Source organism: Schistocerca cancellata, chromosome 1 (assembly GCF_023864275.1).
Source record: "Schistocerca cancellata isolate TAMUIC-IGC-003103 chromosome 1, iqSchCanc2.1, whole genome shotgun sequence".
Classification (NCBI taxonomy): domain Eukaryota; kingdom Metazoa; phylum Arthropoda; class Insecta; order Orthoptera; family Acrididae; genus Schistocerca; species Schistocerca cancellata.
Window position 1 is genome coordinate 10,020,417 of NC_064626.1, and position 576,716 is coordinate 10,597,132.

The window sequence follows — 576,716 nt, forward strand, 5'->3', positions numbered from 1 at the left end:
TTGCGTTTGCGACTGCTGCAGATCCACCAACAAGTGAGCCAATTGTTGCAAGATATGGTAATGCTGCCAAAAAGTAGTGGAAGAAAGCTGCCCTCATGCTTCTGTTTTGTTAGGTACTCGATAATTTTTTTCACCACGGGGATGGACAGAGTAACAAGCAAACTTCCACCTGTTTTTGGACGCTGTCCTAAGATAGCTTTAGCTGTCGCTTTCTCATTCATCCTCTTTGGAGCATCAGTGAAGAATGGGTCATTTTTCAACCTCAATTTAATTGACTTTGGTCTGATCTTACCACTTGGAAGCAAAGTATAATCAATTGAAAAGTTACCCTTTTAAGAAGGTAAAAAAGCGATGAAAAAATCGTTTATAGGCCCCAGGCATTTTTATCAAGCTGTAGGCATCAGCCTGGAGCAGCGACTAAGCCCATGCCTACTTTTCGTTTGCCATACATTATTCCTCGAACTGCAGTTGCTGCAACGTTTTCTCCTAATGAAGCATCACTTGCATGCACTCTTCCTTTTGAAGCTAATTAAAGTTCTTTATCAGCTTGATGTCTACATTATAAATCTTTATGGTCACGATTAGCAATATCATGTTTTTTTTACAAGCCTTGTCTGGTGGATTAATTCCCGGATCACAACGCGCTAGTCGCTCATCCAATTTACTTCCCAGGCCACAGTACGAGTAGCCTGGAAGATGCATTTCGAAGGGTACTTTATTGATCAGAGTGTTTACTAGACCCCATGTTTTCCGCTTGTTCAGAACGTGTATGGAAGATTGTTCAAAAATCTTATCAAGTATAGAATCTCCTTAGGATTGTTGACGATGAAGTCGCTAAATTTGTTCGTCAGCATCTGCATTATGCCAGCTTTTTCGTTGTGAAAATTTTTGTTCTCTGCTAGTTCTTCACCATGAATAATCGATTCAATCTCTAACATTCATCCAAACACACTCGACAGGTCTCGCTGTACATTTTTTTAAACTAAACCTTCACCTCTCTTATCAAGTGAGCTAAAATCTGAAGAATCTATTGATGGTCTTCTTAAGTTTGGAAAATAGTCATCAACAATATGTTTTATCAAATATTTACATTTATATTTGTTACCCCTACTCAATTTTACTTTATTTGGATTATTATCAGAAAACAATGCCCCTGAATTTTTTGACGTCTTTCCTCTTCATTTTGCTTCGTTCAACATCGTATTTCTCTAGCAAATTCGCCATTTCTGGCCCGCTTAGTGTGTAATCTCTCTCTTCGCCCTCAGAATGCTTGATTGTTGGAATATCGTTCAATTCACCAAAATAGTGTTGTTTCGAGGGAACCATCTGTTTATCAACTTCCCTATTCTCTTCGACGGCCTTCAATACTTTATTACCCAAGCCTTCGATTCCCTCTTTAACTTTTTCAATCTTGTCAATGACTGGCTGGTCCTCTTTTTTAAATTTTTCGTACTCTGTCCTTGGCTGCTTCTTCCACTTTTTAAAGTCTTCCTTTAGTTGTACCTTCAATCTCCTAGTCTGCCTGGCTTTTTTGACGATTTCGGGATCGTACAAGGAAAGTGTTCTTAGTCCTTTAGGACGATAGTACGCTTTCGACATGCTCGTCCCTTTAGAGCTATCGTATTTTGCGAACATTTATTAAGATAAAAATTCAACGTTTGCGTTCATCGTTCATCATCAGTTCAACGTTCGTCGTTCAACACTTGGTCAACGTTCAAAAAATTCTTAATTTTTTCTCTATAGTTGCCTTTACATGTCAATTGTGACGAAGCCGAATTTGTCTCTATTCCGACATCTACTCCACAGCTCGTTAAAGTCGTCGAACTTCAAATCACCACCAACAAATGCATGATAAATATGACTCAAATTCGTGTCGTCCTGCATGAAAATGTTCAAAAAATTTAGGTTGTCCCGCACTAGCTGTTTAAGCATTTTTGAGTATGTTTGACTCAAATAAAAACAATCTATCCCTTTATGCCTTCCCCTCGTAAAATATTCTCTGACTATGTCTTGATTTTCGAGAACGAACTACAACTGAATCATCTTGGCATGCATGCAGTGGAATAACTTCATCACTATTTTCGATAAATGTGGCAATCTTCTCATTGTGCTTTCCTTCCACTTTCCAGTGCCTTTTTATAAATTCGCGGTACTTTGGCTGGTCGAAACTTTTGGAGTGTACATACAAGTGGTTGATTTTCTTCCAATTCAACCAACCAGGGGCCAAAGTATAGTTGTCAATCATTAATGTTCTTTTTCCACACCCGCTCGGCCCAATTATCGCACATCGGATTGAACTTGGCAAAAGTTTACTACGTTTATTCTTTGACTTCTTTCCTGGAATCCTCACTTTTGGCTCACAATCTGTGCGACTGTCAACGTCATCTTGTCTACGACTTATTTAATTAGAATTTTTATCGACTTAAATGAGTATCTTGTCACAGTCTAAAGAAAGTGTTGGCAGTCGTCTTTCTCTACCGAGTTGTACCTCGTCTGTTCTGAAGAAGCGATTCACTGTTCCAATATGAAATTTAAAAACTGTCTCGTTCGTCGGATTCTATTCAACTTTTTTTACACCAAACATCATGTCGAAAAACAATAAACTTTACTGCGATGGAGAGACAATAGAAATTCCTCTAGGTCAATACAGTCTGAAAAATTCAGATAGATTCATTCGCTCAAAGAAGCCTAACATCCACATCAAAGCAGATGAAATTTTAAAGACAGTAACTACTGAGAGTGATGTAAAATTATACATGGATATAGCAGATAGTATTGAAAGTGTGCTAGGATTTAGTGAACAAACTGTTGAAGCCAATAAAAAGATTGTTGGTAATGACGTTCCCAAAATTATTCCATTTGAACTGATCAATATAAATTTCGATCTTGCTGATGGGATGTTTGCCATGCATACAGATCACTTTCATAGAGAAACCAACATCATTTTTTCTTTTAAGCCAAATGCAGAATTTGCAGGGTCAGTTATTCATGAGCCACCTTATCCCATAAATGTTCCAATTTTTACGTCGTTCAAGACTTAGAAGTCACTGAAACTGATTGTTTGATCGACTTCAGTGGTGACCAGTGTCTCCATAATTTTAAAAATGGATCAGTGAATTTTTTTCGTAAATAAATCATCGTCAGTTAACGTGGTTGTAGACTACATCATGAATCACATCGAGAGCTGCCAATTCTACTCATTCCCCTTGAATGAGAAGATAAAAATAACTTTAATCTCCCCAACAAGGAGACTGAGATTAACATCAATATTGGTGATGGTTGGGTCCATCCAAATCATGCACAATTATACATGAACTCTGAGGTTGTTTAAGTTGATGGGTCAGACAATCCAACATACGATGGGAAATCCAATAAAAAAGTGATCGACAATTATGTGGCAAAATTGTTCGATGTCATTACCACAAAGAAGGGAAATAATACTTTGTCTAGAATCGAACATCCTTTTATTTCCTCATCAGTTCTGTTAAATTTGACTTCATCTCTTGCTGATGAAAGATGTATGGAAGGACACATACTACATACTAAAAAAATATGGAGAAAGGAACAAGAAGTACTGCATCCACTATCGATGAAGTGCTGGAGAGGTGCATCTTAGATGGTCTGATTACAATGACGCTGGAGTTGAAATAAAAGATACACTTCCTCTGGAAGTAAAAACTGTAGTTCAAAAATGGAAATTCGTGTTCCTGTTGTTAGATATGAGCCAGAAAATTTGCTTGAACTAGAACAAGAAATTCCAATCTCCTTCTTCGCGCCCCAAAACAATTGAATTTGCTGGACTACAGGGAAAACGAAATTTTGAGCTGGACATCACAAATTACTACAATTCTGCTGAATTTGACATGTCCTATACCATCTTCGTTGTTTTCCAAACCAACCGAAAGAATAATCAGCTGCTTGATTCTCTGTTGTTCGATCATGTCACGTTGCAGGATATTTATGTCAAAAATGGAAGAAACGAAGTTTTTCCTCAAGAATTGTGGAATCTTGGCCACCAAATAGGTTCTTGAAGGCTTACGTTGCGTTCAGAGATTTTAAGAGAATAACACACTTAAACAACTATGTGAACGTGAATCCCTTAAACTTCGTTCAAAATTACCCCATCTATATGATCAATATGTGCAAGAGAATGAATGTTCTAACCACTCAAAAAACAGCGATGAAATTATGCGCATTCTTCAACGAAAATGTTCCAAACGATACAGTCGCATACGTGATTATGTATGGTAAGAAGAATCTGACATATGATTCGCAACACAGAATGCTTGCTGAGAATTTTTGAAAAAATCGATCTATTTAATAGTGTCAGTTGCATAACAGTTCCTTCTCCCTGGAGCGGCCTCAAGTTATCTGGTCAGTGTTGGCACGCTTCCTTCTTGACCTCCAGTCGCTCATAAAGATAACTGACCATCTCAACACAAGCGCTCTGCCGAGCGGCACGAGGAAGTATTTGCGTAACTTGTTTTGCTGTCTCACTCCTATATCTACACTGCTCGCGCACCGTCAGAAGTTTACCTCCTCGCGTATTCTGCAGTCCTGTTACAGCAACTGAATTTAGCGTCTTTTAGAGTCAAATTTTAACCTAACGCAAATTATATTTATCAAACAGTACACGCTGGATGCATTTTACATGTATCGAACTGTACGAAGCGTAGCGAAGAGCTTTAGTATGAACTAATTAAATTTCAACTTCAGTCGCTAGATGTCTCATTTTCGCTCTCGAAGGAATTTCATCATCACTCAATCAATACCAACTATATATAATATACTATCTTTGAGACTGTTTACTGTCAAACCTCGTAACTGAGTACATAGACAGAAGGATTTTGGCCATTATCATGAATTCATCAAGCGTCAGTGGTTTGAGGAAAGCTAGCCATTTGACAAAACATTTTCTCTCCTCGCTTCTGTACGACTTATCGCCGTCCATGGGCGTGTTTCAACCCGAATAATGGAGCAGCTCTGTTAATTCAGAGATGAGACTCCGTGCTGAGTAGACATACAGAAGGCAGAGGCCTGAAGCTCAGTGATCACTGAGTGGAAGGTGTTCCATAGGGAATGTTTTGCACTTTTTGACAACGAGTTCATCTTCGCTTACTTTTTTCCCTGTGTAAATGGAGACTCTACTCAAGAAGCTCAACGACGTAAGTTGCTCGAAAGAGATTTAAAAAAATAAGTGAGCTGGAGGTCAATGTTTTATACACCGTTACTCGGTGTGAATATCTGAACACCATGCATGGAGCTCAATAATGATTTTAAAGTCATTTTACCAGACTGTTGTTCGAAGTTGATTACTGAATGGGATTTTCAATTTTTTGGAGACGGACAGTTGAAACTGAAGGGGCTGAAGATAATTGAGAAATAATACGAATGAATTTCATGATCTAGAGTTCACTCTGTGAACATTTTTTTCCCGTATTGAATTTTGTCTTCTACTTCCAAACAGCTAAAGCAGTGTGGTGACTGTCCTGTCTTGGTCGCTGGTGAAGAGACTAGCATTCGTTTCCCTCTATTTATTTGGTAAACGTAAGAAAATAAAGATGTGAATGCTTGCGTTAACCTGAGAATTTTTCTGAGAGAAATTTGAGCTGAAGATATTGGGTTAAAGTAGAATACTTTTACAGGTTCCGGATTATTAGCCCTGGATCACTAGCTCAGTTTCGTCTAAACATTGGTTTAGCCTAAGTGGGCTAAATGGTATAGGGCCAACGCTCGGGAACCTACAAAAGTACTCTACTGGTTCAAGAAGCTGTCAGCGCAGGTACTGTCCATCTCATGGTGCGGTAAGTTAGGTATAAATCTCGATATCCCAATCTCATGGTCGCCCTGTACCGTTATCTGTCAGCCCTGAGATCTTGTCAGAATGCTCTGTTTAACAAATTTTGAACCTTCACATATTATTGTTACTGAAATAAGCCATTACGCTCTTGATATAAACTAGATCTGAATGGCGTCAAAAGTGACTTTATAAATACTATGGGTGCCAAAAAAATCACATCCACCCTATCCTTGGCTCTGGAGGGTATCAACATCGTGCCGGCCGCGGTGGTCTAGCGGTTCTAGGCGCTCAGTCCGGACCCGCGCGACTGCTACGGTCGCAGGTTCGAATCCTGCCTCGGGCATGGATGTGTGTGATGTCCTTAGGTTAGTTAGGTTTAATTAGTTCTAAGTTCTAGGCGACTGATGACCTCAGAAGTTAAGTCGCATAGTGCTCAGAGGCATTTGAACCATTTTTTATCAACATCGTAGCAGACATGCAAAATAGTGTAATTGGAATGCAAGGCCAATGTCGTTAGAAAATATGATCAGAAGATCATGTGACTGATGGTGTTGTCATAATGACCTTTACCTAAAGTTTCTTTGCTACTAGAGTGAATTATCACAATAGGCACAAAGCATTTGCGGTTGGTGCCCATTCTGATCATATCACCAATCTGGGACGCATCCCAGTGCTTGCCGTACACTTTGACGAATGCTAAGGCAGGCAGATGTGGGGTCCAAACCATCATTTTACCGAGAACTACAGTAAATACTTTTGCACTGTGTGGCTGTACATGTATTCCAGATAATCGGGACTGATAATTGGATACAAAACTATGTTCTGTATGTCTACAAACAGTTACACCCACCACTTCTTTCTAGACCTAGCAAGCACCTCACTGGCCGCAACAGGCAGGGAACTCCAGTGCTTGGACAGCGTAGTTTGGCTGCAGCTCACAAGCCTCACACTAGGACGGTGTCTTTTACTGTGTTGAAATCAACAGACAGTGAGAACATTTTCGGTTCAGATGGCTTTGATTCGTTTGGCCTTAGCTTTCACGACAATGTACTGTCGGTCTCCAAATTTGTACCACGAGACAGTGTAGATAGCTTGCTTAAAGAATTTCCTGAACTATTTCGAGAAGGAATGGGGAAAGCTAATAACTTCGTAGCGCATGTTACACTGAAAGACAATGCACAGCCTAAGTTTTTCTGACCCGCCGCATTTCAATTGCTTTAAGAGACAAAGTAGCCAGTGAATTGCAAGAATTGTATGATAATGGTGTAATTGCTCCCATTCGAGTTAGTCAATGGGCAAGTCCGCCTAAGCCTTCTGGTCGCATTCGCATTTCTGTTGACTTGAAGTCTACATGTCTATTAAAAGCTTTACTTCAGAATGTATGTGGGGTGCAATGTAAGCCGGTAGAGTATTATACGGTCAGTAACGGACGAGTTGTGTCCTGCAGACTGACGTCACGACCATCTGTTGCAGCTGCGCGTGTGAAAGCAGTGGAGTAGCGCTGGAAGGCCACTTACATTATAGGAAACTGAAAATAGCTAATAAAGGAATTTTGGAAGTTAGTAAAATTAAAAAAAAAATACGTAGTTTTCCGACAGTCAAGAATTTAAATAAATACAGTGATGTAATAGTTCACATTCAGTGACTATGTACGATGATCTGATAACACTTTCAGTGTTCATATATAAATTTGGAAAGTTTTTAGTTTCAGAAAACTTCTGTGACTTTGCTATAATAATAATTTCAAGGATTCTAAGTAAATATGTGTATTGTGTGTTAAGGTGCGTGTGAATGAGAATGCGTGCGTGAGAGTATGTGGGACGTTCGGCATTATTAAAAATCATTCATGTAATTCTCAACAGGAACTGGCAAGTGTTCTAAATCTGTAACGTGGGAACGAATCCACTAGTGGTTCCCCTACTAGTGAATGTCGGATGTCCAAGTATGTATGCTTATGTGTAAGACAGCCAGAACATTCGCGACTACATAATAAATTTCCAGATGTAGAGTAAAGCTTATAGTTCATTTTGTTTCGTTTATTTAATTAGAGAGTTTTGTGTTACTTAATTTGATGACGTCAGTGAGCCTAGAGAAGTGGTTGGTGCTTGCTAGATTTTGGCGCGAGCCGCGCCCTAGAAGTGAGTTCTCATTGGTCGTAAGTGCTGACAGCCAATGAGAAGCGAGACGGTTGGCCGCCTAGCGAGGAGGTATAGTTTTGAGTGTGGGAGAGTGAGGGGGGAGTCGCGAGCTAGCTTTGATTGGAGGCGGTTACGCTGGATGTGACTTTTCGCATTATGTGTAAGATGAAAAATGGTTCAAATGGCTCTGAGCACTATGGGGCTTAACATCTGAGGTCATCAGTCCCCTAGAACTTAGAACTACTTAAACCTAACTAACCTAAGAACATGACACAACACCCAGTCATCACGAGGCAGATGTAAGATTAAGTCTTGGGATGACTTCCGCGTTATGGTCCAGTGTTAATGGTATCTGGTAGTGACCAGAAACTGTTTATGAAAACTTTAGTGTGTTGTGATAATTCGTTCCGACGAAAATCGCGAGTGAACTTTGAATTATATAGCGTGGCGGTACTGAGTATATTCTTACTGAGTATTTTATAGCGAGCATAAACTTTAACTAAAGACAACCACTTAATATCGTGTGCAGAAGTAATTGGCCTATCATTGACTGTGTTACAAGTAATTGGTTTCGGAATTTGGGAAGGTAAAAGTTCTGGCTGTTTTAGGTATGGTGATAACTGTGAGCAGAAACTTTAGTAATTTTCGTAAATGTGGGCTGATGTTCTTGCTTAACGGCAATAAAGATCTATTGAAGGTTTAAATTTGAACTTCATGTTTAAAGTACGAGTGACATCCCCCCTCCGAATCATTTCTTTAAAGTACACAGACAATTTGCAGCAAATATTACTTATAGCGGCCTCCGGCGTGTAGCTGTGAGGTTACAGTTTCCTCAACACTGCTTTTCTGTGATCTCGTAAGTAGCTGCAGTCAGGAGTTTACGTGCGAAGATCTACGCTGTAAAGAGGTAGGTGAACAAAAATTATAAAAGAAATTGCATTGCAGAAGCAACATGTAATCCATCGCAATTGGTGCATCGCACGCACGCAAAAAAAAAAAATTATCCCACGCATACAAACTACAGACATAGAGTTGACACTGTTGACTGTTACCTCGCCTGAAGAACTCATGGACAGGGTTGGTACAGGACGTTACTTTTCTAAGATAGATTTGCCTGATACCTTCTTGCAAATTCCATTGGATGAAGAATCACAGAAAGCGTTTGTTGTAAATACACATTTCGGACTCTTCAAGTAGTTGCGTTTGCCCTTCAGCAGTGCTTCTGCGTCCGCCATTTTTCAACACTACTTGGAACAGCTGACTGGAAGAGTGCCAAATGCCCAGCAGACGATATTGTCGTCTGAGGTCGTACTCCAGAGGAATGCATTGCCAGTTTTAGTGCTCTTCTTCGATTGTTGTAAGAATCAGGACTCAAGTGTCGTCTCGAAAAGCGTGACTTTTTTCACACTGAACTACACTACACAGGGCGTGCACCCGCCCCAATCTGATTTGCTTGCAATCCGTGACCCGGCTGGACTGCAGTCGGCACCGGGCAAGTGAGGCGCTGCATTCGGTTGACACCGAGTGCCGCACAGACCGCGAATCCACTGCGTCGGCTGCGTCGCAAGAGAGTAGCCTTTGTGGGGACTCGGCGGTGCCGAGGCGCACTTCAGAAACTCAAAAACGCTTTGCTTAGTGAGCGATGTTTAGTGCGTTTTGACCCTGCAAAGCCAGCAGTTATGCACGTTGACGCTTCTTCCTACGGAATCGGCGCCGTGCTTTCGCACAGAATTGGTGCGCGAGACAGACCTATTGCTTTCGCGTCCAAGTTGTTAACTCAAACTCAGTGCAATTGCTCTGAAATAGAAAAGGAGGCTCTCGCTAATTGTGTATGGTGTGACTAAATTCCATCACTATTTGTAGGTTCGCCGGTTCTATTTACTGACAGATCACAAGCCTTTGCAGTCCTCGTTTCTTCCGTCAAAGCCGGTTCCCACGCGAACTGCTCAAAAAATTGCAACGCTGGGAATTGTTGCTTTCGCAGTATGAGTATGAAATTGTGTACAGACTTACGGCAAAGCATGGGCAATGCAGACGCCCCATCTCGCCTTCCGATTGACCCGGACTGTGATCTCGATGCACGTGCCGCATCGTGTTGCCAAATCGATGCGCAGAACTACAGGAAAATAGCACAGGCTCCGGAAGCAGTCGCAGACCTCAAGATTTTGTTGGAACACATCCGTACGTCTTGGCCTCGTTCATTGAACAGTAGCGAGACCACAGTCGTGCGCCGATATTTTACACGTCGGCTTAGTCTTTCAGTACAAAAAGGTGTGACTCAAGTTCAAAATGAGAATGGACTATCCCGTGTGCTTATTCCCAAAGTGTTGCAAAAGGATGTGTTGCCGTTGCTGCACCGACGACATTGGGGAATTGTTCGCACTAAACAGCGCGCCGGCACTGTACTTGGCAGGGCATAGACGTCCACACTGAACAGATGACGTGACAGTGTAGAGAACCAATCCGCTCCGTCACAGACATTTTCAGCTCGGCCTAAGACGCAACCGCCACGGCAAGGAGCACACGTAGACCTTGCGGGTACACTTTGGAACACTCGCCGGGTCACAGTGGTAGACTCATTTAGCAAGTTTCCATTTGCGGTGCCAATGAACTCCACCACATCGTGTAGCACCATTCGAGCAATGTCCTCAATATTTTGCATCGAAGATTTGCCAGAAGTGTCGGACAACGGACCGGAGTTCCTTTCGCGTGGTTTTGAAAATTTTTGTGAACGCAATGGTATTAGTCATATCACAAGTGCTCCGTTTCACCCGCAGTCCAACGGAGAAGCAGAACGCTTCGTACGCAATAGATGGCCGAGCTGTACAACAGCCACACAAGGGAACAGGCGCTGCCAACTCTTCCCCGCCTCCTACCGCTGCCAGCCACGAGACGGACCGCCACTGTTGGAACTCGTGCACGGGCGCCGCCACCGGACGCTCCGCTACACTCGCTACATCCGCCGCAGCGTGCGGCGCCGCCAGTGGGCCGCAAGTGTCGCTTTTCAGGGATTATGACAACCGTGGCGCTGGGAAAGAGCCGTAATCCAGGAACGCAGTGGCTCTTATATGTGCTGACTTGCAGGTCCCGGCGGTTTGCAGCGCCGCCACCAGAACCAGATTCACGTATGTCATTGGCTCCGTGATTGTGCCGCTTTTCACGCCTTCACGGGCCCGCGCGGCCTTCGTAGTCGCTCGCCGGTCCCACGGACGCGGACCCGCCGCCGCCGCCGCCGCCGCCGCCGCCGCCATCTCGTCGCCGCCATCGCCCCAGCACACGCCCTCAGACTCGGACACACTGCCTCGGCACCAGTTTTCCAGAGGACATTCCTGTCGCCTCACAAGGCAGATGGCGGGGTACGCCGTCCAGCACAGCCGCGGCTGCCTCCCTCCCTTCCCTCCCTCCTGTCGTTCGCAGCCTCACTACACGACAACGGTCTGCCATTGCGGGGGGGAGGAGGGGGGGGGGGCAGGAGTGTGCTGGCGTAATCTGGCGCCAGCACACCGTGCGGCGAAGAGGTTGCGAGACGAACGACAGACTCGCAGGACACGTGCGGCCAACGTCCTCTCGGCCGCCAGCACGCAGCTTCGCCGCCGCAGACTCGAGGGACAGTAAGTTCGAGTCTGTCACACCGAGTGATTTCCAGTCATCGAGCAAGTCACTGAGTCGCAGCCGCAGTCACAGCGTCTAGCTCAGAGAGAGAGGCAGCACGTAGCAACCGATATAACGTACTTCAGCGGCAGTGAGGCTAACGTGGACTGCACAGGAGAGCTTGTACTGCAGCACGTAGAAGCTTAAGTAGCTCTCTGTTTATGAATGAAGAACCCTGTTAGTTTATGCGTGCATTTTGTGTCATAGAAAGAGGATACCGGCCACCAAACACCATCCTCTCCTCTCTCCTATGGTACAGTTCTACAGACATAACGAGACGACATAAAACCAGTAATACAATTCAATAATGAAACAACGAGTGTGTCAACAAGGGCAAGATAAATTCTCCCCCGTCCCCTTTCATACAATGGAATAACCACACTCTGCCGGCGGTAGGAATTCGTGAAAAGGCCATGCCCCGAGTTCAACATTACTTGTGGTTCACAACATCTAGATTTATTTCGTGAAAGTATTTAAAATTTTTCTTTACAATTAAATGAAGCGAAAAGTAAAAAAGTGTCAGAAGACTTAAAAATTTAATTTGAAATTTACCCTTTTAAAAAAAAAATATCAATAAGATCAACACCAATAATCGCAAAGCGCCAGAAGGCTTGGAAATTTTTAAGTATTACATTAAGGTCAAGATCAATACAGATCTCCAGAGGCTTAGAAATATTTCGTTTCAAAAAATTAAAAAAACACAGCTTAACAGAAACAGATCACTCGACATAAAAGTTTTCCGCTTACGGTACCGCGTCATAATGCATAAAACTACTGCTGCTGGAGAAATAGATCAATATATTTTACAATTTGTCCATCAATTTAAAAGAATATATATATATATATATATATATATATATATATATATATATATATATATATATATATATATATATATATATATAGCGACATGTTTCGAGGGACTACCTCATCTTTAGGCTAAATGCCAGAGACTCCCACGCTAGAACAACAAAGTGAGTAGCCCTTACAAAACATCAGTCCAGCTTCCAAAGTGACATCGCCTCTTATTAAGTTTTCTCTTCTTTCACAGGATAACCACAGCATTTACGAAAAGACTATGCAACGTCAGTATGACCTTATTGTAAAGTTGTTTTTGTAATGCCATTTAGCCTGAAGATGAGGTATCCTTCGAAAAATGTTGATAAGTAATACAATCGTTAACAAAGTTTGTGACTGATAATGGTAATTAAAAAAAATACTTTACATTTTTCTTCACACGGTCACGGTCGAAAAATAGTCAAAATGGCTTCAAATTCTTATATAAATCAGTAGTTGGAGACTGTCCAGCACATGAAAGAACCACCAGAAATGGGGAAAGACTCATAGATTTTGGTAAACAATTTAACCTAAAATTAATGTCGACATTTTTCAAGAAAGTTGCAGGGAAGGCAAAACATGGCTATCACCTAATCCAAATCGAGGTGAATATCAATTGCACCATATGGCAATAACAAATCACAATTGCAAGGAAATCTTCGATGTCAGAGAGAGGAAGGGGCTAAACATATACGCAGACCATTATCTGACAAATAAAGACCATGTTCCAACCGAAGAAACCAAAACCAACAAGATTTCCAAGAGTGAACACTAAATTTCACACGCAAAATCAGGACAAATTCTGTGATATACTAAACACAAGAAAAATGGATGATTGTGAAGAAATTAAAGAAATACTGCTGCAGTCAGTTAAAGGAATGGGACAGCCACGAAGAATACCAAGATACACATGGTGGAGCGAGCTGTGTGATGAAGCGACAGACATTCGACTGAAGGCATGGAAAAAATGGAACAGTAATAAGAAACAAGAAGAAAGGAAAAAAGACAGCAAAAATCATCAGATCAGTGAGAAGAAGACATAACAAAGACAGATTAGAAGAAATAGATTCAGACTTTACAAGGAACAACTCTAGAGACTTCTATAAGACTTTCAAAGAAGTTTTAACAGGATTCATTTCAAAGATAAAAATGGAAAAATGGTTTTAAGCAGTAAAGAGACCTGCCAAATTTTAGCCGAATAGTTTGAAAATCTATTAAATTGTGAAGATACTAATGATACTAATATTAGCAGTCCGACAGTGGTGAGATGGACTACTCATTCAAAAATCTGACTACACATAATTACTGCACCTGCGTTCATCAACAGTGCACAGTGTGCACTACACGACAGCCATCTCCCTGTGCAACTAGGGCTAACGAGCACCCCACTGGATGACAAATATAATTCTAAAACACAATACAACAAGAAGCTTTAACAACTCGGCGCAGTGAATGTCCTGTCCATCCCAGTAGGACTCCGACTAGTACGACCCCTTCACATATCCGCCAAAAAAACAATACCACAAGCAAGTCAAGAATACTAAAACCAGTCACTGGGGAGCAACAGGGACGAATCGCGAGTAATCAGGGGCACACACAGAACCCAGATGCGGCCAAAAGATCCAGTTCAGGTCGTCTGCTGAGACTACTGACCGATCAATGAATGAAATGACAAACAAGTAAAAAGGTTGGAATCGCCAACTGACAGCTTGTAACTGACAGGTCACTTCGACGGACGGCAACACAACGGGCGGCAGCGGCGACACACTTTCGATGGAAAACCAGCAGCCGTCAGCCTCTCGTGGGACGGAGCCTTTGGTCACTTTCCGCACGACCGGCCAACCGTACCCCCTGCTGCTCGAGCTCAGAGCCCCAACTTGCTCACAGCGCTGTCAAACGAGACACGAACGCCACGGAAATTCGTGCCACCGGCCGCGGCGCGGAGGCAGCGCCACCGCCACCGAGCAGGGCAAGTCACCCGGGAGAGAAGTTGGACTGGAGCCGCCGCGGCTCGGCGGGGACCCTCTGGGCTGGTGGCCACGTGTACAGGGGTGTCTGCAGGCTGGCTGTCACGGCCACTGCGGCAATTACAGCGATGGCATCGCATCCAGAGTTGCGCAGCACCTCATCGTAAATTTCGGAGGGTTACCGACAGATGGCGCAGCTGTACCTCTCTGTGCCTGCATACATCTTGTTGCAGCAGATGTGTCGTGACCTCCGTGAATTGACGACTAGGTAACTAGGAACAGATTTTTTTTTCCTGCAGTGTTACCACTGCTCAATCTCATTTCAGTGACGGGGATGTGTATACATACCCCGTATCTACGTACTCTTATAGTGACCTAATACTGCGAGATTCACGTCGTTTCATTCTGCCTGGGAGCCCTGGCGGACCTCATCCACAATCAGTGTTCTCGCAGGACTGTATTTTGTCGATAAATTTTTCCCGATACGCCCAGTAATTTTCAAGTCTGTGGATGATGAATACAGGAGTTGCACTAGTGCTTCCCATATTTCAATCAAATTCCAAACTAATGTAAACAATGGGATGGTCACATGAGCATTGGCAGCTACTTGCAGTAGTTCTAACCAGATGAAACTACGATCGTCCAGCCATACTTGTGGGTTCCTCGACTGCTCTGGGAGATGGCTCATTCGAAGTACAACACACGAAATATTGGTTCAGTTTATTAAAGGATTGAACAAAAGGATTTACTTATCTCGATACGATACTCTGCCACTGGAGTGCTTGACAATTTATAACTGCCGTTGACCATTAAAGCTTCACTTGGTGCACTAATTAACAAACTCGTTTACAACAGAGCACGTCCGTGTGAGACTTGAATATTACTCGATGACGTTCAGTGGCTGAGCCGACGCCCTGGACTGCACAGAGTGCTTCCGTGCTCAGCTCCGTTTCCGCCTCGCTGCTTCTGTCCTACGTTGCGGACCGCAGCGAGAGCTCTCTGACGCCCCTGAGTTGTGGGAGATAAACAACAACACATTCCCCCACCCAGATCCTCTATGACCGCAGTGGCCGTGCTACTTATTGCTCTGCCCATGGCGTAACCAACGAATTTTTCTCAGTTCACGGCCGAATTTACCAACGTCAATGAAAACTAACTACATGCTTCAAGCCGGCCGCAGTGGTCGAGCGTTTCTACGCGCTGCAGTCTGGAACCGCGCGCCCGCTACAGCCGCAGGTTCGAATCCTGCCTCGGGCATGGTTGTATGTGATGTTCTTAGGTTAGTTAGGTTTAAGTAGTTCTAAGTTCTAGGGGACTGATGACCTCAGCCGATAACTCCCTAAGTGCTCAGAGCCAATTGAACATCCTTAAATAATGTTCTCTCTGTAAGTATTTTTGTTTATTACTGGGCAGCAAAACTACAGTCTTAAGAAGCTCTTAACGACAGTTGATGTTTTTGGATTCGGCTGTTCCTAGATGCATACTATCATAAAATACGGCTGAGAACTGTGGACTGCACGAGTACTTCATTCGGGCCGCGGTTTGACGCTCACTGGTGTAAATAATGCAAATGTTTCCACCATTTCAGGGGAGACGGTCTGCCCTAGTGTGGAGCCCTCTGGTTGGCAGCCAGCGACTCGGAGGGGACCGCTGTCGTTCGGGAGTTCCACAGCCCACTTCCACTTTACTTGGCTTGTTAGACTTCCTTTGTCCAGTAAATCCAAGGTGGAAGGGGCAGCTTCTCGTTAGCTAGGTGTAGCGTTCTTTCGGATTTCCACCGACGTGTTGAGATCTGTCTGTAATGACTATTATTCTTGCAACCAGGTCTGAGAAGATTAGACATATTACGATGCTCCATTCTCGGTCCTTACTGAGTTGAGGGGTGCAGTGTCCACGGCTGTACACCACACGTTTGTAGTCGAGGATTGGGCTGTCCTGTAGCCGACGTCCCTGTCGTTCGGGTGGTTGCAGATACTGCTCAGCTGCCTCTCTCTGGGTGTGCTATTTCCTTTACACACACAGTATCTTTGGTTGGAAGCATCACAATTTTGCTATGAAGTCATTATTTCCATCAATATGATAACGAGCTACTTTCAGCAGGCCCTAGTACTGCAGGGTGCAGGGATAGGTTTGCACGTGTTTGTGTGTCGAGCTGCGGTACTTCTGTTGTGTGTTCCCATCAGGCTAACCTGAGTGAGGTCATGGGTACAGTCAATTCAGCGAGATGTGTGAACAGACTAACATTTTTCAAAGTACCTAATAACTCACAAGAATAAAATTTAGATATACTGATCGACAGTCTCTGTAGTTGCGTATTTTTTGTAGTAATGTGCTATACTCACAGTATCTTTCGTAAGACGCGTCAGAATTTTCCTATGGTGTTACACCATATAGTAATGTGGTGGTGGCTTAGCAGGGGAATTTTGTATTGAGGTATGGAATTTCTCATACATACATTGATCAACCAAAACGTTATAACCAGCTGCTTAATGGCTTGTACGTCCGTCTTCGGAACGTATCTGTGTATCAAGCATCCAACAATTTGTTGGTAGATTTTATTGAGGTATGTGGCATTACATGTGTACGCACAGGTCATGTAATTCGCGTAAATAACGAGCCGCCGACTTGCGTATGTGGTGATGGCGCCAATAGCGACGCAGATGGTCGCCGAGAAATCAACGTTAGTTCATTACAAGCCTCCTCAAACCACTGTAGCACGGTTCTGACGCCTAGACGTGGACAATTAGACTCCTGAAAGATGACATCGCTGTCGGGGAAGACAGCAAGCACGAAGGGATGCAGGTACTACGCACCAGTCAGCGTGCCATCGGTCCCACGTGAAAGCAGGAGAATGCCTACCGTAGCACAATCCTGTTCGCACCACCCCGCGCCCGTTGGCGCCTGCACGTTCGAGCCGCCGCTCACCTCGATGACGCTGTTTGTGGAGACGACCAGACACGAAATATAGCAACAGTGTGACTCGCCGAAGAGCCACCACGTTTCCATTAATCGACGGTCGAATCCAGATGGTCCCCTGCCCATTGGAATCTTAAGTGATAACGTCCTTGGGTGAACATACAGCGGTGGTCTGCTGCGGAGGACCATGTTCCACAATGTACGGTGGACAGTGTGATCCAAAACACATGTGCGTGCGTCAGCGTTGTGCTGTTTCGGCAGAGATGGCACAGATCACATACAACCTACTTTACAGAGCAGACATGCCTCTGAACCGCACATTCTCTGAAGAATAACGGATGTCCAACCGACCATTCAGCGCCTATTGGTAGTTACACTGACCCTCTACATCTTTCCGTAGAAGCTCACGACAGCAGCACGTGAACATTCCACCAACTTCGCCGTTTTCGAGATACTCGTTCACAGGCTGTGTATAATAATAATTTGCCGTTTGTCAAAGTCACTTATGGCAATATGATCCCCCATCCGTGTCTGCTCTGCTGACGTATTTTCGTCACCGCCTCTTGTACCCACAACGCCACCCGGCGGCATCCAACGTGCCAGTGGGCTGTGTGGTCATAACGTTTTGGCTCATCGGTGCCCAGCAACTTTGCTTGGAGGTTGGTAGTCGTTACAGAATTAACATGGCCCAATGTCATTGTTTCTGCCAACGTGTTCATTTCTAAGACACACACACACACATTAGTAATAAACTGGTGACTTAGCAGTGATACAGTTCAGACACAACACGATGCAACATGACGCGATGTGGCGTGATGCAAAGCTGATGTGATGTCGGGAGCAGTGGAATGGATCTCACGTCAGTGGATAAAATTTCGGAAAAATACGAAAAATTGGAAAAGAATACGTAAAGTTTCAAAAATATTGAAAATGTGAAAATGGGTGAAAAATATGTAAAATTGGTGAAAAACCGAGAAAATATGGACAAATACATTAAGTTGTGGAAGAATGATAGTACTTAAATATCTGATGGTGTGTGGGCTCCGCTGGTGCCTAGAATGACATCGTATTAAATTTTTACTAACGAATACAACTCAGGCGACGTTACATAACACAGTAACTTGTTACTAACAAATAGATACAGCTCCATCGTCTCCTTAACTACCCAGTTCCAGAAGGAATGCCTCCCATTCAAATGTCCCAGTTATAAAAGATGAAGATGGGGTGCTTGATCGTCATTGATTGAGGAGAAGGAGAGATGTGAGGGTTCCCCTGGGTGATGTTGATGCGTTCCTTGGGGGAAGAGGTGAGTCTGGTATGCATAATGGGAGGCGGTTCACAGCATGTTTAAGAACCTGGAAACCTCGGATGAAGAGAAGGAGGTATATCGGCTGGCCAATCGCGGAAGCAAGTCAGTTATCGAAGGAACCCACTTGCTGCGGAAGCACTGATGGCAAAGAACAGATTCCTCGGTCGAATCGGCACAGGCTTCCGGCTTTACGTCCGCCGTTGACGCCTACCGTATCATTTGAAGAGAATGCTTGGATGTTCCCTTCCATCACCGTGCCGTTGGCTGTAACGTCCTCTTAGATGTAAACTCGTTAACCGCGGTCGGTATACGGGACCCCAGTGTGGCCGCGGGCACAGACAAAGATGTTACTCTGTGCCGCGGGCGACACGGTACTGAAAGAGGCATCTCTGAGCCGTGGGAACAAGCGAGAGCTGCGCGCTGCAGCTGTTCTGCACGGCTGTGGCTCCGCGTAAATAAATGATGGCTTCAGCAACGTGGTTTCCCTTGCTTGTTAATAATAGTTACAGAAAAAAAAACATTTACAACCATACTCACTAGAGTTGAATGATTAACATTGCTATTTTGGCCAAATGATAAACTTACATGTCATAAAACTTCCTGGCAGATTAAAACTGTGTGCCCGACCGAGACTCGAACTCGGGACCTTTGCCTTTCGCGGGCAAGTGCTCTACCATCTTGCCCGCGAAAGGCAAAGGTCCCGAGTTCGACTCTCGGTCGGGCACACAGTTTTAATCTGCCAGGAAGTTTCATATCAGCGCACACTCCGCTGCAGAGTGAAAATCTCATTCTTATACGTCATAGTTCTAATATTATTTAACGTAAGCAAATTCACATAAAAATGTGACGTTCCTGATTTAGGGAAACTTGTTCATGAATTATTATAGGAATTAGGTTTCACTTACAAACAGGAGTGAGACTACTGAAGGCTAACAAGTTACAAGAACGTGGCGGAAATCGAGATTTTGCACTGAACGCCCTTTTCCTGGATCGTATTTACCGAGGATACCTTTCGCTGTTTGCAGACCAAGTAAAACAGCAAACGCAAAGAATCACTAACGTTTGCTATAGCGGCCGTCTGTGGTGGGAACCTGAGGGGGGGGGGGGGGGGTTGACATCAAACACTGTGGCTTCCTTCAGAAAGTCCGTCTGGACTATGGAGGAACCACCGTCCCGGCCGCGCATAGACCGCTTTATTCTCGCGCGGCATTTTGTGGGCGGTGCATGCGGGCCAGCGCGTCTATTCTTTCCTCCTTCACAGCTTTTTCGAGATCAGTTCGACACTGCATCACATCGCCGAGTGACACCCGAGAAAGAAATGTTCGGCAGAAACGAAAGCAGCATCGGGACGGCTCGAAGCTAACGCAACAAGACTCCACTATCTCAGAATACATAAAATATTTCTTATGAGACAGGCACTATCAGACCTTTCTGTCCGCCCCCGGTAGCTGAGTGGTCGGCACGACAGAATGTCAATCCTAAGGACCCGGGTTCGATTCCCGGCTGGGTCGGAGATTTTCTTCGCTCAGGGACTGGGTGTTGTGTTGTCCTAATCATCATCATTTCATCCCCATCGACACGCAAGTCGCCGAAGTGGCGTCAAATTGAAAGACTTGCACCAGGCGAACGCTCTACCCGACGGGAGGCCCCAGTCACACGACAATTACATTTACATCAGACCTTTCTCCCACGATTGTCTCGTCTGCCTGAAAGTATCACCGTTGAATGGTGGTAAGGAAATGAAGGTCAATATACGCACGGTGTAATGAAAAGCAGCTCTCTTCGAATGTGCATAATTGCAAGATATTCCTGACGACAAAGAGAAGCAGTTGGGTAGCATGCGATTATGTGATTAGTAGCGAGCATCTGCAGCGCGTCACTCTGTCCACGTGTCTAGGGTGACTAGAAAGCGATATCAAACGGTGCGTACAAAAAAATTAGCAGCAGAGAGGGGAACAGAAGGTCTAGATTTGTTGAAAGGATTCTGGCAAAGTGCCTTGCACGTGTAATACAAACCGCACACGAGATCCTAGTGTGACTGCTTCTTCAATACTAATGCGGACTTTGAAGCCTAAGTTAGGCAGGCACGATAACAGAAGCAGAACGAATTCAGAGACGCGCTGTCAGGATCGTAACAGACTGCTGTAGCCCATACGAAAGTGCAACAGAAATGCTCGCAAATTAAATGGGCGTATTTCTGAGAAAGGAGGCTAAATTTAGAGAATTCGAGGAAAACGGTGCAACCAATTCTGCTAACACACTGTGGCATATCGCGTATGGGTAAAGCGAGAACGTCTAGGGCGCGCACAACAGGCGTATGGTTTTCCCTCGCTCAGTGCGAGAATGGGACAGCAAACCGATAACGTCGGTAGGAAGTACTCTTGTCGGGGAATGAAGACTCCGACGCCATCTGTTGAGAACTCCTAACATCACTCCAGGACAGCGCCATCCCTTAGCGACAGTCGCGACAGAAGGCAAAACCACGAACTGACCATGACAGAAGCAGTAGCTACGAACTTGGGGAGGCTGCGCCGGAAGCAGACGACTTTACGATCGAACGCGACACGTTTAGTCAGCCAAATAAACGTCTTCGATGGTTCTAAGCTGCAGAAGTCGAACACTTTCAGGAACGCCTACAGGAAACATTGGAAGAGTTGGCCCGACTCAACGATACAATACAGGACTCGCTGGGTGACTAAATACGAAGCCGGCACAGAAGCTTGTGGGGAATATACTGGTAAATGCAAACGCGCCCTCAGACACAAAATTGCCCACTACCAAACTGCACCCATTCTCAGGGGACACAGAAGCCTGACCTCGATTTTGAGGGCAGCTCACAGCTTCAATAGACGACAATCCGATGGTGTCAACTATGAACAAGTTACCTGACTAAGCAAATTTTGAAATCCAAATATGGGGATCAGAATTATCCAAAGTCACCTGGATTTCTTGGAGAATCTTAACACTTCGCCTTCCAGAGGCTCTCAATTCCACTTACATTGAGTGCCGTAAGCGCATCCAAGCACCACGAGCACTAGGAGAAAATGTGGACTCTTATGGGAGAGTGCTTGCACCCAAACTTCTTCGAGCCTTTCCTGAAGAAATCTGCAAAAATTGGCTTTCGCATGCGTGAAGGCAAAAGATTGAAGAAGGGAACCTTACCTGCCTTATGGAGTTCATAAATGAAGAGGTGGAAGGAGCTATCAACACACGCAAAATTCGTGGAGATACTGTTCCACACGAAAATTATGTACCAACAGTATCTACCTCCCATGTAAACGTTAAAACGAAGAGGGACAAGAAAAAACAACAGAATCCAAAGTCCTGTGTGTATTGCGGCGAAAGAGGGCACTGGGGCCAAGACTGCCAAATGATTGCAAGCTTGCAGGCAAGAATAGACGCCCTCAAGACAATGAACCGTTGGTTCTTATGCCTGAGACGTGGCCACAACAGAAATCAGTGTTTCACACGGGGAAAGGCGTCCTGTGCGAAATGTAAGGGGGAGCATCACATTTGCATCTGTAGCAGCCGTACCACAACAGTAAATAAAACTGAAACTGACTTCTAACTTCACATACCTGCAGACTGCTCGTGTATCACAGGACCAACTGGTAAGAGCAAACAGACACGTTCCATCCTGGACACAGGGAGCCAATCGAGTTTCATTCACCATTCATTGATTGAATATCTCCAAATAAGTGTCATTGGGAGCACTACTCTGAAGATAACTACTTTCGAATCCACTTACAGTTCATCGCTCTCAAGGAAGAAGGTGAAGTTTAACATATCAGTGACAGCCTTTGAAAGAACAAATAATTTTTCACAGCAACCAACAGTGCCACAAGATGTAGGAGATATGGCCTTAAGGGGTGGTACACAGTTTGCAGATCCTAAAGGAGACACTGAAGATCTACCTACTGAGATCCTGCTTGGAGCTGATTATTACTAGAGAATCGTGACTTTGGAACAACCAATCAAGGTATCACCATCATTGGTTCTTCTACCAACAATCTTCGGATATGTTCTCAGTGGAAACAGATCTAGCACCACCGTCAGCAGAGCAACCGTCAACTTTATTCAGGGCAGCTGCAGTGATACGTCTGATGAGTCAGTGCTCCGATTTTGGGACCTGGAGACAGTCGGGATAACAGAACATCAAGAGCCAGCATTAACACCCATGGACCACCCCATTTATCAGGAATTCCGTGAGTCATACTGTGTGGAATAATGGGCCCAGAGTTGTATGCCTGCCTCGAAAGAAGGATATGCTTCTCCCCTGCAACCGCACAACTGCTGAAGCGCGCCTTCGCTCCTCATAAAACAAGCTGCGAGGGAATGAAGAGCTGAAGGTCATTTACCATGGGACCATGTCGAAATATATTGAGAAGAACCAGGTAGACGTAGCACCTGAGGACTGTACTGCTGGAGACACATTCTACCTGCCACACCACATCGTGAAGAAACGCAGCAGTGGAAGTGTGAAGTACAGAATAGTCTTCGATGCATCCTCACATGAGACCTTGAAACAAAGTCCACAACCCAAGTTTTAGGAATTAATTGGAACACGGAAAATGACTATCTGCAGTGACTACAAGAAGATAGCTGAAGATCTGATGGACAAACCAGTTACCAAGAGAAATGTTCTTCGAGCAGCTGCTTAGTTTTATGACCCCTTTGGTATGTTCACTCCTGTTGGGATAGTTTCAAAGCTAATTTTCCAAGACACATGGCTGGGGGGTCTTACATGGGAGGAAGTTTTGCCCACAGATCTTGCATGTCGTTAGCACTCGTGGGTCTCAAAGCTTCATCACTTGTCATCACTGCATATTCCTAGATGGATAGGGATGCCGGGCACAGGTGGGTCTGCAGAGGTGCACGTATTCTGTGATGCATCTGAAAGAGCCTACGGCGCTGTTTTGTATATAAGGACAGCTACTGAAACTGGATACACTGTGCACATTGTCTGTAGCAAGAACAGACAGGCCCCCATTAAGGAGGTAATTCTACCCAGGTTGGAGTTACTTGCTGCATTGGTTGGATCACGAGTCCTTCATTACTTTTGCCAGGAAACAGGGTTTGATGCCAACAGAGCTACCATGTGGAGCGACCCGACAGTCACTTTGGAATGGGTACGGAGTGATCCAAACAAACGGAAACCTTTATTTGTAATCGAGTAACAGAGATATTGACATACACCACACCCAGCCAATGGAGCTGGGGAAGCCTAAATCCTGCCGATTAGAAGGAAATCTGCTAGCTACTCTTGATATCTGGTGGGGTGGTCCACTGTGGGTTTCAGAAGACAAGCTGTTCTGGCCACTGGACATCTCAGCCGCAACTCCATCAATGCCAGAAGCCAAAATGAGAGCAAATGTCACTCTTATCACCATCACTGAACCACTACTGGACATAGCAAGGTTCAGTTCATATTGGCGAGTACTGCCTTCGTATTTCGATTTATCAGCACAACAAGAAACAAAAATAGAATCTCTGGCAGTTTGAGTGCCTTAGAATTACAAAATGCCTGCACCTACTGGATCAGAGGAGCTCAAGAGGATCTATTCACTGGTGAACTGTCTGCACTGCGTAAGGGAGAACAATTGCCCAAGGAATCAAAGATCGCTCGATACAATCCCTTTATATCGGATGGCATCCTTCATCTTGGTGGTAGGCTGCGATGTGCTGCACTGTCACACTCAGAGAAGCATCCAATTATATTGGATGGACGTCACCATTTCACTGAACTTCTCATCAGACACACACATGTATGACTGCATCATCTCGGTGTGCAGGTTGTGTTAGGGGAACTGCGAGCAGAATTTTGGATTCTGCGAGGACGACGAGCTGTTCGGAGAGCTCTTCACTCTTGCCTACCGTGCAAGATAATACACAGTCGCCGGTATGAAGAGATGGAGGACCCACAACCACAGGGCAGAGTTCAGCCTTCAAGACCATTTGCAGTAACGGGCATCGATTTTGCTGGACCATTATATGTAAAATCTGGACATCAAACAAAAAGGTCCTACACTGTCCTATTCACATGTGCAACAACACGGGCCATTCATATTGAACTTGCAACTGATATGTCCACTGACAGATTTTTGATGGCCGTGCAGCGCTTTGCAGGACGTAGGAGCCTACCAGTCACTCTCTACTCAGACAATGCTACAACATTCCATGCAGCCGACTCAGAACTGTCAGAGCTCTACTGTGCCCACCGTGGAATCACTTGGAAATTCATACCACCACGGGCGGTAACTCATATTCTGTTTATCCTTAGTTTCATTGCACAAAGAGTAGTAACTCGTAATATGTGTACCCTCAGTTCCGTAATAGCAGCTGAAGAAATTTGTATCTTACTTCGGGGCACATTCGGTTCTCTTGTGAGCGCCTTCAAATTTGGAGTACTGAAACGGTCACCTGTAAGACTTCCTCCAGCGCTCGACACAATGTGCTGGAATGGCTTCACTGCAAAAGTGTCGGTCTCCAGTCGACTCTTGTAGTGTTCTGGTATTGTCTGAAGGCCATCCACATCAAAAGTACATCGTTCTTAAGTTCTACTGACACGGTCTGATTCAACTTGACCACTTCCTGGACTAAAGTAATATATTACAATAACATTTGAATGAAGAAATGTATTCAGTCATACTCAGATCATTAGCAATAATTACAAATAAAGGTTTGTTTATAAAGAAGTAATCTAGTATTCTTGCACAAACGTGCTCACATTAAATGAGAACGAATTGTCACTAAATTTTGTTTCAAGCATTATTTATTCCTTCTTGACAGAAGCGTTTTTTGCTTCTCTTTCGAATTGTGATGTCCACCATCACATGCTTTTGATCAGTTTTAGATTAGCACAGTTTTAAAATGGCACTTATAGTCAACATGTCAGATCCCTTAATCGGGCAGGTAGGTTAGAAAATTTAAGAAGGCAAATCGATAGGTTAAAGTTTGATATAGTGGGAATTAGCGAAGTTCCGTGGCAGGAGGAGCAAGACTTTTGGTCAGGTGAATACAGGGTTATAAATAGAAAATCAAATAGGGGTAATGCAGGAGTAGGTTTAATAATGAATAAAAAAAATAGGAGTTCGGCTGGCTCTGAGCACTATGGGACTTAACTGCTGTGGTCATCAGTCCCCTAGAACTCAGAACTACTTAAACCTAACTAACCTAAGGACAGCACACACATCCATGCCCGAGGCAGGGTTCGAACCTGCGACCGTAGCGGTCGCGCGGTTCCAGACTGTAGCGCCTAGAACCGCTCGGCCACTCTAGCCGGCTGAGGAGTTCGGGTAGCTACTACAAACAGCATAGTGAACGCATTATTATGACCAAGACAGACACGAAGCCCACGCCTGCTACAGTAGTACAAGTTTATATGCCAACTAGCTTTGCAGATGACGAAGAAATTGAGATAAAAGAAATTATTCAGATAGTGAAGGGAGACGAAAATTTAATAGTCATGAGTGACTGGAATTCGATAGTAGGAAAAGGAAGAGAAGGAAACGTAGTAGGTGAATATGGATTGGGAGTAAGAAATGAAAGAGGAAACCGCGTAGTAGAATTTTGCACAGAGCATAACTTCATCATAGCTAACACTTGGTTCAAGAATCATAAAAGAAGGATGTACACATGGAAGAATCCTGGAGATTCTAGAAGGTATCAGATAGATTATATAATGGTAAGACAGAGACCTAGGAACCAGGTTTTAAACTGTAAGACATTTCCAGGACACTGACCACAATCTATTGGTTATGAACAGTAGATTAAAACTGTTGAAACTGCAAAAAGGTGGGAATTTAAGGAGATGGGACCTGGAAAAACTGACTAAACCAGAGGCTGTACAGAGTTTCAGGGAGAGCATAAGGGAACAATTGACAGAAATGGGGGAAATACATACAGTAGAAGAAGAATGGGTAGCTCTAAAGGATGAAGTAGTGAAGGCAGCAGAGGATCAAGTAGGTAAAAAGACGAGGGCTAGTACAAGTCCTTGGGTGACAGAAGAAATATTGAATTTAACAGATGAAAGGAGAAAATATAAAAATGTAGTAAATGAAGCAGGCAAAAAGGAATACAAACGTCTCAAAAAGGAAACCAACAGGAAGTGCAAAATGATTAAGCAGGCATGGCTAGAGGACAAATGTAAGGATGTAGAGGCTTATTTCACTAGTGGTAAGATAGATAGTGCGTACAGGAAAATTAAAGAGATCTTTGGAGAAAAGAGAACCACTTGTATGAGCTCAAATGGAAAGCAAAGAAGGGAAAGCAGACAGATGGAAGGAGTATATAGAGGGTCTATACAAGGGCGATGTAATTGAGGACAATGTTATGGAAATGCAAAAGGATGTAGATGATGATGAAATGGGAGATACGATACTGTGTGAAGAGTTTGACAGAGCACTGAAAGACTTAAGTCGAAACAAGGGCCCGGGAGTAGACAACATTCCATTAGAACTACTGACAGCCTTGGGCGAGCCAGTACTGACAAAAAAACTCTACCATCTGGTGAGTAAGATGTATGAGACAGGTGAAATACCCTCAGACTTCAAGAAGAATATAACAACTCCAATGCCAAAGAAAGCAGGTATTGATAGATGTGAAAATTACCGAACTATCAGTTTAATAAGTCACGGCTGCAAAATACTAACGCGAATTCTTTACAGACGAATGGAAAAGCTAATAGAAGCCGACCTCGGGGAAGATCAGTTTGGATTCCGTAGAAATGTTGGAATACTGACCCTAGAAGCCAGATTAAGAAAAGACAAACCTACGTTTCTGGCATTTGTAGACTTAGAGAAAGCTTTTGACAATACTGACTGGAATACTCTCTTCCAAATTCTGAAGGTGGCAGGGGTAAAATGCAGGGAGCGAAAGGCTATTTACAATTTGTACAGAAACCAGATGGCACTTATAAGAGTCGAGGGATATGAAAGGGAAGCAGTGGTTGGGAAGGGAGTAAGACAGGGTTGTAGCCTCTCCCCGATGTTATTCGATCTGTATATTGAGCAAGCAGTAAAGGAAACAAGAGAAAAATTTGGAGTAGGTATTAAAATCCATGGAGAAGAAATGAAAACTTTGAGGTTCGCCGATGACATTGTAATTATGTCAGAGACAGCAAAGGACTTGGAAGAGCAGTTGAACGGAATGGACAGTGTCTTGAAAGGAGGATGTAAGATGAACATTAACAAAAGCAAAACGAGGATAATGGAATGTAGTCGAATTAAGTCGGGTGATGCTGAGGGAATTAGATTAGGAAATGAGACACTTAAAGTAGTAAAGAAGTTTTGCGATTTAGGGAGCAAAGTAAGTGATGATGGTCGAAGTAGAGAGGATATAAAATGTAGACTGGCTATGGCAAGGATAGCGTTTCTGAAGAAGAGAAATTTGTTAACACCGAGTATAGAGTTAAGTGTCAGGAAGTCATTTCTGAAAGTATTTGTATGGAGTGTAGCCATGTATGGAAGTGAAACATGGACGATAAATAGTTTGGACAAGAAGAGAATAGAAGGTTTCGAAATGTGGTGCTACAGAAGAATGCTGAAGATTAGATGGGTAGATCACATAACTAATGAGGAGGTATTGAATAGGACTGGGGACAAGGGAAATTTGTGGCACAACTTGACTACAAGAAGGGATCGGTTGGTTAGGACATGTTCTGAGGCATCAAGGGATCACCAATTTAGTATTGGAGGGCAGCGTGGAGGGTAAAAATCGTAGAGGGTGACCAAGAGATGAATACACTAAGCAGATTCAGAAGGATGTAGGTTGCAGTAAGTACTGGGAGATGAAGAAGCTTGCACAGGATAGACTAGCATGGAGAGCTGCATCAAAAGAGTCTCTGAACTGAAGACCGCAACAACAACAAGATAGTCAACATTTGAATAAAGTTACTGGGAAAATAGTACACTCGTCATTAAATTAATAGACAAATAGGATGAAGTATGAGATGTTGGTGCTGTACTCATTTGCTGTGTAATTGTGGGGTACGCGATGTTGTGACAAACATTTCTGTAATAAAAAAATGTAAAAGACGTAATAGACCGAGAAATAAAATAGAAACAGATACTTAGCTTTCGGAGGTGATGGATATAGTGCATTGCTATGTAGTCTCAGATACCGTATGTTGAAATTCCGCGATTAAAGGTTGTTAATTCAGAGGTTGACGGTGAAAATATTTAGTCTCTGTAAATTGTTAAATTTTTTTGTTTTAAAGATATTGAAATTATTGTTGTGTCACTGGATATGGCCCACTTTTAGTGGGACCGCCGAAGTATTCCGGTTTAGATTAATATACGGTTGTAAAGTACCGTATTGTGAAAATGGCCGTGAGAAGGGAGCCAGGTGCGCTGCGGCTCGCCTACCGCACAGAGGCCCCGCGCCGCGGGTAGAAGCCCGCACGTGTGACGTCAGCAGCTGCCTACCCTACATTCCCAGCGACGAGAGGAGCACTATCAGCGGTGTCACGGCGACTTTCGGCTCGGACGTTTCCCGACCCGTGCCCTTACCTCAAACTGACGTATTTACTCCTACGAGTCATCCCCCGGAAGTTTTCAACATCATCGCGGACTGCTAAGGTGCGAAATGGTTCCCCACACAATCGGCGACTGAGGGAACGTGTGAAAAAGCCTGAGAAGAAGAAGGAATAGCACGAAAGGACGCGTGTCCGGGCATGAGAGAGATCCCGTCCAGAAAGACGAAGTCAGAGAGCGGAAAGAGTAGGGGCAAAATGGAGATTGGGAGGCGTGCCACAAATATTTAAGGGCGTTGTAGTAAGTTAGATGACGAAGGTGGCTCGAGGAGGAAAGTCGTGGTGTGCCGCATCGAACCAGTCAGAATAGCGATTATCTGAAAAGGAATCAGAAAAGCTCCTTTGACGTGGCGTGAGCACAAGATGAAGGTACAAGTTTTATTGCGTAGAGAGTCTGTTTCGACCTCGAACAAGAAAAGTCAGGAAGATTGCGCTGCAGCAGGTGGCGAGACGCCGTAAGCTCAGCGGCACGGCCGAGGACAGGGTGGAGGAGAGCAAGAGTGTTGCCGCCTCCGTCGCCGCCGCCGCCGCCGCCGCCGCCCACGGCCGGCCAGCCGGCAGGCAGGCAGGCAGGCTGCCGGGGCGCCGCGTGGGAGCGCCGGGGCGGCCGTGGGCGGCGGCGGCCGGGGCCGGGGCCGGGGCCGGGGCCGGGGGCCGGGGCCGCGCCCGTTACGGCGCTGCCGGGGCTGCGGCTCTCATTTCTTGCGTTTGCGTTTACATGTATGCCTTCTCAGTGTGACAGTACGTCACACAAATATTGACATTTTTATCGGTTGTAAATCGCAGTTACAGCATTTCATTAATATAATTAGTGTCAAAGATATAGTTAATGCTCTTGTAACAACTTATATGCAGCGACAATTTGAGAGCATCATCTTTATTTAATGTCTATGAAAATAAGAAATCATCGAAAGAGACGCGATTGTACGGCCGAGGAGGAAGGACGTACTTCATGGTACACACACTGTTTTGTTTCGGTGGACAGAAGGCAGCAATTGAGCGGCTACACATATTTCATGTAAGTTATTCGTATTTCTGATACAATAAACTTGTTATTGTTATCACAAATTGAATTTTTTTGTAATAGTTGTCACCTCAAATGCTCGCAGTGGCTAATTATTTTTAATAAGCATTTTTCCATTAATTTGCGCTGCGAGAATGGGACTTAACATCTGTGGTCATCAGTCCCCCACAACTTAGAACTACTTAAACCTAACTAACCCAAGGACACCACACACATCCATGCCCGAGGCAGGATTCGAACCTGCGACCGTGGCAGTCGCGTGGTTCCGGACTGAGCGCCTGAACCGCTAGACCACCGCGGCCGGCTTTTCAAAGTGTTAACAGTACCTGTAAATGCGAGAGATTTCGTTATAAGAACCTTCTTAAATTGCAACAGATAATTAATTTACGTTAAATTTCATGTTTTTAAATTATACAGTTTTATCTTGGCCGCTCCACGGCAACAATCGAAATTCTCTCAAGCCTTGCTTTGCAATCAATAAATAGAAATTAACAAAATTACATTCAATTCTGTTAACGGCAACTTTATTTTAGTCACCACGTTCAAAATCTAAAGTTGGTTCATAACAGCGGCCCTTCGAGAACCCGTTTCATATTTACTTATGCACGGAACTAAAAGTGATAAGAAAAAATATCCCTGAGAGAAAGAGTCATGCTCAAACCGAAAAAAAATTCGTGCTCATAAATTAAAAATAAAAATATGTAAAATATGTATGTAATTTCTTTTGTATGTGAGGTAACAAATGTCACCGTCGTCACCTCAGACGACTCGACTAAGATACACTGCAGCCTCGTACTGGCCAGCTACGGCCGCAAATGTCCGCAGTACCGGATCGAAAAGTCTGAAAGTGACGAAAAGGTCCGAAAAACGGGCAGGTCACACAGCGAGCCGTCGACGAGGCGACCCTTTCCGCGGCTGTCTCTCGCAGCTCGCTCGCCAGAACTTGGCCGCCTCTTTTGGACTAGACGGAGAGCTCTTCTTCGCGAGGGAACGTGACTGCGGACTGCACAGCCTCCGACAACGGAGCGACCGAACGCACCTAGCCGCGTCAGTTCCACAGACAGAGACGGCGTTGCTGCATCTTGCCATCACGAAATATAAAATACTAAACATATCTTAACAAAACGAAATTTTCTGTCTCTCACGTGCATCGTAACACAACCGTTTGCAGAATCTAGTCTCTGACAAGTTTTCCGCCGTTCCCAAAGTAAACGCCTAAATCGCCAGAGCCAAATTATTGCAGATACATCGAACTCGTTCCTGGAGAAATGAAATCTTCTCTACAGGATTCGGCATGTACTCCGCAAACAGAAATGCTGTCAGCTCACCTCGTCCGTGACGTCCAGACTCCCCAGGACAGTAGATATCAGTGGTCAGTTCGTTCATTTACGGAAAAAATTCGGTACAGTCTGTCCCGTCGTTTAGTGCGCATAAAACAAACTTACTGAGGATGAGACGGAACTAGCGGGCTGCGGTCACTGTGCAGTGCACGACGCCGAGGGCTGCGGCAGGCGCAGGCGCAGGCGCAGGCACACACACAGTCACGTTGCTCGCTGGCTTCCTGGACCACGGCGCCACAGTCACCGCACGACGGTAGGTCGACACTTTGAGAAACTACAGCGCGCCATCGAGTGCCAAACTGTTGACGGGCGGCACCACCCTGTTGCAGGGTAACGCCCGACGTCGACATCGTCGTTTCGAGTACACTACGCAATTCGGAAATGCTCCGTACAGTTGCGATTTCCTTATTTTTGCAGCCCTGGAGAAAGAGACACGCAGCCGTCGATCTGCATCGGATGGAGAGGTGCGAACGCCTGGCTACAATCACGATTCCTCAGGCAACAGCAGACATTTCTCAATGAAGACACAATAAACACTTTAGTTAACTTTTCCACCTGTTTCGTTTTCATTTAATTGGCTTACACCATTGGTGAAAAATCGCTCGATACAGCGCCTACTGTAAAAGAAGCAAGAGTGACCGCCCGAAGCGCATTGAAATGGAAAGCTCGTATAAAAAAAACTGCACAAAAACCAGAAAATACGCTCAGGTTCGTTGGGAAAACTGTACGGAAATGCAATCCGTCCGGGAAAGAAGGCTATTAAAACGCTCCGTCTTCGATTATGTAGTACTGCTCGTGAGTCTGTGCTCTCCACGGGGGAAAGGTGCTACAAGAAAGGTGCTGAGCATTACGGACAAGTTTACCGTAAAAATTCCAAAAGCGTGCACTCCGATAGGGGCCAGGTGCCTCGACACAGGGGCCGATGATCGCGTCACACTGACAGCCCCGCGCCCCAGCGCTCACGTCGCCAACGGACAACACGTCGAGTGGAGCGTATCGCCCGTGTACCTACCTAAGGACGTCGACGAGCAAGCGGTTTGCTCGCACACCTCGTTCACTGATATTCGGTCACGAGAATTGAGACTGAACTGTTACCGTGCCGTCCTAGTGGATATGTGGCGTCACTGTCGGTAGCACTACAAGGTGAGCACCAAGTGCAACTTGAGACGAAGATGGGCACGCCGAACAGCTCGCCAGTGGCGTATATACCACGCAGTCGGTGGGCGCGTCTTCACAAGAAAAAAAAATGGCTCCGAGCACTGTGGTCATCAGTTCCCTAGAACTTAGAACTACTTAAACCAAACTAACCTTAGGGCATCACACACATCCGTGCCCGAGGCAGGATTCGAACCTGCGACCGTAGCAGCCGCGCGGCTCCGGACTGAGCGCCTAGAACCGCTAGACCACCGCGGCCGGCTCTTCACAAGAGGCTCCGGAATAGGAGGAGGACGCAGCGGCGGTGCGACGCAAACGAGAAAGTGGGACGCCGCGTGGCTGGCGGGCCGGCTCGGTGGGCGGGCGGCGCGCCCTGCCCTGCCCGCAGCAGCCAGCCAGGGAAACCAGCCGGCCGGCCGGCCCACTCGCACCGCGGAAAACACGCTCTGCAACACCCGCGCGACGCCCCGGTTTGCGGACGGCATTCGGTCTGAGATACCTTCTCACGATGTTTCGCAGAAGACTTGACACACGTGAATTCCTCTCAAACGATTTGTCTACGAGTTGATCTTCAGAAATCGTACCCTCTGTGTGAAGATGAACAACAAGACACGAATAAACTGCATCACTGTCACTCGTATAGCCATGGCCGGTAAGGACTGAAAGGTGCAGCGGATACGCAAAATATTGCGAACACTGGTAGTAATGGGTGACGCCCAACGACACAGGCAAGACATGCGTCGCGCTGTACTGTGCGCGTTTAGTACGGACCAGGCATCAGTGCAGGTTGTTTACGAGTAGCGCACACTTCGTATTTGCATTCAGAGGCCGAGGTCGACGTCCAGTGAAAGACCTAACAGAGCTCCAAGGAGAGGCCCGATTACCTGGAGCAGCAGTAGCCGATCAGCTAGCTTGTTCAATGTTTCAATAGCAGCTGTTTCAACAGTCATGGCAGCCTACACAAATTACGGAAAGACACCATCGTGTAAACGTAATAGTGGTGACGAAGCGAAACTAAATGCAGAGATCGTCGTACGATAACACCAATTGTCAAAACAACACAAAACTACGGCGGTTAAAGTGACTGCAGGACTCAATAGCAGTCTTCGAGACCCCGTATCTATCGACGCCATCCGCCGACAACTCCATAAATCTGCTATATCGAAACCGTTAGTGACGACAATCAACGTGGAGAAGCGTAAAACACTGTGTCAGGAGGACACATCCGGGACGACTCAACACGTCATATGGTCCGACGAGTCACCGTTTCCGTTATTTCGAACATCGGACCGGCTTTACGTCTGGAGAACGCGAAAAGAAGCCTACAACGGTTAAGCATGGAGATGGAAGTGTAATGGTGTGGGCAGCCATATGATGGTATTCCGCTGGTGCCATCATTACTCTCAAAGGTCGTGTTACAGTCAACGGTTATGTGAATATTTTAGGTGGTCAAGTGCGCCCCACGACTCAAATGTTGTTCCCCAACAATGAAGCCAAGTTTCAGGGCGATAACGCACCCATTCAGACAGACAGGACAGTGCAATCGTGGTACGTAATAGGGAATGCAGTGTCTTCCCTGGCCTCCCCGGACTCGAATGTTATCGAACCCTTTTCGGCGGTATTGGAGCGCAGACTGCGGAGCAGATTTCCGCCTCCTTCGTCGCTACAGGAGTAAGAAGCAGTTCTCATCGAAGAGTGGCACAACAATCTACTGGAGACTACACAATCATTATATGCCAATATTCCGAGAAGAATCGCAGCTGTATTACGGGCAAATGGGGGTCCAACCCTCTGTTAACAAACCTTTGCCAAGTAAGTGCTGGTGTTGACATTACTCTGGCTGCCCGCTGTGTTTGCCAGCGCCGCTGCCTCCGCCCCCCCCCCCCCCCCCCCCCCACTGACGCGGACGCCTGCGGACTGCTGCCGAGCGCCAGCAGACCGCCGCTGCGAAGCGCTGCACGCCTGCTGGGCGTTTCACACTGCCTGTTACAACACAATTACAGCGCAGAAACGTATCTTACGAGTAATTTGCCAAACACTTCTTTTCCTTCCCTCGTTCTTTGGAAAAGACTATATGAACTAAGAAAGTGACCCGAAAGGAAATCATGGAACATTCTCAAAGTTTACAGACACGTATCTTGTCTCGAAAACCGAAAGGTGCTTCGAGATCAAAAAATCAAATACTGCGTGTGAAATGATTTTGACCCAATAATAAAAACAGTGGTCGCTGTTTAACTGCTGTTCTGCTGGATCTCGAAGAAACTTCCAGCTGGAAATTTGTCAACAAAATGATAAAATTAATTTGCTTTTCGTGACGAAAGGAAAACAGCACGCACTAAGACACACTCACACACACACACACACACACACACACACACACACACGCACGCACGCAAACACACACATACTAAACAACTTACGATGGCGCAAACACTCTTCTTTCTGAGATTCCAAATGCTTCTGATATCATTTTTTTTTTGCTCGGACGAAACTATCGTTCCGGATTGCTTCTTTAGGATGAGAAAGTTTACGTAAAAACTTTAAGATATCGCAATTACGTTTTTACTTTGTCCTTAACGTCTGGTAGGTGTTGCCCTACACGACGATGACTCGGAGTGCCTGACCACTGCCCTTCAGTGGCACTCGCACCGAGCAGTCAAGTGGAGAGGTTTCACGGAACAAAGCGAAAATCGGTCATATGCAAGCAGCAGATTGTGTGGGCTGACCAGTCGGTGCGGTTTGCTAAAATACAGGGCTATTCAAAAAGAAAGAACAGATTACAAACATTTATTGCTTCCAAACTACGAAAGATAGAAACGTAATTCCAACGTTCCTGGAAAGTGATTAGTTCAGATTTTTATGCATTCAATGTGTGCACGACAAATATCAAAACGGTGGCTCATTTCCTGCCACACACACGGAGCAAATAGTCTCTCATTATTCACTTCACAGCTTCAATAACAATGCGATGTGGCAGACTTTGGAGAATGTGGGGCATACGGGGGGGATAAAAACGCGGTCTTTTGCGTAACAGCCGCAGGCACGTCCGACGCTACCTGAGTGACGCCGTGCCGGGACGTCGGACTGGAGCAGAAGAAGAAGATGAGTGGGCTCCCACGTCTCCAGACCTCACTCACACCCTGAGGCTTTTGTCTGTGGGGGTACGTAAAACACCGTGTTTTCATCCCGTCTGTGCCTGACATTCTTGAAAGTCTGCGAAATCGCACTGCCGAAGCTGCGAATTCCAAAACGAAAGACCACCTGCTTCGTGTGTGGCAGGAAATGAAGCGCCATTTTGACATTCGTCGTGTAAAACATGATGCTCATATTGAATACGTAAAAAATCTGAACTTTTCTCTTTCCAGGAACATCGGAATTGTGTTTCTATATTTTGTAGTTTAGAAACAGTAAATGTTTGAAATCTGTTCCTTATTTTTGAACAGCCCTGTACATTTCTCGATGATGGTAGCGAATTTTCGACGCGGGAGAAACTCTTTCGGTATTGCGAAGAGCAGCTTAAGCGCACATCATATTTCCGTGTCCCCCAGTGCAGAAGTCAAGGGGGGGGGGGGGGGGGGGGGGGCGGGGCGGTGCCGCGGGACTTTGGAGTGGAGCGCCGTTCGCCTCTCGACGGCTTTCAGCAGTCCCTCGCTTTGTTCCTTTACGAGAAATTAATATATTGTAGAGTCAGCAAATATCATAGGTATTAAGGTTACACGGCAACACACAAGTCGAAACGGAGGACAGTTAAGGCAGATACCGTGTGATCATTGTACCCACTTCAAGGGACACGCTGAACAACTGCATCCAATAACATCTACATCTACATCTACATCTATACTCCGCGAGCCACCTTACGGTGTGTGGCGGAGGGTACTTATTGTACCACTATCTGATCCCCCCTTCCCTGTTCCATTCACGAATTGTGCGTGGGAAGAACGACTGCTTGTAAGTCTCCGTATTTGCTCTAATTTCTCGGATCTTTTTCGTTGTGATCATTACGCGAGATATATGTGGGCGGTAGTAATATGTTGCCCATCTCTTCCCGGAATGTGCTCTCTCGTAATTTCGATAATAAACCTCTCCGTATTGCGTAACGCCTTTCTTGAAGTGTCCGCCACTGGAGCTTGTTCAGCATCTCCGTAACGCTCTCGCGCTGACTAAATGTCCCCATGACGAATCGCGCTGCTTTTCGCTGGATCATGTCTATCTCTTCTATTAATCCAACCTGGTAAGGGTCCCATACTGATGAGCAATACTCAAGAATCGGACGAACAAGCGTTTTGTAAGCTACTTCTTTCGTCGATCAGTCACATTTTCTTAGAATTCTTCCTATGAATCTCAACCTGGCGCCTGCTTTTCCCACTATTTGTTTTATGTGATCATTCCACTTCAGATCGCTCCGGATAGTAACTCCTAAGTATTTTACGGTCGTTACCGCTTCCAATGATTTACCACCTATGGCATAATCATACTGGAATGGATTTCTGCCCCTATGTATGCGCATTATATTACATTTATCTACGTTTAGGGAAAGCTGCCAGCTGTCGCACCATGCATTAATCCTCTGCAGGTCTTCCTGGAGTACGTACGAGTCTTCTGATGTTGCTACTTTCTTGTAGACAACCGTGTCATCTGCAAATAGCCTCACGGAGCTACCGATGTTGTCAACTAAGTCATTTATGTATATTGTAAACAATAAAGGTCCTATCACGCTTCCTTGCGGTACTCCCGAAATTACCTCTACATCTGCAGATTTTGAACCGTTGTGTTCTTTCTTCTAGGAAATCCTGAATCCAATCACAAACCTGGTCCGATATTCCGTAAGCTCGTATTTTTTTCACTAAACGTAAGTGCGGAACCGTATCAAATGCCTTCCTGAAGTCCAGGAATACGGCATCAATCTGCTCGCCAGTGTCTACGGCACTGTGAATTTCTTGGGCAAATAGGGCGAGCTGAGTTTCACATGATCTCTGTTTGCGGAATCCATGTTGGTTATGATGAAGGAGATTTGTATTATCTAAGAACGTCATAATACGAGAACACAAAACATGTTCCATTATTCTACAACAGATTGACGTAACCGAAATAGGCCTATAATTATTCGCATCTGATTTATGACCCTTCTTGAAAATGGGAACGACCTGCGCTTTCTTCCAGTCGCTAGGTACTTTACGTTCTTCCAGCGATCTACGATAAATTGCTGATAGAAAGGGGGCAAGTTCTTTAGCATAATCACTGTAGAATCTTAAGGGTATCTCGTCTGGTCCGGATGCTTTTCCGCTACTAAGTGATAGCAGTTGTTTTTCAATTCCGATATCGTTTATTTCAATATTTTCCATTTTGGCGTCCGTGCCAAGATGGAGAGGACCATAAAGGATAGCTTAACAGTATCAATTCGTGAAGAATCGGAAAAGGTTTATGGCCAACAACAAAAAAATGGTTCAAATGGCTCTGAGCACTATGGGACTTAACATCTATGGTCATGAGTCCCCTAGAACTTGGAAGTACTTAAACCTAACTAACCTAAGGACATCACACAACACCCAGTCATCACGAGGCAGAGAAAATTATGGCCAACAAATCACTCAAAAAGTTGCTCATCTGTATTTAAACATATGTGTAAAAAGTAAGATTTAAAATAGCGCACTCAATAAACATATAAGAATATTCTAAATAATAAACACTTTACGCTTTTAAACGACATTAACACCGAAAGACATTCGTGTAATCAAAATCTCAAATGGCACGTACTGGCCTGCACGCTGTCTAAAAGACAAGTTAATCAATATTTGCTTCGTCTTTTAGACGATGTGAGTGGCCAATATCTTTAATTTAAGATTTTGATTACAGAAATGTACTGGCTTTTGGTGTTAATGTCGTTTAACAGACTAAGGTGTGCATTTTTTTTACAATTTATTTGTCGATGGGAACACATAATTTTAAATATTATCTTTCTTCTTTCTGTAAACATATGTTTAAGCAGATAAGAGTAAACTTAAAGAAGCCACTGTTCTCATTCGTACTCCCTCTATTATTCACTGTTTTTATTTTGTTGTGGAGTAGCTTCACTCAGACGTACACTTGTGAGCAGAGCGAACGACGGCCTGCAAGATGCCTCGCTAAGGAGGCGCAGGACATCGGGGATCGTCACGCTTTGCAGAAACCGAACACGGAACGATTTCAGCGTCGCTTCACAATTCAGTTTCGAGTGAGATCTGCTCGTGCCGAGGAAGGGCTTTAGCGAGGGGGCAGCGCTACTTCGTATCCTCATCTTCACGTGCTTCATTTTACCACCGACACATGTCCGTAGTAAACTCGTCAGTTCGTGCTCCGCCACATTTCTGTTGGCCTTCTTTATCTGCAGTACTTTCTCCGTCGTCCACTCCACCTCCCTCTACCGAATCCTTAGCCGGATCTCCTACGGTAGTATTGTTTAAGGATAGTTACACTGTCCACTACGGTTCGCTGTGTCGTGAGGTTCCTTGTAGCCGTCACCTCTCCAGGTAACCAGATTTGCAAAGTCTTCCTTTTCGTTTTTAGATCTGCACCTACAGAAAGTTACACAGTTTCTAACGTCACGTTACCGATATTTTACCATCTGTGAATTGTCTGGAGCATACCTGAAGAAACTCGTGGACCTGGCTGCCAGTGGGAGTGAGCTGGCGCCTGTACTGTGTGTGGCCGGTGCCTCCCTGTCGGCATCCACTCGGTCGCTGACAAGTGGCGGACAGTGCGTGGCTGAGCTGCTGCGCAGTCGGGGCGGCGGCAAGCAGAGGCGAGAACTCGCCCCCCGAGTCCGAGCCCTGCCCCGCCCCGCCCCACCGACAGCAGAGCAGCAGAGCAGCAGAGCAGCTCCCACAGCTCCGGCGGCACTTCCTCTCAGGCGCTCTCCCTCCCCTCCACTTATTTTGCTATAAAGCGTCCCTTACCTTACGTCACACTAATATGTACAGTCCACGATTAACGACACTGTTACATGTGTAACAAATATTTTTACATTATCTTTGTCCACTGGATATACTTTCAAATTTTAAGGTTTTAAGCAGGTCTTCTAACACATTTACACTCAAGCTATCTTCTTACGTTTTTCATAGGAGCTGTATCAAATGAAAGATAATCGATGTCTTACGTTAGCTTAATATTACTAGTTAGAAATGTAAAAACATTTATACTGTAGGGTGAACTTTGAAACAGCTGTTTTACGTTTCAAGAGTCTTCTATAATTTTCTGATAGTGGTTAGAAGAATTTTGTTGTACTGACTCAACATGCACTATTTCCATTAATATACCTATGAGTTACCGAAAATGAATAGTCTGCAGCGCTTACAGGCAATGTATACGTTACCTGGAATGTGACTTGCTGAGATTCAGTGTCAACAAAAGTTCTCTCTAGCCGCGCGTAGCTTCCCGTCCCTATACGGTGCCGCCCACGGCCGCGGCAAGCGCCGCCCCCCCCCCCCCCACTCCCACCTTCCAGCCCCACTACTAAAAGGTCTGTGCGAGTCCAGTATCACTTTGCGAGCCTCCTTTCCGACAATCTTGAAATATTTCAGTACTTGTTGCCCTTAGATTTAAAGTTCCCACCAGGGCAAACCGTCTTCTACGCGAGCGACTCCTCCCCGCCCGTATACGTACACTTCTCGGATGAGTGGAGCAACGGTTAGGCTGCCGACTGCCTAGGGTTGGCGCGACTACTTTACTCTCAATTAAAAAATTTCTTCTACTTCAAGTTTTCAGTTCTGGAACACCTGTGGCCCACGTGCCGGGCATACCCATAACCTCAGCACGGTCGGTTCCCTATGGCGACACTTCTCAGCCACCAATGCTGGATCCGAGCCTTACAAAACTAAAATGGGACCTGCACGCCTACTCAGCCCACCGACGGCTCCCCACTCTCCCACGAGCCGCTACACGCTTCCCCCAGCCCTCTCCCTGCTTCCCGCCTTCCTCCATCCCTCACCCCTGTACACTGACCGTGGCCCAGGAAACATCTGCCAGTCAACTGGGCACAAAATAGGAAGACAGCAGTGTGTGTGTGTGTGTGTCTGCAGAAATTCATTTCGAAACCTAGCAGAGCTTTTGCTTGTGTACCTGTAGACTGTAGACGCCGCACCGCTTCTGCCTTTCGGGGACTCGTCTCCTTTATACCTAAATAATTTGTAAAACTAAAACACCGTATTTGGCAGTTATCGTATCACAGTTTCGTACTAAGAAATCTTGTACACCATGTCTCCAACATTTGCATTTATATAGTAGTCGCAACATACCGCCAGAAAGAACTTACAACAACAACACTGTCCTAGCAGAGTGAGCAGGTGTTGGCTGTATTTTACTTGTGTTGGCAAGGTTTATGTTTGTATTCCTTGAGTAACGAGCCACTCAGTCGCCGCGCCGCGCCGCCTCGCGTTCACTCGAGGCCTACGAGGAAGACAGGCCGAAGGTAGGCGTGCGCGCGCCCAGCAGACAAACTGCGCTCCTACACCTGTCACCTCGTAACAAACGGGAACTGCATCTTCTATTGGAAATCGTTATTATGGAGTCCTACAGGATCGGAAGTCTGTAGGCCTTCTAATAATTGGTTATTTATTTTGAGGGTACAATAAAATTAAAATCGTGTCAAAATGATTATCGATGGTGTGGGGTACCACTTCATGTACGAAATGAAGACTCTTACACAGAACAGACTAAATGCTGTTATACCATATATGTGGAGCATATATCTTAACTTACACCATACTGCAAGAGATACTGGAAAGTTGTGTATTTTGCTATAGTACTAGTAATCAGTAACACTCCATAACAGCAGATTCCAGTACAAATGGTTCAAATGGCTCTGAGCACTATGGGACTCAACTGCTGTGGTCATAAGTCCCCTAGAACTTAGAACTACTTAAACCTAACTAACCTAAGGACAGCACACAACACCCAGCCATCACGAGGCAGAGAAAATCCCTGACCCCGCCGGGAATCGAACCCGGGAACCCGGGCGTGGGAAGCGAGAACGCTACCGCACGACCACTAGATGTGGGCTAATTCCAGTACAAGATGCAATTCTCGTTAGTACGTCCACACCCAATCACGAGTTAACAACTTTGGAATCACATTTTGTCTGTACAAGCATTGATTTTCACAATAAAACAGTTTACGTTATTGCTATGTCACATGCAGTAGTGCAGATAACCTAATTTCTCCGAAATTCCTGATATTAATGCGAGTGATTATCGGTTTACATGTGCCCTGATGAAACGCACGATACCGACAGTTCTGTTTACATGCAACAGAATCACAGTTTCTTCATGAATACCTGTTTATGTTGCACTACGAGTCTTGTAGTCCACTGCTTTCACAAGAGTAGAAAATAAAATATCAGTTTGGAAGGCAGCATTACTTTTGTGACGATTACTCAACAAAACGTGTGAAATGTTATGTTATGCTTTTATAAAAAAATGAAATTCATTTATAGCCATAATGTCTGGTTTTTATGCAAAATAAGCGTTTATATTTTACGCCTTTTATCACTTATAATGATGTGGGTATGTAAAACAAGCAAAAATTGACAGTTCGTGTTAAAATGATCTCCTGAGGGAACTTTATTGGTTCACTCAACAAGAACCGGTTTTACAGGTCTAATTAACAGTCTACATTCATCTTTAGTTGTGTATCACGCTGTCAGAAGCAGATACGCACCACGAAGGACTCTGGTACTTGCATATAAACTCAATAAAGACCCGCTGGGAGTGTTTTTCAGTGGAGGAGCATAACACCAATCCAGCAGTCTGAAGACGCTTCCAAGAGATTTTTAATACACACTGAAACTGGTACATCTGCTAGTGCTAATTGTTCTGCTACTATAATAGATAACGACTGTGAATACATACCTTATCCAGTTTTTTCCACTTTGTATTTGGCTAGCAAACTGAAAAAATAACTGGAGTACAACTTGCAAATTTCACCATGTTCTAAAGTTTCTAGTACCGGTACCTTGAACGGAAAAAACGGAAGAAATTAGTTATCTCAGTTTTGCAGGAAATACGGAATCACGTTTTCCTTCAGCTGAACAAACATGTTTCAAATATTCCTCCCCTTCATAATCACATTCATCAACTGAATAAAGTTGTACTCATTGAGTATTGTGAAATAAACCTACATTATGATGTGAGAATAGGCAGCGAGAAGCTACATCATGAGCCGGCCGAAGTGGCCGTGCGGTTAAAGGCGCTGCAGTCTGGAACCGCAAGACCGCTACGGTCGCAGGTTCGAATCCTGCCTCGGGCATGGATGTTTGTGATGTCCTTAGGTTAGTTAGGTTTAACTAGTTCTAAGTTCTAGGGGACTAATGACCTCAGCAGTTGAGTCCCATAGTGCTCAGAGCCATTTGAACCATTTGAAGCTAGATCATGTTCAAAGCAACGAGGAAAGGTCATGATTTAATATAGGGGACGTCTTTTTTTTTTTTGTTCCGATAAAGAATGTTCCAGAGAAATGTTTATACATCGAAACTTTACGCTCTGAAAAGAAAGTTGAAGACACTCGCCGTAATTTGTTTTGGACTATATAAAAGCAGGAACTGCAAGCTGTGTGTGTCTGTCTCTTGTTTTCTATGGCTGTTTCATAACATGTAAGTGTCACTAACGTATCTGTAACGTTTGGTTAAATCATTACGTTAATTTTATTATAAAACCCGCGTTTCAATTAAGAACCTACTTTCCTCTTCTATTAATGTCACTTCTCAAATTATTAGTTGCATTTTAGAAATTTTTCATGCTGCAGCTAAGGACAGTTGCCGGCGAATTGTTTGGTGGCCACAGCCGAACGCTACTCTTGTTCAGTCGCCATTTACTTTATCTATCTTTTATTTCAGAGTCCCTAAGATATATTTCGCCAATCTTTTCTATCAGTATCCGGGCAAGGTAATTACTCAAACTGCGTAATTTTGAGACCGGCCACTGGCCTCTAAACAATGCCGTCGGTCAACGTTCTCGGCGGTCTGACGGGAATCCGATGTTTGATGGCGGAATGAAAATTCATTACTAAGCAAATAAAAATTTTCTATGCACAATTTTTCCATTTCAGAGGCTTTGCCACCAGCAGAAATGATAAATATAATACTATTTTATTATTCTTAAATATCTATAATATTATATAGACCTAACCAATGTTTTGCTCGAACAAAAAAAAAAAAAAAGTCGTGTGGCGTTAATTGATGCTTGTTTGTTCTATTTTTCATGAGTCGGCTGTGCTGTTAATGACAAGAAAAAACTGATGACGGCTACACGAAACACAAATGAAATTAACTGATGTAACGGAATTAAAGGACGCTCCAAGCAACACAAGAAAAGAAGGTACGGTTATCAACATGTTACCAGCTGTCTCCACTTTTGTGGTCTGCAACGCGTAGCTCGTTTAACACATGGTCAATTTTGCATTTTTTCATTTTGCGTAGTTTGCAACCTATTAAATACTGTAGGCATTGTTGCTAAGCTAAGATGGCTACTTTTGCGCTCCGTGCAAGCAAGATGAAAACGAGTGACAATGGATTGTTTTAGTTTGAAGTACCCATCTTGTTATTTTAGTAATACAACAATTAGTTTCTGATGAATTTACGGTAATTATTCAGTGTGTTGTCAAGAAACTTTATTTCGAAGTATATTTTCAATTTGTGTTATGACAAAGATAGGTAAATTTTTAGACAACATAGTTGTATGGAGATAAACAGCGACTAATTTACTTATAATCAATTATTCAAAATGACAGTCACAATCGCATTATTTAATTTGCCGCCAACCGGTTTCAACCAGCGATGGGGTCATCTTCAAGGCAATTTACACTGTAAAGTTATAATATTAGTAAGTAATCATGTACGTAATCTACAAGCAATTAGTCAAAGTAACATAAACAAACAGATTTTTATACCCATTTGGTCGCTAGCTGGAGTCGTCACCCTGCCTGTGCACGGTTAGTAACTATGCATGGTTGGCTCTGCATGAGCTTAAATAACGGCCAACAACACGTGGGCAGACGGTGACCAACGCGGGTTGAAACCGGTTGGCGCTAAAATAAATAACGCGATTGTGACTGTAATTTTGAATAATTGATTAAAGATAGGTAAATTTGAACATGGATTCTGCAAATGATAATGTTACTGAAAATAACGTCGATGGCGGTAACAATAGCACAGACGGTGGCAGAATCAGATGCTCAGAATGTGGAGCCAGAAGCTAATACGCAGGCACAAGCAATTGAAAGTACCGAGCAAATACCTCCTCCCGTCGTAGATCCATTTTCTGTATTATTTAATAAAACTCTGAGACGATTAATGCTCGCGATAAAGAACTGGTAAAGCCAATTACCGCACGCGATGAAGCGCTTGCTTCACACGTAAATACTACTCTTGCTGAGAGAGATGCGGCTTAATCTCAAATAAATAATACCTTGACTGAACTGACAAACAGTTGGTCACGCAAATTTCCACTCAGGTAAATCAGGAATTAGTAAAAAAATTATACACTGTTTTTGGAACAATAGCATTCGAAATTACCAGCCAAAATGAGACATATAAGAATTTACCAGAAACCAAATTATCAAAAGATGTGGAAATTATGCAGTGAACATAGAAGACGATGGAAGTACAATGCGCGAATTAACACAACGTGTCGACAGCCTGTCCGTAGAAACAGAAGAAGAAGTGCTAAAAACCGAGCTATATAAGAAAAGTGAAAAATTAAATATCGAATTCGCCAAGTGGCTTGAGCAGAAAGACAAAATGCTCACCGATAAAATAAATTCAAAGTGGAAAGGCGCAATACAACGCGCTGTGAACGAAGCGATGGCCGAACTCCGCACGGCAAAACAAACGCTCGTCACGTAAATAGACCACATAAAGCACATGTAATTGAAGAAGTGTCATGATGATCTCTCCATAGGTAAAAGATTTCGGAATAGTCCCCCATTCGGATCTCCGGGAGGAAACTGCCAAGAGGGAGGTTAGCATGAGAAAAAAATTATTCAATCAACGGCAGGATAACTTTCTACGAGTCGGGGCATGGAATGTTAGAAGCTTGAACGTGGTTCGGAAATTAGAAAATCTGAAAAGGGAAATGCAAAGGCTCAGTCTAGAGATAGTAGGGTTTAGTGAAGTGAATTGGAAAGAAGACAAGGATTTCTGGTCAGATGAGTATAGGGTAATATCAACAGCAGCAGAAAATGGTACAACTGGAATAGGATTCATTATGAACAGGAAGGTAGGGGGAAGTGTGTGCTATTATGAACAGTTCAGTGATAGGGGTGTTCTTATCAGAATCGTCAGCAAACCAACACCGACAACGATAGTCCAAGTATACATGCCAAGGTCGCAAGCAGAAGATGAAGAGATAGAGAAAGTATATGAGGATATTGAAAGGGTAATACGGTATGTAAGGTAATACGGTATGTAAGGTAATACGGTATGTAAGGTAATACGGTATGTAAAGAGATATGAAAATCTAATAGTCATGGGAGACTGGAATGCAGTTCTAGGGGAAGGAGTAGAAGAAAAGGTTACAGGAGAATATGGGCTCGGGACAAGGAATGGGAGAGGAGAAATACTGAGTTCTGTAACAAGTTTCAGCTAGTAATAGTGAATACCCTGTTCAAGAACCACAAGAGGAGGAGGTATATCTGGTAAAGGCCGTGTGATACGGGAAGATTTCAATTAGATTACATCATGGTCAGACAGAGATTCCGAAATCAGATACTGGATTGTATGGCTTACCCAGGAGCAGTTCTAGACTCAGATCACAACATAGTAGGGAAGAAGAGTAGGCTGAAGTTTATGACATTAGTCAGGATGAATCAATACGCAAAGAAGTGGAATACGGAAGTACTAAGGAATGACGCGATACGCTTGAAGTTCTCGAAGGCTATAAATACAGCAATAAGGAATAGCTCAGAAGGCAGTACAGCTGTAGAGGAATGGACATCTCTAAAAAGCCCATCACAGAAGTTGGGAAGGAAAACATAGGTACAAAGAAGGTAACTGCGAGGAAACCATGGGTAACAGAAGAAATACTTCAACTGGTCGATGAAAGGAGGAAGTACAAACATGTTCCGGGAAACTCAGGAATAGAGAAATACAAGTCGCTGAGGAATGAAATAAGTAGGAAGTGTAGGGAAGTTAAGACGAAATGGCTGCAGGAAAAATGTAAAGACATCGAAAAAAGAAATGATTGTCGGGTGGACAGACTCAGCATACAGGAAAGTCAAAACAACCTTCGGTGACATTGAAAGCAAGGGTGGTAACATTAAGAGTGCAACGGGAATTCCACTGTTAAATGCAGAGGAGAGAGCGGATAGGTGGAAAGATACACTGAAAGCCCCTATGAGTGGGAAGATTTGTTTGAGGTAATAGAAGAAGAAACAGGAGTCGATTTGGAAGAGATAGGGGATCCAGTATCAGAATTTAAGAGAGCTTTGGAAGACTTTAAGATCAAATAAGGCAGTAGGGATAGATAACATTCCATCAGAATTTCTTAAATCATTGGAGGAAGTGGCAACGAAACGACTATTCACTTTGGTGTGTAGAATGTACCGCACAAGCAGCTTAACAGCTCATGCATCACAATTGCTTACAAGAATAATATACAGAAGAATGGAAACGAAAATGAGGATGCGCTAGATGACGATCAGTTTGGCTTTAGGAAAGGTGAAGGCACGAAAGAGGCAATTCTGATGTTGCGGTTAATAATGGAAACAAGACTAAAGAAAAATCAAGACACGTTCATAGCATTTGTCGACCTGGAAAAAGCGTTCGACAATTTAAAATGGTGCAAGATGTTCGAAATTCCGAGAAAAGTAGGGGTAAGCTATAGGGAGAGACGAGTTGTATATAATATGTACACAACCAAGAGAAAATAATAAGAGTGGACGACCAAGAACGAAATGCTCGTTTGAAAAGTATGTAGCCTTTCGCCTCTACTGTTCAATCTGTACATCGAGGAAGCAATGATGGAAATAAAAGAAAGGTTCAGGAATGGAATTAAAATTCAAAGTAAAAGGATATCAGTGATAAGATTCGCTGATGAGGTTGCTATCCTGAGTGAATGTGAGGAAGAATTACATGATCTGCTGAACGGAATGAACAGTCTAATGTGTACAGAGTATGGATTGAGAGTATATGGAAGAAAGACGAAGGGAATGATGAGTAGTAGAAATGAGAACAGCGAGAAACTTAACGTCAGGATTGATGGTCACGAAGTAGATGAAGTTAACGAATTTTGCTACCTAGGTAGTAAAATAACCAATGACGGACGGGGCAAGGAGACCATGAAAAACAGACTAGCAATGGCAAGAAGGGCATTCCTGGCCAAGAGAAGTCTACTAATATCAAATATCGGCCTTAATTTGAGGAAGCAATTTCTGAGAATGTGCGTCTGGAGTACAGCATTGTATGGTAGTGAAACATGGACTGTAGGAAAACCGGAACAGAAGAGAATCAGAGCATTCGAGATGTGGTGTTACAGACGAATGTTGAAAATTAGGTGGACAGATAAGGAATGAGGAGGTTCTACGCAGAATCGGAGAGGAAAGGAATATGTGGAAAACACTGATAAGGAGAAGGGACAGGAGGATAGGACATTTGTTAAGACATGAGGGAACGAAGTCCATGGTACTAGAGGGAGCTGTAGAGGACAAAAACTGTAAAGGAAGACAGAGATTGGAATACATCCACAAATAATTGAGGACGAAGGTTGCAAGTGCTACTCTGAGATGAAGAGGTTAGCACAGGAGAGGAATTCGTCGTGGGCAGCATCAAACCAGTCAGAAGGCTGATGACCAAAAAAAAAAAAAAAAAAAAAAGCCCGTGCTACATCACGACCTTCCACAGTGGCGAGACGTAGTTTCGTCACAGGTGAAAGAAGTTGACCGTACGGTGGAAATAACACTACAGAGGTCACGCGAAGCACCGGCTATCGATACGAATGCAGGTCCACACAGCTCAGGGACAACAGCCTGTAAACACCGCTGTACAACAATTGCGAGATGAGATGGAGGGAGGTGTAACCTTAACAGAGATCTTTCAGGAAGAAATCCTGTTAAAACACGGACAATTTCAGGTCTTTATCCCAGACACAGGACAAGTCCATCACGTAGTTTTTATACGTTCATTCCACATCGTATTGCCCAGGTCACGGAATAAGAGGCAGAGAATACAATTCGTTGTCTCACATATACAAGCGGACGGTGCCTTATGGGCTGCCGAAGCCGCAGAAAACTGTATACATTATGAACAATGTGGAAAGGCTTTTCTTGCGGAGTCCTGGTCAGTGGGCATACAAGAACGCCTTAGAAAACAGGTCTTCAGTCCAGAAATTTACAACCCAAAGCAGGATGGACTTAGAAAGTATTTCGAAAAATACATTAATTTAACGAGATACTGGGACGAGCCGGTTGCGCACGAAGATACTGTATATTTGAAGGCAAAGTTGCCTGTTGCACATATGGGAAAAGTTAATTACGGTCTCTGATATCGTCCTTGAATACTTTCTGTCAGTGCTCAATACCATGGAACTAATACAAGAAGATGCGAAAAGCAGCACTGGCAACAATGTGTCGCAGTCCGCGAATAACAACGGCCACAATAACAGCCGCTACGGCGGGTCACGGAGTAATGGCGGCACGTAGCAAACCCGAAACGCAAATCAAAAAATAATCGGTGGCATCAAATGGCTCTGAGCACTATGGGACTTAACATCGGAGGTCATCAGTCCCCTAGAACCTAGAAATTCTTAAACCTAACTAACCTAAGGACAACACAAACATCCATGCCCGAGGCAGGATTCGAACCTGCGACCGTAGCGGTCGCGCAGTTCCAGACTGTAGCGTCTAGAACCGCTCGGCCACTACGGCCGGTTCGGTAGCATCGCTGTTATCAAAATAATCGAAAAGGAAACCGACAAAATAACAACAACAACAATCAAGACCACAATAATCAGTGGTCGCAAAATAATCAAGGGCAATGTACGCCTGTAAACCAAAATAGGAATAACTATAACGAGGACGTCCGGATAGTCGAGGTGGTCGAAACGCCATCGACGACAACGTCCGGCGCGTCAGACTAACCGCGACTGTATCGAGCTGCCTGATGCCACAATCGCGGTACGGAATGGGGGCAACAGTTTGAATGAACAGACAGACATACTACGATATAACTATGAGACTGACATCCGTCACGAGTTGTTTAATGAGGTATTCAATAATACCGTAGGTCCCTCGGAGTACGCACAAGCCGCTGTTCAAGCAGTTGTGGGAGGTATTCCCACGACGTTGATTTCAGATACCGGTGCACGATAATTTCTTTAAGAAAATAGGGCAGTCTTTGAAGATTGCAACTTTGCCAGTTCAAATCTGCGTGGTATCTGGTGCTATTGGTGCCAAAGGCACGGATAAGTTAGAATTCTAGTACGGAACGGATCAATGCACGTTTCTCATCTCATCGTGAAAAGTTTAACCGTGTCTTGTCTCGTAGCATGGAATTCATGCGGGAAGGGACGTAAAGATCGACATCCCGCATGGGAAATGCCATCCATATGAAGTTAGGTGAGGAGTTTGTTTTGAATCTGATAAAGACAGAAGCGAAACACAGCAGAATGTGGAATACAAGTTAAAATTATTAAGAATAAAGTGTTGTGCAAGACCATTCATGTCCAAGTATTTTCATGAAAGCCTGTCGTGACTAAGGATTACGTTTACCGGATGGAAGTCATACCGCATAGAACTTAGAGCCAAGTAAGTTATTCCGTCTCGTGGTTCAAACAGGATCTCCGGCTAATACAGTGGCGTATTACGGAGCCCTTCACTTCCGTCACGCAGCCGCCCATTACTAGCTGTGGGCAAGGCAGGCGGAGGGGTGCGCCTTGTTCTTGATGACCGATCGACCAACTAAATAATTATTCCGGCAAGAAGCAGGCCAAAGAAGTTTCATGATCAACGAAAGGAACTGAAAAAATATGTTCGGTAAGGATGTTTGCTCAGATGTCAAAGTATTTTGCCTTTTATATTTTATCCACCACTCTGTATTGTGAATGTATACACTTAGTGAAGTTTTATGCTGAACCTGTCATACTGCGAATGTCTATTGCACAATGAAGAATGTGTACTAGTGTACCAAAACTAACAGACATAAATATAACCAATGAAGTTGCAAAAAACTACTGACATATGTTTGACATAGAAGCAGTAATGACCTTTTAGTTTTAAGTATTTGCTGAATATAAGCAGTACTTAGGAAGCTATTCTATGTGTTTTCATTAAAGTATGTTTGTGTTGTCAAAAGTGATTATGTAATGAGGAATTATACCACTGCACCATTGGAACAGTGAAGTACGAAAATGAGGACTGAGTATTTTGTCAGTGAAAAGATTATTTTCAGCATCAGTTATATGAAGTCTAGAAGTTTGGCAAGTTCATTATGGAAGATATTTCAGTATAGATCATTTAAAGTATAGGATAAAGGAAAGTGATGAACAAAACCAAATGAGAACTGAAGGGGAATACGGAAGTGTCCGATTCCACCCGTCTGCTTTGACCCATGACGTCATCAATATGGTGGAAATGACTATTCTAAGCGTTTTCAATATGGCGCCTATGATATCACTACATACACACGGCAACAAACACGAAAAAACGTATAAATAAGACAATGACCTCCAAAAATACAATCAAACTAACGAGACAACCGCGGGAAATTGTGGGTTTTAGGGAGAGGACAAGTTAATTATAACAGTAAAAACACACACCACGATCCCAAAACACACAAGATGATGAACAGAAAAATAATTACAAAATCTACAGGAATCGGACACTTCCCTTGACCTGTATCTCATATTTATTCCATAGAAATTAAAATTGAAAAAAAATACTTACTCCATGATAACTAGTTACACTGACTATTACTGCCTCTTGCTCTGTATACACTTAGTTACAAGTAACAGTCCATCTGTCTGTACTAGGCTACAAATTATAAAAACGGAAGCGTTCGATTCCACCCGTCTGCTTTGACCCATGACGCAAGGGTGTTGTGGTGTGTGACGTCATTAAGGCGCAGAGAATGAGTTGGTTGTGTTTGTAGATGTCGTCTTGTTGTGTTTGATGGCGTCGTGTGTGTGTGTGTGTGTGTGTGTGTGTGTGTGTGTGTGTGTGTGTGTTTTAATTTTTAAGGTGTTGTGGTTTTGGTTTTGGTTTTCGTAGTTGTAGGTGTTGGTTTTTTCGTATCAGTAGGTATAGTTAACCTATATGGGTCAAGGGAAATGACCGATTCCAATTTTTGTGTTTTTATGTGTAGGTATATGTGTTTTGGTACTGTCAGCTGTGGTCAAGGGAAATGTCTGATTCCAATGTCCATAGTTTTTGCTGTAGGCGTTGTATTTTGGTATCGTCAGCTGCTGTTGACCTTGAAATACATTTATAGATTGAATACTACCAAGTAAAGAACAATTAGTTAACCCTGGTAGTGAACTGTATGTAAACAGCGTGCATTCTCTGGTCATACTTGTGCTGTAGAGAGTGACACTAAATTAGGACTGATCATTTGTTGACGGGAAGACGTACAATCCATGCAATAGCTATACTTAAACTGTAAGCATTAGTATGTGAGCAGCATGAAACATAGCATTTCTAGTTGATATGTCAAGCAGAAGCTACTACAAGGCGCTACTGGACTGATATTTTATTTTGTGTGTGAATATTTACGTGTATGCTAGTCTCTTATTTATTTCATGTGAGTTGATATGAATTCTGTTTTGAATTAGATAATTGCTATGCAAAAGTATACCGGCACTATTCCATCAGCATGATCCATTATATGTTAAATGTGAGTTTGGGAGTTTCTGCGGAGCAGGAGTTAAGATTTTTGCCACATGCGATTTCGGAGGCATGGGTTAATTTTGTTATCGCGGGCTGCGTTGTTAGGATTTTGGTAGTGCTTTGCTACTTGCCGATCCGTACCTAGAATAGGATTATTTCATGGCTACACGGTAGCATGACGATAATCTATGTAATTATACTCAATTTCTGAAATATAAATTGAGGGAAGTGAAGAACATCATACGACGAGCAATGAATTGTAAAATACATACCAAAAACACATGAGCGACACATTATTAATGTAAAGTACGCCACTTGCAAGAAAAACAAATGTAAAAACTATGCTAGTTAATTTGCACAAGAAGTAAAAGCGATCCAGGAAACAGACTTGTGTTGCGTGAAGTGAACAGTTTATATGTCAAACTCACCGTTGTGAACTGCACGGCAGCCAACGCAGTGAAAAGTCCTGTGCACACGACTTGTCTTCGATGTGTACACGCACTTTGACACATGCATCCGCACACAAAAGCTTATAAAGGATATTACTGCACTGTCGAGGTAATGGACAAGTAAAACACGGCCTCGTCAATGAACAAACACCGTAGTAAAGCGTGACTAATCGTCGCCACACGCAAACTTTGCAATTATACACTGAGTGAATTTTTTTTATGTAACAATTCTAAGTAGTGACGTTCTTGAAATACCTGTGGTGAACACTAAAAAGCGTAAACGAGTACTTTTCGTTGATGAACTCAACGTACAAGAACCCTATACCCGACTCACTTTGTTTGTCTGTAGACAGTGGTGCCAACTACAATGTAGTGGGAAGTAAAGGTCCCTAGAGATAGAACTTGATCCAAGGACAATACATACGAAAGACAATTATGAAAGTGAAATCTATTGTACTAATCAAATTTTTCCCTAGGGCAGCTGTGCGATGTTGAACTAATTGTTGTGGAGCTGATACTGCTTTGCTTTGATTTTCATGTATCAACGGCCGCAGCCGGTCGTCACGTGCATGGAGCAAGCAGAACGCGGGGGAGCCGTGGCCAGCCAGCCACCAGGGCAGTTCGCACGCGTTCAAGCTATGATGTGTGTTCAGTTGGGCAGCATGTTTCCTGGAATCGCCGCCAGAGTCGACTGTCATGCCTCCACAACAGAGCGCGCCAAATGCAGAAGGTGTGATGGGTCAATAGGACGCGCCCCGCGTGTTTCGTAGTTACGCACAAGTGCGTCAAGATTATTGAAAAAAAAATCAGTAAAAAAGGAAAAGAGTTAAAAAACTCGGACAGAACTTACGTCTCTAATATTGTATTTCTGTATATTTACTAAAAGTTAATGAGCATTTTCTAAAAGACAAATGTATTTCAACGAACTGTAGGAAAAGGCAAACGGAGACAGCAGAGTGCATGTACCGAACAGTTTCTCTAAAAGAACTGTCAAGTGGACAGTGTATTTTGTTAATGATTCTATTGAAATATGATGTTTATTTATTCCTCTATAACACAACGTATACTACTTTTACCACAGTTGAACCCTTGTTCTGTATTTGTAGAGACAAAATAAGAAACAAGTGTTCAAGGTTGCAATGAAACATTACTTTTGAGTAATAAATAGAATGTGCCCCAAACTTGTAATTAAGGCTAAAATACATTAAGAATAAATTTTCACTCTGTAATTAAATCAGTAAAGTAAGGAGGAAAGGCCATGATTTAATGTAGGGGATGTCTTTTTTTTTTTTTTTTTTTGGGTGTTCCGAAAAACAATGTTCCAGAGAAATGTTTATACATCGAAACTTAACGCTCTGTAAAGGAAGTTGAAGGCACTCTCCGTAATTTGTTTTGGACTATATAAAAGCAGCAGCTGTGAGCTCACTCACTCACTCACTCTCTCTCTCTCTCTCTCTCTCTCTCTCTCTCTCTCTCTCTTGTTTTCGATGGCTGTTTCATAAGATGTAAGTGTCGCTATCGTATCTGTAACTTTTGGTTACATAATTACGTTAATTTTATTATAAAACCCGCGTTTCAATTAAGAACCTACTTTCCTCTTCCATTAGTGTCACCTCTCAATTTATTACGTTGCATTTTAGAAATTTTTCAGGCTTCAGCCGAACGCTGCTAGTGTTCAATCGGAATTTACATTATCAAACATTTATTTCAGCGTCCCTGAGATCTATTTTACAGATCTTTTCTATCAGCGTCTGGTCTAGATAAATACTCAAACTACGTTATTTTGAGATCGGTCACTGACCTCTAAACAATGCCGTCGGTCAACGTTCTCGTCGATCTGATGGGATTTTGATGCTGGATGGCGGAATGAAAATTCATTCCTAAGCAAGTAAAAAGAAGCTTTGCCACCAACATAAGTGATGTATATAACACTATTTTGTTCTTTTAAATATCAGTAATTTTCTAAGACAAACAGCAACTGTTTAGTATCACTGTGAGGGCAGCACCAATTTGCAAAGGAACAACTTACTTTCTAATTTTCTTAGTTAAATTTAACTTGTGTTGTCATGAATAACACTAAACAATACAATGGTAGGCAGATTAATGTTAATACCTCTACAGATTAAGGCCTATAATTTGCTCATCTTTTGTTAATGTAAATCTTGACTCATTCTACACGCCTGAAAGTACTCCTCTTTCATGGGATTTTGTCGCAGATTACATTATGTGCTTTGTACTGGAAACAGAAGTAATGATCTCCATGTATACAGAGAGAAGCATTATTGTGCAGGCTACAGATTAGGAAAACCGACGAAAATCTCTGTTGTAAAAGTGTACTATTTCACAATCCTTGCAGAGATATTTCCATGAGTTGAAAGTTGGGATGAACTTTGTTCTTAGAAGTAAAACTTGATGAAAGATTAAATATTTATGTACAGGGTGTCCCTTTTATCTTGATCACCCTAAATAATGTTTTGTCCAGATGCAAATCACAAAAGTTTTCAAGCAAATGTTCTTTAGCCGTCAGGGGGACATCAATCAGCATGATTGCCTTCATTGTAGCTATGTTTTTTTACAAAGATATGAACAGCGGTATGACTTTTTTAAATGGCACCCTGTATTTTTCATTTGGTAATTCATTTCCTCTCCTACAGGCCTATTCAAAAATGTATCACATTGTGCCATTCACTGAAATACAACGTTATTAATTACGTAACACGATATTGACTTTGAGCCCGGGATCACAAACTCGTCCACTTGCTGGAGTTGTCAGAAAACATATGAAAACCAAGTAAAAACATAACACAAAATTGAGTTTGACTCTCCTGTACCATTGTCCAAGAGTAGGGCATCCAAAGGTGCTCATTGTGGTGACCCTGGACACCGATACACTGATGCACTCGTTGATTGAAAGAATTATTTACTGCTTCCAGTGTTGCCTGGTGAAGAGAATTACAAGCAAGCACGATGCGTTCCTGCATGTCCTCTGGAGTTATGGAATATCGCGGTAGACAACGTCTTTAATGCATCAACAAAGAAAAAAGTCCAGAGGATTTAAATCAGGAGATCTAAGTAAATTTTCCTCCTCACCCAATCCATCTGGCAGGATACCTTCCATTCAGAACACGACATGCGCTCAAGGCATTATGTGATGGACATTCATCGTGTTGATACCACATAAGCATTCTGGTTCTTAACGGCACTTCATCCAGAATAGGGGGGAGAATTCGTCTGAGGAAGTTGGCGTACGCTGTGCCGTTTAGACTACGATTGATGAAATAAGGGCCAATAATTATAGTAACAAGCATCTCAGACCAGATGTTAACTCTCCATTAACGCTGATGGTCCAGCTGTGGGTTGTCGCTGGACCAATAATGCATTTTCCTTGTATTTACCTGTCCTTTATGTGAGAAAGAACATTCATCGGTAAACATAACATTGGAGAAAAAGTTCGGGTTGGAGAGGATTTGCTGCTGTGCCCACTGACAGGACTGTACACGATTCTGGCAGTCATTCCCGTGCAATTCTTGATGTAGGTGTACATGGTAAGGATGGAACCGGTGACGTGTAGGAATGTGATATGCACTGGTTTTAGGACTGCCAATCTCGTGTTCAAGCAGTCATGTGCTCACATGTGGATTCATAGCAACGGAAGCGAGAACAGTAACTTTGGCAGCTTCGTCTGTGCGATGCTACGACGATTGAGTTGTTGTGCGTTGAAAGTTCCCGTTTCCTGAAGCGTCGCAACAAGACGAGAAAACATCCGTCGGGAAGGTGAGTTCTTGTCAGGTTGTCGCCCTCTGTACAGTTCCGCTGCCTGCGTAGCATTTCTCCTACCTTCAACAACAACAATAGAAGAAACGTTATGTCGAGGCCGTTTGTGGGAAGGACAGCCTTTACTGCCCTACTCTACACAACAGTACAAAAGTACTGTACTAAATGTACCCGTACATAAGAAAACAGTATTGCAATTACTGTTCTGCTAACTTGCATTGCCCATAGATGAGTAGCATTTCTACCTTGTCTTCGTTGATGTACATTCTAGACACACTAAGCACTGGGAGCGTCAACGTCAATGTTATGTAATGTAATTAATAACGTTGTGTTTCAGTGAATGGTACACTGTGACACATTTTTAAATAGGTCTTTAGGAGAGGAAATGAACCGCCGAATAAAAAATAAAGGGTGCCATTTAGAAAAGTCATACCGCTGTTCATATCTTTGTGAAAAACAAATCTACAACGAAGGCAATCATGCTGATTGATGTCCGCTGACGGCTAATGAACATTTGCTTGAAACATTTTGTAATTTGCATCTGGACAAACTGTTATTTGGGGTGGTCAAGATAAATGGGACACCCTATATATGTATATAGTCGGTACATGACTGGATTACGCAAAAGTTATAAAATATAGATGCTTACTTTACGTAAAAACAGGCATTGCGGATGTAAGGGATTTAATTTCTTATAAAAGCATAACAAAACGTTTCACAGGTATTGTTCAGGAATCGTCTTTAAATCCGGTGGAAGCGATGAACTAACAACCTCAGGATTCAACAAAAACAGATATTCACTGCAAAACTCTAATTCTGTTAACTTGTAAACAGAATTGTCAGCACGTTTCACCTGGCCACATGTAAAACCCATAACCATTGCATTAGTATTAGAAATTTCAGAGAAATTCGGTTAACTGCACTGCTACGTATGCAATACGATAAGACATGTTGTTTTATTGTGGAAATCAATGTTTGATTTCAGTTATAAATGAGAAAAACTGTAAGTGTTAATTCCACATAGTTCGTAATGATGGAAACTCGGTTTCTTGCCCCGTATCACTTGTCTTAGATCTTGGTTTCAAACCTCAACACGGCAGAGATACGGGTGTGCGCAGTCCATGTTATTTATGCTCTATGGCTAGAGACATTCTGCTGTTGGCTGCTGGGAGATCGGTTTAGGCGCTGCTGGTGGCTGTTAGTGAGTTCGATTTGAAATGGTTAAGTGCGGTCTTACTGCTTTAAAGTCGTCATCAATGTGTAAGCTCTTCAGCCTGACTGAAGAGTTTTGTCTCCTTTTCCAGCATGTGTTCTCTAATTTCAGGGGTTCCGATTAATTCTGTTATCTGGGTTTTCTCTGTTCCTTTGGAGCATTGTTGCGTGGAATGTTCGCCACAACGCGATGATTAGTTCAAGTTAGGGCAATCTTTACCATGGGTAAATATGAGGATAATTGTGTCTTCATGTGCATCTTTTTCTTTCTATTCTTTAGAGCCTCAGCTTTACGTGAGATCGGAAATACCGATTTCTGCGTGTGTTCTGTTCCTCCGTGTGTTTTTCGTTCAGTGAACCGTGAGCTCTGACTTCCATATTTCAGTGCGTGACCCTAATTAGATTAAATGATGAACATATAGCGTGCTAATGGAGCACCTTTATGTCTATAATTTTGTGGACTTTGAATAACCTCTTTTGTTTGAGAGGACGACGTGTTGCTTGAGCAGCCGGGCGGAGTGGCCGTGCGGTTGTAGGCGCTCACGTTCGAATCCTGCCTCGGGCATGGATGTGTGTGATGTCCTTAGGTTAGTTAGGTTTAATTAGTTCTAATTTCTAGGCGACTGATGACCTCAGAAGTTATGTCGCATAGTGCTCAGAGCCATTTGAACCATTTTTTGTTGCTTGAGCAAGTGGGGCCTTTGGCCTTCCTGGTTTCGTTGTTCTATTCGCAGTTTCCTATGTCTTTCGCAACCGTGTATTAGTTCTTCCGTAACTGAGTGATTTTTATTTGTTTCAACAAGTTGTGGGTCAATAAGTAATTTAGTCACTCATGTGTTCTTTCACTTGGATCATCTGTATTGTGAACGCGAGTTCCCTTATCTTGTTTCAGTTATTCATTCGATATAAATCTCTTTGCCACAATTACTTCCTTATGGGGATGGTTAATTTCTCTCTTTTTATTTGTGCGTCCAGTTCGAGTGTATGAGTGTGTACGTTCTTTTACGTTTCCTTTACATGTAACTGATCACGACAAACGAAATTTTATTAGTTTAAAAAGTTGTAGTGGGTTGTTTAACGCTCAGGCACCAGCCACATTTTGGATTACAATGTTTCCCTTTTTGTTTACACTACGTAAATTAAAAATAGATGTTCTCGGTGAACAGTTCGTTGGTGCACGCCCTCCTATCGACCGCACAGGACTGCATCACTACGTTAAGAACTTAAAGCAGGCGCATTTCACCTGTCCTGCGCAACTATTCGACAATACGGTTCGAGCGGACGACTTTTGTACGTCCCATAAGGACCAGCGGAGCTGATAAAGCATTTCCATTACGAAATTACCCGCCCACTTGCGAGACATCATCCTCGCCGGATTATGCAGACATGCGGAAAGGAGTTGCTCCGAGAGGTGGATGATGAGCCGGCGGTGTACGTGCCGAATTACGCGACAGACCTTTACGGGGCACGAACGCGCGACTACAGTCCTCGGTGGCGGATGTGACCGCCGTAGCAATGAGCGTAATATTACTCGTGCCGACACCGACCACGGGGTCGTTATCAACGGAATAGTAACAGTAGTAGGTGGCGGTAACAACAATAATTGTCGGAGAAATGATGACAGTCGTGACAGAGCGTATGAGCGCAATCGCCGGGACACTGGGAACGGGAGAAGAAATATTCACGAACTCCTCGCGTTGGGAACCCCACGAAAACAGGAACGAGGTAGCGGGGTCCCTTCCAGGAGTTCAAATTAAGCCCGCTAGTCCCCGGCATAAAGCATCAAACACGAACGAGGCGTAGGAAGAAGTCACGAACAGGTCATGTGGGAGAGTCTTGTTCGTAGGGAAGTACGGCGCCAGGGAAGGTCTGTTGCAGGAGGCTCCGAGCAATATAATTCCGGTTGTTACTCTGGATGTGACAGTCTCAATTATGGAGGTACATCCGAAGCGCTTTCTCGATACCAGCAGTCTTTTTCCAATTGTCGGCGAGGTAGTGTTCAGGGCACGTGAGCAGGCTGCGGCGTGGGCGTGGCCCGTTTTCCAGGTGCGACGGGCGCGATTTGTGGGAAAAGCGTGGAGATGAAACGGCGATCTCGAATCAATTTTACGTGCCAGTGGAATGAATTACAAGTTAATTTTTTTGTAGTAGCTCTGACGAATGTTGTGGTCATCTTGGGGACCGATTTTGTGAGCATCCACAACGCTGTGACGGACGTTTGTGGTGGAATCATGACGATGAAGGTCGAGTGTGAGCCCGTCAGTCCAATTTTTGGTGAGTGCGTGCTACGCAGGGAATCCGAAGTGTGCTGTCTGAGAGTTCCCACTCGAACTGAGTCACAACCCGAACTTCAGGTCACCGGTAGTCTGGTAGATGGGACGGATTCCCTGTATAATGAACACGGACGGAGCACTGTTTTTGCTAGTATTGCGGAGGGGAGTACGGCTCGTGTCAGAACCACGGACACGGACAGGAAGGTTTTGCGTCGTGTCTTAGAGGAACGCGCGGGCGCGTTTTCGGACACGCCACGGGCGGAAGAGAGGTTTCGTTACGAGTTTAGGGTGCGCCAACACGAACCTTTCTTTCTAACACCGTACCCCATTCCACTTGCACACAAAGCAAGTATAGAGAAAGAATTAAATAAGATGACAGAGCAGGGAATAACCGAGCGAGCGTCAAGTTCCCGTAACTCACCTTCGCTGGCTGTCCCAAAACGTGACAACTCTGTTCTCTCGGTTCTGCACTGCAGGCAGATTAACACGGTGATACTGTCGGAGACAAACAGGGGAGAAGGTTTTCAAAAACCCCTGCAACGCTTACACGTGGTAAAAATACTATCGCCGATCGATCTGCTATCGAGTTATTGGCAGTTCGCCTCGGATCAGCCCTGCCGGCAGTACACTGCCTTCGTGTGCTACGGAAACGGCTTCGAGTTCCACCGCTTCCCGTTTGGGCTGAATGTTTCTGTAGCCGCCCTTATCAAAGGCCTAAATAGCATCTTACCAGATGGCTCGTAAGGGCGAGTCACAGTTTATATCGACAACATACTTATTGTGGAGAAGTCGTGGGCGACTGCTAAGCGACAGCTAAGGAGGTTCGTAGGTCTCTGTAGTTTCTACAAGCATTTCATAAACCTGAGCCTACTATCCACTCCACGTCTGTGTTTCCTGGCACCAAAAAACACCGACCGAATATGGGATCAGCAGGTGCGAGGCCTCGTGGCTGATAGTTTGTTGAATGGGCTAGAAAACCATTTTCTTCGCGAGCCGGGTGCTCTCTGACAGCAAATGTAATTATTCTGCAACCCAGCTCGAGGCAGAAGTGGTCGTGTGGGCATTTGAGAACTTTCGGTTTTCCCTACTCAGCAGGACGAGGAGAGTGCTCACAGAGTCACAGTTCCTAATAAATGCGAGAACTGCACTCTGTAGATCAGGTAGGTATCTCCAGGAACTTAATTTCAGTGTCAAACACATTCCTGCCGAGAAGAACTCATAGCGGGCGATCGTTTGTTTCGGTAGGACTTACTGATACGGAGGAAGGAGACCTAGGCGAGAGTAATTTCAGTATTGTGTACATAAAGGACGTGACATTTCAGAACACAACTGCCTGCCTGGATAACGAGGAGGCGCCGCAAGACGCTGAGAGGTGGCACGGTGCCCTGTGTAATGCGCGCCGGTATCTTATTTGAGAGGCGAGGTGCTGACGACACCAGGTGACGGGGCTCGTGAACAGACTGGTGCGGTACGTGCACTTGAGCGACGGCCGCTTAGGCGGGCACAAACGCTTAGGAAAGCTACGGGAGTGCTGCGGCTTACGCACTGTGCCTAGGCGTATTCGCCGGGTGACCACAGTCTGGAAGCCCTGCCGGCCACTGTGTCGCGTGCCGCACGAACCAGTCCGACAGGCTTAGCGACCCACAGCTGTCGACCACCCTCTTCGACGCCAATACATCCAATTATTCCTACGAACCTTGGGGACCTGGCGGCTGTCCAAAGAAACGTCAAGGTAAACGCCTATTTCACGTGCTGTTTTTTTTGGGGGGGTGGGGTAGGAGGGTGGAAAGGTTTGAGCTTTGCGTGCTTTACTTATGTTTTGCAGCGTAAGTAGGGCAATTAAGAATACTGTGAATTGTTTCCAGATAGGAATTTGTATATGTTTTTCTGTGACTCTGAATAAACCTCGTTCGAATGTGTATGTTTAAGGAAAATACCTGCTAATTGTCTCTTGTATACCTATAGACGGTAAAGAAGTACCAGGAAGAGGAGGTGACTGACTGGTCATATAACGTTTCGCACTTAATGTAATTCTACGCTCCTGATGAAGCTTGTGCTCCACCAAGCAGTGAGTAATTTAATCTCGATGTACTTAATGCCTTGATGATATATAATATCATGTTTCGTGAGGTACATGTTGCATGTAAGTGTAATTATGATTCTATTTCAGGAGTGCTGTGTTATCTACATTTTCTTATACCATAAAGTAATCCCAGTCTTAACACGCACGTTCGAGGAACGCTAGTGAATCTTTTCCATTGTGACGAGAAATAGCTGCTGCGAGCAGCAGACAGAGCAGGCGTACCGGTGGTATAACGCATCGTGTGAACGACAGCAGGTCTGCGTAACGGGACCTGTGTTCTAACCACTGCAAGTCGTATTGGACTGTGTGAGGATGAATCTAGAAGTAGTTTAGTACGTGTGTGTGTGTAAATAACTTATTAACCCTGTGTTGTACTAATTCCTACGCCAAAGGATTAATCATTTCTCTTTTCGGGCCCTATGAGATGCTCATCGTTAATACAATGTTGGAAAACGAAACACTGTCTAATTCCGCAAAGACACTCTGCTCGCAGCCAGCGAGCGGCGCCATCACAGCTGACACACCAAGTCTCTGCAACCGTTTACGCAGAGAATCAACTTTGCAGCGATAAAAAGCACAATTAGAATTCACTTCGAAGGGTGAAACATGATTTGTTTTATTCAGAAAACTCTAAATAATTTTATAGTGAAAAAAAAAACAAAGAACGTTAATTTTGTCACTTTCATCGTTCCAGCTCCCCTTAAGAAAGAATTACAAGCTATGCTAGACCAAGTGATTATTGAACCGGTAGTTAGTCCGTATATAACACCGCTCCATATTGTTGCGAAAAAGAATGGCTCACTTCGCCTCGTACTTGATTCCCGTCATCTCTACGGCATTATTATTAATGAAACTGATCGCCCACACATACCAGAGGAACTTCTATAGAAATTTCATGGTACTGCTGTTTATTCCACCTTGGATTTAAAATCGGGAATTTGGCAGATCCAGCTCCATCTGAACTGCAGAAAGTACACGCTTTTGTCTGTTTTGCTCATTGTTATCAATTTTGCAAATTACCGTTTGGTCTAACAATTTCTTCAGCAGCATTTATTCGTGGTCTGAATTCAATACTTCCGACAGAACTTAAAGATAAAATCAGAACAGCTGACTGCTCTCAACATAATTTGATTCCTGAACAGCTGTTACAAGCTTTTCGTGCACAAGGACTGACAGTTAACCTTAGCAAGTCGCAGTTTGGCAGAACCTCCATAAAATTTCTTGGACATGTAATATCAGCAGAAGGCATTGCACCGACCCGGAAAAACTTCAAGCGTTACGTGACATTACTCTTCCAACGACCAAGAAACAACTACACAGCTTTCTAGGATTGATTAACTTTTTTCGTAAATTTATTCATTGCTCTGCTTTAGACAGTCCTAGACTATGCCAGTTGACTGCAAAAACACTATTTGGTCCCACGATAGCCAAGCACAATCTGAATTTCTTAATCTGAAACATGCCTTTTTGCATGCATCGCTTTTATCGCACCCAGATCCCACCAAAAAATTTTCCGCTGCCACTAACAGTTCCAACACCGCTCTAGGCGTACATATTTTTCAGGAAATTGAAGAAGACGGTACTACAGTAATTAAAAACATTGCCTTTGCAAGTCGCCTTCTCTCACCCGCTGAATGTTACAGAGCTTGAAACATTATGTGTTGTATGGGCATTTACCAATTCACGCATTTTCTTTATGGGAGACATACTACCGTTCACACAGATCATAGAGCTACACAGTTTTTACTTTCCGCTAAATTTACACATGCCAGGTTAGTTACAGTTGTTCACATTCCCGGTACAAGAAATATTGTAGCAGACGCACTATCCCGTTCTCTCAGCAACAATCAGCAAGACGTCACAACCAACTTCTGCCAAACAAATTTCAGCTTCATATACACTCCTGGAAATGGAAAAAAGAACACATTGACACCGGTGTGTCAGACCCACCATACTTGCTCCGGACACTGCGAGAGGGCTGTACAAGCAATGATCACACGCACGGCACAGCGGACACACCAGGAACCGCGGTGTTGGCCGTCGAATGGCGCTAGCTGCGCAGCATTTGTGCACCGCCGCCGTCAGTGTCAGCCAGTTTGCCGTGGCATACGGAGCTCCATCGCAGTCTTTAACACTGGTAGCATGCCGCGACAGCGTGGACGTGAACCGTATGTGCAGTTGACGGACTTTGAGCGAGGGCGTATAGTGGGCATGCCGGAGGCCGGGTGGACGTACCGCCGAATTGCTCAACACGTGGGGCGTGAGGTCTCCACAGTACATCGATGTTGTCGCCAGTGGTCGGCGGAAGGTGCACGTGCCCGTCGACCTGGGACCGGACCGCAGCGACGCACGGATGCACGCCAAGACCGTAGGATCCTACGCAGTGCCGTAGGGGACCGCACCGCCACTTCCCAGCAAATTAGGGACACTGTTGCTCCTGGGGTATCGGCGACGACCATTCGCAACCGTCTCCATGAAGCTGGGCTACGGTCCCGCACACCGTTAGGCCGTCTTCCGCTCACGCCCCAACATCGTGCAGCCCGCCTCCAGTGGTGTCGCGACAGGCGTGAATGGAGGGACGAAAGGAGACGTGTCGTCTTCAGCGATGAGAGTCGCTTCTGCCTTGGTGCCAATGATGGTCGTATGCGTGTTTGGCGCCGTGCAGGTGAGCGCCACAATCAGGACTGCATACGACCGAGGCACACAGGGCCAACACCCGGCATCATGGTGTGGGGAGCGATCTCCTACACTGGCCGTACACCACTGGTGATCGTCGAGGGGACACTGAATAGTGCACGGTACATCCAAACCGTCATCGAACCCATCGTTCTACCATTCCTAGACCGGCAAGGGAACTTGCTGTTCCAACAGGACAATGCACGTCCGCATGTATCCCGTGCCACCCAACGTGCTCTAGAAGGTGTAAGTCAACTACTCTGGCCAGCAAGATCTCCGGATCTGTCCCCCATTGAGCATGTTCGGGACTGGATGAAGCGTCGTCTCACGCGGTCTGCACGTCCAGCACGAACGCTGGTCCAACTGGGGCGCCAGGTGGAAATGGCATGGCAAGCCGTTCCACAGGACTACATCCAGCATCTCTACGATCGTCTCCATGGGAGAATAGCAGCCTGCATTGCTGCGAAAGGTGGATATACACTGTACTAGTGCCGACATTGTGCATGCTCTGTTGCCTGTGTCTATGTGCCTGTGGTTCTGTCAGTGTGATCATGTGATGTATATGACCCCAGGAATGTGTCAATAAAGTTTCCCCTTCCTGGGACAATGAATTCACGGTGTTCTTATTTCAATTTCCAGGAGTGTATATTCAACAATTTGCATTTGAAAATTTTAATTAAGGCATATGGCCGCTGTAGACATTTTTCAGACCGATTCCCAGTTCTCGCCCTGACAGCAACAACTGGTTGCTCTGTATTTCTGACGAACTGGTTAACAAATTAATTTGGTATACTCATTTAAGCTACGCACATTATGGAGCCAGAAAATGTTTTCTTATCCTACGACAGAATTGTTACAAATGTATTCGACGGGCTTTAGTGTCATGTAAAATCTGCCAGAAAGTAAAATCGGACACGACTTCACATATTCCACCGTTATATCATATTGTACCCTTTAAATTAAGGCATATGGCCACTGTAGACATTTTCGGACCGATTCCCAGATCTAATAGAGGTTTTTGCTACATCTTTGTCGCTGTTGAACTCACTTCGAAATTTGTTACCTTCACTCCGCTACGCATTTGTAAAACATTTTCTACCTCATGTAGGTTATGTATTGAAAGTAATTTCCAATAATGGAATTTCGATCTGCGACATGGACATTTATGTTACAAGCTAGAAACATTTCTCCGATCTATATATCCAAGTACCACGCTTCTTCGAATCCTTCTGAACGACTGATGAAAAAAATTGGTAAACTATGTAGAATATACTGCCATAAAAGAAATCTTGATTGGGACACAAACATATTTTCATTCCAGGATGTAATTAACTCTATACCAAATGAATCTACTATGTTATCTCCTACTGTTGTCTTGAAAAACGTTGAACCACCCAACAAAATTAAAGAATTGGTATCTTTTCCTACATCTCGTCGACTACGCCACATCAAGCATGCTGTACAGTGCCGCAGAGGACAGCAAAAACAGGTTCGTAAATGCCGTGAATTTCACATAGGACAGAAGATATTAGAGTGTACACACTATTTATCCACCAGAGGAAAGAATAGACTCAGCAAATTTAAGCTTCTATACGCTGGTCCATATAGAAATCGCAGCATTCCTCATCCCAATGTAGTACATATTGAAACTTTAGGAACCAGTAAATCCAAGGGCAACCACCACATTTCAAATATTAAACCTTTTATAGAATGAACATACTTTATGATTTATCACACTTTACTGCCATTTTAACCAGATACAAATACATTTATATAACCATTTACTGAATATGATCGTATTTTTCTTGGCAAGTGGCCAGAAAGGTACGGTTAGCAGGTCGCTTTTCTTATCGTTATATATCAGACTGTGCACATTTTCTAAATGACATAATTTTCTTGGGAAAGTCCCAATAAGTTGAACTTAGCAAGTCAATCCATGTACTATAATCACAGACCTGAGACATTTTCCACTTTGTAATGTATATATGATAGTTTTCCTATAGAAAGTAGAATATCCTCTGTATGCACTATGTAGTCTTTAAGATATAACAAACACCAGTTGAACTTCACATTTTGCCTTATGATATCACAGTATCTTGACTGTTCTACATTTTTATGTTACTACATTATGATATTGTGTATACACTTCAGCAGTTGAAAATATTCTTGTCTATGGTTCTGACATAATATATTTTCTGTCATGCTACACTGTATGCTCAAGTATATCATTAGAAACATGAGTTCCTTCAATGAGTATATGATATAAATGCAAGACAATAATCCATATTCATCATTTTCAGAAAGAGATGTCATTATGGACCTACTGTTGGGTGTACCTAATGTACTACCAAAATGATAACGTACAATATTAATGCAACATTTCAGTTTCTTGGCTACACTGATAAATACTTCAGGGAAGAGAATTTCAGATTGCCTCACTTGGTGTTGTGCTTCTGTAAAAAGATATGGACTTTTAGTGCAGCTATGTGCAACCCACAGTGCTACGACCATGATGCTATCCTTCCCATTCCTTTCCCAGTTCTTGTAAAAACGCTAAAGACTTTTACACTGTGTATGCACTTTATTTCATCTCTTAATGTGATCAGTTCATGTAAAACTGCTTAAGACTTCTACAGTGCGTGTGCACTTCATTTCACTTCTTAATATGTTCAGTACTTGTAAAAATGCTAAAGAGTTTCACATTGTGTGTGCACTTTATGACATTTTTTAACATCTTCTGTGCTTATATTATTTATCAATAATGTCATATACACTCTGTAATTGTAGACTTAGTAAACTAAATATGTTATATCTATTTGAAACAGAAAAATTTGTTGCTCATGGCAAGTACAATTGACTCACCATAGCTGCCAAATTTTTACCCCCAGTGGAGGGTTATGTAAGGGGTTCATTAAGGGTTCATTACTATTCGCTAGCGCACTTGAGTAGATGTAATTTCGATGGATTGCTCACACACTGCCTGCGATATGGAATATCTATGCTACAATAGCATCGCAGGTCAGAGCAGTGTTGGCAGGAAGTCGAGTTTAGTAGCTTGCAGAGAGCAGTCGTGTTTTGCAGCTCACACAGAGCACTTGAGTTATGGAGTTTGGACAGGGCAGCACAGCAGTTGACTTGCATTGAGCTGGTTCTGCAGAATGATGGCGGTGCCTGAGCGATGTGGAAGAAGGTAAAAGAAAAAAATATATTATTGTTGGCGAAGAGTTCTCGAGCTTCCAGCCGGGTGGCGGTGTCTTCAAACTGCGACGTTCCGACGAGTGACATACTCACCATCTTCGCCAGAAGATGATGAGCCAGCCGGGTGGCGGTGTCTTCAAACTGCGACGTTTCGACGAGTGACATATTCATCATCTTCGCCAGAAGATGATGAGTATGTCACTCGTCGAAACGTCGCAGTTTGAAGACACCGCCACCCGGCTGGAAGCCCGAGAACTCTTCGCCAGCTGTATACGCCGGGAAAGCATACATTCACATATATTATTGTTCTTTGTTGCCGCATGCATATGTTGATTGACACAGCTGATTTAACCACAGTTGTAATGTTAAAGTCCAATGTAATTCCTTGCAGAAATGTTTCAATAATAACTTTTGTTCGGAAGAACACTTTTGCCAGTCATTTGTCTGAGTTTAAAGACTTTACAATTTTTTCCTGTGCATGCTCATGTCGATTAAGCAAAAGTAAATCAGTTGTTTTCCTATAAATGAAAATCTAGTGGCCAGCATTGCACTGGGCTGTGCCAAAAGTTTCCTATAGGAGCAGATATATAGATAGCGTTATCCAGCGACGTAATTGAGAGGTAAGAATTTTTCAATTTAATCAGGATGATTTCACAGGGCCATGACGCAGCACTGCTGACGTGAAAACTTATTAATCTCGATATGCAGTCAGTCTTTAATGGAAAGTCACATTAAAACTTGAAATTTTACTATCGGAAAGAAATTTTTTATTGGGAACTTAAATAAGAGTTTTTCTGATGGGAGGTTACACTAAATGTGGATAATATAATTATATATTATTTTTCTGTTAGGAGGTTACAGAATGTTATTATTTCTATAAAGCTGCTGGAACAACAATCAAGTTAATCAAATCAAAGTATCTACATAAAATGCTGGTGAACATCCAGATAATAAATTCGGATACTACTACATCAGAGAGTGTGTTAAATAGTCATTTAATTTATCTTTTAATACACATGGAAAAGAAAAAGGTGAAGAATTGTACAACAAGAACTTGAGTCATACAAAATATTACTTAGACATTTTTATTGACATACAAAGTGATTAATTGTTGAATAAACTAAAATTATATGATTATGAAGTAAGAGAGAAAAAATTTAACAACATATTACTACCTCCTCAACAAATACAGCCATTAAAAATCTCTCAAGAACTCATAGGTATAGTGAACAATAAGATAATTGTTAGCATTGTATTAGATTATCTGATTAGGCAGGAGCTATCTTCAATTATTTCTGAAATCTATGAAGAATATCCTGATAAAATAATATGGTTAGACAAACACTAGAAAATCTTCATGAATCAAAAGGATGCAAAATTAATGCAAAAAGAAATGTATGGAAAGAGTTAAAGGACTCTAATACAAATTCAGAAATAAATTTCGAGTACCATGGTAAGTAACTTACAATTGTCTTCATCACCACCACCAGGATAACACAGTGTAAGATGGGGAAAATCCGAGCAGGTGAGTGAACCCGACTGCCCTCTGTTTGTGAGAAACGGCAAAACGAAGCGACTTCGGATTGGTGTTACCACACAGAGCATTCGAAATAACGAAAATGTCACCTTGACAGCTTTGCCGCATTTTACCTTTAGATACTCAAAAGACAACAAGTGCGTTTTCGATTGTTTAAATTTAACTTTTGTGCAAATTGCATCACTAGACTTATCTTATTTAATAAAACGATCGCAAAACAAACAGCAAATGATTTTGTAGTACATTTAGTGACCTAGTCAGTGAATGCATCGTTTTTGTTGGAAATTTCATGTAAATTGTTTCTATGTGTGATAAATGAAAAATGGCATGGTGGGATAAATCCGACTGCTAAATGGTGGGGTAAATCTGAACGTATTTTTTTTATCGTTTATGTGTATGGAATTATTTATTTATGGAAACGAAGTGAATTTTTGTTTATTTTTTAGAAAAATGGTACGAAATTACAAACGAAAAACGACAAAACGCAATCAAAACGATGTTCACCTAGCAGTTGCTGCAATGAAAATGGGAATGTCTTCATGACCTATCGCTCTTGATTTAACACTCCAAGATCGACATTGCTGTTGCACCCCCATGCAATGAAATCATCTTTTTCCAATTAAAATTAACATTCACTTAACTTTTAGTACACTTAGTACTCTAAACATTGTTTTTTAAATACATTTTGTTCATTTATGTAAAGAACATAATAGCTTATAATTATTTCCCGAAAAACCGTTCATTGAGAACTATTTCTGTGTAAAATCAGCCAGGCAAATAGGGAGTCGAATCTACCCCACCATTTTTGCAAATCGCAAAAAATGGCCGTTTCTTAAAATAAGGATATCTCAGAAACTATTGATGGTATAACAAAAATATTTTGCAAATATTTGCACCTTTATATTACCTATAATTAACGTTGATAACGTTTAGATCCGACCTTGGATAAGCGTTTTATAGCCACAAGAAGTTGGATTTAACCCACCATACCCTATAGACAGAAAAAAAGACAGTGCTAATTTTCTCATTTGTAATGTTTGGTACATATAATACCAATTTTTTATAAGGTAATATTATTTTTATTTGCCCCACTATTATGTGAATAATCAAATCCTAACCATTTAACACTTTATCTGCTTTCTTATTCAAAACCTTTTTCAACAAGTTATACATTGGGAGATTTTATTTTGTGAAATACATATTCATAAAAACTTCCTTATATTTCTTCACCATTTAAATCTCTTAATTTATATGTTACTGAATTAGAATGAATAACAGATATTCTAACTTTATCACCATTTATAAATTTCTCTATTTCATTAGATACAGCAGTATTTGGTTTATATTTCCATTCATTAACTTCTATCGGTTTCATTTTTATAGTTCATGTTTTATGTTCTCATATTCATCAAGTACTTTCAAGACTAGATCAGTCCATTTATAATTTCATTATAAGTCAAAATTTTTCCACACCTTATCTTTAAGTGTTCTATTAAATCTTTTAACAGCAGATGCTTTTAATTCTGTAAAATTTGAATAATGATTAATGTTATATATTTTCATCAATTTGTTAAGACCTTTATTATAATATTCTTTACCTTTGTCTGCTTGTAAATGTTTACCTGTTTTTATCTTTAGCTGGAATAGCCCAAGAAAATTTTGAAAAAATTCTATAACAGTTAATAAATATTTATATCCATTATTATTTTTCCTTTCAAATTGCCTGAATCAGCACCAGCTGAAGCAGGCCTGCCACCCGTTCCCACTAGATTTGCTTGACATAAGTCATCTATACCGAGACAAATTACACTTTTTCTTTTAAAATTTTTCCTCATTGGTTTATGTAATTCATTAATAATTTCTTCATGAATAGGGCGGCTTCTGGAGACTGCTTTAACTGTCACTTATCCTGAAGAACTAGGCACATCTTCAATTTATGTATTTAGATCTACACCCACAAAATTGTTAAATGAATTTACTCTTTTTAGTTGACATTCTGTATAAAGACCTTCAATTCTTTGTCTTTCGTTTTGAGTTGTTACTCTGTGAGGGTTATGTGTTTCAGTAAATTTTTTACATATCAAACAGTACATATTGTTTTCGATTTTTATAAAATAAAAATATAATAAGATTTAATTTATTTCACGAAATATAATTTACTTTACATCAACTGAACAGTTTTTACTTTGTCCATTAATCTTACAGATAACAATTTTATCTGTGTAAGTTATTGATTGACTATTTTTATTTATTTCGTGTAAACTTACTGCAATATCAAAATCCTCCAATTCCAAATCTCTGATTATATTCTTACCAACAACAACAATTTTTTAAGCCTGAAATAAAGTTCAAAATTGTGTATTTTTTGTTCATCTCCAGTCATAAAAGAAAATTCAGTTATTTCTCTGTCATATACTATACTATCTACTCTGTTACACTTATCTAATTCAAATGTAAGATCTTTATGCATGCTTTTCGTTTTTCATCAAGACTTGTTGTAGTGTTAAAATTATCTTGATGAAATTATCTTGTTTTAGTGAAAAATTTTGCTAAGTATTGCTTAGTATCAGCACCTTAACATTTATTGGATCTTTTATATCTACTATTCTTCTCTTTTTAAAATCAATATTTCATTCACTTGCTTTAAAAATGGCATATAATTCTTTATGAAATTGTTTAATTAATCTTTCTATTTTTGGATCAGTTTTTGCTTCTAATTCATTTTGTATGTTTTCCAAATTTATCCGACCATTTTACATGTGACCTTTAAGCTTATTGCCGCAAATGTTAAAGTTATATACCATTAAATTTATAGTTATCTGATAGCAGTTATAAAACAAACAGACACAAATGACCACAAATTACTTCATTGATGTTTTATTTTCTCTCAGTATTGTAGCGCAGATTATTTTTTCCAAATAGTTAACTAGTTGTATAGGTTTATTTCCTCCAAATGAATCAATAAAAAATCAATGATCATATTCTTATAACAACATATCCAGAGAGTACCAGGCTGATCAGAAGGGTCTAAACTAAATATTCCACACTCATTATTGTTGGGTTGTTTAAGTAATTCATCAGTCATAAAAACACCTCTAAAATATTTAATTTTTAATGCCTTAGCAAGTTTTTCTATAATGGTCAATCAAATGAAACCCGGTCACTAGTGTAAAATAACAGTAATGATTTTATTAACACCAAAATGTAATTATACATGGTACACATAATCAAAAAATAGTCATCAAAACTGTTGGCACATTTATCCCTTTGCGACACTCGCTGGTCGACTCCATTCTTAAAGAAGCTACTAGGCTGCTGTCAAATCCAGGCCAAGACCGAGTCACACACTTCATTATTCATTGCGAATCGATGTCCTCGAATAGCTTGTTTTAGAAGTCCAAACACATGAAAGTCACATGGTGAATTCACTTCCGCTGCACATTGAATCGTTTGTGCCACTCCATAACATTTGAACGACTCAGTCTTATTTCTGAATAATCTGAACACTTTCTAGTTGATCTTAAGTTTGGAAAGTAATCATCAACAATTTTTATCAAATACTTATATTTATTACCTCTACTAGATTTTATTTTATTTGGGTCGCTCTCAGAATATAATGCTCCTGACTGTTGTAATATATCTGCATACTTAGATAAATCGAAACTGTCAAATTTGTCACCCATATCATCCATAGCAATCTGTTTTTCAGTTGTTGTTGTTGTTGTGGTCTTCAGTCCTGAGACTGGTTTGATGCAGTTCTCCATGCTACTCTATCCTGTGCAAGCTTCTTCATTTCCCAGTACCTACTGCAACCTACATCCTTCTGAATCTGCATAGTGTACTCATCTCTTGGTCTCCCTCTACGATTTTTACCCTCCACGTTGCCCTCCAATACTAAATTTGTGATCCCTTGATGCCTCAGAACATCTCCTACCATCCGATCCCTTCTTCTGGTCAAGTTGTGCCACAAACTTCTCTTCTCCCCAATCCTATTCAATACTTCCTCATTAGTTATGTGATCTACCCATCTAATCTTCAGCATTCTTCTGTAGCACCACATTTCGAAAGCTTCTATTCTCTTCCTGTCCAAACTATTTATCGTAGATGTTTCACTTCCATACATGGCTACACTCCATACAAATTCTTTCAGACATGAATTCCTGACACTTAAACCTATACTCGATGTTAAAAAATTTCTCTTCTTCAGAAACGCATTCCTTGCTATTGCCAGTCTACATTTTATATTCTCTCTACTTCGACCACCATCAGTTATTTTGCTCCCCAAATAGCAAAACTCCTTTACTACTTTAAGTGTCTCATTTCCTAATATAATTCCCTCAGCATCACCCGACTTAATTCGACTACATTCCATTATCCTCGTTTTGCTTTTGTTGATGTTCATTTTATATCCTCCTTTCAAGACACTGTCCATTCCGTTCAACTGCTCTTCCAAGTCCTTTTGCTGTCTCTGACAGAATTACGATGTCATCGGCGCACCTCAAAGTTTTTATTTCTTCTCCATGGATTTTAATACCTACTACGAATTTTTCTTTTGTTTCCCTTACTGCTTGCTCAATATACAGATTGAATAACATCGGGGAGAGACTAAAACCCTGTCTCACTCCCTTCCCAACCGCTGCTTCCCTTTCATGTCCCTCGACTCTTATAACTGCCATCTGGTTTCTGTACAAATTGTAAATAGCCTTTCGCTCCCTGTATTTTACCCCTGCCACCTTCAGAATTTGAAAGAGAGTATTCCAATCAAAATTGTCAAAAGCTTTCTCTAAGTCTACAAATGCTAGAAACGTAGGTTTGCCCTTCCTTAATCTAGCTTCTAAGATAAGTCGTAGGGTCAGTATAGCCTCACGTGTTCCAACATTTCTACGGAATCCAAACTGATCTTCCCCAAGGTCAGCTTCTACCAGTTTTTCCATTCGTCTGTAAAGAATACGCGTTTGTATTTTGCAGCTGTGGCTTATTAAACTGATTGTTCGGTAATTTTCACATCTGTCAACCCCGGCTTTCTTTGGGATTGGAATTATTATATAGTTCTTGAAGTCTGAGGGTATTTCGCCTGTTTCATGCTCACCAGATGGTAGAGTTTTGTCAGAACTGGCTCTCCTAAGGCCGTCAGTAATTCCAATGGAATGTTTTCTACTCTGGGGGCCTTGTTTCGATTCAGGTGTTTCAGTGCTCTGTCAAACTCTTCACGCAGTATCATATCTCCCATTTCATCTTCATCTAAATCCTCTTCCATTTCTATAATATTGTCCTAAAGTACATCGCCCTTTTTTAGACCCTCTATATACTCCTTCCACCTTTCTGCTTTCCCTTCTTTGCTTAGAACTGGGTTTCCATCTGAGCTCTTGATGTTCATACAAGTGGTTCTCTTATATCCGAAGGTCTCTTTAATTTTCCTGTAGGCTGTATCTATCTTACCCCTAGTGAGATAAGCCTCTACATCCTTACATTTGTTCTCTAATCATCGCTGCTTAGCTATTTTGCACTTCCTGTCTATCTCATTTTTGAGACGTTTGTACTTTTTGCTTGCTTCATTTACTGCATATTTATATTTTCTCCTTTCCTCCTTCAATATTTCTTCTGTTACCCATGGATTTCTACCAGCCCTCGTCTTTTTACCTACTTGATTCTCTGCTGCCTTCACTACTTCATCCCTCAAAGCTACCCATTCTTCTTTTACTGTATTTATTTCCCCCATTCATGTCAATTGCTCCCTAATGCTCTCCCTGAAACTCTGTACAACCTCTGGTTCTTTTAGTTTATCCAGGTCCCATCTCCTTAAATTCCCACCATAACCAATAGATTGTGATCAGAGTCCACATGTGCCCCTGGAAATGTCTTACAATTTAAAACCTGGTTCCTAAATCTCTGTCTTACCATTATATAATCTATCTGAAACCTGTCAGTATCTCCAGGTTTCTTCCATGTATACAACCTTCTTTTATGACTCTTGAACCAAGTGTTAGCTATGATTAAGTTGTGCTCTGTGCAAAATTCTACCAGGCGGCTTCCTCTTTCATTTCTTAGCCCCAATCCATACTCACCTACTACGTTTCCTTCTCTCCCTTTTCCTACACTCGAATTCCAGTCACCCATGACTATTTAATTTTCGTCTCCCTTCACTATCTGAATAATTTCTTTTATTTCATCATACATTTCTTCAATTTCTTCATCATCTGCAGAGCTAGTTGCCATATGAACTTGTACTACTTTAGTAGGTGTGGGCTTCTTATCTATCTTGGCCACAATAATGCGTTCACTATTCTGTTTGTAGTAGCTTACCCGCATTCCTATTTTCTTATTCATTATTAAACCTACTCCTGCATTACCTCTATTTGACTTTGTGTTTATAACCCTGTATTCACCTGACCAGAAGTATTGTTCCTCCTGCCACCGAACTTCACTAATTCCCACTATATCTAACTTTAACCTATCCATTTCCCTTTTTAAATTTTCTAACCTACCTGCCTGATAAAGGGATCTGACATTCCACGCTCCGATCCGTAGAACGCCAGTTTTCTTTCTCCTTATAACGACATCCTCTTGAGTAGTCCCCACCCGGAGATCTGAATGGGGACTATTTTACCTCCGGAATATTTTACCCAAGAGGACGCCATCGTCATTTAATCATACAGTAAAGCTGGATGCCCTTGGGAAAAATTACGGCCGTAGTTTCCCCTTGCTTACAGCTGTTCGCAGTACCAGCACAGCATGGCCGTTTTGGTTATTGTTACAAGGCCAGATCAGTCAATCATCCAGACTGTTTCCCCTGCAAGTACTGGAAAGGCTGCTGCCCCTCTTCAGGAACCACACGTTTGTCTGGCCCCTCAACAAACACCCCTCCATTGTGGTTGCACCTACGGTACGTCTATCTGCATGCAAGCCTCCCCACCAATGGCAAGGTCCATGGTTCATGGGGGGAGGGTTTTTCAGTTAACAGATTCATTAATACATCTGTTGCTTCAAATGTCTATTCACCAATAACTAATTTATCTCCTTTGGATTCAGTTCATAACTGACCAGCATATTTAAATATACCATCAGGTATCAATCCAAAAACTTCATCTTTACTATGATAAATATACTTTAACATTCTTTCACCAACATTTATTCTTTTATCATCACAATCTATAATTTTTTGAGAGTACCTGTCTTGTTTTTACTTTTAGTCTCTTCTTCACACTTCTGCAATACATTCTGTATGTCTGATTCACTCAATAAATACATTATTGACCTTCATAAATTTAATTTCTGGTATTTCTCCAAAATCCTCTATATGTCAATGATGCAGAATCATTTGTTTTTCAACTTCTCTGTTTTCTTCAATGGTTTTTAACACATTAAGACCTGACCCTTCGATTGGTTGTTGAACTTGTTCAATAGCATCGACAAGTGATTGGTCATCTTTTTTATATTTTTCAAAATCTGTTCTTGGTTGTTTTTCCCAATGCTTGAATTTTCTTTCAATTCTTCATCTTTCTTTCTATTTCATTTAGCTTTTTTAACAACTTCTGGGTCATATTTTGCAAGCATTCATTAGAACTGAAAAACATTGACTAAATATTTTTAACATCTAATGCTTATGTTTAATGTTGTTTTTTAACATTTATATTATTGTGAAATTCTGTACTTTATTTCTTCATTTGGTTTTTGTGTCACGTCTACCGTAAAAAATCCAAACTGATCATTCCAACATTTACTACACATTTCCTTAAGATCATCAAATTGTAAATCACTACCAACAAACTCATGATAAATATGATTTAAGTTTGTGTCATTATCTCTGAAAATAATTAAAAAAGTAAGATTATCTCTAAGTAATGGTTTTGGTATTTTTGAATAAGTTTAAACTAAATAAAAACAATTCACTTATTTATATCTACTTCTAGTAAAATAATCTTTAATTATATTCAGATTTTCAAGAATGCAGTTATCAAATGCTACTACTGAATTATCTAGACATTGATCAAATCGAATAATTTAATAATTATTTTCAACAAGTAGTAGTAATTTTTTATGATTGACTTCAATTGTTTTACATCTTTTTTATAAATTTTTTATATTTTTGTTGACCTAAACTTTTTGAATAAACCTACAAATAATCAATTTTATCTCAGGTCAATCATCCTGGAGATAGAATATAACTGTCAATCATTAATGTAGTTTTTCCATGACCACTTGGCCCTATGATTGTGCATCAAATAGAATTTGTTAAAAGTTTACCATGTTTACTTGTTTATTTCTTTTATGGGATTCTTATTTTTATGATATATTTTCATTAGTATAAATGTGTAAATTATTTCAATTAAGTGGTATGTTATCTATTCTTAAAGAAATATTAACTGTTTCAATAAGAGAAGATAACAAAAAAGTTACATTAGTTGGTTTTTATACAACTATCTCATCTCCAAATATTGCATTGAAAAATAATAAACTATATTGCCATGGAGAAAAGACAGAAATTCCTTTAGGTCAGTATAGTTTATTCATTCGAAAAATCCAGATATTCACATTAATGCTGATTAAATTTTAAATAGAGTTACTATTGAGAGTGATGTTAAGTTGGATGTGGATATAAAAGATAGTATTGGAAGTGTGCTAGGAGTTAGTAGTGCTGAAGCCAATGAAATGAGCCTTGGTAACAATGTTCCTAAAAATCATTCCATTCGAATTAATAAATATAAATTTTAATTTAATGGATGGAATGGTTGTTAAACATACTGATCATTCTCATAGAGAATCTAATATTATTGCTTCATTTACACCAAATGCTAAATTTGGAAGCCCAAAAATTTATGAACAACATTATGTTATATATTGTGTTGTGTGTTGTGGTCTTCAGTTCTTAGACTGGTTTGATGTAGCTCTCCATGCTACTCTATCCTGTGCAAGCTTCTTCATCTCCCAGTTCCTACTGCAGCCTACATCCTTCTGAATCTGTTTAGTGTATTCATCTCTTAGTCTCCCTCTACGATTTTTACCCTCCACACTGCCCTCCAATACTAAATTGGTGATCCGTTGATGCCTCAGAACATGTCCTACCAACCGATCCCTTCTTCTAGTCAACTTGTGCCACAAGCTCCTCTTCTCCCCAATTCTATTCAATACCTACTCATTAGTTACGTTATCTACCCATCTAATCTTCAGCATTCTTCTGTAGCACCACATTTCGAAAACTTCTATTCACTTCTTGTCTAAACTATTTATCTTCCAGGTTTCATTTCCATACATGGCTACACTCCATACAAATACTTTCAGAAATGGCTTCCTGACATTTAAATCTATACTTGATGTTAACAAATTTCTCTTCTTCAGAAACGCTTTCCTTGCCATTGCCAGTCTACATGTTATATCCTCTCTACTTCGACCATCATCAGTTATTTTGCTCCCCAAATAGCAAAACTCCTTTACTACTTTAAGTGTCTCATTTCCTAATCTAATTCCCTCTGCATCACGTGACTTAATTAGACTATATTATATATATTCCTAATTTTGATACTATTCAAGATTTAGAAATTGCTATAACAGATGAAACTGACAATTTGATTGACTTTAATGGTGCTTGTGTAACAGTTGTTTTAAAAATGTCCTAATAAATTTTATCCTTGATAAGTCATGAACAAAATCGAGAGTTATCAGTTTTACTCATTTCCTGTGGATGAGAAAACAAAAAAGAATTTAAATGCACTCAACAAGGATACAGAAACTGAAAGAAATATTGGTGATGGGTGGCTTCATCCAAATCATGCACAATTATACACGAACTTTACAACTGTTATAGCTAATCATGATGGGTCAGAATCAGATTATCCAACATATGATGGAAAATCCAATAAAAAAATTAATCAGTAAGTACGTGGCAAAACTGTTTGATTTTGTGGCCATAAAGAAGGGAATTAATATTTTATCTAGAATCGAGCATCCTTCTATTTCATCAACATCTGTGTTATATTTGACTTCATCTCTTGCTGATAAAATAAGCTTAGAAGGACATGTTCTTAATAATGGAAAAATAAGAAGTTAGAAAAACGAAATACTTTATCCACTTGGACTACTTGGTGTATTTTTAAAGAATATAAAGAAATTATGTGTTAAGGATATTTAGCAGTCATTTTTACTAGGGCTTCTAGTTCTGGGGAAGTAACTCTTAGATGGCCTGATTATAATGTGCTGGAGTTGAAATTAATCTACAGAATATATACTTTAAAAATAGAAGAAACGAAATTTTCCCATGGGAGATGTGGAATATTAATTCGCCACATAATTTTCGCAAAGCACACAATGCATTTTTCCATTTTAAACGAGTTACACTACTGAAATCAGACACTGATATAACTCCATATAATTTCATTTCAAATATCTGATCTATGTGATTAACATGACTCATAGAAAGAATGTGGTAACTTCACATAAAGCACGTATGAAACTTTCTGTAACTTTCAGTGACAAATTTCTGAATGACACTTTTGGTTATATAGGTATGTATGGTAAGAAAAATTTAACTTACAATGCACAACACAGAATACTTACTGACATTTTTAATTATATAAATTTTTTGATTATATAAATGAAAAAAAATTTAAAACTTATACAAATCTTAACTTCATATTTGCAGTTCATTTTGAAGTATTTTCAGAAAGGTGGAGGAAACAAGAACTGTATAATTCATTATGTCAATTAGAATATGATATGAAATTTTTGTCATTTTTTTCTGAATAGTTCCTTTTCTGTAGATTGTGATAGCATTTTTAATTTTTGAAATCGCTTAATATTTGCCTGAGAAACTCACAAGTCCAAAAGTGCTGAGTCATGAAAATCGACTTCTTGGTTTATTAACTTATTTCAATGACATTCGGTATATAGCCTACTACAGTGATGATTTGGATATATTTGATGAAAAATTTGTGTTATCAGTGACTGTACACTAGATACGATTTAGATGTATCATCAAATTGTACATTACATGCATTTTACATGTATCAAACTGTACAGTAGATTCATTTTACATGTATCGAACTGTACCTGCATCTGTAAGGATTAGTATGAACTAACTAGAGTCTAACTTCTGTCAACAGATGACACTGATGTTTCATCCATTTAAATTAACAGGGGAGCATTCTTGATTTTAAATTTAATTTATTTTTCCTAATGTTAATTTGACTATTGTAATTATCATTACATATTATTTGCATACCATCTCTTCAAATAAAATATAAAATTGTAAAAAATAATTTATTTACAGCCAAAAGAAGCATACGAAAATGACAATATTTGAACATTCTTTGTCTGTCGAATACCGAGTATATATACAAACTGCAAACAACTGCCTGTGCTCCCAGTTGACCCAGACCGGAAGTGGGCCGGCCACCCAAGCAGTGGGGATCATCAAATGCTGAGATGTTGCTGCAGAAGCTCTGCCACCTCAATTAAAGGCAACGGGTAACAGATGCAGAAGAAGAGCAGCTATTAGAAAGTTAATGAAAAGGACTTGAGGAAAAAAAGCCTGGAAGATGAGAAGATGAGGAAAAAAGAGAAGCTGACAAATTCCCTGTGTGGGGTTTGTTCATATGACGCTGAACGTTTTTGGACTCTTTGATAATGAATTTATTTAATATATAACATGTAAATGAAGAAGATAAATTACAATATAAAAAGTTTTCAGTAGTAACAAAAAGTGACTGCCTAAACATTAACCAAAAAGCAATATGTTCACTGTAATTCATTTGATTTATTTTCTTATGTTCACCATTTATGCGAAAATATAATTAATTTATAATTAGTGACTTTGACAATAAAAAATATTAATTTTTATTAATTTTTTAAGTAATTAAATAGGAAATAGGAGTTTTTTAAATGAAAATACATGATTTTGCCTCAAAAATTGGACTATAGTAGGATAATTCAGTAGGTCGTAGGGAAGTTTTTGTGAGGTAGTGAACGAGAGAGTGAAACAAACGAGTGAGCTAACGTACGAAAACTGAGCTACAACCTACTGGATTATGCTACTCGGATAGTTGGACTAGGCGACGCAGACCAATTTTGTGGCCAACAAGATCCTCGGATTTAAATACACTAGTCCCCAATTGGACTCACCGGCGGCAAAGCCGTTGCCACTGCGAAGATCCAAAATAAGGAAGGTATTGAATATCTGTGCGTCAAGGGATGAGTGCGTGATGCGATATTTGCATTGGGCCAGAAAACGCAAATTTCGAACAGGTTTTGTAAATTTGATCTTTTGTAAATGCAGAAGCTACAAAATTATTGTCCTCCCTGCAACCAATTAAGTGCTGTTCTTAGTTTATGTGTCTTTCTTTTTGTCCCTTACACCCATACACTGAAGTGTATGCGGATGCGACTGCTTAACGTAGGTTGGGACGAGCCAGTGGGACAGCCCGATAGGCTCAACCGCAACACGTGCGCCATCTTCTGACGTCACTTGGTCAAGATCTGTCATTCGCTTTTGCGATACTTCATGTCGTTTGTGCCCATGTGTCTTATATAACATTGTTTCAGCGTCAGCTACGATACTTCTAGGGTTTTTAAACGTTATTAAGAATGACTCTGTATATTGTAAATGTTCGCTGCCATTTCTCCTCAGTTGTTATTTTTAAACGAAAATACGTGGTTTTGACCTGAAAATTGGACTACAGTAAGATAATTCAGTAGGTTCTAGGTAAGTTTTTGTGAGCTAGTGAACGAGCGAGGGAAATAAATGCGTAATCTAGCTTATGATAACTGAGCTAGAACCTATTGAAATATCCTACTCAAATAAACGGACTGGGCGACGCAGACCAATTTGTCGGCCAGCAAGATTCCAGGACTTAAATCCACTAGATATTTTTTTTTCTTTTGGGATTGTACGAAGGAGCTCGTGTACAGAATTCCAGTAGAGTCCCAAATGGACCTCAAAGCCGCAAACCCGTTGCTACTGCGAAGATCCAAAATACGGAGGGTATTTTCGGGCGCGTGCGTGAAGGGATGCTTCATCACATAAATACGAAAAACAAAAGATCTTTTGCAACTTTTCTACCAAACATGTTCCGCCTTTGTCATGCGAAAAGAAGTATCAAGATGAACGGAATAGAATCATCAACAGAAGATTGCAAAATTAAAAACAATCCAGATCTAACGTCACGTAATAGTAACACACAATGCACGCTCACCAGAAAACTCATCCCTCCCCACAGGCACAAATGCCACGCCGTAATATACAGCAATCGACTCACACACAGGATTATTAACGTCTTCAAAAAAATACAAAATTAATGAACTCTTTAATACAGATAGTATAATAAAATGTAATTAAAAATTGTGACAGAAGTGAAAGGTAAATAGAACAGTCGGGAATATACGAGTTAACGGGTAATAGTTGCAACTGTAAGCACAAATTGTTAAAAAAAAGTATTCCATATTATCGGACATGGTAATATAAATCAAAACAAGGAAAAAAGTCCAGTTAGCACTGGTTCTAAAATGTATACCTTTAAGAACTATGAGCATTTGTTTATCTTTCCTACTGTGAAGCACATCAGTTGTATTGAAAGCCCTTTGCCCTTAGGAAGGGCCTATAGATTGCAGTAAAAGAATGAGGACACATTCCTCTGTTATCCTCCACGGTCACAACTCGCAGAAAACATCTGTTTGTGTTCACAATTCTGCACAAGTGAACTGCATACATTACTTCCAATAAAGCCAGTTTGTGTTTTGTTAAGTCTGGTAGGGTAAAGATGAAAGAATAATTGTGCAGATGATATCCTGCGTTCGGGACATTTTTCAGCATACAGGACATCGGTTCGACGGTTGCCTCCATTTGCCAGACCGTAACAGAAGATCGTGTCTGTCATTCCCCGTGTCGACTAATAGGGTTTATTATGCTGCCAACTGCAAGCATAAATCTGCGACGTAAAAGAATTTCAGAAACTTGTCACATCATAAATTGGTTCCATAAGGCTTAACGAATGCGCTGCACTTACGGAGAATAGTCGGTACGGTTGACAGTAACAACACTAACAGATGTTTTATGCATGCTGTATCGATGGAATGTGTCCTCATTTGTTTACTGCACTTTCTAGGTAGTATGTAATAGCAAACAGCTATGTGTTTCACAGTAGCGAAGATGTACAAGTGCTCACACCTTTTAAGGTGCGTGTCTCAATGCTCCTGTTAACTGGACACAGATTATCCAACATATGATGGAAAATCCAATAAAAAATTAATCGGTAAGTACGTGGCAAAACTGTTTGATTTTGTGGCCATAAAGAAGGGTAATAATATTTTATCTAGAATCGAGCATCCTTCTATTTCATCAACATCTATGTTATATTTGACTTCATCTCTTGCTGATAAAATAAGCTTAGAAGGACATGTTCTTAATAATGGAAAAATAAGAAGTAAGAAAAACGAAATACTTTATCCACTTGGACTACTTGGTGTATTTTTAAAGAATATAAAGAAATTATGTGTTAAGGACATTTAGCAGTCATTTTTACTAGGGCTTCTAGTTCTGGGGAAGTAACTCTTAGATGGCCTGATTATAATGTGCTGGAGTTGACATTAATCTACAGAATATATACTTTAAAAATAGAAGAAACGAAATTTTCCCACGGGAGATGTGGAATATTAATTCGCCACATAATTTTCGCAAAGCACACAATGCATTTTTCCATTTTAAACGAGTTACACTACTGAAATATGGGATATTTGTTTTTTGACACCCTGTATATTGAAATGACTGCAAGAAATCGTAATAACAGATTAAAAAAATATATGAGGCCACTGTATAGTGAGTGCATCCATTCCACTTATGAAAGATAGTCACCACCGCACTGGGATAAAGAACAGATACGGTTGGCCGGCCGAAGTGGCCGTGCGGTTAAAGGCGCTGCAGTCTGGAACCGCAAGACCGCTACGGTCGCAGGTTCGAATCCTGCCTCGGGCATGGATGTTTGTGATGTCCTTAGGTTAGTTAGGTTTACCTAGTTCTAAGTTCTAGGGGACTACTGACCTCAGCAGTTGAGTCCCATAGTGCTCAGAGCCATTTGAACAGATACGGTTGTCTTATGCCGTAACGACAAAACGAAGGGAACAGACCCTCTAAAGGAAGAGTATTTCATACAGAAGGCCATACATGAGAATTAAAACACGTTCGATGACCAAAAGAGTAATAACAGTTTTCAAGCTCAGTCGCAGTTTATCGCAACAAAATTTTAAAAAATCGCGCGCAGACACACACACACACACACACACACACACCATCCAACTCAATGTGTTCTCACCACGTACAGATCCCACGATCCGCCAGTCAGCCCTATAGCACGTGAGCGAGACAGTGTGCAGCGTGCTGCAGAACAGGCAATGTACAGAAAAATGATTACATGTGACCAATGAGTTGGTGAAAATGTGTACTATGTGCCCTTAGTACATAGAGAAGAACACATGGATACATACAAAGGACAGAAAATGAATGTAAGGGTAAAAAGGTGTGTAAGAAAGTCATATGTATTTGGGGATAGTTCAATAATTGAAATTTTTATTTTCTTTTGTACACTGAAGTGGAAAACTTAAGGACAAAAGTAAGTTTCACACCATGTGTCACTGCCAAGTTACATATGTCAATGAAATGTGGACCGTACATAGAAAGAAGTGCTACAGTATAGCACGGAAAGTAACAAAAAGACGATTAGAAACGACACCCGCTCCATGGGACCACTTCATCCTTCGAATATCCTTTCGTTTCGAGAGGTCCCTCTAGCTGTGCTATTCGATGCGGTCGCGTCGTCATCCATAAAAAAGAAGTCAGAGCCGAATGCGCCTCTGAAGAAACGCACATGGGGAAAGAGTGCAGTGGTACTCCAGCGTTGGCCATCGCGAGCACCGTGCTCAAAGACTTGGAGGTCGGTACGCCAGTGCAACATTATTCGCTCCCGTACCGTAACAGCTGGACCACCAAAACAATCACGTCCGACATGATTCTGGACGTACCCTCAAATGGTTAGAGGTAGAAACTAATAATGTTTCCAGGAACGTTGTCGAACGTGACAGTTTTGGTGGTATAGGAGTTACGGTGTGTGGAGTGATAATGTTTCACGGTCATACTGATATAGCGGGACTTTGAATTTCGCCGCGCTACACACGTTCCCTCAGATAAAAATTATACTGTCGCAGCGGTATGAGCGCTCGACGGCAGAGAAAATACTAAAATTGTAACTCTTTTTTTGTTTTTCTATCCGTTTCTTGATTGTCTCTTGAAAGCAGACGTGATCTGATGAAGACGTTAAAAAAAACCTTATTAGCTAGTCTTGATCTGATTTTAATGTGTAGACATATTGTGGAAGTTGTTAAGAAATTCGGAGGATGGAAGTAGCAAAGTAAATTAAATTGCATACAGTATCAAGATGATTTTAATTGGTATGAATTAGTGATTCCGGGACGATTGCAAGATTTCGGAGCAGACTTTTCACGCCGAAATGAAGGAGATTTTTGAAGACCTGGACGCCGCACGAAAGAAGACAAGTTAACCTGGTAAAGGATGAACTCTTATCTACGCCACTTCCCCCTGTCAGTTACATTTTGTTATTCTCTGTTTCTTTTCAATAATTTTTGTAGTGGAAATTGGTTTAACTTTTGCTCAAAAGCGCCACAAGGACCACCTCAACTATAGCTTTTCTGTAATACGAAGTCCGATCTGCATTTCTTTCTTTCTTTCCCTTTTTTCACGGTCATTAACGATTAAAAAAAACATTTTCACTTACGATTTCTTCCCACATTTTCAACCTTTTTTCTTTTTCTTTTCTTCTCGCTTTTATTTTTTTTTTTTTTTTATTAACCACTACAACTGGCTCCCACGACAGGACGCAATTTTCGGATGTGTCGTTTTTGAGCAAATTTGAAACTTTAATATGTATTTTTTCCCAACAGAGAATAACCAAAAATCGTGAAGTTTAAAGGGTAACGAAAACACCAACTTTATTGTACCTAAGCAAATGATTATACAACAATATTGTAAAGAATTTTTGTAACTAATTCAATCTGTTTTCTTTTCATGGCATATATTGATACAAAACTGTTATTTTGAGACCTTTTGGTGATTATCCGATGGAGATGTACTAAGAAAATCCATATTTTGACGAATACGATTTACGCAGAAGTGTTTGACCAGCCGCTGCAGGACAGAAAATTTAATGGTGAGTCACACAATTATGTTTCATTCAAACATTCAATAGCCAACTGCAGAATCCATTTTTCCCTTTCCACGCATCCTGTAGTTTTCTTCTAGATTTTTCAAAAATTATCTATCTCTATTGTAGTTTGTGGTTTATTATAGTACTGTTGTAGCATATGAAGATCGTGAATTTGACCGCCAAACAGTCATTTGTTACGAAAAATTTTCTCCGCCCTGCTGCATCTTTCTCAACCATTGTTTGCAATAGAGCAATCATTTACATTGACGAGAAAATATTTCATCCTAAATTTGAGTCAAGTCTTTATTAATCAGACTTATATTATTCCCTTTTTGACTTACGATTATACATCCCATTAGAATGGAACGCGGTAAGGTAGAGATAGTTTCGGCAGATGAGTTAAGTGAAGTAGATTCATCTTTCAACCAACAAGAGAGTCCGCGTTTCCCCCTGTGGACGAGGTCACAGATCAATGCAATGATTTTGCCTGAAACTCGCAACATTTGTGATAATACAGATGGCGACTTTAAATGACGAAATGTGGAATGGACGCGAGACTAGACCGTCAGCGCCATTGTTAACATCAATGTCAGAACCGAATATGAGACAAATTCAGCAATGTGACACAAATCGGACACAGGAAACTGACAAACTGGACCGACTATTAGAGTTATTTGCAAATATGAAACGACACGTTAGTCAGAAAATTGACATATTGAACCGTACTATGACCGAAAATTTTGAACGAACGACAAAACAGATGACAGAATTAAATGACACCACTCAACAGCTCAGCCAGCGGTTTGAGACATTGTCCGACCGAGTCACTAAACAGGAAGAAACTTTGGTTACATTCACACATGAAACAAAAAACAATATCACCCGATGTGAGAATCAGTTAACTCAAATAGTTAATGTGCAGCAGGAAGTGAACACCCGTGTGGAAGAGTTAGCTCAGGCCCACACTTCAGCTACCTCCACCCAAGAAAAGCTGACTGAAGAAGTGGGAAATATTACCCAACAACTCACAATGGTAGTTCTTGAACAAACCCACCTCAAAGAAAAGATAGAAAAACTAGAAGACCGAGCGGACCTCGCGTCACTAAACAACTACACCAACATGACCGAGAGAATTCTACACGAATGTAAATTGTGTGGCGACTATCTGGACAAAACACTTGAAACAATTACACAGGACATACTTTCAAAAACAAAGACACATGCAAAGACATTGGTGCAAATGCATCGTCAGAGAACGACGAAACAGCTAAAACCATGGCTAATGACACAGACAGAACACCTATTGTGGAATCACCTATTTCAAGTCAAAATAACAATGTGCCGCTTTCTTTTCCACCAAACGAGCAATATTACGGTACACCTAGAGTGGCAAGTGACACAAACCACGTCAATAGTGCTATACCAACCGGCATGGCCGATGACACGTTTGTAAGGCATGGGTATTTCCAGACATTTTCCAGTGAGGACAAGCACAAAGTTCACCCTATTGTGTTTATTAGATCATTTGACGGTGTTTTTCCACGTAGTTGGTCAGAAGTCGATAAAATCAGATACGTCACCAATCTCATGAGAGGAAGAGCAGCTAAGTGGGGTGCCGCTATGAAACGGCGGTGCCTTACGTTTGAACAGTTCGAACAAGCCTTCTTGGACGAATTCTGGTCCGAGAATGAGCAACAGAGTCTAAAGAGAGAAGTGTGGAACCCCGAGGCCTATGAACCTATAAAAGAGACGTTAAGACAATACTTTGAGAGGTACCTAGACAAGACACTGTACTGGACCAAACCAGCCTACTTGCCAGCGATAATTGACACTTTAAAGAGCCACTTACCCTTTCCACACCGAGACAGATTAATAGGAGTACCGGAGAATGACGTTAAGACTTTCTTAAACTTCTTAGATCAAATGGACGTAGTTTACAGAGGCTATTCACGCCATTCAAATTTTACTCATATTAGTAACCAAAATCAGCACCCACCCCAAAGGAACCGTAGTGACGGTGGTTGGTGGAACCATCCCTCCGCGCCGCGACACAGTACGATGACTGCGCGCGAAACATAATCAAATGGAAACCTGTGTGACGGTAGGAACAACCGCAGAAATTCGTGGAATAATAATAACAACAATAATTATCACCCATATCAAAATGGTAACTACATGCAAAATGAAAATCACAGACAGTACAACAACAACCGCAATGGGAGACGTGAGAATAACCGGTACAACCCGGGCTACTTTGACAAGAACATGCCATATAACAGACATAATTATCATCAAAACAATAACAATCCCAACAATCACCGTTCGAATATGTGGAACACACAACATTCACGCATGACAAATCATAACCCTCCACGGAATCCGCCGCCGTTCTCCAGTACAGTCATGCACTCCCCGCCACGAAGTAGCAATAACAATTGCGGCGCGCCATCAGCTGACGCGTGGGCGCCAACCGGCCGGAATGTAAACATAGTGGAGCTGGTCAATGAACCCGGCCAAACACAGCAGACGACGGAAAACAATCGACGACCGAGCTAAGCGCTCGTGCTTCGGTCGTGAGGTGTTGTAAGAGCGGAACGGCTGACACGGTTTGTTTCTTCAGGTACGATGACAAAATGACAGCAGAACAGGAATTAACCGACGAGATAAACATTAAATCAGACAGTTGTGTTAAAGAATTCATACAAGCTGCGGCATGGGTTAAGTTTAACGATTATGATGTACAAATTTTATTCGATAGTGGTGCTGCTGCAAGTGTGATGTCAACCGCATTCTATAAGGAATTGAAACAAATTATAAACATACCTACATTAGCTGTACAGAATTGCCACGTGGTTAGTGCCACAGGTACTAAATCTAAGAACATACGCCTGCAAGCCCTTGTTAACTTCACATTTTCCAATACACAGTTCAAGTGTAATTTTCTGATTGTAGACAAGCTTATCGTACACTGCATCCTAGGGAAGGACTTCTTGAATGAACACAAAGCAATCATAGATTTAAGTAATGGCATATGTCAATTATCTGTAGGAGAACGACTAATTAATGTTGAACTTAACAAGATGATTGAACCACGACAAAAACATTACGAAGTAAGTCAATTTCAATTGGTATATCCTACCATAGTTAATGAATGTAATTTAACACCTGAAGATTCAGACTATCAGGAGACTGAGCAGGATTTATTGTATCAGAAATGTGTCGAATCTGACTATTTAACGAAACAACAGCAAGAAGAATTGTACAAATTATTATTTTCAGTGAGAGGCCTGGTGTAATCAGAGGGTACAGCTACAAAATGGATGTTAAGCCACATAAGGCTTATTGTAGGACACATTATAATATTCCATGGGCGAAGAAACCTGCAGTTTTATGTGAAATCGAGCGTATGTTGACCTGGGGTGTCATAGAAAAATCACATTCCCCTTATTGCAGTCCTATCCTGGCGGTAGGCAAGCAAGATGGCAATGTCAGATTGGTGCTAGACACACGTGAAATCAAGTTTTTAGGCCATATTGTCTCGCTGGAAGGCATTCGTCCCGATTCTAAGAAGACTGATGCTATTCGTAATTTCCCTCCTCCACAAAACCGGAAACAGTTGAAAGCATTCTTAGGATTATCTTCTTTCTTTCGGAAGTTTGTTTCAAAACAGCTTCTGAACAGCTCTCACCTGCTAACTCTACTGAAAAAGAACGCAATTTGGAGATGGACAGAGTTTTGCCAAGCTGATTTTCAGGCTATTAAAGATGCATTGGCGAACGCACCCCTCCTCTGCCACCCTGACATGACGTCAGATTTTTGCCTAGCCACGGATTCGTCATCATACGGCCTTGGAGCTTTTCTATTTCAAATTCAATCCGAATCAAGACGATCTGTCATCAAACCGATAAGTTTTGCGAGCCGTACGCTCACTGAGTGCGAGAGGTCGTACTCGGTGACGGAGCGGGAGGCTCTTGCCATTATTTGGGCATTTCGTAAGTTTCGCTACTTTCTTTGGGGTAAACATACTCGCATATACACAGACCACCAAGCCCTTTCTTTCTTGCTATCATGCAAATTGCTTCATTCACGGCTCACCCGGTGGTGCCTTTCACTCCAAGAATACAGCTTCGAAATTATTTACATTAAAGGTAAATCAAACGTAGTAGCCGATGCCCTGTCCCGTTTGCCCTAAAGCATACAGGATTTTTCGGAACATTCCGAGCAAACATCAGACTTTAACATCTTACTTATGTATGATGGTACATACCCCCCATACTACTGCAATATGTGCAAGAACTTTGCTTCACTTCAGGACAGCGACCCCAGGTGGTCAAATATCAAAAAGAAATTACGTACAGATCCTTCTTCACATTTACAAAAATATTACACAATACACAAAAATGTACTTTTTCATAGGCGTACCCCAGACTCGCACCATTGGTGTGTTTGTCTACCCGACGCGCATGTTGACGATTTTATTCTGTTCACACACAAAACTTGGGGACACTACAGAGTCACCAAATTCACTGATAAAATAGTACAGTACTGTTATTTTCCCAATCTGCGTCGGTGAGTGTTGCAAATTGATCATAAATGTATCATCTGCCAAAAAGCAAAATTTTCCAACCGATCATCTTTGAATGAATTACATCCTATTGTACCAACACGACCTTTGGAGTTAGTATCGTTGGATATCGCCGGACCTTATTCCAGAGCTCGTGGAGGTGTGAAATACATCGTTGCTGTATTTGATGTCTTCTCAAAATACTTAAAATTGTATGCTATCCGCACTGTCAACGCATCTGCTATTGCTAGACGTTTGACTAACAGTTACTTTACAAGGTTCGACAAACCCCACAGCATTATCACGGATAACGCACCCTATTTTACGGGAAGAAAATGGAAATCTTTTGTTACCACACATAACATCAAACATATTCTTACATCAGCATTTCACCCGGAAGGGAACCCCGTAGAAAGGATTTTTAGAGAGTTTGGTCAATTCATGAGAATACATTCACCTCGCAAACACACAAAGTGGATCGAATTTTTAGCACCCTTTGAGCAGATAGTAAACAATTTGCCTCATGCCTCAACAGGATACCCACCACAGGAATTATTATTAAACAAACCTGAACAGAACAAGTGGGCTATGCCCATTCCAAAGCTAATCGCATCCACAACACATACACCTTTGGAAGAGAAAGTAAGATAGGCATACACTATGTTGTGCAACAAAGCCAAGATCAGGAAAGAGAAGTATGATAAACATGTTACTAATACACAAACCTATCAGGTTGATGACCTTGTTCTTTTGCGTTCACATCCCAAGTCCACAAAATTAAAACAACTGAACAGAAAATGGCAGCTATTATATTCAGGTCCTTTCAGAATAGCAAGCATACCTCACCCAGGTTGTTACTCCCTAGTATATCCGTTATCTCACAAGCCAAGGGGGCTGCATCCCCACAGACATTTAAAACCCTTTGTGCACTAAAACAACATAATATAATGATAACTAAGTTGAACATGAGCAAGTTGGTGTGAAACGAGATCATAAATATTTGTATTGAATACACAAACATTAAGTTACACAGCCTAAGAACACAAACATTCATTTATGGAAATTATATACTGCAGTTACATTTGTACACATAATTATGAAGAGAATGTAAACCCAGGTGAGTACACTTACTGAATGAGAAAAGATATTCATATAGAAATGAGATCTACACAGGTTACATTTGTTGTTAATTGTAAATTATAAGGTGAATCAACAATTAGTTATTTCAAGGCACTCTAATGACAGGAGATAATAGCTGTTGAAATCAGTAATGACATAGGTATGTAGCAGAATGAATGAGGATGTAAGAATGAATGATCAGTATGAATGAGTTAATATTTAAGTTAATATAAGAAGGTAAGTTACTGTGAAGTAGTTGATGGAGACAAGAGATTATTTGGGGAAAATATTATTGGAGTTTTATGAGAATGGAAGTGCCAAATGGCCCCACATATGTGATATATTAATGTTTGATGAGGAATATGTTTAATGTATAAGAATATATATATATTATGATGAATATGTGAGTAAGGAATGAGTGAGAATGTTTTGGTAATATTGTGCTACATAGAGAAGTGAGTAAACAGTCTACATCTTTAAGATTACGTAAGAATTTCAGTTTGAAAGAAAACATTTGTGATGAGTTAGAACACGTGACTACAAGATGTTAAATGTGAATCTATTTTCAGTGCTCTTGAAAATGAACGAATGCAAGAAAATCAGAGTGAACATAATGATGATTACAGCTGTTGAAAGAAATGTAATAAGAATGTAACTTGGAAACACATTAGCTTTAATTTATTTCAGAAGTGTAACTTGGTAACCTTTTCTTAAGTTTTGTTTAGCCACTGTGTGGAAGAAGACATTTATAGTTCGTGTTCAGACAGGAGAATGATATTTTAAGGAACTTAAGTTGAAATATAGTTTTCACACAGCCCTCATGTGAATACATTTGTGTATATGAAAGTGAAATTTAGTGCCATGTTAGCCTTTATTATACTTACACATGACAGAAAACCCTGAGGAAACGAAAGATAGGAGAGTTATTAAGGCCGTTTTGCGATTCGTACAACACTTCCACTTAAGCGAACAGATGACAAAATTACATCTACATTGAAGACAACATTTGACTTTTCAGGTAATGCAAGGTAAGTGCAAAGGAGCAGTGACCACCAGTGCAACCAACGTCGAGCAACAGACACTGCGGAAGAGATATTATACTGTCAATTATAATACTATGTTCTTTATTTATGTTTTATAGAAAGAAATGATATATATACGTCACATACATGATGTTTAACCTTCACTAAAGTAGAAGAAAGTTCATGGTTGAACTCTTGAGAGGAAATTTGGTATGTTATTATATAATACACATTATGAAAGAGACAATCTCTGTGAGATATATTTTCCATTTGTATAGAGGTATCCACAAGAAGTGGAGATATCGAGGAAGTACTGAGCAGCTATGTGATTTATTCATGCAAGGATTTGTTAATGTATAATACACTTAGTCATACGGACAGTCAGAACACAAACAGAGAATCTGTCATGATGTTACACTACACAGACTTGACGTAAGGACACTTACATTTACCCATGATTTGGTAAATTGTAAGCACCTCCATTCACACACCCCTTGAAGGTGATGCAAACGTTATACTGTATTGTGTTCTCTTTTTATGTAGTAGCTGTAGGATTTGGTAGTTTATAGGTAGTGAATAGTTTCTTCCAGTCTATCTTTCTTTCTTTCTCCATTATCCTACCACCTCCTGCAGCCGGGTATTGCTTGTTTATGGAATGTAAGAACATATTGTGTGACAGTAAACTTTCAGGTATGAATAAAAAGACATGAATATTGATGGCATTACAAGCCTGGTCAACCACTAGCCAGCCAAGATATGGAATCAAAAGAAAGAAATAAATAATAAACGAAGGAAAGCCCGAGCTTTAAATATTAAGTCTTATATCCCTTGGCACGCCAAAACCTTAATAAAGAAAATGAAAATGACCATAAACCTCAATAAAAGAATGTAGCCAATGGGACTTAGTATAATTTTTAGTGTAAATATTTCGCATGCATATTCTTCTAAATTTATATATATTTGTGTATGTGTTAAAACTTTGCATATTGTCAACATATTTTGAAATATGACCACGAAATGTAAGCTTTCATAATTAACGATGTAAACATGCTGAGACACAGTGAACTTTGTTAAAATGTAAATATTGCAAAAAAGTGTTGCAAACTGAGAACGTTATAAACGACGAATTTTGTGTTGTTTGTGAAACTTATGGTGCATAAACCAAATAACTGTTTGTAAATAGATATAAACTGCAATTTACTTCGACGATAATGAGGATTTTCACACTACAAATGAACGTTTGTTGGCAAATGTAAACAACGTGGTGAAACACCCACCTTTGCGAACATCGACGCCGTTGTTCCTGGCCGGCCTTCAGATACTTTGGAGCTGTCGTAGGCGATGTGGAGGCTAAACACTACATCGACCATATATGCCCCGGGAACAATTGTCATTAAAACGCACAAGGACCTGGAGTGTTGTGTCGTAACGGAAGACATGGACGTTGCTTCAGATCACGCACACGCTCAATCTTATGGAGTCACCGGACTTAATACGCCATTTATGCTGGAATAACAACTTGTAATGAACACTATGTGAAAGTGGATACTGTGCAAGATTGTCATAACACAGCGGTTTTGAAACTACCGCACGCGAAATTCAGTGATGCTATTGCACATGCGCAAAGACTACGTGCTGCCAGAGATGCATTGGGAAACCAACGCTAGAAGCGCACAACATGAACTGCACTGGCGAGCAGCTTGCTCAAACACACACTATGTAAATATATGTATATTAATTTTGTAAAAGGGATCCAAACTGTAGTAATTGTATTTAGTATATAGGTTTAGAAAGTAAGTGTTGACAATGATTATCCCCTATGGATGCACGTGGCCTTTCCTATGAAAATATGTATATATTGACATTTAGGAATATCTATTATATTGTTTACTAGCCTGCCACGCTAAATGTTTTAGCGTGACAGTCGAGGGGGCGATTTAGCGGGACTTTGAATTTCGCCGCGCTACACACGTTCCCTCAGATAAAAATTATACTGTCGCAGCGGTATGAGCACTCGACGGCAGAGAAAATACTAAAATTGTAACTCTTTTTTTGTTTTTCTATCCGTTTCTTGATTGTCTCTTGAAAGCAGACGTGATCTGATGAAGACGTTAAAAAAAACCTTATTAGCTAGTCTTGATCTGATTTTAATGTGTAAACATATTGTGGAAGTTGTTAAGAAATTCGGAGGATGGAAGTAGCAAAGTAAATTAAATTGCATACAGTATCAAGATGATTTTAATTGGTATGAATTAGTGATTCCGGGACGATTGCAAGATTTCGGAGCAGAGTTTTCACGCCGAAATGAAGGAGATTTTTGAAGACCTCTACGCCGCACAAAAGAAGACAAGTTAACCTGGTAAAGGATGAACTCTTATCTACGCCACTTCCCCCTGTCAGTTACATTTTGTTATTCTCTGTTTCTTTTCAATAATTTTTGTAGTGGAAATTGGTTTAACTTTTGTTCAAAAGCGCCACAAGGACCACCCCAACTATAGCTTTTCTGTAATACGAAGTCCGATCTGCATTTCTTTCTTTCTTTCCCTTTTTTCACGGTCATTAACGATTTAAAAAAAAAAAACATTTTCACTTACGATTTCTTCCCACATTTTCAACCTAAACATTTTCACTTACGATTTCTTCCCACATTTTCAACCTTTTTTTTTTCTTTTTCTTTTCTTCTCGCTTTTCTTTTCTTGTTAACCACTACACTGAGCTCCAAATGCCACGATAGAAACGAACGGCCTTGTCATTCTTTAGTGATCAGTTTGAAATCACCTCCATGTCCTTTGAGGAACATTTTGGAAAGCGCCTTGTTATGCGAACAATAGCGTCGTCTACTCACGCCGAACACAAATGGGGTATTCGGCACTGTATAAAGACAATAACCACTGCTGGCATCGCAGAAGACGAACTGAAAATGTCTGAAAACACGTATCACTTTGGTACACTATTTGTCCTCTTGCGTCAATCAGCACACGGATACCGAGACGGCAGATATCGAGTAGAATATGACGAAAATCAGGAAAGTCATCTGGATCTGATGTGATACCAGGACGGTTCTATACAGATATGAGAAAGCACTGTGTAGCCGCCTAGGTTACAGGAACAATGAAGGGGAAGGAGCGAGTGGGAAGTGCAGTGACGGCGTGCCAGGCCGCACTGCTCCGCGCCCCCCCCCCCCTCCCCCCGCGCGCTGCGGTTGCGTGTACGCACGTCGAGGACTTTTGTTCTCGTCCTCCCGTCACAACCGAAACAAACATTCCACACAACGTCACACTACTGTCAATTCTTAGTCGGTTCCTTTCCCCAAATAGTCCGCAATCGCAGAACGGTCCACTGTTTCTGAGTACTTTACAAGTTCATTTTTTTTCGTCGAATTAAACTGAGATCCACGATTTTTTAAAGAAAATCTGAATTGTTGTATCGCAGTAGAGTACATTAGTGGAGTTCAGCAGACTAAGTGTGTGGACTAGAAAAGAGTCGAATGTGAATTCTGCCCGAGGAAGGATCTCACACGTGTTACAAGATTTCGTGATGGGCGACGTGTCGATTGCTGTAGAGAAATATGTACCGAGAAAACAGAAATAGATTTGCAGACCTGAGGTAGTTGCGGACTGTTTGTCTCAGGAAGTGGAGGATACTCACCAAATTTTTCTCACGAATGTCTTTGTCGATCATATTTGCGCTGCATTTACGACATCGTGGTCAATAGCTCGTTGCCGTACTGACGATTTTCGAGTTATATAACTGCGAAACGAATAAACGCAATTTGTGTTTTGTCGCACGGGTTTAACGTCGATTTACTGAAGTGCAGTCGATGCTCCAAAAAACAAAGGCAGTTTCAGTCATTTGAGACTCGGATATCTGGTCACTCGCCTGGAATGAGACAGGCTCGGAGTGACGTCGGGAGCCGCCAGCAGCCAGTAGCCGGGGCGGACACGGCGCGCCCACGCGCCCGCCAATTGGAAGCGGGGCAGGCAGGCAGGCGGGCAGGCGGGCGGCGCGCGCCGAGCGCGGGCGTGTCCGCCTCTCTGGCGGCGTACACAGTACACTAGCCTGGAAACAGCCTGAAATGGCGCGCAATTCTAGAAAGCTACGAGCTACGCACGGCGGCGGGCCGCTCCACGTGGACGTCGGCGACTAATCGGGAGCCGTCCCAGAACTCGCGAGGGGCTGCCGGAGGCGAGACACAAAGCAGGAGAAATCACAGAGTAACTAAATATACTCTCTTTCAAATTCTAAAGGTGGCAGGGGTAAAATACAGGGAGCGAAAGGCTATTTACAATTTGTACAGAAACCAGATGGCAGTTATAAGAGTCGAGGGACATGAAAGGGAAGCAGTGGTTAAGAAGGGAGTAAGACAGGGTTGTAGCCTCTCCCCGATGTTATTCAATCTGTATATTGAGCAAGCAGTAAAGGAAACAAAAGAAAAATTCGGAGTAGGTATTAAAATCCATGGAGAAGAAATAAAAACGTTGAGGTTCGCCGATGACATTGTAATTCTGTCAGAGACAGCAAAGGACTTGGAAGAGCAGTTGAATGGAATGGATGGTGTCTTGAAGGGAGGATATAAGATGAACATCAACAAAAGCAAAACGAGGATAATTGAATGTAGTCGAATGAAGTCGGGTGATGTTGAGGGTATTAGATTAGGAAATGAGACACTTAAAGTAGTAAAGGAGTTTTGCTATTTGGGGAGCAAAATAACTGATGATGGTCGAAGTAGAGAGGATATAAAATGTAGACTGGCAATGGCAAGGAAAGCGTTTCTGAAGAAGAGAAATTTGTTAACATCGAGTATAGATTTAAGTGTCAGGAAGTCATTTCTGAAAGTATTTGTATGGAGTGTAGCCATGTATGGAAGTGAAACATGGACGGTAAGTAGTTTGGATAAGAAGAGAATAGAAGCTTTCGAAATGTGGTGCTACAGAAGAATGCTGAAGATTAGATGGGTAGATCACATATCTAATGAGGAAGTATTGAATAGGATTGGGGAGAAGAGAAGTTTGTGGCACAACTTGACCAGAAGAAGAGATCGGTTGGTAGGACATGTTCTGAGGCATCAAGGGATCACCAATTTAGTATTGGAGGGCAGTGTGGAGGGTAAAAATCGTAGGGGGAGACCAAGAGATGAATACACTAAGCAGATTCAGAAGGATGTAGGTTGCAGTAGGTACTGGGAGATGAAGAAGCTTGCACAGGATAGAGTAGCATGGAGAGCTGCATCAAACCAGTCTCAGGACTGAAGACCATAACAACATAACAACAACAACAACTAGATATCCCGAACGCGGTCGCCAACTACTCTCACCTAGACTCTCGCAGAGCCCTCGTTTGCAGATCTGTGTCCGCGGTCGTCGTGCTAAGTGAAATTCTCAAAATGGTGATCGCGCACTGGACTCTATATCGTGTAAATTATTGTTCTTTTTTTCTTAGCAAAGCAATCGTTACCGTCAAAAGTAATTATCTTTTACGATGAACATATTCGATAATTGCTATTACTCTGAAATGGTGGGAAAGTGGGGTTTGTTGAAGTGGGAGTGACAGCAGACTGTACAGGGCCGGCCTCTGGCTGTGCTCGGCTCACCTACCTGGGGGCGGGCACGTGCGGCTGCTGTCGGCTGCGGCTGCGGCTGCGGCTGCGCGGTGCCCGGCCGTTCGCTGGCTGGCCGCGCGCGGACTGCCGCAGCCGCCGCACCGCCGCAGCCGCCGCCGGCTCCTCCCACGCGGCGACCGCCAGCCACTCGCTGCCAGCACTGCGCCTCAGCCTCCGGAGGCTCAGCTGCGGAACCTGCATTCCGGAGTGCCGGGGATGGCTCGCCGTTTCTTACTGTAGCTCCCCCCCCCCCCCCCCCCTCCCAGCACTTCCAATGGTCCACAGATCGCCGCGATTTTAATAAACGCTCGACACAACACATCCTCTGACCCAAATACTCGTCAACGACAATAAAATATTTGCACCCTTATTAGCAAATAAGGATGAATTTTTAACTACAGAAAATATTTCAAATACCTTAATATAATAATAATTTGTTTACATTATTGTTTAATGCCTCCCTTAACCGTAATGTCCGACAAATTCCAGTTCGGACAAGTGTAGCAGACGTCCAAAAACTCGACAAGTACACGTGTAATGCAGTCACTTTAAGAACTGTAATGTCGACAGACTCGCAAAACTTCGGTAGCGTCAGACAGTATAAAATCCAATTGCGTATTCGCCATCGCCAACGTTTGAATCGGCACTGCGGGATTCGACATAGGTGTGACGGTTGTGGCTCTGAGGCCGTACAAATGCTTTCACTCGTTTTCATCTGCATTCAGGAAGCCGGCCTCTGGAATGCTCTTCTCCCCTTAGTGGGGTTCCATCTCCACTTCGTCAGCTTCCTGTCGTTTGTCACTTCTGCCTGTGGACCCACAACGGTGTCGGCTGTCGACAATGTTTTCTATGGAGAAAATGTACGCCTAGGGTGACCAGACGTCCGTACATGTCCTCCTTCTTAGCACTTTGTTCGGGGTCCCGGCTGATTTTTACAGTGTCCGGATTTTTCGCGAAGGTCAACGTAATACAGTTAACTTTACAATTCGTCCCGTTCTATTGCTCATTTCTTAAATACTTTAACTATTGGCACAGCCTTCGTGATAAACACGCACGGAGGCTGTGTTAAGTAGGTGGCACCAGGATTGTCGATGTTATTGTTGATCTACTTATAAGCGAATGCAAATATCGATTATTTAAAATTTTCGTTTCAATTTTTATTGGCTTGGCCGGCCGGTGTGGCGAGCGGTCCTATGCGCTACAGTCTGGAAGCGCGCGCCGCTCCGGTCGCAGGTTCGAATCCTGCCTCGGGTATGGATGTGTGTGATGTCCTTAGGTTAGTAAGGTTTAAGTAGTTCTAAGTTCTAGGGGACTGATGACCACAGATGTTAAGTCCAATAGTGCTCAGAGCCATTTGAACCATTTTCTTTCTTTTTTTTTTGTATTGGCTTGGCTTCCTGTAGTGCACGTGTGATTTGTGAGTGTAATTTTTAACCGAGTGAGTTACGTAAAATATTTGGCTATGCCTAAACGAAAGTGTGCATTTTCTGATGTCCTTTCCTGCAAATATCCGGCTTTAAGAAAGGGAGAAATGAATTTGAAGCTGAATGTGAGATATGTGGAGCTGGAACGTACGTCTCAGTAGCCAATAAAGGTAAGAAATAACTCGACAGATTAACTGTCATGGTTTTATTTCATTGTTCCATAGTCATTCAATTTATTTGTATTCGGAAAGTTAAAGTGCACTTTACATGTCGTCAGCTGCTGCTTGAATTGTAGATGTTGGTAACGGTGCGTCGAATGAAGGGAGGTGAATGGTCTCACGTTTTTCGCTTTGTAAACAATTTCGTGTTGTTAACATAACAAAACTATCGACTCCACACTGTCACCACAATCAATGTCTTTAATTTTTTTTTTATATTGCTCACTTAACCACCACCTGACCAACAGTAACAATTAACTACTAGTTTTACCGCTAATTCCCGGCAGTCACGTGACTTGTCCGAAACTGACGGGTGGTATCCACATCTGCAGTTCACCTGTTCGACGTGTCCTCTTTTTTCTTATTTTGTCATCCTTCTTGAAGCTGTTTGTCCTCCTTTCTAAACAATTGCATCTGGTCACCCTATGTACGCTGTACTCTTGAGACTCATCAAGTGTTACCACAGCGAATGACAATGAATCGTATCAAGAAACGTAAAGTGATAATCGAATATTGCAGATAACTCGAGGTCGTTTTTCTAACTGTGGAAGTGTAAATTTGTGCGAAAGAATTGCTCGTAAAATAATGCTCGCATTCAGTCTGCTGCTGAAATCGCACCGAAATTCGGATGTATCTTGGAAGAAGCAAATTAAAAACATTTGTGTTGGGGAGCGTCGCACCAGAATATAATTTTAAACATTGTTTGTAATAAACTAAAAACTTCAATCCAGTTACACTGTAGACTTTCATCACTAACTCTAGCAAATCAACTAACATGACTTGCTACAGCTGATAATATGAACAGCAATGAACGGAAATACAAAGGTGCAGCGGTTAGCACAGATTGCATTATTCAAATAGATAGATCATTAAAACAAATTTATTCCGACAAAATTATTTATAACTTAAATAGCAAACAACGTGGAACGCCACTGTATTACCTGTATTTACTTCATGTACCGAATTCAGTGACTAGTATCCCCTTAGCTCTGAATTTTCTGTCTGATAACTTATTAAGTGGATTAACTTACGCAGAAATGATGACGAAAAATAATGAACAAGGAGATGGATAGAATAACCAAAAACGTCGATTAACTACCAAACTACGAAGCTTCGTTTTATCCAAAGTTGCTCCTACGACTATTTTCAGTTACTTAACACTTCTTTCATCCCTCACAATGAGAAAAAATGCCAAATTACGTAGCACCGTATTTCAGAGTGAATATTGAACTGTAGGCCCCCATCCAACTCGCTGTCTAAGTCGACTCAAAAATGGAGGAAATTCAAGGACACGATAATGCATCACACCACGGTTATCTCTACTAACCTAAGAAAATCGCGGGAAAATAGGTCACTTGTGCTACCTCCGCCAACCTAAGTCGTCCGCCCGCGACCTCTTCCTAGGAACTGGCGCCAAGTTTGAATTTTGGTGGTTAAGCAAGGTCAATTGCACTATCTTTACTAAACTAAGAGGATAGTGAGAAAGCAAGGGTATTTGGACTAACCTAAGTCAGCCTTCCTAGGGATTGGTATGAAAAGGACTCAGCCTTCACTGGGCTGCTGGAGAGAGGAAGGAGTGTACTTCATTTATTTTCGAACAATTTATTTAGGGATGGAGTGTATTTATCACAGTGATACAGAACATACGCTCTGACATGCCACACAGCATACAGACATGCAAACTACTCCTACTTATGTACAACGCTCTGCACACACGCATGCTAATTGTAAACTGTCAAAATAATTCATTGCACAGCATACAGACCTGCAAACCACTCGTAAATAATGCAATACATTTATGTTCAGAGAGCCAAACAACTCGTAAACTGTCAAAATAATAATTCATCTAAAAGACTCTACAAGCATGCTTGCTAATCATCAACTCTTGAAATGATACACCACTCTTTATTTAAACAATTAGAGGCAGCACCACCATCCACTGTGTTTGCCACCAGGTCTGGACTCCAGCTGACCTAGTACACAGTACCACACTGGAGGGTACTGTCGTCCATTCCGTGATGTAATCCGAGATAGCAGCCTTGACGTCAGCTGATGACGCAAGTACTGTTATCCAAGATGGCGGCAAACAGTATGTTCACCACGAGGTCTAGACCTAGTACACAGTACCACCACCAGAGAGCACTGTCATCAGGTCAGTGACATAATCCAAGATGATGTGTGTGTGTGTGTGGGGGGGGGGGGGGGGATGGCGGGAAAACGACTCTGTCTGTGCTAGACATAAGTCTTTATTTTGCAGGCAGTGTCTCCACCATAAGATCTAGACTCCAACTGACCTAGTACACAATACTGCCAGCAGAGGGTGCTGTCATCCCTCTTGTGATGTAACCCCAGATGGTGGTCTGGAGGGGGAAAATGGGCGAAAATGATTCAGCCTGCGCTGGGCTGCTGGAGGGACTAAGGAAGGAGTGGGCTTTATTTATTTTCGAACAATTTATTTAGGGATGGATTATATTCATCACACTGATACAAAACACATGCTTGGGGTCATGCTGCACAGCCCACAGACCTGTAAAACTGTTAAATAACGCTCTGCAGAAAGCAAACAACTCCTAATTTACCAAAATAAATTCAGTACAGACATGCAGACTGTTCCTAAATAGTGCAGTACACTGATGTGTAGATATGCACAGTACTTATAAAATGTCCAAATAATGCATAGTGCAGCCTACAGGCCTGCTTGCAAAATATGCAATAGACACACAAACAATGTACACAGAAACTTCCTGGCAGATTAAAACTGTGTGCCCGACCGAGACTCGAACTCGGGACCTTTGCCTTTCGCAGGCAAGTGCCCGCGAAAGGCAAAGGTCCCGAGTTCGAGTCTCGATCAGGCACACAGTTTTAATCTGCCAGGAAATTTCATATCAGCGCACACTCCGCCGCAGAGTGAAAATCTCATTCTGGAATGTACACAGACACCGTCCACCACCCCCTGCCTAGTGGACCGCACAGGAGGCTACCTGCAGCCCCACAAAGTGACGTGGTTGTCAGCTGTCAAACCACACACAGATACCCTCAAGCATGAGGCGGCAACACCTATTTCATACTTGGTACCTGAGAAATTCCTCTCGAAATACGTGTTCACCTAGGCACTGTTGCCGACGTGACCGGGCAGGAGTGCAGACGGTCCATGAACACGCACGCTGTCACAGCTGTGAGCTGCAGTTGGACGCAGGTAAAAGTTGCCTCTGTTTTTGGGTATACAGTCAGTGTTATACCGATGCCACAGAACACCAAGGCGTGCTCACGCATCTCCCATATGCTAGACGCCTCTGGGCAGCACGTGTCTTTACTGTTGATGACAGAGTAGCACAGGGCGCATTGTTCCTAGTGTGACATGAGAGACACGTCTAACAGTGCTTAACTGCCAAGCGCATCTAGCAAGATTCTCAATCTTATACTGATGTCACATGACTATGTAAAAAATAAGAACTGAGTTGACCTCATGGAAATTGCATAGTGCCCCAGAAATAGTTCACGCTCGCTTTCTTGATGTCTCAGCTTGTATGTACGGAAATTCTTGCCCTAACAGAACCTTTTTACGAAAATAGCGCAGAATAGCGTCGAATGAAGTCTTCCTCGTGGACCTAATGTGGTACCCCGTCTTTCACTGTTACTCTTCCTGACAGAAGCTTGAATATTAGACGTGAAACCAACCTGCAACCCACCAATATATCACCACATACCCTACATAACATCAAATACGGAAAGACTCCTACTCAACTACACTGCTGTTCCACCGAGGATGAGAGCTTGAATATTAGTGCGCGAAACCGATCTCCAACCCAGCAATATATCACCGCCTACTGTATCAATGTAGTAAACATACAATTTGTATCCCGCGCCAAATAAAATCATCCCTTTTACATCATTTGTACATATGCCGTCAAAACAGACAGTACCATATATATTGCTGACACCACTAGATATTTTCCCGCAACCGACGATCACAAGTCATCCACCCCCAGCGGGCTGAAGTTGCTCTCAGAGCTGTTCTACAAATTCGGGCTCGTTTCCCCTCGGCATAAACACGTTACTGTTTCTGCTCCAAACATGCTTCCTTGCTTGCTCGCTTTTGTACACACATCTCCAGACTCGGCGATTACAAGAACACATGTATTTTCACATGGTACGCCATAATATTATACCATTTTCGCGGTACTTCTCGACATCATGCACTAGGTAGCATCCTACCGATGGCTAGTGCAGACTGGAAAATATTTTTCTAGAAACCTGAAACTTTAGATAGGTGGGGCGTGCCATAAACCACTGACTACCTAAAATTTTGTCATGTTTGCGAAAACATTTACTTGGAAAATCGAAACAAGTAGAGGAAACTGATATTTCCACTCTCGAATACCAATGTCGGTGATGTAGTAGATTCCAAATCATCCCTATAATTTACAAGGTCAACTAAAGTGTTTCTCATGTCTAGAGCCGGCAAACGTGTCTTCCACAAGCTAGATGCACACACCACAATCGACCTTCTCTCAACTAAATAAAGGTGCGAAATGTGCAGAAGCAGTCAACCAAACTAATTACACAGGAGGGAATAATGATCCAGCACAAATGCACCTCCATATTCAATCTTCTCAAATTTCCACATAATCACGAAAGCTATCCAACACATAATAAGTATTCGCTATTTGGTGGTCTAGAGGACAACACTGTTAATTCATCTACATTCCTACAGTCCAACAGGCATCTCCAGTCTGAAAGCTCCTACCATTAATGGGGAACGTGAATCACCCCCACACAGGTCACAGGCGCTGCAGGCCAAGCACGTACAGGTAGAATGTTTATCCTAAGAAATCTGTCATACATATATTTTACCCTTGTTATGTTATGTTATGTTAACCGGGGACCTAGAAACGATGGAGCGGCTCTGTCCCCAGTGCAGCCACAGTAGTCCACAACCCCACAACGACTACCACAGTCCACTTCACCCCTCCGCCACCACACACCGAACCCAGGGTTATTGTGCGGTTTGGCTCCAATGCCCCCCCCCCCCCCAGCCAACATATCACACCAGACGAGTGTAACCCCTATGTTTGCGTGGTATGGTAATGGTGGTGTATGTGTACGTGAAGAACTTGTTTGCGTAGCCATCACCAAAATAGTGTAGCTGAGGCAGGATAAGGGGAACCAGCCTCCATTCGGAGAGGCAGATGGAAAACAGCCTAAAAACCATCCACAGAGTGGCCTGCAGACCAGACCTCGACAAAAGTCCACCGGGCGGATTCGTGCTGGGGAGCAGGCGCTCCTTCCCACTCCAGAAAACCATGTGTTAATCTGCTCGGCTGATCGGGCAGGCTTTTACCCCTGTACTTACAACTAAATATTACAATCACAGCCTCAGTTGAGCGACATTCGACAATGAGCGATGTATCGGAAATACACTCTGTTGATGGCTGTGGCTCTGGAAATAGAAATATCAGGACCACTCTTATGACTTGACATACTCTTCCCTTGCTATCACAGTACTCAACATCAAATCCATACCTTCCTTACAACTGGAGATGGTCATTTCTGTTGCACATGTCGGAACACAAACACATACTTTATAAGCCTGATGCTAAAATGCGAACATATCACACAGCCCCTACTAAGGCTTCGTCAATAACTTATCGCTGGCAATACGAAATAATACTGAGAGAAAAATTAACCATGGGTGGACATGTCTCATAAGTTTTTCTTGCAAGTGCCACCACCGTGTCCTAGAAAGAGAGGCGTAATCAGCCAGATGTTAAAAAAACTCGATCCCAACAACTACTGTATGTTACTGTCGCAAGCAGTCATGGTTCTACACGTATACACAAGTTTCCGCGTTAAAAGCTATACTGGCTTTATAAATCGAGGAACAACATTCTCTCTGAATGAGGTGGTTTTTCTATCTGGACAAATACCGAGACAGTGATCGCCGGAGTGTATATTATCAGACAAGGACTCCAGTTACACATAGCCGACAATGCAACCTCATTATAAAATCGCTGAATTTTGAAAGTGATATGGCTAAGGGACATGGTATGTAAGTGGTATTTGCGACTCCTTCACACTGCCCACAGCTAGATATTTCTATGGTACTTGAAACGTATTCTGACTCGATACCATATCAGAAGTTCTGCTGTATATCCACTGATTGAGATGGAACACAAACAGTAGTAGTAGATGATGTGCTGATTGAGGTCATAAGAAAATCTACACCAGCTTACCAGATATCTAGTGTTACACTACCTGCTAGAAATGATGTCCATTTCTTGGAATCAAGTCTCTCCATTCAACCTCATACCTGCGTCGGATCACACCCATAAGTGAATCATATTTCTGGCGCTCTCATATCTCGAAATAAGTCACCTTTCTCGAACCTGTCTACCACAGTAAAATTCCAGCCTGGTTTTAGTCAGCCCTCTACGCATCTTGCAACTGCTCCCACTTCTACAGCTTTGCGCATGTAATCGTTCCAATTTTAGGTCGGAACTGAGGAGAAGACGGAGAAAGACATATCCACCCCCTTCTGCAACCTGTGTAGAAACAGAACGACCTGAGTCAGTGCAACAGGAGCGCGTTTTGACCATTTGGTGGAAATGTGGGAATTGTGGTGTGCCTCCAAATTAGATACAGAAACTACAATCCGATGCAGATCCGTGTCCGTCCTCATCTATACCCCCAACATGCTATCATCGTTATTCTGTACCATCCAATGGAGAAAAATTACGAACTATAAAAGCTCCACTAACTTCATCTGATATAGAACTCACCTAGGCGTTGTTGCTAGTACAATGACACATAGCTGCGATATGGGTTCGGCACACAGAGAGAGTTGTTGTGATGCTTCCCAGAATAGCATTCCTAACGGGACACCCTGTCCGTCATCGAATTTACCTATCAAACTGCTGATGTTGCCGATAGAGGACGATCCTATTACATATACAGTTTTTGATCCATTGCAGAGGATGGCCGTATTCCACAGAGTATACTGTAAGTCGCAAGAGACGCTGCCTGTAACCCTGTGTCGTGGTTTGAAACATTGTTTTCTAACATGCTTTGTACACTGTCATACATTTTGTTTTCCTGCTACGACTTTGATGCCTATGTCAGGTCCTAAACTGACATTAAGGTGCTTTGATCCACGACTTCTCGCAGCAAACTAGTCATCACACAATGTAAATCATATTGTTACTGTGGCTACCATAACACGCCACAAACACTGGATGATTTTAAATAAAAGAGAGTTACAACATAAGCAAACTGGAAGAGTTGTACGGCATTCGTGTAGGTTTCAAAACTACATTTAAACTCATCTGACATAGTCACGGAATAGCTGATGACTCTGCGTTCCATTTAGACTGATTCATCATATTGCAGTCATGTAAGCGATCAGTGTGTCGATGGTATCTACTCCAGAAGCTGCTGCCCATCCGCCAAAACTCTTTCCCCAACTCAAACAAGCGACATCAGTCAATCATCATGTGGTACCCAACACGGTGCCAGTGCACAGATGAGATGGAAAACACACCATTGATATACTCTGATAATAAGCATCACAGTTGATAGTGTGAACAATTTTACAGTAATTTCACCAATGACCAATGATGTGACAGCATGATGTAACTCTTCAGGCTTTCCCGGCGATCTAATCACATCTTGGGTTGTCGGGTGTTCTGCGGGATATCAGCGTCGTACTTGCACGATATTTCGGTCACGTAGCTCGTGACCTTTATCAGGTGCGACCTGAGACTGCTCCTCGAGTGGACCTGGTCCAGTATTTATGCCTATGGCCTTCCCCCTCCACCAACGGCTGCAGGCGCTTCCTCTGTGGTCCGCGTCCATTCCCCGCAACTGATGAAGGTCACGAGCTACGTGACTGAAATATCGTGCAAGTACGACGCTGATATCCGGCAGAACACCCGACAACCCAAGATGTCATTAGATCGCCGGGAAAGCCTGAAGAGTAACATCAAAAGTCTCTACGGGGAAGAGATGTATCAGAATATCGAGAAGCTGGACAAGCTACGGCAGAAGAAAGGGAAGATGCTGAGTTCTCTCAGTTTTTTGCTGAGGTGTCGAGATGGAGAAGTGGTACCAGTATTTGCCAGAATTAAACATCACATCAACTCCAGAGCGGCGACCAAGATAAAACGCAGAGCCAGCATGGCACTGGTGAGAACGAGGATTCGAGATATGCGCCACAGGTTAGATGTTGTGGCCAGGGAGCTGTTACACATTCATCTGTATATGGCAGCCTCCTTAACAAGAGAAGATTGGGATTTGGTAGACCGTGCCTCCTGGTCTTTAGCTGAGTGTGCTAGAAGGAATGCCTCATCTTGCCAATCTGCAAAGTTTGACCGCATGAGTAAGAAAGCACAGCAGATGGAAGAGACACGCACTATGACGAATCTGAGTGGCATACAGTTTGATGATACAACCTTAAAGGTACTCAGCAAGGGTCTCAACTTTGCTACGACCCCTAGAAACGTACCAATTTCAGGTTTCGTCAGTGCAGTAGAGCAAGTTGCAGCCACACTTCCACCTAATGTGGCAGAGGAAGTCCACCAAGAGACCTGCAGGGCCCTCACCAAGGCCAGGCCGCCAAAATCGAACATCACAACCGAGGAGAGGCTTGCACTCAGGAAACTACGGGAAGACAACAGCATTGTGGTACTGCCAGCAGACAAAGGGAACTCCACTGTCATCTTGCAGCGGGTGGATTATGCTGAGAAAGTACGCCACCTTCTGGAGGACCCTGCGTACAGAATTCTGGAGTGTGTCCCCACGGACAAGATGGCCAAGAAGACTAGTGCTCTCTTGAAGGAAACAGGGATGCCGAATAAGATCATCAGACAACTACGGGAAAAAGCGCCAGTGCCACCTAGACTGTATGGTCTGCCTAAAATACACAAGGAGGGCGTGCCCCTACGTCCTATTGTCAGTAATATTGGGGCACCTACGTACACAACAGCCAAGTACTTGAAAGGTCTCCTGTCTCCATATGTGGGGAAATGTATGCACCACATCCGCAACTCAGAAGATTTCCTGCAATGCCTCAAGCAACTGCACATCACAGATTCGGACATCATGGTTAGTTTTGATGTGGTATCGCTGTTCACCAGGGTCCCACTGAAGGACTCACTAGAACTGATTGCAGAGAAATTTGACGGTGCTCTGTTGGACCTGTTCAGTATACACTGACATCCACATATTTCCTGTACAGAAACCAATATTACGAGCAAACTGAAGGTGTAGCTATGGGCAGCCCACTGTCCCCTGTGGTTGCCAACATGTTTATGGAGAGTTTTGAGGAGAGGGCATTGGAGACAGCCACATTTAAACCCACGTGCTTCTTTAGGTATGTGGATGACACCTTCGTGATCTGGCCACATGGGATGGACAGGCTCAATGAGTTTCTTGAGCATCTTAACTGATGCCACCCTAATATCAAGTTCACCATGGAACTGGAGAAGAATGGCCAGCTGCCATTTCTGGATGTACTAGTCCAGAGGAAAGCAGATGGATCAATTGGCCACAGTGTGTACAGAAAACCAACACACACTGATTTATATCTGCAGGCCAGCAGCTGTCACCACCCTGCACAGAAGAATGAGGGTCTGAAGACTTTGGTCCACAGAGCACGTGCCCTGTCAGACCAAGAGAATCTACCTATAGAGATAGAACGTCTCGAAACAGTTTTCTCCAAGAATGGATACACGGACAGACAAATTGAGAGGGCACTCCAACCAGCCACTATACCACAGTTTCCTGAAGAAGACCAAGATGAAGCAAAGAAGGTGGCATATCTGCCCTATGCTGGCTCTATTTCTGCCAGAATCAGTAGGATCCTCCGTAAACACAATATCAAGTGTGTTTTCTGTCCATCCAACAAGATCGGGGGACTGCTGGGGAGTGTCAAAGACGACCTGGGCTTACGAAAACCAGGGATTTACAATATACCTTGTCAATGTGGCAGAGAGCAGAGCCTGGGATCCGGCTCTGGAATTGTTAAAGGAGCAATGGGGCCAGCTGCAACACTACACAAACAGAAGAACCAGAGACATGGAGATGGAAAACGAGCCCCTGACGGACTGCCAGGCGCACCAGACCGAAGATGGAACACCCAGAAGTAGGACTGGTGGGCGCGGACCGCATAGGGAACATCCAGAGCCACAGCGGACGAAAAACGGAGCGGCAACGCTCCCACAGGTCGTGGTGAGCGGGCGCGGACCGCAGGGGGAACGCTTGGTACCCCAGACCGTAGATGAAACCCCCAGGAGCGGGTTTGGTGAGCGCGGACCGCAGAGGGGACACCTAGAACTGCAGCGGACGGAAAACGGAGCAGCAACGCTCCAGCAGGTCGCAGGGAATGGGCGCGGACCACAGAGGAAGCGCCTGCAGCCGTTGGTGGAGGGGGAAGGCCATAGGCATAAATACTGGACCAGGTCCACTCGAGGAGCAGTCTCAGGTCGCACCTGATGAAGGTCACGAGCAACGTCACCGAAATATCGTGCAAGTACGACGCTGATATCCGGCAGAACATCCGACAACCCAAGATGTCATGTGACAGCATGTTTGTCAATTTTAGAATCATAACTAAACCGCCTCTTCTCCACTTTGCGAGTGTCATTGCAAACGTGGATTGATGACTGTGCAGTATGTCCATTCACTATTAATTCTCTAACACATAAATCATCAAAGTATACCAGACAGCACTCCACATATCTCTAAACCTCGAGCATAATGCATAATTTACGATCTATCTCTACGCGTATGGGAATCACAGAGTATTCTCACTGTGTTAGGGTAAAATTAGAGAGTGAAAGACCCTCCTCACACTGTCATTGACCAACCCGCCCTGGAGCACCTTTACCGAATTAATCTGCAACCGACCAGAAGGATACCGATACACTCCACGTCTCGTGAATGAATGGAACTTTCCGAGTCCTCACCCATTCAAATGCATGAGATTTCTCGAGATGCGCCCATGTCGAGGAGCTTAGCACTCCTTATCGATGTATAGTAACAGATTTCAAAGTGTTGTGATGTAATAGCAGACGGTTAAGAAGAACTAGAAACGAATGATTTTTATGCGCGATGGAGCTCGAAACAGATGGAGTTCGACGCATTTTTACGTAAATCAACAAAGCTGTCAAGTATTGTTCTAGAGTCTAGGATCGTTACCTGGAAGGTATTGGTAAGAGAGAACATAAACACACGTAATCCTAAGACTACAAAGTTCTGCACTTATGCTACTCTAACCTATGCAAGCTTCTTCATCTCCCAGTACCTACTGCAACCTACATCCTTCCGAATCTGTTTAGTGTATTCATCTCTTGGTATCCCTCACGATTTTTACCCTCCACGCTGCCCTCCAATACTAAATTGGTGATCCCTTGTTGCCTCAGAATATGCCCTACCAACCGATCCCTTATTCTAGTCAAGTTGTGCCACAAATTTCTCTTCTCTCCAATTCTATTCAATACCTTCTTATTAGTTATGTGATCTACCCATCTAATCTTCAGCATTCTTCTGTAGCGCCACGTTTCGAAAGCTTCTATTCTCTTCTTGTCTAAACTATTTATCGTCCACGTTTCACATCCATACATGGCTACACTCCATACAAATACTTTCAGAAACGAGTTCCTGACGTTTAAATCTAAACTCGATGTTAACAAATTTCTCTTCTTCAGAAACGCATTCCTTGCTATTGCCAGTCTACATTTTATATTCTCTCTACTTCGACCACCATCAGTTATTTTGCTCCCCAAATAGCAAAACTCCTTTACTACTTTAAGTGTCTCATTTCCTAATCTAATTCCGGCAGCATCACCCGATTTAATTCGACTACATTCCGTTATCCTTGTTTTGCTTTTGTTGATGTTCATCTTATAACCTCCTTTCAAGACACCATCCATTCCGTTCAACTGCTCTTCCAGGTCCTTTGCTGTCTCTGACAGAATTACAACGTCATCGGCGAACCTCAAAGTTTTTATTTCTTCTCCATGGATTTTTATACCTGCTCCGTATTTCTCTTTTGTTTACTTTACTGCTTGCTCAATATAGAGATTGAATAACATCGGGGATAGGCTACAAACCTGTCCCACTCCTTTCCCAACCATTGCTTCCCTTTCATGCACCCTCGACTCTTATAACTGCCATCTGGTTTCTGTACAAATTGTAAATAGCCTTTCGCTCCCTGCATTTTACCCCTGCCACCTTCAGAATTTGAAAGAGAGTATTCCAGTCAACATTGTCAAAAGCTTTCTCTAAGTCTTCAAAATGCTAGAAACGTAGGTTTCCTTTCCTTAATCTATTTCCTAAGATAAGTAGTAGGGTCAGTATTGCCTCACGTGTTCCAACATTTCTGCGGAATCCAAACTGATTTTCCACGAGGTCGGCTTCTACCAGTTTTTCCATTCGTCTGTAAAGAATTCGTGTTAGTATTTTGCAGCCGTGGCGTATTAAACTGATAGTTCGGTAATTTTCACATCTGTCAACACCTGCTTTCTTTGGATTGAAATTATTATATTCTTCTTGAAGTCTGAGGGTATTTCACCTATCTCATACATGTTGCTCACTAAATGGCAGAGTTTTGTTAGGCCTGGCTCTCCCAAGGCTGTCATTAGTTCTAATGGGATGTTGTCTACTCCTGGGGCCTTGTTTCGACTCAGGTCTTTCAGTGCTCTGTCAAACTCTTCACGCAGTATCATATCTCCCATTTCATCTTCATCTACATCCTCTTCCATTTCGCGTTCTCGCTCCCCACGCCCGGGTTCCCGGGTTCGATTCCTGGTGGAGTCAGGGATTTTCTCTGCCTCGTGATGGCTGGGTGTTGTGTGCTGTCCTTAGGTTAGTTAGGTTTAAGTAGTTCTAAGTTCTAGGGGACTGATGACCATAGATGTTAAGTCCCATAGTGCTCAGAGCCATTTGAACCTCTTCCATTTCCATAATATTGTCCTCAAGTACATCGCCCTTGTATAGACCCTCTATATACTCCTTCCACCTTTCTGCTTTCCCTTCTTTACTTAGTACTGGGTTTCCATCTGTGCTCTTGATATTCATGCAAGTCATCCTCTTTTCTCCAAAGGTTTCTTTAATTTTCCTTCTATTTATCTTGTCCTTAGTGATATCTGCCTCTACATCCTTACATTTGTCCTCTTGCCATCCCTCTTTACCATTTTGCACTTCCTGTCGATCCCATTTTTGAGACGTTTGTATTACTTTTTGCATGCTTCATTTACTGCATTTTTATATTTTCTCCTTTCATCAATTACATTCAATATCTCTTCTGTTACCCAAGGAATTCCATTAGCCCTCGTCTTTTTACCTACTTCATCCTCTTCTACCTTCACTATATCATCTCTCAAAGCTACCCATTCTTCTTCTACTGTATTTCTTTCCCCCATTCTTCTCAATCGTTCCCTAATTCTCTCCCTGAAGCTCTCTACAATCTCTGGTTCTTTCAGTATATCCACGTCCCATCTCCTCAATTGGCCACCTTTTTGCAATTTCTTCAGTTTTAATCTACAGTTCATAACCAATAGAAGTGGTCAGAGTCCACATCTGCCCCTGGAAATGTCTTACAATTTAAAACCTGGTTCGTGAATCTCTGTCTTACCATTATATAATCTATCTGATACCTTCCAGTATCTCCAGGCTTCTTCCATGTATACAACCTTCTGTCATGATTCTTGAACCAAGTGTTAGCTATGATGAATTTATGCTCTGTGTAAAATTCTACCAGGCGGCTTCCTCTCATTCCTTACTCCCATTCGATATTCACCTACTACGTTTTCTTCCTTTTCCTACTGTCGAGTTCCAGTCACCCATGACTATTAAATTTTCGTCTCCCTTTACTATCTGAATAATTTCTTTTATCTCATCATATATTTTATCAATCTTTTCGTCATCTGCGGAGCTAGTTGTCATATAAACTTGTACTATTGTGGTAGGTGTGGGCTTCGTATCTATCTTGGCCAGAATAATGGGTTCACTGTGGCGTATGTAGTAGCTTACCCGCATTCCCATTTTCCTATTCATTATTAAACCTACTCCTGCATTACCCTATTTGATTTTGCATTTATAACCCTGTATTCACCTGACCAGAAGTCTTGTTCCTCCTGCCACCGAACTTCACTAATTCCCACTGTATCTAACTTTAACCTATCCATTTCCCTTTTTAAATTTTCTAACCTACCTGCCCAATTAAGGGATCTGACATTCCACGCACCGATCCATAGAACGCCAGTTTTCTTTCTCCTCATAACAACGTTCTCCTGAGTAGTCCCCGCCCGGAGATCCGAATGGGGGACTATTTTACCTCTGCACTTAAAAAGGGCTATAATGTTAGATCGCCTGCGTTTCCGACCCATCAGTCGTATGGAATGTAGCGGTGTTAATATTCCAGTGTAAGAAATATATTTCAAGCGCATGACATACATCCTTCTTCTCGGTTTCTCTACGATAAACTATGTTATCGAACCGTAAAACGAAAAAACTACTTCCGTAAAGCATTTGCTGTGCGTGATAGGAACACAATACAGCTTTCCGGAGATGTGTGGCGCCCACTGTTCACATCCGATCACGGTTCAAAAATTAAAAAATTATACGATGGCCTATATACAATGATGGTTAGTAGTGGGGGATACCTCTGACCAGAAACAGATAAACGCACAGCAGGAGCATTCGCCATGTGAAAATTACAAAGCATTCCGTCACTAACTCTGTAAACAGCACATCTCTCAGGCAAATGTGTACACAGGGATTGCAGCGCCTCACAAGCACCTATCGCTAACTTAGTTATGACGCTGAAGTCTCGATTTTACACCCAAGATGCGACGGGGGGGATCGCACAAATCAAAGTTCGTTTAGAGGAATGTGTCACGTTTCATCACACAAGAGATGGAAGTCCTCTCACGACCGACAGGTTTACCGTTAACGATCGCAAGTAGACAGTGCTTTAAACCACATACAGAACACGTGGCTGTATACGAATAGAACGCCGGCTATGTCACGCGACTGATGCAGCCGGACAGAACAGTGGAAAAATTGACCTGCAGCAACTTCTCCTTCTGTAGAATGCATCAGTCAACCATTAAATCGTACCTCCTTACAGCTCCATCATAATCGACCACCCCGTCCACTCTATGTTATCCATTAACGCACATGCACGTAAGTTTAGAGGTTAATGGTTGTCTGTCTTCCTGAAAAGCATCAAATACAGTAGTCAACTCGCGTGTATCACTGGTACCTCAATAGACATACTGTATAATGCTGCCTCGACGGAAAAAAATTGGCTACCTCCCTGATTCCCTTCGTTTCGATGACGACATTTTCCCGGATTCCCCCTCTTGCTGCATACTTGTTCCCATGTACAAATTCTTCTACGCGAACCAGAAGATACGCAAGTACTTCCTCAATTTCACAACATTTCGGTGTATATTCGGTCAATTTATACCTATTCCCTCGTCATTTTAAGCAATTCCATCGATTTTATGTCAGATCTATCCATGCGATCATGAAATAACCTATCCTTCTGTGTTTGCTTGTAAATGCAGCACAGCTGCCAACACCTAGCCCAAATGCACTGATCGGGAGGTAAAATATAGCACTGTACTCGACTGTATCCAGTCACCTCCACATCTGGAGAGCGTTTGCTCTGTTTTCTGTATGTCTGTGTGTATGCTTGCCTCACGGAAGGCTCCCAGGATCCGCTGGAGACCCGAGTTAACGTTCGAATGTAGATCCGGTGCACGTTCTATCCGGAGCGATGTTGAGATGTGGATCCACAGCTGTCAGACTGGAGATGCCTGTTGGAGAGTAAGAATGTAGATAATTTGATTTGATTTTTTATTGGTCCAGTTTTATCATACAGCACAAATTGTACAATTGATATTGGTCAGGTCAAAGATAAGTTACAATAATACACAGTATTTGCAAAATAGTAGGCAAATAAAAAATAGGTACATATTACAATTAATTTTTTACGTATTGAGAAGTTCTCTGACAGAATAGAAACTGTGGTTTATTAGAAATGCCTTTAGTTTAGCTTTAAATATTGGATGAGTAGCATCTTTTATTTCCTCTGGTATCTTATTGTGTAGTATTACACCAATGTTAATAATTCTCCTCTGATAGGTGGTTGTTCTGTGATATTTTAAATGTATAATTGATTCACCTCTGGTTTATAGTTGTGTACAGTTTTGTTCTGTAGCAGTTTGCCTGTTTTCAGGAGGTAGACGCTGGTGAAGATAGTTTCATTAACGAATAAACTTGGTACATTTAGAACACCGAGTCAGTAAAATTGGATTTACAGGACTCCATCTTTTTAAGGCCATAAATTATTCTTAGAGCTCTTTTTTGCATTCTAAAAACCTTCACACTGTGAGTTGAGTATCCCCAGAAAACGATCCCATATCGGACTAGTGAGTGGAACTGTGCGTAGTATGCCTGCAGTCCTGTTGTTTTGCTTGTTGTAGCCTTTAAAATTCTTAGGCCATAGCACACAGAAGATAGTTTTCTAGACATGTTATTTATATGTGTGTCCCACTTTAAGTCTTGCTGAACCCATAGAACCAAACATTTTGTGACACATTTTCTAGGGGATAATTTTGTAATTGTGTTTGAATAGACATTTTATTAGTTGAAGGAATTAAACGAAAATCGACACACACACTTTCTTTAGTATTTATAATGAGTTTGTTTTTTGCGAACCACTCAGAAAGTCCTTTCATAGAACTTTCTGCTGTGGACTGCAAAGTTTCTGGACTGGATCCAGTGAGCAATATGCTGGTGTAATTGGCAAACAGGATAGTTTTTGTGGGACTCATATATTCAACTAAGTCGTCCACATAAATCAAGAAGAGTAGTGTACCTAAGATTGAGCCCTGTGGTACACCATATTTTATTGGTAATTCGCTAGAAAGAAAGGAATTGTTTCTTGTTCTATTCATTTTGTTGAATTATTCATACTGAAGTGCGATTTTTTAGGTATGAACACAACCTGCTATGTGCTACACTTCTTACTCCTCATCTTTCTAATTTTTCGAGCACAATGTTATGGTCCAGGACGTTAAAGGATTCTGATAGATCTAGAAAAATACCTGCAGCTAATTTATGTTGATCAAGGGATTTTAAAATGCAATGTAAGAATTCGAAAATTGCTGTCTGTGTAGATTTAGACTTTCTAAAACCATGTTGTAGTACTGTAAGAGGTGCATATTTATTTATGAAACTTAAAAACCTGCCATAGAAGAGTTTTTCTAGAATTTTTGAGAAGGAAATTAACTGTGACATGGGTTGGTAGTTTGATATGTTTTCAGAAGAACTCTTTTTTTTTTAGCAATGGTGGAACTTTTGCTATTTTAAAAATATTTGGAAAGACCAGTTTTTAAAGAGAGGTTGAAACTTTTTGCCAAGGGGTTTGCTATGTGATGAGAACATGCTTTTAATACGAAATCCGGTACTTCATCAAGACCACTTGACATTTTATTGCTCAATGATTTAATTTTACTTATGATTTCATCGAGGTTTGTTTCATAAACATAGAAGCAGTTGAGATCACTGACTTGCTGCAGAAACTTGGGGCTGGTCCTTGACAGTGTACTTGAATAAGGTCTTCAGCTAGTGAAGTGAAGTATTACTGAATTTTTCCACAACTGAATTTGGGTCTGTGACTTTTGAGCCTTCTAGTGTTAATCTTACATTCTTTTTCTTTGGCGCTGAACTACACGTTCTCCATGTGGATCTCATTTTGTTAGATGAGTTTCTTATCAAATTCTCATTCCACTCAATTTTTGCCTCTTTGACTACTCTGCCATAGATTCTTTTGTAGGCTTTTGAATAATCTGTGAATTCTTGGGTCACTCTATATTTCTTACAACAGTACTGCAGAAAAATGTTTCTCTCACTGGAAATTTTTATGCCTTTAGTTACCCATTGCTTATTATTGTTAGGTTTTGCAGTTTTTACTACTATTGGAAATGCTGCATTAAAATAGTGAAGAAAGATGCTCTGAAAACTCATGTACATGCTATCAACATTGTTCTGAGTGGCGATGCTTCCCCAGTATTCCTTCGCCAGTAAGAGATTAAAAATTCTAATGTTATCTTCAGAAAACTACTTTTTTGGAACTATTACTACTTGTTGGTATTTCTATAAACAGTAGCTGTGCCTCATGATCACTATAACCCATGGTCAGTACTCTGCTTGTGAATCTGTAATTTGTTTCTGAGATGAATATTTGATCAATAATGGAATTTGTGCATTCTGTTAATCTTGTTGGGCAGTGTATTGTGGGGATCATATTGAATGTGTTGCTCATATTTATCAAAGCATCTCTGCTGTCTTTTGGAAAATCAATACTGAAATCCCCACAAAGCACTATCTTCATATTTAGTGCACTGATCCTGTTCACCAGAACCTCTAGTTTATTCATGAAGACTGGTAGGTTTCCACTTGGTGCACTATATATGTTAATAACTATTAAATTAAGCTTTGGCAGTTTCGTAATGGAAAGTTCAAAGTCTTTTTCAATCGAGTCAATGTAACTTTCACTGACATCACAGAACTTAATTTGTTCTTTCACAAAGGTAGCAGAGCTACCATGTTTGGAAAACTCTCGGCTAAAATGACTTGCTAATCTATATCCTGAGATTGAGGTTAATTTTACTTCGTCATTTCGTAGCCAATGTTCAGTAATGCAAATTTTGTCTACATTTAGTGCATACCGGAGTAATGCTTCCAACATGGAAATTTTATTTGAGAGTGACTGAACATTATGGTGTATAGCAAAATCTGGTTATTTAGTAACTTTAGTTGAAATGGTTTCTGATTCTTTATCTAATGGCATTTTTAATTCAGCACTTACCCTAAAAAATTTTCGGTATCATTCTTGTGTGTGGCTTCTGTTTGCTGGTGGCAGTCATGAACATGAGTTAACTTCTGGAGCTTGTATAAGTTTTGCTGTTTTGCTTCATCCACATCTGTCCTCTTCAGTTTAAACTATTTCGTAATTTTCGTTTGGCTGACGACTTGATTGTTTGTTCCTCGCTTAATCGGTTTAAACCGCTTCGTAATTTGCGTTGGGCCGATGGCACAGCTTGTAGCTCGTCTAAAGCATTTCTTAATCTCCGTTTGTTTCTCACTTATGCTTTTTTTCTTCACTCTTCTTCAAAATGCGAGTACGTATTTTTTCGGCTAGTAATTTCTTTCCTAGCGTATTTAAATGAAGTCCATGGACTGTATGGAACCTTCGCTCCGATCTGTTAATATCTACAATATCGACATTCTTAAAGTTAGTATATATTTCAGTGAGACACTCGTTTGCAACATTAATTTCGCGGTTCACACACGACCAGGGTGGTAAATCATGACGATGTGGGATGCTCACAACGATTACATTTGTGTGGGTTAAATTATTTAATCATTTCCTCATTTCTGTAATAACCTTTTATGTCTTGTTTCTATAGACGTCGTTTGATCCTCCTATTAACACGGCGAAATAGTCTTTATTCAAACTAGCTACGTCAGTAGATGTTGTCAGGTCCATTATGTCACTCAATACAGCCCCTGGCTTTATGAAACCAGATGCCTTGAAACTACATGTTCTCATCAACAGTTTAGAAATTTCACGGCCGTGAATATCACCTAACACATAGATTGTTTTGTGTTTCACACTATTTGTGACCGGAGGATTTAAGGTTCTTCTTCTCATCTGACTAATGTTGTTTTTTTGCAGCACGTATTCTAAATGTTCTTCAGTTTGCAGTTTCGTTGGAAATACGTTTCTAATGTAGTTTCCTTTGTTGCATTGGAAGTCAAATGTACTATTTCTACTATAAAAACAATTATCTACCTCATGAATAAATGAAATATGTAAGAAAGTCTGTGGTAGTGTAGCTGTGCGCACTTATTTTTGGAGGTTTTAGAATATCTCCTGACGCAGTATTTTCACTGTTTGACCTACTTACAACGAGCAACGGTTTGCCTACTTTGTTTTCCAACTTTCCAACCCTTTCCGACCTGTTCACTGAATCCACGGCAGAAAGCATTTTATGAGTTTTTTTGCACTAAACTTTCACTGTCTTTCAGATCTTTTACCTTCTGAGTACACCTTCCTTCAGTCATGATCTTCCATTTTCCCGAGACCGAGTCTTCTTTCTTCATTAGCGTCTCACGTTTTTCAGATTGTAGTTTACTTATTTCCACCTTTTGAGCGTGTATTGTAAACTGTAGACTGGATATCCATTCGTTCAGATTCACTATTTCATTCTTACAACTTGCACACGTTTTCCTTCTACTACCGAAACTTATGTTTTTTGTTGGAGACACATGATACAATTTCAACTTGGCCGCCATCTTGCTGCAATGATGAATTAAGCGTGTTGTCCTCTAGACGACCAAATAGCGAACTAACACTTAGTATGTGTAGCTTTCGTGATTGCATGGAAATTTGAGAAGATTGAATATGGAGGTGCGTTAGCGCTGGATCGTTATTCCCTCCCGTGTAATTAGTTTGGTTGACTGCTTCTGCACATTTCGCGCTTTTATTTAGTTGAGAGAAGATTGATTGTGGTGTGTGCATCTAGCGTGTGGAAGACACGTTTGCCGTTTCTCTAGACATGAGAAACACTTTAGTTGGCTTTATAAATTATAGGGATGATTTGGAATCTACTACATCGCCGAGGTCAGTATTCGAGAGTGGAAATATCAGTTTCCTCTACTTGTTTCGTGCTGCCAAGTAAATGTCTTCGCAGACGTGACAACTTTCTAGTTAGTCAGAGGTTTACAGCACGCCCCATTTAGCTAAAGCTTCGGGTTTGTAGATAAATAATTTCCAGTCTATATCTTCGGAATTATTTTGCGCTATCAATTGGTAAGATGCTACCTAGTGCTTGATGTCGCGAAGTACCGCGAAAAATGATATAATATCGTAGCGAAACATGTGAAAATACATGTGTTCTTGTAATCCCAGAGTCTGGAGATGTGTGTAGAAAAGCGAGCAAGCAAGGAAGCAGGTTCGGAGCAGAAACAGTGACGTGTTTGTGACGAGGGGAAACTAGCCCAAATTTTAGAACAGCTCTGAGAGCGACTTTGGTCCATTGAGGGTGCTCTGGTTGCATGTTGGGGGTGGATGACTTGTGATCGTCAGTTGCGGGAAAATATCTAGTGGTGTGGGGAGTATATACGGTACTGTCCATTTTTGTGGTATATGAATGAATGATGTAAAAGGGATGATTTTTTTTGGTGCAGGATATGAATTGTAATATGTTTACTACAGTGACACGGTAAACAGTGATATATTGCTGCGTTTGATATCGGTTTGGCACACTAATATTCAAGCTCCTGTCCTTAGTGGGAGAGCAGTGTAACTGAGTGGGAGTCTTCCCGTATTTTACGTTATGTAGGGTACTCGGTGATATATTGATTGGTCGGAGGTTGGTTTCACGTTCTAATGCTCAAGCTCCTGTCCTCAGTGGGGGAGCAGTGTAAATTAGTAAGAGTCTTTCTGTATTTAACGATATGTATGGTAGCTTGTAAGATTTAATTGCCAATGCAATATGGCGATCTGTGAAAATAACCACTGAAAGTCTCATCTGCAGAAGGAAAAAAAGTGGACAGTGCTTCGATACTGGCGGCATCATAAATTCGGCGGGTAAATTCGATAAGAGCCAATCATAATGCTTGATTCATTCACATTCTTTGTGCTGGGATATAGAAGCCTCAACATAGCGCAAGGGACGTTTGTGTGTGTTGAATGCAGGAAGGGTAACATGTGATAGAAGGGCCATCATGTCAGGTCCACGAGGAAGTCTGCATTCGACGTTATTCTGCGCTATTTTCGTAAACAGGTTCTGTTGGGCAACAATTTCCGTACATACAAGCTGCGACATCAAAAAAGCCAGCGTTAACTATTTCTGGGGCACTATACAATTTCCATGAGGTCAACTCAGTTCTTATTTTTTACATAGTCATGTGACATCAGTATAAGATTGAGAATCTTGTTAGATGTGCTTGCGATGATTTGTAGCTAGGCACACGCACTTCACAGTTGTGTCAGTCATATCTGGGCACTTAAGCATGGTTAGACATTTCTCTCATGTCACACTAGGAACAATGTGCCCTGTGCTACTCTGACATCAATGGTAAAGACACGTGCTGCCCAGAGGTGTCTAGCATATGGGAGTTGCATGAGCGTGCCTTGGCCTTCTGTGGCATCGGTATAACACTGACTGTATACCCGAAAACAGAGGCAACTTTTACCTGCGTCCAGCGGCAGCTCGTGGCTGTGATGGATTGCGTGCCCCTGGAGTGACTGTGCTCCCAACTGGTCGTGTTGTCAACGGTGCCTAGTTAAACACGTATTTTGAGAGGAATTTCTCAAGTACCAAGTATGAAAGGGATGTCGCCTCCTCATGTTTGAGGGTATATGTGCGTGGTTTGACAGCTGACGGCCACGTCATTTTGCAGGGCTGCAGGTAGCCTCCTGTGCGGTCTACTAGGCAGTGGATGGCGGATGGTGTCTGTGTACATTGTTTGTGTGTCTGTTGCATTATTTTGTGAGCACGCCTGTAGGCTGTGCTACGCATTATTTGGACATTTTATCAGTACTGACCGTGTCTACACATTAGTGTACTATATTAATTAGGAGAAGTCTGCATGCTGGTACTGAAATTATTTTGGTAAATTAGGGGTTGTTTGCATGTCTGCTGAGCGTTATTTAGGAGTAGTGACCTCAAACATGTGTTTTGTATCAGCGTGATAAATATACTCCATCCCTAAATAAATTGTTCCAAAATAAATAAAGGTCATTCCTTCCTTACTCTGTCCAGCAGACCAGCACAGGTTGAGTCATTTTCGCCCATTTTCCCCCTCCAGACAACCATCTGTGATTATGTTACAGGAGTGATGACAGCACCCTCTGGTGGCAGTATCGTGTACTAGGTCAGTTGGAGTATAGATGTTGTGGTGGAGACACTGCCTGCAGAATAAAAACTTATGTCTAGCACAGGCAGAGTCGTTTTCCCGCCATTCCCCCCCCCCCCCTACCGTCTTGGATTATGTCACTGAATGGACGACAGTGAGCTCTGGCAGTGGTACTGTGAGTTAGGTCTAGACCTCGTGGTGAACACACTGTTTGCCGCCATCTTGGGTAACGGTACTTGTGTCATCAAGGCTGCAATCTTGGATTATGTCATGGAATGGACGACAGCACTCTCTGATGGTAGTACTGTGTACTAGGTCACTTGGAGGCTGGACCTGGTGGTAAACACAGTGGATGGTGGTGCTGTCTTTAATTGTCTAAATAAAGACTGGTGCATGATATAAAGAGTTGATGATTAGCAAGCATGTTTGCAGAGTCTTTTAGATGGATTATTATTTTGACAATTTACGAGTTGTTTGGCTCTCTGGTCATAAATGTATTGCATTATTTCGAGTGCTTTGCAGGTCTGTACACTGTGCAATGTGTTATTTTGACAGTTTACAATTAATAGGTACGTGTGCAGAGCATTATACATTAGTTATTTAGGAGTAGTTTGCATGTCTGTATGCTGTGTGGCATGTCAGAGCATGTGTTCTGTATCAGTGTGATAAACATACTCCATCCCTAAATATATTGTTCGAAAATAAATAAAGTACACTCCTTCCTTTCTCTAGCAGCCCAGTGCAGGCTGAGTCCATTTCCCACCAATTGTAGGAAGAGGTGGCGGTCGGCTGACTTAGTAAAAAATGCCCTTTCTTTCCTGCCATTTTCTTAGGTTCGTAGAGATAGTCCAATTGACCTTTCTTTACCACCAAAATTCAGACTTGGCGCCAGTTCATAGGAAGAGGTCGTGGTCAAATGACTTAGGTTAGTGGAGGTAGCCCATGTGACGTGTCTTTCCAGCCTTTTCTTAGGTTACTAGAGGTTGCATTGTCCTGATGGAATCTGAACTTCCCGCCAAGGGGGCGTGGCAGGAGGGCGTGGCACTTTCCCGATATATTGGATAACGGTACTTGCGTCATCAGCTGATGTGATGGGTGCCATATTGAATGACGTCACAGCCGCCATATGCAGTTGCCAAGTCTACACGCCACCGTTTTGGATGACGCCATTGCAACCATCTTGGATACATCTGGCAACAATGCAGAGTGCACCAGAAACCCCCTTGGCCCAATACTGACAAATTCGTCAGAATTAAAGAGGTACAAACTCTTCTCCACCCTGGCACCTCACAAGATGACCAGTAAGTGATTGACTGATGTGGTCCAATGTTGCTGTAAAAGCAGCAGCAGCAGCAGAAGAAGAAGAACAAGCAGAAGAAGAAGCAGAAGTAACATTAGATGAGCTAAAGCCCTGTCTAACTGAACAATAATAAAATAAATATTCATTATATCTTTCTCTTGCAACCGCTGACTTTTCTTAACCACGCCAATGCACAACAATGCTCTTTCACTGGAACACAAAATGACACAGACTTCCTGCATTGAGGCAGTATCAGTTATTACGAATTTCTTTGGATCTGCACAGTTAATTGTCTTGCGCATTTGTGAGAACTACTTTATACTTCCCACATATAAGCATTGTTTTTACATGTCCTTTGCAAACAAAGTTGTGATAGTAGAGCCATTTTTTTCTCATCCACATGTCCCACACCACCCTCTTTTCTTGTTGGCAGGCACCTCAGTTATTTCAGCCTGTGGTTCTTTGCATTTCTTGAGGGAAGTTGTCATGTTAGCAAGAAAGTGAAGCAATAATAGCTCTTTGCACTAGCTAAGGGTTCATAAAGGAAAAGGCTAAGCCTTTCGAGAAAATCCTTCTCTTCTTTTTTGGATTTACCTCACTTGCATGAAAAATGATCTGGGCACTGATTCCTGCTATATTCATTAGACCATAGAATACGAGCAATGGCCGTCTTCTTGTCACCTGTGCAGCGGAATACACACCTCCCAGTTGGTCAAATGTGTGAACCACTCCCTTTGTTATATTGTAATCCAAAACTGTCTATGGTTTGAAACTTCCTGGCAGATCAAAACTGTGCGCCAGACCGAGACTCGAACTCGGGATCTTTGCCTTTCGCGATAGAGCACTTGCCTGTGAAAGGCAAAGGTCCCGAGTTCGAGTCTCAGTCCGTCACACAGTTTCGATCGACGAGGAAGTTTTATACCAGCACACTCTTCGTTGCGGAGTGAAAGTTTCGTTCTGTATCTATGGTTTACCTGTAGCTTCATCAACGGTTACAAAATCGTGTATTACTGAAAACAGTAAAACTGTCTTTTTTGTCAGTGTATACGAAACTAACGTCATATCTTTCTGGAAACCAAATGACAGGATTGAACAGACCTACCTTTCTCAGTCGAAAATTCTTGTGCAATCCGGAATCCGTTTTTTGTCAATGTACCGACGCATCTTAAGCCGCTTTTTCAGCAAGGAGGTGGGTAACGAATAGCTAATGTACTAGTTATCCATTGTCACGATTCTTCCAGAGCCTTCCTACATCATCACAGGGAGAATTGGAGGCATAATAGGGGCCAGTAGGTTGTTTCCCACAATATACTTCAATATTACGTCTGAAGAATATTTTAGCATTGCTAAAACAAAAATCTTTATCCCGTACCCTTTGTTTGGCGCGTACTGAACAAAACAACGGCGACCCCAGAAAGCTTGCAATTTGTTGTCTACGGTCACAAATTTGCCTACACTGTAAACGTTCTTGCAGTTCACCACAAAGTCATCTAATGTTTGTCTTATTGTAGCAGGTTTATGAGTTACTTTTATTTTTAATCCTGTACTCTGATCATCAAAACGGATACACCGTAAAAAGAATAGAAATCTTGTGTAGCTCTTCACAGCTCTCGTAATCTCCACACCTCTGCCATCTGCTGCCCATAGTTTTGACATTAGTGTGCTTTGTTTTCTTGATCTCAGAGGGTTACAGCAACACCAACAATGGTAACAATAATTTTATTTCACACCCTGTAGTCTCCTTAGCATCTCTTTCTCTCGAATATTGTACATTTTCTTTCTTAGACTGAATATACTGGACGGTTATAATTAAAGTGCAGATTCTCACGCAGGCCCAGTGCGCGCTGTGGTTATTGTTTGGCAGTGAAACTTGTTAGAGATGCTAATGTGGAACCGATATACACTGGAAAAAAATTACTTCCAATTCTGGGCATTAGCTGCAAATGTGGCACTGTTAATGCAAGAAAGTTGTACGGAAATGTTTCCACGTGTAATGGATTAGTAATGGGACTTGGCCAGAAGAGGTTATACAAATGAGAAAGGCATAATGTTGATTTCATTATTAACTGCCGCTTACACGATAAGCTCAGTATGAGCACAGGAGGCATCCATAATGTGACGTGATCGGTAGTTGCTCGCAGCATTTCCGGTGTTCCCCAGAACAGGTAGAGACTAATGTGTGCCTGGTAAATGTTTAATTTTAGACATCCCCAGCAGAGCCAAAAGTCACGTGGATGAAAATCAGGTCAACTTGGAGGCCACAGATTTGGAAAACCTCTCGTGATAACACAGCAGATCTTGCACTGGGTGAGAGATGTGACGTGTTGCCCCCACACTGCGCGAAAACATGTGGTTTCTCCACAGATGCACTCTTCCAAATCAGAAATCATGTCTCTTACAAGCAGGTCACGGTAACGTGCAGACGTCACCCTACACCAGACAGGTTCTCTCAGTGTGTTCTCTTCAACGTAGAACAGACCGAGAATAAAGGTGCTTGTGAATCCACAGAACACAGTCGCATACGGCGAGTGCAGTGGCTCTTTGTGCACAGCACGCAATTTAACAGTACCTCAGATTCTGCAGTACTGTGCGTTTGCTGCACCCTGAAGTGTAAAATTTGCTTTGTCACTCCACACTATATTGCCGAGCTACATGTCATCAACTTCAATCCGTGCCAGGACCGAAGAGCAAATTAAGAATGCTGCTATGCATGATGAGGTTTCCGTACTCTTTGACCACGGCACCGGTAATTCCCGTGACACTGCACGGACCCCGGCACTGTGCAGAGCACGTCAGCGACAGCAACGGGATAGGTTGCCTTCCTCTTCCGGATGCCACACCAAGCTCACTCGTGTTTTTTAATTATATCATCATTTCCTTCAAACCATTCAATGACATTGGGCCTTTCCTCATAACTTTCAGTCGGCGATAACTATTTCAGCACAACACTGTAACTGTTGCCATTCACAGAAAAAAAAAGTTTCACTAAGAGTGCACGGTCTCTCTTTTCGCCACTGTGTTCAGTTAGGCTACTCATTGCCAGATTACAGCGTGGCTGTTATGCCATCATACAAACACACATCATATCTACCAAGCTTCGCTGCCATATGATAATTAGAGACCACACTGGACCTCTTGTTAATAGCTGCACGTTTATTATAACCACCCGGCATAAGTTCATGTACCTTACTACTTCACCAGCCATTTCCAAACTGAATATTGCCCATAAAGCCTCTATTTCGCTTGTAACCCATCTGGCTTTTTGTAATTATACACTGAAGCGCCTAAGAAACTGGTAGAGATGACTCAAATACAGACGTATGTAAACAGGCAGAATACGGCGCTGCGGTAGGCAACGCATATATAAGACAACAAATGCCTGGCGTAATTGTTAGATCGGTTGCTGCTGCTACATTGGCAGGTTATCAAGATTTAAGTGAGTATGAACGTGGTGTTACAGTCGGCGCACGAGCGACGGGACACAGCATCTCTGAGCTAGCGACGAAGTGCGGATTTTCCCTTATGACCATTTCACGAATGTGCCACGAATATCAGGAATCTGGTAACAGATCAAATCTCCGACATCGCTGTGGCCGTAAAAAGATCCTGCAAGATCGGGACCGACGACGACTGAAGAGAATCGCTCAACGTGACAGAAGTGCAACCCTTCCACAAATTTCTGCAGATTTCAATGCTGGGCCATCAAGTGTGCGAACCATTCAATGAAACATCATCGATAAGGGCTTTTGGAGTCGAAGGCCCACTCGTGTACCCTCACAAAGCTTTACACCCAGCCCGGGTCCGTCAACACTGACACTGAACTGTTGATGACTGGAAACGTGTTGCCTGGTCAGACGAGTCGTCGTCCGTCACCGTAGCTGAGTGAACAGTGCGCCAGCTTGTGCTGGGGGTCTTCGATTCGATTCCCAGCCGGGTCGGAGATTTTCTCCGGTCAGGGAGTGGGTGTTTGTGTCGTCTTCATCATCATCATTTCATCCTCATCGACACGCAAGTCGCTGAAGTGGCGTCACCTCAGAAGACTTGCACCAGGCGATCAGGTCTACCCACCGGGAGGTCCTCACCGAACGACATTCCATTTCAGGCGAGTTGTTTCAAATTGTATCGAGTGGATAGATGTGTTCAAGTACGGAGACAAACTGCTTGTCAGCAGGGGACTGTCAAACTGGTTGAGGTTCTGTAATGGTGCGGGGTGTGTGCAGTTTGAGTAATGTAGGATCCCTGCCTGATACATCTAGAGATGACTCTGGCAGGTGACAAGAATGTATGCATCCTGTCTGATCACCTGTATCCATTCGTATCCATTGAGTATTCCGACAGACTTGGACAATTCCAGCAGGACAAAGCGACACCCCATACATACACAATTGCTACAAAGTGGCTCCAGGATTACTCTTCTGCGTTTAAATACTTCCGCTGGCTTCCAAACTCCCCAGACATTAACATTATTGGACATATCTGGGATGCCTTGCAATGTGCTGTTCAGAAGAGATCTCCACCCCCTCGTACTCTCACGGATTTATGGACAGCGCTGCAGGATTCATGGTGTCGATGCCCGCCAGCACTACTTCAGACATTAGTCGAGTCCACGCCACGATGTGTTGCGGCACTTCTTCATGCTCACGGGGAACCTACACGACATGAAGCAGGTGTAGCAGTTTCTTTGGCTCTTCAGTGTATTACCACATATTTTATTCCATTTGTTTGTTTTATCCCTCCCAATAAAAATATCGTCAGTGGGGAGTGACTGTTCATGGTCATCATCTGAATTGCGTCCTTGCTCAGAATTTGAATCGTTCTCACTTTGTGTCAGAAGTTCCTCTTTCTCCTCACAGTCTTCATCATTTCCGTTTTCTTGTATGGTGTCGAACCCTGGATCCTCGCTGAATAACCACTCACGTTCATTGTTAGTCAGCTTTGGTTTCACCCTGCACAGAGCGACAAGAACCCACTTGTTACAGGTTGTATTTTGCTACACTTGAAAGTTAAGGGAATATCACTTACATGATATACTACATACACTAGGACGATACATCTGTTGTTTATTTTACAGTATTTGCAGCTCGCTTGGATGTATGACACAACCTGTCACTGTGTTAGCTGAAGCAATACTCTGGCTGGGCTTCAGTATAGGATCGCAATTGTAAAACAACAACGGAACAATGCAAGACAATGCTATTTGCAGCTGGCAAACTTTACTCTTAGGCATGGCCATTTGAGGGTTAAACTACTGTTAGCTTTTAAAGTAAGTATGTAATCTCAGAACATGAATATGTCATTTAACATTTCTCGATTGTCTGTGGTGCATTATGTTTGATACAGAAACATGAACATGGAATCCATTAATTAATGTACCTTTGGAAAATGTTTTGGTTCAGCAGAAGGGTTTGATGGCATAGCATTTTCCCTAAGATGAACTGTTGAAAGTGACATTCAGTCTATCGTGTCTTCTTGAAAATGCAGAGAATATATAGTACCGCATTTAGATACTCATCAGTTCTTTCTACTCATGGCATTCATCCACAGGACTTTCCACCCTGCGTCTTTTGGAGAGCTGATATTGTACGAGAGAAAAATATGCAACTGTAAAAGTTAAGAAGTAGCAAAAATTTGTTCGCAATAAAAGTGGCAAAATATCTCATTAGCAAAACAACTCATACAAAAAATGTTATTCCTTTAGATTTTGGTTCATAGTCAGAATAATCTATGCCCCCAAACACTAACACATCACCATTATAGCTCAAAATGCTTCCAAAAACTAGAGACAACTCTATGCACTCTAGTTTAGAACAACACTATTTTGGTCACATCAAGATGGCTACCCACACAATTTTTCGGATTCACAGTTGTAGCATCAGGGCCTCTACCTTAATTCTATACCTCCATGCTCTACACTACCTGCATGTAGATCTCTGGTCGGAGCATAGATTCCATGTGCAACCTGATTACTATCATCTGCTTTGTCTGTTTGGCAAAAAAGTTTCTATTGGTCTATTAAGTCATTATTTTCCAAATGATGATTTCATGTTCTGCTTCCAACTGTACAAATGGGTGGAATAAGGAAAGTGATTTAAATTTTCACAGGTAATAAGACTATATACAACTAGAATCTTAGGCAAGCACTACATAAGTGACTTCATGTATTTGCTAATTCACTGCTGGGTTCAAAGAGGTTCCCTTTCAAGAAATATGAGCTTCAAAAGAAGTGCATTATTGCTATGAAACACAGAGGCTTTAAGCTTACATCATGAAGGTCTCTTGACTGAAACCATTTCAGACAAGAAGATTACTTAATATGGGGCTCTCCCTGTGTGTGTGTGTGTGTGTGTGTGTGTGTGTGTGTGTGTGTGTGTGTGTGTACTCTGTTGTTGTGAATTTGTTTGAAAATATTTCTGAAGAAAGCATGACATTTGGCAACAAATTATCTGAACAGCATAACAGTTATGTAAGCAGGAAAATAAATGTGGCGTTAACAGCACAAACTCTGAGCTGTGGCAGACAGTTTTTTTTTAAAAAGAAGAGTAGGTGACATACACTTGAAAAGAAGTGAAGAAGCTGTAGAATTCTTGTATTATATCAACAGGATCTTTGATATATTTATCTCAAGAAACCCATTTGCTAAAGAGAGAACTTACCACTGAAGCTTACTGGCTTTGTACTTTCAGAGATACTGAAAAAATATTTTAAAAAAAAGAAAAGAAGTGTTCCTTTGCAGCTACATGCAAGGAATACTTTTGCCTTTGGTATAATTTTCAATGTGCAGTCAGTTAGTTAGTTTGGAATATAGCAATGGTAATTATGCTTCATGTTCAGTTTTCTCTGAAATATTTATTAACTTTCACAAGACCACTTAGAGCTCTTTTTCTCCTGTATCCAGTCCAGATGCAGTTGGAACAAGAACCCCAATGCATATCACTTCAGATGTGTCATGCAGAAATTGATTTTGGCTAACAGTGTCAGTCCAGTGAATCAAAATTGCTTGAATTTTAATGTGTGTTATCTGTCACCAATTTACGATCTTCACTCTAGAAAACATGTAGGCCTAATGGAAAATGATCTAGCAACTAGAGAAAATATAAATGGACCAACACTATGTACAAAAATAGTACACATAGTACTGCAAGAAGTGTCAAAAATGAATTTCTAATAATAGGAAATTCTATGCTTAAAACATGTAGTAACTTCAAGCTGCACAACAGTGGTTCACCCAATGATAAGAAGTCATCAGTTCAATTAGCACTTGAAGAATGTCCTTGAATAAAACACAGCCTAACACAAAGTGTAAATTGTACTGTAATGTATATTAGAAATCACTTGTGGGGACGAATTCCCTTTGAAACTACAGTGAAGAAGATGTCATCAATGAAACAAGAAATGTGCCCATGACAGTGAAAAATTTATTTCCAGCATCAAGACTGGGAGTAAGTGGCAATACCCATAGAAAATCAGTGAGCGACAAATACACAGACAAAATAGACACAAGGGTTAGAGAATAGTGTAACGGTCGAGGAATCCAAATAAGTTTATAACCGCAGATTGCTTAGCACAGGATGGCCTACATTTGAACAGCTTAGGGTTGGTAAAATTCAGCAAGAAGTTTACTCACATGTATAGTGTTGTAAACAATAAGGGAAACTAAAAGTGAGTGATGACAGTGACAAGCTGCCTAAAGGACTAAAAGGTAAAAATTCGTTAAGAAAATCGTTTCCTGAAACAGTAAAAAAATGTTTTTGCTGCATTTAAACATAGATGGTTTGCAAATGAAAAACAAAAATTGCAGGAGAAGGAAATCAGCCCTTTGCTCAAAAAAAAACATTGGCTAACAAAAGACTGCAACAAAAACCCTTAATAAATTTGAGAGTTACGTTGCAGCCAATTGCTTTTGTAAAAGAAACAAAATTCATGTGAGTTCCTGCATATCAATTAAAAATTATTTAACATACAAAGTAAGAGATGATTTTTAATTTTCTAAACAATGAACACATATTTGAAAATTTCTGTATAGAATTAGAGAGAGATTATTTCAGTACACAGAATCCCAGGTAAAGAAGTAACAAAAGTGTTTATCTTATATTGAGGAGTGTCTTACAGAAACTAACAAAACAGCAAAAGACAAGGGTTATCATAGCTACTGATTTTAACATAAACATAATAAATGAAACCAGTGAATCAACATAATTTATTGATCTGGTTCAATCATTTCATTTCAAGCTAAACTTCACAGAATTCACAAGAGGGAGTAAACAATCTGCAACCTGTATAGGTAACATTCTGACAAATTATTCATTTGATAATAGAAAAAAATCTGCATTGATTTAGGTATTTCTGGTCATTTCACACTATTATTGGAGTTTTTCTATGTGGTGAGCAAAATAACTGATGATCGTCGAAGTAGAGAGGATATAAAATGTACACTGGGAATGGCAAGGAAAGCGTTCCTGAAGAAGAGAAATTTGTTAACATCGAGTATAGATTTAAGTGTCAGGAAGTCGTTTCTGAAAGTATTTGTATGGAGTGTAGCCATGTATGGAAGTGAAACATGGACAATAAATAGTTTGGACAAGAAGAGAATAGAAGCTTTCTAAATGTGGTGCAGAAGAATGCTGAAGATTAGATGGGTAGATCACATAACTAATGAGAAGGTATTGAAAAGAATTGGGAGAAGAGCAGTTTGTGGCACAACTTGACAAGAAGAAGGGACCAGTTGGTAGGACATGTTCTGAGGCATCAAGGGATCACAAATTTAGCATTGGAGGGCAGCGTGGAGGGTAAAAATCTTAGAGGGAATCCGAGAGATGAATACACTAAGCAGGTTCAGAAGGATGTAGGTTGCAGTAGGTACTGGGAGATGAAGAAGCTTGTACAGTATAGAGTAGCATGGAGAGCTGCATCAAACCAGTCTCAGGACTACAGACCACAACAACAACATTGGAGGTATTAAAACTAACTGAAACAGCCATTAGAAAAAAATGTGCATCAAAAAATGCTTCAGTAAGGAAAACATAAACTTGTTTTATTGTAGGCTTATAGAGGTTAACTGGTTGATGGATCATTGTACTACAAATTCTACAAATTATGACAGATCTCTTGAGAGATTTTTCATGTTTTGATGAAATATCTGCCCCCCTCCTCCCCCCAATGGTTTGCCACAAAGAAATGGCAAGCAAACTGAAATGGATGACAGCTGGTATAAAAATGTCAAGTGCCACAAAAAGTGAGTTACATAATGACCTGAAAATATCAATTTCGATTTTATGATGTAAAAAGTTAATAAACTGTATTTATAAGAGTGGTAAAAGCAGAAAAACACATGACATACAAAAATTTCATTTTGAACCATACAAATGAATCAAAGGAAGTACAGCCAGTTGTAAAATCTGAACTTTGTGTAATAGCTGGGAGTCTACAAATGTCCAAAGTTAAGATAGGTGACAAGTCCATACACTACTTATGTACTATGTTTATATAATTTGTTTTGCTGTTTGTATATGTTTGTCCATTTATTATGTGTATGTATTGTTATATGTTACATGTAATCAAATGACAAATCCTATATCACATGTGTGATCTATTGGATGGTAAATAAATAAATAAAATTGGACACAGAATTGAGCCTTGTGGAATGTCTTGTGAAATACTCATCTGTTCAGAGAAGAAATTTCCCTTGCTTGATGATATAACTACTGTTTGTTTTCTCTTTCTGAGGTAAGACCTGAATCACTCTAAAACACGACATACAATTCCGTATTTCTCCATTTTATACAGGAGCAATTGATGGTTTACACAATCAAATGCTTTTGTGAAGTCACAGAACAATCCTGCAACTTTGCTAGACTTGTCTAAGGCAGAATAAATGTTTTTCATAAACTCATTTATGGCATATATTGTGTTTTTGCCGTTCTGAAAGCCATATTGATTATCTGACAGTATGTTTAATTTTTCTATAGATTTTTTGATTTGCATTACTACCACTTTTTCAAATGTTTTTGAGAAAATTGGGAGAATAGAGATTGGGTGGTACTTCCCCATATCTTTTCCTGAGCCTTTTTTAAACAAAGGTTTTACCTCTGCATGCTTCAGGGCCTCTGGAAAGTGGCCTTCTTTGAGAGATTTATTGATTATTGAGCACAGTGGGTGAGCTATTATCCTGGCAGCTGATTTAACTACTTTAGTGGCTATGCCATCCCACCCAGGAGAATTTTTATTTTTTAGCTATGATATAGTGTTCTCTACATCTTTGGCTGAAATTTTGTTAAATTTGTTAAAGGATTCTTCTGCCTTCTGACCTAATTGTACTTTTTTGCTATAACCATCTAATCTGCAACTGATTTTGATATATTTATAAAAAAATTTGTTAAAATATTCTGAAATCAGAGCAGGATTTGTTATAGTTCTGTTTCCCACCTTAATTTTTGAAATAACCTTGCTGTTACTTCTCATCCCCAGTTCTTATTTCACGACAGACCAGACTGCCTTTGATTTGTTTTCATGAGCCAAGATGTATTTATTATTTACCATTTCTCTTGCAGCTTTCACTACCCTTTCTACCCTTTCTTTGAACTGGATATTTTTATTCCAGCGGTGATCCAATTTAGCTTATTTGACACCTTTATGTGGAATATTCTAAGTGAAAATATTTCATTAAACATATGTAAGAAACTTTCTAGAAACCTGTTAAATTGGACAGAGATTGGAGTATCATCTTCAACTTGCCACTCAACCTCTTCTAACTTCCTGCAGTGCACGGACTAGACTGCTAACAGGCACAGCGTCAGGAGGTTGTGGGGCAGGGACATGGAGAAAAAGGGAACCAGTAAAATGTCTTTTGCTACAAGTATTTTTAGTGCTTGGTTCATTTGCATTTGCTATTTCAATGAACAGAGCAGAGTGGTCCGAGAGTCCTAATTCCACATATAACTTCTTTGCATCATCAAATTTATAATTTCTCTTGTTATTTCCATGAAGTTTACCATCAATCCAAATTTTTGGATTAAGTCCATAAATTTTATTGTGTCATTTGTTTGATTTAATAAATTTATTTTGAAAATCAGCTGCTATTAATACTTTTTTCTTTTTTTCATTGATGACCTTCTGTAAAAGATTTTTTAATATCAGCAATATAGGAAAAAGACAGATTGCTACTTACGGTAAGGAAGAAATGTCAAGTTGCAAACAGGCATGATCAAAAGACACTCACATATAGCTTTCAGCCACAGCCTTCATCAGTAAAGAAAGAGAGAGAGACGCGCGCGCACACGCACACGCTCACACACCCACGCACACACACACACACACACACGCACACGCACGACTGCCAACTCTAGCATCTCGGGCCAGAATTCAATGTCACATGGGGTGCAAGCAGCAATCTGGGGAGCATGGGGAAGGTGACAGAATAGTAGAGTACAGGTGGGCAGAGAGATGAATGCTGCCTGGTGGAGTGTGCAGGGACCAGACTTCCAACAGGCACAGCATCAGGAGGTTGTGTGACAGGGAGGTGGAGAATAAAGGAGCAAAAAAGGGGAGGAGCATGGAAAGACAGGTGGATGTGTTGGCAGAGGGCTGCAAATAAACAGTGCAGGAGACAAGAATGGGGAGGAGGTGATAGGGTAGAGGGAGTGGAAACTGTTGTGTGGAGGGTGTGGGGCAGTATGTTAGCACTCCCTCTACGCTATCACCTCCTCCCCATTCTCGTCTCCTACACTGTTTATTTGCAGCCCTCTGCCTGTCTTTCCCCACTCCTCTCATTTTTTGGTTCCGTTTTTCTCCATGTCCCTGCTCCACAACCTCCTGACACTGTGCCTGCTGGCAGTCTAGCCCCTACACATTCCACCAAACGGTGTTCAACTTTCTCCCCACCTGTACAATACTATCCCTTCCCCTTCCCCACGCTCCCCAGGTTGCTGCTTGCATACCATGTGACATGTGACGTTGCATTCTTGCCCACAATGCTGGATTTGGCAGTCTCTCTGTGTGTGTGTGTGTGTATGTGTGTGTGTGTGTGTGTGTGTGTGTGTGTGTGTGTGTGTGTGTGTGTGTCTTTACTGATGAAGCCTGTGGCTGAAAGCTATATGTGGATGTCTTTTACGCGTGCCTGTCTGCAGCTTGACATGTCTTCTTTATGGTAAGTAGCAATCAGAATTTTTAATGATTTTTTCATAAATGTATCAAAATCAGATGCTGATGTAAGTAGTTACCTAGATAATGTCCAATACTTTGGTTTCAGTCAGGATAACAAGCAAGTTCTAAGTCAATTTGAAGAAGTGATAGCTAAAGATGTAGAAGAAGCAGTATTCAACTGGATGAGTCGGATTTCCCACAAGATAACTTAACAATTTCTAGAGTAATATCAGCATCCTATCTAAAATAATAAACCAGTCATTTGAAAAAGGATGCTTTTCAGATGCTCTAAAGTGTGTAGTAGTAAAGTCATTATTCATTAAAGGCTAAAAGAAAGATTACTGCTCAGTAAGGCTTCTGCCAATATTTTGGAAATATTTGGAAACTTTGTTGCAACCCAGATCCAAAATTTCATGGCACAATCTAATATCATCACATTAAATCAGTTTGTCTTCCAGAAAGGGAAGAATACAAAATGTGTCATCAACAAATTTGTTGAGAAAAGTTTCTTATTTCTTGAAACATTTTCTATGACCTTACGAAGACTTTTGATTGTGTCAAACACACTCTGCTATTACATAAATTAGAAAGATACAGAATAAATGGTAGTGCCTTGAAAATATTCAAGTCATAGTCGACAGATAGAAATCAAGGGGTAGTTGTAACATCAAGTACAGGAAACTGATTTTCAGAATGGAAAATTATTTCACAGGGCATCCTGCATTGTTGCATCTTAGGTCCAATTGTGTTTTTAGACAATACATCTCGACTCTTTGAAAGTGGGGGTACAAAACAAATTCCCCAAAGAACCATTATCACCCTAAATAGCTTAGAACATTGGTTTGCTTTAAATGGATTTAAACTAAACATAAAAACTCACTTCACAGAGCTTAAAACCGAACAGTCAAAATCAAGTGACTTCAAAATTAACCATAAAAATCAGGAGGTCAGGGAAGCAGAATCTGGCAAATTCCAGGAGCTATTTTCAGGAATAAAGTTACCCTAGTCTTCACATATAAGATACTTGGCAAACAAGCTAAACAATCTAGTACTTGCAATGACAATATTGTCCTATGTGAGTTACATTGACACTAGCAAAGTTGTTTACCACAGCTATTTTGAACCATTGTATGGTATGAAATAGTCTTTTGGGGAAATGCAAGTACTGTAAATAAACTATTAGTACTTCAAAAAACTGCTATGTATAATATTAGGCCTAGAGAGTCATGTCAACCTTCATTCAGGCATCTAAAAAGTTTAACTATTCCATGTATTTACAGTTATGAACTGTTTATCTTTATTTGTGCCAATACAGAATTATTTATAGAAGACCATTTTCAACATACGTATGACACAAGGAATGAAGATAATTTCATGTTGCCAACTCATACACTAAAAGCTTACTCCCAGATTCCTCATTATATGGCTATGAAAATTTACAATAAATTAAAAAATGAAAAAGTTTCACACTATGATACTAGGTTTACATGCCATACTAGTGCAAAAATGTTACTATTCACTCATGGAATATTTAAATGGTGATGAAGATTTCTGTGTAGAGTAATGAAACAAATTTGTATTGGTTTTTGTAAATTGTTTTTGTCCTTTGTTTCACACACTGTGTGTATTTCTGGAAAGTTATTTATATTGATCAGTCTCCTGTACTTCAAATCAATGATTTATGTATGTACTACGTGAAACAATAAAATGCTGATTCTGAAGTAGAGATGTGGTGCTTAATTCTTGATGATAAAATTATGTTTTGTTTCCACAAGTTGCACGTACTGCATATATTGAAGTGTTTAAAATTAAGTTTTGTTTCTACAAGTTGAATATACTGGTCAATATTGAAATGTATGTGTCCTTTTGCTTTCCAAATAAATCACTTGCAATGACTGACTCTACATACTCAAGCCAATAGTAGTTAAATCTATACCAGAACATGATGCTCCCTATGCATTTCTTAATGCAGCTAAGAAAATGGATTTGTAAAACTAGTTAGTTGGGGAAAACCTGTAGAAACAAATGACGCTGTGTAGTCTGTTGTAGAGTAAGCAGAGGAGTTCTCCTAAATAAACGTAATTGATGGGAATATATGACAGAAATGACAGAAAAACTTTCTCACAGAAATTTTGTATTGTGTAAAAAAGAAATTTGTAGACTGCCCATTTCCCATCCTATCTCATGATTATTACAATTTAATTGTAATTACTTTACTTTACTTTACTTTTCCACATCCAGATCAAATTTTATTTTTCCAATAGTTAGCCACTGCTACGGCTTTGTCGTTGGCTTGTAGCAGGTCACTAAACTGCAGGGCTCCGGCAGTAGTTGGCACATGAGCAGATGTGCCTCGTCTTATACCTCTCCGCATCCACAAAGAACGTCGTCATCGTTAGTCAGCAGTCCCCACTTGCTCAGATTAGTTTTGCATCTGGGTACACCAGCCCTCAGCCTATTTAGTGTTCTCCACACTGTATAAGGAAGTTTGTTTCCATGTGCCATTTGCTCTTTTGGTATTATCTGCACTGTGGTTTGTTCAATCTCCCATTTACGGACCGTGAAGGATCTTGGTTCTTGCAATAAAGCTATTTCTAGACTTAAGCCTCCGAGCCTGAGTGATGTGCCCATTCAGTGGGTGTCGAGAATCTGTTTCTTTCTTTGTTCTCTCAGCGTCTGCTGCCACCTGCCTTCTGATCTTGGATGGGGCAATTCCAGCAAGTAGGTACAAATTACCCGTTGGTGTGGGTCTGAGACAGCCTGTAACAATTCGCATTGTCTCATTTACACTTACATCAACCTGTTTAGCATGTGCAGATGCTTCCCATACTGGCGCTGCATAATCTGCTGCAGAAACACACAGAGCAAGTGCTGATGTTCTCAGTACTGATGGTTGAGCTCCACATTCATAGTTTGTCAGCCTGCAGATGATGTTATTCCTGGAGCAGACTTTAGCCTTGGTGTTTTGGCAATGATGCTTGAAGGAAAGCGTTCTGTCAAGTACAACCCCAAGGTATGTAGGCGTTGGGCAGTGCTTTAGCTTCTTACCTTGCCATGAAACGTCGAGCTCAACTCCAGCATCTCTATTGCGCAGATGGAAACCATATACTTGGGTTTTGTCAGGGTTTGGCTTGAGGTGATTGGCGTCATAGTATTGAGCCATTTCTTCAAGCGCTCCAGAGCGATTTCCAGATGTTGCATCAAAATTGGACCCCTGGACCACCACAGCTGTGTCATCAGCATATACGAACAGTCTTGCATTTTGAGGTATAGACTGGTCATTAGTGTACACATTATAAAGGATGGGAGAAAGTACATTTCCTTGTGGTAAGCCATTCTTCTGCAGTCGCCATCTACTGTTCTTACCATTTAGGGAGACATAAAATCTTCGATTCTGCAGAAGACTACCAATAACCATCGTCAACCTACAGTCCCCTGTGAGGTGATATAATTTGTGCAATAGCTTTCTGTGGTTTACTGTGTCATATGCAGCAGTAAGATCTATGAAAGCTTCTCCAGTTATTAATTTTTTTTTCAAACCCATCTTCTATATGTTGCGTCAGATTATTTAATTGTAATAAAAGATTTGCACTAAACTCAGCTTGTTTGCAAGATTGCATCCACGTACAATCACATATGCCTAAAAACATCTGGCAGAAAAATTTTAGCAGAGAAAATAGAAAAGAATGAATCAAGTATAATGCACAAGTTATACAAACTTATATTATTTAATCACATCTACTGAAAAACTGTAAATCATTGTGTAATGATGAAATTTAACTGGATTTATACCAAAATGGTGTTAACTGCTGGTGAATATCGTTTGAAATTTCACAGTACAAGGGCAATGAAGTCTATTTACATTAACTGCTATTTTAGTATTTCTTAGAATGAACCAAATATTTCACTTTCTTCTTATGTATTCATGAATAGCAGTATGAAAAAGAAAGCACGTTTCTGTCAAATGTACAAATAAATTATTCAGCCAGTACCACTCAGATTTACTACACGGTACCATGTATTACTTTTCCACTGAATTAGCACATTATGTTAAAAGTATTAAGCCCTATTTTATTATGTTCAGTACAAGCAATAATCTCTAACACTAACATCCATATAAACAGGTAATTTGCAGGAGTTAGAAATAGACAGGTATTACTCGTTCAGGTAACATTCCTCCTTTACTGTGAAACCTAAAGGTTGCTGTTTGTGTGGAAATCTTTTTCATCTCCTGTTGTATCCACCATTACTTTTTTAAATATTAGATATTACTATCATTTAAGATTAACAGTGTGGGAAAATAGTCAAAGACCATGAAGGAATGTATTCATTCAAAGTTACCAATGGCACTATTCTCTTGCAATAGAAATTCTTCCTAGTGGATTTGGATCACACCAGAAGACTTTTGTAATGTGATATAGATGCCCAACTACTGACATTTTGTCTTCAGATTAAAAGAACGAGTGCTGGTCATAAGCCTACCATTGACTAATAAAAGATGTGAAACAGGGAGCTATCAAACCAACACAAATAGCAGTACTTATTTGAATGACCACAAATACAGAATAATTCCTTCCTTCCATACATTAAAAATTTTACGGTCTGTTTTTGTTTGTACAAATGGTAATAGAAAATCGACTCACTTAGTAATTATGAATGTACATTTACTGTGTATATATTACAGAAAACTGACAATGAGTTGCAACAGCACATATTCGTTCACTACAGTACTGCTCATTAGGTGTAAACTCACGGATATTTTGGTGGATCCTAGGGTGACCATTTCAGAATTGAGTCAATTTGGTACATGGACTGTGGAGATCAGGTGCAGTGAACATCAGAGGCACACTAGATTAAGACAGGTGACTGTCAGCCATTGCTGAACACTGCCTAGAACTAGATCATGCCATGAAGTATGAGGATACCAAGATTCTAGCACAAACACCCAGATTCTGGGACAGTGTCATAAGAGAATCGATAGAGATTAAAATGGCTGACGATCTTATGAATCGTGACACAGGGTACCAGCTAAGCAGAGCCTGGGATCCGGCTCTGGAATTGTTAAGGGAGCAACGGGGCCAGCTGCAACACTACACAAACAGAAGAACCAGAGAGATGGAGATGGTAAACAAGCCCCTGGCGGACTGCCAGGCGCACCAGACCGAAGATGGAACACCCAGAAGTGGGACGTGGGCGCGGACCGCAGAGGGAACACCTAGAACCGCAGCGGACGGAAAACGGAGCAGCAACGCTCCAACAGGTCGCAGGGAATGGGCGCGGACCACAGAGGAAGCGCCTGCAGCCGTTGGTGGAGGGGGAAGGCCATAGGCATAAATACTGGACCAGGTCCACTCGAGGAGCAGTCTCAGGTCGCACCTCATGAAGGTCTCGAGCTACGTGACCGAAATATCGTGCAAGTACGACGCTGATATCCGGCAGAACACCCGACAACCCAAGATGTCATTAGATCGCCGGGAAAGCCTGAAGAGTTACAACTTAAATGAATATCAAGAGCTCAGATGGAAACCCAATTCTAAGCAAAGAAGGGAACGCAGAAAGGTGGAAGGAGTATATAGAGGGTCTATACAGGGGCGATGTTCTTGAGGACAATATTATGGAAATGGAAGAGGATGTAGATGAAGATGAAATGGGAGATATGATACTGCATGAAGAGTTTGACAGAGCACTGAAAGACCTGAGTCGAAACAAGGCCCCCGGAGTAGACAACATTCCATTAGAGCTACTGACAGCCTTGGGAGAGGCAGTCCTGACAAAACTCTACCATCTGGTGAGCAAGATGTATGAGACAGGCGAAATACCCTCAGACTTCAAGAAGAATATAATCATTCCAATCCTAAAGAAAGCAGGTGTTGACAGATGTGAAAATTACCAAACTATCAGTTTAATAAGACACAGCTGCAAAATAGTAATGCGAGTTCTTTACAGACGAATGGAAAAACTGGTAGAAACCGACCTCGGAGAAGATCGGTTTGGATTCCACAGAAATGTTGGAAAACGTGAGGCAATACTGACCCTACAACTTATCTTAGAAGAAAGATTAAGGAAAGGCAAAACCATGTTTCTCGCATTTGTAGACTTAGAGAAATCTTTTGACAATGTTGACTGGACCACTCTCTTTCAAATTCTGAAGATGGCAGGGGTAAAATACAGGGAGCGAAAGGCTATTTACAGTTTGTACAGAAACCAGGTGGCACTTATAAGAGTCGAGGGGCATGAGTGAAAAGCAGTGGTTGGGAAGGGAGTGAGACAGGGTTGTAGCCTCTCCCCGATGCTATTCAATCTGTATATTGAGCAAGCAATAAAGGAAATAAAAGAAAAAATCCATGGAGAAGAAATAAAAGCTTTGAGGTTCGCCGATGAGATTGTAATTCTGTCAGAGACAGCAAAGGACTTGGAAGAGCAGTTGAACGGAATGGATAGTGTCTTGAAAGGAAGGTATAAGATGAACATCAACAAAAGCAAAACGAGGATAATGGAATGTAGTCGAATTAAGTCGGGTGATGCTGAAAGAATTACATTAGGAAATGAGACATTTAAAGTAGTAAAGGAATTTTGCTATTTGGGGAGCAAAATAACTGATGATGGTCAAAGTAGAGAGGATATAAAATGTAGACTGGCAATGGCAAGGAAAGCGTTTCTGAAGAAGAGAAATTTGTTAACATCGAGTGTAGATTTAAGTGTCAGGAAGTCGTTTCTGAAAGTATTTGTATGGAGTGTAGCTATGTATGGAAGTTAAACATGGACGATAAATAGTTTTGACAAGATTCAGGATTTCCTAGAAGAAAGAACACAACATGTCATTCTTAACGGTTCAAAATCTGCAGATGTAGAGGTAATTTCGGGAGTACCGCAAGGAAGCGTGATAGGACCTTTATTGTTTACAATATACATAAATGACTTAGTTGACAACATCGGTAGCTCCGTGAGGCTATTTGCAGATGACACGGTTGTCTACAAGAAAGTAGCAACATCAGAAGACTCGTACGTACTCCAGGAAGACCTGCAGAGGATTAATGCATGGTGCGACAGCTGGCAGCTTTCCCTAAACGTAGATAAATGTAATATAATGCGCATACATAGGGGCAGAAATCCATTCCAGTATGATTATGCCATAGGTGGTAAATCATTGGAAGCGGTAACGACCGTAAAATACTTAGGAGTTACTATCCAGAGCGATCTGAAGTGGAATGATCACATAAAACAAATAGTGGGAAAAGCAGGCGCCAGGTTGAGATTCATAGGAAGAATTCTAAGAAAATGTGACTGATCGACGAAAGAAGTAGCTTACAAAACGCTTGTTCGTCCGATTCTTGAGTATTGCTCATCAGTATGGGACCCTTACCAGGTTGGATTAATAGAAGAGATAGACATGATCCAGCGAAAAGCAGCGCGATTCGTCATGGGGACATTTAGTCAGCGCGAGAGCATTACGGAGATGCTGAACAAGCTCCAGTGGCGGACACTTCAAGAAAGGCGTTACGCAATACGGAGAGGTTTATTATCGAAATTACGAGAGAGCACATTCCGGGAAGAGATGGGCAACATATTACTACCGCCCACATATATCTCGCGTAATGATCACAACGAAAAGATCCGAGAAATTAGAGCAAATACGGAGACTTACAAGCTGTCGTTCTTCCCACGCACAATTCGTTAATGGAACAGGGAAGGGGGGATCAGATAGTGGTACAATAAGTACCCTCCGCCACACACCGTAAGGTGGCTCGCGGAGTATAGATGTAGATGTAGATGAAGAGAGTAGAAGCTTTCGAAATGTGGTGCTACAGAAGAATGCTGAAGATTAGATGGGTAAATCACATAACTAAAAAGGAGGTATTGAATAGAAATGGGGAGAAGAGGAGTTTGTGGCACAACTTGACTAGAAGAAGGGATCGGTGGGTAGGACATGTTCTGAGGCATCAAGGGATCACCAATTTAGTACTGGAGGGCAGCATGGAGGGTAAAAATCGTAGAGGGAGACCAAGAGATGAATACACTAAGCAGATTCAGAAGGATGTACGTTGCAGCAGGTACTGGGAGATGATGAAGCTTGCACAGGATAGAGTAGCATGGAGAGCTGCATCAAACTAGTCTCAAAACTGAAGACCACAACAACAACAACATGTGTATTCCTTCAAAAATTGTTCCTGAAATGTTTGTGGTTGACCAGTAGCCAGAACTGTAAACACGTATGAGCTGGAAACAGTTATTAATCATTTTTAGTAATGCATATTGTGTGTTTTACTGGTAAATGTCTTTTCAGTGTAAAGAATTGCAAGAGATAGACTGGGTGCCCAAAAGTAGTGATATACACATATTATATTAGTTTAAATTAAAAAGACAACTTCAGTGAACAAAAGATAAGCTGCAAACAGTAATGAGAGAAATTACTAATATTTTACATATATGCTGGTAGACATACATATAAAAATTCTGCAAAGAACAGATCCATAAAAATGTTCAATTATAAAGAAGGAAATTATATTTTTAAAACTCTTCCACCTTGCATACAACTTCGTTATCCTTGACTTCTTGATCTGAAAATGAAATTAGTTCACTTAGAGGTGGAAAATATGATTTTTTTCATAGCACTTTGTGTCAAGTTTATATAGCCATGCACTAAGACTTGGTAATGACAGGACACCCTCTTTACATATAAAATGTGAGAAGGTGGGCACAAACAACATCTTTCCTACTGGGCCACAAAAGGAATTCTGATTCAGTAGGAGATATGAAGTTAATCTCAACATCTTTAAATTTATGTGATACCTAGGAAATGTGTCTTATGTACCAGTTTTCATTGTATTTGCAAGCCACGTATTGCCCGATTTGCAGCTGTTCCAACAAAGCATTGAAAGTGCTTCCATAACAGCAGTGCTCCCATTTGCATTTGTTTAAAATCTCTTCATTTGAAATGTATTACTAGCAGTGACTAGAAATTCATGGTGTGGAACTGGAACAGTCCTTATTGTATTGCACTGATCTTCCAAGAAGCCTTCACATGATTTGATCTCCTGTGAAAAAAAACAAAAAATATATTTCATTTTTTGTGGAGGATTTCATGTACAACTGTTTCAGATTAACAAAAAGAAGTCTTTTCTGCAAGTGACTCTTCTTGTTATTTATCACAACAGTAACATAATCTTTCCATCCTTGCAGAACGTCTTGAACAATTGTCATTTTCATATAATATCACTAGCTCTCATTTCACTTGTCAAAGTCACAAGGCTTCTGCCTTTCGGTGAGTTGTCTCCTTTATTCCTACATAATTCACAATTATATATAGAACAGATTTTAACCGATTCTGCTTTCTGGAAAAATAATTACACCACTTCTGTGTTTAACTTTTCTTGCTGCATATACCATGTGCTCTGCGACACCAGCAGTAAATGCTACTCTGACAGTGCTCCGTGAAGGCAGAGCAAGCGATAAAACTACAATCTGTTCACAGCGGGTCGAATTCTACGTTTCTTAATGAGGAGCTGTTTACAAGGGCATTCCACAAAATACATGGCATTACTATGATCTTTGTTTCTTTGCAAGAGATCAGATCGCATGGAAGTTTCTTGGAAAATAGGTACAGAACAATGAGGACAGTTCCAGAAACTAACACAGTTCTAATGAAGAGTCTCTATAAACAGATGAAAACAGGAGCACTGTTGCTATGGGAGCACCTTAAAATGCTTTGTTAGAACAGCTGCAAGTTGGGTAATTTATAGCTTGCAAATAATATGAAAACTGGTACATAAGACACATTTTTCCAGGTTGTTGTTGTTGTTGTTGTGGTCTTCAGTCCTGAGACTGATTGATGCAGCTCTCCATGCTAATCTATCCTGTGCATGCTTCTTCATCTCCCAGTACCTACTGCAACCTACATTCTTCTGAGTCTGCTTAGTGTATTCATCTCTTGGCCTCCCTCTACGATTTTTACCCTCCACGCTGCCCTCCAATGCTAAATTTGTGATCCCTTGATGCCTCAGGACATGTCCTACCAACCGATCCCTTCTTCTAGTCAAGTTGTGCCACAAACTCCTATTCTCCCCAATCCTATTCAATACCTCCTCATTAGTTATGTGATCTACCCACTTAATCTTCAACATTCTTCTGTAGCACCACATTTCGAAAGCTTCTATTCTCTTCTTGTCCAAAGTATTTATCGTCCATGTTTCACTTCCATACATGGCTACACTCCATACAAATACTTTCAGAAACGACTTCCTGACACTTAAATCTATACTCGATGTTAACAAATTTCTCTTCTTCAGAAACGCTTTCCTTGCCATTGCCAGTCTACATTTTATATCCTCTCTACTTCGACCATCATCAGTTCTTTCGCTCCCCAAATAGCAAAACTCCTTTACTACTTTAAGTGTCTCATTTCCTGATCTAATTCCCTCAGCATCACCCGACTTAATTCGACTACATTCCATTATCCTCGTTTTGCTTTTGTTGATGTTCATCTTATATCCTCCTTTCAAGACACTGTCCATTCCGTTCAACTGCTCTTCCAAGTCCTTTGCTGTCTCTGACAGAATTACAATGTCATTCGCAAACCTCAAAGTTTTTATTTCTTCTCCATGGATTTTAATACATACTCCAAATTTTTCTTTTGTTTCCTTTACTGATTGCTCAATATACAGATTGAATATCATCGGGGAGAGGCTACAACCCTGTCTCACACCCTTCCCAACCACTGCTTTTCACTCATGCCCATCGACTCTTATAACTGCCACCTGGTTTCTCTACAAACTGTAAATAGCCTTTCGCTTCCTGTATTTTACCCCTGCTACCTTCAGAATTTGAAAGAGAGTATTCCAGTCAATATTGTCAAAAGCTTTCTCTAAGTCTACAAATGCTAGAAATGTAGGTTTTCCTTTCTGTTATCTAGCTTCCAAGATAAGTCGTAAGGTCAGTATTGTTTATTTTATCTATTTTATTTATTTTATTTTGTCCTTCAAATCCTATATACATAGAATATATACAAGGATATTGGACATGGTTAGGTATTTACAAGATAAAATACAGTTTGTATTGCAAATCCTAAGGACTAGGTATTGAAGTAATTTAGCACAGATTCATAAATACAACAAACATTACAGGCAACATACAAATTAGAATATTAATAATGCATCTTTATTTTTGTTGTTTGGCTTTTATATATTCTGTCAGACTGTAAAAGCAATGATCAATTAAATATGCCTTTACTTCAGCCTTAAAACGACAGAGTTTACCTATTGATTTAATATGTTTAGGTAGATTATGAAAATCTTTATTCCAGTATGTAGTGTGCCTTTTTGGCATAATGATGTTCTCACCCGTTTCACATGAAGGTCAGATTTTTGCCTTGTATTGTGTGCATGTATATCTTCATTTTTTAATAAGATATCTGGGTGTCGATTGAATATCATCGGGGAGAGGCTACAACCCTGTCTCACACCCTTCCCAACCACTGCTTTTCACTCATGCCCATCGACTCTTATAACTGCCACCTGGTTTCTCTACAAACTGTAAATAGCCTTTCGCTTCCTGTATTTTACCCCTGCTACCTTCAGAATTTGAAAGAGAGTATTCCAGTCAATATTGTCAAAAGCTTTCTCTAAGTCTACAAATGCTAGAAATGTAGGTTTTCCTTTCTGTTATCTAGCTTCCAAGATAAGTCGTAAGGTCAGTATTGTTTATTTTATCTATTTTATTTATTTTATTTTGTCCTTCAAATCCTATATACATAGAATATATACAAGGATATTGGACATGGTTAGGTATTTACAAGATAAAATACAGTTTGTATTGCAAATCCTAAGGACTAGGTATTGAAGTAATTTAGCACAGATTCATAAATACAACAAACATTACAGGCAACATACAAATTAGAATATTAATAATGCATCTTTATTTTTGTTGTTTGGCTTTTATATATTCTGTCAGACTGTAAAAGCAATGATCAATTAAATATGCCTTTACTTCAGCCTTAAAACGACAGAGTTTACCTATTGATTTAATATGTTTAGGTAGATTATGAAAATCTTTATTCCAGTATGTAGTGTGCCTTTTTGGCATAATGATGTTCTCACCCGTTTCACATGAAGGTCAGATTTTTGCCTTGTATTGTGTGCATGTATATCTTCATTTTTTAATAAGATATCTGGGTGTCTATCGATATATTGTTTGATGAAAACTGATGTTTCATAGATAAAAATGCAAGGAAGAGGAAGAACTGACAGTTTTTTGAATATGGGTCTGCACGATTTCATATTGTTTACCCCTTCAATAATTCTTAGTATTCTCTTTTGCATCCTAAAAAGTTTAATATTTGTTGTTGTATTGCCCCAGAAGATTATGCCATATTTAATTACAGAATGCACATAGGAGTAGTATACATTTAACAGGCTGGCTTTGCTGCAACAAGTTTTTAAGATCCGTATCATGTAACAGGTTTTGCTTAGTTTTCTTTGCAAATATTCAATATGTACCGCCCATTTTGTGTTCTTCTGGAGCCAGAGTTCCAGAAATTTAGTGCTGTCAACACTTTCAAGAACTCTGTCCCTAAGTTCTATTTCTATGTTTGGGTGGTGTCTTCCTTTTACATTATAGAAATTCAGTGCTACTGTCTTTTCTTTGTTTATAATTAGCTTGTTGTAGCTGAACCACTGTTCTACACTGTTCATTGTTTGGATAGCGGAGTCTTTTAGTTGTTCTTCTGTTTTACCACTAATAAGGAAAATTGCAAATTGAGGGTAGTTTGGCAATACTTGTTGTACATAAGATCATTGACATAGAGGAGAAACAGAATGGGTCCTAATACTGATCCTTGAGGGACACCATATTTCACATTTTCATATCCTGAATAGTAGTAGCTGATTTTGTTATGGTCAGTATATTGCACTTCAACCACCTGTTTGCGACCACATAGGTATGTCTTGAGCCACTGTTTGGATATACCTCTAATTCCTAACTGGTCAAGCTTCTGCAGTAGGGCACTATGGTCAATGACGTCAAAAGCTTTAGATAAATCAAGACATATGCCTGTCACAAACTCACCTGCATCCAGTTTAGTATAGATTTCATTAAGAAATTCAAATATTGCACTTTCAGTTGAATAGCCTTTCCTGAAGCCATGCTGTGAAGGAGAGAGAATCTTATTTTTATTTAGGAAATCAGACAATCTCTTATAAAAAACTTTTTCTAAAATTTTAGAAAATACAGGCAGTAGGGCTATTGGTCTATAATTTGAAACACATTCTGGATTTCCTTTTTTGAACAGTGGTTTCAGCTTTGCTGTTTTTAAGCATGAAGGGAAGGTTCCTGATGCCAGTGAGCTGTTGCACAAATGTGTCAGTGGTTCAGCTAAGGCAAGACAGCATTTTTTAATAATTGCATCTGGTATTCCATCAATTCCACATGAGTAGCCTGTTTTCAAGGTTTTTATAACTGATAAAGTTTCTTCAGAATTTGTGGGTGAAAGGAACAAAGATGTAGACACATTTCTCACACTATTGCATGTTGGAGGTGATATTTTGTTGTGTTCTTCCAGTCCACTCACCAACTGTTCACTTACGTTTGCAAAATATTTGTTGAAGGTCCCTGCAATTTCTGTTGGGCAAGAAATCATTTGTCCTTCATAACATAAGTTCACATTTTTATATTGTTTAGTTTCACTTGTTTTTGATTTTTTATAACTTCCCATATAGCTTTAGATTTGTTTTTTGAGTTTTCAATGTATTTGTCATTTGCCATTGTTTTAGCTATCCTTACAACATTTTTGAGGATCCTCTTGTAATTCTTCAGGTTCAAATGAAATTCATGAGGCATGTTCTGTGTCTTTGCTATATCGTGTAATCTTCTTTTCTCTGCACAAGATATTCTAATATATCCATTTGTTCTTTTTGAAGTTAGGTTGACATTTTTGCTTTTTTAATGGAAATCCAGCTTCAAAGTATGACATGAAGATTTCCATGAATTTTTCAAACTTTTTGTTAGTATTTTCACAGGTATACACTTCATACCAAGTTTCCTCACTTAGTCTCTGTACAAAAAGGTTTATTTGTTTGTTAGTGAATTTCCTTGCTTCTTTTACAAGTTCCTCTTTCTCAGTTGTTTCACTTGGGGTGTGCAAAGCAATAAACTGTGCATAGTGATCACTGAAGCCAGTATTAAGATTTCTGGCACAGAAACTGTGATTTACATTTGTGTTTATTAATATCTGATCAATTGTTGAGCTAGTTGTTGGTGTAACTCTTGTAGGAGAGTCTATGGTGGCTTTTATGTTATATGTTTCCAGTAGGGTCATCAAGCTTTGCTGGTCTTTTGAGATTTTTTGAAAATCAATATTAAAATCTCCACATATGATCACTGTTTTTTATAGTATTTAAAGCTGCTTCTAGTTGGTGACAGAAATCATTTAAGTTCCCATCAGGGCTCCTATATACACAGATGATTATTAATTTTAATGCAGAGAGTTCAACTGCGGATACTTCAAAAATTTTCTCTTCAGCTAACAGTTCAATGCATTTTATGTTACAATAATCAATGCCACTTTTAACAAATATACATGACCCTCCATGACTGGATGTAATTCTAGAAAATGATGAAGAAAGATTGAAGTCTGCAAGTTTTGAGACTGACATTGCATCTTTAGGCAACCAGTGTTCAGTTATACACACTACAGAAACGTTTTTTAGCTCATCAGTACATAAAATTTCAACTTCACTTAATTTGTTTAGCAATGATTGGACATTTTGATGAATCAGCATGAAATTAAAGGGTTTGTTAGGCTTTGGCATATTGTTAGACTTTGGCATATTTAATTGATCGCTTACCTTTACCTTGTCAATAAAAAATCATTCAGGTGTGCTGGAAGTACTGCTTTTCTTTTCCCGACTGCACCTATTCTTCTATTATCATCTGCAGCAGCATTTTCTTCTGTGTCTGGCTCCCCTGGTAGTTGTTCAGCTGCTGCACCTGCTGTTGATAATATTGCTGCTGGTGTTAGAGCTGGGTCTGCAATTGGTAGAGCTGTTACTGCATTCATTGTGCCTGAATATTGGAGGCACCTAGTTCCTTCTTTTGTTGTTGATGTTGGTGAGTGAGGTCTTGCTGGCGTTGTTTCCTTCGAATATTTGGGGGGCCAATCCAAGATGATTTTACTTTTGAGTGTTTGATGCCTCTTGGTGATAATTTCTTCAATTTTTCCGACGAGCAGTTTTTTCCCCATGTTGTTAACGTGCAATCCATGTAATGTGTGGAATCTGCGCCCAATATTATTAACATTTACGAGTTCTACATTTCTGAAATGTTTGCAAAGTAATGAAATTTGTTGGTTGGCATTGATTATTTCTTTATTTACGCATGACCAAGACGGTAAGTCATGCCGATGTGGAATGTTCAGCACTAAAACATTTGTGTGTGTCAACTGTCCTAAGCACCTTTTTAGTTCTTGTTTTGCTTTGTGAGTTTCGTTTTTATATACGTCATTTGACCCACCAATTAGCACAACAAAGTCTTCAGAGGATAAGTCAGCAACGTCTGTGGATCGTACATGATTGCAAACTTCCAACACAGAAGCACCAGGCTTTATGTAAGCGATTGTTTGTAAACTGGACTGACCGTTCAGAAGGCGAGCAAATCCACGACCGTGGCTGCCTGCCATCAAAACTACTTTTCTTCGTTTAGGTTTCTCTGCCTGTTTAGAAGGTCCACCGTCGTTATGGCCAAACAATTTAGTATCAGCGCTGGACATATACTTCATATTTGGGCCACGCAAGTGTTCAGGTGTTTCAGTTTCATTTCCTTTCATAACAGTAGTTGAGTTGTTAGGCATTCTTTTGGATGTATCACTCCGCGTATTTGTAGTATCATATTCAGCTCGGAAGTTAGTTTTATCACATGCACAATGTTTCTTACCTTGCACGGTTGATTGCACACTGAACCTGCTAGTAAACGCGGTATTAGGGTCATACAATAACCTTTGTTGAGAATGAGGCACTTTGTTTTTCACTTTGCCTGGAATTTCGTGGTTACTGTGAGGCAAGTTTGATGTAGGTTCACAATTTCTGGTCGTAAGTTTTTTTTAGTTCGCTCATCAGAGTATTAATGGTTAATTGCAGACTACTTAAACGATCATTTAACTTTCTGATTTCATCACTACAATTCGTGCACACGCTGTTTTTATCGGTGTATTTTTCACTTTTTTCCGCATGATCACTATGCATATCAACACTAGCCGCCATCTTGCCCTGTTCAGTCTCACGTGTTCCAAAATTTCTACGGCATCCAAACTGATCTTCCCCAAGGTCGGCTTCTACCAGTTTTTCCATTCGTCTGTAAATAATTCGCATTACTATTTTGCAGCTGTGACTTATCAAACTGATAGTTCGGTAATTTTCACATCTGTCAACACCTGCTTTCTTTGGGATTGGAATTATTATATTCTTCTTGAAGTCTGAGGGTATTTCGCCTGTCTCATACATCTTGCTCACCAGATGGTAGAGTTTTTTCAGGACTGGCTCTCCCAAGGCTGTCATAAGTTCTAATGGAATGTTGTCTACTCCTGGGGCCTTGTTTCGACTTAGGTCTTTCAGTGCTCTGTCAAACTCTTCCGCAGTATCGTATCTCCCATTTTATCTTCATCTACATCCTCTTCCATTTCCATAATATTATCTTAAAGTACATCGCCCTTGCATAGACCCTCTATACACTCCTTTCACTTTTCTGCATTCCCTTCTTTGCTTAGAACTGGGTTTCCATCTGAGCTCTTGATATTCATTTAAGTTATTCTCTTTTCTCCAAAGGTCTCTTTGATTTTCTGTAGGCAGTATCTATCTTACCCCTAGTGAGATAAGCCTCTACATCCTTACATTTGTCCTCTAGCCAATCCTGCTTAGCCATTTTGCACTTCCTGTCGATCTCTTTTTTGAGACGTTTGTATTCCTTTTTGCCTGCTTCATTTACTGCATTTTTATATTTTCTCCTTTCATAAATTAAATTCAATATTTCTCATGTTACCCAAGGATTTCTACTAGCCCTCGTCTTTTTACCTACTTGATCCTCTGCTGCCTTCACTACTTCATCCCTCAGAGCTACCCATTCGTCTTCTACTGTATTTCTTTCCCCCATTCCTGTCAATTGTTCCCTTATGCCTTCCCTGAAACTCTGTACAACCTCTGGTTTAGTCAGTTTATCCAGGTCCCATCTCCTTAAATTCCCATCTTTTTGCAATTTCTTCAGTTTTAATCTGCAGTTCATAACTAATAGATTGTGGTCAGAGTCCACATCTGCCCCTGGAAATGTCCTACAATTTAAAACCTGGTTGCTAAATCCCTGTCTTACCATTATATAATCTATCTGATACCTTTTAGCATCTCCAGGATTCTTCCACGTATATAACCTTCTTTTATGACTCTTGAACCAAGTGTTAGCTGTGATTAAGTTATGCTCTGTGCAAAATTCTACCAGACGGCTTCCTCTTTCATTTCTTAGCCCCAATCCATATTCACCTACTATGTTTCCTTCTCTCCCTTTTCCTACTGTCGAATTCCAGTCACCCATCACTATTAAATTTTCGTCTCCCTTCACTACCTGAATAATTTCTTTTATCTCATCATACATTTCTTCAATTTCTTCATCATCTGCAGAGCTTGTTGGCATATAAACTTGTACTACTGTAGTAGGTGTGGGCTTCATGTCTATCTTGGCCACAATAATGCGTTCACTATGCTGTTTGTAGTAGTTTACCTGTATTCCTATTTTCCTATTCATTATTAAACCTACTCCTGCATTACCCCTATTTGATTTTGTGTTTATAACCCTGTAGTCACCTGACCAGAAGTCTTGTTCCTCCCGCCACCGAACTTCAGTAATTCCCACTATATCTAAGGTCCGTAGAATGCCAGTTTTCTTTCTCTTGATAATGACATTCTCTTGAGTAGTCCCCACCCGGAGATCCGAATGGGGGACTATTTTACCTCCAGAATATTTTACCCAAGACGACGCCATCATCATTTAACCATACAGTAAAGCTGCATGCCCTCGGGAAAAATTACGGTTGTAGTTTCCCTTTGCTTTCAGCTGTTCGCAGTACCAGCACAGCAAGGCCGTTTTGGTTAATGTTACAAGGCCAGATCAGTCAATCATCCAGACTGTTGCCCCTGCAACTACTGAAAAGCCTGCTGCTCCTCTTCAGGAATCACACGTTTGCCTGGCCTCTCAACAGATGCCCCTCCGTTTTCCAGGTATCATAAATTTAAAGTTGTTGAGATTAACTGCATGTCTCCTGCTGCATCACAATTCCTTTCATGGTCTAATAGGAAAGATGCTGTTTTAGTCCCCTTCTCCAGTGTTATATGTAAGGTGTATGTCTCATTGTCATGAAGTTACTGTGGATGGTTGTATAAACTTGACAGTAAGTGCTATGAAAAAATTCTCTCTCTCACCTTTAAGTGAACTCATTTCATTTTTGGATATAGATGTCAAAGAAAACAAAGTTACATGCAAAGTGGAAGAGTTTTATAGTTTCATTTTTGTGCAATAGTAAACAGCCATAGTCCCCCCAGACAGGTGTTTTAGTTTCTTACAATAGTGAATGGCCGTAGTCCCACAGACCTCCAGTCAAAAGGATGGACATACAATAACAGAATAAGGGTATATTTTCACATTTGTGCACCCACTCTGTCTCTTGTATTACTTTACACTGCAAAGACATTCAGCAGTGATATACAACAATACGTTAAGAAGAATGGTTATAACTATTTTCAGATCATACCTGTATACAGTTCTGACCTACGGGTCAACCACAGCTATTTTAGTAACAATTTTTCAATGAATACGCATGGCTTTTATATACAAATTCCCTGTAGTGACGAATTCGAATGGTATGTGTAAGTAGCTTTATGATTTTATTCTTTACAAATAAATAGAGTGAGTTCGGATGTTATTCTTTGCACCTAAGATTGGTACCAGATATGTAAACACTTAAGCAAAAAATCAAGCTTTGCTTGTAGGATGTGAGGTCCACCAGTATGCAAATCTGCAACCGGTGAACCTCACATCCTACAATTTTAACTGCAAACACAGTAAACAAGTGGAGCTGCAAATCCAAATGAAGAAAATCAAGCTGAGATTCAACTGTCTATGCAACTCACCCCTCCCCCTCCCTGGACTTTGAAATTCATCCCATTGACATTTGTTTGTTACTGAGTCACCTTTAAGGGCAGGTAAGAGATACTGATGCCAAATGCTTTTCATTATTATCTATATTTAATACTACGAATAAAGAGTCACAGTACACAAACTGCGGCCTGTACCGGTTCCCTGGGCAAAGTTTTTTTTTTTTTTTTTACATCACAAATTTAAAGCACAGCATGCAAAAAATGTTTTCCGACATTTTTCATGAAAAATCTGAATGACGTATCGTAATTTTTATACATTATATCACCTTAGTAGTGCTGACATACTAGATGCATACAACTGTAGGTCAACTCATTACTGAGTAACAGTTTTCTGAAAATCCTGTAATTGGTGTCCGACTAACGACTGAGTACACACATATTTCAAACCTAAATTTGTCAAAAATGATTGGTTAGGATAATGCTATTTGACAGTTGAGACATGTAGGTATCCATACACCAAATTGACGCAAATCTGAGATGGTCGCCTTTATCACCCGCTGTAAGATTACACAGAATGACATACGTATATCGTCAAAACATAACTCACCTGTAGTATGCAGACGTGCAGCTTTTCGTAATAAAATCGTGACATTAAATGACCTGTTCTGAGAGATGCGCAGTCAAATTTGCAGTGTATGTCAAATCATATTGCGAGCGTACGTAAATGCATCACTACATGCAATGCACCACAATAAATCGGAAGTAACTGTATAAAATTGTAGTTCACATTGGATTGAGAAGCAGGAACTCATTTCCATTTCTATTTCTACGTAAAGGCCCGTCCACACGCGACGATCTGTCTGCGCAAATGTCTGCGCACATCACATCTGCGCAGACAGATCGTTGCGTGTGGACAGAAGATTTGCACCGACCTGAGGTGTGTGCAAACCTGGAAGTTGGAGTTGGAGGTTTGAGCGAAACCTCTCAAATCTGTGGGTTCAAACCACATCTGCGCAGACAAGTTGGAGCGTGTGGACAGGAGATCGCCGCAAATCTGGCACGAAACAGCTGTTTGCTCAGTCTAGTGTTTGTATTTGTGCTCATAGGGCATTAAAATGGCTGATACTCGTCAGTGTTCTCGAGAGTTTGTAAGTGAATTCATTGAAATATATAGAAACCACCCATGTTTGTGGAAGATTAAAAGTAAAGAATATAGTGACCGAGACAAAAAGACAGCAGCATACAATGCTCTAATTGAAAAATTGCGGGCAGTTGACGCCTCGGCAAACAGAGAAACGGTAATAAAAAAAATAAATAAAAATTCGTTGCGAACTGGCGAAATTATTTGCGGATGGATGTCTAAACTTATAATTATCTCTTAAAGCTTGTACCCCTCATATTATGAGAAAAAATACTAGTATGAGAAGGGCAATGTCTCCTCATGAACGGCTGGCGGTAACATTAAGATTCCTAGCAACAGGAAGGAGCTACAAGGATTTAGAATTTTCAACTGCAATATCGAAACAAGCGTTGAGTAAAATAATACCCAACACATGTGAAGCTATTTACGCTGTCCTGAAGGATGAGTTCATGAAAACAAGCTAAGTAAATTAAGTCTGTCAGCGAACTGTTTACCGAAAGGAGTTATCCAAAGTTCAGAAATCTACAAGATCTGGTGCAAGAGCAGATCAAGTATACCATCCAACGTTATGGTATTTTGATCTGCTTGGCTTTCTTAGTGATCAAGAAACGCCAAGACCAAGCAGGATTACAATTGAAGATGAAATTGGAGTGTCATTGTGCCAGGAAATGGAACACGAGGTAATGTAAAACAAAACAGGTTCGCCCTGCAACTCTCGCAGTAAATGTACGTGAGAAAACTCCTTTCGCTTTAGCAACCACTATCTACACCATTTTGACCGCCTTCTCTGTTTCCTGCGGTTGGTCTGAATGTTTTTTGCAACACAAGTTGCGAACACAGATCACAACAGAACTTCCTCCATTTCTGTATTTCAAAATAACTGAATTAAATTTTTGACGTTTACGGGGAGCGTAGTCGCTTGCCACGGGTTTTTCTTTTCTACACCGACAGATGGCGGGCGAGTAGTAGATTGGGGTTTGTGTCGTGTGAACACACCACATTTGCAGCGATCTTTTGCATGTACAGACATCTGCGCCAATGTCTGCGCAGACAGATCGTTGCGTGTGGACCGGGCTTAATGTGTACTGAAATAATTTATTTTATTATTTTTTTTCGTTGATGGTATGTCTTAGCAAACGACAACTAACTTTATATAGTTCAGATGGTAGAGAAATCTGACACTTTCTACTGCTCCTTATAGCGTTGTTTTGAACGGCAATTGCTGAATAAACAAAATAATGAGAAGATAAATCGGAAACAATTTTTTGAACAGCTTGCCAAACGCCCCAAAAACACTCGAGCTTAGAGATTATGACGCCGAATCACATCGTTTTCACTCTAGATTTGAAATAGTTCATTATGTTATTCGGCAGGAATTACATACATTCAGTCATAAACTCATGTGAGCTAAAACAATTGCAGTTCGAAATTCAGTTTTGACAGGGATTACTGGAAATAATTTAAAATCTTTGACCATGCACTTTCTTTGTGACCGAACAGTTTTGGATTATTTGTATTCGAGAGTGAATTGTTTTGATATGACAATTAAGGTACTCGGTGCTGGTGGATTGTGTAGATGTTGTTTGTTTCTGGTGACAGTGAAAAAAAATTGATTTTTTTTATGATGAATTCCTGAATTAAGGTGGCTCTGAGTGTTGTTCAGTTTTTTCTTTTACTGCGCGTAAGTGGACAGCTATGGATGAGTTTGTGAAACAAGAATCCACAAACATATCGCTCTCGGAGCATGGAAATTATGATGTTTGCCAAGAAATCAGGGCTGGAAGAAAAGAAGGAGAAGACGGGAAAGAAGATGAAAGCAATATAAGTCTAGCAAAGGACTGTACATCATTAGGAAATAAGAAAGACATAAATGGAACTGAAGAGAATAGGTCAGTATTAAGGGTAAACTCTGCTTCTGAAGCAAATCCAACTGATATGGAAGGGTATAATGGGATGAAATTCGTCGGGCGAGAAAACAAATCTGACTGCTTTAAAAAACCAGTTCTGGTAGTAGGTCCACGAAGGGGTAGAACGGTGGGGAAAGTGAAGAACTTTCATCCAAATGAATCTACAAAAGGTGCAAGTGGTTCTCCTGATGAAAATGAAGAACAGCTCGATTGTGCACCAGACTTGAATGTTTCAGTCAAAGGGACGGCAGATTCCGAGAGCACGAAACTTCTCTCAATAGCACCAGCCCAGAAGTTGAAAGAGAAGTCTGTACCACTCCCCTATAAAGAACCAACCTGGAGTGGTATACCGGAAGCAGATTATGGCTTTGAAGTTCTAAAAGATGGAAGGATTATAGAAAGAATTGAACTATCTTGCAAGCCATTCTATGTTATTGGCCGCTTGTCTACATGTGACATACAAATGGCTCACCCAACAATATCGCGATATCATGCGATTGTACAGTATCGTAAGGATGGAGACGATCAGAACTCTGCCGGATTTTACGTGTATGATTTGGGTAGCACACACGGCACTTTTCTAAACAAGTACAAAATTAAACCAAATATTCATGTGAGGATTCAGGTAAGCCGAATGAAAACTGATTTTGTCTTATTTCACTATCAAAAGTTCTCCTACCTGTTATTGTGCTAAATTGTGTATATGGGTCTAACAAGTAGGCCATTAACAGCAATTTCTTATATGTAAAAATGTAGTGCTGAAAGTATGATTTCGCAACAGACTCAGGATTTCAGAGTGATTCAGTGTTTTCCCCTCCTCTGTCACTTGTTGTTTCATGGATATTTTTTTTTTCAATTTTTTAAAAAATCGTTTCTTCACTGTAGTTTAAATTATTTCAAACAAAATATCTGGAGCTGTTTTCAGTGATTGAAAATTCATAAAGCATTTAATTAAAGTATGCTCCAATCAAAGTTTATTTTTTCTTGCAGCTATTCAACTGCTTTGAGAACAAATATTTCAGTCTAGTAATACGAACTCAATGCATGATATTGTCAGACTGATAAGTTTATTGCTTAATGCATTAGTTCAATAGCAAGTGTGTGAAATATAGAACAATGACTTACATCTTCATCTATATTCTGCAAATCACTATGAGCTGCATGGCAGAGGGTATGTCCCATTGTACCAGTTATTAGGATTTCTTCCTTTCCGTTCACGTATGTAGCATGGGAATAATGTTTGTTAGAATGCCCCTGAGAGTACACAAATTATTATAATCTTATCCTCATGGTCCCTGTGTGAGCAATACATAGGGGGTTGTATATCCCTAGAGCAATCATTTAAAGCCAGTTCTTGAAAATTTGGTAATAGACTTTCTCGGGATAGTTTACATCTGTCTTCAAGAGTCTGCTATTTCAGTTCTTTCATTATCTGTGTGACACTCTTCCATGGGTTAAACAAACTGTGAACATTTGAGCTGCCCTTCTCTCTGTATACGTTCAATATCCCGTTACTCCTATCTGGGGGTCGACAGAAGCGTCCGATCCCACGCGTCGGCTTTGACCCTTGACGTAAGGATGTTGTGTGTGACGTCATGACGGCGCGGAGTTTGGTTTGAGTGTGGCTGTCTCCAGTTCTGTTTTATCTTATTTTATTTACTTTTCTGATCTGTTCGTTCTATCTCATGAGATTTTTTTTAAATTTAAAAACACTTATTACTTATTTTAATTGTCTGTTTCCTCCAATTTCTGTTTTAGTTTATTATATTTATCTTTCTGATCTGTTCGTTCTATCCCGTGAGATTTTTTTTTTAAAAAGACAAAAAACACTAATCTGCTACTGAAGCATCTTTATCTTCTATGGGTTGCAGGGGTTACGACCCCTGGGGAGGTGGGTGGGTATTCATGCATGGCTGTCTTCACTTACACGTTGTAGCTACGCAAGGCGTCTAAATTTATTTATATTTAGTTTTCTCCCCACCCAAAACACCCCATTTCCCGCGCTTGTCCCGTTAGTGTCATTAGGCTTCTTGTGGAAAGTGTGTTTTTTTGTTTTGGTTTCCGCCATATTTGTGACGTCATGGGTCAAAGCAGACGGGCGGGATCGGACGCTTCCGTATTTCCCTATCTGGTACAGGTCCCATACACATGAGCAGTATCCTAGGAAGGGTCGCACGAGAGATTTGTAAGCAATGTCTTTTGTAGACTGATTGTGCTTCCTCAGTATTCTACCAATAACCCAAATCTACCACATGCTATACCAATGACTGAACCTATATAATCATTTCATTTCATATACCTGCATTTCATTTTCCTATGTATGAGTTGGCCGATTCCAGCAGTACCTCATTGACATTGTAGTCATAGGGTACTACGTATTTTCGTTTTGTGAAATGCAAAATCTTAAATTTCTGAACATTTAGAGTAAGTTGCCAATCTCTGCACCTTGTTGAAATCTTATCTGACTGAATATTTATACAGCTTCTCTCAGATAGCACTTCATTACTAATAACTGCATCATCTGCAAAAATCCTGATTTTATTATTAATATTGTCTGCAAGGTCATTAATATACAATATGAACAACAAGAGTCCCAACACACTTCCCTGGGGCACACCCCAACCTACTTCTACATCTGACGATGACTCTCCATCCAAGATAACATGCTACATCATCTTTACCAAAAAGTCCTCAGTCCAGTCACAAATTTCACTTGATACCCCATATGTTCGTACTTTGAGAATAAGTGTAATTGTGGTAGTGAGCCAAATCCTTTTCTGAAATCAAGAACCACTGCATTTAGGTCATTCCATGTCTATTCAACCAATTTGAGAAAATGTTCTTAAGTTCCCCTGCCAATTAGTTCCAGAATTATGGCTTGTGAAAGAAGGTGGTGTGACCCGGAAATTGTAACCCGAATCTGGCAATCTTATCTTCAGACCCAACTTCAGGTATTAATAATTTTGGAACTATTCTGCACAGTCCAGTGGAATTTTTACAACCCAAACATACACTAAGAGAACACACTCTATGAATTAAAACACCAACAACATATTTCTGAGGGAAAAATAAAAAATTCCGAAATGTGATTAAAAAACTGTAATACGTTAAAAGGTACATATTGTAGGTGCCCTCTATGCCAAATATAATTCACTCAAAAATGATACAAAATTTTTTTTATTTTATTTATTTATTTATTTATTTATTTTTTTGTGGTAAGCTTAATGTGGCCTAAACACACACAGAACTCATCTTGCCCATATCAGTCACACAAACAGAGTTACATGCACATGGAAATACAAAAATTTGAAAAATTACCTGAAAAACATGGATTTTCGAAGTGTGGTAGCACAAAAGGGACAAGTGGTATCCAAGCCAAATTTCAAACACTGCTGCATAAGTAGACCATAATATAATATGTGGCAAAATTTCAACTTGTTATTGCAAGGCATTTGTGTACAATAAAAGTTAACAGAGATGTATTTGGTTACGTTTCTTCTAACACGATTTAGCAAGTAATAGTGATGATGCAGACAGCTTGTTTCTGATAAAGCTGCAGCAATTGTTGGAAACCATTAGGCAACAGAAAGTTAAACAATGGTAGTTTTCAGGGACAGAATGAGTCATTGTTAGGCAGGAACAACAAAGGAAACAAGCAACAATTACAGGTTACTCATGTTTTTAAGGTTCTAGTTCAGACTGGTCAGTACTGTTGTGAAAAGTCACTATGGAGGCAGAAGAGTGTACTAGTGGTGCTTTTGTTCAAACAAGTTGCAGTATTGGTAGAGCACAAGCATCTGAATGCCATAAAACAACATATGGAACAGAATGTGGCATTCACTTTGTACTGTATGGTCTGGATGAATCGGACCAAGATTTGTTGCTATGGAGATCCGGGATACACCCTGTGGGCACAAGAAGTACAGTTCCAGGAAACTTAAGTGTTTGTTATCATAATAGGAAAGCGTTTCTGGATAAGTATTCTTTCCTACAAAGAAGTTGTTTTGATCCATTTCAGATTCATAAGAAGACAGAGAAATTGATATAAAATCAGTATTGAAAGTGAATCAGTGCATGGGACTTAACATGAAACCAGGACAAAAGTTATGTTCCAGGTGTGTTAAACTGCTAAAAAATGAAGAATATTCTGATAATTTACATGACAGGGACGAAGAGTATCAGCCACCTACAACCACAGCGGATGAGCAATTAAATAATTCAGTGACTGCTCTTGGTTTGTCTCCCATGAAGACACCCAAAGTTGGGAAAAGAGACAGGCCCAGCTATGGTAGAAGAAAACTACAAGAAGCTCAAATGGAATTAAAACACAAAATAGCTGACACACTAATGGTGGAAGAGGAAGAACTATCTGCTCCAAAGGGACAGAAATCATGCCAAAAATGCTCTGATTTGGACAAAATTGTGCACGATTTGGAAGAAAAATGTGCCATATCCACACGCCAGAAAAAAGTAGCTATTCTTACCCTTTCACCTTCCAGCTGGTCTATTGACTACACTGCAAAGGAATTCAATGTTTCTACATATATGGTACAGCAAGCTAGGAAAATAAAAGTAACCCAAGGGGTGCTTCCCCAACTTCAGCAGGCTCAGGGTAAGCAATTGAGTTCAGAAATAAAGGTGCTAGTGTTGGAGTTTTATGAAAATAATGACTATAGCCGAATAATGCCTGGAAAAAAGGCTATGTAACAGTGAAAATGCGAAATGTACATGTACAGATGCAAAAAAGAATGTTGCTATGCAACATATCAGAACAATATGTAGAATTCAAGGAAAAGTATCCCAAGGCCAAAGTAGGTTTATCATCTTTTTTCAATCTTTGGCCAAAATGGGTTGTGCCTGTAAGTGCTAGGGGCACACACAATGTTTGTGTATGTGAGACACATCAAAATTCGTGCGGTAGCGTTCTCGCTTCCCACGCCCGGGTTCCCGGGTTCGATTCCCGGCGGGGTCAGGGATTTTCTCTGCCTCGTGATGGCTGGGTGTTGTGTGTTGTCCTTGGGTTAGTTAGGTTTAAGTAGTTCTAAGTTCTAGGGGACTGATGACCATAGCTGTTAAGCCCCATAGTGCTCAGAGCCATTTGAACCCATCAAAATGCTAAGCTGATGTTTGCTGCTACAAAGGATTCTGGTCTGGATTACAAAGGTGCAATGAAGCTGCTAGCATGTGACATCAGTTCGTACCAGTGCATGATACGCAGGTGTGAAAAGTGTCCTGGTAAGGCAAATCTTGCAGAATACATGAACATCTACATCCACACTCCGCAAGCCACCTGACGGTGTGTAGCGGAGGGTACCTTGAGTACCTCTATCGGTTCTCCCTTCTATTCCAGTCTCGTATTGTTCGCGGAAAGAAGGATTGTCGGTATGCCTCTGTGTGTGCTCTAATCTCTCTGATTTTATCCTCATGGTCTCTTCGTGAGATATACATAGGAGGGAGCAATATACTGCTTGACTCCTCAGTGGAGGTATGTTCTCGAAACTTATGTTCTCGAAACTTAAACAAAATCCCACACCGAGCTACTGAGCGTCTCTCCTGCAGAGTCTTCCACTGGAGTTTATCTATCATCTCCGTAACGCTTTCACGATTACTAAATGATCCTGTAATGAAGCGCACTGCTCTCTGTTGGATCTTCTCTCTCTCTCTTCCATCAACCCCATCTAGCACGGATCCCACACTGCTGAGCAGCATTCAAGCAGTGGGCGAATAAGCGTACTGTAACCAACTTCCTTTGTTTTCAGATTGCATTTCCTTAGGATTCTTCCAATGAATCTCAGTCTGGCATCTGCTTTACCGACGATCAACTTTATTTAAATCACTCCTAATGCGTACTCCCAGATAATTTATGGAATTAACTGCTTCCAATTGCCGACCTGCTATATTGTAGCTAAATGATATGGGGTCTTTCTTTACACATTCGCAGCACATTACACTTGTCTACATTGAGATTCAATTGCCATTCCCTGCACCATGCGTCAATTCGCTGCAGATCCTCCTGCATTTCAGTACAATTTTCCATTGTTACAACCTCTCGATATACCACAGCATCATCCGCTAAAAGCCTCAGTGAACTTCCGATGTCATTTAGAATGACATGCCGTGTTCTGTTATCTACGAACTCTTCAATCCAATCGCACAATTGGTCTGATAGTCCATATGCTCTTACTTTGTTCATTAAACGACTGTGGGGAACTGTATCGAACGCCTTGCGGAAGTCAAGAAACACGGCATCTACCTGTGAACCCGTGTCTATGGCCCTCTGAGTCTCGTGGACGAATAGCGCGAGCTGGGTTTCACACGATCGTCTTTTTCGAAACCCATGCTGATTCCTACAGAATAGATTTCTAGTTTCCGGAAAAGTCATTATACTCGAACATAATACGTGTTCCAAAATTCTACAACTGATCAACGTCAGAGGTATAGGTCTATAGTTCTGCACATCTGTTCGACATCCCTTCTTGAAAACGGGGATGACCTGTACCCTTTTCCAGTCCTTTGGAACGCTACGCTCTTCTAGAGACCTACGGTACACCGCTGCAAGAAGGGGGGCAAGTTCCCTCGCATACTCTGCGTAAAATGGAACTGGTATCCCATCAAGTCCAGCGGCCTTTCCTCTTTTGAGCAATTTTAATTGTTTCTCTATCCCTCTGCCGTCTATTTCGATATCTACCATTTCGTCATCTGTGCGACAATCTAGAGAAGGAACTACAGTGCAGTCTTCCTCTGTGAAACAGCTTTGGAAAAAGACATTTAGTATTTCGGCCTTCGTCTGTCATCCTTTGTTTCAGTACCATTTTGGTCACAGAGTGTCTGGACATTTTGTTTTGATCCACCTACCGCTTTGACATAAGACCAAAATTTCTTAGGATTTTCTGCCAAGTCAGTACATAGAACTTTACTTTCAAATTCATTGAACGCTTCTCGCATGGCCCTCCTCACATTACATTTCGCTTTGCGTAATTTTTGTTTGTCTGCAAGGTTTTAGCTATGTTTATGTTTGCTGTGAAGTTCCCTTTGCTTCAGTTTTCTAACTCGTTGTTGTACCATGGTGGCTCTTTTCCATCTCTTACGGTCTTGCGTGACACATACTCATCTAACGCATATTGTACGATGGTTTGTCCACTGATCCTCAACACTATCTGTACTTAAAACAAAACTTTTGTGTTAAGCCGTATGGTGAACTCCTTATGGATGACGATGAACTTGTTTCTTATAAACAATGGACACACATGGATTGCACGAGTCTTGAAACAAAGCAGAGTACAGTGGAAGATTTTGTTGAAGTGTGTTGTCAAAAAATGGACAAGCGGACTGTACACAGCTTCACAGCAACAGCACAATCGGCTTATCTCCAGTTTTGTAAGGATAATTTGAAACGAAATGAAATTATAATAATACTAGACTTTTCTGAAAATTAAGTATTTATAGTTCAAGATGCCATCCAAGGATATCATTGGGACAACAGTCAAGCAACTCCCCAGCCATTTGCGATTTACTATAGAGGTGAATCAGGTGATGTGTCTGTCATGAACCTGTGCGGTTTTAGTGATTGTTTAATTCGTGATGCCATTGCAGTTCATGCCCACATTCGCACTGTCATGGCATATGTGAAAAACAAGCTGCCTCACGTACATTTTGCGAAATACTTCAGTGATGGAGCAGCTAGTCAGTACAAAAACTGTAAAAATCTCAAAAATTTATGCATGCATTACCACAATTTTCAGATTCATGCAGAATGGAATTTTTTCACAATCAGTCGTGGTAAAAATGTATGTGATGGTATCGGTGCTACCATTAAGCGCACGGCATCATGAGCTAATTTGCAGCACCCTACAGAAGGTCACATTCTAACACCTCTTCAATTATTTACCTGGGTACAGAAAAATGTCTCTGGCATACAATCATTCTACGTTTCGAAAGAGGAGGTGAAATCAGTCGAAGAGTTGCTAAAAAGCAGACTAGAACACGTTAAAACTGTTGCAGGCGCGAGGAGCTATCATCACTTCTCTCCAGCAGACTCTGACAATGTGCAGATGAGCAGACTGTCCGGTTATAACTAAAGGTTCATGCACAACATGTGTGTTCACAGTGTGTCTGACTCAGGATTCAGAAGCAAAAGCAGCAACATACAACCAGGTTGCTACGTTATTGCTGTTTATGATGACAAATGGTACTTAGGATGTGTTGCAGAGTGCTGTGAAGCAGAAGGTGATGTATTTGTGAACTTCATGGCACCAGCAGGACCAGCAAGATCATTTCATTGGCCACATTTGGCAGACAGGTGTTGGATTTTCAGAATGAGATTTTCACTCTGCAGCGGAGTGTGCGCTGATACGAAACTTCCTGGCAGATTAAAACTGTGTGCCCGACCGAGACTCGAACTCGGGACCTTTGCCTTTCGCGGGCAAGTGCTCTACCAACTGAGCTACCGAAGCACGACTCACGCCCGGTCTCACAGCTTTACTTCTGCCAGTATCTCGTCTCCTACCTTCCAAACTTTACAGAAGCTCTCCTGCGAACCTTGCAGAACTAGCACTCCCGAAAGAAAGGATATTGCGGAGACATGGCTTAGTCACAGCCTGGGGGCAAAAGGTCCCGAGTTTGAGTCTCGGTCGGGCACACAGTTTTAATCTGCCAGGAAGTTTCATATCAGCGCACACTCCGCTGCAGAGTGAAAATCTCATTCTGGAAACATCCCCCAGGCTGTGGCTAAGCCATGTCTCCGCAATATCCTTTCTTTCGGGAGTGCTAGTGCTGCAAGGTTCGCAGGAGAGCTTCTCTAAAGTTTGGAAGGTAGGAGACGAGATACTGGCAGAAGTAAAGCTGTGAGACCGGGTGTGAGTCGTGCTTCGGTAGCTCAGTTGGTAGAGCACTTGCCCGCGAAAGGCAAAAGGTCCCGAGTTCGAGTCTCGGTCGGGCACACAGTTTTAATCTGCCAGGAAGTTTCAGGTGTTGGATTCCTTTTGAACATATTCTTATGACAGTTGCAGTTCCTACCACAGTGTCGGGAAGACAGTACAATTTGCCACTCAATGTACAGAGTACAGTAGCTAAAGTGTGGGAGAACTTCTGTTCGAAGCACGATCGACTGTTTTTTAATAGTTAAGGTGCAGTAAACATTAATGATAGGTTGTGTTAATTTGTCTATATGTTGTTGCTTAGTGGTTAAACAATTGTGGGAGAGGAGAAGAAGGAGCAGAACAGTTTACGATATATTTTTACAAAATTATGTTGTAGAACAATGGCCACATCACCAAATACATCTGTCAACTTGCATTGTACACAAATGTCTTGCAATAACATTCTGAAATTTTGAGATAGGCCTATGTAGCATTATGGTCTACTTGTTGTTGTTGTTGTTGTTGTTGTTGTGGTCTTCAGTCCTGAGACTGGTTTGATGCAGCTCTCCATGCTACTCTATCCTGTGCAAGCTTCTTCATCTCCCAGTAACTACTGCAACCTACATCCTTCTGAATCTGTTTAGTGTATTCATCGTTTGGTCTCCCTCTACGATTTTTACCCTCCACGCTGCCCTCCAATACTAAATTGGTGATCCCTTGATGCCTCAGAACATGTCCTACCAACCGATCCCTTCTTCTACTCAAGTTGTGCCACAAATTTCTCTTGTCCCCAATCCTATTCAATACCTCCTCATTAGTTATGTGATCTACCCATCTAATCTTCAGCATTCTTCTGTAGCACCACATTTCAAAAACTTCTATTCTCTTCTTGTCCAAACTATTTATCGTCCATGTTTCACTTCCATACATGGCTACACTCCATACAAATACTTTCAGAAACTACTTGCTGACACTTAAATCTATACTCGATTTTAACAAATTCCTCTTCTTCAGAAACGCTTTCCTTGCCATTGCCAGTCTACATTTTATATCCTCTCTACTTCGACCATCATCAGTTCTTTCGCTCCCCAAATAGCGAAACTCCTTTACTACTTTAAGTGTCTCATTTCCTAATCTAATTCCCTCAGCATCACCTGACTTAATTCGACTACATTCCATTATCCTCGTTTTGCTTTTGTTGATGTTCATCTTATATCCTCCTTTCAAGACACTATCCATTCCATTCAACTGCTCTTCCAAGCCCTTTGCTGTCTCTGACAGAATTACAATGTCATCAGCAAACCTCAAAATTTTTATTTCTTCTCCATGGATTTTAATACCTACTCCAAATCTTATTTTGTTTCCTTTGCTGCTTGCTCAATATACAGATTGAATAACATCGGGGAGAGGCTACAACCCTGTCTTACTCCCTTCCCAACCACTGATTCCCTTTCATGTCCCTCGACTCTTATAACTGCCATCTGGTTTCTGTACAAATTGTAAATAGCCTTTCGCTCCCTGTATTTTACCCCTGCCACCTATAGAATTTGAAAGAGAGTATTCCAGTCAACATTGTCAAATGCTTTCTCTAAGTCTACAAATGCTAGAAACGTAGGTTTGCCTTTCCTTAATCTTTCTTCTAAGATAAGTCGTAGGGTCAGTATTGCCTCACGTGTTCCAACATTTCTGCGGAATCCAAACTGATCTTCGCCGAGGTCGGCTTCTATTAGCTTTTCCATTCGTCTGTAAAGAATACGCGTTAGTATTTTGCAGCTGTGACTTATTAAACTGATAGATCGGTAATTTTCACATCTGTCGATACCTGCTTTCTTTAGGATTGGAATGATTATATTCTTCTTGAAGTCTGAGGGTATTTTGCCTGTCTCATACATCTTGCTCACCAGATGGTAGAGTTTTGTGAGGACTGGCTCTCCCAAGGCTGTCAGTAGTTCCAATGGAATGTTGTCTACTCCTGGGGCCTTGTTTCAACTCAGGTCTTTCAGTGCTCTGTCAAACTCTTCACACAGTATCATATCTCCCATTTCATCTTCATCTACATCCTCTTCCATTTCCATAATATTGTCCTCAAGTACATCGCCCTTGTATATAGACCCTCTATATACTCCTTCCACCTTTCTGCATTCCCTTCTTTGCTTAGAACTGGGTTTCCATCCGAGCTCTTGATATTCTTACAAGTTGTTCTCTTGTCTCCAAAGGTCTCTTTAATTTTCCTGTAGGCATTATCTATCTTACCCCTGGTGAGACAAGCCTCTACATCCTTACATTTGTCCTCTAGCCATCCCTGCTTAGCCATTTTGCACTTCTTGTCGATCTCATTTTTGAGACGTTTGTATTCCTGCTTCATTTACTGAATTTTTATATTTTCTTCTTTCGTCAATTAAGTTCAATATTTCTTCTGTTACCCAAGGATTTCTACTAGCCCTCGACTTTTTACCTACTTGATCCTCTGCTGGCTTCACTACTTCATCCCTCAAAGCTACCCATTCTTCTTCCACTGTATTTCTTTCCCCCATTCCTGTCAATTGTTCCCTTATGCTGTTCCTGAAACTCTGTACAACCTCTGGTTTAGTCAGTTTATCCAGGTCCCATCTGCTTAAATTCCCACATTTTTGCAGTTTCTTCAGTCTTTCAAGGTGTTTCAAACCGTTACTATAAACTCACCATGCTTCCCAGCCCTTCCCGTTCACCATTACACTGTCAGTGATATGTCTACTTATGCAGTGTGTGAAATTTGGCTTGGATACCACTTGTCCCTTTTGTGCTACCACACTTCGAAAATCCATGTTTTTCAGGTAATTTTTCAAATTTTTGTATTTTTGTGTGCATGTAACTCAGTTTTTGTGAATGATGTGGGCATGATGAGTTCTGTGTGTGTTTAGGCCACATTAAGCTTACCACAAAAAAATTTATACCCTTTTTGAGTGAATTATATTTGGCATATGTACCTTTTAGCCTTCACATTTTGGAATTTTTTATTTTCCCTCAGAAATATTTTGTTGGTGTTTTGATTCATGGAGTGTGTTCCCTAAATGGATGTTACTGGGTTGTAAAAATGTCACTGTACTGTGCGGAATAGTTCCAAAGTTATTAAGACCTGAAGTTGGGTCTGAAGATAGATTGCCAGATGTGGGTTGAAATTTCCGGATCATGCCACGTTCTGTCACAAGTCATGATTCTGGAAGTAATTGGCAGGGGAAACTAATACTTTGTACATAATTTTCCAGCATGGTAGAATTAGTGTACTGAATTTCAGTCAAATCTGATACTATGAGCTGGAGCTCGTGGTTGAACTGACATGGAATGACCCATTTATGTAGTTGCCTTGATCCAAAGCTTTCAGTATGTCGTGTGAGAAAAGTGTGAGTTGGGTAGCACTTGATTGATGTTCTTGAAAGTGATGCTTGTTGGCATTGAGGAGGTCACTCTGCTCAAGATGCCTCATTATGTTTGAGGTTAGAATATGTTCTAAGATTGTACAACAAATCAATGGGAAGGATATTAAATAATAGTTTTGTGGATCACTTATACTACCCTTTTTGCAGATGGGTGTGACCTTTGCTTTTTTCCAAGAACAGGGCACAATTTTTTGTTTGAGGGACCTGTGATAATTATAGTTAGAAGAGGGGCTAACTCAGCCACAAATTCATTCCGTCAGGCCCTGGAGCTTTGTTCAGTATTAACAATTTCAGATGTTTCTCAACACCACTGACACTAATACTTATATTATATTCGTGTTTTCAGTGGCACGAGTATTAAATTGGAGCAATTCTCGTAGATTTTCCTTTGTAAAGGAACATTTGAAAACGGAATTAAGCATTTCAGCTTTTGCTTTCCTATCCTCAGTTTCAGTTCCTCTCTTATTCGCTAGGGACTGGTCACTAGCTTTGGTTTCATTAACAGCCTTTACATACAACCAGAATTTCTTTGTATTTTGTGAAATGTCATTTCATAATATTCTCTTACGCTAGTAATTGAAAGTGTCGTACGTTGCTCTCTTGACAGCCAAATGTGTTCCATTCAGTATCTCTGTATCTATACCTCTGTGCTTCGTTTTACACCTGTTACGTAGTAGACTGTTTCCTTGGAAGTTTCTTTATAATGACTGTATACCATGGAAGTTCCCTCCCATTATGAACTGTTCTACTGGGTACATATCTATCCAGTGCATGGTCAACTATTTTAAACTTGAGCTAGAGTTCTTCTACATGCTTCTAACCTGTGCTGAAAGCTTCAAGTTCCTCATTGAGATATGACATTACTGATTTTTTATCTAGTTTACTGAATGTATATATCTTTCTGCTTGTCTTAGTTGTCCTTTGTACCATGGTAATCATTGTTGTCACAACCGCATCGTGGTCAGTGATACCAGTTTCAATGTGGACATCCTCAAGATGTCAGGCCTATTTGTTGCCATTAGATCAAATATATCTCCATCATGAGTAGGGTTCCTGGTAATTTTCAGAGAAGATGTTTAGTAAAGTTTCTCAGGATGTCTTATCATGTCCGCCACTGACAAAAATGTAATTTTCCCAGTTAATTGTTGGATGGTTAAAGTTTCCACTGATGCTTACAATATGATTGGGGAACTTAGATACAAGTGAACTGAGGTTTTCTCTGAAGTTTTCAGTTACATCAGGAGATGAGTCTAGTGGGCGATAGAAGGATTCAGTTATCATTTTATATCCACCCCCCCCCAATACTGAGTCTTGCCCAAGCAATCTCGCATGCAGCTTCAATTTCTGTCTCAATGAGTCCGAAGTTTTTGTTTACTGTGAAAATACAACACTCCTATTTTTCATTTACCTCTCCTTGCGATATACACGTAAATTTTCCCCAAAAATCCCACCGATATGGATTTCACATTTCAATCACCTTTTCTGTACCGAGTATTATTTGAGCTTCACTGGTTTCCATGAGCACTACAAACTCTGGCACTTTGTTGCGAATGCTTCAGTAGTTTACCATTAGGATTTTAATACCTTTGCCTGTGGGAGGCATTTCTTTCGATCTCACACTAATACTTGGGGGTTTCCTGCAGCTATAATTACCTGGATCGGATAGAGTGTCACCTAACATAAAAGACCCTTGTGTGTGCCCCACACACAGTCAGCTACCTGAGTAGCAGCCTATGATGTTTAGTGCACACTTGACCTATTTAGGGGGCCCTACAGTTCTCAGTCCTGTGGCACAAGTGCAGGAAGTCACAGCCTAGCTCGTCAAATTTTTGAAGTCTCTGGTTCAGTCCTTCCACTCGACTCAGAACTGAAGGGTCATGATCAGTTTGGGGGACAATGCTGCAGATTATGAACTTCATTGAAACTCCATGTACAAGGCTAGTCTTTTCAACCTTCTCTGCCAGTCACTGGAATGGCCCAAGAATCCAGGCATCATTTTTTTCTAACATGTGCCACAATCTGCAGTTGGTTGCACCCTGCTCCCTCAATGGCTGCTGGAACACCCTCTTCAACATGTTGAATTAGACCTCCAGGCATATACACTAAGTACACCTTGTGTCCTTTCCTGTCCCTTGTTGCCATTTACCTAAGGGGTACCATCATTCACCGTACATAAGGACTGCCGACCAGTACTAGACTCGTACTCTTTTGTGTTTGCCACCTCCTGACACTGGACAAAACAGGTTTCCCCACAACATGTGAAGCGAGTCCCAGTGAGTCCCACCAGGTCACTTTCAGTTTTAGTTCCACTCAAAAACAGTACTTCAGACTCGGTTACAGGGATCAGTACAACACCCTGAGTCCTCCCCAGTCCCCATCCATCCTGTACAGAACACCGAGATCTACCATTGACATGCCACTCGCAGTCAAGTGGACGGGTAATGTCAGATCCTGTATTTTCTGCAGAGGAGACAGGATCCAAAGGAGAGGACAGTACTTGAGGTGTCTCTCGTACAGGTATCACAAATACATGACCCCCCAGAGGGCTCGCCCCTCTTTGGTGGGTTCGTGCTTGGCTACCACAGGGCCCCAGCCTTCGCAGCAGTTTTTTCGTTCCGTGCTGCATGTCTATCCTCTTGCTATTCTTTCTCCCCTCCCTCGGGGAACATGTCTGCGGTATGCTTGGGAATCTTCTGCCTTCTGTCGCTGATGTGCGAACAGTCTCACCTTTGTTTTTCGCTTCCTCTTCCTTTCTTTGTTTCCATTCTCCTCTTGTTCCTCTGCTTCAGCCTTTCAGGATCGTCTTTTTTCTTCCTACTCCCTGTGCGCTCCTGAGGGCCGGACCACCCGTCTGACGCATTACAGGTGACTGAGTAACACGTAATTCCCAGCCCTGGGTCGACAGGTAAGGTTCGCACGTACCCCCTGTTACAGGCCAGGCCGAGAGATGGGTGATTGCCTGAGCTGTAACCTTCCCAAATTGCCAATTGGTCCCCCAGTCAGGTGTTTGGAAAGTGTGAACAGTCACCTAAGGCGGGGTGCGCCCCCATGTGAAGGTGGCCCCCAGTTGGAAGGGGCGCACCATCAGAGATGCTAGCAATCGTGGGGGATTTCCTCGCGATGCGTCATTCATCTTTTCATTCAACTTCTACCAAATGTAAACACAACGAGGCTAATGATTCAAAGACCCTTCCCACTGCACACAGTTCCTTGTGGTCTCACGTACTGAAGACGGTGAGTCCTTCGCTACGGTAAATCCGTTTACTATCCAGAAAGGCTAGATGTAATTGCTGGTTCTGTGAAATCCTGCTCTCATTTACGGAATGGCACTTTGCTTTTGGAGACCACTTCTGATTCTCAAGTGCATCAACTGCTCACTTCCTCGCTTCTCACAGTTAACCTGATCGTATCGAGGCCCACAGAACTTTGAATTCTTCCTGCGGTGTCATTTACACCAGGCTGCTCGACAGTCTAACCGAGGCCAAAATACAATCTTACCTCTCTGATCAGGGTGTCATTGCCATTCATAGTATAATGAAAAAGGTAGATTCCTCCTTAGTGACCACCCGCACTCTCTTTCTCACCTTTGTTAGGGTGGTACTTCCGTCCGAGCTCGAAGCAGGCTATGAAATTATCACTGTCTGGCCATACATTCTAAACCCGATGCACTGCTACCAGTGTCATCATTTCAACCACACGAGCATGCTTTGTCGACACCCAGCCAAATGTGTCGCCTGTAGTAGGGATATGTATGAGGGCGATTGTCCACCTCCTTCTCCCCACTGTATCAACTGCAATGGTGGCCATGCTACCTCCTCTCGGGAGTGTCTTGTGTATCCTGATGAGCGGGCTGTTCAAGAGATCTGTATAAAGGATCCAGTTACTCACAAGTTACTGGCTAGTCGCAAACCCTGTGTTCTCCCGTATGGTATCTATAGTTCTGTTCTTTATACCCCTCGCTCCATGAAGGACACGGCTTCGTAGACATGTGCCCTCCAATTCAGCTCTGAGGTCGTGAAATCGTCCATTGTCAAAGTCGCATCAACATCCCCCTGTCCGACAGTGCAAAAAGCCTCGAGGGGTGAAACCACGAGCTACACAACTGGTAGGCCAGAAAGGACAGAAGGAATACTCCTGTGAAGACCACCTCCATCCCTCCAGCCAAACAACACCCGAGTCTTCATCTACCTGGAAAGACTCAAAGAAGTCCTCCAAAGGCAAACGTTCTTTTCCTTTGTCATGTTGAATATCCTCTTCTATGGTGTCGACCTGTGATACCTTAGTCTGGCCTGCCTCCGTGTCGCCAGTGCACACCAGCAACCATTTTTTGTCACTGGACTCCACAGACCGACCGTACGAGCAAGCTGATGATTCTGTGGACTCCGTGGAGCAGGATCCTCCTGCTTCTGTGCCCTGAAGTAGCGCCTCTTCCCCAGCAGTCACTCGGCAGCTGCCGAAGTGACACCCCCACGTCTCTTCGTCATGACTCCTCCGATGGAACATTCGCGGCCTTCGGTCCCACAGAGAGGATTTATGGCTGCTTTTAGCATCACAGCGTCCCCTAGTACTCTGCCTTCAGCAGACGAAATTGCGCCGTCACAACCGGTGTGAGCTTTCACATTTCTTACTGATTCGTTTTGACCCTCCCCCAGAGGTTGGCACTCCCACTCATGGGGACGTCATGCTGCTCATACGGGATGACATTCGTAGTCAACCCATCTCGCTGACTACCAATCTTCAAGCTGTGGCAGTTCGCCTTTTCCTTCCCCACCTGACTTTTTCTCTCTGTGCTGTCACCAAGGCAGACTTACTTCATCTTATTGGGCTGCTACCTTCCCCATTTTTGCTACTCGCTGACTTTAATGCACATCATGCACTTTGGGGTTCTCCCAGGATCTATCAGAAAGGTGCCCTCTTGGCTGACCTTATTAACCAATTTAACCTCTTCTGGCTTAACACTGGAGCACCTTCTTTCCTACCCGACTCCTCACACACCTATTCCCATTTGGACCTATCCTTCTGCACTGCCCAGCTTGCCCATCGTCTTGCGTAGTGCATTTTTTCTGACACTTACTCGAGCGACCATTTCCCATGTGCTCTCCATTTTCTGACCCCTACTCCATCCGCGTACACGCCTAAATGGCAGCTTCCTAGGGCTGACTGGCAGCTTTGCTCCTCCCTGGTGTCCTTCGAAGAACGAGATTTCCCCAGTTGTGATGACCAGGCTGAATATCTCACAAACATTATCCTTACTGGTGCAGAACGTTCCATCCCCCGCACTTCCTCTTTACCACATTGTATCCCAGTCCCTTGGTGGACTGAGGCATGCCACGATGCAATTCGCACACGTAGACGTGCTCTCCACATTTTTAACCGCCACCCTACATTGGCAAACTGCATTCATTATAAACAGATGCATGCAAAGTGTCATCGCGTTCTTCGAGATAGCAAAAGAGCTAGCTGGATTTCATTCACTGTTTCTTTTAACAGTTCCACACCTACCTCTGTCATGTGGGCCAACCTCCGACAGCTCTCTGGAACCGAGATCCATTCCCCTAATTTCTTGCCTGACAGTCGCTGATGATGTCATCATGGACACTATTGCTGTCTCCAACATCTTGGGCTGCCATTTTGCTGACATTTTGAGCTCTTCCCACTATCACCCTGCGTTCCTCCATCAGAAACGAGTGGAGGAGGCTTGGGCGATACCCTTCTCTTCTCCGAATCGTGAGTGCTACAATGCCGCCTTTAGTATTAGGGAGCTAGATCGTGCCCTCAGTTCATCCCGATCCTCCACCCCAGGGCCAGACGCCATCCACATTCAGATGTTACAGTACCTTTCTCTTGCGAGCGAGCACTTTCCTGGACGCTGGTGTGAAGCCACCGTCGTACCCATACCTAAGCCCGGTAAGGACAAAAACCTTCCTTCTAGCTACCGCCCGAGCTCTCTTACCAGCTGCGTTTGCAAGGCGATGGAATGTATGATTCTTGCCCAGCTGGTACGGTGGCTTGAGTCTCGACATTTACTAATGGATGCACTGTGTGGATTTCGAGCACGACGTTCTGCAGGTGACCATCTTGTTACATTGTCCACCCCTGTCATGAATTGTTTCTGTGGAAATCCCAGACTGTGGCCATGTTTTTCGTTTTGGAGAAGGCCTACGACCATAAACATCGTGCTCTTTGCTTTTGCCATTAATCCTCTAATGGCCTGTCTCCCGCCGGGAATCTCCGGCTCTCTTTTTGTAGACAATTTTGCCATCTATTGCAGTTCACCACGCACCTGTCTCACTGAGTGGTGTCTTCAGTGCTGTCTCAATCGTCTTTACTCGTGGAGCATTGACGATGGCTTTCACTTTTCCCCTGACAAAACCGTCTGTACGAATTTCTGCCAGCGCAAATGGTTTCTCCCACCATCTCTGCGTCTAGGACCTGTTGCCCTTCTGTCCATTGAAACTACAAAATTTCTGGGGCTTATGCTCGATAGGAAACTCTCTTTGTCCTCCTGTGCGCCTTACCTGGCAGCCCACTGTACATGGTGCCTCAATCTCCTACGTGTCCTCAATGGTACTTTCTGGGGTGCCGATCACACTAATCTCCTCCATCTGTACCGGTCCCTTGTCCGTTCAAAACTCGACTATGGGTGCTTTGCTTATGTGTCTGCACACCCATTCCTCTTATGCCATCTCAGTACTGTCCGCCATCACGGCATCCGTTTGGCGACGGGTGCCTTTTACCCCAGTCCGATTGAGAGTCTTTATGCTGAAGTTGCTGAACTACCACTGTCCTACCACCATGATTTTCTCCTCAGAAGACACGTCTGTCTGCCACGTGTGGCCACCCGTCCTTTGGCTCCATCTTTAATGATTCCTTTGATCGTCAGTATGGGGCTCGTCCTCTTTTCTGTTACCTGGAGTCCGCTTTCACCACTTGCTACGACGGCTTAACTTCACACTACCCGCAACTTTCCCAGTGTGTGTGAACCCTTCACCACCTCGGCTTCGTGAAATGACCCGTGTTAACCTTGGCCTTCATTCACTTCCTAAGGACACAACTCCAGCCTCGGTCTATCTCCTACACTTTCACGACCTTCGCACGGAACTACACGATAGTACCTTTGTATACACTGGTGGCTCTCGGACTGACTGTGGGGTCGGGTGTGCCTTCACTGTTGGCACCCGTGCCTTTCAATATCGGCTTCCGGCCCACTCCTCAGTATTTACAGGTGAGCTCTCACCTTGTATCGGGCCCCAGAATACATTCGGTGACACGGCCTTTCCAATTGTTTCCTCTGCGCAGACTCCCTCGGTGCCTTCCGAAGTCTATGTGCGCTATACACTTCTCGTCCCTTAGTGCTGCACATCCAGAAAAACTGTCACTCGATCACTCTTCGTGAAGCCAGTGTCGTGTTTCTGGGGGTCCTTGGTCAAGTCGGTCTGCCAGGAAACGAGACTGCTGCCAAGGCTGCAGTACTCGTACCTGCCACCGGGATGAGATTATTTTAACTCGGCTGCGTATTGGGCTTTACCTTTTTTAGCCATTGTCATTTGCTAAGTGGCACTACCTCACCACTTTGTACACATTACGCCCAAATTTTAACGGTTCGCCACTTCCTGCTGGAATGCCCTTTTTTTTAACAATTTATGTCCCAGCTCGGGTTTGCCGTCTGATTTATCAGCCGTTTTAGCAAATGATGTGCATGCTGTCGACTGCATTTTACTTTTTATCCACCTAAGCAATATGATGAAGGCCATTTAAGTTTTAGTTTTGGACCTCCATTTCTGTATGGTGTTTTTTTAGCCCTTTTTCCACACGCCTGTTTTTAGCTGTCTCCTATTCTGTCCGTTGGGACTGACGTATAGTTGTTTAAGCCCTCTCTGTGTTTGTGTTCTTTAGTTTTGACTCAGGTGCTTATGATCCCAGTTGTTTTTTGTGCCCTAAAGCCAAACAAAACAAAACAAAAACACGTACGTGACTCTCAGGAGCTCTTCCAAACACCAATTCGCAGCAGCTGTCGATTGTTTGACAGCAGTCAGGGCGATTACCAGCTGCTTACGGACATCGACCAACTTGTCCCCTGTTTGAAAAGAGCATTCACAGCGGGGCTGCGTGTTGGCTGATGCAAGATATTACAAGGCAGTGAATAAATTAAACATTAAATTAAACTTAAATAATAAACTTTGTGATTTGTGTTGTAAATTAAATATATACATTGCTGTTATAAATTTTTTCATTTCCTCTGAGTTATATGATCATGATTTTCTACAGTTGATAGTCTTTTAAGACTTATTTCCCTTCCTTCCTGTGATTGCTGTAATTTTAAAATATGCAATTTACTGTAACCTGCATTTTTGTAATATATCTATATTTACGTGATTACTCTGCTATCCACAATTAAGTGCCTGTCAGAGGGTTCAATGAACCTCCTTCAAGCTCTCTACCGTTCCACTCTCGAATGGCACGCGGGAAAAATGAGCACTTAAATTTTTCTGTGCGAGCTCTGATTTCTCTTATTTTATTGTGATGATCATTTCTCCCTATGTAGGCGGGTTCCAACAGAATGTTTTCACAATCGGAGGAGAAAACTGGTGAACGCAAATTTCATCCGCAGCGAAAAATGCCTTTGTTTTAATGATTGTCACTCCAATTCACGTATCGTGTCTGTGGCACTATTTCCCCTATTTCGCAATAATACAAAACGAGCTGCCCTGTGTACCGGTGCCCTGTTTACCATCTTCCAATTGCTCACACTGTTATCGATAATTTGCTGTCATTTCCTTTTGTGGTGGTGTTATAGCATTCTGCTGGCAACATTCTAAGAGGAAATGCTTTTTTTACCTCTTATGTATTGGTAAAACGTGACTCTAGTTGAGCTTGGGTGTTACATCCTGGACCAGTACTTCCCTCTATGTTGTCACTTTCACTAATTAAATGAATGTTGTAAGACTTAATTTTACACGGGCTGAGGTAAACAGTCTTCTTTTTCCGTGCTTTCAAGCTGATAGTTATACTGTCAAGCACAGTTCCATGAATTTTACTATGTACACGAAGATTTCATGTTCTGTCCCTGGTTATCCCCAAGTTGATTAAACAATTAGCTGCCAAACTTGAATTTCTATGACTGTCAAAATTATTAAAAAAACATTTTATGATATATGTGCAACATCAAATCATCGAACAACTTTAAAACGTTTTCAAAAATGTTAGACCCGACAGCTACAGACGGTAGAAATAGTTTATTCAAAGTTGACATGTGTGCATACAACCTCAGAACACATACTGATGAAAGCAATATAGCTGAAATAAGCTTGTATAAAACAATAAGCAGCATGTTGCATAAAATTGTTAGGAATTCTTTCTTAAAATAGTTGTGGTGCCACATAAAAATGCTGAAAATTATGTGTCTAGAAGAGAGAATGAATCATGGATAGAAGAGAGAATGAATCAAATTAAGGAGAAAAGAAATTTGTGACTCAAAGTGAGTAAAAGAAGGAACTGGTCAATTAAACACATTTTGAAGCATTAAAAAATCATGTGTATGGTTAGAGGGGATAAAAATGTTACAGGGAGACCAGGGTTTGTCTGTAGGTAGCACATTAATATGGATATAGACTACAGTAACTTTTCATATGGATACAGGCTACAGTAACTTTTCAGAGATGAAGCTTGCCAAAATAGACTAGATGGATAGTTTTTGTACTGGTGTCGACAACAGCAGTCAAGGCTTTGACAATTTGGCCATAAAGTACTACTGAACGAATTTGAACCTTTATCTGTCAGGGGAAGAATTACTGAGATGAGCCAGGTGCACTTGGAAAGTAAGGTATTAAAGATAGAAATAGCACACACTCCAGATGACATTTTTTGTGGAACAATTATTAGACATAAAACGTATTAACACAGGAATTCCTCTTACTTAGGGTCAGTTATATTCATATTACACATAAATAAGTTTTCAGATGTGGAGGAGGAATCTCTTTTTTTGATGTTACTAACATTACTAACTAATGAAAAGCCAGGACTAGTTCAGCTGGCAAATGAAACTCTCACAGTTGTATTCAACTGGCCCATACACAATAAATGAACAGTGAACATTAAGAAAACAAATAGCATAAACTTCAGCTTAAAGAGGGGAACATATCTGTCATAGTAAACATAAATGATGATTCTGTAGACTGTGTAGCAAACACACAGTTTTCAGGAATAAGTATTGTTTATCAATTGACACAGAAAATACTGCCAAAAGAAATGTCATCAGTAGTGCTCGGATTTATATGCACTGAAAAGTATGAATATATGCGTGCATCTATGCATTAGAAATCTGATAAATAAGCTCTAAAAACTTTCATTATTTCAACTTTCTCACATCTTTTAAGCCTCCTAAAGTAATCTGATTATACAATTATTCTTAAAACATTAATTAACAAAGTTAATATTTATTACTGTCTGTCTCTTTCTCTTAGTCTATTTTAGCATCAGTTGCTTTTATTGCAATAAACAATTAAATATTTTCCACAGTTTTCTGGAAGAAATGATTTCCTTCTGTCACTTAAAATGTTTTTATACGAAGAGTAAGATCTCTCTACATCACACGAAGTCACAGGACAGTACCGAAAAGAGGCTATGTTACTTACAGAATAACCATTAAGCTGTTTTTCAGATTCTCCTTGTAACACCTTATTCACGTCCTGAAGAAATATTAAACCTGGATTCCTTGCTTCAGTTTTCTCAGTTCTGTTGCGAAGACACTTTCCTATTTCTCCTGGTATGTCTCCGACGACAGCTGTTTCGTAGACCTCAAGGGCAGAAAATTGAGGCCTTGCTTTTTCTTCCAAACGTGTGATTATGGCTGGGCGTTTACTGAAATAGGTCCTAATAAACATTAATTTACTCTGGAGACTCTCCTCATTGGAAGCACTAATTGCAGCTGGGATACTTGCTGCTTCGTTTCTGTCCATCACGTCCAGCACCCTTTTCATGTCTTCTAAATGCTCACTGTAATACAGAGCTGCTTCTATCCATATTCCCCACCTCGTGATGATCGGCTGTGGGGGTAAACAAATACGTGGCATCATTTCAGTAAATAATTTTACTCTTGATGGCGCCTTCACAAACACCTTTTTCATGGAGTAAATTAAGGTATTTACGTCTGGAAAATATGCTCAAATTTCTTCAGCCAGTCGGTGAAGAGCACGTGCTAAACAAGTTATGTGAACTGCCATGGGATAAAATGCCTGCAAAGCTTTAGCAGCCTTAATCATACATGCTGCTGCATCTGTAACTATCACCAGGAATTTTTCCTCGTTTTCTTTAGCAGGCCACAAAACGCGTAATGCATCACGAACACCGAGCGAGGTGGCGCAGTGGTTAGACACTGGACTCGCATTCGGGAGGACGACGGTTCAATCCCGCGTCCGGCCATCCTGATTTAGGTTTTCCGTGATTTCCCTAAATCACTCCAGGCAAATGCCGGGATGGTTCCTCTGAAAGGGCACGGCCGACTTCCTTCCCCATCCTTCCCTAATCTGATGAGACCGATGACCACGCTGTCTGGTCGCCTTCCCCAAACAACCAACCAACCAACCATCACGAACAACCCTAGCAATAGTAGAATGGTTTGTTTTTTCCATTACTCTGGAGACAATGAGATGAGGTGTTCCTGGCTCAGATTCCGCCATTTTTCCGATGACAACGTTGCCAATATATCTTCCACATGAGTCAGTCGTTTCTTCTACAGATAACAACACATTTGAATCCCCAATATCATCTCTGATCTCCTGTATTACCTGAAAAGAATTATTTTATTGAAGATTTGTAAAGAACAGCCATGGTAATATGGATCTCACTTTTTTTGTGGGGGGGGAGCACAAGTGTAAAATGAGGGGAGGGGGAGGATAAGTATAACAAAAAATATTAAAAATGTTTCTTGTTCGTAAACTCGTTGACACTACAGGCCATACTAAATTTTATGTTTCAATTTTAAAATATTTTTGTGTAATAGATTTAAAATTCTTAAAAAAATTGAAAAGTTTTAATGAAACTTAAATGGAGGGTGGGGGATATGGGGGTAGCTGACATGCAAACTAATTTCATTAAATAAATGTTTAAACTTACCGCTTCGTAAACTTTGCCAACATAGTTTTTCCTTATTGTTGATTCATCAGGAACTTATTGTTTGGTATATTTTTCGAGGAACCTTCGAAATTCTACATTATTTAATTTGTTGAAAGGGATGTTGGCTGAAACTAAAGCTTTGCAGAGATCTTTCAAAAAATTATCATTGCCATCATTTCCACTTCTGCTTGCAGAAAATGCTGCTGATAAGGTTGTCGGGATGTTGGAGATATTTTTATTAGCAGCATTTCTATGAGCAGCTGTTTGTAAATGTTGTGTAATCTGGAATTTTTTATCACAGGGCACCTATAACAATGGTATAAAAATAAAGTGAGTTTATTTTCACTAAGTAAAAAACTAACTCGAAAATCACATTGATTTTTAACTTTGAGAAAGCAAAAATAGAACTTACGTGCTTCTGACACACTTGGCGCAATACTACATTTCCATCTGTTGTTAGAGTAGAATATCCATAAATCCACTGTTGAATTAAATAAGCTTTACTGTTCTTCTCCTTTGGCATTGTGGTAATATGATCTCCTCCTGCGCACACTTCAGAAATCACGAAGAACAATACACTAGTTACTGATTTATAGGTAGCTGACAATGGAACTTTTTCATTCTTGGAAATGTCATTGTTGTCACCGGCGGCTTTGTTTGTTACACAATACAAACCGTACTGACTTTTATGACGCGAAGGCCGACCGAACTTTTTTAGTTTTTGTTAAGCTGTCAAGAGAGATATTTTTATAGTACAGGAACTGCTCATTGCTGAGTGCTATGTTCGCCTCATGTTTAGGCACCCTTTTATGTATTTGTAAATTTGACAGAGAAGTAATTCTACACAAACAAAGCAATAAAAGAGAAATTTGCTCAGGTCTTACTCTTCTTCTTAAACCATTGTGGGGTCATTCCATGTCAATTCAACCAATGTGAGAAAATGTTCCAGCTGATAGTCTCAGATTTGACTGAAATTTAGCACACCAATGCTACCAAGTGTGGAAAACTCATGTACAAAATTTTAAGTTCCCCTGCCAATTAGATTCACAATTATGGTTTGTGAAAGAAGGTGGCGTGACCCGGAAATTGCAACCCGCATCTGGCAATCTATCTTCAGACCCAACTTCAGGTCTTAATAACTTTGGAACTATTCCGCACAGTCCAGTGAAATTTTTACAACCCAGTAACATCCACTTAGAGAACACACTCTATGAATCAAAACACCAACAACATATTTTTGAGGGAAAATAAAATATTTCAAAATGAGATTTAAAAAATGTAATACGTTAAAATGTATGCCAAATATAATTCACTCAAAAAGCGTATAATTTTTTTTTTTGTGGTAAGCTTAATGTGGCCTAAACACACACACAACTCATCTTGCCCATATCAGTCACACAAACAGAGTTACATGCACACGGAAATACAAAAATTTGAAAAATTACCTGAAAAACATGGATTTTCTAAGTGTGGTAGCACAAAAGGGACAAGTGGTATCCAAGTCAAATTTCAAACACTGCTGCATAAGTAGCGCATAATATAATATGTGGCAAAATTTCAACTTGTTATTGCAAGGCATTTGTGTACAATAAAAGTTAACAGAGATGTATTTGGTTGTTGTTGTTGTTGTTGTCTTCAGTCCTGAGACTGGTTTGATGCAGCTCTCCATGCTACTCTATCCTGTGCAAGCTTCTTCATCTCCCAGTACCTACTGCAACCTACATCCTTCTGAATCTGCTTAGTGTATTCATCCCTTGGTCTCCCCCTACGATTTTTACCCTCCACGCTGCCGTACAGTACTAAATTGGTGATCCCTTGATGCCTCAGAACATGTCCTACCAACCGATCCCTTCTTCTGGTCAAGTTGTGCCACAAACTTCTCTTCTCCCCAATCCTATTCAATACTTCCTCATTAGTTATGTGATCTACCCATCTAATCTTCAGCATTCTTCTGTAGCACCACATTTCAAAAGCTTCTGTTCTCTTCTTGTCCAAACTATTTACCGTCCATGTTTCACTTCCATACATGGCTACACTCCATACAAATACTTTCAGAAATGACTTCCTGACACTTAAATCTATACTCGATGTTAACAAATTTCTCTTCTTCAGAAACGCTTTCCTTGCTATTGCCAGTCTACATTTTATATCCTCTCTACTTCGACCATCATCAGTTATTTTGCTCCCCAAATAGCAAAACTCCTTTACTACTTTAAGTGTCTCATTTCCTAATCTAATACCCTCAGCATCACCCAACTTAATTCGACTACATTCCATTATCCTCGTTTTGCTTTTGTTGATGTTCATCTTATATCCTCCCTTCAAGACACCATCCATTCCGTTCAACTGCTCTTCCAAGTCCTTTGCTGTCTCTGACAGAATTACAATGTCATCGGCGAACCTCAAAGTTTTTATTTCTTCTCCATGGATTTTAATACCTACTCCAAATTTTTCTTTTTTTTCCTTTACTGCTTGCTCAATATACAGATTGAATAACATTGGGGAGAGGCTGCAACCCTGTCTCACTCCCTTCCCAACCGCTGCTTCCCTCTCATGCCCCTCGACTCTTATAACTGCCATCTGGTTTCTGTACAAATTGTAAATAGCCTTTCGCTCCCTGTATTTTACCCCTGCCACCTATAGAATTTGAAAGAGAGTATTCCAGTCAACATTGTCAAAAGCTTTCTCTAAGTCTACAAATGCTAGAAACGTAGGTTTGCCTTTCCTTAATCTTTCTTCTAAGATAAGTCGTAATGTCAGTATTGCCTCACGTGTTCCAGTATTTCTACGGAATCCAAACTGATCTTCCCCGAGGTCGGCTTCTACTAGTTTTTCCATTCGTCTGTAAAGAATTCGTGTTAGTATTTTGCAGCTGTGGCTTAATAAACTGATTGTTCAGTAATTTTCTCATCTGTCAACACCTGCTTTCTTTGGGATTGGAATGATTATATTCTTCTTGAAGTCTGAGGGTATTTCGCCTATTTCATACATCTTGCTCACCAGATGGTAGAGCTTTGTCAGGACTGGCTCTCCCAAGGCCGTCAGTAGTTCTACTGGAATGTTGTCTACTCCGGGGGCCTTATTTCGACTCAGGTCTTTCAGTGCTCTGTCAAACTCTTCACGCAGTATCGTATTTCCCATTTCATCTTCATCTACATCCTCTTCCATTTCCATAATATTGTCCTCAAGTACATCGCCCTTGTATAGACCCTCTATATACTCCTTCCACCTTTCTGCTTTCCCTTCTTTGCTTAGAACTGGGTTTCCATCTGAGCTCTTGATGTTCATATAAGTGGTTCTCTTATCTCCAAAGGTCTCTTTAATTTTCCTGTAGGCAGTATCTATCTTACCCCTAGTGAGATAAGCCTCTACATCCTTACATTTGTCCTCTAGCCATCCCTGCTTAGCCATTCTGCACTTCCTGTCGATCTCATTTTTGAGACGTTTGTATTCCTTTTTGCCTGCTTCATTTACTGCATTTTTATATTTTCTCCTTTCATCAATTAAATTCAATATTTCTTCTGTTACCCAAGGATTTCTACTAGCCCTCGTCTTTTTACCTACTTGATCCTCTGCTGCCTTTACTATTTCATCCCTCAAAGCTACCCATTCTTCTTCTACTGTATTTCTTTCCTCCATTCCTGTCAACTGTTCCCTTATGCTGTCCCTGAAACTCTGTACAACCTCTGGTTCAGTCAGTTTATCCAGGTCCCATCTCCTTAAATTCCCACCTTTTTGCAGTTTCTTCAGTTTTAATCTACAGTTCATAACCAATAGTTATGTCCACATCTGCCCCTGGAAATGTCTTACAATTTAAAACCTGGTTCCTAAATCTCTGTCTTATCATTATATAATCTATCTGATACCTTTTAGCATCTCCAGGGTTCTTCCCTGTGTACAACCTTCTATCATGATTCTTAAACCAAGTGTTAGCTATGATTAAGTTGTGCTCTGTGCAAAATTCAACCAGGCGGCTTCCTCTTTCATTTCTTAGCCCCAATCCATATTCACCTACTACGTTTCCTTCTCTCCCTTTTCCTACACTCGATGACTACACCCATGACTATTAAATTTTCGTCTCCCTTCACTATCTGAATAATTTCTTTTATTTCATCATACATTTCTTCAATTTCTTCGTCATCTGCAGAGCTAGTTGGCATATAAACTTGTACTACTGTAGTAGGTGTGGGCTTTGTATCTATCTTGGCCACAATAATGCGTTCACTATGCTGTTTGTAGTAGCTTACCCGCATTCCTATTTTCTTATTCATTATTAAACCTACTCCTGCATTACCCCTATTTGACTTTGTGTTTATAACCCTGTAGTCACCTGACCAGAAGTCTAGTTCCTCCTGCCACCAAACTTCACTAATTCCCACTATATCTAACTTTAACCTATCCATTTCCCTTTTTAAATTTTCTAACCTACCTGCCCGATTAAGGGATCTGACATTCCACGCTCCGATCCGTAGAACGCCAGTTTTCTTTCTCCTGATAACGACATCCTCTTGAGTAGTCCCCGCCCGGAGATCCGAATGGGGGACTATTTTACCTCCGGAATATTTTACCCAAGAAGACGCCATTATCATTTAATCATACAGTAAAGCTGCATGCCCTCGGGAAAAATTACGGCTGTAGTTTCCCCTTGCTTTCAGCCGTTCGCAGTACCAGCACAGCAAGGCCGTTTTGGTTATTGTTACAAGGCCAGATCAGTCAATCATCCAGACTGTTGCCCCTGCAACTACTGAAAAGGCTGCTGCCCCTCTTCAGGAACCACACGTTTGTCTGGCCTCTCAACAGATACCCCTCTGTTGTGGTTGTACCTACGGTACGGCTATCTGTATCGCTGAGGCACGCAAGCCTCCCCACCAACGGCAAGATCCATGGTTCATGGGGGGGGTTGTATTTGGTTACGTTTCTTTTAACACGATTTAGCAAGTAATAGTGATGATGCAGACAGCTTGTTTCCGATAAAGCTGCAGCAATTGTTGGAAACCATTAGGCAATAGAAAGTTAAACAATGGTAGTTTTCAGGGACTGAATGAGTCATTGTTAGGCAGGAACAACAAAGGAAACAAGCAACAATTACAGGTTACTCATGTTTTTAAGATTCTAGTTCGACTGATCAGTACTGTTGTGGAAAGTCACTATGGAGGCAGAAGAGTGTACTAGTGGTGCTTTTGTTCAAACAAGTTGCAGTATTGGTAGAGCACAAGCATCTGAATGCCATAAAACAACATATGGAACAAAATGTGGCATTCACTTTGTACTGTATGGTCTGGATGAATCGGACCAAGATTTGTTGCTATGGAGATCCGGGATACACCCTGTGGGCACAAGAAGTACAGTTCCAGGAAACTTAAGTGTTTGTTATCATAATAGGAAAGCGTTTCTGGATAAGTATTCTTTCCTACAAAGAAGTTGTTTTGATCCATTTCAGATTCATAAGAAGACAGAGAAATTGATATAAAATCAGTATTGAAAGTGAATCAGTGCATGGGACTTAACATGAAACCAGGACAAAAGTTATGTTCCAGGTGTGTTACACTGCTAAAAAATGAAGAATATTCTGATAATTTACGTGACAGGGACGAAGAGTATCAGCCACCTACAACCACAGTGGATGAGCAATTAAATAATTCAGTGACTGCTCTTGGTTTGTCTCCCATGAAGACACCCAAAGTTGGGAAAAGAGACAGGCCCAGCTATGGTAGAAGAAAACTACAAGAAGCTCAAATGGAATTAAAACACAAAATAGCTGACACACTAATGGTGGAAGAGGAAGAACTATCTGCTCCAAAGGAACAGAAATCATGCCAAAAATGCTCTGATGTGGACAAAATTGTGCATGATTTGAAAGAAAAATGTGCCATATCCACACGCCAGAAAAAAGTAGCTATTCTTACCCTTGCACCTTCCAGCTGGTCTGTTGACTACACTGCAAAGGAATTCAGTGTTTCTACATATATGGTGAAGCAAGCTAGGAAAATAAAAGCAACCCAAGGAGTGCTTCCACAACTTCAGCAGGCTCAGGGTAAGCAATTGAGTTCAGAAATAAAGGTGCTAGTGTTGGGAGTTTTATGAAAGTAATGACTATAGCCGAATAATACCTGGAAATGGGAAATGTACATGTACAGATGCAAAAAAGTCTGTTGCTATGCAACATGTCAGAACTATATGTCGAATTCAAGGAAAAGTATCCCAATACCAAAGTAGGTTTATCACCTTTTTTCAACCTTCGGCCAAAACGGGTTGTGCCTGTACGTGCAAGGGGCACACACAATGTTTGTGTATGTGAGACCCATCAAAATGCTAAGCTGATGTTTGCTGCTATAAAGGATTCTGGTCTGGATTACAAAGGTGCAATGAAGCTGCTAGTGTGTGACATCAGTTCCTACCAGTGCTTGGTACACAAGTGTGAAAAGTGTCCTGGTAAGGCAAATCTTGCAGAACACATGAATAGCAAACTGTATGGTGAACTCCTTATGGATGACGATGAACTTGTTTCTTATAAACAATGGACACACATGGATCGCACAAGTCTTGAAAGAAAGCAAAGTACAGTGGAAGATTTTGTTGAAGTGTGTTGTCAAAAAAATGGACAAACAGCTTCACAGCAACTGCACAATCAGCTTATCTCCAGTTTTGTAAGGATAATTTGAAACAAGATGAAATTATAGTAATACTAGACTTTTCTGAAAATTATGCATTTATAGTTCAAGATGCCATCCAAAGATATCATTGGGACAACAGTCAAGCAGCTCCCCAGCCATTTGCGATTTACTGTAGAGGTGAATCAGGTGATGTGTCTGTCATGAACCTGTGCGTTTTTAGTGATTGTTTAATTCATGATGCCATTGCAGTTCATGCCCACATTCGCATTGTCATGGCATATGTGAAAAACAATTTGCCTCACGTACATTTTGCGAAATACTTCAGTGATGGGGCAGCTAGTCAGTACAAAAACTGTAAATCTCAAAAGATTATGCATGCATTACCATGATTTTCAGATTCATGCAAAATGGAATTTTTTTGCAATAAGCCGTGGTAAAAATGTATGTCATGGTACTGGTGCTACCATTAAGCGCATTGCATCACAAGCTAGTCTGCTCCAGTGGAATTGCAGCGGATTTTTCCACCATTTGCCAACAACTTATCAGCCTGCACCCTTTCTTCGGCATTGCTCTGTAGGAAACTTGGTTTCCGGCGTTGCGAACCCCCACCCTCTGTGGCTATCGGCGTTATCATCAGAATCGGGCAGCATATGAGAGGGTATCTGGTGGAGTCTGCGTCTATGTCCTTAACACTCATTACAGCAAGTGTGTGCCTCTTCAAGCGCCTTTAGAGGCTGTCGCTGTTACGGTGTGAATGTCACAGGCTGTTACTGTCTGCAGTATCTATCTTCCACCGGATGGTGATGTCCCACAGCATGTATTGGCTATGCTGATAGCCCAACTGCCACCATCTTTTCTGTTACTGGGCGACTTTAACGCCTATAACCCTTTGTGGGGTGGATAGGTGGCAACACGCCAAGACACTGTCGTTGAGCAAGTGTTAGCACAGCTAGACCTTTCTCTTTTAAGTAATGGTGCCTCCACACATTTCAGTATGGCGCATGGCATGTATTCAGCTGTCATCCTCTTGGTCTGCACCTCTGGCCTTCTACTGTTTGTCCAGTGGAGTGTGTATGACGACTTGTGCGGTAGTGACCACTTTCTGATCTTTCTGTCACTGCCACAGCATCACTGTCCTGGGCTCCTCCCCAGATTAGCTTTGAATAAGGCTGACAGCGACTCTTTCGCCTCCATTGCCACTATTGAACCTCTTTTTCATGACACTATTGATTTGGTGATTCACATGTTCACCACCGCCATTGTTTCTGCATCAGAATCTGTAATTCCCTGTTCTTCTGGGTCCCCTTGGCAGAGGACTGTGCCTTGGTGGTCACAAGAGATTGCTGAGGTGATACGCGATCGCAGGCAGGCCCTCTAACATCATAAGCGGCACCCGTCACTGGACCACCTCATTGCCTTCAAGTGGTTCCATGCCCGAGCCCGCCGCCATATTCGCCAATGGAAGCAGGAGTGCTGGGAAAGGTATGTCTCCACCATTGGCATCCATACCTCTCCATTGCAGGTTTGGGCCAAGATTAGGCGACTCTATGGATATTGGACCCCCATTAGCGTACCTGGGCTTTCCCTGAATGGAGCAGTCGGTACTGACACGATTGCAGACTTCTTAGCGGAGCATTATGCTCAGTGTTCTGCTTCTGTGAACTACCCGCTGGCCTTCCGCTCCCTAAAAGAGCAGTTGGAACATCGGAGCCTTTCATTCCATATGTGCCACCCCGAATCATACAATGCTCCATTCAGTGAGTAGGAATTCCAAAGTGCCCTAGCCGCTTGCCCTGATATGGCTCCCGGGCCAGATCATATCCACTATCAGATTCTCAAACACCTCTCAGTGAACTGCCAGCAACGCCTCGTCGACCTTTTGAACCATATCTGGGTTGAGGTTGAGTTCCCATTCCAATGGCAGGAAAGCATTATCACCCCCTTGTTGAAACCTGGCAAGAACCCACTGGAGGTGGACAGCTGCTGCCCCATTAGCCTCACCAACGATCCGTGCAAGTTGCTCGAACTCGTGGTGAGCCGGAGGCTGAGCTGGCTACTCGAGTCTCGGGGACTTCTGGCTGCATCTCAGGGTGGGTTCCATAAGGTCCGCTCTGCCTCTGATAATCTGGTGTGCCTGGAGTCTACCACCTATATGGCATTTGCCTGCTGTCAGCACCCTGTTGCCGTCTTTTTTGACACGCTGAAGGCATACGATACGACATGGCGACATCACATTCTCGCCATGTTTCATGGATGGGGTCTCAGGGGCCCGCTCCCAATTTTTATTAATTATTTTTTGTCACTTCATTCCTTCCGCGTGCAAGTTGGTTCCTCCCATAGTTCCTCCAGAGTGCAGGAGAATGGGGTCCTGCAAGGCTCTGTCTTGAATGTCTGCATCTTTTTAGTTGCTATCAAAGGGCTAGCTGCAGCTGTGGGAACATCCATATCAGCTTCTTTGTATGCTGATGACTTTTGCCTGTACTGCAGCTCCACTGGCATTGCAGGTGCTGAACGACAGCTGCAGGGCACTATCCACAGGGCGCAGTCTTGGCCCATGACACACAGTTTCCAGTTTTCAGCCGCCAAGACTTGCGTCATTTGCATTTCTGCTGGCGTCGCACTGTTCACCCTGAGACCCGGCTTTATCTTGATGCCGAACCTCTTGCTGTGTTGGAGACGCATAGGTTTTTGGGTTTGCTTTTTGATATCTGGTTGACTTGGCTCCCTCATGTTTGGCAGCTTAAACAAACATACTGGCGGCATCTTAATGCTCTTCGTTGCTTGAGTCACACCAGCCTGGGTGCCGGTCAGTCTACCCTTCTCCACCTGTATCAGGCGTTGATTCGGTCCCGTCTCGGTTATGGGAGCCTGGCTTACGGTTCGGCCTCACCTTCCGCGTTGCGGTTGCTTGGCCCCGTACTTCATTGCAGGATCCGACTTGCAACCGGAGCTTTCCGCACGAGCCCTGTAAACATCCTACTTGTGGAGGCTGGTGTCCCTCCATTGCAGATCCGGTGTCAACGACTGCTTGCCGCGTATGCTGCACATGTTTGTAGCTTGCTCGGGCATCCAAATTACCGTGCCCTGTTCCCCAACTCGGTTGCCCATCTTCCAGAACGGCAGCTCCGGTCCATCTATGTCTACCCCCGTGGTGTGTGCCCCGCCCATGCCTTCAGCTCGATTTGGCACGAGGCCTGAAAGACTCAGTCCCTCCCGCGGCCCTCCGCCGATGCTTTCTTTCTTTCCACCCTTGCCACGTTTCCCGGCTCTGCCGTAGTCTATACCGATGCTTCGACAGTTGCTGTTCGAGTTGGGTATGCTTTCACTCTTGGGGGACAATCAGAACAATGCTCATTGCTGGAAGGCTGCAGTGTTTTCACTGCAGAGCTCGTCACCATCTCTCGTGCCCTAGAGTATATCCGCTCCTGATCAGGTGAGTCCTTCGTTATCTGTAGTGAGTCCCTGAGCAGTTTATGAGCTATCGACCAGTGTTTTCCTCGCTCTCGTTTGGTGATGGGTATTCAGGAGTCCGTCCATACTCTTACCCGTTGCAGCTGCTCCGTGGTCTTTGTGTGGACCCCGGGTCATGTCGGCATCCCAGGTAATGAACGGGTTGACACGCTGGCCAAACAGGCTGTCGATGCACGAGCCCTGGAGATTGGTCTTTCGGAGTGTGATCTCCAGTCAGTTTTGCGGCAGAAGGGCCTCGGTACCTGGAGTGACGAATGGCGCACCCGCCTTCCCCCAACAAACTTCGGGTCGTCAATCAGACTACTGGTGTGTGGCACTCCTCCTTGCGAGCCTCTCACGGGGACTCTGTTGTTCTCTGCCAGCTGCGCATTGGCCACACCTGGCTGACACACAGTCACTTATTGTGCCACGATGACCCACCTCTATGTCACTGTGGGTCAGCATTGACCGTGGTCCACATCTTGTTGGCCTGTCCGCTTTTAACTGTGCTCAGGCAGACGTTTGCACTTCCTGATACACTCCCTACACTTTTAACAGATGGCACTGCAATGGCAATCTGGTTTTGAGTTTTATTCCTGCAGGAGGCTTTTACCGCTCGATCTGAGGGTTTGTCACTTTTTTTGTGTTGAGTCTGGCCTTTGGCCTATGGTTTCAGATTGGTGTTTTTTAGTGTGTCTCTCGGTAGTTGGCTTTTCCTTTTTTGTTTCCATGGTCAGCCAACCACTGTAGAACTATGTCTGCTTTTAATTCCTTGTTTTCTGTTCTTTGTCTGGGTCTTTCTTGTTCTGTGTTGTCCCTTGTCATCTGCATTACTTGTTCTTTTTCCTCTTCGTGGGTGTTTTTGGTCATGGAAAAAGGAACCGATGGCCTTTGTAGTCTGGTCCATTCAACCCCCCAAACCAACCTATCAGCAAGATGTAGCACAACTGCACTGGCAAAACAACGTGTGCAGTTTCCTCTATGCCAACATACCTCAACGTTGGACGGGGCGTACGGAACCGCGAGACCAGGCTTTGCACTCTTGGCCTCCTAAGGTCCCCTGACTTAACACCGTGTGATTTCTTCCTGTGGGGGTATGTTAAACAATGTGTTTGCATTCCTCCCTTACCTCGAGACGTTGATGAACTAAAAACCAGAATATCAGTTACAGTAGCTTCAGTGACAGAAGACACCTTACACTCAGTTTGGGATGAATTCGGCTATCGGCTAGATGTCATTCGTGCAGCCAGTGGAGGACATATTGAACATTTATGATAGATTTTTATAAACTTATGTCTTCTAAGAGTAATTTAGTATGCAATTTGTTGGTGTTAAGCCCTCCTTCCTAATAAATAATTCCATTTAAAATCGGGTCATTCTTTTTGGGACACCCTGTATTTTCTTTAAGGGATTAAAATTTTATAATAACTTCCCCAAGAAGAAGAAAGAGATAACTAAAATACATTTATTTAACACAGTCAGAGGAGTGGACCTCTTAAATAAGTGAGATGGCCAGTGGTCTCTTCAATGCAGATGCGTGCCAGGCTCGAACTCTTATGGGAATCAGTGAAATGCCATGAATAATGAGGATAATGGGCAAGGACCTTACAGTAGTTGTGTGTGGATAAGTTGAAAATTTGTGTCTGATGGGAGGTGTGCTAGGGTAGTTCATGCAGATGCAATGACCACGGTGTCCGGGTGGCTCGTTGGTCAGAGCACCTGCCTCGTAAGCAGGAGATCCGGGCTCGAATCCCGGTCTGGCGCACTGATTTCAATCAATGCCTGCTCTCAGCCAGTGTCTGTAGTTCCTTTGTGTTTTAATTCCTGCTCCAAAGTTTTCTTTGGTTTGGTAAAATTGGGGATAGGCTGCAGCCCTGTCTCACTCCCTTCTCAACTGCTGCTTCCCTTTCATGCCCCTCACATCTATAACTGCCACCTGATTTCTGCACAAGTTAGTTCTAAATAGCCTTTCACTACCTGTATTTTACCCCTGCTACCTTCAGAATTTCAGGGAGAGTATTGCAATTAACATTGTCAAATGCTTTTCTTAACGTATCCTCTAAAGTTGAAGCGTCCATATCGCTTCACATGTTCCTACATTTCAGCTTCTACCAGTTTTTCCTTTCTCCTTTAAAGAATTCATGTTACTATTTTGCAACCGTGACTTATTAAACAGATAATTTGCTAATCTTCACACCTGTCAACACCTGATCTCTTTGGAATTCTTCATGAAGTCTGAGGATAGTTTGCCTGTTCGCACGCCTTACACACCAGATGGAATAATTTTGTCATGACTGGCTCTCCCAAAGTCACCAGTAGTTCTGACAGAATGTGTCTACTTCTGGGACGTTGTTTCGACTTAGGTCTTTCAGTGCAGGTCTTTGTTGCAGTCTTGTATCTCAAATTTCATCTTCATCTACGTCCTCTTCCTGTCCCTTTCTATGTATTGCTTTCAAGTTTGTTTCCCTTGTGTAGACTCTCTATATACTCCTTTCACATTTCAGTTTTTCTTTGTTTGGTTAGGATTTGTTTTTTCCATATGAGGTGTTGATACTCGTACAGCAGCTTCTCTTTTCTCCAAAGGCCTCTTTAGTTTTCCGGTAGACAGTATCTTTCCCATAGTGAAATATGCTCCTAAATATACTACTGGCCATTAAAATTGCTACACCAAGAAGAAATGCAGATGATAAACGGGTATTCATTGGACAAATATATTATACTATAACTGACTTGTGATTACATTTTCACACAATTTGGGTGCATAGATCCTGAGAAATCAGTACCCTTAACAACCACATCTGGCTGTGATAACAACCTTTATACGCCTGTGCATTGAGTCAAACAGAGCTTGGATGGTGTGTACAGGTACAGTTGCCCATGCAGCTTCAACACGATACCACAGTTCATCAAGAGTAGTGACTGGCGTATTGTGACAAGCCAGTTGCTCGGCCACCATCGACCAGACGTTTTCAATTGGTGAGAGATCTGGAGAATGTGCTGGCCAGGGCAGCAGTCGAACATTTTCTGTATCCAGAAAGCCCATCCAGGACATGCAACATGAGGTCGTGCATTATCCTGCTGAAATGTAGGGATTCGCAGGGATCGAGTGAAGGGTAGAGCCACGGGTCGTAACACATCTGAAATGTAATGTCCACTGTTCAAAGTGCCGTCAATGCGAACAAGAGGTGACCGAGACTTGTAACCAATGGCACCCCATACCATCACACCTGGTGATACGCCAGTATGGTGATGACGAATACACACTTCCAATATGCGTTCACCGCGATGTCGCCAAACATGGATGCAACCGTCATGATGCTGTAAACAGAACCTGGATTCATCCAAAAAAATGACGTTTTGCCATTCATGCACCCAGGTTCGTCGTTGAGTATACCATCGTAGGCGCTCCTGTCTGTGATACAGCATCAAGGGTAATCACAGCCTTGGTCTCCGAGCTGATAGTCCATGCTGCTGCAAACGTTGTCGAACTGTTCGTGTAGATGGTTGTTGTCTTGCAAATGTCCCCATCTGTTGACTCAGGGATCAAGACGTGGCTGCACGATCCGTTACAGCCATGCGTATAAGATGCCTCTCGACTGCTAGTCATATGAGGCCGTTGGGATCCAGCACGGCATCCCGTATTACCCTCCTGAACTGACCTATTCCATATTCTGCTAACAGTCATTGAATCTCAGCCAACGCGAGCAGCAATGTCGCAATACGATAAACCGCAATCGCGATAGGCTACAATCCGACCTTTATCAAAGTCGGAAACGTGATGGTACGCATTTCTCCTCCTTACACGAGGCATCACAGCAACGTTTCAGCAGGCAATGCCGGTCAACAGCTGTTTGTGTATGAGAAATCGGTTGGAAAGTTTCCTCATGTCAGCACATTGTAGGTGTCGCCACTGGTGCCAACCTTGTGGAATGCTCTGAAAAGCTAATCATTTGCATATCACAGCATCTTCTTCCTGTCGGTTAAATTTCACGTCTGTAGCACGTCATCTTCGTGGTGTAGCAATTTTAATGGCCAGTAGTGTATTTATATTTGCCCTCTAGCCAATTTTCACTTAGCCATTTGGCACACTTTCTGTCATTCTCATTTTTAATACACTTGTGTTTCCTTTCACCTGGTTGTGTATTATCCAAGGATTTTTACTAGGCTTGGTCTTTTTAACCCATTTGATCCTTTGCTGCTATCACTATTTTATCTCTTAAAGCTACCCATTCGTCTTCTTTTATTTGCCTATCCTCAGTTCTCGTCATCTGTTGCCTAGTGCTCCTTCCGAAACTTTCAACATCCTCTGGTTCTTGCAGCATATCCAGGTCCCATGTTCTTAATTTCTTCATTTTTTGCAATTTCTTCTGCTTTAATTTACAGTTCATAGCCAATACATTGTGGTCGGAGTCCACATCTGTCCCTGGAAATGTCTTACAATTTAAAATCTGGTTTTGAAATCTGTGCTTACCATTATACAATCAATCTGGAACCTTCGTGTTACTCCAGATCTCTTCCATGTGTACAATCTTCTTTCATGTTTCTTAAATCAAGTGTTAGTGAGATTAGATTGTACTCTGTACAAAATTCTACTAGTCAGCTTTCTCTTTCATTTCTTTCCCTCAGTCCATGTTCACCTATTGTTTTTCCTTCTCTTCCTTTTCCTATTATCAAATTCTAGTTCCCCTCTGCAATTAAATTTTCGTCTCCCTTCACCATCTGAATAACTTCTTTTCTCTCATTATCCATTTCTTCGATTCTTCATTTCTTCAACCTCCCCATCATCTGCAGAGCTAGTTGGCATACACACTACTGTGGTGGGTGTGAGTTAAGTGTCTATTTTTACTACAAGATTGCATTCACTATGCTGTCTGTAGTAGCTTACTCCAATTCCTATTTTCCTATTCATTATTAAACCTACTCCTGCATTATCCCTATTTGATCTCGTATTTACAACCCCGTATTCACCTGACCAGAAACCCCGTTACTCCTGCCACCGAATTTCTCTAATTCCCATTATATCTAACTTCAACCTATCCACTTCCCTTTTCAAATTTTCTAACTTGCCCGATTAAGGGATCTAACATTCCACGATCTAATTCGTAGATCACCATTTTTGTTTCTCCTGGTGACAATCTCCTCTCGAGTTGTCCCTGCCGGAGATCCGAATGGGGAACTGTTTTACCTCAGGAATATTTTACGCAAGACAATGCAATCGTCATTTAACCGTACAGTAGAACAGCATGCCCTCGTGAAAAATTATGACTGTAGGTTTCCCCTCGCTTTCATCCGTTCGCAGTATCACCACGGCGAGGACATTATGATTTGATGTTACAAGTGCAGAGCAGTCAATGATCCAGACTGTTGCCCCTTCAGCTGCTGGCCTGCGTGGCCTCTCGACAGATACCCCTCTGTTGTGGATGTACCTATGGTACTTCTGCCTGTATCACTGAGGCACGTAAGCCACCCCACCGATGGCAAGGTCCGTGGTATTCTGTGTTGGAGTTCAGTATAGATCAAGTATCCAAATGGTAATTAAAAATTTAACACCAGAATATTTATTTGAAGCTAATACCACTTAAAATGCAATAATCGGTGGCTGAAACATTCTGTATTGAACTCTGATACTGAAATGTGTAAAGACAATTCTAACTGTAATCACATGCAGATGGGCATAAGTCCAAAACAAGTCACATTTTAAATAAACAACCTCCAGTTGTGGATGGTAGCAGATTTCCTTCATTGTTGTCCTATAAGACATCTCTTCCACATTACAATATACATTCACAATATGACAAAGATTGGTAGTGCATAATGTGAATGTCTCACAATTTTCTGAGCTAAACATCTCATTCATTATGAGAGCATGTTGACAGACACAAGGAAAAGACTTTGAGATGTAATAGAGGTGTGGTAGCATGGCCATGAGCCTAAGTCATTTGCAAGTGTGCATGATAGCTATTGAAAGACTAAATAAGTACTGTACAATTATTTAATTGTCAAGCTGTCTTGTTCTCAGTGTGTACAATCATAACAGCATTGTACACCAAATATAACTGAAGGAGATGGTGCATTTATTAAGACACTGGTCTTAGATTTGGAAGGCTGGAACTTAATGCACTGTGGTTTTTCCATGATATTCCTGACTCTCTTAGGGAAAATGCCAAAATCATTCCTTTGTCAAGGCCATAGCCAACCCACCTGTCTTCCGCTTATTTCTCGGACGGATAAATTACGAACACTAATACTTATGCAAGTGGCGATGCAGTGTACAAAATAAAACTTTAGGAATTAAAGGATACTGTGATACTGTGTCAACAGTCTGTGTGTACCTTCATCTTCCTTCTTCTCACAGTCATTGTCAGCTATTATTTTTGTGCTGCTTGGTGCACAAGAAATAGCTGGACATTCAAGTCGTATCACAAATGAAACACATTTATAATGACACAGTATTTTGATAGAATATATGCTTGTGCTCTAAATGTGGTGGTCTCGTCTTTAGTGAAACACCCCAGCAGTACGTTCATAGTCACGGTGAGCATAAATCTCCGTAATGTATGCATAAAACATTTGAACAGTGTGCAGGTGTGATTTCTTCCTGCAGGTCACTGCAATAACTTCTTTTGAGGATATTGACCCTATCAGCCCACAGGGTGTCCTAGTGAAGTGCCATTGTGACAGTTCACGTGGTGTTGGGGACATTTAAATCCTGTAACAGCTGCTTCAGATTACTCTCATGATATCTTGCCCCCCACTCGGACAGCACTTACTTGCGGAATACAGCATAATGACCCTTACGTATGATTACTATAGTGTGGGTTTCCAAGTTGTACCTAAGGAAAAATCTTTATGCTGGTAATAACATTTGAAAATCTCTTTGATTCTGGTTGGTGAGTGTGGAACTTCCATGCTCTTGTTTTAATATTAGAATCACTGTCTGTAGCATGCTCCTTGTAAATACTCACAGAAAAGTTGCTTTGCTGCTCAGCAGTTATTCAGTTGTACATGTTAAGGAGCTGTGTGACAAAAATGTCTAGGTGTGTGTGACCAAGAAATGTGTGTCATAAGAGTTTTGTTTTTGCATAACGTGTGTCATAATCTTCTTGATATTTTTGTAGTAGGTTTCCCTTTTCACTTATGTGTAAGGGATACTGCATATGAGGCATAGTTTTTATTTTTTTGAAGTAAATACCGTGTTGAATTAAAAGTAAAACAAGTAGACTTTTTTTAGCAATTTCATTTTTGCATGAAAGCCCATAACTTTAATATACTTTTCTACATAATACCCACTAGGCACAAACTTCAAGCACCATCTTTATAGAAATATGCTACCTGAGCATAACTTTCAGTAATTTGCATGTTCTGCAACAGTTACATAACACACACTTTATGCCATTTAGGAAACTCATCACATGATGTCAAAATTATAAAGCATCTGTTCTGTCTCCTTTCTTCATCAGATTTCTGCACCAAGTGGTCAGTAATGATTGTCACCTACTTTATTCCTCATCATGCACATTCATACGACCATCTTTGAAAGCTCTCACTCATTGCCATACCACCTCATCACTCATAAGTGTCAAGAATTGTGGTTTATGCAATTGTTACAAAATGTTTAAACTATTGTATTCAAAGTTGGTTGTATAATACGAAAATGCCTTAATATTGGTGGGAATTATGTGGAAAAGTAGATTAAAATACAGGTTTTCATGTAAAAAAAGTTGCTAGGAAAAGTCTGCTTGCTTTATTTTTATTTTAAACTTGTACTTACCTTAAAAAAAAAAAATACTAGATCAGCCTTTAGTTTGGCTATAAGTTATGAGGTCAATGTGATGTGTACAAGTTGACCATTCTGAATTTCTTCACATCTGTGTATTGTGATCACATGTACTGGAGAACTGAAATTACTGCCAAGCTCATTTTGTGTTATGGCTCTTGTTTGTAATACACAAGAGTAGAAGGAAAAATTATTATTTTTCGCAGGTTGGTCATCTGCTGAAATTTGGCAACAGTACTAGGATGTTTATTCTTCAGGGACCAGATACAGACCAAGAGCAAGAATCAGAGTTAACTGTGACGGAACTGCGAGAAAAGCGGAGAATGGAACAGGAGGAACGAGACAAAGAGGAATATATGCGTGAAATGGAGGAGAAAAAACGCAAGGAACATGAGGAAGAAGAAGGCATTGACTGGGGCATGGGTGAGTTTGGATTATTCTTCTCTGAAGGATGTTATAACTTTTTCATGTCATATTTTCAGCTTCCAATTATGAAACCTGTATCATCACTTATCAGTTCATATTTCTCTTCTGTCATGTCAGCAGTAGGTAACACTCCCTGCATTCGTAATGTCCTTTAAGCTGACAGACTCTCTGACTGGTGGTGGTAATGTTAGGAATAGAGAAGTAGAACCATCAGTGGTTGCTGGAGTCAGGTGTACAGATCGGGGACTCTCAAACTCAATGCCAGTCTGTGCTGCCGTGCGCCGGACTGTCAGATGTGGGCATGTTCCGGCAACCACTGCGAGGCACATTCATCGTGGCGTTTGAGGGTGATGGTACACCGGTATGATTGAAAACCATATGTCCTTTCCCCCTGTGTGGTGCTTTAAGTTGTGTAAATTCAGGCACATATTCTCCTGGTGCAATTCCAACACTACATGTTGAGATTGAAGTTGTCTACTGCATCCGAATGCTCCATGTGCCCCTCCTCACATCTGTGTCAACCGTAGACAGCGCCACTTCTGCTGCTTGGCAGGCTGCGTGACACACCAAAAGGAGAGGAAAATTATGGATTACAAGGCTAAGTCAATTATTATCTGCAATTTAGTTATATTTTTGTTTATTTTGTTACTACTGTCGGTTTACATTGATGATGCATGCTTATATCTTTGCAATTTTCAAAATGCTAGGTTAGTTTCATAATCACTGCTGTGCTGTTAATCATGGCTGCTCTGCTGTCTATTTGCACCAAAGAAGAGCAACGTCAGAAGGCATATCGTTGAAGACTTCCGGTGCAGTACAAGAACAGTGTTTTGCCACAACGGAGTGTCTATGAACGGATTGAAAAATTCCGAAATGGTCGCACAAGTACTGCGCACGATGAAGGAGCCAGATGACTGTTTAGCACCACAAATGAAGAAACCATTGAGCGTTCACGTGAAATGAATCTCTTAGACAGGCGATTAACTATTGACGAAGTGGCATATCGTCTCCAAATTAGTCATTGTTCTGCCTACAAAGTCATCCGCAACAGACTTGGATTTCATAAAGTTTGTGCAAGATGGGTCCCAAAACAACTCACACAGTTGCATAAACAAACACGCTTGGACACCTGCAAACAACATTTGGATCACTATGGTACCAAAGGGAACAACTTCTTAGACAAGGTCATTACTGGTGACAAACATGGATCCATCATTACGAGCCAGAGAGTAAACGGCAGAGTATGGAATGGAAACGTCCAAATTCGCCATGCAAGAAAATGTTCAAGACCCAGCCGTCCACACGAAAGCTGATGCCTACTGTTTTTTGGGACACACAAGGTCCAGTACTGCAACATTATGGGGAAAGGGACACCACAATAAACAGTGTACATTACAGTTGCTTAATACCAGGCTAGAGCCTGCAATTCGAAACAAATGCCGAGAATTGCTGTCAGAAGGTGTGTTGTTGCAGGACAATGCCCGTCCGCATACTGCTGCCCACACTGGTGAAACGCTCCAGAAACTCAAATTTGAAGCATTGGATCATCCTCCATATAGTCCCGATCTTGCCCCTTCTTACCATCACTTGTTTGGTCCACTCAGACAGACATTAAGGGGCTGTCGATTTGCCTCGGATGAAGCACTGAAAGACGCGGTGCATTCCTGGCTCACACCTCAACCGAGAACCTTCTTTTAGGAGGGCATGAGGAAGCTCATACAACGATGGACCAAGTGTGTTGAAACGCAAGGAGACTATGTTGAAAAATGATGTTCTTGTAAGTTTCGTGTGATTACAATAAAATTTTGTAACTACTTTTCAGATAATAATCGACTTACTCTCTTACAAGACCCCGGACAGCTGACCTACCGAGAGGTTAAATTGAAATACGAAAGGTTGAACCACGTTCGACTGCTATCATTTTACGCTGCCACTATAATGACATCACCTCCATTGGCGACGGTATGCTCCTCATCCGAGCCTGCCCCAGTGGGGATGTCAATCCGCCCCCCTGCCCTCCCCCCTCCCCTCCCCCCTCTCCCAGCCAGAGAAGCAACAGCCTCCTCCGGTTCCTCTCAAAAGGAAGGTGGTCCCTCGGGACTCTACCTTCCACGGTCTCTCCCTGCGGTCAAGTAGACACCGGCCATCGGTCGCAGGAGCCGCTAGCTGCTGGTCGAAGGGCTTCACGGTCCTCCTCTCTCCCTGAAGCTATTTCAGAGAAGCCCTCCCAGCAAGTCCTTAAAGAGCGACGAGAGTGCAAACAGACGAAGAAGTCTGTTAAGGAATGGTAAGGAATGGGAGACTCTGCTGGCCCCCACACCACCACTCCATAACAGTTCCACATCTGAGGACAAGGTGTAGATTCTAGCATCTCCCAAGGACCTAGATCTTGCTGACACATCACATTCAATGGTACTGGACACCAGCACTCAAGCGATGGCAGCAGGTGACTCCCTTCCTTGGTCTCTTCGTGCCTTCCCAGATGGTGTAGAGTGTCCACCTGGCTAAGTTACGGCAACTGTTAAGCATTATACCTGCTTTTTGTGTTGCCCTTCAGGAAACCTGGAACAGAATATCAGGTGGAGTCTGTTTTTATGTCCTTACCTGTGTATGTAGCCAACCTGTGCCCTTTCAAACATCTTTAAAAGTTGTGGCTGTCAGGGTGAGGACAACACAAGACATTACCACCTGCAACATCTACCTTCCTCCAGATGGTGGAAGTGCCACACCATGTATTGGCTGCACTTTTTTCCCAATTCTCCCCACCTTTTCTACTTCTGTGTGATTTTAGCGCTCATAACCCTTTTTGGGGTGGAACCGAGATCACTGGCCATGGTAAAGGCGCCAAAAATGTACTGACTCAGCTCGACCTCTGCCTCCTAAATAAAGGTGCTGCACTCATTTCAGTGTGGCACATACTTGGCCATTGATCTCTCGGTTTGCAGTCCTGTCCTTATACCATCTATCCCTGAAGAGCTCACAACAATTTGAGTGGTAGTGACCACTTTCTGCTCTTCCTGTCCCTCCCCCAGCATAACTCATCTGGACGCTTGCCCAGATGGGCTCTTACCAAAGCTGACTGAGACTCTTTGACCTCCACTATAACTGTCGAATCTCCGTTGCACGGCAACATCGACGAGGTGATTCAGACCATTACTGCCGCAGCTGAATAGGCAGTATCCTGTTCCTCAGGTTCTCTGTGGCGGAAGATATTGCCTTGTTGGTCACTGGAAGTCACTGTGGCTATTAGAGACCGCAGGTGGGCCCCTCCCGTGTCATTGTGTCACTCGTCTCATTGCCTTCAAATGGCTCCTTGGCCAGGTCTGTCAGCTTATGAAACGACAGAAGTAGGAGTGTTGGGAACGATATGTCTGCATCGTTGGAACACGAACCCCTCCTTCCCAGGTACGGACCGAGCTCAGACACCTTCACGGATATCAGACCCCCACACATATACCTCTAATTTCCACAAATGGAGCTGTATATACTGATTCAGACATAATCACAGAGCATTGTGCTGAGCATTATGCTTGCACCTCTGCATCTGAGAATTACTGCCCCATCTTTCGTCTCTTACAACAGCTAGTGGAATAACAACACTTATCTTTTGCTTCACGCCACCCTGAGCCGTTTAATGCTCCATTCAGTGAGTGGGGATTTCTCTGCACCCTTGCTGATTGTCCTGACCACTGCATCCAGACTCCTTCCATCACCAAATGAGTAAACATCTGTCAATGGATTACTAGTGCCACCTCCTTGCCATTTTCAACCGCTTCTGGAGTGACAGAATTCTTATCACATTGGCAAGAAAGTATCATTTCAAAACAAAAGTATATCATAACTGTATCACTGTCGATTCCACTGATGATGCCTTAAAGTTAATAATGGCAAAACATGTCTGGCAAAATAAAGTACAGTGCAGGACAGAAGACGTTTCTATTTTCTAAACAAATATTTATGTGCTTGCTGCGGAGGATAGCTACGTAAAGAAATTCACTGTCTGAGTAAACTTCTGTTTTCCTAGCCTCTCATGGGACTTCAGTGGAACCTACAAAATTCACCTATAAGTGCTACTGGTGGCTTTTCTAGCCTTTGAGTAGAACTAATACTGAACCCAATAATGAGACATGAATTTTGTCATAAACAAACATTAACGAATATGCTAACAGAACATACATTAGTATCCAAAATGTGCTTATAATTGAAGGAAGAGTCACAAGAAGTTATGATGGCAGAATAGCTGACTTGTATAACCAAAGAGGTATCAACGTGGTAAAAATATTAAGTATTTAACGTCAAGACAACCTTAAAGCGTGATCAGTCTGAATTTCTGGAGAAAAATATTCATTTGCATGAGCAAATATAAATACTGCAGGTTTGGACACAAGTAAACTGAAAGTAATTCGAAAAGGTACTATCAGCTTCCAAGCTAACATAGATCTCTAACTAGGCTACCAATCAGCCTGTCATCACAACCAAGATTTCACGTTCACATTCGTTGACTTCGCCGTCTCACAATCAAATGTCTCCTTCCAATCTAACATAGACTTGAGGACATATTATAGATCAGTCTCGCAGAACAACCTTGATTTATTGTCCACATTCTTTGGCTTTGTCACCTCACACCCAACATGATCTACAGTACCCAGCTTAGAAGAATGTCTGTGAGGGGGAGTCTGGCAGTGGGGACGCAGTCCTTCCCCTCGCTCCCTTCTGCCCCGCAGCTGCCTACTATCAGTGGTATTGGCCATCTGAAAAAATTGCTCTACCGGTAGAATTCATTCTTAACAGTATTTTTTGAACTAACCTGCTCTAGATTAGATCACAACCTACACCCACATTCCTGCTGAATAGATTCTGCTCAGCTGTGGACAGTAGAGCTCAGGTGCTTGCTATGGATCAGTCTGTCACCATAACTTAGCTTCTGCCTTTGAGATGAAATTGTCAGTTGCAAAACAGATAGCGCAGAACAGCTGTTTATACTAATAAAAGAAATGGCTGAATGTGGCAGAAATATATTTGTATTTCAGCTGAATCGTTAGTAATATTTTAGCATACTGGGCGCAGGTGTGTCACTACCATTGGCTGCTTTCCACTCGACATGGAGACACGTTGCCGGCATCTTCTCTATACCGAAAACCAAGCACATTCCGTGGACAGTCCTTTGTCAAGATTAATCACCAAACCGTTAACGTGTTTCAGTTGCCCTGGATTTGGACAAACCACACTGACTTGTAAGAGCCAAGAAGACTGTCAGATTTGTGGCCAAACAGTTCATTAACAAAAAGAGAAAAAAATAAAAATGAAGTCTTTGTTACACAGGAAATATGAGTACCTCCACGCAACATTCTGACGAAGAATATAGTTGACAGTTGAGATACGGCTGCGGATAGCTTCTGGCTGTAGAAGCAAGTAGTGCTACTAAGTTGTTATTTTATACGGTAAATGATTGTGTTTCATGTACAATTGTGCATAATCGCTAAAGTTGGAATTGTGGGTGGAAAATAGTGCTTTGAAGATCCATGGTTAACTTGTGGAAGTAGTGGAATATTACCCCAGTATGAAGACTTGAGTTCCACTTGAGAATTTATTTTTGTGGCAGAATGATGATAAGGGAATTCATTTTCAGTGATTAGTTGGTCAAAAAATGTTTTGTGTTGAAATCGAAGAGACTAACAATATATTAGTTGTAGCTGACGAACCCGGAATTGCCTCACTATTGCTAAATGTCCATCTCCTCCTCCCCTCCCTCCCTCCCTCCCTCCCTCCCTCCCTCCCTCCCTCCCTTACTTATTGTATTCATCTCTTGGTCTCCCTCCACAGTTTGGTGATCCCTTGACGTCCCAGCATGTGTACTTTCAACTGATTGCTTCTTTTAGTCAAGTTATGCCACACATTTCTTTACTCTCCAATTTTGTTCAGCATGTCCTCATTAGTTATGTGATCCACCCAACAAACCTTCAGCATTCTTCTATAGCATGACATTTCAAAAGCCTCTATTCTCTTCTTGTCTAAACTGTTTATTGCCCATGTTACCCATCCATACTCAGCTACAGTACAGATTAATATGTTCAGATGAGACTTCCTCTTTAGAAACACTTTTCTTGCCATTGCTAGTCTACATTTTACATTGTCTCTACTTACCCATATAGTAAAACTCATCTACTACTTTAAATGTCTCATTTTATAATCTAATTCCCTCAGCATCACCTGATTTAATTCGACTACATTCCATTACTAATGTCTTGCTTCTGTTGATATTCATCTTACACCCTTCTTGCAAGACACTGTCCATTCTGTTCAACTGCTCTTTCAAGTCCTTTGCTGTCTCCGACAGAATTACAGTGTCATCGGCAACCTCATAGTTTTTATTTTTTCTCTCTGAACATGAATTTGTACTCCAAATTTTTCTTTGGTTTCCTTTACTGCATGCTCAGTGTGTAGATTGAATAACGTCAGGGATAGGCTACAACCTTGCCTCACCCCTTTATCAACCCTGGTTTCCCTTTCGTGCCCCTCTACTCTTATGACTGTCATATCTGAGTTTTGTACAAGTCGTAGGTAACCTGTTGCTCCCTGCATTTTACTCCTGCTACCTTCAAAATGTCAAAAAGAGTATTCCAGTCAACACTGTCAAAATATTTCACTAAGTACACAGATGCTAAAATATATGTTTGCCTCTTCTGAACCTATCTTCTTAGATAAGTCTTAGGGTCAGTATTGCTTTGTGTGTTTCTACATTTCTCCAAAATTGAAACTAATCTTCCCTTCTTCTACCAGTCCTTTCATTCTTCTGTAAAGAATTTGTGTTGTTGTTTTGCAACCATGACTTTTGAAAGTGATAGTTTGGTGTTGTCATGGGTGGCCTCCAAAGGCTATCAGTAGTTCTGATGGAATGTCATCTACTTCTGGGGCCTTGATTCGACTTAGGTCTTTCAGTGCTCTGTCAAATTCTTCTAGCAGTACCATACCTCTCATCTCATCTTCATCTACGTCCTTTTCCATTCCCCTAATGTTGCCTTCAACCTCATCTCCTTTGTATAGAATCTCTATATTCTCCTTCTGCCTTTCGGCTTCCTCTTGTTGGTTAGGACTGGTTTCGCATGTAACATCTTGATATTCATACACCCGCTTGTCTTTTATTCAAAGGCCTCTTTAACTTTCCTGTAGGCAGTATCAGTCTTTCTCCTGGTGAAATATGCTTCTAAATGCTTATATTTGTTCTCTAGCCATTTCTGCTTATCCTTTTGTACTTCCCGTCAGTCTCATTTTTTAGATGTTTGTATTCACTTTTGTCTATGTCATTTGCTGAATTTTTACATTTTATCCTTTCATAAATGATATTCCGTATCTCCTTTGTCATCCAAGTATTTCTACTATTTCTTGTCTTTTTACCTATTTGACCCTCTGCTGCCTTCACCATTTCAACTGTTAAAGTAACTAATTGGTTTTCTATGGTATACCTTTCCTCTGTACAAGTCAGTTGTTGCCTAATGCTCCCTCTGAAACTCTCAACAACCTCTGGTTCTTTCAACATATCCGGATTCCATGTCCTTAATTTCCTACGTCTTTCCAATTTCATCATTTGTAATCTACAGTTCGTAGCCAATAAATTGTGATCAGAATCCACATCTGACCCTTGAAATGTCTTGCAATTTAAACTCTGGTTCCGAAATCTCTGTCTAACTATTGTATAATTAATCTGAAAACTTCCAATCTCTCCAGGTCTCTTCCATGCCTTCTTTCTTCTTAAACCAAATTATGCTCTATGCAAAATTTTACCAGGCGACTTCCTTTTTCATTCCTTTCCTCCAGTCCATATTCACCTACTATTTTTCCTTCTCTTTCTTTTTCCTACTGCCAAATTCTAGTCCCCTTTCCCCCTTCACAATTAAATTTCCAAATCCCTTAACCATCTGAATAATTTCTTTTATCTTATCATACATTTCTTCAATCTCTTCCTCATCTGCATATCTGGTTGGCATATACACATATTCTACTGTGATGGGCATGAGATTAGTGACAGTCTTTGCTAGAATAATGTGTTGACTATGCTGTTCATAGTACCTTACCCCCATTCCTATTTTCTTATTCATTATTAAACCTACTCATACTTACCCCTATTTGATTTTGTATTGATAACCCAATATTTTCTGGACCAGAAGTCCTGTTTCTCCTGCCATCGAATTTCTCTAATTCCCACTATATCTAACTTCAGGCTATCCATTTGTCTTTTTAAATTTTCTAACTGACTTGCATGGTTAAGTGATCTAATACTCTATGCTGCATACCACAGAACATCAGTTTTGTTTCTCCTGATGATGACATCCTCCTGGGTAGCCGCCACCCAGAGATCCAAATGGGAGGGGTATATTACCTGCAGAAAATTTTACCCAAGAGGACACCATCATCAGCTGTAGTTTCCTCTAGCTTTGAGCCCTTGGCAGTTCCAGCACAGGAAGGCCATTTTGGTTGATGTTCCAAGGACAGATCAGACAATCATCCAGCCCCTACAACTACTGAAAAGGCTACTGCTCCTCTTCAGGAACTGATACCTTCTTTAAGGATACAAAAGAGGAGGTAACCTTTGGAGCTGGTAAAGGGAGAACACAAAGTTTCTGGTGTGGTAAGTGGCTGAGCACAGTAACTCAACACTTATTGGTTTACTTAGTTTACACAGGCATACACAGGTGTAGAGAAACTTCATACTTTTTCCCTTAAAACATTAAAGCAATAATTCTTAAAAACATTAATGTCATGCAAATTTATTAGAATGTAAAATCCTCCAAAAGATTTAAAGAAAGTTACTGAAATTCTACATTACCCAAAATTTCATTTCCATTCAACATCGGAACCAATAACCTATAAAATAATCACAATAATCAAAGGTTTTTAGAATAATCACTGACATTCGAAGTTACCCAAGTATCCTTTTTCTTTAAACATTAAAACCATTAACCTTAAAAATCTGAAATAATCTAAGGTATTGTTTCTAAACGAAATAAGCTTAGGTTCAGAAACGTTAGTGCATTGTAACTGGCTGTAGGGATACTGACTTGTTAGTGATTTGATGTCAGTTCAACCAATCCAGTTGTGAGGAAACCAATGTTACAGTAGTTGTAGAAGAATCAATAACAAAACTTAATTACAATTCACTGAAGGATGACATCTGCTGATGAGGCTGCACACAAATTAACCTTTCCTCCGTACCAGATACATCAATACGTGGCTCACTGTACTACAGTCCCAGGCTGAGGGCAAACTGTGTAAACGACAAATTATCACTACCAGTCTTAACCAGTTTTATGTTCTCCCTGCCTCTTGAACATGAGGCAATTTGAAACAATACAGTTATACCTTGATGGGATTGACTGACAGCTTTGTAATCATAGAAATTAATTAACTCCCTTACATGGAGCTTTTGGCCGGTGGAACTGGAGAACATGTATCCACAATCACGAAGTTTCTGTGCATCTGACATCGCTTGTATAGGACGTCATGCACAAAGTTCAACACGATTTACACACCCTGGAAACCCAATTAGCCACACATACGTGGAAATTTGCAGAAGACTGCCAGGGCACAATTTCGTGACACTACAGTCAGTGATAATCACAACTTGCTCTTTGGCGCAACATCCAATGTGATTTGTCCCAGATGAAATAGGGAAAAATGCTCCCAAGGCTTGCTAACGAAAAACAGTTCAGTTTTCAGAATGAACCTGCACAGACAGACGAATTGCTGTTCCAGTCGAGGTGAACAACCCAGTTCAAATTCCAAACCGATGCCGACGGTAGGAGTGCGAGGCTCTAATTCTGAAGTAATACACTCCCTGCCATCTGCCGATCAAACGGCCACCTCAGGACCGGTGACCCATCACTCAGACACGTCCTGCACTGCGGTCCGCAACTGGCAACCGCCTGGCTCTCACTACGCGACTTACTCTGCCCTCTGTTGTCCAGTCCACCAGTCACTGTAGGCTCGCCCGAAATGCGCGTAAGACTGCTATCCCTGCCTGGCATCTCTGACCACAAAACAATTTTTCTTTGTGTAAAGGCGTGCTGCTGCCAGAAATCGATACGGTCACATGTATTCGTCACAGAAGTATGAACCAAAAATCGTACGACTGTATCAGAAACTACATTTTTATCTGGCCTCCATTGTGGTTGCACCTATGTATGACTATTTGTATCATTTGGGCATCCAAGACATTGCACCTATGGTAAGGTCCTCGGTTCACGAGGACCGCGGCTTTGGTGACAGTATTTTGCATAGTTTTAATGTGCAAATGGGTAGCCTTACTGTTGTGACCCGCCGATCTTTCAAACCGAATCAATCCTATCGCGCTTGGGCTGCTGAACTTCACGACCTCAGTAGAAAGTGTCAATTTGTTACTGAAGTTCACATAGAATCCTACGCCGATTCGATGGTACGGGATGCTATTATCCGATCGGCGCCCGACAAAGAAGTTAGGCAACGTGCCCTTCAGTTGGCAAATCCATCTCTAGATCAAGTCCTATCCATCGCTCAGTCTTTTGAGATTTCTCACGCCACTGGAATGCAAATAGAGGCATGGGGCAACGTCGGGGAAATACGACCTCTGTGCGATGTTGACAAAGCGTGTGGCATGTCCCCGCCGGCCGCCGTGGCCGCCATACGCTCCCAAGCACAGCCTTAGACTAACCGTAAACAAACCTCTAAGAAACTGCAGCAAAACCCACAATAACTTCCTTCATGTCCGTGGTGTTTTACGAAACATTCACGAGAAGATTGTCCTCAACGTTGGGCCGTGTGTCACAAATTCAAAAAACAGGGTCATGTGTCATCCCTTTTGCAAATCCGACCGCATACATGATGTTCATGAACATGACGCTGATTCTGATTCTGTGTTGTCTGTCAGTTGTACTTCTTCCCTTTCAGGGAAGTTATTCCTCACAGTCCAAATACTTGGTTGAGATGTTCGCATGCAGGTGGATACTGGTTCTGCTGCCACTATCATCAATTCTCAGACGTATCTTCAGTTGGGTTCTCCAGTCCTGTTACCTGTCACTAGGCAATTACAGACTTACAATAAACAGAAGATTTCTCTCTTGGGACAATTTGATGCTGAGGTATCTTACAAATCTGTCATTTGCACTGTTCCCATATTTGTGGTCGACCATAGTAACACAGACAATCTTTTTGGTTTCGATGCCTTTCGCATTTTTGGGTTCTCCATAGATGACTCCGATGCTATTCTCTGATGCTATTCCTTATGCTCAATTGGATTCCTTGTTGATGAAATTTTTGTCCCTTTTTTTTCTCCTGCGTTAGGCCGTGCAAACGACTTTGAAGCTCATATCACACTCAAACCCACTGCTCGGCCTTAGTTTTTTCGGGCTCAGCCCATTCCTGTGGCCCTTCATGATCAGGTCAAACGGGAGCTGGATCGTCTCACTGCTTCCGGAGTCTTGCTTCCTGTCACTTCCAGTGAGTGGTCCTCTCCTGTCGTTGTTGTTGTTAAACCAAATGGTGATATTCGTCTCTGTGGCGATTTTAAAGCCACTGTAATTGCTCAATGCCTTATCAACACTTACCCTATACCTTGACCTGAAGAATTGTTCACTAAACTTGCTGGAGGCCATTATTTTTCTAAACTTGACCTGCCAGAAGCTTATCATCAACTTCCTCTCGACGCTGCTTCCCAGCAGTTTCTGGTACTTAACACGCCTTTTGGCCTCTATCATTACCAACAATTGCCATTCAGGGTTGCCAGCGCCCCTGCTCTCTTTCAGCGATTCTTGGAACAATTATTGCTCACTGTCCCTGGGTGTATAAATTACCAGGACGACATTGTTGTCACTGGCTCCACCACTGACGAACATCTTCAAAATCTTTTTCATGTCTTACAGACTGCCGGTCTTAAGTGTAATCTTCAGAAATCAAAATTTTTTCAGGCGTCTATCACGTACTTGGGGTTTCAACTCTCTCGGGAAGGTTTTCGTCTGCTTCAGCAAACTGTTGCTGCGATTGATGCCCTTCCTTGCCCTACATCTGTTAAGGAACTGCAGGCCTTCTTGGGGAAAATAGCATACTATCACAAGTTTTTACCGTCTGCTGCTTCGGTGTTGCTTCGCCTGTTGCATAAAAATGTGCCTTTTCTCTGGTCCGCGTCATGCGATGCGGCGTCCAGAAATTGAAGACTATGCTGAAACAGGCCCCATGCCTGGCTGCTTATCAACCTGGCCAACATCTTGTTCTTGCCATGGACGCCTCTCAATAAGGGGTTGGTGCAGTCCTTGCGCACCGTGTTTCTGACGGTTCTGAACATATACTTCCAAAATGCTCACGGATGCCCAACAAAAGTATTCTCAAATTGAAAAAGAAGCTTTGGCTATAATTTACGCACGTCATAAGTTTGGTGTTTTTCTCTATGGATCCAAATTTCATTTTGTTACGGATCACAAACCACTTGTTTCCTTGTTTCATCCATCAACGTCACTTCCCGATAAGGCCAAACACTGCCTCCAGTGTTGGGCTCTTTACTTGTCTCGTTTCAACTATGAGATTCATTTCCGGCCGACGGCTCAACATGCGAATGCTGATGCACTGTCTCGCCTTCCCACGGGTCCTGATCTGGCATTCGATAGGGATGACCTTTTGTGTTTCCACCTGGATGTTGCCGAGCAGCGGGTTGTGGACGGGTTCCCCATCACCGGGGACCGGCTGGCGGCTGCTAGGGGTTCTGACCCTACCCTCTCCCGGGTTTTACACTGTATTCAGAAGGGTCGGCCAGATCGTCCGTCCGCTAAGGCTTCTGATCTGTTGCGGAACTACTACGCTTTGCGTTACCGCCTCACGGCTAGGGACGGTGTTATCCACCTTCCTACCTACAGTGCATCGCCGCGTGTTGTGGTACCTGTGTCTTTGCGTGCTTCAGTCTTGCGCCTCCTTCACCAGGGGCACTGGGGTGTCTGTCGCACAAAATCTCTGGCGCGCCGTCATGTGTACTGGGCCGGCATCGACTCTGAAATCGCACTCACGGTCGCTGCCTGCGCCCCTCGTGTGTCACAGGCCGCCGCCCCGAAGTCATCTTTGTCACCGTGGCCTTCCCCTGAGAAGCCCTGGTCGCGTATTCGTGCTGACTTCTTGGGACCTTTTTTAGGTACTTATTGGCTTCTCGTTACTGACGCCTACTCTAACTTTCCTTTCATTGTCCGTTGCACGTCGCTTACCACCGCGGCAACCACCAATGCTGTAGCTCGCATTTTTCTTTGGAAGGCCTTCCCTCTACTCTTGTTACTGATAATGGTTCGCAATTTGCCTCTTCTGATTTTGCGGATTTTTGTGCCTGTCACAGTGTCATGCATGTCAAGGCCCCTCCGTTCCATCCACAGTCAAAGGGTGACGCTGAACGACTGGTCCGCACATTTAAGGCTCAGATGAGGAAACTCCTGACTTCTTCTGCTGCTGATGATGCACTTCTCCAATTTCTGGCTTCCTACCGTTTCACCCCCACGGGCGACCACAGCCCGGCTGAGCTCTTACACGGCCAACAGCCCCGCACGCTACTTCATCTTCTGCGGCCTCCCACCTTACGGCCGCGGGTGCCTTCGCTCGGCCGGTTCACCGCCGACGACATCGTATGGGTACGGGGATATGGCAGGCGGCCAAAATGGAGTCCTGGCCGCATCTTACGACACCGTGGCCAATGCCTGTACGAAGTCCAGACGGACACGGGTGTTGCAGTGCATCATTCGGATCAGCTTCGGCCTCGTGTGCCGGCAACGCCTGTTCCAGATGCCGCTACACCACCTTCAGCTCTACCTGATGCTCGGGATACTGTTATCTCTCACTACTCGTAATGCAATCCTCTCACCATCATATCGGTGGCAGCTCAAGAACTGACGCTACCAGGAGACGTGCCCGTGCAGGAACCAGATGACCATCATCTGTCGGAGCAACTCTACTCGCCTCCTTCTCCTACGGACGCGGACACGTCGCCCGTGTCTCCTGTTATAACAACCGGACTTTCTGCAGCAGGCAGATTGGTGCACGGGGCCCTAGCAGATTCGACCGCCACGTCTCCTGTCATCTCGACCCGTTATCATCGTCGACACTTCCGTCCGTACGGGAAGCCGCCTCGTCGAGACTTTACGGCCAGTCAAACAACACCTGTGGACATTAGCAATCTACAGGCCACTTCCATCAAGACCTGTGCAAAAAATTAAAAGGGGGGAAAAGTGTTGTGACTCGCCAATCTTTCAAAGTGCCGCCGCACAGTTACACGCGTCCTCTACATGCAGCGCTGTCTGCCAGCCGTGCAGCAGCAGCGCCACCTAAGCAGCCAGCCAGCCAGTGGCCTCCGGACTTGGACTCAGTTGTGATGTGACTGTTAAAGTGTACACACGTCTTACTCTGTTCACTTGATCTGTGACTTTCATGTATTGCGTCTTCCTTGAAATATATTTGTACAACTTGAAGTTATTACACTTACAACATTTCAAATGACCAAATTCTGTGGTAGCATTTTAGTCATAAGCCAGTAAGTTGTAGAAACTACTTTCCTGTCTTCTGTTTAAACCAAAGCGCAAGGAAGTAAACAAAACTACACATTATTTTGGATACAATTTTTATTTAACATTAAATTTAAGGGAAATCTTATGTCTAATGGTTTAATTGCCTTACTATCATAGTTAAAACTGACAGTGAAAATGTTAATAAAACAGGAAATTTTCACAGCACAGCATTCTCTTTCTTTCAGTTCGCTTTAGCAGAAAACCTGCAAATTGTTGTTTATACAAATATATGGCCTTATCAGAATGAATATTTGTTAGAGCGTCGTGTAAAAATTCGAAGTAAATTCGTCAAGCACTTTTCAGATTTTGTGCTAATATCGTTTCCACTTAGCCGAGCTAGTGTCTATCCAGATGGCTATTACAGTTCCATGGAAAAATTTGAAATAAGTCAGTCAAGAACTTTTTTGATATTTTTGCTAATGGCATTTTTCATTTATATGTTATATATGTAAAAATTTGAAATCGATTGGTCAAGAACTTTTTGAGATATTTGCTAACAGTGCTTCCCCTTTTTATTACATATATATTAAGAAACATGTAGCCTAAATTGGTCCAAACATTTTTAAGAGTGCTCATGAAAAATTTGAATTAATCTATCAAGAACTTTTATAGATCTTTACTAACAAGTTTTATAGGAATATTTATGTATTACATATATTAAAAATTATTAAAAATATGTAGCCTATGTTCATCCAAATTTTTATTAAAGTAATGTGTAAAAATTTCAAGTAAATTGGTCAGTAATGTTTCGAGATTTTTGCTAACATTTCCTCTTTTTACACACACACACACACCCCCATGAACCATGGACCTTGCCGTTGGTGGGGAGGCTTGCGTGCCTCAGCGATACAGATAGCCATACCGTAGGTACAACCACAACGGAGGGGTATCTGTTGAGAGGCCAGACAAACGTGTGGTTCCTGAAGAGGGGCAGCAGCCTTTTCAGTAGTTGCAAGGGCAACAGTCTGGATGATTGACTGATCTGGCCTTGTAACAATAACCAAAACGGCCTTGCTGTGCTGGTACTGCGAACGGCTGAAAGCAAGGGGAAACTACAACAGTAATTTTTCCCGAGGGCATGCAGCTTTACTGTATGATTAAATGATGATGGCATCCTCTTGGGTAAAATATTCCGGAGGTAAAATAGTCCCCTATTCGGATCTCCGGGCGGGGACTACTCAAGAGGATGTCGTTATCAGGAGAAAGAAAACTGGCGTTCTACGGATCGGAGCGTGGAATGTCAGATCCCTTAATCGGGCAGGTAGGTTAGAAAATTTAAAAAGGGAAATGGATAGGTCAAAGTTAGATATAGTGGGAATTAGTGAAGTTCGGTGGCAGGAGGAACAAGACTTCTGGTCAGGTGACTACAGGGTTATAAACACAAAGTCAAATAGGGGTAATGCAGGAGTAGGTTTAATAATGAATAAGAAAATAGGAATGCGGGTAAGCTACTACAAACAGCATAGTGAACGCATTATTGTGACCAAGATAGATACGAAGCCCACACATACTACAGTAGTACAAGTTTATATGCCAACTAGCTCTGCAAATGACGAAGAAATTGAAGAAATGTATGATGAAATAAAAGAAATTATTCAGATAGTGAAGGGAGATGAAAATTTAATAGTCATGGGTGACTGGAATTCGAGTGTAGGAAAAGGGAGAGAAGGAAACGTAGTAGGTGAATATGGATTGGGGCTAAGAAATGAAAGAGGAAGCCGCCTGGTAGAATTTTGCGCAGAGCACAACTTAATCATAGCTAACACTTGGTTTAAGAATCATGAAAGAAGGTTGTATACATGGAAGAACCCTGGAGATACTAAAAGGTATCAGATAGATTATTTAATCGTAAGACAGAGATTTAGGAACCAGATTTAAATTGTAAGACATTTCCAGGGGCAGATGTGGACTTTGACCACAATCTATTGGTTATGAACTGCCAATTAAAATTGAACAATCTGCAAAAAGGTGGGAATTTAAGGAGATGGGACCTGGATAAACTGACTAAACCAGAGGTTGTACAGAGTTTCAGGGAGAGCATAAGGGAACAATTGACAGCAGTGGGGGAAAAAAGTACAATAGAAGAAGAATGGGTAGCTTTGAGGGATGAAGTAGTGAAGGCAGCAGAGGATCAAGTAGGTAAAAAGACGAGGGCTAGTAGAAATACTTGGTTAACAGAAGAAATATTGAATTTAATTGAGGAAAGGAGAAAATATAAAAATGCAGTAAATGAAGCAGACAAAAAGGAATACAAACGTCTCAAAAATGAGATCGACAGGAAGTGCAAAATGGCTAAGCAGGGATGGCTAGAGGACAAATGTAAGGATGTAGAGGCTTATCTCACTAGGGGTAAGATAGATACTGCCTACAGGAAAATTAAAGAGACCTTTGGAGATAAGAGAACCACTTGTATGAACATCAAGAGCTCAGATGGAAACCCAGTTCTAAGCAAAGAAGGGAAAGCAGAAAGGTGGAAGGAGTATATAGAGGGTCTATACAAGGGCAATGTACCTGAGGACAATATTATGGAAATGGAAGAGGATGTAGATGAAGATGAAATGGGAGATACGATACTGCATGAAGAGTTTGACAGAGCACTGAAAGACCTGAGCCGAAACAAGGCCCCCGGAGTAGACAACATTCCATTGGAACTACTGACGGCCTTGGGAGAGCCAGTCCTGACAAAGCTCTACCATCTGGTGAGCAAGATGTATGAAACAGGCGAAATACCCTCAGACTTCAAGAAGAATATAATATTTCCAATCCCAAAGAAAGCAGGTGTTGACAGATGTGAAAATTACCGAACTATCAGTTTAATAAGCCACAGCTGCAAAATACTGACACGAATTCTTTACAGACGAATGGAAAAACTAGTAGAAGCCGACCTCGGGGAAGATCAGTTTGGATTCCGTAGAAATACTGGAACACGTGAGGCAATACTGACCTTACGACTTATCTTAGAAGAAAGATTAAGGAAAGGCAAACCTACATTTCTAGCATTTGTAGACTTAGAGAAAGCTTTTGACAATGTTGACTGGAATACTCTCTTTCAAATTCTAAAGGTGGCAGGGGTAAAATACAGGGAGCGAAAGGCTATTTACAATTTGTACAGAAACCAGATGGCAGTTATAAGAGTCGAGGGACATGAAAGGGAAGCAGTGGTTGGGAAGGGAGTAAGACAGGGTTGTAGCCTCTCCCCGATGTTATTCAATCTGTATATTGAGCAAGCAGTAAAGGAAACAAAAGAAAAATTCGGTGTAGGTAATAAAATCCATGGAGAAGAAATAAAAACTTTGAGGTTCGCCGATGACATTGTAATTCTATCAGAGACAGCAAAGGACTTGGAAGAGCAGTTGAATGGAATGGACAGTGTCTTGAAAGGAGGATATAAGATGAACATCAACAAAAGCAAAACGAGGGTAATGGAATGTAGTTGAATTAAGACGGGTGATGCTGAGGGAATTAGATTAGGAAATGAGATACTTAAAGTAGTAAAGGAGTTTTGCTATTTGGGGAGCGAAAGAACTGATGATGGTCGAAGTAGAGAGGATATAAAATGTAGACTGGCAATGGCAAGGAAAGCGTTTCTGAAGAAGAGAAATTTGTTAACATCGAGTATAGATTTAAGTGTCAGGAAGTCATTTCTGAAAGTATTTGTATGGAGTGTAGCCATGTATGGAAGTGAAACATGGACGGTAAATAGTTTGGACAAGAAGAGAATAGAAGCTTTCGAAATGTGGTGCTACAGAAGAATGCTGAAGATTAGATGGGTAGATCACATAACTAATGAGGAAGTATTGAATAGGATTGGGGAAAAGAGAAGTTTGTGGCACAACTTGACCAGAAGAAGGGATCGGTTGGTAGGACATGTTCTGAGGCATCAAGGGATCACCAATTTAGTATTGGAGGGCAGCGTGGAGGGTAAAAATCGTAGGGGGAGACCAAGAGATGAATATAGTAAGCAGATTCAGAAGGATGTAGGTTGCAGTAGGTACTGGGAGATGAAGAAGCTTGCACAGGATAGAGTAGCATGGAGAGCTACATCATACCAGTCTCGGGACTGAAGACCACAACAACAACACACACACACACACACACACACACACACACACGCACATACACACACACACACACACACACACACACACACACAGTCCGCCGCTCGTGGTCTCGCGGTAGCGTTCTCGCTTCCCGAGCACGGGGTCCCGGGTTCGATTCCCGGCGGGGTCAGGGATTTTCACCTGCCTCGAGATGACTGGGTGTTTGTGTTGTCCTCATCATTTCATCATCATCCAGGAAAGTGGCGAAATTGGACTGAGCAAAGGTTGGGAAATTGTACGGGCGCTGATAACCACGCAGTTGAGCGCCCCACAAACCAAACATCATCATCATCATCACACACACACACACACTCACACACACACACACACATTTGTTATGTTACTTTGTAAAAATTTGAAGTGAATCTGTCAAGAATTTTTCGAGATTTTTGGTAACAATGCTTTCCTTTTGTATATTACTAATGAACCCAGCAGTGTTTCACAATTGCTAAATATGTATGGGAATTATCTGTTACCTCCTCCCCATATCTCTCTCTGTGTCCTTCTCCACCCCCTCTCTGTCTACATCCTCCTTCCCCCTATGTCCATGTCCTCTCCATACGCTGTCCATCTCCTCTTCCCCTGTTTCATTGGTCTTGAGCCTACTGTTGTTGATAGCAAAACCTTCACCTGAAGTCACTTAAAATGATTTGCTGGGATCATTGGTATATGTGGTATGAGAGAGACAGCTCCCCAGCGGCTGGATCTGTGGTGACAGTAGCTCCAGTGACAATATTTCACATAGTTTTAATCTGCAAACGGGTAGGATCACAGAGTTTCGGGTGATTCATATTCCGTAGTCTTAGTATTCTATACATACAGCTTTTCCGTTTTCTGTTAAAAGTGACTCTGAGAAAGGAAGTGAAACTACACATTTTCACAGCACAGCATTTTCTTCCTCATAAGCAGGTTTAAGTTTAACTGTAAACCTGTACATTATTGTTTGAAAAAATATTCCATGTCCAACCGAACATTTATTAGAATAAGAATTTGAAGTAAATCATTTAAGAAGTTTTTGAGATTCTTGTTATCAATTTTTCCCCTTTATTTAGTATATACTGGGCCCCTTCCTGTTTCTGATAATGATCAATGACCCCCCCCTCGTTTATTGGATCCACCACTGTATTGTATGCAGATGATACGAGTTTTCTTCATAGCAGTAACAATCATAATGATCTTAAAACCTGTGCTGAAAATACACTCACTCACACAGCATATTGGTTCAGAGCAAATGGTTTCCTGCTAAATAAAAATAAAAATCAGCAGATAATCTTCACTCTAAGAGACAAGCCACTATCTGATGACCATAGTTCTGGTAAATTCCTGGGAGTTTATTTAGACAAAAAGTTATCCTGGGGCCAACATGTAAACTATATTAGTAGTAAGCTATCTAGAGTAATTTATTTATTAAGACTACTCAGAAATTGTGTACCTGAAACATACATCAGATCATTTTATTTTGCATTTTTCCAAAGTATAATATTCTATGGCATTATCTTGTGGGGTAACTGTAGTCATATACATGACATCCTATTATTGCAGAAGAAAGCCATTAGGACAATTACAAATTCTTCACATAAGGCTCACTGCAAACCCTTATTTACTAAACAAAAAAAATATGACAGTAATAAAGCTCTATATGTACAATGTCTTAATCTTTACGAAGAAGAACCTAAAAGATGTGGAACGTAGAGAAAATGTACATTGTTACAGCACAAGAAGCATCAAACACATATACACGCCTTACCACAGATTATCAAAATCAATAAATAGCTATGAAGTCACAGGGCACAAACTATTCAGTAAGCTGCCACATGCTATACTGGATCTTCCTGAACATACATTCAAAGAAAGACTGCATGAGTGGTTTATTGCCAACTCATTCTATGATATCAATGAATTCTTCAACTCTAAAATGTAGTAATCCAACAGATGATCCACTGTACATTTATTGTAATATAAGCTAAAATATTTCAGTAGGTCAATACCTTATCACACTGTATTATAAATTGTATCTTCATTCGACATTGTCAATTGTTGTAATGGCCTGAAGAAAATAAAATCTTTATTATTATTATTATTATTATTATTATTATTATTATAGATAGTTATATACCATACACTAAAAATTGCAACCTAAGTCTGTTGAAACATTTATTCGAGATATTATTATTATTATTATTATTATTATTATTACATGTAACTAAAATAAATGATGGTACTGTACTAGAATGCTGCTATAATTATTAATTGCAACTACATTAGCAATAGGCCTGTTTCAGCATTATTGCTGTTATCAGTCTATCAGCAACCAAATATCCTTTGTTAAATGTTGTAACATTAAAACTATTAACAAATTTGTTTTACTGTGTGCTAGTACTTACTTTCATATTGCATTGTCGCGATGTTGCTGTCTTATTATCTTACTATTGCATAGGTTGTTTTGAACTACAGCCAAATATTTAAATGTTTATCTTAATCTCTATTAACTGCTGTTTTTTTCAAACGTAAACTAGGATGTTATCACTTGTATATACTGTTGTGGGTTTGACACCTACGATTGAGATCTAATCCAGTGATGCTGTATGGTTACAGTTTGTTTATTCATGTGTAATTATCTATGGCATGGGATTATGATCTTGTTTTTGTAGTGTGTATATATCTGTGTTTTTATTTAATACGACCAACTTGAATTGAGCTGTAAGATTTCACTAAAGTTATGTAGAGAATTTTTATGTTTTAGGTCTGTTTGTTCGTTTAATATTTCATCAGGGTCTGTCCGTGAGTGTATATAGATTCTGATTTCTTCCAAAATATTTTAAATCCCTTTTGGTGTTATATGCAACAATTTTCCCCTTTATATATGTATATATGGTTATATACCATATATTTTTAAAAAATGCGACCTAAGTGTATCTGAAAGTTTATTACAGTATTGTGTGAAAATTTTTTGGAAATATTGGATAAAAAAGTTCAGCAACAAGTGGCAGAGGCAATAGTATACTATTTCCGGTGCATTGATGATATTCCATGCTGGTAGATGGGTCTAACACTGACACAACAGTTACATAAAATGCTGACGGTACTACACTCAAAAATAAGATTCGCAGTGGCACCTAAATACCATTAAAACTATAAATGTTTTGGATCTGACAATCAAATATATTAACATTGAGCACAGATTTGAAGTATACCAAAAGCACATAATGTCAGACAAAATTATTAATTCTAACATTTGCCACCCGAAAACAATCAAATATGCATACTTTAGCATAGAGATTTGTTGTTGTTGTGGTCTTCAGTCATGAGACTGGTTTGATGCAGCTCTCCATGCTACCCTATCCTGTGCAAGCTTCTTCATCTCCCAGTACCTACAGCAACCTACATCCTTCTGAATCTGCTTAGTGTATTCATCTCTTGGTCTCCCTCTACGATTTTTACTCTCCACACTGCCTTCCAATGCTAAATTTGTGATCCCTTGATGCCTCAGAACATGTCCTACCAACCGATCCCTTCTTCTAGTCAAGTTGTGCCACAAAGTTCTCTTCTCCCCAATCCTATTCAATACCTCCTCGCTAGTTATGTGATCTACCCATCTAATCTTCAGCATTCTTCTGTAGCACCACATTTCAAAAGCTTCTATTCTCTTCCTGTCCAGACTATTTACCGTCCACGTTTCACTTCCATACATGGCTACACTCCATACAAATACTTTCAGAAACCACTTCCTGACACTTAAATATATACTCGATGTTAACAAATTTCTCTTCTTCAGAAACGCTTTCCTTGCCATTGCCAGTCTACATTTTATATCCTCTCTACTTCGACCATCATCAGTTATTTTGCTCCCCAAATAGCAAAACTCCTTTACTACTTTAAGTGTCTCATTTCGTAATCTAATTCCCTCAGCATCACCTGACTTAATTCCACTACATTCCATTATCCTTGTTTTACTTTTGTTGATGTTCATCTTATATCCTCCTCTCAAGAGACTATCCATGCCGTTCAACTGCTCTTCCAAGTCCTTTGCTGTCTCTGACAGAATTACAACGTCATCGGCGAACCTCAAAGTTTTTATTTCTTCTCCATGGATTTTAATACCTACTCCGAACTTTTCTTTTATTTCCTTTATTGCTTACTCAATATACAGATTGAATAACATCGGGGAGAGGCTACAACCCTGTCTTACTCCCTTCCCAACCACTGCTTCCCTTTCATGTCCCTCGACTCTTATAACTGCCATCTGGTTTCTGTACAAATTGTAAATAGCCTTTCGCTCCCTGTATTTTACCCCTGCCACCTTTAGAATTTGAAAGAGAGTATTCCAGTCAACATTGTCAAAAGCTTTCTCTAAGTCTACAAATGCTAGAAATGTAGGTTTGCCTTTCCTTAATCTTCCTTCTAAGATAAGTCGTAAGGTCAGTATTGTTTCACGTGTTCCAATATTTCTACGGAATCCAAACTGATCTTCCCCGAGGTCAGCTTCTACCAGTTTTTCTATTCGTCTGTAAAGAATTCGTGTTAGTATTTTGCAGCTGTGACTTATTAAACTGATAGTTCGGTAATTTTCGCATCTGTCAACACCTGCTTTCTTTGGGATTGGAATTATTATATTCTTCTTGAAGTCTGAGGGTACTTCGCCTATCTCATACATCTTACTCACCAGGTGGTAGAGTTTTGTCAGGACTGGCTCTCCCAAGGCCATCAGTAGTTCTAATGGAATGTTGTCTACTCCGGGGGCCTTGTTTCGACTCAGGTCTTTCAGTGCTCTGTCAAACTCTTCATGCAGTATCGTATCTCCCATTTCTTCTTCATCTACATTCTCTTCCATTTCCATAATATTGTCCTCAAGTGCGTCGCCCTTGTATGGACCCTCTATATACTCCTTCCACCTTTCTGCTTTTCCTTCTTTGGTTAGAATTGGGTTTCCATCTGAGCTCTTGATATTCATACAAGTGGTTTTCTTTTCTCCAAAGGTCTCTCTAATTTTCCTGTAGGCAGTATCTGTCTTACTCCTAGTGAGATAAGCCTCTACATCCTTACATTTGTCCTCTAGCCATCCCTGCTTAGCCATTTTGCACTTCCTGTCGATCTCATTTTTGAGACTTTAGTATTCCTTTTTGCCTGCTTCATTTACTGCATTTTTATATTTTCTCCTTTCATCAATTAAATTCAATATTTTTTCTGTTACCCAAGGATTTCTACTAGCCCTCGTCTTTTTACCTACTTGATCCTCTGCTGCCTTCACTACTTCATCCCTCAAAGCTACCCATTCTTCTTCTATTGTACTTTTTTCCCCCACTGCTGTCAATTGTTCCCTTATGCTCTCCCTGAAACTCTGTACAACCTCTGGTTTAGTCAGTTTATCCAGGTCCCATCTCCTTAAATTCCCACCTTTTTGCAGATTGTTCAATTTTAATTGGCAGTTCATAACCAATAGATTGTGGTCAAAGTCCACATCTGCCCCTGGAAATGTCTTACAATTTAAATCTGGTTCCTGAATCTCTGTCTTACCATTAAATAATCTATCTGATACCTTTTAGTATCTCTGGGATTCTTCCATGTATACATACAGATTAACAGACTAATAAATCTACCTTTAGAACATAAAGACATACAGAAAGAATTGGCAGTCCTTTCTCACGAAGATCAACAAAATAACTTCGATCCAAATGTCTTAAGCTTAAATCCACTTAAATCTATAGCGACATAAAATCAACGAAAGAAATATCCGCAAAACAAAAGTTGAAATACATACCACAAACTTACATAGGACAAATATCCAATGAACTAAGCACATTACTAAAGAAGATGCCAGTTATATTTGCATACAGAATCAGACACAACATCAAAACACTAATCTAGTCTATAAAACAAAACTACCACTACACACACAACCAGGCATATATAAAATAAATTGTAAAAACTGTGATAAATTCCATATAGAACAGGCAAGCAGAAACTTCGAAATTAGGTAGAGAAGACACACAAGAATTAGCGACACAAACCAGTCCACATTTTTCAACCATTTAAAAACGGAAAACCATGAAGCTGATCACATAAGAAACACAATGAAAATCCTACATATGACACCAAAGGGATTTAAAATGAAAGTTTTGGACCTTGATGAAATATTAGACAAACAAATAGACCTAAAACATAAAAATTTTCTAGATAACTTTGTTGAAATCAAGTAGCTTTACTCAGGTTAGTCATAATAAATAAAAACACATATCTAAAAACAAAGATGATGTGACTTACCAAACAAAAGCACTGGCAGGTCGATAGACACACAAACAAACACAAACATACACACAAAATTCAAGCTTTCGCAACCAACGGTTGCTTCATCAGGAAAGAGGGAAGGAGAGAGAAAGATGAAAGGATGTGGGTTTTAAGGGAGAGGGTAAGGAGTCATTCCAATCCCGGGAGCGGAAAGACTTACCTTAGGGGGAAAAAAAGGACAGGTATACACTCGCACACACACCCATATCCAACTGCACATACACAGACACAGACACAAGCAGACATTTGCAAAAACACAGATTTATACACACTACAAAAACATAACAAAGATTATAATACCACACCATAGATTATTACAAAGGAATAAACAGATTGTAACCGTACAGCATTACTGGATTCTCTCTTCATCAAATCTGTCAAAACCACAACAGTATATACAAGTGATAAAAGACCTAGCTTACATTTGTGAACAACAGCAGTTAATAGAGATTAAGATAAATATTTTAAAACTTGGTTGCAGTTGAAAATAACCTATGCAACAGTAAGATTATAAGAAATCGACAGCTCCACAATGCAATATGAAAGTAAGTATTAACATACAGTAAAGGAAAATTGTTATTAGTTATAATGTTACAACTTTTAACAAAGTGTATTTGGTTGCAGGTAGCCTGATGATGGTGATAATGCTGAAATAGGCCTTTTGCTAATCTCACTGCAATTAACATTTAAAACATCATTCTGGTACATTACCATCTTTTATTTTATTATATTATTACAAGACATCTAACATGTAGCAGGCCCAAGAGAAAATAAATTATTATATGTGTGTTTATATTTATACATGATATAACAATGAAAACAATCAAGTTTTGACAAAATAAATTTAATTTGATAGATCAAAAATATACTCACCAAGTGGCGGGAAACACCACACACATAAAAGAAAGTTCAATTAGACAAGCTTTCAGAGCCAGTAGCTCCTTCTTCAGGCAGAAGAGTTGAAAGGGAAGGAAGATGAGTAAAGGAAATGTACTGGAGAGACCTAGGGAAAAGGGTAGATTTTGGGAAAGACACCCAGAACTGTGGGTCAGGGGATGAGATGGAATGACTTTCCTTCTCATCCTGTGCAATAAGTATCCCCTGACCCACAGTCCAGCAATATACCCCCTTTCCCTAGATCTCTCCAGTCCTTTTCCTTCACCCTTCTTCCTTCCCCTTCAACCCTTCTGCCTGAAGAAGGAGCCACTGGCTCCAGAAGCTTGCCAATCACAATGGTCTTTTATGTATGTGTTTTGTCACTGCTGGGTTAGTAGATTTTTTATCTATACATCATCATTTGAGACTGATTATGCCTTTCAGCGTTCAGTCTGGAGCATAGCCCCCTTATAAAATTCCTCCACGATCCCCTATTCAGTGCTAACATTGGTGCCTCTTCTAATGTTAAACCTATTACTTCAAAATCATTCTTAACCGAATCCAGGTACCTTCTCCTTGGTCTGCCCCGACTCCTCCTACCCTCTACTGCTGAACCCATGAGTCTCGTGGGTAACCTTGCTTCTCCCATGCGTGTAACATGACCCCACCATCTAAGCCTGTTCGTCCTGACTGCTACATCTATAGAGTTCATTCCCAGTTTTTGATTTCCTCATTGTGGACACCCTCCTGCCATTGTTCCCATCTACTAGTACCTGCAATCATCCTAGCTACTTTCATATCCGTAACCTCAACCTTGTTGATAAGGTAACCTGAATCCACCCAGCTTTCGCTCCCATACAACAAAGTTGGTCGAAAGATTGAACGGTGCACAGATAACTTAGTCTTGGTACTGACTTCCTTCTTGCAGAAGAGAGTAGATCGTAACTGAGCGCTCACTGGATTAGCTTTGCTACACCTCGCTTCCAGTTCTTTCACTATGTTGCCATCCTGTGAGAATATGCATCCTAAGTACTTGAAACCGTCCACCTGTTCTAACTTTGTTCCTCCTATTTGGCACTCAATCCGTTTATATTTCTTTCCCACTGACATTACTTTCGTTTTGGAGATGCTAAACTTCATCCCATAGTCCTTACATTTCTGATCTGGCTCTGAAATATTACTTTGCAAACTTTCAATCGAATCTGCCATCACAACTAAGTCATCCGCATATGCAAGACTGCTTATTTTGTGTTCACATATCTTAATTTCACCCAGCCAGTCAATTGTTTTCAACATATGATCCATAAATAATATGAACAACAGTGGCGACAGGTTGCAGCCTTGTCTTACCCCTGAAACTACTCTGAACCATGAACTCAATTTACCGTCAACTCTAACTGCTGCCTGAGTATCCATGTAAAGACATTTAATTGCTTGCAAAAGTTTGCCTCCTATTCCATAATCTCGTAGAACATACAATAACTTCCTCCTAGGAACCCGGTCATATGCCTTTTCTAGATCTATAAAGCATAGATACAATTCCCTGTTCCACTCATAACACTTCTCCATTATTTGCCGTAAGCTAAAGATCCAGGTTCGATTCCCTGCAGGGTCAGGGATTTTCTCTGCCTCGTGATGACTGGGTGTTGTGTGATGTCCTTAGGTTAGTTAGGTTTAAGTAGTTCTAAGTTCTAGGGGACTGATGACCATGGATGTTAAGTCCCATAGTGCTCAGAGCCATTTGAACCAGCTAAAGATCTGGTCCTGACAACCTCTAAGAGGCCTAAACCCACACTGATTTTCATCCAATTGGTCCTCAACTAATACTCGCACTTTCCTTTCAACAATACCTGAGAAGATTTTACCCACAACGCTGATTAAAGAGATACCTCTGTAGTTGTTACAATCTTTTCTGTTTCCATGTTTAAAGATTGGTGTAATTACTGCTTTTGTCCAGTCTGATGGAACCTGTCCCGAGTCCCAGGCCATTTCAATTATCCTGTGTAGCCATTTAAGACCTGAAATTCCACTGTATTTGATGAGTTCCGACTTAATTTCATCCATCCCAGCTGCTTTATTGCACTGCAATCTATTGACCATTTTCTCCACTTCCTCAAGTGTGATCCTATTTCCATCATCATTCCTATCCCATTGTACCTCGAAATCTGAAACATTACTGATCGTATTTTCACCTACATTGAGCAACTCTTCAAAATATTCCCTCCATCTGCCCAAGGCATCCACAGGATTCACCAGCAGTTTTACTGACCTGTCCAAAATACTTGTCATTTCCTTCTTACCTCCCTTTCGAAGACTGCTAATTACACTCCAGAATGGTTTTCCAGCAGCTTGACCCATAGTCTCCAACCTGTTTCCAAAGTCTTCCCAAGATTTCTTCTTGGATGCTGCAATTATCTGTTTGGCTTTGTTTCTTTCTTCAACATAACTCTCTCTGTCTACCTGAGTTCTAGTATGTAGCCATTTTTGATATGCCTTCTTTTTCCTTTTACTGGCTGCCTTGACTGTGTCATTGCACCAAGCTCTTTGCTTCATCCTACTTTTACACACTACTGTTCCAAGACATTCTTTAGCCACTTCTAGTACTATGTCCCTGTACCTTGTCCATTCCTTTTCCAATGACTGTAATTGACTACATTCAACCAACTGGTACCTTTCTGAGATCGCTGTTATGTACTTGTGCCTGATTTCCTTATCCTGAAGTTTCTCCACTCTTATCCTCCTACATATGGAGCTGACCACCTGCACTTTCTGCCTCACAATCCCAATTTCACTGCAGATTAAATGATGATCAGTGTCACCAAAGAATCCCCTTAATACACGTGTGTCCCTCACAGCCTTCCTGAATTCCTGATCTGTTGTTATATAGTCAATGACAAATCTGGTTCCCCTGCCTTCCCAAGTATACCGGTGAATGTTCTTATGTTTAAAAAAGGAGTTTGTGATTACTAAGCCCATACTGGCACAGAAATCCAAGAGTTGTTTCCCATTCCTGTTGGCCTCCATATCCTCTCCAAATTTACCCATAACCTTTTCATACCCTTCTGTTCGATTTCCAATTCTGGCGTTAAAATCATCCATGAGCAGAACACTGTCCTTGTCCTTTACTCTAACAACTACATCACTGAGTGCCTCATAAAAACTATCCATCTTATCTTGATCTGTCCCTTCACAATGCGAATATACTGACACAATCCTAATTTTCTTGCTAGACACTATCAAATCTATCCACATCAGTGGTTCGTTTACATACCTTATTGCAACTACGCTGGGTTCCATTTCTTTCCTTGATGTAAAGCCCTACACCCCATTGTGCTATTCCTGCTTTGACTCCTGACAGGTAGACCTTGTATTCTCCCACTTCCTCTTCTTCCTCACCCCTTACCCGAATGTCACTAACAGCTAAAACGTCTAGCCCCATCTTACTTGCAGCCTCTGCCAGCTCTACCTTCCCAGAGTAGCCCCCATTGATATTAATAGCTCCCCATCTCATTACCATTTGTTTGCCAAGTCGTATCTTAGGAGTCCCTGGTTTGTCAGGTAGAGGTGGGACTCTGTCACCTCCAAAGGTCTGAGGCATTTTGCTCTGATTGTTGCCAGCATCATATTTAAAGTACCATGGAAGCAGGTTGCTAGCTTTACTTGCCCCGGGTCCCATTGGGTATTACCCCTAACGGTTGAGGGACTAACCGGTGGATTTGGTAGTTTTTGCCGTATGAGCACAAGGGTGACCACGACTCAGAATATGTCCGAGATGCCCTGCCTTATTCCAAAGGAACTGGTATCCCGACTGTCGGGACCACTTACTTGGCCACTCATATGTTACCCTTGGTTCATGAACTAGGACATGACTACAGGAACCCACACCATAAACCATACATTTAAATAAAATTAAATTATGTCTATGATATGTATTAAAAAGATATATAGCCCTTGTGTATCTTAACATTTATGAGACTATCGTGTAAAAATTTAAAGTAATCTGGTAAAGAACTTTTTGAGATATTGGGTAACAAAGTTAAATGACTTTTCTGTATGTGGTAGTATAGATGTGATCTTTACGGCATATGCCACGTAGTATATGTCTGTCCAACATTAAAAAAAAAAAAAAAAAAAAAAAAAAAAAAATTGTGTAAAAATTTGAGGAAAATTGGTCAAGAACTTATTGAGATTTTTGCCAAAAACCTGTCTCCTTTGTAGTGATGGGATGGTTGACTGTTTTTAACAATCGATTGGTCAGTCAATAGTTTTCTCTTTCACTCAGTTTTTTCAGTCAAATGAAACAACCGAATGAAACTACTCTGCGGTCCCATCAGCTATGTGAATATTTTCACTCACTCAGCATGTTTGAGTGGTTTCACTCAATGCGAGACAACCAGCGGATGTAAGTCTCCATCGGTTTCAGCCATTATATGAATGTTTTCACTCACTTATCAGGTTTGAGTGATTTTATTTGCGTACTCTGTCAGCCTTTTCGATTATATATGAAACGTGACAAGGGTTGACAACTTTTTTAGAGTCAAATAAAAGTATGTATGGAGATGTAAATAAAAAGTATATATGTGAAGTAAAGTACATTCAAAATTAATGTAATGATTTACCTACTGAAATATTAATTTTTGTATGTGTGGCATTAAATATTAATTTTTGGTTGGTTTTAAATCTTCAATATCTGGTGCTGCAGTAAAAATTTGTGTGTATGTAAATGAACAATCACTTTTTAACAAGTTTTTATTAGATTGGTTTCATGTCTGTTTTGTGGTACAAATTTTGCAATTGATTTAAAACTAGCTTCCCAATAAGCTAGAGACTTGAAACTTTCAACTTAGCTCAGCTCAGAATTGGATGATACTTCAATATTAACTCACTCGCTTTCTAGTGTTGCAGAGAGTAGGTACATGGTGTACCACTGCTATTTCTCTGTTTTCTTTTTCCAGGCATGAATCTACATCTACATCTACATGATTACTGTGCTATTCACAAGGTTCAATTAGACAAGGCTGGCAGAGGGTTCAGTGAACCACCTTCAAGCTCTCTCTCTACTTTTCCACTCTCGAACGGTGCATGGGAGAAACAAGCACTTAAATTTTTCTGTGCAACCCCTAATTTCTGTTATTTTATCGTGATGATCATTTCTCCCTATGCAGGTGGGTGCCAACAGAATGTTTTTGCAATCAGAGGAGGAAACTGGTGATTGAAATTTCATGAGAAGGTCCCATCGCAACGAAAAATGCCTTTGTTTTAATGATTGCCACTCCCATTCACATATCATGTCGGTGGTACCATCTCCCCTATTTCTCTACAGTACCAAATGAGCTGCTTTTCTTTGAACTTTTTCGATGTCATCATTCAGTCCCACCTGATGTGGATCCCACACCGCACAGCAATATCTCCGAACAGGGTGGACAAGCGTGGTGCAAGCAGTCTCTTTAGTAGACCTGTTGCAACTTGTAAGTGTTCTGCCAATGAATTACAGTCTTTGGTTTGCCCTACCCACAACATTATTTATGTGATTGTTCCAATTTAGGTTATTTGTAATTGTAATCCCTGAGTATTTAGTTGAATTTACAGCCTTCAGATTTGTGTGACTTATCACGTAACTGAAATTTTAGCGGATTTCTTTTAGTACTCATGTGAATAACTTCACACTTTTCATTATTGAAGGTCAATTGCCACCTTTCATGCCATACAAATATCTTATCTAAATCATTTTGCAGTTTGTTTTGGTCACCTGATGACTTTATAAGTCAGTAAATGACAGCATCATCTGCAAACAATCTAAGACGGCTACTCAGATTGTCGCCTAAATCGTTAATATATATCAGGAACAATAGAGGGCCTATAACACTTCCTTGGGGAATGCCGGATATTACTTCTGTTTTACTCGAACTGTGACCTTTCTGACAGGAAATCACGAATCCAGTCACACAACTGCAGTTTGATTAGAAGACGCTTGTGAGGAACGGTGTCGAAAGCCTTCTAGAAATCTAAAAGTATGGAATCAATTTGACATCCCTAGTTGATAGCACTCATTACTTCATGAGTATAAAGAGTAAAGAGTTAGTTGTGTTTCACAAGAACAATATTTTCTGAATCCGTACTATGTGTCAATAAATCGTTTTCTTCGAGGTACTTCATAATGTTCGAACACAGTGTACGTTCCACAATGCTACTGCAAATTGACGTTAGTGATATGAGCCTGTAATTCAGCGGATTACTCCTACTTCTTTTTGAATATTGGTGTGAGTTGAGCATTTTTCCAGTCTTTAGGTACGGATCTTTCTGTGAGCGAGTGGTTGTAAATAATTGCTAAATATGGAGCTATTGTATCAGCATACTCTGATAGAAACCTGACAGGTATACAATCTGGACCAGAGGCCTTGGCTTTATTAACTGATTTAAACTGCTTTGTTACACCGAGGATATCTACTTCTATGTTTCTCATCTTGGCAGTTGTTCATGATTGGAATTCAGGAATATTTACTTCGTCTTGTTTGGTGAAGGAGTTTCGGAAAACCGTGTGCAATAATGCTGCTTTAGTGGCACGGCCATCAGTATCTTCACCACTGTTATCGTGCAGTGGAGGTATTGATTGTGTCTTGCCACTGGTGTGCTTTGTGTATGACCGGAATCTCTTTGGGTTTTCTGCCAGATTTCGAGACAGAATTTCATTGTGGAACTTATTGAAAGGATCTCGCATTGAAGTACGTGCTATATTTCGAACTTCTGCAAAACTTTGCCAGTCTCAGGGATTTTGCATTCTTTTAAATTTGGCATGCTTTTTTCACTGTTTCTGCAACAGCGATCTGACCTGTTTTGTGTACCAATATCATCATTTATTAATTTATGTGGCATATATATCTCAATTATGATCATATCGGAAGGAGTGAAGACTGGCTCTTAAAATGGCGTTAAGAGCATTTTTATCAGCTTTTTTAAATAGATATACTTTGTGTTTTTTGTGTTTCTTTTTGATGGTCATAGGCATTACGGTATTCAGCCTAGCAGCAACTGCTGCAATCCCTGTATTCGTCACGATAGTCACTATTTGTCCAGGATTATTTGTTGCTAAGAGGTCAAGTATGCTTTCTCAACCATTCACGCTTCAAGTGGGCTGATGAACTGATTGTTCAAAATAATTTTTTGAGAAAGCATTCAGTACAATTTCGGATGACATTTTATGCCTGCCGCTGGCTTTAAACGTATAATTTTTCCAGCATATCGAGAGTAGATTGAAGTCACCTCTGAGTGGGGTACCTATTTGAAATGAGACTCAATTTTTCTTTGAAGTTTTCCGCAACTATGTTTTCTGAGTCGGGGGGGGGGGGGGGGGGGGTCAGTAAAATGATCCAGTTAATAGTTTAGTCCGACTGTTCGGTATATTCACGAGATATGCATTGGAGGAAGCAGTATATCGATTGACTCAGAAACCGAAATAAATAAACCTCAAGTAATCTCATCAGAATGTTTTAAATCAATTGAAAGATTTCACACACACACACACACACACACACACACACACACACACAAGACTAAAAAGCAGAAAATAACCATTTAAACAGAAAACTCTTTAATATAAGAGGTTTCCTAATGCCGTACAGATAGCCCAGAAAATATGTGCTTGTGATTTTTTTAGCTATAACACTACCTGTAAAACAGAAAATGTGGGATGTGCATATGTAGCTGGTGATTTAATTTTCTGTACAAGATATTTACCTTGTACACAAGTAAATGGCTGAATATTCAAATGATTCTACATTTGTGGACATCATCAGACATTGCCTATAAAATGGAATGCAAACTGTCACTAAAATCAGCCGAGGTTCCTTTCTTCTTCATATACCCTAAATGGAACCATAAACTCACCTTTGCATCTCCAACTAGGACTGTAGTGTTTCCAGATTTCCTCTAGCATTGAGGGTGCCCAGAATCATACTGGAGGGATTTTTATACAACTTTTTTCATACCTGTGAAAATTCAGTTAATTGGAAGTAAAGAGATTGTAATAAACTTTAGTTAAAATTCATTAAATGCAGACCAAGCCGTAGATAGTTCCTTTGTTTTGGTCTGTTTAAATGCTGCAGCAAGCACACTTAGACACCTTCCTGTGTACATGTGTGTCAATGACCCAGAAGAAGGCCGCTGCAATCGTGGCCGAATCGTTGGCTTTTCTATAGTAGCAGTAGTTTTTTACATTATGACGTGGTACCAAACCCAGAAAACTTTTATGTCGACTGACTCTGGCCGCGGAAGCCTACGCAATTATACATACAGTATGTTCCAAAATGATCTTTATGATGCTGATCACATGTGTTTTAGAAATAGGAATTGGTAGAAAGGTACGATTTGCAGCAAAATGTTCACATATACATTAAGTTTTTACTTTTTTCCTAATATTTACATGTTAGTTATTGACTGGCCACCTCCCCCGACGGTTAACACAGTGTGTAGAATGGTTGGTACAGACCAGATCTGACACCCAGGTCCTGTGGAGCCTCATTATGTTGTTTTTCTTTGGTGGAACTTGTACAAACTGTGAGCTCACATCAGAGCAGTAATAGTACACTTTAATGAGGACATTATAGGCCGAAAGTGAAACTGGAATATCACTTAGATATTCTGTGTGCTGTAGATGGCGCACTCCTTTAAGGTGACCTTGTGTCCTCCCTGTTTCCCCTTCTTTCATGACAGTCATGATTTTTGTAGCTGTGTCTCGAATTTTTTCAAAAGTAATTTAGGACACTTATTTGTCCTGAATTTAACAATTATGAATCACTTTATCCTGAGTTAAATGTTTGTTTCACCTGTATTGGTATGCTGTTACTGAAAGGGTATTTTCCCAGATCAGTAATATATGGAGCAGTGACAAACAAAAGCAATGTTAGTGACTCGAGTGCATTATGATGAAACTTGAGTTGAATGTTTTAATACGCTGTTGAAAAATAGAGACAGATTTATAAATCTGTACACATACCCTGGGTGAATTTTAACTGGTACTAATATCAAAAGACCTTCAGTCTCAATACATTTAAGATCAATATTTAGATTTTAAGTTGTGTACTGCCTTACATTAGTTCCATTTGCTGCAAAGAGCTGATTATGTCAGTGCTGATACAGGATCGCTCCTCCACTGCTCCCCCCCTGTGGGTTTGGGGGTAAGAATAGGCCCACGGTATTCCTGCCTGTCATAGTAGGTGACTAAAAGGAGTCTCTCACATTTTAACCTTTATGTGATGGTCTCCTGTAGCGTTTGACCTCCATATTTCAAAATGTTTCTGAAGAGCGAGCCAATTGGGGAAGGGCGCCTTACGTGGTGCATCGTGTCCACAGTGCATTGAGATCTTCAGCCCGCTTTCTCGTCGCATTGCAGTCCTGCTCACTCTCCATCTGTCGGGTGAGGATACATTCCTAGGTGCAGTATCCGCCTCCACTATGCTTTGTCACTTTCTGCGCTGACGACGACCGTGGACTATTTGTCACCTGATATCCAGCACGGTAGCCAGTCTGTTGTGGTTGGGCCGCCAGGTATCCTATTGGTTGAGGCCCCCTGACACCACAGGGATCACTCTGCTGATGCCTGCACCGTTAACTCCCCACGTATGCCGAGGAGCGGATGCCAGTCTCCGTGGGGCATCAGGGCTCCTGGCAATGGCCATCCTGCCAGGTGGCCCTCGCCGAGGCTGGGTGGCGCCCGTGGGGAGGGCCCTGGGTCGGAGTGGGTGGCATCAGGGCGGATGTCCCACAGTGAAGTGTGGTACATCATCTCTTGCTGGTGGCCAACCGCCAGCAGTCTCTAAATGTTCGAGGGCTCAATTTAATGCAAACACGTATGACCCCAAATGGTTCTCCTCCCTGGCCCAACCATTGGAGGAACGAAAGTGTAAGGATGGCAGTGTAGCTTATTCACCCCGCTACCTAGTATGTACGAGAGCTGATGCGGAATCCTTTGTGTCCACGAAGCCTCAGTTCTTTGTAGAGCATTTAGAGGACAAGTTTGGGGTGGTGGAGGGCTTGTCCAAAATACGCTCTGGGTCAGTTTTGATAAAAACAGCATCCTCTGCCCAGTCATGAAGGTTACTAGCTTGTGACAAGTTGGGGGATGTTTCAGTTACCATCACGCCCCACAACAGTTAAAATATGGTCCAGGGTATTATATTCCACAGGGACCTTCTTTTGCGGTCTGATGACGAGCTGCGCGCCAATTTAGAGTGGCGAGGCACACATTTCGTCAGGCGCGTTCATCGGGGTCCGAGGGATAATCGGGTTGCCATCGGTGCCTTCATCTTGGCGTTTGAGGGTGGTACATTACCTGAGAAGGTCAAAGTGATAGTCTACCACTGTGATGTCAAGCCCTGTGTCCCTCCCCTGATGCGGTCCTTTAAGTGCTGGAAGTTCGGCCATATGTCTTCCCGCTGTACTTCCAGCCACAGCCGCTGTACTTCATGTGCCCTGCCTCCCATCTGTGTCAACTGCGAAACAGCGGAAAATCATGGAATATAAGACCTGGACTGACTAACCTACACTGAGGCTAAGCGGAAGTTTGAAGGCCTCCATCCTGTTCGCATGACTACCTCTTACACCGCCACTACCACTGTTCTATCCCCATCAGCTCCACCTCCAACAGTCACCTCTCAGAGCCGGAAGACTACACATGCCCCCTTGATCGTGATGGGGGGGGGGGGTCAGTACCCTCCCTGTTGCTCTTGCACCACCTACTTCGGGGCAACACGCCCCCCCCCCCCCCCCCCTCCCACTCACCCACCCATCGGGAACATCCGTCCCTACTTAGCAATCATATACAACTGCTCACTCACCGATAGATCTGTACCTACAGATTGGAAAATTGCGCAGGTCGCACCAGTGTTTAAGAAGGGTAGTAGGAGTAATCCATGAACTACAGACCTATATCATTGACGTCGGTTTGCAGTAGGGTTTTGGAGCATATACTGTATTCAAACATTATGAATCACCTCGAAGGGAACGGTCTATTGATACGTAATCAGCATGGTTTCAGAAAACATCGTTCTTGTGCAACACAACTAGCTCTTTATTTGCACGAAGCAATGGCCGCTATCGACAGGGGATCTCAAGTTGATTCCGTATTTCTAGATTTCCAGAAAGCATTTGACACCGTTCCTCAAAAGCGACTTCTAATCAAGCTGCGGGCCTATGGGGTATTGTTTCAGTTGTGCGACTAGATTCGTGATTTCCTGTCAGGAAGGTCGCAGTTTGTAGTAATAGACGGCAAACCGTCAAGTAAATCTGAAGCAATATCAGGTGTTCCTCAGGGAAGCGTCCTGGGACCTCTGCTGTTCCTGATCTATATAAATGACCTGGGTGAGAATCTGAGCAGTTCTTGTAGGTTGTTCTCAGATGATGCTGTAATTTACTGTCTAGTAAGGTCATTCAAAGACCAGTATCAGTTGCAAAGCGATTTAGAAAAGATTGCTGTATGGTGTGGCAGGTGGCAGTTGATGCTAAATAACGGAAAGTGTGAGGTGATCCACACGAGTTCCAACAGAAATCCGTTGGGATTCGATTACTCGATAAATAGTACAATTCTCGAGGCTGTCAATTCAACTAAGTAACTGGGTGTTAAAATTATGAACAACTTCAGTTGGAAAGACCACATAGATAATATTGTGGGGAATGCGAGCCAAAGGTTGCGTTTCATTGGCAGGACACTTAGAAGATGCAACAAGTCCACTAAAGAGACAGCTTACACTAAACTCGTTCGTCCTCTGTTCGAATATTGCTGCGTGGTGTGGGATCCTTACCAGGTGGGATTGACGGAGGACATCGAAAGGGTGCAAGAAAGGGCAGCTCGATTTGTATTATCACATAATAGGGGAGAGAGTGTGGCAGATATGATACGCGAGTTGGGATGGAAGTCATTAAAGCAAAGACGTTTTTCGTCGCGGTGAGATCTATTTACGAAATTTCAGTCACCAACTTTCTCTTCCAAATGTGGAAAACTTTTGTTGAGCCCAACCTACATAGGTAGGAATGATCATCAAAATAAAATAAGAGAAATCAGAGCTCGAACAGAAAGGTTTAGGTGTTCTTTTTTTCCCGCGTGCTGTTCGGGAGTGGAATGGTAGAGAGATAGTATGATTGTGGTTCGATGAACCTTCTGCCAAGCACTTAAATGTGAATTCCAGAGTAATCATGTAGATATAGATGTAAGCTGGGGAAGCGACCAACTTCTTCGGCTCTCTCGCTCAGAAGGGGTCCCTTGGGTCCCTCCCTTCCCAGGTTTCCACCAGTGGGAAAAATGATGCCTGCCAGTGGTGTAAGTGCCCACAAGCACCTGGACATAGGGCTTCACGATCCTCCTCAGTCCCGGAGACTGAATCAGTGAAGCCCTCCCAGCCAGTGAAACTCGAGGAGCAATGAGAAAAGTCAAAGAAGAAGACCCCCAAAGACCAAAGGACTTGCGGTGGCACCCACCCCACCAAAACCTACAAGCTCTGCGTCTACATCTACACGGTTACTCTGCTATTCACACTTAAGTGCCTGGCAGAGGGTTGATCGAACCATTTTCATACTACCTCTCTACCATTCCACTCTCGAATCGCGCATGGGAAAAAGGACCACCTAAATCTTTCTGTTCGAGCTCTGATTTCTCTTATTTTATTATGATGATCATATCTCTCTACGTAGGTGGGTGTCAACAATATTTACGCATTCGGAAGAGAAAGTTGGTGATTGAAATTTCGTAAATATATCTCGCCGCAAAGAAAACCGCCTTTGTTTCAGTGACCCCAACTCACGTATCATATCAGTGATACTCTCACCCATATTGCGTGATAACACAAAACGAGCTGCCCTTCTTTGCACTTTTCAATGTCCTCTGTCAATCCTACCTGGTCTTACCAGGTCTCCCATACTGCGCAGCAATATTCCAGCAGAGGATAGACAAGTGTGATTTAGGCTGTCTCTTTAGTGGGTTTGTCGCATCTTCTAACAAGGGAACATCCCCATCGCACCCCCCTCAGATTTAGTTATAAGTTGGCACAATGGATAGGCCTTGAAAAACTGAACACAGATCAATCGAGAAAACAGGAAGAAGTTGCGTGGAACTATGAAAAAATAAGCAAAATATACAAACTGGGTCGTCCATGCGTAAGATAGGCAATATTAAGGGCAATGTGAGACGAGGAGCTCCGTGGTCCCGTGGTTAGCGTGAACAGCTGCAGAACGAGAGGTCCTTGGTTCAAATCTGCCCTCCACTGAAAATTTTGCTTTCTTTATTTTCGCAAAGTTATGATCTGTCCGTTCGTTCATTGACGTCTCTGTTCACTGTAATAAGTTTAGTATCTGTGTTTTGCGACCGCACCGCAAAACCGTGTGATTAGTTGACGAAAGGACGTGCCTCTCCAATGGGAACCGAAAACATTTGATCGCAAGGTCATAGGTCAACCGATTCCTCCACAGGAAAACACGTCTGATATTTTGTATACGACACTGGTGTCAGCATGTGCGTCACATGACAGGAATATGTTGTCGACCCACCTAACTAGTACACTTGGCGAATGGGTGAAAAGTTTCTTCTACCTTGCCCGATTTAGGTTTTCTTGTGGATGTAATAATCACTCCAAAAAAAGTGATGAAAACATAAGAGTTTTTCACATAAACTGAAAATAAAAAGTTAAAATTTTCGGTCGAGGGATGATTTGAACGAAGGACCTCTCGTTCCGCAGCTGTTCACGCTAACCACGGGACCACGGAGCTCCTCGCCTCACATTGCCCTTAATATTGCCTTCCCCACAATATTATCTATGTGGTCTTTCCAGTTTAAGTTGCTCATAATTGTAATTAGTCAAATTGACAGCCTTAAATCTGTGCGATTTATCGTATACCCAAAATTTATCGGATTTCTTTTAGTACTCATGTGGATGACCCTGCACTTTTCTTTGTTTAGTGCTAATTGCTACTTTTTGCACCATACAGAAATTCTCTCTAGATCGTTTTGTAATTGGAATTGATCTTCTGATGATTTCACTAGACAGTAAATTACAGCATAATCGGCAAACAATCTAAGGGGGCTGCTCAAATTATCAGCTAGATCATTTATATAAATCAGGAACAGCAGAGGGCCTATGACACTACCTTGCAGAATGCCAGATATCACTTCTGTTCTACTTGATGATTTACCATCTACCTCTACAAACTGTGACCTCTCTGAGAGGAAATTACAAATCCAGTCACACAACTGAGACGATACTCCGTATGCACGCAATTTGATTAATAGTCGCTTGTGAGGAACGGTATCAAAAGCCTTCTGGAAATCTAGGAATATGGAATCGATCTGAGATCCCTTGTCGACAGCGCTCATTACTTCATGGGAATAAAGAGCTAGCTGTGTTGCACAAGAACGATATTTTCTGAATCAGTGGTGGTTATTTATCAATAAGTTATTTTCTTCAAGGTGATTCATAATGTTCGAGTACAGTGTATGCTCCAAATTCCTACTGCAAATTGATATATGTCAGTGATATATTTCAGTGATACATAAAAAAGGATCGAAAGATGAGTGTAAAAATTATAGGGGAATAACAGTGACCAATACCTTCAGTAGATTATATGGAAGAATTATTAAATATTTGTTAGAACAAGAATACAAAGAAAAGGAGGCTGAAGAACAAGCAGGTTTTAGAGCTGGAAGATCAACAATTGATCATATCTTTTGTCTACAACAAATTATTGAAAAAAAAATGGTTCGGGCACAATCTATACATTTAGTATTCATAGATATAGAAAAAGCCTATGATAGTGTGCCTTTATCCAGTTTATGGAAAGCTTTAATATCAATAGGAATAAATCCAAGAATAATTAAAGCAATTCAAAATTTATATAAAAATTCTATTTCAAAAATAAAAATTGGTAAATATCTATCACATGGATTCCAAGTCACAAAAGGATTACGTCAAGGATGTAGCATCTCACCTACATTGTATAAAATATATACAGAAGTAACTTTACAGAATTGGAAGGAAAAAAGTCACGCTATGGGAATACCAATAAATGATAGAACAATATACTCGTTACAATTTGCAGGTGACCAACTGATTATAGCCCAAGACTATGAGGACATAGAGTATTTGACCAGAAAATTGATTCAAGAATATAAAAAATCAGGTCTAAATGTAAACATGAATAAAACAAAGTACATGGTAATTGGTGGAGTGAATGGAGACTTAATATTAGAAGAAGGGATGGGAACAATAACAGCTACTGAGGAATATAAATATTTAGGTGTGAAAATTACAAATGATGGGAAACAGGACAAAGAAATTAGATCAAGAATAAATACTGGAAAGACGACAATCTCTTTATTGAATGGAAGTCTCTGGGACAAACACATAACAACTGATAACAAAATAAGGATTTTTAAAACAATAGTTAGGAGCATTATTACATATGGTTCAGAAGTGTGGACAACAAAATGGCAACTGAAATCAAAATTATTAGCCACAGAAATGGATTTCTGGAGACGTTCAGCAAGAATATCAAGACGAGAAAGAATAAGAAATGAAGTAATCAGAGACAAGATGAAATGTAAAAATTCAATTATTGATTTCATCGAGCACAAGCAACTTAAATGGTGTGGACACATCAGACGAATGGAACAGGAAAGGCTACCAAAATGCATAACCGACTGGAAGAAGAAAAAGGGGACGACCACCTGATACATGGATACAGGGAGTTCAGTCAGCAATGAGGAAGAACAACATTCCTGAAGATTTATGGACAAATAGAGAAGAGTGGAGAACAATAATTAGTGACTTACTGTAATCTAGAATAGGTGCTGGAAAAATGTACTCACATTGTAAATCCAGAATAATAATAAATAAAATTGATATGGGTCTGTAATTCAATAGGTTACTCCTATTCCCTTTCTTGAATATTGGTGTGACCTGTGCTACTTTCCAGTCTTTAGGAACAGACCTTTCATCAAGTGAGCAGTTGTATATGATTGCTAAGAAAGCCACTATAGTGTCTGCATACTCTGAGAGGAATCTTGTTGGTATACCACCTGGACCGGAAGACTTGCCTTTCTTAAGTTGAGTTGTTTCGCAACACTTAAGATATCTACTTTTATGTCACTCGTGTCTGTTCTGGTTTCGAATTCTGGAATATTTACTTTGTTTTCTTTCATAAAGGAATTATGGAAAACTGTATTTAGTAACTGCGCTTTAGTGGCACCATCATCGGTAACATTTCCATCGCTATCGCACAGTGACGGTATTGACTGTTTTTTGCCACTGGTGTACTTTACATACGACCAGAATCTCTTTTTGTTTTCTACCATATTTTGAGACAATATTTCATCGTGGAAAGTATTAAAAGCATCTCGCAGTGATGTCCGCTCTAAATTTCAAGTTTCCACGAAACTAAGCCAGTCTTGGGGATTTTGCGTTCTTCTTAATTTGGCCTGCTTTTTTCGTTCCTTCTGCAACAGTGTTCTGGCGTGTTTTGCCTACCGTGGTGGATCAGTCCCATCTCTTATTAACTTATGTGGTACGAATCTGTCTATTGCTGTCGATACTGTATCTTTGAATTTTAGCAGTATCTGGTCTACACTTACATAATTAGCTCGGAAGGAATGGAGACTCTCGCTTAGGAAGGCATCGAGCGAATTTTTATCTGCCGAGGATGAGGTTGAGATTCTGGCGTCCACTGAGGACCTAGATCTCGCCGGACCCTCAGACACCGTGGAAGTCACTCTCACACATACTCAGTTGGTGGCAGCAGGTGACCCTGAGGCGTAACCTGCCTCCTTGAGTGCTTCATGCCTTTCCAGCCTAATAATGACATCAGCCTCCAGTGGAATTGCGGTGGTTTTTTCCACCACTTGGCTGAACTAGAGACAGATTCTAAGCTCAACACCTGCACTCTGTACTGCCCTCCGAGAAACCTGGTTCCCAGCAGTGCGGACCCCTGCCCTTCCTGGCTATCGGGGTTTTTATAAAAACCGGTCTGACTGTAACAGGGCGTCAGGCGGCGTATGTGTGTATGTCCTTAAGTCTGTATATTCTGAATCGGTGTCTCTTCATACAGCTATAGAGGCTGTTGCTGTGAGGATAAGGACGACTTTGGATATTACCATCTGCAGTGTCTACCTTCCTCCGGATGGTGACCTACCTCTTAACGAATTGGTTGCTCTGATCTCCCAACTCCCCCCATCATTCCCTACTTTTGGGGTACTTCGACGCCCATAACACCGTGTGAGGCGGCACCACGCCAGGGTAGAGGCGTCGAGAATCTTCTCTCTCAGCTCGACCTCTGCCTCTTAAATGCAGGAGACCCAACACACTTCAGTGTGATTGATGGCTCTTATTCGGCCATTGACCTATCACTTTGCAACCCAGGACTTTAACCGTCTGTCCACTGGAGGGTTCGTGACTACTTGTGTGGTAGTGACCACTTTCCGATCTTCCTGTCACTACCCTAATGTCACACTTCTGGATGTCCGCTGCAGTGGGCCCTTAATAGGGCCGATTGGCTGGCTTTCACATTTGCTGTTGACACTTCCACACGTGGGTTAATTAATATGGTGGTCGAGTGGGTCACTGCGTCGATCGTATCAGTTGCAGAACGCTCGGTTCCTGTTTCTTCCGGGTGCCCTTGGCGTAAAACTGTGCTCTGGTGGTCGCCGGACGTCACTGAGGCCATCAAAGAGCATAAGCGGCATCCATTGTTGGAGACTCTCTTTCTTTTTAAGTGGCTCCGTGCCCCTGCCTGCCACCTGATACAAAGACGGAAGCGAGAGTGCTGGGAAAGATACGTTTCCTCCATTGGTTCTTGTACCCCTGCCTCCCAGGTGTGGACACAGATTCGCCGCCTTTATGGTTACCCGACCCTGCTGGGGTTGCCTGGGATTTCAGTAAATGGGGCAGTGTGCACCGACTCAGGTGAAATCGTCGAGCATTTTGCTCAGAGTTCTGCATCTGCAAACTATCAACCTTGAAAGAGTGAGCAGAACAACAGCATTTGTCTTTTACACCGTGCTGCCTTGAGCCGTGTAGTTCTCCTTTTACTAAGTGGAAATTCCTCAGTGCCCTTGCCCATTGCCCTGGCACAGCTCCAGTCCCTGACCGAATTCACTCCCAATTTCTCAAACATCTGTCTGTGGCCTCACTGCGTCAGATTCTGTCTATCTTGAATCCCATCTGGGGCGAGGGAGTGTTCCCGTCCCAGTGCCAAGACAGCATCATCGTCCCAGTGTTGAAACCTCACCAAAGTTCTCGGAAAATTACTCAAACGAATGGTGAGCTGGAGGTTGTGTTGACTCCTGGAGTCTCAGGGCCTTCTGGCTCCATCCCAGGGTGGTTTCCTCTGAGGCCACTCAATGACAGATAATTTGGTGTGTCTCGAGTCTGCTGTCCAAACAGCTTTTTCCAGGCACCAACATCTGGTAGCTGTCTTTTTTGATTCACGGAGGGCCTACGACACGACCTGGTGCCACCACATCCTTGCCACACTTTATGAGTGGGCCCTCTGTGGCTCGCTCCCGATTTTTATACGGAACTTTCTCTCCCTCCATACCTTCCATGTTCAAGTCAGAGGCTCCTTTAGCTCCTGCTATATCCAAGAGGGCTCTGTATTGAGCGTTCCACTGTTTTTAGTCACTATTAATGGCCTCGCAGCAGCTGTAGGGCCATTAGTGTTGCCCTCCTTATATGCTGATGATTTCTGCCTTTGCTTCAGTTCCTCAACCATTGATGTTGCTGAACACCGCCTACAGGGAGCCATTCGGACTGCGCAGTCGTGGGCTCTCGCCCATGGGTTTCACTTCTCTGCCAACAAGACCTGCGTTTTGCACTTCTGTCAGTGACGGACAGTCCATCCTGATCCTGCAGTTTTTCTTGACGGCCATCCACTACAGGTAGTCGAAATGTATTGCTTTTCGGGACTGGTTTTTGACTTCCAGCTGACATGGCTCCCCCACATTCATCAGGTTAAGAGAAAGTGCTGGTGGCATCTTAATGCCCTCTGCTGCCTGAGAAACACCACTTGGGGGCAGATTGCTCCATGTTGCTGCGGCTCTACAAAGCCCTAGTTCAGCCATGACTTGACTATTTGAGTGTAGCGTATGGTTCATCAGCACCCTCGGCATTGAACTTGTTTGATCCTTTGCACCACTGCCGGGTTCATGTAGTGACGGGCACTTTTCGAACGAATCCAGTGGCCAGTCTACTAGTGGAGGCTGGAGTCCCTGCATTGCACGTCAGTGGCCGCCAACTGCTCGACAACTGTGCAGCGCACGTCCATAGTTCGCCTCAGCAACCGAATTACCATCTTTTATTCCCGAACACGGTGGTTCCTCTCCCGGAATGGCGACCTCAGTCTGGGATAATGACCGCTGTACGTGTCTGCTCCCTATAGTCTGAACTCTAGTCCTTTCCTTTACAGTGTCTCGTGCGGGCCCGTAAACATTCGCCTTGGCTGAAACTACGGCTGGACCTATCGCGTTTCCATAAGGACTCCGTCCCTCCTGACGGCTCGCTGGTTGATGGTCACGCAGGCGTTGCCTGTGCTCACTCGGCACATATCGAACAGCGCTCCTTGCCGGATGGCTGCAGTATTTTCACTGCTGAGCTGGTGGCCATCTCTCATGCCCTTGAGCATATTCGTTCCTGCCCCGGTGTGTCCTATCTGGTCTGCAGTGATTTGTTGAGTGGTTTACAGGTCATTGATCAGTACTACCCACGCCATCCTCTGGTAGCAACTATCCAGGAGTCAGTTTATGCCCTCAAATGGTCTGGTCGTTCAGTGGTCTTTGTATGGACCCCGGGGCACGTTGACATTCCGGGAAATGAGCTTGTTGACAGGCTGGCCAAACAGGCCACTCGTAAGCCACTTCTGGAGATTGGTATACCCAAACCTGACCTCCAGTCGATGTTACGCCGTAAAGTTTTTGGGATTTGGGATGCAGAATGGCGCAACTTAGTTACGCCCAAAAAACTCTGCCCCATCGAGGAGAGCACACATGAGTGGAAGTCTTCTCTGCGGGCTTATCGCAGGGACTCTGTGGTCCTCTGCCTCCTTCACATCGGCCACACTTGGCTGATGTGTGGCTATCTTTTCTGGCGTGAGGCCCCACCATGTTGTCGCTGTGGTTCCCATCTGACAGTGGTACACATTTTGTTGGACTGTCCACATACAGCCATTCTGTGGCGGAATTTTAATCTTCCTGTCGCACTTCCTTCAATTTTAGGAGTCGATGCTGCCATGGCTAACTTGGTTTTATGTTTTCTGCATAGATGCTGGTTTTTGTTCTTCGGTTTAAGTTTTAGTTCCTGTCCCTTGTCTCCCTGTGTTCTCTACCCTAGTACTTTTAGGTTAGAGATTTTAATGTTTGGAGAGTGGCTGGCTCATCCTTTTTTGTCCTCATGATTGGCCAGTCCCGGACATCTGCTCTCCTGTTTTAAGCTCTTCTGCCTGTTTCTTGTGTGTCTGTGCTTTTCTTGTCTTCTGTTGACTCCAGTGTGTTCAGCTTCGTGTTTGGTTTTTTTATTCATCCATCTAGAATTCCTGTGGTATGTACTGTTTGTTTTCTGTTTTATCCCATGGACTTGATTCAGTGGAACAAGGAACCGATGACCACGCAGTTTGGTCCCTTTAAAAATCAAACCGACCTACCTCCACTTCTCGTCCAAATTCTTCTTGTCTGCTTCGAACATCCTGAGGCAGGAATCTCGGTGCAGGCAAAATGATGAACAGACGGGTGTGAGTGATGTAAATACATAAATAAACTTAGCCTTCCTGATAACTTTTACAACAGTTTTTAATATAAGGTTGGAATACACATTTTTAAACGATGGTCGTATGTCATACATCCACCCACTACCACTTATGGAAACAAACACTTGAAGATATTGGAATTAATCAATAGAATAGCACATTTCTTCTCTTTTTGTGTCAAAACATTTTCTTTGCCACAAATAACTTGTTACTTTACCATTGGCTTTATGTATATATACCTTACATGTATAAAAAGAAACAAACGAAGAAAGAAAAAAAATAATAATATGATTATTATATAGCCAAGAAAATATGGTCACTTTAACATGCAGAACTCCATTAAGCGGCTACTAGAACCTTTGATGTGAACAAACATTATGCTACAAACTGCGCTTTTGTGCCTATCCCCATTTCTGAAATATACGTGATCAAAGTTGGAACGCAAGTTTGGAAAACCCTGTACTTTCCATACTTCTTAATTGAGACAATGAGATGCTGCCGACAATGGTTGATCGCGTGCAGCATGATGCTGCCCTGTCCACTAGATAACCAAATATCTTAAATTTCGTTTTCATTCTACTCTCTGAAATATATAAAATTGACTTGATTCATGTTCATATTCACTTCTGAAAATTAGTACTACGTCTGAATGTGAAATTCTGTATAATGCACTTACATAAGCCATTGTTACACTCTTGTGTAATTTATATCTGATGTTCGGATTGAGGCGTCCACTCACTGGTGTTATCAGCACTGAAACGCAAGTGAGGAAACATTCCCCCTCTCGTGTCCTCACTCCCCACAGAACATCATGGCTGTCGACCAATTTATTGCCTATGCACTGTGTCCACCAGAATAATCTGATTTGACCCAAATGTATGAGGCTTTTGAAGATTTTTCTGGGGTCGACAATTTAAGTGATGGCAGGCCTTCCCCAGCGATATGTCAATTAGTTATCCAAGAATGGCAAGTGGGTAAGTTTAATTCACAACAATATATGAATCAGTTTTAAATGATGAAAAGAAAAATTACTCCAATCGGTTCATTAATAAATGAACATGTATACTGCTTAGGTACCCCTGAGGTACGTCTTCACTTAGAACCACCCTCTGTCAGTATAATGGAGCACTGTGTCACTTCAGATAGTTAAAGTAATAGCAGGCTGGTTTCACTCAGAAGAATAAATGGACATCTCAGTCAGCGAAAACTCTAAAGAGTGGTTTTAATTATAGGAAAGAATATATGGTTCAACCGACAGAAAAATTACCGATTGTCTTCACTTGAAAAGAAAGATTGAATAATTCAATCAATATGTAAAGCCACAACAGTGTCAAATCTTTTCATTTGATTGCTCCCACAGACAGCTTTCATTTGAGAGGTGGGGGAGGGGGGCGGGGCGGAAGAATAATAATTCAACTGACAGGTAAAACTATAACCAACTGTCACAATTGTTATCATTTCATACTGGTTTCATTGAAAAGAATGAATAAGTAGTCTGATCAACTGAATGATTGTTTTCATTCAATTATTTTCATTCAATTACTCCCACAGACTGGTTTCACTCCAAACAGTGGATGAGTAGTCCAGCCAACTGGATCGATTGTTTTCATTCAGTTGCTCTCACAGACTAGTTTCACTCAAAAGAATGAGTGAATAGTTCAACTGATACATATAACTACAACCGAATGAGTCAATTGTTCTCCAACAACCGAATGAATTGATTGTTTTCATTTAGTTGTTTCCATCACTGCACCTTAATATAGTACATTCATATTTATATACCATATAGATTTTTTTTAAATGTGTAGCCCCTGTCTGCCCGAACTTTTATTAGAGTAGTGTGTTCATTAGAGTAAAATGTAGAAATCTGAAGCAAATTGGTCAAAAACTTTTCGAGGTTTTTGTTAACTTTAAACTAAGACTTGTATGTATGTATGTAGCAGTATAGATGAGCAAGCACAGCTTACTGCCTAAAGCTTGTTTATTAGAAGTGATGTCTTGACACCATCTTTGGTTTCAACACAGCACATAAAAGTATAGCTTGGCCCATTCCGTGTCCCTGAAAGCTCTCCTTCATGATGGAATATACAATAAAAATGTGTGACTGAGTGAAGTAGATATACTGGCAAATTCATGATCTATATGACACAAATGTTATCATTATGAAGTAGGATTTCACCTGCCCAGCAACTTAATATAAATACTGGAGCTATGCAGCATTTACATCCCTAAATTCAAATATTCTCATAAATTGTAGGAGAGGCTTTTACTTTATTTGTGAATATCTGGGGATTTTCAGTTTCTTGCGTCATGTCCACTGGCAACCTTTGCGTTAAGAGTATAAAATTCCATTATAAATCCTAGATAGGTATGCATAGTCTGTGTCAAAATTATACACTCCTGGAAATTGAAATAAGAACACCGTGAATTCATTGTCCCAGGAAGGGGAAACTTTATTGGCACATTCCTGGGGTCAGATACATCACATGATCACACTGACAGAACCACAGGCACATAGACACAGGCAACAGAGCATGCACAATGTCGGCACTAGTACAGTGTATATCCACCTTTCGCAGCAATGCAGGCTGCTATTCGTCCATGGAGACGATCGTAGAGATGCTGGATGTAGTCCTGTGGAACGGCTTGCCATGCCATTTCCACCTGGCGCCTCAGTTGGACCAGCGTTCGTGCTGGACGTGCAGACCGCGTGAGACGACGCTTCATCCAGTCCCAAACATGCTCAATGGGGGACAGATCCGGGGATCTTACTGTCCAGGGTAGTTGACTTACACCTTCTAGAGCACGTTGGGTGGCACGGGATACATGCGGACATGCATTGTCCTGTTGGAACAGCAAGTTCCCTTGCCGGTCTAGGAATGGTAGAACGATGGGTTCGATGACGGTTTGGATGTACCGTGCACTATTCAGTGTCCCCTCGACGATCACCAGTGGTGTACGGCCAGTGTAGGAGATCGCTCCCCACACCATGATGCCGGGTGTTGGCCCTGTGTGCCTCGGTCATATGCAGTCCTGATTGTGGCGCTCACCTGCACGGCGCCAAACACGCATACGACCATCATTGGCACCAAGGCAGAAGCGACTCTCATCGCTGAAGACGACACGTCTCCATTCGTCCCTCCATTCATGCCTGTCGCGACACCACTGGAGGCGGGCTGCACGATGTTGGGGCGTGAGCGGAAGACGGCCTAACGGTGTGCGGGACCGTAGCCCAGCTTCATGGAGACGGTTGCGAATGGTCCTCGCCGATACCCCACGAGCAACAGTGTCCCTAATTTGCTGGGAAGTGGCGGTGCGGTCCCCTACGACACTGCGTAGGATCCTACGGTCTTGGCGTGCATCCGTGCGTCGCTGCGGTCCGGTCCCAGGTCGACGGGCACATGCACCTTCCGCCGACCACTGGCGACAACATCGATGTACTGTGGAGACCTCACGCCCCACGTGTTGAGCAATTCGGCGGTACGTCCACCCGGCCTCCCGCATGCCCACTATACGCCCTCGCTCAAAGTCCGTCAACTGCACATACGGTTCACGTCCACGCTGTCGCGGCATGCTACCAGTGTTAAAGACTGCGATGGAGCTCCGTATGCCATGGCAAACTGGCTGACACTGACGGCGGCGGTGCACAAATGGTGCGCAGCTAGCGCCATTCGTCGGCCAACACCGCGGTTCCTGGTGTGTCCGCTGTGCCGTGCGTGTGATCATTGCTTGTACAGCCCTCTCGCAGTGTCCGGAGCAAGTATGGTGGGTCTGACACACCGGTGTCAATGTGTTCTTTTTTCCATTTCCAGGAGTGTATTTACACCTAGTGTTGTTGTTGTGAATTGCATAGTTCATCCTCAGTTCAGTTTTGTCATTAATCACAAATTTCAATATGGTGTTAAGGTATTGGCACGTATTTGTAAGTATTCCTAGGTCCCGAAAGAGGCTTCTGCAAGATGTTCTGTTATCAACTTTACACAATATTCTTACGGCATTCTCTATGGAATTACCATTTTTTTTTTTTTTTTTTTTTACCCCAGCTGTAACGCCTCAAAAGATTATGCCACAGTGGAGAACTGAGTAAAAGTGTGCAAAATATGCCAGTAGTCCTGTCTGCAGGACACGGAGAGAAACCTCTGAGTGCAAAGCTGACAGAAATGAGCCTGTTTGTTAATTTATTTGTGTGCTGGATCGTTCATTACATTACTGCTGCTGTATGATTTCTGGTTAGAGTTTTCATATTATTTGTCATATGACAGCTGATTTGCAGGCAACACTGTTCCACAAAATTAGTAGAATAACTCTACTCTGGTGTATTGTATATCTTCAGGGCATTATTTTTCTTTCATAATTAGACACTGCCCAAGTTTCTACATCCATATGAGTAGTCCGAGTCTCTCAAACAAGCTGAAATGACATTTTGACTCTTTTTCTTGTCTAATATGCAGCTCACTTAACATGTGCTAAATTAATGACTGTTGTTTTTCCGTATTCAGTACATTACCATTCTAAATGTTGTGTACTACTTCGTACACAACTGTAAGGAAAGGAAAGCTTGACAGAACCAGAAATGATTAGGCAACAACTTGACACTTTAAACGTAAGATTTACGTAACTTACATTTTCCGAATGTTTGAAGGCCCATTACAAATTGTGGTGTCACCGCCAGACACCACACTTGCTAGGTGGTAGCTTAAATCGGCCGCGGTCCATTAGTACATGTCGGACCCGCGTGTCGCCACTGTCAGTACTTGCAGACCTAGCGCCACCACATGGCAGGTCTAGAAAGACGGACTAGCACTCGCCCCAGTTGTACGGACGACATTGCTAGCGACTAGACGTACGAAGCCTTCCTCTCATTTGCCGAGAGACAGTTAGAATAGCCTTCAGCTAAGTCCATAGCTACGACCTAGCAAGGCGCAGTTAACCATATCTGGAGAGAGTCTTACTTGTATTCACCATGGAGATGTACCACACAGGAGAATAAAGTTGAGTATACGAGAAGCTCCGTTCTTTTCTTTATAGCATTTATGAAGTATCCTGTTTCAGACTTAACGCAGGACGGCGTGAGTTGACGCGTGCCCTATTCGGCCCCTTCATAATAACACTGTGTCGGCACTTCTGTCGACACACATAACACAAATAATGCAGCAAGAAATAGAGTTCAGCCCTCATTGTCAACAAGAATGAGACCCTTTAGTAAAGCACGAATGGTGTTAAGCCACGGCTAAGTCGTGTTAGCGCAACTTCACATAGCGAAGCGGCTCGGAGTGCAAGTGGGCTGTACGGCGGCTGCCGGCCATCCTATATTGTGGTGGCAGAGGCCGCTCGTAACCTGAGCCAGTGGAGATGTGTCCAGTGGGTGTGCACCATTGGGTCCACTGGATCCTCCGTGACCAGTTTCAGCATCTATCGGAAACTTGCAATTCCGTTGCCAATTTAAGATGCGGGTAGATTGGTGTCAAAGCATGGCACCACATTCCTCCTCTCCACATCCCCCCTGCACATATTCCCCCGCCCCCTCACACACACACATCTCTCCCCTCCCCACATCCCTCCCCCCCACATCCCTCTCCCCCCCACATCCCTCCCCCCCCACACACATCCCTCTCCCCCCTGCATCCCTCCTTCCCACATCCCTCCCCGCACAAACCTCCTCACAGTGGTCGTGCGATGTAGATGAATGAACAGTGATGGAGATGGGAGGGTTGGATGCAGGTGGCAATGAGGAGACAGGAACTGAAACTGAGGTGATACCGAGCCTGTGCCTGCACCTTGTCATATGCCCTGAGCCTGCCTAGGAACACCAGCCGATGAATTGGGCAGAGGCACGCACCCGACATCCAGAGGTGGAGCAGCAAAGAAAGACGGAGGCACCTCGATGACTGCAGAGGGTCTTCAGGCTCCACTGGCTCCGGCACTGGCACCACTGGCACGGAGCCCTCTGGAGAAACAGGCAGTGAGGGCTGCCGTGTCCAGCTAGGCACGGAATCTGAAGGCACAGACAGCATCTGCAGCAGCGTCACATAATTCACACGGGCAAATTCGATTTTGACGGTGTCTCGGCAGTCCTCAGTCCCTGCCGTAGAAACGTAGAATGTCGTAAGAAAATGTGGAATGCTGCCGTGCTCTCGGTGCCTCTCGATCAGTAAAAGACCAATTGTTAGTGTGATTCTTTCCCCTCTGGGTGGAGCGAGTGCTGTCTGGTGGGGCAGGTGCGACAACTGAAGCGAGATACGGTGGTACCGTCTGTGTAACACCTCCGTTGCCACTGGTCCGTTACGTGGCTGGGAGTCATCGGAAGACGAGAAGAGCGACAGAGCTCGATCTCGAGTGTGGGAGGCATCGAGTTTGTCCGTCTGTTGCTTAAAGTTCGTACAAAATGTTCAGCTTCGCTGTTAGATTGTGGGTGGAACGGTGCACTCGAGATGTGGACGGTGCCAGAGTTGGCGCAAAACTGATAATTAATTTAAACCCTCAGCTGCTGACAGGTGTCGATATACCTCGTGGGGACAGCTGAAAATGTGTTTCCCGACCGAGACTCGAACCCGGTATCTCCTGCTTACAGGGCAGACACACTATCCATCTGAGCCACCGAGGACACAGTTGAATAGTGCGACTGCAGGGACCTATCTATTGCACGCTCCTTGTGAGGCCCACACTCCAAACTGTCCACAATCTACATACGTAATGTACGTAATAGATATTTGCCCATCCACTCATTACGAACTCTTACAGGAATTGTCACCTTAGTGTGCGCAAGTAATGACTGGATGGGCAAATATCTATTAGGTACATCACGTATGTAGATTGTGGTCAGTTGGGAGTGTGGGCCTCACGAGAAGCCTGCAATGGATAAGTCTCTGCAGTTGTGCTATTCACCTGTATTCTCGGTGGCTAAGATGGATACAGTGTCTGCCCTGTAAGCAGGAGATCCCGGGTTCGAGTCCCGGTCGGGGCACACATTTTCAGCTGTCCCCATCAAGGTATATCAACAAGACCTGTCGGCAGCTGAGGGTTTCGATTACTTATCATTTATTCTAAAGAAGCTGCACAGTCATCAATGGTATCTGTTCTTTTGAGAATAGTTATTATCTTCATATATAATGCAAAACTGTTTAGGCTCAGCAGTGACAAATTGAGGTCCATTGTCAGTCATAACCACTTCAGGCAAACCCTCGAGGCAAAAGATCGATGACAATGCCTGGATTGTGGAATGAGCCATAATACAGTGCATAGGAACCACAAAGGGAAATTTGCTGAAAGCGTCAATGAGGGTGAGCCGACATGTATTCCAGTAAGTACCTGTGAAATGCAAGTGCATACATTGTCAAGATGGTTGAGGTTTGGGCCATGCAAAGAACTGCTGAGACGGGGCTCACTGATGTTCACCACAGGCTTGTCACTGAGAAATCACCTGTTCAGTTTTTGCATCCAGACAGTGCCAAGTGCAGTTCTATCATGCCAATTGCTTGGTGTGAACGACACCCCACCGACATTGCAGTAGCAAATGAAGCACATCAGGCTGGAGAACCTGGGGTATCAAAGATGCGGCTGCTCATTATTGGTTCAAAGAAAATGACACCCTGGAGAACTGAAAGGGCATGCCAGCAAGTAAAATATTGGCAAACCACAGAGCTACGAGTCTGTCTCGCTGAACACAGCCCACCAGTGTTGGTGAAGTGCAACAGAATCTGCAAATCGGGATCTGCTGCTGTGGCCTGGGCAATTTCACAATGATTAAGAAGAAAGCTATGCAGAACACCTTTGTCTTGTGCGTCGGTGTAGCAGCAAGAAGCAGAGGCCTCGAACGTGGTTCTTGGACGACAGGGAAGTAAGAAAGAGCAATGGCATTCTTAGAAGTGGGCCAACACACAATCTCGTATTTTTAACTGAATAAAAGAGGGGCGCACCATTGCAGTTTCTTTGTTGTGTGAGTTGGGACTAACTGAGAAGCGCTAAACAAAGATTGTAGGGGTTTATGGTAAATCACCAAGTAAACTTTTCTTTTTCTGCCAAAAAGATACTGGTGAAACTTTGTGACACCATAGACAATTGTGAGAGCCTCTTTTTCAGTTTGCGAATAATTACATTGAGCTTTCTTCGACAAGTTAGAAGGAGAGGAAGTCGGCCTGTCAACAGCAGCAAATTTAAGTGACAAAACAGCACCGATGTTATAAGAGATAAGAGGAAGCATCTGCAGCAAAGACCAGAAGTTCAGCTGGATCACAATGAACAAAGCATCGATCACTAAGCAAACCATCCTTCGACTTCTGAAAAGCAGACTGACAGTCTTGTGTCCAAACAAAAGGAATGTTTTTCCTGTTCATGTGGTGCAAGGGAACTGTGACTTGAGCGGCATTAGGAATAAATCGAATGTAATATGTAAGCTTCCCTGTCACAGACAGCAATTCCCACATATTGCATGGTGATGGTCGCTATGGGTAGTGAGCAAATGTGGTTGCAGTGGGTGAGCACTCTGGCTGTTAATTACATGTCCTAATTACTCAAGTTCAGGCTAAAAAAACGCACACGTCTCTGTTACATTTGGGACCAGCTGCAGACAACACTTGAAGCAGAGTGCAAAGATTGCTAACGTGTTCTTCAGGAGTGTGACATGAGGCAATAATGTCATCTAAATAATTTTAACAAAAAGAAACTTTTGTCATCAGTTGCTCCAAAAAGTGCTGAAAAATGATGGGTGCAGAAGCAGTGCCAAACGGCAGTTTCAAAAATTTCAAGAGACCCAGATGTGTGTTAATGACAAAGACGTGGTGCGACTGCTGATCCAAGTAAGCATCACACAAATCAGTTTTGGAAAAGTGACGTCCATTACATAATTTATCCGTCAGTCGTTCTGGGTGCGGCAAGGGATAACTTCAATCACCGTTTGAGAATTCAAAATTTTCTTAAAATCAGCACACAACTCGAGTCTGCCAGACAGCTTATTTAAAATAACAAGAGGGGCTGCCCACTGACTTACTGTAATGGGTGCTGTGACCCTTCTGTCTTGCAAAAGCAGTTAAGTCTCTGAGCCACCTGTTCTCAAAGAGCCTAAGGGGCAAGACGAGCTCTAACAAAATGAGGCTGTGCATTGCCCTTCATTGTGACAGGGGCAATAAAATTGTGTTTTGCTTAAACCCTCAGAAAGAAATCCTGAAATTGTACACATATCTGAGCAACACCTTCGCTAGGATCAAAGGAAGAAATGGAAAGTACATTGTCTGAATGCTTAACCCAAACAAATCAAAAGAGTCCAGGCCATAAATATTAGCTCTGTCTCTGGAGGAAAGCACTTTAAATGTCCCCGTCTTCGTCAAATTTCAGAAAGTCGCACGAAGGCTACGAGTGCCTAAGACGGGAATGTCTCGGCCATTACGTGGCGTCAGCATGTGGCACGGTGTGCACATCTTAAGTTTGCCAACCAATTCAGAAGCGCTGCAGTCGAGCTACGTCACTGAAGTTTCAGTGTCAAGTTGCAAATGACTCGATCGTCCGGCAATAGTAAGAGACACAAAAAGTTTGTTGCCCTCAGGTAGCACTGCAGGTGAGTTGGAAGCTTTTCCCGAATGGCTATTACACTGTCGTTTTGCACTAACGACACTACGGGGCTTCAGAAACACACTACACACTGTAACTTAGGTTTATGTGAAGGAGTAGCAGAAGAGTGTGCCTTATACAACTGTAAGCACACTGCCTATACATGTCAAAAATGGTTCAAATGGCTCTGAGCACTATGGGACTTAACATCTATGGTCATCAGTCCCCTATAACTTAGAACTACTTAAACCTAACTAACCTAAGGACATCACACACATTCATGCCCGAGGCAGGATTCGAACCTGCGACCGGTAGCAGTCGCGCGGCTCCGGACTGAGCGCCTACAACCGCTAGACCACTGCGGCCGGCGACTATACATATCCCAGTTTGCCATAAAGAAAAGCAAGTCACTTCACACGAGGGCGAGATTGGTGAACACGCACCACATTACAGTGAGGACACTTCACACCTCGTGTCAGATGCGGCGTGTGTTTTCACGAGTGCCGTGGCTGTGGCCAGCCAGGCCGGCACGTGTCAGCTGCCAGCGAGGTCCGTCTGTTGCGACTGTCTACAGAACAGACAGGTACTACTTCAAAGCTGTCTGTCGCACGTTCATAGGTACGTGGATAGTCTAGAATATGCGGGACCAGTTGCAAGGAAAGGTACAGGTATTTCAGAATCTGTTTCTGAATTTGAGAGTCAGCTACTTGTCCGTTATGGTATCACAACTCATTGTATCACTGTAGTACTTGGCACAGATACACTCGAAATTACACTCTCTAGTAAGGCCATCCACTGATGGTATGTTTATCCTCGTTGCTTATGCAACCTAGACAATTTGTAATGGGCAGCTGCCACACGTAACCTGTTCTCATAATACTTTGTAAGCCCACGCAATAGGTCCTCAGTTCTACCAACTCAGGGCAAGACGTGGGAAACAGCGTCGCACACAGCCGACAAATAGTCACTCGTGTGTGGCCGAGGTATGAGAAAGTGTATCAGTATCTGGTATGTGTTGTGCTGCGATGTGTGCATCGGACAGTGCAAAGTGCTCTATCCGGTCTTCCTTCACCTCGTCAAACTCGTGAAACGGTGGCACATAAGCAGGCGGTGGCCCTGTCATCGGGTCCTGCGTGATAGTGCTTTCGTCGGGTCCGGCGTGTTGTTTCGAGTCGTCTGCACTGTGACGAAGTGATTCGTCAGTGCGAGCAGTTGTGCCGTTTGTTCACTCTGTAGCTGAATAAACTGACTTAGGTCAACTACTGCAGCACACGATTGCAGTTTAGTATCCATATCAGATTAAACAGTGCACAAACACGAGACACCGAAAAGCAAAAATAGCCCAAAGAGAACAGAAAGGGCTGCAAAAGCGGCAGCTGCAGAACCTAGAACGTAAAGAGCAAAAGTAAGCCAGAGGCTGGGGACACGAAAGACGAGCAACTGAAAAACAGCTACCGAAAGGGTGATAGAACAGGATGAAGTAAACTGGAAGAAGCCACACACAGGTATGTCTACTCGTCATCAGGTATGTTGTGTACAATTTTGTACCCAGTCATAAGGAGAGGTGGGCTGCAGACTGGTGTGGCAGCTGTCATCGTAGGAAAGCTGGACGGGAGCAGAAATTATTAGTAAACAAGTTAACAAAGTAAACAGGAGATTTACATAACTTGTATTTCTCCGAGCATATGAAGACTCGTTACAAATAATGCAGCAAGAAATAGTGTGGCTCTCAATGTCGACAAGGAAGGGGCGCTCTGTACAAAATCACGAGCGATGGTGTCACAACTGCAACTAGGTGGTACCTGCGTAACTTCGCACAGCTGAGTGGCTACGAGGGCGAGTGGGCCGAGTGGCTCCCGCCAGCCCTCCTGTATTGCGGTGGCAGAGGACGCTCGAATGCCAGAGCTACTGCAGGCGTGGCTCATTACGCGTGCACTATTGGGTCTGTTGCATTCTGCGCGACCACTATCGGCGTATGATGGAAACATTCAGTTGCATTGCGAACCTAAAGATGCTGGAAGGGTGGTATCGATTTGTGATACCACATTAAATGGGAGTATTCTGTCGTTACATTTGACAGTTATACAGTTTTCAACATTGTTGTTGTTGTTGTTGTTGTTGTTGTTGTGGTCTTCAGTCCTGAGACTGGTTTGATGCAGCTCTCCATACTACTATATCCTGTGCAAGCTTCTTCATCTCCCAGTACTTACTGCAACCTACATCCTTCTGAATCTGCTCAGTGTATTCATCTCTTGGTCTCCCTCGCGATTTTTACCCTCCACGCTGCCCTCCAATACTAAATTGGTGATCCCTTGTTGCCTCAGAATATGCCCTACCAGCCAATCCCTTATTCTAGTCAAGTTGTGCCACAAACTCCTCTTCTCCCCAATTCTATGCAGTACCTCCTCATTAGTTATGTGATCTACTCATCTACTCTTTAGCATTCTTCTGTAGTACCACATTTCAAAAGCTTCTATTCTCTTCTTGTCCAAACTATTTACCGTCCATGTTTCACTTCCATACATGGCTACACTCCATACAAATACTTTCAGAAACGACTTGCTGACACTTAAATCTATACTCGATGTTAACAAATTTCTCTTCTTCAGAAACGCTTTCCTTGCCATTTCCAGTCATTTTATATCCTCTCTACTTCGACCATCATCAGTTATTTTGCTCCCCAAATAGCAAAACTCCTTTACTACTTTAAGTGTCTCATTTCCTAATCTAATTCCCTCAGCATCACCGAACTTAATTCGACTACACTCCATTATCATCATTTTGCTTTTGTTGATGTTCATCTTATATCCTCCTTTCAAGACAGTGTCCATTCCATTCAAACTGCTCTTCCAAGTCCTTTGCTGTCTTTGATAGAATTACAATGTCATCGGCGAACCTCAAAGTTTTTATTTCTTCTTCATGCATTTTAATACCTACTACGAAGGTTTCTTTTGTTTCCTTTACTGCTTGCTCAATATACAGACTGAATAACATCGGGGATAGGCTACAACCCTGTCTCACTCCCTTCCCAACCGCTGCTTCCCTTTCGTGCCCCTCGTCTCTTATAACTGCTACCTGGTTTTTGTACAAATTGTAAATAGCCTTTCGCTCCCTGTATTTTACCCCTGCCACCTTTAGAATTCGAAAGAGAGTATTCCAGTCAACATTGTCAAAAGCTTCCTCTAAGTCTACAAATGCTAGAAACGTAGTTTTGCCTTTCCATAATCTTTCTTCTATGATAAGTCGTAAGGTCAGTATTGCCTCACGTGTTCCAATATTTCTACAGAATCCAAACTGATCTTCCCCGAGGTCGGCTTCTACCATTTTTCCCATTCGTCTGTAAAGAATTCGTGTTAGTATTTTGCAGCTGTGAATTATTAAACTGATAGTTTGGTAATTTTCACATCTGTCAACACCTGCGTTGTTTGGGATTGGAAATTATTATATTCTTCTTGAAGTCTGAGGGTATTTCGCCTGTCTCGTACATCTTGCTCACCAGATGCTAGAGTTTTGTCAGGGCTCTCCCAAGACCGTCAGTAGTTCTAATGGAATGTTGTCTACTCCCGGGGCCTTGTGCTCTGTCAAACTCTTTACGCACAATCGTATCTCCTATTTCATCTTCATCTACATCCTCTTCCATTTCCATAATTTTGTCCTCAAGTACATCGTCCTTGTCAACTGGGTTTCCATCTGAGTTCTTGATATTCATACAAATGGTTCTCTTCTCTTCAAAGGTCTCTTTAATTTTCATGTAGGCAGTATCTATCTTACCCCTAGTGAGATAAGCCTCTACATCCTTACATTTGTCCTCTAGCCATCCCTGCTTAGCCATTTTGCACTTCCTGTCGATCTCACTTTTGAGATATTTGTATTTCTTTTTGCCTGCTTCATTTACTGCATTTTTATATTTTCTCCTTTCATCAATTAAATTCAATATTTCTTCTGTTCCCCAAGGATTTCTACTAGCCCTCGTCTTTTTACCTACTTGATCCTCTGCTGCCTTCACTACTTCATCCCTGAGAGCTACCCATTCTTCTTCTACTGTATTTCTTTCCCCCCATTCCTGTCAATTGTTTCCTTATGATCTCCCTGAAACCCTGTACAACCTCAGTTTATCCAGGTCTCATCTCCTTAAATTCCCGCCTTTTTGCAGTTTCTTCGGTTTTAATCTACAGTTCATAACCAATAGATTGTGGTCAGAGTCCACATCTGCCCCCAGAAATGTCTGACAGATTAAATCTGGTTCCTAAATCTCTGTCTTACCATTATATAATCTATCTGATACCTTCTAGTATCTCCAGGATTCTTCCATGTATACAACCTTCTTTCATGATTCTTAAACCAAGTGTTAGCTATGATTAAGTTATGCTCTGTGCAAAATTCTACCAGCCGGCTTCCTCTTTCATTTCTTACCCCCAGTCCATATTCACCTACTATGTTTCCTTCTCTCCCTTTTCTACTCTCAAATTCCAGTCATCCATGACTATTAAATTTTCATCTCCCTTCACTACCTGAATAATTTCTTTTATCTCATCATACATTTCATCAATTTCTTCATCATCTGCAGAGCTTGTACTACTGTAGTAGGCGTGGGCTTCATGTCTATCTTGGCCACAATAATGCGTTCATTATGCTGTTTGTAGTAGTTTACCTGCGCTCCTATTTTCGTATTCATTATTAAACCTACACCTGCTTTTCAATATTAGTCTTTTGTTATACTTGCTTCTGTTGTGTTTCGTCTGTCCATGTCCCACCCCCCCTCGTTTTACTTGTGTGCATTTTTCAGACATATCATGTTCAACATTGTTTTAGCTGTGTTGTCTTTCTGTAGGTGTGTTACCACATCAATAGCAACACATTCCAAAATATGTTTACACCCTTCAAACAGTGCGTTCAACAGTCTCTTCTTTACATGCAGTATAAGCAAAACCATTAACATTGTTCTGGTTCCTTGAATTCATTTGAAAAGTGTTAATGTTGAAAACATACTCAGTGAGGCATTATACACCGAAGCACCAAAGAAACTGGTATAGGTATGCTATTCAAATACAGAGATATGTAAACAGGCAGAAGATTGCACTGTGGTCGGCAGTGCTTATATAAGACAAGTGTCTGGCGCAGTTGTTAGATCGTTTGCTGCTGCTACAATGACAGGTATGGGACACAGCATCTCCGAGGTAGCAGTGAAGTGAGGATTTTTCCCGTACGATCATTTCATGAGTGTACTGTGAATATGTGGAATCCAGTGAAACATCAAATCTCTGACATTGCTGTGGCCGGAAAAAGATCCTGCAAGAATGGGACCATTGACGACTGAAGAGAATCGTTCAATGTGACAGAAGTGCAACCCTTCCACAAATTTTTGCAGTATCAGTGCTGGGCCATCAGGCTGTAGAACAGCTGTGTGGGAACCATTCAATGAAACATCATCAGTATGGGCTTTCGGAGCCGAAGGCCCACTCATTTATCCTTGATGACTGTACGACACGAAGCTTTATGGCTCACCTGGGCCCGTCAACACTGACTTTGGACAGTTGATGACTGGAAGCATGTTGCCTGGTTGGACGAGTCTTGTTTCAAATGTATTGAGGGGATGGACATTTACGGGTATGGATACAACCTCATGAATCAATGAACTGTGCAAGTCAGCAGGAGACGGTTGAAGCTGGTGGAAGCTTTGTAATGGTGTGGGGATGTGCAGTTGGAGTGACATGGGACCTCTGATACATCTAGATATGACTCGGTGGTATGTACGTAAGCATCCACTCTGATCACCTACATCCATTCATATCCATTGTGCATTCTGACAGACTTGGGTAATTCCAGCAGGACAATGTGACACCCTCCATGTCCAGAATTGCTACAGAGTGGCTCCAGGAACACTTTTCTGAGTTTTAATACTTCTGCTGGCCACCAAACTCCCCAGACATGAACCTTATTGAGTATATCTGGAATGCCTTGTAATGTGCTGTTCAGAAGAGATCTTCCCCCCCCCCCCCTCCCCCCTTGTACTCTTACAGATTTATGGACAGCCCTGCAGGATTCATGGTGTCAGTTCCCTCCTGCACTACTTCAGACATTAGGCGAGTCCATGCCACGTCATGTTGTGATAATTCTGCTTGCTCGCAGACACCCTACACAATATTAGGCAGGTGTACCAATTTCTTTGGCACTTCATTGTATGATGATGATACATTACTGCCGAAAGTGGTAGAAAAGGAATTCATCAAATGCTTCATGAGTGAGTTTTTTCGCTCCCTGCTAATTATTGTTGGAGTGCCTGCAACATTAAGGCCATGGCTAATAGTTATTCCAGTTTTGGAAACACAAGAAACACCTTACCCAGTTAAGTGGCTTTCTTACCAATGGATGCAATATTGTTTCAGAATTGAGGTAAAATTTCGCATTTCACCTAACTTCTTTTGAAGAAATAAAGATAAACTTACTTACCATATAGGTGAGATCTAGAGTGGATAAAAGCAAAGAAGACTGGAAAGCTTGCTAAGCTTTTGGATAAATGTATTTTGTCAGAGCTAATGAAACACACGTGTGTGACTACATTGTCTTTACCAGAAAGTTTTAAAATTAAGTCTTCAAGTGTTCTCTTCTTGCCACTCAGAGAGACTGCTGCCACCTTCTAAATATGTATATATTTTCTGTCTTTGTGGGTTGAACAGTGCATTGTGGATGAAATTTTTTTTTTTATTTTTGTAGGTGAGGATGCAGATGAAGAAACAGATCTTTCTGAAAACCCTTATGCTGCTGCACCAAATGAAGATCTGTATATTGATGATCCTAAGAAGACCTTACGTGGATGGTTTGAAAGAGAAGGATATAACTTGGAGTACAATGTGGAAGAGAAAGGATTTGGGCAGTTCCTGTGCACAGTGGAGTAAGTAACAATGAAGTTCTTATGTTCTGTTTATATTTACATAATTAATAAACATGTGACATAAAGTAACATAGCAGGTTAGTGACCACTCTTGTAAATATGCATAGATCTGTAATTAAGCTGGCTGGCTGGGTCGCATCAGTGTCATGCAGCAGGTGAAGAATGACTTTATTGATCTCAGAGTTCGCACGACATGTTTTGGAATTGTTTCTATCTTCAGAAATCTAAAATAGAAGTGTACCAGATGAATTGGTATACAAAACTACGTAACTTTTTTATAACAACAGAAATAATCAATTGTTTTGACTATAAAAGTAAACAGATAGATAAAAAACCTCCTTATCAAGCAGCGGCAGGAGAACAGACACAGAAAGGTTTAACTTTTACTTGCAAATAGCAAACTACACTATTAATTTTGCCGTCATGTGTAATTTCTTATCGTAGTATATATAACACAGTACCACCATGTTTATCTTGCTGCCACCAAGTCGCAATTTTGTCTTCCTATATCAGTTTTATGGGAACTCGCTTAGTAGCTTGTCATCTCATGTTACACACACAACAGGTAACACTCAGTTGTCCTTGTGCCATGTCATATCAAATGTCATTTCCTCTCATAGTATATGACAAAATTAATAGTGGTACAGATATGTTGTATTCATCAGAACATATAAGTACATATGCTTATCATACAACGGAAGCACCTGAAGAATAATACTACGTAGGATCATGTTCATAACTTTGGTCTGTCACAAGCTGGTAAAATTCAGTTCATGAACGATTTTCAAAGGTGATTTTTACCATTTATGATGCAAACTAATTCTTATCGCCATTAACAAAAGGGAATGTAAGTGAATTTTTACCACTTTATGTTGGATCAAACCTGAAATAATGTACTGTAGTCACGAAGAATATTTTATCATAGATTTTATTCTTGCACTGTGAATGTACCATATTGACAAAATCGCTTCAAATTCTACCATATTGCTGATGCCTCCTGCAGTAATATGTGTGGAAAGGTAGTACAGTAATTCATCACCACCCACCTGAAATGGGAACAGGGAAGGGACTCGACGGGTAAGGACGAAGGTTGAGGCCGGGAGGGTTAAGGGAACGTAGGATATATTGCGGGAAGAGTTCCCCATTTGTGGGAAGGATCCAGATGGCACGGGCTGTGAAGCGGTCATTGAAATGAAGAATGTCATGTAGGGTAGTGTACCCAGCAACAGGGTGGTCCTGTTGTTTCTCGATCACAGTTTATTGCTGGCCATTTATGTGGACAGAGAGCGTGTCGGTTGCCGTGCCCACTTAGAATGCGGCACAGTGGTTTTAGCTTAACCTCTAGATAACATAACTGATTTCATAAGTAGCCCTGCCTGTGATGGGATAGATGATGCAAGTGACTGGACTGGAGTAGGTGGTGGCGGGAGAATGTATGGGACAGATGTTGCATCTTGGTCTATTACAGGGTACCAGTATTCAGATATTAACGTGTGGACTTTTGAAAGTGTCGTGTGCCGTTAGTTGCGAATCTGGGCGTAGAGCGCTTGCATATCGGCATTTGTGGTCTATTTAGATTCCTCCAGGCTAGGAACCTTTTAAGTAGACCATCATCCATCTCTATCCTAATCCTTGAACATAGGGCGAAAGTGAAATACGAGAGTGTTGTACTTATTTCATTTACCTAGTACTAATCAGTGAAGGTTTTACGGAACCAAAGCTATTCAGCAGTAAGTCAGCACCATCTAGCGGAAAGCGTAGGCATTAACTAACTTGCTAACTGAAATGAACGTTTACGTATTTTACGGACTGCTTAATATGAACTTATGTGACTCTTTGACGTCCCCACTCCCTCCGAAAGATGGCGCAGGCAGTCTTAATCATAAAAGGGGAGAGTTTTAGCCGGGCAAATTACTAAATAAAAGCGATATTTACAAGACACACAGTAATAGCAAAACACAAGGCCCGCACCTCATTGGAGAGTCGTTGCTGTCACGTCGGGAAGTAAAGCCAGAAAACCTACTGACGATATGTATCTACGAGCATATGTCGATGTGGAGTACCTAGAAAGGGAACCACAAGAGAGTTGGGGATGCTGCAGAGTGTCTAGACGCGAACCACTGCCCCAACAAACATCTCAATATAGGACAGTGACGCTACTCGTTATGCTAAGCCAACAACAGATTGCATGTATCTAATCATATTATGTTACCCCTTGCTGAAAACCTTAATCGTAGATATGTTACTAATTGAAATTTAATCATAACAAATTGTACCAAGAACAGTGCATTTTGGGTGGATCTTCAGTGTGCCGCTGCCTACTATCATAATACGCAAGTTAAAATAATTATTTTGCCACAAATATGATGTTTCTCACTATTTTATCGGAACAAATCACACAGTTAACAACGGGTTTTCCAGTGATTCTCAATTTACTGGTGCTCAGAAATGGCATATATACATGTAGGGTTAAAATGAATGCCAATATGGCGCCTCACAACTCTGTACTGAAGGGAGACGGCGTGTGTGTGACGTAGGTGGCGTTGTGCCATCTCATTGGTCAATGCTCAGATGCACGCTCAGAATATCTGACATGCCAGATACTGCTCTGCAATTTCGGAAAGACTCCCGAACGTGCTATTCCACGCTATGAAGTCAGAAACTCGGCACGCTCGACGCTCAATGTTCAGATGCACGGTCCGTGTGCCGACAGCTTAAGGATGGTAGAAATGATTGAAGCTATTTTACAGATTTGCTGCAGCTTTATTATTTGACATCTCATCACACTGCTTTGCACACATAGAAAAACCCATTTTTTTCTTTTGGCATAAACACTTAATCTTTCATGTAATAACAGAAAAAATACCACACGGAGTTAGATTGGGAGAGTGTGGAGGCCACGACGTGAATTGTTGATCGTCACCCTGACCACAACCAGTCGATCAGTTTCTCAGTTTCCTAATTGAAAATATAATGATGCAAGTGGGGTGGAACACCATCCTGTTACTAGATGAAGTCCAGACTGTCAGTCTGCCGTTGTGACATGAGCCAATTTTCAGGCATGTCCAGTTACATATGACCTGTAATGGTCTCTTCAGAAGAGAGAAAGGGTCTGTAAACTTTAAACTGTGAGAATGCAAAGGACTCGTTAACTTTGATGAATCTCAAATGTATTGCACAATGGCATGCGGATTATCTCTTCCCCAGATTCGTATGTTGTACATATTTGCTGTGCCATTCACAAAAAAATGTTGTTTCATCACTGAAGATGAGTTTCTAACAAAATTCATCCTCTTCCATAAGCATCTGTGCCAAAAATTCAAACCATCTGACTCTATTATTGAGAATCAGGGTTAGTAGCAGTTGTGAGTGGTGAGGCTTCAGCTTTGGTCATTTCCATAAGGTGTTCCAAACAGTCGGTTGTGGTATGTTTAGCAATCTGCTTGCTCTGTTTGACTTCTGTGGGCTATATGTGAAACTCAACTGAACACAGTCGTCTGTTTCTTCACTCTCTGCAGGCCAATCTCACGATTTCCTTTGCATTCTGAACTGCACATACCATTGTCAAATGGAGTTGGCAACTGTTGGATCTCTGTGTCATTGCGCTGTTACACAGACTGATACTGATACTGAAATGAACACGATTTTTCAAGTGCAAGAAATGCTTTCCTGGTGCCTGGTGCCTGTTGCCATCTTGCTCACTGCTGCACTTTCTTGGCAGATATCTGAAGTGAAACTTGTTGTGTTTTCGTATGGAATGTTGAGTTTTATGACATTATGTCAATTTATGTGAATTTATGAAATTATGTCAATCATTTATAATACTCTTGTAGTTCTGTGTGCATCTGTTGATTTCCGTGACAGTGCTGATTTGGAGATTCTTCCATCTTGTGTAAAATATATCCCACAAGGTTTATTCTTTTTTCAGCAGCAACTTTGTGCAGGCTGTGTAGACCTTGTCTTCTCAACACACCATCATTTGAAATTTGATTGCAATAACTGATCTCCAGAATACTCCTTAAGTATCACTGGTGAAAAACATTGAGCTCATTTGCAGGTTTTACTGACATTTTAACCTCTTAATATCAAATATAAATATATTAAATGTAGGTAGTCTTTTCAGATGGTGTTTGTATGAGGCATAGCCTTTTACAGAAGTGGAATGAGGACGATAAGTATTTCAACAAGGAGAGAATAGGTGCTTTCAAAATGTGGTGCTACAGAAGAGAGTTGAACATTAAATGGATAAATCGAGTAACTGACAAAGAGGTACAAAATCAAATTGGGGAAAAAAGAAATTTATGGGGCGGCTGGACTAAAAGAAGGCATCAGTTGATAGGGCACATTCTGAGGCAACAATAATTTGGGAACAAAGGAAGTGTGGAGGGATGGGGTTGTAGAGGGAGACCAGGGCTTGAATACAGTAAGAGGGTTCAGATGGATGTAGGTAGCTGTAGCTATGCACTGGATAGACTAGCATGTTTTGTGTATCAAACCAGTCTTCTGAAGAAGACCTCAACAAAGACAACAACAACAACAACAACAACAACAGTATATTAGAAATGTGGAGAAGCAATGACATTAATACATTTATGCACTGCCAAGGAATACTACAATCCCTTACGCATCACACACATAGGTATTGTGAGGATAGGATTAGAATAATTACTGCACATACAGAGGCATTCAAACAATCATTCTTTCTGCTCTCCGTATGTGAATGAAACGGGAAGAAGACCTAATAACTGGTACAGTGGAACGTAACCTCTGCTGTGCACCTTACCGTGGTTTTCAGAGTATGGATGTAGGTGTAGATGGAGAAGAATGAAACCGTATTTATTTTCATAATTGCCACCTTTTGATGTCAGGAGCCTTGCCATCTGTTCCCTCTCCATCCCCTTTTCTTTTTCTCCCATTTCAATCTTGTTTGCAGTTCATGAACCATGATGCAGAGTCTGTTACTGAGTGTGCCAGAGTGCCATTAATGGTTTCACCTCTGAAAAAACCCATACAAACTTATGAAAAAGTGCTCAGGTTGCATGATAGTTACTGTGTCTGCTCATTATAAGCAGGAAGTCTGGGTTCGAGTACTGGCCTGTCACCACAGTTTTAGTGACAGATGGTTTTCTCAGATGGGCTCAGTTTAGGTTCACCCAGTATTGGTGATTAACATGCCAAAGCATGAGACTGAAATTTCTATGGAACTCATTACTAACATAAATTGAAATCAGCAGGCTTCTACACTAGAGCTACAAGATGTTTGACTCATACTCTGAAATCTTTCAGTTTGCACTGAAAGTATAAAAGTAGCCATCTGTCATTGTGTAAACATATGTTGAGTAACGTTTTAGGGCTTGTTTATGTTACTAAGTGGCTAAAATGGTCACCAGGTCCCAGTTGCAGGTTGTCTGACTGATGGTTTGGAGGAGCAACAGAGATGTTGTTTTCAGTATTTCATACACTTATTGACAGAATTTTTAAAAAAATTCAAATGCTGTCATAAGCTTGGCATTAAGAGGTATAATCTTATATTAAAGGTTTAAGACAATAATACAAGTATCAAATTTAAAAACTGAACAGTGGAAAGTCCAGGATCAAATAATGACCATACTATATTGAGGATAGTTTGCTACTTGCCATATAGAGGAGACATTGAGTTGCAGACAGGTACAACAAAAAGACTGCCATGCATTTGAGCTTTTGGCCAAAACTGACATAAAAACACAAGATCAAAGAGAAGATGTGAGGTGTGTGTTTGGAGAGTTGTGCTTTTGTGAAAGTATGTGTGTTTTCTAATTTAGGAGAAGGCCTTTTGGCCAAAACATCAAATGTATAGCAGTCATTTTGTTGTGCCTTTCTACGACTCAGTACGTGTATGCCTCGAAGCACGTAATGGTGCACAAACTACTCGTGTTATATTTGTTCAGTATTTGAGAATGAGAGCACTTAGCAACTTCCAAAAACTTAAAACATAAATTCCAAACCCTCTCCAACCAAGAGCCTCACAGACTAATGAAAGGAAAACAGTTTATTGCTTACTAACTTCTTCTCCATTTTCAAGAAGGGACGTCAAACCGATTTGCAGAACTATAGATCTATATACCTAACGTCGATCAGTGGTAGAATTTTGGAACACGTATTATGTTCGAGTATAATGACTTTTCTGGAAACTAGAAATCTACTCTGTAGGAATCAGCATGAGTTTCGAAAAAGACGGTCGTGTGAAACCCAGCTCGCGCTATTCGTCCACGAGACTCAGAGGGCCATAGACACGGGTTCACAGGTAGATGCCGTGTTTCTTGACTTCCGCAAGGTGTTCGATACAGTTCCCCACAGTCGTTTAATGAACAAAGTAAGAGCATATGGACTATCAGACCAATTGTGTGATTGGATTTAAGAGTTCCTAGATAACAGAACGCAGCATGTCATTCTCAATGGAGAGAAGTCTTCCAAAGTAAGAGTGATTTCAGGTGTGCCACAGGGGAGTGTCGTAGGACCATTGCTATTCACAATATACATAAATGACCTTGTCAGGGTGTATACGGCCCGGGACATCCGGGAATTCCGGGAAAAACCCGGGAATTTTTTCATCCGGGACAAATCCGGGAAAAACCCGGGAATTTTTTAGAATTCCGGGATTTTTCGTTGTTTTAGATTGCAGTTAAAGTTTTGTAGGTGTGACGTGTAAGATCTGATACGCTGACAAAGAACTTTAGTCCACTACTGCTAAATAATATTGCAGCAATGAAACACAAATCAGAGAATAACACCAAAATAAACGTTTATTTGATGTGTGTGACGTCACAATTGTTTACATTTCTAACAGATCACCAGAAAATATTACGAATAGTGGCTTGAGATGCGTTACTTTCGAAGTAAATTTCCACGCAAGATGATTTATGTTACGTGTGAGAATGTGCAGTGCATTTCTTAAATCACAGGGCGTTATAACTCTCATTGAAAACGTAACACTTTGAGGATCAGCCATATGAAAAATGTCGGGCCCAGAAGGTAAGTCATTTATGCCACTATTTAAAATTTTACCGGCACATTTGTATTTGATATAACTTAACGTGTAACACACGCTAAAAAAAGACCGAGCTTCAAGTTAGTTTTCATATTTAATGTTGTACTTTCATAGATAAAAAATTATGCAATCGATGCAAAAAGTTCCATTGACCTTCAAAAAAATGTGCATAATGTGTTACTGAGCAATGTCACAAGTCCCTTCATGCCAGAACACTTCGACTTTTCTAAGCAACTGATAATCATTTTGGCACGATTTTAATTGCCAAATTAGAGCCTGTTAGTAGGCCTACGGACTTCCTATCATTGTAGGACTAATAACAGTGGATGCCAATAGAGGATGCAATTCTCGTTCGTACATACACATCTGCTTATGAGTTAACCGGTGTAGAAACGCACTTTGCTGAATTGAGCGAGCTCGGCCCACCTTCGTAACGTACGCGCCGCGGCCTGTCTTTCTCGTAGGCCTCGTGCTCTGAATAACTGCCGTCATTCGCTAGCGAGGTCACGTGACATGAGCTATGACTGGCTGACAAAAGTGCATCGCTCAACGCAATCTCTATTTTAGAGTTTCGGAAGCTACCGTGCTGTAATTTGTGGAATTTGTGTATATACTTTAGCAATACGAAAATAAACTCTGTGCATATTGTCTCGCATCAAACAACTTTCCAAACGCATTGTTTTTCCTGGATTTCGTTTCCTAAAGTGCTGGGACGTCCTCCGCCGGTATAAGACCTTTAGGATTCAAAGGACTGATAGGTTTTACAGCTCCGAGGGAAAGTATACTGTTACTTAACACGGATGTATTTTCACCCGCTTTATACGTAATTTCATCCGGGAGAAATGGTCTTTATAACCGGGAAATCCGGGAAAAATCCGGGAATTTTTTTTTCCTTGTCCACGTAGACACCCTGCCTTGTGGATGACATCGAAAGTTCACTGAGGCTTTTTGCGGATGATGCTGTGGTATATCGAGAGGTTGTAACTATGGAAAATTGTAATGAAATGCAGGAGGATCTGCAACGAATTGATGCATGGTGCAGGGAATGGCAATTAAATCTCAATGTAGACAAGTGTAATGTGCTGTGAATACATAGAAAGATAGATCCCTTATCATTTAGCTATAAAATAGCAGGTCAGCAACTGGAAGCAGTAATTCCATAAATTATCTGGGAGTACGTATTAGGAGTGATTTAAAATGGAATGATCATATAAAGTTGATCGTCGGTAAAGCAGATGGCAGACTGAGATTCATTGGAAGAATCCTAAGGAAATGCAATCTGAAAACAAAGGAAGTAGGTTACAGTACGCTTGTTCGCCCACTGCTTGAATGCTGCTCAGCAGTGTGGCATCCATGCTAGATGGGGTTGATGGAAGTGAGAGAGAAGATCCAACAGAGAGCAGTGCGCTTCATTACAGGATCATTTAGTAATCGTGAAAGCGTTACGGAGATGATAGATAAACTCCAGAGGAAGACTCTGCAGGAGAGACGCTCAGCTCGGTACGGGCTTTTGTTGACGTTTTGAGAACATACCTTCACCGAAGAGTCAAGCAGTATATTGCTCCCTCCTACGTACAGGGTGGTCCCGAATTCATGGTACAAACTTTAATGGTAGGTACAGGACATTGTAACAAGGATTTATTGTATAGGAATGTATAGTCGCAGGTGACGCGGTGAGGCGTAAACAGGGGAAAGAGAAATGGAGTGATCGGTTGGTGTCACTGCCGGTAGAGGACAGTAGATGAACATGATGTATCGCAGTAGGGACAAGCGCCATTCACAATTGTGCTGCCGTAGACGATGGGTGACTTTACGTATGCAGAAAAAGCAGACATGCATTACATGTACGGCCGTGCAAATGGTAACGCCAGAGCTGCGTTACGAATGTATCGCGCGGAGTATCCTAATCGACGAATGCCGGATCATAGAATTTTTCAACGGTTACATCGTCAACTTTGTGAAACAGGTACGTTCGACGTCAACAGACATGACGCTGGTCGATTAAGAGCTGTACGCACTCCAAGACTGGAAGAACGCATCTTGAACATAGTGGCTGATAGACCCGAGTCAAGCACAAGAACTGTTGCGCGTGACGTACATGTGAGTCATCAGACTGTATGCAGAGTGTTAAATGAAAATCGCTTACACCCCTTCCATTTTCAAAAAGTACAAGCATTGAATCCGGCAGATTATCCTCTTCGCGTGAACTTCTGCCAGTGGTTGTTGCAGCAATGTGCGTTGCAGCCGGATTTCGTAGGTCATGTGCTATTTACAGATGAAGCGACATTTTCACGCGAGGGTGTCTTTAATGCGCACAATTCCCATGTGTGGGCAACAGATAATCCACATGCAACGCGTCCACATGCGTATCAACAACGTTTCGGTATTAATGTGTGGGCTGGTATTGTGAACGACTTTTTGATTGGGCCATACTTACTACCCACGCGACTCTGTGGCGAAAGCTATCGTATTTTTCTGCAAGAAGTGTTACCAGAACTGCTGCAAGATGTTCCGCTCTCCATTCGTAACCGCATGTGGTTTCAGCACGATGGAGCGCCAGCACACTTCAGCACTGCTGTACGGAATTACCTGAATGCCACGTTTGGTGCTAGATGGATTGGGCGTGGTGGACCAGTCCCTTGGCCACCCCGATCTCCTGATTTCTCTTGCCTCGATTACTTTTTATGGGGACATCTTAAGAGTCTTGTTTATGAGACTCCAGTTGACTCAGATGAGGATCTCGTTGCTCGCATATCTGTAGCTGCTGCAGGTGTGCGTGAAATACCAGGCATCTTTGAACGTGTACGCCAATCGCTGCACCGACGCTGTCAAGCATGTATCGCTCATGGTGGACGCAATTTTGAACACTTACTGTAAACATGACACTTGTCAACAACGATTTCAATAAAATCTTTCGTTTTCCTTTCGGCCGTTATTTCCCCTGTTTACGCCTCACCGCGTCACCTGGGACTATACATTCCTATACAATATATCCTTGTTACAATGTCCTGCACCTACCATTAAAGTTTGTACCATGAATTCGGGACCACCCTGTATATCTCGCGAAGAGACCATGAGGATAAAATCAGAGAGATTAGAGCCACTACAGAAACATACCGACAATCCTTCTTTCCGTGAACAATACAAGACTGGAATAGAAGGGAGAACCGATAGAGTTACTCAAGGTACCCTCCGCCACACACCGTCTGGTGGCTTGCAGAGTATGGACGTAGATGTAGATGTAGATTGTTCATGTGGCAGTACTTTAGCAGCGAGCATGACATTTTAATTTATTGTAGTTTTGGTTTTATCTTTTTTCATTACTCCATGGATGAATAATTCAAAACTAATACGAGGGTAATTACAAAAGTAAGGTCTCCTATTTTTTTATAAGTACATACACCTGTTTATTTCTACAATGGTTTGCATCAGTTTACAGCTTGAACATGTAGCTATTTTTCGACATAATCACCATTTCTGTTGATGCATTTTTGTAGACACTGTGGCAGTTTTTGTCTGCTCATGTCATACCAGCTCGCCACCATGCTGTTCAGAAAGTTTTGAACCTCTTCTTTCACCTTGTCGTCGGAGCTGAATCACTGGGACCACAATTAACGCTGACAGGTATTGTGAGACTCTGAAAAAACTCAAATGGACAATTCAGAACCAGAGAAGAGGAATGTTGGGCAAGGGCGTACACATTCTCCATGACAACGCTCGCCCACACATCACTCAGCAAACTATTGCTCTCTGCAACAGTTTCAGTGGAACATAATCAGCCACCCATCCTATAGTCCTGACTTGGCACCCTGTTCCGTAGGTTAAAAGAACATTTGGCCGGAAAGCGATTCAGCTCCGATGACCAGGTGAAAGAAGAGGTTCATAACTTTCTGAACAGCATGGCGGCGAGCTGGTATGACATGGGCATACAAAAACTGCCACAGCGTGTACAAAAATGCATCGACAGAAATGGTGATTATGTCGAAAAATAGCTAAATGTTCAAGCTGCAAACTGATGTAAACCATTGTAGAAATAAACAGGTCTATGTACTTATAAAAAAATAGGAGACCTTACATCTGGGATTACCCTTGTAAAAGCAAAATCCCAAGAGGAATAAGAATAATGCAAACTTATGCCCCAGAAGAAGGAAAAATGACAAATCCAAGGCCTTTTACAAACACTTACAAGTGGTCTTAAACAGATACATTAAAAATCAGATTTTACTTATGGGAGATTTCACTGGTAGAACTTCAAATATGCCAATTCCAAAAATAGTAGGCACATTAGCAGAAAATGTGTGTAATGAAAACAGAAAAATACTCAGGACATTTTGCTACCTTCAATCATTTTAAAAATTACAAATAGTTTCTTTGGGAAGAAAGACATACACAAATTTACCAGGTCAGCAAGAGGATATAGATCTATTGTAGATCATATAATAACTAGCTGGGGTACACGGCTTTTCTCAGGGAGTTGATATGAAATTGTGTGCTAGTTGGAATAAAAGGATAAACTTCAAAGTATGCGAGGTAAAAAATATTTTTATTGAAAACATATTCTAAGCATTTACAATACTTGTTTATAAACAACATTTTTCATTTTGTTATCTGGGATATATATGTACAAATTTTTCAAATTTCCTACTCAAGATCAAGCTATGTATAGTTGACTGTGAGAGGAGCAGGAGTCTTTGACGTTGATGCCGCAAATTTGAATGCTTGTCCTTGCACTTTGTTCATTGTGAAACTGTAGGCTAATTTGATTGGAAATTTCAGTCCTTTAAATTGGAATGGCAGTTCATTAGAGATCAGTGGTATTCCGGTGATAAATAGTTGCAAAGTACAAAGGACTTTGTACTTTCCAATCATAAGCTCAGCTTTGATGAGGTTATTTGATAGCTGTTTGACATTCATTTTTGTTCCATTACATACTTTTGGTGTGCTGAGATTTCCGAGTAGTATGATCGGAGATCCAGTTTTAAGTCAAAGGAAGTGAAATAGCATTCCTGGTACTTGAATAGGGGTGGAAGGGGTTGGAAAACTGAAAAAAATGCTGCTTAAATCATTGAAAGGGAAATTTTGAAAGAAATTGGAAGGTACACACATCCTGAGTGAAATTTAACTGGCACTAATATAAACAGACCTTCAATATTCAATACATGTATTCAGCATTTAACATTCGTAAATTTACGTACATCCTTTTCTTGTTACTGCTATTGTGCATGGAGATTGGTGTGACAATACTGGTTCCAGATTGCCCCTCCCCTGCTCATGCAAATTCTTCTGGTCTGCTTCGATCCTCATGATTTCAGGATTCACGATGCGACATAGAATAACGAACAGAATATGATTGTGTGAATAAACTTCGCCATCTTGATAACACCTTTTAATGTACAATTGGAATACACTTTTTTTTTTTTTTTTTTTTTTTTTTTTTTTTTTTTTTTTTTTTTTTACTTGGTGGAACTCGCAGCATATCCACATACTATCACTTATATATGAAAAGAATGAGGGAGAAAAGAAAAGAAAGAAAATAATAATAATAATAATAATAATAATAATAATAATAAATGATAATATCGCCCCATAACATGCCTACTAACAATATACAAAATATTAACTTCAGTCATTACACAGAAATTAGTGACACATACAACACAGAACAAAATTATAAATGAAGAACAAAAAGGCTGTTGCAAAGAAGCACGAGGATGTAAAGAGCAACTGATAATAGATGCAGAGGTGATATATCAAGCTAAAACTAAACAAAGGTCGCTACGCTACGCATACATTGATTACCAAAAAGCTTTTGATAGTGTACCCCACTCATGCTTACTACAAATATTGGAAATATACAAAGTAGATCCTAAATTGATACAGTTCCTAAACATAGTAATGAAAATTTGGAAAACCACACTTAATATCCAAACCAATTCAAATAATATCACATCGCAGCCAATACAGATTAAGCGTGGAATATATCAAGGAGACTCATTAAGTCCTTTCTGGTTCTGCCTTGCTCTGGACCCACTATCCAACATGCTAAATAATACAAATTATGGATACAATATTACTGGAACATACCCACACAAAATCTATACATGGATGATCTAAAACTACTGGCAGCAACAAATCAACAACTCAACCAATTACTAAAGATAACAGAAGTATTCAGCAATGATATAAATATGGCTTTTGGAACAGACAAATGTAAGAAAAATAGCATAGTCAAGGGAAAACACACTAAACAGGAAGATTACATATTGGATAACCACACCGGCTCCATAGAAGCGATGCAAAAAACAGATGCCTATAAATATCTAAGATACAGACAAAAAATAGGAATAGATAATACAAATATTAAAGAAGAACTAAAAGAAAAATATAGACAAAGACTAACAAAAATACTGAAAACAGAATTGACAGCAAGAAACAAGACAAAAGCTGTAAATACTTATGCTATACCAATATTGACCTACTCATTTGGAGTAGTGAAATGGAGTAACACAGACCTAGAAGCACTCAATACACTTACACGATCACAATGCCACAAATATAGAATACATCACATACATTCAGCAACTGAAAGATTCACATTAAGCAGAAAGGAAGGAGGAAGGGGATTTATCAACATAAAAAACCTACATTAAGGACAGGTAGACAATTTAAGAAAATTCGTTCTAGAACGAGCAGAAACTAGCAAAATACACAAAGCAGTCACTCATATAAATACATCGGCTACACCACTGCAATTTCATAACCACTTCTACAACCCTTTAAATCACGTAACATCAACAGATATGAAGAAAGTAAATTGGAAAAAGAAAACACTACGTGGCAAGCACCCGTATCATCTAACACAGCCACACATCGATCAAGACACATCCAACACATGGCTAAGAAAAGGCAATATATACAGTGAGACGGAAGGATTCATGGTTGCAGTACAGGATCAAACAATAAACACCAGATATTACAGCAATCATATTATTAAAGATCCCAATACTACAACAGATAAATGCAGACTTTGCAAACAACAGATAGGAACAGTAGATCACATCACAAGCGGGTGTACAATACTAGCAAATACAGAATACCACAGAAGACATGACAATGTAGCAAAAATAATACATCAACAGCTTGCCTTACAACATAAACTTATAAAACAACACGTTCCCACATACAAGTATGCACCACAAAATGTACTGGAGAATGATGAATGCAAATTATACTGGAACAGAACCATTATAACAGATAAAACAACACCACATAACAAACCTGACATCATACTCACCAATAAAAAGAAGAAATTAACACAACTAATAGAAATATCCATACCCAATACAACAAATATACAAAAGAAAACAGGAGAAAAAATTGAAAAATACATCCAACTGGCTGAGGAAGTCAAGGACATGTGGCATCAGCATAAAGTTGACATTATACCAATTATACTATCAACTACAGGAGTCATACCACACAATATCCACCAGTACATCAATGCAATACAGCTACATCCAAACTTATATATACAACTACGGAAATCTGTAATTATTGATACATGTTCAATTACCCGAAAGTTCCTAAATACAATATAACATATACCGTACAGTTAAAAGGAAGTCATGGTTGATCAAGGTCCGTGTCACTTTCCATTTTTGACCAGACATAACGTCTGAGAAAAGAAAGAAATAAGAACAACAATAATAATATGTTACATTATATACTTACAAAGAGTTTAGCAGTTCTGTTGAGAAGTTCACACTTTCTTCAATGTTTGCCATTGTGCTGATCGATTTGTATATTCTCTCTTTGACAGAAATTTTCTTTTGAATATTAAAGTTGAAAAGATCAACAATATTATTTTTAGTTGCCAAAATTGCCCATTCAAATAGCCAATCCAGATCAGTCTAGATTGATATAGTTGTGAACAATGTTTGGCTCAGTTTGGTTGATGTGTTCATTTTAAGCAGTGGTTATATTGCAAAAATCATTGTTGAATGCATTGAGACCAGTCGTCTGGTCAGTAGGATTTGTGCCTTTGTCTGTTTGTAAAAGATGTTGAACAAAATGCGTTGCTGTTCTGTATTTCAATAGTTCAGCTCTCATATTTTTTGTTAGTTGCAGTACTTGTACGTGTGGCCAGAGATGTGATTTTTTAAAGCATGCATTGATCTCATATGTTGGATGTTGGCGTCGATTTGGGAATAACTGGAAGTGTTTGTCAAAAATCTCGTGAGAGTATGTGTAGAGCTCCTCCCATCATTTCAGAGTTTCCTCGCAAGTCTTGTAATGTTCTGTCCATGACATTGAATGATTTTTTATATGCCATTCTGCATACGTCCCAGAAGATACTTTTATTGCAGCTTGCTTTAGGAGCTCATCCTGTCCAAATGCTGTTGAGATTTTACAGTCCGGGAATTGTTCTTCTGCTATATTCAACAGTGGTGGACAGTTCATCCTCCTTGGCTGCAATGCAGGATGATGCCAAGGCGAGTGCGATGTGTTGTTTAGCATGTATTTCTGCCAGATATATATTTATTAGAAATGTTTTCCTGGTGCCAAGTAAACAATTCCACCAGTGTTGTTTTCAATTTGATCCATGATAACATTGTAAATTTCCCTTTGATTGTTATTGAGGAGTGGATAGTTGTGAGCAATGTATTTAAGTAAATAATTGACATTGTAGCCTTTTTCTTTTCTAATTTCAAAGTTTGGTACACCGATAGAATCTCTTCATGATGCATGCATCCCAAGTTTTACTAAGATCTGGTTGTTTATTGCTAAACATTTATCTTCTAGGCAAATGAGTGTTTGATTGAAAATGTCATTGTTAAATTCGGTGGTTGGTTCAGGATGAGCTTTTCAGATTTGGTAATCGAGGTACACACAGTCACTTGTGAGTGAGCAGTCTAACGTAATGGTGTCACTATGTTTTCAAAACAGGAACAAGAGTTGGATCAAGAGTAAATGTGCCAGAGTTCGTACAGCACGAAAGTGTCATCAAGGTCCTCAAGAGGCGTACGAGGAATCAGCATTGCCGTACAGAACAGTGGCTGGCATGTTGGGTAAAGCCTTCCACGAAGGTCTGCAAACTGTGGCAGACGTGCATCGGGCAGGTCGTCCTAACGTCTCTGAAGAAGACGTGCATGCTGTTGCCACGTTAGTGGACAGTGATCGACGCCATACGATTCGTGAGCTCGCCCACGAAACTAAATTAGTGCATATGACTGTGCTTCACATCCTGAAGGAATGCCTGGGCATGTGAAAAATCGCATCACAATGGGTTCCACATGACTTGACGGAAATGCAGAAGTGGAGTGTTACATCGCTGCTCAGATGCATTTGGAGTGCTATGAGCATTAAGGGGAGAGGCTTTCTACGCCGTATCTAACACTGGCTGAGACACGGGCCACATCGTACGAGCCAAAACTGAAACACCAATCCAATGAATGGCGTCATTATGGGTCGCCGCGTATGATGAAAGTGCGTCAGAGCCCCAGTGTGGTGAAAGTTATGGTGATTCTCGTGTACGACTGTGATGGTGTTATCCTAACGCATTATGTTCCTCCACGGCAGACCGTCAATGCTCAGTTTTACTGTTCATTTTGGAGCATCACCTGCAACCAGCTTTGCGAAAGAAGCAGTGACACTTTCTGTGCAACCCACCCATCATTTTGTACGACAATGCACGGGCACATACAGCGCAAGCTGTGGCTGCTCTGTTCGGTCGATGGGACTGGGAAGTACTGTACCATTCACCATACTCCCCAGACTTCAGTCCTTGTGGCTTTGATTTGATTCCGAAGTTGAAAGAACCACTTCGTGGCATTCGCTTCAGAACTGTTCCAGAGATTCGACAGGCAGTAGACCAGTCCATTCGCACCGTCAAAAGAACAGGCTCTGCTAACGGTATACTTCACCTTCCACATTGCTGGTAATGGGTTCTACACAATGCTGGTGACTACTTTGAAGGGCAGTAACAGGTGCAAACATGTAACTCTTTTCTATCAGTTGTGAATAAATAGTTGCCACTATTTAAGTTCCAACCCTCGTAGTAATGTTTCCGCAAATGGATCCTTTTGGCACAGTTGGTAAAAAGCTGTTAATGTTGTGTTCCGAGGTGGTTCACTAGCAATTTTTCTGGTGGTGTCTTTTGTGAAGTAAACTCTCTGTCTATTCTTCAAATATACTTTTAGATGTTGTACAGTTGGTTCACATTTGTGTATGGGAAAACTGAAGAGCTGCCATTCTCCTTCATTACTGTTGATGTATCTTTCCATTTGCTACTGGAAGATCTTGTTGTTTCTGTTTTGTTGTTCACTGTCTTTGGCTGTTTGAATTACTGCCATGTCACTGTCTTTGTTCACCTCTTTACAGACATATTTGATGGATTTCACTGAATTGCAGTATCCTGTGTTCACATGTGCTTGGAACATTTTGGGAAGTAATGTGTTATATGGTGCTACCAATTGACTATCTATTTTCAGTTCGTCACTGCCTTGTATCAATATTTTTGTTGTGAAGGCACCATTTTTGGATGATCATCTTCTGTATTTGGGATAGCCATCATCTCCGGTTTTTGTGTTCTTCAAGTATGGTTTTGGGTATTTTTTTGTACATTTTCCATCACTCATAGATGGCAAATTGGGGTTTAGTGGCTCGCTCAGTCCGTGAATCATGTTTTTCACTATGTTGTACAGTTTTGGATCTTCTTGTGAATTGGGAAACTCAGCTTGGATGATTTTCTCGAAATCCCTGGGATGGATTCCATTGTGTAGCCATATGAGATCGTGTGAGTGAGGCAGTCCTTGTTTTCACCATTCAATTGTGTACATCCGGCATCTAATGGTTCCAAAGATTTTGTATTTTATGATGACTTCAATGAATGTTATTTGTTTTTGTCAGAAAACTCTGAGTATTATACTACGAGGGCGGTTCAGAAAGTAACCTCCGATCGGTCACAGTGCGGCTTGTGGGGGGAGTAGCGACGCCATCTGTGCGTTCACGCACTCAACAGGTCAGTCGGCATCAAGCCGTGGTCGAGTGAACGTCGTACCTGCGCTAGTTTAGTTTTTGTGGCAGTTTGAAATGTGTGCTGCAATAGAAAACCCCGCCAAATGTGAAGTGCGTGCTGTCATAAGGTTTTTTACAGCCAAAGGATATTCTGCAGCAGCTATTCATCATGAGCTTTGTGCCGTGTACGGACCAAGAGTTATGAGTGAAGGAGTTGTCCGTGAATGGGTACGTTTATTTAAAAGTGGACGAGAAAACGTTCATGATGAAGAGAGGAGTGGTAGACCATCATTGGTGACTGACGAACTCGTTCAGACAGTTGATGTAAAAGTTTGTGAAAATCGACGTTTCTCAATGTCGGAGTTGTCTACTGGTTTTCCACAGATTTCTAAGACTCTCTTGTACGAGATAGTGACAGCAAGATTGGGTTACCGTAAGTTCTGTGCACGATGGGTGCCCAAAATTCTTACCGACCACCACAAAACTCAAAGAATGGCCTCTGCATTAGACTTTCTGTCACGTTATGAGGACGAAGGAGAACCATTGTTAAACAGAATCGTGACCGGTGACGAAACCTGGATTAAGTACGTGAACCCTGAGACAAAAGAACAATCAAAGATGTGGGCACATTCAAATTCGCCTACCAAACCAAGAAAAGCCTCGCAAGATTTTTCTGCCAGAAAACTGATGGCAACGGTGTTTTGGGATGCCAAAGGGGTGTTGTTGGTTGAATTCATGGAACATGGTACGACCATTAATCAAGACGTGTACTGTGAAACAATAAAAAAGTTACGACGGGCTATACAGAACAAACGCCGTGGTATGCTGACTTCCGGTATCGTTTTTTTGCACGATAACGCCTGTCCTCACTCTGCTCGCAGAACAACGGCCCTTCTTGAGTCCTTCAAGTGGGACGTTATCAACCATCCACCTTACAGCCCACACCTGGCGCCAAGTGATTATCACCTCTTCATGCATTTGAAGAAATGGCTCGGGTCACAGCGGTTTGATGACGACGAAGAGCTCAAAGATGCGGTCACAGGCTGGCTCCAGGCACAAGCGGGTGATTTTTATGCAGAAGGAATTTCAAAGCTTGTGAAGAGATACGATAAGTGCCTCAATCGCTATGGAGACTATGTAGAAAAATAGTGCAAAGATGTAGTTGTAAGATGTATATATTAAAATATTTTTATTTAACTTGGTGTATTTTTTTAAATCAACTGGAGGTTACTTTCTGAACGGCCCTCGTATGTCACTGCATGGGGGCTTGTCTGTTTCGTAGTTGTTCTTTGATTTCTGGCCATGATGGGTTGCCTATACATGTTATGTAGAAGTCACACTGTCCATATTTTCTTATTTAGGTCATGGCATCTTGAGTGTATTAGAGCACATGTGTCGGACTTCCTATGTATGATGAGGGTAAGATAACCATTGTTCCAATGTTGTCAATGATTACACGCAATATAATTTTGTGAGCATCGCTACGTAATACTGGTTTCCTTCTAACCGTAGGCCTACTGATAGGGGTTGTTGGCGACTCCCGAGATGGGCCAGCAACTGCCTCTTCACTAATTTTGATAATGTTTAGCACAACTGCACAATAAAAACACGCAGAACAGTACAGCGCAAAACAGTAATGAAGCAGACGACAATGGCTACCTTGTACAACACAGTCAGCTACGTAATGTTGGCAGCAGTCGAAACTGCATGCCTGCCGAAGCCTCCCGACGTTTACCGACTTCTACCGATTCAGGACTAGGGAGGGGTCTGTCATCTAAAAGTTTGCACACTGTATGCTTTTATATTTTGAAGAAAGTGTTGTGATTCTGGAATTTCCCCGGTCATGTAATATAAAATTTCCTACGGAGATGCTTCATGCGGTGGTAATCAAATTTTTTCCGTTCGCGTGGTCTCGCGGTAGCGTTCTCGCTTCCCGAGCACGGGGTCCCGGGTTCGATTCCCGGCGGGGTCAGGGATTTTCACCTGCCTCGAGATGACTGGGTGTTTGTGTTGTCCTCATCATTTCATCATCATCCAGGAAAGTGGCGAAATTGGACTGAGCAAAGATTGGATAATTGTACGGGCGCTGATAACCACGCAGTTGAGCGCCCCACAAACCAAACATCATCATCATCATCATTTTCCGTTCGTGCCACGGAATCCTGGTGTTTCTCAATTGAATTTTTTTGCAAAACAGAATTGGCAGATTTTATCCATTTTTCTGATTATGATGTATTTGTGTTTGTTACATTCTTTTGTCAGGTTGTAGTGGAATGCTTCATTTGTTAGGTTGTACTGTTTACTTGTCCTCATTCACGTTTCTCGTAGCGTGATATTTTCATGGCTGGCTTGAGTTTGCAGTCTTTTCTTATAAGATTGTGTCACAATTCTTGATTCTTCAATCCGTTCATTTTGTTGTTCATCGTTTTCTCTGCTTGTCATGGTGCCTGTTGTTCATTAGAAACTTAAACATGTATTGTGCTCTTTGTCTGTTTAGATTTTTTGCCGTTCTTTTTGTTTTTTGCTGTTTTGCTTCAGAACTGGCACGATCTCCTCCTCTTGTCAAAAATATAAATCAAAACAACTTTTTACTAACAAATACACGAGGTGCACTTCACAAACTTTATGTTCAATTTTATTCAGTCGCTGTATCACTTTGACTACTCACACTTCACTGTGTGTTTTTATTCACCCACTGCACTACTTTTTCAGTTTATTTATTATTTCGTTTGGCATCAAGGATACATTACTTGAATTGAACAGCAATGATGTTACTGGTAACACAATATGCATATACTACAAATAAAATAGATTACATTCATTTACGGTGATAAAAGTCTTAGATTAGATCGATAAATCAATAATATACATATGGATAAAAACACTAGGATGAGTTATATGTAAAAGAGAAAATGTGGTTTTTATAAACAGTAATATTGACAAACAGAGCTTCAAGTTGTAATAAAAACTATAGGTTAATATCTAAAGTATCCAGCCAGGAGATTGCTTCCTCAGAGACCTCATGTATGCTGGTCAGAGTTCCAGCATATTTCCGCAGGGGACACTATGTGACTATGTGGTGTATTGTTTGTCTTTGGTGTCCGCAGTCACACTTGGCACTTTCAGCGATTCCCCACTTAATCTGCCAGGAAGTTCCTTGAAGTTGGCTTGTAGCAGTTTTTCCATTCATCTGTAAAGAATTCATGTGAGTATTTTGCAGCTGTGACTTATTGAACTGATAGTTTGGTAATTTTCACACCTGTCAACGTCTGCTTTTTTGGGATTGGAATTATTATATTATTCTTGAAATCTGAGGGTAATTAGACTAATAAAGAACATATGGGTAAATGAAAGCATGCCGGAGGAGTGGAATACTAGAATAATATGCCCAATGTATAAGAAAGGAGAAAAGCTCAATTGTGAAAACTGTAGAGGCATTACCCTACTGAACGCAGTATATAAGATGTTCTCTGGAGAGCTGAACAAAAGAATAAAGAAGTGTGCCGAAAAGATACTTGGAGAATACCTGTGTGGATTCCAACTAAACAGAGGTACATCTGACCAGTTGTTTGTTGTTAGACAAATAATGGAAAAATTTTATGAATATGAGATAGATCTCCACTTCCTGTTTGTTGACTTTAAACAAGCTTTTGATAGTATTAATAGACCAGCATTTTAAAAAGGGCTGAAAGAATTGGGCATCTGTGATAAACTGAGAAGGTTAATCGAGCTAACAAAGAAGGATACAAAAGAAAAAGTGAATAACAGAATTACCAGGCAGTTTGACTTTGAGGATGGAGTGAAACAGGGCGACAGCCTCTCTGAAATCCTGTGTAACTTAGCACTGCATAGTATCATACAAAAAGCAGATAAAAGAGATTTACTTTTATTTATGTATTTATCATCATTTTTTTGCATATAGTCACCAGCTGGTGACTTTTCCAAACATGATAGCATTATTATACAATTTTTGTACAAACAGTAGAAATTTGCAGTTTACATGTAAAAGAAGCCACTTGCGGGTGATGCACTTGGCAATATATCTTACAGTACTTCATAATGCAACATACAGTTGTTACATAGTATAGATATTTGAATTTACAGCATGTTGTTACAAAAATAATATATATTACAATCACCTCAGAATAGTACATCATATAGATAGAAGAGTTAGGCCTACATTTAAGAATAGCTACATTTTAATATCAGTATTCATTCAGCGAGTACAAACATTTGAGAGTTAAGAATGATTTTAATTCCCTTTTGAATACTTTACCTCTGTGGCATCTTATAGCACTTGGCAGTTTGTTTAACCATATCTGGCCATTAATCCAAGGCCTATGATCTGTTGTCTTTAGTTTAGTTCTGTTTCTGAAGAAGCAATCTTTTTGTCTTGTGTTATGGGTATGCACATCAGAGCACTTAGTTTCATTATTTTTATGGTCCACAAAGAATGTTATTAATTTGTACAGATACAAGGAATATACTTTTAGATATTTATGTTATACAAAGGTTTCCCTACATGAATATCTATATCCTATTTGATGCATGGTCCTGATTGCTCTTTTCTGCAGTGTTAGGATTCTGTTCATGTGTCTCTCAGCTGCACATCCCCATATCTCTATCCCATAATTAATATGTGCAAATATTGTAAGCAGTTTTTAATGTTTGTTCAGAGACTAATTTTGATAGTTTGCTAATTAAGTGGAGTAAACTGCTGATTTTATTACATACAGAATTGATATGGTCTACCCATCTAAGATTTTCGTCTAGGTATATCCCCAAAAATTTGCATTTGTCAGTGTCGACTTTTTTGATGCCACTTATATTATCAATACAGGTTTGGTATGAATTACCAAGTTTAAATGGTAATAGCTGGGATTTGCTAATATTGACTGCCCGCATCTCGTGGTCATGCGGTAGCGTTCTCGCTTCCCACGCCCGGGTTCCCGGGTTCGATTCCCGGCGGGGTCAGGATTTTCTCTGCCTCGTGATGGCTGGGTGTTGTGTGCTGTCCTTAGGTTAGTTAGGTTTAAGTAGTTCTAAGTTCTAGGGGACTGATGACCATAGATGTTAAGTCCCATAGTGCTCAGAGCCATTAATATTGACTTTTAGACCTTGATCATGGAAGTAAGTAGTTATTTGACTTAAGCCATCAGTTGCAGCCAATGTCAAGTCATTAGTTTGTTTGCAAAAGAACAAAAGTGAGGTATCACCTGCATAACTTACTAATGGGGAGTACAGAGGTGCCTCTAAATCATTAATGTAGACCAGGAAAAGGAAAGGGCCCAATACAGAGCCCTGAGGTACACCTTGTTTTATTGTTTCATAGCTGGATTGGAAATGTTTGATCTAACCATTAATTTCATAACTCAGCTTTGTACACTGCTGACGATTGGTTAGATAAGTGATCATTAGTTTTATGGATGCAGCATTTATATTGTAAGTTTCCAGTTTGCTTAGTAGTAGCTCATGGTTCACTGAGGTCTAGAAATATCACTGCTGTCTGCATTGCCTCATCCAGGGCATCATACACCTTGTGGAGAAATTCGGTAATTGCCTTAATGGTGCTGTGATGCTTCCTGAAGCCATGCTGTGTTTCTGCTGGTAAATTATTCTTTGTGAAATAATCATTAAGTTGTATCAACAAAACAATTTCAAATATTTCACTTAAAATTGGTATTAGTGATATGGGCCTGAAGTTTGATAGGTCTTCTTTCGATCCTTTTTTTTTTATGCACAAGTTTAACTGTACCTTTCTTCAGTATATTTGGAAATGTGTGCTCCTTGATACTACTGTTGATCGTATGTGTAATTATTCCAACTAATTCCTTATTGCATTTTTAATTATAATACTACTCAGTCCATCCCAGCCAGATGAGGTCTTATTCTTTAAGTTATCACTTCTGTAAATTCAAAAGCAATTTCCAGCCTAGGGTAAGGCTTTACCATCCGAGTCAGACCTATGTTATTAACTGGATTCACAGCTGAAGATATAAAATATTCATTAAATGTATTACAGATTTTATCTGGATCATTAATATGGTTTCCTTCATGTTGGATTCTGTCAATTTGAGCATCTAACTTAGGGGTTGCTTTGCGATATCTATTTATAATATTCTATGAAGTCTTCCCTATATTTGTTGACTGAGCTATTTCCTTATCTAGAATCTGTTTTGTTAAATTTGAGAGCTGTTCCTGGAATTGTGATTTAGCTTGATTGTGCTTATCCTTAAATATTTGTAATTTAGTTGCCTTATATAGCACACTTAGATCCTCAATATTTTGCCTGACTTTAATCATGTAAGCTGGAAGGGTCAGTCTGGTGTTTTTTACATATTGGTTGTGAGTTACTATTTTCTTAATTTCTTTCACTGGGCAGCAAAAATTAAGATATTGTAAAATAATATCATAAAATTTGGCCCATTTGTATTCGGACCCTTTTTGCTGAAGAACTAGTTGCCATTCCTCAGATGCTAGTTTACTTTTAAAAGCATTAATGTTTTTCTCTTTAAGCATTCTTTTACGTTCTTCGACCTGAGTCCTTTTTTGAATGCTTGTGTGTTCATAGTCTACAAATTGTGGTCTGAGTAGTGGAAGTCCACATTCCAGCATCTAATACTATCTTTTACCTCTTTACTTAGTATTATGTAGTCTATTCTACTAGAAGTAGACCGAGTTACTCTTGTATCTGACTTTACTGCATTCATAAGATTATAGGAGTTAAGGGTATCTATTAGCCTGCTGTTATGGTTATTGCAAGATGTTGCCTCTATATTCAAGTCACCAAGTCACTCGTTTGGGTCAGAGTGTCTCACTATTCTACTAAAAATATCTATGAAACGCTGTACCTCTGATTTTGGTTGACGATAATCCCAATAATTTTCTGTTTCACCGTGCCCTTTCTGTAACCTTTGATATGGAGGTCAGTGCCTGTCACTTAAGTCAAGCCTTCATTATTATACAGATCTAGATGGCTTAATTTATTTACTTTGAGCTGCTCTCTCACAAATCCTGCTACACCTCCACCTTTAAGATGCTGTCTATAGTAGCTGTTCCCTAGGAAATAGCCATCTAGTTTAAAGTAAATAATGTCCTCAAATTTCAGTCCATGCTCGGTTAACTCAACTACATTTACAAAAGTCTGCAAAACATGGAGCTTATTTCTAAAATATTGTGTATTTAAGTGCATGAACCTTAATGGTACTTTTAGTTTGTTGCTTTGAATTTCCTCCTGTTCTGGATTGTTTATATTGGGCCAAATCCAGTTGGAGTTGGCCCTTTCCACTAGTTTCCCTGCGTGTTGGGATTTAGGGCGATAGCCCATCTATTTTCAGAAATTATTATGTCAGCAGCTTTGTTTATGTCTGATACAAGTCTCTTTTTACCAGATAGATTTAAATGTTGACCATGCGTTGTGAAACTAGTGTTTTCGTAGCTGTTGACGTCAAGAAGTCTTAAGTTTTCAACTTAGAGCAGAAATGTTGTAATTTTTTATTTGTTCATCGAATTTCACTATTTACACAAGACCAGTCTGCCACATCAAATCTCAGAGGTAAATTCGCTAATATCACATTTGTAGTCGATAGCAACTGCAAGATATCGATCAGATTTCTTATAAATCCACTGGCCTCGCAGTAAACATCGTTTGATCCCGCTATGAGAACAACACAGTCACTTTTAGTGGAACTGGCACATTCTTTTTGTATATTGCTGGTTACATTTCCAAATTTCGCTCCAAGCGTAACAACAGCTGACACACGTTCTCCTCAGAGTTTGATACAAAGTTTGAAACATAGCGTGCATGGCTGTCACCGAATATTTTTAATTTGAATCCATGATGTATTTGTTTTTGTTTGGGTGAAGAATTGTTCGTTGGAGATTTTGTGTTTGTTTTTGCGGTTTTTAACACCGCAGAGCTGTCTTCAACATTGTCAGACACAAGCGCTTTTTTTTTTTTTTTTTTTTTTTATGGAACGTTGGTACTCATCTGCTATAGTTACACTATTTTTACCTGAATTGTCGTGTTCTATTTTTTCAGCTGCAGCACATTTCTTGGGTTCATGTGATGTAACAGTTACAGTACATTTGTTTTCATTCACCTTTAAATTATTGCTGCTCCCCAGGATTTTGCATTTGTGATGTAAAGCAGCACACTTTATTTGTAGCGCTTCAGTATCACTTTGCAACATTTCAATTATTGAATCCTTGTCTCTGATAATGTTTATATTCTTCTTATCACACGCTTCTGTTACACACACGAGCACGAGTAGTCCACAGTTATTAATTTTATGTTTATTTTGCAACAGTTTTTGTGAAACGACCATTTACAATATTTGCACTGGATACCTTTCCTGACTTTTACATAACTTGCAATTATCACCACTTTTCACTCCACTTTTATCCCTTTTATCGGAACTATTTACGCCCGCTAGTCCGATTGGTGCCATCTTTCACAATATAGATCAGGAACAATAATGATCAAGAAACTTCCTGGCAGATTAAAACTGTGTGCCCGACCGAGACTCGAACTCGGGACCTTTGCCTTTCGCGGGCAAGTGCTCTACCATCTGAGCTACCGAAGCACGACTCACGCCCAGTCCTCACAGGCTGTGGCTAAGACATGTCTCCGCAATATCCTTTCTTTCAGGAGTGCTAGTTCTGCAAGGTTCGCAGGAGAGCTTCTGTAAAGTTTGGAAGGTAGGAGACGAGATACTGGCAGAAGTAATGCTGTGAGGACCGGACGTGAGTCGTGCTTCGGTAGCTCAGATGGTAGAGCACTTGCCCGCGAAAGGCAAAGGTCCCGAGTTCGAGTCTCGGTCGGGCACACAGTTTTAATCTGCCAGGAAGTTTCATTTCAGCGCACACTCTACTGCAGAGTGAAAATCTCATTCTGGAAACATCCCTCAGGCTGTGGCTAAGCCATGTAGCCGCAGTATCCTTTCTTTCAGGAGTGCTGGTTCTGCAAGGTTCGCAGGAGAGCTTCTGTAAAGTTTGGAAGGTAGGAGACGAGATATTGGCAGAAGTAAAGCTGTGAGGAACGGGCGTGAGTCGCGCTTCGGTAGCTCTTTTCATCCTACATAGTTGTGGTTATCTTTATACTATATACCTCTTTACTTCTGTATGCATCCTCTTTGGTTTGAAGCTGGGACAATACTTACCGTAGAATATCTTTGGCTTCCCTCTGACGACCATGCCTCCATCCTTACTACCCTCCCTGTTTACCTTTCCCTGTTGCTTCATAACCTGGGTTGTGAGTAACTGAATCCACTTTCCCTTCATCCCTTTATTCCCCTCTCTCCTCCCTGATGAAGGAACAAAGTTCCGAAAGCTAGGAATGTAAATTTTCTGTTCTGTTTTGTGAATCTATTGGCTGTACTGATCTGAGGTAAGTACTGGCCAGCCCCTTTATCTCTTTGTTAGTATTTGTTTCACATCTTTATATGAGATTTTCCATTAATCATTTAGATACTCAAGAACTCTCTAATTACAAGAAGAACTAAATTGAGAGTATACTATTCCCTTGTGTGACCTGTTGCCAAATATGGATGTGGACAATGACAGAAGCAGACAGTAACAGCTTAAGGACATTTGAAAGGGATTTGATATCCCCCCTAGCAGACATCGTATTGAGGGCACGAGCCGGCACAGCTAGAGTAGCACAGTTGTTCAGAAACCTGTTGTGACATTGGCAGACCCACTGACAGAAGGGACTTACTTGTGAGTGGCAGTAAGCAGAGCAGAGCAGACCAGGAATTAAACTGCCATGCACCGTGCTGTGCATTTCGTTCCAAGTGTTGTCATGAGCTTAGTCATTAGCCAACCATATGTTAAGTATATTGCCGTGCGTGCATTCTAGGGGTGTCGGACACTGCTTCATGGGGATCTGTTCACACGGTGAGTTTGTTCCGCTCACAGGGTTTTGTTCTCCAGTTGTTACCGAGCCACCTTTGGCCCACAAAGTACCCGTGCTGACAGTGTCGAGTAACAGCGTTGTCACTAAAGTTTTCCATTTCACTAAATTGCATAAAATCAGTGACTGTGAATTGTGTTTTTTTTGACAAGAAATCACAAATTCTCTCTCACAACTGAGAGATAGACCTCAGTTTGATAGAAGCGGCTTTGAAGAACAGTGTCAGAAGGCTTATAGAAATCCAGTAAAATTGATACAATTTGAAATACCTGTTGGTATCACTCATTACTTTGTGTGAACAAAGAGCCAGTTGTAAATATATTATGGAAAGTTCTGACAGAATGTAAATAATTAGGAATAAAAGTAACAACTTACTGAATAGTAGAGGTGTTGAGTTTTGACAGGTACTTAAATAAGACTGAAACTTCACTAGCTTTCAGACGAAGCCTTTTCTGAGCTTCAGTGAGCTAACCCTCTCCCCCACATGCACACACACACTGGACCAGACAAAGTAAGGATGGTGTGAGCAGTGGGAGGGAGGTTTGGAGAAGGGCAGCTGATGACTCGGGGGGAGGCAGCAGGTGCACAGGACATATGGGCACCAGCACCGACAGGTTTGTGCAGTACAGAAGACAGAGAGACTGCTGAGAAGAGAATGTGAAGCTATGGGCCTGGAGTAGGGTGTAGGTGGGTGTGGGGCAAGTGGTTAGCAGAGATGGAACCTGGGAGGATTAAGGAATGAAGGAAAACGTATCTTCTAAATCATTAAAGCAAGGGAGGATAAAAGAGGCAGTGTGTTTGTTCTGTAGAGATAGTGAGTAACAGAACAGAGGCAAGCAGGGATTTTGTGAGGGAAAACAGTAGCGTGTGGCGAGTTTCGAGAGGTGAACTTGAGGAAGAAAGGGTGGAATCACAGAAGAGAGAAGAAAAATGTAGCAAGAGACTGATGGTGGGAGAGGGGCAGATTGAAGAAGTGGGTCATGTGATCTGAGCAAGAGGAAATGGAAAACAGGACCTAAGGACAGACACCCAGAGTTGGAGAGGGGGATATATGTCCTGAATTTTACCTTGAACACAGTGTAGTTTTTTCCCCATTTGTAACTAATATTGACAGTCACTCGTGTAGTGAATAGTCCTGTGTGACTAGTCCTGTTCCCCACAGTTGAACTGGTCGTGTTCTGTCATGCCATGTGCACCTGCGATCACTTGTTGCCGGATCACCAGTGTCAAATGTCTCCTCTGCCACTGTATCATGCACTGAGGAATTATTTTTAGCAGTGCAGACACTGTTTGCTGCATACAGAAGCTCCTTCAGTGATTTGAGCGTGCAGTCCCGTGCCTTGGCAGGGGGGGGGGGGGGGGGGGAGCCGCAACAGTGGCCTTCACTTTGTCAGTTAGGAGTACTACAATGCTGTTCTCTTCCTGTGAGTTCCAGATGGCTCTCCTTTCCTACTGGGCTCAAATGGTCTCACCATCATTATTGCACAACACATCTCCTGACTGACTTTTTCAATTTCACCAGGTGTCAGTGCTGCTGCAGCTTGTTCAGTTGCCCTGATGAAACTCAATAAAGGCAGAACCTTGGCTGTAAACACAGATATGAGACAGTTTCATTATTGCATCATTTAGTTTTCCTTTCTTGTGGTAATGACATCTTTCAGCTTGATTAGCATACAAATAAAAGAATTATGCAAAGGGTGCAGTAGTGTTCAATGTAGGAAATTAAAAACACACCTTCAGGTAGTAACTGTAATTTATTTATTACCCCTTATGTCAATTAATAGTTAAAGGTATGCCATTTACAAATGTTTAAGTCGTCGTTCATTGTGTCAGTTACTTTTTGAATATGACTCCTGTGAAATGATGCCCCCACCCCCTCCCCCCCTGCACAACACATTCATCTAGGTGGAGTTGGAAGCTTTCTGTAACTTGGTGTAACATATTCCCTGGGACATTGCCGACGGCAGTTCTGATGCAATCTTTCAACTCGGGGATGGTGGTACAACATGCTCGGAACACTTCTTGCTTCAGGTAGCCCCAAAGGAAAACGTCTGCCCATGAAAGGTCAGATGAGAGAAACGGCCAGGAAATTTCACCAAAACAGGAAATTAATCTACTGGGAAATGTCTGCGCAAGAAATCCGTGCAAATTCTGGCCACCATTTCTGAGTTGAAGGCTACCGTTTGCAGTGTCCCAGGAAATATGTTACACCAAGTTATGGAAAGCTTCCAATGCCGCGTAGATGAATGTGTTGTGCAGAGGGGGCATCATTTGACAGGAGTCATATTCAAAAAGTAATCCATGCAATGGACAATGACTTACACATTAGTAAATGGCATACCTTTAACTATTAACTGGCATAAGAAGTAATAAATAAATTACAGTTACTGCCTGATGGTGTGTTTTTAATATCCTACTATGAACGCTGCCACACCCTGTACCTTTTCCACTTAGCACATTGGTGACAAAGGATCAATTTATATACAGTAAATTATTTTGCTTGCCAAAGCCACACACAAAAGTGTATAGAAATAGAGTTCTTTTTCTCCGCTCGACTGTGACTTATAGTGCATTCTTGCCTGGAGCTGAGCCACAAATATGAAATTGCAGAATATGGTCTCACAATATTATACAGTGTTTATAGTAACATAGATCACGTTACATTGGTGAATGAAATGTGAGTCCAGCTAATTAATGATGTATTCATCCAGTGAAAGACAGCAGGTATATTTTGTTAGTGCTAGTTTTCTTTTTTTCTATTGAAGCTGCCACTTTGCATGATGTATGCCTGCCATCTTTTGGGTTTCAGCTTGTGTAATATTCTGACATTTTTGGTCAGGGTGGCAAGTTTTGGAGTATCAAAATTGTATTGCAGTTTGTGAGTACTATAACTAGAACTGGCAGTGTCACCAGTTTCTTTGTCAGTTTGATTGATAGTAATGGAACACTGGCAACACTCTAGGCTGGAGCAACCCAGTAAATCTCTTGTAACTGAACACTGTTTGGAATGCGAGCACTCCGTGAAGTATGATGAGACCAAAACTCTGATTCAGTCTTCTAATTTCTGGAACTTTATCAGTAAGGGAGTAATTGAAATCAAGCTGGGGAAAACTGAGGAAAAAAAAGTCAAATGATTAATAGGAATGCTGGTTACCATCTTTACCAGGCATAGGATGCCATGCTCAATTCACTGAAGGAGCTATGTGGCATTTGCTGCTGTGAACAGATTTTGTGACCGTGAAAATGAAGATAGTACTCCCTCACTGCATGCACAAGTGGCAGAGGAGATGTAACACCAATAATTCGTCCACGAATGACTGCAGGTGTGGGTTCAGGCCTCCTGGTATACGGCACGACAGTGCACCGCAAACTGGATGACAGGGGTCGAAAGGTGGGGATAGGTGCAGATATAGAGGGAGGGGCATCTCAATACGTCAGTACCTTTGGTGTCAGCAAAATATTTGTGCCAGCCTCAATCCAGGAAGACTCAAATCATTGATATCGATAATGAATACTGCAGTATGTATTGTTGTTACCCAAAGAATGATTTGATGCAGATCTCCAGCAAGTCTCTCCTTTACAAGCCTCTTCATTTCTTTGTAAGTACTGCACCCTGCATCCATTTGAACATGTCTGCTGTAGCTGAGCCTTTGTCCCCCACTCAATTCTTGTCCCCACACTTCCTTCCAATAGAAAATTGGCAATTCATTCGTGACTCAGTGTGTGTCACGTCAAGTTATCCCTTTTCTTAATGTGTGTGTCCCCAGTCATAGGGTCCCCAATTTGATTCAGTATCTCCTCATTAGTTATTCAGTCCACTCTAATTTTCCACATTTTCTTATAGTGGGACATTTCAAAAGCATCTTTTTTGCTCTCTGCAGAGTTGTTTATTGTTCACATTTGGTTTTGAGGCTACGCTCCGTACAGATACCTGCAGAAAGTACTACTAGCCCTTAAATTTATATTCGATGTTAACACATTTCTCTTTCTTAGAAATGCTTCCCTTGCTATTGCTAGTCTTCATTTTATATCCTGTGGACTTCGGCAATTGTCAGTTATTTTGCTGCTCAAATAGCAAAACCACTTTTCGTGACTCATTTCCTAATCAAATTCCCTCAGCATAACCTGATTTAATTAGACTATAAACATCATTTTATTTTTGTCGGTGTTTATTTTGTAACCTCTTTTAAAAAAAATATCCATTCCATTCAGTTTGGATACCAACTTACCAACCTTTGTTGTGTATGACAGAACTAGAATGTTGTCAGCAAACCTGAAAGTTTGTATTTTGTCTCCTGAAAATTTACTTTTCAAATTTCCCCTTTATTTCCTTTACAGCTTGCTCCGTGTATAGATGAAATAACTCTGGGTATTGGCTACAACCTTACCTCACTCATTCACAGAACCTTAAGAATTTTAGAGTTTGTGTTCCAGTCACCATTGTCATTCTTAAATCTGCAAATGGTATAACATAGATTTGCCTTTCTTTAATCTATCTTAGATACTTCGTAGGGCCAGTGTTGCTTCAAGTGTTACCACAGATCTCTTGAACCCAAACTGACCTCCCAGGACGGCTCCTACCAGTTTCCCCATTCTTCTGCAAATAATTTGTGCCTGTATTTTGCAATCATGACTTATTAAACTGATGGTTGAGTAATATTCACACCTGTTCTTTGGAAAAGTAATTATTATATTTATTGTTCTTGATGTCTGGGAGTGTCTTGCCTCTCTCGTATATCTTGGCATCATGTGCATGGCTGTCCATAGGATCTCAGTAATTCTGAGCGAATTTCTTCTATTCCAGGTGCTTCGCTTCCACTTTGGTCTTTCAGTGCTCTGTTAAATTTTCTCGCAGTATCTTATGTCCTATTTCATTCTCATCTGTATCCTTTGTTGTTTCTATAATACTGTCTTCCCTTACATAGATGACCTCTATATTCTGTCCACCATTTAGCCATCCTTTGTTTGCTCGGTACGGGTTTGGCATCTGAATTCTTGATATTCGTGCAGGTAGTTCTTTTTTTCTCATAAGGTCTCTTTAATTTGTCTACAGTTGGCATATCTCTTTCCTGTAGTAATGTGTGCTTCTACAGCTTTGCATTTCTTATATTTTGCACTGACTGTCAGTATCGTTTTCGGGCATCAGTATTCCAGTTACCCACTTCATTTGACCCATTTTCATACTTTCTCATTTTGTCTCAGTTAAATATGTCCTTTTTAACCCTGTTCCTACTATCGAGTTCTTTCCCCAATTACAGTTACAATTGCAGCTATCTCCTCAGATGTTTTCTCAAGTAGGGAAATCGGAATGGGGCCCCCTCATCCTTGTGAGGCCACATGAAGAACTGCTCGAATAAAGAAGCTTCAGCACAATTGGGATTCCTCTGTTGGTGTTCATGACTGGAGGGATTGGTGGCATGCCAGCCACACATTGCGTGGTCACAGATCGCGCCTCATAATGCCTTATAGGCAGCATTTGGGACTGGCCTGATGCCAAACCCCTTAGGAGTGTTTGTGTTTTCAGTCTGCGAAGCTAGACAGCATATAAATTTTTACTAGTGGGAGGGTGTCGGCTTTGTATCTGTCGTGGCCATCTGCGATGCCCCTGTGTCTCAGGGTGTCTCTGTGAATGTGTGTGTCTCTGTGAGCCGTAACTGGTGCCAGAGTTAAAGATGTGCTGTTTAAGTAATGCAACTGCTTAAAGAAGCGAGGCAGGGTGTGTCGTGGGCCCTCGTTTACTAGGCCCATGATAGAGAAAAATTTATTTCCGGTTGTGCAGGTACTATTTTTAATGACTTTGAATGATGAGTGTGATAGCAGAAGTACCTTTAAGAATGCCGTTTATTACTGCAAAACACTAATTGGTGTTGATTGTCCAGCAATTAAATAAGATATAAGGTGAATAACAGGGAAACAATAGATTCCTATTTCACGTAATTAGCTGTGAACAGCAACATATCTTGAGAGATATTCACTTTGAATTGAATTGAACTGAATTTTATTTTATCCTGTAAGATTACATTGTGTACAGTAAATGTATGTGTAATATAGGACATGTCAAAGTATTAACATTCTTTATCACTTATTTTTCTACACCTTTAGCTTACTTTTTTATGTCACTGATAATGAGTAACAATATATACAAATTTAATTCTAAATGCATACTATGTCTTCACTGCAGAAGCCGTGGAAATCTCGTAACTGTACAAGTCGGCACTACAAAATATATCTATCTCTTGTGACCACACGCAAACTGCTTCCCAGTATTTCCCGTGACCGTCTGTCATGCATTCCCGTCCACCCTTCTCCCGTGTCCTCCGCGACTCGATGCTCCTCCCCCACTTCCATACAGTCTCTCCATCCTTCGGTAGTTTCTCACCAGAGTAACGAGCGCTGTGATTGGCTAGAGCACTCTCGCCATGTCTCCAAGCCAATGCACACTGGCAAACATATTGAAACACATATGAAATACTGGATTTACATTTAAACAACTTGAAATTAAATAAATATACCTATGGCTGGACCATAAACAGGCTCTAACACACATTGTTGTTGTTATGGTCTTCAGTCCTGAGACTGGTTTGATGCAGCTCTCCATTCTACTCTATACTGTGCAAGCTGCTACATCTCCCAGTACCTACTGCAACCTACATCCTTCTGAATCTGCTTAGTGTATTCATCTCTTGGTCTCTCTCTACGAATTTTACCCTCCACACTGCCCTCCAATACTAAATTGGTGATCCCTTGATGCCTCAGAACATGTCCTACCAACCGATCTCTTCTTCTGGTCAAGTTGTGCCACAAACTTCTCTTCTCCCCAATCCTATTCAATACTTCCTCATTAGTTATGTGATCTACCCATCTAATCTTCAGCATTCTTCTGTAGCACCGCATTTCGAAAGCTTCTATTCTCTTCTTGTCCAAACTATTTACCGTCCATGTTTCACTTCCATACATGGCTACACTCCATACAAATACTTTCAGAAACGACTTGCTGACACTTAAATCTATACTCGATGTTAACAAATTTCTCTTCTTCAGAAACGCTTTCCTTGCCATTGCCAGTCTACATTTTATATCCTCTCTCCTTCGACCATCATCAGTTATTTTGCTCCCCAAATAGCAAAACTCCTTTACTACTTTAAGTGTCTCATTTCGTAATCTAATTCCCTCAGCATCACCTGACTTAATTCGACTACACTCCATTATCCTCGTTTTGCTTTTGGTGATGTTCATCTTATATCCTCCTTTCAAGACACTGTCCATTCCATTCAACTGCTCTTCCAAGTCCTTTGCTGTCTCTGACAGAATTACAATGTCATCGACGAACCTCAATGTTTTTATTTCTTCTCCATGGATTTTAATACCTACTCCGAATTTTTCTTTTGTTTCCTTTACTGCTTGCTCAATATACAGATTGAATAACATCGGGGAGAGGCTACAACCCTGTCTTACTCCCTTCCCAACCACTGCTTCCCTTTCATGTCCCTCGACTCTAATAACTGCCAAATAGCCTTTCGCTCCCTGTGTTTTACCCCTGCCACCTTAAGAATTTGAAAGAGAGTATTCCAGTCAACATTGTCAAAAGCTTTCTCTAAGTCTACAAATGCTATAAACGTAGATTTGCCTCTCCTTAATCTTTCTTCTAAGATAAGTCGTAAGGTCAGTATTGCCTCACGTGTTTCAGTGTTTCTACGGAATCCAAACTGATCTTCCCCGAGGTCAGGTTCTACTAGTTTTTCCATTCGTCTGTAAAGAATTCGTGTTAGTATTTTGCAGCTGTGGCTTATTAAACTGATTGTTTGGTAATTTTCACATCTGTCAACACCTGCCTTCTTTGGGATTGGAATTATTATATTCTTCTTGAAGTCTGAGGGTATTTCGCCTGTCTCATACATCTGGCTCACCAGATGGTAGATTTTTGTCAGGACTGGCTCTCCCAAGGCCGTCAGTAGTTCCAATGGAATGTTGTCTACTCCAGGGGCCTTGTTTCGACTCAGGTCTTTCAGTGCTCTGTCAAACTCTTCACGCAGTATTGTATCTCCCATTTCATCTTCATCTACATCCTCTTCCATTTCCATAATATTGTCCTCAAGTACATCGCCCTTGTATAGACCCTCTATATACTCCTTCCACCTTTCTGCTTTCCCTTCTTTGCTTAGGACTGGTGTTCCATCTGAGCTCTTGATGTTCATACAAGTGGTTCTCTTATCTCCAAAGATCTCTTTAATTTTCGTGTAGGCAGTATCTATCTTACCCCTAGTGAGATAAGCCTCTACATCCTTACATTTGTCCTCTAGCCATCCCTGCTTAGACATTTTGCACTTCCTGTCGATCTCATTTTTGAGACGTTTGTATTCCTTTTCGCCTGCTGCATTTACTGCATTTTTATATTTTCTCCTTTCATCAATTAAATTCAATATTTCTTCTGTTACCCAAGGATTTCTACTAGCCCTCATCTTTTTGCCTACTTGATCCTCTGCTGCCTTCACTACTTCATCCCTCGAAGCTACCCATTCTTCTTCTACTGTATTTATTTCCCCCATTTCTGTCAATTGTTCCCTTATGCTCTCCCTGAAACTCTGTACAACCTCTGGTTCTTTCAGTTTATCCAGGTCCCATCTCCTTAAATTCCCACCCTAAACACTCATATTAAATACATAAACAAATCAAATAAACGTATATCAAAGGAATAGAAGCAAAGCAGGCCAGTAGCCTAATGTCTCTGTGCTTTCTAAAACACAGTAAATATTTGACCAATTTCTTCATGAATAGTATATATCAGATGTAAACAAAGATATATTTATAAGCATGCTGCTAATGTTTTTTCGTGTAACTGTGGAGTACTTATGGCCTGACGCAATCAATAGTAATAGTAGTACTTTGACCTCCAATGTACTATTCAAGTTACGTGCCTGTAATTCATACCAATTTAGGTTTACACTAATAGCTTTCTAAAGAGACATCGATCAACAAAATCAGATGAACCGTTTAGATTTTGAAAATTTGTTGCTGGGTGTTACTTGTATAATTTACAGTCAGATACTAAACTTTAAACTAATAAAGATATTGAAAATCTGGTTACACCGTCAGAATTGTCATGCAAATAATGGTAATGTACATGAACTGTGAAATGTCTGCCATTATGGTTTCACAAAGTCCGCCATCTCTGGCACTCCCGCCATACAAATCTCCTTCGTCGATACGAAGCACAGTCCTCTTGATAGCGTCAACATGGAATTCCTAGACACGTGGTCGGCCTGGATCACGTGCTGGGGCTACCCCTCTTGCTCCGGCTAACGTCCGGCACCACGCGGTTGCTGACGAGCCCGGGCTTGCCGAGCGGCTTGTGTGAGCGTGCCAACTCTGAACGTAGAATATTTTCAGGGCACCACAACTCACCCGTTACCTCACACCCTGTTTTCAGCCATTCAAAGTGCCACCACAGCAAGGCCACGGTGGCTGACGTTATCAGGCCAGATCAGGCAGTCATCCACACTTATTTATTTATTTAGCGTATGGCTCATAACATCACAGTAAAAATAGTCATCCACACTGTTTCCCTGCAACAACTGAAGAGACTGCTGTCCCTTCTTCAGAACACATGTTTGTCTGGCTTCTCCACAGATATCTCTCCATTGTGGTGACATCGAGGTATAGCTGTCTATATCGTAAAAGCACGCAAGCCGTCCTACTTCAACAAGGTCTGTTTTTGTTGCAGAATTGTAAAGCTTATTCTAAACTTGTTCATTATGACAATGCTATAGAAAAAAAAAACATCTCTGAAAGAATCATCAGAGGTTTAGGGAGTACTGCACTCACAAATTTTTCTCCACACAGTATTTCTTGTATACGGTAGATGCAGGTACGCATGTAAAGTTTGAAATTTTTTTTGCAGCTGCACTACTTTATCGGCAGAACTCAAATTGTATGACAAAAATATCTTCCCAAATACGTGATTTGCTCAGAGAATTCGTGGCTGGTGGAACACAATATTTTATACTGGATGACTGATTTTAAACACAACAAAAATAATGCTTCCAGAATGAGATTTTCACTCTGCAGCGGAGTGTGCGCTGATATGAAACTTCCTGGCAGATTAAAACTGTGTGCCCGACCGAGACTCGAACTCGGGACCTTTGCCTTTCGCGGGCAAGTGCTCTACGATCTGACCTACCGAAGCACGACTCACGCCCGGTACTCACAGCTTTACTTCTGCCAGTACCTTGTCTCCTACCTTCCAAACTTTACAGAAACTCTCCTGCGAACCTTGCAGAACTAGCACTCCTGAAAGAAAGGATATTGCGGAGACATGGCTTAGCCACAGCCTGGGTGATGTTTCCAGAATGAGATTTTCACTCTGCAGCGGAGTGTGCACTGATATGAAACTTCCTGGCAGATTAAAACTGTGTGCCCGACCGAGACTCGAACTCGGGACCTTTGCCTTTCGCGGGCAAGTGCTCTACGAACTGAGCTACCGAAGCACGACTCACGCCCGGTACTCACAGCTTTACTTCTGCCAGTACCTCGTCTCCTACCTTCCAAACTTTACAGAAGCTCTCCTGCGAACCTTGCAGAACTAGCACTCCTGAAAGAAAGGATATTGCAGAGACATGGCTTAGCCACAGCCTGGGTGATGTTTCCAGAATGAGATTTTCACTCTGCAGCGGAGTGTGCACTGATATGAAACTTCCTGGCAGATTAAAACTGTGTGCCTGACCGAGACTCGAACTCGGGACCTTTGCCTTTCGCGGGCAAGTGCTCTACCAACTGAGCTACCGAAGCACGACTCACGCCCGGCACTTGCCCGCGAAAGGCAAAGGTCCCGAGTTCGAGTCTCGGTCGGGCACACAGTTTTAATCTGCCAGGAAGTTTCAAAAATAATGCTGTCTGTGTGTCAGGGAAGTTTTGTAGAAAAGCTAATTTTCACAACTTTAACAGTTTGTCAGACTGTATGAGCTGAACTCCTCTGTAGGAAAGTATCATCGTCATCAGCAGATCATTGTGAGGAAAAGCATGATGACTTGGATAATATTTCCACTTGTCGTACTAAATGTTGGTAAATTGAATGTCAGTATCCAAACTGAGAGAAATAACTCTATAATACCTGATCATAAAATTAAAATTTAGACTCTTGTCACATATTTTAACTGTCAAGGAATAGTCTGTCTCATAATTTAGTATCGAGGAGTAATATGCAAAAGATACAGAGGAATAGACATATAGAATCAGTAGTTGTGAAGGCAGATTGAATACTTAGAATTTTTGGGTGGACTCTGAAATAACAGTATTTTTGTAGAGTACTGCCTATTCAGGAGTACTGCTTCAGTGTTTGGAGTCCTTATCAAGTGGGAATGACAAGAGATATTGAAGTAATTCTGAGTTTCCTGCTAAAGTAGTAAGAGGTAAGTGCAGTCCATACAAGAATGTGATTGAGATGCTCAGGGAATCCACATGGGGTTTCTGAAGGAAAGGTACTGTTTGTCGTGTGAAATTGTGTCTGACACCTTTAGGTAATAGATAATCAAGAAAGACTATGCAACAAATCTGCTGCTTTCCTTGTGTATATCATGTTAAGGCCGAGACTTTGCACACAAATGGCACTGGATAGTGATTAGCTGTTGTTCGTACGAAGTACCCACTACTGTTCATTATATACTGAGGTGTAAATAATTTACATTTGCCATCTGTTCAGCTCCTGGGTATGTTTATGATATGGATCCAAGACCAATACACACTTTCCTCATTTGTTCAGAACCTTCACTTCAAACCATTTAACTGTGTTCTCTTCTGCTCAATGAGAAACCTTACTGCACTTTAAAATCCCTATATCTATTGGCCTTTTGAAAACCCCTCTGTTTTCACCCAACCACCAGTACCTCCATTTTGGAAATTATTGCCTTCTTTGCACTAAAAGATTTCTTCCCTTCCATTTCGGCACCCACGGATGCCATGTCTATAGTGATATACGTCTGGCTGAGGCCTTTACATGCAGGCACTATCCTCTACACTGAAGAGTACAAACACACCTCCTGTGCACGTATGGTGGTACTGTATTCCAAAAACTGCACTCACATCTCTTTACTAGCTGCAAATAAGCAGTCTGTTTCTTACACAATACAATCGCTGCTCATTTAACAAGTAAACCTCATTCTCTGCCAAAGTTTCACAATGCTCTAAGCTGAAGAATATCTTAAAGAGAATCCTTTTTACATCTCTCAAACTTGTATTCCTCTAGCCGTACAACCTAGGCAGTATGCTCTTTATACCATACCTGCTCCTAGCCTCTTGTTTTACGGATCATATCTGTGCAGAAGAGGCAATTGTAAAACCTGAACCGGGTACCTTTTCATTAATACATACATAACCAGCAGTCCAGGCACCGTAGACCGTGCGCTGCTTCCACAAACTGCCTCCGTTCCTTTCTGTTTTTTGCCCGGTTCCTCCTGTCCCCAGAGCTGCCAGGTCCTTCACCAGGGTGTTCATCCATTGCTACCTCGCCCATCATACAGAGCGTCTGGTGTTCGGTTTCTCCTGAAGCACTTTTTTCACCTGTCTTTCTTTTGGCACATGGGCTGCATGGCCTGTCCACTGAATTCTTTTGCTCTTCAGCTTCTGTCAGGTTGTCGGTTATTGCATCGAGAGGTAGAATCCCTCATTCTTCCCCCTTATCTATTCTTCTTTATCTAAGATCAGTCCCCATAGCGTCTCATTACTTCTCTTTCAAATATTAATAGTTTTTACTTTTCTCATTTTGCTTGCTCCAGATTTCTGAACTATATGTGACTGCTGAGCATATCTCTGTGTTATGTATTCTCATTTCAGTATTCGCTGATACTGATTTTGAGCTGAGTGTCTCCCTGAGGGAATACGCATATCGCAGACACACTGCTATTCTTTCTGTGATATGCATTTCTTTAATGGTGTTGCTGGTAGACTGAGATCCTGAGTATTTGAAGCAGTGAACTCTCTTCAACCTCGTGCCATTTATCTCAAGAAAGCCATAGTTTTGTGATGCGGATCGGCTTTGTGCATTATTTGATTACTACACAGTTGGTGAAGAGTTTGGAATGGTTTTCGTTTGTGCAGTCCTTAAGTGCAGTTTCATCAGGTTTATTCGCTATGGATGCCATGTGTCTGGCACTGATTGAACAGCTTACTTTGGCAGTGACCACTTTGTCGACTTCCGTTAACAGGCAGTGTAATGTTCGACTGGTCAGTCCATCCATTTTTGCTCCGTATAATGATTCAGCCGAGAACAGGGAAGCCTGTGAAAAAAGACTCGAGCGTTTTTTGGCTTTTGGTGTGACAGACTCGTTTTTGTGCAAAACCTTCCTCTTGTGCATTTCAAGTAAGGTGGATCAGTAACTGTGTCAGCTTGCTCCTTTGCAAGAACTGGCAGCTCTCACTTTTAATCACATGTGCAGTTTATTGCGCATATACCATTGCAAATAAATGCATGTCATATAGGCGTGAGTTGAATTCTACCAGTGCTATCGGAAACCAAACCAGTCGTACAGGGCCTGGGTAGCTGGACTTCACAGCCGTAGCCGTAAGTGTCACTTTATTACTGATGCCCGCAATGACTCTTACGCAGACTCTACTGTGTGCGACACATTATCTGTTTAGCTTAAAAGAAGGAAATATGCCAGAAGGTGTTACTCTGTGAAAACCCCGTGTTCACAGAAGTTTTGCAAAGAGCACAATCTTTTGAAGTTTCTCGGGCAGCAGGTGACCAAACTGAAAAGTCAGGCAATGTGGCAGCAGTGTTACAAGATGTGTACACTAGGACGACAGATAGCCTGCACAAGTTAAGTATATTTCACAAAGTTCTCCGACTACAGGACAACACGGGTATTGCAGTGACATTATTGATTTCTCAAATCTATGTGAGTTTAGACTCACTACCATTGACTCCAGTCACCAGGAAGTGGTCTGTTATAACAAACTGAACATTGTGCTTTTGGGATCATTTTTGGCGTCTTCTCTTACGAGCCAGTTGTTTGTTCCATTACATTTTTAGTGGCTGCTGATGCCGGTGTTGAGAACTGGCATTTGAATTTTCTATCACTGACATAGTTCACCTTGTGTCTGATCAGATATTGTACTCTCAATTGGAAACACTGTGTAAGGGGTTTTCAGACTTGTTTGCTGAAGGTATAGGGTATTCTATGAATTTTTCTGCTCATATTTCTTTTAAATCCTCATTTTTGTTGTGCACATCCTGTTTCTGTTGCCCTGAAAAATCGAGTGAAAGCACAATGGGACAGACTTCAATCTCTAGGAGTGGTGCAACGTGTTATGGCAACTGAATGGTTGTCTGTGCTGGTTGTTGTTCGGAAGCCATCAGGAAAACTTCGCCCCTGTGGTGACTTCAGTACTACTATCAATACGCAGTCGATCACGGATATGTATCCTCTCCCGTGCCAAGAGGAACTGTTGGGAAAAATATTGAGTGGCCAGTACTTTTCTAAAATTGATTTGTCTGAAGCATAAGTGCAGGTTCCTGTGCGTGAAAAGTCTCGGCAAGTTCCGATTTTGAATACTCCTTATAGTCTCTATCAATATAGCCACCTTCCTCTTGGTGTGGCTAGGGCCTCTGCTATTTATCAGCGATTTTCAGAGCAATTGAATATGCTTGTCCCAGGTTGCATTAATTGTCCAGATGATATTGGTGTCACAGGCACATTACTTGATAAATTTGTGCACTTTGTTTTCTGTCTTACAGTCTGCATGCTTGTGGTGTAACTTTCCAAAATCTCAGTTTTTTCAATCTTTTATTCTGTATTTGGGTTTGATGTCCCGTAGGTTGCCTCAGCCCCCCATCCATGAAGGAGCTTCAGGCCTTTCTAGGGAAGATACCCTACTACCATAAGTTTCTGCCTGGGGCGGCCACATTGGCACACCCATTGCACGCATTGTTACACAAGATTGTATGTTTTTGCTGGAGCCAGGATTGTGAACATGCTTTTCTGGACCAGCATATCGGCACGGTCCTAGCCCACTGATATGCCGGCGGCTCTGAACGACCTGTTGCTTTCACCTCCAAATCTCACTGGCTCAGCAGTGTTACTCTCAAGCGGAAAAACAGGCCCTTGCCATATTGTCTGTGCTGTCCAGAAATTTCATGTTTCTTGTATGGCTCCAAGTTCCACCTTATTACTGGCCATAAATTCTTGCTTTCCTTGTTTAACCATCACATTTCCTTGCCTGACAATGCAGCACATCACTTACAGTGCCAGGTGCTGTTCTTGTCTTGCTACAGTTATAAAATCTAGTTTTGACCTGTGTCTAAACATGCCAATGCGGATGCCTTGTCCTGCCTTCCTGAGGCTCCTGATGCCATCTTTGATCATGAAGAATTGCTTTGCTTCCATCTCGATACTGAAACACAGGCTGCAGCAGTCGAGGGTCTTCCACGTACGAGCTGGCCCATAGCAACTGCAGTTGCTGTCGACCCAGGTCTCCACTGGGTGATTGAGTTTGTTCAACAGGGCTGTCCAGATAAACTTCCGGGTTGGGCTTTGGACACCCTGCACAACTAATTTTCTGTACAGTATCACCTCTCTGTTTTTGACAGTGTTTTGCTATTGCCCATGGAAGATTTCTCCCCTAGAGTAGTCATTCCCACAACACTGTGGCACGAGGTACTACACATTCTCTACTGGGGTCACTGGGAATTTCACACACTTAACTGTGTGATTTCTGGTCTAGGGGAATACAGAGTCATTCACACCAGAACTGACCAAGATAGACCAGGAATGGGAGGAGTTGGAATAATTTTGAGGAAAAACTATGGCTCACGTGTCAAGGGATATGTGCACTATAGCCCTCGACTAATACTAGTCAAACTTGAAACTGAACCAAAGGACACTGTGATAATACAAATATACATGCCAACATCCAATGAAGAAGATGCAGTCATTGACAAAACATACGAAGAAATAAGTAATGCGATGATAAATGTTAAGGGAGATGAAAACCTGATTGATATGGGGGACTGGAATGCCATTATGGGTGAAGAACTGAAGGAAGGAATTGTTGGCAAATATGGACTTGGAAGAACAAATGAAAGAGCATATCGGCTTATCGAGTTCTGCTTGGGGAACCAATTAGTTGTTGCAAACACACTTTTCCAACACCACGAACGAAGAAAATGCTCATGGAAGGCCCCTGGAGACCTGAGGAGACAACAGATTGACTACAGTCTAGTGAAAGCATGTTTTAGGAACCAGATAAAAGATTGCAGGAGCTATCCATCTGCAGACATAGGCAGTGATCATAACCTGGTTCTGATGAAAAGTTCACTGAGATTCAAACGTTTGAAGAAGAAGCCAGTAAAACTTAAATGGGAACTAGAAAAACTGAAAACCGAGGGACTGGCAAAGTGCTATCCTCATGAAATAGATAACCTAGCTAAGAATTTTCAACATGGTGGAGTAAATAAAGACTGGGATCAAATTAAATCTGGTATATACAAAGCAGCAGAAAAGATAGTTGGGAGAACTGAACCCAAAAACAAGAGGAAATGGATTGCAGCAGGTATTATTGAGCTTATAGAAAACAGGAGATTATACAAAAATGCAACTGATGTACAAGAAAAAGCTGAATACAGAAGTCTAAGGAATTTAGTTAATAGAAAAGCTAGGAAAGCAAACGAAAATTTTCTTGAAGAAATGTACAGAGAAGTGGAAGAAAATATGCAAAGCGGAAGAACTGATTTAGCCTACAGAACAGAAAATCAATTTTTTAACAAACGTAAAACAACACTCTCAGGCACAATAGAAAATAAAGAGGGGAAAATGCTGTTTGGTGAAGACATGGTGAAGAGATGGAAAGAATACATAGAGGAGTTGTATGCTGGAACACCTCTTTCGGAGGAAGTAATAGGAAGAGAAGAGCAAGTAGACGAAGATGACATTCTGCAAGAAGAATTTGACAAAGCTCTAAAAGAACTACGGGACAACAAAGCAACGGGCATTGATGACATCCCTGCAGAACTAATAAAGAATGCTGGTGACAGCATGAAAATAATGCTGCTTAAACTTGTTAGGTCCATCTATAAAGCAGGAGAGGTACCGACAGACTTCCAGAAATGTATCGTTGTTCCTATACCAAAGAAGGCAGCAGCTACAAAATGCGAACAGTACCGAACTCTAAGCCCAATATCACATGCATCAAAAATTCTCATAAAAATAGTTCTGAAGAGAATTGAAGAGAAGGTGGAGGATATGCTGAGTGAAGATCATTTGGCTTCAGAAGGGGATTGGGAACAAGAGAGGCGATTCTGACTCTGAGACTTGTTATCGAAAAGCAATTACAGAAAAACAATCCAACTTATATCGCCTTTGTAGACATGGAAAAGGCATTTGATAGCGTTATCTGGCAAGAGACATTCAGAGTGCTGAGGAAAAGTGGAATTAAGTACAAAGACATCTGTGTGATACTCAGCTTCTCTAAGAATGAGGTGGCAGTGATTAGGAAGTGTCACCACGAACAACAAGCAAATATTAGAAAAGGGGTAAGGCAAGGATGTGCTCTCTTTCCTCTTATATTCAATGCTTATATCCAGGAAGCTATAGACCAAATTCGAGAAACTACTGAGGTGGGGATAAAAATTAATAGACAGAAGATATACATGCTGTGTTATGCAGATGATATTGCTATATAGTCACAGAGACAAAAGAAGATCTAGAGGGAGTCCTCAGAACAATAGGAAAAAATTCTATGCTATCAGTATGGAATGAGAATAAACAAGAAAAAAACTGAAGTGATGGTATGCAGTACAGGAGCAGAATATGAACCTTTGAGAATGAGAATTGGAAGAGAGGAGCTGGAAGTGATAGAGGAATTTACTTACCTGGGAAGCAAAATCACAAGAGGTGGTAGAAGCCGGAAAGAAATTGCGACCAGAATACAAAAGGCCAAAATTGCATTTAATCGGAAAAGGAACTTACTCACCAGCAACACCATCAGTCTGAAAATAAGGAAACGTATCATGAAAGGTTTCATTTGGAGTGTGGCCCTATACGGATGTGAAACTTGGATGATTGGAAGAGAAGAGAGAAGATGGCTAGAGGCCCTGGAGATGTGGTGCTATAGAAGGATGACGAAGATCAGCTGGAGAGACAAAGTAACAAATGAAGAGATGCTTAGAAGAGCACAGGAAACCAGATCTCTGTGTAGGCACATCCAAACAAGAAGAGACAAACTTGTAGGGCACATCCTGAACAATAGCAGAAGGAGCTATCGAGGGAAGGAATCGGCGGGGGCGACTGAGGATATCATACGTGCAACAGATCACGAATGACGTTGGATGTAAGACATACGTGGAAATGAAGAGGAAGGCAGACAGAAGAGCGGAATGGCGCTCTGCTGCAAACCGACCTCAGGTTGAACCTAAAAGAAGAACTGTTAGCTAGGAGACATGTTTTTTGGCCAGGGATTGAGGGCAGGATTGTCCATTTTATCGTGCTCGTGAACAGTTCGACTGCCAAAAGGTAGCTTTTGGGTCATCTCCGTGCCCTAGGCCTGCTCCACACTAGCTATGTGAATGCGTTCGTGTAGACTTTGCGTGTCCCATCTCGAATTCCTATCGGCTCTCGGTTGTGGATGCATTTTCCCGGTTTTCTTACATTCTCCGGTGTGCATCGACATCAGTCGAGGACAGTTCGTACACCTTTCAGGGATTTTGTGTCGGAGGTTTGCCTTATACCTTAGTTTCCAAAATGGTACCCATTTCATTTCTCACACCTTTCAATTGTTTTGTTCCCAACGTGTCATTCGTCACAATACGGCTCCGCAATTCCACCCTCAGTCAAATAGTTAGGTACAATGACTAGTGCAGACGGTGGAGTCTCGAATGAAAAATTTTGTGCCGGACGACACCCTTCTCTGTTTGCTGAGCACCTGTCACTTCACGTCTGTGAGGGAGCAGAGCCCGGCCGACAGCCACTTACGTTCCTCCACCTCCTACGGACCACACCGCACCTGTCGCGCTCGGGTCCGTCCGGCCACTCCGTGCCGGATTGCCGGTGTGGGCACGAGGGTCCGGTTGCCGGCCCGAGTGGATACCGGCCACCACCGTCCACCACCGCCTTCGCGATATCCGTACGTCCGACAGGCCGGTAGCGCACCACTTCGGTGTGTCGTGCCTCCGCTCTCTGCCGGAAGCTACCCGTTTGCGAGTGCGGCCCCTGTCGCCGCAGTTCGCCCCACCGTCCCGTGCCACGAGCCGGCTGTCGCCGACTGTGGAGGACACCCGTTCCGTCGGCCGCCTCCTTCACGGGGAGCACCACGGGGTTCCGGCTCCATCTCCTCCGCACCGGTACCCGCCTGCCGACGACAACGGTGCAGAGACGGTGCCGGCACCCTCCTCTCCGGCGCCGTCACCGCGTGTCACGCGGGCCCACCGGCACCGTGCGTGACCGCGTCTCCGTACTTTCCGGCCCTCCGCTCCGGTGCCCGCCTAGCACACCGTCCGGCTCTCTCCCCCGTCGACGGCTGCCACGGCCGTGGATCCGACGGACGCGCGTCTCACCGGGCCACCGGCACCTCGTCCGTCGACCGGGCACCCGCTTCTCGTGAGGGAGAGGTGTGCCGTATCCTGCTGCTGGTGCCCGTGAGTGCGAGTGCACCGAGTGTGGGCTGGCCACCAGCAGAAGGTGTGCACACGGGTCGGTCTCCACCACTCCGTCTACCGACAGCCCGTGCCTCCGTACGTGCGGAGCATTGCCGATTGGATCTCTTGTCGTATTTCTAGTCTGTATCGCACACACCGGCGTTTTGCATCTCGTGGAGTCCCGATGTTCAGTTGTCGTGAATAAAGTTGTAGTTATGTGACGTGGATCGGTTTTGTGTATTATTTGGTTACTGCGAGTCCTATAACGTATTGTCGACCTCGTCATTATTAGTTATTGAACAATATGTCAATGGGGAAAGGGTGACTGATGGAAGAAACCGTGATAGCATTTGCCTAAATTCATGTAGGAAACCACCAAAATCTACACCAAATCCGGCTCCCGAATATGAGTTAATTGCAATAACCGCTACGTCACCTCACTCGTTGGTCCTATTTAGGTTTTTAACGGTAACACCACTTCGTCGTATTGTAATCTCTGCTTATTAGGGGCAAACATTTTGGGATTTTTCACTGTATGTTCATTCTGTGCAAGGAGAGACTGTATATTTCTCCTTAAGTGCAACTAAAGTACGTGGCATTTAAAAATGGATCACGTATTCCTACAGGAGGTAGTATTAGTTAAAACTAGAAGGAAAGTTCCTATAATTAGATGTTAGGTTTTACTAGTGACGAGTGACGTGTAGTAATCGATGGTGTAGGTCATCACAAGAGATGGGACGATAAATTACCACAATACGCACATACGGCAGTCGTGAATGTGAGTTATCGGGATTGCTTCAGTATCGGTATATGGGCCGGAATTGTTGTTGATATATTCGAAGGACCGTATATATTACCAAACAGATTAACAGGTATCACCAGTTTCTGAGTGACGTATTATCGGCAGTGTCGGAGAATGTTACTGTTGTATGTTACAATTATGAATACAATTTACTGTATACATCACACGTACAAAGTATGTACGTGCAGGGTTGACTCGATGCTGCGAAAATACAGTTGGCCGAAACAAAGTTCGTGAAAGTCCAGGAAACGTAGCCAATTGTCACATTAGTATACAAATTTTTACACAGGCCTGATCCCAGTGGAAGGGACCACGTCAGGCAGGGGAGCTTCGTTAAAGACGGGCCGCAGTCACGGGGTCCGGCTACGTGACGATGGTCCAGGGGCAAGGTGTATGCCGGTAGTGTCCCTCGGGGTGAACTCGAATTGATTACGGTGTCGTCTGGGATCGGGACCTCGAGTGATGGTCGATCTTCAGTAGCTACAGTAATTCTGTATTGCTGCTGAAGTCGGCTACAGCATCTCCACCCCCCACCCCTTCCTGTCCAACCAGGATGACATGTGGAATTGCCCAGATTTGTTCCACGTCGATCTCAGATGTGGGGAGAGAACTGATGGATCTGAGAGGTTCTGCGCATCTACGACATCACACTGATCGACCAGATCGTGTCAGATATGATGGGGTCTTTGTCATTTGTGGAATGCCGGTCAGCTTCTGCTGGTTCTGAAACAGATAGAGTTGTGAATGATAGAGCCCAGTTCGTATTTACTAGTTGTGGGGGTCCACTGCCGCTGAGAGATGACAGAGCATCGGATCGCAGCTGCTGCATAGCCAGCTAGAGCCACAGGTTATACGGTATGTCTGGAATTTCCAGAGGTGACCCCTGATGTGACCAGGATGTTGTTCTTAGCAGTGATCTTATACACCAGGTTGCCTCGTGATTTCCAGATCGAGGCCAGAACAATGGTCAGACAGTGCCCGAACAATGGAGCCGGTGCCACAGTGCCTGCCCGGCACTGGTTGCAGACGGTAGCCTAGGCTCGATGGCGGTCCGGCAGTGACAGCAGAGTGAGGAGAGTCAGAGGTTGCCTGCTGGAAGCATCTCGGATGATCTCTTCCCTGCCATCAATGTGGTTTTGTACGTAGCTAAAAACGATGTGAGGGCGTCTTCTGATGGTGTGGATTTTGTTGTTGTTGTTGTTGTTGTTGTTGTTGTCTTCAGTCCAGAGGCTGGTTTGATGCAGCTCTCCATCCTACTCTATCCTGTCCAAGCTTCTTCATCTCCCAGTACCTACTGCAACCTACGTTCTTCTGAATCTGTTTAGTGAATTCATCTCTTGGTCTCCCTCTACAATTTTTACCCTCCACGCTGTCCTCCAATACTAAATTGGTGATCCCTTGATGCCTCAGAATATGCCCTACCAACTGATCCCTTCTTCTAGTCAAGTTGTGCCACAAATTTGTCTTCTCTCCATCGAATTCTATTCAATACCTCCTCATTAGTTATGTCATCTACCCATCTAATCTTCAGCGTTCTTCTATAGCTCCACATTTCGAAGGCTTCTATTCTCTTCTTGTCTAAACTATTTATCGTCCACGACATGGCTACACTCCATGCAAATACTTTCAGAAACGACTTCCTGACACTTAAATCTACACTCGATGTCAACAAATTTCTCTTCTTCAGAAACGCTTTTCTTGCCATTTCCAGTCTACATTTTATATCCTCTCTACTTCGACCATCATCAGTTATTTTGCTCCCCAAATAACAAAACTCATTTACTACTATAAGCATCTCATTTCCCATTCTAATTCCCGCCGCATCACCTGATTTAATTTGACTACATTCCATTATCCTCATTTTGCTTTTGTTAATGTTCATCTTATATCCTCCTTTCAAGACACTGTCCAATCCGTTCAGCTGCTCTTCCAGATCCTTTGCTGTCTCTGACAGAATTACAGTGTCATCGGCGAACCTCAAAGTTTTTATTTCTTCTCCATGGATTTTAATTCCTATTCCAAATTTTTCTTCTGTTTCCTTTACTACTTGCTCAATATACAGATTGAATAACATCAGGGAGAGATTACTACCCTGTCTCACTCCCTTCCCAACCACTGCTCCCTTTTCATGCCCCTCGACTCTTATAACTGCCATCTGGTTTCTGTACAAATTGTAAATAGCCTTTCACTCCCTGTATTTTACCCCTGCCACCTTCAGAATTTGAGAGAGATTACTCCAGTCAATGTTGTCAAAAGCTTTCTCTAGGTCTACAAATGCCTTTCCTTAATTTATTTTCTAAGATAAGTTGTAGGGTCAGTATTGCCTCACGTGTTCCAACATTTCTACGGAATCCAAATTGATCTTCCACGAAGTCAGCTTCTACCAGTTTTTCCATTCGTCTGTAAAGAATTCGCGTTAATATTTTGCAGCCGTGCTTTTAAACTGACAGTTCGGTAATTTTCACATCTGTCAACACCTGCTTTCTTTGGGATTGGAATTATTACATTCTTCTTGAAGTCTGAGGGTATTTCGCCTGTCTCGTACATCTTGCTCACTAAAGTTTTGTTAGACCTGGCTCTCCCAAGGCTGCCAGTAGTTCTACTGGAATGTTGTCTATTCCCGGGGCCTTGTTTCGACTTAGGTCTTATTGTGCTCTGTCAAACTCTTCACGCAGTATGATATCTCCTATTTCATCTTCATCTGCATTCGCTTCCATTTCTATAATATTATCCTCAAGAACATCACCCTTGTATAGACCCTCTATATACTCCTTCCACCTTTCTGCTTTCCCTTCTTTGCTTAGAACTGGGTTTCCATCTGAGCTCTTGATATTCATGCAAGTGGTTCTCTTTTCTCCAAAGGTCTCTTTAATTTTCCTGTAGGCAGTATCTATCTTACCCCTAGTGAGATACGCCTCCACATCCTTATATTTGTTCTCAAGCCAATCCTGCTTAGCCATTTTGCACTTCCTGTCGATCTCATTTTTGAGATGTTTGTATTCCTTTTTGCCTGCTTCATTTACCACATTTTTATATTTTCTCCTTTCATCAATTAAATTCAGTATCTCTTCTGTTACCCAAGGATTTCTATTAGCTTTGTCTTTTTACCAACTTGATCTTCTGCTACCTTCACTATTTCATCTCTCGAATCTGCCCATTCTTCTTCTACTGTATTTCTTTCCCCCATTCTTGTCAGTTGTTCTATGCTCTCCCTGAAACTCTGTACAACCTCTGGTTTAGTCAGTTTATCCAGGTCCCATCTCGTCAAATTCCCACCTTTTTGCAGTTTCTTCAGTTTTAATCTACAGTTCATAACCAATAGATTGTGGTCAGAGTCGACATCTGCCCCTGCAAATGTCTTACAATTTAAAACCTGGTTTATGATTCTTGAAGCAAGTGTTAGCTATAATTAAGTAATGCTCTGTGCAAAATTCTACCAGGCGGCTTCCTCTTTCATTCTGTTCTCCCATTCCATATTCACCTACTATGTTTCCTTCTCTTCCTTTTCCTACTATCGAGTTCCATTCACCCATGATTATTAAATTTTCATCTCCCTTCACTATATGAATATTTTCTTTTATCTCATCATACATTTCATCAATCTCTTCGTCATCTGCGGAGCTAGTTGGCATATAAACTTGTACTACTGTGGTAGGCATGGGCTTCGTATCTATCTTGGCCACAATAATGTGTTCACTAAGCTGTTTGTAGTAGCTTACCCACATTCCTATTTTCCTATTCATTATTAAACCTACTCCATATTTGATTTTGTATTTATAACCATGTATTCACCTGACCAGAAGTCTTGTTCCTCCTGCCACTGAACTTCACTAATTCCCATTATATCTAACTTTAACCTGTCACCTTCCCTTTTTAAATTTTCTAACCTACCTGCCCGATTGAGGGGTCTGACATTCCACGTTCCGATCCGTAGAATGCAAGTTTTCTTTCTCCTGATAACAACGCCCACCTGAGTAGTCCCCACCCGGAGATCCGAATGGGGGACTAGTTTACCTCCGGGATATGTTACCCAAGAGGACGTCATCATCATTTAACCATACAGTAAAGCTGCATGCCCTCGGGAAAAATTACGGCTGTAGTTTCCCCTTGCTTTCAGCCGTTCACAGTACAAGCACAGCGAGGCTGTTTTGGTTAGTGTTACAAGGCCAAGTCAGTCAATCATCCAGACTGTTGCCCCTGTAATTACTGAAAAGGCTGCTGCCCCTCCTGAGGAACCATACATTTGTGTGGCCTCTCAACAGATATCCCTCCGTTGTGGTTGCACCTATGGTACGGCTATCTGTATCACTGATGCACGCAAGCCTCCCCACCAACGGCAAGGTCCACAGTTCATGGGGGAGGGGATTTCGTTATTTTCCCCATTTTCTCCTTGAAAGTGCACACTGACCTTTCCACCTCTCCATTACGTTAGAAGTGGACTGGTGCCACTAGAAGGTGTTGTACCCCTTGCTGCTTACACAATTTTAAAAACTGAGTTGTCTCTTATCTCAGGCAGTGGTCTTTGGAGTGCCCTCATTGCCAAAAATTTGCAAAAAGTTATTTGAATACATGATGTCTGTTCTTTTAGACATGTCTGAAATAGCAGACACCACACGGAATCCTGACTTGTGATAAATTATATGTAAATTGAAGTTGGAGGGGGGAGAAAGAGAAGGAAAGGGAATGGAATGGATTGGATTATTGATGTCAGCTGTATCGGGACATTACGTGGAATCAGCATTGATGAGTGAAAATGTGTGCCAGACTGGTAATTGAACCCAGGATATTCTTCTTACTAAGCAGTTGCATTAACCACTGTCCCCCTGGAACACGATGATTGGCGCAACTGTGTGGACCATCTTAGCACGCCTCTTGGCCAACCCTCACCCTCACCTACCACCACATATCTGTAGTACCTCGCCACGTCCTACGTGCTTGCTGCGCAGAGATTCTCGCAGGAGGTCGAGCATATTTTTTCAAACGCAATGAAGAAGGTGGATTCATTGCCCATCAGTTATATTTTCACTTGTCACCACTGATTCCACATAATGTCTTGATGCAGCTTACGTCAACAGATCCTTTCCTTTCCTCCCCCCCCCCCCCCCCTCCCCCACCACCTTCAGTTCACTTATGTAACAAAAGACCTGGATCACGTTTGCTGTTGTCATTGAACCCATGGTTCTGATACATGGCAGCGCTTGTAAAGTTAACAATAATTTTATAGGTTAATCTGTTTTCAGATTTATTAAAGGTTTTATGCTGTGCATGCTGTGAAGTAACTTAGGTACGTTTCCCAGTCGTCATCGCCATCTGTAAATAATGGAAATGATGCAATTGCCAAACGTTTCTCATTGCTGATAGAAAACACTGCTATTTCCTGCTGTAGTAAGGCCAATTGCTGTTCACGTTTTTCCAGTTGTCGGTTTTGTTGTTGCTGTGCCCTCATTTAATGTTTTGTGGTTCCTGGCCAGACGAGGAGAGGGTGGTACGATAGGTGGGTGGCTGGTTTCCTCTCACCACAACACAAAAAGCACATATGGTTAAAATACACTTTATTCAGGAACCAATGGAGTACTTAACTTCAGTGATGTCCAGTCTGAGGTTCTGTGGTTAACAACAATCAAATAGTATGTACTAATTCTCGAATCTTGTCCGTGTCCATATCACAGCTATATACAATGACTAATGCTCCCTCACAGCTAGCTAAGGTCCGAGGCAATGACTGTCACTGTGGAAGACTAGAGCACTGTGTGACATATTGAGGTGCAATGCGAGCTGAGTCCCAATGGGATGTACTGAGATTGAGACAGCTCAGTTGGCATCAATGGCACGCTGCCCTGGGGGCGTTATCGGTGCGTAGCCTGAGGGCGTGCTTAGTTCTGCGCCTGCTATAGAATGTTTCCCAGTGCTAACCAGTATGCTGGCAAAGGTTTACACCATCACAGGTTTTGTTCCCGTTCAGTAGTTATTAGTCGAGCTGCTGCTGTTCCTGCTGTTGTAGAAGCCACTGTCTCATAAATTCCAAATACGCTTCACTCGATTTTCAGTGTACTACGAGTCGGGTAATACTCATTGCCACTGGCATAAATTGGAGACTTCTGGACCTGTCTGAAGAAATTGTGTTCATTTCATTACGTGAATGTGTTTGTTGTTGTTGTGGTCTTCAGTCCAAAGATTGGTTTGATGCAGCTCTCCTTGCTACTCTACCCTGTGTAAGCCCCTTCCTCTCTGAGTAACTACTACAACCTACTACCTTCTGAATCCGAGTACTGTATTCGTGTCTCGGTCTCCCTCTACGATGTTTACCCCACCCCACTTCCCTCTAGTGCTAAATTGGTGAATCCTTAATGTCTCAGAATATGTCATAGCAACTGATCCCTTCATCTAGTCAGGTTGTGCAACAGATTTCGTTGCTCCCCAGTTCTATTCAGTACTTCCTGATTAGTTATGTGATCGACCCATCTAATCTTTGGCATTCTTTTGTAGCACCACATTTCGAAAGCTCCTATTCTCTTCTTGTCTAAAATGTTTGCTGTCCATGTTTCACTTCCAAACATGGCTATACTCCATACAAATACTATGAGAAAAAATTTCCTGACACTTAATATATACTCGATGTTAACAAATTTCTTGTCTTCAGAAATGCTTTTCTTGCCATTGCCGCTCTACATTTTATACCCTCTCTGCTTCGCGCAAATATCAGTCTGCTTGAGTCTACAACCCTAAAAATAATAAGATGACAGAGAAGAAAGAGACAAGCTACTTTATCACCATCACCATCTCCCCCATCTCCATCCCCCTCCTGTAATCTTCTTGCCATTGTTGTTTTCGGTTCCATTTGCCCACACATTACTGCTGCATTTTTCTGGTATTGCCTAGCTCCCCTGCCCCCAAATAACAGGGTGTTTTCTTTTATTTAGGAATAAGGGAGACAACTAACCGAAAAGCAGAAGCGCTATGTCATTGATAGATACACAAATGAAAGGTGCAGGGCTTGGATAGCTTTCGGTCGATTGAGCACAATGTAGGAAGACAGACGTTAGGAAGACAGACGTTTGCTGTGTGTGTGTGTGTGTGTGTGTGTGTGTGTGTGTGTGTGTGTGTGCGTGTGCGTGTGCGTGTGCATGTTTCTTCTACAGATTTGAAAAAGGGAGTCCATTCCAAAAGCTAGTGAAGCTCTCTACCTTTAGTTTGTGTCAGTATCAATGACGCAGTTCTTCTGTTTCATTTCTAGATAATTCATAATTCTGAACCAGGTTGTTTCCTTTTTATCATATCTCCCTCTCCTCTACCAGTAACTACCGGCATTTCCCTGTCATTTATTTTTCGAACAGTTTTATTATTGTCTTAAGTTAAAACTGGTAATATATTCATAGACTGTAAACTTTCCTTTACAGACAATTTGGAACATCTGTTTTGAAAATCTTGTATAGCTATTTGTAACTTTTTCTTTACTGTGACTGTTGTAAGACCTGATTGTGTTTATGCCTGTATTTAGTATTTGTGCTTTATCTAATAGTTTTCACTGTTCTTCAGGCTTCCAATTGGGAACGGAATGATTGCTGAGGCTCTTGTGAAGGGTAAAAAGAAAGAGTCTGTGGTGCAGTGTGCTCTTGAAGCTTGTCGTGTTTTGGATCGCTTCGGAATGTTACGCCAAGCTACTCATGGTAAAAAAACAAAAATTAATTTTTCTGGCTTTTGCTTTTTCCCCCACACAAACATGATAATATCCTTACAATAGAAATACTGTATTGCATAACACGTATCATGTGCAAAATCAACATTTAGGTAATATGTTCATCTTCATCATCATATTGAATAACTTACAGTGTCTAGTAAAAATCAAGCAATGGAAAATCTAGGATGGAATGTAACAATATTATGAAAAGGAAAGTTGCTACTCACCATATAGCAGAGACATGAATTGCAGATAGGCCCAAGAAAAAGACTATCACAAATAAAGCTTTCAGCCAGTTAGGCCATTGTCAAATTGTCAAAAATAGATGACATACACACGTACACACACTCATGCAAATGTAACTCAGCACCACCTTTCTACATTTTCCGCTACACCCCCCCCCCCCCCCCCCCACCTCTTTCCAGCCGTCCGTCTAACCTGCAACACTTCACCACCCCTGCCCTACTAATTCTCCCCCTCCCCACCACAGCCTCACCCAGGCACCACTCCCATCATGCACTGCTCGCAGTGTGGTTTCAATTGCCTGAGACTGCAGTCGTGTGTGAGTTCAGCATGTCCACTATATTGTGAGTAGCCACTTTCCTTTTCATAATTTTGTTACAGTGTCTAGTGAAACGTAGAGACTTTTTTTCAGTTCCTGTAGTTTAGTTTTTTTCCACAGACTTTATTCACTTATTTGTTCCTTCCATCTTTTACCTAATGTATTCACTGTTTCTGTTGCGCTTTCATTTCTTTGTAGTGTCTTCTAAAACCACTTTCACTTTTTTTCTCGTAATAATTTGTCCTCTGTTGAATGAAATGGAATTGCCATGTGAAGTATACATTTCACTTTCTGAAGATGTTTCCCAGCTATATATATTTCCTATTGCCTTGATAAAAATATTGAAATGTGGTGATAATGTCCATTTCGATTTGTTCCTGCCTTCTGTTTATACACTTATAATTTTTGGCACTATGGAGCAAACATGCCTTTGAGTAGTTGTTGTTGTTGTTGTTGTTGAGTGTATATATATGTGTGTGTGTGTGTGTGTGTGTGTGTGTGAGAGAGAGAGAGAGAGAGAGAGAGAGAGAGAGAGAGAGAGAGAGAGCAATAACAAGGTTAGGCAGTTTTGAGATGTAGTAAAGCAGGTTTATAGCAATGAATTTACTGGAATATGAAATGTTCTGATGTTGCTGATGCTCCAATATGCTGTTTCCACAAGGAGAAATTAGAGTGTGTGACCCATCAGTTTCTGCAAACTGTGGAGTACAGATTTCCCGTGCCATTTCTCCTCACACCCCCAATCTTCCAACCTTCCTCAAGAAGCAACCTTGTCGTCGCTAGGGCTTCGATTACTTATTGTCAGGCCCTGAAATGAGGGACATCCTAACCAAGATGCTCCCCACTCCTCCTAAAGTGGTGTTCTGTTGCCCAACCTCCACAACGTTGTCGTCCATCCCTGTGCCACTCCCAATCCCGATCCCAACACCGACCCCTTCCCACGTAGATCATCTCCCTGTGGAAGACCCAGGTGCAAAACCTGTCCAGTCTACCTGCACAGCATATCTTATTCATATCCTGTGACAGGCTTATGAAAACCAATAGGCTGGACCACATGTGGAAGCAGCCATTTCCAGCTCTGCTACAATCATTGCACAGCTTTTTATATTGGTATCACTATCCTAGTTCTCCACCTAGTGGCATGCCCTGCATGCTTAACCAGACAGTGCTCTTCTACCATGCTGTCCCTTCCCCTTCCCAACTCTCTCCAGACTGCTGCTTCTGTTCTATTGGACAGTTGTGTTCCAGTCCAAGCTGCTGCAGATGGCAGTCATGAGGTGTGCTTGCTTGTGTAAATGAATGTGTGTGTGTGTGTGTGTGTGTGTGTGTGTGTGTGTGTGTGTGTGTGTGTACGTGTGTACGTGTTTCCTTTTCTGAAGATGGCTATAGCCGAAAGCTAAATGTTTAACAGTTTTTGTGTTGTACCTGCCTGCAACTCAGTGTGTCGTCTATCTTTTTCTTATATTGTTAAGTCAACAGACTTTATTGTTCATAGAAACATTTACCAAGGACAGTGCATTTAGAATAATTTGACAGGCTGGAACATTGCTCTCCAATGAATAATCATATACTTCTTCATATGCTCATGTATGATACTGCCAATATCTTATTAAATCATTCTGTGAGGCCATTCATCTGTGGGTCATAGGCAATTGTCATCCTGTGGTTGACATCACAACATAAAATTCTCTCTGATACTAGTCTTGACTAGCAAACTTTTCAATGATTCTTCGCATGTGGTACTCTGTTCATCCAGGTGTTGTTTTCTAGAAGGAACATTGCAATTTCTGGAGCTTCAACAGTTGGCACAGCTTTGCTGGCAGCATAGCAGGTGTCGTAGTCAGTAAAGGCTGTTACCCGTTGATTTCCCATTTGTCAAGTAAGAGAACATCCCCAAGAGGTCGAATCCATTTCAGTGGAATGGGGCTGCTGCAGGTGGAATTGGCAGCACTTTTCCCAGATGTAAATAGTGGGAAGTGCTTCTGTCACTGGCATGCCTTTCATTGGCTCACATAGAGTCTAACAGATCAGTAGAGGTACGTGTGTCAGATCCTGTCTGGAGTCTTCACAAATGCCAGGTGACCAGGTGTTGGAACATCATTGAAATACTTCATGTTAGCTGGCTGTAGATGGGCTGGGATGACAAGCAATGATTTCCTCTTGTACAATGTTATGTTTATTAACTGCAGTTCTCTTTCGGTCAGTTCCTACTTCCGCAAGGCTTCTGTAGTTTACAACATTGCCGAATCTCCCCCCTGTTCAGTAGCAATGTTGTTTAATTACTGAGATTGCATCCGTACTGCTGTGTTCCACCAAAGGATTCCTTGTAAGACAGTTGGCATTTGTGTGTTTGTGTCCACTTCAATATACCACTGTGATAATAGTCCTCTGAAGCCTCAGGCCCTTGTTGCCAGTTGGTGTGAAAAATCTTTCAGGTCAGTCAACCGGCGTAGAGAATTGTGGCCCACAACGGCAGTGAATGATTTGCTAAATAAATAAGTCTGGAACTTATTACGATGCAAATGACTGCGAGACATTCTTTTCCGATTGCAGAGTACTCTGGAAGCTTAAGCCGTCACATTTTCAGCACCATTCTGAATTTGCTCTAGAACCACATTTTCACTCCAACCACTAGCATCAGTGCGAAATTCTGTCTCAGCATTCTTGTCATACAATGTTAGGACTGCAGAAGATGTTGGCACCTCTACATCTACATCTACATCCATACTCCGCAAGCCACCTGACGGTGTGTGGCGGAGGGTACCTTCAGTACCTCTATCGGTTCTCCCTTCTATTCCAGTCTCGTATTGTTCGTGGAAAGAAGGATTGTCGGTATGCCTCTGTGTGGGCTCTAATCTCTCTGATTTTATCCTCATGGTCTCTTCGCGAGATATACGTAGGAGGGAGCAATATATTGCTTGACTCTTCGGTGAAGGTATGTTCTCGAAACTTCAATAAAAGCCCGTACCGAGCTACTGAGCGTCTCTCCTGCAGAGTCTTCCACTGCAGTTTATCTATCATCTCCATAACGCTTTCGCGATTACTAAATGATCCTGTAACGAAGCGCGCTGCTCTCCGTTGGATCTTCTCTATCTCTTCTATCAACCCTATCTGGTACGGATCCCACACTGCTGAGCAGTATTCAAGCAGTGGGCGAACAAGCGTACTGTAACCTACTTCCTTTGTTTTCGGATTGCATTTCCTTAGGATTCTTCCAATGAATCTCAGTCTGGCATCTGCTTTACCGACGATCAACATTATATGATCATTCCATTTTAAATCACTCCTAATGCGTACTCCCAGATAATTTATGGTATTAACTGCTTCCAGTTGCTGACCTGCTATTTTGTAGCTAAATGATAAAGGATCTATCTTTCTGTATATTCGCAGCACATTACACTTGTCTACATTGAGATTCAATTGCCATTCCCTGCACCATGCGTCAATTCGCTGCAGATCCTCCTGCATTTCAGTACAATTTTCCATTGTTACAACCTCTCGATACACCACAGCATCATCTGCAAAAAGCCTCAGTGAACTTCCGATGTCATCCACCAGTTCATTTATGTATATTGTGAATAGCAACGGTCCTATGACACTCCCCTGCGGCACACCTGAAATCACTCTTACTTCGGAAGACTTCTCTCCATTGAGAATAACATGCTGCATCCTGTTATCTAGGAACTCCTCAATCCAATCACACAATTGGTCTGATAGTCCATATGCTCTTACTTTGTTCATTAAACGACTGTGGGGAACTGTATCGAACGCCTTGCGGAAGTCAAGAAACACGGCATCTACCTGTGAACCCGTGTCTATGGCCCGCTGAGTCTCGTGGACGAATAGCGCGAGCTGGGTTTCACATGACCGTCTTTTTCGAAACCCATGCTGATTCCTACAGAGTAAATTTCTAGTTTCCAGAAAAGTCATTATACTCGAACACAAAACGTGTTCCAAAATTCTACAACTGATCGACGTTAGAGATATAGGTCTATAGTTCTGCACATCTGTTCGACATCCCTTCTTGAAAACGGGGATGACCTGTGCCCTTTTCCAATCCATTGGAACGCTACACTCTTCTAGAGACCTACGGTACACCGCTGCAAGAAGGGGGGCAAGTTCCTTCGCGTACTCTGTGTAAAATTGAACTGGTATCCCATCAGGTCCAGAGGCCTTTCCTCTTTTGAGCGATTTTAATTGTTTCTCTATCCCTCTGTCGTCTATTTCGATATCTACCATTTTGTCATCTGTGCGACAATCTAGAGAAGGAACTACAGTGCAATCTTCCTCTGTGAAACAACTTTGGAATAAGACATTTAGTATTTCGGCCTTTAGTCTGTCATCCTCTGTTTCAGTACCATTTTGGTCACAGAGTGTCTGGACATTTTGTTTTGATCCACCTACCGCTTTGACATAAGACCAAAATTTCTTAGAATTTTCTGCCAAGTCAGTACATAGAACTTTACTTTCGAATTCATTGAACGCCTCTCGCATAGCCCTCCTCACACTACATTTCGCTTCGTGTAATTTTTGTTTGTCTGCAAGGCTTTGGCTATGTTTATGTTTGCTGTGAAGTTCCCTTTGCTTCCGTAGCAGTTTTCTAACTCGGTTGTTGTACCACGATGGCTCTTTTCCATCTCTTACGATCTTGCTTGGCACATACTCATCTAACGCATAATGTATGACGGTTTTGAACTTTGTCCACTGATCCTCAACACTATCTGTACTTGAGACAAAACTTTTGTGTTGAGCCAACAGGTACTCTGAAATCTGCTTTTTGTCACTTTTTCTAAACAGAAAAATCTTCCTACCCTTTTTAATATTCCTATTTACGGCTGAAATCATCGATGCCGTAACCGCTTTATGATTGCTGATTCCCTGTTCTGCGTTAACTTTTTCAAATAGTTCGGGTCTGTTTGTCACCAGAAGGTCTAATATGTTATCCCCACGAGTCAGTTCTCTGTTTAACTGCTCAAAGTAGTTTTCAGATAAAGCACTTAAAAAAATTTCGCAGGATTCTTTGTCCCTGCCACCCGTTATGAACGTTTGAGTCTCCCAGTCTATATCTGGCAAATTAAAATCTCCACCCAGAACTATAACATGGTGGGGAAATCTACTCGAAATATTTTCCAAATTATCCTTCAGGTGCTCAGCCACAACAGCTGTTGAGCCAGGGGGCCTATAGAGACATCTAATTACCATGTCTGAGCCTGCTTTAACCGTGACCTTCACCCAAATCATTTCACATTTCGGATCTCCGTCAATTTCCTTCGATACTATTGCACTTCTTACCGCTGTAAACACGCCTCCCCCTTCACTGTTCAGCCTGTCTCTGCGGTATACATTCTAATCTGAGTTTAGGATTTCATTACTGTTTACGTCTGGTTTCAGCCAACTTTCTGTCCCTAGTACTATATGGGCGTTGTGACCGTTTATTAATGAGAGCAGTTCTGGGACCTTTCTACAGACGCTCCTGCAGTTTACTATTAGCACATTAATATTGTTATTCCCTGTTGCATTTTGCCTACTCCTACCTTGCCGCGTCTCAGGAGGCGTCTTGTCGGGCCTAGGGAGGGGATTCTCTAACCTAAAAAACCCCCATGTGCACTCCACATGTACTCCGCTACCCTTGTAGCCGCTTCCGGCGTGTAGTGCACGCCTGACCTATTCAGGGGGACCCTACATTTCTCCACCCGATAGCGGAGGTCGAGAAATTTGCACCCCAGATCTCCGCAGAATCGTCTGAGCCTCTGGTTTAAGCCTTCCACTCGGCTCCAAACCAGAGGACCGCGATCGGTTCTGGGAACGATACTACAAATTGTTAGCTCTGATTCCACCCCGCGAGCGAGGCTTTCCACCTTCACCAATTCCGCCAGCCGCCTGTACGAACTGAGGATGACCTCTGAACCCAGACGGCAGGAGTCATTGGTGCCGACATGAGCAACAATTTGCAGTCGGGTGCACCCAGTGCTCTCTATCGCCGCCGGTAGGGACTCCTCCACATCTCGGATGAGGCCCCCCGGCAAGCAGACAGAGTGAACACTGGCCTTCTTCCCTGACCTTCACGCTATTTCCCTAAGGGGCTCCATCACCCGCCTAACGTTGGAGCTCCCAATAACTAATAAACCCCTCCTCCCGTGTGCCTGCTCGGACCTTGCTGAAGGAGCAGCCACATGTCCACTCACAGGCAGAGCGGGCGATGCCACATGGCCAGCCTCCACATTGACCCTCCGCCTTGTGCGCCGCGAACACCGCTGAACCCGCCACTCCCCTTGGGGAGAGGGTGGCCCAACCGCGCCCGGTACCGGCGAAGATGTCTCGACAGCAGGGACAGTTGGTGAAGCATGTAACACCTGGGGTGTACCCTGTGACGCACCAGACTCCCCACTGCCGCTACACTCCGAGGCAGCAGCCTGAAGACGGCTGACCGTGGTCATCAACACGTTCAGCTGTTCGCGAACAGTGGCCAGCTCCTCCTGCGTCCGTACACAGCAGTCACACATCCTATCCATCCTAAGAAATCAATTTACTGAAGAGAGTTGATCAACCTTTAACTAGACTGCTAATTCACTAAAGGCGGCTGTTTATTCACTAAACTGTGGTTGCTAGCCACTTCTTGTAGAAAACAATGAAAATAGCACTACCTGTCTCTGGACTGTATTGAAAACAAACACTAGCACTACCTGCACTATGGTTGACTAAAGGGACTCTCTCTGACTATATTCAAAACAAACACGAAATCTATGGAACACTATTAATAGCAGCCGACAATTAAAGCTTCTTAAAAGCAAATACACACGGAAGAAGAAGTGACAAGTAAGAAAAATACAGTTAATACTTAAATTAAGGTAGCTCGCTGCACAGCAGACGTGAAGCAGGCGGCAGTTACGACGACACTGACACTGACTATGGCTGACTAAAGGGACTCTCTCTGACTGTATTCAAAACAAACACGAAATCTATGGAACACTATTAATAGCACCAGACAATTAAAGCTTCCTAAAAGCAAATACACACGGAAGAAGACGTGACAAGTAAGAAAAATACAGTTAATACTTAAATTAAGGTAGCTCGCTGCACAGCAGACGTGAAGCAGACGGCAGTTACGACGACACCTCTTTAAGGACAAAGAAAGATCTTTCTTGCACCTCGTTCCAGGACAATTCGGTGTCACCCTAAGTAGTTTTTGCAAGAGACATACCTTAGTGCAGAAGCCAGTAGTATGAGTACATTTCGAGAAAACATCTAATATCACGAGTATGCCGAGGAGTCAGAAAATCTGTGAGTGCTCTCATTTTCTCTATCTCTGGATGGACTCCATCGCACTCACTCGGTGCCCGAGATTTTTATTTCTTGTCTGGCCGAGAGACACTTTCCCCGATTCGTGTGGAGGCCGGCAGTCTGAACACACTTCTGACTAGGTTGTCGGTCAGCTTATATGTTCTTTAAATATCTCCAGAAAATGACAGTGTCATCCAGATAGCAAATTCGTGTCATCATTTAAGGTGACAAGCCAGGTTGTGTCCAATGTACATGTGAAGGTTGCTGGAGAATTACACAGTCCAAATGACATTACTCGAAAACATAGGGGCTGTCAACAGTTATGAAGGCAATCTTTTCTGGTCAGCTCCATCAACCTGGATTTGCCAGGAGCCTTTCTACGTGTCTGTAGTTGAGAAATACCTTACCCCTTTCAATAAGTTTAGAGGGTCACCATTGAATGGCAGTGGGGGTGGAGGGTGAACATATTTTTCCATGATTTTGCTCAGTCATTGGTAGTCAGTGCAGATATGAAATGTGCCATCCTCCTCCTTCACAAGGACCGCAGGAGAGGACTAAGATTCATCCGGAGGTTCAGAGATGTCATCTTCTCAACTTCATTCCGACTTATTCATCGTTCCACTGGTGACATGCTGTGTGGGCACTGCCTAACTGGTGGATGATCCCCATTGATGGTACAGATATTTACCATTTGTTGCTTGGTCTGTCTTTTTTTCCACTCCAGATTTGCAATCGTCTGGAAACTGGCTCATAACAGCTAACACTCATAAACGTTGTTCCTCAGTCAGGAAAGACGCTATTGACAGTTCAGTAGTAGTTTTCTCATCTCATTATTTGTAGTAGTAACAGAGCATGGGTTTTCATCTGTGGACTAAGCTGTCATTACTGGACTGCTTTGGCTGTCTCTACACACCTACCTTTAGGAATGAATTCTGGCTGCTTGTGACAGTTGGGGATACAAAGTTCTCTCTGACTACCTACAGTGCTTATGGTAATTGCTAGCATGTAGATTTCTTTTGTGAGTATGAGTAGCTTTTTGCATTTGCCAAAAAGATTCACAGTTTAACTGGGCATCTCAATTGTTGACTGGAACTCATGTCATCGATGCCAATGAGCAATGTCTTTAATGGTAGACAACGCTGAGAAAAATCATCATTATGTGTGCTTGCTGGAATAGCTTCTTCAGTTTTGTGCAGTGATCATCCACAGTCTGTAATTGCTTGTGATGCCTGCAAGAGGCCCCATCCAAGAGCAACATTATGACTACAGTCTGTTAAAACGACAGATTCTAAGGGCTGTGTTCCTCGATTGACATTTAAGCTGCCGGCCGGTGTGGCCGAGCGGTTTGAGGCGCTCAAGTCTGGAACCGCGCGACAGCTACGATTGCAGGTTCGAATCCTGGCTAGGTTTAAGTAGTTGTAAGTTCTAGGGGCTGATGACCTCAGATGTTAAGTCCCATAGTGCTCAGAGCCATTTGACATTTAAGCTCCTAATATGTGATCCTGTAGGTTGGCCACATTTCTCATTTGCGACTTTCAGCACAATCATTTTTGTCTTGCGGAACATAATCTTCTTTACCTGATGGCAATAAACCAGTCGACATTACAGAAAAGGAAGCCGCTGATCAACTAGTGCCCAGACAGAGAGATTCTGGTCATATCTACAGCAAGACACAACAGATACCTTCACTGTGTGATACAAGTAGAAATGTTTCCAGTAATTGTGCCACCAAAGCAGACTTACATCATGTTTTTCTGAAATCACTTCAGCAAATACGACAAAGTAAATATCCCAGAATTTGAATAAGAACAGCTGTCAACATGAGTAGATATCCTCAGTGTAGTGAAGCAACTGAAATCATTTAATAAAAGCAATTCTTCTGGTCAAGATTATTAACCAGTTAGATTGTTAGATTATGTTGCTGCAGACACCCTATCTGAAGTTGCAAATCTAGTTGTGGAAGCTGTCAATCAAGTTACAAGTGAGGCCTGGATGAAAATAGTGATCAGCACTGCAAGTGTCAGTGGAAAATCATCCAAAAGTGAAATCATTGTGGAATATGCATCAAAAATTTAACTACATACTTGGGAGGGAACAATTCAAGCAGCGCTGAAGGACAACTATTCTAAATCAGATTCTGAAAGAGATGTCAGAGGTGTACGTAAGTACAATACACTCGAGTATTTAACAGGGGAGCATGCCACCAATTCGTCAGTAGGAAAAGGGAGAGAAGGAAACATAGTAGGTGAATATGGATTGGGGGGAAGGAATGAAAGAGGAAGCCGCCTTGTAGAATTTTGCACAGAGCATAACTTAACCATAGCTAACACTTGGTTCAAGAATCATGAAAGGAGGCTGTATACATGGAAGAAGCCTGGAGATACTGACAGGTTTCAGATAGATTATATAATGGTAAGACAGAGATTTAGGAACCAGGTTTTAAATTGTAAGACATTTCCTGGGGCAGATGTAGATTCTGACCACAATCTATTGGTTATGAACTGCAGATTGAAACTGAAGAAACTGCAAAAAGGTGGGAATTTAAGGAGATGGGACCTGGATAAACTGAAAGAACCAGAGGTTGTAGAGAGTTTCAGGGAGAGCATTAGGGAACAATTGACAGGAATGGGGGAAAGAAATACAGTAGAAGAAGAATGGGTAGCTCTGAGGGATGAAGTGGTGAAGGCAGCAGACGATCAAGTAGGTAAAAAGACGCGGGCTAATAGAAATCCTTGGGTAACAGAAGAAATATTGAATTTAATTGATGAAAGGAGAAAATATAAAAATGCAGTAAATGAAGCAGGCAAAAAGGAATATAAACGTCTCAAAAATGAAATCGACAGGAAGTGCAAAATGGCTAAGCAGGGATGGCTAGAGGACAAATGTAAGGATGTAGAGGCTTGTCTCACTAGGGGTAAGATAGATACTGCCTACAGGAAAATTAAAGAGACCTTTGGAGAGAAGAGAACCACTTGTATGAACATCAAGAGCTCAGATGGCAACCCAGTTCTAAGCAAAGAAGGGAAAGCAGAAAGGTGGAAGGAGTATATAGAGGGTTTATACAAGGGCGATGTACTTGAGGACAATATTATGGAAATGGAAGAGGATGTAGATGAAGATGAAATGGGAGATACGATACTGCGTGAAGAGTTTGACAGAGCACTGAAAGACCTGAGTCAAAACAAGGCCCCGGGAGTAGACAACATTCCATTAGAACTACTGATGGCCTCAGGAGAGCCAGTCATGACAAAACTCTACCATCTGGTGAGCAAGATGTATGAGACAGGCGAAATACCCTCAGACTTTAAGAAGAATATAATAATTCCAGTCCCAAAGAAAGCAGGTGTTGACAGATGTGAAAATTACCGAACTATCAGTTTAATAAGTCACAGCTGCAAAATACTAACGCGAATTCTTTACAGACGAATGGAAAAACTGGTAGAAGCCGACCTCGGGGAAGATCAGTTTGGATTCCGTAGAAATGTTGGAACACGTGAGGCAATACTGACCTTACGACTTATCTTGGAAGAAAGATTAAGAAAAGGCAAACCTACGTTTCTAGCATTTGTAGACTTAGAGAAAGCTTTTGACAATGTTGACTGGAATACTCTCTTTCAAATTCTGAAGGTGGCAGGGGTAAAATACAGGGAGCGAAAGGCTATTTACAATTTGTACAGAAACCAGATGGCAGTTATAAGAGTCGAGGGGCATGAAAGGGAAGCAGTGGTTGGGAAAGGAGTGAGACAGGGTTGTAGCCTCTCCCCGATGTTATTCAATCTGTATATTGAGCAAGCAGTAAAGGAAACAAAAGAAAAATTCGGAGTAGGTATTAAAATTCATGGAGAAGAAGTAAAAACTTTGAGGTTCGCCGATGACATTGTAATTCTGTCAGAGACAGCAAAGGACTTGGAAGAGCAGTTGAACGGAATGGACAGTGTCTTGAAAGGAGGATATAAGATGAACATCAACAAAAGCAAAACGAGGATAATGGAATATAGTCAAATTAAGTCGGGTGATGCTGAGGGAATTAGGTTAGGAAATGAGACACTTAAAGTAGTAAAGGAGTTTTGCTATTTAGGGAGTAAAATAACCGATGATGGTCGAAGTAGAGAGGATATAAAATGTAGACTGGCAATGGCAAGGAAAGCGTTTCTCAAGAAGAGAAATTTGTTAACATCGAATATAGATTTAGGTGTCAGGAAGTCGTTTCTGCAAGTATTTGTATGGAGTGTAGCCATGTATGGAAGTGAGACATGGACGATAACTAGTTTGGACAAGAAGAGAATAGAAGCTTTCGAAATGTCGTGCTACAGAAGAATGCTGAAGATAAGGTGGGTAGATCACGTAACTAATGAGGAGGTATTGAATAGGATTGGGGAGAAGAGAAGTTTGTGGCACAACTTGACTAGAAGAAGGGATCGGTTGGTAGGACATGTTCTGAGGCATCGAGGGATCACAAATTTAGCATTGGAGGGCAGTGTGGAGGGTAAAAATCATAGAGGGAGACCAAGAGATCAATACACTAAGCAGATTCAGAAGGATGTAGGTTGCAGTAGGTACTGGGAGATGAAGAAGCTTGCACAGGATAGAGTAGCATGGAGAGCTGCATCAAACCAGTCTCAGGACTGAAGACCACAACAACAACAACATGCCACCAACCTATCATCACATTGTGAGTACTTTATTTAGATTATAAATATCTTAACATACTGGAATTATTGTCACTAATTATAGAAGTAATTAATAATGCAAATACACTGATAAAAAAAATTGCACCACCAAAATTAATTAATGAAGACTAATGAAATTTTGAGAGTACATTTATGTAGGTAACATATTTAAGTGATTACCATTGCAAGATCACAGGCTAATGTACGGACGAGATAAGCCACTGCTAATGTGAAATGCTGGTACGTTAACAACTGGTGCAACCACCACAATGTCGAATGCAAGCACACGAACATAGGTGCATTGCATTGTACAGATGCTGGACGTCAGTTTGTGGGATGGGGTTCCACGCCTGTTGTTGCACTCGTTCGGTCAATATGGGAATGGTTAGTGCCGCTCAGCAGTGACACTGGAGTTGTACAATGGTGTCCCTTATATGCTTCATCAGAGACCGATCTGGTCATCGAGTAGGCCGAGGTGACGTGTCAGTATTCTGTAAAACGTGTCAGGTTACGACAGCAGTATGCGGGTGTGCGTCATCCTGTCGGAAAACACCCCTCGGAATGGTGCTCACGAACGGTAGCACATCGGGTCGAATCACCAGATTAACACACAGACTTGCAGTCAGGGTGTGTGGGATAACCACGACAGTGCTCCTGCCGTAATTCGAAATCGCATCCTAGATCGGTGTGTCTAGCAAGCAGATAGATCGGTTGCGGGCCCTCGGCTGGCACCCTTCCGACCGACACACGGCCATTTTGATCTGAAAGCGTGACAGAATTTGACCCCACCCTCCCTCGAGTCCTCACCTGACACCACTAAAGTCGCAAATAGCAGTGGTTTGGGGTCAGTGTAATTTAAGTTACAAGGTATCTGGCTCAGAGCTGTTCTCAGAGTAACTGTGTCAGTGTGGTGCAACTGCTGCTAAGATTGCTGCTGCAGATGCAATACACCGCACCAGAGCTATACGCCAAACGTGACAATCTTTCCTCTCGGTAGTGCCACGTGGCCATCCGGAACCCAGTCATCTGGTGACCGTACATTTTCTCGACCACCTCTGCCGGCAATCGCTTACGGTGGCTACATTCCTGTCAAGTCTTTCTGCAATATCGCAGAAGGGATGTCTAGCTTCTTGTAGCCCTATTACACAACATTGTTCAGACTCAGTGAAGTGTTAATAATTGCACCTCTGTTGCATTAAAGGCGTTCTTAACTAAAATCAACTCACGACGTTCAGTCTCAAAGGTAAATAATGTTACATCTCTCATTCTTATAGATTTATAATTGATTTCTTGTTTAGAAAATCTGCCTGCCTCCATTCCGTAAATCTGTTGTTTCCATTCTAATGTATCACTGCTCTACTTTTCAATTATGCAGCATATATTCAGTTCTTCTCTTACAATATTATTGCGATCTGTGATGCGTACCATGTGAAGAAGACGTTTGTGTTGTCGGCTGGCATGCTGTGGGTCGCCAGTTCAAGCCTGACCACCAGCAGTTAATTTTTTATTTAGTAGTAGTCGTTTCTGGACGGTTCTTGAAGTTTCTTGTGTTTGTACATCCTAGGATATTCGGCATTCGTTATAGCAGCAGGTCCAGGAGATCAGTTTTGTTGTATTCTGGCTATACGGTGGTGTTGGTAATAAACACACTCAAGTGCTAAGCGTTGTACTTTATTGATGACCCTGCTTTTACACTTGGACTTTATTCTGGTCACTACATGACATCGTTTTGTGGAGACACTTGGTACTTCAAAACATCTACATCAATGTGGCCCCAATTAGGCAGTTGTCTACATAGAAGTGAACCTACATAGACAAGTACCAGAATACAAGAAGTACCTCAGTCGAATTATCCACATATTCAGGTGACCAATGGATTCCAAACTAGTAGTAAGTCAGATGCACTTCTGGCATCCATCAGTGTTCTTTGGAGATGCAGATCAGGACTCGATTACACGGGTGAAAGGATTCGACCGAGTCACTAAGCACAGCATATGGGAAACAGATTGAAAACAACAAAGAGAAGAGTAATAGCTAAGACAAGTGCCAGGATGAAATGTAGAAAACATTCAGTGATTATCAGCAGCAAGTCCACTTAGTAGAGAAACAACTGAAGGGCGGAACCGAACATCATGGGGAAACAACGTAGTTGTGCATACAGAATGTCTTAGCCTTAAGCTACACTGTGAATGCCAATATGACCAATATGACGGAAGCTCACAAAATCTCACGCTTCAGGAAAGGAGTGGGGAAAGACATCTACCGAACTCTTCTGTTAAAGAACATCACAACACCACAGGAATTCAGCAAGAGGTTCCAGTACATCAAGGAAATGCAACACAAAAATAGGGCAAAAGATGTATGATGGCCTCCCCAATGTGATTCCAGTGACAGTTATGTTATGGAAGACGACTGTAGCCTCACCTCTCTCATTTATTAGGTCATAAGTGAAGAGAGATAGCATTTTATGGCAACCAGAACTGTTAGACCAAGTAAGCAAGAGATAGCAGTCATGAATATTGATTACATATGTCAGCATGTGATAGAGAATGTTGAAGAAAATGTGTGTTGATCTTTAGCACCAATCTCCACCACCAGTTAATTGCAGCAGGAAGAATGGACTTGACCAACACGGACTTAAGCCACAGTCTTCAAATGAGAACCCAGAATCTGACTGCTGCATGTACAACCAATTCCTCTGCCAAGTATAATGGTGCACAGAAAGACAGGCATTTGGAGGACAGAAGACAATACGCCAGGATATTTCCACTGTGGATGCCCAGGACACGTTGTACACTACCACAGAGAGAGGAGGCAAGATTTGACGACAACCTTCTGTGGATGTCAGGATGTCTCATTGACATCTTTATTGTGGCCAACACAGTCTACAACTGCATCTACATCTATGTGGCTACTTTGCAATTCACATGTAGTGCTTGGTGGAGAGTTCACTGAACTGGCTTCAGACCACCTCTCTTTTGTGCCATTTTTGAACAGTGTGAAAAATCAAACACACAATACTCCCGATGTGAGATCTTGTTTCTCTAATTTTATTATGATGATCGTTTTTACCTGTGTGGGTGAGTGCCAACAAAATATTTTTGCATTTGGAAGAGAAAGCTACTGATTGGAATTTTGTCAAAAAATCTCGCCGCAGCAAAAAACACCTTTGTTTTTATGACTGCCACACGAATTCACAAACTATATCTGTGACACTCTCCCTTCTGTTTCACGATAGTACACAGCAAACGTCCTTTCTTTGTACTTTTTGATATTCTCCATTTATTCTATTTGGTAAGGATACCATTATGTGCAGAGGATGGACAAGAATAGTGTAGGCAATCTCTTTAGTAGAACTGTTGCATCCTCTAAGCGTTCTGCCAATAAAATGCAGTCTTTAGTTCAACTTGACCACAAAATTATGTAGGCGATGGTTCCAGCGTAAGTTGCAATTATAATCCTGTGGCCTTTAGATTTGTGTAAGAGAAATTTAATGGATTCCTTTTAGTGCTCACGTGGATGAGGTCACATCTTGAATTTTTTAAAGTCAATTGCCACTTTTGACACCACACAGATGTCTTGTCTAAATCATTTTCACTTCATCTGATATTCTGCTGCCTTTACTAGTGACAGTATCATCTGAAAACAGTGTAACAGAGCTGCTGAGATTGTCTCCCAAACCACCTATAGAAATTAGGAACAGCATAGGGCCTATAACACTACATTTTGGAAGGCCATAATTTATATAACTTCTGTTTTACTGTATTATGACTTTCCATCAGTTACTACAAACTGTGACCTCTTTGATAGAAGAACACAAATCCAGCTGCACAATTCAGACAATACTCCATAGGCATGCAGTGTGATTAAATGCCACTTGTGAGGAATGATGTCAAAAGCCTTCTGGAATTCCAGAAACATGGATCTGTTTGAGATACACTGTCGATAGCCCTCTTTGCTTTATGTGAATAAAGAGCTAGTTGTGTTCCAAAAGAAAGATATTTCGTGAATCTGTGCTAACTATACAGGGTGAGTCAAAAATGACTATACAACTTTGGAAAGATATAGAAATTTATTGAGTTAACTTACAGAACTGGTAGGTGTACAATTTTGTAGCAAGCAACCTCAAGTGTGATTTACATACTGCGTCAGTACCCCGTTGCACCACCAGGGCTGCCATAGTAGTGCACAGTTAAAATGGCTACTTTCACTGGTGTGGAATTTCATGAAACGAACTCCGTAACAACAGTTTGGCATAAATTTCACACAGAATAAGCTAAAGAATCGCCAAGCAGGCTACAATTTATTCTTGGCACAAGAACTGTGATGAAACAAGTTGTTCACAGCAATATGATAAATCGGCAGGTCGCCCGCATGTTGATGATACGTTGAATAGTCCATAAAAAATGACACTGGCATTCCACAATAGATTGTTTAGGGAGTATTGTGTGGACGTTTGTACTTGAAACCGTATAGATTCAACATGGCACAGCACATTAGTGATACAGATAAAGTTGCTCGTGGGGAATTCTGTCCAGAAATTTTCCATTGGATAAAGGACGACAGGACATTCCTGAATACAATAATCTTCAATGATGATTCAACATTTTCTATCAGTGGCATGGTGAAACCACAACTGCAGAATATGGAGCAGTGAAAATCCATATGCAACTCTAGAACATGTTTGTGACGGTCCCAGAGTTCATGTGTTTTGTGCCTGTAGCAAATTGAAAATGCACAGGCTCTTCTTCTTCATGGAGAATACTGTCACACATCTGCATGACTGTAGTCATTGATATAGTAATTGATATTGTCAGTTCAGACAGCATTGTTGCTTGACATGACTTACATCACCCTGTGCTCGTTTGCTACCATTCATTTTCTTTAGCAGAAAAAATGAAATCCTCAACAATGTGCAGATTGTATTTGTAAGCCTGAATTTGTTTACAGTTAATACTTGTAATACTGTCGCAGAAGGTGCTGAGTAGCGCAGCCACCGTTGTGTAGTGGTTATGGTACTAGACTGTTGCATGGAGGGTCCTGAGTTCAAAACTCGCCTGAAGTGTAAAATTTTGATTTCTGTATTCAGTTCGAGTACATTCTAAAGTATCCACAAATGTCAAGAATCATTGTACTGGAATGTTCTGTAACGGTATTGATATTGTATGTGTTCTGGCCGGAGGCAGTTCATTCCGCACTCTTGTATGTGCAAGTGCTGAATAAACCTTTGTTAAGTTAGTGTTCGTCATTCATCTAATTGCACCTTCTTCTGCGTGACATTATTCTGGTGGAGACGCTGGGTATTGGAACTTGTGATGGCGCACATTATTGACAACACAGTGGCTCCCATCAGGCCACGACAGAGCCGCCGTTTACATGGGGAGAAACCTGACTTCTAGCATATTCAACAGGTCGCAGTCTATCGAAGACAGAAGAAGAAGACGTTACGATGACAGCAACTGTGTGCCACCACATGAGACATCCTTCCGGGTTCTCTGGTGACAATGGCCAAGCGCCAACCAAGTGGCTGAAGGTATATGAGTATACAGCCAAATTTAACAAATGGGATGGCACCGTGTGTTTGGCTAACGTATTTTTCTACTTGGAGGGCACTGCCATGCATTGGTAAGAGAACAACAAGCAAAAGTTCACAAGCTGGGAGTATTCCAGGCAGAACTGCACAAGTATTTTGGCAACACACAACGACAGAAGTGCAAGGCTGAAGATAAATTGAAGTGCAGGGCACAGCATCCAGGAGAAACTACAGCATCCTACCTTCAAGACGTCTCGGAGCTGCGTAAAATAGTGGATCCTAGAATGAAGGAGGAAGATAAAGTTGCACATCTCATGAAGGGTGTTGCTGAGGACATGTATCAAGCCCTATTCCTGAAGGAGGTTTCGACAGCAGACGACTCGTTAAAATGGTGCCAGTATATCGAGACAATGCATCAAAAAATAATTACACGCAAGTTGTTTGAATGGCTTCCAAACGTCGTATCGATGTCTGTGATGGAGAAAGGAACTGATTTCACAAGTGTTCTTCATCAGATAGTGAGAGAGGAAGTTCAGAAGGCACTTGGATTGCACGGTGAGCAAAACTCCGAGACGCTTCAAGAGGTCATAATGGAGGAAGTGGAACATACATTGAACCAAATCTCTCGTCCTTCATTTCCCTTTAAAATGGTGAAAAAGTCGAGACCCAAGCGAAGTTACGTTCCTACAATGCCACATGAAGAAACTGTTTGGGCACCAAGGAAGACTCACGTCTGGAGGACCCAGGATAACCAACCAGGATGTTTCCACTACAGACAACCGGGACACGTGGTGCGCTATTGTCGAGAAAGGCAGCAGATATTTGATGATGCCCGCGCCAGAAGACAGCAGATCGATCTTAGCCGACACCAACTCCGGGACAACGAAGATGACAAGAAGATGTGGGTGCAGAACGGTGTAGGTCACCATCGCCACAAGCTAGCTGCTGGAGAGGACGCTCCCCAACGTGCAGATCGAGGTCTCCTTTGCTGTTTAGAAGCTCCAGCCTATCACCTAGCTGCCACAACCTGGAAAACTAAAGGGTGCGACCTTCCTCGGAGGTGAGGCTGCTGAAGAGAAAACACCTCTGCCGTCAATCACTACAAAAATGATAGGAAACTACGTTGATATCCTCATGGATGGCCGGCCAGCCCAAGCTCTTGTGGACTCTGGAGAAGTACCATCGCCAGTTGCAGAAAACTGTATTTGTCAACAACAAAACATCTATGCTGATGGTGGCTAACGGGAAATATGTAAAACCTACAGGAAGATGTGTCATTCGTGTGGGTATAAGTGGCCATACATAGCCCTTAGAATTCATCATCTTACGAGAGTGTAGTCATGACGTCATTCTCGGATGGTACTTTTCGAAAGCTTCTCAATTATAGAGTGTGGTCACTCGAATATTATGCTAGATGAGATGAGATACTGTGGACAGGAAGATGCACATCTGAGTGTGTGGAGACTATGTGTGCTGGATGACATGATCATTCCTGCAGTCAGCGCTAGAAAGGTAATTGTCATGTGTCATACCATGCATCAACCCATGGATCTTGTAGTGGAACCTAAGAGAAGAATACCACTGAAGAATAACTTGGTCATCCCAGCATATGTCATCTCATTTAAGAACGGATTCGGTGAATTGTGGATAGTTAACTGTTACAGAGAGCCGCAGATCCTTCCAATACACTTGTGTGTTGCAAACACTGAGCTGTTAATTGCCGAACAGCTGAGTGTCGTAGAAACCACCCGTGCCGAGTCTGTGTGCGAAATTGGCACAACCACTACAGGGCAAGTCTTCTAGCTCGACTATCACCATATCTCACTAAGGAACAACGGAAGAAGCTACTTGCCATTCTTCAAGAGTTCTCTGAATGCTTCAGTGCTTCAATACACAGGTGAAGAGCAAATTAGACAAATCAATGGCGAAGCACCGGATTAGCACTGGAGACCATCAATAAGCCAGAGAGCATACCGTGTGTCAGCAATGGAATGTCGAATAATTCGTGATGAGGTAGAGAAAATGATGAAGAATGACATCATTCAGTCTTCGCAGAGCCCATGGTCGTCACCAGTTGTCCCTGTCAGGAAGAAGGATGGCAGTTGGCCCTTTTGTGTTGATTACAGGAAGCTTAATAAGATAACTAAAAGGGACATTTACCCTCTTCCATGAATTGATGATACACAAGATTGTCTGAAGGGGGCTAAGTTTTTCTCAACATGGACATGTATTCGGGATACTGACAGATCGAGGTAGATGACGCTGATCGTGAGAAAACTGCATTCATTACCCCTGAGGGCCTGTATGAGTTTGAGGTAATGCCATTTGGTTTGTTTAATGCACCAGCAACTTTTGAACATATGATGAATAATCTTCTACGTCACCTGAAGTGGACGATGTGTCTTTGTTGGTTAGATGACATTATAGTGTTCTCAGAGACATTTCATGAACATATAAAAAGACTGAGGGCCGTTCTTAAGTGTCTACAGCAAGGCAGACTAAAACTTAATCCAAGAAAGTGTCTCTTTGGAGTAAAAGAAATCAAAATACTTGGACACTTTGTGTCAAATGAAAGTGTGCGGCCAGAGATCTATAATGGAATTTCCTAATTTTAAAAGTATTAGAGATTGTGTTCTTATTACCGTCATTTTATCAAACATTTTTGCATCAAAGCCCAGCCACTCCAAGAGTTGTTAAAGGCTGATGCTAAATTTTTATGGGGTGGTGTTCAACAAAATTCTTTTGATGTGCTGTGTGCTGTTGTGCGCCCTAAAACACTAATAATCATCATCATAATAATAATCTTGATGTGCTGTGAAAAGCACTGGGTATACTAACTACTGCCTCTCAGTATATTTACTCCTTAATGAAATTTGTCCTAAATAATATATCTCTTTTTCCAACAAACAGCTCAGTTCATACGTACAATACCAGGAATAAAAATGATCAGCACAAGGACTTAAAAGCACTTACTTTAGTTCAAAAAGGGATCCACTGCTCAGGAACACTCATCTTCAAAAATTTGCCAGCAAACATAAAAAATTTAGTTACAAATAAAGATCAGTTTAAAAGGAGCCTGAAAGACTTAGTGGCCAACTCCTTCTACTCCATTGACGAATTTTTTAATAGAAACAAATGATGAATTGTATATATATTCATACTATTCTACTCCATTGGCAAATTTTTTAATAGAAACAAATGGTGTATTGTGTATATATTCATACTATTAGTATTGTTATTTCAGCTTTTTATTAAAAAAAATGACATGTTCCACATCCACGAGGATCTCCTCAGCACGGATCTATGGAACGAAAAATTAATCTAATCTAATCTAAAAAGCTCTGACAACTGACCCTGTACTTGGTCTGTACGATGAGAGAGCACCTACAGAACTACACACAGATGCCAGTGGGTATGGGATCGGTGCAGATCTGGTCTAAATTTTGGATGGAAAAGAGAATGTTATAGCCTATGTTTCTAGGAGACTGACGAAAGTTGAGAGAAGCTACTCAACTACAGAGAGAGAATGTCTTGCTGTGATCTGGGCCATGTTCAGATTTCAACAGTATCTCCATAGAAGGCCATTCATAGTTGTTACAGACGATCATTCACTTTGTTGGTTGAAAGGTCTTAAGGTGGGCACTACGTCTTCAAGAGTATGACATCACCAAGATGCCTACTGTCTTTCAAGAAAACCTGTGCAAGACCATCAAGACTTTCATGAAGATAGTGACTGTCTCGCTGCACTCCAGGATCTCTCTGCTGAGCAGAAGAATGACACCAAGATATCTCACATTATGCTTGCCTTAAATCGGTCAGAGGATGTGAAAGGGTAGTCAATGGATTACTTTGCAAGAAAAACTTTGATCTGTTTTGAAAGAAGTGGCTACCAGTGATTCCTAAAAACATGCACGTAGATGTTCTACTGAAATTCCATGACACACCTGAGGCAGGACATCTAGGATTTATTAAGACATATGATAGGATCCGCAAGAGATTTTTCTGGCAGGTTTATTTAGGAGTGTCGGTCACTACGTGTCGCACTGTCGAGAGTACTACAGGAGAAAGGCAACTCCTCAGAAACCACCTGGCCGACTCACACCAATTCCACCAGTCGAAACGCCTTTCCAGCGTGTCGGGATTGACCTCCTCGGACAATTTCCAACGTCTGCCAGTGGCAATAGATGGATTACTGTTTGCACCGATTGTCTGACATGTATGCCATTACAAAAGCCGTGAAAACAGCCGAAGCATTCGAGGTAGCCAAATTCATCGTGGAAGACACTGTATTAAAACACGGTGCCCCAAGGTCGTTAATTACAGATTGAGGGAATGTTTTTCAATCGAATCTTGTGACAGAGATGAACCATCGGTGCAACATTACTCCTCACGTGATGACTGCCTACCACGGACTTACTGAACGCCTTAATAAGACCTTGGCTGACATGCTATCAATGTTCGTCAATATTGAGCAGAGCAACTGGGATGAGGTGCTACCTTTCATGACATTTGCCTATAACACCGTCAAACAAGAGACCACAGGATTTATGCCATTTGTCCCGATGCACGGGTGTGAGGCGAGTACGACAATGGACACTGTGTTTTCATTGCATCCTGAAGACGTGGACGACAACTACATCGGCCAGGTGTTAACCAGAGCTGAGGAAGCTCGGCAGTAAGCACGACTCGGCACACTGCAGGATCGAGAAAACGATTGCCGAAGGTATGACGCTGTTCAGAAGGTCGGTCTCTCTGAGAAGCTCCTCAGACACCACTTTGGACCTTATAAGGTTGTAAAACAGTTGTCCGATATTACTTACAAAGTTGAAGATTTCATACCCGACACAAGACGACAAAAGATCTGAAATACAGTCCACGTCCTTCGAATGAAGCCCTATAAGGATCCTGGTACCCAGAGTAAATTCAAAGCTCCAGCGACAGGCAACAAGCGGAAGGGTGACAAAGAGCATAGCGGCAAAGGAAGTTCTAAGAAGATCATAGCCAGGGCGAACATCAGTCATCAGGAGTCGGAGTATGCAGGACCGATGACTCGTTCGCGGACTAGGAGGACGTAACACCGAGACGCTGTTCTCTTAAGGAGGGAGCAATGTCGCAGAGGAAGCTGAGTAGCACAGTCACCGTGGTGTAGTGGTTACAGTACAGTACTACGCTGTTGCATGGAGGGTCCTGAATTGAAAACTCACCTGAACTGTAAAATTTTAATTTCTATATTCGGTTCCAGTACATTCTATAAGTATCCACAAATGTCAAGAATCATTGTACTGGAATGTTTTGTAACTGTATATATATACCGTATGTGTTCTGGCTGGAGGCAGTTCGCTTGGTACTTTTGTATATGCAAGAGCTGAATAAACCTTTGTTAAGTGAAGTTAGTGTTCATCATTCATCTAATTACACCTTCTTCTATGTGATAATATATAAAATCAAAAACTGAAAAGAGCTATTTAGTGTCTAATATGTTGAAATATCATACCTTACAATAGATGTGAAAACTATTTTTACAAGCCGTCAAACACTCACAGTTTTTGTTTTCATTGTTAAATACACTGACAGAAGGAAGGAGTTGTGTGACATACACAAAAGTTAATATGTGTGCTTCTACATCTGAAAGATGACGTCTATTCAAATTTCACACCAGTCACTTAAGTGTGGTGCTGGTAGTGCCACTATGAGAATGTATCTCAAGTCTGCCTTATGTACACACTGTAATGGTCACGAACATTATTTACCTTCGAGACTGAACGTCGTGAGTTGATTTTAGTTACGAACGCCTTTAATGCGACAGAGGTGCAATTATCAACACTTCTCTGAGTCTGAACAATGTTGTGTAATAGGGCTACAAGAAGCTAGACATCCGTTCTGCGATATTGCAGAAAGACTTGACAGGAATGTAGCCACCGTAAGCGATTGCCGGCGGAGGTGGTCGAGAAAATGTACGGTCACCAGATGACTGGGATCTGGACGGCCACGTGGCACTACCGAGAGGAAAGATCGTGCTCTCCTGCAAATACTGTGCTCCACAATTGATACACTGCTCTCCGAATGCCATTTCCATGTCTGGAAACAGTCTTTTACGCCTTTTGCTGGATCACCCAAAGCACCGTCTTTGAATTTTCTTGTATCTCATCTATTGTTGCGTAATGTTTGTCCATTCAATAGGTTTTCAACTGTGGAAAAAAAAGTCCACAGCGGCCAGGTCTGTAGAATACGGAGGATGAGGCAGCACAGTGGTTTTGTTTTTTGTGAGATAATCACGCACCGACAGGGATGACTGTGTGGGTGCACTATTGTGATGCAAGAGCCACAAATTGTCTCGCCACTTTTCAGGCCATTTCCTTCTCACATTTTCTCGCAGGCATCGCAACACGTCCCGATGGTACCATCGGTTAACAGTTTGTCCTTGCAGCATGAACTCGTGATGAACTGAGCCTTCGAAGTCAAAGAAAACTATCGGCACGGCTTTGACATTTGAATTGACCTGACGAGCTTTTTTTCGTCTTGGAGGACATTTTCTGACCCATTGTGAAGGTTGAACTGAGGTCTCAACAGCCGTAACCATAGACCCACATCTCATCACCGGTTATGGTTCTCTTAATGAACATCTCATTCTCATTTGTGTGATCCAAAAGCTCTTCACAGCTTGTGAGATGAAGGTCTCTCTGAACTCGATTCATGAGCCGTGGGATGGACTTGGCGGAAACATAACGCATTCCAAGATGCTGTGTCAGGATTTCTTGACTGCTGTGTCAGGATTTCTTGACATGATCCAACTGAAATGTTACATTTTTCTGCAATCACATGGGCTGCCAGTCTTCTGCTGGCACACACAATTACATTGACGTCCCTGACACAAGTGTCATCAGTAGACGTCAAAGAGTGTCATTAATGAGGGTCATCTTTAACTTCCATTCAACCATTTTTAAACCGTGTGAACCATTCGTAACACTGACTATGGCTTAAGCACTCATTGCCATAGGCTTTCTGCATCATTTGGTGTGTCTCTTTAAAGATTTTCTTGAGTTTCACGCAAAATTTAATTCAGATGCATTCTTCTAACTCTGCCATCTCGAAATTCACAAACTGTGTGACACAACGCTCTACTCAATACAGCACTGAACAATGACCAGCAGCCATACAACAATGAAACTTCTGGCACTTACACATTTAACACAGGTTTGTGAAATGCCAACTGCATTTCACTCCGACACACCATTGGCGTGGAATTACGAATGTTGTGTAATTTTTTTAACAGACCTCATATGATGATGAAGAGCATCCTCCTGGAAATCTTCAAGAGCTGTCACTTCTTCCTCAGCTGTTTCTTTCACAGTGTGTGCAGCCTTGTTGGGTCTCTCTTATCTCAGTCTACACTGTACTGTACTTCCCTTCCTCTTAATAGTTTTAACAAAAGAAAGAAAGGGATCACCTTTTTCCTTTTCTTTCTCAAAGTAGTCCCTCACGAACACACGTATTTGCGACCCTGGATGTGTGGCATGCTTTCTTCCTCCATTTCACTTCATTTATTGGGCTGGCAACTGTTCATTACTCTAGACATTGTTTAATTAAAACAGTAGTGAAGTAAATAAACACTAGAAAACAACAAAAATGAAATAAACTACAAATTATGCTTCTATTTAGGCCACGTGTGTACAGGCTTAGTAGTACTGTGGGCTGTGAACTCCAGATTGGGACTACATAAGGGCCGGAAGTTCACAAATAGTGTGCAGTGAAACAATTGTCATTTTGAATTGGTATACATCTGCCCCAGTGCCAGCTAGACCGGTCTCAAAAGAACTAAGTTGTACAGGAACGATTTTCTATTTGGGACGGTATGAAAGAGGAGTAAAAAAGAAAAATGTCAAGAAGGAATGGTGATGGGCGAGCCTCATCAGATCGACAGTGGGCTGCATACAGACCGTGGGTCACCGTCAGTGCATCCTGATTTAGACAGATGATAGCATTGGTTACAGGTGAAACACTTGCAAAGTTGGTATGTATATGACTGCTGTCACAGGTGGCCCTACCTCTGACGTGTATTATATGATATATCTGTGGCAGGGCAGCAGTAGTTTGTGCTAGGTTTGTGCATCAGACAGGTCTCTCTTCTTGGTTTTCCCTGATAGTGCAACCCATGTGGCAAGGGGTTTGGTAGTAGGCGTAGAATAAGGATGTACTAGGATATTTTTCCCTGATAGTGCAACCCATGTGGCAAGGGGTTTGGTAGTAGGCGTAGAATAAGGATGTACTAGGATATTTTGTAAATTAGGTGGATGGCAGAGAGGCTGACTGTACACTTTCTTAGGCTTCAAGGGATAATTAATTTGGGAATGAAGGGAAGTGTGTGTTTGGGGTGGGGGGGATTGTAGAGAACAAACAGAGCTTGACTACAGTAAATAGGTTCAGATGGGTATCTGTTGAAATAGTTACAGAGTTGAAGAGATTTATACAGGATAGACCAGACTGTTCTGGCTCAAGTACGCACAGGTAGGCAACAGGAAATAGCAAATGGCTGACAGATGGACAGTCAGGGGTTGCTTGTGCTACATGGGACAACATTGGAACAGCCTGGGATAGTCTTGCATTGAGAGCTACATTGAACCAATCTCCAGACCGCTCATCACAACAACTTCAATTAGTGCTTCAGCATTGCTGAAGTATTTAAAATCTCCAAGGAGCCCTACTTGGCTTTTTCATTATAATAATAAGTGCTACCCACTATCGTTTTGTGATTAGTGTGATATTCACTCACCAGTTTAGGAAAATGAGATACTTTTAAAAACCTAGATTTTATGCTGGATTGTGCTAAGGACATACGATTTTGCAAAAGGTGCATTATTGAAGGTTACATTTGCGCATATGTACAGTCCGTTGCTGAACTGAGCACTGAGAATGTATTTGTACTAAAATTTTTGGAACTTCATACTGATAATGTTATGACCAGACTAAACTATAGTCATCCGGCCATAACTGTGGGTTCTTTGATCATTGTGGGAGATGGCTCATTGGAACTACAACATATGAGATATTAGTTCACTTTATTACACGAATGGTAAAAAGATTTACTTAACCTGTTACAGTCCTTTGCTACAGAAATGCTTTACAACTGTCATTGCCTATGCAAGGGTATACTGTGCTGAAGTGATGGCGCGCTGTGCTGAGAGCGAGGGTGTGTCATCTTCAGCCCTTCCCATTTGTCATCGCGGATTGCAGTGAGGCATCGCTAATGTCTGTGATACCGATGTGTGTGGCCGACTTCGGTATGGCGTCGGGACCTTTGGGTGATGTAACATTTCTCTCCCCCAAACCTTCACACTGTCATCCTGTAGGCCAAAGCACATGACGAAGGTGGAAGGGGGGACCGAATGTGGATGCAGATGAGGAGACAGGGAAGGTAACGGTTGCCGGTGGTGCCTCTGCCCACACCCCGATACCCACTGCGTGGGCAACCAGGAACACCAGCTGAAAACCAGTTTCAGATGCAGATGCTGACGCTTTGGTCAGTCGGGTGGAAGGAAGGTCCTCTGGAGCAGCACGATGACCTTCGAGGGGGGGGGGGGGGGGGGGGCTACTCGCCCACAGAGTGCAGTTCTGTCAGCTGTGCAGGTGCCAGTGCGCCGAGGATGTTAGTGGCGACGTCGATCCCCGTGGGCAGGTGGAAGCTGTGACTGCAGCGAAGTGCTGGACCTGTAGTCAAACATTCTACAGTAGAATCAGTGACACACTTGTACGCGTGCCGTAACTGCTTTTGGTGGCACGACAGTAGCCCAGCTGAACTCTGGCTGACATAAGATAAACATCTGATTGCTCTGGTAATAACTCAACACTCCTAACTCTGTTTCTTTCCGAGACTGCGCAACTGAAACATTTTTTGTTGTGGCGTAATGAATTGTTCCCGGGTGGCCATGGAATACGGAACAGAGTGTGGACCTTTGACTGCGTATCAATCCTGTCGACGACTTGCCGTCGTGTGTCGAGGAGCGGTGGGAGAACAGAAAAATTTTCGATCCCTACTCCCGTATGTGGGAGGAACGGAGTTTCTATTTGTGACTTTTGAATGTTGGAATAAACTTTTCATCCTCACTTTTTTACCGTGGGTCGGAAGGTCCGGTCGTCACACGGTGTATGCCAGTGGCAGCACGAAACTGTTGGAGATCGGTTGATGGAGATTGTGGTCAGTGGTCAGAGACAGTGACCTCTGGAAGACCTTCGAGACAAAAGGTAGAAGACAAAGCCAATATTGTATTTGCAGTAGTGGTGGATGTCATGGGGGCAACAAAAGGAAACTTTTTGTAAGCGTCTACAACTAACAAGCACTGTGTTTTCCAGAATAGACCTACAAAATCCGTGTGAATGTTTTGCCACGATCCAGACAGAAATGGCAACTCAAAAAAGAGTTACGGTGAAGCTGACTGTTTTTAGGCACGAACTTTGCAACGAGCACTCACGTGTCCGTTCCCTGCCGAGCACAGTGACGGCGGACAAGTCGCTTGGTGAGAACTACACCCCAGTGACTTTGCTCCAATAAAGAGAGAACTAGCAGCTGTATGCACTGAGGAATCTCAACACGTGCCTCATCGTTCTCTGTATGCCACAGCTGAACACTGATCGTGCAGAAAGTACGTGGCACTATGAAAAGTAGTGACACACCACTGAGTGGGGAATTCTTTTCAAACTGCGTGGCCACCTGTGATGCACATATTGCAAAACGACCTGCCAAGGTGTGTCAGATATGCCAGAAATCGACAGGAATGTTTTAAAGACTTTGAAAATTGTGAGAATCTATTTGGAAACGTGATTCCTCAGATCAATCAAACCCTGTGTCAGTACCGACTGGCAACGACACAGTACATCACTGTTCAGATGTTGGGCAGTCGACCTGTACAAGAACTCTTACTGATAATTGGATAATATCAGAGCCCAGCGATGTAGTTTTTGCACTGTACGAGGTAGGGCAGGCTTGACAGGATTGAACAAGACTGTCAGAGACCGATGTTTTCTTAGCATATAGAACATCTGACTGTACAAATACAGGTGGAATTTTGTAACACTATCGATAATGGCAAGAGGTTGTTTTTCTTTGAACTACTCTAGTTTCACTGCACTTAAATAGTTTTCAAGGTCCACCAGAAGAACCAGTCTTGTGAGAGAGCACTGACCTGATCCCATAAGAAGATGCATAGACAACTAACATGAACATTTTTCTGGTGTAAGTGGAGCAGCAGTTTGCACGGCATTAGGAATAAATTTGATATAATAGGTAAGCTTCCCCTTGACTGATCGGAAGTTCTTCATGTTACAAGGTGCCACCAGATCTCTAATAACAGCCAGCTGTGAAGTAGTTGTGTGCATTTATTACATGAGCTAAGCAGATCAATTCTTCACGGAAGAAGAGCCCTTTTCCATGTTGGGTTTTAAGCTAGCAGAAGAAAGAACTTAAACAGTCGAAATTTGCTAAATGTTCAGCAGGTATACAATCAGCGAGCACAGTATCGTCTAAATAGTTAGTACAAGGAGGGACTTTTGCTGTTAACTGTTCGAGGAACCACTGAAAAAATGTAAGAACTAAAGCACTGCCAAACAATAGTTCTAGCAACTGGAATAAACGTGAGTGAGTGTTTATCACAAAGTATTGCCTGTACTATTCACGCGAGGGTAACTGTAAATATGCCTCTCGCAAATTATTTTTGAAAAGTATTGCCCTTGTCCCAGTCTGTCCATTAATTTCCTCGTACGTAGAGGAGGAGAAGTATCCACTACTGTTTGTGTCTTTACTGTTGCCTTGAAGTCAGCACACAAATGTAAACCATCTAAGATTTCTTCAGAATGACTAAGGGTGAAGCCCATCGGTTTTCAGAAATGGGTTGGATAACTCCATTGTCTTCGCAATTCCTGAGCGACTGGCTCTTGTAGTACACGGAGGACAGGTTGTTCACGAAAAAATCACAGCTGTGCATTGTACTTCACTGTTATATGTACTTAAAAGTCTTTAGTGCTTCCTACATGTGGCTGAAATAGTTGCTTGCACTTTCTATACAAAACAGAAATGTTAGTGTGAGGTACAGAATCACTGATATGCAACACATTGGTTTGACCGTACAAGTTGAACATACAAAATTCATCTAACCCAAAAATGTTTGCACTGTTTTTAGAATTGAGAACATAAAGTGAAACACACTTTGTAATGTAACACTTTTAAAAGTTGCTGGTAAACTTCACAGTGTCCATTGTAGAAAGATAAAATAGAAGAAAGCTGCTATAGCGGTAGGCTACCAATTCTGTCGTAAGATCTTTACGTATTGGGGAAACAGAAACACCAGTGTCCAGTGGTCACTTAATTGTCTTTTTTCCACTTTTAAATGAATGAAACCTTTGTTCACCAGCCGGCATATCGTAGCGGAGGATTTCCGCAATGCGGAAGTGCTGGGTTCGGTTAGCACTCGAACGAGTGGCGTGGCCGTACTGCACACACCTGTTGACAGTGTAGCTGTAGTCGCCGTGGACTCACACGAGGCTGGCTGTCGTCCTAGCTGTTCTATCCTGTGGCTAGTGTCAGGGCCCACCTGTGGGAGGTATACGTGCGGTGAGGTCCCCAGTACCAATTGGCCCCTCTCGTGTGTCTTTCCAGTGTGCCGTGCACTCAATGTTGTGTCTTGTTGTGTGGGGATTCACAGGAGTCAATTTTGCATCGTAGTTGAGTGCTTTACAAATATAGCCACGTGTGGGTTACTTTGAACTGGTCTCGTGTACTACGCGGTTACAGCACTAGCCTTGCTTACCGCGTAATCGCACTGACTGAATTTGACCTTCACATCCACATTGAAACCAACTAGCATTACGACAAGGACAGTCTTTCTGATTGTGCCTCATAAATTAGTGAAGTACTCTCTGAGGCCAGGGTATTGTAACACGTACTGTGTGCCATGAGACTCAAAAGTTTACCGGTCCTGTTGAGTCCACAGATGTTTAAGCTTACTCTAAAGACAGAACTGCTCAATATTAAATTACGACAACACTATTCTGTATAGTTCCGGTGCGCTAAGAACAAGAGAATGACGTGCAGCCTCAAAATCGACCTCTGTTGAGTCCACAGATGTTTAAGCTTACTCTAAAGACAGAACTGTTTTTATTCGTGGTCTGACAGTTTTAGAATTGCAGCAAGAATTAGTACATGTGATATAGTCTGAATGATAGCATCACCTAGTATGACTTCACTATAGTTAGTTCGAAAAGAGCATTTAAACTGCCAATGTCTGGTGAGACCTCTGAGTTTTGTTATCTACGTTTGACTGAGCTGGTTGTTGCTTCAGACAAAAAAATATGGGAACAACGGTGGGCAGAAAGAAAGCATTGTGCTCTGTACCTGTTATTTTGTAGCCGCTAAAGTGTGCCCCTAATTGTGCCCTGTAGTCCGACCATTCTTCGTCGTGCCTGTGGTATAGATAAAATTCTGGAGCAGCTATCGGCTGCTTCTTACTTATTCAGTAAAGACATCAATTGGCAGACAGTAAGCACCAGGCATTCAATCTGCTGTGCCTAAAATTGATTAGTTAGAAACATTTCCTGTGGCAGCACAGATATGATGAAATACATTACGACTCAGTCTATGGCCCACGTCATGTAGGATGGCCATCCCACACGTGGAGGCAGAGCAAGTCTATGGCCCACGTCATGTAGGATGGCCATCCCATACGTGGAGGCAGAGCAGTAGGGAAGCCTGTAGGAGAGGAGATTTTGTGCATGTGTGGCAGGAGAGCACGGGCAAAGGCCGTGTTGCCAAATGCATCGCTGTGGACAACAAACAGGTTCATTTGCCTACGGTGCATCGTATGATATGTTCAAATCTATGAGGGGAGTAATAAATTTTAAAACTGATTTCAATCAGTCGTTTTGAGAGGAATATTATTTCTCATCTTGATGACGTTGCGTCCACTGCTCCACAGATTTTGTCTGCGTGACATCGGGACGCAAGAACAGGTGACAGCCGTGTGAAGACGTCAAGTACAATTGTTCTCAAAATGACAGTTGTCTAATGACAACATCATTGAAACTGTTTGCAATAATTGTCATCTACTGCAATTTGGACTGTGTTATAAGTAAAAACTGTAATCACCATGTGTAAAACAGAATTACTGATAGGAAAGATTAATGTAAAGAACTGTCTGTAAGAATACTGGCAGAAGTAAAGCTGTGAGTACCGGGCGTGAGTCGTGCTTCGGTAGCTCAGATGGTAGAGCACTTGCCCGCGGAAGGCGAAGGTCCCGAGTTCGAGTCTCGGTCGGGCACACAGTTTTAATCTGCCAGGAAGTTTCATATCAGCGCACACTCCGCTGCAGAGTGAAAATCTCATTCTGGAAACTGTCTGTAAGTTGTCATATTTTTCCCTGTCAACGGGCGTTATGAGTGACACTATTTTGTTCGACATTATGGTAAAATATTGCATTTATAATCCACTGAATAAGAAAACAGTTAACCATCTTCCACGAATAACTCGAGGAAATGCTGACCGATAATATCAAAAACCACCCGTATCTCAACAAGTAACAGTCACTGTCATTTTAAGGCATTTTCCAATTCGTGCTTTGACAGTGACTGGAGTCTGTCTGTGGAAATGTTGGAGTTTCGACAAATTTATCCGGCCACATTATCGCGTGTTATTAGAGCATGCAACACTCTGGGAATAGCTTAACTTCTCCTTTGGCAGCATTATAATCTGCATAATTCATAGTCTACAAATTCCTAGTCAATAAAGGCTAGGAAGTTGTTATTACTATATATGCAAATGATATATTGACAAACACATTTTTAAGCCATGAGCCTGTAAGAAATATTATTACTTTACTTTGTTCCAAAATCTATGTTGTAATACCCTCATCACTGCTATTTGAGCCTGTGTCCGAACCATGTGATCGTAAATTTACGATTGTATGTTCAGGGCTTGTATCCATCTTCACGCCCCTATCAAATTCTTCCTGCTGAAACTTTTCAGCCAGCCACACAGACTATGTCTACACTAAAGGGGAATATTGTCCATTGCTTCAAACACAAGCGATTCAGTGGATTATCTTCCCACATAACCTTTAGCCTTTGCCCTAATGATTTCAGTAAGATTATATTGACAGTATGAAATGTGGTTTCAGGCCCTATCTTTACCGCCATCTTAACACAACCATTTATCAAAACACCCCCACCTAAATTGACACGCATTGCCTGTTTAGTTTGCAAGTGCCATTTTAGGCTGCAGTCACAGTGGGTCCAATATCGGAGGATTCCTCCGACGACCGAAATCGGCTGATCGTTTCAAATCAGTATGCCACTACGTTTGCCGTCACACTATAGCTGATCTTATCTCCCGAACATGCAGACTTCAGATGACAAGTGGTGAAAGCCAAATAAGTTTGTTTTCTTTGGTCAAATCGACCGATGTTCTCGCACATGAAATATGGAGTGTGAGAAACTGGTAAGTTTAGTCCAAGAAAGAGGGAGTTTGTGGCATCCTGAGGATGAAAATATCATAATCGGAATATAGCTCAGAATCCGTGGACTGAAATCACAGGTTTATTCAAAACTCAAATAGGCAAAATATTTATTGGGGACTTTAGACATAGATTATAACCTCAAAAAATGATTTGTTCAAGTGAAATGGGTGGCGTATCTTACATGTGTATAGCTGCTGTACTGGATCTTTTTTCTGGTAGGTTGTTACTAGTTGTCTACAAATTATTATTACTGCTTACTGGAGTTTTATGCCAGTAGGGTAGTGATTCTGTTAATGTGAAGTGGTTTGCAAATGTGGTGTACGGTATGTATTCCCACTCTCGAGTGCTGTAGGTTATCGGAGTATGTTATGCTACACTTTACGCACGTCTTTCACTTGTGTGCTAGATTACACTCATTGAAGGTTAATTGATGTATGTCTGCACAATTTTAAATAAATGCATTGAAACAGAGTGTGTATAACTTGCTTTTCGAGATCACCGTGAATCACCTCGAGTATGTAACAGCATGTTTCTGCCATTATCTCATATATTCGTAAAACTTGACTGGTTATTCCGATAACTGAGGACACAGTGTACGGTACTTGCAGCTTTTACTTTACAAGACAGGAAAGCTCATTCACATCTGTTCGGGGTCTCTTTAATAATAACAGAGCCCACTATGCAGCACAGGGGTATCGTGGTATCCAGTCCATCGTGACAGGTTAAAATCTGACTTATTACATACAGAGAATAGATTCTAATCCAACCTAACCTCCTTGACTCTTCCAAAGGAGGAGATCAGAGGCACTGTGACCACACTGTAGGCCAATGTTGGCGGGCAACCTCTGGTGACGGTGCCTGACGACCGTTGTCGGTGCCGATGTGAACGCAGCCTTATAGCTGTATGCACTGCGAACTATAAAACAAATATACATTTTGTTCACAGAATTATTGTACAGAAAAACAATCCAAATGAACAGTGATAATATAAACATGTTTTTTATTCTTGAACAATGCAGCTGTGCGTGCGTGTAGGAGACAACGATACATTCGCATTTAATATATTCTTCCACAGGGGAATGTAGGAAATAAAGAAATTTATTTTAAAAAAAGTTGTGTTACGGTCCGTCTAATAACTGAAGCGAACATGCGATATGTATATGCTATTGACACATTCTTCTACCGAGAATAGTGTGAAATTAAAATAAAATTGTTGTTTTTGGATCTAATAACTTGAGTTGGGGTGCAATAGATAAAAATTCATTTGCTGTTAATACATTTTAGTCTACAGGAAAGCATAAGAAATGAAAATGAATCTAAAAATCTAACCGAGAGAGGTACCCACTGGGGGGAGGATAGACTTTTGAAACTATATATTCAGTGGTGTATGTTAGGGTCTAGTTGTCACATCCTGGAGCGATTCACCCTAGTGGGCCCTCATTTGCCAGTAATGGATGGAAAAAAAAGTTTCGGAAATTCGCGCGTTGATCTATACCATTAAAATAGAGAGTATATACTGTGACCTGAAGTAGTGGAGTGGGCGATATGTGTGCTTACTGTGCAAGTGTTGTGGGTTCAAATTTTGTAAAGATGCTGTTACTCCCCCCCCCCCAAATCATTGTCAAAATTACTTTGATCTCTATGTTATTAAATACCGTAGCGAAAAATACATTTTTGACTGCATTGCCTAACCAAAAGAAACAGATTATTCTACTTTTTTTTAAAATCAATACATCAGTATTTTCAGAGTTTAAATATTGTAATGGATAAATGAAAATAATTAAAATCACATGCACAAGGAAAAAGAAAGGCGCAAACAAAAAATATGACATAGTGAAAAAAGTTTCTACAACAACCTATAATTCATACCTAAGGGCTGAACAACACTTCTGCATACAATTTTGTCTCAACTTCTGACTCGGTAGAGCTGTTGCTGATGTCCGAAGCTGCTTTGTAGAGTCTGAATCTGGCTCGTCGGATATATCCTCAAAACCACGCGATGAATTTCACTGTCACTGTCTGGTTGAAGTTGAATAATTATGCTCTCAATAGCTTCATCCATCTGTGCGTCTCGTTGGCAGTATTAGTCCATAATAGTTTTCACATTATCACTCAACTTCTTCCAGTCGTGTTTCGTAATGCTCTGTAATGCAGTTGTAGTCATTTGTTTAAGTTGGGAAAAAAGTAATACTGCTGATGTTGTTCGATGAAACTTTCTGTTTCATTAAATTCCAGATAAGTTTGATGGGATTCAGATCACAGTTGTAGGGTGAAAGGTGTAACACTATAAGTCATTTCCCTGGATTCTTTTAGTACTGTATATTCTGGCTGAGGTTTGTAGCATTTCGCAACTACCAATAGATAATTGCGTCTTAAATTCGCAGTGAATGGAATTTTATGCCTAGTCAGCTTTGATTGCATATCTGCCTTAAAAGAAGATGTGTTGGGCGCTTTATTTTTGTGAACATAATGGTAGTGTGCATTGTCTAATACCACAATACTTCCACCTGGAGTATTTGGTATTAGGTGCTCTTCCAACCATTTTATGTAATTTTCATTGTTCCTTTTGTTGTGATAATCTTCGAATGTTGATCTTGAGTCGTAGATGAGCCCTCATCCTCAGTGCACCCCACTTCTCCTCCTGGATGAACCACTATTGCTCTTTGTCCAGAACTTTCATTTTTCCACACGCCAGGTAAGTCACTAGGCTGCCATCATTTATTGACAGCTGAGTGTAAATGCATCCATGTTTCATCAGTGTCTATGAGGAGTTTCTTCACGCCTTTCTCATTTCCTGTTAGAGTTCTTACAAAGCGTGCATGCCATGCTACAGTGCCCTGCCTCTCAACCAGAAATGTTGGTCTACTTTTACATTTTTTGAAACAAAACCCCATACCCTTCAAAATTTTCCAGAAAGTGGTTCGTTTTCCTATGAAATTAATGTATGTATCCTCCTTCGATCGATTGTAAAGCTTTCAAAGAGTGGGTATTTCTCTTTTAATGTCGTAATGTTGTGATAATCTTCCGATGTTGATCTCGAATCAGGGCCATCGAGGCACTTCGTTTTCTTCCTGAGTCTCTTCTTCCTTCATCTCACAATTTTCTGACCACTCTGTCTGGCTTTCATAGCATTGTTCGCAACATTATGCACTGTCCTTACACTCTTTTCTATTATGGCTGCTGCTCTCTCCAGAGATCTTTCTAATGGTAACAGAAAATCTTTCTACTTTTTTCTTCTCAACAGAACTTAACTACTTCAATTATACAGACTTTTCCATCTGAACGTACTCTTCGATAACATACATTTGCGCGATCACTGTACAGTGCCGAGCCACGTGCATCGTTTGTGTATACTGTTGAGTATTGTCAAATGCCTTCAGCCCCATCAGTATGTAAAAAAAGCTTGTTTACACGTTCTACTGTTGGCAGTTTTAATATGAACTTTTAATAAAAGTAAATGTAACTCTATCCTATGTCCAGAGTGCAGGACTTCGGATAGTCGATTTCCAATAATAAAATTCCATCAGCCGTTATTTTCGTTTTATTTGTTAGATGCTGGAGCTTGCTGATCAAAATCTGCAGGCTCATCCCATTACCTGGTAGGTTATGTTCAATGTTCCAGCCATAGGATGGAGTTACATCTATTGAAAATACCCTACCAGGTAATGGGATGAGCCTGCAGGTTTTTGAAGCTCCAATGTCTAACAAATAAAACCAAAATGACGGCTGTTGGTATTTTATTATTGGAACTTAATAAAAGAGTCCGCATAATACTCACCTCCGAGGAATCCCTTACGGCCGTATCAGCGTCATTTCCACTAAGAAAACACAGTGCAACACGGTACATTGTGCTTCGTGCTGTATGCACTGTGATTGTGAGATGTGGTTACAGTGAATCCCACTGCAATGTGTTAATTGTTAATGGACAGACGGACACACACACACACACACACACACACACACACACACACACACACAGTCAACTTAGTATTTGTGTGAAATGTCTCCAAAATACCAACAGCATTTTCAGAAAGAGTGGCTTACTGACCCTTCATTTAAAGTCTGGCTTTTATAGGTGCCGAGTGATTAAGCCAAACTTTAGTGCAAATTTTGCAAAATACAGTGACCTTATTCAGCATGCTAAAACTAAAAAACATACCGGATAATCTAGTACCTTGGGTACATCGAGAAGGACGGACCAGATTGTTGCGTTAAGCAGGGATTAAGAAAAATTAAGAAATGCCGAAGCTTCTCTCACACTTTTTGTTGCATGTCATTAATAAGTATTGACAATCTTTGTGAACTCTGCAAATCAAAGTTCATTGACAGTCCAACTCAACTGCAACGAATATTCAGCAGCCCGGGAGGGTGGGGGGGGGGGGGGGGGTGGGGGGGGGGGGGTTTGCATTGATGAAATTTGTCTCAGACCCTCATTTTGAGACATTACTGTTGGAAGACTTAGGGAATGGAGGGTGCAGCATACTTGCTGATTGATTGAATGACCTCAGCATTACCAAGAGCTTGGGAATTGCAGTAGTGTATTTTAGTTAGAGGAATGGAAGGTTAAGGTCTACATTCCTTGCTTTTTCTGAGCTACAGTCACGCGACTCTGAATCTATCGGTACCTGTGTTCTGAAAACATTTTATGAGGAACGGCTGGGTGTAAAGAATTTGAAGGGCATTAGTGTCGATAATGATACTGTTATGACAGGCATTAACAATGGAGTTTGTGCAAAGACTGTCCTGAGCTCATAATGATACGATATGTGTGCCATTCTTTGCAGCTAGCAGTCTCTTCAGCAGCAGAATGTCTTCCGACAAACCTGGATGTCCTCATTCGTGAAATTACAGTTGGTTTTCCCACTCTGCTTTCTATCAGAGTCAGTCTTTGTACGCTGCCATTAATAACGGCCATCACTCTCACGAAATTGTGCAGGTGTGCCAGACTCTGTGGCTTTCAGTCGAAAGTGCTGTCATTAGATAACTTGAGCAATGGCTCAAACTAGAGAATATGTTTAGCATAGCCAAATCGAAATGGAAGAATTATGGAAATGGAAGAGGATGTAGATGAAGACGAAATGGGAGATAAGATACTGCGTGAAGAGTTTGACAGAGCACTGAAAGACCTGAGTCGAAACAAGGCCCCGGGAGTAGACAACATTCCATTTGAACTACTGATGGCCTCGGGAGAGCCAGTCATGAAAAAACTCTACCATCTGGTGAGCACGATGTATGAGACAGGCGAAATACCCTCAGACTTCAAGAAGAATATAATAATTCCAATCCCAAAGAAAGCAGGTGTTGACAGATGTGAAAATTACCGAACTATCAGTTTAGTAAGTCACAGCTGCAAAATACTAACGCGAGTTCTGTACAGACGAATGGAAAAACTGGTAGAAGCCGACCTCGGGGAAGATCAGTTTGGATTCCGTAGAAATGTGGGAACACGTGAGGCAATACTGACCTTACGACTTATCTTAGAAGAAAGATTAAGAAAAGGCAAACCTACGTTTCTAGCATTTGTAGACTTAGAGAAAGCTTTTGACAATGTTAACTGGAATACTCTTTTTCAAATTCTGAAGGTGGCAGGGGTAAAATACAGGGAGCGAAAGGCTATTTAGAGTTTGTGCAGAAACCAGATGGCAGTTATAAGAGTCGAGGGGCATGAAAGGGAAGCAGTGGTTGGGAAAGGAGTAAGACAGGGTTGTAGCCTCTCCCCGATGTTATTCAATCTGTATATTGAGCAAGCAGTAAAGGAAACAAAAGAAAAATTCGGAGTAGGTATTAAAATTCATGGAGAAGAAGTAAAAACTTTGAGGTTCGCCGATGACATTGTAATTCTGTCAGAGACAGCAAAGGACTTGGAAGAGCAGTTGAACGGAATGGACAGTGTCTTGAAAGAAGGATATAAGATGAACATCAACAAAAGCAAAACGAGGATAATGGAATGTAGTCAAATTAAGTCGGGTGATGCTGAGGGAATTAGATTAGGAAATGAGACACTTAAAGTAGTAAAGGAGTTTTGCTATATGATGGTCGAAGTAGAGAGGATATAAAATGTAGACTGGCAATGGCAAGGAAAGCGTTTCTCAAGAAGAGGAATTTGTTAACATCGAGTATAGATTTAAGTGTCAGGAAGTCGTTTCTGAAAGTATTTGTATGGAGTGTAGCCATGTATGGAAGTGAAACATGGACGATAACTAGTTTGGACGAGAAGAGAATAGAAGCTTTCAAAATGTGGTGCTACAGAAGAATGCTGAAGATAAGGTGGGTAGATCACGTAACTAATGAGGAGGTATTGAATAGGATTGGGGAGAAGAGAAGTTTGTGGCACAATTTGACTAGAAGAAGGGATCGGTTGGTAGGACATGTTTTGAGGCATCAAGGGATCACAAATTTAGCATTAGAGGGCAGTGTGGAGGGTAAAAATCGTAGAGGGAGACCAAGAGATGAATACACTAAGCAGATTCAGAAGGATGAAGGTTGCAGTAGATACTGGGAGATGAAGAAGCTTGCACAGGATAGAGTAGCATGGAGAGCTGCATCAAACCAGTCTCAGGACTGAAGACCACAACAACAACAACAACAGCCAAATCGAGATAGAGAGAGAGAGAGAGAGAGACAGACAGACTGACTGACTGACTGACAGACTATATTGCCTCACTGTTGCATGCTGTGTATGTAGACTCTGGTGATCTGTAGTCAATTGAATATTTCTGTTATTGTGTAGATAAATTTTGTAATAAAAGTATTGTAAACAACCATAAGTGAGAAATGTTTGAGCTGCTGTGGGAAATGTTTCCAGAATGAGATTTTCACTCTGCAGCGGAGTGTGCACTGATATGAAACTTCCTGGCAGATTAAAACTGTGTGCCCGACCAAGACTCGAACTTGGGACCTTTGCCTTTCGCGGGCAAGTGCTCTACTTGCTGTGGGAAAGTTAGTTCTGAGATTCTATCGAGCTGTTGTTACAGATTGTTACATTGAGGGGAATATAGTGGCAAGGGAACTGGGGAAGTAAATGAGTCTCTTCCATGGTATTGCAGAGTATATTCAATGACTAGGAAAATAGCTGAACAGGAAGGGAAGATAAGATCCTTTAAGGGGGGGTAGGACGTCAAACGGGCCGACTTGGAGCAGGGCATTTTAATTTCCACTGTCTATACTTTTACAAGTAAATTCATAAAACTTTGTCAGCATGACTAGGAAGGATTCAGGATTCACACTCATAGCAGCAGAAGTTCAAAAACATAACAAACTAATTTTTTTTACATGTGAAATTTCATCATTTTTTTTACTTACTATTGGCTGCGTTTGTTGCTGTAGGTACACTTTTCTTCATAAGTAAGAGAGACGGTTCGATGAATTTTGCACAGCATACAAACCATACTTACAGGTATCTGAAACTCTAGAATCTATTTAATTTATGAAAAAATGAATGGGCTGTTACGTTTTAAACTTTATGTTTAGAAAAAAATCAAATTTTGTAGTTAATTATCTCAGTTTTTACCACAGTTTTTAATAGATGTGAAAAATTCTAGAGTTTAATACACCTGTAAGTATGGTTTGTATGCTGTGCAAAATTCATCAAAGAATCTCTATTACCTGTGAAGAAAAATGTACCTATAGCAACAAATGCAGCCAATAGTAAGCGAAAAAATGATGAAATTTCACATGTAAAAAAATTTATTTTGTTATGTTTTTGAACTTCACTGCTATGAGTGTGAATCTCGAATCCATCCTGGTCATGCTGACAAACTTTTATGAATTTATTTGTAAAAGTATAGACAGTGGAAATTAAAATGTCCTGTAGTGCCTCTCCTGCTCCAAGTCGGCCCGTTCGACGTCCTACCCCCCTTAAGGCTGAACTGGATAGTGCTAGGGAGTAACTGATGAGGTTAAGGGGGAGAAGGGTAGAAGAATAAAGACAGGTGCGAAGTGTTAGCAACGAACAGGGGCCACAGAAAGAGAACAGTATCTGACAGTATCATCATTGGTACAAACACTAGATTTGCCTTGCTACCTCAGTTAACTAAGGAGGAGGTTCAGGCAGACAACAGACTTTCACCAGGAAACCACCGATTTCAAAAAAGGTAGAAAGTAGGAGGAAAGTTCTGTTGTTAGGTCATAGCTGTGAAAGGGGTGCGGGCCAGATCTTGCAGGAAAAATTTGTCTTAGAATACTGACAGTCATATCTCATGTCAGGCGATTGTACAATTTCAGTGGATAATTTCGATATTATTTAGCTTCAAAGAAATATGCGATACTTTAATTAATCTTTTGTACCCTACATTCTGGATGATGGTTAATAATCAAAACCGGTAGATGACTAATGGGACAAATAAACATCTGATGGTTAAAATCCGTTATAAAATGATTCATTTGAAGATTCCTGCTGAAAAAATCACAAAAACAGTTGCAGAATTTGACATCCATAAATTGGAAAGAAACCTCAGAAACATTTCATTTTTGGCACGAAGTGGGAAATTATAAGGAGGCATCGGGTGACAATTCATTTCAAGAGTTAGCTGAGGTTGCACTCTTTCTGCTAGTTCTATCGTGGTCGAATGCTGAGGTCGAGAGGTCTTTTAATATTATGAACATCATAAAAACCAGGTTGTGTAATAGAATGGGAATACAGATGTTAAATCTATTACAGCAATAAGATCAGGACTTCATTGTATGGGGAAGTTCTGCAAAAATTATCTGTTCCCCACCCCAAAGTGTTGACTGAAGTAGGGACAAAGGCTGCATGTAGTGAGACCTGTGTCGGATCTAGTGACGACACACCGAGCACCTTGCAACATACTTCATCACAAACATCAGTGGAACATAGAAATTCTTCACGTCTATTCCCTGAAGTCCAAGAAATCGACTTCGATTAAGATTATCCAGAAGAAATACAGCTCTGCTTCTAAATCAGGTAATCGTAGTAACACCATTTGTTATCAATATAAGGGTAAATGTACTAGATGTATTTCATATTCAACACTAATAATTTTTTGTTTTAGACCCTGTTAAATAATAATAGAGATAAATGAACTGTCGGTTTTCCTTATAGCTTTTTTAAGTTTAAGTTCGAGTTGCCAGCACTGATAAGTCACGGTAGCCTCTCGAAAAGAGAACGAACATTATTGACTGCCAGCAGTTAATGAGGGAGATGTGCGGAGTGGCAGAAAATTGGGTCGCCTTCCTGCACTATGTGGACTCGAGTGTGACAGAACAAAACCTTGGCAACAGCCAGAAATATAGCACAACTTCCGTACAGTCAGTCAGTCAGTCAGCGTGAAAGACGAGCTGTACAGGCACCGATTCTAGGTGTCGATTGTTATGACCAGATGAAACTTCAATCGTCCAGCCTTAACTGTGGGTTCTTTGATTGCTCTGGGAGATGGCTCATTGACACAACAACATACGAAATAATATTTCACTTTATTACACGAACGAAAAAAAGATTTACTTATCTCGATGTAATCCTTTGCGACAGGAATGCTTGGTAATTTACATCTCCATTGAATATTAAAGCATCACTTGATGCACTAATTGACAACCTCTTCTCTTTAAATACAGTGTCCAACATTTACAAAGATACATTTCCATCTGAGACTCAAGTAACACATTAGTCCTACTCGACGATGTCAACTGCTTCAGTCGAGGCCACCGACTGGGGCCGAGCACTCCCACGCTCGGCTCCGTATTGACCCGTGTGCGAGGGTGCGCCTCTGTGCCGAGAGCGAGGGCGTGTCTTCTCCGGCCTCTCTCGTTCCTCGTTGTGAATTGCAGTGAGACACTGAAGACGTTTGAAGCACTGGTGTGCGTTGCCAACTTCAGTGCGGTGCCGCGATCTGCGGGCGGTTCCACAGGTACTCTACGGTAGCGTAGCGTAGCGGTAGCATTGAATGCACAGGTTTTATTTTTTATGCTGACCCTGTAACTGTACTGTTTGCCTATCATTGTTTCTATCAAATCTGGATTTGCCCGTCCTGTTTGGTGAGGCTCTCTCCCATCTGAGATTATTTGACAGACATTGCCTGCACAGGGACCTCTAGTGAGGACATTTTGCCTCGTCCTTGGACCAGAAACTCGAGCACGGGATTGTAATAGATGTTTTCTGTGTGATTATTGCTTAGTGGTATTTTGTCCCGATTACAATTCATTTCATTTATTGATGGCATTTGTACTTTATCACGATTACTACCAGTTTCAGTGTTAGCCATCTTCAGATCTGTCGTAGCAAATATAAATTTCCTTTGCCTTAACAGACACGAAGATAGCTATTGCCAAAATTGGTAATAATAATAACAATGTATATAGGTGATCAGTGACTGAAAATAACTGTAGTAAAAAAGTTCTCACTGTAACATTGCCTATATCTTGGGAAAAAAATTGTTTAATTTTAAATTTATCTGTGTTATTTGGACGTCGTTTGAGGTCTGCGACTGTATTATAAGATTATGTGGAATAATTTATACTTCTGCAGTCACTTTTTACTAATATTTTATTAGCACAATGCATTTCAGCAGCACGGTGCCATCATTAGGTGCATTATACAGTTACTTATTTGTCAGCTGATAGGTTACGTACATTAGCTGCATGTGCCAGTAGGATTAAGAATCGAAAAATAAACCTGTGTGGAAGGATAACACTGTAACAGATTTGTGTGGAAGGACAACACTGTAACAGATTTATCCTTCCGCACAGTTTTATTTTTCGATTCTTAATCCTACTGGCACACACAGCTGATGTACATAACCTATCAGCTGACGAATAAGTAACTGTATAATGCACCTGATGATGGCACCGTGCTGCTGAAATGCATTGTGCTAATAAAATATTAGTAAAAAGTGACTGCAGTAGTATAAATTATTCCACATAAAAAATTTGTTTTGACTCATTGCATTTGTGAGGGAGATGCATTGTCACCTACATTTACATCCGTGCGATTATTCTGCAATTTACAATTAAGTGCCTGTCAGAGAGCTCATCAAACCACCTTTGAGCTATTTCTCGACCGTTCCACACTCGAACAGCATCCGGAAAATATGAACCCTTAAATCTTTCTGTGCAACGTCTGATTTCTCTTATTCTATTATGATGATCATTCCTCCCTATGTAGGTTGGTGCTGACAAAAAATTTTCACTCTCAGAGGAGAAGATACTGCCACAGTGAAAAACACCTCGCTTTTAATGATTGCCAACACAATCCACATATCGTATCCGTAACACGGTCTCCCCTATTTCGTTACGATACGAAGCGAGCTGGTCTCCTTCGAATTTTTTCGATGCAGCCTGTCAATCCTATCTTGTGCGGATTCCACATTGCGTGTCAGTACTGCAGAATAGGATATATAAGTGTGGCATAGGCAGTTTCTTTAGTAGACCTGCTGCTCAGTGTTCTGCAAATAAATCATAGTGTTTGCTTTGCTTTACCCACAATACTATCTGTTTTATCATTCCAAATTAAGTTATTCGTAATTGTAATTCCTAAGTATTTAGTTGAACTTGCAGTGTTTAGATTTGTGTGTTTTGAAGTGTAACTGCAATTCGGCTGATTGCTTTTGGTACTCGTGTCGATGACTTCACACTTTTCGTTGTTTAGAGTCAATTGCCACTTTTCACACCAGAGAGAAATCTTGTCTAAATTGTTTTACAATTTTGTTTTTACAATCTGAAGACTTTACATGATAATAAATGACAGCATCATCTGCAAACAGTATAACAGTGTTACTCAGACTCTCTCCTAAATCGTTCATGTAGATCAGTAGCAGCAGAGGGCCTACAACACTTCCTTGTGGAATACCAGGTATTACTTCTGCTTTACTGGATGACTTTCCATCAGTTACTACAAACTGTGATCTTTCTGACAGGAAATCACGAATCCAGTCCCACAACTGATACATAGTCCATAGGCGTGCAATTTGATTTGAAATCACTTGTAAGTGGTATGGTGTCAAAAGACTTGTGGAAATCTAATAATATGGAATCAATTTGACTTCCCCTGTCAATAACACTAATTACTTTCTAAGAATAAAGAGCTAGTTGTGTTTCACAAGAATATTTTCTGAAATCGTGTTGACTTTTTGTCAATAAATCGTTTTCTTTGAGATATTCCTAACGTTTGAACACAGTATATATTCCAAATACCTTCTGTAAATCTACCTTAGTTATATGGGTCTGTAATTTAGCGAATTCCTCGTATTTGCTATCTTGGATGTTGGTGTGACTTGCAATTTTCCAGTCTTGAGGTATGGATCTTTCAATAAGCAATCGGTTGTATATGACTGCTAAAAATGCTTAAGTTGCTTTTCTACACCAAGGGTATCTACTCCTAAGTTACTCATGTTGGCAGTTGTTCTGGTTCCAATTCAGCAATATTTTCTTCTCGTTTGGGGAAGGAATTTCGGAAAACCATATTTAGTAACTCTGCTTTAGTCACAATGTCACCAGTAACTTCATCATTGTTATTGCGCATTGAAGGCATTGATTGTGTCTTTCCACTGGTGTACTTTACGTACAGTCATAGTCTCCTTGGATTTTCTGCCAGGTTTCGAGTCAAAGTTTCTGTGAGTATGTGCTGGTATTCAGTTAGCTTCCCATATCAGTTCATGTGATTATGCAATTAGAGTAACTGGGAGAGCTTCACTAATTTGAGTATATATTTGGCACTATCCTCTTTCTTCATAATAATAAAGTTTATTACTGTCAGATATTTCATTGGCTATTTGGCCATTTCAACTTGTCAGCCATTTTTAATTTCCCATGGAATGATTCTCAGCCTAAGGCTGCTTCAGAATATGGCTAGAGTCATCAAGTGTGAGAGTTCCTGTCGTAAAGTTCTACAAGTTGTACATCCATGCAAATGCTGGGAACATTTGCTGAGTCCATGAGGAGCTTGAAGACACCCAAAACATTTGGTAGTTCATGGTGCTAAACTACCATACTGTGGTGGGAGACATTGAAGGTGGTGCCGGGTGCCTCAGCTTGGGGCCAAGAATCATTCCACAGGCTGTTGAAAATAACTGGTAAGTTGAAGCCACGGTAGCCATTGAAATTTTTTATGTGGGTAGTTGATTATAATGAACTTTATTGCTAAAAGATATATGCTAGCTGCTGCTCTCAGCCAGTGACATGGAAAATACAAATATGTTTCATCGTGTCTTTGTATGACATTGAAATGTCAGCAGTTTTTATTGCTATTGGCAATTTTTATTGCTATTGCAAATGGAGAGCTATCAGTTTTGCGTAGGAATAATTTCTTTGGTGTATGTGTAAGAATGTGATGTGTGGTGAACATCAAGTCTTAGCTTGTTCATTCCTTTTGTTTCCAACTGTAAAGTGCGTGGTGATACATTCTTGCTGAATTGTTATGTGATGGTAATTAATTATGGTGTCTGACTTATAGAGAGCAGAAAACGAAAAGCTAAGAATTGGGAGGAAGATGATTTCTACGACAGTGATGAAGACACTTTCTTAGACAGAACAGGAGCCGTTGAAAAGAAAAGGCAACAGAGGATGCAGGCAGCCGGTAAAGTGCAACAAGAAGCGGAGACTTATGATTCATTGGTGTGTAACTGTGTTTTTACTTTTTCTTTGTTTGTGTTCATGCCAACCAAGGAATTTCTTTTAAATGCCTCCTTTTCAGTATTATTATTATTATTATTTTTTTTTTTTTCAAATTCAGAAGTTTTTTAAGGGGAAAAATGCGGTGCAAAGGTTGAGATTGAGAGTTGAAGGAAGATTGAAACTGAGAAATTCTAATACAGTGATTATGGAGGTAATAGCTGAGCTTGCCATGTAAAAGACGACTCACAAAAATCAACTCACATATTTGTTTGCATAAAGCATAAAGTTAATATGCCGCGTGTTAAGTGAGGTGTAATTCATTGTAAGAAGGTATAAAAATATGAAGCAATTTACTAAAAAGATTCTCCATGTACAATTTTTTTTCTCCCCTCAAAAAGCTTGATGACATTTCTTGCCTCAACTGTACTAGTAACTATGAATGGCTTCAAAAGCATATAGTCCACATGGGCTTTCAACTTAAAATTTTTTTTGCGGAACTCTTTGGTCACTAATAATCTTGAAGTTAACTGCCTTAATGCCAAAAAACTCACTGTTGAGCACTTGGTCAAGGATACTTAGAGAGCAGGTACTTATTTAGTTAAAATATAGAGTAATGGAAGTACTCTGAAGTGATATCCCATTTACAGTTGAAATATGTGTGACACACATAAAATGAAAGAAAAAAGAGTGGGTGCAATGCACTAATATAATCATATAAAGATACATAAACATATAGTAGCAAATAGGAGATAGAAAAAAAGTAAAGGTAACAGATGTTAGCATTTGTTACTAAAGCTCCTTTCATCTGTCGAAAGAATGGGAAAGTTTGTAGACCGGCAGATCACTGATGGATTACATAGGAAGGATACCTAGGGTTAAAGCAGATGTAGGAAGATAGTGCAACAGGAATTCAGCGTTGGAATGATAGCTGCAGCGAAATTTGATAATATGGCTTCAGTGGTGATGACATGGGTGGCAATAAATCAGTGGTAAGGGAATTAGAGGGGGAGAGGAGCAGAGGTGAAAATGAGATATATATAATTGATGCAAATAAGAAAGAGGCGGATGGTGAGAACAAACATATCCTATATTTAAAATTCCCACCTGTGGAATTCTGAAGTGTTGGGAAGAATAACAATTGTGTGCAAGCCTGGTGAACTGAACACCAAAATCTTTCAGTTGTCAAACTATGGAAACTGCAGGTTGGAGGAAAAAGATAGACCTCTACTCACCATAAAGAAGGCACATTGAGTTGCAGACATGCACAATGAAAAGACAGTTACACATTTATCTTTTGGCCAAAGCCTTCTTCAGAAAAGGAGAAACACACACACACACATCCATTCAAACAAGCAACCATATCTCCCACACGTGACCACTATGGAGGGATGGTGGGCATTTTACCAGTGATGGATCATGTTTAGTGATATTATTCAGTTGAGTATCAAATTTATAGCTAGGAAAAGGGTAGTGCCACAAGGGGCAGGAGAAACACAGAACACGATTAGCATGTTGCAGAAGTTGGGGCACCCACAAAAAGCTACTCTAGTTGGTATGAGAAATGTGATAAGTGGGACAGACATTTTCTGTCACAAGAAGAGTTCTGCTGGAGAAGTTAGATTGTGCATTGCTGAGGAAAACAGTGTTATATAATGGAAGATACACTGCTTTATTGCTTCTGAGATTAGTCAATAAATGTGGGAGTCAGCACGAGAAGTATGAATTTTTTGCCTTTAAGTCCAGGCTGCTCATATGATTGTGATGGTCTGGGGTAGTGGGAAGACAATCTTTGTATTTGTGTAGTGAACAGTATTTACAACGAACGTCAAGGTTGTATGGGAGGTATTGCATAATTAATTGAAATTGACAAACTGGAAATACTGTGTTTGTTGTCAGTGTAGAATTATTTGTTCTTTCTTAACAAAGTTCATCATGATTTTGATTAGTAATCCTACACACTACCCAAATGAATCTTGACTACACAATCGTGAGCCGTTCTTGGATAGCTCAGTCTCTGTAGAGCACTTGCCTGCAAAAGGCGAAAGTCCCAGGTTCGAATCCAGGTTTGGCACACGGATTGATACACTAGGACATTTCAAACCAGTGCACACACCACTGCAAAGTGAAAATTTCTTGAATGATAACGTTTTGCCACACTGGCTATTATCGTGAGGATCAAACCGTCCTTTTACATCGTACCATTCAGTACTACAGAGCTTTGGCTGTGTAGTCATTATAAGGGCCCTGTAATACATACGAGATGTAACACGGCTGTTTTAAAAATGTTAAAAGCTTTTCAAATACCGCTACTAGTCACAATATTTGTTGACTACTGAATTTTTTATTTGGCAAGATGTTTCCAGGTGATGCCTCATCAGGGTATTCTGGCATTACAAAAACATTTAACATAAATGTACACAGATATTAAAGTTTCTTTACATGACTGCTGTGCTTATCCTGTGGAGAGAGAGGATAACCTAGTAGGAGGCAGTGTCACGTTGTATATTTGTGTCCCGTTCACATGGAACTTTTTGTAAAACACTCACTCACCCTGTTCTTGTAGCATGGCGGCACATCGCAAGAAGATTGAAGAAGAGAAGGATAACCTAGTAAGAGGTGATGTCACTTTGTATATTGTAAAACCAGACAGATATCCAAACTGACATTCTCTCTTACTAAGTTCTCTCTCTCTCTCTCTCTCTCTCTCTCTCTCTCTCTCTCTCTCTCTCTCTCTCTCTCCATTGGATGACCACAGCAGTCATGTAGACAAACTTTAATACCTGTGTACATTTATGTTAAATGTTTTTGTAATGCCACTATAGCCTGATCATGATCCATCACCTCGAAACATGCCACTAAATAAATAATTTATTAGTCAACAAATTTTGTGACTGGTAGATGTATTTGAAAATTTTTTCATAAAATACAAAGCATAAAACAACCATCATTCATTTATTCAACAGAATAAAAAAAGAACTTTTCTGTGCTGTATAAAAGGGCTGCTGTTCATGGCAGGAATCAGTTGTGGTGAGATTTAGCATATGCCATTCTCACCTGAAGATGGTAGCCAGACTGTCAGTGAAATATTCTTTTAACGTGACTGTGTGGTTTGGCTGCAGACCTGACAAGAATATAATAAAAGTTGTTTCAGTGACTGTAGGCTTTCCCGGTGTAAACTGTCGATGAAGGTTTCTCGGGTCTGCAGCCGGGAGGTAGCATTGATATCTCGCGGCATTTCGGGAAGTGTTGTACTACCCGTCTTCTGGCGGAGTCATCGACGCTGCCATCTGGCTGGAGACCCGAGAAACCTTCAGCAAAAGTTGTTTCATTTCTTGATTCAGTGGTCAGTTTGGCTTTTGACTACTCGCGTTATTGGTTTGCATTAATTATTAATGGAAACTCCAGGTTGGAATATCACCAATATAAGGAAAAGGAGAGATTGGTACTCGCTGTAAAAATGATGCACTGAGTTGCAGACAGGCACAACAAAAACACTGTTACACATTTAGCTTTTGACCAAAGCCTTCTTCAGAAAAAGGAACTACACACACACACACACACACACACACACACACACACACACACACATTTACTCGCACAAGCAAGCACAGCTCACGTACTCATGACTGCCATCTCTGGCAGCTCGGACTGGAATGTGGAATCTTGGTCCACCTCAAAAAATGCTCAAACCTGTTCAGCTAATCTAGCCTTGGACTACCCCCATACCTGACAATCCCTGCCTCGCAGACCCACTACATATACCCTACCCTCCAAAACTCACTCCCACCCCTACACAGAATGCAGAATCTAAATAGACCCAAAATATTGACATGAATCTTTCCTCCACAAGCCTTCGTCCCACTGAGTCCTTTCCAAAGACTTCAGTTTTTGCCCTACTCCCAGTTTCAATCATGCTGCCCTTGCTAAACAGTTCTCTCCTTCACCCAATCCCTACAGAGTATACACTTCTTTGTTACCAATCAGATTCAACCCAAAACCAATGTTGAAGCATACTTGACGCACTCTGTTCACTCCTCCATCCAACTGTGATCCACCTCCACAGCCCCATGTCACCCTCTGGTAACATTCCAGAATTTCTTAATCTCAAACCTTGTCTCACCATCTTTCTCTAAATCCATCAACATGCAGGCTTATCTTACATTCACAGAAAGAACTACAATTGTACACCTAAAAACTGATCCTGACCTTATAATACTACCTGCTGATGAAGGCACCATCACTGTGGTATTGAGCTGCAGGGCATACCTGACTAAAGGTGTCTGCCAGCTGTCAGTTTCATCCACCTACAAACCCTGCCACAATGACCCCATTCCAGAAATCCCGCAAGATTCCCATCCGTCCTCAAATCTTTAGACCAATCTTAAAACCTCTCCCCTGAGTCTATCCCTCTCCTCGTGCCTACCATTCTCCACACTCCTACCTACTACATGCTTCCTAAAGTCCATAAACCCAACCATCCAGGATGCCTCATTGTAGCCAGTTAATCTTTCCCGACTTAGAGAATCCCTGATCTCATACACCAACACCCTTCCAATTACACACAACCTGCCCTCCAGTGTAAAAGACACCAACCATTTCCTCCACTGACTCACCACAGTTCCTATTCCCATGCTACACAGTGCCCTGCTCATTACTTTTGATGCCACCTCTCTTTACATTAACATTCCTAAAGCCCATGCTCTTGCCGCTGTGGAATACTACCTATCCCAATGCCTGATGGATTCCAATCCTACAACTTCCTTCCTGGCCACCATGACCAACTATATCCTCACTCACAATTACTTCACAACTGCAGGCACCACCTACAAATAAATCCATGGTATGGCAATGGGCATACACATGTCACCATCCTTTACCAACCTTTTCTAGTGTCATGTAGAGGAATCCTTCCTAACCACCCAGAATCCCAAACCCCTCACCCAGTTTAGATTCATTGATGACATCTTCATGAGCTGGATTGAAGGTGAGGACACCCCGTCCACATTCTCCAGAACCCTAACACCTTCTCCTCAAAAATTTTTCCGCTTGAAATCTACATTGATGGGAAAAGACATCTGTCCTGGTGACCACCACAGAATGGTAATGATCCCTTGAAGCACTCATATCTGCACAACCACAACTACTACCACTGCAAAATCACTACAGTACACAACAGGGGAACCAAGGACAGTTACAGGTATCGGTGGTGGATGGGTTACTCACCGTGCAGAGGAAAGATTGTGTCTCAGGCAGGCACAACAAAAAGACTAAGCTACATGTAAAGGACTGTGAGAAAAGGATAAAATTAATAAAACAATATTTTAATGATTAAATCAAACAATGGAAAATCCAAGATGGAATGTAGCAATATCAGAGAAGGAAAGTTGCTACTCACCATATAGCAGAGATGCTGAGTCATGATAGACACAACAAAAAGATTCACACAATTATAGCTTTTGGCCATTAAGGCCTCTATCAGCAATAGACACACATACACACACTCACGCAAAGGCAACTTGCACATACATCTGCAGTCTCAGACTGCACTTCTAGTTCACTTTTCCTCTCAGGATTATTTAGAAAATTTACATTGAAATCACCACAGATTAATAACTTCTTCTTTTTGTCTGACAGACAGCATAATAGGGAGTCAAACTTTTTTATGAATAGCTCCCAGTCTCCTAATGGGGACCTGTACGCTGTTGCTAATATCAGTACTACATTATCTAGCTGAAGTTCACATGCACAAACCTCAAAGTGCTGATCAACACAAAATTTGCCTACTTCTACAGTTTTGCATTTATCCCCTTGTTTTAAGAAAATGGCAACTCCTCCTTCGTCCTTCCTATATCTACAAGTGTAAGATGCTAAATTATACCCACTTATACTGACACTATCCATGCCCACAGCTCCATGGTGTTCATACAGACAGAGTATATCAATCTCATTCTTATTTTTGAGATCATCTAAACACACTAATAGCTCATCTACTTTATTATTTATTCCCCTGATATTTTGATGAAGTAAGTTGATACTGCCCTTAGCTGTACCCCTATTTACTGTACATGTAGTTTCTTTTATTCTATTTATCTTGATTGTCATCTGTCTGGACTTTGGCTTTAACCTAAAACACCTGTCTGCCTGGACCCACAAACCACAGGGATCACCCCTTGTGTGACTGTGGACCCCCTTACAGTTTCTGCTAATAGAGAAGCTAACTTATTTCTCCCCATCCTATTCAGGTGCAGGCCATGTGTAGTGTATCCCCACGTACCAATAGCATTTACTCGAACAACAGTTATGTGAGATGTTACTGGTGTCTGGAGCATCCTGTTCAGCTCATGCCTTGCAGCAGTGTTTACCCAGGGCTGATCATGGCACTGAAAGACCTCCACAAACCCCACATTTGTGTGCTCAGTTTCTGCTCCTATTTTACCCAGGTCACTCCTAATACTGTATCTTGGCTCGAATGACATTAATATACTACCAGACCATGAGTTATGTTTTTGATTAAATTTCTGAATTTAAGCTACATAATGATGAAGTGAGTAGACTAGCACTGTTAATAAAAAGGATATAAAAACTGATGAATATTTTGGTTACACACGAGAAATATATGAACAGACATTACTATTATTAGAAGACAAAGCTATGTGGATGATAGGTGAGGATGCACTGTTTTCGTTGATACAAGTTGACATTAGAGTATTATAGACAGGACAGTAAGAGTACTGCATTCCACAAACTGTAGACAGTGGCATCGTATTGTTTCTACATAAATGCTGTGGGCACTTCACGATTTATAAGTGTATCAGACATATGAGTAAATTTTATTATTTTAAGAATTTAAGTATAAAGATAAAGAAGATATTAAGAACATATGAGGTATGCCAGAGAGTCTTATTGTCTCATACACAATGTATCTTACAATTTTAAAGGGGCTATGTGATGTAATAACTGCAGATTTTTGTGGTCAGTTATTGAAAGGAACAGAAGGAGTGACATACATATTAGTGTTGGTGGAATGTCAGTCCAAATGCGTAAAATTATATCCAATTAAGCCGGTTACAACAGTCACTAGTACATTGCTTAAAGGAGTATTTTGTGAATGTAGGAAAACCATGGAGAATGTTAAAGGATAGTGGGGCACAGTTTACTAGTAATAATTTCAAAGAATTCTTAGCACAGCAAGGAGTTACACACATTTGTTTATCAAAATGTCTCCCAAAATCTAACCCATCAGTATGAGTCATGAAAGAGACTGGATTTTTATGCAGTCATATTATTCTGATAGACATACAACTTGGCCTCAGATGATCCTGAGTTGCATATAATCTTGAGTAAACTACCACATATGTCTACCCCGTAGAAATAATGAATAAGAATCTTACTTGTGAGCCATTATTAAAACTATTTATGTGGCCTACTTTAAAAAAAGCTGGACTGAAAAGAGCTACATGTGATAGTAGATGATAATCTACATAGACAGGCAGAATTAAAGGTAAGGAGGTCAGTGTTGGAGTGCAAATGCTCTCATATAAGATAACTGACGTATTTCTAGTCAGAGAATTTGTCAGAGTTTGAACATAAAAAAAGTAAGCTTTTTCTTAACAAAATCAAACAATGGAAAATCTGGGATGGAATGTAACAATGTAATGAAGTGGATAGATTGCTGCTCACCATATAGCAGAGATGTTGAGTCACAGGTAGGCACAACGAGAAACATGTCAAACAAGTAAACTATAGGACTAAAGGCTTTCTTCCAACTTAGACCCAAAAAAAAAAAAAAAAAAAAAAAAAAAAAAAAAAAAAAAAACAACACATTGCACATTGACCACAGTCTCTAGCAGCTGGAGCCAGACTGCAAGCAGCAGTGCATTATGGGGAGAGGCATCTGGGTGGAGGTAAGGACAAGGATGGGGCAGGGAGGGGGAGCAATAGTGGGGTAGGGCTGGGGGATGTTAAAGTGACACTGGGAATGTGCAGGGACAAAGTGGGGAGAAAGCCAGCTAGGTGCAGTCGGGAGGTTACATAGAGGGTGGGGGAGAGAGGTAAAATCTCTGGGTGCAATTGTGGAATGAGTGCTGTGTAGTGCAGGAATGGGAACAGGGAAGGAGCTGATGACTAAGCACAATAACTAACAAAGGTTGAGGCCAGGGGGTTATGAGAACGTAAGGTATATTGCATAAAAGCTGGTGTTTGTGGGAAGGATCCAGATGGCACAGACTGTCAAGTAGTCATTGAAATGAAGGACATCGTGTTGGGCGGTGTGCTCAGCAACAGAGTTGTCCAGTTGTTTCTTGGCCACAGTTTGTCGGTTGCCATTCGTGCAGACAGACAGCTTGTCTGTTGTCATGCCCACATAGAATGCAGCGCTGTGGTTGCAGCTTAGTTGTAGATCTCATGACTGGTTTCACAAGTGGCCCTGGGTTAGGTGATGTTTGTGACCGGGCTAGAGTAGGTGTTGGTGAGATGATGTATGGGGCATGTCTTGCATCTAGGTCTATTACAGAGATATGAGCCATGAGGCAAGGGGTTGGGAGCAGTGGTTGTGTAGGGATGGATGAGGATATTGTGTAGGTTCAGCGGGCAGTGGAATACCTCTCTTGTGGGAAGGACAGTGGGGGGGACATTTCTCATATCAGGGTACAATGAGGTAGTCGAAACCCTGGTGGAGAATGTAATTCAGTTGCTCCAGTCCTGGGTGGTAGTCACGAGGGGACTGCTCCTCTGTGGTCAGACAGTGGGACTTCGGGAAATGTTGGGTGATTGGAAGAAAAAGGCCCGGGAGATTTGTTTTTGTACAAGGTTGGGAGGGTTTTACGATCTGTAAAGGCCTCGGTGCGACCCTCAGTATATTTCGAGAGGGACTGCTTGTCACTACAGATGTGATGGCTATGGGTAGCTAGAGTGTATGGAAGGGACTTCTCGGTATGGAATGAATGGCAACTGTCGAAGTGGAGGTATTGTTGGTGGTTGGTAGGTTTGATATGGATAAGAGGTACTGATGTTTACATCTTTGCAATGGAGGTCAACATTGAGGGAGGTGGCTTGGTGTGTTGAGTAAGACCAGGTGAAGCAAGGGGGGGGGGGGGGGGGGGGGGAGGTGTAGAGGTTGTGGATGAGTGTTTGCATTCTGCGTGTTTATGAAGGATTCCTCTAAATGGCGTGTGAATAGTTTGGCATAGGATGGTGCCATGGGGATGTACATAGCCATATCTGGGATTTGTTTGTGGGTAATGCCTTAAAAAGAGAAGAAATTATGGATGAGGATATAGTTGGTTATGGCATCTAGGAAGAGATTGTTGGTTCTGAATCCATCAGGCATGGGGAAGGGCAGTGTTCTATAGAGGTAAGGCCACGGACATTAGGGATATTAGTGTAAACTTCCTTTTCCAAGACCCAATGTATTCCAAACCAACAACATCATTCCTAGTCACCATGACAAACTATACTCTCATCCATAATTACTTCTCCTTTGAAGGCGTTACCTACAAACAAATCTGAGTTACAGCTAGGGGCACCTGGATGGTACCATCCTACGACAACCTATTAATAGGCCATCTAGAGGAGTCCTACCTAAACATCTAGAATCCAAAACCTGGTTCAGATTTATTGCTGACAACTTCATGATCTGGATCAAGGGTGAAGACACCCTGTCCACAGTCCTTCAGAACCTCAACACTTTCTCTGCCATTTGCTCCACGTGGTCCCACTCAACCCATCATGCCACCTTCCTCGATGTTTATCTCCACCCTGAAGATGGCTATATCAGTACCTCTGACCATATCAATCCTACCGATCACCAACAATACCTTCAATTCGACAGCTGCCTCTCATTCCATTGCAGGCAGTCCCTTCTGTACAATTTAGCTACTGGTAGCCATCGCATCTGTAGTGACGACCAGTGCCTCTTGAAATATACCGAGGGTACCACCTTGTACAAAAACAGATCTCACGTGCCTTATCTTTCCACTCATCCAACACCTCTCAAACTCCCACCGTCCGGCCACAGAGGAGCCTTCCCCTAGTGACTCAGTACCGTCCAGGACTGGAGCAATTGCATTACAATCTCCAACTACCTCTCATTGTGCCCTGAAATAAGAAATGTCATGCCCAATGTCTTTTCCGCTCCACCCACAGTAGTATCACGCAGGCTACTGATCCTACACAATATCCTTGTCCATCCCTACACTACCCCTGCTCCCAACCCTTTGCCTCTGGCTCATATCCCTCTAATAAACTTAGATGCAAGACCTGCCCCATATATCCTCCTGTCACCACTTACTCCAATCCAGTCCAGTTATGAACATCACCTATCTCATGAAAGGCAGGACAACCTGTGAAACCAGTCATGGGATCTACAAGCTAAGCTGTAACCACTTTCCTGCATTCTACATGGGCATGACAACCACTAAACTGTCTGTCTGCACGAATGGCCACCGACAAACTGCAGCCAAGAAACAACTGGTCAACTCTGTTGGTGAGCACACCACTCAAAATTTCAATGACTGCTTCATATCCTGCGCCATGTCGATCCTTCCCACCAACACCAACTTTTCTGTCTCAACATCTCCGAGTGGAGCTTATAAGGTTGTGGTATGCCACTTTCTAAAGCAGTTCATTTGCTGGATCCAAGAACAGGTCAAGAAAAAGGAATTCACAGTATTGATGCAATAAAGAAGTTCATAACCTCTAGGAGAATCTGATCCTTTGTAGAGGAAATGAATTCTCTCTGACAGCTATTATACATTATCAAGTGCAGCAGTAGCAATAAGCAGATAGTGAGTGCATAATTGCTCCACAGAGCAAAGGAATAATCGTATAAAACTTTAGAAGTATACAAATTACATACATGGAGTGTACTGTGTAATCACATAAATACGTACATACATACCGAGTGAGGTGGCACAGTGTTTAGCACACTGGACTAAAAATCCAAGGTACCTCACAAGGGCTCACAACGGCTTCCATAGACTTACTCACTCCATCTGAGCCACGTACCCCTACCTTCTACCTATTACCCAAAATCCACAAAGAGAACCATCCTGGCCGTCCCATTGTGGCAGGCTTCAAAGCCCCAACAGAACGTATCTCAGCTCTGGTAGACCAACACCTCCAACCTATCACCCGCAGACTCCCATCCTACATCAAAGACACAAACCACTTCCTAGAACGCCTCAAATCCCCTCCCACCTGAAACCTTTCTTGTCACCATAGATGCTACATCCCTTTACACAAACATCCCATATACCCATGGTCTCTCTGCCCTTGAACACTGCCTCTCCCAACGCCCACCCGAAGATCTTCCAAAAACCTCATTCCTTATCGCACTCAACTTCATCCTCCCCCATAATTACTTCACTTTTGAAGGCCAGACCTACAAGCAAATCAGGGGAATGGCCATGGGAACCAGGATGGCTCCGTCCTATGCCAACCTCTTCATGGGCCGCATGGAGGAGGCTTTCCTGAAGACCCAACAGCTACTTCCCCTGGCCTGGTATAGGTTTATAGATGACATATTTGTGATCTGGACTCATGGTGAAGAAACACTCCTTAATTTCCTCCATAACCTCAACTCCTTTTTGAATCTGAATTTCAGCTGGCCCTTCTCCAAAACCCAAGCCATGTTCCTGTATGTTGACCTTCATCTTGTTGAAGCTCACATCCACACCTCTGTCCACATCAAACCCACAAACAAACAACAGTACCTTCACTTTGATAGCTGCCATCCATTCCACATCAAATGCTCCCTTCCCTACAGCCTAGGTATTCGTGGCAAACGTATCTGCTCCAGTGACGAATCCCTCAACAATTACACCAATAACCTGACCAGTGCTTTCCTCTCCTGCAACTATCCTGCAGACCTTGTCCACAAACAGATCTCCCGAGCAATACATACCTCCCCGTCCAACAACAATGTTCCTACCCCCAGACCACACAGAAGCATCCCCCTTGTCACCCAATACCATCCTGGCCTCGAATACATCAACAAATTACTCTGCCAAGGATATGACTTTCTCAAGTCAAGCCCTGAAATGAGATCATCCCTTGACAATATTCTCCCCACACCACCCATATTTGTCTTTCGTTGCCCCCCTAGCCTCTGTAACATCCTTGTCAAACCCTACAATATTCCCAGACCACCTTCTCTACCCAGCAGTTCCTACCCCTGTAACCGACCCCGCTGCAAAACCTGCCACATGCATCCCCCCACAACCACCTACTCCAGCCCCGCTACTGGTAAAACATACACAATTCAAGGCAGGGCCACATGTGAAACAACACATGTCATTTATCAGCTGACACGCCTGCACTGCACAGCCTGTTACATTGGTATGATGACAACTAAACTGGCTGAGCGCATGAACGGGCACAGACGAACTGTCCACTTAGGAGATGTCCAATACCCAGTAGCAGAGCATGCCCTCCAGCATAATTCTAGGGACCTAGGAACCTGCTACACCGTATGTGCCATTTGGCTTCTCCCACCCAACACCAGTCCCTCAGAACTGCGGAGATGGTAACTTGCCCTCCAACACATCCTTTCATCCCATCATCTCCCTGGGCTGAACCTACATCAACCAACCTCACTCCCATTTACTCTTCAGTCTTCTTCTCTTTCCCTTTCCTCTTTAGCCATTCATGCATCTTTTCGTCCTGCATAGTTGTGTTTATCTTTATACTATATACCTCTTTACTTCTGTATGCATCCTCTTTGGTTTGAAGCTGGCACAGTACTTACAGTAGAATATCTTTGGCTTCCCTCTGACACCCATGCCTCCATCTTTGCTACCCTCCCTGTTTACCTTTCCCCAGTTGCTTCATAACCTGGGTTGTGAGTAACTGAATCCACTTTCCCTTCTTCCCGTTTTTTCCCCTCTCTCCTCCCTGACGAAGGAACAAAGTTCCGAAAGCTAGGATAAAAATTTTCTGTTCTGTTTTGTGTATCTATCGGCTGTACTGAGCTGAGGAAATTAAAGTTTCTGCGTGACCATCTTTCATCAACGCAGTAGAAAGAAAGCGGTACCTGTTGCTAAAGTGAATAGCAGCAACATCATCAGCATTAATTCTGTTTTTCCTTTATCTTTTTCTGTCATTAATTTTGCTTCAGTTATATTGTTTGGTAATTGTTTCACAGTCATTCTTGTTCTATTACATAATTGTGACACAGCTAAATTTCTCAACAAAATAATTGGTGATACTATTTTAATCTTAAACCATCTAAAGGCATTCCTCATGCATCATCATAATCATTATCATAATTGCCACCAGAATTTTATTCCAGCAACTTTGTGAATGATTGGCCTCCATTGATTTCTGTCCTGGTATAGTTTTCTCTCTCCACTGCATCACACATTGCTCCTTTCCTCTCAAGATGTTCATTAACCTGGTCTATCCATCTCTCCCAAGGCTGCCAAATTGGTCTTTTCCTTGGTACCTCCGTCTTCAAATATTAACTTGAAGCTCAAGTCGGATGCATTCATTACACTTGACATAACCAGTTCAATCTTGCAGCACTCATTCTTTCCTCTGTGGTCGAGGTTATGTGCAGATCTCCTTAAATATTAATTTCTCTCTCTCTCTCTCTCTCTCTCTCTCTCTCTCTCTCTCTCTCTCTCTCTCCTGGTTTTCTGTAGAGCTGACCAGAGGAACTTCATTTCACATGTCTGTATCTGACTATCGCACCAAATTCAAAAATTCGTTTGGAAAATTAACATTTTCATTTGCAGCAACCTTTGAATCAATTGACTTATATATTCCTTCCTTGGCAAGAGTCCTGCTTTTAATTTTTAAATTAATATCATCAGCATGTGGATACCCTCACCCCCCTCTCTCCGACAGCTTTGCAGTTCCAGGCAGCAAAATTGGAAGGAGCTTGCCCCAGTTTATGGGTACAGTAAATATTGGCAGGCTGCCAGCATTTTCAGTTGATTACCTATCCAGTATTCGGTGGCGTAGGACATCAGCAATGATTCTATTTGCAGGTGGTCCCTGAAGTGTTGGATAGTGGGAAAGGGGGGGGGGGGGGGGGGTTATTTCCGCTCTAACAAGAAATAAATAAGAAGTACCGAAAAATGTTGATATGTTCTTAAATTAGAATTAAGCAAAACACAGTATTTAGCTGTGGGCGGTCATAATTGATGTTAGACAGTAATAAAATGACACAGAGCACATATAAAGAAACGATCACTATGTACGCAGAACTTCTATCGAGCTGGAGAGAAGTGAAAAAGTGGGAGATTCTGGCGAATCTCGCCACACAGGTGATGCCATCGGTTTCCATTCCCAGCACGTGATACTCACTGAGCAAACAAAATACGATGCATTTGTAAGTGACATTCCTGCGTTCTGTTTGAGATGATGAACAGATAAACTGCTACTAACTGAAAGGGAGAAATGCCTGTGGAAAGAAAAGTGCACAACGATGATGTTGCTGCAGCGGCTGGTCCATCTTGAAGCCCAGATTGAATGCCTAGGATGTTGGCTGCCTTTAAACTTCTGTAAGCTTCTGACTTTAAAAAAAATAGATTTGTGGGAAGGCAGGGACAAAAGCCTCCCTTTTGAGACATAAGAGTTTTCCTGTTAAGGATCAGTCCCAACCGCCGCAAAAGGCATTACTCCTGAGGAAGAAGAATGATTGTTTAAAACTTTAGTAATTTTTAATGGCTACCACCTTTCTGGATAAATTATCACCTTCTCTCAGAATGACAGCAACCGAAATATGTTTCCATATTCCAGTACCTCTATCATAGAAATCATTGAAATCATTATTATGAACTTTCTTTCTCTCAGAAATTTTGTTATTGACGTTGCGATTATGAGTACTCCAGCGGGATGTTCAGTACTGAGGGTTCCGAATCTGTCATCTAACTGAATTAATTCCTACTCGACTCTCTCTCTCTCTTAGTTTGTGGTGTCGTATGGCAACCCTCTGATGCTTACCACCATGTGGTAGCCCTGAAAGGTTTATTGTGTTATAAACTACTACATTTCTTGCTGCTAAAATGGCTCTTTCAAATAACCAATTTGAATTTGCTTAATTTCGAACAATGTTCGGATAAACTTCACATATTAACGATAATGATAGCAGCAGAAGAAACGAATTAAAATTTTTGCTGTGTCTGGGACTCTAACCCGGGTCTGCTTGCTCGCTACGCAGAAATGCTAACCATTACATCACCACAGCACGATGGTCAACATTGCTGCACGAACTACCCAAGTTGCGTGCCCTCCCCAACACGAACTTCAGTTCATATCTTCTGCTTGTTTTTCTTTACACTGTCACTACTGCCAGGGCTCTCTGACATTGGAATAGCACCCCAGCGTTGGACACAATGGGGAAAGTCCTGTACCATAGACGATCTTTGAGAGAAGTGGATTATATGGCACCATTACTACTCCTGTCTCGCATTACTACTTTACAAGTGATACTACCATTTTGCATAGATTGTCTTCTGAGCTTACGCTAGCAATCTTCTCCCATTTGTGATTCATTTAAATATGGTCTCGGATATCTTCCTGTTCATTTGCCTCTAATCGTACATTGTGAATTCATATTTAACCTTCCACATTTCTCAAAAATCATGTTTTTCACTGTTATATTGTAATTGTATCCTCTTTTGGATTCTGAAATTCAACGTGAATTACTTGATAAATTTAATGTGGATGGAATTTTTCATGTAGCCAATTAAAATTGTGTGAATGAGGTATTCCTCATTTCTGCCATTTGACTGTGTCCGTCTAGCATCTAGCAGTTCTAAAATTGTGATACTTTTTGATGACATTCATGAATGTCACTTATTTCAGTCGAAAAGCTTCAGCTATTATGTCATAAGATTCCGTGTGAGCCTGTCTGTGGATCACATCATCTGTGATCTGCAGCTGTGATGAATTTCAAGTGAATACTGTGAACAAATTAGGGCACCACATTTTCTTATGTAGGTCATAGCATCTCGGATGTACTTGTGCTTGTGTTGTGGATTTTCTACATATGTTGAAGGTAAAATCATCGGTCTTCCGATGTCGTCAACATTGCCACCATTCACGGTTGCGCATCTCTCGTATCTTCTGCTTACTATTCCGTAAGCAATTTATTTTGGTTCTGTTATACGAATATCATTTATTCTGCCTCTACTGCGGCATACGTGTCAACTGAAAGCTGTTGAAATAATTTGGGGGAAGGTAACATAGTTATATCCATCATTGTCTTTTATCATTATGCAGTATGCATAAAATTCCTTTAGAGTTTATTGTCTGTTTGTGTGTCTGCACCTGTATGTGGGTTCACTTGTGTCAAATTGAAATGGCAACCATCTTCTGCTCTTAAAAAAGACTAACAGATACAGAAGTGCATCATAGAACAGTGTGTTTCTGTGATACATTGTAATCTTTCACAACTGAATAATTATGTCACATCTTTTTGTACTAATTGTCTGCAGCCACAATCGGAATTTCGGTGACTTGGGGTGCATTGATTCAGTGTTGTTGTTCTCTAACTTGTCTTTTGTTGGCTTGAGTCATAACTTTATATTCATTGGACACCATTTGATCCTGTGCTGTTGTGAATATGTGGCCAAACTGATTGTACTCATGTAAAATCCTCTGTTATCCAACTGAATTTCTTGGTGCTGTAGAAGTAAAACACACAGATGATCCATTTTGCATTGACATGTTTGTGTCCATTGTTCTTTTTAGTGAGATCATAACAGAATGCTTCACCTGTCAAATTGTAATCCCTACTTCTTCTACTTTGCACTTCTTTACACTAATGTTTTGTTCATGCGCTTGTGGTCATTGTGTTTCACAAACTTCATTCATTGTAACTGTACTTAGTTTGTTTTGTAATGTTGTTTGTTCAACAGTTTCATTCTGTCTGCTTGTGAAGTGTTGCACTTGATCCTCTTCTTTAATTTCATTTCATTGTTCCCCTGTTAAAGTTTCTGTCATTCTATTGAGTCTCTTCTGGTGTGAAGCTAAACGTGCTTCTCCTCTGTTTAATTTCTTCAGCGTCCTTTCTGTTTCCTTCTTTTTGATTCACCATTGGCAAAATCTCCTTATCACATATATACACACTTCAGAATGGGAACAGGATAATGGAACATCCTGGAACATTGTAGAATGTTCTGGGCCATACATTGCTGAGCTAGGCCGTATTCTATCCATGCCACTGTTATGGAACATTCTTGGACCTTCTGAAAAATTCTCTAACATTCAGGAACTTTCTAGAATCTTCTCAAATATAAAGTAACATTCTTCAAAATTGTAGTACATTCTATCTGGAATTATAGTACTGTGACATGAAATGAACCACATTCAATCACTCTGTGACAATATTTTTGTTGTTAATTGAGACAATACTAGTTTGAAAGTAAGTTTGTTATTCCTCAGTGGTGCTGTCGATCACAGTAAAAGAAAAATGGTTTGTTGTTGTGCTATGTTCACATCAGTTTAACTTTTGGTGGATAGATTAATTATGTAAGTTGTGAACTTGATGTAAAACGTCATTTTCCCCATGTTTTTGATTTACCAGTATGGTACGTTTGTGTAAACCCAAGTGTGCAGTATGTTTCAAAATAATGAGTACATTGTAGCATTATTACATTCAACTTGCAATTGTAAATAATACATCAAATGAATATCATAAGTGCTGCAAAGCCTTAAAACCCTTATATTCATTTTGAAATAGCCTGTACTATCAATGTCACATCCCTGTGAAACCATAATTCAAACATTGTTTCTCCATAGATATCCACAGACCAGATGCGTGACAATATAGAAATGATTAGGAGTTACTAAATTTTTGTTGTGTTATAGTTGTGCAATCTTTAGTTATGAAATATAATATTGTAGTTGTGAAGTACTGGCAGAATTTGAAATTTTTTCTCTTAATATGTGGTTATAAAGTAAAAATTGAATCATCTTGTGGCATTATTGGCCAGGAGACTACAGCTGGGATAGTTTGGCTGCCTAGTGCTAGTCTTTTTCTTTGATGCCACTTTGGCAACTTATATGTCAATGAAGATGTGATGAAATGATGAGTACAACACGAGACACCCAGTTCCTGTGTGAAAATAATCTCTGACCTGGTCAGGAATCGAACCCTCTGGCCCCAAGTAATAAAGGCAGCAATGCTGACCTCGAGCTGTGGACTATTTGAAAGTAGTTGATGATTAAGCTTGTGGCACCTATTACATAATACAACTAGAATTAAAAATTTCTTTAACATATTGTAATCCTAATTGTGATGGTGGAAGGATCACATTGTTCTACTGTATTTGTTTTAGATTTGTTGGTGTTTTTACTTTACACATTTTGAATAGCATGAGATGCCAAAATAAAAACTGCAGAAAATTTGTTTGTGTTGAAATTATGTTGTTCAGCCATAATTCAGCTTGTAATATGGTCTCAATACTGCCACAATGTTACACTTTGAGATACATTCAGCAACAAGATCTCACTTACAACTGTGATGATTTCATTGTATGTTCTTGTTTTTCAGCTCAAGAAGTACAATGAAGTTCAGCAACAGATAAAAGAAATGGAAAAACAGTACATCATAGCAGCGCAGAAACTTTCTCGTAATAGTGGTGATTCCGTGGATGATGATGATGATGATGAAGATGCTCTGGATGCATACATGACACAGTTGTCATCTGGCATTGTTGATAAAAAAGCTGTGTCCAATTTGAAAGTATGTTCCTGGAGTACATTTTCACACTTCATAATTATTTTCTTTATGCTTATTAGTATTGTAGCACAATGTTCTCTTTAATTCTATTTGAAAGATCACATTTTGTTTACATGGATCTTTTGGAATGTCAGTATATTGTATTTGTTTGTGTGTTAAGGTGTAAATGGAATACTTTGTTCACCTGTGTATCTGTGTGTAGACAGAGGAGGACACTACCTCGTATGCTCTCAATCTGTTATTCCTTAATGCTCTGGTATTATCAAACCTTCTTCCAGTAGAGGTAAAGACACAACAGCCAGCCTACTAGTGACATTGACGAGAATACAGTGAAAGTAGTTTACACAACTCGAGCACATTTAACAACTGAGGGACCGCAGGCCCGTGCGTGCCCTCGTAAAGGTACTTTCCACACCAGGCGTCGCCAGTGTATTGCCACGTGAGCACGGCAGTCCTGCTGATGGCAGTCATTGACCGGGCTGCCCCTGACAGCTGCCTCAGGTAGTCGATTGTGCTGTTTAAACGTCTGCTGTAGGAGCCCGACATACATCTGCTGCGGGTGATAGGTGTAGTAACGGGCAGGTTACTACGATCCTCCTCGCACGTGTGCGTGTCGCGGCCCGTGATGCTGTGACTGGAGGGACACCGAGGTGACCGGTGGGCAGGACCTGTGCAGGGCTCGCAGAGCTGTGTGGATGTCGAGAGTCTGCGTTGAGGAGCACCAGTGCGGGCACCGACAGCGGCGAACTGGAGAGGGGGGTCTCTGACTCGGCTTAGGGGAAGGCGTCGGCACTGATGCCGACTGTATGACGAGGAGTTGGGCCCACAGCCCAGAGAGAGATCCCCCCCTGTCCATCCCAGAAGCAGCCAGTTCTGGTAGCATACCACAAATCGATCTCCTGTGCAAACTGTGAAGGCTGCATTGGCTGTGGACTTCAGACAGACTCCAGTGACAGTACCATCCAAACACCCTGGCCCAGACTGATATGCTGGTTTTACTTATTTATATATTTATTTTACACTTCTAGTTCTGTTGGGGCAAATCTGAGAGGTCACGGAACTTGTCAGTACGTGAAATTAGAACATAAAAGTAGTAACAGATACATTAAAATGTTTATGAACCCAAAAAAAGACGAGCCAGTCAAACACAGGAATCAGCTTAATTTTTCAGGGAACTGCTTGACAGAGTAGAAGGAGCCACCTGTGAGGAAACTCTTCAGTTTCGATTTTAAAGTGCGTGGATTACTGCTAAGATTTTTGAATTCTTGTGGTAGCTTATTGAAAATGGATGCAGCAGTATAGTGCACACTTTTCTTCACAAAAGTTAAGGAAGTCCGATCCAAATGCAGGTTTGATTTCTGACGAGTATTAAGTGAGCGAAAGCTGCTTATTCCTGGGAATGAGCTAATATTGTTAATAAGAAGTGACAGTAAGGAATATATATATTGTGAAGCCAATGTCAGAATACCCAGACTAATGAACAGTGCTCGACAAGAGGTTCACAAACTTGCACCAGGTATTGCACAAACCACCTGTTTCTGAGCCAAAAATATCCTTTGAGAATGGGAAAAATTATCCCAAAGTACAATACTACAGGTCACAAGCAACTGAAAATAAGCAAAGTTGACTACTTTTTGTGTCCAACTATCACTTACTTCAGATACCGTTTGAATAGTAAAAATGGCAGCATTAAGTCTCTGAATGAGATCCTGAACATGGGTTTTCCACGACAATTTACTGTCTATCTGAACACCTAGAAATTTGAACTGTTCAGTTTCACTAATCGTATGCCCATTCTGTGAAATTAATACATGGTTTTTTTTTAATTGTGTCTTAGAAACTGTAAAAATTGAGTCTTACTGTGACTTAGTGTTAGTTTATTTTTTACAAGCCATGAACTTGTGTCATGAACTGCACTATTTGAAACAGTGCCAATGTTGCATAGAACGTCCTTTACTACCAAGCTAGTGTCATCAGCAACTAGAAATATTTTAGAATCACCTATAATACTAGAGGGCATATCATTTATATAAATATGGAACAGGAGTGGCCCCAGCAATGATTCCTGGGGCACCTCCCATTTGACAATGCTTCCACTCAGGCTCCACGTCATAGCCATTCTCAACACTGTGGATAATGATGTATTGCTATCTGTCGTTAAGGTAAGAGGTGAATCAATTGGGAGCTACTCCCCGTATTCCATAATGGTCCAACTTCTGGAGCAATATTTTGTGATCAACACAGTCAAACGCCTTAGTAAAATCAAAAAAAGATGCCTAGTGTTTGAAACCTTTTGTTTAACCCATCCATTACCTCACGTAGAGAAGAGAATATAGCATTTTCAGTTGTTAAACGACTTCTAAAGCCGAACTGTACATTTGATAGCAAATCGTGTGATGTAAAATGATCAATTATCCTTACATACACAGCATTCTCAATAACTTTAGCAAATACTGATGGCATAGAAATAGGTCTAAAATTGTCTACATTATCCCTTTCTCCCTTTTTATTGAGCAGCTTTACTACTGAGTACTTTAATTGTTCAAGAAACTGACCATTCCGAAAGGAAAAATTGCAAATATGGCTAAATACAGGGCTAACATGTGCAGCACAGTACTTTAATATTCTGCAAGGCACTCCATTATATCTATGAGAGTCCTTAGTCATCAGTTATTTAATTATTGACTCAATCTCCCTCTTGTCTGTATCACAGAGGAGTATTTCAGACATCAATCTCGGAAAGGCATTTCCCAAGGGAGTTATATGAGTCCCTGTATAAACTAAGTTTATATTTAATTCACCAGCAATGCTCAGAAAGTGATTGTTAAACACTGTACACATATCTGACTTATCAGTAACAGAAATATTTGTGGTACGAGCTGACTTCATATCGTCGACCTTGTGCTGCTGACCAGAAAGTTCCTTCAAAACTGGCCATATGGTTTTAATTTTATCCAGTGAATTAGCTATCTTGTTTGTGCACCACACACTCTTTGCCTTCCCAATAACATCGACAAAGGTGACACCGCTGGGGTGTGCCTGCCCAGCAGCAAGAGATTGAGCAGTGTCTGTGGCTGATGGCCACATTCTGTGTCTTAAACGCTCAGACAAGGCATCGTGCCTTGTCATTCGACTGCAAGTGGAAGGAATGCACGGTGACAAGGCGAATACTATTGAATATACAAAAGTCCTTGAAATATTGCGTAACAAACTAAAACTGGGGTGCAAGACAAGCCTTCTCTGGAGAATACCTTTGACAGGGCCTTGACAGTTCTGTCTGCTGTCGCAGGCAGAAAACAAATGACACAAGGAAAATTACACTAATCATCAGTAGCCAATAATAAAAAAATTAAAAAACTAAAAAACTAAAAAGGACCGGCAAAATTGATGTGGACCTTTTTTTTTTATCTGTGTAGGGACCAACTTTGGCAAAAAACCAGTGCACAGCACCATCTCCTGAACCAAACACTTGCAGCAGGTCGCGACAGAGTGTTCCACATCCTTGTCGATGCTCACCACGTGGTGGTACACCGACAGTTTTGTGTGAGAGATCCCCCAGTGACCTTGATGTAATAAGTGGAGGACTTCCAGCGACAGTGCCAGTGGAAGTAAACTCTTCTATCAACAGAAGAATAATGCCATTCAAGAGAGAGAGGCAAGGGTTCAAAGCATAAAAATGCTGAAGTGGGTTTGATGCCCGGCCAAACGGACGGTCAGGCCATCTGTGTCGTATCACGTGTACGGTGTGCCGTAACACTGGATCCGTCACCACAGCTGAGGCACTGTGGGAATTGGTGGTACAGAAGCCATCCACGATATGCCTCAACTCCGTACCCAGTTGAATACAGAGCAATTCCTTCTTGTTGTACAAGAGGTCACGGCCCACAGGGAGATGGGCAGAGCATCCACATTAGCTTCTTGCAAGGTGGCACAAAATTATATATTTCGTGATAGCACTGGGACAAGAGCAGAGGACAATTAGTGGCTTTGTCCAGCAACGACGCCAGTGGGCTGAACGGTAAAAACCGAGGGCTTACGGTCGGTAATCGAATGAAACTTTGCACTGTACAAGAACACGTGACATTTTTTAGGAATAGATGAAGGCAAGTGCTTCTTTTTCCACCCGAGTGTATAATGTTGCCAAACTGAGTTGAGTATTTTTTATGCGAATGGCGATGATCCAGAACTGCTCCCATCCTGTACTGGGACAGTGTCCCTGACAAAACCAGATATTTGCCGGTTTTAACTGTTACAAAAAGCGGTGTGGAGCAGAGACTATCTTTAAGATGCACAGAAGCATGCTCACAGGCTGCAGACCAAACAAAAGGAGCACTTCTGAAAAGCAAAAGGTGCGAGGGGTGGACGATAGTAGTCACTTGTGAATAAACTTACTATAGTACGGCACTATGCCGAGGAATGGCTGATGTTCTGGTAGATTGGACAGATGGAGCAAAGCTGCGAGGGCAGCAACATGTTGTTCCACAGGGGGCACACCCGGCCGGGAAATGTCACAATCCACATAAACAGTGGAAGGCTGGAAATAGTGCAACTTAGTGAGATTACAGTTGAGGTCTGTGGCCTGTAGAATAGTAAACAAACAATGACAGTTACATAGGTGAACCTCCATGCTAGCTCCTGGCACAGAGATATCTTCGAGATAGTTAATGCAACGAAGAATAACTGTCATAACATGTTCTAAAAAACTTTGTAAGATGGCAGGCGCAGTGGTGACTCCAAACATTAGCTGTCGTTAGAGGAACTCCTCCAGTCGAGGCAGGGGGTAAATGTCTATTACTGCCAGTGCAGTAACAGTAACCTTGAAGAGACATACACAGCCAAAGCTGACCAGTCAGATTATTTATGATCACTAAGGGTATAGCCCTTTTACTTGAGGAAGTCGATCTGATCACTCTCAGTGATGTTAAGCAATCCATCTCTGTCTTAATCTGGAAGTATAAAGCTGCTTGCACTAGCCTCACCCTAAAAAGGTGAGGGCATGTGCAGTGAATTGTTAGGACAACTTAACCCTGGGCAAACAGGTCTGAAAACTCTAGAGCACAAGGAATCCATTTCATGATAAGGCACTTGGCCCAATGCCAGATGCACCACATCCGCAATAGAAAAATAGAAAGTGGCAAAAGCATCTAACCGAAACAAAATTTCACTACTCGCATCAGTTACTACGGAGTAGGTAACAGAACAAACAGCTGACTTGTAGACTGCGCCGGCTGTGAATTGACTGAGAATAGGAATCTGCTGTTTGTTACAGCTTTCCAACCGCCACTCGACACTTGCCAATGGTGGGGACGCTAGCCGGGTGTACTTGTATGAGTTGAGTAGGGACACAATATCTCTCGTGTTGACCTGTATGTCATTGGCTTATCCATCAGCCGCATGTCAATGAAAAGTTTGCTCTCGCCTGTGGACGATGACGAAAGAATATGAATAATCATGTCCATTGTTTGCTCAGTTGCCCAAGTTTGATACAATTGGATTGGCTGTTTGTGATGTTAGTAGAATTTGACACATGCAGCAACCACCTGCGTATGCTTGTTGTAATAGGAGAATGCAAACCACACATATTGTCAAAAGAAAGCAACGCTGGTTCTTGCAGAGGAGCTAACATAAACAGTAAGTAACACATACAATTGGGTATCCACGATAACAAAGGAGTCTTATATACCTCTTTACTGCACATTTTGTCTTTTGTCTTTGGGGTGGGGGCGGGGGGCATTGGGATGTGACCAACTGCCAGCTGAGTATGGGTCAACATAACCAACAACCATTCCAGTATGGCTTTATATGCCTGCTGTTGTTGCAAAGTGACTGGATTAAAGCCTCCATGGAAGAACCAAATCCAGAAAAAATTACAGAATCTGAAAGACATGAAAATTCGAGCCTTGACATTGCCACTTATGTTCCGACTAGGAACAAAAGGAAACACACAGCCATAAAGAGATAAAATTTATTGGATCATGGAGTGACATCGACAAGATCACAGTGAAACAATTTACACATCTCGAACACATTTTAGAAGTGAGGGCCTGCAGGCCCAAGCCTGCCCTTATAAAGATGCTATTCACATCAGGTTTCACTGATGGCAGAGCTGCTGACTGCAGCCACCTCGGGTTGTTGTCGGTATGCTGTTTGAATGGCGGTGCACACTACGCTTTCTGTAGTGGCCCGACTTATGTCCACTGTGGGTGGTAGATTTAGTAACCAGTGGGTTACTATACTTATATAAAAATTTTTAAGCAAATCATTTTTAGAAATGACACTAGGTGCTACACGAATAAATCAAGCTCAATAAAATACAGTAGAACCTCACTAATCCCACCTCAAATGGACCAACTCCCCACTTAGTCAGTCCATCCCATTCCTGGTGTTTGATACATGACTAATAGTCTGCGAAATGGATCTGTAGGTAGTTGACCATTGATGAGTGTGGTAGTTCAAGCAGTTTTAGTATGAAATAGCTTGTTTCTAACTCTGTCAATAAATATTATCATGCACCATTTGTTTTATATAGTAGTGACAATATGTTACTTTCATATTAAAATGTGGAAAACTAAATTATGGCATCAGCTAAATGCAAACATGTGATGCTGTCTTTAGTGAGGAAACTGAAAGTGCTTGGAAAGTTAGATAAAGGGGAGTCTCTTCGAAATGTAAATGAAACTGGTGTAGGCACAACAGCTGATAACACACTGGTGCCCAACGGGTTGGCAATCCAGTTACTATCCGAATCCTGAGGAAATTTGCTACTATTTACAATTTTTTAATAAATTTACTAATCCACTTACCTCTTTAGGCAGTATATCACATTAACCTTCAATCCTTCCTCTTTATGAATATGTATACATTTGGCACAAATAAATTATTCAGGGATTTGTAGATATTACTCTAAAGATTCTGTTTCTCGGCATTTTTATTTTTCCGCAAAGTGGATAAAATTTTCATACGTTGTAGGGGCACAATATCTCTCATGTTGACCTGTATGTCATTGGCTTATCCATCACCCGCATGTCAATGAAAAGTTTGTTCTCGCCTGTGGACGATGACGAAAGAATATGAATAATCATGTCCATTGTTTCCACTAATTTCTTTGGGCAGGTGGAAGAGATTGGCATACCACTGCTGGGTGACCTTCCCCCCATTGATTTAAAATCACTTGTCAGCAGGAAATTTAAATGCTTCATTCATACATAAAGTGTTTTATTGTGAAATTTTTTTCCTCATTTTTACAAATGAGATATCTTTCAAAACACTTGGGAACATAAAGGCCAGTGTTACATGGCCTACAGTAGTATCTGATCTCTTTCCTCACTATCTTTCCTGCAGTTTTCCCTGGTTCCCAACAGGCCTTGTATCTTCTAGCTGGGTTTTGTTTTCTTTTCTGTTGGCAGCAGTTTTTCAGCAAAATGACATGCTGTGAGTCTGTCTGCACTTGCAACTCCAGATGCTGAATGTGTATCTTTATTTAGTTTCACTCCTTTTTGAACCAATTGCTTTGGTAATTTACAAATAAAATCTGCTAACGCACACTTTTTTGATATTTTGATTTGTGAATAATGTTGCCATTCACAACTTCCCTCATAAAAATATGGGAGAAAATCTTTTTCCGCCATTTTACAGTCTTTTGCTGGAAGGGATAGTAAGTCATCGGCTGATCTCCTCTCTCAACACGTGTTTTAGACAATTTGTAGTCTAGTACAACGTCTGGCTTTGCTACCTCAACATATCCACTTCTGGATTTTACACTGACATGTGAAGCAGTCATTGTATGCTGTGTTTTGCGATAATGATCGACGCAGAAGAAATTAATTAAAATTTGTGTTGCAGATGGGACCAGTGTGTATACGATCCGGGAAAAACCCGGGAATTTTTTCGTCGGGGAGAAAACCGGGAAAAACCCGGGAATTTTTTAGAATTCCGGGAACTTTCCTTGTTTTAGTTACCAGTTAAATTTTTGTGATTTTGACTGGTAAGAATCAATACTCTAATGAAGGATATTAATGTATCCCGCTTCTGCAGAATAATGCTGCAGCAAAAAAACATGAATGAGAGAAAAAAAACGAAAATAAAACTTGAGTCGCAAAGGAAATGCGCCATATACAACAACAAAACACAGTGCTCATACAAGCGTCTGCCAACCAAAGAATGTCAAAGGCTTTAGGAAGAATATGCAGTGCTTCCTAACAACAAATTGCCTCCAATGAGCGTGACATGACAGCTGTTTACATTTGATTCATTTGAGCAGTTGCGGGCGGACTCTCGCGATTGCGTAGTTGAGTCACCTATGAGTAGTACCTTCTCCCGCTTCTGGCTACAGATGTGTGGCTGCGCGCCACTATCTAAATTGCTCCGGTTCGGAAATATCGTAGATCTAGGGCTGATGCACAGAGCAGTCTGAGTTGTAGTGGGGAGATGGGTAGTCTCCACGTGACCTGTGTTTACGTTTAGTGATTTTGCTGTTTCCTCTTCGTTTATTGCTCTCACATTAAATGAAAACTAAACGCATTTCTGTGGCCGGGAGCTACCAAATGAATTAAAATACGTTCACATAATTACGGAAGGCTAAAATATGTTGTTAGTTTCAGGTTTTATTTCCACCTTTCTGACAGTCAAGCATTAATCACCTTGCAGAACAATAAAGTTATTTTTGTCGGTTTGCTAAAGACATTTTGCTTTTATTAATACTTTGCGCTGAGGCAGTCAATTTATTTGGAACAAAGTGTTTAATTTCACACTGTTTGCTAGTTTCAACTATGCATTTGAAATGCACGTTTTCCATCTTCTAGCTCGTATGGCATTATGTCATAATAAAGAACCAAACATGAGATAATACAGTACTGGTACTCAAGAAAATTTATATCCGAATCTGGACATACGATTGTTCACTTTAAGCCGAATTATGCATTTTAGTATAGTTCACGAAATTCCGATGCTCCTGAAGTATCCTTTGATGTCTTATTTCTTTTATGACATAATGCAAGATCTTTTAATATTTTACACGTACGAACATGCGGGCTTTCTGCGTCATCGTAGCTGCACAGGTGCAGTGACGCCTGTTATCTGGCGCTATCTGGCAACTGCTGAAACGAACCAATTTCTAACAGGTCACGGGAAGATATTGTGACTGGTGGTTTGAAAAGTGTTACTTTCAAAGTAAATTTCCTTTTACGCAAGATGAACTATGTGTGAGAACGTACAATGAATTTCTTAAATCACAGAGTGTTTGACTCTCATTTAAAAATCAACTCTTTGAGGACGACCATCTAGAAGAATTTCGAGCCCAGAAGGTCAGACATTTATGTCATTATAAAAATTTTACTGGCACATTTGTGTGATGTATCTTAAAGTCTAATACGCGCAAAATGATCAGCATTATATGTGGAAGCTTAGCTTCTCTTGCAGCTTATTAATCTTCAAGACCAATATTATTTGCGAAAGCTTTGTTTTTCTTCTAGCAAAACTATGTATATTAATTTAAACCATTAACTTTTCTTTTTGTGTGTTCGCGCTACTTAAGAGTGATCTTGCTATTGGTTGACTACACTAAGTGTCCTGTGCTGTCATCAGCTGCCGAGATCACATGGCATGAGCTATGACTGGCTTACAAAAGCGCGTCGCCTTCTCGATTTCATTGCTTCGGAAAATAACATGCAGTGAAACTTCCTGGCAGATTAAAACTGTGTGCCTGACCGAGACTCAAACTCGGGACCTTTGCCTCACGCGGGCAAGTGCTCTACCAACTGAACTACCGAAGCCGGCCGTGAGTCATGCTTCGGTAGCTCAGTTGGTAGAGCACTTGCCCGCGTGAGGCAAAGGTCCCAAGTTCGAGTCTCGGTCGGGCACACAGCTTTAATCTGCCAGGAAGTTTCATATCAACACACACTCCGCTGCAGAGTGAAAATCTCATTCTGGATAACATGCAGTGTTTGTTGGAATTTGAATTTATACCTCCGTAAAACGAAGAAATGCAGCGTACATGTTGCTGCACATCAAAGATCTTTCCAAAACGCGTTTTTTCCCCTCTGGGTTTCGTTTTCTAAAGTGCCGGCAAATTCTACGTCTGTGTAGAAAACCTTAAACATTCTAAGGATTGATAAGTTTTACAGTGCCGAGGAAAAGTATACTGTCATTTAACACAGAAAAAGTGTATTTTCATCCGGGAGAAAGTGTATTTGCAACTGGGAAATCCAGGAATTTTTTTTCTTTGTCCACGTATACACCATGTGGGACTCGAACCTGGTCTTCTTGCTTGCTAGGCAGAAATACTAACCATTACACCACCACAGCACGATGGTCAACATTGCTGCATGAACTACCCGAGTTGAGTGCCCTCCCCAACACAAACTTCAGTTCATATCTTCTGCTTATTTCCCCTTGCATTGTCACCACTAGCGAAGCAGGAAGACCCGGGTTCGAGTCCCAGCTGGTGCACAAAATTTTAATTCATTTCTTCTGCATTGATCATGTGTACATCACATTTGTCTTTCCATTTTAAGCAGAAAATGATGAAATGTCATTTCTCCTTTCTTTAGTTTTTGATTTATTAGATCTCTAGTCAAACTTACCCTGTTCTTCATCACAGTTCCAACTCCCAGTGTAGTTTCTTCCCATAGTTCTCCAAGGACTGCAGGACTTGTATAAAATTTGTCCATGTATACCACTTGTCGTTTTCCCAAGTAAGAGGAACATAGCCTCAACAGCAGGGATTTGGCAGAGTTGTCAACATTTCATTCTCCTCCAGTATAAGCTTTAACATTGCAGATGTGACCTGGTGTTGTCTTACTTCTGTGAAAAAGTCCCACCCAAACAGGTCTTATTTTATGCAGAGGGTCATGGCCTGTTTCTTGTTGAGATATCCATAGTGAATTATTGTTCACATGCAGCATCCTGAATATGGCAAAAAATCTGTCTCGTGACATTAGCTGAGAAGCAAATGATGAAACAAGCACAGTGTCTTCAGACCAATAATCACTAAGTTTAGGTGTCTTTACAACACACATATGCAAAACAATTGCAAAAAATTGATATACTTCATCTATCCTCACTGCTCTCCATTTCTTCCATAAAAGTTTTGGTTTGACTCTGTTCTGTCGGCGAAGCTCAGAAGTAGTATCAGTAGCATATATATTTGTCTCTGACTTTACTTTTAGAAACATGCTGTGATCAAAAAATTGCAACAAACAGTCTTAGTTCTGTTGATAATGTATTGACAGGAACCTGAATTCCACCCGTTTCTTCAAACAGAGGTAACTCAGGGAGTGCATCAAAATGACACCATTCATTGTGAAGGACTGGCTGTTGAACTGAATGACAAATCTGACTAACGGAAACTTGTGCATGAGCTTCTTCATACTCACTACCATCATTTCTATCAGCAGCATAGGTTTCACTCTCCAGCTCATGTGACTCATAATCATCTTCTGAAAAATCGCCAATCTCATCCAAAAGATTTTCAAGTTCAGGGCCATTGTTCAAGAGTTCTTCAATCTCTAAGTTTGACAAGCGATGTCTGTTAGCCGTATTCACTATTTATATGGTTTTACACACGGGAAGGAGACGCACAATAGCACAAGACGGCAGCTGACGTAGAACAAAACAAGCTCCAACAATATTTTGAGTGCGCACACAGTTCATGTAACACTGGTACCATTCACAAGAGACTGTTGTGTGCTAGCCATCAACAATGCACTTATGACAAGCCAAACAATTAGTCTCGCCACCTACAAATGTAAAACATGCATTTAAATAACAAATAAATAAGTCATAAATGATGAATGTATGACATACGTCCGTCAGGTTTTATGGTTAAAACATAGTGAACATATCTAGTATGTCCGTCAGCTCCAATGTGTTCAAGACTGGTGAAAAAAATAGGATAACTCATGAAAGTCATACAATAACAAATGAGGATGAGAAACAACTGAAAATACACAAGGCTTTGAAGAAGCTAAAAGTGGAATTCTAGATAATGCTTTGTTGGTGTAGTTTGAGAAAGACAGAAGAAAAAGAACTCTGTTGTATGGACAAGTCATAAAAGAAAAGGGCGCCGAGTTTGTATGAGAAATTAGATGGAAACAATGACATTGAAAACAGTACAGCGAGTGAAGACTTATTAAATCAGTGTAAAAAATGAGATGACAGTCGAAATATAATTATTTCCAGCCTGCTATCAAAACAGCTGCCAATAAATTTCCAATAAATTTGTACCAAAATTTGGTAACTTATTTAAAGAGCTTAATCAGACTCATGATCAAGTGTCTGGCTTAAACTACAAAACATTGCCTTCAAGAACTTTCAGTGTACAAAATGAGTCTGTAAAACATACAAAACTTGACAAAGATTGCTGTCTGTAGTAAAGCTACTGGCAATCGGAGGGACTGTATTATTAGTGTGTTCTAACAGGTCAATAAAAGTGTTCTCCTGATAATCCAACCTTTTTTGTGTTCCGACCATGCTCGTGGTCTTTTAAGGGATGGATTAGCGAGGTTCTAATGTACATGGCATTTTTGGGAAGCTGTACATGTGTTCAGTATTCAGTAATAAAACGCATTATATTCAATTGAAACACCATGGAAGAAATTGCAGATGGGTGTCTACCTATAATGATTATGTTGTGGCTGTGCCCTCTTGCAATATTTTGTGGTTCCTGGCTGGATGAGGAGAGGGTGGTACGATAGGTCGGTGTCCGGTTTCCTCTCACTAGAACACAAAATGCACACACGGTTAAAATACACTTTATTACGGAAACCAATTGTCCGTTGCCTCATCCCGGTGTGCCGTGGCAGCACCAGTGGGCGGCTGCAAAGGCCAGATGGCCCCATGAAGCCATGAATCTGGTGGAAGAAAAGCAGCAGAATCACACGGCAACTGACAAATGCGAAGTTGATTCTGCAAAATCACTAGGACCTGCTCTTAGATGTGTGGGCCAATGCATTTTTGGATCTTGCCTCATTCCCAGTGCTGACATCGGCCAAAAACCCTGTAAAGAACAAGATCACGCGGTGCAAAGCGATACTTGCAGGCCATTGGCGGAGCCGTATGCTGTGGTGGGTGGAGCAAGTGAAGCAGCATCCGATGGCAGCTGCCGTGCAGAAGTTCCGCCATTGGTGGTCCGTCGTGTGGGTCGGAGTGATAGAGGCGAGACAGAGTTGCAGCGCCTGTTCCCATGTGTGGGAGGTGCAAAGCTTGACCGTTTGTTGTTTGGGAGTGTGTATGAAATGTTGTGCTTCTCCATTGGACTGGGGGTGAAACGGAGCACTGTTAGATGACAAACGCCATTTCGTTCACAAAACTTTTCAAGGTCATGGGACGTGAACTGAGGTCTGTTGTCTGTAACGACAACTTCAGGCCTTCCTTCAATGCAAAAAATGGTGGACAGCATTTGAATAGTGCTACATGATGTGGTAGAGTTAATAGGCACCACAAATGGGAACTTGCTAAAATAGTCAACCACTATGAGCCAACAAGTTTTCCAAAAGGGTTCAGCAAAGTCTATGTGCACCCGTTGCCATGAGGATTGAGTCTCGGGTCAAGCTGAGAATGTCTGTGGTGGAGCAGATCGGTTCTCCACGCATGCGCGACACTGTGATGTCATCTGTTCAATGTGGGCATCCGTGCCCTGCCGAGTACAGTGCTGGCTCGCTAACTATTTAGTGCGATAATTCCCCAATGTCCTTGGTGATGCAGTTGTAACACATCATTTTGCAACACTGTGGGAATGAGCACACGCGATTGTTCACTAAGGTCACACTTTGTTGTACTGAAAGGTTATTCCAACGAGCAAAGTATCGGCGCACTACTGAGTTCTGAATGCTGTTCAATGAGCGAGGCAAGGATGTGTGAATGTGATGCAACAAAATCTTCAGATCAGGTACTGCTTCTGTGCCCTGTGCAATTGTTTCGATCTGTCAACAAGATGCATCAGGGAATCAAAATAGGAGTCAAGGCCGATTGGAAGGCAAGAAATGGCGTCACCATTGCCATGCTTTGCCTAAGTCTGTACACAGTCTTATACTGATACTGGAAGAGGAGCAAAGCCCAATGATGTAACTTTTGAGCAGTACGTGAAGGAACTAGCTTTGAAGGAAGAAACAAGGACTACAGAGGTTTGTGATCTGTCAGTAAATAGAGTTTGCAACCAAACTGATAGTAATGGAAATTTGTCACACCATACACAATAGTGAGAGCTCTTTTTTTTTCAATTTGTGAATAATTGAACTGAGCTTGAGTTAATAACTTTGAGGCAGACACTCTTTGGTCCACACAAAATGCACATTTTTTTGACGCAAGTGATGCAATGGAGCTGGAATCTGTCAAGCGTTCGGAATGAAATGAATGTAGTATGTCAACTTGCCTAGCACGGACTGCAGTTCACATACATTGTGAAGAACAGGCAGGTCACGCATTGCAAGCAAATGTGATTGGAGGGGATGCACACCCTGACTGTTTATCACATGACCGAAGTACTGTAGTCCTGTCAGAAAAAAGTCACACTTCTCGAGATGAAACACTCGAAACACTCAAAAAAAGAGTATGGAGATAGGCAGTGTGTTCCTCTGGCATTCAACCTGAGACGAAAATATCGTGAAGGTAGTTCAAACAGAAAGCGCTCGAGCAGCCAGCTGTCCCAAGTAACATTGAAAATGATGGGTGCAGAGGCACTGCCGAAGAGCAAACGCAAATACTTGAACAGGGGTAAATGTGTATTAACAGCAAACACTTTCTGTGAGTCTTCATCCAATGGTATTTGCAAATAAGCATCACGAAAATGAATCTTAGAAAAGTAACGGCTTGCGGCCAAGCCTGTCCGTGAGGCCAAGCCTGTCCATAAGTTCCTCAGGGTGAGGCAATGGATAAGTGTCAAGTATTGTGTGTGGATTGATTGTAGTTTAGCAGTCAACGCTAATGTGAATGTCACCAGAAGGCTTGGGCATCAAAACCAGTGGACTTGCCCACTGACTAGCGTGTATTGGAACAATCACACCATTGTCTTGCAATTCTTTTAATTCATTGGCTGCTTTCTCTCATAACACAATGGGAGTGGGTCGAGCCTGGAAAAACTTAGGCTGTGTCTTTCATGTTAATGTGCGCTACAAAATTATTAGCTTTTCCAAGTCCATCAGAAAAGAGTTCAGAAAATTCATTAAGAAACTAGCTACATTGTCATTTGGATTAAAAGCAATCACTGAAAGTAATTTGTCTTGGATGCTAATGCCAAACAAGTCAAATCTAAGCCAAAAATATTTTCACTATCTCTTGATTGCAACACAGTCCTAGTGTGAAATTTGTAAGTAGCAAGGGAACTACACTGTCCAAGTACTGTGATTTCCTGTCCATTAGATGCAGTGAGGTGCATGCTAGATTTTGACAGGTGTGGTGTGCCTAACCGTTCCTACGTGGCACAATTAAGGAAAGTGACAGAAGCACCTGTGTGCAATTGAAAATCAACACAACGGTCAGCTATTTGTAGTGTAACAAATAGTTTGTCGGAATGGCGTCGCAGTGCACTGCGGTGAGATGAGGACACAACCTTGCTTGTATTACTGCTAGAACCTGTAGTCTGTTTTTAAAACACTGCATTCATAGAATGTGCACGAGACCTGGTGATGTGAGAGTAGGCAGAATTGGTGTTCCTTTGCCATTGCAAGCAAATTTCCTGGACGTGGATTTTCTTTCCACACAAGTAACATTTTGCATTGTGTGACAGGCATTCTTGCCGCTTATTGTGAGTAAAACAGTTAGGGCAAGACTTCACTAGATTTGCAGTCCTGGCTACTTGTTTAGTAGGCTGTCAGCGCATCTGTGTTCACGTTCGTTGTGGCAGCTGAGTGTCGTAGTCGCGGGGAAGAGGCGACTCGACCCGACAGATCGGAACCTTATCAAATTTTTTGGCAGTTGTGATGCCAGAATCGAATTGTTCTAATATTTGCATCACTTGATGGAGCAAAGGATCTGAGTACTTGAGAATCTGTTCTCTAATTCTGCTATCAGGAACATTGTATGTGATTGCATCACAGATCATCGTGTAACTATGAAAGTTGCCATAAATACACTTGAATTTACACTTCCTAGTGAGACACTGTAAGTCGGTACACGATGGATGGTACATCTGTTCTGGCTTTTTCTTAAGGCGGAAGAACTGAAATCTGGCTGCCAAGATCTGAAGCTGCTGTTCACAATACTGACTTGATGGATCTACTACTTCATCATAGGAGAGAGCATCTGGAGATGACATAGGGAAGAGTTTTTGAATTAAGCGAATCACAGGGGTTCCCCCCGATGGATAGGAAATAATGAGATTTCACTGTACCGTGAATTCAGTGGACTTGACAATGGGCCTGGAACTGGGTGAGATATTCGAGCCAGTCCTCTCGTTTTTCATCTAAGTGCCGAAATGGTGGAATGTTGTTTTGTAGCACTTGTTGGATCGGTTGGGTGGTCGGTTGGGCAGACGGTGCAGCTTGGGCGGCAAGCAATTGCTTTACAGTAGACAGCAATGTGGCAATTTGCTGGTCTGAAACTGAAAAATATGACTTAGTTCCAGAGCAGGAACAGGGGGTGGAGGAGACAGGGTAGCCATCGTAAACCTTACAAATTACAGCAAAATATTAAACGACAAATAGAAAAGCGATGTGCAAAGGCTCTGAAAAGGGGAATAGATTAGCTCTGCAGCTCCCCTCCTGTAATACTTGCAACAACAAGAACAAATTAGCAAATAGAATCACTGTAATGACAAATCCCCTGCAGCAATCTAGAACACAGAAAAAGCAAACAAAACTTGTCGATCAGAGTCGGCACCACTTGTTGTGGCTGTGCTCTCTTGCAATGTTTTCTGGTTCCTAGCTGGATGTGGTACGATGGGTAGGTGGCCGGTTTCCTCTCACTACAACAAAAAATGCAACATTGTTAAAATACATGTTATTACAGGAACCAATTGAGTACTTTAACTTCTCAATCATGTCCAATCTGAAGTTCTGTTGTTAATAGCAGTCAGTAACATGTACTGATTCTCGAATCTTCTCCACGTCCATATCACAACTATATACAGTGACTAACGTTCCCTCACAGCTAGCTGTTAGGTGAGGATTAGCATTGTGGAAGACTAGAGCACAGTGTGACATATTGACGTGCTGAGATTGAGATCGATACAGCTCGGTCGGCGGTGGCAGCCTATATGTTCACTGCCCAGGGCGTTGTCGGCATGTAGCCTGGGGGCACGTCTCGGTCTTCTCTTGTCATACGCGCACTTAGTTCAGTGCCTGCTATACAATGTTTCCTAGTGCCAACCCACGTGCTGGCAAATTATACTTGCACTTAATAAAATAATAGAAAATATTGGATGAAATGTGAATATTAGAACGGTGAAAAAGCCACTTATTGTGTGAGGGAGGCATTCACCAGACGATTGATACACAAATGTAAAATTAAACACTGGAGCTCTGACCTCATACGTGTTATTCTGCAAAGTATTCTCTGTCTCTCAATTTCAGAACTGACAATTCCTTGATGGCTTGTGGTGCCTCCTGTCCCATTTAGTACAATTTTCCTAAATTTGTTTCAGTAAATTTTCGTTTGTTATCTGAACTACAAATTTAATCTTATACATTCTTCTGTGGCGCCACATTTTAAATGCTTCTATTGTCTTCTTGTCTAAACTGTTTATTGTCCGTGTTTCATTTCCTTATAAGGTTACACTCCAGCAAATACCTTTTTTGAGTGTGTGACTATAAAATAATGGGTCTGATGCTGTGACAGAGTAAGTACGCGTGCACCAAAGATGAAAGACCAATAGCTGTGAAGCGTGAAGCACTCTCAGTCGAGTGTGGCAGCTCTGATGTCTGTAGACAAATCAGTGCAGCAGTGGCCTTCTTTTGTGTAATAGTTGCTGGAAAAATGATAAAGGTCATAATAGTGCAATGAACTGATGTGAAGTTTCACATGTAACAAGAAAAAACTGTCGTTTATCCCTTTCTTTTACTGAAAGAAGAGTACGGCAATGACTGTTTATCGTGTACCCAAATTTTGAGTCATTCCAGCAATTTCAAGATTGCTGAGAAGGTGCTGGAGATCACTCAAACCCGTTATGCCCTGCTACAAGAAAAGCAGTTGAAAATATTGAAAAAGTAAGTAATCTGATTTGATCTGACTGTCGGCTGAGTATTCGATTGACTGCTGAAATTTTAGGAATTGACAAAGAATGCATAAGACAAATTTTATGTAATCAATTAAACATGAGAAAATATGTGAAACGGATGCTAAAAATTCTCATAATTGAACAAAAAGAAGATGTCTGTACTGACACCATGAATACTGTTGAAACTGGCTGTAATTTCTTGGAAAGAATGATAATGTAATAAATCAATTTTTCACTTACGATTCAGAAACTAAGTGACAATCCTAGCATTGGAAAGGTCCAGCTTCACCGAAAGTTAAAAAACTCAAATGAGCAAGTCAGGATTCAAAGTGATAATGATATTTTTTTATTCTATTTTTATGGAATAGTGTATGTTCACTGGGTTCCCGTAGGTTTCACTATTAATCAACATTACCATCTTGAGATTCTTGCTCAACTCTGTGAGAAAATGAGAAGAAAACTATTCAATTGTGAAAGAATAAATCATGGGTTCTGCATCAAGACAACACACTGGCTTATACCGGCATTGTCTGTAAAGAGGTTTCTAGCAAAGTACAGCATTTCAGTGTTAGACACCCACCTTATTTGCCTGACCTAGCATGATGTGACCTCTGTCTATTCCCCAAGATCAAATCTGCACTAAAAGGAACAAGATTTCAGTGTGTTGAGGCAATGAAATAAAGAGTAGCATGTGTCATAAAGAAGCTCACAGAGGAAGACTTCCAGTGCTGTTCCCATCAATGGAAAATTCACATGGAGCATTTTAGGGATAGAGCTGGGGAGAGTATATTGAAGGTGACGACAAATATTATTGGTCTCATGAGCAACAGCGGTTTACTTTAGGCTTGTTCTGCACACCTACGTCACACATTCTCTGAAAGCAAATGAGCATTGAGTAGTGTTCTGAGCACTTTGCTGTGAATGTTATAGATAGTGTGAGGACTGAATAGGATTGTAGTGAGTTATTTGGTGAATTTTTGTGGCATTTGTTGTGTGTTGTCATCACTGATTGTGGTGGTTAATGGCAAATTCTACATAATAAGCAAGCATGAGACATAATTTTATGGAAACGTGCTTTCTTCGTGTGCAGAGCCCGTGTATGCACATACCGCAGGTATTGCTTGCAACGGACAACACTGCAATCCCCATTCTTGTCTAGACCTGCTCAAACCACCATTGTTCACGAATTCGACTATAGACATGTACATTTTTTAATAAAATGCTTTACAGCAATAGTTCTGTTATCCTATAGCTACACCTCGTATATCGTCTTTGCTGTGGCCATCATCAGTTATTTTGCAGACCAAATGCCAAAACTGATCTGCTAATTTCAATGCTTCATTTCCTAATGAAGCTCCATCAGCATCAAGTACATTCTATTACCATTGTTTTACTTTTGTTGGTGTTCATCTTATAACCTGTTTTCAAGACAGTATCCATTCCATTTGAAATACCAGCATAAGCAGAAAAATTTCAGGAAGAAGCTGAAGTAATCCATTCAAATGATCTTCCAGGTCCTTAACTGTCTCAGACAGAATTACTGTGTCATTGATGAACCTTAAAGATTTTATTTCTTCTACCTTAATTTTGATTCGCATTCCAAATTCATCCACAGTTTCCTTTTTTGCTTGATCAGTTGCAGGTGGAATGACACTGGATATAGGCTGCTAGAGAACAGAAACAGAGCTAGTATGAGTCCGATGTTCAGGTTGCATACTTTATAAATTAAAGCACCACTGTTACATCAGTGGGCTGCCTTGGTTGCCACTGTCATTCCCACAAGTATGAGTCTGAGAACTATGGCACTGCTGTCGCTTCATATTTGTCAACTCGTTGTCTCTTGCTGATTCGTGCAGGAATATAATGCTGGCTGTGACTTATTCGTGTTTTTAGTACAGATAAGTACACAATGTTATTGCTGTAAAGTAGCACTGACAAGCAAAATGACAGAATCAGATGCCCACTAACAAAGCTATATTTTATAAGAGTGTGAAGAATGTAAGATTGATTCATAGAACACAATTGCACTTGAAACTTTGTATTCTTGTTTATCCCATCTCCACTATGAGAAAACATATTGGCTGAATCAAATGAAAACTGGGCACAGAGCAATGCCACTGTGACAACCTGCAGTCAATTGTGTTGTTTATTGTACATTTCTATGAAAATAATAAATTTTTGAAAATGTAAGTAATTGGATATAAAAAATGGAGGCTGAAGTGTATGGCTTTGCCTCGAATGCTAAGGCTGTATGCGAGGGAATGTTTGGCATGGAAAGGACCGCAATTGTCAAAATGTAAGTATTGTTGTTGTTTAGTAGGTTTAATGTTGAAAGAAGTGTGTAGCTGACCTTTTGTGAGGATGAGATCAGTTTCAAGGAAAATGGTGTGGCATTTGAAATAGGACCATGTGAAATTTAATTGGGGGAAGGTATTTAGAGATTCCAGGAGTTTTAACAGCTCAGCTTTGCCATGACTCCATATGCCAAAGATGTCATCAATGTACCTGAAGCAAACCAGGGGCCGAAGGCTTATGGATCCCAGGAAAGCCCCTTTCAAGTGACCCATAAAAATGTTGACATAGGAAGTAGCCATTGTGGTTCCGATGGCTGTAGCCCTGGTCTGTTTTTATATCTGCACTTCAGAAGTGAAGTAGTTGTTGCTAAGTATAAAGTTGATTAAGGTGAGCAGGAAAGATGTCATAAGTTTGGAATCAGGAGGGTGCAGACTGAGGAAATGTTCGGCAGCAGGCAGACCGTGTACATGGGGGATGTCGGTATAGAGGGAAATGACTGTTGCTGGCTTCAAAGCACCCACCAAACGTACATCCGCCTTAGTTGATCGACACCTGCAACCTGTAGTACAAAGCCTTCCCTCCTGTATTAAAGACACCAACCAATCCCCAGATCGTCTGAAATCTGTGCCTGTCCCACTCCCACAGCGCGAACTCGCTCATCACCATCGATGCCATCTCAGATGACGAGTGGGCTGTGGCGGAGACTCGAGAGTCAAGTCTACAGGCACACGGGGATGAAGGACTGGCTGGCTAATTTAATGCAAATATATGGCGTTCGTTTCTGATCTCCGAGGTACAATCCTGCCTCACTCCCCTCTCAGTTACTTCTTGCTTTTCCTGTTCTTGGATGTTTTTAACTGCATCTAGTTTGTGTAAATGTCATAGGTTACCTTTTGCTCCCCGTATTTTATCCTTGCTAAGTATTTATCCCTGCTACCTTAAGAATTTCAAAAAGTGTATTCAAGTCAACATTGTCAAATGCTTTCTCTAAATCTGCAAGTGCCATAATGTAGGTTTTGCTTTCTGCAACCTGTCTTCTGAGATACGTCAAAGGGTCAGTGTCAGTTCACGATTTCCTATATGTCTGCCGAGTCCAATTGATCTTCCCCGAGGTCAGCTTCTACCAGTTTTTTTAATTGTTCTGTAAATAATTCGTGTTTGTATTTTGTGGCAAGGCTTATTAAACTAATGGTTTAGTAATACTCGTGCCTATCAGTGCTCGCCTTCTTTGGAATTATTATATTCTTCTTTAAAACCGAGGGTATTTCACCAGACTCACATATGCTGGTGACAAAAAGAGTGAAGCACCTAAAAGACACTGTCAGATATCAATGTAACTTTGTACACATATATACCACTGGCAGATGTGTAAATGATTAGAGTTACCTCGAATGAAAAACAGCCCACAGTTGCACTAAATTCTGTTTATTTTAAACCTTGACCACGGTTTCTGATACAATAATATAGCCTTCTTCAGAAGTCCTAAAAATGATCAAAATAACATCTAGACCACCTACCCATAAACTTCAAAATTAGGTAAGTGATAACATATTACTTACATATACTCTAATAAATGAAAAATGTCTTAGCCCAGTAGCACTGTCAAGACCAATAAAATAACTTCAACAGACATAAGCCTGTTTCGAATATAAATAAATTACATATGGCAACGTATGTCCTCTGCCACTACCTCTGTTAGACTGGGCGCACGGTCGTCAAATGTGCTGCAGTCCGCGCACCATAGGTGGCACTCACCACAGTCAGCTACGTCGCACCATTTATCAGGCAGCTAGTCAATATGTACGCCAATAAATTAATAGCAAGCCTACACGTGTAAATGAGGAACCATATACTGTTAATACGAATAGCCAACAGATGAAATACTGTTGCATCCAATCAGTAGAGTGGTAGAGCATTAACAATTTCATATAATAAAGTTTGTTGTATCACTATTTGATGGAAGAAATGAGACTATCATATGCAAATATAACTTCAGCTTACATTATACACTCTAATATCTTATAGGGCTAATTCTACCAGCCGACCCTAGTCGTTCTACATAGCCACACTACCAATAACTGATATTATTTCTACGACTAGCACCCTAGCGCGTGATTGCGGTAACATGGTACGAGGTGACAAAGGACACATTAACATATCTGTCTCAACATAAACCACTGTTAACATAAAAGCAGCTCATGTCTCTTTATGACAAATTCCTACAGGAGCACTGTCCTAAAACATTAGTTTATCTCAAAAGATAATCATACAATCGTATGGCACAATTGAGTAACTACTAGTGCCTATCTGCTATGCCCAATACGGGCTGAAAACCTTCAAGGAAGCTGGAACTTTTCAAATAACACTGATCATTCAGTAAATTCCTACTGTCAACTTTTTGTGCTTGTATATCTGCACCTCCTCCAATAAATCTAATTTCATACCCTTTTCTTCTGTACACAATAGTTCAGTGTCGTTATCAGGTTGGGGCGTATGTCCTTCTACGATGATCTGTTCAGCAAACGTTGACCCATTCTTATTCGTACCCATCCTCGACGGCATACGGTCTTTATAACTTATGGCTATAGATCTATCTGTTTTCCCTATGTTATATGCCGGGCAATCATTCCATTTCAATTGATAAACTCCTGATTGCAGTAGCTTATTATAAATGTTATCGCTGAAACAAACAAAATTCCGTTCGAAGCTATTGTTGGTGGAAAATGTTACATTACAGTCGTGTTCGTGGAGGCCACATTGCATTTTGTAAGATATGTTTCCTAGAAACAGAATAGCTATAAATCTCTTACGTTCATCTCTTTTGTTCCTGGACCTCATCAACGTGTAAACTGTCTTTTTTGTTTTGCGCTCATTTATATCGTTGATTATGTTGGGGTTATAACCATTATTGCCATCAATCTCTTTTAGGGTATACACTTCTTTTTTAAAGTTAGCCAGGGTAAGGTGTAAATTTATTGCCCTGTGTACACTCAAATTGGAAAAAGCCATTTTCTGTGCCCACATATGCGAGGACCTGTAGCTAACGATGGGATAGAGTTTAATATTTATCGAAAGCTTACATTTATGGATTGTGTCATTCTCAACAGGTTTAATATTTATCAAAAGCCTACGTTTACAGATTGCGTCATTCCCAGGTTTGAGATAAGCATAAATATCAATGTTGTCAAATAATCATTCACCTACAAGGTGATCCACAATCTCCTTGATATGTGAAAGTTGAAAGAATCGATACCTGTCTAATCATAAAGTGTAGCTTTAGAAATTACTCAAAGTCTGTCTGATTTTACCATTCAATTTTCTAGTTAAGACTAGAGGAGATGCCCATTGGTTTGCAGAAAAGGATTTGAAAACACCAATTTGTTCCAGTCTTCATCCCAGTGCGAGGCACTGGATGTGTGTAGTAAAACTTTGGTTGAGCAATGTTCTCAAGTGTAATGCACTTTAGAAAATTCTTTGGGTGTCTCAATATGTCATTGAACAAATGTCTGTATTTTTCACACAGTTGCCGAATGCTGGCCTCGGAAACTTGATTATTGATAGCATGCACGTTACCTTAAATATCTAAACTGTACAAATTAAATGCACCCGTGCCAAAAATATTGGGACTAGATCATATTTTTATATTTTGCTTGCAAAGTATATGTCACAAGAACAGAGATACTTTCACCATTGTAGGCTGTGAGGTGCAGACATGATACCTGTAGCTTAGGGTGTCCCAACTGCTTATATGTGCACTTATTAATTAGTGTGACTAAAGCACTGGTGTCTAACCACAACAGTGCAGTGCAATTGCAAATCTCTGAAGAGACACACAGATGCAGTAATTCCCCTGCATGTGATTGTCATTTCTGACTTTTGGAAGACTGGCTTCATAGGATTTGTGAATTACGGAGCATTTTGCTGGTTATCGATTTGAGGAGAGCTAATCTGAATGAGCAAAATTTTGCACTGTGCACATAGGTCTGCAATTCCTGTGAGTTTTGTCATGAGGAGTGGGTGAGAATTCAGAGTGTGAGATGATATTGATTTTCATTTTCTGAAATCTAGAGTTATGTGAAACAGAATTTATATTTTTACGATTCTTTTGCTACCAACTTGCTGTGTGTGTCCTGGCTTATGGCGATGTTGGCATTCAGCTCGGTGGGAAAAGCAGTGTATATAGTCGTGTGTTACACAGACACGAGAGTGTGTGAAACTGCAAGAAAACTTCATGTACAGTTAGTTCATGCCCCAGCTTTCAGCTATTGCCAACAGGTGCCAAACAGTTATGGGCCGCTTAGAGACTAAGATTGTTACGCTTTAAAATCTCAGCCCGTATCCTGTTGTGAGCAGTGCTCTGAATAATTGTATTGCAAAGCATTTTGTCTTCAAATGGAAATCCTAGGGCATAGTTAAATTTGCCATTACTAGTTACGTCCTCGAGTTCATCGATCCGTTCCTTGTCGTACTGATTATTGTGACAGCAGATATGGAAGAACATGATATGTGCAGCATCTACACAGATCTGTGACTAAAAAATATCACTGATTGTCCTAGCGACGTCCTCGTAGGTTAGGTTTGGGGCTCTACTTGGAGAAACAGCTTCCTACACAAGAAAAATCACCACACTCCTACCTGTGAAAAAAAGAAAGAACATTGTGGTCCACCTGACATTTTATAGGCTGAAAACTGCTTCTCCAGTCGAATTTTGTGCTCTATCTAGTTGACGTGTTTTGCATTGAAAGAATGAAAAGAAGGGGCCCACACTCGGCTTTAAAATGCGAGAAAAAAATTTTCAGTTATTTTCCAAACTGTCGAAATAGAAAAAAAATGTTTATTAAGGTAATGTCATTTGAAGTCAGTGATATTTAATCGTATCCCACGGATCCGATCCACAACGATCTCGTCCTCGTCACCAGAAATGTTTGTCGTGTCCGTAGTGTGTACGAGATGGATCGGGCAAACCTCGAACACTTCAAACATTTAATAAATGACTGAAACGTCGACACATTTACTTACAATATGTTCAGTGAAGTAACATTATACAAATCTTTAGTATCGCTAGTAGCCCGTTCGACTCATTCTAGGAAATATTAACAATGTCGTGCAGTGTTCGTAGTTGTTGTCACACTGTGAATCTTTCGAGACACGGGCAGAGCTCGACGGGTGGACCCGTTTGCACGCAGTGTGTGTAAACGAAGACGGGGTAATCTGCTTTTGTCTGTAGTGCCGTCGATAGGAGCGTGTCGAGGCCTGTAGGCAGCGGCTGCTGAGGCATCTGTCGGGGTCGCTGTTGTGTGTGAGGTCTTCTTCTTAGATGTGGCATCATAGACATCGCCATTGCTGTGTGTGCTGTATCTCACTTCAGCTTATCCATTTCTTTTTGGAAATTACCTGACCTACATACCTCATTAATGGTTCTAATATTCCATACCGTGGCCTGTAGGATGCCAGTTTTGTTTCTCCTGACGGTGGTAGTCCCCACTAGGAAATTCGAATGTGGGACTGTCTTGCCTCCGGAATACTTTACCTGAGAGTATGCCATCGTCACTTAACCTTGCAGTAGAGCTGCATACCTGTGGGAAATATAATTGCTGTAGTTTCCCCCTGCTGTTAGCCATTCACTGTTGCAGTTAGCAAGATAATATTGGTTAAATTTTACAAATACGGATCAGTCAATTGTCCAGGCAGTTGCCTGTGCAACTACTGAAATGCATTGCCTCTGCAACTACTGAAAAGACTCCTGTCCTTCATCAGGAACGACGTGTTTGTCTCGCCATTCCACAGATACTCCACCGATGCAATTGCTCCTACAGTACGACCGACTGTATCGTCGAGGCCCGCGAGCCATCTCGGCACGGCGAGGTCCGTGGCTATCCGTCGTGAATAAGGTATTTTGATATCGAAGTCATTTGTCCGTTTTGAGTGCAGCAGCCGTGTTATCACTGTGTAAGAGGGGCTCACAGCCCTTGAAGACCACAATGACAAGTTTTTGACGACAGTGTTGTGGCTTAAATAGAAAAAATTCAGTTTTATTGGTAATTAATCCTATTCTTATTTCACTCTCTATGTTCAGCAGCAGTTTCTAAATATTTCGTGTTTACTTTTTTCTAAAAGTTAATGTATAACTAAAATTATGATTAAACAATGGAAAACCCAGGATGGAATGTAACAATATTATGAGAAGGAAAGTTGCCCTCACTATATCGCGGAGTTGCCGAGTCGCAGAGAGACACGACGAAAACATTTTCACAGTTACAGCTTTTGGCCAGTGGCCTTTGTCAACAATAGACACACATATTCACACACACCAAATGCAACTCACACACATGACTGCAGTCTCGGGCAACTGAAATTACACTGCGAGCAGCAGCACCAGTGCACGATGGGAGTGGCGATTGGGTGGGGGAAATGAGAAGGTTGGGGTGGGGGTGGGGAGGGATAGTATGGCCAGGATGGTGGACAGTGAAGCGCTGCAGGTTGGGGGGGGGGGGGGGGCAGGAAGTACTGGAAAAGGAGAGAAATAAATTAAAAAACAAAATAAATAAATAAAAAAGACTTGGTGTGGTGGTGGAATGGTGGCTGTGTAGTGCTGGAGTGAAAGCAGGGAAGAGGCTGGACGGGTGAGGACAGTTACTAATGAAGGTTGAGGCCAGGAGGGTTACAGGGACGTAGGATGTATTGCAGGGAAAGTTCCCATCTGTGCAGTTCAGAAAAGCTGGTGTCGGTGGGAAGGATCCGTATGGCACAGGCTGTGAAGCAGTCACTGAAATGGAGGATATCACGTTTGGCAGCGCGTTCGGCGACAGGGTGGTCCACTCGTTTCTTGGCCACAGATTGCCGGTGGCCATTCGTGCAGACAGACAGCTTGTCGGTTGTCGTGCCTACGTAGAATGAAGCACAGTGGTCGCAGATTAGCTTGTAGACCACGTGACTGGTTTCACAGGTAGCCCTGTGTTTGATGGGATAGGTGATGTTTGTGATTGGACTGGAGTAGGTGATGGTGGGAGGATCTGTGGGACAGGCCTTGCATCTAGGTCTGTTACAGTGGTATGATCCCTGGGAGCAGGAGTCGTGTAAGGACGGACGAGTATATTGTGTAGGTTCGGTGGACGGTGGAATACCACTGTGGGAGGGGTGGGAAGGGCATTTATCATTTCAGGTCACGACAAGAGTTAATCAAAACCCTGGCGAAGAATGCAATTCAGTTGCTCCAGTCCTGGGTGTTACTTAGTTACAGGGGAATACTCCTCTGTGCCGGACGGTGGGTCTTTGGGAGGTGGTGGGAGACAGGAAACGTAAGGCGTGGGAGATTTGTTTTTGTACAAGGTTGGGAGGATACTTATGGTCAGTGAAGGCTTCAGTCAAACCCTCAGTATATTTCGAGAGGGTCTGCCCATTACTGCAGATGCGACAACCACGGGTGGCTGTACTGTACAGAAGGAACTTCATAGTATGGAATGGGTGGCAGCTGTCGAAGTGGAGGTATTGCTTTTGGTTTAGTAGGTTTGATATGGACGGAGGTACTGATGTTGCCATCTTCGAGGTGGAGGTCTACATCTAGGTAGGTGGCTTGTTGGATTGAGGGGGACCAGGTGAAGCAAATGGAGGAGTAGTTGTTGAGGTTCTGGAGGAATGTGGATAGGGTGACCTCACCTTCAATCCAGATAGCAAAGATGTCATCAGTGAGTCTGAACCAGGTGAGGGGTATAGGATTCTGGGTGTTCAGGAAGGATTCCTCTAGATAGCCCATGAATAGGTTGGAATAGGATGATGCCATGCGGGTGCCCATAACCCTACCCCAGATTTGTTTGTAGGTAAGGCCTTCAAAGGAGAAGTAATTGGGGGTGAGGGTATAGATGGTCATGGCGTCTAGGCAGGAGGTTGTTGGTTTGGAATCCATTGAGCATTGGGAAAGGTAGTGTTCAATAGTGGTAAGGCCACGGGCATTAGGAATGTTAGTGTACAGGGAGGTGGCATCAATAGTGATGAGCAGGGCACCGTATGGTAAAGGGACAGGAACCGTGGAGAGTCGGTGGAAGAAATGGTTGGTATCTTTTATATAGGAGGATAGATTCCAGGTAATAGGTTGTAGGTGTTGTTCCACGTGAGCAGAGATTCTGTCAGTGGGGACACAGGACCTGGTTCTACTCAACCCAACAAGCCACCTTCCTAGATGTTGACCTCCACCTCAAAGATGGTTACATCAGTACCTCCATCCATATCAAACCTACTAACCATCAGCAATACCTCCACTTTGACAGCTGCCACACATTCCGTACCAAGAAGTCCCTTCCGTACAGCATTAGCCACTCGTGGTCATCGCATCTGCAGTGACGAGCAATCCCTCTCGAAATATACCGAGGGTCTTACGGAAGCCTTCACTGACCGTAATTACCCTCCCGACCATGTACAAAAACAAATCTCCTGTGCTTTACCTTTACAACCTTTCATCACCTCCCGAAGTCCGACAGTCCAGCCACAGAGGAGCAGTCCCCTCGTATCTCAGTATGATCCGGAACTGGAGCAACTGAATTGCATTCTCCACCAGGGTTTCTATTACTTCTTGTCATGCCCTGAAATGAGAAGTGTCCTGCCCACTATACTTCCCACCTCTCCCACAGTGGTATTCTGCCATCTACCAAACCTACACAATATACTTGTGCATCCTTACACTACCCCTGCTCGCAAACCCTTACCCCCTGGGTCATACCCTCGTAATAGACCTAGATGCAAGACCTGGCCCACACATCCTCTCACCACCACCTACTCCAGTCTAGTCATCTATCCCATCAAAGGCGGCACTACCTGTGAAACTGGTCATGTGATCTACGAGCTAAGCTGCAACCACTGTGCTGCATTCTATGTGGGCATGACAACCGACAAGCTGTCTGTCCGCATGAATGGCCACAGTCAAACTGTGGCCAAGAAACAAGTGGACCACCCTGTTGTTGACAAGCTGCCAAGCATGATATCCTTCATTTCAATGACTTCTTCACAGCATGTGCCATATGTATCCTTCCCACCAACTCCAGCTTTTCTGAATTGCGCAGATGGGAACTTTCCTTGCAATACATCCTATGTTCCTGTAACCCTCCTGGCCTCAACCCTCATTAGTCACTGTCCTCACCCATCCAGCCCCTTTCCTGATCCCATTCCAGCACTTACACAGCCACCATACCACCACCACCACACCCAGTTTTTTTTTTATTTATTGTATTTCATTTATTTATTTCTCTCCTTTTCTGCTACTTTTCCCCCCGTCCCCACCTCTGCCCTGCCTGGCACCCAAGCTTCAGCACTTCACTGTCCGCCATCCCCACTGTATTATCCCTTCCCTTCCCTGCCCCACCCTCCTCCTTTCCCCACCGAGTCACTACTCCCATCGTGCCCTGCTGCTGCTGCTCGCAGTGTAATTTAAGTTGCATGAGACTGCAGTCGTGTGTGTGAGTTGTGTTTGCGTGAGTGTGTTTGTGCCTTTGTGTGTCTATTGTTCACAAAGGCCATTGGCCGAAAGCTTTAAGTGTGAAAATATTCTTGTTATGCCTATCTGTGACTCAGCATCTCCGCTGTATGGTGAGTGACAACTTTCCTTCTCATAATACTGTAAAATTATGATCAGCTCATCTTTGTGCTAATGGAGGTTCTCTAAAATTTTCTACTGTAGAGCTTCCAGTTAGCCATTATATCAATGAACTGTCTTACCAGTGTCAGTCTAAAACTGCACAGTACTTGCATCTTGCACAAACAGTGCAGATCACGGCTTTGTGCTACCGTATTGAGGGATCGTGTTAAAAGAATCTACACATTTCCTCAAACAAATTAGGGTATTGCTTAGTATACCATAGTGCAGCGGAGTGCATTTTTGTAATTATGATGTGGTTTCACATTACATTCTTTTTCATAAAATAATAAAAGGCTTTTGCAAATGTTCTTTTACACAACATTTGTGATACTGTATGCAGGGATTGCAATTTCAGTTATTCACCTTCAAAATACATCCCGATTGCCACAGAAAGTTTTTTTTTAAATTGAATGTTGGCACATTTCATTGCTAATATTTACAAATATCTGTAAAATATGTAATGCGTTATGACTTACATATACACTTGCAACTAACATAATTTTAGGAGTAGTGACCAATTTGGATGATGTCAGGTTCTATGGCAGAAAATATCGATTCAAAAACACACATACACTGGGCAAATTTAATATAATTTTATACTTAACTCGGTCTGTCCTGATGTAAATCCAAATAGAAGCGTCGTGTAGTTACAGGCGTTGTAACTAACAAGAAGTCCTACTCGATCCTTAATCATTATCTGATGACGAACAGAGGCCAGAGTCTGTTACACTTGTACTTGTGACTCTATATCATCTGAGCTGACTTTGAACATAGAGTGAAAACTGAAGACTCTGGGCGCTCAAACACCAGAGCCTGACTGTGAATCCAACACACTGGAGATTGAAGGCTCTTTATGGCTGCCTTTATCAGTGTGGTGCATACCACTGGCAGCAGGGATCTGACACAAAGTGCCCTTCAGGCTGCTGGCAGTTGAAGAAAGCTGTCACTCGTGGCTGCCTCTTGCACTAACCTACATAAATGCTATTGCCGACCTCGTATAGCGGAATGATGCCCTGTGCATGGTATCGGTTACTGGCAGTTATATTATCTGAAGTGTACTACATGAGATATTTCTCATAAGGCTAATAATCACTGGTGTGTGCAGCTTTTATAAGAATCTGACAAGAGTGACGATATAGGTGATACGTGATTCTTGAGGGGCTTAGGAAGGAACCAAGAAGTGTGTAGCTTGACTTCTGCAGTTAAGTGTAATTCTGCAGGTAGAATATGTACTAAACAACTTGAGTGTACATGAGTAGTTTTATAACTTTTAAGTCCGTACTATGTGTCTATAGAACACAGTATGTCAGAATTGTTGTAAACATCGTAAATAAACTAACAGACTTATTTTTGTTTACAGATTCAATTACAGTCACTCAAGAGTGAAAGGGATCACTTACAGAAATTGGTGAATATTGCAAAGCCAACCAGCTTGCCCGAACTCGTCCCTAGCGAAGAGCTATCAAAAGTGCAGACTAGCAACAGAGCGGCATTAGTTGCCGCAGTCAAAAGAAAAGTAAAGGAAGAACAGATGAGCAAAGTAACTAAATCATATCCACTCACTTTGAACTTACATACTTCTTCATTAGGTTTTCTTTTTCATGTCCAAATTTATCTTCTGATGTTGTTCCTATAAAAATGTAAGTAAACATACCTTACGTCGTTATAAGTGTAAGATGAAGTTGGACAAAAAAAAAAAAAAAAAAAAAAAAAAAAAAAAAAAAAAAAAAAAAAAAAACAGATGGAAAAAGTAATTAAACTGTTTATTATTGCAAAATTAATCTCCTGAGACAAGGTGGTCAATGACTTCATGCAAAAACTTGTGCAGATGCCTACAGAATCATGATTATACCCTGAAGGAAGAGATTCATGGCAGTCTGTATGCTTTGGATGAAGACATGCACACATGAGTTCAATCGGAAGTCTGTAGGCAGCCACAAACATTTTTCTGTTTATTGACTGTGGAACAAATGTGTTAACAATTGTGCTGATTACTTTTGAAATAATAAACAGTTTGCTTACTTTTTTCCCATCTGTCTCATTTTCTTTTGACTATGGAAAGTATTGAGATAATACAAAATTGTTAAGGCATTCGTGGCCACTTGTTGACAAACAGTCTATGAGCAAAAGATCCGAGACCTATTAGATCTGACGACGTACCGAAAACTAAGTGCAGATCCGATGCAGCATATCACACGGAATACGAATCGATTAATCAAGGCGTCTTCTCTGCCGGCGGACATACAGAGAAACCTGCGCAACACAGAAGCCCTACCACCTCGGCTGTATGGATTACCAAAGATCCATAAGAACAACGTTCCACTGAGACCAATCGTTAGCGCTCCTGGATCACCGACATATAAACTGGCAAAACACTTGGCCTCTCTGCTCCAGCCACACGTGGGGAAGACCGACACATACATTAAGGACTCAGGACATTTCATTGAGAAGCTGAAGAAACTGAAACTTGCACCAAACGATATCTTGGACAGCTTTGATGTTATTTCGTTATTTACAAAAGTGCCACTCAGTGACGCTCTGGAGCACATCGGTTCCATTTTCCCGCAGGACATCAGAAAGCTCTTCCATGCATGTCTCACCATGAGCTATTTCACGTGGAATGGAGATTTCTACGAACAGCTGGAAGGCGTCGCCATGGGTAGTCCTCTCAGTCCAGTGGTGGCCAACTTCTTCATGGAACAATTCGAAGCACAGGCACTGGACTCGGCGACTTGCAAACCTAAGGTGTGGTACAGGTACGTCGATGATACTTTCGTGGTGTGGAGCCATGGTGAAGAACAGCTCTGTGACTTCCTGAGACACTTGAACAGCCTCCATGCCAACATAACATTTACCATGGAAGTAGAAAAGGACAAGAAACTGCCATTTCTAGATGTGCTGGTCACAAGGGATGGCGAAAACATGGGACACAGTGTGTATCAAAAACCGACACACACGGACCGATACCTGCACAAACTGTCAAACCACCACCCGAGTCAGAAAAGAGGCATGATTAGTTCACTCGTAATGAGAGCAGGACGAATATGTGAGCCGCAACACCTCAAACGAGAAATGCAACACCTGGAAACTGTCCTGAGGAGCAATGGGTACTCCACAAATTATACTAGAAGTGTAACAGAGCCAAACACTCGGCGAAGTAAGGAACCAGAAAAAGAAATGTTGGGTACGGCCTTTCTGCCATACATTCCCAGAGTGACGGACAGAATTGGCCGTATATTGCGCAACCATGGCGTAAAGACGATTTTCAAACAGACAAGGAAGGTCAAAGAGTGTCTTAGATTGACGAAGGAGAAAAGAAACCCACTTGCAATGTCGGGAATATACCGTATACCATGCACATGTGGAAAAGTTTATGTCGGAATGACTGGACGATCCATCAACACCAGGATCAGAGAGCATAAGCGACATTGCAGGTTGGGGCAGGTGGAGAAATCGGCCGTGGCAGAGCACGCACTGAATGAGACCGACCACGTAATAAAATTCGCCGACATGGAAGTTCTGGCTGTAGAGAAGCACTATCACACGCGCTTGTTCAGAGAAGCTGTAGAAATACAAAAACACGCAAACAGTTTGAACAAGAAAGAGGAAAGCCTTAAGGTAAACGGATCCTGGCTTCCCGTACTGCAGTGAACGACCGTCACAGGTAGCAAGAGGAGAACCGTACCAGAAATGACCGCAGAGAAGCCCTCGGACGTTGGCGCACCAGGTACATATAGTGTGCGCCCGCGAGCTCGGATCCATTTCACCACCGGCAATGGAGGGCGAAGCTTTGACAATGCCCGCCACTCGTGCTGGCGGAGGTCAGAAAAATCATTATATGAACGTCGGCCGAAGAACCTGAGACAGAAGCCAATAGGCAGTTTATCGAGATTAATATTAGCTGAGATAGACCAAAAAAGTGACACAGTAATGAAACACTGAAATTGCATTTTGGAGGGATTGAATTCACAGCATGTATTGGTTTAGTTTGCTTCCCCTCTAGCTCTTGTTTAGTGAACTATTGCAATGCCTCAATAGTATCACTCTTGACCAGACATAAAAGGTTTTATTTTCTTGAAAGAAAGATAGGTTGAGAGGAAGAAAACAGAAAGTTTGCTGTGTCTAACAGCACACTAGTTCTCATCCATATAGTGCAGAAAGATTTGACATATCAGTCAACTATAGAATTTAAATTATATAAAATCCAGGATGGAATGAAACAATATTATGAAAAGGATAGTTGCTACTTACCATAAAGTGTAGATGCTGAGTCACAGTTAGGTACAACAAAAAGACTTTCACAAAACGAGCTTTTGGCCAACAAGACCTCTGTCGTAAATAGACCTCACACACACACACACACACACACACACACACACACATGACCACAGTGTCTGGCACCTGAAGCCAGAATCTGGTCAGAGACTGGTCATGTGTGTGAGTTGCATGAATGTGTGTGTGTGTGTGTGTGTGTGTGTGTCTGTTGTCTACTTTTGACAAAGGCCTTGTTGGCAAAAAAGCTCATTTTGTGACAGTCTTTGTTTTGTGTCTATCTGTGACTCAGAATCACTGTTATATGGTGAGTAGCAACTACCTTTTTCATAATATTGATAGAATGAAACTTTTTTTTTGATGACAGGAAGTCTGTACTCTTTGTAGTGTTGGTAGGTGACATAAATATGACAGACAAATAACTGTATGAAGTAAAATGGTAGACAAGTTATGAACAGTTAACTTGGTTGAAAACTATTTAGAGATTTAATTTATGGAATTCTACAGCATAGTTAAAAGTTAAATACACAATTAGCAATTAATAGACATGAATAATAAGCACAAGCCTTTCTCTTTTGTCGTAGCCAAGCAGAATTTACAATTCGGTGTGCTCTTTTCACACAGCTATAACTGGACCATAGTTTTGATAAGCACAGTGTTGAAAACCAGTCATTTATGTGTGATGAAGTAGGCTGAACAATGCTATTTTAATTTCTAGATGTCCCATAAAATAATACCAGATGTTGATTCAAAGTTGGAAGGTGTAGAAGAACAGGAAGAGGAAGAGGAAGAACAGGAAGAAGCAGACAAAGAAGAACAAAATAATCAAAAGAGAAATGAAGATACAGGTGAAAATCATGACCAAAGAACAGTAAAACAATCTGAACAGGAAGCTGTGTCATTAAATAGTCGTGGGGAGAAAAGAGAACAGCTTCACACAGAAAAGAAACCGTCTACTCTGCATGACAACAGTGTTATTGGTAATGGTAATGTAGTTCATTTCCTGTAGTATAGTGTAAAGTTGTAAAATGAAAGACTGTAAGAAGAAATAGAAACTTTATAATGACTGAAATACATGATTATTTTTCAGTTGTTCATCCAAAGTTAATTGGTCCCTCGTTGCCACCCAGTGTGAATTTATATGAGGGAAAAGACGTAGTTGTAAATAAAAATAAGAAGAGATCGAGACAGAAAGAGCCTAAGAATGTGAAGGTAAATACATTTCCTTATATTTTTGAGTTATTCAGCAGAAATGTAGCACAAAAATACAGTCTTCGTACAACAGCTATTAAGTAAAATAAAGGGAAATTGAATGGCCAATGAGCACATAAAAGAGACTGAAAATGCTCCTATGGTTTCAGGTGATATCCTTCCTCAGAGCTAACTAATAACAGTCATCTACATTGTACTAGCTGCAGAGCACAAGCCCAGACTAAAGTCTTCCTCTTGTTGACTCTTCTGGTCTAGTGCACCTCTCTGACAACATATTGCCTCATATATAACTTTGTTGCTTTCCTCCATTTTATACTTTTGATGCAGCAGATGATTATTATTATTATTATTATTATTATTATTATTATTATTATTATTTCAACAGATACTCGCATCACCTAATTTAATGTTCTGTTGTCCACTGAATGCACAGAATATCCTTGTCTATCCCTATTTCAGACTTGCTTCCAATCCTGCTCTCAGTCCTGTACTGCACGGGTCGTTTCCTTCAGTCGAACCAGTTGCGAGACCTGTCCCGTACGACCATCCATTCCCTCCTACTGCAGTCCACCCGTGGTCATTCCCTGCACTATAAAAGGTGGGGTTATGTGTGAAAGCAGCCATGTTATGTATCACCTATGCAACAGTTACTGTGATGCATTCTGTGTGTGCACAACAAGTAACCAAGTACCTACTCGCATGAATGGCATCCTCCAAATTGTGTCAAACCACAAATTTTTTACCATCCAGTTGCCGAACGTGCTGTACCCTCCAACATAAATGACTTCAACTTCCAGCATTACTCTCCCTGAAATATGCGAGTTTGAATGGTCTCTCCAGTACCTGCACTCTCACAGTCCCCCTGGCATCCGACCTGTTCCCCATTGCATCCATTTTTCCCTTCTTTCTTCTGTCCACACTTCCTTCCCTGTCCAGATTTTGTACTATCTTCTGCCTCCCCTCCAACCCTAACCATGTGAGACCTCTCTGCCTCCCCCTCTCTCCCTCCCTCCCCCTCCCATCCCACCCTGCTCACCCCACCCCAGCCTCCTCTCCCCATTGCTCATTTCCCCTTCTCCACTCCCCTCCCCAAGATCTGCCCCCTCCCCAACACCTGCCCCCGCGAACTTCTCTCTCTCTCTCTCTCTCTCTCTCTCTCTCTCTCTCTCTCTCTCTCTCTCTCTCTCCCCTCCCCTTCCCCCTTGCCCCTCTCTCCCCCTCCCTCCCAACCCCTCTCCCTCCCTCTCTCCCACCCCTTCTCCTGCTTCCCTCCCCCTCCCCCTCTGCCCTCCCACACCCCTCCCTACCTTCTTCCACCCTCTCAATCGCCTCTCCCACCCTCTCCCTCCTCACGCCCCTCCCTCTCCCTCCCCTCATCTCCCCCACCCCTCCCTCCACTCCCGACCGCTCCTTTCCTCTCTCGTCTACTCCCAACTCACCTCCAGTCCCCTCTCTCTTTCTCATCCCCTTCTTTACCCTCTCGTATCACCCCTTTACTCTTCCTCTCTCCTCCCTTCCCCCTCTCCCTCCCTCCCCTCCCTTTCGCCCTCTTCCTCTCCATTCTCCACCCCCTCCTTCTCCCTCCCTCCGTACCTCTCCCTCCCCTCCATCACTCTTCCTCCCCTCCCCACCACTCCTTTCCCCTCCCCACCACTCCTTTCCCCTCCCCACCACTCCATTCCCCTCCCCACCACACCTTTCCCTTCCCCACTACTCCTTTCCCCTTCCCACCACTCCTTTCCCCTCCCCACCACTCCATTCCCCTCCCCACCACACCTTTCCTTCCCACTACTCCTTTCCCCTTCCCACCACTCCTTTCCCCTCCCCACCACTCCTTTCCCCTCCCCACCACTCCATTCCCCTCCCCACCACACCTTTCCTCACTCCTTCCCCCTCCCCACCACACGTTTCTTCTCTCCTTCCCCCTTCCCACCACTCTTTTCCTCACTCCTTCCCCTCCCCACCACTCGTTTCTTCTCTCCTTCCCCCTCCCCCTCCCTCCCCATCACTCGTTTCTTCTCTCCTTCCCCCTCCCCCCTCCCTCCCCACCACTCATTTCCTCACTCCTTCCCCCTCCCCACCACTCGTTTCCTCGCTCCTTCCCCCTCCCCACCACTCGTTTCTTCTCTCCTTCCCCCTCCCCACCACTCGTTCCTTCTCTCCTTCCCCCCTGCCCCCTCCCTTCCCACCACTCCTTACACCCTTCCCCTCCCTTCGCCAAATCCCTTCATGTTCTCCCTCCCCCCTCCCTCTCTCTTGCCTCTCCCTCCCTCCCTCTCTCTCCCCATTTTTTACTTTTGTCCTTATCCCGCTTCCCTTCCTGTCTTCCTTTTCATCACCACATTCTTCTCCTTTCCTCCTCTCCCTCCTCCACTATTCTATCCCTCTACCTCTTATTTGTTGATCTTATTTTGTTGTTGTAGAGCCACTGACTCATCTGCTGAAAGAACCTTTTCCACACTGCTCTGCTATTCCATCCCCCTCTAACCTCCCCCTCTCCTTTCACCCCCTCCCTCCACCTGCCCACTATCCCTCCCTCCCCCTCTACCCCCCTCCAGCCCCCACTACCACCCCTCCCTCTACCCCCTCCCCCCTCCCTCTGTTCCCTCCTCTCCCTACCCCATCTCCTCTCCCTACCCCCTCATTTCGCCTCCCCTCCCCTCTCTCTTCTGCCGTCTTACCCCTCCCCACTCTCTTCTGCCCTCTTACCCTCTCCCTTCTGCCCTCTTACCCCTCCCCTCTCCCTTCTGCCCTCTTACCCCTCCCCTCTCTCTTCTGCCCCTCTTACCTCTCCCCCCTCTCTTCTGTCCTCTCACCCTCCCCCCTCTCTTCTGCCCTCTCACCCCCTCCCCCTCTCTTCTGCCTTCTCACCCCTCCCCTGTCTCCTCTGCTCTCTCACCCCCTCCCCACTCTTATGCCCTGACACCTTTGCTTCCCTCTCACAGTTCTTCCCTCTCCCTCCCCCTCCACCCTCACCCTCTCCTCTGTACCCTCCTCATCTCCCTTTCCTTTCTAACCCCCTGCCTCTCCTCTCCCACCATCCTTCTCCCCTCTAACCCTCTCCCTCCTTCCCTCTCCCTCCCCTCATTTCTCCACTACACTCTCATCTCCCTAATACTCTTCTCCCCTTCTACTACTCCTTTCCCCTCTCCTACCCAGCCCCCTACTCCATCCCCTCTCCCCCCATCTCCCTCTCCTTTTCCTCCCCCTCCCCTCTCCTTCCCCTTCTCCTCCACTCCCCTACCCCCTTACCCCATTCCCTTCTTCTCCCTCTCCCTCCCTCTCCCCCTTTCCCTCCCCCTCATCCCTCCCTCCACCTTCCTCTCCCTCCTGCTCTCCCCTCCATCCCCTCCCCTCTCCCCTCCATCCCCTCCCCTCTCCCTCCCCCTTCATGCTCCCCCTCTCATCTCATCTCATATCTCTCTCTCTCTCTCTCTCTCTCTCTCTCTCTCTCTCTTCTCTTTCTCTCACTCTCACTCTCTCTCTCTCTCTCTCTCTCTCTCTCTCTCCCCATTTTTTACTTCTCTCCTTATCTCACTTCCCTTCCTGTCTTCCTCTTCATCACCATATTCTTCTCCTTTATTCCTCTTCCTGTCCCTCCTCCACTATTCCCTCTTTCTACCTCTTATTTGCTGTACCCTATGATCTTGTTTTGTCTTGTTGTACAGCCAGTGACTCATTTGTTGAAAGACCTTTTTCACACTACTGTGGTATTCCCTCCTTTCCTTGTTCAACTTTTCCTACTCCTCCCCACCTCCTTACAACAGACAACTACTCTCAGTAGTCAATAATCGACAGTCAGTCCGCTGCAGGTTTGTATGTTTGGGTGCCTGTGTGGTTGTGTTTGCATGAACTTGTACACTTCTGTTGGAGAAAGAGAAAAAGCTCAAGAGCTAGTGCAAATAATCTCTTCTGTCACTTGTTTCCATGTACCGCATATCAGTCAGCTGTAATTCAGTAGATGCCAATGCAAGTGACCGTGTTTAGTGTTGTTATGCTGGAAACACTCAGAAATCTATTGTATTTTCTAAAGGTCGACTGTGTGTAAATGCCCATGGAAGCAGCTATAAGAGTGAATTATTTCTGTCATTTAGATCACATCTAAAGAAATTATCTTTTTAATTTTCTAGAAGTGGACAATCAATATTATCATTTGTTGCCATAAGGCAACACTATGAACTTGGAGCTTTGAACATAACTATTTCAGACATGAGCAAATTCGGTATAATGCTCTTCACTACTTTTACTTTGTAGACATGGTGTCATTTCCAGCTTTGTGCTGCTGTGGTGAATGATGTTCTGTCCCAGTTAGAAATATTCATGAAAAAGTTGTGGTCTGGAAACAGATGACACAGTGAAAAAGTATTTGTGGATGAGCCAGGGGAAGAGAGGGCTCGACCTAATAGCCTTTTTATAACTTCCGGTACGCTGTTTCTGAGACTGATGATGGTGATGTCCGAAGAAGAAGAGGAGGAGGAGGAGGAGGAGGAGGAAGGGAAGAGCAAAATGAAAACAGTGTGTTGCATTGAAATGTCAGTGTAGTCACAGATGAAACAAGTGCTCCACAGCCAAGTGAAAAGTTTAAACTTGCAGGCAATTGAAAGAAATGTTGGAAAGAATTATATTTTTCAAAATGGACTGGTACACTTGACATACCATCTCACGTTGTTGTACAAATAAGTATTTTCATATGTTTCTTGGAAATGAAATTTTAGACGTTATTGTTTAAGAGTCAAGCAGCTTTTATGTTTGAAAAAAGAAACATGCAGAATACTTAAACCTGATGGATAAGAATTAGAAATTTATATAGTAATGGTATTTTGTATATCTATAATTTCACTGTCTTCTGCTAGAGATAACTGGTGTGCCAATAGTTTAACTTAAGCACCCTACCAAAATTTCAGTTGCTGATTGTAGCGTTAGTAAAGAAGTACTACCGAGGGTGTCTGACATTCATTCATAGCATCCATTTTATTTAAAACACTCATGTAAAGAGAATTTATTCATTTTGAAACAAATATCCCTCCAAAATTTACATACTTCCATATATGCTTCAAAATTTGAAACTTGTTACTCAAGAAATGTCAAGCCAAGAAGATCTTAACATCAGTGTACCAGAATTTATAACAACACAATTCACAGATATGGCCAATATCATTAACGATGAATATGTTACAGAAAGTCGGAAAACTCCTACAGTGTCTCAACAACTTTTAAACAATTTCCCCAAATGTTAATTACAGTAGAATCTCAAAACAAGTTTTAAAGTTTCCTAAAACATGCACACTTAAGACAGGCTAACAGTAGATATACACAAAGAAGAAGACTGAAGGTGGTGCTTGCTGTGAGACAGTAACTTTTTCAAATATTACACAGAAAACAGTATAGGAATGTTTCCCTACCTAACTTATGAAATAAGACACAGTAGGCACTGCACAAAGAACAGTGTCCACTGTCGGTTAAAAAAAAAACACATTTATTTAACGACCAAACTACTGCAGGAAAATGTGAAATAGTCTCGAGATTTACTGATACTGTAGTAAGTCACTTACCGATGGGGTGGCACTAGACAAAGAAGCGGTGCGATAGGAATTGTAGACACCGAACAGAGTCACAACCTCATCTCCGAGTACCGTCAACAAGACACTGATACTTTTTGATGTGAGGCACAGAGTTAACCATCTCTGGTGGAAGATGTGGCACACCCGGTCGTGTAGCAGGTGTCGAGATGTTGCAGTGCGAGTGTGTACGAAAACTTCACAATAAGCGTCTCAGTACAGGGAAATGTCACTACGTGGCACATCCGTCACAGCACGGTCGTGGAGCAGAGGCCGATGTTAATATATTTGAACGTATTGGCTATTCCGTAAAGCAGGCCATTTCCTGAAACACGCATCCCTTACACTCAGTAACGGTAGGTCGTGTGCAGAGAAAGAGACTGAAACTAGCGTTTACTGCACAATGGTAACTTTTCAAATCTCGCCCAAAAACAGAGTGAAAATATCAATACTTTAATGTGACGGGCAGCAGTTCCAATAAATATATATAACGTCCAGGGAGGCGTGCGAAACGCTTCTAATCTTTCCTCAGATAATATAGTGAAATATCGGTCTTACCACAAGCCCTACATATACTCGACAAGTTTTACATTTGCCGCGACAGTACAAATCGTGAACCGCAACTTTACTTGGTGCCCCAGATAGATTAAGAATCACTAACAACTAACTAAGTTAACTAAGACAAAGCACTGTAATTATTGTATGTCTTGAAACAATCAGAAATAATTATGACTCAGATTAAAGTTGGAGCAGCAGTGTTAGTCTTCCAGACTAAGTTGCACAAGTACAAAGATACACAGTATATTCCGGTGATGCACGACCGGGGCCACACTGTCACACCATCCAATTAATAGGTGACATAAGCATCACACGCGCAACTGCCCCAGTGCAGCACTGCTTGTCGAATGTGACCGCTACTTCCTTGTGGGCACGCACAAACAGGTACACTCTGACGTGTACCGTAATGTGTATCTGGGAAAAACTGCTCCGAACTGGGTAGCCCTCAAATTTCACTGCAACGCCAGTAAATATTAACCGGGAGCCCGTTACCATAGCGCAGCTAAACACGGTGTCGTTTGAGTGTGCAGAAACGTGTGCCATTCCTCGAGAGCTGACGGCTCGCTGTCGGCGCCATTTCCGTGTAAGCGACCTGGAATATTATTCTGTTGCCCGATTGGAATGTCTACTTCCATTTACTGCCCGTCTGTTCCTCCGCACCCCTCAGATCACGTGCCGAAAAGGTCACTTGACCCCGCGATATCGTCAGGTGGCCGCGGTCGACTACAATAGTGACGACCGCCGGCATATACTCCTCCCTTTATTCCCGGCAATTCCCTTCGATCGTACCTAATCTTCCCGACAGGGACTGGGCTCGATTTGGGATAGGTGAGCTCTTATAACATTTTCCCTTCTCGGGATCCTTTAACGATACTCACTATACTGTGGCAGGAGCTTTCTATCTTGTCAAGCTTTTTGCTTGAGGCCTGGAAGTTCTCGACAGAGACCCGGTCTCCCACATAATGTGGCTCCGGGCACTGTCTGCTATTGTAGCACTGCCGGAAGACGATGCACCTTAAGAAGGTTCTGTTTTGCCCTCTTCCAGTGGACCACGAGTTGCCATGGGCTGGTCCGTTCCGGAAGCAGGTTGACTGAAGGTACTTTGTGGACTAGCAATTTTGAAACGCAGTAGCAGTTCACCTGGAGTCAACTGCAGCTTTCTCGCTTTGTCGTGTTTAATGGAGTCACCACTCGTGGGAGTGTAGAGTCCCAGTTCTCCCAGTCTTTGCTACGGTACGTGATTAGGGCCGCCCCCAGGTTTCGGTTAAACTCTCAGCATTTGAAGGGGTGGTGGCAAGTGTAATACCGATACCACACAAAAGTCCCTAAAACCCCCCAACGTAAAGCACGTCACGTTTTCATACGTAATATATTGTGGTGCACCAAAAACGCTATAGATATATGTGACTGTAGGCTTTCCCGGCGTAAACTATTGATGAAGGTTTCTCGGGTTTTCAGCCGGGTGGTAGCGTCGATATCTCGCGACGTTTCGGGAAGTGTCGTACTACCCACCTTCTGGCGAAGTCAGGGTAGTATGTTTGCCAGAAGACGGGTAGTACGACACTTCCCGAAACGTCGCGAGATATCGACGCTACCACCCGGCCGAAGACCCGAGAAACCTTCAACGACACTATAGATGTTCTTTAAGTTCTGTACCATTGCTTCAGTAATAGCTGCCCCGGTGGGGGGCAGGTGCAATGGACTTGCAAAATCAATAAACATTTTTTGAAGGGGACAGTTCACTGTAGCAGATGCTAACTGACCCACCTTCATATACTGAACAGGCTTGACCCCAATGCATACCTGACATACACTCACTCTGTTTTTTATATCACTATCAGTTCTCTTCCATAGAAAATGCTAACATATTATGGCATTTGTGAAAATGCCCAGAGGCCCACCTATAGAGCACTCACGGAAATACTCGAACAGGAAAGGCACAAATTGCTGATGCACCACTATCTTGTTGTCCTTGTCATACCTAGCCCCATCTGGTTAACAACCTGCCCCTCCCCAATTTTCTTTCTGATTGCCACTTCTTCCTCATCCTTCTCCTGATGTTCTCCAATATTTCAAAAATGCGAATTGTCACAACTTTTTTGTTAGTCTGTCCTGTTTATCACTCAGTTTTCCTGTTTCCATCTCCTGGCCCAAAATTTGAGCACTAAAATCCTCGTTGCCCACCTGGCAATCTAACCTGTCTTTTGTGGCCAGCTGAGGAACCAGCTTAATGCCTAGATGTCAGTTTCTAGCATAAACTGCGTGTGCTCCTGGTAATACCTGAATTTTTCTACTCCAAATAGCACTTCTAGAGCCTGTAACTCATAAACTGAGTAAGCCTTCTCTAAGTGGTTTTAGGTCTGGGATGCAAATGCTATTGAAATTATCCCTTCTTCATTCTCCTGAAATAGGACTGCTCCCATCTTACATTCGAGGTGTCCATCTACGAGATGAATCGTGTGCTAGAATCGTGAAGAGGCAGGACCGTATCTGACAATAAACCTCATTTCAGCGTCACCTGTGGTGCTTCTCGGGAGGCTGACCCCTCAGATATATGTCTCTTTTCTCCTAAGTCATGTAATTTCCCCATCTTCTCTGTAAGCTCCAGGATAAATTTGCAAAAAAAATTTCGCCTTGCGTAAGAATTTCACCACGTCTTTGACATTCCTAAGTGCTGACAGATATCGATCGACGGTCATCCTGTCTGGGACAACCGTGTGCCTTGAGAAATGCATTGATTCACAGGTGAACTCGACCTCGGCCGGAGGAACAGTTGATCCTGCTTTTCTCAGTCTACCAAATACTTCTCATAAATGTTGAAAATGTTCCTCCACAGAATTAGTATAAACTACCAGATCGCCTGGTTCAGATCTAATGTCATAAACAGTTTTGCCGTGTGAAATCAGCCGAAACAAGAATGACGATCTGAGAGTGATCGTGATCACAATTTCACCTGTTTGTTGAGATCCCTATAATCCACCACCGGGTGACAGCTTCCATCTGATTTGGGAACAAAAAACACGGAAGCCACATACTGTGATTTGGACAGCCAAATAATCCCCTGTTCTAACATTTCCTTCAACAGCTTCATTGTGGGAGGGGCAAATATATACAGAGCTTTCTTTGTCACAATGTTATCCTGTAGCTCGATATGATATTCTACTAATGGAGTAACACTCAACTTTGCCATCAAAACATCCCGGAATGGAGGATGTATTTGAATGCTTTGAGAAAATAAGCCAACCACTTTCAGGTGTGATTTCATAGTTTCAGCAGTTGTAAAATTGTCTTCTTCAAAAGTACAGGGAGTGTAGAATAAGAAATAAATCACTTTTTTCAGTTGAACAGATGCAGAATTTGTAGAGACACATCGTGAAATATTTCCGCATCGCCCCCTACTGTTTCGTGAAGTTTCGATAGGTGGCTGTGCTCTACAGAGCCTTCAAAATGGTGTCTGTAACAGAGGTGCATTCTGAGTGGAGAGTTGCCACCGAGTTTCTTTTCGTGGAAAACCAGAGTGTCACAGGCATTCGTAAGCACTCGCAGAAAGTCTACGGAGACCTGGCAGTGAACAAAAGCACTGCGAGATGTCGGGTGAGAGGTCTGTCATTTTCGGAACGAGGTTGTGCAAACCTGTCCAGTCTCTCGCGTGTCAGTTGGCACGCACGTAGCTGTGACTGGTGCATTGTTGGAATGTGTGGACACTCTCATTCCAGGTGACTGACAGATCTCAATTGAGCAGCTCACTGCTCAACTGGACTTCTCCGTTGGCAGTGCTGACACTCTCCTTCACCAGTTTGGGTCCTCAAAGGTATATGCCCAGTGTGTGAATTCTTTACGCATTACGAGGCCGATCGTGACAATATTTTGTCAACCAGTAGAGTGATACTGTGTAAGCATGCGGGCCCTCCCAGTAAGGTAGCGTAAGGCTATTGCGTTGAACAGAGATGATTTTGAAAGAATGATTGAAAAAAAAATTGGAAGGTACACACATCCTGAGTGAACTTTAACTGGCACTAATATAAACAGACCTTCAATATTCAATACATTTATTCAAATTTAAATTTACATACTTCTTTTTCTTGTTACCGCTATTGTGCATAGAGCTCGGTATGACAATACTGGTTCCAGATCACCCCTCTTCTGCTCACACAAATTATTCTTGCCTGCTTCGATCCTCTCGATGCAGGATTCTCGGCCCGTCGCGGAGAGATGAACAGACGGGTATCGTCACCGTGAATGTACGAATAAACTTTGCTATCTTGATAACTTTCTTTAATACAATCTAAAGTACAATTGGAATACACACTTCTGAACAATAACAATGCGGTCAAACTCGTCACACTTGCACCTGCTACCACTTATAGAGCAATTAAAAAATTGAAGAGCATCTCTCTACCTCTATTGTTTCAATGTCAATGTTATCAATGTTACACAATTTTATATATGTAGACTCACATATCTTATATGTATAAGAAGAAAAGAAAGAAAATAATAATATGTTACATTATAAACTGCAAAAATACCTGTCTTTTTCTTCTGATTTGTGTCTTGGCTTTTTCTGGATTGGTTACCTTGAGAAATGGGAGTATTTGGACTCCTCTCTTGTTCCCTGTTTTGGTAGTGGAAAGAGCCTGGTAGTGGAAGCAGTCTGTTTACCCCGTTTACTCTGGGACAGTCAGTCAGTCTCTCTCTCTCTCTCTCTCTCTCTCTCTCTCTCTCTCTCTCTCTCTCTCTCTCTCTCTCTGTATTTCGTCCTATTTTTTTTAATGGTTCAAGGCCTTTTAATGCCCTCCATCTGTTCTTCGTTTGCCTTGCCTTTTTCTCTTTTCCCCCTCTGAGCTCCACACAAGGATTTGATCTTGATCTGGTACAACTTCCCAGTGATGTCTGCCACTACTTGGGCTGGTCAGTGACATGATTCATTTGCAGAAATGGCTTCCCTCAGTTCTAAATCCAGTATTTGGGTATTTACGGTATCATCAAGTCCCTCAGTTTTTAAGTGTTTTCTGTGTTCTCCATTTTAGTCCCACGAGAATTAGTGATATGTCAGTTCGACACCAGTGGAGCCACACACAAGTGTAAGGCTAAGTACTCAGGGAGGTCACCCAGAATCCCTGAGGTTCTTTTATCCCCTTAGCACGGATCAAGTCTCACCTTGGCTTGGGTACCTAGGGAGTTGGAAATGGCTGTGGGAAGAGATGTGTGAAGCACACATCGTCAGGTTCATCTACATCTACATCTATATCTACCTGGGCTAAGTGTCTGGCTTGGGAGACCGTGTCAGTAGTTACACTATCACCAGCATAGTCCTCAGCTTCACACGAACATGTGAACATTTCCACCACAAGTTCAGTGTTATGGTAAGGCAGTGGAGGGGAACATTATTGATTGCAGTCTTTCTTACATTTAAAGTGCTTCCAGAGCTAGAAAAAAAAAATCAGTCTCAATGAATAGATTATGACATTCTAATGGTGTTATTCTTTGAAAGACTAAAATAAAAATAAAAACGATTGTACTATCTAGCGTGAAATGCTCAGTGTACAACTGTGAATTGCGCACTGGCAGAAGCGTCCGAAAGGAACGTATTGCTGACGTAGGAGCCATTGATAACTGTATGCTAAGTCTCACTAGTGCAATACCACAATACAAAATTTGTAAAATAGTTTTACATCTGACCCTATAGTTCAGATTTACAAATGGAACTAGCAGAATGAGGAATTTACAGCTTAGTCATTGCTCAGTGTAAGTGACCAAAGGCTGTGATTCTGACAGTGACGAGAAAGTGAAGAGTACAACAGACATAAGACGATACGAAGTACTCTTCTGTACAGTGGCGACAACAGATCACCCGGTGTGGCACGCACCAGGGCAGTACGCAAATAAATTTGTCACCAGAGGTGTACGGATTCAGTTATAACCTCGTACAGGCTCCGTACACTTTCCAAAAAAATTGTGCCTCATAATATTTTTCCAGTACACGATCTAACAGTTGTGAGTTCTTGCTTTCTTTAGGAAAGAAATGCACTATAAAGAGGAATGCATTGGAAAAGTACACTCTCCTCAGCTGAGTGCGTAAAGTAAATTGCTAGAGGGTTGCTATTCTAGGAAAAAAGTGAGACAAGGAAAATATAGAAGTACATCTATTGACAGCTCGTATACAGCAAAGAAGTGGAAGAATGAACCACCTACTGCAAACCCTGTGACGTGCATATTGTGGATATGAAAAGAAGATGCAGGGTTCCATCATATAATGGAATAATCAGAGAGAGGTGCGTGAAATGAAAAGAGCACACATAGATTTCACTGCACATAAGAAATGTTTCTTGAAATTCCACGCTGAGTGGTAATAATAATAATAGAAGCTAGTCAGGAGTACAAAAAACATGTTTTTCAATTGGACAGATAAAAAAACTACTCACCAGGTGATGACAGGAGAATACACACACAAAAGAAGCTGATATTTACACAAGCTTTTGGAGCCACCGCATCTCCTCCTTCCGGCAGAAGAGTTGAAGGGGAAGGAAGATAACTGGAGATGGAGAGGTTTAGGAAAAAAGGTAGATTTTGGAAAAGTCACCCAGAACAAGATTTGAAAGCCAGAGAATTAAAAGTGCAAGACGGGGTAAAATGCAAAACAGAGATTACTGCAAAAACGTTGTGCGTGTGTTAATAAGAGTGGAAAGCTAAGTTCATTGTACGTGACAGAGACGGGAGGGGGACAGCGAAAAATAGACAGGTCACAAAATTAAAGACGTAGAAAATTAAAACTGAGTGAAGAAATGAGTATTCACTGTGAAGAAATGCTGAGACGGAAGAAATTAATGTAAATTAAAGCGAGGTGGGTGGCGAGAACCGAGGACGTATAGTAGCGCTAGTTCTCGCCTAGATAGTTTTGAGAAACCGGTGTCCGGAGGAAGAATCCCGATGGTGCGTGTGGTGAAATGGGCACTGAGGTCACGACTGTCACGTTCTAGAGCGTGCTGTGCGACAGGACGTTGTGTGTCACTGGTGTACGCCCTCTGCCTGTATCCCTTCATCCTAACTGATAACTCGGTGGTAGTCGTGCCGAACAGGATTTTCGTAACAGCTGGTAGATGACGTGTCATTCTGCAGATCTGTCCTATTCGCACCGTACACGTTGCTTGTCACCATTGGTGCCACCTACCTCTATATCGATGTCCCCCCACGTACGTGGCGTGTTTGCTGCTGAACATTTCCTCAGTCAGTGCGTGCCTGATTCCAAACCTGTGGTATACTTTCTGCTCACCTCAATCAACTTTATACTTACCGACAACTACTTCACCTTTGCGGGGCAGACAAACAAACAGATATAAGGTATTGCTGTAGGAACCGGGACGGTTCCTTCCTGTGCCAACCTTTTCGTATGTTGTTTGAAGTACATCCGTAAGCCTTTGGCCCCTGGTTTGGTTTAGATACATTGATGAATCATTGCCATATAGACCCATGGTGACACTGAACTGTTAAATCCCTGGAACCTTTAAATACCTCCCCCAATTAAATTTCACACGGTGCTATTCCGAACCCTGTGCAACTTTCCTCAATGTCAATCTCGCCCTCACCAATGACCACCTTCGTGCATCCATCCATATTGAACCTAGTAATAAGAAACAGTACTTACATCCTTTCCGTGTCAAACATTCACTTCCGTGCAGACTCTTTACGGCAATACACCATTACCCCTAGAATAGGCCCGAGGCATTCCTGCCTGTCGTAAGAGGCAACTAAAAGGTGTCTCCCACTTTCTGGCCTTATACATTACTGCCCCCTTTCAGGGTTTGACATCCGCACTATCCAAATTTTCTTAAGTGCGGGCCATTTGGAGAAGGGCGCCTTAAGTGCGGGCCATTTGGAGAAGGGCGCCTTAAGTGGTGCATCTTATATCCCACATGCATTAAGATCTTCTGCACCCATTATTGTCATGGCACTGCAACTCCTCCAATATTCCAGCTATATGGGCAAGGACACATCACACGGTGCATAATCTCCATCTGTTGTTCACTGTCCTCTTTTGCCGCACAACAGTACTGGATTTCTACGCACCCAGTATCCGGCACGGTAGACAGTCCGTTGTGGAGATGTCATCACATACCCTCTCGGTCGTAGCCTTTTTTTGACTATGCAAGGATCATATTACTGATGCCTGAGATGCTACCTACCTACATATGCCATGGGGTAGATATCCATCATCTTGGGACACTCAGAGCTTCAGGTGGCCTTTGTTGGGGCTGTGTGGCACCCGTGGGGAGAACCCCTACTCAGAGTGGATAGCGTCAGGGTGGATGACCCACAATGAAGCGGACAAAGTCACCTTTCGCTGGGGACCGAATGGTCCCAGCACTCTCTAAGAAAGGGAATGTAGAATACAATGCTACGCCAAATGACTCCCCTCCCTAGCTATACCGTGGGAGAAACATAGGACTACGGAAAGAAGAGAGCCATATTTGCCTTGTTACTTAGTGTGCAGCAGAACGGTGGGGGACTCCTTTCTGGTTAAGAAGCCTCTATTTTTTTTGTTGAGCACCTGGAAGATAAGTTTGGGGAAGTGACAGCTCTATTTACAACGCGCAATGGAGCAGTCCTGATTCAGACGGCATTCCTAGCCCATTTCCGAGTGTTACTCGCAAGTGGCAGGCTGCGTGACATTCCTGTTTCGGTCGCTCACTATAAAAGCCTCAACATGGTCTAGGAAATTATCAGACATCCACTGCATCAGAATACTCCTTGTGCCCCTCCTACCACCCCTGTCGACTGTGAAATCCCCCCTGATCACCTGACTGCATGCTAATCCAAAAGGGGCAGAAAATAATGGAGTACAAGACCCTGGACAGACTGTGTTACTGCAAGGTTAAACTGAAATACGAAAGTTTGGATCCTGTTTGAATGTTGTCGTCTTACACTGTCACTGTGGTGACCTCACCCTTATTGACCCCATTACTCCCCTTGTCTAAGCTTTCTCCAGTGGGCCTTCATCCCCCCTGCTGGTAGCTGGGGACACATCTTCTGTTACTCTCACAGCTCCCCAAATGCCGGGGACATCAGTCCCCCCCCCCCCCCCGTCCCCCCCCCCCCACTCCAGCCTGAGAAGCAACAGCCTCATCTGGCTCCTCTTACTGGGAAGGGGGTCGCTCAGGAATCTACGTTCCGTAGTCTTTCCCCGCGTCAAGTGGATACCAGCTAGTGACCGAAGGAGCCACTAGCTGCTAGTTGAAGGCCTTCACAGTTTTCCTTAGTCCCTGAAGCTATTTCTGAGAAACCCTCCCAGCAAGCCTCTAAAGAGTGGCTAGGGAGCCAACAAACAAAGAAGAAGTCTGTTAGGAAACGGGAGACTCCAGTGACCCCATGCAACCATTCCCTAACAAGTCTGCGTCCGATGACGAGGTGGAGGTTGCGGTATCTCCTGAGGACCTAGATCTCGCCGATGCCTTGGACGTAATGATACTAGATGCGAACACTCAACCGGTGGCAGGAAGTGACCCTGATGTGTAATCTGCCTCCTTGGTCCCTTCGTGCCTTCCCAGATGACAGAAAGTGTCATCCTCCAGAGAAACTCTGGTGTTTTTTTTTTTTTTTTTCCCACCTGGCTGAGTTACGGCAACTTTTCAGTATTACACCTGCTTTTTACATTGCCCTTCAGGAAACCTAGTTTCCCACGATGCAGATCCCCACCCTTCGTGGCTATTGAGGGTACTACAAAAGCTGTACCGGCTGTGACAGACTGTCAGGTGCAGTTTGTATCTATGTCCTTACCTCTGTCTGTAGCGAATTTGTGCCCCCTCAAACACCTTTAGAAGCTATGACTATCAGGGCGAGGACAACGCAGGGAATTACTATCTGTAACATCCACCTCCTTCCAGATTGTGAAGTGTTGCAGCATGTCTTAGCTGCACTAATCTCCCCCTCACCCCCCCCCCCCTCACACACACCCCCACCCCCACCCACACACACACCTTTCCTAAATGTGGGTGTGCCTATAACCCTATGTGGAGGATCTACTAACCCAGTTCGACCTTTGCCTCCTCAATACAGGTGCCCCCCCCCTCCATATTTCAGTGTGGCACATGGCACTTGACCATTGAGCTCACAGTTTGCAGCCCTGGTCTTCTCCTGACTATCCAATGGAGAGCTCATGACGACCTGTGGGATAGTGACCACTTTCCACTCTTTGTGCCCCAACCCCAGCATCACTCATCTAGATGCTTGCACAGATGGGCTGTTACCAAGACTGACTGGGATGCTTTCACTTCTGCTACCATCGTGGAATCTCTGATGCATGGTAACATCGATGTGGTGATCCACACCGTCACTACTACTATTGTTGTCGCAGCTGAGGCTTCCATCCCTTGTTCCTCAGGTTGCTCCTGGCAGAAGTCAGTGTCTCGGTGTTCCTCGGAAATTGCTGCAGCCATTAGAGACCTAGGCGGGCCCTCCAACATCGCAAGTGCCATCTGCCCCTGGCACATCTCATTGCCTTCAAATGGCTCCACTTCTGGATCCATCAGCTCACCAAATGCCAAAAGCAAGAGTGTTGGGAACGATACGGCTCCACCATTGGCACAAGAACCTCTCCTTCTAGGTTTGAAACCAGCTCAGACAAATTTACAGATATCAGATCCCTGCAGGTGTGTGTGGGATTTCCACACGTGGAGCTGTATATGCAGATCCAGCATCACCACCCCACCTTTCGTCTCGCAAAATAGCGGGTGGAACGACAACACCTATTTTTGCTCCACACCACCCTGAGCCATATAATGCTTCCTTCAGTGAGTGGGAATTTCTCCATTCCCTTGCCGATTGTCTGACACAGACCCTGGACCAGACCGCATCCATTCCCAAAAGATTAAACATCTCTCAGTGGATTATCAGCGCCACCTGCTTGCCATCTTCAGCCTCATCAGGAAGAATGGCTAATTGCTGTCACAATGGCAGGAAAATATCATCGTCGCAGTGTTAAAGCCTGTAAGGACCCGCTGGATGTGGATAGCTATCGTCCGATCAGCCTGGCCAATGTTCTGGGCAAACTGCTCAAACGTATGGGAAGCCAGGAGTTGTGCTGGTTCCTTGATCTCCGGGCCTTCTGGCTCCATCCCAGGGTGATTTTCATCATGGTTGTTCCACCACTGCCTTGGTCTATCTGGAGTCTGCCATCCAAATTGCCTTTTCCTGGCGTTAACATTTTATTGCCATCTTTTTTGACCTGACGAAAGCCTACGATACCACTCAGTGATACCACATCCTTGCTCCTCTGCACAAGTGGGGTCTCTGGGGCCCACCCCCGATTTTTATATGGAAATTTTTGGTCACTCTGTACTTTCAGAGTTTGCGTCAGAGCTTCACACAGTTTGCTCCACATTGAAGAGAATGGGGTCCTGCTGGGCTCTGTTCTGAGCATCCCACTCTTTTTGATCGCTGTTAATGGTCTTGTGCCAGCAGTGGGGTCCTCAGTATCTCTCCCCTATAAGCTGATGAATTTTGTATTTTCTTCCACTCCTTACAATTGGTGTGGCTAAACATCAACTGCAGGGAGCCATATGAAAGGCACAGTCATGGGCCCTCACTCACGGCTTTCAGTTTTCAGCCACCAAGACATATGTCACACATTTCAAATTGCTTGATACAGGCAAGTCTTCAGGTCCAGATTGTATACCGATTAGGTTCCTTTTAGATTACGCTGATACAATAGCTCCCTACTTAGCAATCATATACAACCGCTCGCTCACCGATAGATCTGTACCTACAGATTGGAAAATTGCGCAGGTCGCACCAGTGTTTAAGAAGGGTAGTAGGAGTAATCCATCGAACTACAGACCAATATCATTGACGTCAGTTTCCAGTAGGGTTTTGGAGCATATACTGTATTCAAACATTATGAATCGCATGGAAGGGAATGATCTATTGATACGTACTCAGCATGGTTTCAGAAAACATCGTTCTTGTGCAAAGCAGCTAGCTCTTTATTCGCACGAAGTAATGGCCGCTATCGACAGGGGATCTCAAGTTGATTCCGTATTTCTAGATTTCCGGAAAGCTTTTGACAGCGTTCCTCACAAGCGACATCTAATCAAGCTGGGGCCTATGGGGTATCGTCTCAGTTGTGCGACTGGATTCGGTGATTTCCTGTCAGGAAGGTCGCAGTTCGTAGTAATAGACGGCAAATCATCGAGTTCCCCAGGGAAGCGTCCTGCGACCTCTGCTGTTCCTGATCTATATAAATGACCTGGGTGACAATCTGAACAGTTCTCTTAGGTTGTTCGCAGATGATGCTGTAATTTACTGTCTAGTAAGGTCACCCGAAGACCAGTATCAGTTGCAAAGCAATTTAGAAAAGATTGCTGTATGGTGTGGCATGTGGCAGTTGACGCTAAATAACGAAAAGTGTGAGGTGATCCACATGAGTTCCAAAAGAAATCCGTTGGAATTCGATTACTCGATAAATAGTACAATTCTCAAGGCTGTCAATTCAACTAAGTACCTGGGTGTTAAAATTACAAACAACTTCAGTTGGAAAGACCACATAGATAATATTGTGGGGAATGCGAGCCAAAGGTTGCGTTTCATTGGCAGGACACTTAGAAGATGCAACAAGTCCACTAAAGAGACAGCTTACACTACACTCGTTTGTCCTCTGTTAGAATATTGCTGCATGGTGTGGGATCCTTACCAGGTGACATTGACGGAGGACATCAAAAGGGTGCAAGAAAGGGCAGCTCGTTTCATATTATCACGTAATAGGGGAGAGAGTGTGGCAGATATGATACGCGAGTTGGGATGGAAGTCATTAAAGCAAAGACGTTTTTCGTCGCGGCGAGATCTATTTACAAAATTTCAGTCACCAACTTTCTCTTCCGAATGCGAAAATATTTTGTTGAGCCCAACCTACATAGGTAGGAATGATCATCAAAATAAAATAAGAGAAATCAGAGCTCGAACATCAAGGTTTAGGTGTTCGTTTTTCTCGCACGCTGTTCGGGAGTGGAATGGTAGAGAGATAGTATGATTGTGGTTCGATGAACCCTCTGCCAAGCACTTAAATGGGAATTGCACAGTAATCATGTAGATGTAGATTTACGTCACCATCGTACCCTCCACCTGAATCCTGAATTTTGCCTCGATGACCAACTACTTGAAGTAGTGGAGACTTCCCGCTTTTTGGTACTGGTTTTCGACTCCTGCTTAACTTGGCTTCCCCATCTTCGTCAGCTTAAGGAAAAGTGCTGGCTCACCTTAATATTATTCGATGCCTGAGCCACACCGTCTGGCTGCTGAAGCTGTACACTGCTGCAGCTGTACAAAGTCCTTGTGCCGCCCCATCTCAATGATGGGATCCTAGTGTACAGTTCAGCATCACCTTCAGCTTTGTTGCTGCTGGACCCTGTATACCACTGTGATGTTTGGTTTGTGACGGGGGCTTTCTGAACCGACCTAGTGAACAGCCTCATCGTAGCAGCTGGCATTCCTCCATTGCGGATTACGTGACAGCAAATTATACTGCTCACCTTCATTGTTCATATTACCATCTGCTTTTCCCTATCAGGGCGATCCACCTCCCACCACAGCGGCCCAGATCAGGGATTCCAATTACAGATCGTGTTCAGTTGCTTCTTACTGAACTCGACACTTGGGTACACTCCGTGGTCAGTGCCTCAGCCACAGCTCTTTCTTGACCTGTCGCAAAGTCCAAAAGCCTCAGTTCCACCTAAGGCTCTCTGCCGGGAATTTTTCTCTATTCTCGGTGAGTTCCAGGGCTCAGAAATAGTCCGTACCGATGGATCAATGGTCGACAGCCTTGTCGGCTTCACTTAGGCTCGTGTTCGACATACTGAACAGCACAACTTGCCGGATGCTTGCAGTGTTTTCACTGCCGAATTGGTGGCCATCTCTCGTGCTCTTGAGCGTGTCCGCTCCTGTGCAGGCACATCTGTACTAGCTCCTTAAGCAGCCTACAAGCTCTCGACTGGTGCTTCCCTCACCATCCTTTGGTAATGACTATCCAGGAGCCTCTTTATGTTCTCTGAAACAGTGGATATTCAGTGACCTTCATTTGGACCCCGGACATGTTGGGATCCCAGGCACTGAACTTGCTGACAGGCTGGCCAACTAGGCTACTAGTAAACCGACTCTGGAGATTGGTCCACCAGAGACTGATCTCCGATCAGTTTTACGTTGTAAAGTTTTTGGGATCTGGGATTCCGAATGGCGCACCCTATGTGTACCAAATAAACTACACATTGTCTTCCACGTAAGCCACTCGCAGGGACTCCATTGTCCTTTGACGGCTCTGCATCGGCCATACTTGGCCGACGCACGGTCGTCTCCACCATCGCGAGGACCACCTCAGTGGTCCCACTTGACTGTTGTCCACACCGTACTGGACTGACCAATTTTAGCCACTCTGCAGCGGACTTTTAACCCTTCTGCCACATTGTCAATGGTGTTGGGAGACAGTGCCTAAACGGCTGCTATAGTTTTATGATTTATTTGTGAATGGGGTTTTTATCACAATCTAAGGGTGAGCATCTGGCCTTCTCTCCCAGGCCTCCACCCTCCCTCCATTTTAACTCTTTCTCACTCTTTCTGTGTTGCTTGTTCACGTTGGTGTTCATCTTTTCCCTATCTTATGTTCCTCTAGCCTTGTCTTTCAGGCTGGAGACTGTAGTGTGTTGCAGAGTGGCTGGCTCATCCAACCCAGGCCATCTGCTATATTATTTTAATATTTTCCACTGCTTTTTTCTTTTAGTGTACCTTTTCCCCTTTTGGCAGCTTCTTTCATTTTCTTCTTCAGTGCAGTTGCGAGTTAATTTTAGGCCTTTTACTTTTCCCGACTCCTTTTGGGAATGTTTTTAACCTGAGACCTGTTTGAATGTGGAAAAAGGTACTGATGACTCTGCAGTTTGGTCCCTTTACTCCCCAACCCAACCGACGCTGCCATTCTCACCTCGACCGTCATTGGACACGATTACCCTACAGGCCTAGATTAAAAGCAGGTTTTGTGATCCGTCACATTGCCATCACATTCAATCCTAGTACTGATTATCCCTCCAAAAAACAACTTCAGAGCGCACAACTTGTCACTCAATATTGTCCAGGTCTCGAATGTAGTAATCGGCTACTTCGACAAGGCCGTGACTTCCTAAAATCGTGCCCGCAAATGAGGTCCGTGCTGTCTCACATTTTCCCCACCACACCTCGAATAGGTTTCCGTTGCCCTCCCAATCTCCACAATATCCTTATTAGACCCTGTGCACTTGCTGCACCCGCCTCCCTTCCCTGTGGCTCCTACCCTGTGACTGTCCCCACTGCAAAACTTGCACTATGCAGCCTCGTACCACCACCTATACCAGCCCTGTAACTGGCAAAATATATGCTATCTAAGAGACAGCCACCTGTGAAACAACACACCATCTACTGACTGTTATGTAAACACTGTTTGGCCTTTTGACGTCGGCTTGACTAGGATGAATGGACACAGACAGAGGGTGTATACCGGCAATACACAGCATTCTATTGCAGAGCATGCTCTACAACATGACAGTCGTGATCTCGGTGCCTGTTTCACCAGACGTGCCACCTGGATTCTGCCCCCTGACACCAGTTTCTCAGAACTCCGCAGGTGAGAAAATACCACTGTAACATGTCCTTGGTTCTCGGCACCCACCTGTCCTTAATTTACATCAGTTTCCTCCGTCTCAGCATTTCTTCACAGTAACTACCTCTTCTTTCTTCATTTTAGTTTTCTACATTTTTCATTTTCTGTCTGTTTTTTGGCATCCCCTCCCACCTCTGTAACATACAGTGCATTTAGTTTTTCACTCTTATTGACACTCTGCCGTCCGGCGACACCACAGTGGTGTCGTGCGCGAAATAATGGCCGACAGCCGGCGACACCGCAGTAGTGTCGTGTGGATAGTATCGCTCGGTAGCTGGCGACACCGCGGTGGTGTTGTGAGCGTAGTGTCACGCACTGGCCGGCGACAGCACTTTAGTATCTTTAGCATTCTGTTGGTGTTTTGTTTAGTTAACAATAAGTTACACACATCAACAAGTTTTTCGTTTTTATAAGTACTTGTGCCCGTTCATCACGGCAGACAAAAGAGACAATACGATTATTTACGATGAATGCGCTGAACAAAACTTGTAGGTTGCCACTACATCACGTACGTCTCATCACAATCCGGTTGACAGACTTTCTGGTCACGTAAAGCAACACCGACTAAAGTATTTCTGAAATGAATAAACGAAAACGAAGAAACTGCCATGTATGTTCCAGAAACAAAAAAAGAACAACAACAAACATAATTTGCAAGTCTTGTGGAGTTGCATTACATCCTGGAGACTGTTTTCCTACATATCATATGAAATACAAATACTAAGTACCAAAGACAATGCAAATAAATATATGAAACAAACAAATTTTGTATTTATTTACGTATGTATACCTTCAAAATTTTATGGAAGTAAGGGAACAGGGTTGAGAACTAATGAGAACCAACGATGAGATTAGTAAAATGTAACAGTTTAAAATCTCCCGATAATGTCAAGAGTGGCCGGTGACAAGCCAAGTAATTCGAATTAGTGCTGCCGGCGCCAAGCAAATAAATTTGTACGAGACGTGTGGACGGCAAAGTGTTAACTCGTGCAGAATGTGTTTGCAGTAATCTGTGTTTTGCATATTATCAATCCTTCCACCTTAAGCTATCCGGTTTCCAAATCTCGTTCAGTGCAGTCCCCAAAAATCAATCTTTCCTTCTCATCTCGTCTGGTAAGTTTCTTCTGAACTGTCGTTCTGGGTGACTTTTCTGAAATCTGTACGTTTTCTTAAACCTCTCCAGTTATTTTTCTTATCTTCTCTTCCTTCCCCTTCAATCCTTGTGCCGTGAAGAGGAGCCACTGGCTCTGAAGGCTAGCATATAAGCTGCTTCTATGTGTGTGTCCTCCTGCAACTGCTTGGTGAGTAGTTTTTTTATCTGTCCAATTACATTATATTGTCATAAACTGATTATTTTTGTTGTTATATTAAACATGTTTTTTAATTAGTTGTAAGCAAGATGCAAAATTTTTTATTTGAAATTACTCATTGTTTTGGTTGGAATCATATTTATGTTTCACAAAAGAGATCATGCATCTATGTAGCAAACAATACTGTGAGTCTGCTGGGAAGTAGTTGTCATGTATCAACAAACCTAAAATATTGAGTAATTCAGAATTTTTGTGTTTAAACTGCTACATAGTAATATGTCTATCAAATGTTGCCCACAAATATGTTTTCATAGAAGTTCATTCCCTAAAAAAAGCCATGCAATAGACTGTTAAATTCTCTTGCTGTAATTGCCTTACCTTCACAAATATTTTTTCTGAGTTCACCTTTTACAATTTTCAACTATTTGTCCACATGGAATACAAATTTGCATAGACTACGTTTAGTAGCACATAGTCTTATTTGCAGTGTTCCCCTGTGGGCTATCCACAAAGTACATTACATTTTGGAATTAAAAATAAAGTATTGGAAATTTTTTTTATTATATACAGATGAAAGCCACACTTAAATACTACATTTCTACGTAGTTGCCATTTAAATTGAGGCACTTTTCGTAGCGATGGATGAGCTTGGAAATTCCTTCGTCGTAAAATTTGGCCGCCTGCACCTTCAACCACGTGGTTACCTCTTCTCAAAGCTGTGCATTGTCATCAAAACGCTGCATAGCCAACCACTTCTTCATTGCTGGGAATAAGTGGAAGTCGCTCAGTGCCAGGTCGGGACTGCACGGTGGATGAGGAAACAAGTCCCACTTAAAAGATTTGAGAACTTCACGAGTGGCATTTGCCATGTGGGCCCGGGCGTTGTCGTGAATCAGCAAGATCTTTGAGCCCAACTTTCCCCTGCGCATGTTTTGTATTGCTCTTCTGAGGTTGTGCAGAGTTTTGCAATACCTTTGAGAGTTTATTGTAGTGCCTCTTTCCAGGAAATCCACAAAAATCACACCTTTTCTGTCCCAAAAGAAGAGGTAACCACGTGGTTGAAGGCGCAGGCGGCCGAATTTTACGACAAAGGAATTTCCAAGCTCGTCCATCGCTATGATAAGTGCCTTAATTTAAATGGCAACTATGTGGAAAAGTAGTATTTAAGTGTGGCTTTCATCTGTATATAATAAAAAAAAATTCCAATACTTTATTTAGTTTTAATTCCAAAACGTAATGTACTTTGTGGATAGCCCTTGTATGTTTGTTCAGATTGAGAATTATTATCTTTGAGCCCTGAGCTGTGGCACCTTTAATTAAATGTTCTTCTCAGACTGCAGGAGCCACTGTGTTGACTTTGTCCCATCAACAGTTGTTGTTGTGCTGAAATCTTTAATTCTTGAAGTAGTTCTGATATTCTGTTGAAGAATTTAAAGTAATTCTTCTGCTAAGAACACTTATATTGCATCAACATATGCAGTTATTTAATGCAGACGAACAGTGAATGTATGTGCAATTTGTGTTTGTATGTTCAACTTTGCACTACATGAACCCAATCTGACAATTGAATAGTAACAGTGTCAACCAATATTTAATCATCTTCTGTTGGCTGCGATGTTATCAAGATTGTCATAGCGCACCTACATTTTCATACATTGTTAACTAATAAATGGTTTCAGCTGTCGCTTTCATTTATTGGCTAGGTAGACCCTGGGTAGCACATTAGTCTACTGGAGCAATATGTTATGCCACATATTGCCGCAATTAGACAAGTTATATTGCAACAAATATATGAAACTTAAATAAATAACTGTGAAGTAATATCAGTATTGTTTAAGGACAGATAGCTGTTCTCCACGTGGAGGATGCATTGAGTTACGGACAGGTACAATGTAAAGCATTTTTAGACAAAAAAATTCTTCTTCTGGAGTAGAAAGAACACACACAAGCACAACTCTCACACACAAGATTACTGTTTCCAGCCATTTGCGCTCGACTGCGGGCTGCTAATATCTTTGTATTTTGATCCCTTGAAACTTCAGTTACTATATTTTGTTTTCATTGCTCACCTATATAGGATTTCATCATTTATTCATTCACAAATGGAATCAAGAAAACATCATTTACGTCTATGATGTTGATTTTAGATTACTTCTCCGGAAATTACCTGACTATTGCTACATCTGGGGTGACCCGGTGAAAACAGATTGAAGTATACGAATTAGAGAAGGGTTCACATGATGGAATTATTAAATGTGGAAACGGGGATATAGAAATAGAAAAGTAAGACTACAGTTTTTAGAACCAAAGAATGAAAAGAAAACAGAGCCCCAAAGACAACCTTCCTATGTCCCACCCCAGGATCCCTCCCAGGGGAGATACTTCACTAGGAGCAGGAGGACAAAGATCTTCATCAGTCCTACAGTCCAAAAATTGGTTCAAACACTTTACTATTGAAAGCCTATGGAGAGAGTAGCAACAAAAATAGTCACTTCCATGCGAGCACCACAGTAAACTACAAAATGGTTGATAAGTTATTTTACCCTTTACTTGGTGTTAGTTCGCCCCAGTAGCTGAGTGGTCAGCACGAGGGTCTGCCGTGTCAAGGGGCCCAGGTTCAATTCCCGGCTGTGTCAGAGATTTTCTTCACTCGGGGACTGGGTGTTGTGGTGTCCTAATCATCATCATCTCATCCCCATCAACACACAAGTTGTCGAAGTGGCGTTAACTTGAAAGACTTGTACCAGGTGACCGACCTACTCGACAGGAGGCCCTAGCCACATGACATTTCATTTACTTGGTCTTAAATCTTTCCAAGTATGTCTGGGTAGGCAATTGAAACCTCAAAATACAGGTTGGGATATGAAGAGTCACATGGAAGGATGAGTCCACAATTCTTGCATCCTGTGTCCTTTGAATAGTCATATTTATTTACAGTGCACATGACAGCACAAAATAAAATACAGAAATCACCAAATATCTTTGAATGTAAGAAGTTGTTAAATGAAAACAAGGCCTTTTAAATTTTAACCACAGATTGACATGAATAAAACTTTCAATTCTTGCTACCCCAAGGAATCAGAGCCAGCAAAAATAAAAAAATAAATCATAGCAAAACCTCTCTTCAACAATAAGTAAGTAAAAGATAACTCTTGTACAGTCTTCTTAAACAGTTACAGTTCTTATGGTAAGAACTGGTAATTTAGAATAAACACCCAAGCCTGGCAGACCTGACAAATTTTGTTACAGCCATAGAATGGATACAATGACAAATTAACCTCAAGCATAGAATAGTGGGTTATACTTAAAAATCGAAATCTAAGGAGATGGGAATTAGAATAGAAATTACATTAAAATGTTCCTTGGCACATCAAGTCTGTATGCAAATATTTGAACAGGCAAAGGAACTGCCTCAAAATCAAAGGAACTGCCTCAAAATTTAATTACAGCATTGCTAACATATAAGCCTTTAGGCAGAGTATTTAAGAAGGGAAGGGAGAAATGTAATTTAAAGAAGGCTAGCCACCAAGGTGAACAATTCCACTATAGCAATAGTGGAGATGCTTCAAACACAAATGGAGGGCATGTGCAGGGGTACAACAACAACAGCCCTCACAGCCAGCAGCCACCAAAACATCGGACTTGCATTTCACAAGGCCAAGAGGTGTTGCTAACAAACACCACATAGGTGAGATATAGACTACAGAAATACAAATTACGTGAGCATCAATCGCCACGTTCTTAAAAGATCATGGTCTAACAAATCCATCATAAGGTAGAAAATATTACTAAAAAAAATTGCGTGAAGAAAGTAGTTCTTAAATCACAGGTAAGGGACTGTAAAAATGTAATAATTAACATCTCGCCAAACAATTGAGGTGAACTTACTTACACCAAAATTCTACGGCCAGGTGCCTACTTGAATCAAATATATAGAACAAATAAATGATTAAGTTTATCCCTCCAAGGCAATACTTAGTGACTAGACACTACAAACAGTGTTCCCTTGTATCAGTCCTCAGGTTTGACAACCATCTAGAATCTAGTTTCAAAACACGTATTAATCAGGGAATTCCTCTTAAAATAATGAAAAGGTATCATTGCAAACCTTACAAAATGTAAAAAAAGAAATCTCAAACTCAGTGAACAGAAATTATGCTACACAGCTTATAACCAGGTTGATAAACCTGAGTAAAGGACTTCATTAAACATTAAATTTCAAATACCAAATTGCCATACACATGGATCAAAAGTTAAGTTTCACTAGTAAACTACTGAATTTGAAAATGCTGCATGGCTTATGGCCTTGTTAATCCACAGCAAGTAAAGGTCTCAGTGGTACACTTTATCACCAATGCAGGGACAGCCACTAATTTACAGCCAAAATTTCCACCAGTGAAATAAATGCAAAGGTACCACAAGGTTGTGACGAAGATTAATTGCAATAAAGTAAAATATCCCACTGATCCATAATGCATCAACGGCAGATATCAGAGTGCAAGCAGTACTGACTGCAAAATTTTCCAGTAATAGTCCTTGCGTACGCAGAAACTATGAGGGCAAAACTGCAAACATCCAGGTCCACACGACATGGATATACAGGGAAATGTAAATCCGCTGAAGGCCATTAGAGGACACCATCGATACAGCAGTGTGATTCCACTACCCAAAGGACTGACAAGTTCGATCTCAGCACGAAGAGAACCAATGGATGAAGGAACCATTGCACACAAAAACCCACATATGCTACTATCGTGCTGCACCCCACCTACCCCATCTCATTTCACAACTCACTGCCAGCATATTTACAAACTCTCTGAGCCAGTGAACATCTACAAAAACAGCAAGTTCGACCTGTACCATATACCACCAAGGCTCATAAATTAGCATAACTACTTATAATATGTTTAGTTTATCTCCCCTAAAAAAATTTATAAACCGAGCCACTTAGAAGATTCAAAGCACTTCAAAATCTGTTTTTACCAAGACCCATAGCAATTATTCTTAGTAACACTGTTGTGTCTAGGAATCCTGCATACTCAGTTTGCTAGACAAGCGATCAAACAACTCACATTAATGAGTTTTATTACAACAAGACAAGTACGAATACTTAACTTTGATCTGAGAATTCTGGTAGTCCTATGTACATGATCATCCACAAGTGCAATTACACACATGTGTCGCAAGCGAAGGGCGACATACAAATTAATAAGTCTTCTTCAGGATAGACAAACTCAAAGTGACCGCTTCTAACAAAGGTCTGTCAACTGAAATGCAGTGATTGCTGATCTCTAACTGTGCTGCTTAAAGATTGCTAATGAAGAGGTACGATGCATTGGCTAATGAAGCGGCTAATGTTGAAGCTGCTATCGAAGTGGGTGCCACCAGTTGGGTGTAGCGCTTATGTCGTGTTCACGTAGGGGCCACTGCTGCGGTATTGTCCTTCTGGAGGGAGGTTGGTCAGTGTGCGATTGGCTGACTTCTCACAGCCTTTTCATCTCTGTCATTCCGGACTGGCGTGACGGTGCTGACTTCATGCAGTAACATTCCCCACCCCCCTCCCAAAAGTGATGAACTGTCATTGTATATGGAGCACAACAGCAGAGAGGGGGGGAGGCAGGAGAATGGATGGTCTGATGGACCGGAAACTGTGGCTGCAGGGGACATCGTACTTTCGACCTTACTCCACCATCCAGCCTTGGCTCTGGCGGAAACGTCCCCCAGAAAATGCCCAGAAGGGAACGCGTCCACCTCCTGAGGCCCATACCAAGATGTAGAAAGTGTTGCCTACTGAAGTGAGGGCGAGGGCGAGGGCTATGTCTCTGTGAGGTTGTCCTGCAGTGTCGTGAGGACACCCTCTGGTGGCTGCTTTGGTAGCGCTGTCCTCGGGATCTGTGAGTCGGGGGAAGGGAGACAGAAGGATCACCGTGAACATGACAGTGGCGAATTTGATTGTGATGTCAGGGCTGCAATCTGTGTGGGCCTGAAATGAGATACAAGCATTCGCCAAGTCAACGAAGGATCTCGCCACATGCCCGCAGTCTGCTGCCGCAAAAAATCCAGAAAAGCCCAATATTGTGCAGTCTGAAGCGATACTTGCAGTCTTCCTTTCGGAGCCGGATGCTGCAGCGAGTGGAGCAGTGACTGATGGCGACAGCCGTGAAGTGATTCTGCCCACAGTGGTCCATACGTGCTTGACACTGTGTGTCATCTGTTCTGTTTGGGTGTCCATACCTTGCCAAGTACAGTGTCGACACGCTAACTGTTTTGTACGAACAATCCCCCAGTGTCCTTGGTGAAGTAATTGCAACACTTCTTTTTGCAAAGCGTTGGGGATCAACACACGACTGTCCATTGTCATTTTGAACAAGAATCACACCGTGCTGGGTAGCGAGTCTATGCCGACATGCAAAGTATCGGCACACTACAGGGCTCTTTATGCTATGCAATGAGCGAGGCCAAGATGTGCAAATGTATTTTAGCAAAATGTTAATATCTGAATGAGCTTCTGTGGCCTGTGCAATTTTCCTGTAATTCAGAGGAAAGGATTGAAGCAATTCAGAATCACGAGCATTGGTGTGACAACAAGATACAGTAGAAGCGTGAAAGTCTGTATCAGGGCTAACCGGAAGACGTGAAAGTGCATCTGCATTACCATGTCGAGCTGTCAGACAGTACACCATCTTGTACTGGTATTGAGACAACAACAAAGCCCATCTTTGCAATTTTTGGGCAGTTCATACAGGAACTGGCTTCATCAGATGAAACAAGGACTGCAGTCACTTGTGATTCACTACTGAGTAGAATTTTCTGCCATACAAATAGTGGTGGAATTTGGTGATGCCATACACAGTAGTCAATTCTTCTCTCTATATTTGTGAATAGTTACATTGAGCTTTGGACAACACTTTTGATGTGAAAGCAATAGGCCTGTCTTTATCACCAAATCTGTGTGAAAGCACTGCACCGATTCCGTACGAGGAAGTGTCAACTTGCAACACAACTGGTTTGTCAGAATCAAAGTGAACCAAGCATCGGTCACTGAGCAATGCATCCATCTTCAAATTTTTGAAAAGCTTCTTGGCACTCATCTATCCAAGCAAAGAAGCATTCTTGCAATGCAAGTGATGCAATGGAGCTGCAATTTGTGCAGCATCCGGTATGAACTGAATACAATAATTCATTTTGTGTAAGACTGACTGCAATTCTGTGACATGGCAGGTCACATATGACTAACAAATGCGATTGAAGAGGATGTACACCTTGACTGCTTATGACATGACCAAGATTCTGCAACTCAGATTTTAAAAAATCACACTTTTCCATTCTACACTTTAGCCCTGGATCAGATAACACACGAAACAAAGCACGCAAATTTGCAATGTGTTCTTCAGGTGTACGACCTGCGACGACAATACGTCCAAATAGTTTTAACAGTTTGGTACTTGAGCAGTCAGCTGTTTCAAATACCATTGGAAAATGGCAGGTGTGGAAGCACTGCCAAAAGGCAAATGCAAATATTTAAAACCAGCCCAAATGAGTGGTCAAAACACACGTGGTTTGAGATTCTTCATCTAGAGGTATTTGATGATATGCATCACCCAAATCAATTTTTGAAAAGTAGCGACCAGTGCCAAATCTGTCCATGAGATCCTCTGGATGTGGCAGTGGACAGGTATCAATCGCATTTTGTGGGTTGATGTAGACTTGAAGTCAACACAGGCGCAAATGCAACCTGAAGGTTTGGGGAGCAAAACAAGTGGACTTGCCCATTGACTAGCTTGTTTGTGTGTAATAGCTCTGCTATCTTGCAATTCTTTAAGTTCAGCAGCCACTTTGTCCCATAATGCAATGGGAACAGTTCTGGCCTGGCAAAATTTGGGCTAAACATTGTCTTTCATAGTAATATGAGCAACAAAATTGTTAGCGTTGCCTAAACCTACTACATTGTGAGCAATGATGTGGGCTTCTTACTGTTGCAACCACTCAAGCCATTCCTCTTATTTTTTGTTAAACTGGCAAAAAGGCAGTATGGCGCTAGCTATAGTTGTTTCATATTGGTTGGGTGGTCACACTACGTATGTTGCTTGGTTGGCCAGTAACTGCTGTACCGTGTTTAGAAGGATTGTAATCTGCTGTGTCTGAAACTGAAACATCTGTGTTAGCTGTGTTGCATCAATCGATTGCAGCTGAGGCGCCTGAGCAGGGGTTGGAGAAGTGGGTTGCATATTTTTGAATAGAAAAATGCAATAAACAGACAATGCAAGCAATAAAATTAAGCACACAAGCAAAGAAAAATTTTTTCTGCAATGCCCACCTAAAAACATGGAATAGAAAATAGCACCATAAGAGACACCGATCAAAACGTGTAAACACACTCCTGCAAAGAAAAGACAAGATAGAATTAAGGTACCAGCAAAACACAAAAGCCCAGGGAAAACAAAACAGAGACATTCTGTGTAGTTGGTGGGTCTGGGTTCAAAGCATTAACATGTTGTCGCTATGTATTGCTCCTATAATGTTGGCACCATGTTATTTGTACATCTTGTCGCCATGTTGTTGTGTCTGATATTTGGTTCACTAGACAAACAGTCAAACAACTCATATTAATGAGTTTCATTATAAAAAGACAAGCACAAATACGTAACTTTGATTTGAGAATTCTTGTAGTCCTTTATACCTGATAACCCACAAGTGCGATTACACAGATGTGTCGCAGGCAAAGGGTGACATACCAAATAATCAGGCTTCTTCAGAATAAAGAAACACAAATAACACTTCTGGTCCTAATGATCGCTTCTATGGAAGTTTGTCAACTGAACTGCAATGACTGCTGATCTCTAACTGTGCTATGTAGAGGTTGCTAATGAAGCGGCACGAAGCATCGGCTAACAAAGTGGCTAATGTTGAAGCTGCTATCGAAGTGGGTGCTACCAGTCGGGTGCGGTGCTTATGTCGTTTTCACCTAGGGACAGCTGCTGCCGCGTTGTCGTCATGTAGGGAGGTCAGTCAGCATGCGATGGGCTGACCTCTTCTCACAGCCTTCTCTTCTCTGTCGTACCCAACTGGCTTGCCGGCACTGACTTTATGCTGTAATAGACACCCTGTACTTTATGCTGTAATAGACACCCTGTAGAAAATCGTACAAACCCTTACCAGAATTTACCATTTTATAAATTAGGTTTACAAACCTCTTACAAAACACATTTAGGTATTCTTCCAGAAACATGCATCCATAACATATCGCTGGATGGATAAAATCAATATTACATGTGATCATATTATACAGCTGACATTTCATTCCTTTTCGGTTACTGCTAGAGTTACACTTTGGAGCAACTAGTAACTTTTTAGATTTTTATACTATACTCCTTCAATCAGTATAACTTACATTATGGTCACTACACTTGCCTGCTGATTAATTATTTTGTAGTTCAGTATTGTCTATATAACCACAACAACACAGGTAAGTTTCTCTAGTTTGCAACTTTGGAGTAAGCCACTATATTTTCAGTATTCTGTTTCAGTGCGAATTATCAATGACACCTCCTTTCTAAGAAGACCATTTCACACATCATATAACCTTCCTCACAGCAATGAGGTCATGGTATATTTCTCCTTTTCATCACTACAGGTGTTGGTCCTCCATTATTGGTACACCTACCCTATTTAATACCTACTTTGTATAAGGGACATTCAAAAAGAAACAAGCCAGAGGCATAATGACAGAAACCAGTACCTGTATGTTGGAAGTATTGATTCTGGCTGTTGAGACACTGGTCCCGTTGTGACACAAGGCGATGAATGGGTGTCTCATAAAATTTCTGAGGCTGTTGTGTTAACCAGTTTCGCACAAACAGCTGGACATCGTCGTCCGAGGAAAGGTTATGCTGACATTCTTCTTTGACCAAGATGACCCCCTTCTAATTCACTTCCAGCAGCATGGGACAACAGCGAATGCTTTGCGTTACTCACAAACCGTGACCACCCTTTCGCCAAGTGATCAAATCAAAACGAGCAGGCAATCTCACCTGTGGGGTCATTCTGCTCCATGACAGTACAAAGCCTCATACAGCCAACACAGTCACGGCACTCCTGAAACAGAATTCTCAGCCGCCCTCCGTAGAGTCTGGATCTCTCTCCCTGTGATACCTTGGACAACAACTTCCAGCTGTACGTGCAGAACTGGTTAACAACGCAGCTGCGGGAATTTTATGAGACAGCCATTCACCGCCTTGTGTCATAGTAGGACAAGTGTCTGAACAGCCAGGGTCAATACTTCTAACATACAGGTACTGGTTTCTGTAATTATGCCTCCAGCTCATATCTTTTTGAATTACCCTTATATATAAGGGTATACTGCGTATCACTATATACCTCTCTTCCACTCTCTTTACTCATTTATTTTGAGGTAACTCACTTTATTGTGAATCTATGCTTGATTACCTAATTTCTGTCTCCTAAGTATTCCTCTACTCTTCATTAAAGTGACCAAAATATATTATTTTAAATAAGTTCCATTATTTTATGAATCTCACATTAGTTGTGCTGCTATGGATTTAGTGATCTCATTTGACTCTAATCTGGGTGTACCATCTCGTGTAATTTAATCTAAATTAAATAATGGAAAAGCTGAGATGGAATAATGACAATATTAGAAAAGGATAGATAGCTACTCACCAATTAGGGAAAGGGGGGGGGGAGTGTTTTATGCCCACATTTTGAAAGTATTGTAATTTAGTCATGTACTCTTTATTTCAACGTTTTGAAAACAACATTTATCGTTGATTAATTCTTATAGTAGATTCTGTAATAGATTTAGATTTTCTAGTAAAATATAACCTAAGAATTTAAGTCTTACAAGGAGAACGTGGTAAGTGCCGTCATTTGATTTCCCATAAACTTTACTCGGTGAAAGAGGGGTCAAAATAAGCAAACATGTATCTCAAGTTATCTGTACACATTCAACCATTTCTGAGAAAACAACGGTCAAAGTTTTCAAGGTAACTGACACGTAGCTCGTAATCAGTTTAACCAAAGCGGTGGCACAGTGGGTATGTCACGGCTTCACACTTTTGTGCCCTGTATTGATAACCTTATTTACATTTTTGTTTTTGTTTTTCATTTATCTACCCATGTCCCTGAAAGATTACTACATGAATGTTTTCCAGTGTCTGTTGGAACAACATTGTCTGTATTTGTGTTCTGTCTGGCAAATGAATTTAAAAGAAATAGTAATAGATAAATGAGAAAATTATTTGAAATTGTTTTCAGTGAAGGTATCTAGATTGATAATCAACTGCAAGTGCCATTTGACAGAAAAAATGATCTGTTATGCATTGTTTTACTTGAAATTATTGCTAACAAATGAAATGTTAAATCAAGCTGATGACGTTTCTTTCCCGACTGAGATTCATACGAAGAAATATCGCTGTAGCAAACCTGCCTTGAGTGACACACATAAGATATAAGAATAAAATGTAATAGAATATGAGATTTCAAAAAAGATGATAACCCCTGAAAATATCATACACGCATATATTATGTAATAAATGTCTTGACACTTATTCTGGGAAAAAAATGGAAATGAGCGTTTGGTGTCATTGGCCTCCTGGCCTTGTGGGGGCCACAGTGGGCGACTTGCGCGCCGGATGGGGATGAAATGATGATGAAGACAGCACAACAGCCAGACTCTGAGCAGAGAAAATCCCCGAGCCAGCCGGAAATCAAACCCGGGCCGTAGGACGGCAATCCGTCACGCTGACCACTCAGCTATCGGGGCGGACACTTATTCTGGAACCTAGTTGTAATTTTACAATTGCCGTATCATCCTTGTATACTCTAATTTGATAAGAAATATTCATGTAGTGATCTTCTACGGACTTGGGTAGATAAATGAAAAATAAAAATAAAATAAAATAAAAACAATGAAAAAGTTTTGAACATAGGGCACAAAAATGCTGCAGTGCTACCTACTGTGCCATTGCTTTGGCTTATCTGATAGTATGCTAAAGGCATGGATAAGCCGAGACATGTGTTTACTTATTTTGATTCCTTTTCAACAGAGTAAAGTTACTGGGAAAGTTACTGGCACTTGTTGTCTTCATTAGCAGTAAATATGCCTTTTCATGACATAGTCATATTCGTATTTTCAAGCTTCGGACCTTTATTGCACGTATATAAAGTATATTGTGGATAAAAGTCAATGATAATTAACAAAAACTGCAACTTTTTTAAAAAAAGTTTCTTGTGGGTGTCATAATGAACCAATTCTCTCTCTGTTCACATAACGGAAAATGCACTGGTACCGCAAAGATTGTGCTAAAAGATATTTTTCCGGTTCTGTATCCTACTTATACATTAGTACATACTTAAAAATGATTTTGTTAAGAATTGTTAATAACGACTAAGAACTTTTTTGTGGTGGGCGTAAGGTTCCCCCTACCCCTGCCCCCCCTTTTGTAGTAGGCGTTACAGAAAATACGTTGGTATTGCGAGGGTCAGCCTATCTCCGACGAGTAGTTGTTGGGTCAGTATTGCCTCACGTGTTCCTACATTTCTCTAGAAACCAAACTGTTCTTCCCCAGTTTCAGCTTCTTTGAGGTTTTCCATTTGTCTTTAAAGGATAAATGTTAGTGTTTTGCAACCATGACCTATTAAACTGATAGTTTGATTAACAATCACTGCTGTCAGCTCCTGCTTTCTTTGGAATTGGAATTATTATATTCTTCTTATAATAAGAAGAATAAATTATTATATTCTTCTTTCCCCCATGAACAATGGACCTTGCCGTTGGTGGGGAGGCTTGCTTCCCCCCATGAACAATGGACCTTGCCGTCGGTGGGGAGGCTTGCGTGCCTCAGCGATACAGATAGCCGTACCGTAGGTACAACCACAACAGAGGGGTATCTGCTGAGAGGCCAGACAAACGTGTGGTTCCTGAAGAGGGGCAGCAGCCTTTTCAGTAGTTGCAAGGGCAACAGTCTGGATGATTGACTGATCTGGCCTTGTAACAATAACCAAAACGGCCTTGCTGTGCTGGTACTGCGAACGGCTGAAAGCAAGGGGAAACTACAGCTGTAATTTTTTCCGAGGGCATGCAGCTTTACTGTATGATTAAATGATGATGGCATCCTCTTGGGTAAAATATTCCGGAGGTAAAATAGTCCCCCATTCGGATCTCCGGGCGGGGACTACTCAAGAGGATGTCATTATCAGGAGAAAGAAAACTGGCGTTCTACGGATCGGAGCGTGGAATGTCAGATCCCTTAATCGGGCAGGTAGGTTAGAAAATTTAAAAAGGGAAATGGATGGGTTAAAATTAGATATAGTGGGAATTAGTGAAGTTCGGTGGCAGGAGGAACAAGACTTCTGGTCAGGTGACTACAGGGTTATAAACACAAAGTCAAATAGGGGTAATGCAGGAGTAGGTTTAATAATGAATAGGAAAATAGGAATGCGGGTAAGCTACTACAAACAGCATAGTGAACGCATTATTGTGGCCAAGATAGATACGAAGCCCACACCTACTACAGTAGTACAAGTTTATATGCCAACTAGCTCTGCAGATGACGAAGAAATTGAAGAAATGTATGATGAAATAAAAGAAATTATTCAGATAGTGAAGGGAGACGAAAATTTAATAGTCATGGGTGACTGGAATTCGAGTGTAGGAAAAGGGAGAGAAGGAAACATAGTAGGTGAATATGGATTGGGGCTAAGAAATGAAAGAGGAAGCCGCCTGGTAGAATTTTGCACAGAGCTCAACTTAATCATAGCTAACACTTGGTTTAAGAATCAAGATAGAAGGTTGTATACATGGAAGAACCCTGGAGATACTAAAAGGTATCAGATAGATTATATAATGGTAAGAAAGAGATTTAGGAACCAGGTTTTAAATTGTAAGACATTACCAGGGGCAGATGTGGACTCTGACCACAATCTATTGGTTATGACCTGTAGATTAAAACTGAAGAAACTGCAAAAAGGTGGGAATTTAAGGAGGTGGAACCTGGATAAACTGAAAGAACCAGAGGTTATACAGAGTTTCATAAGGGAACAATTGACAGGAATGGGGGAAAGAAATACAGTAGAAGAAGAATGGGTAGCTTTGAGGGATGAAGTAGTGAAGGCAGCAGAGGATCAAGTAGGTAAGAAGACGAGGGCTAGTAGAAATCCTTGGGTAACAGAAGAAATATTGAATTTAATTGGTGAAAGGAGAAAACATAAAATTGTAGTAAACGAAGCAGGCAAAAAGGAATTCAAACGTCTCAAAAATGAGATCGACAGGAAGTGCAAAATGGCTAAGCAGGGATGGCTAGAGGACAAATGTAAGGATGTAGAGGCTTATCTCACTAGGGGAAAGGAAAATTAAAGAGACCTTTGGAGATAAGAGAACCACTTGTATGAACATCAAGAGCTCAGATGGCAACCCAGTTCTAAGCAAAGAAGGGAAAGCAGAAAGGTGGAAGGAGTATATAGAGCGTCTATACAAGGGCGATGTACTTCAGGACAATATTATGGAAATGGAAGAGGATGTAGATGAAGATGAAATGGGAGATACGATACTGCGTGAATACTTTGACAGAGCACTGAAAGACCTGAGTCGAACCAAGGTCCCCGGAGTAGACAACATTCCATTGGAACTACTGACGGCCTTGGGAGAGCCAGTCCTGACAAAACTCTACCATCTGGTGAGCAAGATGTATGAAACAGGCGAAATACCCTCAGACATCAAGAAGAATATAATAATTCCAATCCCAAAGAAAGCAGGTGTTGACAGATGTGAAAATTACCGAACAATCAGTTTAATAAGCCACAGCTGCAAAATACTAACACGAATTCTTTACAGACGAATGGAAATAGTAGTAGAAGCCGACCTCGGGGAAGATCAGTTTGGATTCCGTAGAAATACTGGAACACGTGAGGCAATACTGACCTTACGACTTATCTTAGAAGAAAGATTAAGGAAAGGCAGACCTACGTTTCTAGCATTTGTAGATTTAGAGAAAGCTTTTGACAATGTTGACTGGAATACTCTCTTTCAAATTCTAAAGGTGGCAGGGGTAAAATACAGGGAGCGAAAGGCTATTTACAATTTGTACAGAAACCAGATGGCAGTTATAAGAGTCGAGGGGCATGAAAGGGAAGCAGTGGTCGGGAAGGGAGTGAGACAGGGTTGTAGCCTCTCCCCAATGTTATTCAATCTGTATATTGAGCAAGCAGTGAAGGAAACAAAAGAAACATACGGAGTAGGTATTAAAATCCATGGAGAAGAAATAAAAACTTTGAGGTTCGCCGATGACATTGTAGTTCTGTCAGAGACAACAAAGGACTTGGAAGAGCAGTTGAACAGAATGGATGGTGTCTTGAAGGGAGGATATAAGATGAACATCAACAAAAGCAAAACGAGGATAATGGAATGTAGTCGAATTAAGTCGGGTGATGTTGAGGGTATTAGATTAGGAAACGAGACACTTAAAGTAGTAAAGAAGTTTTGCTATTTGGGGAGCAAAATAACTGATGATGGTTGAAGTAGAGAGGATATAAAATGTAGACTGGCAATGGCAAGGAAAGCGTTTCTGAAGAAGAGAAATTTGTTAACATCGAGTATAGATTTAAGTGTCAGGAAGTCATTTCTGAAAGTATTTGTATGGAGTGTAGCCATGTATGGAAGTGAAACATGGACGGTAAATAGTTTGGACAAGAAGAGAATAGAAGCTTTTGAAATGTGGTGCTACAGAAGAATGCTGAAGATTAGATGGATAGATCACATAACTAATGAGGAAGTATTGAATAGGATTGGGGAGAAGAGAAGTTTGTGACACAACTTGACCAGAAGAAGGGAGCGGTTGGTAGGACATATTCTGAGGCATCAAGGGATCACCAATTTACTATTGGAGGGCAGCATGGAGGGTAAAAATTGTAGGGGGAGACCAAGAGATGAATACACTAAGCAGATTCAGAAGGATGTAGGTTGCAGTGGGTACTGGGAGATGAAGAAGCTTGCACAGGATAGAGTAGCATGGAGAGCTGCATCAAACCAGTCTCAGGACTGAAGACCACAACAACAACAACATATTCTTCTTGAAGTCTATGGTGTTTCACCTGTCTCGTACATCTTGCACACCAGATGGAATAGTTTTGTTATGGCTGGCTCTCCCAATGATATCAGAAACTGTAATGGACTTTCGTGTACTCCAAGGGCCCTGTTTCAATTTGGGTCTTTCAGTGATCGGTCAAATTCTTCTCGGAGTATTATATCTCTCATCTCATATTCATCTGCTTCCTCCTCCCTTTCCATAATATTGCCTTCAGGTTCATTTCCCTTGTATAGCCCCTCTCTATACTCATTCCACCTTTCAGCTTCGCCTCCTTTTCTTAGTACTGATTTTCCATTTGAACTCTTAATATTCATACAGCTGCTTCTCTTTTCTCCAAAGGCCTGTTTAATTTTCCTGTGGGATACATCTGCCCTTACCCGAGTTAGATGTGCTTCTAGCCATTCCTGTTTAGGCCTTTTGCACTTCCTGTCAGTCTCATTTTTAGATGTATCTCCTGTGTTATCCAAGGATTTCTACTAGGAATTGTTGTTTTATGTATGTTTTTCTCTGCTTTCTTCATTTCTCAAAGCTACCAATTTGTTTCGTACTGTATTTAGTTTCCATTTTGTAGTCAGCCATTGCCTAATTTCCTATCTTTTTGCAGTTTCTTCAGTTTTAATCTACATATCTCTGGAAAAACATGCTTGTTTTCTTCTTTATATCTGAACTACAATGATAAGCCTGGATCAGCATCATATCATCCACCTTGAAATTAGATATAATAGCATTCTGCTATGCTTTTTTACTATAAATTGGGCTTGCTTTTTTTCTAATTCTGTATCAGCATGTTAATGAATATAGTCCTTATATGGAATTATTTCTTCTAGCCCTCCAAGTAACTTTAGTAATGGCACTCCAGTAAATTTCTTATTTAACGTCTCTACTGGTGAAAGCTCCACAGATAAATTTGGTAATTCATTTAAAATAACGTGAAATTCTGTTATCGTCTGAGCCTAGGTAGTATGTCTGATTGAGCAGTACATTTGACAGTTTTTTCCAAATTCCTCTCCTGATGGTTAGTTTGAGGACGATATTTAGAAATGGTAATATATACTACTCCTTCCATGCTAAAATTCCCTAAAATTATTACTTATAATGTAAATTCAAGATGGAAATGGGAGAAAGAAAAGTCAAGGGAAAGAACTAACAATATCAGATGTGTTGGAACTTCGTGTAGAATCAACAGCGATGAGTGAAAATGTGTGGCAGACTGGTACTCGAACCTGAGATCTCACACTTACTAGGCATTTGCATTAACCACTGCACCATAAGGTTACAGTGTTTGTCTCAAAAGCACGGACTATCTCGGGACACTCCCTGTCTCACTCGCTGAACGTCAGTGCAGATGTACATTAACGTTTGGCCTCTGACGGGAATCTAACATTAGTGAGCCTGGAGGAGACGGATGGGGACTGCAGGTAGGTGGCACTAGATGGGAATGTGAGTAGGCCTCTGAGCATGCCAAGATAGTCCACACATTTGTGATAAACACTGTGTGTGGATGGTACAGTGGTTAACAGAACTGCCTAGTAAGCAGGAGACCTCGGGTTTGAGTCCCAGTCCAGCACACATTTTCACTTGTCAGTAGTGATTTCACATAAAATCCTGCTGCAGCTGACATCAGTAGTTATTAGTTCCTTCTTCTTTCCTTTCTTTCCTTTCCTTTTCTCTCTCCATCTTCAATTTACATAATACGTATCAGAGCTGCAGATTCCATGTGGTATTCGTTCTTTTGGACATGTCCGAAAGAACAGACAATCTTCTTCATAAATTGTGTTCCGTTATCAACCTACAACCTATTTGGTGTACCCACATCTACAAAAGTTTTCCTTGAAAAATTCGTTGTACTGGTAGTATTTGCAGATTTATAGGGTATAAATTATACTTTTATCAGCATTCAGCTGCAACAAATATATAAGATACTTCACTTTTGTGTTTAGGTAAAGGCCCAAATAAATCCGTACCTGTTAATGTCATTTAATACTTTTGGTACTATAGGACACAGTGTTATTTTTGGCATAACTCACACTTCCTCAAAATCTTCTTTACTTCTCTACATAAGTTCTTTAAGTAGTAAAATTTAATCTTACGTTTAATTAGCTTCCTCATTCCAAACTGTCCGTAGCCTATATGTAAAACTATATTAAATTTTCTATTGCTGTCTGAGGAATACATAACTTCCAGTAATTTGAATTTTCATTTACTCTCCAGAATAAAGTATCTTAGTACATTAACCACTTGTTTTTGTCATTCTCGGTGACATATTCGTCAGACTTAAACCCTTCTCTTATATTTCTAGCCAGCAATGTTACCTTGTCATTAGTGTAACTAACAGACATAAAGTTGACTTTAAATATTACTCCATAAGATTCAGTTTTACATTCCTTATTCATGTCTGTAGGCAATGTAGAAAGTTGTCACCTTATTCATGCCCATAGACAATCTAGAAAAGTGTGCAACGTATTACTTTAAGTAAACCATTAATATAATTTATCTCTAATTGAAATTCCTGTAAATATAGAACACATCACAATAATTGACTGTGTAGTAACTGACTCTCCATGAAGAGTACCAGAGTATGGTGGTCAGTGTTTACCATCATTTTGAACCCTCGTTGGAGTTCGACAGAACCCAAACCGTATTTTAGTGCACCCACGGCTAACCTAAAAGCTCGATGCATCCTAGGATAATTTAAATTCTTCCTATCTAACAGTGCTTGTTTAATATTATTAAAAGCTTCAGCTGTTCCTTCACTGAAAATCATTTAAATCGTTATTTCAACAAACATAGTAATTGTGGCTCGTTCATTGCCTATCCTCTATACAAAACGTCTGTTAAATCCAGTCAAACCTACAAATGAATGCAGTTGTTTCACATCTCTGGGTCAGTGAATTCTTTCATGGCTCGAATTCTTTCCAGATTAGTGTGGATCCCATTTATACCAATATGCCAATAATTTTAATTCTTGTGTTCCAAATTGTAAGTGTATAACTTTTTGTTGTTACCTTTATAAAGTTCAAATCAGTTATGCACAGTGGTCTTTCCAAATCTTAAACACTATAATCCTCTTAAAATTACTTTGTGAATGACAGATTACATGACAGAATGCAATGGGCAGTGGTGCCGGAGTGCATACAGCCACACTTCACGAGGCGCTGCACGCAGCAGCACATACATACAAAACAGGCAACACAGTGAGCGTGTGGCACTTGAAAAAGAAATATGATTGGCTGGTGGCTATCCACTACTACTCAGTTTGCTGAAACATCAATCACAGGCTAGTTTTAATCACAGTAAAATAATAAATCAACTGATGGGGAAAAACCACAGTACAAAAAATAATTAGTGTAGAGTAATGTAATTTTAGGAAATGAGACCGTTGAATGCCAACATTCATGCATTGTGTTGTACAAGTGCCTGATGTCAGTTTGTGGGATGGAGTCCTATGCCTGTTGCACATGGCTGATACAGGTGTGGTTAAAACTGGTTGTGGATGGCACTGTAGTTGTGGTTTGATAATGTTTCGTGTGTGCCCGATTGGAGGCAGATCTGGTGACTGAGCAAGCCGAGACGACGACTTGACACTCTGTAGAGCACATCGGTGTACAACAGCAGTATGTGGGGAAGCGTTATCCTTTTGGAAAACGTCCCCTGGAATGCTGCTGACGAATGGCAGCACACCAGTTCAGATCACCAGATTGACATGCAATTTCGCAGTTTACGGGATAACAACGAGAGTGCTCCTGCTCTCGTATGAAATTGCACCCCAGATCACAGTGTAGGTCCAGTGTATTTAGCACAGAGACAGGTCGGTTGCAGACCCTCATTTGGCTTCCTTCTAACCAACTCGCAGCCATCACTGGCACCGAGCAGAGCTGTCTTTCGACAGAAAACACAGCAGGGCTACACCCTGCCCTTCAGTGAGCCCTCGCTCGATGCCACCGAAATTGCAAATGACAGTGGTTTGTGATCAGTGGAATGCACACTACAGGGCATCTAGCTCAGACTGTCCTTGAAGTAACTGATTTGTAACAGTCAAATTGCTGCTGCAGTTGCGCCAGAGCTACACTCCTGGAAATTGAAATAAGAACACCGTGAATTCATTGTCCCAGGAAGGGGAAACTTTATTGACACATTCCTGGGGTCAGAAACATCACATGATCACACTGACAGAACCACAGGCACATAGACACAGGCAACAGAGCATGCACAATGTCGGCACTAGTACAGTGTATATCCACCTTTCGCAGCAATGCAGCCTGCTATTCTCCCATGCAGACGATCGTAGAGATGCTGGATGTAGTCCTGTGGAACGGCTTGCCATGCCATTTCCACCTGGCGCCTCAGTTGGACCAGCGTTCGTGCTGGACGTGCAGACCGCGTGAGACGACGCTTCATCCAGTCCCAAACATGCTCAATGGGGGACAGATCCGGAGATCTTGCTGGCCAGGGTAGTTGACTTACACCTTCTAGAGCACGTTGGGTGGCACGGGATACATGCGGACGTGCATTGTCCTGTTGGAACAGCAATTTCCCTTGCCGGTCTAGGAATGATAGAATGATGGGTTCGATGACGGTTTGGATGTACCGTGCACTATTCAGTGTCCCCTCGACGATCACCAGTGGTGTACGGCCAGTGTAGGAGATCGCTCCCCAAACCATGATGCCGGGTGTTGGCCCTGTGTGCCTCGGTCGTATGCAGTCCTGATTGTGGCGCTCACCTGCACGGCGCCAAACACGTATACGACCATCATTGGCACCAAGGCTGAAGCGACTCTCATCGCTGAAGACGACACGTCTCCATTCGTCCCTCCATTCACGCCTGTCGCGACACCACTGGAGGCGGGCTGCACGATGTTGGGGCGTGAGCGGAAGACGGCCTAACGGTGTGCAGGACCGTAGCCCAGCTTCATGGAGACGGCTGCGAATGGTCCTCGCCGATACCCCAGGAGCAACAGTGTCCCTAATTTGCTGGGAAGTGGCGGTGCGGTCCCCTACGGCACTGCGTAGGATCCTACGGTCTTGGCGTGCATCCGTGCGTCGCTGCGGTCCGGTCCCAGGTCGACGGGCACGTGCACCTTCCGCCGACCACTGGCGACAACATCGATGTACTGTGGAGACCTCACGCCCCACGTGTTGAGCAATTCGGCGGTACGTCCACCCGGCCTCCCACATGCCCACTATACGCCCTCGCTCAAAGTCCGTCAACTGCACATACGGTTCACGTCCACGCTGTCGCGGCATGCTACCAGTGTTAAAGACTGCGATGGAGCTCCGTATGCCACGGCAAACTGGCTGACACTGACGGCGGCGGTGCACAAATGCTGCGCAGCTAGCGTCATTCGACGGCCAACACCGCGGTTCCTGGTGTGTCCACTGTGCCGTGCGTGTGATCATTGCTTGTACAGCCCTCTCGCAGTGTCCGGAGCAAGTATGGTGGGTCTGACACACCGGTGTCAATGTGTTCTTTTTTCCATTTCCAGGAGTGTATATGCCAAACGTGACGGTCTTCCCTCTCAGTAGAGCCGTGTTGTTGTCCAGAGCCCAGTCTTAATGACTGTACGAGGTTTGCCCAGAAAGTAATGCACCACATTTTGTTCTTCGACAATTCTTTATTGAATGTAATGAGAATTACACGTGTGAAAGAATGATGTTTTATCTACACACTTTTTCCACTTAATTTCTGCCCTGTTATGTGGCCTTCCTCCAGTCAGTACCAATCCTGGTCCTGGTTGCAGAGCCAGTGCTTCACTGTGTGAATCACCTCCTCATTATCCTCAAAATGTCTTCCACAAATGGCATTCTCTAATGCCCCTTTGCATTTTTTCTTCTGTGGGGAGTGGAAATGGCGCCATTCTGTTGACTGTCGTTTTGTTTCGGGTTCAAAATGGCGAACCCGTGTTTCATCACCTGTCACAATCCAGGACAAGAACGCCTCAGCTTCAAAATGTTGCAACAAATCGAGACAAATGTTTTTTCTGTGTGATTTGTGATCCACTGTTAGACACCGCGGGGCGCATCTCGCACACACTTTTGAAAATTTGAGAGTGCAGCTAATTGCATCCACGCTTCCTTTGCCGACTGACAGATGCAGTGCCAACTGCCGAGTCATAACGAGTCTGCCCTCAGGAATGACGTCAACTCACTACAATATGTCAGGTGTGACAGCCGCGAATGATCTCCCCGACCGCTGCAAATCGTGGAGCTCCGACGAACCACCTTCTGACGACCTCACCCTCTGTGCCCGGTGGCTAACTGTACTACTGTCGACATTAGGTGCTCCGTAAACATTTCACGAGCATTTGTGAATATTCCCCACAGTTTCTATCTCCACAGTGAGAAATTCAGTGATGGCACGTTGTTTCAATGTACATCACCTACAGACGCCATTTTGAAACTGTCCTGTAGCTATGCTACTGTCAGAAGTGACTGAAACTTGGTGCACTCACTAGGGAAACTTCAATTAATACATACGTAACGTTTCGCATTCTTAGCATCGGTTTTGGCTGAGAAAAATATGTGCCGCATTACTTTGTGGGCAACCCTCGTACATTGCCGTGAGCACCGCTGCCAGCTATGTGTACAGGGACTACATTCCTGCGGAGTCTTTCTGCAGTATCGCAGAAGGAACACCCGGCTTCTCGTAGCCCTGTTACACAGCCTCATTCAAACTCAGTGAGGTGTCGATAATGGCTCTTTGTCACCTTAAAAACGTTATTGACTAGTGTCAGCTCATTGTGTTTTAATCTCAAATGTAACTAATGCTCACGAGCATTACAGTGTGTGTGTGAAGCAAACCTAATTTTCATCCTTATAGTTGGACTGCTATGCAACTGGCGCGAAATTTGAATAGACGTTACCTTTCAGATGTAGAGACACGCATCCTACAACTCCTGACTTCTGTTTATGTCACAGTATGCCTCCTGGTGTTGCAATATGCCCCCCCCCCCCCCTGCAACGGTAAAGATATATATATACCTAAACTAAATTAATATTCATATCCATTCCAAAAATGTTATCAGACACTCTGTTTTATTTGTTATTTTTCATCTTTACTGCCCTCTTCTTTCCATCACCACTCTTGTGTATAAATTGTTTGTGTGAGAACTACATGTTTGTCTCCCCATGGGCCTGTTGCTCTCGAGTTACACTCCTGGAAATGGAAAAAAGAACACATTGACACTGGTGTGTCAGACCCACCATACTTGCTCCGGACACTGCGAGAGGGCTGTACAAGCAATGATCACACGCACGGCACAGCGGACACACCAGGAACCGCGGTGTTGGCCGTCGAATGGCGCTAGCTGCGCAGCATTTGTGCACCGCCGCCGTCAGTGTCAGCCAGTTTGCCGTGGCACACGGAGCTCCATCGCAGTCTTTAACACTGGTAGCATGCCGCGACAGCGTGGACGTGAACCGTATGTGCAGTTGACGGACTTTGAGCGAGGGCGTATAGTGGGCATGCGGGAGGCCGGGTGGACGTACCGCCGAATTGCTCAACACGTGGGGCGTGAGGTCTCCACAGTACATCGATGTTGTCGCCAGTGGTCGGCAGAAGGTGCCCGTGCCCGTCGACCTGGGACCGGACCGCAGCGACGCACAGATGCACGCCAAGACCGTAGGATCCTACGCAGTGCCGTAGGGGACCGCACTGCCACTTCCCAGCAAATTAGGGACACTGTTGCTCCTGGGGTATCGGCGAGGACCATTCGCAACCGTCTCCATGAAGCTGGGCTACGGTCCCGCACACCGTTAGGCCGTCTTCCGCTCATGCCCCAACATCGTGCAGCCCGCCTCCAGTGGTGTCGCGACAGGCGTGAATGGAGGGACGAATGGAGACGTGTCGTCTTCAGCGATGAGAGTCGCTTCTGCCTTGGTGCCAATGATGGTGGTATGCATGTTTGGCGCCGTGCAGGTGAGCGCCACAATCAGGACTGCATACGACCGAGGCACACAGGGCCAACACCCGGCATCATGGTGTGGGGAGCGATCTCCTACACTGGCCGTACACCACTGGTGATCGTCGAGGGGACACTGAATAGTGCACGGTACATCCAAACCGTCATCGAACCCATCGTTCTACCGTTCGTAGACCGGCAAGGGAACTTGCTGTTCCAACAGGACAATGCACGTCCGCATGTATCCCGTGCCACCCAACGTGCTCTAGAAGGTGTAAGTCAACTAACCTGGCCAGCAAGATCTCCGGATCTGTCCCCCATTGAGCATGTTTGGGACTGGATGAAGCGTCGTCTCACGCGGTCTGCACGTCCAGCATGAACGCTGGTCCAACTCAGGCGCCAGGTGGAAATGGCATGGCAAGCCGTTCCACAGGACTACATCCAGCATCTCTACGATCGTCTGCATGGGAGAATAGCAGGCTGCATTGCTGCGAAAGGTGGATATACACTGTACTAGTGCCGACATTGTGCATGCTCTGTTGCCTGTGTCTATGTGCCTGTGGTTCTGTCAGTGTGATCATGTGATGTTTCTGACCCCAGGAATGTGTCAATAAAGTTTCCCCTTCCTGGGACAATGAATTCACGGTGTTCTTATTTCAATTTCCAGGAGTGTATGTCCTGCATCTCGGCCCCTGCTCCAGAACATATACTGTTTTCTGAGCTTGAAGCCACAAATTGTTTTCATTATATGAATTAGATACAGCATTTCTGCCTTTTCCTTGCTCACTTATTTCACCTTTATTATTATTTTTTCACACTTTACTGTATTTTGTTTCATATTTATGTTGGAAACAAGCTAGATATCTCATTCCTTTTTTGTCCTCAGATTGCAAGTTTCCCTCCTGATTATAGTCTCCTCATTTTTGATTCACATTTAATCCACATCCAGTGATGCCTATCATCTGAGGATGACATGGCGGCCAGTCCGTTCCGTTGGGCCTTCTGGGACCTGTTTGGATGGATTTTAGTTTAGGTCTTATTCTTCTATGAAACCAATAGTTTATTTACCAACAATGGAAAGTTCAGGTTGGAATATCAAAATTATTATGAAAAGGATAGATTGCTTCTCACCATAAAGATGACACTTTGAGTTGCAGATAGACATAACAAAAAGGAAGTAATATGAGCATCCTATTCCAGTTTAAGTGTAGGAAATTGTCTGGATAATTGTGTCCCACTTTTTAAATGCAATTCTTCTGTTAATAGTTTGTTTCAATTCAGCCTGCAGAAGAAATTGACGGGAGTGAGAGCTAGGCACTGCAGAATTTTGCAGCTATTTTAATACATCCTAAGTAAAGAAACAATGTTAATGACGTGTAAATAAATGTCAACATCTGAAGATGGAGTGAACACAAGATGAATGTACTCTCAAAAACACATGGTTTGAGGCATAATTTCTTGACATAGTGTTATCAGGAATAGGGTGACATGAATAATGGTGCATTACCCTGTAAAATCTTATACTATGGACACTGTAAATTTGATCTAAGGCACTAAGAGAACTGCTGTCTCACCAAGGCCCGCAAGGTTCAGTCAATATGTGAATCACACCCACTAGTCACCGAGGATTGCCCGTGCTTGTTCTAGACATTGCTCCAAACTTTTAGCCACTACGGGCATAAATCAGAAGCAACATTCAGTTTAAGCACAAATCACCATTTTGACTGTGGCACGGTGTATCGAGACACTGACAAGAAACTGGATCGCTGTGCTCGGTGAACTAGACTGCTGTTGATGCTGCAACTGCCTGCTGTTGTGGTGTAGTTTTTGTACTTGGTGAAACAATCGTGGCCCTGTATAGTTTTGGCTCCAATATTCTACGTCAGACTTTTATTCTTCTGTGGTGTAATTGTAGTTGATTAATTAGTTGCCATTAGCTCCATTGCCAGTGACAGTAGCAATAATTGGCAGTAAATCTCCAGTTAAAATAACAATTTCTTCTTAATATCCATTTGTCGTGGATCTTTCTTCATTTTTCCCATTTTTTCACAGAATTATTCTGGATCCTGTCGACAGCTCACCAGAACACAGTGTTCCCCTTTGAAATCTATATGTTTGCTCAGCATGAGAGTTTGTATTATCTTCAAACTCTGAACTGTGGCACCTTTAATTAACTACTCTTGTTGGACTGTGCAGGCACCGCTCTGTTGACTTTGTCTCCTCTGCAGTTGTTCTTGTGCTGAAATCTGTAATTTTTGAACTATTTCCAACTTTCTGCTAAAGAATGTAAAGTAATTCTTCTTCTGAGAACAGTTATATTGCTTTACAGATACAGTTACATAACATAGAGAAACATTGCACACATTTACTGTTTGTGTTTCTACATTCAACTTTACGTTACACGAACAAGATTAGATTATCAACAGCCCCGACCAGTATCTGATAGTCTTCTGTTGGCTACAATGTAAACAGCACAGTCTCAGCACGGTCTTTACTCAGTGGCACACACAACATTTCTCCGAGCCAGTGTGCAGAAGTGTGGAGCAGTTGCAACGCCCACCGCATTACTGAAATTGCCGGCCCACCTCAGAGACTTGCAGATTTTGTCCGTACCAGTTGACATGCAAAAACAAAATCGTTTAAGGGCTACATGCATTTTTCTGTTCGTAGCAGTTGACGTGCAGTAACAAATTCATTCATTGGCTAGGTAGACTTTGAGTAACACAGCACTCCACTGGAAAGATAGATTACACTATAAACTTTATATTAATTCGTAGAACTAGTGGCCTGCTGGGTCATCAATAGGAACAGAGTGACTTCCGTAACGCAAGTAGTCTTCCGTAGTACCAGGTAAATCCCTGCACCAATGTTTCCAGTTTCCACGTACGTTAAAGTACAGGGCACTGAAACATCATCCCATCCTCCCCAGTCAGAGAAGGAAATGATACGATAATTGTTAGTGAATCTGGGCGGAATCAACTTCATTGCCTTGTATTGAATTGTCACAGATATATCATCTCCTTTTGACATATGGCACAGAGCCGCAGCTGTGTCTGTGTGTACAGAGGCCACCAGCTGAGTTTCTGTGTTCGGGGGACACTCGCAAGTACACAGTGGACTGCGATTCAGTGATGTTGACAGCTGATTGTGCTGGCTTACATCGATTGGTGGACACAGCTTTCTTTTCACTTTCAGTCAGAGAATCAATGTCATATCGCCCCATTCTAGGAGCAGGTAGGTGCCTCGATAAGGCAGCTCCAAAGGTAGTGGTCAGGAATTGACCAAGTATTCAGTGTTCTCTAATCATCTCACGGTCACCACACGATCAGATTCTGAGCCACCCATTAAAGTGACGATGTCCGTTAAACCTTCGTGTGGAGTTCTGCCTCGGCGGTCCGGAGTTTGTCGGGACCGAGATGCCGAGGTCGAGAGAGGAGAGGTGGACACTGTCAAATAGCGTGTGCTGTTCGGTACACCTGCTGGAAGCATCATTGACAGAAATTCCGTTAAGAGACACAAGAATGGAGGTGATCCTCTAACTGAATGAACAGTCTGATCACCGAACTTAGCAGGTCAGTTGTTCTTACTGACAATGTTTGTTCCACGATCCAGGAATTAAGTAGGCCAAATAAGTAGTCTGAGCTCGTAGAACAGAAAATCTGAGCCTACAATAGAGCAGGTGCACGAGCAACAATAAAGCACCACTTTAAAGCTCTCCTCAAGCCTAAGTTCAGGTTTAACATTACCTAGCCAGAGGTTGCGGGGGGAACCATTTGCTGCAATGAGGTCAAGGTTGCTGCACGGCCCGCGCAGTCACAGTAGTGCCTGTGTAAATACACAAATGTCAACCCAGGTGAGCCAAAGTGTGACTACAAGGCACTGCAGTTGTCGTACGAGCTACTTTCGCCGGAAGGCACGGCTCGAGGAGGCTTCTGCTTGCATTTGCTGGCCGTCAGTACAGTGACCTGCATCAGCGTGACGTACCTCCAAAGTGTCTACAATAGAAATGTGTGGACTTTCATTGGGCTTCTTCATCCTTTACAGGCTCAGAATGTCACAATCTAGTGAGTGAGCTCATATAGCCACAATGTTAACTTTTTGCTAGAGGCCTTATGTGGTGTGCCGCACCTGTAGAGCTGAAACCTCTGAAATCCCGTCTGTGTTTTCTGCGTGGTTTTTTAGTACCGGCACTCGTGTAGTTGACAGTAAGATGCTATGCATTTTTGGTAAAACACACGACCCTATAATTCGCCACACTTCTCGACCCCCCAACAGATGGAGACGGTGTGAGAACTGAGGTGCTTTTTTGCTGTAGGTTTCATAATCACATCACATCTCTAACTTTGAGGGTAGTTCGGCTGGCTAACAGTGCCACAGTGTGACCGTATTTTTAACTGTTGCAGTTGTGCCCTCAGCTGTGCCAAATTTGCATCTAATGATGGCAGGCTGTTGATGTTCCACAAAGTTTCCATTCTCACACGGGATCCTCATGTGTTGGGCAAACAAGATTTCTTTACCTCACTTCCTTAATAAAAGCTTTGAGAGATGTTCAAAGTTATTTACAGTTGCCGTAATAACTGCAGTGTGTAGATATTATTGATTGAACTGGTTTTAAGCAAATATAAATTGACAATGCGGTCTGTAATTTTTTGTCTTGTTTATGTTGAGCATTACAACCATGAATCTGTTGATCAATGTCAGCAGTTTTCCACTCAAACTGTAATATGTATTAAGATTTAGAAGAAGTATTGATAAATATACAGGAAAAATGTTATCTTCATTTAAAATTTGTACAGGGCTACTATAAATATTTCATCCATTTTCAGATTTCTATATTTTCTGAAGTATTACATGTAAAAATATGATTGGTACATGAATAGAATTGTAAATTCACCATGTTTGCATTGTGCAGTTGGCGTTAAGAGTGCAGTGCCTTGACAAAATGGCGACAAAGCAAGAAAAGATGTTTTGTCTGTTGGAATATAGCAAAATTATCTGTTACAACTGTGCAGCAGTAATTCAGAAGGAATTATGGAAAATAACCGCTATGTAAACTGAACATTGTGTGTTGGTATTGATAATGTGAGAATACTGGTTGAGCTGTGAACAGAAAAGTACCAGTCAGTCAAGTATGCCAGATGCAAATGTGGAGAGAATGAGGTAAATTTCATATGGAGTCCAAAACAAACAATGGTCCACAGAAACCACAAACTGTCGAATGCTGCAGCAAACTGTGTAGAAGGTTTTGTGATGGTGGTTGCATTTCAAGCAGTAGTTTTTGCATCTTGTGCAACAATTAAAACCAAAAGATTATGGCCATCACCAATTTTGCATCACAGTGCAGGATGTAGTGATTCGAGAATTTCCACGTAAATTCTGGAACCGCTCGACCTTCTGCCACCTCGAACCTCGATGTTTTAAAGATAAGTGTGAGAAAGCCTATTTACTGCGCAACACGTGTCTGTGTGCCCAGGATTGACCTTTGTCATGGGAGGACAGGAGCTGCGTCAGACGAGCAGCACCGACAAGTGTTTGCCGATCACGCCTTGGGAGCTGCATTCAAAGGTCAAGAAGTGTTTGTGTAATATTCCGTGGTTTATGGTACTGTGACAATGGTTAAAGAATAGAGACATTTACTTACTTCATGTATGGGACTCATTAGAGGCAAGACATGTTAAAAATTTCTGGTGGTTATTAAACCAACCATGATATAAGTGTATATTAATAGAGTCTAATGTTTGATGACTGAGTTGGCTTAACAGATATTAAATTGTTTACACAAGAAATGGTAAAGTGGTTTCCTGTTGAAGTGAAAATATACCATGATTGAACTGAAAGTTTTCTACGATTACCCAGTTATTTCAAAAGTAGAGTCTTTTAAATTCCTATAACCAGCGACAGCCTTCGGAGAAGAAGCTTTTGGGAGATCGACGTAGTTGATTATCCAGAGAAGAGGATCGGCTAGATCTGTGATGTAAGTCAGCTGATGAGAGAGGGGTGTGAATTGTGAATGCAATCCAGTTTTGCACCGCTCCTCGTGTCGTCAAAATGTTAGAAGGAATCACTTAAGGATGAAAATTTCATCTCCAACCTGATATCCAGCAACAAAGCAACCTTCCTTGTAACTGAAAATGTTAATTGCCATAGTGAGAAATTGTGGTACACAAATGAGATACACCAAAACTTAACGTTTTCTGTACAGTGGCACAGATGAAAGCGTATATCCTTCTTTTCTTCTGTGAGAAGACTGATGGGCACTTCTGACTTTTACATGTAGCAGTTACGGTAGTTTCCTAGAATTTTATCTTCCAACAATATAGGACACTCCATTATTAGTGTGTCAGTGTTCATCACTACCTAAATGACAAACTTCTGCATCAATGTGTTGGGGTAATCAGTAAGATGAAGGCACTTGTGGAACATTTCTTGAGTGCAAAATGCAAACTTTATGAGTTTCCTGTTCTGTTCATGCATCAGTCATACTTGTACATGCAATACATTGGAAAATATAGAGCTCTGAAAGTGAGTAAATGATTTATAGTAGCCCTGTATTTTTACACTGATAGAGAAATGTTTTTCTCATGGTCAGAAAACCCTTAAGTTTAATGAGATCACTGTTAGTTCAGAATGTGAAATACTGTAAAGAGAGCCATCTTCGTGTGAATATTTCTGCAGTGCAATTAATGTTTTAAATGTAAAGTCTTGTAACATTTTGTGAAAGCTTCTTGTTGTGCTCCACAACCAGGAATAGATTATTTTTGTTCACTGCCAGTTGGCGGGAATAATTGCTTATACATTGAAGATGAATAGTCTGTGAAAGTTTTATTATAAATAGGTGAAATAGGTTGCTCTGCTATCTTTTAACAACCAACAGATGCACCATTCAGAGTACAGATAATTCAGGAATGAGCATCGGTATTGAAGGTCCACTAAGTTAAAATTTTTAACCTTCAGCACAGTGATCTTGATTATAAACCTTCCTGTATTCTGTCTCAGTGTATCAGGGAAGTTCAGACTATACTCAGCTGCAGAGTGGTGTTCTATTCTAATTTCCTTATTGTTTTGTTCAACTGCTTTCTCTTTCGAGTTGCTTACAATCTTCTTTCTTTTTTTTTTTCAGGGAAAAATGGCACAGAAAATGGACTATGATTATGATGAATCCAACCCAGATTATTCAGTTTGGGTTCCCCCAGAAGGCCAGACAGGTGATGGTCGTACGAAGCTCAATGAAAAGTATGGGTACTAGATTGATTCCTGCCATGAGTGAAAAGTTATCAAAACGTGCACAGTTTTCCTCCCAATGTATATGCACTTCAAAGTACGCTGCGATAGTGTATGTGTTACCTGTTGACATACCTTGTTTGTGGTCCTGGAGCAGTTCTTCTCCCTTTCACAGATAGATAATAATTTGGCAGTCTTTCTTTACTTGTAATGAAGAAATAAATGAAGCAAGGGAAAGGTAAACAGCACTTCTGAGTGAGATGCATTTATTATTTGTAACTACAGTGATGCTAAATTGGTACTAACATTTATGAAATGACATACTTCACATTGACTTTGTTTCATTGGAATTATAAACATTGGGAGAATGATCATGCATGAAAATTTTTGTTGCTTTTATTTATTTGTAAGAGTATTCATCACTGAGATTAATAAACAGGTAAGTGGTTAAAGGGGATAAACATTTGTAATTTAATTAGTTCCTCTGCATTTTGAGTTGTTGGTGCCTTGAATACTAAAATCTTTGTACATGACATGAGACTAAAGTGTTTTCAGTAAAAGCAGAAGGTTTTGCCAGAACTGAAATCATAGCTTTAATACCTTTCAGCACCATCAGTGACAATGTTTTGTTGGGACTGATGTGAATTGTGTTTTATTCATCTCATGACATACATTTGCAGTCCATTTGGTCTGCATACAGGAGACATGTATGAATTCATCAACTGAGTAATAGCACTTCAGTGTCAGTACCTCACATAGTTTTCTTTTAATTGAACCTAAATTCCTCTGCATTTATTAAAAATTTCCATTCTCATGTATTGAGATCCCTGGGCATACAGTCTGAGGTCATCGGTGAGGAGCATAAAATTTTCTTTGTTTCTACTATCATGTGAATGGACAAAATGGTTTCCCTCGAATAATTCATGCTGGTGTACAAAATGTAATAATCTCATATATGTATAAGGATGGCAGAGTTAATATTTTAAGTTTTCTAAATAATGGTCAACATAATTCTTTATGATTTGCAGTGCACATATTTTGAATGATTCTCTATTTTTAGTATCCGCACTATGTTTGTCGAGTTACCACAAAAAACAATACCATACCTAATAATGGATTCGAAGTAGCTTGTATATGCTACTTTTTGTATGTCCATGTCAGTTGCAGTTGCCAATATTTGCAATGCAGATGCAAAGCTGCTCAGTTTGTTTGCTAGGCATTCAATGTGTGCCTGCTAGCTCAATTTTTTATCTACATTTAAATCTAAGAATTTGAGTCAACTTCTCCTATACCTTGGTGGTTGTGTACAATCTTAATCTGCTCACATTTTGACTGTTTGGTGTACGAATGATTTATAAAGTTCTAAAACAAGCAAAGTTAAATCTCTGAAGTAGAAATTGTAGCTGAATAAGCTATTCTCTTAAGTCTAGTCTGTCATAGATGCCTGAGCAAAGAACTGTGCCCAGTAGTTGGAAGGAAACACAGGTCACATGTACAAGAATGATCCTCAAATCAGCTGCCAGTTTAAATGACATCTTTATGTTGCAGAATCCTAGAACATTTTTCTGAACTTAAATGCAGTGTGATATGTCAAACAGAATGACACCTCCATACCAACCAGCTGAGACTCCAAAAACATCAATTAAACAAAACCTAACTCGCACTTCTCACACACGACATTCTGAAAGCCGAAATGGTAAAACGCTTCTTTTGACTACCAAAAGAGATTTATCATCACCTGACATGTTTTGGGAAAATCCCATCATCAGTCCGGCAGCATGAAATGTCCCACATATATTATAAATGTGAAGGTTTGTCTATGAGTATGTTTGTTATTCCTTCATGCTGAAACAGCTCAATGGATCTGGAAGAAATTTGGGATTGAGTTACCTTATGTCCTGAATAACACAAAGGTTACTGTTAAAACTGAGTAGCACAAGATGTTTATTGATTTGAAGAATATAACTTGAAATATGGAAGGATAATTATGCTTGGAAAACCTTATTTACTCTTTGCTTTTGAACTGTATCATATTTGTGAAAATGCTTTCATTGTTTAATATATCCTACATAACACAGTTTAACATAATGGTTATACAGTCCTCAATGTGTTTAATCCACAATTCCATTTCATTGTAGCTGCTGAGTGTCATGTGTATCTTACAGCTTCTTGGATGCTTGAAGACCTGCAACAATGGTTTCATTTCGATGCCATTGACACAGAGGCACCGTGCCTTTACATGTAGAACATGGTAGGCTTTGAGACTGGATTTAATTAAAATATGCGAGTGTATCTGCTTGTAACAGGTACACATGTGAGGACACAACATTGTTGCACGTACAAATGTTACAAAATATCTGCTGTGCCAAACTACAAATTGCTTATTTTCTTTCTTTGTCAAGTTAGTACGTTTGCTACATCTTTGTGCTGAAGCAGCTGGATGAATTAGTATAACTTTGGAAGGGAGATAGCCAATGCCCTGAAGTAACACATACACTACCTTTATCCTGAAAAAAATAACTGCTCCCACGGGATGGTCAATGTGACTCCTGTTCCTATGGGATTGGTAACAGGATTAAAAAGCTGTCCATGAAAGTTAGGTGCCAAATAAATTGTATTAATTTTATTGGAGATATTAGTTTTGAGAAACGACATAATATATACATAAATCTAGGACAGCAGAAATATTCCTTTAGGATATAATCAAACAATGGAAAATCCTTGTTCATATGATCAGTTTTGATAAGCCTGTGCTTAGTGTAGTCTAAAGTTGGATCACAGTTTAAAACACTTTAAAAAATCCCCTTGTATTCATTGCAAGTATGTGCTGACATTCAGGTTGTCATTGAGTAATAGCAAGTTGGCACACGTTTGCCTCTTTGACTATTTCAGAGGCAAGCACAGACGATATGTGTTCGCTTGATGCCAAGGAGCTACATCTTCAGCTGTCTCAGAAGTATGCTCAAAGGGCATGCATTCTACCTATTGTTGTCAAGTACGTGAATGCTCTGGTGTCTCAAATGCACGCCGACATGCGAAGCATTCAGTGTTCTTCTAGTATGAAGCATCAGCCTGTGCCGAGGTTTCAGTGCTCTGTCATTTGCCTGACATTCTCCCTGCTCAATTCTCCACTTGTTGCTGTCTAGCTATCTTCACAGCTCTAGCTCATTGTGAGCTCTGTGAAACAGTAATACCTAAACTGAGGAACTGATGAAGTGAGATATCTGACTTTAACAACCTAACCTAATAGTTAAACAATGGAAAATCCAGTGTGGAATAATGGCAATATTGTGAAATGGAAAGATTGATATTCACCATATAGCGAAGGTGTTGAGTCACAGACAGGCACAACAAAAAGACTGATAAACAAATAAGCTTTCAGCCAAAAGGCCTTTTTCCAAATTAGATGACATACAAACGCACATTCACACTAAACTCACACATACATGACCACTGTCTCTGGCTGCCAAGGCCAGACCCAACATCTCTGCTATATGGTGAGTAGTAATCTATCGTTTCATAATATTGTTATTAAGTTAATAATTAACTACTCTAACCAACATTACAACCAAATGGATGACACAATTGGTAATTCAAAACAAATGCCAGTTAAAAGAAGGAATGAAACAACAAAACCTAACCAAGAAACAAACTATCAGGATCCTACAAACCAACAAAATTACTAAATAAACTATGAATCCCTCAAATCTAACTAGAAAAGTCACATCAATGTCCAAAAAGCAAACTTTTGATATGCCAGAAACAATATGAGTGACCGAAGAAACTATGAAGTGGTGGATCAAGTCTCCCCATAAAAGGGACCAAGTGCGTGAAATCCAAGGAGAAAAACTAACAGTAAGTCAGTGTTTAAGAATCGTGATAATATCACAGTCCTGTACACTTCCACAATCCGAGTTTTTAACATTAATTCTTTTGAACTATCGAGACCTTTGAAGCACACGAAATCTACACAAAAATTATAAATCATTCAAATCCAAACAGAAAAGCCAAGTCAGTGCTTATGAATCCTGATTACATCACAAGACAATAGATTTCTAAAACATTCTATGTGCTGCAAAATATTTTCATGTGCATACATTACATTGTTATGGAGTTTAGTGATGACTTTATCCTATAGGAATGTAACAATACAATGGAAAGGGTAGTTGTTGCCATAAAGTGGAGATGCTGAGTTACACAAAAGCACAACAAAAACACTGTCGTAATGTTAGCTTTTGGCCAACAAGGCGTTCGTCAAAAACAGACAACGTACACACACGCACACACACTTTCACACAAATGCAACTCACACACATGACCACAGTCTCTGGCAGCCCTCCCCACCCCAGCCTCCTCCTTACCCCCAACCACTTGTCTCTCCCAAAATGCCCTGCTGCTCACAGTCTGGCTCCAGCTGCCAGAGACTGCTGATGTGTGTGTGTGAGTTGCATTAGTGTGAATGTGCGTGTGTATGTCGTCTTATTCAGGAGAAGGCCTTTTGGCCCAAAGCTTGTTTATCGAACTTTTTGTCGTGCCAATCTGTGACTCAGCATCTTCACTATATGGTGAGTAACAATCTTTCCGTTTCAAAATACTGACATTATTCCCTGCTGGATTTTCCATTGTTTAACTCTCAGGGCATATATCTCACAACATCAGTTCCTCAGTTTAGCTATTACTGTTTAAATTTGGAATGACTGGCAAACACAGTCAAATCTTCTACAGATCTCACAGTGAGCTCAAGCTGTGAAGATAGCTAGACAGCAACAATCGTTAGTTCTTGCCGAACAGTGCACAATTGAGCAGGTAGAGTGTCAGGCAAATGATCGAGCGGCTGAAACCTCGGCACAGGCTGATGCTTCAGATCGGCGGAACACTGAATGCGTTCCATCTCAGTCTATAGTCGAGACACCAGAGCTTCATATACTCGACAACAGTAAGTATAATGCATTGCCTTTGAACATGCTTCTGAGACAACCGAAGAGGTAGCTTTTTGACATCAGGCAAACTCATATTCTCTGTGCACGCATTTGGAACAGTCAAAGAGGCAGATGTGTGCCAACTCACTATTACTCAATGACAATCTGAATGTCAGAAAATATTTGCAATGAATACATGAGGTTTTTTTAAAAAAGTGCTTTCAACTGTGATCCATCTTTAGAATACATCTACCACAGGTTTATCAAAATTGACCATATGAACAAGCCGTGCAAATTTTGTGGGGCAATGTATTGGAAGAAGGAGACGGTGGGAATGTTTTGCTTTTGGGGCAAGTTATCCAATCCCACATTATATGGCCCTTTAAAGGAATTACTTTCTGGCAACACTGATGAGTCACAGTGGTTCCTAAACCATATAAAAAAATATATATGTCACGTTTTCTTGTGACCTCCTTTGGGACAGACAGAGCTACTTAATCGTTTCCAGCAACAACGAGACCTCCAGGCACTCCAAGACAGGTACATCACCACATTGCCGACCAGTTTTGTGTGGACCTAGGCAATTAGCTCCTAACCATCTGGTTATAGCAAAAGTAGGATTCAAGTCTATCCACAAAGAAGATATTACTCACCCTTCTGGTATTCCAGTCATCATCCCTCCATATAGTACCCTAGAAGTATTCTTGCTGCTCGTGTGGTAGGTGCTTGGTCCTCATGTGACGATTATTGTGCTCTTAATGAACGGACCGTACCAGACAGATATCCAGTAACCCTGTTAAGAGATTATAACTACTTTTCATGCTTTCCCAACGCATCTGTTGCAAATATGCTTCTTGGGTTTGCCGCCGGATCGTATTGTGTAAATCGCACAATATTTCTTCGATGCAACTGCTCGACATCATCAGGTGGTGGTAGCTGCTGCTGTCACTGCTGCAAGGCGTGACTGACGATAACTGCGCAGTGGCGTCAGAATTTATCATGACGGGAGCAGGCAATATGCGTGCGCGGGAAGACGCTCCTAGTTGGAGGAAAGCGGCGCTCCTGGTGCCCCCTGCTGGGAGCCGCAGAAAGGCCATTCGCGCGTGCGCTATGGGCAATGACTGTGCTGCCGGACGCTCCTGTCGTTAAAATCTGAACTAAATCTCAACTACGCGTTGCGTCACTTGAGGAAACGTAAGTTGTTGTTTTACCTGTTTTTGATTTAATGGCAGCCAGTGCTGGATTCCAGGTGGCGCTCAGTTGAAAACCTGCATCCCTGTTGATAAGATTGTTCGCAGTGTGGGTATGTATGGCCTCCTTAATAACACAGCCCCAGAAAGATGACTCTGGGGATAAAATTTCCATCTGTTCATAAAGCATACGATGTCCCGTGTCCAGGCAATGCTCCGCGACCGCTTATTTATCATGTTGCCCCAGGCGTGTATGATGATGATGATGATGATGATGATGTTCGACGCAATGTTCTTGCGCGGTTCAGCATGTCTGTCCAATATAAGATTTTCCACATTGGCATGGGATTTTGTACACGCCACATTTCCTGAGTCCCAGGTCGTCCTCAGTTTTGCTGTTGGCCGAAAAACACACTTGACGTCGTGCTTCTTGAGGATTCTTTCTATTCTCGGAGACATGCCGCCAAAATAGGGCAAGAACACTGATGCAGTGGGTGCCTCTGTATCTTCATTTACATCTCTGCTTTGAGTTTGCCTGGAAAAGAATGCATGGCGTATCTGCACAAGAACATTACGTCGAACATCATCGTCGTACACGCCTGGGGCAACCTGATAAATCAGCGGTAGCGGAGCATTGCCTGGACGTAGGACATCGTATGCTTTACGAGCAGATGGAAATTTTATCCCCAGCGTCATCTTTCTGGGGCTGTGTTATTAAGAAGGCCATACATATCCGCACTGCGAACAATCTTATCGACAGGGATGCAGGTTTTCAACTGAGCGCCACCTGGAATTCAGCACTGGCTGCCATTAAATCAAAAACAGGTAAAACAACAACTTATGTTTCCTCAAGTGACGCAACGCGTAGTTGAGAATTAGTTCAGACTTTAGCCACAGGAGCATCCGGCACCACAGTCGCTGTGAATAGCGTGCGCACGGATGGCCTTTCTGCGGCTCCCAGCAGGGGGCACCAGGTGCGCCGCTTTCCTCCAACTATGAGCGTCTTCCCGCGCACGCATATTGCCTGCTCCCGTCATGATAAATTCCTACGCCACTGCGCAGTTATCGTCAGTCACGCCTTGCAGCAGTGACAGCAGCAGCTACCACCACCTGATGATGTCGAGCAGTTGCATCGAAGAAATATTGTGCGATTTACACAATACGATCCGGCGGCAAACCCGAGAAGCATATTTGCGATTATAACTACGCTTTGCATGGTGTGACTGGCTTTCATTCAAATTCCTCTCATGAATGTGGACATCTCAAAACATCCATTGTCACACCATTTGGCTTGTTCGAGAGTCTCTTAGTGACATTCGGTCTATGCAGTGCTGCACAGTCTTGGCGAAGGTTTATTCATTCCGTGGTGCAAGGAGTGTTGTAATGTTTTACGTACCTAGATGAAATCCTTATCTTTTTGGCCACTGCAGATAAGCACCAGACACACTTGCTGGAAGACTTTTATCCATTGTGGATGTGGAACACTGCGACTGTGGTGTGAAAAGGTTTTCAGAAATTACTGCAACCAGTCGCCTTTTATGTAGATGTATTTTATTTAACCATGACCGGTTTCGAGCTGCCTAGCAACTCATCATCAGATGGTATATACATGGGTACAAAAAAGCACTAAATGTATATACCATCTGATGATGAGTTGCTAGGCAGCTCGAAACCGGTCATGGTTAAATAAAATACATCTACATAAAAGGCGACTGGTTGCAGTAATTTCTGAAAATCTTTACACTTGCTGGAAATCTTTAAACATTTAGAGCAATACAGTGTGGTACTGAGTACTGCTAACAGTGTATTTTGCCAACCACAGATTACCTTCTTGGGCCATCTGATATCATCAGCAGGGTCACTACTGTTCGCTTAGAAATTAGAGGTCATAACGAAGATTTCACAGTCCAGAACTGACAGGAAACTACTTAGTTTCCTAGGAATGCTTAATTTTTACCAGTGTCGTCTGCCTTGCTTAGCCGCGTCGCGAGAACCACTCGCTGCAATACTTTCTGCAAGGAAAATTCTCAGACCCAATGGACAGACGTGATGAGGCATACCTTTGAAGGAGCAAAGCTAACTTCTGGCACACCCCAAATTTGACACACTTCTTGCATTGGTGGAAGATGTTAGCTAGACTGCTTGATGTTGCTTGGCACTCCCCTTCTTTTGACACAAGCTGTCACCTTTGCAACAAAAATAGAGCCCTTACGATTATGAACTGCTTGCTGTTTGAGATGGCCAAGTACTTTCACTCCCAATTGCGATCCCAAGAGCTCACGACTTTATGGGTCACAAGACCATAAAAAATCTAAAGTTATGCAGAATGGATCAAGTTTCACCATATGTGGGACACTTGGTCCCTTTTATGGGGAGACTTGATCCACCACTTTATTGTGGTAAATAAAATAATCAATTCATTATTCAAACCAAATTTTATTTTTTCTATTGGATTTAAAAGAGGGAATTGAGGTTTATTAAAGAAAGAAATTAACATAAGAACTTTAATAAACAAATTTATCCATGATCTCTAGGTGCATTGATTAAGTTGCAATCTGTAGCCTACAAAATGTGTTATAGGATCTTCAAAAAACTCGCTAAGTTATCAAATATATATTTTAAATAATTGAAATGACTGACAATAACACTAGAATAGCATGTTTAGTGTATCAAAGACGATTTATAAGGTAAGTACATTCATACAAAGAAAAAAGTATACTTCTTGAGATTATCAGTAATGGTTGCCTGTGTTTGAAATATTTAACGTGACAAAATTATAGACAAACATACTAATTACTCAATATTAAATCCCTCGAATTTGACACTGTTAAAACTGAAACAGGTAACTGTCATTCTTTGAAGAAAATGCTGGTGATGAAATCACTCATAGAATTTGTTTTCTTTCACTGTCACATATATCTTCAGCTTCTGGCCAATTGAACCATTGGTCCTCTATCTTTCTGGCATGTTTTACAGTGAAATTCTCTTCAGAAACATTGATAATCTCTCCCACATCATGTTTTTCAGTTTTCTTTGTTTGGAAGGTCGCAATGATTCATTTACCAATGCGTGGTTCATCATGCAAAATTTCAACAGAAACACTCCTACTCAAACTCTCCAAATCATTATCAGACTTATATGAAGACAGTTCTTCACTTTGAGAAGTTTCAACTTTAGGCCTCTTCTTTTGTTTCTTGTTTTCAAAAATTGGTCTCTTAGGTATTCCCACAGGTTTCAGTCTTCGTGCATTTCTGAGTTCTTCCTCAAGTTTATGTTTTACTGGATTGTTGATTAGGATTGCAGTAGATGCTCATTTCTTTCCTTGTGTATTTGTAGTGCCAGCATCTTGGGTGTCATCTGATATCTTCGTAGGATCTGTATGCAGTAGGTCTGATTCCGGAAGATAAAGGTGTTGATACTGAAACAGATTTATTTAGAGAATCAAACTCTTCCACAGATTCTAAGCACCCTGTCGTATATGCAGACAAAAATTCATCATTTATAAATACATTAGAGTGAAAGTATCATATGTCTGAACCCAAAAACCACTGATCACACTGCTGGGCATAAAAGTTTTAGGGAAAGCTGTACCAAAAATCTCAGAGATATCATAGATAGTGATAGTTTTTCCTGGATGTGCTGCAGTCCAGTCTCCTGCTGCAGAATTATAATATGACTTAGATTGACCATGCACTGACATACCAAGGGGTTGCATTTTATGGGATGTATGGGGAGGAACTGTCAAAAGAGTAAAACCATTTTTTTCCGCAAAATGTAAAGATTCCAAACTAATATGACTATCATGATTGTCCGTAATGATAAGCACTTTGTGTTCAGCACTGCACTTATTTCCGAAAATGTTTTGTAAATAGAACTGCTGGAATGAATGGAACCGCTGATTCCAAGAGGAGCTCCATGCAGCATCCTATGCTGCCAGTTCAGACATGGAAAGATCATTAATGGGGGTATGTGGGCTCCGATAGCATTTATTGCACAATGTGCTGTCGCAAGTTCACCTCTCTCGGCAGAAGTCATTTTTTCTACGTGCTTCCCTCTTCTTACAGCCACTATTTTTCCTGGTTTGTGGACTAGCGGGACCCAGTTTCATCTATGTTCCATACAGATTCTGGTCCAAGAACTTCCCCAGTGATAATCTGGTGAAAATTATCAAAAAACTATCTAACATTGTGTTTATCAAAGCTTTTTCTTCTGCTTCTACTGGTTGCATCTGGTGTAAGAAGAGAGAGTTCAGGACACTTTCTCATGAAACCTCTAAACCAGGCACTTCCAGCTTTGCCCCCTCTTTTCCAATTTTCCAGAATTTTCTTTTTATTTTGAGAAGAAAATTCATATGCAAGCACATGCACCACTTTTGCACTCAGTCTATGGCATAACTTGCTTGCTGTTTTCAAATATTCACATAAAGAATATTCTTCCTCAGTTGAAAATGCTTGAGACATATTATGCAATGCAGGAAAAGACAGATTGCTACCTATTGTAAAGAGGAGATTTATTCTTAAGATGAACAGATTATAGAGTCAATTTTTTTCCTAGATTTGGCTCCCTCTTTCCTTTTAAATAAGACCCATATTTCTGCAATATAAAGAAAAATTATGATACCTTTTGTTTCAATTTACTAGGCCTCTCATTTTATATAATTTAAAGCATTGAATTACAATAAAATGTCTATATAATATGATTTGTTGGGTGTTGTATGTATGTTTTACAACAATGTGATGCCAGGAAAATAATCAGATCTTTGGGAAACATTTGACTGCTTACTGTGTCGAGTTTGTGAGAAGAGTTAATGTGTGGAGGTTTTCTTCAGATTTTGGTAAAGAATTTCTTCTAACGTTCTGCAGCTGCATTAAATAAAGCGGAAAATAATAACCTAACTGAGATGAATTATGGCATTCCTGGAGTCAAATAATTAAATTCTCTGTCCCAGTCTCGTCGTACGTGAGGACTATTTAGAATAAATCATCGAAATGGAAGCCGGAATTCCAAGTGAATTTAGCGGAACAATTCAGAACCACATGTGGAAGTAAATGCATTGTCACAGGGTTGCCAAATAATTGCAACAATGTTACCAACTCTTAGCTGTGCTAGGGACAGCTATATATAGCAATGTTTCTCACGTTCATCTTACATGGGTGCTCATAGGAGGAGTGCAAGCACGTTTGGTATGAAGTGTCATCTCCTAAAGTCGCGTATTCTGTATGGGAAAACATCAAACACTGCAGTCTTACAGATTCACAGGTCATGCGCATCAGTACCAAACAGGGCTAGGAAAGCTCTTGCGAGTGAATGAATAACAGTAACAGTAGTAACAATAACAAATTATAATGAATGGTGTTTATTGCATTACAAAAGAATGTTGACAGTTAAAAATAAAAATAGGCTCATGTTCTGATGGGCAATGCATTTAGCATTTTGTTACTGAATTCTGTTCTGGCTATTTCCAGAAAAAAAAAATAAAAAAAACTGAAATGGTACACATCGATAGTTCAATGAGATCTGAACCAGCACCTAGCCTTGTCTTCGATCGCGAGAGAGCATGGCGCCAGGGAGCAAACGTGACACTGCTTCATTTAGCTCTCTGCCATTACTCTGGTGGCTGTTAATGCAAACAGTTCAAAACATGAAATACAAAACCATTTGAAATTTAAGTGTGAGATGACATTCCTATGGTCAAAAAATTAAATTTATGACTTTGGTGTCACGTAAACGCTATGACTATTCAGATTACTTCACCAGTATGGAAAGAGAATATTACTAGAATTCAGCAGGATCACTCTGCAGCAATGCTGAAAGTGAGTGAAGGATGACAAGGTGCCAAAATATCACCAGCAGGCCTCTGTGAGGCAGCACTACCAAGCACTGACATAAGAGACTGCTTCAAACTGAAAGTAGATTATACCATTGAAAAATGCGAATGAGTTACACACTTAACCTGTTCGGCTTGTGGTGAAAATTTATTTTATCAACACTAGAAATGTGTGCAAAATAACTTTGTCCAAAATGTCAATAAATGGTAAAGGTACTGTGCACTGTCGACCTTGCATAGATCGCATCTACGTCCGGCCTAGTGTCATACACAACTAGAATATCAGGAATACATTAAAAATGTGGAGGTATTGTGGATAATAGGGTAATACATCAATGCCACAGAGTAATAAATCAAATTGGGGATCAACAGGGATAAGTTGAACTTGTGACTGCTGAAGCAAATGTGCTGTTGTACACCTTCATTCCTTTTTTTACCTCCATATCTACCATACATAATGGACATTAACAAGCTTGTTTATTGCTTCCCTCAATGCTCCCATCTTGTTTCAAGCTGAGATGATGAACAAAATACAGATTCGTGGTACAAGCAGTAGTATTGGGGAAAGGGGGCTTCTGACCCCCAGGGTGCCCCAAAAGTTCTGTCATGATGACATCATCCAACATTGGGGCAATGATGTCACCTGATGAAGCAAGTACCGTTATCCAAGATGGCGGGAAACAGTGTGTTCACCGAGAGGTATGGGTCTAGTACACAGTACCACCACCAGAGGGCGCTGTTGTCCGCTCCGTGACTTAATCCAAGATGGCGGTCTGGTGGTGGAGAAGTAGGGGTCTCATAACAGAAAATTCAAGGGTATATTGTTTATTTATTCTAAAAAATCAGTTTATTGAGGTTGGATTTCTCTTGCTCATCATTCTCTGCTGTTTGGAAACATGTAGGTCTTGTAAGAAGTAATTACATGGAGCAAACATGTTGCATAACCTAATGTTTGGCACTGTACTCCAGGTGTCGTAACCTAATGTTTGGCCCTTTGTCGGCACTTAACCTATCATTCTGTTAAGTGGTTTTCCATGTCACCCGCAGTTACTTAAACTAGTATACCGTCTTTGATACCAAATTAAGTAATTAGTTATGTCCTCCCACCATTTTCTGTTACACTTTTCGAATTTCACACATTTTCAAACACCATTTCTGGCGCATTCTTCTTTGTCACCCACCACCTTAAACGACTGCACTGTGTTTTACATAAAAATTATGCAAATTAAACTCCCCTTAACTATTGTACCACCAACACCACGTTGATATAAAAAATTTAAGCGAATTAATTAAATCAATATTTTTCACATGTATGGGGTAGTTTTTTTTTTTTTTTGATTCGCAGCATCCTATTTGTTGTTGAAATCTATGGAATACAGTTTAAGCAAAAGATTGCTAATAAAAAACACATCCCGCCACTCGACGCCAATGCTGCCCTCCCTCAGGCTAGCGGGTTAGGCTGGAGCAACCAGGCTCCTCCAATGTAATATCATCGCTGATCACGTGAGGTACAGCACACATCTCTTTCAACTTCTCTACAGAACTCCAAGACGCGCTCACACCAATCCCATACGCAAAACACCTCTGGACAGCACATGTCTTTACCGTTGCTGACACTATACCTGTGGATATTGTTTCAGTGCTATCCATCCCCTGAAGGTGTTGTCCCTCAACCAAAACTCTTCCTCCAACTCAAACAAGCGATGTCAATCATTATGCGGTAACCAACAGCATACTGGTGGACAGTTGGAATGGAAAATACACTCCCAATGTATAGAAATGTTGAGTGTTACAGTTGATTGTGTGAACAATTTTAACAATTTTACAGTAATTTCAACACCGACCAATGATGTGACAGCAAGTTTCTCAATTTCAGTATCATAGCTAAACCACCCTCTACTCCACTTTGCAAGTATCATTGCGAATGTGGATAGATGACTGTGCAGTACATCCATGCATTGTTAATTCTCAAACACATCTATCATCAAAGTACAACAGACAATGCTCTACATATTTTTAACACTTCGAGCATGGTGCTTAATTTATAATCTATCTCTATGATGATGGGAGTAACAGAGCATTTTCGTAGTCTTAGGGTAAAATTAGAGACTGGAAGAGCCCCCGACACTGTCATTAACCAGTCCGCCCTGCAGCACCATTACCGATTTAATCTGCAATCGACCAGGCCGTTACATTCCATCTCTCGTGAATGAATGGGGCTTGCTGAGTCATTGCCTATCCAAGTGTGCAAGGTTTCTCGAGATGCATCCATGTTGAGGGGGTTAGCACTCCCTATCGATGCATAGTAACAGATTTGAAAGTGTTGTGATGTAATAGCAAACGGGTAAGAAGAACAAGAAACGGGTGATTTTTATGCATAATGGAGCTTCAGGTGAATGGAGTTCGAAGCATATTCATGTACATCAACCAAGCTATCAATTATAAAGTATTATTCCAGAGTCTAGAATCAGTACCTGGAAGTTATTGATAAGAGAGAACATAAACATATGTACTCCTAAGGCTACAAAGTTACAAACTTAAAACGGGCTGTATGTAACATCGCTTGATTTACTGACCTATCAGTCGTGTGGAATGCAGCGCTGTTAATATTCCAATGTAAGAATTATATTTCAAGCGCATGGCATATACCCTTCTTCCTGGTTTCTCTACGATAAACTATGTTATAGAACCATAAAACGAAAAAACTACTGCCTTGAAACATCGGCTCTGTGTGATACAAGCACAATATAGCTGCTCAGCCTGCAGCAATGCCAGTGATCTGTGTGAGGGGTGATTCACGTTTCCCATTAACGGTAGGAGCTATCAGAATGGAGAGGGCTGTTGGAGTGTAGAAATGTAGATGAATTAACTGTGTTGTCCTCCAGATGACCGAATAGCTAATTAATACTTAGTATGTGTTGGATAGCTTTCGTGATCACATGCAAATTTGAGAAGATTGAATATGGAGGTGCATTTGTGCTGGACCGTTATTCCCAGCATGTAAATTGTTTGGTTGACCACTTCTGCACATTTCGCGCCTTTATTTAGTTGAGAGAAGCTCGATTGTTTGTGGTGTGTGCATCTAACATGTGTAAGACAAGTTCGCCGGTTCTCTAGACATGAGAAACACCTTAGTTGACCTTGTAAATTATAGGGATGATTTGGAATCTGCTACATCACAGACATCAATATTCGCGAGTGGAAATATCAGTTTTCTATTATTTTTTTTTTTTTTTTTTTTTCAAGTTTCCGAGTAAATGTCCTTGCAGACGTGACAAGTTTCTAGTTAGTCAGTGGTTTACAGCACGCCCCACCTAGCTAAAGTTTCGGGTTTCTAGTAGAGATGGGCAAAACTGTTCTTCTCAGAGATCGGATCAGAACTGTTCACTCCCTGAAATGAATTAGCTCTTTTTCATGACTCACCACTCATTTACAATAGAAAATAAATGGAAGGCACATTGCCCTTTAAACTTGGTTTATTCCAGTACTATACCTGTATTTTGATCTTATTTGATCCTATTTTAAAGTAACACAGATAATGAGTAAGAATTTTATATTGTTTATTGAAATTTCCACGATATGACAAAGTTTTTGATTATTGATTTATTTTGCACTATCGTGGTTTTTTGGGTGATCGGAAAATGTTGTAACTTGAGATTTACATTAACAATATATTTGGCTATAATGTATTAAAATTTCATTAACCTCATACAAATACATCGCAAGCCATATATTTTTAAAGTGAACGTTTCCTTCCGAAGACGCCTAAAATCGCAAAATCCGTACCAGAATAAGAAAAAAATATATAAATTTGACTGTAAAACGAAAGTGCTGCATATAGCCTCACGCAGAATAAAACAAGGAAAATATTGGTGTATCACATTTTGCGATACGTTTATCGGTTCGCTCGTAATTAAAGCGTAAATTCGAGTGTCCATAATAAAAATCTTATAGTAAGAGGAGTCGTCAGGAACCTAATCTAATCAGTTTAAACAAATAAAAATAAAATAGAAACAAATGATGTATACATAACATAATAATGTAGTATACATATTACTACGAAGAACAATATCCAGTAGAGACGAACTCCGATGCAGAAGCACTGAGTCGAGCAGGTCGAGCCGCGAGCTGTATTACTGCGTGAGCTAAGACCGCAGAGACCAGAGTGACACCTGAGTTGCTTTGCTCAACGCTCTGGCTAGAGTCGAGAACGGTGGGGTGAGCGTTGAGCGGGCGAGTTCCGAGGGTGGGGGGAGCGGTGAACTCACCCGCTCCGAGACAAATCGTCCATTCCCTTGCAAGCAGATTGTTGCAAGTAGTTCCTATGTTATCCGCTAGGTGGCTCTCTGTCCTGTTGCTCGCATCAACTGCCCAGAGGGCAGGACGTGCAACTGAAACGATCGCCAACAGAGTGCGATGCGAAGTTAAGCTGCGCCAGACACTGCACGCGGCAGACGACGCACAGAGACGGCACGGCATATGTGAAACACAAAATCCAATGGGGCACTGCAAAATGCAGGCAGCCAAGGTAGAAGCAGGGCAGAGGCCGGCGCTGGCTGTGTTGTGTGGCGTGCACTGTGCTGTGACCAGCAGAGGCTCTGCTGATATGCTCCATCTCTCTCTCTCTCTCTCTCTCTCTCTCTGTGCCGTGGGAAACGTTTGGAGCTACCGTTCTTTTTTTCTGAATCACTGATTGTTCATTCCTTTGAAAGATTCAACTCTATGAATCAGTTCAAGAGCGGATCCCCCATCTCTAGTTTCTAGAGAAATAATTTCCAGTCTATATCTTCGGAATTGTATCGAGGGAGGGGTACTGCTATGCAAGCGATATCAATATGTTGTTGATATTGAAGCGCACCGTGAAAATGGTATGATATTCTAGCAAGCCATGCGTAATTAGATATGTTCTTGTAATCCCAGAGTCTGGAGATGGGTGTGGCAATGTGAGGAGGCAAGCAAGCTGGTCCAGACCAGAAACAGTAATGCGTTTGTGCCGGGGGGGGGGGGGAACGACGCTGAATTTGTAGAACAGTTCTGAGAGTGACATCGATCCACTGTGGGTGCTCTGGTCACGCGTTGGGGGGGGATGCCCACCTGACCTCGAGGTAAATACCTAATGCCGCGAGTATACGTACTGTGCTGTCTGTCTTCACGGTATATGTATGAATGATGTAAAAGGGCTGACTTTGTATGGAGCAGGATACAAATTGCATGTTTACTAGATCTATAAGGTATGCGGGGATATATTGATGGGTCAGAGATTGGTTTCACGTTCTAATATTCAAGCTCCTGTCCTCAGTGCAAGAGCAGTGTAATTGAGTGTAATTTGATGATATGTAGAGTAGTTTGTAGGGTTTAATTGCAGGTGCAATATGGCGATCTGTGTAAAATAACCGCTGAGAGTCTGGTCTGCGGGGGGAAAGAAGAATGGATGATGCTTCCATACCAGCGGCTTCAGTAATTCGGAGGGTAATTTCGATAAGAGACAATCATAATCCCCCATTCATTCACACAACATCTTTAGTGCTGGGATATAGGAGTCTCTACACAGCGGTGAGAACATTTGTGTATGTTGCAAGCTGGAGGGGTAACACGTCATGGACAGGGTGCCACGTTAGGACACTGGGGAAGAATGCACTCGAGGTTATTCTGAGCTATTTTCGTAAACAGGTTCTGTTAGGACAAGAATTTCCATGTGGCGAAGCTGAGACATCATAAAAGATCCTACAAAATCGACCATTAACTATTTCTGGAACACTGTACAATTTCTTAGTTGTCGACTCGTTTCTTATTTACATAGTCGTGTGATGACAGTATAACATTGAGAACCTTTTAGATGATGAGTTGCCAAGCGGGCATTTCGTGGCGAGGTGTTAATCGTGCTGGAGCAGGTAATCACGGGTGGGTGCAGTTCATATGACCCATTAGGGTCGTCAGGGGGAAATCAGCATGTGCTATTCTGGAACAGATTACTATAGTGCAGTCTGTCACGTCAGTACCCACAGGTATAGTGTCAGCAATGGTAAACACAAGTGCTGCCCAGAGGCATTTCGCATATGGGATGAGTGTGAGCACACCTTGGAGTTCAATGCCGAGGTGAACAGGGGTGTGTGCTGTACCTCACGTGATCGGCGAGGAAGTGATGGCGGAGGAGGAGATGCTGTGGAATCGGGCCGCTGCGAGCAGCCTTGTTGCAGCGTCCCTAACCCGCTAGCCTGAGGGAGGGTGGCCCGTGGACGCCAGGGTGATGCTGTGGCGGCAACATTCGGGTTGGGGTCAGGGCCGGGGGCGGAGACGGTGTTGTGTGGCGGGATGTGTTTTTTATTAGCGATCTTTTGTTTAGACTGTATTCCAACGATTTCACCAGGCAGTAGGATGCTGCAAATTAAAAAAAGCTACCTCATATGTGTGAAAAATATCGATTTAATTAATTTGCATAAATTTTTTATATCAACGTGGTGTTAGCAGTACAATAGTTAAGGGGAGGGTGTGAGTGAGTGGGTGAGATGGAGCAGAACAGCAGGTTAAGTGCAGAACACTAGATTAATTTGCATAATTTTTATGTGAAATACAGTGCAGTCATTTAAGAATGCACCATAAATGGTGTTCAAAAGCATGTGAAATTCGAAAAGTGTACCAGAAAATGGTGGGAGGACGTAACTAATTACTTAATTTGGTATCAAAGGCGATAAAATAGTTTAAGAAAATGGGGGTGACATGGAAAACCACTTAAGAGAACAATAGGTTAAGTGCTGACAAAGAGCCAAACATTAGGTTAAGACACCCGGAGTACAGTGCCGAACACTTAGGTTATGCAACATGTTTGCGCCATGTAATTACTTCTTACAAGACCTACATGTTTCCAAACAGCAGAGAATGATGAGCAAGAGAAATCCAACCCCAACAAATTGATTTTTTTTTAATAAATAAACAATATACCCTTGAATTTCCTCTTATGAGACCCTTCCTCTCCATCACCCAGACTGCCATCTTGGATTAAGTCACGGAGCAGACGACGGCGCCCTCTGGTGGTGGTACTGTGTACTAGGCCCATACCTCGTGGTGAACACACTGTTTCCCACCATCTCGGATAACGGTACTTGCGTCTTCGGATGAAATCATGACCGCCATCTCGGATTACGTCACGGATCGGACGACAGCGATCTTTGGTGGTGGTACTGTCTACTAGGCCCAGACCTCGTGGTGGACACACTGTTTCCTGCCACCTCGGATAACAGTACTTGCTTTATCAGATGACATCGTGGCAGCCACATTGGAGTATGTCATGTTGTTGGAACTTTTGGGGCACCCTGTGGGGCAGAACCCCCCCTTGTCCCAATACTAGCATTTGCTTTGAATCTGTTCAGAGACTTTCTCTTGTTTTGTTTGTGATGTAACGTATTCGTAATGCAGACGATTTTGGGTACTGCTGTGAGGTTGCCAAGAGACATACGACACTGAGCGTTAAGATTTCAACACTTAACTTCTGTAGCAGTATCGAAAGGAAGTGATAACATACAGCTTTTGCAATTGGAAATGATTTCTAAAGCAGCTATCGTTTTACGAGAAAAACTGTAAAGCTATGCAGATAAGGCATTTCTGCAGTGAACACACTCTCTTTGTCATAATCATAGCGAAGATAGCTAGCTCACGATGTGAAAAATGAGAGGAGGGGCAGCTTAGGCTACGGCCACACTTGCGTTTTTTGAAGCTGGACGCTCAGCGTCAAAAGCCGCCTCAGTTCTAGGCAGGCTGGAGAAGGCCGGTAGTGGCCACACACAGCGTCTTTTTCTGCGAACGTCCGACAGGAAGGCGCATCCTCAAGGTCAGACGCTTGTCGGATGGGCCGGGACCCGTTTCCTGTGTCAAAAGATGCTTCTCACATTGCGTTCCCACATGAACCCAGTAGTAACTTTGTAGTGTGTCAACACAAACTAGTGTGTGTAGTCAAGTGTTTCATTACAGTTTTTTCGATGTGTGAGATGGAAAAAATGAACTTGATAGCGAATGTATTATTTTAGAAGTTCAAGCTCGACCTTCTTTATTCGATATTCCAAATGCGGATTATAAAAACAGAAAAAAGAAGAGACAGTTGGCGAGCTGTGACATCTAATGTTGTTGGTGAAGGTTGGTACAACGTGGACAAAGAAACAAAAAAAGCCTTAGGTAAGTGTAGTAAAACGTTTAATTTTGGTAGTATAAAAGATCAAAAATACAATAAAATTTTTTATGAAAGACATCTGGTGAATTACATTTGTTAAATTAAGTAAGTACAAGAAGTCACAATATATGTGCTTTATTGCAGAATATTAGAGGTGCCTTGTTATGCCAGCAGTCTTTTTCACACAGCATTGTTTGCGTATCGCTTTTGCCAGGATACAGAACCTGCGGTAGAACAGAAATATTCAGCAAAGTGGTCTCTTTTGTGTGTGTGTGTGTGTGTGTGTGTGTGTGTGTGTGTGTGTGTGTGTTCCTTTCATGGTCCCCTGGGCCGGAATGCTGTCCAAAGGACACGATAATGTGTCTTCATTTTCCCTCACAAAGTTGTGCAGTACACAAGTGGTTTCAACAATTATGATTCATCAAAACCCAGGAAACATTACATTTATCACCAACAGTTGTCATTTCTCCAATTTTATGTGTAGAAAGAGAGTGAGTATTTCATATTTATAATGTTCGTGCATTTTAAGTTCCAGGCTGAGCCATGCATGGCCACAAATTATAAAATTTTCCTGTGGACAGTTACAGTTCTCTCTTTTTACCACAGGACTTATGGGAATATGGCCGTCGATTTAAACGGAAAGCACGCACAACAAGAAGCAAACACGAAACCTGAAATACAACATACTACATCCGAAGCCTCTCCCCCTGCTCGCACAGCGCAAAGGGAGAAAGAAAGTCCATTTCCGAAGAAACGAAAACAGGACGAGTTTGAAAACAGTTGTTGGGTGTTTAGGATACGAGTTTTCAACAATCACATACAAAGGGACCTAGAACTAATGATCCAGATGAAATGATCTTACTTTCGCAAATGCCCCTTATTAAGAACTTTAACCCAGCTGACAAGATGGATTTTCAATTGAAATATTTACAATTGGTTCAGTCCCACACAGATACACAGCCGTCCAGAATTACATCTGAAAGTGACCAATGATCATCTCAGTCCACCAGCAGCACACCTACAATCATCTTCGAGGAAAAATCAGAAGATTCAGTCCTGTCCTTTCATGCATTGTAAACGAAGTTAATAAAACTTCACAATACCTCAGAGTAATTGATAAGTTTTTCTTCAGCCCTTATACAATCACGTAGTCGAGTGTTTCTTCCAGTAATAGCATTCGACACAGTAGACAGCAGAGTTTCGTATGACTTAATAGACATCCTGTAATACTCAAAAAACTTTTCAGGGTTTTCTTTAAGTTTGTTGTGTAGCAGATTGAATGTTCCCCTCTCTGATCTGTCCTCAATTATTGGATGAGGTCAAAAATGTCTTTTTTTGTCTCCGTCGAATCAGTAACAATACAGCACACAGATTGCAGATTGTGTACTTACTACAATCATTTCTCAATGCTACGATGTCACCCAGGTCGGTCTGAAACACTACTAAGTCATATACGGCCACGTTCACGTCTTTGGTCGCTAGGACGCGTTCCGCTGAAAGAAGCTGTATACACGGTCGAATGTGACCACCACCAGGCGACTTTTGAAGCTGAGCGTTCAGCTTCAAAAAAACGCGAGTGTGGCCGTACCTTACACCTGGAATGATATTTTTTGGTTCAAAACACTGCATTTAACCAACTCAGTGTGATATCCTGAGTAGGAATTATTGAGAATAGTTCATTGAGATGACCAAGAGAATTACCAGGGTCAATCAGTCCCACTCTTCTATGACAACAGAGTTGTGGACCCGTCTCTTACGATCACCGCAAAGTCTTTACTACGCTAGTGGCAAGCAGATTGCGTATTCGTACCTGAAGTCCATGCAACATCGTATCTGGACATCCAGTCTAGCACAAGGTACTGTACTCTACTCTATAAATATAAGATATTCGTTTTCGGATCGCTGTACAGAGCGCTATCAACTTATGTGATTTGATGGTATTCAGCAATTGAGGGCTTTCTGCAACGAGTCCTACCAGACTAATTAACACTTTCCAGAATCAACAAGCCAGACAAAATTGAAAGAAGTTCGGAATACATTTAGTATATCATCAAGAGACAGAGTGAAATTAAGAGTAGTCAGAAATTGAATGCGACGTAACGCAGCAACGTATTCTATCGATTACTAGTAATTGCCATATGAATATGCTGATATTTTTGTGCTAACACCACCCATAAGAACAAGCAGGCTTGCTGCTGTTATTTAATGGTGTAGTTCGTTGTAAGTAGCCATAAACATTATCTTTAGATATGCATGACCCATGCTTAATATACGTAAAAGATAATATAGAATAATTTCCACAGAGCCACACGTGGGGAAGACCGACACATACATTAAGGACTCAGGACATTTCATTGAGAAGCTGAAGAAGCTGAAACTTGCACCAAACGACATCCTGGTCAGTTTTGATGTTGTTTCTTTACGAAAGTGCCACTCAGCGGCGCTCTGGAGCACATCGGTTCCGTGTTCCCGCAAGACATCAAAAAGCTCTTCCATGCATGTCTCACCGCGAGCTATTTCACGTGGAATGGCGATCTCTACGAACAGCTGGAAGGCGTCGCCATGGGTAGTCCTCTCAGACCAGTGGTGACCAACTTCTTCATGGAACAATTCGAAGCACAGGCACTGCACTCGGCGACTTGCATACCTAAGGTGTGGTACAGGTACGTCGATGATACTTTCGTGGTGTGGAGCCATGGTGAAGAACAGCTCGGTGACTTCCTAAGACACTTGAACAGCCTCCATGCCAACATAACATTTACCATGGAAGTAGAAAAGTACAAGAAACTGCCATTTCTAGATGTGCTGGTCACAAGGGAAGGCGAAAACCTGAGACACAGCGTGTATCGAAAACCGACACACACGGACCTATAGCTTCACAAACTGTCAAACCACCACCCGAGCCAGAAAAGAGGCATGATTAGTACGCTCGTAACGAGAGCAGGACGAATATGTGAGCCACAACACCTCAAACGAGAAATGCAACACCTGGAAACTGTTCTGAGGAGCAATGGGTACTCCACAAATTACATTAGAAGTGTAACAGAGCTAAACACTCGGCGAAGTAAGGAACCAGAAAAAGAAATGTCGGGTACGGCCTTTCTGCCATACATTCCCAGAGTGACGGACAGAATCGGCCGTATATTGCGCAAACATGGCGTAAAGACGATTTTCAAACAGACAAGGAAGATCAAAGAGTGTCTTAGATCGGCGAAGGAGAAAAGAGACCCACTTGCAATGTCGGTAATATACCGTATACCATCCACATGCGGAAAAGTTTATATCGGAATGATTGAACGATCAATTAACACCAGGATCAAAGAGCATAAGCGACATTGCAGGTTGGGGCAGGTGGAGAAATCGGCCGTGGCAGAGCACGCACTGAATGAGACCGACCACGTAATAAAATTCGCCGAGACGGAAGTTCTGGCTTTAGAGAAGCACTATCACACGCGCTTGTTCAGAGAAGCTGTAGAAATACAAAAACACGCGAACAGTTTCAACAAGAAAGAGGAAAACCTTAAGGTAAACGGATCCTGGCTTCCCGTACTGCAGCGAACGACCGTCGCAGGTAGCAAGAGGAGAACCGCACCGGAAATGACCGCAGAGAATCCCTCGGACGTTGGCGCGCCAGGTACATACTGTATAGTCTGCGGCCGCGAGCTCGGCTCCATTTCACCACCGGCAATGGAGGGTGAAGCTTTGACAATGCCAGCCACTCGTGCTGGCGAAACGTCAGAAAAATCATTAGATGAACGTCGGCCGAAGAACCCGAGACAGAAGCCAATAGGCAGTTTATCACTGTAACACTTGCGTATTGTTCAAATCTACCGGTAACAAATGTAGCATTCCGCTTCTGAGTTGCCTCGGAAGTCTTCCTTCTATCCGACCTGGTACGGACCCTAAACACTCGAGCAGTACTCAAGAATAGGTCGCACCAGCGTCCCTTATGCAGTCTCTTTTACGGGTGAACCACTCTTTCCTAAAATTGACCCAATAAACCGAAGTCGGCTATTCGCCTTCTGTACCACAGTCCTCACACGCTCGTTACACTTCATGTCGCTCTGCAACCTTACGCCCAGATATTTGAACTACTTGACAGTGTCAAGCAGGAGACACCGATTATTACAGGTTTGTCCTTCCTCCTTATCTTCATTAACTTACATTTTTCCTCATTTAGAGCTAGCCGCCATTCGTCACACCAACTGGAAATTTTGTGTAAGTCATCCTGTATTTTGTTTAAGATGTTTTGTATCTTTCTACAGTCGCTCAACGTGCACCACAGCATCATCAGCAAACAGCCGCAGGTTGCTGCCCACCCTGCCCGCATACTCAGAGAACAACAGCTGTGGTCCTCTCACACTCCCCTGACGACACCCTTGCCTCTGATGATCACTCGCTGTCGAGGACATCATACTGGCTTCTATTACTTCAGAAGTCTTCGAGCCACTCACGTATCTGTGAACTTTTACCGTACGCTCGTACCTTCGTTAACACCCTGCAATGGGGCACCATCTCAAATGCTTTCCAGAAATCTAGAAATATGGACTCTGCCTGTTGTCCTCGATCCTTTCTACAACCGTGCTGATTCGTATATGTAAGCTTCTTAGTCTCAAGAAAGTCTAATAGTTTGGAATTGAGAATATGTTAAAGGATTCTGCAGTGAACCGAATTTATGGATATTGGTCTGTAATTTTGCAGGTCCGTTCTTATACTCTTCTTATATACTGGAGTCACCTGCGCTTTTTTCCAGTCACTTGGGATTTTGCGTTGGGCGAGAGATTCACGACAGGGGCCAATGCCGTAGATACAGACCTGGTGATTTATTTGCTTTCGAATCTTTAAGTTCCTTGTCCACACCAGGGATGATCATTAATGTCGTCCAGTGTTTAAATAATGGTATGTTTGCACGAATCTCCTGTGTAAACGATTTCTTGAACGTGAAATTTAAAACTTAAGCTTTTTTTTTTTTTTTTACCAAACTGAGCAGCAAGGGACTTTGACCCGCTTAGCGATTTTGCATAGGCCCAGAATTTTCTCGGATTCTCTGCAAGATCATTTGCGGTGACGGTAGTAGCTGTTGTACGCTTCGCTCGTAGATCTTTTAGCAGATGCACGAATCTCTACTGACCATCGCTTGTCGTCATTTGTGCGTCCTCTTCTGAACCGAGAGTGGAACAGCCAGTCCAGCCTATTTCTAGCTACCGAGCAAGCTGCTCAAGACAGTTGTCAGAAAACGTGTTCCAAAGGGTATTTTGCATGACTCACTGGATGACTGCACCCCCTGTAGACATCCCACTCGGCAGGTCAAAGTCGCTTCCAGCTAGTATTGCGTGATCTGGTTATTTACGCGCTACGGACTCAGTGGCCAGTAAAAACATCCAACAATTAACTTAGTTTCGCCTACACCTGTTATACGCTTCCAGATAACTTCATTGTCACATTCAACTTCGACCTTAGTAGATACAGTATTTTTGTCAACTGCTGCGACAGGCACTCCACTCCCTATGGCGTCTAATCTGTCTTTTCGGTACACGTTCCATGACTAGCTAAATCTCTCAGAGCTTTCCACCTCAGGTTTCAGCCAACTCTGGGTCCCAAGAGTAATTTGAGCGCGAGAACTTTTCCGGCAAATTTATCACAAATACTTCGACAGTTTACTGATAAAATTTTGACAGTCGAAGTGTCTTTATTCTGAACGCCATGTGACTTTGCTTGGAGTATTTTCATCAGAGCACCTCAAACTACCGTCTATCTTTAAAAAAAAAAAAAAAAATCGTGTGCATTCCACAAGTACTCTGCTATCCTTGTAGCTGCTTCCTTTGTGAAGTGCATTCCTAACCTATCTGCGTACAGATATCACATAAGTTTTAGCTGAAATTAATAATGACTTCACATACTTTTCCCAAAAACGGTTTACTTATTAATTATCGAAATGTGTTTAAAACCTTTAAGTAACAATGGAAAGGAATTTTGTGAAGCTCGATAGAGGAAACCTTCCAAAATTTCATGCATTTATTTCTTACGCCCGCATCATTCGGCAACAGTCAGCCTGTGTATCTCTTGACTGAAAGTATGTGGAATAAAGCACTAAGGACATACGAGTTGTAGCAGCCAAGCGGCTAAGGTTCGCTTACCGCTGGGTACGAAAATACTTTTTTCCTCTTTGTGTGTGAAACATATTCTGAGACTTTGTTAATCGTCAAAGTTAAATATTTTTCTGAACTATTCGTTGTTGTTTGCACATAAGAGAACGCTTTCTTAATAATAAGTATCTTCGATTTGGTGACATATGTTTAAGAAATGAAAGATGAAATTACTGTGCGTGAAATAACTGACAGTGACATTTATATTTTTTCTTGTCACAAATAAATCACCATTTTTTTCTGAATACGTACCGATTTCCGAGTATGTGGTCGGACAGGAATTTAAGAGCACAATTTAAATTACTGCGGATGAAACTAGCAGCAATCGTCTTTATACTCTAGCTTGTCACAAGTATTTATCTGCGATCTAATCCTTAACAACAGTAGACAGAGGTGAAAGGTTCCTGCCACAATATTTTCAGACTATATCACCATATATGAAACATTTTGATTCATCAGATGCATGTTATAAACTACAACGAACTTCAGTAGCTGCACTCGCCACATGCTCTCGAAAAGATGTTTTTTAAATTTTATTTTTAAGAACCAAATCGTTGATGTATCATATAGGGAAGTAGGCTACTTCACCATTGGATCTCTAGGAGAGTGTTACAACCACATTCTACGCATCTTCTTACTGTTTGCAAATCTCTTAAACAATTTTTCGGGTCCATGGAGGTATGCTCCGTCTATGCAACTAACTGAAGGCAGTTTCTTCACAAATAAAAGAAGCGAAAGGCGTATGGCAATAAACAAACTGCCTTCAATTAGTTGCATAGACTGTATGTACCCCCATGAATTTGGAAGCAATTAAGGGACGACTGATAACAGAAAAGATGACAAATTTCTCGGGTGTTTTTATAGATGTATTTGTACAATGTGGTACTACACTCCATTCCTAACTCATATTCCAAAACGGATGCCTGAGTTGTCCTGAGGCGCCACCGCTACACCCCGAGACAGCAGCCTGTGGGTGACTGACCGTAGCCAAAACCGTATTCGGCTCTTCGCGAACTGCGGTTAGCTGCTGCTGCATTCGCACACAGCACACACTCGTCCTAACCATCCTAGCCAGCCCAACTGAAGGAATAACTATAAAAGCAGATAGAATCCTAGATATGAAACTTGCTACCCACCTGATGTGTCCCAATGGACGCTGATGCGTTAATGACCTACATAGCAGGCTATTCAGTGAGCAACTACTCCACTACATGGTGAATGAATTTACACTTACAAAAACAAGAGATTAAGCATCCTAAAGACAAAAGCACACACGAAATTTAATAAAAATAGTACAAAAAAAAAGATAAAAAATAAACTTGCCGATCTGTAGAGAATAGGAGTCTGAACGATTTCACTAAAAATGCTTGTGATGCTTTGTCAATAACAGCGAAAAGCGCTTGATAAATATGTTTTTCAATTGTCGGAGAGCTTAAGACAGAGAGGGAGTGAAAGTAACAAGATGATGTTACCCTAGATGAGTGTAGAACGGAATCTTTCATTTCCAGTATCTCGGAGTTGGCACATTCTACACGTAGTTTATTTCACGGTTGTTTCACATTAATACCCCTCTAGGCTGTAACAACGTTCGTATGTCAGTTATCAAGGTGTAGTTGTTAAAAACAGGCGGCTATTTTCAGCATTACGGCACTTGTGGCCAGATCTGACTCAGTGGACAATGCTAATTGTAATTTCATCTTGGAGACTGTTGGAAAGGCATAGTAACGCTTTCAAGATACTTACTGTGCACTTCACCTTGCCTCCTGTGACAACTGCTTAGCTAAAAAGTGGAGTGCCACATAAATAGCGTAAGAACAGAGAGACAAATAGGCATGGAGACTATGAAATATTTATGTTACTATGTGTAGGAAGAAAGAAACGGCTTTTCTCACAGAAAGATTAATATTATAAGAAAATAAAATAATTTTTTTCTATTGTTTATAAAGTTGGATTTAACACTCCTTGCTGTAAAAAATTGGCGTCCAATAAGGATTACCTTTTCAAAGTTTTTATTTTCTCTGGAGATGGTATAGTTTGCCGCTCGAATAATGATTTTATGCCGCGTGCATTTCTTGTGGAAGGCAATTGCTCTTTTTAACTGTGCTTTCATCTGTTCTGTTGCTGGTTAATATTTGCTTGCTGGCTTTTAAATAACTCAGAGAGAGAATATTTCAAATGTTCTTGAAGTATATTTCAATAAAGCATACAAATTTTGTTATACATTAATCAGACAAGCACTACTTAATGTGCAGCTCATGCGAGAACACAGAACAGATACAGAAGGTAGAAGATTGAAAATACTCGTTTTAATTAAGACTCATTTGACCTATTCATCTATATTATATCTTGACTTTCCTGAACGTCTTTACAGAACGTAATGACAGACTGTCAATAAAAATTTGTTTTCATCATCAGTCCTTGTACCATTACTTATTAAACATTACCGTCTCGTTTTTCTCCTACATACGTTAAATCTCATATGCCCCCACTGTTTACTGGAAGCAATAACTTCAGTACTCGTTAATGACAGCAGACAATAGTCGTCTAGCTCATTGAACAAATAAAATTACAAATTTTGCATGTACAATCACATCGCCATAAAACATAGATTTCAAGTTTATATCTGCATGGCACGATTTTCACTTTCTTAATCCTGGAATACCATTGGATTAGGATCATTGTCTGGGGATATAATTCCTTTATTATTGGACAAAGGACTGATATGGGAGTGTCAGGAATTGTTTTATACCTTTCCGTTGTTATGCTCCTATGCCTACACATAATGTAACCAGAAACCTAAATTCTACAGAAACACAAGATTTACGAGCAACTGTCATCAAAATATTTAAGACTAAATACTTGAGACTAAGTACTAAATACTTAAGACTATGCAATTGTTTATGAATAGTGTCTTGCTTAATGCTTTATAGGAGAGCTTTTCCCACAAAAAATGTGTTTTAGTATTTCTTAGGAGCAACTTCATAGATTTTCATGTCACATCAATCCACATTGTACATCCAGCATTACGGTTGCATTGTTTTGGACCGAACACTGGAAAGCACAGTGGTGTCGGTACTTCAGGTCACGTGAGTACTTCAGTCGAGCTAGGCCGGCGCCAGTGCATTTCGTTAATGTGGTTTGCTTGCATCAGGTGCAGGTATGCACTCAGGGGCAAACCAATTGTACTCCTTTCATTGATAGGTACTTAACCTATTGTTCTCCTTTACTTGACAGGTACTTAACCTGTTGTTCTGTTAATTGGTTTTCCATGTCACCCCCACTTGCTTTTGATTGACAGGCATTTATCCTTTTGTCCCCCACCCCCTCCCCGCCCCCATCACCCCTCGCTGCTACAGGTACACTTTCACGTCTGAGTTATTGAAATAGCTCCACTCACTTGTATCAATTTGATTGACTACTTAATTAAATTGATCAGTTAATTAACCTCTCGCCCACTGGGAAATCCCCTCCCCATTCCTCCCCCAGATAATGATGGGAAATTCAAATTCCATCAGGATAATGCAGCCTCTACTAACCTAATAAAATGGCGGGAAAATAGGCCACTCGGGCTACCTCCACTAACCTAAGTCATCCGACTGCCACCTCTTCCTAGGATTTGGCAGAAAGTTTGAATATTGGCGGTAAAGAAAGGTCACTTGAGCTATCTCTACTAACCTAAGAAAATGGTGGGAAAGAAAGGACACTTGGGCTACCTCCACTAACCTAAGTCACCCGACTGTCAGGTCAAACTATGAGCTGGCGGGAAGTTTGAATTTTGGCCAGAAAATAGGTCAGTTCATGTATCTCTATTAATCTAAGAAAATGGCGGGAAACAAAGGGCACTAAGTCATCCGACCGCCACTTTGTCGTATGAACTGGCAAGAAGTTTCAATTTTGGTGGAAAAATAGGTCAGTTTGGGTATCTCCACTAACCTAAAGAAATGGCAGGAAAGAAAGACCGCTTGGGCTACCTCCACTAACCAAAGTCACCTGACCACCACCTCGTCCTAGGAAATAGCGGGAAGAAGATTCGACCTGCATGCACTATTTAGTTAAACACTTATAGGCACTACGACGATCCAGTGTAGCCACCATGTAGTCTGGACCTCAGCTGACCTAGTACACAGTATTGCCATCAGAGAGTGCTTTCGTCCAAGGTAGCCACCATGACGTCAGATGACGATGCAAGTACCATTATCCAAGATGGCGGGAAACTATGTGTTCACCACGAGGTCTGGACCTGGTTCACAGTACCACCACCAGAGAGTGCCGTCGTTCATTCTGTGACATAACCCGAGATGGCAGTCTGCGGTGGGGAAAAATGGCGGGAAAACGACTCTGCCTGTGCTGGACATAAGTCTTTATTTTACAGGCAGTGTCTCCACTACGAGATCTAGACTCCAACTGCCCTAGTACAGAGTACAGCCAGTGGAGGGTGCTGTCATCCCTCCTGTGATGTAATCCAAGATGGTGGTGTGGAGGGGGGAAATGGCGCGAAAATGACTCAGCTTGCCCCAGGTTGCTGGTGAGAGTGAAGATGGAGTGCACCTTATTTATTTTGGAACAATTTATTTAGGAATGGATTTTGGGGAGTAGTATATTTATCACACTGATACAAAACACACTTTCTCACATGCCTGTGGTCAAGCCACACAGCCCACAGATCTGTAAACTACTCCTAAATAACGCTCTGCAGACACGCAAAAAAACTCCTAAATTGCCGAAATAATTTCAAGACAGACTTGCAAACTCCTCCTAAATCGTGCAGTACACTGATGTGCAGACACAAAATCGACTCGTAAACTGTCCAAATAACGCAAAGCGAAGCCCACAGACCTGCTCGCAAAATAATACAACAGACACACAAACAACGTATGCAGACACCGCCTGCCGCCCCCTGTTCCTCTCGAAATACGTGTTCACGTAGGTACCGTTGCTGACGCGACCGGACGGGAGCAAACACCTATTTGCAGAGTGAGCCAATGCCGCCACAAGCCACCGTCGGATGCAAGCCAGCGTGGGCCTTCAGTCTCACTCCGCTTCTGCCTGCAACGAGCAGGTAAAGATGCTTCTGTTTTCAGGTGTACAGTTAAGAGTTCGTTGAGTGCTATACTGACGTCACAGAACTCCAACGCGAGCTCACACATGTCCCGTATGCGAGACACCTCTGGGCAGCATGTGTGTTTCACCATTGCTGATGCAATACGCGGGCATACTGACGTCACCAAATAGCACAGGGTGCATTGTTCCCAGCGTGACATGCGAGACACCCCTAACCGCGCTTAACAGCACAGCACGACTCATGCGACACCGCAAAGTGTGCGCGCATAGCTACAAACCACCGCAAGCGCATCTAACGAGGTTCTCAATCTTATTCTGATATCACACGGATATGTACAAATAAGAACCGAGTCGAACACTAGGAGATTGTATAGCATCCCAGAAATAGTTAACGCTTGCTTTTGCAACAGCTTTCGTGATGTCTCGGCTTGTACGCACGGAAATTCTTGCCTTAACAGAAACTATTTACGAAAATAGCGCAGAATAACGTCGAATGCATTCTTCCTCGCGGTCCTCACGTGGCATCCCGTCCATCACATGTTCCCCTTCTTGCTTTCAACATACGCGAACGTTCTCACCATTATGTAGGGACAAAAAAAAATGGCTCTGAGCACTATGGGACTCAACATCTTAGGTCATAAGTCCCCTAGAACTTAGAACTACTTAAACCTAACTAACCTAAGGACATCACACACACCCATGCCCGAGGCAGGATTCGAACCTGCGACCGTAGCAGTCCCGCTGTTCCGGACTGCAGCGCCAGAACCGCACAGCCACCGCGGCCGGCCATGTAGGGACACCCACATCCCAGCACAAAGGATGAATCGAGCATTATGATTGGTTCTTATCGAATTTACCCTCCAAATTTGATGCCGCCAGTGTGGAAGCACCGTGTGCTTATCTTTCTTTCTCCAGACGACACTTTCAGCGCTTATTTTACACAGATCGCCATACTGCACATGCAATTAAACCGTACAAAGTGCCCCTACATCTCGTCAAATAAGTAAAGACTCCTACTCAAATACACTGCTCTGCCACTGAGTACAGGAGCTTGAATATTACAGCATGAAACCACTCTCCAACCCTGCAATATATCACTGTGTACTGTGTCGATGTAGCGAACATACAAAATCGCGCATTTTACATCATTCGTACATACACCGCGAAGACACCGTATATACTCCTCGCAGCACTGCGAGTTTGGAGGTCATACACCCCCAATGGGTGACCAGAGCGCCCGCCGTGGATTGAAGTCACTCTCGGAACTGTTCTACAAAATCGGTCACGTTTCCCATCGGCACAAACGCGTTACTATTTCCGGTTCAGGCCTGATTGCTTGCTTGCTTGCTATTTTCTACACACATCTCCAGACTCTGGGATTTCAAGAACGCATGTATTTTCGCATGGTTTGCACACAGCAGTAGCCTACCAATCACTCGCGCGACATAATTTCGAAGACATAGACTGGAAATTATTTCTCTACAAACCCGAAACTTTAGCGCTTATTCCGTCAGCGAAGACCTTTACTTGAGAACTCGAAGCAAATAGAGGAAAACGATATTTCCACTCACTAATACCGATGTCGGTGATGTAACAGCTTCCAAATCATCCCTATAATTTACAAAGTCAACCAAGGTGTTTCTCATGTCTAGTCTCTCTCAGCTGCCAGAAGCGCACACCACAATCGATGTTCACTCAGCTAAATAAAGGCGCGAAAATTGCAGAAGCAGTCAACCGAACAATTTACATGGGAGGGAATAATGGTCCATCGCAAACACACCTCCATATTCAATTTTCTCAAATCCCCGCGTGATCACGGAAGCTGTCCAACACGTACTAAGTATTAGTTCACTGTTCTGGCGTCTAGAGGACGACAAATTTAACCAAGATACATTTCTGCATTTCAATAGGTCTTTGCATTCGAACGGCTGCTGTCGTTAACGAGAAAGGTGAATCATTCCCGCGCAGGTCATTGGCCAAGCACGCATAGACAGAATGATCCTACAAAATCGTTCACATATATATATTTTAACCCTGTACCTACAACTAAATGTTACCATTGCGGTTTCAGTTGAATGACACTCGACAATGAGCGAAGTGCCAGAAATACTCCCTGTTGACAGCTGTGGCTCTTGAAATAGAACTACACTCCTGGAAATTGAAATAAGAACGCCGTGAATTCATTGTCCCAGGAAGGGGAAACTTTATTAACACATTCCTGGGGTCAGATACATCACATGATCACACTGAAAGAACCACAGGCACATAGACACAGGCAACAGAGCATGCACAATGTCGGCACTAGTACAGTGTATATCCACCTTTCGCAGCAATGCAGCCTGCTATTCTCCCATGGAGACGATCGTAGAGATGCTGGATGTAGTCCTGTGGAACGGCTTGCCATGCCATTTCCACCTGGCGCCTCAGTTGGACCAGCGTTCGTGCTGGACGTGCAGACCGCGTGAGACGACGCTTCATCCAGTCCCAAACATGCTCAATGGGGGACAGATCCGGAGATCTTGCTGGCCAGGGTAGTTGACTTACACCTTCTAGAGCACGTTGGGTGGCACGGGATACATGCGGACGTGCATTGTCCTGTTGGAACAGCAATTTCCCTTGCCGGTCTAGAAATGGTAGAACGATGGGTTCGATGACGGTTTGGATGTACCGTGCACTATTCAGTGTCCCCTCGACGATCACCAGTGGTGTACGGCCAGTGTAGGAGATCGCTCCCCACACCATGATGCCGGGTGTTGGCCCTGTGTGCCTCGGTCGTATGCAGTCCTGATTGTGGCGCTCACCTGCACGGCGCCAAACACGCATACGACCATCATTGGCACCAAGGTAGAAGCGACTCTCATCGCTGAAGACGACACGTCTCCATTCGTCCCTCCATTCACGCCTGTCGCGACACCACTGGAGGCGGGCTGCACGATGTTGGGGCGTGAGCGGAAGACGGCCTAACGGTGTGCGGGACCGTAGCCCAGCTTCATGGAGACGGTTGCGAATGGTCCTCGCCGATACCCCAGGAGCAACAGTGTCCCTAATTTGCTGGGAAGTGGCGGTGCGGTCCCCTACGGCACTGCGTAGGATCCTACGGTCTTGGCGTGCATCCGTGCGTCGCTGCGGTCCGGTCCCAGGTCGACGGGCACGTGCACCTTCCGCCGACCACTGGCGACAACATCGATGTACTGTGGAGACCTCACGCCCCACGTGTTGAGCAATTCGGCGGTACGTCCACCCGGCCTCCCGCATGCCCACTATACGCCCTCGCTCAAAGTCCGTCAACTGCACATACGGTTCACGTCCACGCTGTCGCGGCATGCTACCAGTGTTAAAGACTGCGATGGAGCTCCGTGTGCCACGGCAAACTGGCTGACACTGGCGGCGGCGGTGCACAAATGCTGCGCAGCTAGCGCCATTCGACGGCCAACACCGCGGTTCCTGGTGTGTCCGCTGTGCCGTGCGTGTGATCATTGCTTGTACAGCCCTCTCGCAGTGTCCGGAGCAAGTATGGTGGGTCTGACACACCGGTGTCAATGTGTTCTTTTTTCCATTTCCAGGTGTGTATCAGTACCATTCTAATGGCTTGACATACTCTTCCCTTTGCTGTCACAATTCTCCTCGTCAAATCCATACCTTCCTTACGACTGGACATAGTCATTTCCTTTGCACATGTCGGAACACAAACACATACTTTATAAGGGTGATGCTCAAATGCGAACCTATCACGCACCCTCTACTACTAAGTATAATACTTCGTAAATAACTGATCGTTGGTGATAAGAAATAAAACTGAGAGAAAATCAACCATGGGTGGACATGTCTCGTAAGTTTTTCTTGCAAGTGCTACCACTGTGTCTTAGAAACAGAGGTTTAACTGTCTTACAAACCACCAGATGTTAAAAAACCTGAGCTCAACAACTACTTTATGTTACTATCACAAGCAGTTCATACAAGTATCCGTGTTCAAAGCTATACCTACTTTCCAAATCGAGGTACGACATTACCTCCGAATGAGGTGGTTTTTTGTCCGACCAACAGCGCAATTACACATCGCCGATGGTGCAACCTTGTAATAAAATTACCCAATTTAGAAAGCGATTCAGCTAAGGAATGTGGTATGAAACCGGTATTTGCGGATCCCTCACGCCACCGCAGCTAGATATTTCTACAGTATATGTAGCGCATTCTGTTTCGATCCCCTGTCCGAGGTTCGGTGATATATCCACGGGGATATGGGCGATGGTTGATAGAGAAGGATCAAAAACAGTAGACAGTGTGCCTATGGAATCAAGTCTTCCCATTCAACCACATACATGCGTTCGACCCTATGGAGAAGTCATTTAATAATTGCAGCCACAAGTGAATCATATTTCTGGCATCCTCGTATCTCAAAACGAGTCACTTTTCTCGAAGCTGGCATCCTTATACCTGGAAACGAGTCACCTTTCTCGAACCTGTCTGCTACAGTAAAATTCCAAAGTGGTTTTAGTCAGTCCGTATGCGTCCTGCGTCTGCTACCATTTCCACAGCTTTGCCGTGTGATCGTTCCAATTTAAGTCGAACTGGGTAGAAGTCGGAGAAAGCCATATTCACCATCTCATGCAACCCTTGTAGAAACAGAGCGACCAGAATTAGTGCAACAGGACCATGTTTTGACCATTCACTGGAAATGGGCGCATGGTCGTGAGTCCCCAAACTAGATACAGATACTACAGATACATGTCCATTCACATGTATCTCCCCAACATGCTATTTTCGTTATTCTGCACCATCCATCAGAGAAAAATTATGAACTATGAAAGCTCAACTAATTTCATCCAGTAAAGAACTAGATAAGATTTTTAACGCGTCTCTCTCTTCCCATGTATCAAAAACAAATACCGCATGTATGCAGGTATGGTGCATATGAGACAATCCCATTAAGTATACAGGTATTGATCAACTGCATACAACCGTTTAAAAGTCCCATCACCTGTACTCTAGGAGGATGGTCGTATCCTGCGGACTATACTGCAACTCGCAAGAGACACCCCCCCCCCCTCCCCCTGTGGCCCTGTCTCGTTGTTTGAAACATTAGTTTCTAACACGCTTTGTACACTGCCAAACATTTTATTTTTATGCCACGACTTTGAGGTCTGTGCCAGGTTCTAAACTGAAAGTAAGACATTCTGATCCACGGCCTCTCGTAGACAACACCCCAAAGTACAGTTACCCAAGACGTTGCACTGTGATGCAATTGACGTCATTCGAGATGGCTGTTGTGACATAAGCTGATCACGTGAGTACTGTTACCCAAGATGGCGGGAAAGTGTCATAACCCCCTGCCAAGCCCCCCTGGCGGGGAGTTTGAATTTTGGAGGGAAGATAGGTCAACTGGACTACCTCTACATTTAAACTCATCTGTCACAGTGACGGAATAGCTGATGGCTCTGCATTCCCTTTTGACTGACTCCTCATATTGCACTCACGTGCTTCGGTGCTAGCAACCCCCCGGATGGTGTCATCCATCCACAAAACTCATTCCCCGACTCAAACAAGCATTGTCAGTCAATCATTATGTGGTAACCAACAGCCTGTCAGTGGATGGACGGGATAGAAAAGACGCCGCTGATGTACTGTAATAAGAAGCATCACAGCTGATAGCGCGAACAATTTTAGCAATTTTACAGTAATTTCAACACCGGCCAATGATGTGACAGCATGTTTCCCCAATTTCAGTACCGTAGGTAAAGTGCCCCTCTACTTTGCGAGTATCATTACAAATGTAGATAGACGACTTTGCAGTGTGTCCATTCAGTGTTAATTCTCGAACACATAATTCATCCGAGTATACCAGACAGCGCTCTACATAGAGGCTGTTTGTAAATCAATATCGGGGTTTTAACGCTTTATAATATTTATTACATTAAACTTACAGTTATAAACGCTATGTTAAACGAAAGAGCAACTCAAACAGTTTTACCAAGAACCTTCAGTGTGAGTACCATTTGTCCATTTGTCACACGACACACATCAAGTCTATAGCCGAGATCTTCCCAAACATTGATAAGTGTGTCTTCTGTGATTGTAGCAACAGCTGCTTCAATCCGGTTTCTTAATTCAGGGAGGTTTGCTGGTAGCAGAGGCACATACACACGATCCTTGATGAAGTGCCGAAGGAAAAAATCACACGGCATTGGGTTGGGTGATCGTAGAGGCCACGCAGAGCGAGCCCTGTCACTGGGCCCCAGCGCTTGGGTACAGTCAAGTACAACCAGTCGCGTACTTCGCTATGTGCACTGGTGCCAAACACAACTGTTTGAGTTGCTCTTTCATTTGACATATCATTTATAACTGTAAGTTTAATGTAATAAATACCATAAAGCGTTAAAACCCCGATATTCATTTATAAACACCCTGTATTTCTAACACCTCGAGGATAGTGCATAATTTACGATCTATCTCTATGCGGATGGGAGTCATAGAGTATTCTCGCAGTCATAGGATAAAATCTGAGACTGAAATGCCTCCCCACACTGTCCTTGACCAGCCCACCCTGCAGCACCGCTACCGATTTAATCTGCAGCTGACCAGAAGTAGGCCGCCACAGTCCACGTCTCGTGAATGAATGGAGCTTGCCGAGTCCTCACCCATCCAAGTGCACAAGATTTCCCCAGATGCACCCATGTTGAGGAGGCTAGCATCCCATACTGGTGTATACTAACAGATTTGAAAGTGTTGTGGTGAAATAGCGCAGGGTTAAGAAGAACAAGAAATGGGTGATTTTTATGCATGATGGAGCTCCAGACGGATGGAGTTCGAAGCATTTTACATAAATTAACTACGCTATCAAATCTAAAGTATGGTTCTAGAGTCCAGGGTCAGTACCTGGAAGGTATTGGTAAGGCTACAGTGTTCCGCGCTTAAAACAGGCTATAATGTTTGATCGCTCGAGTTTCCAACCTATCAGTCATGTGGAATGCAGCGCTGTTAATATTCCAATGTAAGAAATATATTTCCAGCGCATAACATACATCCTTCTTGCAGGTTTCTCTACGATAAACTATGGTAACAAACTGTAACACACTGACTATGTGTGATACATCTCTCTAGAGACGCATACAGTCCACTGTCCACATCCGATCACGGTTCAGAAATTATGCTATGTCCACATCATTTATATATAAAATGATCGTTAATAACTGAGAATACCTCATACAAGGAAACAGATAAAGGCATAGCAGCAGTGTCCGACACGTGAAATTACAAGTCTTACTCTATAAACGGCGCATCTGTCAAGTAGATGTATACACGGGGATTACAGTGTCTCACAAACATCTATCGCTAACTGAAGTATCGATTTTACACTTAACATGCGACAGGGGAATGCAGTACATGGCATAAATTTTCGTTCGTTTAGAGGAATGTGTCACGGTTCATTACACGTGAGATGGAAGTCCTCTGATGACCGAGAGGTTTACTGTTAATGATCGCAAGTAGACAGTGGTTTAAGTCCCACAAAGAACAAGCGTTTGTATACGAGTCGAACGCCGGCGAATGTCATGCGAATGATGCATCGTGACAGATCATCGGAAAAAATGGTCAAATGACTTGCGCCAATATATCCTTCCCTCTCTAGAATGCATCACCAGTGTGCTATTAAATCGTGCCTCGTTACAGCTCCATCTCAATCGACCACCCTGTCCATTGGGTGTCATGCTTCAATGCAGATGCCAGTAAGTTTAGGGGCATATGGTTTACTATCTTCCTGAAAAGTGTCAAATAGTAAACTCGCGTGTATCACTGTTACCTCAATAAACATACAGTTGAATGCCGCCTCAACGGAAGAAAAAGTGACTGTTTCCCTGCTTTAGTTCCCTTCTATGTCGACGTTTTCCCAGATTCCTCTCGCTGTCGCGTGCATACCCCATGTACAAATTGTTCTGCGCCAAGCAGAAGACACGCAAGTACTTTTTCAATTTCCCTGCATTTCAGCGTATTTTACCTCAATATATACTTATTTTCCGGAATTCTGTTCATTTCGTGTCACTTCTAACAATGCGACCATTACATAACTTCTCGCTCCGTATTCTATAACTGCCTGTAAATGTAGTACACCTGCCAATACCTAGCGCAAATTCACTATTTTTTCTGATCGGGAGGTGTAGTATAGCACTGTACTCGATAGTATCCAGTCACTTCCACATTTGCAGAGCGTTTGCGTGTGTAGAAGTGACATAAAAATCGACGGAATCGTGGAAAATAAGTATATATTGAGGGAAAATACGCTGAGATGGGGGGAAATTGAGGAAGTACTTACATGTCTTCTGCTTGGCGCGGAACAATTTGTACATGGGGGTATGTATGCGACAGCAATAGGAATGCGGGAAAACGTCGACATGGAAGCGAACTAAATCAGGGAAACAGTCACTTTTTCTTACGTAGAGGCGGCATTCAATTCTACGTCTATTGAGGTAACAGTGATACAAGCGAGTCGAGTTTTTGACGCTTTTCAGGAAGACAGAGAACAATCTGTCTCTAAACTTACTGGAATCTGCATTAAAAGATAACAGCGAATGAACGGGGTGGTCGACTGAGATGGAGCTGTAACGAGGTACCATTTGACGAAACACTGATGCATTCTAGAGAGGCAGGGATGTGTTGGCGTAGGCCATTTGACCATTTCTTCCGATGATCCGTCACGATGCATCAGTTGCATGGCGTAGCCGGCGTTCGACTCGTATACAAACGCTTGTCTTTGTGGGTCTTAAAGCACCGCCTACATGCGATCGTTAACAGTAAACCTCTCGGTCATCAGAGGACTTCCATCTCACGTGTAATGAACCGTGACACATTCCTCTAAACGAACGAAAATTTATGCCATGTACTGCATTCCCCTGTCGCATGTTAAGTGTAAAATCGATACTTCAGTTAGCGATAGATGTTTGTGAGACACTGTAATCCCCGTGTATACATCTACTTGACAGATGCGCCGTTTATAGAGTAAGACTTGTAATTTCACGTGTCGGACACTGCTGCTATGCCTTTATCTGTTTCCTTGTATGAGGTATTCTCAGTTATTAACGATCATTTTATATATAAATGATGTGGACATAGCATAATTTCTGAACCGTGATCGGATGTGGACAGTGGACTGTATGCGTCTCTGGAGAGATGTATCACACATAGTCAGTGTGTTACAGTTTGTTACCATAGTTTATCGTAGAGAAACCTGCAAGAAGGATGTATGTCATGCGCTGGAAATATATTTCTTACATTGGAATATTAACAGCGCTGCATTCCACATGACTGATAGGTTGGAAACTCGAGCGATCAAACATTATAGCCTGTTTTAAGCGCGGAACACTGTAGCCTTACCAATACCTTCCAGGTACTGACCCTGGACTCTAGAACCATACTTTAGATTTGATAGCGTAGTTAATTTATGTAAAATGCTTCGAACTCCATCCGTCTGGAGCTCCATCATGCATAAAAATCACCCATTTCTTGTTCTTCTTAACCCTGCGCTATTTCACCACAACACTTTCAAATCTGTTAGTATACACCAGTATGGGATGCTAGCCTCCTCAACATGGGTGCATCTGGGGAAATCTTGTGCACTTGGATGGGTGAGGACTCGGCAAGCTCCATTCATTCACGAGACGTGGACTGTGGCGGCCTACTTCTGGTCAGCTGCAGATTAAATCGGTAGCGGTGCTGCAGGGTGGGCTGGTCACGGACAGTGTGGGGAGGCATTTCAGTCTCAGATTTTATCCTATGACTGCGAGAATACTCTATGACTCCCATCCGCATAGAGATAGATCGTAAATTATGCACTATCCTCGAGGTGTTAGTAATATGTAAAGTGCTGTCTGGTATACTTTGATGATTTATGTGTTCGAGAATTAACAATGAATGGACGTACTGCACAGTCGCCCATCTGCATTCGTAATGATACTTGCAAAGTGGAGAAGGGGTGGTTTGGCTATGATACTGAAATTGGGGAAACATGCTGTCACATCATTGGCCGGTGTTGAAATTACTGTAAAATTCCTAAAATTGTTCGCGCTGTCAACTGTGATGCTTCTTATTACAGTACATCAGCGGCGTCTTTTCCATCCCATCCATCCACTGACAGGCTGTTGGTTACCACATAATGATTGACTGACAACTCTTGTTTGAGTTGGGGAAAGAGTTTTGAGGTTCAAAATGGTTCAAATGGCTCTGAGCACTATGGGACTCAACATCTTAGGTCATAAGTCCCCTAGAACTTAGAACTACTTAAACCTAACTAACCTAAGGACATCACACACACCCATGCCCGAGGCAGGATTCGAACCTGCGACCGTAGCAATCCCGCGGTTCCGGACTGCAGCGCCAGAACCGCTAGACCACCGCGGCCGGCAGAGTTTTGAGGATGGATGACACCTTCCGGGGGTTGCTAGCACCAAAGCACTAATTGCGTACATGAGTTCAATATGAGGAATCAGTCAAAACGGAATGCAGAGCCATCAGCTATTTGTATCAGTTGACCGATTCCAAAAGTGACTCCTTGATTTTATTGTCATAAAATACTATGTTTTTTCTTTTTATGAAGGGCACAATTTTACATTCCTAATCATTTAAAGGAAGTTGTCAATTTTTGCACCACTATGAAATCTTATCGAGATCTGACTGGAAGCCTGATGTTATTACTAATACTGTCTGCAAGGTCATTCATATACAACATGAACAGCAAGGGTCTATAAAGGAACTTTATTTATTTATTTATTTAGCGTATGGCTCATAACATCACAGTAAAAATTACAGAAACAACACGATTTAAAAAAAAAATCACATATGTATAAACAGAGCAATAAATAACAGTTTGTATATAAGGACACCGCCAATTGTAAATTTACACTCACAGAAGAGCAATCACAAGCAGACGTCCAGCTTAGATAATAAATAGTCGATTGCCTCTTGGGTCGCCATTAGGAAATCGTGTGGGTCACCCTCGTATGCCCTTAGTGGGCATTCCTGCACGATGTGTTTGACCGTCTGCCTCTCAGCGCCACAGTCGCAAGCGGCCGAAGGAAGTTTACCCCATCTGTGTAAGGAGTCGGCACATCTCCCACAGTTGGTTCTGATGCGATTAAGAGTTGACCAAACTTAGCGAGGGCAATCAAATCCTTTTGGTTTACTAAAGATGCATGGCATATTGTGGCAGTTTACTGCTGTTCTGCTCTCCCATTACTCTTTCCATCAGTCATTTATTTTAAAGTTGGTTTGGTGCAGAGCCTGTGCGGTCTTCAGTGGAGGATGCCTGGACTGGAGTCGGTTTCCTTGGATGTCGTGAGTATCTTCATGGATTTGTAATTGAGGGTTGGTCATGATTTTTTGAAATTCTCTAACCAGAGCGTGTTCACGGCGCAGGTTAGGAGGGGCTATGTTACTGAGAATAGGCAGCCACACTGTAGGAGTTGGCCTGATTGTGCCTGATATAATACGCACTGTTGCATTAAGTTGGCTATCTACCATGTGTGTGTGTTTGCTGTTGAGCCACACTGGGGCACAGTATTCTGCCACTGGATACACCAAGCCAAGTGCGGATGTTCTTAAGGTAGATGCTGTGGAGCCCCAAGTGGTGCCACAGAGCTTCTGCAATATGTTGTTGCGTGTTTTAAGTTTCGCTGCAGTTTTCGTCAGGTGTTCTTTGAATGTTAGTGTCCTATCTAGGGTAACCCCAAGGTACTTTGGGTGTTTGTTGTGATTTAGTAATTTCCCGTCTAGATAGACTTATAGTTCTCTGTTGGCCATTTTGTTGTTCAAATGGAAGGTGTAAAGTTAGTTCGCCTCCACGTGGCGCACCCTGGGTAACGCTAAATGAACTAACACAACTGGCGGCAGACCGAACGAAGAATTCCTGCCCCACATCACAGTGAAACAGAACGACAGACAAAGCGCTATGCAAGATACATACAACTGTCCTTTTAGGGACCAACTGACAAAGGATCTCGGACCATGCATCCGAATCTGCCATTTCAACATTGAGGAACTTAATAATTTTTTCTTATTGATAAATGTGTAGATAGTTATTCGACTCTCACATCAAAGATCCACTTGAAAAGTATTTAACACTGACCTTCAAAAGTAGCTTTACGCTCTTCGTTTATTACTTTTAGTATTAGTAACCTTTCCTTGTTCTCATGTCCTCGTGATGAGATGTGCCGCGTATTTACTAGAGAAATTGTGCTAAATAATGAAAGCAATGACTTCCTCACTTACGATACCATGGATCCCAGCTCCTGTAATTCTGGGAGATTATTATTATTATTTTTAATTTTGTATGGAGTATTTAGATGGAGGCGACAGCCTTCACGACGGCGCTGCTCAACAACAGAGGTACGTGAATGTGTTCATCTCTTTCCCGTCGTGGCCGCCAATGTCAATCAATATTTAGGTCATACTTGCCGCGACATTCAGAACCCGCAGTCTTTGTTTCCATTTAAACACGAAGTTCGATTATTTTCTTTCTCAGATGAATAAATGCATTTTAACCACAATTCTTTTTACCCAGGCCACGGGGAATGATAGTACTTAGAACGTCCGTGCCTCTATCCCGATCGTACAACTGTGTGTAAAGACGTAATTACACTTGTGACCGTTTCCTTTACAGTATTATTTCTTATTTTGAACCACTCACTGGCGAATGTACGTGCCCTCTTATTTTGTGTAGTCAGTCGGGTGTATTCCTTGATAACATATTCAGTGTCTTAGTTATTACGCGACAACCATACTAACTCTCATTTCAAAATGACGACAGCCGTTCACAAAGTTTCTAACAATTTTTACAATGGCGACCGAGTGCCATGACCTCAGTTTCTGAAAAAAATTAGCACAAATTTTAAGTTGAAATATTTAAGTAATTTTTTCTATCCATTATTGTGACTATAACCAATTGTCTCTGTTACATGTTACGCCAACTGCGTACCAGACAAGAAAATTACTACCGAAATCAGCCCATAAAATTTACAAATATTTAACCTAAAAATTTGGAAAGCAAGGAAATTTTGCAACATTAAACGTTAAATCCCCTATCAAGAAAATCGACCGGCAAAAGAAAATACGTAAGGTAAGGACTTTTGGTTGATCGTTAATGTGAGATAGAATTGCATTTTTGCAACGCCCAATGCGTAGCACGCAATTTTCTTTTTTCTTTTTTTTTTTCAAAATTTCTGTTTCAGTTGGTTTGGTAGATTTTTGTGAATGTATCACAAGATGGCGGATCATTTTCACTGATTGTGTATGTACAAGTCACGTATCAGTCTTTTGTTTCAACAGAGACATATTTTACTACATTGAATTTCACGAACAGCGTGAATTCATCTGTGATTTGTTTACGTGTACTACGAGCCGCAATAGTAAAGTTAGACTGCACGCTGATTTACGGCTACATACAGCTATGGTGATATTAAGATCACAAACCAAAAAGAAGAATAATTCATCCGATGAGGAATCAGTTGCTCATCCTATGCCTAACACAGAAGTAGAAAAATTTGCAGATACTGATAACGCAGCCGCAGCGACTAGTAGTACTCAGTCGCAAGCGATAGACGATGATACGGCAATTTTGGAAACTCCCAATTTCGCAAATGTACTAGGTCCAGTAGAGCCATACATTATGTAGATGTTTAGAGTAATGGAGACAGATTTGATGTAACTCAGATAACAGCCCAAATTAATTCACAGATGGGGAATGTAACAGCTCAAATGAATACACAGATAGGAAATGTCACATTACAGATAGGGAGTGTAACAAGCTACACAGTGATGTAAGAAACCTTACTGATACGCGCAATAACCTGACAACACAACTGACACAACTAGCAGATCAGGTAATAGAAGTGGTACGTGAACATTTAAATTTTATGAATCGAGATACCGATAATTTGGAAACCACAGTTAAGGATGTGTCAGATCTGAAGATTTCAGTGCCAACAGTGTACAACAAATCGAGCTCAGTACAAAAATGCAGGAAGCTGTAAATCAAGTTGAGGCAGGGGCGGCTCCTGTATAGGTTTGCAGGTTTCGCTACTCCTAAGGAATAATTTTGTTCCGCTGTGTTTGCCTTTTGAGCGTTGTATACTAGTGGAGAAGTAGCGCACCGTTTGTCTCTCTTGTAATGCCGGGGCTCCAACGCTGAATGCAGCGGATTTGGACGGTATGTGCCGACGGCGACAGCGGGTTGCACTGTGAAGAAGCGTCTCGCGGGCCCCGAGGAATCATGACGTCACATCATGACATGACGTCGTCTCTCACGCTAGCTGGTAGTTTTCGAAACGCGGATATTCTTTGAACATGACATGCTAATGCATTGTGTGTGTGTGTGTGTGTGTGTGTGTGTGTGTGTGTGTAATGGCGGGTTTTGTGATTTGTGTGCGTTAAAGCTTTTCAATCACGGGAAAAAATTGATAATACTTGCTGCAAAAGCAGATGTTTGCAGAGGAGAAAGGATAGTTTATATTCCAGATAATGGACGGTAAGTAAGTTACGGTAGTAATCTTATAATGCTCAAGAAAAGTAAAGTGTATGGTAAATCTACAGAAATTTCACTCTTTGTGCCTATAGTATTCTGATGCATTATGTTACCCAGTAAAGTTTCTATGTGGATTATTTGTGGTAATGGCATATTCTCATAACAAATGGCTTCGGTATTTAAGTTGCAATCATCGTAACTTTTTCCTGTTCAAAAATTGTGTAGTAACTGTATTCTAACGTCAGTAACCTGCACATTTGAAAACTTTTGAATGTTCAAGATTACATCATTCATCATAGTCAGTATTTTTTTACAGTAAAATAGGTATGAATTGCAATGACTGAATCCAGATTTGTGAGTGATGTAATTTGTTTTTGTAATGGATGTTTCAGTTTCTGAAGTGAAAATCCAAAGAAGAGAAGACAGTGAGAAGTAGCTTTTTGTCTGTTTCGTGGTTTATAGGCCTACTGGGGAAACTCGCCATGTAAAAAAACGAGTAACGCATCAAGCTTGGTACCTCTATGGTGATGTGGAAATCCGAGCGTTGTTAATAAAGAAATTAATTCAGTGTGTGTGTGTGTTTCTTTTGATTCCTTTATCATGTTGCTTATAGTAGACCAAATTTAATTCAAGTACCCAGGTGATAATTTCAACATAAATTGGACTATGTGCATAGCTGTTTCTAATGGCTTTGCTGCTTCTCAGAGGCAAAGTATGAATATTTACCATTCTCTGGCATGTGCGTTCACTAGTCATTTATGGCAAAAGAAATCACTGACTGAAAGCATAATTTGCTTGGCAGACATAATTGGAAATTACCTTTTTAGTTATAATTTTACGTTTTTAGATTATAGTACTCCCTGAGAGATTATCTTCTGCGTTTCTTGACCCTGACGTGACTAGTAATGGTTGTTTCACCACCAGGTTTGGCATACAGCATTAAGTGTCCTGCTATGCTGTGAGCAGCATGGTAGTCAATGTGTTAAGCAGGCATTTAGGAACTTTGAATGTGAAGTATATGCATCTGTACAGTCGTGGCTAAAAAGAACAGCTAGAATGCTAATTACTGTTTCAGGAATTATCCTTTACCCAGTTAAATATGTATCTTAAATGAATTCATGAATAACTTTGTAGTCATTTAATCGTTTGGTTTTGTAAGACATTTAAATAAAACTACTGCAGACCCAAAAATAGTCTGGAAATGGCAAGGAATATCAAATATAAGTAAATATTTTTCCTCAGTAAGATAAAAGTGTAAAATTGCTGATACCTGGTTGTTACCATATCACTGCTGGCCCCAGCAGAGCAGTCTGCTGTGACCACCGGCACCTTCATGCCAGCCAACAGGTTAATACACAAAACAGGGCAGTGCAAGACTTGGCCCGTAATTCTCATTGGTTGAAGCAACTAAAATCAAATTTCTGAGGTGTGCTGGAACTGTGTTGTTGGTATATTCCCCAGCATGATTTAAAATTTTTGCATTGAAGTGGCACTGACAGTGCGTAACATATTTTGCAACTGAGAATAGATACTAAAAAATTTATGTGGGAATATATTTCAAGAAACCCTTTCATACCAAACCTGACAATTATATTGACACACAAGTAAACCCACCTGAATGGCACACTGGGTTATACAAGCATTAGCTGTAGGTGTAGAATAGGTAATTTACACAGAAAACTTTTCATACAAATTTTATTGTAAAGCACACTAAAGTTAAGGGAAAGGTGCAATGCCTAGCTGAGATAAACTTGGACACGCAAGAACTGGTTTTGCTCAGATATATGGAAAATTAACTGTAGTATTATATGACAACACATCTGAGGTGCAAATTTGTGGAGAGGAGAAATTGCATTGAACCTGTTGTGTATGGTGCACATTTTGTTACAGTGCTGGGATGATGTCATCCAGATTTCAAAATTAGTGGTCTAGTAATGAAGCTCTCATCAGTTTTAATATTTAAAAATAAACATGCCTGAAAAAGGAAGCTGAATTAGGACTTTCAATTAAATTGCAAAAATGTTCTTGTTTTGCACATTCACTGCGGATGACACTTAAAAGCACGGTGTTAGTAGCTCTTATTGACCTTTGTGTCAGCCACAGTGAACATGTTGTAGGTTTTAAAGTAACAAAGTAGTTGTTGACATTCAGGTATTAATGGATGACAGCAGCAAACAGCAATGAAATAATGTGAATTACTTAAACCAGGAATTAAACCAGTCTACACAGCCAAAAAATGGTTGGTTGAAATGGCTTTGAGTACTAAGGGATTTAACTTCTGAGGTCATCAGTCCCCTAGAACTTAGAACTACGTAAACCTAACTAACCTAAGGACATCACACACATCCATGCCCAAGGCGGGATTCGAACCTACGACCGTAGTGGTCGCGCGATTCCAGACTGTAGCGCCTAGAACCGCTCGGCCACCCCGGCCAGCGAACACAGTCATTTCACACTTCTTATTCACTGCATATTTGTGTGCTATAACTAATACAGCAACCTTTTATTTTCTCATCTTTGATCTGGAACACGTGTCACATCTTACTTGTTTTCCTAGAGCAACTCTAGGTTTACAAGATCCACATTTCAGAATTCTGGTAATTGCTAGTCCTACCTCATGCTGAAAGCGTGGGTTGATAGCTGTCTCTTCAGATATGATCTCATCAACTGCCATTTCAGAAACTTGAAGCAAAAATGTAATTATTCAATTTTCTGTCAGTGATGAATATATCGCTAATGTATAGGTATATTCATGATGATATAGAACAGTGCAGGGCCATCATCTGGAACACCTGCTGGGTAGACTAAACTGTGCACTTCACATCCAGTGCATAAATTTCTTCATAGGTAGTATCACAGTACACTACTATCTCAGACTTGATTGTTGCGATGCTCAATGAAACAGCATTATGCCTTGAAGACACTAAACTAACAGCCTTCTTAAGTTTTTGAATGAAGGATATCTACATCTACATTTATACTCCGCAAGCCACCCAACGGTGTGTGGCGGAGGGCACTTTACGTGCCACTGTCATTACCTCCCTTTCCTGTTCCAGTCGCGTATGGTTCTCGGGAAGAACGACTGTCTGAAAGCCTCTGTGCGCGCTCTAATCTCTCTAATGTTACATTCGTGATCTCCTCGGGAGGTATAAGTAGGGGGAAGCAATATATTCGATACCTCATCCAGAAACGCACCCTCTCGAAACCTGGCGAGCAAGCTACACCGCGATGCAGAGCGCCTCTCTTGCAGAGTCTGCCACTTGAGTTTGTTAAACATCTCCGTAACGCTATCACGGTTACCAAATAACCCTGTGACGAAACGCGCCGCTCTTCTTTGGATCTTCTCTATCTCCTCCGTCAACCCGATCTGGTACGGATCCCACACTGACGAGCAATACTCAAGTATAGGTCGAACGAGTGTTTTGTAAGCCACCTCCTTTGTTGGTGGACTACATTTTCTAAAGACTCTCCCAATGAATCTCAACCTGGTACCCGCCTTACCAACAATTAATTTTATATGATCATTCCACTTCAAATCGTTCCGCACGCATACTCCCAGATATTTTACAGAAGTAACTGCTACCAGTGTTTGTTCCGCTATCATATAATCATACAATAAAGGATCCTTCTTTCTATGTATTCGCAATACATTACATTTGTCTATGTTAAGGGTCAGTTGCCACTCCCTGCACCAAGTGCCTATCCGCTGCAGATCTTCCTGCATTTCGCTACAATTTTCTAATGCTGCAACTTCTCTGTATACTACAGCATCATCCGCGAAAAGCCGCATGGAACTTCCGACACTATCTACTAGGTCATTTATATATATTGTGAAAAGCAATGGTCCCATAACACTCCCCTGTGGCACGCCAGAGGTAACTTTAATGTCTGTAGACGTCTCTCCGTTGATAACAACATGCTGTGTTCTGTTTGCTAAAAACTCTTCAATCCAGCCACACAGCTGGTCTGATATTCCGTAGGCTCTTTGTTTATCAGGCGACAGTGCGGAACTGTATCGAACGCCTTCCGGAAGTCAAGAAAAATAGCATCTACCTGGGAGCCTGTATCTAATATTTTCTGGGTCTCATGAACAAATAAAGCGAGTTGGGTCTCACACGATCGCTGTTTTCGGAATCCATGTTGATTCCTACATAGTAGATTCTGAGTTTCCAAAAACGACATGATACTCGAGCAAAACAGATCGACGTCAGAGATATAGGTCTATAGTTTTGAGCATCTGCTCGACGACCCTTCTTGAAGACTGGGACTACTAAGAAGTAATATATCCAAAAACAATTAAGTTTTACATTTTGCTGTCAGGAACTCTTTTGGAATCTTTGCTTTTATTATTGTTTTGTACATGTGTGGCCTTTTTGTTTCCTCTTCCCAGTTTGAAAAGCACATCTGATTTGCTTAATGGGGATATTTATGGTTACAAAAATAAATAAATAAATAAATATGTGTGGGTTCCTGTAGTCATGTCCTAGTTCATGAACCACGGGCAACGTATGAGTGGCCAAGTAAGTGGTCCCGACAGTCGGGATACCAGTTACTTTGGAATGAGGCTGGGCATCTCGGACATATTCTGAGTCGTGGTCACCTTTGTGCTCATACGGCAAAGACTACCAAATCCACCGGTTAGTCCCTCAGCCGTTAGGGGTAAAACCCAATGGGACTCGGGGCAAGTAAGGCTAGCAACCTGCTTCCCTGGTACTTTAAATATGATGCTGGCAACAATCAAAGCAAAATGCCTCGGACCTTTGGAGGTGACGGAGTCCCACCTCTAACTGACAAACCAGGGACTCCTAAGATACGACTTGGCAAACAAATGGTAATGAGATGGGGAGCTATTAATATCAATGGGGGCTACTCTGGGAAGAAGGTAGAGCTGGCAGAGGCTGCAAGTAAGATGGGGCTGGACGTTTTAGCTGTTAGTGACATTCGGGTAAGGGGTGAGAAAGAAGAGGAAGTGGGAGAATACAAGGTCTACCTGTCAGGAGTCAAAGCAGGAATAGCACAATGGGGTGTAGGGCTTTACATCAGGAAAGAAATGGAACCCAGCGTAGTTGCAATAAGGTATGTAAACGAACGACTGATGTGGATAGATTTGACAGTGTCTAGCAAGAAAATTAGGATTGTGTCGGTATATTCGCATTGTGAAGGGACAGATCAAGATAAGATGGATAGCTTTTATGAGGCACTCAGTGATGTAGTTGTTAGAATAAAGGACAAGGGCAGTGTTCTGCTCATGGGTGATTTTAACGCCAGGATTGGAAATCGAACAGAAGGGTATGAAAAGGTTATGGGTAAATTTGGAGAGGAAATGGAGGCCAACAGGAACGGGAAACAACTCTTGGATTTCTGTGCCAGTATGGGCTTAGTAATCACAAACTCCTTTTTTAAACATAAGAACATTCACCGGTATACTTGGGAAGGCAGGGGAACCAGATCTGTCATTGACTATATAATAACAGATCAGGAATTCAGGAAGGCTGTGAGGGACACACGTGTATTCAGGGGATTCTTTGATGACACTGATCATTATTTAATCTGCAGTGAAATTGGGATTGTGAGGCCGAAAGTGCAGGAGGTCAGGTCCATATGTAGGAGGATAAGAGTGGAGAAACTTCAGGATAAGGAAATCAGGCACAAATACATAACAGCGATCTTAGAAAGGTACCAGTTAGTTGAATGTAGTCAATTACAGTCATTGGAAAAGGAATGGACAAGGTACAGGGACACAGTACTAGAAGTGGCTAAAGAATGTCTTGGAACAGTAGTGTGTAAAAGTAGGATGAAGCAAACAGCTTGGTGGAATGATACAGTCAAGGCAGCCTGTAAAAGGAAAAAGAAGGCGTATCAAAAATGGCTACATACCAGAACCCAGGTAGACAGAGAAAGTTATGTTGAAGAAAGAAACAAAGCCAAACAGATAATTGCAGCATCCAAGAAGAAATCGTGGGAAGACTTTGGAAACAGGTTGGAGACTATGGGTCAAGCTGCTGGAAAACCATTCTGGAGTGTAATTAGCAGTCTTTGAAAGAGAGGTAAGAAGGAAATGACAAGTATTTTGGACAGGTCAGTAAAACTGCTGGTGAATCCTGTGGATGCCTTGGGCAGATGGAGGGAATATTTTGAAGAGTTGCTCAATGTAGGTGAAATTGCGATCAGATTTCGAGGTAGAATGGGATAGGAATGATGGTGGAAATAGGATCACATTTGAGGAAGTGGAAAAAATGGTCAATAGATTGCAATGCAATAAAGCGGCTGGGGTGGATGAAATTACGTCAGAACTCATCAAATACAGTGGAATGTCAGGTCTTAAATGGCTACACAGGATAATTGAAATGGCGTGGGAGTCGGGACAGCTTCCATCAAACTGGACAAAAGCAGTAATCACGCCAATCTTTAAACATGGAAACAGAAAAGATTGTAACAACTACAGAGGTATCTCTTTAATCAGCGTTGTGGGTAAAATCTTCTCAGGTATTGTTGAAAGGAAAGTGCGAGTATTAGTTGAGGACCAACTGGATGAAAATCAGTGTGGGTTTAGGCCTCTTAGAGGTTGTCAGGACCAGATCTTCAGCTTACAGCAAATAATGGAGAAGTGTTATGAGTGGAACAGGGAATTGTATCTATGCTTTATAGATCTAGAAAAGGCATATGACCGGGTTCCTAGGAGGAAGTTATTGTCTGTTCTACAAGATTATGGAATAGGAGGCAAACTTTTGCAAGCAATTAAAGGTCTTTACATGGATAGTCAGGCAGCAGTTAGAGTTGATGGTAAATTGAGTTCATGGTTCAGAGTAGTTTCAGGGATAAGACAAGGCTGCAACCTGTCTCCACTGTTGTTCATATTATTTATGGATCATATGTTGAAAACAATAGACTGGCTGGGTGAGATTAAGATATGTGAACACAAAATAAGCAGTCTTGCATATGCGGATGACTTAGTTGTGATGGCAGATTCGATTGAAAGTTTGCAAAGTAATATTTCAGAGCTAGATCAGAAATGTAAGGACTATGGTATGAAGATTAGCATCTCCAAAACGAAAGTAATGTCAGTGGGAAAGAAATATAAACGGATTGAGTGCCAAATAGGAGGAACAAAGTTAGAACAGGTGGACGGTTTCAAGTACTTAGGATGCATATTCTCACAGGATGGCAACATAGTGAAAGAACTGGAAGCGAGGTGTAGCAAAGCTAATCCAGTGAGCGCTCAGTTACGATCTACTCTCTTCTGCAAGAAGGAAGTCAGTACCAAGACTAAGTTATCTGTGCACCGTTCAATCTTTCGACCAACTTTGTTGTATGGGAGCGAAAGCTGGGTGGATTCAGGTTACCTTATCAACAAGGTTGAGGTTACGGATATGAAAGTAGCTAGGATGATTGCAGGTACTAGTAGATGGAAACAATGGCAGGAGGGTGTCCACAATGAGGAAATCAAAGAAAAACTGGGAATGAACTCTATAGATGTAGCAGTCAGGGCGAACAGGCTTAGATGGTGGGGTCATGTTACACGCATGGGAGAAGCAAGGTTACCCAAGAGACTCATGGATTCAGCAGTAGAGGGTAGGAGGAGTCGGGGCAGACCGAGGAGAAGGTACCTGGATTCGGTTAAGAATGATTTTGAAGTAATAGGTTTAACATCAGAAGAGGCACCAATGTTAGCACTGAATAGGGGATCATGGAGGAACTGTATAAGGGGGGCTATGCTCTAGACTGAACGCTGAAAGGCATAATCAGTCAGTCTTAAATGATGATGATGATATGTGGATACAATGCAGCCTGCAAACCAAGATCATCCTCCAAAACTTTACGAGCCTAGGAAATAAGCACAATGATTTGGACGTAGTAGCATGTTTTAATAAACCAGATGTTTCAGTTATTACTGAGCATTGGTATACCAAAAAAGAATCTTATTATGCACCCATTAACAAAGAATTTCTGCTCATCTTTCGGTAGGGATATCAAACCTTATGGTGATGTTGCGAAAAGTGGCAATAATTGGTGCTCAAAGATGTAAGTCCTACGTGTTGAAGGTGTTACTCAACTTTCTGCGATAAGCTATAGATGGGAAAGGAAACATAATTTTAGATATAGACAGACCTCCATCTGAAATTACTGATTTGTTTTAGCTAATCTCTATCAGTTGCTTGTAGAGAGAGATAGTAAATACTACGGGAAAACGGCTGGTAATTATGCTGATAATGTTCACAGTTTAATAAAACCTTATCTAACACAAATCAGTTTTCACTCATAAGGATGGTGAGTGGCACACACAGATCTAACATTACTGATAGGTAATACAGGATACCCAGGACTTTGTACTGGGATACTTTCTTTTGTTGATTTGTGTAAATGACAAAATACTGCTCCTCAAATTCAAGGATAGTTCTGTGTACTGATGCTACACCCATTGCATGCAAGTGTAAAGATTATGAGCAACTACAAAAACTATGAAACTGTATTACAAATGAAATAACTCAGTATTTCTATGAAAGTCATCTCATTGTCAGCACAAGATAGCAGCAGTAACGGATTTTCACCCCACAAGACAGATTTTTAAATTCAGTTGTGCACTGGAACTGATATTGTCATGAAAGAAAACTACTGCTTGGTTACAGTTAAACTTTCTAGATTTAACATGTTATAATATGGAAACTAATTAACGTACAAGAACATAACTTGGTAGCATTAATGTCAAGGACATGGGGAAGAGAAATAATGCAGAATCAATTCAATTGAAACACTTGTAATGTGCTGCTACAGTACACCCTACCATTACGTACCAGTACCATTACCGGTGACGGTGATGGAGGCTGGTATGAAAAGCTTGCGATATTATTCAAATCTGATATGGCAAGTTAACAGAACTTTTGATCCATGTGAGTAAAATTATTGTGTAAAATCGATAGTGCAGCTTCTTACGGAAGTCTCTTCAGGGCCTTCGGAGTCTTTCACTTACATGTCAACATATTTACTCCCTAATAGTATTTGTTGTTCATAATAGGGGTAATTTTACTCTGTTCGGTGAAATGAACTTGCAAAATACTGCAAGGAAAAACAATATCCATATAGACTACGTTTCACAACGGAATTTCACATTCTGATCTAAAGTCTTTAACAGGTTGCTGCTAGACATCAGGCAGAAAATTGAAAATCCTAAGATATTAATAAAATACAAAGTAAAAAAATTATTTTATTAACCTCTCCTTCTATAATTATAATTAAACGTAATGTTCTGACTCAAGGATGCATATGATAGTTAACACTAAGGTTCATATTAACAGGGTTTTAATGTTACCATTATATGTAGGGCTGCCAGTACTCATTGTAAAATTCTGAAATGCTTTGTACGAAGTATGAGAGAAAAACAGTACTTGAATAAAAATACGATTTCTAGCTTTCAGGGTCATTAGTTCCTTCCTTTGGGAAGATGAATACGTTTCGTGACTGGAAATGAGGGGAAGATCACTTAGACCACCCGTATAGAACACTTATGTGACACATTCATGAGTACTGCTCCAAAGTTTGAGATCCAGGTCAGACTCAAGCAACACATTGAAGCAACTCAAAGACTGGATGCTGGATAGGTTACCAGTAGTTTCAAACTATGTGCGAGTATTATTTTGTATAACACTATTGAGAAAATTTAGAAAGCATGAGAAATCAGGGCTCGGATGACAGACAGCCTTTCTTCCCTCTCTCTACTTGCGAGTGGAACGGTACCATTTGGTTGTTTGTGTAGTATGTATATACATAAAAATACGGAAGAAAATTGTGACTGCCTACTACATTAAGAAGTAATAGTTGAACTAACCTAAAGCTTCGTGATTTACTTCAAATGTTTTGTACCACTGACACACTCTGACAATCAGTGACTTCCATATATAGCAGCCTTACAATTTGGAGATGTCAGTATTGCTTCGATCTATTAATATTCCCTCATTGAGCTCTTTTTATGTTAAGATCACATAAACTGGATTTTTGAGAAACTACGCACAGAAGATGTGATTGACATATAGCTGTTTGTTTACAGAAAAATAACGATCAAAATTTAAGCATATCGGTAACACACACAGGGCAAGAGCACATATCTGGGTAAGAGCACTATACTGGATTTCGCCCCCTTTTCCCTAGAAACCTTGACTGGAGTAATAACTTTATTTGTAGCATAGTCTGAGGTCTACATTAGGTAGAAAAGCGATAATTTTGTTGACAGTTGTGGAACACAGCGAATGAGAAATAAAGGTTGTGGTAACAGACAGACGTGTGTCTTTGCCTAATATTTGTTTGCGGCATATTTAAATGCACTTTCCCACATTTAACGCATTTCTCATAATAAAAACAATAAAACTATTAGGTCATCCCCAAAAAACATATATTAGAATATGAACAAGCATCCGACGTGTTTTGATGCATATTACGTACAGATATCGTACACAAACTGGAAAAATGCAATGGGCGTTCCATTACGCATCCTTTAACATAGTTGATTCGTTTTTCCGCATTTGCTAGTGCTGGTATGGGTTCAAAGACAAATTCGTGCTGCAAACGTCTCAGTGGTAGTTAGCCTACATTAGTAAGCTGCAGTTAATGCGTTAAAAACATTTAGACACATTGTCCGCAATGCGTAATATGTGTTATGCTATAAATCACTCTGCCTTTCGACCAATAATTTGTAATCAGTTGGCTTCAATCAATCACGTACGGCTCTAATATGTAACTTTGACTACGCTGTGGATTTATCATGTCACCATAATACAGATTATTCGCATTTAAACCTTCTTTCTACATTTTATTCTGTTAACGGAAGCTTCATTAAAACAATCTGGATTGATTTGACATTCCAAAACAAGTCAGTCTGTATAAACACTGTAGCCAACGTGTGACGTCACTTACGTCAACAGAGTTGTTTACAGGTCTAGTCACCAGGCAGCGCTGTCACGCTTTCAGCCTTTTTTGATGACGTCATGAAGCGATTCCTCGGGGCCCGCGAGACGCACGTTGCACTGTGACTGCAAACGCGGACTCGGGTGTCTCAGAGTGGGCAATGCTAGGCAACACTGTACTCGTATGCGGGCCTTGTGTGTATCAACACCTCACCCTAGCAGCCGCAGGAAGAGGGCCCCAACTCTTCCCAAAGGAAAGGCAACTATCGGATCTTCGAACAAGCGGGATTCTCGCGCCACCCTACCAGTTCAGCTGTAGCTGCGAGCGAACTATTTCCTGTGCATTGTGTTAGTTATTTTAGCGTGTGCTACAGTGAATTTTGAGCCTCGAATGACAAGTGAATACGTGAAATAATGAATCAGGTTATTTCATTGTTCCCTGAACCCTTCAATTCACGGAAGTTTGAAGAAAAATTAGAAATGAAGAGGCTAGGTAGGCCGACTCCTGCTTTAACAATTTCGCAGATTGTTAAAATGAAAAATCGCCAATAGGAAATTTAACTCTGAATTGTACAACAAGCATGAATGGCTGTGTGGTTGTGACATGAAAAATGCCTTATTTTGTTTTCCTTGTTTATTATTTCGAGGAGATCTTTCATGGTCTAAACATGGAATCTGTGACATTCAACACCTCCATGACAAAATAAGAAACACGAACTTTCTTCAGTCCATGTAAATATCGTTGTGAATATGGTAAGTCTAGGCAATGTAAATATAGCTACCGAATTAGACAGTGGGTACAGAAGGCCCGTGGCACTATACAACCAAAAAGTTACCGATAATAGGTACATGTTGAATCTAATTATTAACTGTATTCATTTCTATGGTGCGTTGGAACTTGCCCTTAGAGGACATGATGAGACTGAATCATCTTCCAGTCCTGGAGTTTTCCGTTCCTTGATTAAATTTAGTGCAGAATTAGACTCTGTATTAAAATCGCATTTAGAGAAAGGTACAGTTTTCAAAGGAACCTCAAAAACCATCCAGAATGAACTCCTCCAGTGCATGCTTCAAGTCTGCCAAGAGGAAATTAGAAAGCAAATTAAGGGTGCTCAGTTTTTGGGCGTAATAGCTGACGAAAGCAGTGACGTAGCCTGTGTTTTCCTGATGGTTATAGAATATAGGTACATCATTAATGGAAAACCAGTTGAAAGATTTTTGGGATTTCATAGCACCTGAAAAGTATGATGCCCAGTCTTTGGCAGCGTCCGTCATCGAACAGACAAATAATCATTTGCGGAATTGTCCACATAAGCTAATAGCGCAAACATATGATGGTGCAGCAGTCACGAGGGGTGCAAGCTCTTGTTAAGGAAAAGTTTCCCAATGCTTCATACATTCATTGTTATGCCCACCAGTTGAATCTCATTATGATTAAAGCAGTTTCGATTAATAAAAATGTGCGAATATTATTCACTAAATTCAGGGACTTTGCAACCTCTTTTCAGCATGTCCTCAAAGAACAGCAGTTCTCGAAGAAATACTACGAAAAAGACTCGTTGGAATTTTCAGCCAAGGAGCGTCAATACCGTTTTCGAATATAGGGAAGCTATTATCACGTTGATGAATAGTATGAGCCAGGGGGAAAAACTGTCTAATGAGAACACGATCCTGCAAGCCCGTGGCTTAGTAACAATTCTGGAGGATGAAAAGTTCATTTTTTGGCTTTCATTTTTCATAAAATCATGATACATGAGGATATTTTGTACAACCTACTACAAAAAAGGGATATTGACCCAACTTAATCAGCTGACAGCTTTTGAGCGTGAAATTGCGAACGTTAGGGTAGAAGGAGTGGGTGAAAATTCAACAGGTTTACACGAGTACCATAAAAGAGTGAGAACTCTTGCACTAGTTGCACCCTCTCTCTTTCTACCAGAGAAATTCGCTACTTACTCTTCCAGTTTTCCAGAAACTTCTTTCAGAAACTTCGAACAGAACTCTCTGTTATTTATGGAAGAGAGGAGTTCAAAAGCATGTGTGGAACTTTGAGCTTTCTGGATTACATAACAGACAACAATCTTTGTGATACACTGAGCGAATCTGTGAAGCTCGTGAAAGCGATAATTACAATTACAATGACCACGTCAGAAGCAGAACGTTGTTTTTCTTCGATGAAACGCATCAAAACCTTCTTGCGGAATACTGTGGACCAAGAAAGACTATCAGCACTCACGATGCTCTCTATTGAACGAGACCTCGTTTTAGGAACTACAGACTTCAATCAAAGAGTGATTGAAAGATTTGCAAATATGAAGAAAAGAAGAGCAGAGTTCTTGTACAAGTGATCACCACCACATCCAAATTCAGAGATAAAATCGAATCGCGTTAACATCAGTCCTACTTTTTGAGTACATAGAACTGCAGTTGATTTTAATTCCTTTTATTCTGCAAAAGTAGTACTTTTTTCTGTGTACACCTTTTGGTTTTATTATGAATAGATGCAGGAGTCACTCGAACGAGCGGTCTGTTTATATCAGGCATTACAAAAACACGAGCAGTGCACTGATTTTCTCTCTTTTGTTGATGTTTTCCTTCGTGGACAAAGTGCACCACCATCTTCTTTGGTAACGAGCCGCCACTGAGTTGAGGACACGACAAAACAGCAGTTTGAGGACTTTCTAGAAGAAAAAGACACACACATAAACCGTACTCTAGAAACGGATTTACAAAAAGCAATAAGTACACAGCTATGATCTCACTATGTCAGTTTTAGACAAAATAGCAATATAAGTAACACAATGGAACAAGTATACACTGCACAAAACACTCCCGTTGTTGAACTGCAAGCTGACATAGGCCAGGTACAAGAAACATTGACACAGGACTCACCAAGCTGGCAAAATCAAATAGTCGAGCAACTTACGGGAAACTTAGTACAATGAAAGACGCAGATGAAGAGCTTGACAACAATACCCGCAGGTAAGAGCGATAGTGCAATTAGTGACAATATTACCACGAATGTATATGTGAGTTCACCAAATTATGAGATGTACGGTAGCCAACGATACCGTGAAGAAAGAAAGAAACAGCAGATAGCTGAACCCACTTTGTCATCAGTTTTGTTAGAAGAGAATCTTATAAAACACCGGCAATTTCAATTCAGACTTCTTGTCTGTGCATCCGGTAATTTTTATAAAGTCATTCAAAAATGTATTGCCTAAACGTGATCGGAACAGCAAAAGATACAATATGTCACGGGTCACATCCACGGCGATGGAGCGTGATGGTCGATGGAAATGTCAGAAACTTGTCAGACATTAGAACAGTTTGAAAACGCGTTTCTCTCAAAGTACTGGCCACAACACCTTCAAGAGAGGTTAAGAAAAGCCCTATTCAACCCTGAACAATATAATCCAAAATTTGGATCAATGGGAAAGTGCTTTGAGAAATATTTAAATAAGACGAGCTTCTGGGACGAGCCAGTGACACACACCGACGTCCACGCATTCTGAAAGCTAAACTACCGCTTAATATTCGCGAAAAGCTAGTACAAGTACCCGAAAGCAATTTGGAGTATTTTCTATCTGTCGTGGACTCTATTGACTTAATTAATGAAGATCCTAGACAGAGCAACACGAGCGAAAATAATTTCCGCAGCAGTGGTGACAGTAAAATTTAAGAAAGTCACAAAGCCAATGACCAAAAGAGTAATCTAAAATATAAATATGTTAAAGAAGCCAGAAAGAAACAGTTTGTGACAGAACTAGCTGGGAAGATAACAAATGTGGAGCAAATGGAGTCTGGTCACAATAACATAAATGAAGACTGGATAAAAATCAAAACCACCCTGAATGAAGCAGCCGCAAAAGTTTTAGGAAAACGGAAATACCTAACTGGGTATGGTTCAACCAGATATGCGAAAGAAAAATTGAGGACAGAAGGAGAGTTAGAAAGGAGCCGTTAGAAAACATGAACAATATTCAACTAAAAGATTACTCGAATAAGGAAAGAAACATCAACAGTTCTTAGACAGGAAAAAAAAGAAATATTACAATGACATACTTAACGAGGTGGAGGAGGATCTTACTCACCACAGGACTAGTCAAATGTATCAAAACGTGAAGAAATGTACCAAAAAGTAGGTAAAGAAAGAACAGTTGATTAAAGATGAAAAGGGAAGAATACTAGTGAATGGAAAAGAGGTAGAGCAAAGAGGGGTAGAATATTTCTCTCAACTCCTAAATTGCGAAGACCCCACAGAACTTCTCCCTTTTAAGTCCCCACAAACTGTGGACACTCCCACTGAATATGAAATTACACAAATACTCAAAAAATTAAAAAACAACAAAGTGGCCGAGGAAGACCAAATGGCTGCAAAGCTCACAAAAAATGGAGGACCTGACCTCGTAAGAACGATGACAAGCCTCATACGTACGGTCTGGGAACAGGAAAGTCTCCCAGAAGATTGGAAAATGGTCATCATCTGTCCATTGCTGAAATAGAATGACCCCCTGGTATGTGACAATTATAGGGGAATATCTACAGATCAACAGTCAAACAACGGAGGAATGCTGGAAATATAATACAGATGTGCACTGTCTCCTCATTGATTTCAAAAAAGCCTATGACAGGGGTGCTATAATCAGAGTACTAAAGGAATTTCAGTTTCCATATAAGATAATCCGCTTGGTGGCAATATGTGTAGAACAAACACTCTGTAAAGTGCAGAGAAGTACCGGTCTATCAGAACAGTTCGAAGTTCGACGCCCTCGCCCCTATATTATTCAACCTTGTGCTAGAAAAAGTAGACCGGGAATTTACGAAAACTGACCCCCATTGGAATACCCCTAGATAACATGTCAATGACTCGACTGGCATACGCGGATGATATAATCCTAATCAGCAGTATTAGAGAAGAGCTCAGAAGAAAGGCAGGCTCGTACTGCAAGAGTGCCAGTAGGGCAGGCCTGCAAGTCAGTGAAGATAAGACAGAATATACTGTCCTGAGCAAGTCAGCGAGAGACGGGGACCCGCTCACGGTAGACAGTCTCCGATTCAAAAGGTCAAATACTTTCAGGATGTGCTGAAGAAAAGATCCCTGTCAACAAGTTTTACGATCAGGCTGTACCAAAGTTTGATTATGTCACTGGTGATGTACGGTTGTCAGAGCCTCACCTTTAGGAGAAATTCTCCGAAAAATATATGGCCCTGTGATAGATTTCGAAAAAACCAACAATTAAAAGAGCTTTACGCACAGCCTGAAATTAGAAGAAAAATACGAAGAAGAAGGTTGTCCTGGGCTGGACATGCAACAAGGATGAATGAAAGGAGGATGTGTTTCTGGACACCGAGGACGTGGGACTAGGAGCGGGCGAGTGGTGGAAGGAGGCTCGCAACCGGGAACGATGGAGGAGGAGTGTGGAGCTGACGTACGGTCATTAAGGCCCAAGCCAGGGATAAGTAAGCAGTGGTGGCAACCAGCCTTCGCAGTACGGCGTCAACAGTGCAGCGTGCACGGCTAACGTGAGTCACGACCGGCTTCTGTCGAACCCGCACCAGCAGCGCATATGTCAGGCCCGAGTTCGGGAGGCAATTTTAGTAATAACTATAACTGAACTGGGGTATAAAAAGAAAAGAAAAAATGGTGACAGACACTACTCTGGCTACTCCAGTAACCGGAAACGAAATTGGAATAGAAACGATAACGGGAATCAGTGGGGTAACACATACAGTGATTTTCAGACTCAATTTAGCAACAACACGGCTGACCCACAAAACGTGTTGTAGCAGTACCCGGTTAGTAATCAGTCCCAAGCTCAAAGTAACATTACGCCTATACAGGTAAGCTCAGGGCAGAATCGTGATCGGAATGCGCAACAGAGGAACAACACGTCGGGAGTAAATATTAGAATATTACAGAAGTGACAAACGAAACACCTACAAACAGTAGTAATGGGGCGTTCAACTAAACGTACCCCCCCCCCCCCCCCCAATGTTTATCATGGATAGTCGTGGGGGCGATCCATGCTACCACGGTATTAATTTGCTAAGGTATCAGATGAAGCAGACATGCATGATTTGTTGACCAATGAGGAAGAACCCAATTTGTATGAAGAGGATGGTCTAGAGCAAGCTAATTTACAGGCTATAGTAGGAAAAATACCCACTCATATTCTTGTGGATACTGGTCCAAAAATTAGCGCGAAGTCGAAAGCATTGTTTAAAGAGACTGACAGCCACACAGCTTTGCCGACCTATCCAGTGCAGAACTGCAGGATATTAGGAGCCATAGGTGGAAAAGCTAAACTAATTAAGTTACAAACCATGGTCGAAATACAAATTGAAGATATGTTTTTCAGCCAGTTTTTCTAGTAGTGGAAGGGCTGACGGAACTGTGTATTTTGGGCATGGGTTTCTGAAGGTAAAAATGTGCAAAAATTGACCTGGAAACTGGGAAGTGTCACCTGTTTATTAATGGGAAGAACTGTATTGTAGATTTGATAAAAGTCAACAGTAGGAACGGCAAGCCTTGTCAAGCTATACACATCCAGACCTTAAAAGTCAATACATTTCGATGCCCTGCCTCGAACGAATTGTGGAGCAGGACGAATTTGAAAATAAAACATCGGAATGCACAGAAATCTCTCAGCAACGAAAGAACGAACGTAGAAGTGTATTGTTACGTTATGTAAGCGTGTTCGACAAGAAACCTGGAGTTATTAGAACGTATCAATATCGCATAGATGTCCGGCCCCACGACACGTTCTGTAAAAACGCTCGTTCCGTGCCACGGTCGCAAAGAGAGCTTGTAAATACATCTGCATCTACATCCATACTCCGCAAGCCACCTGACGGTGTGTGGCGGAGAGTACCTTGAGTACCTCTATCGGTTCTCCCTTCTATTCCAGTCTCCTACTGTTCGTGGAAAGAAAGATTGTCGGTATGCCTCTGTGTGGGCTCTAATCTCTCTGATTTTATCCTTGTGGTCTCTTCGCGAGATATACATAGGAGGGAGCAATATACTGCTTGACTCCGTACCGAGCTACTGAGCGTCTCTCCTTCACTGGAGTTCATCTGTCATCTCCGTAACGCTTTCACGATTACTAAATGATCCTGTAACGAAGCGCGCTGCTCTCCAATGGATCTTCTCTATCTCTTCTATCAACACTATCTGGTACGGGTCCCACACTGGTGAGCAATACTCAAGCACTGGGCGAACAAGCGTACTGTAACCTACTTCCTTTGTTTTCGGATTGCATTTCCTTAGGATTCTTCCAATGAATCTCAGTCTGGCATCTGCTTTACCGACGATCAACTTTATATGAGCATTCCATTTAAATCACTCCTAATGCCTACTCCCAGATAATTTATGGAATTAACTGCTTCCAGTTGCTGACCTGCTATATTGTAGCTAAATGATAAGGGATCTTTCTTTCTATGTATTCGCAGTACATTACACTTGTCTACATTGAGATTCAATTGGCATTCCCTGCACCATGCGTCAATTCGCTGCATATCCTCCTGCATTTCAGTACAATTTTCCATTGTTACAACCTCTCGATATACCACAGCATCATCCGCAAAAAGCCTCAGTGAACTTCCGATGTTATCCACAAGGTCATTTATGTGTATTGTGAACAGCAACGGTCCTACGACACTCCCCTGCGGCAACCTGAAATCACTCTTACTTCAGAAGACTTGTCTCCATTGAGAATGACATGCTGCGTTCTGTTATCTAGGAACTCTTCAATCCAATCACACAATTGGTCTGATAGTCCATATCCTCTTACTTTGTTCATTAAACGACTGTGGAGAACTGTATCGAACGCCTTGCGGAAGTCAATAAACATGGCATCTACCTGGGGACCCAGCAACGGCCTTGCCGCTGTGGATACACCGGTTCCCGTGAGATCACCGAAGTTAAGCGCTGTTGGGCGTGGCCGGCACTTGGATGGGTGACCATCCAGCTGCCATGCGCTGTTGCCATTTGTCGGGGTGCAGTCAGCCTCATGATGCCAATTGAAGAGCCACTCGACCGAATAGTAGCGGCTTCGGTCAAGAATACCATCATAACGACTGGGAGAGCGGTGTGCTGACCCCACGCCCCTCCTATCCGCATCCTCCTCTGAGGATGACACGGCGGTCGGATGGTTCCGGTAGGCCACTCGTGGCCTGAAGACGGAGTGCTTTTACCTGGGAACCCGTGTCTATGGCCCTCTGAGTCTCGTGGACGAATAGCGCGAGCTGGGTTTCACACGATCGTCTTATTCGAAACCCGTGCTCAACTTTGTTATTACTGGTGTTTGAACAAATATGCCATTTAAGCTAAATAATACATGTATAAACTCTTATTGCTGTATTTTTTCAAATTCTATATATAAAATTCTTTTATTATATTTCTATTTGCCAAAGTACCATACAAACAGGAAAGATGGGTATGCAGTAAGGTGATATTGTAGTAGTAGGCAAAACACATGTAAAATTATCGATTTTATTTACTAGGCTAGATTTGAGATTGTTATCAATAAAAATGCAATTATGAACAAATATGAAATTCGTAAAATACAATCATTGTAGGTTTCTGATCAAATTATAGATTTCATTGGATTTATTGTATTGGTAGATTATTTGTGACGTTCCTAAAACAAATTGAAGATATCAAATGAAGAAATCGGAGTATGAGGAATTACCTGAAGTAGAAATAGACGGACTTGCAACATTTTCGCTTTTTGGAGAGTCACTGTGAACAATTTCGTGCAGGTCATGTGATGTTGTCTGTGTTTCTGGTTTGGATTGTGTACTTTTTTGGAGAGGCGTTGAATGGTGTGCCTCTTTTGAATGATTTTGCACTCCACATTTTAAGCTTATGCTGATACAAGGAATGTTCTTCTACGCTAGTTGTAATCTGACTGGAAAACCTAGGCCCTGCATTGTTGAGGTGGAAGTGGAGGTTGATGAATGTTTAAAAATAGTTGCGGTTGGATAACTGCAGATGGCTGAGACATACACTGAGGGAATGGCGGATAAGATGGCATGGAAGAGGAGTATCTTGGTTGAGGATGAGGAACTGTTTGCTTTTAATTTTCTTTATGTTATCAATAACATTTAACAATCCCATTTGAAATTGAAGGAATTCACTGTCAGAATAGTTTTTCAAACGAGGCGTTAAACTCTGAAGGAATGACATCTTACTACAGGGCATTTTAGGTTCCAGAGCTCTGAGTATTTTCATCTCAGCCTCGTCTGGTTTCTGATCTTTGCTTCCTCCTGTGAGACTGTACGGCGGGTTTACGTCAGTAGAAGTCGGAGCTGCAGCACCGGCACCTTCAGGCCGCCTGTCTTCGCCAAGTGTTCCTGGCTCAATTTCTGGGTCCAGGCTGTCTACCGTATCCTTTTCGGTGTGGATCTTGTTCGTCTGAAAACAGGTATTTCTTACGTTTTCTGGTCCCAGATCCACCTTGTTTGGCAGCTTTCTCATTTTTTAGACTTTGCGAAACAGTCTCGGAGGTTGGTCCACCTTCGGATTACTTCCTTGCCTCCATAAATACAAACGTATTGTCTGAGTATTGTTTTATGAAAGCAATTTTTACTATTGTTGAGATATATAACAATTAATATTCATTTTTTTAGATATTTGGCTAGTGGCTGTACGTTTAAGGATGTGCACTATAGATACAGGGTTGGAATTACAAAGGCTAGAAAAATTGTTGAAGTATGTGCAGCGATTTGGTCAGTAATGCGAGAAGAGTGTATTCCGACACCAACTTGTGATACGTGGATGTCAATCGCTTCTGACTTTGAAAGTATCGCTAATTTCCCGCACTGTCTTGGCGCTGTCGACGGTAAGCATATACGACTGACTTGTCCGTTTGATTCGGGATCAATGTATTAGAATTACAAAGATTACTTTTCTATTGTGCTTATTGCTGTAGCTGTGGTAAAGAATGTGACTCATTAATATTTAAGAGGTCCAAATTGTGGAGATCAGTAGATAGTGGTTCTCAATCATTAGCTGTGGAACAACCTATTTCAGGGCGGAGAGTCCTAAAATGCCATGCTTCTTTCTAGGAGACGAAGCGTTTGGCTTACACAAACACCTATTCAGACCCTTTGGAGGAAAACACTTAACAGTTGAGAAAAGAATACTTAACTACCGATTGTGCAGAGAATGAAGATATGTGGAATGTGCATCTGGCATTCTTAGTAATAAATGGAGCGTGTTCCATCGGCCTATCAGTGTGCAGCCACATTTTGCAGTACTCATTGTCTATGCTTTCATCGTATTGCACAACTATGTACGCGACAGAGACGAATATATTGCTGAGGACACAACGGCAGTCGCAGGCCTGGAAGATTTGTCAGAGGAAAATACTACAAGACGAGGCTTGGCAGCAAACAGTATCAAAATTGTGCTTAGCAGATATTTTGTGTCAGAAGTCAGAAGTGTACTCTGGCAAATGTCTAAAATATAATTTGTCAAATGTGAAACAGAACATTTTATGAAGTGTCTCTTCTGCACTGTTCTGTAGCCTTCGTGAAATAAATTGCTTTTTTAAACCTTCAATACTATTTTATTTAGTTAGCCTAGTTATACCTCGCCCGCTTCATTGTTGTTGTTGTGGTCTTCAGTCCTGAGACTGGTTTGATGCAGCTCTCCATGCTACTCTATCCTGTGCAAGCTTCTTCATCTCCCAGTATCTACTGCAACCTACATCCTTCTGAATCTGCTTAGTGTATTCATCTCTTGGTCTCCCTCTACGATTTTTACCCTCCACGCTGCCCTCCAATACTAAATTGGTGATCCCTTGATGCCTCAGAACATGTCCTACCAACCGATCCCTTCTTCTGATCAAGTTGTACCACAAATTTCTCTCTCTCCCCAATCCTATTCAATACCTCCTCATTAGTTATGTGATCTACCCATCTAATCTTCAGCATTCTTCTGTAGCACCACATTTCGAAAGCTTCTATTCTCTTCTTGTCCAAACTATTTATCGTCCATGTTTCACTTCCATACATGGCTACACTCCATACAAATACTTTCAGAAATGACTTCCTGACACTAAAATCTATACTCGATGTTAACAAATTTCTCTTCTTCAGAAACGCTTTCCTTGCCATTGCCAGTCTACATTTTATATCCTCTCTACTTCGATCATCATCATTTATTTTGCTCCCCAAATAGCAAAACTCCTTTACTACTTTAAGTGTCTCATTTCCTAATCTAATTCCCTCAGCATCACCCGACTTAATCCGACTACATTCCATTATCCTCGTTTTGCTTTTGTTGATGTTCATTTTATATCCTCCTTTCAAGACACTGTCCATTCCGTTCAACTGCTCTTCCAAGTCCTTTGCTGTCTCTGACAGAATTACAATGTCATCGGCGAACCTCAAAGTTTTTATTTCTTCTCCATGGATTTTAATACCTACTCCGAATTTTTCTTTTGTTTCCTTTACTGCTTGCTCAATATACAGATTGAATAACATCGGGGAGAGGCTACAACCCTGTCTTACTCCCTTCCCAACCACTGCTTCCCTTTCATGTCCCTCGACTCTTATAACCGCCATCTGGTTTCTGTACAAATTGTAAATAGCCTTTCGCTCCCTGTATTTTACCCCTGCCACCTTCAGAATTTGAAAGAGAGTATTCCAGTTAACATTGTCAAACGCTTTCTCTAAGTCTACAAATGCTAGAAACGTAGGCTTAATCTTTCTTCTAAGATAAGTCGTAAGGTCATTATTGCCTCACGTGTTCCAGTATTTATACGGAATCCCAACTGATCTTCCCCGAGGTCGACTTCTACTAGTTTTTCCATTCGTCGGTAAAGAATTCGTGTTAGTATTTTGCAGCCGTGGCTTATTAAACTGATTGTTCGGTAATTTTCACATCTGTCAACACCGGCTTTCTTTGGGATTGGAATTATTGTATTCTTCTTGAAGTCTGAGGGTATTTCGCCTGTTTCATACATCTTGCTCACCAGATGGTAGAGTTTTGTCAGGACTGGCTCTCCCAAGGCCGTCAGTAGTTCCAATGGAATGTTGTCTACTCCGGGGGCCTTGTTTCGACTCAGGTCTTTCAGTTCTCTGTCAAACTCTTCACGCAGTATCGTATCTCCCATTTCATCTTCATCTACATCCTCTTCCATTTCCATAATATTGTCCTCAAGTACATCGCCCTTGTATAGACCCTCTATATACTCCTTCCACCTTCCTGCTTTCCCTTCTTTGCTTAGAACTGGGTTTCCATCTGAGCTCTTGATGTTCATACAAGTTGTTCTCTTCTCTCCAAAGGTCTCTTTAATTTTCCTGTAGGCAATATCTATCTTACCCCTCGTGAGATAAGCCTCTACATCCTTATATTTGTCCTCTAGCCATCCCTGCTTAGCCATTTTGCATTTCCTGTCGATCTCATTTTTGAAACGTTTGTATTCCTTTTTGCCTGCTTCATTTACTGCATTTTTATATTTTCTCATTTCATCAATTAAATTCAATATTTCTTCTGTTACCCAAGGATTTCTACTAGCCCTCGTCCTTTTACCTACTTGACCCTCTGCTGCCTTCATCCCTCAGAGCTACCCACTCTTCTTCTACTGTATTTCTTTCCCCCATTCCTGTCAATTGTTCCCTTATGCTCTCTCTGAAACTCTGTACAACCTCTGGTTCTTTCAGTTTATCCAGGTCCCATCTCTTTAAATTCCCACCTTTTTGCAGTTTCTTCAGTTTTAATCTACAGGTCATAACCAATAGATTGTGGTCAGAGTCCACATCTGCACCTGGAAATGTCTCACAATTTAAAACCTGGTTCCTAAATCTCTGTCTTACCATTATATAATCTATCTGATACCTTTTAGTATCTCCAGGGTTCTTTCATGTATACAACCTTCTTTCATGATTCTTAAACCAAGTGTTAGCTATGATTAAGTTGTGCTCTGTGCAAAATTCTACCAGGTGGCTTCCTCTTTCATTTCTTAGCCCCAATCCATATTCACCTACTACGTTTCCTTCTCTCCCTTTTCCTACTACCGAATTCCAGTCACCCATGACTATTAAATTTTCGTCACCCTTCACTATCTGAATAATTTCTTTTATTTCATCATACATTTCTTCAATTTCTTCGTCATCTGCAGAGCTAGTTGGCATATAAACTTGTACTACTGTAGTAGGTGTGGGCTTCGTATCTATCTTGACCACAATAATGCGTTCACTATGCTGTTTGTAGTATCTTACCCGCATTCCTATTTTCCTATACATTATTAAACCTACTCCTGCATTACCCCTATTTGATTTTGTGTTTATAACCCTGTAGTCACCTGACCAGAAGTCTTGTTCCTCCTGCCACCGAACTTCACTAATTCCCACTATATCTAACTTTAACCTATCCATTTCCCTTTTTAAATTTTCTAACCTACGTGCCCGATTAAGGGATCTGACATTCCACGTTCCGATCCGTAGAACGCCAGTTTTCTTTCTCCTGATAACGACGTCCTCTTGAGTAGTCCCCGCCCGGAGATCCGAATGGGGGACTATTTACCTCCGGAATATTTTACCCAAGAGGACGCCATCATCATTTAACCATACAGTAAAGCTGCATGCCCTCGGGAAAAATTACGGCCGTAGTTTCCTCTTGCTTTCAGCCGTTCGCAGTACCAGCACAGCAAGACCGTTTTGGTTATTGTTACAAGGCCAGATCAGTCAATCATCCAGACTGTTGCCCCTGCAACTACTGAAAAGGCTGCTGCCCCTCTTCAGGAACCACACGTTTGTCTGGCCTCTCAACAGATACCCCTCCGTTGTGGTTGCACCTACGGTACGGCTATCTGTATCGCTGAGGCACGCAAGCCTCCCCACCACCTCATATGGAAAGAATAAATACCCCATGTTTATTTACTTAACAAAATTTACGGAACTAACGACTAGATGGTAAAATTCTGGGTATACCAACTTCACACGGCCGTAACGCCTTACAAGGAAAAGTAAAATGTTATTCAGCTACTTTGCTTAATAGGTAGTACTTACCAAATGCATTTTTTTCTGTATCACTAATGCTCTCAAAATCTGGGTTGAGTGCTGAACATACCTCTTCCCGGACTTTTCTTGTTGCGTTTCTATCCTTATAAATATCTGAAGTTTTGTCCCATAATATAAGTTTTGATTGAACTAGCGATATCAAAATTTCAGCGTCAATTCATTCCGTAATGTGAAAATAAGCCTAAGGAACTGCGTAAGTATATGGTCACGCAATTACATGTCATGTTGGAGAGAGAGTTTTTTTTCTGATGTATCCACACCACTAGCCATTATATACGAATGTATCGAGCAAAACGGTATTAAGTTTTGGTGTGCTGCAATGATGAAATGGTTCTTGCTGCTAATGAAAGTTTAGTGTGGTATATATCACACGCATGACAACCTAATCTAAGTAAAGTGCATCTAAAGATATAACCTATGAATAAAAACTAGTGTGATCTTACTGAAATACAAATAATTTTTCGACTTCATACACACATTAAAGTGCAAATACACTGTTGAGGTGCGATTCGTAAACGTTATCTGAGGCAAACGTAATACTGTCTCTTACAATAATAATAATAATAATAATAATATGTATAACGTAAGTTACAGGAAACTGACCGGCAGAGAAATTAAGTAATGCCAAAACAAACATAATTCTTTACAGGTGGCGTTCATCGAGATGCTACGAGACTTCAACTGGCGATGAGATGCAACTAAGTTACACTATGTCACTATGATTTACGATCGACTTCATAAAATATTACCAAGATCACTGAGAAGTACAGCAGAGATTTTTAATAATTCGTCTTTTCTTCGGCATGAAAGTACTATGAATCTATGTTGACTTTAGAGGAATACATACACAAATTTTCTCTTACGTTCATAATATTTTATCCAATCTGAGTTGAAGTATTTTGTGGAAGAAGTAAAGTAAGGAGTGACGAAGGTCACGTTCAATATATAAAAATAAAATAAAATTGTGCACATACCAGTGATACAATATGAAGACACGGACACGAAAACATGTACAAACACAGACACAGAGACTTAGGAAGCAGTATTGCGTACAGCAGCCAAGCTTCATTACCAGTCTGTTGTTCGTATTACCTAGCATTTTAATTTTGTATTTGTGTGTGATTTTAAATTGATCATTTGTTTATTTATGTGTTTTTATTTCATTCTATTTGTTTTTGATGTGTGTACATGCGTTGTTTCAATGTTGGGTTGACGTAAAGATGAAAAGCCCCCCACAGTAACTCGCGGGTAGTTAATGCACAGATTTCGCCTTATTGGGAGACAATTTCTATAACCACTTTGGTGCATTCATTTTTTGTATAATCGTTTCGATGTATAAGTGTATTTGTAGCACGATCTTAAGTTAGGGAAGCGCTGTTTTTCTCGAAAACGTGTTGTCTTATGCCATGTGAGATGTAAGCAACGGCGAACTGTAGTGCTAGAGGCACGTATTTTCTGCGAACACATTCAACTTCCAACTTGTGTAATGAAATATTTTGAGCACTATGTGGGCATATAATGTTTTGAAAGAAGATACAGGAGCAAATAACGAACTACAAATTTGCGAACGGTAAAAATAGTTACACAATGGCAGTGAGTTATTCAGGGACAGTGATTTATTCAGTGACATGTTGGTTATACACCTAGAGGCAAGTGAGGATACGTTTTACACCACGAGCCTTCTACTTCGAAATAAATGAGAGCTGGTGAATGGAGGAAGCCTGCCTGCTACGGCACGGGTGTTCGTGCCCCACTATAGCACGACAGTGTGCCGTTGGCCAGATAAACAATAACGTGCAGTGGACGTAGGAGGTGCCCTGTGGTCCCTTCTCACAGCCAAGGTCTACGACGAGTCGAAGCTAGAGGTGGCAAAAAATAACGTAACTGATAGAAATAACCGGTTACTGAGAAGTAACGGTTACTGCGATAACCGTTCCTCTGATTCTGGCAGTTATTTCAATAACTGTTTAGTGTCAACAGTGCCTCGCGCCATCTGTTGACCGAAGATCGTACTGCGCATTTGGAAGGCGTTCTATAGACCATGGGAATAACTGTGAGACTGCGCGCCATCTGTTGATAAGAACTGTGTACTATTTTGTGGGCCTTCGTTACTTTTAGCATAAACAATTAAATAAAGTTAATGTCCGAGCCGTGGCTGATAGGAGCTGCAGTACAGGCATTAACAAGTACGGTCGTTCCCTTAAGCCACCGCCTTACGTGTTAATTTAGCTTGGACGGGTAGTAGAAGGAAAGTTACTTAGGAATTCGAGCGACTATGGAAATAACTGTCAGAGACCAGTATTCTCCTCTGGCAGTTATCGTTATTGGCTCGTAGTTCTAGTTCTCTGGTAGTTATCGGGCTACCACCACAGATAACCTGGAAGCTGGTAACGGAATAACTGTGTGTCTAGACGTTCCTGACTCGGTGACTCCAGTTAAAGGTCGTAGTTCCAGGTGATATTTCCAGAGAGGATAGTAACTAGAGCGAACAAATATTTTCGTACTGCTACGGAAATAGCCGCTGGCAATCGCGAATGTCAAATAACATGTCAGAAAGTATAACATAATACAGTGGAATATAATAATTATTATCCTCATCATTTGTCAGGAGATTGTCAAAATATGTGAATATATCCTAGTAACTGCTAATATTTACAGAATTGGTACACTGACAGAATAAAACACAGTTACGTACTTTCAATAAATTTATCGTACACAGAATACCCGATCTTGACTGTTGCAACCAAGTGCTGTCAAAACTGAAATATAGCAGAATTTTTTCCTAAGCTGGTCTATCAGTCTCTGTTACGATACTCATCTACAGAGTAGAAGGAGGGGTCGATGGAAGCGTCTGATTCCACCCGCCTGCTTCGACGTAAAGGTGTTGTGGTGTGTGAATGTCATTACGGCACGGTGTGAGTTGGTTTGTGCGTGTGTGGGGGGGGGGGGGCTGTCGATCTAGGTTGCAGTGCCGGAATTTGCTGGTGGTAATTAAATTTTTTTTTCTAGCTGTGATGTTTTGTGTATTTATGATGTATTGAATGTGATTTAATTTATGTAGGGATGATTGATTTGTGGACTTTTGGGATTGTGGTTTTATTTTTCGCAGTTGTAGGTGTTGGTTTTTTGGCATCAGTAGCTGTGGTGGACCTATATAGGTCACCGGAAATGACCGATTCCCATTTTCATAGTTGTGTGTGTTGATGTTTTAGTATAGTCATCTGAGGTTGACCTATATAGGTCAAGGGAAATGTCTGATACCAATTTTCGTACTTTTAGTTGTGGGTATTGGTGTTTTGGTATGGTCACCTATAGTTGACCTATATTGTTCAAGGGAAGTGTCCGATTCCTGCAGATTTTTGTTGGTGTAGCAGAATGCTGTAATTTTTTTTCTTTTTGTTCTTCATTTTGTGTTTTGGGATCATGGTGTGTTTTTTTTACTAGCTTGTCCTCACCCTAAAACCCCCAACTTCCCGCAGTTGTCCCATTGGTTTGATTGTATTTTTGGTGGGAAATGTTATTGTATTATTTATATGTATCTTCGTGTTTGTTGCCATGTGTATGTAGTGACGTCATAGACACACTTAAAATAGCCATTTCCGGCATATTGATGACGGGTGGAATCAGACACTTCTGTATCAAATAGTCTTTCAAACACACTGTAAACTGTGCCTTATCTGAAACCAAGTTTTTAATGGTTGCTGACTTGCTGGCAGTTTATTGAAAATGCATGTTCCTGAATATTGGACCCCTTTTGGACCAAGGTAAGTAATTTTAGGTCTTTATGTAGATCGCTGTTCCCATTTCTAGTACTGATATTATGTATTAAGCTATTGGTTGGAAATACTTGTAACAAATTTCATAAAGGAATAAATATACTAGGAAGCAGTGGTTAGAATACAAAGTTCCTTGAACAGGTTCCTACATGATGTTCTTGAATTGATACCACAAACGATTTTTATTACACGCTTTTACATGCGAAAAACTTTTGCTACGTTTGATAAGTTCCCACAGAATACGCTCCCTTATGAAATAACAGAATGAAAAACTGTGGTATGCCCTTCCCAACTGAATTTATTATCGAGTTGTAGTCCCAGAAATGTAACACTGTCAACCTTTTCGATCTGCATGTCTTCATATGTTATAAACATGCTGTCGCTGGAGAAATCGAGCAGTTTGCAAATCTGACATAAAACTTGGATTAGCGTACTCACACTTTCCCCAATAGGACTACCTTTTACAGCACAGGAGTAAACGAATCTGTCACATTACGTATATTTTTTGTTGTATTATAAGGCTGTACACTTTATTCTATTATGTGAGCAGCACAAGAAATTAAGCTCCGAATTTAACCTACAGTACTCAGTTTACATATTACTTCATACTTAAAAACGCACGTTGTTAACATTTTACTTAAACAGTGCTTTGGCGAAGTTCCGCGTACTTTCTGTCGCAGCTGCGAAGATAATATTTCTAATAGCGACCGATAACCTACAAACATATAATATGAAACACTAATAATCGTTCTAACATCAACTAAAATGTACCCGGAGTTAATAAGCTAAGGTTATGACACGATTCATACGACATTCCTGCTATTTCACACTACTCGCAGTTATACTGATAACTAAACTGATGGATTCCAACTATGTCGTTATTTAACTGTCGGAGTTATCGGTATTCGCTAGCGAAAAATAACTTGGCAGTAGTGGTGGGCAGGAAATCGCGTATCTGTTAGAAATCACAGTGACTGAGAAGTCACAGATATCACAGTAGCAACTTTACAGAATCTAACTGCGATTTCAGTCACAGTTAGCAGTCGCAAGTAGTATTTCATATTCAAAGACGTGAGCCATCTATTGCTCGAATTTAGCACTGCTTTCTGCGATTTCAGTGACAAGTCGCAACTAAGAGTCGCAAGTAGCAACTAAAAAGCGCGGTTAACAGTGGCATCTGTTGGCCAAAGTTCGTACTACGTCCATCTCTTCGATACGGTATCGGGTCTAACTGCGATTTCCGTGACAAGTCGCAACTAAGAGTCGCAAGTAGCAACTAGAAAGCGCGGTTAACAGTGCCATCTTTTGGCCAAAGTTCGTACTACGTCCATCTCTGCTATGCGGTATCAAGTCTAACTGCGATTTCCGTGAGAAGTCGCAACTAAGAGTCGCAAGTAGCAACTAAAAAGCGCAGTTAGCACTGCCATCTGTTGAGCAAAGTTCATACTACGCTATTCGCTACCGAGTCAAACTGCGACTTCTGTGACAAATCGCAAGTAAGAGTCGCAAGTAGCAACTAAAAAGCGCAGTTAACATACTTTTCCTAGTGTCATCTGTTGACCGACGTACGTACTTCGTTATGAGAGCCTTGTGCCTCACGAGTTCGATGTGCTGTGTGTGCGTATGAAGGGCTTATTTCAATAGTGGTACAAGTCCATTTTTGTTCATTTTGAGATACAGAGTCGTAACGTTAAATGAGCGCTGACAAATCTGCATTTGAGATACCAGAAATATTCAAGCATATGGCTTCTTGCTAGAGATGAACCTTTATTTATGTTTGTTTGGATCACTAATTTCAGACGCATTATAGACAGAAAAGTGGAGGTAATGGACTTGTACCACTATTGAAATAAGCCCTTCATATTATATGACGACATGCACATTCAGCATCAGTTATGGTTGGTCAAATACTGCTGTGACTCTGAATGTATTATATTAATAAGAAACAACATTGCCTTTATCTCCTGAAAATATGAAGTAACGTAACAAATGTGTTTGATTCTGCTTCCAATATGACAGTTTTGGTTAATACTCCACATGCCTACAGGACTTTGTAGTGTTAACCCAGCAGAACTCAGACATCTGTATAAGTGTAGAGAAATGAAAACAGTCATATGAATGCCTCACTTTTGTTCCGACACAGTTCAAGACTCGGGAGAAAAGTTTTACACCTGGTGTTCTACATGGCAACTGCACACACAAGAACTTTTTGCCGACACTACTACCACCTACATAAGTAAGCTTTTCCTGTGTTACTTTCAAGTAATGCACTTAAGCTATTCCTGATTTAACTGGAAGATCTGTACTTCCCACTTTCATATCAACAGCCTCAAAATGCATATTGTAGACTTCGGGATAAGTTACAGGTCAGTGTCACACCAAGATTGTGGAGAAAGGGGGGGGGGGGCGGCATGTCACTCTCCAACAAGTGTTTACCAATAAGTAAGTGGCGGAAAATTATGGGTATAGGGCGGCTTAAACATGTGGAAAATGAGATTTTTATTATTCACTCACTGTATTTGACATTTATTATTCCTTTAAAATCGCACAACAACTTCAGTAAAACACAGTTTAATCATTCACACACTTATTTCACAATTATTTCACTTTTAAACTGCAAATCCTCTAAGAACTGTCTTGAATCTTCACGAGTCTCTCTCAAAAACAGCCTTGATGTGGATAGATACGTACAGCAACCAGTAATCAGAGTCAGAACTGTGTCTGCAAAAACACAAGGATTATTAAACAATTTTTGCTGTCATTAATTACTAGCAATATAATTGACAGAGTAGATTGCTAATATTTGCTACAATGAATATCACACTTGCAAGAACGATCACACTCAAGTAATTAAGTCCATCGAAACGCTTAGAAACTAACCTCTCGTCTGACGAAAACGGTCTAAAGACGCAGTGGCAATTTCTTCAGATCTGTTGACAATGATATTTTGAGTTATCACTTTACTGAGTGACTGAAATGTAGTTCAGGTACCTGTGAACATAATATGTTACAATTCATTTTCTAAATACGAACTATTACGGTACTGTACGGCTACTTACATATTAATTACACTATTAATATTTTCACAGTTGTTTCTTTAATACAAAATTAAAGCCAACGGAAGAAAAAACGTAAAACATACTTGCCAAAGACAGGTTTGTTGAGATGCAATTTTCTGTGTTGACAGATGTAACTTTCTCATACGGTGGTAAGTCGCAGAAATCGCAGGAATCACAGAAATCGCAGAAGTAGCAGAAGTCACAGAAATCGCAGAAGGAGCAGAAATCGTGTAAGTAGCAGAAATCGCAGAAATAGCAGTGGCGGAGGGATACACGACCTATGTTCCTTAACTGCGACTCTTAACTGCGACAAATCACAGTTAAGAATCACAGATACTCAAAAGTAGCATTCACAGAAATCACTGATATCGGAAAATCGCAGTTTAGCCCATCACTACTTGGCAGTTATTAATAACGGTTAACGATAACGGTTATCAAAGAATAACTGGAACTGTGATAACGGTTACTCCAGAATAACCGTTTGGCCCACCTCTACTCGAAGCAGGTGCAACAGTTTCGTAAAGGCTGCGAACGCTGCACAAAGCACTTCATAAAGACGTACTGAGCGGCACGCGTGGCATCGTGGGAGCACGGCTGCCGGCGCGTAGCGTGTGCGTTTACGTGATGGAAAGCAAAGTCCACCTTCAAAGGAGCACTCACCACAGCGCAATAAAGTCTCGCCACTACAGCTCATGATTTACGTAGCACGTTACGAAATAAAAACGACACTCATGTTCATTGAACTTAAGGCAGATCAGCACCTACGTTTATGTATATTTAGTGTTAAGTCAGACTAAGTACTAATCTCTGTGAATTTTATTTGTTACATGTTTATCTTGTCCATGATGAGACAACTACGAAACCCAGGGACGTTATCGAATAGATCCTGGTATAAAGGAGGGAGCCAGTGGAAACCATAAGCAACTATAAGGAAGAATTTATCACACTTACCTCTCCAGATACCCTTGGTAACCGTACAGCCTGGATCGGCACACCGAAATATACGACTTCTTGTGAAACTTTTTTATTTTCAGGAAAAATGTAGTTGTTGAGTCATTTTGTTGTCAGCGTGCTATTGAAAATGTTATTTGTTCGCAGGAACAATGATGCTGCAAACCATCATAAAGAATTGAACTCTGCACTTGTATAAAATGTAATGTAATATTCATGTATTTGATTGTAAAGGACGGTGCAGTAATTTTTGTGCTTAGTATGTAAGTTAATGTATATTTTGTGTACTCTAGTTTATATGGTTTCTTTTCATTGCTATGTGCCAGGGGCGGCACCAGAACAATATAAGCAAAGTGGTGAAAAGAAATCCCTAAAGAGACGAACATTGCAATTCAAGTACATGTGTCAAGTGGTTGGGCTCATTGCCCGAAATTTGATATTTCTTCGGACAATTCGCCCAAGGGGGGGGGGGGGATATAAAGGAACTTAATAATTTTTTCTTATGTACTGATAAATGTATAGATAATTATTCGGCTCTCACACCAAAGATCCACTTGAAAAGTATTTAACACTGACTGACAAAAGAAGCTTCGTTTATTACTTTTAGTATTAGTGACCTTTCGTTCTTCTCATGTCCTGGTGATAAATTCAAATGGCTCTGAGCACTACGGGACTTAACATCTGAGGTCATCAGTCCCCCAGAACTTAGAACTACTTAAACCTAACTAACCTAAGGACATCACACACATTCATGCCCGAGGCAGGATTCGAACCTGCGTTCGCAGCGGTCGCGCGGTTCCATACTGAAGCGCCTAGAACCACTCGGTCATCCCGGCCGGCCCTGGTGATAAGATGCGCTGTATAGTTACTAGTGAAGTTGTGCTAAATAATGAAAGCAACTTCCGAAACAGAACGACTTCCTCAGCTCCTGTAACTCTGGAAGATTATTATTATTTTAATTTTGTATGGACAATTTTGATGGAGGCGTCGATCTTAACGACGGCGCTTCTCAACAATAGAGGTATGTGAATGTGTTCATCTCTTTCCAATCGTGGCCACCAATGTCAATTTCAGTATTTAGGTCATACTTGTCGCGACATTCAGAACCTGCAATCTTTTTTTTTCATTTAATTACGAAGTCCGACTATTTTCTTTTTCAGGTGAATAAATGCATTTTAACCACAATTATTTTTACCCAGGCCACGTGGAATGATAGTACTTGGAATGTACGTGCCTCTATCCCGGTCGTACATTCGCATACAAATGTGTGTTCCGACGTAACTATACTTATGACAGTTTCCTTTACAGTATTAATTAACTCACTCACGAATGTAGGAGGGGCGTCTGAAAGTCCGTGTAAAGTCCGAGAGATGTCACCACCGGCGCATATCGAGGTCATGTTTAGTTAGGAGCATCTTTGTAAAGAATCACACCAAGCAGCGATCTCCTTAGTATAGAGATCACTGACACCAAGTTTCAGCCATATTGGTCTATTTCTTTGTGTTTGGCATTCGTGTGAATCAAGGAAGTCGAGTGATGGTCAAAAACTGGACGAAAAAGGATTTCGTGTGGTGATTAAACATTACTTTATGAAAGGCAAAACGCCTCAGGAGACTAAAGAGAAGCTTGATAAACGTTACAGTGACTCTGTACCTTCGATTAGAATAGTTTATAAGTGGTTTCAAAATTTTCGGAGTGGCCATATCGGCACAAGTGATGCTGAACGTTCTGGACGCCCTGTACAGGTTACGACTCCAGAAATCATTGATAAAATTCATGATATGGTGATGGATGACGGAAGAGTTAAGGTGCATGAAATTGGTAGTGCTGTGGGCATCTCGAATGAACGGGTACATAATATTTTGCATAAACATTTGGACATGAGAAAGCTATCCGCAAGATGGGTTCCGTGATTGCTCACGCTTGGCCAAAAACGGAATTGTGTGAAGTGTTGCAAGGATTGTTTGCAGCTGTTCAGGAAGAATCCGTCGTTTTATCACTGTGGATGAAACATGGATACATTACTATACTCCTGAGACCAAACAACAATGCAAACAATGGGTTACCAAGGGAGAATCTGCACCAAAAAAGGCGAAGACCATTCCTTCGGCCGAAATGTTATGGCGACTGTCTTTTGGGGTCCGCAAGGGATAATCCTCATCGACTATCTGAAAAAGGATAAAAATATTACAGGTGCAAATTATTCATCGTTATTGGACCGTTTGAAAACTGCAAGAAAAACACCGGCGATCGGACCGCAAAAAAGTCTTTTTCCATTAAGACAATGCACCAGCACACACCTCAGCAGTTATGGTTGCAAAAATAATGGAAATAAGATTTCAACTCATTTCACAGACTTAGCTCCCTCAGACTACTATTTGTTCCCCAATTTCAAGAAATGGCTGGCGGGACAAAGATTTTATTCAAATGAGGTGATTGCAGCAACTAATAGCTATTTTGCAGACTTGGATAAGTCCTATTATTTGGAAGGGATCAACAAATGTGAATAGCGTTGGACGAAAAATGGTTAAAATGGCTCTGAGCACTATGGGACTTAACTTCGGAGGTCATCAGTCCCCTAGAACTGAGAACTACTTAAACCTAACTAACCTAAGGACATCACACACATCCATGCCCGAGGCAGGATTCGAACCTGCGACCGTAGCGGTCACACAGTTCCAGACTGAAGCGCCAAGAAACGCACGGCCACACCGGCCGGCAGCGTTGGACGAAGTGTATAAGTCTAAATGGAGACTACGTCGAAAAATTAAAACTTTTTACCCCAAACACATAAATAGTTTTTATTTTTGCACGAACTTTTCAAATGTCCCTCGCACGTGCCCTCTTATTTTGTGTATCAGGCAGGTGTATTCCTTGACAACATTACTTTCAGTATTCAGTGGCTTAGTTTCCACAATTGACCTCTGCCTGTGTCTCAACGGCCCTTCATGCAAAATATTTATTACGCAACATTCATACTAACTCTCATTTCAAACTTACGACACTGGTTGAGTAACTTTCTAACAATTTTAACAGGGCAGTTACAGGTTCCCTGGGGCACACCCGTGGTTACTTCTATATCTAACGATGACTCCACATTCAAAGTAACATTCTGCATCCTCCCTACCAAAAAGTCCTCTATCCTGTCACAAATTTCACTTGATACCCTCATATGATCATACTTTTGACAATAGGTGTAGGTGGTGTGCTGAGTCAAATGCTTTTCAGAAATCAAGAAATAATGCATCTAGCTGACTGACTTGATCCAAAGCTTTCAGTAAGTCATGTGAGAAAAGTCCGAGTTGGGTTTCACATGCTGGTTTGCATGGAGGAGGTTATTTTGTTTGAAATACCTCATGTTTGAGCTCAGAGTATGTTCTAAGATTCTACAACAAATCAGTGTCAAGGATGTTTCGAGAATGAGATTTTCACTCTGCAGGTTCCAGAATGAGATTTTCACTCTGCAGCGGAGTGTGCGCTGATATGAAACTTCCTGGCAGCTTAAAACTGTGTGCCGGACCGAGACTCGAACTCGGGACCTTTGCCTTTCGCGGGCAAGTGCTCTACCAACTAAGCTACCCCAGCACAACTCACGCCCCGTCCTCACAGCTTTACTTCTGCCAGTACCTCGTCTCCTACCTTCCAAGCTTAACAGAAGCTCTCCTGCGAACCATGCAGAACTAGCACTCCAAAAAGAAAGGATATTGCGGATACATGGCTTAGCCACAGCCTGGGGGATGTTTCCAGAATGAGATTTTCACTCTGCACTCCGCTGCAGGTGCTGGATACGGCTTTCTCCAACTTCTGCTCAGTTCCGACTTAAATTGGAACGATCACATGCACAAAGCTGTAGAAATGGGGGCAGTTGCAGGATGCACAGGGACTGACTAACACCACCTTGGAAATTTACTGTAGCAGATAGATTCAAGAATGGTGACTCGTTTTGAGATATGAGAGTGCTAGAAATATGATTCACTTGTGGCTGTGATCCAACATAGGTATGTGGTTGAATGGAAGGACTTGATTCCAAATCAGAGTGTATAGCGTAACACTAGAGATTTGAAAAGCTAGTGTACCTTTCTTATTACCTCAATCAGCACATCATCTACTGCTACTGTTTGTGATCCTTCTCAATCAGTCATCGCCTGTAACTCAGTGGATATATTGCAGAACATCTGACATGGTATCGAGACAGAATAAGTTGCAAGTACTATAGAAATATCTAGCTAGGGCGGTGTGAGGGAGTTGCAAATACCGCTTACATACCATGTTCCTTAGTCAAATCACCCTCAAAATTCAGCGATTTTACAACGAGATTGTATCGTGAGCTACGTATAACCAAAGTGCTGGTCTTATACACATTCCTGTGATAGGGTTGTTGTTGTTGTTGTTGTGGTCTTCAGTCCTAAGACTGTTTTGATGCAGCTCTCCATGCTACTCTATCCTGTGCAAGCTTCTTCATCTCCCAGTATCTACTGCAACCTACATCCTTCTGAATCTGCTTAGTGTATTCATCTCTTGGTCTCCCTCTACGATTTTTACCCTCCACACTGCCCTCCAATGCTAAATTTGTGATCCCTTGATGCCTCAAAACATGTCCTACCAACCGATCCCTTCTTCTAGTCAGGTTGTGCCACAAACTTCTCTTCTCCCCAATCCTATTCAAAACCTCCTCATTAGTTACGTGATCTACCCATCTTATCTTCAGCATTCTTCTGTAGCACCACATTTCGAAAGCTTCTATTCTCTTCTTGTCCAAACTAGTTATCGTCCATGTTTCACTTCCATACATGGCTACATTCCATACAAATACTTTCAGAAACGACTTCCTGACACTTAAATCTATACTCGATGTTAACAAATTCCTCTTCTTGAGAAACGCTTTCCTTGCCATTGCCAGTCTACATTTTATATCCTCTCTACTTCGACCATCATATAGCAAAACTCCTTTACTACTTTAAGTGTCTCATTTCCTAATCTAATTCCCTCAGCATCACCCGACTTAATTTGACTACATTCCATTACCCTCGTTTTGCTTTTGTTGATGTTCATCTTATATCCTCCTTTCAAGACACTGTCCATTCCGTTCAACTGCTCTTCCAAGTCCTTTGCTGTCTCTGACAGAATTACAATGTCATCGGCGAACCTCAAAGTTTTTACTTCTTCTCCATGAACTTTAATACCTACTCCGAATTTTTCTTTTGTTTCCTTTACTGCTTGCTCAATATACAGATTGAATAACATCGGGGAGAGGCTACAACCCTGTCTTACTCCATTCCCAACCACTGCTTCACTTTCATGCCCCTCAACTCTTATAACTACCATCTGGTTTCTATACAAACTGTAAATAGCCTTTCGCTCCCTGTATTTTACCCCTGCCACCTTCAGAATTTGAAAGAGAGTATTCCAGTTAACATTGTCAAAAGCTTTCTCTAAGTCTACAAATGCTAGAAATGTAGGTTTGCCTTTTCTTAATCTTTCTTCTAAGATAAGTCGTAAGGTCAGTATTGCCTCACGTGTTCCAACATTTCTACGGAATCCAAACTGATCTTCCCAGAGGTTGGCTTCTATCAGTTTTTCCATTCGTCTGTAAAGAATTCGTGTTAGTATTTTGCAGCTGTGACTTATTAAACTGATAGTTCGGTAATTTTCACATCTGTCAACACCCACTTTCTTTGGGATTGGAATTATTGTATTCTTCTTGAAGTCTGAGGGTATTTCGCCTGTCTCATACATCGTGCTCACCAGATGGTAGAGTTTTTTCATGACTGGCTCTCCCGAGGCCATCAGTAGTTCAAATGGAATGTTGTCTACTCCCGGGGCCTTGTTTCGACTCAGGTCTTTCAGTGCTCTGTCAAACTCTTCACGCAGTATCTTATCTCCCATTTCGTCTTCATCTACATCCTCTTCCATTTCCATAATATTGTCCTCAAGTACATCGCCCTTGTATAAACCCTCTGTATACTCCTTCCACCTTTCTGCCTTCCCTTCTTTGCTTAGAACTGGGTTGCCATCTGAGCTCTTGATATTCATACAAGTGGTTCTCTTCTCTCCAAAGGTCACACCAAAGGGTGTCCATTTCATTTTCACTGAAAAAGGGGACATTTAAAATAAAGTAGAGAAAAACCTGGGACAATGAAGAAAAACAAACAGGACATAAATATTGTATTGACTAAATTTAATAAACATACAAGTTTACCTTTACAACATGCACTCATATGATCCCAAATCACTTTTTACAATTATTCTGCCACACTGTCACCGTACTTTTCACTTTTATGTACATTATCAAGAAGTGCATTTTCGTTTGAAATTGTATCAGAAAAGTCAGTACACGATACACCATTAAAGTGTGTTTTGACAATGAGCAAGGCCCACACTGTCTCAACTTTCATTCTGTTTTTTTCATCTGACCACAAAGAGTTCACTAACGAAAACACACGTTCCACAGTAGCATTTGACCCAGGAATTGCTACACAAAACTCCACTAAATGAATCATGTTTTTCATGTTAATGTTTTTACTTTTGAAATAAGCAAATATTTTACACCACGTTGCACTAACACTTTCTTTGTCTCCTCCTTCACTTTTTATCCATTTGTCTTCATCAACAGGAAAATTTTGTACAATACTTTTAACAAAAACACAACAGTCCTGAATATCCTTCTACTGTAGCTGCTCCTTTTCAGTATTAACCCAGTCAAATGTTTTAAAAGGTGTGAGAAATGGTAAACACCATTCTTTAATATACTCAATGCAAGAGTCATAGAAGATGTCAACATAAATATGAAATTGTTCTACAGTAATTTCACCCTCTTCTTCCAGCTTCCTTAGAGTCTCATGTACAAAGGATGTGAGAAATCTTTCAGATTTTCTACATTGAAATTTGCCCAATAATTTGTTTATTTCTTGATAAACTTCCACTACTGTGATTTCTTGTTTCTCAATACATTTAATTGTTGTGGAGAATCATTTTAGCTGGCTAACAAAAAAAATTAGAAGAACAATAGACACAGGGTTATCAAAGAATTGTTTAAGGATAACAGGACACTTATCAAGGAAATGAAATATGATTTCAAAGCAGGAAACATCTCTAGAATTCTTTCCAATGCTGGTAGCAGAGATAGCCACCTTGTCTTGCTGTGCCCAAGTACAGTTTTGTATTCAGTTTCAGTAAACTTACAGAATGACTTCAGAGATTCAACCCTTACTGTATATATGTGGAAATGCCAGTAGATTTTGTTTACTACTAATTGGCAGTCGATGGGTAGGCAATCTAAGCCAGCTTGTAAGGAATTGAGCACCACATATGCTGGACAGCCAATACCTACTATATTATTCACTGTGTTCTGTTGCAGTTTATAGATCAAATTGGTTTTTTTCCTTTCCTCTGCTTACCACCAAAATTGCTGTTAGTGTTGTCTGCAGAAACTGCAGTCACCTTTCCCTCAAGCTCATATTTCCTTAAAACCTCCAGCACATAATTCTGAAATAAATCTGAAGTTTCTCCAGCTAAATTAACCAATTCGACCACTTTCACCATGATGCCATTTTCAGAGTGAAAATATCTGATAAGGAGAGGAACCAACTTCAAATCCAGATGATTCAATGTATCAATCATTACAGAAATGAATCGAGCACTTTTCAGTTCATTTAAAACCTGTTGAGCTGCATACGGTGCAATAGCATTTGAAATGATTGCATTACATTTTGTGTGTCCACATGTGAATTTAGGATTGAAAAGTTTTTTTAACAACTGCTGTAGTACAGTTCATTGACTTAAAGCTATGGTTATGCATTGCACTGTGGTATGCAAACGTAGCTTCTTGTGCTGCCAACTGCCTATCCATTTCTGTTACTGATTTTAAGTTTACATAGTAGTCACTCACGCATTTATTTGCTCTTTTCGTTTGATCAATCATGCGATGTTTCTTCATCTTAATGTGGTTGACAATGTCAGACCTTCCACCATGACCAATAGCTTATTTTGATCTGCAGTGATTGCACGGTGTGGTGACGAAAGCCAGAGAGCAAGTATCAGTGGTGTAGAGTATCTCTGGACCAAAAGGACGGATTCAGTGGATCGATTTAGAGAGAAGAATCTTCGTTGTTATTCGTAACCTACAGTGCGTTTAAAATTACTTGCGATTTTTAACAGTTCGGTACATGTTTGGGGTATGCTGAAAGTCATCACAAGCTTCCTAGCGTAAATAATTGCGCAGTTAATAGCAAGTCAAACAACCAGTAGCGTAAAATACTCTAGCCAAGCGGAATCATAAAAAATAGGACATTTGAGCGTCCCCAAAAAAACTATCGGGACAGCGGGACATTTTGGTAAAAAACAGGACTGTCCCGGGAAAAACGGGACGAATGGACACCCTATCCTACGATCACCGTCTCGGTATTTGTTCGGAAAAACCACCTCATTCAGAGGTAATGTCGTACCTCGATTTATAAAGCCAGTATAGCTTTTAACGTGGATACTTCTGTGCACCTGTAGAACCAAGAGTGCTTGTGGCAGTAATATACAGCAGTTGTAGCGATCGGGTTTTTTTAACATCTGACCGATTACGTCTCTCTTTCTAAGACACAGTCGAGCACTCGCAAGAAAAACATAAGAGACATGCCCACCCATGGTTGATTTTCTCTCAGTATTATTTCGAATCGCCAGCGATCAGTTATTAACGAAGTACTACACTTAGTAGTGGTAGTAGTAGGGGATGCATGATAGGTTCACCTTGAGCATCAGGCTTATAAAGTATGTTTGTATTCCGACGTGTGCAAAGGAGATGACTGTGGAATACTGTGATGGCATGGGAAGAGTATTTCAGGTCATAAGAATATGTACCAATATTTCTATTTCCAGAGCCAGAACCACAGCCATCAGCAGGGTGTATTTCTGATACTTCGCTCATTGACGAATGTCATTCAACTAAGACAGCAATGGTAACATTTATTGTAGGGATAAAACATCTGTATGTGAACGAATTCGTAGGATCGTTCTGTCTGGGCGTGCTTGGCCTGGTGACCTGTGCGGGAATGATTCACGTTTCCCGTTAATGGCAGCAGCCGTCCGAATGCAAAGGCCTGTTGGAATGCAGGAATAATATTAATATAATTAATATAATTAATATAATTAATATTGCCGTCCTCTACAGGGCAGAATAGTGAACTAATATTTAGTATGTGTTGGGCAGCTTTCGTCGCCGCGTGAAAATTTGAGAAGATTGAATATGGAGGAGTGTTTGGCTCTGAGCACTATGCGACTTAACTTCTGGGGTCATCAGTCGCCTAGAACTTAGAACTAATTAAACCTAACTAACCTAAGGACAGCACACACATCCATGCCCAAGGCAGGATTCGAACCTGCGACCGTAGCGGTCGCTCGGCTCCAGACTGTAGCGCCTAGAACCGCACGGCTACTCCGGCCGGCGGAGGAGTGTTTGCGCTGGACCGTTATTCCCTCCCATGTACACTGTTCAGTTGACTGCTTCTGCACATTTCGCGCCTTTATTTAGTTGAGGGAACATCGATAGTGGTGTGTTCATCTAGCAGGTGAAACGGATGTTTGCTTGTTCTCTAAACATGAGAAACACCTTAGTTGACTTTTTAAATTATAGATATGGTTTGGAATCTGTTAGATCACTGACATCGGTATTCGCGAGTGGAAATATCATTTTCCTCTATTTGTTTCGAGTTCTCACCTAAAGGTCTGCGCAGACGGGATAAGTGCTAAAGTTTCGGCTTTGTAGAGAAATAATTTCCAGTTTATATCTTCGGAATTATGTTGCGTGAGCGATCGGTAGGCTACTGCTGTGTGCTTGATATCAAGAAGTACTGCGAAAATGGTATAATATTTTGGCGAAAATACTAGTGTTCTTGTAATCCCAGAGTCTGGAGATGGCTGTAGAAAAGCAAGCAAGCATCAGGTCCGGACCAGAAACAGTGACGCGTTTGTGCCAAGGGGAAGCGAGCCCAAATTTGTAGAACAGTTCTGAGAGTGACTTCGGTCAGCTGAGGGTGCTGTGGCCACTCGTTGGGCGTGGATGCCCCAGTGCCACGAGTGTACATACTACACTGTCTGTGTTCGCAGTATATGTACAAACGATGTACAAGGGCGATTTTGTATGTTTACTACATCGCCACAGTATGCGGTAATATATTGCTGAGTTGGAGTTCGTTTTGACGCTCTAATATTCAAGTTCCTGACCTCAGTGGGAGAGCAGTGTAATTGAGTAGGAGTCTTTCCGTATTTGACGATATGTAGGTGCACTTTACACGGTTTAATTGTCGGTGCAATATGCCTATCTGTGTAAAATATGTTTTCTCCCACTGAAAGTCTCGTCTGCAGAAAGAAAGAAAAGGCGGATGGTGCTTGCACACCACTCGCATCAGTAATTCGGAGGGTAAATTCGATATGAGCCAATCGTAATCCCACATTCATTCACAAGACATCCATTGTGCTGGGTTAGAGGAATCTCTACATAGCAGACGGAATGTTTGTGTATGTTGAAGCAGAAAGGGTAACACATGATGAACGAGGTATCACGTCAGGACCGCTAGGAAGACTGCATTCGATGTTATTCTGCGCTATTTTCGTAAACAGGTTCTGTTAGGGCAAAAATTTCCGTGCATACAAGCTCACACATCAAGAAACCGAGCGTTAAATATTTCTGGGACACTATACAATTTCCGAGACGTCGACTGGGTTCTGATTTTGCATAGCCATGTGACATCAGCACAAAATTGAGAACCTTGTTAGACGTACTTGCAATGGTTCGTAGCTACGCGCACGCACTTCTTGGCATTGCGTCAGTCACGCTTGGCAGTTAAAAGCACAGTTAGACGCAGCTCGCATGTCCAGCTAGGAGCAATGCACACTGTGCTACTCTGACGGTAAACAGGTCTCTCTTAGAGATCTGTGACGTCAGTATAATGCCGACCGTATACTCGAAAATAGAAGCAACTTTCACCTGCAGCAGTGTGAGAGCAATGTGTCACACTGGCTTGCAACCGGCAGTGGCTCACAGTTGTGTCGGTGCGTGCAGCCCTGGAGCGTCTGCGTCCCGTCCGGTCACATCAGCAACGGTGCCTGGGTGAACACGTATTCTGAATGGAATTTCTCAGGTAGCAAGTATCAAAGGGATGTTGCCACCTCATGCTCGAGGGCACCTGTGCGTGGTTCGACGGCCGCGTCACTTCACAGGACTGCAGGTAACCTCCTGTGCGGTCTACTGGACAGGAGGTGGCTGACGGTGCTTGCGAGCATTGATTGCGTTTCTGTTATATCATTTTGCGAGCCAGTCTGTAGGCTGTGCTATGAATTATTTGGACAGTTTACGAGTACTGAGTGTGTCTACACGTCACTGTGCTGCACTATTAAGGAGCAGTTTGCAGGACTGTACAGAAATTATTTCAGTAAGTTACGAGCTATTTGCGTATCTGCAGAGCGTTATTTAGGAGTAGTTTACAGGTCTGTGGGCTGTGTGGCATGACCCCAAGCATGTGTTTTGTATCAGTGTAATAAATATACTCCATCTCTAAATAAATTGTTCCAAGATAAATAAAGTACACTCCTTCATTACTCTCCCCTGCATCCCAGCACAGGCTGACTCATTTTCACGCCATTTTCCCCTCTCCAGACAACCATCTTGGATTACATCACAGGAGGGATGACAGCACCCTCTGGTGGCAGTATTGTGTACTAGGTCAGATGGAGTCTAGATCCAGCACAGGCAGAGTCGTTTTCCCACCATTTTCCCCCACCCCAAGCCACCATCTTAGTTTGCGTCAAGGAATGGATGACAGCACCCTCTGGTGGCAGTACTGTGTACTAGGTTAGTTGGACTCTGGACCCCATAGCAACCACACTGTTTCCCATCATTTGCCCCCACCATCTTGGATTATGTTACGGAATGGACGACAGCACCCTCTGGTTGTGGCACTCTGTACTAGGTCACTTGGGCTCTGGACCTTGTGGCGAACACACTGGATGGCGGTGATGGCTCAAATTCTTAAATTTCGACAGATGATGATTAGTAGGCATGTTTGCAGAGTCTTTTAGTGGTGTGCATGTCTGTAGGCTGTGCGGCGTGACCCCAAGCATGTCAGAGCATGTGATTTGTATCAGTGTAATAGATATATTCTGTTCCTAAGTAAATTGTTCCAAAATAAATAATGTACACGCCTTCCTCTCTCTCCAGCAGGCCAGCACAGGCTGAGTCCTTTCCAAGGCAATTCCTAGGAAGAGACGGCAGTCGGATGACTTAGGTTGGTGGAGGTAGCCCAAGTGACCTATTTTCCCACGATTTTCTTGTGTTAGTAGAGATAACCATTGTGCAGTGCATTATCCTTTTGGAATTTGAACTTCCCGCCATTTTTCTGGGGGAGGGGAGGAGAGGGGGGTTAGGTTAGTGGAGGTAGCCCAATTGTCCTATCTTCCTAAAAAACCGCAATCTTGGATGAAGTCACGGCTGCCATTTTGGATACGTCATGGCTGCCTTCTTGGATGAAGTCATCGTCGCCATCTTGGTACTTTGGGCTAGAACATAGCCTGCTAGAGTGGAAGCTGTCATCAAGGCTAATGGTTGGCCAATACCATATTGAATTCCAGCATTACCGATGGAGGGCGCCACGAACTTCTAAGTCATTTTCAGCCAGGTGTCCGGATACTTTTGATCACATAGTGTATCTCAACTTTCCAAATTCAATTGGAGTTCTATGAAAGAGTGTAGGTTTGTGTCCTAACACAGCAGACACTTCTAATCTGTCAGTAGGGGTGTGACAACTGATAATCCTCTGTGGAAAGAAAGATGTATCCTGAAGAATAGGTTTTGATGTCATCTCTGTTGCAATAACTGTCCCCGGCCCATCATTTGAGAAATGGCTTATATGGTTTGAGACTAAACTTAAAAACGAGATGGTAGTAAATCAGTACTGTTAGTGCACAGGTGAACTGCCATTTCCAGCAATGTGTTACAAGGATGTGTACTATAGTTATGATTTGAACTGTTGTTAAAAATTCTTTTTTTCTTAACAACTTTTCAGATACATTGTGTATGATGTTGGACAGGTAAACATTCAGTATTTGCTGAAAGTTAACTTTAGTTAGAAATTTTAAATACAATATGCCTGAACCTAATAAAATATATGATAACCCTTGTATACATAGGATGAAGAAGTATAGTGCTATGATTTTTATATGCATGTCTCATTATATTACTTTAACACTTGTGTATAGTTGTTCCATTTGCTTAGTCCTCCAGTCCCAAATGGTAATTATTGGGACAGCTGGTCCTCGTTGTGACTGAAGCTACGTAAAAATACACATTCAAGCCTAAATATAATGCCTGAATCCTTTGAATGCTCATTTTATAAATGCAGGGATTTTCTCACAGCTTAAAATTACTTAATTTTTACATATTGTAACACCCTATGAAAATGTGAAACTTCTGTTTGGTTGTCATTTAATCATAAGATTGTTGGGACTTTAGATATAAAAGCAGTTTTGACAAACTTCAAATCCGTTATTGATTTTAACCTGATGAACAGTTTTGTATTCACATTAAATTCTTGCACTGCAATTCAAACGATTTGTATAATGATATGATATATGCCATTACGTAGGTTTAAAATGTTTGATTCCATAGAAAATATGTTTTATCTTTAATAGTGTTGATGGAAATTAACACATGGTCTAAATATAAAAACCTTAAAATCAACATATTCAGTATTATGTATGTGATTTTGGGATGATAAATGGTAATTAAATAGTGGGTTCTTGCCATAAAAGATTCTTTTAAATTATTATTTCATAATATATCACTGTCACAGCTATTAGACGAAAAACAATTTAAGCTAAGTAAAATTTTAAAAATTTACTTCAAATCTTTGCCCTGATAAACCTGTGTTTTTAAGGGTACATCATAGACACACAGATGTGTGCCAGTACTTGTTCTGAATTTGAAGAGGACTGATATTTTTCCAGCTTTTTTACCTGAGTGTTATACAATGTAATCTCCTAAGCACCAAAGAAAACTAAATATGTGTGCAAAAGCTTTGGGGGGACAAATGTTCCAAATTGGTAAAATTTTCACAGTCCAGTGGGTATTATGAATTAAAAGAACTCTACAAGCTGTACAGGAAAACTTGGAGTTTATATTTCCACTCTGAAATAGCTGAGGATGATATTCAAGAGACCAGAAAAAAATAGCCGAATATTTTTACGGAAAAATTTTAAAAGTACAGAGTTGTAAAAAATTTAGTAATAATGTGTCTGCATTGGTAGAATTAAATCTTTCATGTGATTTTCAAAAGAGGGAAGTGACACTGCCAACAGCAGATAAACTGTAAAAAAGAACTATTAGAGTATTTCAGTCACTGCAGCAAAATCCTGGCCATTATGCGAAAATAGCTAAAACAATGACTAAATTAAGAAAATTCAAATCTGTGCCTGTGTCAAGAGCCACTCAATATAAATCATTCATGCATGACAGTTTTACAATAGTTTTGCTGGCAATTTAGAATTAAGATTGTTAATTACTCAGTCTTCTTAGTGTGGAATGACACAATTTGCAGAATAGTAGTAGCTATAATGATCTCCTCTGTAATCTAGCAGTGTTAAGTCCTTCTGAAAGGGCCAAGAAGACATATATAATTATGTAGATGAAAGTGTAGTTCATCTCTGCAAATAATTTAGAATCTCAGATAACAGGAAAATTACAAGAGCTTTCAGGGAGTGCAAGGAACACAGAAAAACGGAAAGAAAGCCTCATGATCTACAGCCACTGCTTTGTGCTTCAGACACTAGTGCTTGTATCAACAGCCGAGTGTGAATGCTCAATTAGGTCTGTGAATGATTGTAATCCCTTTTAGAAATGCCCTTTTTTAAACACATCCTTCGCAACTGTGGAGTGGTGGAGCATGACAAGTTAACTTATCCACAGCAGCTAAAGAGTTAAGAGCTATGAGGATTTTTCAATAGAAGAGATGTGTTTCATGTTAGCAAAGATGAACAATGCTCATCCCTCTTAAGATAAGCATTTTAGAGCTTATATTTCTTCTTTGCTTCGAGTGATCATTCCTGTCATGTCCCTGAGTACTGACTGTGCCTCCTGGGGCAGCCTGTATAAAATCATTTATACCACAAATTATGAGACTTAAAAAAAATTCCGGGTGATTCTTTGTCTCCATTCTTACTTTTCATTTGTCTGATTCCTCCTTCTAGAGAACTAAGCAGATATTCTTGTGGCTATGAGATCCACACAGACCAGAAAATTGTCACTCTCTTCTTTCTTTCTTCTTTATTAACATTTAGTGATGACATCTAAATGCAGTTTGGTAGTGGAATATGAAAATCTAGGCATGCTTAGAGGAAAACTTGTGGAAACAGAGGACATTCACTCAGACAAAAACACAGTGGAATCTCGTCTATCTGGCCCTCATTACAGTATATGGTAATCCGTATGTAATAGCAGCAAGAATTTACAACGAGAATCATGAAATTTAAATTTGGCCAACCCCCATATGTAGATCCTCGCAAGTTATTGGTTAACATGTTACCATTGAACTGTACAGTATTTTACTATCCCCTTTTGGTTCGACTGTAAAATGTAATCAAAGAAAAAGAAGGTGATATTGGGCCCACAGACAAAAATGTACATGCAATGGATATGATGGGTAAAGAATTATCAAAAAATGTTGCTGCCCAAATTGGTACTGAAGCCTTCACAAGGATTCCAGGATGCTAAGACATAGGTGTTAATCATATAAATGATTGGCTGTGAAATTACTATGGGCTGGCTACGAAGCAGTTTCTGATGATAAAATAATCAGTTTGTTTGTCTGCGCATGATGACGACAGTGACGATGGATTAGCAGGCAAAACTGGCACACAATCTGAAGACATTATGGCACATACAGAGGTAACAACACAATTGGACAAAATAATGGTTTATTTGGAATGCCAGGCGATACAACACTGGCTGAACAATTGTTGGTGAAATGCTTACCTGATCATGTCGCAAATAAATGACATAAAAATCTGGCTCAGAAGAAACTTCAGTGTATGAAACAGTTTTTTTCTTTTTTTCCATATATCATCATCATTTACATGTAAATGATGTATAACTAGTATCTTTCCTTGCAAATAAACATGTGTGTGTTTAACCAGTATCAACATCCAATCAATGTTATTCCATTTTTTTTCCTTTCTGGATTATCTGGATAAATGTGTTTCCACAGCACCAATATTAGAAATTTAGAATCTGGGGAGACCCCCAAGTACTGCAGTATAGAGCAAAATAATGAAATGGCTAAAGAAACAAAGGGAAATAAAAAGTTGTTTCAAGAATACTACAAGAGGGTAAAATTCATATTGAGAACTGAACTCTGCTCCAAGAACAAAATTAAGACAACTGGATTACGGGTAGTTCCTGCAGTTTAATACAGGACTCAGCAAGACATTTTCTATCACCGATGCCTTTTACAGAAAAGTGTGCACAATGAATGGAATAACACACAGGTCATCCCAATCTACAAGAGGGGTAGTAGAAATGTTCCACAAAAGTGTCATCCAATCACCTGTTGTACAAATTAAGAACAATTACTGAGATTAAACATCATGAGGTGTCTCTAATAGAATGGCCTCCTTCATGCCAACCAGTGCACACGACAAGAGTGTGTCGGTTATCTTTGCTGCTCATGTTGTATGTTGATGGTCTCACAGGCTATATTAAGACCTAAAGACCTTAGACCTATTTGCAGATGCTGCAGTTACTTATAATGAAATATAAATTCTACTTGAAAAATTACACACAAATATCCAGTCAATGCTATGACAACATCAGTGACTCAACTGGAATCAGCTGACTCATACAAATGCCTGGATGTAACAATTTGTAGAGACACGAAATGGAAAGATCAAGTAGGTTTAGACGTAGTTAAAGCAGGTGGCAGACTACAATTCACTAATGGAATACTGAAGAACAGCAATAGTCTACATAGAAAATTTCTTGTTAAACACTCGTTGATCCATCCTAGAATAGTGCTTCAGTGTATGCAACCCACAGTAAATAGGCCTAACAGCAAACAATGAATGTGTACAAAGAAGGACAGGACAAATCGTCACAAGTTTTTTGTATCACATGAGGATCAGGAAAATGTTAAAATACCTGAATTGGCAGACGCTTGAAGGTAGGTGCCTGAGGCAGCTGGAAGTAATCTGGAATGCACTAGACTGCATGCAACAATGTAATAATATGAGAAATAAAGATAACAGTGACATTCAATGTATTTACTTAGTTCACTTTAGTGACTAATTGCATAATGATGATTCACTGTGACAGTGACACTACAGAATAAAATAATAAACTGTAAACAGTATAGATAAGCCAGTAGTGTAAAAAATAAATGCGAAGTGTAATCTGAGTAACAGCACATAACCAGTTGGTGGACTGCAGGTGCAGTTCACACTGTGGCGATACAATATGTAATACGATGCAGAAGCAATCCTCTTCGACGGAGCACACAGAAACATAACAGAAGCATTTTAACTGGTTCACAGTGGATGACAGCGATATGACACTGATACATACCTCTAATGTATTGCCCGGTGCAACATGGAGTACTAGTCACTCCACACAACTTGTGTCATACAGAACACTGGAAGTGAAATTTCATGTTATCTGGTCTGCCTAAAAAAATATTTTATGTAGATGAAGCAAAGCTACATCCACCTCTGTAGTTTGTTTATTACTAATGCTTTTACTATTCACATAAAAAATAAAAACTGCTGTTATTGGGATCTGCGCATGTTCTCCACTATGCAGTCTCTCTCATTTGATTTCAAGGAAACATTTTGATAAAACAATATTTTTTCATGTGTTGACAATGGGCTGGTTTTCTTTTCATTATTTTCCATTGTTATTTCGATACCTCGAAGTAAAATACAGTATGTGGATATTTTGAAAAGTTTGCAGTGAAAAATGTGGTCGCTGGCCAGTTTACAGCATTTATTGCTGTGTAAGAAATGCACCTAACGTATCTAAATTGTTTTTAAAATTGAAAGAAAAGCTGTATCTCCTTCCATTCACAAGTAAAAATCTGATGCATTTTGACGTTTAGCTGTGACGAGCTATAACACACCACACTCAATGCTATGACCGCGCACCAAACTATGCAGAGCTCTCTCATGTTGCTACCTGTACAAGCCAAAGCAATCACTCACACATGTGCCTGGAAACATGTCTTGACCTGTGCATTTCTTTCTGTGCAACATGTAGTCAACAAGTCGTTCATACAAGAGGACTATATTTCACTCACAGCTTGTTGAGAAAGGCCCTTGTCTGCGGGATTATGCCATGACATGATATTCGAGGGAAGATGTCACCAGCTTGACACGCAGGAAGATAGCAATGGAAATGAAAGAAACAGGTAACAATTGTGGAAACCATACCATTGTTTTCAACTCATTACCTTCAAGATTACAAACTGCAGCTTTGGTCAATGGTTGTAAAATGTGTCATATTCTAAAAATTACTTCATACGAAACTAAAAATGGAGCCCTTGTTTAAGGTTCTGGAAATATCAACTGCAGGTATACAAATTGAGCAAGCCCCTGTTTCAGAACATCTCAACATACAGCTTTGAATGAAAATTGTCTACAGTTACTTCGATGAACACATGGGGCTACAGTTCTAGTTTAATCATTGGATGCCATGACAGAGTAAGAATAAAGTATCACATTACGTGTTCTTTTCATAGCGGCCATTCGTTATGTAATTGACACTTTCACCAACTTATCTTATTATAATGGGTAGCTTCTCATCACAAGAAATAACAAATCAAAAATGCACCACAAAGTGAAAAGCATCTGGACTCAATCTGTAGAATTTGTGAATGTGCTGAGAGAGCTCAGGAGAAACTACAGCTTAACTGTATTTGATCTTAATAGCACTGCACAAGTCCATCCAGCACTTCCTCTTATTTTTCAGTTGTTTGAGCTTCAAAATATTTATTAGCCACAATAATGTCCTCTTCAGAAGAGGACACAATTGCAGCTAAGCCAGAAATGTGATTTGTGCTGTCTTGTCGTTTGTCACAAATCAGGTTGCATCGTGTACCGCATCGCATACCTCATCACCTCAGTGTGAACTGCACCTTAGGAAGCAGCACGTTTTGGTATCTCGTTTGCCAAGAATCATCTTGGTAGAGGATTATTTTTCATTTATATTTACAATTAACGATGAGGTGAATACCTCAAAAATTAAGTTGTAAGAAAAGGAATTTGTCAGTAATAGTATTTGTCATTAATAAACTAAATACTGGATTGGATTACAGGTATCGATACAAATTTTTTAAGCCGCAAGTAGTGACAACTCTCATGGAAACATTCATTTATATTCTGCAATCAGCATTTGATTAAATTCAACACTTCATGTATCCATTTTGTTCTACTGTGCGGTTTTCACTCCATTCCACATAGGCTTACATGCCTGAGTTACACCAACTTCACAGATCACTGTGAGGTGAGGAATAACTTTTGCTTCCACAAATTCCTTTGTCCCTGTATTCGAATAATGTATTGCCTCAACAGATATACATACTAAAAGAAACAAAATACTTTTTTTAAAACGTAGTGGATTCACTAGCAGTGAATGAGAATGCCAGCAAGAATCAACGTCATTGAGGAGAAAGTCACTGAAACAAAGTATGATACTATCTGTTTCAGTTGAATATAAAGGGCTTTGAAATGATGCTGTATTACTACAATCCAGTTCATTGGTACAATGAAACAGTTGTCCAAGTTGTCATCAAATATTAAAATCAGAAGTGGATATGAATCATCAGTTTGTTAACTCTGTTAACTTTTCAATTTGTAATGAATGATGCTATATGTGGGAATGATACTTTAAAAGCAAATGTTCATTTAAGTTATTCGTAATTAGTCTGTCAGATAGTTTAATCAAATATATGTACAAGAGACAAAGAAAATAATTCCCAGATTTTACCCAGATTTCCCAGTTACAAATATACATGTTTCCCATGTTAAGTGACAGTATATTCTCCCTTGGATCTGTAGGAGTTACCAATCCTTTCCACGGTGAAGGTTTTATACACCAGAGTAGAACTTCCTGACACTTTAGGAAGCGAAACCCAGCAAATAAAACAATGCGCTTTGGAAACATCTTTGATGCTCAGCAACATGTACATTGCATATTTTCGTTTTACGAAAGTATAAATACAAATTACGCCAAACACAGCGCTTTAGCTTCCAACGCATTTAAATGGAGATTATGATTTACATTTGTCAGCCAATCAAGGCTCGTGTACATGATCTCACCAGCCAAAGACAGCAGATATTCAGAGCATACGACATGTGATGTGGTCAGCCAATAGCAACATCACTGTCAAGCAGCGCAATCATGCAAGTAGGAAACTTTAATGGTTTACATTAATATACACGGACTATAGCTACAACAGAAGATAAGCTTTCACATACAATATCAGCCTTTTTTGCTTATGTTGCCCTTTAAGATATATCAAACAGAAATATACCAGTAAAATTTTAAATAACAACATAAATGTCTAGTCTTTTCGGCCCAAAATTTTTTGAAGTGGCTCATCCTCAAAGTGTTAAGTCTCAAGTGAGAATCAAATGCTCTGCGATTTAAAAAATTCATCGCACATTCTCACCTGTAACATAATTAATCTAGTGTGAAAGGAAATTTACTTTGAAAGTAAAGCTTCTCACATCACCATTCACAATATTTTCTCATGAACTGTTAGGTTCACTTGAGCATTTGCCAGAGAGCACAAGGAAACAAGCATTACTGTGCATGCGCAGCTATGACGAAGTGGGAGGACCGTGCTTGGTGTTCGCTCTGCTCATCAGCCTTTCATCACATTTCCGTTTGGACCATGTGTTGTTCTGAGAGGACACGTGGAATTATTGTACTTAGGGCAATTGTTTTACCATATCCTATCCAGATAAGGAATGGAAAATAAGAGAGCAGTCCTTGCCACAATATTTATTTCAAAACTAGACTCTACAGAGCAAAGCACCCTAATCTTTTGCTATGTGGCGATTTTAACAAAATCATTTTTTTTAATTTGTACTCAGCAATTCTTTTTAGCAGCTTTTCCAGTCACATTTACATCCACAGAGCACTGCAAAAAGCTTGTAAGAAGGAAAACAAATATCTTGCAAAAATAAAATAAAAACTCTTTTTTTTTAGATACACAAGAACTCAAAACAACCCATCTTTCATTACTTTTTCACACTGTATGAGAAATTAACAAGGTTATTTGTGAAGCCAAGAATTGTATAACTGGCAATTTATGTTCTACTTCAGAAGTAAATATAAAGCCATGTGAGGAGTTACAATGAC

General features: G+C 41.8%; 1 protein-coding gene and 1 long non-coding RNA gene across 3 annotated transcripts; one reads left to right on the forward strand and one right to left on the reverse strand.

Moving 5' to 3' along the window:
• The first annotated feature begins 159,006 nt into the window (after positions 1–159,006).
• LOC126164011 (kanadaptin) lies at positions 159,007–477,054 on the forward strand. 2 transcript variants are annotated; one of them, XM_049920204.1, is made up of 10 exons: positions 159,007–160,032; positions 201,843–202,059; positions 264,908–265,085; positions 321,001–321,131; positions 368,088–368,248; positions 386,751–386,942; positions 418,368–418,547; positions 421,998–422,265; positions 422,370–422,491; positions 476,706–477,054. In XM_049920204.1, the coding sequence occupies exons 1-10, from the start codon at positions 159,196–159,198 to the stop codon at positions 476,829–476,831; spliced, it is 2,412 nt and encodes an 803-aa protein (XP_049776161.1). In that variant the 5' UTR covers positions 159,007–159,195; the 3' UTR covers positions 476,832–477,054. The 2 variants fall into 2 exon arrangements, with proteins under 2 accessions (XP_049776161.1, XP_049776162.1); XM_049920205.1 differs by having other exon boundaries at positions 421,998–422,259.
• A 76,835-nt stretch (positions 477,055–553,889) lies between these two features.
• LOC126148704 (uncharacterized) lies at positions 553,890–554,591 on the reverse strand. Its single transcript, XR_007530640.1, has 3 exons — positions 554,461–554,591; positions 554,199–554,309; positions 553,890–554,039 (listed from the first exon to the last, which is right to left on the reverse strand). It is a non-coding gene; the product is annotated as an uncharacterized LOC126148704 (long non-coding RNA).
• Between the last annotated feature and the right edge of the window lie 22,125 nt (positions 554,592–576,716).

Bases quoted from the DNA above. Each gene is read 5' to 3' on its own strand.
- LOC126164011 (XM_049920204.1), top strand. From the start codon at position 159,196: ATGGATGAGTTTGTGAAACAAGAATCCACAAACATATCGCTCTCGGAG. The intron at 386,943-418,367 runs GTATGTTCCTGG...TTTTGTTTACAG, and splicing joins AAGCTGTGTCCAATTTGAAA to ATTCAATTACAGTCACTCAA. The intron at 422,492-476,705 runs GTAAATACATTT...TTTTTTTTTCAG, and splicing joins AAGAGCCTAAGAATGTGAAG to GGAAAAATGGCACAGAAAAT.